Source organism: Choloepus didactylus, chromosome 11 (genome assembly GCF_015220235.1).
Source record: "Choloepus didactylus isolate mChoDid1 chromosome 11, mChoDid1.pri, whole genome shotgun sequence".
NCBI lineage: Eukaryota > Metazoa > Chordata > Mammalia > Pilosa > Megalonychidae > Choloepus > Choloepus didactylus.
This window is the reverse complement of record NC_051317.1, coordinates 62499374-63076089: the sequence shown is the minus strand read 5'-3', so window position 1 is coordinate 63076089 and position 576716 is coordinate 62499374. Positions and strand designations below refer to the sequence as shown.

At 38.4% G+C, this 576716-nt stretch overlaps 4 protein-coding genes across 21 annotated transcripts; 2 read left to right on the top strand and 2 right to left on the bottom strand.

The window, feature by feature from the left end:
• The first annotated feature begins 68244 nt into the window (after positions 1–68244).
• On the top strand, positions 68245–99090 carry LOC119506436 (UDP-glucuronosyltransferase 3A2-like). Of its 3 annotated transcripts, XM_037799482.1 has the most exons (9): positions 68412–68437; positions 70788–70889; positions 77306–77404; positions 81751–81891; positions 82685–82799; positions 84948–85479; positions 86677–86908; positions 88380–88599; positions 97887–99090. In XM_037799482.1, the coding sequence occupies exons 4-9, from the start codon at positions 81801–81803 to the stop codon at positions 98161–98163; spliced, it is 1467 nt and encodes a 488-aa protein (XP_037655410.1). In that variant the 5' UTR covers positions 68412–68437; positions 70788–70889; positions 77306–77404; positions 81751–81800; the 3' UTR covers positions 98164–99090. The 3 variants fall into 3 exon arrangements, with proteins under 3 accessions (XP_037655409.1, XP_037655410.1, XP_037655411.1); XM_037799483.1 differs by lacking the exon at positions 81751–81891 and having other exon boundaries at positions 97887–99089; XM_037799481.1 differs by lacking the exons at positions 77306–77404; positions 81751–81891 and having other exon boundaries at positions 68245–68437.
• A 9613-nt stretch (positions 99091–108703) lies between these two features.
• CAPSL (calcyphosine like) lies at positions 108704–142749 on the top strand. Of its 5 annotated transcripts, none has more exons than XM_037799451.1 (6): positions 108705–108861; positions 123569–123705; positions 128564–128741; positions 129029–129238; positions 135234–135337; positions 142172–142749. In XM_037799451.1, the coding sequence occupies exons 2-5, from the start codon at positions 123569–123571 to the stop codon at positions 135333–135335; spliced, it is 627 nt and encodes a 208-aa protein (XP_037655379.1). In that variant the 5' UTR covers positions 108705–108861; the 3' UTR covers positions 135336–135337; positions 142172–142749. The 5 variants fall into 5 exon arrangements, with proteins under 5 accessions (XP_037655381.1, XP_037655379.1, XP_037655382.1 ...); XM_037799454.1 differs by lacking the exon at positions 142172–142749 and adding an exon at positions 132726–132781 and having other exon boundaries at positions 135234–135859; XM_037799453.1 differs by lacking the exon at positions 135234–135337 and having other exon boundaries at positions 108704–108861.
• A 9781-nt stretch (positions 142750–152530) lies between these two features.
• IL7R (interleukin 7 receptor) lies at positions 152531–190913 on the bottom strand. 3 transcript variants are annotated; one of them, XM_037798997.1, is made up of 8 exons: positions 190756–190913; positions 187903–188041; positions 165827–165984; positions 162084–162247; positions 159835–160003; positions 158402–158495; positions 157372–157447; positions 152531–156982 (listed from the first exon to the last, which is right to left on the bottom strand). In XM_037798997.1, the coding sequence occupies exons 1-8, from the start codon at positions 190865–190867 to the stop codon at positions 156488–156490; spliced, it is 1407 nt and encodes a 468-aa protein (XP_037654925.1). In that variant the 5' UTR covers positions 190868–190913; the 3' UTR covers positions 152531–156487. The 3 variants fall into 3 exon arrangements, with proteins under 3 accessions (XP_037654925.1, XP_037654926.1, XP_037654927.1); XM_037798998.1 differs by having other exon boundaries at positions 159835–159964; XM_037798999.1 differs by having other exon boundaries at positions 187903–188057; positions 190756–190903.
• Positions 190914–224265: 33352 nt separating this feature from the next.
• SPEF2 (sperm flagellar 2) lies at positions 224266–471129 on the bottom strand. 10 transcript variants are annotated; one of them, XM_037799097.1, is made up of 37 exons: positions 470994–471129; positions 459761–459863; positions 440682–440934; positions 435211–435351; positions 433881–433945; positions 429193–429379; positions 423411–423599; positions 416728–416915; positions 410304–410472; positions 377985–378204; positions 376335–376492; positions 374171–374231; positions 372771–372832; positions 370796–370899; positions 367834–368090; positions 364676–364784; positions 363479–363636; positions 360486–360635; positions 357066–357140; positions 332285–332433; positions 321715–321842; positions 321496–321634; positions 308382–308519; positions 302828–302979; positions 299684–299864; positions 287791–287929; positions 285928–286056; positions 283444–283582; positions 280528–280757; positions 268745–268851; positions 267348–267530; positions 261756–261848; positions 239620–239799; positions 233269–233505; positions 232937–233059; positions 226492–226593; positions 224266–224440 (listed from the first exon to the last, which is right to left on the bottom strand). In XM_037799097.1, exons 1-36 carry the CDS (start codon positions 471049–471051, stop codon positions 226504–226506), a joined length of 5244 nt encoding a protein of 1747 aa, XP_037655025.1. In that variant the 5' UTR covers positions 471052–471129; the 3' UTR covers positions 224266–224440; positions 226492–226503. The 10 variants fall into 10 exon arrangements, 9 of the variants coding, with proteins under 9 accessions (XP_037655025.1, XP_037655032.1, XP_037655024.1 ...); XM_037799104.1 differs by lacking the exon at positions 224266–224440 and adding an exon at positions 437653–437823 and having other exon boundaries at positions 224573–226593; XM_037799096.1 differs by lacking the exon at positions 224266–224440 and having other exon boundaries at positions 224573–226593.
• Positions 471130–576716: the final 105587 nt, after the last annotated feature.

The window sequence follows — 576716 nt, the reverse complement described above, 5'->3', positions numbered from 1 at the left end:
AATCCTGGAAATAGATCCACTTTCAGATACACACAATTAAATAGCTGCAGATATTAGGTGGCCTCAATGATAAACCAACTGTGTGTGTGATTCTAAGAAATTTGAAAAACTTATGTTCTCTACTCACCCTGAGGTTATCTCGACAGGTAAAAAGAAATTTTGGATCTCTGTTTGTCACATTACCTCCAGCTAAATGAAAAACAACTCTTTGGTTATGTTTAGTGGTAGCCCCAGCCAATGCTCAATAAATTTTAGATCCAATAAATAATAAGTAATTGAGTACAATGAATTCTAAGGACTGTGGAGACAATAAATGAGAACAGGCTAGGTCCTTCTAGAGCAAGGACATGTCTGATTCATCTGTATACCCCTAGAGACAAACTATGCCTAGCCTGAAGTATTTCCTGAATTAAAGGAGGATTAAAATGGAACACAGAAACTATAATAGTGGAATAGTATGGAAAAAGTCATATGTAATTAGTCATATTCATATCTTAACTCCTCCTTCTATAAAAACCATAAACCAGAGAGTTCGTATCCTCTAAGGACATAATGCTTTACCCTGTGTATCTCTGTGATGGGTTTACAGGGTAACTTGATCTTTTAAGTTAATTTTGATCAAGTTGTTTACTGAAACATTTAATTTTTTTAAAATAAATGTTAGAGGCTGCAGATAAATGTTCCAAGTATTTGTTGATATGGGTCACAGATATGATTTTAACCTGTTTGGAACGGTTCATAATTCATTATAATGGTGGTTAGCTCAATTTGGTTTTTTATTCTGGGTCAGAGTTTTTATAATAACTGCACAAATAAAAACTTTTCTTACAAATATAATAGGTTCTTTCAGTAAAGCATGAAATCTATCAAAACATGGATCTTCAGAGGTCTTAAATCTGGGCAATTTCACTCCTATGCCCCTTTTTGGATGCTTCAATAAGAATAACAGTAAACTAAAAGTGTAGGTCTGTTTTAAAGTTCCTCTGGTCTTCTTGACCTCAACTGAGACAGGGAGGAAACTGGTTTAGGCCTGGTCTCGGACTTTAATAGGGCCTTTCCCAAACCACATCTGAACATTCACTCAACTTTGCAGAATACAAAGCTGCAAAGAAGCATGGATACTGCCTGGGTTTCTGACTCTGTATATGTATGAGTGTGTATATATAAGGTCATTTACATGCAGGCTAATTAACATTCAGATAGAAATGTACCTTTGCATCTTCCAGCCGGCTGGTCTACTGACCCAATCCAGAGATGGTTTTTCTTTCCTCTGAGAAACCAAGCAAAAGTTGTCTCTAATGGTGGAACTGGACAAAATTTTCCTTCTTCCTAAGCCCTGTTATTTTGAGGATATTTTCTTACCTATCTTAGGAGTTGGAACTCAAGTGATCCCACCTTGCTCACTGAAAGCAGGAAGGAAAAGGGATTAATGGTCTAACAATCAGCCTAATTAGAGAATTATCTCCTAACCATTGCTGACATGTTCTGCAGGCAACAGACTGTGCGTCTGACCAGCCTGTCTCATTCTTAGAGTGTGAGGACTTGTGAGCACCCAATTCTGAAGAGCTTCTCTCAAAGTCTTCCCTTGAATGGCTGGTTACACCCTGATTGTGCCCTTCAAGTGATACATAGGCTTTCCCTTGACGGCTTAGCTGGTTTCCTTTTCTTTCCCTGGTGTATTCAGACACACCTGGAACACTCCTTTGGCTTTTTCTGTTTTTGCCCTCTACCCAAGCATCTTTCCATCCTTGAGAAAGGGAAATACACATATTACAGTTATTTATGTATTTTGAACTTCAAAAATGGTTCTCAGCCACCAAAGATTAGAAACATGATCTGTGTTAAACCTCTGTGGTTTCTGGAGAAAGGAGACTCTACTGTTTACTCACTTGGATGCTCAGTTCCCATACTATACACAAAACACTAGAATATCAGAAATATTTCAGTCAACTTTCTGCTTATATGTTGAGGATTTCTTGCCACCCATACCTAAAACTTATAGTTCCTCAAGGTTAGTATATTTGGGTCTGGTGAAGAATACAACTACACTTGGGTATTTCACCAGAGGAGATTTAATAGAGGGGACTGGTTACAGGTGGGTTAGTGCTGAAAGAGCAACAGTGGAACTTGAGGCCACCCAGAGAGAAAGTCTGCAGAAAGCAGCACCCCCAGGCCTGGGGAAAGAAAAATCAAGACATTACAGTTATCTGACTGTAGAGTTTGAAGGAGGGGCATCATGGAGTTGGTGCTCGGATCCCTGGGGAGAGGTCACTGACTGGCGGTTGCTGCTACTTCTGAGTGAAGGCAGTGAGGCTGGTTCTGGGAACCCAAAAGGAGCTGGAGACTGAAATAAACCTCCACTGCTGGAGCAATGATGAAGGAGTTGCAAGAAACAAGAAGGTACTTCCTTCTGCCCTGCTCTTCCTTTCCAGTCTCCCTCTGGGGCCTCCTATTGACAGAAATTACCAAGAAACCAGAGGCAAAGGAGCCTGAGAAATATAGTTTGCAAAGTCCTGGCCTTAGCACCACGTGGGAGAATACAGAAAGTATATTTGTAGCTGAGAATTAACAGGTAAGTAACCAGCACATGTAGTTATTATTTTGGCTCACTTTTTGCAAGAGTTGTAATTCACCAAGGATCTGTATCTAAATGTTTGAAAGGATTAATTGTGATGTAAACTTTGAGGCTGAACACTTCTTCAATGTCTTTCCAACTCGTCCTATTGATCTGGTTGAAACTCTGCAGTAGGCTTTTCCTGTGAAAATAAGAAACATGTTTTCCAGGCCAAGGGTATCCAGAGAAACCTGAGATCTGTTTTCAATTACAGCTGGAACCCAAACAATATAAGAATTTTGTTGGCCTTGCTGTCCGTATTTGCCAAGGAAACTTGGTTCTTCACAACTTTGCATATATGAAATCATGATTGTTGAGGGCATCAACCATTTCCTAAGCCCAAAGTCAAAAGTACTGGAAGAATTCCCAAATAAGACATATCCTTAAAATATTCACCTGCTAAATGGAATTACATATTTAAAAATCAAATATTAAATTAGACTATTTTGTTTAATGCTATGAAAACTAGTAAATCAAACTGTTCTACAAAAAATAGAATTATTCTGTCTCGTATTAGTATTTAAATTTTTTAGCCCAAAAACAAGGACTTCAAGGTATTTGGCCAAAGAATAAATGAAGGGAAGGATGTCATTTTGAAAGTATTCCAACTAATCAATGAAAAAGAAATGATAGATTGAGAATGTCACCATTTTGCAACACCAATGAACTAAAAGATCTAAGCATTAAGCATCAATAGCTACTCAAATCATGAAAAGAAGAAACCAGATATTATGTGCCTTTCCTAATGAAAGAATGTACCATGCTCAAGTGGCTGGACCTGAATCTCATCAAGCCTCCAAATCCAGCTGCTAGTTTCCAGGAAATAAGGAGGAAAGAACATGCTGAACTTCACCATGAGATGAGCATGTGCTCAACAAAATCCAGACAATGAGAAATTCTACAGGTCATATATCATTATTATTTGACAGATAAACTATTGGGTAAACAAAAGGATAGGGGTTAAACCTGAAAATGAAAAGAGATTAAGCGACACATCATTTTTTATAAATGGACAATACTAACCTGCAGTTGTGTAAGGTTGCACTCTTGGGTAATAAACACAAGAAAGTACTTGGTTATTATAGTTGATAATTATAAAATTATAAAAAACCAAGATAGTATTTACTTATGTGTTGGATTGTGGAGGTATGATGATTTGGCCTAATTTTCACCTCAGTGATGGCTCCAAGACCAGTCACACTAAAAACTCTTTAAATTATGTATTGGTTTTGCATGATTTTTTACTACCTTTTTTTTTTTTTTTACAACAAAAAGGAGGTTTTTGCCTTTGTTGTTTTTTCAAAGATTCAGAGTAAGAAGAAAAAATAGGAGATATAGAAGAAGGAGCCAGTGAAATAAAAGAAGTGAATGAGTGATGTCTTAGAAGCTAAGTGAAGAAAGTCTTTAGGTTAAATGCTGCATGACAGATTGATTATAAAAAGGACTGAGAATTGACCATTGGGTTTGACAATACAAAATTCATTAACATTGGTGGAATAATTAGTTCAAAATCCTCAGGTAAGTGGCCTGGCCTGGGCCTTGAGGGATTGAGAATGCCTTCTTGACCAAAAGGGGGGAAAGAATCATAACAAAATAAGGTTTCAGTGGCTAAGAGACTTCAAATAAGGTCAGGAGTCTCTCTGGACCTTACTCTTATGCAAGCTTCAGCTAGATATTACAAATAGCCACAATATGCCAAGCCCAAATCAACAGTAGTCCAGAAAATCCTAAAGAATACCCAGGTCCTTATCTGAGATTCACTCACTAAGTTTGTTTTTCAGAAACTTAAATTATCCAGTGTTTCCATGTGAGATAAGTCCCCAAACCCAGAGGCAACAGCCTCATCAAGAACATCAACCAGATGCATCCCCCTTCTGCATAATGCAACACCCCTTTTCATTATGAACAAGTTAGGGTGGTCACTGCCTAGATATTCCTGAAGATTGAGACAGTGATCAAATGAGAGGTAGGAGTAGCAGCAGACAGGAAAAGATTTGACAAAGGATTACTGGATCTTTATATAAATATTTTTTTCAGTCTTCAGGGTATTAGAACAGCTAGAAGGAAATAACTGAAATGGTGGAACTCTAACCCATGTCATTCTTTGAAATATGCTCTATAACTATTTGTTAAATCATACTTTGAAAGTTATCACTTTTCTGTATATATGTTATGTTTCACAATAAAAAATGTTAAAAAAAATCCTCAGGGGAGTGAAGGAGTATCAAAATGGAAGACAGAGAAAATAGATGCTGATAGGTTGATAACATGATCAAGTCCTGGTTGCTTTTTATTTTCTCAGTAAATAAGAAATTGAAGGAGGAGGAGAAAGTGTTGGAGGTTTCAGGACGAAAGCATGAAGCAGTTGTCCAAAGAAGTGAGCAGTAATGTTGCCCAGAGAGATGTAGTTGGACTTCCAAAAGTGCTGAGGGTAAGGACTGCGGTCATGAATTTAAAGTGTGACCAGTCAGTATGGTGGTGAGCTTCTGCCACATAGTGGGACTGCCTTGTGATGGTGAAAAGGACCACAAGACAAGTGACAACAAAGGAGTCCCAGATCCTTCTATGGCAGAATTGGGAAAGTTAGTTTCTTGGGATCTCCTATATATTTGTTCAGATCAGGTACCCTTGACACATAAAACATCTGTCCCCAGTTGCTTTATGAAGTCCTCTGTCATGAGGACAAAGGTGCTTTACATTCACTTATTCTCTTATTCACAAACATGAATTGAATGCCTACTAGGTGCTAGGCACTGGACTGGGTAACAAATGCAAATGTCTGGGCCATGGTATAAGAGGAAGTGGTCCACACTGGATACTCAGATGAAGGCAGCAAGAAGGTGCGTTGCATTTGAAAAATTAAAAATTAATAAAACTGATTAAGAGTTGATCTGTTTTTTTTTTTTATTATCACCATGCACTTGTAATTTTAAACAATGTCAGTGATAAAATACTCCACCTTGCAGAGAAGGACTCCATCCACCATCCCACCCTAGGAATGCCACTATTGTACTGTAGGGTATTCCATTGTATGGATAAACAACAATTTAAATATAAACAATTTAGAGATAAACAACAATTTATCTCTTCTGTGGATGAATCTTTGGATTGTTTCCGGATTGGGGCTTCTACAAATGATGCTGTGATGATTCTCGATCATGTTTTTGGTCCAATTTGCACACCCTCTAGCAGTTCCTCCATATTTTTGTCAATACTTAAATGGTCAGTCTTTTAAATTTTAGCCATTCTGGTAAATGTGGCCAGTATCTAATTGTGGTTTTCGTTTATCTTTTCCTGATAACTAAAGAAGTTGAAAAACATTATACAAATGTTTTATATAAATGCCTCTTAGGTGTCCTTTGTTCATATTTCTTGCACACTTTTCTATTTGGGTTTTCTGTTGATTTCTGTTGATTTGTAGGAGTTCTTCCTGTATTCTGGATACAAGCTCTTTATTGGTTTTATATATTGTAAATATGTTTTCCCAGTTGGCTGCTTGTGTTTTCACCCTCTGAAAATTATGTAAAGATGGAAGTTCTTAATTTTTACCCAATTTATCTATCTTTTCCTTTATGGTTAGAAGTTTTTGAGTGCTGTTCAATAAATTTTTCCCTATTCTAAATATAGAACCTATGTTATCTTCCCAGTAAAGACTTCTTTTATAGACTTCTAGACTTCCAGATAAAGTCCCTATGTTATCTTCTAGATAAAGAGTTCTATTATAATCTCCTAGATTTCTGGATAAAGTCCCTATGTTATCTTTTACAAGATTTATTTTTTTACTTTTTATATTTCAATCCAATCTATGTGGAATTGATTGTTTTATTAGAGAAGTTGTGGATTTACAGAAAAATCATGCATCAAATACAGAGTTCCCATATACCACACTATTATTAACACATTGTTAATAATTTGTTAACAATTTGTTAAAATTGTTGAAAGCACGTTTTTATAATTGTGCTATTAACTATGGTTTAACTTAGGGTGTATAATTCTTTGAATGTACTGTTGGATTCAATTTGCTAGTATTTGGTTGAGGATTTTTGCATCTACATTCATAAGATAATGATAGATAATTTTCTTTTCTTGTGGTATCTTTATCTGGCTTTGATTTAGAGAGTGATGTTGACCTTGTAGAATGAATTAGGGAGTTTCCCCTCCTCTTCAATTTTTTGGAAGAGTTTGATCAGGGCTGGAGTTAAGTCTTCTTGCAATGTTTGGTAAAATTCCCCTGTGAAGCCATCTGGTCCTGGGATTTTCATTGTTGAGAGGTTTTTGTTTTGCTTTGTTTTGTTTTTTCTTTATTAGAGAAGTTGTGGATTTACAGAAAAATCATGCATAAAACATAGGATTCCCATATATCACCCCATCACCAACTTCCTTCATTGGTGTGGAACATTTATTCCAATTGATGGTAGCACATTTTTATAATTGTACTATAAATTGAAGTCCATGTTTAACTTAGGGTTGACTGTTTGTGTAGCATAGTTACATGGATATTAAAATTTTTAAAATTCTGTTTCCATATATATAATTAATATTTCTCCCTTTAATCATATTCAGATATATTTTTCAGTGTTGTTAATTGAGTTCACAATGCTGTGGTTCCATCACCACCATCCATTTCTAAAACATTTCCATCATTCCGAATAGGAATCCTGTACATTTTAAGCCTTAACTTCCCATTCCCTAGCCCCACCCTGTCCCCTGCTAATCTATATTCTAGATTCTGACTCTGAATCTAATTCTAATTGTTTCAGATCAGTGAGTTCATACAATATTTCTCCTTTTGAGTCTGCCTTATTTCACTCAACGTGATGTCTTAAAGGTGCAACATGTTGTCACATGTATCAGGATTTCATTCCTTTTTACGGCTGAATGATATTTCATTGTATGTGTATACCACATTTTATTTATCCATGGATCTGCTGAAGGGTGCTTGGGTTGCTTCTATCTTTTGACAATTGTGAATAATGCTGCTATGAACAGAGGTGTGAAACTATCTGATCGAGTCCCTGCTTTCAATTCTTTGGAGTATATAGTTAGTAGTGGGATTCCCGGGACATGTGGTGGTTCCATACTTAACTTTTTGAGGAACCACCAAACTGTCTTCCACAGTGGCTGCACATTATATTGCCACCAGCAATGAATGGGTGTTCCTTTTTCTCTGCATCCTCTCCAATACTTGTTATTTTCCATTTTTTTTTTTTTTTAATAGCAGCCATTCTAATGGGAGTGAAATGACATCTCATTGTGGTTTTGATTTACACTTCCCTGATGGCTAATGATGTTGAGCATCTTTTCATGTGCTTTCTGGCCATTTGTATATCTTCTTTAGAGAGATTGCCCATTTTTTAACTGGGTTGTTTATCTTTTTGTAAAGTCGAAGGCTTTCTTTATAAATTCTGGGTATTAATCCTATATAGGATATGTGGTTTCCAAATATTTCTCTCAATATGAAGGTTGTCTTTTTTTTATTATTAAATTCAGTTTTATTGAAATACATTCACACACCATACAATCATCCATGGTATACAATCAACTGTCCACAGTATGATAACATAGTTATGCATTCATCACCACAATCTATCTCTGAACATTTTCCTTACATCAGAAGGAACCAGAACAAGAATAAAAAATAAAAATGAAAAAAGAACACCCAAATCATCCCCCCCATCCCACCCCATTTGTCCTTTAGTTTTTATCCCCATTTTTCTACTTATCCATACACTAGATAAAGGGGGTGTGATCCACAAGGTCTTCACAATCACCCTGTCACCCTTGTAATCTACATTATTATATAATTGTCTTCAGGAGTCCAGACTGTTGGGTTGGAGTTTGATAGTTTCAGGTATTTACTTCTAGCTATTTCAATATATTAAAACCTAAGAGGTGTTATCTATATAGTACATAAGAATGTCCACCAGAGTGACCTCTCGACTCCATTTGGAATCTCTCAGCCACTGAAACTATTTCATCTCATTTTGCATCCCCCTTTTGGTCAAGAAGATACTCTCAATCCCACGATGTGGGGTCCAGATTCATCCCCGGGAGTCATATTCTGCATTGCCAGGAAGATTTACAACCCTGGGAGTCAGGTCCCACGTAGGGGGGAGGGCAGTGAGTTCACCTGTCGAGGTGTCTCAGAGAGAGAGAGGGCCACATCTGAGCAACAAAGAGGTACTCAGGGGGAGACTCTTAGGCACAATTATATGCAAGTTTAGCCTCTCCTTTGCAGTAATGAGCTTCATAAGGGCAAATCGCATGATCGAGGGCTCAGCACATCAAACCGCCAGTCCCAATGTTTGTGACAACATCAACACCAGTCCAGGTGAGGATGTCCAACACTTCCACATCTTCCCCCAGATCCTCGGGGCTGGGGAGGGGGAGGCTGTAAATATATTTTTTATTATCTGCCCAAATTACTCTGGGATGTGTCACTATTTCACTCCAGCCTATACTAACCTACCATATCTCACTTCCTATTCAAAGTTCCATGCAATTGTGGTGTTTGAACAAACCGACTGTAGAGTTATACCATTTAGAAAATTTAGATACTGTACCAAATAGATATCTATTCCCTTGGTCTCATATGGAAGTTGAAGTTTTAAAACACAGTCAGTTTCGACCTTTACCCTTTGGTCTGGCTTGCCCTGGTCTTAACCAGACCTGCTTCATTCATATCACTAATTGAGGTCTGGGATCTTTTTCAGCTTTTTTTTTTTTTTTTTTAACAGTGGCTGTATGCACTAATGCTGACATTCATATCTGCTGAGCTCTAGCTCTGAGTTTCAGGTGTCTCAGAGATATGCATTGTTCCAGAGACCAATCAAGTTATACACAAAGTTCAGAGATAGGCATTACAATTCAGGGATAGAGTTAACTGCTGTAAGAGCTTACAATCTAGGGACTATTACAATAATTATGTCCACTTTAGGCTATGTTCTAAGATTCAATTCTGAGTTTACACATTATAGTTAGTCCATATTGGTGAGACATTAAAGTGTTTGCCTTATTTCTGGTGTACTTCACTCAAATACTGTGTACAGGATCCATTCACCTCGTTGCGTGTCTCACAGCTTCACTCCTTCTTGTAGTTGCTCAATGTTCCACTGTATGCGTACACTACAGTACACCATTCCATCCTTCAGTCAATGTACCCTTAGGTCATCTCCACCCTTTGCAAATCATGATTACTGCCGCCATGAACACCAGTTTGCAAATGTCCATTCATGTCTCTGCTCTCAGATCTTCAAATGACATACCCCATAATGAGGTTGCAGGACCTTTTGGTCCCCACATACTTAACTTTTTGTGGAACAACCACACTGAACTTCAGAAAGGCTACACCATTCTACCTGCTTATCAACAGTAGATAGGTACATCCCTCTCACCATATTTTCTCCAGCACTTTTACTCCTATATATATATTTTCCTACAATTTTATAGAGTTATATTCACATACATACATTTATCCAGTGTAAAATCAGTTGTTCATGGTATCATCATAAAGTTGTACATTTATCACCACAATCAGCACTTGAACATATTGATTACTACAAGAAAAAAAAAACATTTTTTTATCAATAAGAAAAAAACGATAAAAAGAAAAATAACATGCCATACAATACAATATAATAGTAAGGACAGCAATTAGCACCATACCAAGAATCCCATATTGCTCCCCTATATCCCCCTCTCATATACATTTAGCTTTGGCATATTGCCTTTGTTACATTTAATGGAGGTATATTACAATGTTACTGTTGACCATAGACTCCAGTTTGCTTTGATTATGTTTTTTCCTGAATACCATCCCTTTTTCAACTCTCTACATGGTTGACATTCATTTGCTATCCCACATGCAAAAATTTTTATGTTTGTATATTTAGTAACAGTCATGGGCCACTCCAGTTTTTGCCAAGTTATACAGTCCCAGTCTTTATCATCTATCTTTATGTAGGTTGTCTTTTTACTTTCATAATAAATTCCTTTGAGAATCAAAAGCTTTTTAAGTGTGATGAGGTACCATCTATTTATCTATTTTTTCTTTTGTTGCTTGTGTTTTGGGTATAATGTCTAAGAAACCGTTGCCTAGCACAAGATCCTGAAGATGCTTCCATATGTTTTCTTCTAGGAGTTTGATAGTTCTAGCTCTTATATTTAGGTCTTTGATCCATTTTGAGTTGATTTTTTTATATTGGGTCCTTAATCTTTTTTGTATAATTGGAGATCCAGTTTCCTAGCACCATTTGCTGGAGAGACTATTATTTCCTATTTGAGTGGTCTTTGCCACATTGTCAAAAATCAGTTGGTCATAAATGTGAGGATTGAGTTCTGAATGCTCATTTCTATTCGAGTGGTCTAGATGGCTGTCCTTGTGTCAGTACCATGCTGTTTTGATTACTGCAGCTTTTAATAAGTTTGAAGATCAGGAAATGTGAGTCCTCCAATTTCATTCTTATTTTTCAAGATGGCTTTATCTATCTGGGGCCCCTTACCCTTTCATATAAATTTGATGATTAGATTTTCCATTTCTGGAAAGAAGGTTGTTGGGATTTTTGTTGGGATAGCATTGAATCTGTAAACTGTTTTGGGTGGTATTGGCATCTTAACTGTATTTAGTCTTCCAATCCATGAACATGGAAAATCCTTCCATTTCTTTAAGTCTTCTTCAATTTCTTTTAGAAATGTTTTGTAGGTTTTATATACAAGTCCTTTGCATCCTTGGTTAAATATGTCCCTAGATATTTGATTCTTTTAGTTGCTATTATGCATGGAAGTTTTTATTGATTTCTTCCAATTGTTCATTGATTGTCTATAGAAATGCTACAGAGTTTTGGGTTTTGATTTTTGTACCCTGCCACTTTGCTGAATTCATTTATTAGCACTAAGGGCTTTGTTGTGGATGTTTTTCAGAATTTTCTGTATATAGGATCATATAATCTGCAAAAAGGGAAAGTTTTACTTCTTCCTTTCCAATTTGGATGGGTTTTTTTCTTTTTCTGGCCTAATTGCTTTAGCAAGAACTACCAGAACAATGTTGAATAACAATGATCACAATGGGCATCCTTGTCTTGTTCCTGATTTTAAGGGAAAGCTTTCAATCCTTCACCACTGAGTATGACATTAGCTGTGTTGGTCATATATGCCCTTTATCATATTGAGGAAGTTTCCTTCTATTCCTAGTGTTCTAAGTATTTTTATAAAGAAAAGGCACTGTGTTTTGTCAAATGCCTTTTTGCCATCAGTTGAAATGATCATGTGGTTTTTTCCTTCATTCACTACACTAATTGATTTTCTTATGTTGACCCAACCTTGCATACCAGGGATAAATTGCACTTGATCATGGTGTATAATTCTTTTAATAAATTGTGGGATTTGGCTTGCTAGTATTTTGTTGAAGATTTTTGAATCTATGTTCATAAGAGATATTGGTCTGTAGTTTTCTTTTCTTGGCATATCACAGCCTTGATATGAGGGTGAAGTTGACCTCATAAAATGAGGCCATTCTCTTCAATTTTTTGGAAGTGTTTAAGCAGAATTAGAGTTAATTCTTCTTGGAATGTATGGTAGCATTCTCCTGTGAAGCTATCTGTTCATGGACTTTTCTTTGTTGTGAGGTTTTGGATTACTAGTTCAATCTCTTTACTAGTCATTTGTTTGTTGAGATATATTTCTTTTTGAGTCAATGTAGATAGTCTGTGTATTTCTAAGAATTTGTCCATTTTATATAGGTTATCTAATTTATTGGCATACAGTTGTTCATAGTTTCCCCTTACAGCCCTTTTTATTTCAGCAGAGTCAGCAGTAATGTCCCCCTTTTCTTATTTTTGTTATTTGTATCCTCCTTCTCTCTCTCCCTCTCTCTTTTTCTCTCTCCCACCTCCTTCCTTCCATCTCTCTCTCTCTATGATCTAGCTACAGGTTTGTTGATTTTATTGATTTTTTCAAAGAACCAGCTTTTAGTTTTGTTGATTCTATTGTTTTTTATTTTGTTTATCTCCACTCTGATCTTTGTTATTTCCTTTCTTCTGCTCACTTTGGGTTTAGTTTGCTCTTCTTTTTTGAGTTCTTCCAGTTTTGAGGTTAAGTCTCTGATTTGAAGTCTTTCTTCTTTTTCAATGTAAGCATTTAGAGCTATAAATTTCCCTCTCAGCACTGCCTTTGATACATCCTGTAAGTTTTGGTATATTGTAGTTTCCTTTTCATTTGCCCCAAGATATTTCCTAATTTTGCTTCTGATTTCCTCTTTAACCCAATAGTTGTTTAAGAGTGTTCTGGTTTGCTAATGCTGCCTGTTATGCAAAATACCAGAAATGCACTGGCTTTTATAAAGGGGGCTTATTTTGTTACAAAGTTACAGTTTTAAGGCCATAAAAATATCCAAGCTATGGCATCAACAGGTATACCTTCATCATACCAATGGCATCTGGAAAACCTCTGTTAGCTGGGAAGGCACATGGCTAGCGAGTGCTGATCCAAGGTTGTGTTCTCAGCTCCTGTGCATTCTTCAAAATGTCCCTGTTGGCTGCAGCTCCTCCAAAATGTCACTCTCAGCTGCTTGGGGGCAAACTCTGGGCTAGTACCTCCAAAGCATCAGCAAAACTCTGCTTTCAACAGTCATATTCCAAATGCCTCTATAAGTTGCAGCTCTGAGGTCCTTGTTTGTGAGTTTTATAGGGCTCCAGCAATTAAATCAAGACCCACCCGGAATGAGTGGGGCCACAATTCCATGGAAACATTCAATCAAGAGGTCACACCCTAATCAAAGGTGTCACTCACAGTTGGGTGAGTCATATCTCCACGGAAACACTCAATCAGAAGGGTCCAACCTAATCAACACTAATACATCTAGCCCCACAAGATTGCATCAAGAAACATTGAGTTTTGGACATCCAAACCAGCACAAAGAGTATGTTGTTTAATTTCAAAATATTTGTGAATTTTCCACTTCTTCCTCTATAATTGATTTTTAGCTTCATTCCATTGTTGCTGGAGAACATACACTGTATGATTTCAACATTTTTTAATTTATTGAAACTTGTTTTGTGAAATAACTTATCATCTACCATGCAGAATGATCCATGTGCACTCAAGAAGAATGTGTATTTTGTTTTCATTGGGTGCAGTGTTCTATATATGTTTGTTTGGTCTAGTTGGTTTAGTGTATTATTCAGGCCCTGTACTTCCTTATTGATCTTCTGACTAGATGTTCTATTCATTATTGAAAGTGGTGTGCTAAAGTCTCCTACTATTAATGTAGAACTGTCACTTTCTCCCTTCAAACCTGTCATTATATGCTTCACATATTTTGAGGGGTCTGCTGTTAGGTGCATATATATTTATAATTGTTACATCTTCCTGTTGAATTGTCCCCTTTATCAGTATAAATTGACCATCTTTGTCCTTTGTAACTGTTTTTGAATTAAATTCTATTTTATCCAATATTAGTATAGCCACCCCAGCTCTTTTGGTTACTACTTGTATGTTATATTTTTTCCCACCCTTTCTCCCTCAACCTATTTGTGTATCTTTGACTTTAAGGTAAGTCTCTTGCAAACAGCATACAGTAGGCTCATGTTTTTGTTTTTGTTTCTTTATCCATTCTGCGAATTTCTGCCTTTTGACTGGAGAGCTTAATCCATTTACATTTAAAGTCATTACTGATAATATAAGACTTTCCTTTGTCATTTTGCTATTTAGCATTTGTAAGTCTTACACCTTTTTTGTCTCTCACTTCTGTTAAAGCCTACTTTTATACTTATTTGCTTTTTTGTGTTGTACCATATTGAAATATTTCTCACTTCTATCTGGATATATTTTTAATCTGCATTCTTTATGGTTGCTCTGATTTACAATTTAACATCCTAAGTTTATCATGATCTTATCTGGTTTGATAACAACTGAACATCAATAGCATGCAGATATACTTTTCATATAACTTTCTGTCCCCCTACCATTTTTTTGTACTTGTTCCCACTTATGTATTTGTAAATTGCAAGTCCAAAAACCTAAATTTATCATTATTTTTCATGCATTTGCATTTTAGCACCTGTAGAATGTAAGAAGTGGTGTTACATACCAAAGGAAACAATACAATAATTCTAGCCTTTATGATTAAACAAATGGTTACCTTTACCATAGATCTTTATTTCTTTATGCTGCTTTGAACTACTGTCTAGTGTCCTTTCCTTTCAGTCTGAAGAACTCCCTTTAGCTTTACTTATAGGACTCAGCTATTGTTTATCTGGGAATATCTTGATCTCTCTCTCATTTTTTAATGCAATTTTATTGATATATATTCACACACCATATGACTCATCTGAAGTATACAGTCACTGGCTCACACTTACGTTTTCTTTTCTTTTATAATTTAGCATTGGAAGTCACCCTCCATCATTTTTGTAATTGAGATTGTTCACATGTCATACAATTTCCAAAGATCCAAGGTATACAATAACTTGCCGCAGTACCATCATACAGTTGTGCATCTATCACCACAATTAAATTTTTTTTCAATTTTTAGAACATTTTCATTACTCCAGAAAAGAAATAAAAACAAAAAAAGGAAAATCAAATCCTCCCATACCCCTAACCACCCCCCTCCATTATTGACTCATAATATTTGTATAGTACATTTGTTACTGTTGATGAAAGAATGTTAAAATAGTACTAACTGTAGTACATAGTTTGCAAAGGTATGTTTTTCTCTATATGCCCCTCTATTATTAACTTCTAGTTATAGTGTCATACATTTGCTCTAGTTCATGAAAGAGATTTCTAATATTGGTACAGTTAATCACAGACCTTGCCCACAACAAGATTCACTGTTTTATACATTCTCATCTTTTAACCTCCAACTTTCCTTCTGGTGACTTTTGTGACTCTGAGCTTCCCCTTTCCACCACATTCACACACCATTCAGCACAGTTAGTTATTCTCACAATGTGCTACCATCACCTCTGTCCATTTCCAAACATTTAAGTTCAACCTAGTTGAACATTCTGCCCATAATAAGCAACCACTCCCCATTCTTTAGCCTCATTCTATATCCTGGTAACTTATATATCATGCCTATGAGTTTCCATATTATAATTAGTTCATATCAGTTAGATCCTGCAATATTTGTCCTTACATGTCTGACTTATTTCACTCAAAATAGTGCCCTCAAGGTTTCTCCATCAACCCATTTTTTAAAGATGGTTTTATTCACACACCATACATTCCATCCTAAGTAAACAATTGATGGTTCCCTAAATAGCCACAGATTTATGTATTCACCACCATCACCACTATCTATATAAGGTCATCTCCATTACTTCCACAAAGAAGGAGGAAGAGTCAAAGAAGGTAGAGAGACAAAAGAAAAAGAAAAAAGAAAGAGAAAAAAAACATGACAGCTAGGAAGCAACAGAAGGAAAGATAGAATTAAACTAAAGTAGAATAAGGAGTCAGACAGCATCACCAATGCCAAAAGTCCCATACCCCTCCCTTATGTCCCCCTCTTATATGCATTTAGCTTTGGTATATTGCCTTGTTACATTAAAAGAAGCATAATACAATGTTTCTGTTAACTATAGTCTCTAGTTTGCATTGATTGTATTTTCCCCCAATGCCATCCTACTTTTAACACCTTGAAAGGTTGAAATTCATTTGTTCTCCCTCATGTAAAAACTTATTTGTACATTTTATCACAATTGCTTAGCACTCTAGGATTCACTGAGTCATACAGTCCCAGTATTTATCTTTCCTCTTTCCTTCTGGTGTCCCACATGCTCCTAACCTTCCTCTTTCAACCATACTCACAGTCATTTTGTTCAGTGTACTTACATTGCTGTGCTAGCATCACCCAAAATTGTGTTCCAAACCTCTCACTCCTGTCTTTTCCTATCTGTCTGTAGTGCTCCCTTTAATAGTTCCTGTAGAGTAGGTATCTTATTCACAAACTCTGTCATTGTCTGTTTGTCAGAGAATATTTTAAACTCTCCCTTGTATTTGAAGGACAGTTTTGCCAGATAGAGGATTCTTGGATGGCAGTTTTTCTCTTTCAATATCTTAAATATATCACCACATGTTCTAGTTTGCTAATGCTGCTAGAATACAAAACACCAGAGTTGGATTGGCTTTTATAAAAGGGGGTTTATTTGGTTACACAGTTACAGTCTTAAGGCCATAAAGTGTCCAAGGTAACACATCAGCAATCAGGTACCTTCACCAATGGTGTCCAGAAAACCTCTGTTAGCTGGGAAGGCATGTGGCTGGCATCTGCTCCAAAGTTCTAGTTTCAAAATGGCTTCCTCCCAGGACGTTCCTCTCTAGGCTGCAGTTCCTCAAAAATGTCACTCCTAGTGGCTCTTGGGATATCTGTCCTCTCTTAGCTTCTCCAGAGCAAGAGACTGCTTTCAACGGCTGTCTTCAAACTGTCTCTCATCTGCAGCTCCTATGCTTTCTTCAAAGTGTTCCTCTTGGCTGTAGCTCCTCTTCAAAACATCACTCACAGCTGCACTGAGTTCCTTCTGCTTATGTCAGCTTATTTATATGGCTCCACTGATCAACTTAGACCCATCCCAAATGGGTGGAGCAACCTCTCCATGGAAATTATCCAATCAGAGTCATTGCCCACAGCTGGGTCGGGTGCATTCCAAAGAAACACTCAAAGAAATCTAATCAAAACTGATAACGTCTGCCCACACAAGATTACATCAAAGATAATGGCATTTGGGGGACACAATATATATTCAAACTGGCACACCACACTTCCCTCTTGCCTCCTTGGTTTTACTGAGAAATCTGCACACAGTCTAATCAAGCTTCCTTTGTATGTGATGGATCGCTTTTCTCTTGCTGCTTTCAGGAGTCTCTCTTTATCTTTGATGTTTGATAATCTGTTTATTAAGTGTCTTGGCGTAGGCTTATTCAAATCTATTATGTTTGGGGTATGCTGCACTTCCTGGATCTGTAATTTTATGTCTTTCATAAGAGATGGGAAATTTTCAGTGATTATCTCCTCTATTATTTCTTCTGCCCCTTCTCCCTTCTCTTCTCCTTCTGGGACACCCATGACATGTATATTCATGCATTTCATTTTGTCCATAAGTACCCAGAGACATTGCTTATATTTTTCCATTCTTTTCTCTATCTGTTGTGTGTAGGATTTCAGGTGCCTTGTTCTCCAGTTCCTGAGTGTTTTCTTCTGTCTCTTGAGATCTGCTATTGTATGTCTCCATTGTGTCTTTCATCTCTTGTGTTGTGCCTTTCATTTCCATAGATTCTGCTAGTTGTTTTTTCAAAGTTTTGATTTCTACCTCGTGTTTACCCAGTATTTTCATTATGCCCTTCATCTTTTTTGCCATATCTTCCCTAAACTTTTTGAATTGATTTAGCATTAGCTGTCTAAATTCCTATATCTCAGTTGAAGTGTAAGTTTGTTCCTTTTACTAGGCTGTATCTCTGTTTTTCTTAGTGTAGGTTGTAGTTTTCTGTTGTCTAGGTGTCTGGTTTCCTTGGTTACCCCAATCTGGTTTTCCCAGACTAGAGCAGGCTCAGGTCTCAGAAGGGGCAATATTCAGTATCAGGTTTCCCTGAAGATGTGTCTTAGAAGATTGACACATCCTGTGAGGCCTCAAGTCACTGTGCTTTTCCTAACCTGCCTAGCAGCTTGCACCTGTCAGCCTGTTACTCCTGACTGGTGTAAAGAGGTGTGGCCCCCTTAGTTTCTGTTTTGGCTGCTTTTCCCTAGGCTCTGCAGTCTGGCTCTGAGTGGAAGGTGGATAGTAGAGCTGGGACCCACCTCCTTCCTCTTAGATTAGATACACCCCCTAGGGAATTACCGTCTGCATTTAAATGGGTTCTTTGTCTCTCTGACTCTGCTATCTCCACCCTTGTCTGGGTCAGAGCACTGCAAACTGAAAATGGCTGTGGCTGTCTCCTCTGAGCCCCTCAGGTTGAGAGAGAGAGAAAGGGAGAGAAAACCCCCTTTCAGAGCCAGTACATGACCCCCCAGTTTCACTTGTTGGCCAGAGATATCACCTGGTCTTCTGGGCTCCCCCTCTCAGGACGGAGAAGTCTTCTAGCTCCTTAAGGTCAGTTGTCACTAAAAGCCTCTGTCTGCTTGTTGGGAATTTGTAGCTTGTATTGAGCAGTCCACGTTTGTTAATTCAAACCCCAATTGGAGCCAGACTGAGGTATATTTGCTTGCTCAGAGAGTGCTGCTTTCTACCACAGCGAGGTTTTGCAATTCAGGCTGCCATGGGGGGAAGGGGCTCCCAGCTCATGTCTGCAGCTTCTACTTACAGATTTTATGCTGTGGTCTCGGGCATTCCTCCCAATGCATTTGGTTTATGATGTGTGGACAATCACAGTCATCCCACAGCAGTTATTCCAGATTATTTACTAGTTGTTCCTGGTTGTTTATTAGTTGTTCCAAGGAGACTAGCTAGCTTCCATGCCTCTCTATGCTGCCATCTTCTTGGTCTCTCCCTGCAATTCTGGCACACTTCCAAAATATGCCCAACAATCCAGTTTTACTTCTGTCCAGGAGGCTGAGTGCCAAGGATCAGATATTAGCACAGGTACATATAAGCAGCAAGATTACAGTCAACAAACTCTGAAAATTGAAAATGGCAGACATAGTGAGGCCAGTGAAGCCCCAGCCACATCACCCTTCCGGGCCAGGGTGGAAGAGGCGTGCTCACTCCTCCTGCCCTTCTTGAGCTCTCCCCTCTCTCATTTGTGAAAGAGAGTCTCACCAGATATAACATTCTTTATTAGCAGTTGTTTTCCTTCAAAACTTTGAGTATGTCAACTCTCTGCCTTCTTGTCTCCATGATCTCCGAGGAGCAATTGGAACTTAACCTAATTGGGACTCCCTTGTACATACACATCGTTTTTCTCTCACAGCTTTCAGAGCTCTCTCCTTGTCCTTTGCATTTGACACATTAACCAATATGTGACAGGGCATATTTTTCTTCAATACCTGTTTGGTATTATTCACATCTTTTGCTAAGTTTGGGAAGTTCTACATCATTATTTCTTTTATTACTCCTTCAAGCCCTTTCTCTCTTGCTTCTCCTTCTGGTACTCCCATAATGTATATATTGGTACACATTATGGTGTTCCAGTGGGCTCTTAGTCTATTTCACTTTGTATAATTAATATGTCCCTTTATGCATATGGGGATCACTAAACTACAAAACATGTTCATTTTAAGTTTTTATACATCTATGTGTCATAGAATCAAAGAATAAGCTGCATTAGTTCCTCAGTTCTCTGTGTGAATGATTATTAAACAACCCATAGACATTGCACATAATTGCATTAAATAGGCAGATCTAGATTTGTCACAATAATTAAGATGTCTAATGGTACCTGCCATATGGGACTGGGTAGAGAAGCACCAAGCTAGCAGGGGCTGCTCTCAGTTCTTCTCCCATGACAGCCCTCCTACAACCAGCTCATGACGTCAGGCAGTGCAGTGGAGCACAGGGCCATACCCCCACCCCCACCCCATATGGCCTCTCTGCTCAGCCACGTCCTCTGCCTACCCCCAGACAAAGCTGTGTGGATCCTGATAACTTGCATTTTCAACCACACCCAAACTGCTTTTATGCATAACAAATATTTGAGAGCCACTACGAGATTAACTGTAAAGCATCCTTTATTTAAAAATAAACTCTTCTCTCCAAAGTCTATGCTGTGCCCCTAAGGAAAAAACATACAAAAAATATTTTCACTATGAATTCAGTCTATGAATTTTCTAAGAGAAATATATGAGAATCATCATTCTCCCCACATATTAGTCCACTTCAGTGTTGTATAGTAGAAAGAATTTGGATTTCCAAGTCAGGCACAATTCGAATTGGTCTTGGTTCTGCCATTTATTCAATATGCTACTTTGAACAGGTGAGTTGCCTTCCTTGAGTCTCCATTTCTATATCTGAAAAGGTGAGATAATAGCACTCAGGGCTATTGAGAGGATTAGCTGAGATGTTTGTAGAACGCCATTATAGTGCCTGACACATGTTGGGCATATAGAAACTGGTCTAGTTATTACTGTTACTATTGTTACATCTTGCTCCTGTTCAGTTAATGGGAAAAGCAAAACCAGACAAATACTTCTTGGCAAGTGTGACTAGGAGGCAAAGATCCAGTTCTTCTGCATCTTTGATGTTCAGCTTTCCAGGCTGGCGTCTAGCTATACACTGGACGGGTTTACGATTATCATTTTCTTAGGTCCTTCCTTGTCCTGTAGCAACCAACACTCAATTAAACCATGGGGGAAGGAGCTGCCTCAACCCCATGAGGAGTGGTTGGGAGTGGGAGCACAAAAAAGTAGAGGACAGCAATGAAAGGTCCTATCAAAAGCATGACATTATGACATTATTTTGTAGAGAGGAGCTTGGGAAGGGCACAGATGCCCTCTACCTTCACAGCTTGCCTTGTGGCAAATCCCACACAGGTCACTGGAACCTGTTAGATATTTGAGAATAATTGGAAATTTTATATGTAAATTGTGACATAGCTGTCATGTCTCTCCCTAATCATTTGCCAGCACTATGCATTTCTGCTTCCTTCCTAGGAGGGGTAGATGTACTCATTTATAGGCCATTTGAGGCTCTTGCTTATCTCTTCAGATCCTCTGGAAAAAGCCCATAGGGCTGGGAGAGGGAAGGGTCAAGAAAGTTCTCTGGGGGATAGTATGGCTTTTGGGGAAAATGGGTCAGCTGGTAACGTATTGGTCCTGGGAGTTTTCACTTATGTTGGAAAAAAACCTACAGCAGTTCCATAAGTGCTACCCTGAACTGCATATCTCTTATCTTCCTTGACATGTTTCACCATAAGAGATACCTTGTTTTTCTCTATAGGGATGGAAACACCCAGACTTTCATCTTCTGCTTGGAGTAGGTTTCCAGGCTGGTCTTTGATGGGGTCTTTGCTCTTTGCTGTTCCTGAACACTGTTTCCTTTCAGCTTCAATGTCACCTCCTCAGAGAGACCTTCTCTGATCAAGTTGACTTACTCTAAATAATTTTCTTCATAACATTTTTTATGTCTTCCCTCCTTATCCACAAGAATAGAGAATTTGAACTTCAACTCACCAAATTATGAAAGGATAGCCATTCCTGTGATCCTGGAGAAGACAGACAAACCAGAACTCAGAAAAATCTCTTTCAGGTCACCTAGCTGTGGTAGATGTGAACTTGTGGGAAGGGTGATCTGTGATTTATCCTGAACAGGAAGGACACACAGAACTCACATGAAGGGTGTACCCCATAAACAGTGTGACTAGTAATTGGTGGTCACTTAGCAACTCTATTCTCTTTGCTTTCTCTAGGAATTTGAGAACTTCATTGCCCAGTTTGGAGATGTGGGTTTGTTCTTGTGGCTATGGGCTCCATGGTGCACACACAAAAGTTGAGGAAGTCCTAAGGGAGATGAATGCTGCCTTTTTCCACCTCTCCCAAGGGGTGATACACAAGGATAAGTGTTCTCTTTGGCCAAAACGTATCAAATCGGTGGTAAATGTGAAAATCCTAGACTGGCTTTCTCAGAACGACCTCCTTGGTAAGGGTCTCTTTCCTTTGCAGACAGCAGCCATATCTGCCTTTCTCTTCCCAGTTCCTGTTTCTTTAGGGTTTGTTGCAGCAGTCACCCCTACCTGGGCACTCCACTATCATGTAAAAGATGAACATCTGCTAGCTAAAGACAAGGCACCAGAAAGCTGGCACTTTGGGGTCACTTCATTCATTTATAACTCAGGCCAGTTATCTACAGCCACTAGTGATATTTGAGGGGAGTTACCGCGGCCTCTTACAATGGGCGGATGATCGGGATAAGACAAACATCTTCCCAGAAATGCTGGAAAACACTCTGGGATACATCTGTGCATACCAGGAGAAGGGGAGTTGCTGCTCCACAATGTCCTGGAGTTTTCCTGCTCATTATACCCAGGCCTGCATGCAGGCACCAATCCAATCCCTTCTCTATGTGAGTAAACATTGTTTGATCTTGTGCCTGTGTGAGTTTTGTTGGTGACCATGACACCTGTATTGGAGTGGGCTGACATCTCTTTGGCATCTCTGTTGACTCACATTTTGGTGCAGCAAGCTGGATGCCCACATTTTGGCATAGCAAGCGTTCTGCTGACAGTTCGGTGCAGCGAGCAAGGCGCTGACTGTAATCACTTTTGAACATTTCTAAACAGGTTAAAAATAATAGCTGTTCACAGACTTTAGGGCCATTCAGAGCTTTTGTTCCATTATAAATAGATTTCTTTTTTTTTTCCAGCATCCGTAGACAACTCTGTTCCTTTACTTTCTTGCCTAACCTGGGCCTGGTTTTCCTAAAAGGTCAGTGTTGTCTGGGTCCCATGTTCTCTTCGCTTCCTGTAGAGATGCATGCTCAGTCCTGTATGCAGATGTGCCCCACTGTGAGATGTGCCCTGTGAAAGAACCTGCCCTTCTACTGCTGTCCTTGTTTTCAGAGTAACTATGAGAAATGTCTTGCATGGGAAAATAAGCATGGTGGACTCAGGCACCCGATAATCTGGTGTTAGGTGCCATTTGTTACAGAATAGTGGGCAATGTCAAGTGTCAGCACTTGGGAGACCTCAATTCCATGGGAAGGTGAATTCAGACACATTCCCTCCAGCTGGCACAGAGAAAACCCCTCAGTCCCAGATCCCCAAATCATTTATCAGCGAAGGCTTCTTGTCATCCACACTGTTTTCCTGCACAGACTTCACTTCTCATGTAATCTTCTCACACAGAGGCTGCTTCTTGCCCCACGTCTCAGAGTTTAAGGGACATGGCCTCTCCAGGCTTCCTGGTGAAATCTCCACAACATGATCCTTTCCTTCTACCTCTGTGAAGCATATTTGGTATATACATCTTTAGATCTCCTGGACAATGTAATTCAGGACCTTGGCTTCAGACCCATAGATTTCCTCTCCCACTGCCCCGCAACAACCCTGCCCCCCACCACACACACCCCCAACCAGCTGGGCATGCCCAGTGTTCAAGCAGATCTCTCAGCCAATGTACTAGTCATAAATTTCTTAAATCCCCAATTCCTATGAATTCATCTGCTTCTCACTTCAGTTTCCTGATCCCAAGGCCATATTCTGCATTTTGTCATTATCCAGAACTGCTCTCTTTGGAAAGTTCAAACTTAAGCATTCACTTCTAGAGATAGAGCTTGGATAGAGGTGAGCTAACCTGCAAGTTGGATGGCTTTGGCATCCTGATTTTCCATTTCTAAAGATGAATTTCACAAAGGGTGGAGATTAGAACTGGAAAAGACCCACTGACTGATCATCTTATATTCCAACCTGCCAAAAGAGAAAGAATGCTGAGGTCTGGAGAAATGTGCCTCTGTATAAATTCAGGTTATCCGTCCCTTCCCCTGGGAGGTGAGAAGAGGGAGAGGGTGACAAGTCCACAAGAGGAGTCAGTAGACGAGGGGAATATTCCACTTCCTCATTGTCTGAAAACATTTCCCCTGGTATTCTCTTTCTAACACATTGTCATGAATACTGTTCAAATCCTGTTCATCTTTGTTTTGTATGTGTGACACTTGCACAGTCCTCAAAAAATGAATTCACTGTTTACACTTGTTTTTGACCTGTCCCATGTATCATCCCTGTGCTCATGACCACAGCTGCCCTTCACCATGCCTGTCTCAGCTCCATTTCCTTCCCTATTCATTCCAGATCTTTGGTACATCATTTCAACCACTCCCTTACCAGCCCCTATACTCCTTTACTTCTTTCTTGCTCCATCCCTCCCCTTCTTGGGAACCCTAAACCTTGGGTTAATTCCCACCACCCCCCTCCATCGTCTTCCCTTTTCCTTACAATGGATTGTGATGATTGGATAAACTACACAATATTAGTGGACCAGTGCCACACAGATTTAGTGTCTCCAACCAGTGATACACTGGAGCTGGCTTGGATGAGCTCACAACCATCCATTGTTAAATTTTCAGGAACTTTGTTAGTCAGTTGTTGAACACAGTCATTAAAAATTAAATATATAAAATTACACTTAAGCAAATTATGTTTAAAATAAAGGCAATACTCAAATCTCATCACTTTCTAATTATTTTACTGCAGTTTACTGTCATTTGTGCTCTTGTGGTTATTTATTTCTATTATATCAGTATAGTGGAAAGACTATATAATGGTGTGCATCTCTTCTCAAGTACTTGTACAGTGTCCTTATATTGGTATATTGGTAGCCTGAAATTGACCACGGTGGGAATATTTAAAACCATGGAAATCTGAAACACCAAATTAGGGCTTCACTTCTTTTCTTTTCTATGGTTTACTTTCCTATGTTTTTTCTTTTCTCTCTCTCTCTCTCTCTCTCCCTCTGGGAGCCAGTTGTTAAAACATTTTTCAGCACTCCCTTGTCTCCAAACCAATCTGGGCCTTTGGCTTTATGGATACATGCCTGGTTGGATTATTTTTCTAGTCCTCACTGTGGCTTGTCCAAACCTTTGCCACTCTCCTCAAGTCATTGTTTGCTAAGTCAAAGAAAATACTGAGGTTATTATATGTGAATTCCATCAACTACCTTCATCTGAATCTAAAATATATATAACCTTGTGTGCATTCACCCCAACATAAATCCCTCTTATCTGTAGAAACACTTTTTATCCAAATAAGAAAAATCCATCCATCTGTGCCTGGGATTCTTAGCTCTCAGTTATCACCTTTCCTGTTTCTCTTTGGGGTGTGAACACTGTCAAGCCTCTCCCATCTTGAAAATACTCCCTCAATCATACATTCCTCTTTATCACTCTACAAATCCAAGCCACTTAAAAAAGTCTTTCATTTTTTCTGTTTCTTAAGCCCTATTCACTCTCGGTTTATGCATCAATTAATGAACCTTCTCTAGTGTGTTAGGTTGAATTATGCACCCCAGAAAAAGAAATGGCTTTAATATTAATCCATTCCTGTGCTATGAGCCCATTGTAAATAGGACCTTTTGAAGTTGTTATTTTTAGTTAAGCTGTGGCCAACTGAGTCAGAATGAGCCTTAATCCTATTACTGAAGGCATTATAGGGAAGGCCATAGGGAAAATGCCACAGGGAAACAACTGGAGGTTAAAGGAACCCAGAAAAGAAAGGAGAAGGCATTGCCAGGTGACAGAAAATCCCAGGAACCCCAAGGATTGCCAGCCAGACAAAAGATACTGACCTGAAAGGAAACAAGCCTTTTAGCCTCTGAAACTCGGAGCCAATAAATTCCTGTTGTTTAAGTCAACTCATTTTGTGGAATTTGTGATTGCAGCCAGGAAACTAAACATCTAGCTTAGTTCTAATGACCATATTGCCAAATCCAAAGACAGTTTCTCAATTCCAATATCAATTAACTGATCTGCAACATTTGCCAACCATTTCATCCTTTTTGAAAATTTTTCCTCCCTAAATTTTTGTTAATCCGATTATTCCTGTGTTTTTTTTTTTTATCTCTTTGCTGTCTTAGTGACTCTTTCTCTTCTTCCAGTTACCTGTTAAATATTGATTTCCCCAAGATTTAGTTACTGATTACTCCCCTCAACACCATAGATACTTTATAAATTACCATTTGGAAAGCTTAATAATATCCACCAATAATCTGATAACGCCCAAATATTTATTCCAACCCAGGCCTGTCTTCTGAGTCTCAGAGGCAAATTCCTGTTGTTTACCTCACTTCTACCTAGATATTTCATTGACATCTTAAACAGTACCTGTCCAAAAATAATCTCAAATTACGTTTAATTTAGGTTCCCTAGAAGACAGAGCTTGGGACAAGGGTTAGGTGCTGTTCCTTTCCTTCTAGGTACAATCCTTTGTCAATGAAATTAAGGGAAAAGAGAAGTGAAGTGGGCAAGGATGGAGAGCTATGCAAGGTGATATGTTACTACACTGGTCAATGCCTGACAAACAATTGCAAGACAGTCACAACCAATCACTCATCAAGCATGCCCACTGAGGCATGTAGGGTATCTGCAGACAAACTGTTTGGTGAAGCCATGCCTCAGAACAGTCTGTGGGAGGAGTAATAAGACAGATTTTTATCTTCCCTCTATCTCCTGTTACCCACTGGTCAAAGCTCACCCTAAGAAGAGCTCTCTGGTGTAGAGTCTAACTGATTCATTTGGAAACCACCCATGAGGCCAATTCCTATGCCCATTGTGGTTTCTCATCCAAGCCTAGAAGTGTTGGGAGAAACCAAAATTTCAGAGTACAGGGATCTACTGTTTGTGCAAAGACTGCCAAAGGACAGGGCTTGTCCTTCCAGGGCAATTGGTCCCAGATCAGGGAGCTGTGCGACCCTAAGCAGTAATTTAGCAGAGCGAGTGGCTGAAGGTGCTGGTGATGATGGCACCTAGAGACATGAGAGGGCACCTAAAATGTGTCAACACATCATCCTTCCATCAGGACCTACTTCATTCCCTACCTCAATGAATGTAGTAATACCATCCACACATGTGAAAAACTTGGCATCATTCTCGACTTCTCTCTCATCCACTACAATTAATCACTAACAAATTTCCTGTGGATCTTTACCCCCTAAACATCTCTTGCATCCATTTCCTCTCTTAGTTTGGGTGCTGGACACAATGCACTTCCACTCTTGCCATTGTGTCCCACTGGATTCCTTGCCTCTAGTCTTACCCCCTCCAATCCATCATTCTCATTGCTACTGGCTGAAATTTCTAAAATGGAAATCTGGGATCTCCACTCCCCCTGAACATAATTTCATTGTTTAGATGACATTGAAAATGTGCAGATAAAGGAAGTTCAAAAGGAAGACATGAAGAAAAAGATATGTCATGCAGATACTAACAATAGCAACAAACTTGATAGTTATATTACTTTCAGACAAAAGAAGGCATTAATAGAGACAAAGAGGGTTACTTCATACTAATAATAGGTTCAATTTACCTGAAGGATATAACATTATTATATATGTGTGTGTGTGTGTATTATTAGTAACATGGTCTTGGGGTATGTAGAGCAAAAACTGAGAAAACTATGGGAAAAATATAAAGAAATCAAGAATGAAAATGGAAAATTAAAAAAAAAAAATCAAGAAATTTGAAAAGCCAGAGAAATAAATAAATTCATTGAGAAACACTGCTAACCAAAACTGACATGAGAAGAAATAGAAAATCTGAATAGTCCTATATCAATTGAAGAAATTAAAGCTGTAATTAAAAATGTTCCCACAAAGAAAACTTCAGCCTCAGATGGCTACACCGTGAATTCTCCCAAATCTTGAATCTATAATATACCCCACAAAAAGTCATGTTCTTTTAATCCAATCTTGTGGGGGCAGACCTATTGTTGGGTGGGACTGTTTGATTAGGTTGTTTCTGTGGAGATGTGACCACACCCATTCAGGGCAGGTCTTTATCAGTCTACTAGAATCCTTAAGAGAGCTAAGGGCTGACACAGACCCAGATGCTTGAAGATACAGACAGAAAGATGTTTGGAGATAATGGGCTAAGAATTGAAGCCCAGAGGTTGCTCCGGAGAAGCTAAGTGAGAACCCACAGACACTTCAGGAGAAAGCCACTGGAATCAGAAGCTGAAAGGAAAGGACCAGCAGACACCAGCCACTTGCCTTCCCAGCTGACAGAGGTGTGTCAGATGCCACTGGCCTTTTTTTCATTGAAGGTATCTTCTTGTTGATGCCTGAGTTTGGACACTTCTATGGTCTTAGACCTGTAAATTTGTGAATGAATAAACCCCCATTGTAAAACCCAATCCATTTCTGGCATTTTGCATTCCAGCAGCCTTAGAAAACCAGAAAAACCAGTGTTATAAAAAATTTCCCAGTGAATAGAGAGGAGGAAATATTGTTCACTCATTTTATGATACGAACATAATATTGATATCATTTTAATACCTCTTTTCTCCTACCTATAATATCTTCTTCCATATCTATTTTATTTTTTCTCAACATTTATTGAGATCTAACATTTCTTATATTTCACTTATTTCCCTTTTTTATTGTTTGTCACTCCCAGTAGAACATAAGTGTGTGCTCTCTCTCCCTCTCTTCCTCCTGCTTCCATCTTTCTTTCACTGTTGTAATACCCAGTAACCAAATACTAACTGCCACATGGTTGGTGCTCAATAGATAATTTTTGAATGAATGAATTGGGAGTTACTGTCCTTCCTTTATCTAATGCACTGTGGAAAATAGTGGTATGAGTTCACTAGAATCTAGTAGGTGTGGAACTTTGTAATATCTGTTAAACCTCTCTTTCTGATCACAAAATGAAACACTATGAGGGTTGTAGGAAGTATAAGCTCATTAAATTCAAATGAGGAAATAAGACCTCTAGATAGAAGATTGCTAACCATGGGAGGCAGAATATAAGTGCCCCCCTCCCCACTGTCTGGGAATAAATATGCCGGTAACAAGCACACTGAGGGACAACCACGCACCAAGCCTAGGAGCTTCTTGAAGGTGTACGCAGAGCCAAGACAGAGCAGGAAGAAAATAAGAAATAAGAAAATAAGAAGTTAAACAGAAACACTGCCTTGTCCCTTGAGGTGCTGAATCAGCTCTCTTGCCACAAACTAAAGACCAGTAGCAAGATGGTATGATTTGGGCAGGTCTGAAAACCCTAGAATGTGCTCTAGCTGGTAAAGACTCACCCTGAATGGCTATCTCTGGACACACCTTCTTCCTGGAAGTCTGTTACTAGTTGGATTGAAACAAACCACATGAGCAAGTCTGCTGAAGTGTGAGGGAGAGCGGGGCAGAATAACCTTGGGGGTGAGTTTTCTATAACTCTTGTCTATCTCAGACCAAATCAGACCAAAGGTTAAAATCTGAGTCATTTTAGCAGTTCCAATTGCTTTCTCTGGCTTGACTTCCACCCACAATTCAGCCCTCAAAACAATTCCCTTCCTGCACTTAGCTCTGGAGCCCTGTGTTGCTGAGGCAGTGCTGAAAATGGCTTTTAGTGAAATAGCCTGTCTTTCCCTTGAAATTTGGAAAATATCTCCTGGCATAATCTGTGAAGTGACCTGTGAAATAGGCACTAATGTGAGAGATTTTGCATCTTCACAAACTCTTAGTCCTTGGAGGAGGCTCTTTTGTTTGGATATCTGTGCTTTATTCCCAGAGGGATGTGTTAGGGTTAGGGTTAGGGTTAGAATTAGAGTTAGGATTAGGGTTGCACCCTAGGGATGCAAATATGTTCTGGTAGCCTCCCTGTATGCTGGAGATGTCTGAATTTTAAATTGAGCAAAGCTCATGCCCAATCTGAGAACTTTCACTGCAAATATATTTGTGCCTCAAGAATTTTTTGCACTAAGTAGAAACTCCAACCTTCTCTTCCGAAGTCTATGTCCTGGAGGTACCTTCTATTCCCCATGTGTCTAGTTCCTACAGAGGCATACACTTCCAAAGAGCAGTAATCAAGTTAATAGATGTGTTTTGCTACCTATTAGGAGCCTTCTGCACTCACATGCATACTACCATGCCACGATTTCCAACATTGCAGTTATTTCTTTAGGACAAAGTGTTTCTTTCCACAAGCACACTATTAAAATGCAGCTTCTTCCCTAGGATGAAGTTCACAATTTTATAATTGTACTATTAATTGTCCATCATTTACAATAGGGGTCATTGTTGGTGTTGCATAGTCCTATATTGTGTTTTAAAAAATTTTATTCTAATAATATATATACAACCTAAAATTTCCACTTTTAACCACATTCAAATATACAATTAATTGATGTTTACTACAGTTACAATGTTGTGCTACCATCACCACCATCAATTACCAGAACTTTTCCATTATCTCATATAGAAACTCCCTACCTAAGCATTAACTCCCCATTCGCTACTCTCGTATTGGCCTGTCATAACTTGCAGTCTAGATACAGGCTACAGATTTGGCTATTCTAATTATTTCATATGAGTGAGATAATGCAATAGGTGTCCTTTTGTGTCTGGCTTATTTCACTCAGCATGGTGTCTTCATGGTTCATTTATGTTGATGCACGTATCAGAAATTCATTCCTTTTTATGACTGAATAATATACCTTTGTATGTATATACGATATTTTGTTTATCCATTCATCTGTCGATGCAATCTTGAGTGGATTCCATCTTTTGGCAATTATGAATAATGACACTATGAATATTGGTGTGCAAATATCTGTTCAAGTCCATACTTTCATTTCTTTGGGGTACATACTTGGAAGTGGGACGGCCAGGTCATATAGTAATTCTATATTCAACTTTTAGAGGAACCACAAAACCATCTTCTGCAGTGGCTGTACCATTTTACATTTTCACCAACAATGAATGAGTGTTCCTATTTTTTCATATCCTCTCCAACACTTATTTCCCATGTTTATAATAATAGCAATCTAGTAGGAATGAAATGATATCTCATTATAGTTTTGATTTGCATTCCCCTAATGGTTAATAATGTTTCATGTGCTTTTTGGCCATTTGTATACATTTTTTGGAGAAATGTCTATTCAACTCTTTTGCCCATTTTGATTGGGTTGTTTGTCTTTTTGTTGTTGAGTTGTGGAATTTCTTAATATATTCTGGATATTAAATCCTAATCCAATATGGGTTTTCCAAATATTTTCTTCCATTCTGTAGGTTGTCTTTTTACTTTCATGATAAAGTCCTTTTATGCACAAAAGTCTTTAATTTTGATGAAGTCCCTTTGTCTGTTTTTTCTTTCATTCTTTGTGCTTTGGGTGTCAAGTCTAAGAAACCGTTGCCTAACACAGATCCTGAGGATGTTTTCTTCCAGGAGTTTTATGGTTTTGTTTCTTCTATTTAGGGTATTGATCCACTTTGAGTTGATTTTTGTATATGTTATAAAGTAGGGTGTTCTGGTTTGCCAGAGTTGCCATTATGCAAAATTCCAGAAATGGATTGACTTTTATAAAGGAAGTTTATTTGGTTACAAATTTACAGTCCTAAGGCCATGAAAGTGTCCAAACTAAGACATCAGCAAGAGGATATCATACCACTGCTTTCTCACCTCCATGGTCTCTACTGAGAAATCTGTACATAGTTCTATCCAGCTGCCTTTTTATGTAATGGATAGCTTTTCTCTTGCTACTTTCAGAATTCTCACTTTGTCTTTGGTATTTGATAATCTGGTGAGTAAGTGTCTTGGAGTAGATCTATTTGGATCTCTCTTCTTTGGGGTATGCTGCACTTCTTGGATCTGTAATTTTATGGCTTTCGTAAGAGATGGGAAACTTTCAGTGATTATTTCCTTTATTATTTTTTCTGCCCCCTTTTCCCTTCTCTTCTCCTTCTGGGACATCCATGACATGTATATTCATGTGATTCATGTCATTCAATTTCCTGAGCCCCTGCTCATATTTTTACATTCTTTTCCCTGTGGAAAAGAACATTCTTTTGTGTGTAGGATTTCAGATGTCCTGTGTTCTAGTTCATGAATCCTTTCTTCTGCCTCTTCAAATCTGCTGTTGCATGTCTCCGTTGTGTTTTTCATCTCTTCTGTTGTGCCTTTCATTCCTATTAGTTCTGCCTTGTGTTTTTTTAGGCCTATGAATTCTTCTTTATTGTCACCAGTGTCTTCTTTATATTCTTCATCTCTTTTGCCACATTTTCCTTCAGCTCATTGATTTGATTTAGAAGATTTGTTTGAACATCTTTAATTAGTTGTTTCAATTACTGTATCTCATTTGCAGTGTAAGTTTTTCCTTTGATGGACCCAATCTTCATTTTACCTACTGTGACTTATAATTTTTTGTGGTCTAGGCATCTGGTTTCTTTAATAATCCCAATCATAATTTCCCAGACCAGATGGGCCCAGGTCTCAGAGGGAGATGGTAAAGAATATCAGCTTTCCCTGAGGGTGAGATCCAGCAGATTGTCAGACATTCCCGCGAGGCCTGTAGTTGCTGTGCTTTTCCTATCCTGCTCAGCAGTTGGTGTTTGTCAGTCTGTAGCTCCCCACTGGCATAAAGAGGTGCAGTGCCTTTAATTCTCAGCAGACCTTTGTCCTTGCCAGGAACCAAGGGTGAGTCAGAAGCCAAGCTTAAGCTGTTCCTGTTTTTTACCCCCAGGACCTGGGGTCTGAATCCTCTAAGGGAGGGCAACCCCTTAAGCTTGGCCCCACCCCCCTTTTCTTAGGGAAGATATGCCCTTTAGGGAATTATCTCCTCCACTTGACTTCCTCCTTTGACTCTCTGACTATCTTAACTCCACCCTTGCCTGGGTCAGTGCTGACAATTGAAAATGTCTGAGGCTTTCTCTAATGAGCTACTTAGAATGAGAGAAAACAAAAAGAAAAAATAAATAAATCCTCTTTTCAGAGCCAGTCCCCAGCCCTCCAGTTTCACCAGTCAAGAGCTGGGGTTCGTACACAGTTTTATTTGCTCTTTTCTTGGACACATCCCTTTTTCAGCATTCTGAGCTTAGCCAATTCTCAAAACCTCTGTTTATATTTATTTATTGTTATTATTTTTTTCCATCAGCACAGCCTCCTCTTTGCTGAGAGAGACCCCAGGGTTACTTTCCTGCTTGCTTCAGGTTTGTCTGTGCTTGTAGCTTATATTCAGTAGTCAAAATTTGTTAATTAAAACAGCAGTTGAAGCTTAGTTGAGCTACCTTCCCTTGCGAATAGTAGAGACTGCTTCTTTCTCCCCCAGAGAAGTGTTCCAACTCAGCCCGCCATGCCAGTGCAGTTTAGGGGCTTTCCTTACAGATCTATGCTGCAGTCCTGGCCCTTCCACCCATTCCATACTGGTGTATGATGTATGTCCGGTGACAAATGTCCTGCAAGCAGTGGTTCCAGAGTATTTACTAGTGGTTCTGGCTATTTCCTCTTTTCTCTAAAGGACTAACTAAATTCTACACCTTCCTGTGTCACCGTCTTGCCCACCTTCTCTCACTGAGGTTTTGATTTGCATTTCCCTAATAGCTAATGATGTTGAGCATCTTTTCATGTGCTTTTTAGCCATTTGTATATCCTCTTTGGGTTGTTTGTCTTTTTATTGTTGAGTTGTAGTATTTCTTTATATGTTCTGGATATTGAAACCTAATTAGATATGTGGTTTCCAAATATTTTCTTCCATTGAGTAGACTGTCTTTTCACTTACATGTTAGAGTCCTTTGATGCTCAGAAGTTTCCAATTTTAAAGAAATCCAATTTACTTTTTCTTTTATTGCTTGTACTTTGGATGTAAAATATAAGAAACCATTGCCTAACACAAGATGTTGAAGATGCTTCCCTACATTTTATTCTAGGAATTTTATAGTCCTAGTCTTTACATTGAAGTCTTTTTATTCTTTTCATATGGCTATCCAGTTCTCACAACACCATTTATTGAAGAGAATATTCGTTGCCAATTGAATGGACTTGGCAGCCTTGTCAAAAATCAATTGGTAATAGATGTGAGGGGTCTGTTTCTGCACTCTCAATTCAATTCTTTTGGTCTATAAATCTATCCTTGTTCCAGAATCATGCTGTTGTGACCATTGTAGCTTTGCAATAAATTTTAAAGCCAGGATTTGTGATCCTCCAACTACTTTCTTTGTTTTTCAAGATGGCTTTGGCTATTTTGGGTCCATTACTCTTCCAAATAAATTTGATGATTCCCATTTCCATTTCTGCAAATTAGGCTGTTGGAATTTTGATTGGGATGTGTTGAATCTGTGAATCACTTTGACTGGAATTGCCATTTTACTATTTAGTCTTCCAACCCATGAGCATGGACTGTCCTTCCATTTATTTAGGTCTTCTTTGATTTCTTTTAGCAAAGTTTTGCAGTTTTCTGTGTACAAGTCTTTTACATCCTTGGTTAATTTATTCCTAGATATTTGATTCTTTTAGTTGCTATCATAATGCAATTTTTTTCTTGATTTCCTATTCAAATTGCTCATTACTAGTGCATAGGAATGCTACTGATATTTGCGTGTAATCTTGTACCCTGCCATTTTTGTGAATTCCTTTTTTAGCTCTAGTAACTTTGTTATAGAGTTTTTGGACTTTCTATATATAGGATCATGTTATCTGCCAATATGGAAAGTTTCACTTCCTCCTTTCCAATTTGGACACATGTTATTTCTTTTTCTGGCCTAATTGCCCTGGTAAGAACTTCCAGTACAATGTTGAATAACAATGGTGGCAGTGGGCATCCTTGTCTTATTCCTGATCTTAGAGGGAAAGCATTCAGTCTTTCTCACCATCGAGTATGATGTTAGCAGTGGGTTTTTCATCTATGCCCTTTATCATATTGAGGAAGTTTCCTTCTATTCTGAATATTCTAAGTGTTATTTAATCAAGAAATGATGCTGGATTTTGTTAAATGCCTATTCTGTATCAACTGAGATGATCATGTGTTTTTTTTCCCCTTTATTTGGTTAATGTGGTATATTATCTTAATTGATTTTCTTATGTTTAACCACCCTTGCAGACCTGGTATAAATCCCACTTGATCATGGTGCATAATTCTTTAATTTGCTGTTGGATTTGATTTACAAGCATTTGTTGAGGATTTTTACATCTATGATAATAAGAGAAATTGGTTTGTAATTTTATTTCCTTATAGTATGTTTACCTGGTTTTGGTATTAGGGTGATATTGCCCTTATGGAATAAATTAGGCAGTGTTCCCTCCTTATTCTGGTTTGCTAATGCTGCTGGAAAGCAAAAACACCAGAAATGGATTGGCTTTTATAAAAGGAGGTTTATTTGGTTACACAGTTATGGTCTTAAGGCCATAAAGTATCCAAGGCAATGCATCAAAACTTGGGTACCTTCACTGGAGGATGGCCAATGGTGTCCAGAAAACATCTGTAAGCTGGGAAGGCATGTGGCTGGCATCTGTTCTTGAGTTCTGGCTTCAAAATGTTGCTCGTGGGGCATTTGTCCTCTCTTAGCTTCTCTGGAGCAAAAGTCTGCTTTCAAAGGCCATCTTCAAAATGTTTCTGTAAGTTGCAGCACTGAGTTCCTTTGTTTGTGCTCTTATATAGGGCTCTAGTAAACTAATCAAGGCCCATGCTGAATGGGTGGGGCCACACCTATGGAAATTATCTAATCAGAGTTATCACCTACACTTGGGTGCATCACATCTCCATGGAAACAACTAATCCAAAGGTTCCAACCTAATCAACACTAATATGTCTGCTTCCACAAGACTGTATCAAAGATAATGGCATTTTGGGGGCCATAATACTTCCAAACCAGCACACTCCTCTTCAATTTTTTGGAAAAGTTTGAGCAGGATTGGTATTAATTCTTCTTGGAATGTATGGTAGAATCTACCTGTTAAGTCATCTGTCCTGATTTTTTTTGTTGGGAGGTTTAAATGAATGATTCACTCATTATTTTTGTATATTGTCTGTTGAGATTTCTATTTCTTCTAGCGTCAATGTGGGTTGTTTGTGTGCTTTGCAGAATTTGTCCATTTCTTCTAGGTTGTCTAATTTGTTGACATACACTTGTTTGTAGTATCCTCTTATGATCCTTTTTATTTGTGTGGGTTCTGTAGTTATGTTCCACCTTTCATTTCTAATATTATTTATTTGAATCTTCTTTCTTGATTTCTTTGTCAGTCTAGTTAATGGTTTGTCAATTTTTTTTATCTTCTCAAAAACAACTTTGGGTTTTGTTAATGCTCTCTATTCTTTTTATAATTCTCTATTTCTTTTATTTCTTCTCTAACCTTTGTTATTTCTTTCCTTCTGCTTGCTTTGTGTTTAGTTTGCTGTTCTTTTCCTAGTTTCTCCATGTATGAAATTAGTTCTTTGATTTTATCTCTTACTTCTTTTTTAATGTAAGCATTTGGGGCTATAAATTTCCCTCTCAGCCCTGCCTTCTGTGTAACCCATAAATTCTATTCTCATTTTTCATTTGTCTCAAGATATTTACTGATATCCTTTGTAATTTCATCTCTGACTCACTGATTGTTTAAGAATATGATATTTAACTTCTATATATTTGTGGGTTTTCCAATTCTGTGCCTGTTATAGATTTCTAGCTTAATTCCTTTGTAATCAGAAAAGATGCTTTGTATAATTGCAGTCTTTTAAAATTTATTGAGACTTGTTTTGTGACCCAACATGTGGTCTATCCTGGAGAACAGCCCATGTACGCTTCAGAAGAATGTATATCCTGCTGTTTTGGGATGCAGTGTTCTGTATATGCCTGTTAGATCTAGCACATTTATCACATTTTTCATGTTCTCTGTTTCCTTATTGATCTTCTGTGCAGATGTACTTTCTATTGATGACAGTGGTGTATTGAAGTCTCCAACTATTATTGTATGGGTTTCTATTTCTCTTTTCATATTTGCCAGTGTTTGCCTCATGTATTTTGAGACATTGTGGTTAGGTGCATAAATATTTATGATTGCTATTTCTTCATGGTGGATTGACCACTTATATTCCAGTTTGCTAATGCTGCTGTTTTTCAAAACACCAGAAATGGATTGGCTTTTATAAAAGGGGTTTATTTGGTTACACAGTTACAGTCTTAAGGCCATAAATTGTACAAGGTAGGCATCAACAGCAGATACCTTCACTGAAGAAAGGCCCTTGGTGTCCAGAAAACCTCTGTTAGCTGGGAAGGCATGTGGCTGGCATCCGCTTGCTCCCAGGTTGCATTTCAAAATGGCATCCTCCAAATGTTGCTCTTGGGTTGTTCTGCTCTCTCTTAGCTGCACCTCTTCCAAAATGTCACTTTCAGTTGCTCTCTGTCTGGGCCTGTGTGACTCTTTTTATAGTACTCCAGTGATCCAATAAAGACCCACCCTGAATGTGTGGGGCAGCACCTCCATGGAAGTAGTCCAAGGACAGTTCTCACCTGCAGTTGATTGAGTCACATCTCCACAGAAACACTGAACCAATAGGTTTCAACCTAATCAACACTAATAAGCCTGCCTCCACAAGATTTCATCAAACATCATGGCCTTTTGGGGGACATAGTGCATCCAAACTGGCACAACTTATTAATATACAGCCTCCTTCTTTTCTCTTATAACAGCTTATGACTTGAAGGCTATTTTATCTGATATTAGATACCACAGCTCTTTTTTGGTTATTATTTGCATGGATTATATTTTTCTATTGTTAAACATTCAATCTATTTGTGCTTTGTGTTCTTTTGGGTCTCTTGTATATAGCATACAGTTGGATCATAATTTTTATCTATTCTGACAATCTGCATCTTTAGACTGGGGAATAAAATTCATTAACATTCAGTATTGTTACTGTAAAGGAATTACTTACTTCAGCCATTTTGCCCTTTGGTTTTTACATGTCATATCTTTTTAGTCTTTCATTTATTGCAGCCTCCTTTTCTGTACAGTTGATCTTTTGTGATGTATCTAACTGACCACTTTCCCATCTTTCTTTCTGTATGTTTTTAAAATACTTTCTGGAGGATCCAAGATGGCAGATTAGGAGAGACAGAGCAAAATTCTTCCCCATGAAAAACTTTGGAAAAAGGACAGAAAGTACTGCAGAGCAGCAGTTTCAGGGTTCCACTGGGACTTTTACACCCATAGTAAGTGTGCACTTGGAGAAACTGAGAGGATGTGTTTAGAGACAGGTGAGTGTTCAGCCTGGAATGTGGCTGGGGAACAGGTGGCTGGAGTCTGCTGATGGTGGGAGGGGAGTTACCTTCCATGCCCTGGGCACACTCCCTAGTACATGGCATGGATGATAACCCTTCACAGACTTATGGCTGGTAGCCCCTGAGCCTGAGACTGGCCACTGGAAAGCAGGGGTAGCAGTACTAATTTCAGATAAAATAGATTTTAAATACAAGAATGTCATAAGAATAAAAGGGACAATTCACCAAGAATAAATAAAAATAGATATTTATGTACACAATCAAGGTGCTCCAAAATACATGAGACAAATGTTGGCAAAACTGAAAGAAGCAATAGATGTCTCCACAATAACTGTGGGAGACTTCAATACATCACTCTCTCCTATAGATAGATCAACCAGACAGAAAACCAATAAGGAAACTGAGAACCTAAACAATATGATAAATGAATTAGACTTAACAGACATATATAGAGCATTATATCCCAAATTACCAGGATATACATTCTTCTCTAGTGCTCATGGAACTTTCTCCAGGATAGATTATATGCTGGGGCATAAAACAAGTCTCAACCAATTTAAAAATATTGAAATAATTTGAAACAGATTCTCTGTCCACAATGGAATGCAGCTATAAGTTAATAGCAATCAAACATATAGAGCATTCACAAATATCTGGAGGTTAACAACACACTCCTCAACAATTAGTGGGTCAAAGAAGAAATAGCAAGGGAAATTGCTAAGTATCTAGAGAAAAATGAAAATGAGAACACCACATATGAAAACTTATGGGATGCAGGGACAAGATGGCGGAGTGGTGAGGTGTGGGTTTTATTTACTCCTCCAGGGCAATTGGTAGAAAATCAGGAACTGCATGGACCAGACACCACAGCAATTTGACTTTGGACATAATTCATACAATACTCGTGAATGCATGGAACAGCTGAGATCAGCAAAACCTGTAAGTTCTCATGGCCAGGGGGCCTGCACCCCTCCCTGCCAGGCACAGTCCCATGGGAGGAGGGGCCATCAGTGCTGGGAACCAGGAGGGAGAACTACAGTTGCAGCTCTAATTGAAAACTCAGATTGCTGATCAAAAACTCCAACCATAGATAGACTGAGAACAGACACAAGAGAATCTGGGAGCAGTCAACCTGGGGGAGAGGAGATAGGGCTAGCAAAAACAGTAAAAACAAGAAAAACAAACCCCAAAAATAAAAACAGAGACCTTTTGGAGTTTGGGTGAACATAATAAGGAGAACGGCATGGCTCAAAGAGAATCAGGCACATATGCAAATGCAGGGGGCGTGAACCATTGCCTGAAAAGCTGGTTTCTCCGGTTTCTTGATTGTTCCTTAATTGCCCTCAACTCCTTGTCTTTTAGCATTTCAATAGCCCATTAGATATGCAAAGACTGTAAGTAGTCCATACTTGGCCCTTTTTTTTCTTTTCCTGAGAGACAAAGCAATAAGTCTAGTGGTGGAGAAAACTCATTAAACACCATAACTTCCCAAGAAAAGGGGAGCATGGCCCAACTCCAGTGGTAGCTCTCCTTTTGGGAACTCAGATCCCAGGGGTTGGAATACAGAAACCAGCTTCAGTCAGCCATGCCCCTGCCAGGGTCAGGGTCATCTGGAGAACTAAAGGCTCCCTGCCTCCTTACACTGGTGGGGTAACTGCAGGCTGGCAAGCACCACCTGCTAGACAGCATAGGAGAAGCATAGACTCTAAAGGCCTCACAGGAGGGTCTCATTCTCAAGGAAACTCCATACTGTCCTCCTGAGACCTAGGCCTCTCTGGGCTGGGAAAACCTGACTGGGGTTGACCATATCTGAGGAGACCATCATACAAGAAGGCTACACAGAGGCAGGGCAAGAAACAGAAAAACACAAGGTGAAAAACTCTGATCAACTAAACAGAATCTAAGTTAAAGGTCTACAATAAGCTGAACTGAACACCAAGGGTTAGAGAACAAAGCCAAGCAACAAGAGAACCCTAGGTAAAAGATGAAAACAAGCTCCAGAATAAACTAATCAAGAAAGTCAGATGCCTAGACAGCTTAAGATAATGAGCCATACTAGGAAACACAAAAATATGGACCAGTCAAAGGAACAAACTGATAGTTCAACTGAGATACAGGAGTTGAAACAATTATTGCTAAATCAGTTCAATGAACTGAAGGAAGAACTAATTGGAGATGGTCACATATAGCTAAATCAATTCAAAAATCAGATCAATGAACTGAAGGAAGACATAGCAAAAGAGATAAAGGATATAAGGAGGACACTGGATGACCATAAGGAAGAATTCATAAACTTGAAAAAGCAAATGGCAGAACTTATGAGAATGAAGGGCATAATGGAGGAGATGAAAAAGACAATGGAGGGATACAGCAGTAGATTTGAACAGGCAGAAGAAAGGATCAGTGAATTGGAAGACCAGACATCTGAATTAACACACATGAAAGAACAGATGGTGGAAAGGATGGAAAAATATGAGCAGAGTCTTAGGGAGCTGAGTGACAATGCACAAATATACATGTTATGGTTGTCCCAGAGGGAGAAGAGAGGGGAAAAGGGGCAGAAAGAATAATAGAAGAAATAATCACTGAAAATTTCCCAACTCTTATGAAAGACAGAAAATTAGAAATTCAAGAAGTACAGTGCACCCCAAAGAGAATAGACCCCAATAGACATACTCCAAGACACTGATCAGACTGTCCAATGTCAAAGACAAAGAGAGTTCTGAAAGCAGCAAGAGAAAAGCAATCCATCACATACAAGGGAAGCTTGATAAGACTATATACAGATTTCTTTGCAGAAACCACGGAGGCAAGAAGACAGTGGTATCATATATTTAAGATATTGAAAGAGAAGAACTGCCAACCAAAAAAACATATCCAGTGAAACTCCTTCAAAAATGAGAGTGAGATTAAAATATTTCCAAACAAACAGACACTGAGAGAGTTTGTGAATAAGAGACTGGTGCTACAAGAAATACTAAAGGGAGTGCTACAGGCTGATAGGAAAAGACAGGAGAAAGACGTTTGGAGAAGAGTGTAGAACTGAAGACTTTCATGAAGGGTAATGTATTAGTTAGGGTTCTCTAGAGAAACAGAATCAATGAGAGAGATCTATGAATATAAGATTTATAAAAGTGTCTCATGTAACTGTGGGTATGCATGAGTCCAAATTCCATAGGGCAGGCAGCAAACTAGCAACTCCAATGAAGATGTTTGATGAATTCCTCAGGAAATGAACTGGCAACTTCAATGAATGTGTTCAATGAACTCCTCAGGAAATGAACTGGCAACTTCAATGAAATCTCCAGGAAATGCTTCACTGGGCAGCCAAAAAAGAAGTGAAGGTCTTCTACCTGTCTCATTTAAAAGTCTTTAACTGATTGATTGGATTAAATCAAGCCAACTGCATTCTCTCATTGTGGAAGATGCACCCTTCATTGACGTCATCAGTCACAGCTGCAGCCAATTGACTGATGATTTAATAAGCCAGCCTGTTGGTTTATTAACAAGCCACAAATGTCCTCACAGCAATGGTTAGGCCAGTGCTTGCTTGAGCAGACAGCTTGGTACCATTACCTGGCCAAGGTGCACATGCACCTAACCATCACAGTCCACCCCTTGTCAACTTGGCAGTTATACACATCACCTAAAACCATACTTTATCTCTAAGTAGAGAACAACAATAGACATAGATTTCACCTAACAATACTCCACTGTACAGCATAAACTGGAAATGCACTAAATCTCTCCAGAATAGGGTGCAAGTTCTTGGGTGACATTAACTCTTAAAATTGATTTCCTTTAACTTCAATACAGCAAAATGAACAATACAGCTTATGCCATATGATAAGGGGATAAGACAGAGAAGAAAGCAAAGATATTTGCTTTACAGACAAGTACAAACATAATCATAACAAAACAAGGAGGAAATGTTCATGCCATCATAGTCCTCGTTTCTGTAACTGGTCACGTAGCTGTAGTTCGTATTTATCACTACCTTCTTCCACTACCCATTCCATATTCCCTTTACCCTCAGCAAGCCCTTCAGCTTGTCATGTTTCTTTGCCTTGTGGGGTGACCCAAACCTTCATTCCTGAAGTTTCTTGGCCATTGGTAGTCCTGCCTGGATTTGTTTGTTGCAGTTTTCCATTGACTTTAATCACAGGGCATGGTAGTACTAAAAGATGCCCTAGGGGATCTCCTGTATTCCAGGAAAAATGTTCTTTACTTCCATTGTGTAGTTGCAGTCCTATTTCTCCTTGATAGTTAGGATCAATCACCCCAGCCAGTACAGTAATCCCCTTCCTTGCCTGTTGATTCAGAGGCATAAGAAGTCCAAAGTGTCCAGATCATAGTCTTAACTTCCAGTTCAATGGGATTATTGTTGTGTTTCCTGGTGGAAGCATTCCTCCTTTTGTACCTAAGACTTGTAGACCAGCAGAGCTTAAGGTTGCAGGGACAGGAAGGAAAAAATTTACCTAGTGGATCACTAAGAGTGACAGTGAATGGTGCCACTCCTGTTTCCACCCCTTGATTCCTGGACCCATGAAACTTGTCTATGGGAGAAACAGCACCAGGGAGTGGAAGCTGATTCAGAGCATACACAGCCTCCTGGAGAACACTGCCCCAACCCTGCAAGGTATTGCCACCTAGTTGGTGCTGTAATTGAGTCCTCAACAGGCCATTCCACCCTTCTATCAACCCAGCTGCCTCTGGATGATGGGGAACATGGTAAGACCAGAGAATTGCATGAACACGTGCCCATTCCCTCACTTCATTTGCTGTGAAGTGGGTTCCTTGGTCAGAAGCAATGCTGTGTGGAACACCATGATAGTGGATAAGGCATTCTGTAAGTCCATGGATGGTAATTTTAGCAGAAGCATTGAGTGCAGGGAAGGCAAACTCATATCCAGAGTATGTGTCTATTCCAGTGAGACCAAATTGCTGTCCCTTCCATGATGGAAGTGGTCCAATATAATCAACCTGCCACCAGATAGCAGGCTGATCACCTCAGGGAATGGTGCCATATTGGGACTGAGTGTGGGTCTCTGCTGCTGGCAGATTGGGCACTCAGCAGTGGCTGTGGCCAGGTCAGCCTTGGTGAGTGGAAGTCCATGTTGCTGAGTCCATGCATAACCTCCATCCCTACTACCATGACCAGTTTGTTCATGAGCCCATTGGGCAAGACAGGAGTTGCTGGGGAAAGAGGCTGATTGGTATCCACCAAATGGGTCATTTTATCCACTTGGTTATTAAAATCTTCTTTTGCTGAAGTCACCCTCTGGTGAGCATTCACATGGGACACAAATATCTTCATATCCTTTGCCCACTCAGAATGGTCTATGCACATACCCCTTCTGCAGACTTCCATGTCACCAATTTTCCATTTTCCTTCCAAGCCCCTGACCATGCAGCCAAACCATTAACAACAGCCCATGAATCAGTATACAAATGCACCTCTGGCCAGTTCTTCCAAGCAAAGTGAACAACCAGGTGCACTGCTCGAAGTTCTGCCTACTGGGAGGATTTTGTCTCACCACTGGTCCTTCAGGGACATCTCAGAAAGGGGATGCAGTGTTGTAGCTGTCCACTTTTGGGTGGTGCCTGCATATCACACAGAACCATCTGTAAACCAGGCCCAAGTTGTCTCTTCCTTGGTCAACTGTAAGGAACTCCCCAAGAGGCCATAGTGTGGGCTGGGAAAGAGATAGTAAGATGGCAGCAGTGGGGGACATGGGCATTTGGGCCACTTCTTCATATAACTTACTTATGCCTTCAGGACATGCTCAAGCTCTATCTCATATATACTATTAACATTTTATGATGGAGTGCTGCTGTGCAGGCCGAAATTTGTGGCTTGGTGGGTCGGACAACACCCAGCTCATGATAGGTAACTCAGGTCTCATGGTAACTTTGTGGCCCATGCTTAAGTTTTCTGTCTCTACTAAGGCCCAGTAGCAGGCCAACAGCTGTTTCTCAAACAGGGAGTAGTTATCTGCAGAAGACAGTAAAGCTTTACTCCAAAATCCTAGGGACCTGCATTGTAACTCTTCTATAGAAGCCTGCCAAAGACTCTGGATAGCATCTCTATTTGCCACTGACACTTCCATCACCACTGGATCAACTGGATCGTATGGTCCAAGAGGCAGAGCAACTTGCACAGCAGCCAGGACCTGTCACACAGTCTCATCATGTTCTGGTCCCCACTCCAAATTAGAAGCTTTTCTGGTCACTTGGTAAATGGGCCAGAGTAGCACACCCAAATGAGGAATATGTTGTCTCCAAAATCCAAAGAGGCCAACTAAGCATTGTGCATCTTTTTTGGTCATAGGAGGGGCCAGATGCAGCAGCTTATCCTTCACCTTAGAAGGAATATCTTGACAGGCCTCACACCACTGGACACCTAGAAATTTTACTGAGGTGGAAGTGTCCTGTATTTTTGTTGGATTTATCTCCCATCCTATGCCGCACAAATACCTTACCAACAAATCTAGAGTCGTTGCTACTGCTTGCTCACTAGGTCCAATCAACATGATATCATCAATATAATGGACCAGTGTGATATCTTGTGGGAGGGAGAAATGATCAAGATCCCTGTGGACAATATTATGACCTAGGGCTGGAGAGTTGATATAACTCTGAGGTAGCACAGTGAATGTAAACTGCTGGCCTTGCCAGCTGAATGCAGACTGTTTCTGGTGGCCCTTACAGCAATTGAGATAAAAGGATTTGCCAGATCAATAGCTGCCTACCAGGTATGGGGGAATGCATTGATTTGCTCAAGCAATGATACCACATCTGGAACAGCAGCTGCAATTGGAGTCACCACCTGGTTTAGCTTACTATAATCCACTGTCATCCTCCAAGACCCATCTGTTTTATGCACAGGCCAAATAGGAGAGTTCAATGGGGATATGGTAGGAATCACCCCCCCCCCCCCACATCCTTCAAGTCCTTGAGTGGCATTAATCTCTCCACTCAAGGAGAGATTAATTCCCTCCAGGAATCTGTTATTGCTTCCGGTTTGCTATTTTGCTAGGCAGGGGCAGTTCTACTGGCTTCCACTTGGCCTTTCCCACTATAGTAACCCTCACTCCATGAGTCAGGGAACCAATGTGAGGATTCTGCCAGTTGCTGAGTATGTCTATTCCAATTATGCATTCTGGCACTGGGGAAATACCACAGAATGCGTCCAGAGACCCACTGGACCCAATGTGAGATGGACCTGAACTAAAACTCCATTGATCACTTGACCTCCATTAGCCCCAACTTTGACTGGTGGACCAGAGTGACATTTTGGGTCTCCTGGGTTAATGTCAATTTTGAACCAGTGTCTAATAATCCATGAAATATCTGATCATTTCCTTTTCCCCAATGCACAGTTACCCCAGTAAAAGGGCATAGGTCCCCCTGGGGAAGGCTGGGAGGAAGATTAACAGTATAAATTTTTGGCAGTATAACAGGGTCCTTCCCCAAGGGTACCTGGCCTTCCCTTCATTCAAGGGGCTCTGGATGTATAAACTGTCTCAAGTCTGGGAACTGATTAAGGGGTCATGACACTCTGTTTTTGCAAATCAAGGGAGACTTTTGTTCACTTGACCTGGAGTTCTTCTGCTTATATAGTTCAAACAAGAATTTAGTTGATTGTCCATCTGTGTTACTACTTCATACTCCGTGATCTACTAGCCAATGCCATAAGTCTCTGAGAGTCAGATTATTTTGACTGCTGCTTTGAGCCTCTTTTCCATTATGTGATCCATGCCCACCACATCTGTGGTGATTAACTGCAGTCACTTAGCTACTGCCCACTTGGGATCTGATCATCTCCATTGTGTTTAAGAATTCCAGCTCAGTTCCCACAGTAATATCTGACCTACAGAGAAGTGTGACTACAGAGCTCTTCAGGAATGATGGAGCTAGTCTCACAAATTTATTCCTCACAGTCCTGGGAAAAGGTGTGTCCTCTGGATATTCCAGGGGTGTGTGAGCAGGTCTTCCATGAGAAATCCATGCTAATGTTCCAATCTCTCTAAGCCTTTGAATCCCCTCCTCTATGTTATACCAGGGAAGTTCTGGCATTTCAACCTCCTATAGTGCTGGCCATCTTTTGATCCACGTTTCAGCCAACCACCCAAACAGTTAACACCCTTTCTAACCCCTTGAGCTACAACATTGAATAAACAATCTCTGCTTAGTGGGCCCATATCAGTAAATTCAGCCTGATCCAACCTTATATTCCTTCCACCATTATCCCACACCCTTAATATCCATTTCCACACGTATTCCCCTGGTTTCTGTCTGTATACATTGGAAAACTCATACAGTCCTTTTGGACTATAGTGTGCTTCCTCATGGGTCATACTTTGTACCTCACCCTTTGGGGCCTGTTGGGACTTTAGTTATAGGTCTTGAAGCAAAGACTGGTGGTGGGGGTGGGTCATGAAAAGAAGTAGAAGTATCCCTCAAGCCATTTACCTCAGGACATTCTGTTGCATTTTTATCTCATAAAACAGAATTAATCTCTCCAGAGGTGTGAGGGCTGCTTCCTCAGGGGAGGTGATTACAGTATTAGCAGGCACTGAAGGGTTAGTCTCTTTAGGTGGAGGTTGGATGGCAGGCTCCTTAGGGCAGACTGGAGGTGGGGAAGCTGTTTCCTCAGGACAGCCCACTACAGGTAAATCTAATGACGTAGCAGAATCCAGGGTTTCAGTGTCCTCACAGCCATTATTATTAACCCACATGTCCCCATCATAAGTTTCAGGATCCCATTCTTTTCCAATCAAGCCTTTACTTTAACAGCAGACACCCTGAGAGGTTGAGATTTTAGTTTATGTTGTAAATCTACTACTTGCACAATGAGAGTCTGCATCTGGCTTTCAGAAAACTCAAGTCTGCAGCCACAGGAAATAAGATTTTTTTAGGGCACACATAGAACCTTTATATCTGTCATACAGAGTTTAAGTTTTAAATTTGAAGTCTTTAGTTCATCCCTTTCTCTTATAATTTTATCCAATGTATCTAAGAGCAATCAGCCAACATCATTATACCTCTTAATTCTGCAAAACTCTGTGAAGGTGTCAAAAATACTGTTACCCAGAACCTTGCTTCCTACAAGAGTATGATAGGAGAATCAAATGGTGCTATTTTGCATATCCCCTTTGCCAACTCATGCCATGGACTGTCAGTGCTGTCTTGATTATTGGAAATGGATTCATTAGTGCCTTTGAATCTAATCAGAGTAGAAAACAAATTGTAAAAGCCCATTTTAAAATTCTGTTTGTCAAGAACCACCCCTGGTACCAAGTTATATTAGTTAGGGTTCTTTAGAGAAACAGAATCAATGAGAGATATCTATGAATACAAGATTTGTAAAAGTGTCTTATGCAACTGTGTGTATGCACAAATCCAAATTCCATAGGGCAGGCAGCAAACTAGCAACTCCAATGAAGATGTTTGATGAACGCCTCAGGAAATGAACTAGCAACTTCACTGAATGTATTTAATGAATTCCTCAGGAAATAAACTGGCAACTTTGATGGACTCCTCAGGACATGCTTCACTGGGCAGCCGAAGAAGAACTGACAGTCCTCTGTCTTGGTTAAAAGTCTTCAACTGACTGATTGGATTAAATCAAGCCAACTGCATTCTTTCATTGTGGAAGATGCACCCTTCATTGACATCATCAGTCACAGCTGCAGCCAATTGACTGATGATTTAATAAACCAGCCTGTTGGTTTATTAACCAGCCACAAATGTCCTCACAGCAATGGTTAGGCCAGTGCTTGCTTGAGCAGGCAGCTTGGTGCCATCACCTGGCCAAGTTGACACATGAACCTGACCATCACAGGTAAAAAGACAGAGAGGAAAAATAAGACATGGCATATAAAATCCAAAAGACAAAATGATAGAAGAAATTACTGTCTTTACAGTAATAACACTAAATATTAATGAATTAAACTCCCCAATAAAAAGATGCAGACTGGCAGAATGGATTAAAAAAATAGGACCCATCTATATGCTTTCTACAAGAAACTCACCTTAGGCACAAGGACAAAAATAGGCTGAAAGTGAAAGGTTGGAAAAAGATACTTCATGCAAACAGCAACCAGAAAAAAGTGAGAGTAGCTAAATTAATATCAAACAAAGTAGACTTCAAAAGTAAAACAATTAAAATTGAAAGAAGGACACTATATATTAATAAAAGGGTCAATTCATCAAGAAAACATAACAATCATAAATGTTTATGCACCAAGCCAGAGTGCCCAAAAATTCATGAGACAAACACTGAGAACACTGAAAGGAGTAGATAACTTCACAATAATAGTAGGAGACTTCAATACATTGCTATCATCAATGGATAGAACATCTAGACAGAGGATCTGCAAGGAAATGGAGATGTTGAATTGTATGATAAATGAAGTAGACTTGATAGACATTTATAGAACACTACACCACACAACAGCAGGATAAACATTTTTCTCAAGTGCTCATGGACCATTCTGTAGGATAGATCACATGCTGGGTCACAAAGCAAGTCTCAACAAAATTTAAAATATTGATATCACAAAAAACACTATCTCAGATCATAATGGAATGAAGTTGGAAATAAATAACAGGCAGAAGATTGTAAAATTCACAAATATATGGAGACTAATCAACACACTCATAGAAAACCAGTGGGTAAAGGAAAAAATTACAAGAGAAATTAGTAAATACCTTGAGGCAAATGACAATGAAAACACAGCATATCAAAACTTATGGGATACAGCCAAGAGGGGGATTTATTTCCCTAAATGCCTATATTAAAAGAGAAGAGAGAGCAAAAGTTGAGGAATTAACTGTCCACCTGGAGGAACTAGAGAAAGAACAGCAAATAAGCCCCAAAGCAAACAGAAGGAAAGAAATAACAAAGATCAAAGCAGCAATAAATGAAACTGAAAACAGGAAAACAATGAGAGAATCAACAAAACCAGAAGCTGGTTCTTTGAGAAAATCAACAAAATTGATGGACCCCTAGCAAGGCTAACAAAAAGGGGGGGGGGGGGAGATGAGATAGAGATAGAGACAGAGACAGAGATAGAGATAGAGATAGAGAGAATGCAAATAAATGCAATCAGAAACTGGAAACGAAACATAACTACTGACCTTGCAGAAATAAAGGAGTTAGTGAGAAGATACTATGAAGAACTATATACTTACAAACTGGAAAACTTACATGAAATGGACAACTTCCTAGAAAAGCATAAACAACCAACACTGACCTGAGAAGAAATAGACAACCTCAACAAACCAATCACAAGTAAGGAGATTGAGTCGGTCATCCAAAAGCTCCCAAAGAAGAAAAGCCCAGGACCAGATGGCTTCACATGTGAATTCTACCAAGCATTCAATAAAGAATTAATACCAATCCTGCTCAAACTCTTCAAAAAAATTGAAGAGGGAAAGCTACCCAACTCATTCTATGAAGCCAACATCACCCTAATACCAAAATCAGACAAAGATACTACAAAGATACTACAAAGAAAATTATAGACCAATCTCTTTAATGAATATAGATGCAAAAATCCTCTACAAAATACTTGCAAATCAAATCCAGCAGCACATTAAAAGAATTATACACCATGACCAAGTGTGGTTTATTCCAGGTATACAAGGCTGGTTCAAAACAAGAAAATCAATTAACGTAATACACCACAACAATAAATCAAAGCAAAAGAACAACATGATCATCCCAATCGATGCAGAAAAGGCATTTGACAGAATCCAATATCCTTTTTTGATGAAAATTCTTCACAGGATAGGGATAGAGGTGAATTTTCTCAATATGATAAAGGCAATACATTGAAAAACCCACAGTTAACATCACACTCAATGGGGAGAGACTGAAAGCTTTCCCTGTAAGATCAGGAAACAAGACAGGGATGCCCACTGTCACCACTGTTATTCAACATTGTGTTGGAAGTTCTAGCTAGAGCAATGAGGCAGGAAAAAAAGAAATAAAAGGCATCCAAATTGGAGAGGAAGAAGTAAACTTTCACAGTTTGCAGATGACATGATTCTATAGGTAGAAAATCCAGAAAAATCTGCAGCAAAGCTATTAGAGCTAATCAGTGAATACAGAAAAGTGGCAGGCTACAAGATCAACACACAAAAATCTGTAGTGTTATTATACACAACTAATGTGCAACAGGAGGAAGAAATTTAAAAAATTCCACTTACAATAGCAACCAAAAGAATCAAGTATTTAGGAATAAACTTAATGAAGGCCACAAAAGACCTATACAAAGAAAACTAAAAGAAACTGCTAAAAGAAATTGAACAAGACCTAAAAAAATGGAAGAACATACCATGTTCATGGATTGGAAGACTAAATATAATTAAGACGTCAATTCTACCTAAACTGATTTATAGATTCAATGCAATACCAATTAAAATCCCAACAACTCACTTTGCTGAAATAGAAAAAGCAATAATCAAATTTATTTGGAAGGGCAAGGCGCCCTGAATAGTCAAAAATATATTGAGAAAGAGGAATGAAGTGGGAGGCCTCACGATACCTGACTTTGAAGCATATTACAAAGCTACAGTTCTCAAAACAGCATGTTAGTGGCTTAAGGACAGAGATACCAACCAATGGAATAAAATTGAGTGTTCAGAAATAGACTTGCTCATCTAAAGACAATTGATCTTTGATAAGGCAGTCAAGCCAAAGCAACTGGGACAGAGTAGCCTCTTCAATAAGTGGTGTTTGGAGAACTGGATATCCATTTACAAAAGAATGAAAGAGGACTCCACCTCACACCTTATACAAAAATTAACTCCAAGTGTATCAAAGACCTAAACATAAGTGTTAAGACCATAAAACTCTTAGAAGAAAATGTAGGGCAATATTTTAAAGGTCTTGTGATAGGAGGTGGTTTCCTAGACCTTACACCCAAAGCACAATCAACCAAAGAATAAATAAACAAATGGGATCTCCTCAAAATCAAACACTTTTGTACATCAAAGGGCTTTGTTAGAAAAGTAAAAATGCAGCCTACATAATGGGAGACAATATTTGAAAACCACATATCAGATAAGAGTTTAATATCCCAAATATAGAAAGCGATCCTACAACTCAACAACGGAAATATAAACAGCCCAATTAAAAAAATAGGCCAAAGACATGGACAGACACTTTTCTGAAGAGGAAACAAAAATGGCTCAAAAACATAAGAAAAAATGCTTAACTACACTGGCTATTAGGGAAATACAAATCAAAACCACCATGGGATATCATCTCACACCTACCAGAATGACCATTATCCAAAAAACAGAAGATTACAAGTGCTGGACAAGATGTGGAGAAAGAGGTGCACTTATTCATTGCTGTTGGGAATGTAGAATGGTGCAACCAGTCTGGAAGACAGTGTGGATTTTCCTTAGGAACCTAAGGATAGATCTGCCATATGATTCAGCTATTCCATTGCTAGGTATATACTCAAAGGAACTGAAAGCTAAGACATAGATGGACGTTTGTAAACCGATGTTAATTGCAACATTATTCATGATTGCCAAGAGATGGAAGCAGCCCAGATGTCCATCATTGTACGAGTGGCAATGGATGAGTGGAAAAACAAACAGTGGGATATACAAGTGATGGAATATTATGCAGCTGTAAGAAAGAACAAAGACATGGAACATATAATAATGTGGATGAACCTTGAGGACATTATGTTGAGTGAAGGTAGCTGAAACAAAAGGACAAATACTGTATGGTCTCACTAATATGAACTAACATTAGTTAGCAAACTTTGAGAGCTAAAAGCTGATAACAAAGCCTACCAGGGGATAGAAAGAGGGTAGAGATCAGGCATTTGATGCTGAAGGTCTACAGAATGTCTAGCAGGATTGATTGTATAGATCCAGAAATAGCATAATACTGTGTGATGGTAGCACAACATTGTATGTACTCTGAACAAAAATGTCTGTGAGTAAAGCTGAAAGAGGTGGGATAGGGGAATGTATGACACCAGAGGTAAAGATAGATGATGAAGACTGGGATTGTATAACTTGGCAAAACTGGAGTGGCTAATGACTGTTACTTAATATACAAATATAAAAATGTTCTCACATGTGGGAGAAAAAATGAATGTCAACCATGCATAGTGTTGAACAAGGGATGGTATTTGGGAAAAAAACATAATGAAAACAAATATGGAGTCTATGGTTAACAGCAGCATTGTAATATGCTTCCATTAAATGTAACAAAGGCAATACATCAAAGTTAAATTTGTATGAGAGGGGAATATAAGGGAGGGATATGGGATTCTTGGTAGTGGTGCTGTTTTCTTTCCTTTATTGTACTGTATGACAATCTATTTCTCTTTTTATTACCTTTATTATTATTCACCAAAAAAAAAAAAAACCACACTTTTTCATAGTAATCAATATGTTCAAGTGCTGACTGTGGTGATAAATGTACAACTATATGATGATAACAGGAACAACTGATTGTACACTGTGTATAATTATGTTTTGTGAATATATCTCTCTAAAATTGTAGGGGAAAACTATAAATAGGGTTAAAAATGCTGGAGAAAACATGGAGAGAGAGATGTACCTATTTACTGTTGATGAGGAGGCAGAATGGTGTAGCCTTTCTGGAGGTCACTGTGGTGGTTCACCAAGAAGCTAAGTATGTGGGGGCCATAGGTCCTGCAACCTCAATTTGGAGTATGTACTTGGAAGATCTGAGAGCAGAGACATGAATGGGCATTTGCACATTGGTATTTATGGAGGCAGTATTCATGATTTGCAGTGGGTGGGGGTGGCCTAAGGGTACACTGACTGAGGAACAGAATGGTGAACTGTGGTGTATGCATACAATGGAATATTGGGCAATTATGAGGAGTGAAATTGTGAGACATGCAAGGAGGTGAATGGATTCTGTAGACACATTTTGAGTGAACTATGCCAGAAACAAAGGCAAGCACTATAATGCCTCACCGATATAGACTAACTACAATGTGTAAATTCAGAATTGAATCTTAGAGCACAGCCTAACAGGGAAATGATTAGTGTAATGGCTCCTACATTGTAAGCTCTTATAGCAGTCAAAACTATTCCTGAATTGTAATGGCTATCTCCAAACTCTGAGATGTTGATCCCTTGGTGTATAACCTGATTGATCTCTGGAATATTGGGTATCTGTGTGACACCTAAATCTCAGAGCTAGAACTCGGCAGATATGAATGTCAGTATTAATGCATACAGAAACTGTTAAAAAAAAAAAGCTGAAAAAGAACCCAGACTTCAATTAGAGATATGAATGAAGCACATCTGGTTAAGACTAGGGCAAACTGGGCCAAAGGGTAAAGGTTGAAACTGACTATGTGTTAAAACTTCAACTTCCATGTGAGACCAAGGGAAGAAATGTTTATTTAGTGTAGGATATATATTTTCTAAACAACATAACTTCTATACTCAGTTTGTTCAAACACCACAGTTACATGGAACTTTGAATAGGAAGTGAGATATGGTAGGTCTGTATAGGTTAGAGTGAAATAGCAACATATCCTACAGTAACATGGGCAGAGAATAAAAATATATATTCAGGGCCTCCCTGAGGAACTGGGGTAGGATGTGGAGGTGTTGGACTTCCTCACCTGGATTGGTACTGATGTTCTCACAAAGGTTGGGGACTGAGAGCTTGACATGCTGAGCCCTCTGACTTGGGGCTTGCCCCTATGAAGCTTGTTACTTCAAAGGAGAGGCTAAACGTGCTTATAATTGTACCTAAGAGTCTCCCCCTGAGTGTCTCTGTTGCTCAGATGTGGCCCTCTCTCTCTAACTAAGCTACCTTGACAGGTTATCTCACTGCTCTCCCCCCTACATGGGACCTGACTCCCAGGGGTGTAAATCTCCCCGGCAACACAGGATATGACTCCCAGGGATGAATCTAGACGTGGTATTGTGTGATTGAGAACATCTTCTTGGCCAAAATAGGGGTGTGAAATGAAATAAAATAAAGCTTCAGTGGCTGAGAGATTTCAAATGGAGTCAAGAGGTCACTCTTGTGGACATTCTTACACACCATATAAATAACACTTTTTAGGTCTTAATGCATTGGAATAGCTAGAAGTAAATATCTGAAACTACCAGACTCCAGCCCAGTAGCCTTGGCTCTTGAAGATGACTGTATAACAATGTAGATGACAAGGGGTGACAGTGTGATTGTGAAAACCTTGTGGATCACACTCCCTTCATCCACTGTATGGATGAATGAGTAGAAAAATGGGAACAAAAACTAAATGAAAAATAGGGTGGGATGGGGGGGATGATTTGGGTATTCTTTTTTATTTTTATTTTTTATTCTTATTCTGATTCTTTCTGGTGTAGGAAAATGTTCAAAAATAGATTGAAGTGATAAATGCACAAGTATATGATGGTACTGTGAACAGTTGATTGTACACCATGGATGGTTGTAATGTATGTGAATATATCTCAGTAAAACTGAATTAAAAAAATAGATTGTGGTGATGAATGCACTACTGTATGATGGTACTGTGAACAGTTGATTGTACACCATGGATGATTGTATGGTATGTGACTATATCTCAATAAAACTGAATTAAAGTCAAAAACTTATGGGATGGAGAGAAGGCAGTATTGATGGGGAAATTTATAGCTCTAAAAGCATACATTAAAAAGGAAGAAAGAGTTAAAATCAAAGAACTAATGGAACAACTGAAGAAGCTATAAAATGATCAGCAAACTATTCCTAAAGCAAGTAGGAGAAAAGAAATCACAAGGATTAAAGTGGAAATAAATGATATGGAGAACAACATCAACAGCAACAAAACCGAGAGAAAAAGTAAAACCAAAAGTTGGTTCTTTGAGAAGACCAGTAAGATTGACAAACCCTTAGCTAGACGGACTAATTAAAAAAGAAAGACCCTCCCCCCAAAAAAAAGAAATGAGAGGGGGCATTACTGCAGATCCTGAAGAAATTTTAAAAAATCATAAGAGTATTCTATGAGCAACTGTATGCCAGCAAACTAGATGCTTTAGAGGAAATATACTTTCCTGGAAACACAAGAACAACCTAGACTGACCAGAGAAGAAATAGGAGACCTCAACAAGCCAATCACAAAGAGATCGAATCATTCATCAAAAAGTTTCCTACAAATATAAGCCCAGGGCCAGATGGCTTCACAGAGGAATTGTACCAAACTTTTCCAAAAGAACTAACACTAATCCTACTTAAAGTCTTTCAAAAAATTGAAGAAAATGGGACATTACCTAACTCATCTTATGAAGTCAATATCACTCTAATACAAAAACCAGATAAAGATGCTACAAGGAAGGAAAACTACAGACCAATCTCCCTAATGAATACACATGCAAAAATTCTCAACAAAATACTTGCAAAATGAATCCAAAGGCGTATTAAAAAAATCATACAACATGACCAAATGGAGTTCATTCCAGGCATGCAAGGGTGGTTCAACATAAGAAAATCAATCAATGTAATACAACACATTAACAAATCAAAAGGGAAAAAACAAATGATCTTCTCAATAGATGCTGAAAAAGCATTTGACAAAACTCAGCATCATCCTTTTTTTTGATAAAAACACTTCAAAAGGTAGGAATTGAAGGAAACTTCCTCAATATGATAGAGGGCATATATGAAGAACCCACAGCCAGCAGAGTATTCAATGGTGAGAGACTGAAAGCCTTCCCTTTAAGATCAGGAATGAGACAAGGATGTCCACAGTCACCACTATTATCAACATTGTGCTAGAAGTTCTAGCCAGAGCAATCCAGCAAGACAAAGAAATAAAAGGCACCCAAACTGGAAAGGAAGAAATAGAAGTCATTATTTGCAGATGATATCTTATATTTGGAAAACCCTGAGAAATCGACAACATAGCTTCTTGAGCTAATAAACAAATTTTGCATAGTGGCAGATACAAGATTAATGCACATATGTGAGTAATGTTCCTATACACTAGAAATGCCCTAACTGAAGAGACACTCAAGAAAAAGATTCCATTCTCAATAGCAACTAAAAAAATCACATACCTAGGAATAAACTTAACCAAGGATGTAAAAGACCCCTATACAGAAAATTACATAACTTTACTAAAAGAAATAGAAGTGGATGTAAAGAGATGGGAAGATTTTCTGTGTTCATGGATAGGAAGGCTAAATACTGTTAAGAAGTCAATTCTACCCAAAATGATCTACAGATTCAATGCAATTGCAATCAAAATTCCAGCAACCTACTTTGCGGACATGGAAAAGCTAGTTATTAATTTTATTTGGAAGGGAAAGATGCCTTGAATTGCTAAAAACATTAAAAAAAGAAAAATGAAGTGGGAGGACTTACACTTCCTGACTTTGAAGCTTAAAATAAAGGCACAGTAGTCAAAAGAACATGGTATTGGTGTAAAGATAGACATAATGATCAATGGTATTGAATTGAGAATTCAGAAATATACACCCAGATCTATGGTCGAATGATTTTTGATAAGGCCCCCAAATCCACTGAACTGAGACAGAACATTCTCTTCAACAAATGGGGCTTTGAAAACTGGATATCCATATCAAAAAGAATGAAAGAGGACCCCTATCTCACATGCTACACAATAATTAACTCAAAGTGTCTCAATATAAGAGACAGTACCATCAAACTGCTAGAAGATTATGTAGGGAAACAGCTTCAAGAACTAGAATTAAGAGGTCACTTCTTAGGGCTTACACCTCAAAGCACAAGCAATGAAAGAAAAAAAAATAGATAAATGGGAATTCCTCAAAATTAAAAGCTTCTGTGCCTCAAAGGAATTTGTCAAAAAGGTATAGAGGCAGTCAACTCAATGGGAGAAAATGTTTGGAAACCATATATCTGATAAGGGACTGATTATCTTACATATATAAAGAGATCCTACAATTCAACAATAATTGTATAAACCACCAAATTGTAAAATGGGCAAAAGATATGAAAAGACATTTTTCTGAAGTGGAAACACAAATGGCTAAAAAAATGCATGAAAAAATGTTCATCTTCACTAGGTATTAGGGAAATGCAAATCAAGACTACAATGAGATATCATCTCATCCCAATAAGAATGGCTGCCATTAAACAAACAGGAAACTACAAATGCTGGAGAGGATGTGGAGAAATTGGAACTCTTATTCACTGCTAATTGGACTGTATAGTGGTACAGTCTCTCTGGAAATCAGTTTGGCAGTTCCTCAGAAAGCTAGATATTCAGTTACCCTGTGATCCAGCAATTTCACTTCTTGGTCTATACCCAGATATCTGAAAGCCATGGTATGAATAGATATTTGCACAGCAGTGTTCAAAGTGGCATTGTTCAGAATTGCCAAGAGATGGAAACAATCCAAATGTCCTTCAACAGATGAGTGGATAAACAAAATGGGGTATGAACACAATGGAATTCTACACAGCAGTAAGAAGGAATGAATTCCTGCAAATATGACAACATAGGTGAACCTTGAAGACATAATGCTGAGTGAAATAAGCCAGACACAAAAGGAGAGATATTGTTTGTTACCACTAATGTGAACTCTGAGAAAAATGTAAAATAAGTGTCTTATAATGTAGGTTATAGGGGACCTAGAGATAGTCAGAAGCTAGCAAAAGGGCAATGACAATCTAATATGTACTGGTATGATAATGCTAGTGAACTTAATGGTATGGGAATGGTTAGGTGTGATTATGGTTTGTTAATGGGTTTTTAAGTATCAGGGATGCATTGAAAGTGAACATGTTCGTAAAGGGTTGTTTAAAGGCATGTAACCCACAGAGTAGCACCACAAACCCAAATAAGTGCTAGCATGATACACTTACAAGGCATGATACTGATGAAGAGGGATAACAACAGAGTGGCATGGAAAAACTACCCATTATGTATTAATGACTATATTTAATAGGAATATCTTACCAAGTCTACACTAATACTGATACCTGATAAGAGCTCTGGGATGCATTACATTATGATAATTTTTTAAAATCGGGAGTGATGATGATTCCACAACTAAGTGAAGATAATTAAAGAAACTGACCATTTATCTTGAGATAGAATATATATTAAGTAAAGTTAGGAACCCACTATACTAATAAATAAATTAGTATAATAAATCAAGACCTCAATTTGAGGCTTGCTCTTGTGAAATTTATGGTTGTAAATAGGAGCTGAGCCCTCCTATAATTATGCCTAAGAGGCACCTCCAGGAAACCTCTTTTGTTACTCAGATGTGGCTTTTCTCTCTCTAAGCTCTACTTGGCAGATAAATTCATTAACCTCCCTACCTGCCACTCCCCAATGAGGGACGTGACTCCCAGGGGAATGAATCTCCCTGGTGACCTTGGACATGATTCCCAAGAATGAGCCTAGCTCTAGTAGCAAGAGATTGAAAATGCCTACTTGGCCAAAAGGGGGAAAAATAAAGGTAACAAGCTGAGGTCACGGTGGCTGAGAGTTCTCAAATAGAGTGGAGTCTATCCTGGAGGTTTCTCTTATGCAAGCTCCAGCTAGACATTGCAAATGGCCACAGTATGCCATGCTCTTACCAAAATTAGTCCCCAAATACCTAGGTCCCTACCTGAGATTCCATAAAAGAAGCACTGAGTTTTATCTTTCAGCAACTTAAATCCACCAATGTTCCTATACCAGACAAGTCCTAAAACCCAGAGGCAACAGCCTCTTTAAGATCAACTATCAGATACAGCCCCTTCACCATACTGTTGACACCCCCTTTCAATATGAACAAGTTAGAGTTCTCACTGCCTAGACATACCAGAAGATGGAGAAAGAGACTAAGTGAGAGGGAGTGGTAGCAACAAACAAGATAGGATTTAACAAAGGTCTATGAATGCTAAAACTTTATATATATATACACACACACACACACATATATATGCATATACTCACACACACACGTATATATATATATATATATATATATATATATATATATATATATATATATATATATATATATATGTATGCTGGGGTGTTGGAATTGCTGGAAGGAGGTAAATGACATGGTGGAATGGTAGCCTATAGCATCCCTTGGGATTTGCTCTATAGCCGCTCATTGAATTATGCCTCAAAGGTCTTCATCTTTCTGTATATACCTTGTATTGCATAATAAGGAAAAACTGAAACTGTGAAACTGTAACCCATAACATTTTTTGAAATTACCTATATGACTGCTTGTTGAGCTGTACATCAAGAGATGGCACCTTTCTGTATGTACGTTATATTTTACAATATTGAAAATGGCTGAAGTTGTGGAACTGTGATCCATGGTATTCTTTGAAATTTGCTAACTATTTGTGAAATCGAACTTTGAAAGATATCATTGTTATGTGTATATGTTAATGTTCACAATAAGAAAAAATAAAATAAATTACTTTCTTTATGGTTACCCTGGTGTTTGTATTACACAACCTATGTTTGAAACCTACTGATCTGAAAAGATTCCAGCTAGCTCCGATAGAATACACATTAACTCCTCCCATATACCTGTTTTCCCTCTTTATATTGTTTTGTCTCACATTACCTCTTTATATTTGCATGTTCATCATCAGGAAATATAACTTTTTCCTGTTCTATTGTGTCCTGTCTCTTATAAGAATTAAAGACTAAAGTTATACATTGATGATACAGTACTTTTGAGTTTTGCATTTACTTTTTTAGTTACCTACTGAAGATCTTCACTACTTCACACTACCCCAAGCCACTCTTCCCTTTTGTTTTCTTTTAACCTGAAGAATTCCCTTTAGTAATTCTCATAAGCAGGTCTTTTGTTGACAAACTCTCTCAGTTGCTGTTTTTTTCTGTGAGTATTTTAAACTCTACCTCTTTTTTAAAATTCAGTTTTATTTAGATTATTCACATACCATACAATCATCCAAAGTATGCAATCAATTGTTCATGGTACCATTATATAGTTGTGCATTCATCACCAATATTAATTTTTTTCAATTTTAGAATATTTTCATTAATCCAGAAAAGAAATAAAAATAAAAAAGAAAATTCAAATCCTCCCATACCCCTAACATCTCACTCCATTATTGACTCATAGAATTGGTATAGAATGTTTGTTAATGCTGATGAAAAAATATTAAAATATTACTTACTGTAGCACATAGTTTGCAATAGGTACATTTTTTCCCTACATACCCCTCTATTATTAAATTCTAGTTATAATGTCATACATTTGTTATAGTTCATGAAAGAAATTTCTAATATTTGTACAGTTAATCATGGACATTGTCCACCACAAGATTCAATATGTTATATTCCCATGTTTTAACCTCCAGCTTTCCTTCTGGTGACATACGTGACCCTAAACTTCCCCTTTCCACCACATTCACACACCATTCAGCACTGTTAATTATTCTCACAATAATGTGCTACTGTCACCTCTGTCCATTTCCAAATGCTTAAGTTCAACCTAGTTAAACATTCTGTTCATAATAAGCAACTGCCCCCCATTCTATAGCCTCATTCTGTATGCTGATTATGTATTTTTCATGTCTATGAGTTTACATATTACAATTAGTTCATATCAGTGAGATCATACAATATTTATCCTTTTGTGTCTGACTTATTTCACTCAATATAATGTCCTCAAGGTTCATCCATCAACCTTTTTTTTAAAAGATGCTTTAAAAAAAAACTTCTGTCCTAAGTAAACAATCGATGGTTCCCTGTATAATAATGTAGTTATGCGTTCACCATCACTACCACTATCTATATAAGGACATTTCCATTTCTTCCACAAAGACATATGAAGAATAAAAAAAGATAGAGAGGCAAAAGAAAAAGAAAAAAGAAAAAAATGACAGCTACAAAGCAACAAAAGAAAAGATAAAATTAAAGTACAATGAAAAAGTCAGACAACATCACCAATGCTAAGAATCCCATACCCCTCCCTTATATCCCCCTCTTACAGGCATTTAGCTTTGGTATGTTGCCTTTGTTACATTAAAGGAAGCATAATAAAATGTTTCTGTTAACTATAGACTGTAGTTTGCATTGATTGTATTTTTTAACACCTTGCAAGGTTGACATTTATTTGTTCTCCCTCATGTAAAAACATATTTGTACATTTTATCACAATAATTGACCGCTTTAGGTTTCACTAAGTTATACAGTCCTAGTCTTTATCTTCCCTCTTTCCTTCTGGTGTCCCACATGCCCCTAACCTTCCTCTTTCAACCATACTAACAATCATCTTTATTCAGTGTGCTTACATTATTGTGCTACCATCACCCAAAATTGTGCTCCAATGTTCTCACTCCTGTCTTTTCCTGTCTGTAGTGCTCCCTTTAATATTTCCTGTAGAGCACGTATCTTGTTCACAAACTCCCTCATTGTCTGTTTGTCAGAGAATGTTTTAAACTCTCCCTTATATTTGAAGGACAGTTTTGCTGGATATAGGATTCTTGGTTGGTGGCTTTTCTCTTTCAGTATCTTAAAAATATCATGCCTTTGCCTTCTTGCTTCCATGGTTTCTACTGAGAAATCTGCACATAGTCTTATCAAACTTCCCTTGTATGTTATGGATCGCTTTTCTCTTGCTGCGTTCAGGATTCTCTCTTTGTCTTTGATGTTTGATAATTTGCTTATTAAGTGTCTTGGCATAGGCCTGTTCAGATCTATTCTGTTTGAGGTATGCCACACTTCCTGGATCTGTAATTTTGTCTTTCATAAGAGATGGGAAATTGTCAGTGATTATTTCCTCTGTTACTGTTTCTGCCCCTCTTTCCTTCTCCTTCTGGGACACCCATGACAGACACATTTATGAGCTTCTTATTGTCATTCAATTCCTTGAGACATTGCTCATATTTTTCCATTCTTTTCACTACTTGTTCAGGTGTAGGATTTCAGATGTCTTGTTTTCCAGTTTCTGAATGTTTTCTTCTGCCTCTTGAAATCTGCTGTTGTATGTCTCCATTGTGTTTTTCACATCTTGTGTTGTGCCTTTCATTTCCCTAGGTTCTGCCAGTTGTCTTTTTTCAAACTTTTGAGTTCTTCCTTATCTTTGCCCAGTGTTTTCTTTATATCCTTCATCTCTTTTGCCATATCTTCCCTCAACTCATTGAATTGATTTAGCATATTTATTTGAAGATCTTTAATTAGTTTTTTCAATTCCTGTATCTCAGTTGAAGTGTAAGTTTATTCCTTTGACTGAGCCATATTTTTGTTTTTCCTAGTGTGATTTGCAGTTTTCTGTTTTCAAGGCATCTGGTGTCCTTGATTACCCCAATCAGATTTTCCCAGACCAGAATGGGCTCAGGTCTCAGAAGGGGGCTATTTTCAGTATCAGACTTCCCTGAGGGTGTGTCTTAGAAGATTGACAGACTTTCCTGTGAAGTGTCTTAGCTCTGTACTTTTCCTAACCTGCCCAGCAGGTGGTGCCTGTCAGCCTGTTGCTTCCCACTGGTGTAAAGAGATGTGGTCCCTTTAATTCTCAGCTTAAGTTGTTTCTGGTTTGATTGTTTTCCTCCAGGCCCTGGGGTCTGAGTTCTGAAGAGAAGGCAGGCACTTGAGCTGGGACCCACCTCCCTCCTCCTTGGAAAGATACACTTGAATTACTCCTTTGTTTCTCTGACTATGTTATCTCCACCCCTTCCTAGGTTAGAGTGCTGAGAACTGAAAATGCCTGAGGTTTTCTCCCCTGAGCCATTCAGATTGAGAGAGAAAAAAAGGGGAAGAAACCCCCTTTTCAGAGCCAGTCCCCAGCCCCCAGTTTCATCTGTTGGCCAGGGATAGTACCTGGTCTTCTATGCTCCTTTTCTTGGGACACAGGCATTTTCCAGTATTCTAAACTCAGCCATCTCTAAAAGCCTCTCTATTTTTTTTTTCCATCAGCCCGACCTCCTCTCCACTGGGAGCCACCTCAGGTTTCTTTGCTGCTTGTTAGGGGTTTGTCTGTGTTTGTAGCTTGTATTCAGCAGCCCGCATTTGTTAATTAAAACCCCAGTTGGAGCTAGGTTGAGCTATATTCACTTGCTCCTGGCAGGGACTGCTGCTTCCTCCCACAGTGAGGTTTTGCAGCACAGCCTGCCATCGGGAGAGGGTGCTCCTGGCATGGTTCTGCAGTTTTTACTTACAGCTTTTATGCTGTGATCTCAGCCATTCCACCCATTTCAGGCTGGTATATGATGTGTGGGCAGTCACAGTTGTACCCCAGCAGTTGCTCCAGACTATTTGCTACTTGTTCATGGCCATTTACTAGTTGTTCTAGAAGACTAAATAAATTCCACACCTCTCTTTGCCATCATCTTGCCCCACCTCTCTCTCTCTTTTTTGAAGGACAGTTTTGCCAGATAAATAATTTTTGGCTGGCAGTTTTTCTCTTTCTGCACCTTGGTCTTTGTAAGTCTTATATCTTTTGTCCCTCAATTTTTCCATTCATGCCTACTTTCACATTGATTTTTTGCATTGTGCCATTTTGAGTTGCTTCTTATTTCCTTTTGCATATATATTTCTCATATATTTTCTTTAAAATAACCATGGGCTTAAGTGTAACATCCTAAATCTACAGCACTCTGTTTGATTTGATACCAAACTTAAATTTTATACACATACACACTGTTCCTATAACCCTTGCCCCCCACCTTTTGATTGTACTTTTAACAATTTATATGTTTATAAATTGTATTTCCAAAACCATAGATTTTTCATTGCTTTTTTGCATTTGTGCTTTAGAACTTGTAAGAGGGAATAAGTGGTGTCATATACCAAAAAAATACAGTAAATAGTGCTGGCATTTGTAATTACCTGTATGGTTACCTTTACTGGAGGTTTTTTTTTTTTCTCTATGCAGCTTTGAGTCACAATCTAGTTTCCTTTCCTTTCAGTCTGAAAAATTCTTTTTTGTATTGCTTGTAGGGAACATCCAGTTGTGAGAAACTTTTTCAGCTTTTGTTTATCTGGGAATGTCTTAAGCTCTCCCTTAGTTTTGTAAGACAGTTCACAGTGCATATAAAATCCATGGTTGGCAATTGTTTTCTTTGAGCACTTCAAATACTTTCCCACTGCCTTCTTGCTTCGTTGGTTCCTAATGATAACTTAGAACTTAATCTTACCTGTACTCCCTTGTACATAACATGTTCCTTTTGTCCTGCGGCTTTCAGAACTCTCTTGTCAGTGACATTCAACATTTTGACTACTGTGTGTCTGGGCATGATTCTCTTTGAATTTATCCTGCTTGGGATTTGTTGAGATTCTTGAATGTGCATATTCATATCTTTCATTAAATGTGGGATATTTTCTGCCATTATTTCTTTGAATATTTTTTTTCTTCCTTTTTTTCTCTTTTTCTTCTGGGGCTCCATTTAAGTGTATATTGGTTTGCTTGATGTTGTCCCATAGGTCTCTTAGACTCTTCACTTCTAAAAATTCTTATTTCTTTCTGCTGCACAGCCTAAATCAATTCAATTGTTTTGTCCTCAAGCTCATGAATTCTTTCTGCCAGCTGCAATTTGCTGTTTAAACCTCCTAGGGAATTTTTCATTTCAGTTGTTGTGGTTCCTGTTTATAGCTTCTATCTCCTTACTAAGATTCTCATATTGTTCATTTATTGTTTTCTTGATGTGCTTTAGTTCTTTCTCTGTGTTTTTCTTTACCTTAGTAATCATATTTAAGACCACTTTTAAAAAATGTCTTGTCTGGATATGCAAAATCTGACCTTTTTCTTTTATGGTTTCTGGATTTTTATTCTGTTCCTTTGGATAGGCCATGCTTCTTACCTTTGTTGTTTTCTTGTCATTTTTTTGTCTTGTATTCTTTTGTTGAAAACTGTACATTTTAATATTTTGATGTGTTAATTCTGGGGTTTAGTCCCCATGCTGTCTGTCCCTTAAGTTTATTCTGATAGTGTTAGTACAGAGATTTCCACAGATGACACTTTTTACTGTCTCTGCAAATTGTCTTTGTGTTGGCTTTGCTCTCCTTCAGTGTTTAACCCTCCTGTCAAAAAGATCAGCCTAGGTGAAAGTGCCAACTCCCCTCTGTCTTTTCTGAGCCTATGTCTTGTCGTGGGCTTATATTCATGGCCTTAGGAATTCCCTTTATACAGGAATCTGAATGTCCCTTGTACTCCCTATGAATAGACTCCTTCCCCCACCTTCCTGGTGCTCTATTGTATGTCTTAAAGCCAGTAATCATTTGTCCTTTGCATATTTGAGTTAATTGTTTCTTAAACTGCTTTAGCTGTCTGCAAGCTGCTTCTACCTGCAGGGCAAGTTCTGGGAGGGCAATTCTGAGATGTGTCCTTGTTCAGTCTTCTAGGCTGCCACTGGATAGTCTGTATCAAGAAACATACACCCCAATATGCACAAGGGGGTTACATTTTTCCCTATGGAACAGGGCCAGGACCCAGAATAGGAGCACAGCCTGGCTCCATGCCATGCCTGGGAGGGAATGGGGGAGGCCAGCAAGGGCACCATGAGCTTCTTCTATTGGTTTAAATTGTGTTTTCTTGATTCAGCACTAACCTATTTACTGCAACCATTTAACTATTTTCTGGAGTTTTGAGGAAGATTGCTCTGCAAGTTTTTGCTAGTTGTTCAAAGATTCTGTGCAAGGGTGGAATTGTGAAGCATTTTACCCCACCATCTTGGTCAAATGGAAGTCTTTATTCCCATGAATTTATCTTTTGACCAATATTCCCACCTCCAGTTATTCATCCTAAGCCTACATCTCCAACAATATGAAAATGCATCATCTTCTTCAACAGTGCTGTATGTCATAATGCTGACTTTCAGAGCTGCAGAACTCTAACTCTGAGTCTTAGGTGTCACACAGGTACTCATAGATCCAAGGAACTACCAAATTATACACAAAGAGCACAGCATCTCAGAATTCAGAAATAACACTTAAAACTCAGGAATAAACGTGACTGCTGTATGAGCTTACAATCAGGCCCTAATTATCTTGTAAGCAGTTTCTAAATGAGACCATGCAATATTTGTCCTTTTGTTTCTGGCTTATTTTGCTCAACAGATGTCCTCAAGTTTCATTCACTTTGTTGCATTCAGCATTATTTTTAACAAATTGCAAAATTTGAAACAAATCAAATGTCCATAGATTGGAGTTTAGCTGGGAAAAATATGGTATAGTCACAAAATGGAATTCCATGCAGCTTTTGTACATGTAAGGACATTGTCAAGAAAATGAAAAGACAACCCAGATACTGGGAGAAAACAGATACAAATCACATATTGTATAAGGGCTTTATATGTAGAATGTATAAAGAACTTTTACAATGCAAAAATGAAAAGACAAACAACCCACTTTAAAAATGGGTGAAGAACTCGAATGGATCAAAGACCTATACAAATAGCCAACAAGCATATGAAAAGATGATCAACATCATTAGACATTAGGAAAATGCAAATCTTTACATAGAGCAAAATTGGAGAGAACTACGAGAAAAAAGACAGCCTTACTGGGAGAGTTTTAAAAGCTTTTCAATGAAAACTTTCAAACATTTACCAAAGTAGAATTTCCCTGTGGCCATTATTCAGCTTTGGTGATTACTAATTCCTAGGTAATCCTCTTTCCTTTACACTCTGAGCACTTTAAACTTCTTGTCCACTGACCCTCTTCCAAATAATTTTAAGCAAAGCCCAGGCATCCTAACACTTCATCTGTGAATGTTTCAGAATGCATCTCTAAGAGGCAAGGGATCCCTTTACACATAAACACAATAACATTACTACACTTCATCAAATCAAAAGTATCTTCTTAGTATTGTCAAGCATTGTGTGCTCATCTCTCTGGTACTTATATAATTTTTTAAGAGTTTATTTGAATCCAGTATCTAATGTTTTAACACTCCTGATACCTGGCATATCTCCTTTTTGCTTTGTTTTTCTTTGTAGCATTTGCCACTAGCATACTATGTATTTTGTTTGTTATCATGTTTAGCATCTATCTTCCTGGTAGAACAGTGCCTGGTATATAATTAGCTATGAATATAATCTTGAATAAATGAATACATTTGGAGTTAGTTAACAAATCACTTATCTTTGCTAATGAATTATGAAAGGTAATAGAATAATAGATGGACCAGAGCCTTGTAATGACCGTTATAGGTTTCCCTTTTCTCTCTCTTTCTCAACAAATGGACATGGTATGTGAAGGATGAACAACTGTATCAGAATCAAATGCTTTATATTCGGATAAAAAAAGAGACCTCTAGACAGAAGACATGGAATAGTACAAAGCAGAATACAAAAGCCTACTTCCATCTAGTCAGAGGGAATCCCTGAAGCACTTTCTCTGCCCTCTCCTAAAGCCAGCCCTGCTTTGAGGATAGAGGATGCAAATGACTTCTGGGGATTGCTTGCCCTCCCCTCCTCAGGGCTGGCCTTACAAGGTTATGATTGTGGAGGCTATGGAAGGATCCCAATTCTATTTTCAGATGTTCATGCAGGAGGGTTTTCTCAGCTTTAAAGTTTCAGTCCTCCAGATAAAGACCTGGACTTTCAGAGGCGCTTAACTCTTTAAGAACCCTAGCACCTTTGCATGGGTATGTTATGGTCTAAATAGGCTGTCAGAGAAATAATCCAAGACTGACAGCTCGTTTTCCCTTGGGGATTGGTTTCTGGGGAGATGTTGAGCTTTGGACACTACCTAGAGAGTTTTAAGTAGTTACCTAGGGAAACTGGGAATAGGGACAACAATATGAGGTTATCAGAGACAGTTCGAAGGAGGTGGTGTACCATAAGTTTGGGAGGGAGTCTATAAAGGGAGCTGGGTCCTCGTCACTTGGAGGTGGAGCTGTCATCGACGCGATTTCTTTAAGGGGCGATGATTCCAAGGACAGAGCCGGGTCCAGCTCGCCCACCCCTCCTTTCCTTTCCCGTGGTGTGGGAGAGTGGGGACAGAACAGCCAATGGAGCACGAACTGCGGCAGGAGTGGTGGATTATTTCTAGGGAATGGACAGAAAAAGACAGGCGTGACCCAGCCTTTAACTCCTTCCAAAGTTCACACTGCACTGCGCTCAGTGCCACAAAAGGGCGCACCGGGTCATTTTGCTCAGCCCAAGGCGCGCACCCCAGGACTCAGCTCCGCTGCTTCTATAGTGGTGAACATGGCTGGGCAGCCTGTGCTTCTCCTCTGCTTCCTTTTGCCTGGGATGCTGCTTTCAGAGGGCGCCAAAATTCTAACTGTCACCTTGGTGGGTGAGTATTGGCGGGGGAGTAAGTCAGGCGCGTCCGGGCACCGCGCCTGCGCAGCAAACAGCGCTCAGGGGAGCGCCGTTCCAGGTTGTTTTCCCGGCTGGTTGCGGCGGCTGGAGGGGGTGTGAGAGAGGAGGAGGGCGGGCTGTGGGCGGAGAGGGGCCTCCTTCCGCAGGATTGGAGAAGATAGTTCTGGAGGAAACGTTAGTATACTTCCTTCTCTCTCCTTGCCCAGGACGCGCTCTGAGCTAGGCTCAGAAGTTTGAGATCCGGCCCAGTGCGTGAGGCACTGGCAGGATGGTCTGGCGCTCACTTCTTGGGAGTGCAAAGTACTTGCCGGTAGATACCTTGTCGAGCCTCCTCAGGCTATTTGCGTCTGCGGGAGGTGCTCCTGGGGCCGCACCACAATTTTCTGAGCCTGCATCCAGAACAAAGAAATACTGCGGGGACAATATTTCATGACAGGAATGGGAGGAACTTCGAGAACTGATCACGAAGACGGAGAATATCCCAGAAATAATCAGATCTTTCTAAGTCCCTCTTCTGTTCATTAGTTTTCCTGGAAGTGTGGCTGTTATTCTGTGTCAGCTCATCAAAGGATGGAGCTTCCAAGACCCCTATTCACCCATTTTAAGAGGAGAGTGGTCTCCTTGAGGTCACTTATTTATTTATTTATTTATTTATTTATTTATTTATAGTGCGAGTCCATTGAGGTCACTTTTACATTCTGAGGATCTGGGTATCCTAGAGCTGGTAGGACACAGTGAATAGCTCTGATTTACCTGCCCCTTCAGTTTTCCTGAGAGGGAATGAGAAGGAAACTGAAGGCCAGGGAAGTGAAGTGTCTTTTGCAAGTTCACTTCTGACAGTAAGAGCACACCCAAGGGTTTACTCCTGCTTTGTTACCTCAAAACTATCCTCTCCAAATCTTCCACTTTCACACCCTTTACAGTTGGGATTTTTTTTTTTTTTTAATCACTGTTTTAAAAACTTTTTATCTCCATTTGAAACTTGTTTGTTTTTTTTTCCCACTGATGCTGAAAAAATGAAAAAGAAACTTTCCCCTCTCCTCTGACAGTAACTAACATTTTAACACTCCTGTTACCTGACCCTTAATATCTACAACATATAAAGAATTTCCCTGCCTCAGACTATAAGAGAGGGATGGTGACATTTGTAAAGTTCTGAAAGCCCTGCTTTTGCCCAGAATGCATGATTGCTCTCTAAAGCCCCCAAGGATGGTACATCTCTGGGCAACCTTTCCCCAGTACCCTTTCTTACATGGGTTAAATGTGAGCAAGAGCAGGCTGTCTGAGGAGTACGGGGACTTGGATTTTGCATATTCTTTGCTATCAAACACAACACATTCTGGATGTAAAAAACCTGAGTCACTCCAACAGCTACACTCTAGTTCTCTAGCATTATCCCTTCTCCCTCCACCAATTCATTGTGGGACCTTCAGCTCCCCAACACCCCTACCCCCCAATTCTTGGCATTTGCCATTTCTGTCTGTCCTCATCTGGCTTTCTCTGCTTCTGAGACCCTTAGATTCCAGCAAAAGGCCCCATGCTGGAGTGGGGCCTAAGAAAAGACACTAGTGTGATGGAACATGTATCTCCCATCTTTCTTCTCTTTCCTTAGGATCTTGGGATGCTCAAGGATAAGTGATCTCTCAGTCTGTCATGCAAATAGGATCCAACAGTTTCAACACATGAGCCTCATAGTTTTTCTGGGATGTCTTAATTCTAAGATGAGCAAGATTCAGGCCCAAATTGAGAAACTTCCTGCTAAATACTTATGAGCATCAAAGAGTTTCTATTTATGGTTTCTTCACATCCTTTTCAAACTCCAATGACTGTGTCTCAGACTCAATTTTTAGCTCCTAGGTTTTTGGATCATAGAGTGGCATCAATTTCGAAAGAGAAGGATCCCAGAAATAGGTCTGACTGATTGTCCATTAGGAACTCACAGGCACACCACCTTGCCAAATTTCCACCAGGGCAGTTATTTCTTTAGGACCCAATGTCTCCACAAGCCTCTGTTAAACTGCAGCACGCTCCCGAGCTTGGGGAATCCTTCACTTCCAAGCACAGAGAGGCTGATTGTCCTCTCATGGAGACCATGGATCATAAGAGGGATCCTTGATGGAGGATTCCTACAGGTGAAGGGAGTGGGCAGTCAGACTCTGGGTGCTGGGCATGGGGTTACCCAAGAGAGGTGGAAGGACTGAGGGAGCTGCCCTCATCTGCTCACCTTCCACTGTTTCCCCACCTTCCCTCTCCTGGATTTCCTCCTCATCCACTTCAGACACTATTCCTGCCTTTACAAAACTGAAGTTGTGCATTGTTCCTAGGTGGAAGCCACTATCTACTGATGGACCGGGTATCTCAGATTCTTCAAGATCATGGTCATGATGTGACCTTACTCCATGTGGGAGGACTTTCTTTGTATTCAGGTATTTTTCTTACTAATTCTTGGAGTCTTCTTTCCCCTGGCAATGGACAACACTTTTTGTGCAGAGGGCTTAGCAAAGATCCGTATTGAATCTAATTTGATTGAAAGAATGAAAAAGGTGTGTGCGTGTGCATGTGTGTGTGTCTATTTGTGTAAAGTGCTGGAAAACTTATTAGGTTCTGTTGGCCTGGCCTCCATACTTCATACCTCCTTATTTTACCCCCTTACCTGGATATCAACTCCACCCTAGCACAGCACACCACAATGTAATTACAAATCATTTTGATAAACACTGCTTTATTATGTGGCTTAAGAAAGTATTGAACAGAAGTCTTCAGCCATATTTAAGAGTTCTAATATGTAAGGATAGGTTTTCTTCTGATCTCAGGGATTATTTGCCCCTTCTATTATAAGATGTGTAATGTAAAGATACTTTCCCAGGGAACCCTTTTTCATACATCTAAAGTCATGATTTGTCATTTAGATGAGCTCACATTCTAGAAAAATCAGTGGCTGCCCAAGCATTCATGCTTAATGATGTCAGAAGTTCTTCACTGAGTCTTTTAATCCAAAGAAATTTAGCTAAAATGAATCTCATATATCGTGTCAACTATTCTTTGTTGACTGGCAAGGAAACATAGGCCCTGAGAAAAATAATTTGTTCAGACACATCCTGGAGGGGTATTATTCACCCTGAAGTGGTGAAGTGGGACTTTAACCTCTTGTCAGTCTGAAAGTATTGCTGAGACTTTGTTTAAAAAAGTTCTAAAATTAACCATGTTTATGGAAAAACTCTGAGCAATTATTAAACTCTAAAATTGAACTTCGAGCTTTGTTCTTGTTCAGACTGCTTTAAAACACTTTTAATCAACTTCTAGAGTTGATTCTGTATTCTTCACTGAACATGATTTAGTCATATCCCTTTGCATCTGCTTTGACCACAAACCTGATTTCATAGCCGTAGATACTAAGTTTTAATTTAAAAATATTACTGTTTAAATGTTAAATGTTTTAAATGCTTAAAAATTAAAAAATTTAAATGTCAGTTTAATTAAAATTTAAATTAAAATAATTAAATTTGGTAGCTCCTGTGACCTTTGAGAAACTGCTGAAAGTTCTAGGCATTCTACCTCTTTAATGAACATACACATGCCAAAATCTGAAAACAGTTTCAAGGATCCATGAATCCCTTTAGTTTATCTTGGGTCCCAGGTTTCATAATCCATAGTTTCTCTCAATATTCCCATATCATTGGTTAGTCTGAGGCTTTTCTCCCCTTCTGCATTAGAGCTTGATTAGAGTTCTCTAAGTAAAGAAAGCTCATGACTGTGTTATTATTGCTGGCCTGATGCCCAACTCAGTGTATTGAAACATTTGAACCCTTAATTAATTACTTGTTTAGATAACATCCCATCATGTTTAATTATTTACAACTTTAATGAATAAGTGACGTCAGAGGCACTGAGGAGGGAATGTTTCTAATGCTCTTAGGTACCACTGCTGCAATGCGTATCTGGACTCACACCCTACAAGAGGACTTAATAGATTAAAGTCCTGACTCCTCTCCTTTCCCTGCAACAGGCTCTTGTACCCTCTGTCTGCCAGGTGGATGTTCCCCCAAGTGACAGGTCTTTGTCCTTGGGGGACTGTCCTAGTTACATCATTGATCTTCAGAGTCTGCCTCTAAATTCTTCTCCACCCCAAACAATCCCACCCTTTCTAGCAGAGAGCCAGTTCTGACTTCTTGGGTGAGAAGGTAAGAGCAGACCAGCAGCTCATGCGAGGAAGCCCCTAACCTGGCACCCAGGCTTCTGATTGGGCGCCCTGGGCTTCTCCTTTCTCTATCAAGGGGTTGCTCACTGGAGCCTGGGACTGTGATATGTATGGTGTCATGTCTGCGGCCATCAAGGTGAGGCAAATTTCTTATAGTCAGGGTTTAGGGAGCGTGATAAAGTGCAACCACTTGTCCTCTGATTTTCAGAACCTACTTAGGGATCATCACAGGCTTTAGACCCATGAGGATTAAAATGTCACCTTTTTCTACTGTACAAGCTGATTGTTGAACTTATCTTTAGATCTGTGAAAATGTCAGGAGTTGAGCCAAAGAGGAATAGGGGCTTAGAGAGAGGCACAAAGGGTTTGTGGAGATGGTTCCTGTTGGTCACTGCTTGACCTCAAGTAGTTATCATGCATGTATGGGCTGAAGCCTAGAATCCCAGTGTTTTTGCTCTGTGTACCTCTCTCTACTCTGCTAATCTGCCCTTTGAATTCTGGCTGCTTTGCCTTCCCAGAGTCTTCACTCTGTCTCCTCAGCTCAGTGAAGCAGCCAGGCTTGACTTAGGTACCCCTCCATGAGCTGCACCTGGAAATTTTCTGCAGCTACAATCACTATCCTGCCCATCCTAGTGTCCAATGTGCAAAAACCCTTTCTTTCAGATATTTTGTCTGTTCACTGTAGTTGTGCAAAGTAGGAAGATAAATCTGGTCCCTGTTGTTTCCTCATGGCCACAGATCAAACTTCCTTAACTTTATTTTTTCAAACAGCTCCACTGGGGTGTAATTGGCATATAATAAACTGTACGTATTTAAAATACATAGTTTTAAAGATGTTTACATAGGAATAGGGTGAAACCATTGCCAAAATCAATAGTGAATATATCCATTGTCTCTAGAAATTTTCTCATGCCATTTTGCAATCCTATCCTCCTCCGCACCTGGCCCCTGGCTCCCATGGCTAGGCAATTATTAATATGTCCATATATATTAGTTTGCATTTTCTATAGTTTATATAACTGGGATCATATATTATGTGCTTTTATTTTGGCTTCTTTTACTCAGTATAATTATTTTGTGATTCATTTATGTTATGTGTATTAATAGTTCATTTTGTTTATTGCTGAATTGTATTCTATTGTGTGATGTTCCTAATGTGATTATTCAGTTTCCTCTTGGTGTGCATTTTGGTTGTTTACAGTTTTTGGCTATGACAAGCAAGCTGCTATGAACCTTTTTGTACAAGTCTTTGTATGCACATGTGCGTTCTTTCCTCGTGGGTCTATAGCTAAGGGTGCCATCGCTGAAGCAGATGATAAACATATGTTTAATTCTTCAGAAAATGCCAACCTGGTTTCCAAAGTAGTTATACCATTTTACATTCTCACCAGAAGGAAGCAGGAGGAGTGAGACTTAAAATCTGTCAGCAGTGAAACATATAAAAAATGAAGTCAGACTATATTATAATTTCCCCCTGTTATTTTACTGATGATGTGATTATGCCATGTTTCATTTAACTGAATTTAAAGTTTCTTAAATAAGCCATTCTGTCACTTTATAAGGCTGTAGACTGAGGCCTTTAATGGAGGTGAAAGTTCTGTTGAGAATCTTGTTTTAAAGCCCACCATTGTGCATTTTAAAGAGTGAAATGGGTGTCTTGGACACTATTTGTAATGTTTGACTTTCTGAAGGGGTAGGACATGGTGAGGCCATCTGTTGTGTGACAGTTATGTGTAGAGACATGGGTGACATATATTTGTCTTTTGAGTATCTGTGAGGCACAAGATTACCAGAGATCTTTTAGCCCACAGGTGAAAACTTGTTAAGAAATTGTTTTTGCTGTCATTTGCTGGGAAGATAGCCAGACCATGGGCAGTGACTCAAGAGTCTGTTAAAATGTGCATTTGGGCCAGTGTTTGGCCAGGACATCAGTGCCTAGGTAACTGTCTGAGGTTCTGCCAATTTTTCTGATCTTGGGTCTCATCCTTTATCAGGGTCATTATGGTTAAGGTATATAAAGAAGCAGCTCTCTAGTGTACTCCATCATGTGTGATGGTGGTGATGTATCTGTAAAGTGCACAAACTTGAGTTGTTCCTGGGGGCTCCAATGGCCAATGAATCTGGGAGAAGGGTGATGTCCTTTTGTGCCATTTCATTTGGCAAGAGATTGAAGACTGTGGATATGCCAAATGGACCTTGTCTTGCGTTTTCCTGAAGATATTTTTATTTTAGCAAGGAGGTTTCTGTGACTGAGCCTGCAGGATGCTGCCTTCATGACCCAGGGTATAATGGGTAGTTAGGTGCAAGCAATCCTGAGAGAGCCTCTCCCTCCAGAAAGGCCCAGTATGAGGCCAGCAAGTTTTGCTCTGACTTTGTTAAGTGTGGAGTGTAGGAGGGCAGTTTTTTGCCCCAGAAGTTCATGGCCATTTTATATCCATTTTTGTGGTCAGTTTTATGTGTCAACTTGGCCAGCCTATGGCCCCAATTATTCAGTCAAGCACTATTATAGATGTTGTTGTGAAGGTATTTTGCAGATGTGATTAAAGTCCATAATACTTCAGTTGAAAGGCCGTAGGAGCACAGCTGCAGCTTCCCTGAAGATGAGAAAATTACCCCTGTGGAGGGCAGCCTTAGCTCACACCTGGGCATTCCAGGCTACCCTTCCTGATGGCCTGCCCTGTGAATTTTAGACTTGCCTTGCTGGCTCCACTCATGTAACCAAGTCCTTGGGATGTATCTCTTAATATCTGTGTCCTATGTGTTCTGTTTTACTGGTTGAACCCTAACTGATACAACATTTGTTGTTTGGAATTGGGTGCTGCTGTAACAAATTCCTCAAAATATTGAAGGGGCTTTGGAATTGGTTAATGGGTAGAGCCTGGAAGAATTTTGAACAATGTGAGAGAAAATCCTGGATGGCATTGAACAGACTGTTAGTAGAAACATGAATCTTAAGAAATCTGCTAGTGAGAACTCAGATGGAAGTGAGGAGCATGGTGGAGAAATGCTATATTGTCTTAGAGAATATAGAAACCATCATAAATAGAGTTTTGGGAGAAACACGGATGTTAATACCTCTGGTTAAGGCTGAGAAGGAAATTAGAAATATGTTATTGGAAACTGGCAGAAAGGGAATCTTTGTTTTCAGTGGCAGAAAGATGAACTGAACTGAGTCCTATGGTTATGCAGGAAGCAGAACTTGTAAATGATGAACTTGGATATGTGGCTGAGTCGGTTTCCAAGGAAAATGTGGCCTTATTTTTCCTTGATGGTTATGATAAAATATAAGAGATAAGCAATAAATTCAGGGAAGAACTATGAAACAGTTGGAATGAGGACTTAATGATTTGGGAAATTGTCAGCCTATACAGAAGACAAAATTTGCTAAAATTAGAGGAATCACTCTTAGGAAATCATGCATTGGAAAGAAAGACAAGGATGTGGCTGGACAACCTTTTGCTATTGCCTCTGAAGGATCAAAAGGTCAGGGTATTCAGTCACACAGAGGGCTGTTCAAAGAGATTAGGTGTGTGCTTTATGGATCCCTTCAGTCATCTCAACAGAAGACAGAAATAGAGATTGGAGTATCTAGGAAGGATCTGTGGAGCAGCTTCTTGTATAATAGAGTGAATTCCCATTAATATACATGACAAACTCACCAGGTGCTTGAGAATTTTATATCATTGGAAACACTGCCAGGTTGGGCTGAAAGGGATAGAGAAAAGATGAAATAAAAGAAGGCTCTCAGACTCTCAAAACTCTAAAGGCAGGAAACAGGATGATACAATTACTCAGCTGCAAACCCATGCTGTACTTTATGAAGAATGAAGGATAACTCTAAGGTTGGAGCTTAAAGCTTAGGGGGCTGAGCTCCAAACCACAGAGGGTGATTCCTGGCTTTGAAACCTAACATTGTCTTCCAGGTTGGATTTCAGAATTCTTTGGGTCTGGTGACTCCTTTGTCCCTTCCATTTTCTCCTTTTTTGAACAGTAATGTCTATAACTATTATCGTATGCGTGTTCCACTGTTGTGTTCTGGGAGCAGATACATTTTTTTCTGGTTTCACAGGTCCACAGATAGAGATAAATTTTGCTACCAGGTAGATCATACCCAGAGTCTCATCCACACTTGATTTAGAATCTTTGGATGATGAGATTTGAGACTTTTGAGCTGATGAAATTTAGAGATTTTTTGACTTGTGAGTTGATGTTATAATGAGTTGAGACTTCAAGTGATGACAGGATGGGGTGAATGCATTTTGCATTTGGGGTGGATGTGAAAGTTTGGGGGCCAGAGGGCAGATTGTGGTAGGCAGATAATGTTCCTTCAAAGAGATCCATGGAACTTGTATACACGGGTTTCCATACATCTTGCAATGAAATTTCATGTGTCAACTTGGCTAGGTTATGGTGTGCAGTCATTTGCTCAAATAACCTCTGGCTTAAATGTTACTTGAGGGTATTTTGTAGATGGATTTTCATCTGCAGTCAGTTGATTGCATCTGTGGCTGATTGCTTCTACAATCACAAATGATATTACCCTCAGCGATGAGGGAAATCTCATCATCCAATCGGTTAGAGTTCTTAAGAGCCAAAACTGAGGAGCACAGAAGCCAGAACAAAGAATTTCTGTTTCTACTTCAGCTAGTCAACTTCTGTTGGGGAATTCAGCATCACCTTCATCGGACTTTCCAACTTGTGGCCTGCTCTATGGAATTCAGACTTGCCAATCCCCATGATCATGTAAGCTAATTTCTGTAATATATTTCTTAATATGTACGTAGATATTATATACATATTTACATTTGATAGATAGATATTGTGATGGTTTGAAGCTGTATGTACCCAGAAAAGATCATGTTCAGAAAAGATCAGTTAATCCATTCCTGTGGGTATAGACCTAGTACAGCCATGACCTTTTGATTCGATTATTTCAGTTGAGGAGTGCCCAGGGTAGGTCTTAATCCTCTTACTAGAGTCATTTATAAGAGGATAAAAGAGAGCAGACACAGAAAAAACCCACAAAAACTAAGAGAGACAGAAGCTAAAAGAAACATGCAGAAGCTCAGAGAGGAAACCACTGAAGCCAGAAGCGGGAAGCAAAACCCCGGAGAGAAGGGAGAGATCAGCAGACATCACCATGTGCCTTACCATGTGACAGAGGAGCTGAGGATCGCTTGCAGACAGTCTTCAGAGAGAAGGTGTCATCCTGTTGATGACTTAATTTGGACATTTTCATGGCCTTAGAACTGTAAAATTGTAAAATAATAAACCCCCTTTGTTAAAAGCCCATCCATTTCTAGTTTACTGTATTTTGTCAACTTTAGCAAACTAAAGCAGACAGATAGATAGATCCTGTTGGTTCTTTCTCTTTGGAGAACCCTAACTAATACAGCAGAGGAGACTTGCAGATGTGATTAAGGAAAGGATCTTGAGATGGGGAACTCATCTTGGATTATCACAGTGGGCCCAATATCATCACAAGGGTCTTTATAAGGGATAGGAGGTTGGAGAGTGAGAAAAGATGTGCAAAGGAAGTAGAAGTCAGAGTGATATGATTATCGGCTGGAAGAGGTTCATGAACCATGGAATGCAGAGAGCCTTCCAAAGTAGGAAGTAGCAAGAAAATACATTCCTCTCTCTAGAGCCTGAGGAAGGAATTCTGAGGCTCATTATTACCTCCAGAATAGTAGGATAATATGTTTGTGTCCTGTGTAGTAATTTGTTATAGCAGCAACAATATTACAGTAGCAAGTAATACAGCCGTCATGGTTGGTCAAGAGAATTCCAGGAGGCGTGCGACAATGTTGCTAAATCCCAGATAGTGAAGTAATCCCTGGGGTGTGCTAATGAGAGTGCTTGTTGTATTGCAATCTGGACAGATTTTAGAGCCTATTATTATAAGGGACCCATTCAAAGTGGGCTGATTTTCAAGTAACGGCATAAATGGACTTAAGTAAAATATGTAAATGAAGACTGTGTTGTTTCCAGAGCCCTCAAAGGCCTAAAAGATGTTGGATGTGTTTTAATGTTGTGGGTGTTGAGAAGATCAGTAATTGTTTCTTAACAGTGTCATTGAGAGAGACCCTCAACTGACCAAATAATTCCCTGCCATTCAGCTGAGGCACTGGGCCTTGTACACTGTATGGGGCCATGGCCCACCCCTTTTCCTTAGTTCCTTGGTGAATGTTGCTTGGCTTGAATGATTGTTTTATGTGGATCTCTTTGGAGGAGGATGTTCAAGGTCATGTCACGTCTGAGCTCCTGGAAATAGAGGCGGTTAAGAGCTTGCCTGCAGGGATTGTTTGCAATGCCTATGTTCCAATTTGCTAAGCTGCCAGAATGCAAAATACCAGAAATGGATTGACTTTTACAATGGGAGTTTATTAGGTCACAAATTTATAGTTCTAAGACCATAAAAATGTCCCAATTAAGGCATCAATGGGATGATACCTTCTCTAAAGAAAGGCTGATGGCATCTGGGGTCCCTCTGTCACATGGGAAGGCACATGGCTGGCTCTGCTGATCTTTCTCTCCCAGGGTTAGCTTCTGGTTTCCATTGCTTTCTCCAAAATGTCTCTGGGCTTCAGTCTTAGTTCTCTCTCAGCTCCTGTGTGCCCTTGCTTGTTTCTCCCAGGGCACTTCTCTCTAAGCATCTGGGGGTCCTCTCTTAGCTTCTCCAGGGCAAACTCTGGGCTTCATCTCTTAGCTTCTCTCCTGGTTATGATTTCAAAGCTGTCTCCAAAATGTTTTCTCTCTGAGCCTCTCTGAGCTCTGTTCAAAATGTCTCTGCCTTTGATACTCTCGTAGGGGACCCTAGTAAACTAAGACCACCTTGAATCAGTAGGGTCACATCTCCATGGAACTAATCTCTCAAAAAAATCCCATCCATAATTGGGTGAGTCACATCTCCATGGAAACAACCTCATCAAAAGATCTCACCCACAATAAGTCTGCACCCACAAAATTGAATTAAAAGAACATAGTCCTTTATGGGGTCATAACAGATTTAAATCAGCACAGACTGGGCTTCATACATAGCCCATCAGTAGCCAATAAAAGGTGCACTGTCACCTTTCAAAGGTGAAGGCGAACTGTGGCTGGGACACTGTTGAACTAGGCTCTGAACAGAAGTGTTCCCCGATGAATACTTGGAGGCAGTCAGTAATTTCAATAAGATTGGGTATAGGGCTTAGTGGATGGGACCATGCCATTAGGGTCACAGGGATTCTCTGGGAGGCACGATTCATTCTTTCTAGGTTTAAGAAGAGGCCAAATTGGGCTGTTAAATGGAGAAACGGTGGGGATAATCGCACCTTCTCTAAATAGGCCTTGTATAATGGGTTTTAAATACTGAAGGACCTGTTTTAATTTATTCTGGGCTGGTATAACAATTTTAATAGGTTGGGGCAGATCCTCAGGGTCCTGTTTTATTAAGCTTCTCATAAGTACCAAAGACATAATTTTATTTTAATTTATTATTTGTTAAGTCATGGTTTCCATGTTGACTATGGAATATTTTGCAACAATGGTCACTATGAACACGGAAAATTTAGTCCCACTGGTTTATGTGAAGTATACCCATTTGCCCTCTATTTTATATTTGGTAGATCACTAAGGGTATAGGGGGTATTACATCAGTTTGCTAAAGCTGCTAGAATGCAATATACCAGAAATGGATTGGCTTTTACAATGGGGATTTATCAACTTACAAATGTACAGTTTTAAGGCCATGAAAATGTCCAAATTAAGGCTTCAATAGGATGATAGCTTCTCTGAAAAAAGGCTGCTGGCCTCTTGGACATCTCTGTCACATGGGAAGGTACATGGCTGGTGCCTGCTGGTCCTTCTCTCCCAGGTTTCATTACTTTCAGCTTCTACCTTCAATGGCTTCCTCTCAGCTCCTCTGGAGGCTTTTTCTCTGTAAGCACTCTCTCATTTTCTTCTGGTGTGCCCTTTATCCTCTCATAAAGGGCTCCAGTAAAAGAATTAAGATCTGCCTTGAATGGGCTGGGTCACATCTGAATTGAAATAATCTAACAAAAAGGTCCCACCTACAACAGGTTTACAGTCATGGATTAAAAGTTCATGGCCTTTTCAGGTGTATATAAAAGCTCCAAATCAACGCAGGTAGGATCTCCAGGTTTAACTGTAACATGAGCCCCAGTAGTGGTTAAGGTCATGGAAGTTTGACAATTGGTGCATCTCAGCAGATGTTAAAGCTAATTTATAACCTGCAATATAGAGACATAAAAGCCAATTGGTACCTTTTATTTTCCTGTTATATAATTTTGTCAAGTACATTTTGGATTTCCAATTGCAGACCTCTGTTTTGTTTCCTGTTTCTCCTCCTTTTTTGTCCCTATCTTTCTCTCACTCTGTTTTTTCCTTTTGGTGGCTCCTGGATGTACTTCATTGGGGGGTGGGTGCTCGTATATATAAGTTTCTCCCTAGAGAGAGTCCCAAATCAGTACTGTCAGATATAGTGGCCTCCCCTATTGCAATTGTTGAGGGGCCTCAGGGGTGCCTTGGGTATTTTTCCCTATTACTATATGAATTGAAGTCTCTTAGTTGCAGAGGTATAGGCAGCAGCAGCCACAAAGGCTTTTCATAGGGTCCTCGTGCGCCATCTGCCGTTGGCAGTGAGGAACTCAGCACACCGCATGGTAACCGCTGTCCCTGTATGTTACACCCGGAGCGCTCTGTAGAATGGGGTCGAATCTGTTGAGACTAACAACCAGTGGTCGCAGGGAAAGGACACAGATTATGCTGGAATTGAGATATATGAGTCACTCTGAGACATACAGATTGGCCTGGGCAAGACGCAGGACCCAAGACCACTTTAAGGAGAGCCCATACTTCTGTCCCTAAATGCCAATTATTGAATCTTCTGACCTTACATTTAGGTTAAATGTGCATCAGAGGCTCAGTAGGACTTAGTAAATGCAGCACAAAGCTGCACAGTTCAAAGTGCCATGCCCAGCCAGCAGAGCCAGGTAGCTGGCCAAAGCGACAGAAAGAAGTCTTTGGTGGCAGTCTTTCCTACACATCCTCTTGCACGTATCACTTTTCATGTGTTTGCCTTGCAGGGGGTGGAATTTCCAACCACCCGTAATTTGGTTCACACGGTGTGAGACTGATGACAGCACACATACATCAAGCGGGTATAAAAAAGTTTAGTAGTCACACAACGAGGTCTTTTTTGGAGAGCAGGGCAGGCTTCCGAGCAGGTATGAAAATGGCTTGAGAGAGCAGGTAGAAAGGGACGACTTCCTTGAGTTTTTATTGCCGTTGCAGGTTGGGATGGGGTGAGGGTTCCTGCACTTGGGTCTGGACTTGCATAGCTTGAAATTCTCACAGATGCCCACGGAGGGAGCTCCTGGGCATTCTTACCAGTTTACCCAGATGGGTCCCTGAGGAAGAAGGGGGAGGTGGCGCTTCAGAGATGTTAACAAGCATAAAACATGGAGTCAGACTCTATTACACATAAGTGGTGAGAGAGCGGCCAAGCCGATATGACTGGGATGCTGTTTTTAATTTACCTTTTCTTACTTTTTGACTGAATTAAGCTATTTGCATGTATCACTTTAAAAAATGAAAACCAAGTTTTCTAAAACAGAAAGAGCATGGGATCTGGATTCAAACAGACCTGTACTTAAATACAAGCTCTACCACTCACTGTGTGTGTAACCTTAATAAATGATCTTAAACTCAATCAGCTTTTGTTTTATCGACTGTAATCCAGGACAAATAGCTCTTTCCTTAAAGGAAAGTTTTAAATGGAAGCTTCTACAACATTGATTAGAATAAGAGTGCCTGAATCTTTACAAGGTCTGAATAAATGTTATCTGATTGTATTATTGAATGAATGAGAAAGCAAACAAAAAAAATCTCCCCTCAAATATTCAAAAAACATTCAGATAAATAGAAAATTGAAATAAGCATACTTCTGTGTCATTATGGTAATGTTAATCCAGTTTATGTGACATATTTGACTTATTTCCCCCATTGATGTTTTCTTAGACTTTAAAGCGGAGGAAAAATCATACCAAATGATCACTTGGCATCCACCTGAAGATTATAAAAAAGAATTTACGAAGTGTTTTAATTTTTTTATGGAAGAAGCTTTGCATAGCAGGTAATTTCATTTTATTCTTTGATCCAAAGAGTCACTGTTTTAATGATACAAGTGAATGAAAGGATGCATGGATGCTTGTAGGGAAAGTAAGAGAAAGGGTTGGTTAGATGGATGAAATGATGAATGGATGAATGAATGGACAGATGGGTGAGTGGATGAATGTATGGATAGGTGGACGAATGGATGAATGGATGAATGAATGGACAGATGAATGAGTGGACGGATAAATGGAGGCATAGAGGGATAGATGATGGGTGGATTATTGGGATGAAGGAGCAGACAGGTTTCGTATGCCCAATTATCTGGTCCAGTGGCTGGAGGTTCTTCAGTATCTGGGTATTGTCCTTCTTCACTATAAGCATGATGGAATTTCTATAAAATTAGGCCTTCATTGAAACACTCCACCTACAACCTTTGTCTGTAATTTCCCCAGCACAGAAGTCCATTTAGACACTTCAAATTCTTGTTGTTGGTAGGGAAATGAGAGCCACCATTTCTCACTAATTTTTTCTCTGCTCTTTCCACATAGATCCATTCATGGGGGAAACTGTTATGAATATTGATTTTGCAGATGTTGAACCTCTGACTCCTTAAAGTTCTTTTCAAAAAGCAATTAACCCGGTACACAGTGAGATATGAGGCTGACTCCTTTTGCTTTCTCCTGCAATGCAAAGGAACAAGTAACAATTCCATTTTAGAAATAAGAGAAAAGATAAAAATCCATGCTTTTTTTTTTTTGCTAATTATAGTGCCCTAATCCCCTGCCTCTTTGCTAGAAAATTCTCCTCATTTTTCAAGGTCTTACTTAACTGCAACATTTTCCATAAAGCCTTTTCCCTTCACCCAAGCTGGGAAGACCACATTCCTTCCTCTATAAAACTGATCTAACCCATTCATTTCACATTTAGTCTATGTCATCTTGTGTTGTTAGTTATGTTTTAAAGGACATCCCCTGTCTCTTCTCCTCTTATCTGCTATTCAAAAGAACAGGAGCCGATAAGAGTATCTTCGTGAAATTTTTTCCCATTTATTAGCTTAACTTTAAACATTATCAATGAACTATTTTGAAGGAATTTGTTCAGTATTACTGAAATAACTGAAAAGATTTGGCAATCTTCTCTTTGTTATGTGAGATCTATAAAAATACAAAGCAGAGCACAATTTCAGCCAGTTACCCCCATTCTGGGACTTGAAGTTGATCCTAAAGACCAGGCAGAGAGAGATCTGCATGTCATTAATGAGGTCTCAGCCATGGGCCTTCTCGAACTGGGACTCCTTGGTGCAGTGGCATACGGGTTACAGGTGTCCTGGGTATGAGTACTGGTTCTTACAGTCCACCTGGTAGTGAAGGGCCCTAATTAGCCTCTGGCCAGGGCACCCTCATCTAATAACCTATTACACTGTACGAACAGGGTCATTTTCTATGCAGGCAAAGATGGGAAAGCACTGTAAGTAGAATGGTCCCTGGAATAGTGCCATAGACAAGAGTCTGAATGAAGGGATCAGTAAAGCTTTCACCTTATCCCCTCTGATTACCCATGTCTACATTGTTAACAGTGTGCTTTGAAACCAGCTCCTTCTTTAAATTGCTTAGGCCCTGGCATAAGAAGGTAGAATTCTCATTTTTAGCTGAGGTTTTAAGTTTTAATAGAATCATCAAAGAGTCCACTGGGTGAGGCGATCAGTCAAATGCAGAATCCATAGTGATAAAAAACCCTGTATCTTCAAAATTCATGTGACTCTGTCATCAAGTTACTTACACTGTTTGGCTGGAGAAACAAAGCAGCCGCTCCTACCACATCAGCAGGTTAAATGGAGCTTCAGAGAATTTGTCAAGTAGAGAGAGATCTTTGAGGTCTGCTAGAGCCAGAGGCAGCTCCTAGAGCTGAAGGTCCTTATGGCTTTGAAGGATTGTGTGGGATTTGGATTGGGGGAGGAAAAGGGTGGGGAGGAAGCCAGAACATTCCAGAGAGCTGAACCACCTGGACTTCAGTGACCAGAGCAGAGGGCATTTGTGGGACATCACCAAACCAGGTAGGCTGCTGCCAGACGTTCTCACTTCTCTTTACTTTGGGTACCAAGATTCTTTTATGTATTATGAAATTAATGCCTTCCATGAATATTTCTCTTTTATTCTCTTTCTTACAGAGTAACATTTGAAGACTTTTTATATTTTATGGCACAACTGGGGACTCAGTGCAATCTTTTTCTAAGGAGGAAGGATATCATAGATTCTCTGAAGAGTGAGAACTTTGACCTGGTGATAGTTGAAACTTTTGACTACTGTCCTTTACTGGTTGCTGAGAAGCTTGGGAAACCATTTGTGTCCATCTTTCCCACCACGTTTGGTGCAGTGGACTTTGGGCTACCTCAACCCATCTCTTATGTTCCAGTCTTTCGTTCTGTACTAACTGACCACATGGACTTTTGGGGCCGAGTGAAGAATTTTCTGATGTTCTTTGATTTTTCCATGAAGCAAAGGCAAATCCAGGCTCAGTATGATGATGCCATCAGGGAGCACTTCCCAGAAGGCTCTAGGCCAGTGTTGTCTCATCTTCTACTGAAAGTAGAGCTGTGGTTTGTTAACTCTGACTTTGCTCTTGAATTTGCTCGGCCCCTGCTTCCCAACACTGTTTATATTGGAGGCTTAACGGCCAAAGCTACTAAACCAGTACCGCAAGTAAGTAAAGCCTTAGCACTCAGTTGGATTTCATGTGGAGGCCCTCAGGGCAGAGACAGTGGCTACCACCTGCCAGTGGGATCCTGGGCCTGACATAGGGTGAGGCAGAAGAGGCATCAGAACACCTGTTTAAGGAGTCACTCCTACCATGTCAGCAGGTTAAGTGGAGCATCACAGAATTTGTCAAGTAGAGAGAGATCTTTGAGGTTTGCTAGAGCCAGAGGCAGGTCCTACAGATGAAGGCCCTTATTACTTTGAAGGATTTGGTAGGTTTTGGTTTAGGGGAGGAAAAACTTGGGGGTCAAGCAAGTACAGAGAGTGCCCTTATATAACCCTAGGGTTGGGAATCAAATGACAATGGTCCTTAAGAATTGCCTGGGAATGTTAGCATGATCATACTCAGGTCTGGGGTTGGGCCTGGGCATTGCCATTTTTTAAATGCTTCCCAGGTTGTTGTAATGTGTAGTCATTGTTGTGAACCACTAATAGAGCAAGAAGGATACAGATCAGTGACTGAGAATATCATGGACTACTGGAGCTAAGTGGCACAATGGGTGTGTGGGGAAAACAGTCTTACCTCATTCTTCCTCTGCTTCTTCTTGTGTCAGAGGTCTCCTCCCACCTTCTTCACCTCAGCCTCCAGAAGGTCCACCACCCACTCTGGGCCTCTGACCTTCCAACTTCCAACTCCTGGTAATTACCACCCTCTTGTCTGGCCTTGGAAATCTCCCAGATTGCCATGTCTCCTGTACCTTGAGTGGGTAGAGGGTAGATGGGAAGGAAGGTATTCCCAGTGTCCCAACTGCCCTCTCCCAAAACATCAATATGCCTGAGAGTTTGGGATCCAGAACTGTTAGTGCTGCGTTGTGCCATCAGCACCTCAGGTGGAATGTGAGCTTGTTTGGTGGCTGGTAAAACCCTCTCCACCCCTATTCCTGATTAAATAATATTATTTATATGGGAAAATGTGCACTGAGGTCTCAGAAAATTCACTTCTTGACCGTCTGGATGTAATGGACATGAACATGATGCAGGGACACTGAACTATACCAGGGGTGAAGAACACAGTTTCAGAGGGTGAGGAGAAGTCACTGAGGGGAGACTGTGTTTAGTAAGTGGCCTAACATTCAGTAGGTGGCCATCTTGGCTTTCACGAGAAACTCCATTGACTTCCTTCCTTTTGTCGCTTTGGTCCAGGACTTTGAGAACTTCATTGCCAAGTTTGGAGACTCTGGTTTTGTGCTTGTGGCCCTGGGCTCCTCGTCGAACAGTTATCAGACCCAGGAGGTCATCAAGGAGATGAATGGTGCCTTTGCTCAGCTCCCTCAAGGGGTGATATGGAAGTGTAAGCGTTCTAATTGGCCGAAAGATGTGAAATTGGCAGCAAATGTGAAAATCGAGGACTGGTTTCCTCAGAGTGACCTCCTGGGTAAGAGCTTCCAGGTTGCTTCTCTCTTTTCATTTCCATGTCTTTAGCATTCTCAGGGATCTGACCTCTAGTTGGGTAATCCTACCAGCACAGGAAGGAAGCAGCTGATAGCTAGAGGCAAGTCTCCTGAGGGCAGGAAAGGAGCAGCTGGCTGGAGGTTTGGGGAATCAGGTTTTGTCTCCAATGAGACCACAAGCCCAAATAGCCTTTCTATCCTGGAACTCCTGTTTGCATCCAGAAGTCATATGCATCATCATGTGACCTTGACCCCACTCCATTTGGCACTTAACGAAGTTGTTGAAGCACAATCCAAGACAATCTGTGAACCCAGAAAACACATAACAGGAGGCAAGTGCCAATGTTTCTGTAGCTTCCTGAGCACAAGTTCAGCCACAGGTCCTTACAGACCCCCTCCACCATACACATGCATATATACACATCCTCCTCATCTACTAAGGTTTGAATAACTCATACTTCCACAAATGTCTGTAGGATGTGCCAAAATATCTGAAAGTCAAGCTCAGAAACCACACAGCTGTCTATTGGGTTTATAGAATTTTCTGGTATCAGAATGCCTCACCCAAGGGCATTCCTAAGTGCCCAGTGCTGACTCTTGGAGACCGCTTACGGCCACAGCAACTACCTTCATCAGAGGCTCATAACCAAGATCATGGCACAGAATGACCTGAGTTATTTAAGTAACATATTCCTAATCCAGTCTCTGCAAATGTGCTTTACAAGGTCTGGGGTGGACCCATGATTCCCATTGTCAGAGTTCAGAAGACTCTGATGCACATCCTGGTTGACCGATGCAGGTCAAGATGAAATCTTCATTATCAACAATCATTTCATTTTGCTGTAAATAAGGGTGGGATGGAAAGGCAAGAACTAGAAATACTGAGTTTTGGGTTTCAGTTCCTGCTGTCAAGGGGCTTCTTATAGAATTGTGGAGACAACACACACAGACTTTTAAAGATGACAGTACAGGGTGAGTTTTCTGAGTGCCACAAGAGTTGTGATGTCAATGAATGTGTTAGGAATTCAAAGGAGATGGAAATTAGTGGGCAGTGAAGAGAGACAGAGACAGTGAGACACACAGAGAGAGCACAGGGGTGAGAGAGAAGCAAAGAGAGAGACAGGGAGGAGAGAGATGGCTGGATGTCTGGATGGGTGTATGGATGGGTCAATGGGTGGAATTACATGCCTTGCTTCACCTTCTTCTCTGCAGCTTTCCCTGAGCTCTTGGTCTTAGCTATGTTCTGGCTGAGCAGGGAGTCTCTATGCAGAGACAAGCCTTGGAATCCTGTATCTTGGAACATGCACCCTTGATGTATCCCAAGCAAAGTCATTATTTCCCTTGGCTCCAATATAGCTTGAGACCCCTGGGTGTTTTCTTTGGTTTTTGTTCCTCTATCTAGTGTCATGAAACCTTTCATCCTGAAATGTTCTGCTTTCTTCTTTTTTGCAACAGCTCACCCCAGCATCCGTCTTTTTGTCACCCATGGTGGACAGAATAGCATATTGGAGGCCATCCAACATGGCGTGCCCATGGTGGGGATTCCCTTCTTTGGAGACCAGGCTGAAAACATGCTACGAGTAGAAGCCAAAAACTTTGGCATCTCTATCCAGTTAAAGCAGCTCAAGGCAGAGACTTTGGCTCTCAAGATGAAACAAGTCATAGAAGACAAGAGGTATGCAGCTCTCTGGGCATGTGGTCACTTAGGCTGAAAGAAGGATTTCTTAGAATACCAAGGGCACTGATGGGCTCTCCCTCGTAATCCGGGAAGTGGAATAATAAGATGCGTATGACGCTAACACCTGACCTGTTTCTTCTGAGAACAGGACCAGATCAATTTAGGTTAGATGCTGAGAATAATGACCTATCTTAAGGGGTATGAGTGTCCAAACTATTGACACAGGCCTTTTTGAGAGGTCTTGCATTTTTGGGGTCCTTGTAGAAGAATTCTAACGGAGGCAGCAAGTTACCTTTTAGATCCCCAAATACAGAAGCTACTCCTCAATGCTGGGCCTTTGCCCTTGTTCTCCCTTGGAACATTCCTTCCCTTCTTTTTCCATGAGTGGCTCTTAGATGACATTCAGGTCTCATCTCCAATGTCACCTGCTCAGAGAGGCCTCTCTGACCATCCTAAAGAGTTTTCTCTCCTGTCTACACCAATTATAAAAGAATATTTCCTTCTTAATACTTATCAGGCTCTGTAATTGCCTCATATATTTATGTTTTTGTTTATTGACATTAAGATTAAGCTCCATGAGGACAGCACCGAATCTTGTTTTCCACTGTGTTCCCAGTGCCAGCACAGGGCTACCTCCTAGTGAGTGGTTGAGGAATTCCTCTTAAGTGAGTCAATAAAAGGAGCCAGGTGATCTCAAGGTAACTGTTCATCCCGCACAACGATTTTAATCTGAAGAGAAAAAAATATTTTTTTTCTGTCTTATAACTACAAATAACTTATTAGTGTTGGAAAGGCACAAAACGTGAATCAGACCTCAATGCTTAACATGTTATAGGAAACACAGCAAAACGTTTTTTGCTGGATGACTGAAAAACAACCACACAGCAGGGGTTTCTTAGCCTGAGAATCATGGTCAAACTTCAGGGGTCTGTTAACCCTGGAAATTTTGTATATGTTTGCTAAGTTATATATTGGCATTGTTTGTTTTCTGAAAAATGGGGTGGTAGCTTTCATAGGATCCTCAAATTGTCTGAGATCCTAGGATGCCAAGAACTGCTGCCTCCCTGAAGGAGTTATTCTGGTCTGGGTCTACCAGACATTTACCAGCTCCAGGGCTGGCTACATAATATGAGGATCCTGATGCAAAATAATGTTAACACCCATTGTTCAAAGGTTATTAAGAATTTCAGGATGGCTACAGCAGAGAATTAGGCCAAGCAATTGGTCCTTCTATGCAGTGGTCCTTGTGCAGGTCTCAGCTCGTGAGGCTGGCTGTGGTCAGCAGTTAGAAGCTTTGGTGGTGCAGGGAGTGCAGGCCTCTTCCTGAGAGCCTGGGAGTCCCCAGGGTCACTTTTGTCTCTTCCCAGTGCCTGGCACAAAGAAGGTGTACAATATATAAATAATATGAGAAGTGCATTGTATATGTTTTTCTAGGTGTATCATAAGCCTCCTTGGCTTAGTCATTTGTTTATAGTTTACCAGTTTTAGCATTGAGTATGGATCTTTGAATGTAAGTATCTGTGATAGTTAAGCTCACCTGTCAACTTGGCCTGTGATTGTGTCCAGTTGTCTGGTCAAGCAAGCACTGGCCTAACTGTTACTGCAAGGACATTTGTGGCTGGTTTATTAAATCATCAGTCAATTGGCTGAAGCTGTGACTGATTACATCAACGAAGGGTGTGTCTTCCGCAATGAGAGAATTCAATCAGCTGGATTTAATCCTGTCAGTTGAAAACTTTTAAGGGAGAAAGAGAGAGAAACTTTACTGCTCTTTTGGCTAGCCAGTGTCTCCTGAGGAGTTCATCAAACCCCTTCACTGGAGTTGCCAGTTTGCTGCCTGCTGTACGGAATTTGAACTCATGCATTCCCACAATTGTGGGAGACAATTTTAAAAAACCTTGTATTTACAGATATCTCTTGTTGGTTCTGTTTCCCTAGAGAACCCTAACTGATACAACTTGGTACCGGGAGTGCTTCTTGAGAAATAGAATCTTAAAATGGGCATTTACAGTTGGCTTTCTACTTTGGTTAAATTCAAAGGCCCTAATAATCAAGATGACACTGACAACCCATGGTGTGAGTTGGTAACGGAGATACGCAAAACATCACCATTTGGTTCTCCTAATCATACTCTTGTATGAAGCAAGGCTCTGGGTGACAGTGATTTTGACATCTTAACAGAATTTTATGGAGTTAAGAGGTATAATCATGGCTGGTTGCTCTTAGATATGCTGGATAAAGTTATAAGAGAAAGGGATGAGCTAAAGGCTTTATATTTTAAACTTAAGCACCATGTGACAGATGGAAAGGTTTCTAAGCATGCCCTGAAAGAAAATATTATTTCCTGTGGCCACAGACTTGAGATGTCTGAAAACCAGACCCAGAGTCTCATTGTACGAGTAGCAGACTTACAACATAAACTAAAATCTCAACCTCACGGGGTGTCTGCTGTTAAAGTAAAGGCATTGATTGGAAAAGAATGGGATCCTGAAACTTGGGATGGGGACATATGGATTGATAATGGCAGTGAGGACATTGGAACCCAAGATTCTGCTGAGTCTTTGCTAGACGTATCTGTAATGGTCTGCCCTGAGAAACAGCCCCCACATCTCCAGTCTTCCCTGAGGAGCCTGCCATCCAACCTCCACCTAAAGAGTTTAACACTTTAGTGCCTGCTAAACCTATAATCACCTCCCCAGGGGAAACAGCCTTCACTCCTCTGTCTGGAGAGATTAATCCTGTTTCACAAGATGAAACTGCAATGGAATGTCCTGAGATAAATGGCTTGAGGGATACTTCTAATTCTTTTCACAACCCACCCCCACCACCAGTCTTTGCTTCAAGACCTATAACCAGACTAAAGTCCCAACAGGCCCTGAAGGGTGAGGTACAAAGTGTGACCCATGAGGAAGTACGCTATACTCCAAAAGAACTGTATGAGTTTTCCAATTTATATAGACAGAAATCAGGGGAATATGTGTGGGAATGGATATTAACGGTGAGGGATAATGGTGGAAGGAATATAAAATTGAATCAGGCTGAATTTTTTGATATGGGCCCACTAAGCAGAGATTCTGCATTCAGTGTTCTGGCTTGGGGGCTTAGGAAGGGCATTAACAGTTTGGGTGCTTGGTTGAAACATGGATCAAATGGTGGCTGACATTACCTGAAGTTGAAATGCCAGAACTGCCTTGGTATAATGCAGAGGAGGGGATTCAAAGGCTAAGAGAGATTGGAACGTTAGAGTGAATTTATCACAGAAGACCTGCTCACACATTCCTGGAATGTCCAGAGGATATACCTTTTTACCAGGACTATGAGGAATAAATTTGTGAGACTAGTTCCATCATTCCTGAAGAGCTCTGTAGTCACCCTTCTCTGTAGGTCAGATATTACTGTAAGAACTGTCATCACTGAGTTGGAATCCTGTTCTAGTTTGCTAATGCTGCGGAATGCAAAACACCAGAGACATATTGGCTTTTATAAAAAGGAGGTTTATTTGGCTACACAGTTACAGTCTTAAGGCCATAAAGTGTCCAAGGTAACACATCAGTAATCAGGTACTGTGCCGGTTTGAATGTATTATGTCCCCCAGAAAAAGCCATATTCTTTGGTGCAATCTTGTGGGGCAGACAGAATAGTGGGGATTAAGTTGGAATGTTCGGATTAGGTTGTTTGCATGGAGATGTGCCCCACCCAGTTGTGGGAGGTGACTCTGGTGGGATACTCCCATGGAGGTGTGGCCCCACCCATTCGGGGTGGGCCTTGATCAGTGGAGCCATATTAATGAGCTGGCTCAAGGAGAGGAAACGGAGTGCAGCTGTGAGTGATGTTTTGAAGAAGAGCAAGCTTGCTAGAGAGGAATGTCCTGGGAGAAAGCCATTTTGAAACCAGAACTTTGGAGCAGATGCCAGCCACATGCCTTCCCAGCTAACAGAGGTTTCCCGGACGCCATTGGCCATCCTCCAGTGAAGGTACCTGATTACTGATGTGTTCCCTTGGACACTTTATGGCCTTAAGACTGTAACTGTGTAGCAAAATAAACCCCCGTTTTATAAAAGCCTATCCATCTCTGGTGTTTTGCATTCCGCAGCATTAGCAAACTAGAACAGGTACCTTCACTGCTCCAAAGGTCTGGTTTCAAAATGGCTTTCTTCCAGGACGTTCTGGCAAGCTTGCTCCTCTTCAGAACGTCACTCACAGCTGCACTAAGTTCCTTCTCTTTGAGTCAGCTCATTTACATGGCTCCACTGATCAAGGCCCACCCTCAATGGGTGGGGCCATGCCTCCATGGGAACATCTGATCAGAGTCATCACCCACAGCTGGGTGGGGCACATTCCAAGCAAATCTAATCAGCACCAAAATGTCTGCCCCACAAGACTACATCAAAGATAATGGCATTTGGGGGACACAGTACATTCAAACCGGCACAAATCCTTAAACACAATGGGGATAATTGGATCCCGAGTGGGCAGAAGCCATGTGGCAGCAGTGACTCGCCAAAGAAAAGGTGGATGTGGCTACCATAATGGAAAACAGGCTCAAAGCAGCAGTCAAAATAATCTGACTCTCAGAGACTTATTGTGTTGACTGGTAGATCATGGAGCACCTAGAAGTAATGGGCAGTCTTCTAAATTCTTGTTTGAGCTAAATAAGCAGAAGAATTCTAGGTCAAGTGAACAAAAGTCTCCCTTGAATTACAAAAACAGAGTCCTGACCCCTTAATCAATTCCCAGACTTGAGACAGTTTACAGACCCAGAGCCCCTTGTAAGAAGGGAAGGCCGGGTACCCTTGGGGAAGGACCCTGTTACACTGCCAAAAATTTATACTGTTAATCTTCCTCCCATCCTTCCCCAGGAGGACCTATGGCCTTTTACCAGGGTAACTGTGCCTTGGGGAAAAGGAAATGATCAGATATTTGGGGGATTATTAGACACTGATTCAGAAGTGACATTAATTCCAGGAGACCCAAATGTCACTCTGGTCTACCAGTCAGTGTTGGGGGCTTATAGAGGTCAGGTGATCAATGGGGTTTTTGCTCAGGTTCATCTCACATTGGGTCCAGTGGATCCCCAGACCCATTCTGTAGTCATTTCCCCAGCTCTGGAATGCGTAATTGGAATAGACATACTCAGCAACTGGCAGAATCCTCACATTGGTTCCCTAACTTGTGTAGTGAAGGCTATTATGGTAGGAAAGGCCAAGTGGAAGTCACTAGAACTGCCCCTGCCTAGCAAAATAACAAACCAGAATGAATACCAGATTCCTGGAGGGATTGCAGAGGTTAATGCCACTCTTAAGGACTTGAAGGATGTGGGGGGGGGGGGATGATATCCCACCACATCCCCATTCAACTCTCCTCTTCAGCCTATGCAGAAAACAGATGGGTCTTGGAGGATAACAGTGGTTTATTATAAGCTTAACCAGGTGGTGACTCCAATTGCAGCTGCTGTTCCAGATGTGGTATCATTGCTTGAGCAAATCAGCACATCCCCTGGTACCTGGTATGCAGCTATTGAGCTGGCAAATGCTTTTTTCTCAATAGCTGTTAGTAAGGACCATCAGAAACAGTTGCCATTCAGCTGGCAAGGCCACCTACTTTCATTGTGCTACCTCAGGGGTATATCAATTCTTCAGGCTATGTCATAATATTTTCCACAGGGATCTTGATCATTTCTCCCTCCCACAAGACATCACACTGGTCCATTATATTGATGATATCATGTTGATTGGACCTAGTGAGCAAGAAGTAGCAATTACTTTAGATTTGCTTGTAAGGTATTTGTGTGACAGAAAATGGGAGATAAATCCAACAAAAATACAGGGGCCTTCCACCTCAGTAAAATTTCTAGGTGTCCAGTGGTGTGGGGCATGTCTAGATATCCCTTCTAAGGTGAAGGATAAGCTGTTGCATCTGGCCTCTCCTATGACCAAAAAAGAAGCACAATGGTTAGTTGGCCTCTTTGGATTTTGGAGACAACATATTCCTCATTTGGGTGTGCTACTCTGGCACATTTACCTAGTCTCCAGAAAAGCTTCTAGTTTTGAGTGGGGACCAGAACAAGATGAGGCTCTGTGACCGTTCCAGGCTGTTGTGCAAGCTGCTCTGCCATTTGGACCATATGATCCAGCTGATCCATGGTGATGGAAGTGTCAGTGGCAAATAGAGATGCTGTTTGAGGACTTTGGCAGGCTTCCATAGGAGAATCACAACACAGGCCCTTAGGATTTTGAAGTAAAGCCTTACCATCCTCTGCAGATAACTACTCTCCATTTGTGAAACAGCTTTTGGCCTGGTATTAGGCCTTAGTAGAGACAGAATGCTTAATCATGGGCTACCAAGTTACCATGAGACCTGAGTTACTTATCATGAGTTAGGTGTTGTCTGGCTCACCAAGCCATAAAGTTGTGCATGCACAGCAGCACTCCATCATAAAATGGAAATGGTATACACGGGATAGAGCTTGAGTGGGTCCTGAAGGCAAAAGTAAGTTATATGAGGAAGTGGCCCAAATGTCCATGGCCCACACTCTTTCCACCTTTTTTCTTTCCCAGCCCACAGCTATGGCCTATTGGGAAGTTCCTTATAGTCAGTTGATTGAAGAAGAGAAAACTCAGGCCTAGTTTACAGATGGTTCTGTATGATATGCAGGCACCACCAGCAAGTGGACAGCTACAGTACTGTGGCCCCTTTCTGGCATGTCTCTGAAGGACAGTGGTGAGAGGAATCCTCCCAGTGGGCAGAACTTCAAGCAGTGCACCTGGTTGTTCATTTTGCTTGGAAGGAGAACTGGCCAGAGGTGCATTTGTATACTGATTTATGGGCTGTTGTTAATGGTTTGGCTGGATGGTCAGGGACTTGGAAGGAAAATGATTAAAAAATTGGTGACATGGAAGTCTGAGGAAGAGGTATGTGGATAAACCTTTCTGAGTGGGCAAAGGACATGAAGGTATTTGTGTCCCATGTGAATGCTCACCAGAAGGTGATTTCAGCAGAGGAAGATTTTTTCTTTTAATAATCAAGTGGATAAGATGACCCATTCAGTGGATTCCAGTCAGCCTCTTTCTCCAGCTGCTCCTGTCATTGCCCAGTGGACAAAGTGGTCATGGTGGTAGGGATGGCGGTTGTGCATGGACTCAGCAACATGGACTTCCACTCACCAAAGCTGATTTGGCCACAGCACTGCTGAGTGCCCAATCTGCCAGCAGCAGAGACCCACACTCAGTCCCTGATATGGCACCATTCCCAAGGTGATCAGCTGCTACCTTGTGGCAGGTTGATTACATTGGACCACTTCCATCATGAAAGGGGCAGCAATTTGTTCCCACTGGAATAGACACACACTCTGGATATGGGTTTGCCTTCCCTACACTCAATGCTTCTGCCAAAACTACCATCCATGGACTTACGGAATATCTTATCCACTATTATGGTATTCCACATAGCATTGCTTCTGACCAAGGAACCCACTTCACAGCGAATGAAGTGTGGGAATGGGCACATGCTCCTGGAATTCTCTGGTCTTACCATGTTCCCCATCATCCAGAGGCAGCTGGGTTTGTAGAATGCTGGAATGGCCTGTTGAAGACTCAATTATGGTGCCAACTAGGTGGCAGTACCTTGCAGGGCTGAGGCAGTGTTCTCCAGGAGGCTGTGTATGCTCTGAATCAGCATCCACTCTATGGTGCTATTTCTTCCATAGCCAGGATTCATGGGTCCAGGAATCAAGGTGGAAACAGGAGTGGCATCACTCACTTTCACTCCTAGTGATCCACTAGGAAAATTTTTGCTTCCTGTCCCTACAACCTTAAGTTCTGCTGGTCTGCAAGTCTTAGTTCCAAAAGGAGGAGTGCTTCCACCAAGGAGACACAACAATAATTCCATTGAATTGGAAGTTAAGACTGCCACCTGTCCACTTTGGGCTTCTCATGTCTCTGAATCAACAGACAAGGAAGGGGATTACTATATTGGCTGGGGTGATTGATCCTGACTATCAAGGGGAGATAGCAGTGCAACTATACAATGGAGGTAAAGAATAGATTCCCTGGAATGCAGAAGATCCCCTAGGGCTTCTCTTAGTACTACCATGCCCTGTGATTAAATTCAGTGGAAAACTGCAACAACCCAATCCAGCAGGACTACCAATAGCCAAGAAACTTCAAGAATGAAGGTTGGGTCACCCCACCAGGCAAAGAACCGTGGCCAGCTGAAGTGCTTGATGAGGGTAAAGGGAACATGGAATGGATAGTGAAAGAAGATTGTGATAAATATGAACTACGACCACATGACCAGTTATAGAAACGAGGACTATGATGGCGTGAGTATTTCCTCCTTGTTTTGAGTATGTTTGCATTTGTCCATAAAGCAAATATCTTTGTTTTCTTCTCTAGCTTATCCCCTTATTGTATGATATAAGCTGTATTGTTCATGTTGCAGTATTTAAGTTAAAGGAAATCAAGTTTAAGAGTCAATGTCACCCAAGGACTTTCACCTATTTTGGAAAGATTCAGTGTGTTTCCGGTTGCACACAGGACAGCTGAGTATTGTTAGGCCAAATGTATGTCTGTATTGTGTTCTACTTAGAGATAAAGTATTGTTTAAGGTGATGTGTGTAACTGCCAAGTTGACAAGGGGTGGACTGTGATGGTTAGGTTCATGTGTCAACTTGGCCAGGTGATGGTGCCCACGTGTCTCATCAAGCAAGAACTGGCCTAACCATTACTGCAAGGACATTTGTGGCTGGTTAATAAACCAGAAAGCTGGTTTATTAAATCATCAGTCAGTTGGCTGCAGCTGTGACTGATTACATCCATGAAGGGTGTGTCTTCCACAATGAGAGAATTCAATCAGGTGGATTTAATCCAGTCAGTTCAAGACTTTTAGGGAGAAAAAGAGAGGGCCTTTGCTTCTTCTTAGGCTAGCCAGCAAAGCATTTCCTGAGGAGTTCATTGAACACCTTCATTGGAGTTGCCAGCTTGCTGCCTGCCCTAAGGAATTTGGACTTGTGCATCCTGCCCTACGAAATTTGGATCATGCATCACCACAGTTGTGTGAGACACTTTCATAAAACTTATATTTACAGATATCTCTTGTTGGTTCTGTTTCCCTAGAGAACCCTAACTAAAACAGTATCTTAATTGAACTTTCAAGGGACCCAGTTAGAGGGTGGCAAGGCCAGGCTGGTCACTTTTCCTTGAAAATCAGTTTTTTTCTGAGCTCACCCACTCTAAGTCTTCTGAGTCCATTTCAGTAATGTCCCCACCCTTCTTCTTCATCAACAGGTTCAAATCTGCAGCCGTGGCTGCCAGCATCATCAGGAGCTCCCACCCACTGACCCCCTCCCAGCGGCTGGTGGGCTGGATCAACCACATCCTCCAGACAGGGGATGGGGCGCACCTCAAGCCTTATGCCTTCCAGCAGCCATGGCATGAGCAGTACTTGCTTGACGTCTTGTCATTCCTGCTGGCAGTCACTCTGGGTTCCTTGTGGCTTTGTGGAAAGCTGCTGGGCATGGTGGCCAGGTGGCTGTGTGGGGCCAGGAAACTGAAGCAGACGTGATGTGGATGCATCTGAGGGCTGGATGTGTTGGGCAGTTTCCCCCCACCACAGGCCACTCCTGGCTTCCTCCCCATCATCTCCACTTGCTGGTTTTCCTGAAAATTGTTCTTTACTCTTTTCTGCCTCTGTTCAGAAATCTTTATGCTGCCCTCTCCCCTTCTTGATTTCCCCGTGTGGGAATTGGGCCACCTCTACTCACATATAAAGCCTTCACCAGCCAGCACTAGCTTCCTCCTCTCTCCTGTTTCCTAGGCTCAGGTCTCTGACAATCTCATCCTCTCTGTGCGGGTGACTTCTCAGTCTCTTTCCCCCATTTTTCCTTCTATCACTTTTAATAAATATATACTATATTAGGCAAATTCTCCATTTTTGTTGAACCAGTTGCCTTTGATTGTAAGTTCTTCTCAAAGCTCAGGAAGCCTGTTCTCCCAGGTGCATTTGGGGGAGAGACAGCCCTTTCCAGGACTGCACATTTGATCCCTCCCTGAGTCCCCTCCTGCAGGGAACACCTTCTTGGCTGGCCAGGCCTGGAGCCTGCAGGTTGGTCAATGGCTGATGCTGCTTTTGCTTCCCACTCTTCACGTTCCCTTCTAAAGATTCCCACTTTTATAAATGGAGTAATGAGAACATCAGATGGATAACTGGGAACCTAAAAGTAAGGTTTTTGGGGCCTCAGGTATCAGTGGTCATGGAAGTTTCTAAGACTTTCTTGATTTAGGAGAAATTCCATCTCCCCTACTCCACCTGCCAAAGAGTATCCTTACATATCCCTATATTTGGTAAATCTTTAGGAGTTTGCATTCAGCCACCAGTATCAGAAACCCAAAATAGTGTGACTAAAACACTTCAGGTTTTTTTAATCATATTTTTTTAAGTTGTAGAATATAACATATATACATAGATGTGATAACTTTCCAAGTGCAATTTAACAAGTAGAGAGCAAATTTCAAAGAATATTATGGGTTACACTTCCACAGTTTCATTTATTTCCTTATTGTGAAATATAACATATATACAAAAAAATAATATCTTTCAAAGTATGATTTAGCAAGTAGTTGCATAGGAAATTTCCAAAGTTGTTATGAGTTACAGTACCATAGTTTCGGTTTTTTCCTTATTGTGAAATGTAACATATATTCAGCAAGGTGATAGCTTTCAAATTGTAATTTGATGAGTAACTATAGAACAAATTTCAAAGGATGCTATGGGTTAAATTTCACTTCTTTCCATCTAGCTATTCTAATACCCTAGGAACTAAGAAAAAGAAAAGTATATAGAAATTCAGTATTCATAATCATTTGTTAAATTCCATCTTGTCTATTGCTACCCCTTCCTCTAGTTTAATCACTTTCCCAGTCTTCAGGGATGTCTAAGCAGTGACCACTCTAATATGTTCATGTTGAAAAGGGGTGTCAATTTTATGAGAAAAGGGAACACATCTGGTTGATGTTCTTGAAGAGGCTATTGCCTCTGTGATTTGGGACTTAGCTGGCATAGGATTTCACAAAAGGAGAGATATTGTATTTTACCACTTCTGTGAACTCTCTGAACAATGTAAAATCAATGTCTTATAATGCAGAATATTGCAGACCTAGTGACAGACAGAAACTAGTGAGGGGGTGTGCTGGTTTGGATGTATTATGTCTCCCAAAATGCCACGTTCTTTGATGCAGTTTTGTGGAGGCAGACATATTAATACTGATTAGGTTGTGCGGGACACTGTTATCGAGTTCCGACTTGGCGGGCCTGGGCCAGGGGAACTGATCAGCCCCTAGGAAAGGTAGTGGGGCACTGGTGGTAGCGCCCTCCACGGCCCCCCGGGCCTGAGAAAGTGGAGCCGAATGCAGGCCCCATTTCCTCACCCCAAAGTACAACCGTTGGGGAGGGCTTGCCGGAGAAAACCCCCCCGCCCCGTGCCTTACCTGCACCCTCCACCCTCTTCGTTACCGGAGCAACTCCCGCCCCTTTTCAATCAACCTCCGTGCCCTCTCAGAACCAATCCAAGCCTTTAACCCTTACAGCTACCCCGCCCTCTATACTGCCCGATATAAGCTTGTACTCTCCCCTAATAAACTCTCTTGGCTTCCTCACCCTCAAAGAAACCTGTCCCGCCTGTTTCCTCTCGCCGCCCTCCACACCTTGCACGCCTCCGCCGGGGACCGGGCCCAGTCCCCCGCCTCGCCCTCGCCTCCGGGAAAGAGCCCCTGCCGCCGGTACCCTCCGAGCAATGCCGAGAGCCGAGGGTTCAGCAACCGGCCGCCCCCCCCCCCCCAGACGAATCAACTGCGACCGCAAGGTTGGAATCCTTTGTTTGAGCGTTTCCATGGAGATGTGATTCCATCAACTGTGGGTGAGACCTTTGATTGGATAATTTCCATGGAGGTGTTACCCCACCCATTCAGAGTGGATCTTAATTGGATCACTGAGGTCCTATAAAAGTGTTCACAGACAGAAGGAGGTACTGCAGCCAAGAGGGAGACTTTGAAGAATGCACAGGAGCTGAGAGTGGGGCTGGAACACAACCTGGGATCAGCAGACACCATCCACGTATGATGGCAAATAAAGGCATCAACACAAGTGTACCTTAAGTGAAGGAAGGCCAAAGGCATCCAGAAAACCTATAATTAATAGGAATACTGTACTAGTACTACACAAATACTAGGGACAAATGATGAAGAGCTGACAAGAGCTATGATTGTTGCCTTTCTTTTCCCCCTTTTGGTCAAGTATATCATGCAAGCACCTAGTATGCAATAGGTATATTTTTCCCATATACCCTTCTGTTTTCAACTCTCTGTATTAGTGTCATACCTTAGAAGTATATCTGTATTTGTGGTTCTGATCTGTGGGATATATGCCTTTAAACAACCCCTTTCAATCCTACTCTCCTTCAATACAGCTCTGATACTTATAATCCCATCACCCTCCCCCTGACATGGGACAGGATCCCCCAGATGATTGGGTCTTCCTGGCAACCTGGGACACATATTCCAAGAATGAGCCTGACCCTGGCATAGAGGGGTTGAGAATGCCTTTTTGACCAAAAGGGGGAAAAGAAAGGCAACAAAATAAGGTTTCAGTGGCTAAGAGAATTCAAATAGAGTCAAGCGGCTGCCCTGGAGGTTACTCCCATGTCAGCTTCACCTAGATATGTCAGATGACCACAATATGGTAAGCCCAAGTCAACAGTAGTCCCCCAAACCTTGAATAGTACCTGGATCCCTATTTGAGACTCTATAAAAGTTTCACCCCGGATTTTGTTTTGATTGTTTGTTTTTTGTTTTTCTTTTTCATGTGGAAAAATCTGGAGACTGGCCCTCTGGGGCTGATTTGCTGGCTCCATCATGTCATCAAAATCCCATATTCTTTCTATCTTTTTCATTACTATGTAGCAATAATTTGTTAATGTATCTTTGTTATATAGAGATAACAAGTCCTAAAGGGCAGGTGAGGCTTGATTTAACTTCTTATTACAGCACTTGGCATAGTGCTTTGAACAAGGAAGGGGTTTCATAGATGTTAATACAGTGTGTAAATAAATATAAAAATATTCTAAAATGTAAGTCATTATATTCAAAATTCAAAATAACAAGTGAATCAATACTCTATAATTTTAAGATTGTTGGGGACAAAAAGTCTTTGGAGGCAGACACTACTTCTATCCATTTAATACAGTGTGTTTCTTGCCCTAATTGAGAGGAAGGTGTTATGGACAATTTCATGTGTCATCTTGGCTAGGTTATGGGGTCCAGTTGTTTGGGCAGACAAGCACGGGCCTTGTTGTTACTGTAAACGTATTTAGCAGATGGATTCCTTATCTATAGTTGGTCGATTACATCTATGGCTAGTTGCATCTATCGTCAGCAAAGGAGATGGCCCTCAGCAGTGAGGGGAATCTCCTCATGCAGTCAGTTAGAGGTCTTAAAGCAGAACTGAGGATCTCAGCTGTCAGAAAGAATTTCTGCCTCTTCAGGCATTTGGCATTTCTGAGGGATTATAACTTCACCTTTATCAGAGTTTCCAGCTTGCAACTGCCCTACAGAGTTTGGATGTGCCAGATTTCAGAATCATCTTTCCTGAAGTTTCCAGTTTGTGGCCTGCCCTTCAGAATTCAGTTTTGCCAGTCCCCTCAGTTGTTTGAACCGATTCATATGATAAATCTACTCTCAGGAGAACCATAACAGGTGGGTTGGATACTGAGTCTTCACGGTCCCTCCAATTTGATGATTATTTGATATATCAAGATAAAATGTCAGTGCAATTTCTTCAACAAGTGTCATGATTCAGATTCAAGGGCATTAGTTCTGGTGTCAAGGTGTAGAAGAAAGGCCACAACTGTGATTGCCAAACAGATCAAGGTTTTAATCTTGCTGTGTCATCTTGGACAGAATGCTTAACCTCTCTGAGGCTCAGTTACATCATTTGTTGGATGGGGGATATGATATCTAAGGCACAGGTTGATGGTGGGAATTAAACTACATACTTCTCATCAAAGTATCCAAGATAGTAGATCCTCAGGATATTTTTATTTTCTTCCCCTTCACTACATGAAATTTAGTTTTCATCATTTACTATTGAAATACAAAATGAAACAAACAACCAAACAAACAAAAACCTTGGAACATTAAAATCATAGATATCTTTGTAGAGGCTGCCAAATCTTGTGCCGTACCATGCTATTTCTCTCAGTGTCTGATATCCAAGTGATGGTTGAAACCCAAGAACATTCACCAAGTTCGAGATTTTCTTTTAGAAGGTATTAGTAACATCTTCTGTCCTTTACTGCTAATAAGTAAAAAATCACTTGATCAAATCACATAAGTTAAAATATTGATATATCTAAATGATAGCTCATAAAACCCCAAATACACTTCTAAAAAATCCTTCAATAAAAGAAGAAATCTCAAAGGAAATTAGAAAATATTTTGACTTTTAAACTGAATGATAATGGAAATAAAACATATCTAAAATTTTGGGATGCAGCTAAAGCAGTGTTTAGAATGAAATTTATAGCTTTAATTTTTATATTAGAAAAATAAGGTGTAAAAATCAATGATCTCAGTTTCCATCTTAAGGAGGTAGATGAAAATGAGCAAATTAAATCCAAAGTAATTAGAAAGAAATAAATAATAAATTTAAGAGTCCAAACCAACAAAATACAGTACAGAAAGACAAAGAGAAAAATGAATAAAACCTAAAGTTGTTTCTTTGAAAAGTACAATAAAATTTGTAAAATTCTAATTGAACCAGGGTTTATGATCAAGAAAAAATACAAACCATCAATATCTGGAACAAAAGAAGGTTTATCACTACAGAGTCTACAGGCACTAAAATGACAATAAGAGGAATTTTTGAGCAACTTTCTATCAATAAAGTTGACAACATAGTTAAAACAAACAAATCCTTTGAAAGTTAAAATTACTCAAATCATCATAACATGAAACAGATGATCTGCATAGCTATTTATCTGTTAAAGACATTGAATTTATCAAAAACCTCCTGACAAATAAAACTCTAGGCACAGATGGTTTCATAGGTTAGTTCTATCAAAACTCAAGAAGTAACAACCGTCTTACACAAACTCTTTTGAAAAACAGAGGAAACATTTCCTAACTCACTTCATGAAGTCAGCATAACACTAATATCAAAATTGGGTAAAAATCTTTACATACAAATAAAACTACACATTGGTTTCCTTCAAGAATATAGATGCAAAAAATCCTTAACAAAATATTAGTAATTCAAATCCAAAACTGTATAAAAAATATAACCAGAAAGCAAGGTGGATTTAACATTTAAAATATCAATCAGTGTAATTCATCATATTAATAGAATAAAGAAAGAAATCATGTTTATTTCAATACATGTAGAAAAGTCATTTGACAAGATTCCATGCTCACTCATGATAAAAACTACCAACAAACTTGGTATTGAGAGAAGTCTGCATTTAGTATCAAAACTAATAGTGAAATAATGAGGGCTTTCCCCATAAAATTGGGAACAAGATAAGAATACACATTGTACTGGAAGTCCTAGTAGGTGCAATAAGGAAAAATAAGAAAGGCATAAAGATTGCAAAGGAAAAAGTCAAACTGACTCCTGTTATAGTTGAATGATCATTTAGAAACAAAATCCTACATCATCTACAAAACAACTACTAGAAATAGTAAGTTAATTTAACAAGGTTGCAGGATTCAAGGCTAATATAAAAAGATTGATTGCAATTTTATAAACTAGAAGCCATTAAAAAATTTAAAAAAAAATAAAATGCTTAAAATATTTTACACAAGATGTACAAGATTCCTCCACTGAAAACTCTAGAATGTGGTAAAAGAAAGTGAAGAAAACCTAAATAAATGGGAGCTATGTCATGTTCAAAGACAGAGATGCTCAATATTGTTAAGGTGTCACCTCTCCCCAAATTGATCTATATCTCTAATGCAATCCCAATTTTAAAAGTCCAGAAATTTTAATAGAAATTGATAAGCTGATTCCAAAATTTATATGGAGATTCAAATGACCTAGAATAACTACAGAAATTTTTAAAAACAACAAAGTTGGAGGTTTTATACTACATAATTTAAAAATTTACTCTACAGTTACAGTAGTCTAGATATTGTGGTATTTGGTGAAGAATAGCAATATATAGATTAAAATAACAGAATTGAGAATTCTGAAATAGACCCACACATTCAACTGATTTTTGACAAAGGTACCAAAGCAATTCAATGGGAAAGGGAAAGTCTTTTTGGCAAATTTTGCCGAAACAACTGTATATCTGAATAGAAAAAAATGGACATTAGCATTTACTTCACACTATACACAAAATTTAATTCAAAGTGTATCATAGACTTAGAGTAAAAGCTGAGACTATAAAAGTTCTAAACAAACATCATACCATAGGAGAAAACCTTGGCAACCTTGAGGTTGCAAAGACATTTGATGAAAGAAATACATTTTTCTTTTAAGTTTTGTCAAAACATTTTGAGAAAAGAAAAACAGTTGATAAATTAGATTTTATCAAAATTTAAGACTTTCACTCTTCCAAAGACCCCAGTAAGAAAACAAAAGGACATTCCACAAATTGGGAGAAAATATCTGTATCATATATCTTAGAAAAAAGAAATGGTATCCAGAATAATAACTTATAATTTAATAATATGAAGAAAAATAACCCAATAATTTGCCAATATAAAATGGGCCAGAAGGTTTCAATAGACAGTTCACAAAAAAAGTTACACAAATGGCCAATAAGCACATGAAAAGATAGTCAACAACAGTAGCCGCCAGAGAAATGCAAAATAAAACCACAATTAGTTACTATAATGCACCTATTAACATGGCTAACATGAAAAAGATAGACTATCCCAATAGTGGGAAAGGATAAAAGCTCTTGGAACATATGCATTCCACTGCTGATGGGAATGGGAAATAGTGCATTCACTTTGGAAAATGGCCTGCAGTTTCTTAGCGTTAAGTATGTACACTTACCATAGTATCTGGCCATCCCACCTCTAGATATTATCCAAGTGAAATGAAAATATATTCACAGCAGCTTCATTTGTATTAGCACCAGACAGGGAAACAAAAAGAAAAATAAATGCCCAGCTACAGGTGAATGAATAAACAAGTCATAGAGCATCCGTAAAATGGACTACCGTTCAACAATAAAAAGGAGCAAACTATTGACACCCACAACAAAATAGATGAATCTCAAAATTATCATGCTGAGTAAAAGAAGCCAGACGCAAAAGAGTAAATTCTGGATGATTCTGTTGATATAAAATTGGAGAAAATGAAAACTGATCTACAGAGATAAAAGCAGATCAGTGGTTGCAGGGTGCCGCGGGCCGAGGGAGGGTGGTTTGCAGATGGCGGTAATGGAAATCTCCACACGTCTATCAAAACTCATGAACTGTATACTTTAAATGGATGCAGTTTATTGTATGCTAATTATCCCTTAATAAAATTGATTAAAAAGTCTATGTATGAGATGTGTTCTTAAGTGCCTTTCTATTTGGGTGCCTGAAAATTTAATATTTATGAGTTAGTATGGTATTTGAATATGATTAAAAATGTGAATACATTTTAATAATTTCCAAAATAGTAGAGCTTGTACAGTTTTGAAGATGGAGGAGCTATATGTGTATACATGAAGTAGAACCATTTCCTAGGGAATCAGGGCTAATAAAAAACAGATTAGGGTTAGGGATCAAGTTCTCTTACTTAGACCTAATTCCAGTTTATTTTGTGAGTGGGACTTGGGGTGTTTACCTAACTCTGACATGCAATTTCACATTAGCTGAAAAATTATAAGCACAGGCAAAATATTTAATTTGTGGATCTTTAATTGGCATGAAGCGCAATGTACACTAAGGACTTACATATATAATACATATGTTTGAAGGCACATTTTAAGATTCTAAAATGAAGTTCACTATTTATGTTTCCATTCATTATGTAGTTATTCTTCTGCTCATCTGTTTCTGCATTATAACCAGCCACAATTTATGTACTTAAATGCTCTGCCAATGGGATTTTCCCCATCTAAATCTGTCGTTTCACCTGTCATGTCATAATTTGAGGGTTATTGAGAAATGGTTAAAGTATTTATTTAAATGTCAACCAATTATCCATGAGAAAGGAGGTAAAAGGAATATGTGTGGTTGTCCTAGTTTGTTAATGCTGCGGAATGCAAAACACCAGAGATGGATTGGGTTTTATAAAAAGGGGGTTTATTTGGCTATACAGTTACAGTCTTAAGGCCATAAAGTATCCAAAGTAACACATCAGTAATCGGGTACCTTCACTGGAGGATGGCCAATGGCGTCCAGAAAACCTCTCTTAGCTGGGAAGGCATGTGGCTGGCATCTGTTCCAAAGTTCTGGTTTCAAAATGGCTTTCTCCCAGGATATTCCTCTCTAGCAAGCTTGCTCTTCTTCAAAACGTCTCTCACAGCTGCACTCTGTTCAGTCTCTTTGAGTCAGCATGTTTTATATGGCTCCACTGATCAAGGCCCACCCTGAATGGGTGGGGTCACACCTCCATAGGAGTATCCCACCAAAGTCACCACCCACAGCTGGGTGGGGCACATTCCAAGCAAATCTAACCAGCACCAAAACGTCTGTCCCACAAGACCACAAAGATAATGGCATTTGGGGGACACAATACATTCAAACTGGCACAGTGGTCTTATACAAACTTCCACTTAGTATGAGGAAATTGTGTTTCCTGAAAACACAAATTTCATATTTTAAATGTCCTTAATCGGAATGCACTTGACCCAGTTCAACAATCAACTAACATTGATTGATTCCACATCTGTACAAGGCAGATTTATATGCGGCTGGTGGTGCATCTTGTGTAGGTAGTTGCTCCTCAATAGTTAATTGGTTTAGGTTAGCAATTTCACTGAATAAGGGAGCAACAACTTAAAACCACTGGGTCAGCTGTAGCAAAGAGGGATGTTTTAGATGCAACGGTTCATGGTGCATGGAAAAGACACTCGGAGTTATCCTGGGGAGGAGATTGGCACTTTCTTATTGCTTGGTAGGTGTCATGCACCATAGGCAGAGGCATCCTGCAAAGGTTATCCAATGCCAGGAAAGAGCCAAGGAGATATTTTGACCACATGGTTTCTTTATACTTCTCAAATCACGCCCAGTAGGAAATCTCCTTAAACAAATCCAGTCTTCAGTAAGATCTACAAAGAATATCCCCCCAATTAATCTTCACAGCAAGTCTATGAATTTGACAAGGCAGATACAATGCCCATTTTAGAGACCTTAGAGAGTGATTACCCCTCTTGCCTAAGAATATCACCTATAATGTAAGATGCAGAACAGAAATGGGAACCCAGTCCTTCAAGGCCCAAGTCTGGGGTTCTTGGGACCACTCCATGGCAGAAGGGAGTGAAATGGTGGGATTGTCAGGGCGGGGTGGTTGTCATAGGTACAGCATGAAAGTGGGCGTGAATTTGGTATTTCCCTCTAAACAGGACCATTAGATGGTTTCTTATCTGGCAAACTTATTGCCAAGGAACGGGTGTAAAAGAGCCAAAAAGAAGGCAAGTGAAAAAAAAGAAGAAAAAAGAAAAGAAGAGAAGAAACCAAGGAGGTGAACAGTGGGAAATGGCATCCTATCAGTGTGTGGATGTAGAGGAGGGAGGACTTTATATCACCTGTAATTACACCTGCCTGCTCAAGTGTGTTGTCGTTTTAAATCTCACTGGGTAATAAGACACCCTTCCAGAAAGCCACCTGGAGACAACAGAAGGGCAGGAAGGGGCTGTTGAAAGAAGTAAGATAGTTTGATGACTATCAGCTTATAAAACACCCGAGGCAAGTTTTAATACTCTTTTAGAAACCAAGAAGTTGCCAGCAAAACTTCCTGCTGATTTCGCTCCCTGAGTATGCCACTTGGGCTTACACAAGTCACCAGGATAGCCTAGGCAACCAGAGTGTAAACTTGAGAAAAGGCAGGGTCAGAATCGGGAGTGACAGTGAGATGAGCCAATCAGGCTGTGAATCTGCAGCAATGCTCCCAAGCCATCCAATTGGCGCTAAGAAAGTGACTTGAAGAAAGGTAAGAGGGAGGAGGCAAGAGGGGACGACGGCGATGGACCAGTTTTTCCGGATGAGGAGAGAGCGTCCATAGTTTGAGTTTGAAGCAATTGCTGGCGACAGGTTAGCACTTAAGGTAAATCGATGCTTTATCTATTGTCACATTTTGCTTTGAATTAGCTATAAAAAGAAAGCAGGAGAGTTTTGCTCTAAAAAAGAAAACCTGAAAGTTGATGAGAGTTCGTGGATTGGGAGAGACATCATCAGGCTGTCAGTGTAGGGAGGAAATAGCTTGGTTATGAGAGAAGCTTCTGTAATCTTTGCAAAGAGATGCTCGGTTAAAAACGGAAAAAAATAAATTTCGTTCATTAAGGGGGAAATAACAGCACTGAGCAGTCACTGTGTACTGGGTCTTAGAATGTGAAGTGTTTGGGTGAACTATCTGGTGAAGTAGATATCATTTGTATGACTATTGACAAAACCAAGCTTTAGAGAGGTTAAATAGCTCCAAGTCATATAGCAATTAAGAGACTGAGCTGCAATTCAGATCTTGGCTTGTCTAATATTCAAAGCTCATGTTATTTCTGCCATACCCTGCTGAACTGACCACTTGGAATCAGAATCAAATCTGAATCAGAATTCTTATGAAAATACAACTGACACAGCTTGCTAAAAATTGTATTAGAGAGTTGATTTGCTTAATCATGGAGATGGGAAGGACTTTAATAAATGGCAACACCATTTACCCAGCAGTCCACCCCCTTGCCTTTAGCTTGGGCAGAGTTAAACCACGCTAAGTGAAGGAAATTCTTTCCTTTCCTATTTTTGGAGGTCTTATTTTTTCCCTCAAAATTGTACAACTGTAGAAATATCTTTATTTTGTTTTTGTGAATTTTAAATATTGTGATTTAATTTGTGGGCATTCATTTTTATTTATGTTTATATTCTACTAGGAATTATGAAGTCCTAACTTGGCAGTAAGCATCATGCTACGTGCTACTGATTAGGAGACACAAAGGGTATAGCCCTTGCTGTTAAGGACCTTATTATCTAGTAGGAGAGGCAGTTCTGAAAACAGAGAGTATGTACATCATAGTGTAATATGGATGCTATTTGGGCCACATTTTATGTGAGAATTCACCACTATGAATAGACAAGGATGAGCAGGATCTGTCCAGGCCAATGAGGGAGGGAGGTTGTTCCTGAAAGCAGTGGCTACATGTGCAAAGGCACAGAGGTATGGGCCACCGTGATGTGCTTGGGGGAACCACAAGTGGGTATAGGTGCTGAAAAGATTTTGAAGGGGTCAGGGAGTTACTAGAGGCAAAGCTGGAGAGGCAGGACTAAAGCATGCATCCAATGCTAAGGAGTTTAGACCATACCAGTCTGCAATGGGGAGCCACCAAAGGGTTATAAGTTAGAGTGTAAAGTTCAGATTTGCATATTACAAAGACGTTTCTGACAGATCTGAAGGATGGATTGGAGGGGGCATGGCTGGAGGCAGGGAACCCGATAGGAGACAATTGCAATAGTAGAAATGAGCGATGACCGGGTCCTGAACTAAGGCAGTAGCAATGGTGATGGAGACCAGGAAATAGGGATGCAGAAAGTGTCAAGGTGGTGGCTGCTGATTGGAGGAGGGGGTGGACTGTGTTGTTTAGTGAATGACCTGGTAAAAGGTGTTGCCATTTCCTGGGACAAGGAATAGAGAGAAAAGATAATGAGTTTTGTTCTGTAATGTTAGGCTTTAAGTGCCTCTTGGTCATCCATGTGCAAATGTTTTGTGGGGAATTAGAAATCTGGCTCTGGAGCTCAGTAGAGTGCATGGGTGGGAATAAAGTTTTGGGAGTCATCAGTGTGTCCATGGATATGTCTGAGTTGCTATGGGATGGTGAGAGAGGGAGAAGAGGATAAATAATTGAAGCCTGGCAAATGTAGCATCTAAGAAGCAGGCAGAAGACAAGGAGGGGACAAAATAGGAAAGTCTTGAGAGGAAGAAGGAGAAACAGAGGAAGTGAAATTCATAGACATGAAGAGAGAAAAGAGCTTCAAGAAGGAAGAATGTTCAACTGTTGGGAGAAGTGAAATAGAGACTAAGAATGACTGTTGAACTTGACAATGAGTTTAGCAATGACTTATCAAGGGTATGTTCATTGGAGTGAAAGGGTGGAGGCCAGAATGCCATGGACTGAAGAATGAATGGGGCATGAGGAAGTAGAGAAACTGGGGACTCTTTCCGGCAGCTTGGCTCCGAAGAGTGATAGAGGGAGTCCAGGACCAGAGTATACTCATGAACTAAAGGGAAGGAGCTGGTGGAGAGGAGAGAAAGGACATAACTTGTGGCTAAGGGTCCAAAAACAGCTGGGATCTATGTCTCAGGTGAGGAGGTTATCCTTAGATGGGAGGAAGCTCAACTCTCTCTGGGGAAAGAGGGGGTGAAGTGGAGATGATCTCAGAGATAAATTTTTGTAGATTTAGAGGAGCACTTTGGGAAGGTGGGAGGGAGTTCCTACCTGGTGTTACTTTTGTTCTGTGACTTAAAAGACAAGTCACAGAACAAGCCCCTCAGAAGACTAGAAGAATCTGACCAAGATAATTTGAAAGTGTAGTTGACTGTTTCTGAAGGCCCTACTGTGGCTAATGAATAAAGGTTCAGTGGCACCACTTTAGTGTGTGGGTTTGTTCAGTGGCACTTTACAGCCTGCCTTTAAAGAGGGGGATCAGGAAAGAATTGAGCCAAGTTAGGCACTTATAAGTGAGAGGAGAGAAGATTGAAAAGCAAGAACAGTGAATGAAGGCACTGGCAGGGAGTGGTCAGAGTGAGGTACCAAGTGTCTAGAATGGAGAAGGAAGGAAATGGATGCAGAAGGGAGAGTGGCATAGGTAATGGCTGTGCTGACAATGTAGGGGCAAGGCACAAGAGATGTTATAAGGTCAAAAGCACCCACAATTGGAATAATGGAACTGAATGGCATAGAGAAAGTGGATGTTGAAGTGTGAACTTGGAAGGAAACCAACCTTGGTCATGAGGACAAAATCTGAGACATGGTCTTGGGAGGGGAAACAGAAAGGGCAAGCAGATGAAGTTAATAGAAATCAAAGAGTTCCAGGAACTTCATGGCTTCACATTGGATGTATTATCTGGGATGAGCTCTGAGGTTGCCCAGATTGATAAGGACACTTGGGATGGAGAGGAAGTCTCTGAGTCAGGAGCCAGAATCTCAGTGATTAAAACAATCAGCACCAAAGAGAGACTCTGGAGGTATGTCCAGATGGGCTGTGCTTCAAAGGAGATGTGAGAGAGACATGCTGTGGAGGTGGCAGGGTAAGTCTTACAGACTGTGGAGTTCCTTAGAAGCAGGCTTCAGCTTTGAAGATATTGAGAATTCGAGCTCCTTATATAGAATCAGGTAGCAAGTAGGATAAAGACATCATACCCACCAGCATCTTGGCAGGAAATAGATGGCACATGATTCAAAAGCAGTACAAGAGAGTTTAATGAGAGGACTATTTACAAATGGTGTGGACAGGGCTGAGGGATAGATACAAGGGATGATGAAATACCCCAGGGCTGTCGCAGGGAGGAAGGGGAATTACCCTTAAGCCTGAAGGGCAAGAGCGGGGAGCAGTTACCAGATCTCAGAACGAGTGTAGCTGTAGGAAGTGGCAGATAGGAAGCCAGACAGATAAGCTCCAGCCTCTTTCTCCTCCTGTCGGCTGATCCCCTGGTGGTGTTTCCCACTGCCTGACTCCAACTGGAAAACGGGGGATTCTGGTTAAGGCAGTTTACAGAGGGCAACTTCCTGTTGCCCAGAGGAGGGTGGAGATTAGATGTGGGCACTGGCTAGGAAAACAGAATATGCAGCTCAGCAGTGGGGAGAGTCAGTGGTTTGAAGAGGCCGAGGATTAGATTTGTAGTGGAATAAGGAAATTTAAGTGTTGCGTCCTGCTGAACCAGAAAGAAGAAATAGAGGGGGACCCAGCTGGGACTGCCCCAAACCACCCTACTATGGGGCCTATTGAGATTCTGAAGAAAGAGGCACTGAACGCCAGGGTGATCAGCCTTTAAGCATTTATTAGGGGAGCTTACTTCCAGGGAGCTACAGCTACCCCAGGACAGCAAGACGGCGGGAAGTTCACTGGAGTATGTCTGCTCCCGTGGCAACCCCCCTTTAGATATATAGGGCAAGGGGCTGGGAGGTGGGGGGAGAGGTGGCTGAAAGCCAGAGGCTTGTGTGTAAGTTTTGGGAAAACATCTGGGAATGTGCTCTTTTCTCAAAACCAGATGTGCCCAAGGAGACAGCCTTCAAGGTTAGGGCAGCTGAAGCCCTGCTGGCTTCCAGGAAGCCACGGGAGGGGTGGGTGCTGGGGAGGGCGGGCAGAAGGGCAGGCAGAGGCAAGGTCAGGCCTCAGCCGGGTAAGAGATGCTGTCAGCATCACACACTAGGAAAACCAGAGAGGTTCTCTGCAGGGAAGGTGCTCTTAGTCTCAAGAGGGCCGAGCCCCTTTGTGCTGCTGCTGCTGCTGGTGGTGGTAGAGGTGTTGTTTGGGTGCTTGGGAGCCAGGGGGGTGGGGGATGTTTAGTCAGTGGAATAACTTTTTTGGTTTCAACCCCTTCAAGTCTCTGAAAATCCCTGAATTTATTTATGAACAAGGATTTACACTATTGAAAAAAACTTAGTGGGGGGGATTTTGTAACATAATTTGTAAAATTTTGTTCTTTGTTCTGATCTCAGACAGCTTTTTATAAAGAAAAATAACAAGGCTCGTAAGAGCAGTTTTCTATTTTCCAGAAACGACTTGGCATCTGGGAGAAGATAATGTCACAAGAGGATTGTAGAATTATAGAAAGGGCCACGTGCTGCCTTTTTTTGGTCCCCTTAGTCCCCATGAAAATTTCAGTCTCTCACATCTCTGGTCATGATTCTATTGCCATCAGTATCTTGTTTCTCTCTTCCTCCAGTCTGGGAAAGTTGTTTTTTTTTTTTTAATTTTTTAAAAAATTTTTCTCATAACATGAAGCCAAATAAAATAAAAATTTTCACAATATTGTAAAAGAAAATGTCCTTACTGAGAGAGCAGGCTAGTCCTTGTCTGAGAGGTGGGTGAAAAGTGTTCTTACTTTCTTTGAGCTCAGTTTTGTGTATTTACTTCTGCTGCTGCCCGCTGACCTCAACAGAAGGAGATAGGTGAAAATCTCCAGGAATGACAATTTAAGTTGTTTTTTCATAGTGTGCTTTGGACTCAAGATTGTTAATAAGCTTGTGCTACTTTTTATATATGCATGCTCAGCAGTGACTACATGGATTCCCCGTTTGAACAATGTATATTTCTGAAATGTGGGCAATTTACAAGAGACCTGTAGTGACAGGGGCTCAGACTCTTGGTGCTGCTACAAATGTAAGAATGGGGACAACCCCTAAATCTTTCTGTACCTCAGCTTCCTTACTTTATAAAATGGGAATGTCCATGTTCTCTCTAATGTATATTAAAGCACTTTGTAACCTGTAAGAAGTTCAAGCATTATCATCAAAACTCTATACCAGACACATTTTCTGTTCTAAACAAACTGGATAACTTGTAAAAGCCAGGCCACCACCCCTTTAGCAGAGAGCCAGATGTGGAGTAAGCACTCAGTAAATTTCTGCTTTTGTTTTTGCTGTTGTTTACTTTTTGTATGGTCCCAGAGATAGGCAAACTTTTTCCAGAGAGGGCCAGAGAGTATTTATTTTAGGCTTCACGAGAAAAATAGTCATTGTCACGACTATTCAATTTTGCTGTTGCAGCAAAAAGCAGCCATAGACAAGATGTAAAAAATGTGTGTGGCTGTTTTCCAATAAAACTTTATTTATAAAACCAAACGGAGGGAAATTTAGGCCCCTAGGCTGTGGTTGATGACCCCCAGTCTAGTTCATATTGGGTTACGTTTGCCTAAATTGAGGGCATCCATCATAACTGCCCATGGAAAGGTGAACCTTATTTGCTTTGGGAGGTTAAAGGTTGAGAAGAGAAACATCACAATATATGTGCTAACTTCTGCTCCCAGGGTTTGCCTTAGTCTCCTGTATTAGGGGTGAGCTGGTTGCTCTGTATGTCTAGAAAAGCCTCAGACCCTGGAAGTTGTTGTGGAATAAGCTGATCCGGAAGTGCTCACACCCTTACTTTCTGGTATGGCTCTCTTGACTCCGCTAACTGCAGCAGAAATTGTGGGTTGCCTACTCAACAACTAGTCTCCTTTATAAGTGGAAGGGGGCTGGCAAAGTTCCCAACCTAAAAGTAGTTTTTCCAACCTCTTTTGTAGGAGTAGCCAATGAGATGTAAGTGGAAAGAGTTGGATGGAGTCTTCTGGGAATCATTTGAGAGGGTGCTGACAGCTGGGAATGCATCCTTATTTTCCTTGCCCCTTTTTCCTATCTGCTGCCTGGAGTGTGGATGTAATGGCTGGAGCTGCTGTGGTTATTTTGTAACTTGAGTTAACTTTGAGAGTAAAACCTAGGGTAGAGAGATAGTGGGACCTTGCTGTTCACCTGAAGACTCACCTGCAGGCTTGATTTAATGAGAGGAAAGCAAAGCTCTTTTATTTCCAGAGAAAATGGCTGATTTCTGTTATCAGTAGCCTAACCTATTTACACTCTGTTATGAGTAGCTGTATACAATTCATAACTGACATGCCAACCTGCATGAATGTTGGCCCCATGGCAATGAATTTCTACCCACTAACACCTCTTGGTTTTCTGGAAGTTTCAGTTAAGAGCACTTAGGATGTCAAGAATTGGCTGAATTTCTAAGTGTTTATAAAATAAACATCAAATTGACAAATGACTCCAAAAGAATCATTCTAAGTAACTATAAAGTGGTTATTAAGTAAGTGATTTTGGTGACTAATGGCTGCAGAAGGGCAGGCTGTAGTCAGAAGCTGTGATTTTAAGGGATACCTGTGATCTAAAAGGAAAAAGAGGTATATTGCAATGATATGAAATCATCTGTTTGAAGACAAGGCTTAATGGCACTGAGAAATGAATATTTGGAAGTTATGTGGTTGGTTCTAAGAGTATAGTCATTCAAACCAGGGAGTTTGGAACAAAAGTTTTATTTTATTTTTGTCTCATGTGTGTGCGTGTGTGTTCTGTACATAAATCCAGCCAACTCTTTGCTTACATTCGTGTAGGTTGACATCTTCTTACTCTGTTTCTTTAAGATCTTTCATCCTGGCAGGCTAACCTGACTCGGAATAGATTGCAAGTAATTTCCTGGTAAAAGCCCCAGAGACTCAAAGCAGAGCAGAGAACAGGATGGGTATGCAGACAGCAAGGATAGTGCTATTAAGACAGCACGTGTCTCCTGAGATTCCCAGAGGATGCTCATGATGACAAGGACCCTGTGTGCCTGTAAACCCTGGGGCCTTTATGCCTTATTAAACTTGGACTTGCAGCACATTGTGTTAGTTACACAGATCCTTGAGTATCATGCTAAGCAGTTTTCTTCACTCTCTTTCATAGCCAAACATGCTTGAGAGACTGCTAAGTACTGATAAAATTCTACTGAAAGAAGAGCTTATAATAGAGTCAGTTTTTCTTCCCAGTTCTCAGTTGGAGCTGAGTCAACTGAATTGCTAGTTATTTTACCCAGGTAATGGTCAAGATTTAGGGTCAACCCCAACACAGCAGGAATAAGCATTTTTCAGTTGTCTCATTTAGGAATACCCTTAGCTACAAGCAACAGACAACCTGGTCAATAATGGCTTAAACAAATAGGGGCTTATGTGTCTCATAAACCTAAGTGTGGAGTTGAGCATTGGCTCAGCAGCTCAATGATATCAGGGCTCTAAGTTGGTATCTCTATGATTCTCTTGGCCCTTCCCTCATGATTGCACATTAGCTGCCACAGCTCTGGACATCACATCCTTGGTCAAGGCAGGAGGAAGGTGAAAGAGATGGGAGAGCTCTCCCAGAAGCTCTCAGCAGAACTTCTGGTTCAGCCACCCAGTTGAAAGGGGAGGGCAGCAAGGAAAGGGAGATTGGAATGACCTTTGCATCAGCCAGTTGGCAGTATCTGAAAAATCAGCTGTAATTCAAACTACCTCAGAGATGTAAGCTCCTTGGGGATAGGGACCTTTATTGCTGTTGTGTGGCACATAATAGGCCCTCAGTAAACATATGTTGAAGGTAGGGCCATGACTAGGGAGAGGCAAAGTAGGCACCTAGGGCATAGTATTTAAGGAGGCACTCACTCTCAGGGTTGGGTAAATGCAGGGTTGACATTTGCATGATCCTGAGAGTGAGTGCCTCCTTAAACCTTGTGCCCCAGGCCTCTACCCTGCTTGCCTTAGTCACTGCCCTGGTTGAACAACTAAATTGATAGTATCAGGAAGATTTATGGAGCAAGCACTTTAAACAGTAATATTTGTGAAACATTATTTTAAAATTGGGCCATTAGGCCAATTCACACCCCAAAGATCAGTATAAAGTAAAAAAAGCTGATTTAGCATTTAGATGGGCTCTAGGAAAACCTGACCATTGATAGTAACTGAAACATTAATTATAAGCTTTTTGAGAAAATGCCTTTCAGTGCAGAGAAAATTGGGTAAAGTGCCAGCCTTCAACAACATCATCCATCTTATTTCCACAGTACGCTTGTGTCATCTGAGTGTAGATTAAATACCGTTATACTTTTAGTGGTGCATGGAAGTTGGCAATCCAAACAAAAAGCCAGATATTTCTATATATTCATACCCTGCATAAATAATTAAAAATAATCTGTGGAAAAATAGTAAATGTTACTGGAAGATAATCAGCACATAAACTTTGTATTTAGGTTTAAAAAAAAACAGCAAAAAAACAAAAAACACCTCAAACAAAATAACAACAAAGAACTTCTGTAGCAGCAGAAAGAGAATAAGTGAGACTGTGAATCTCAACCAGGCGTTTCCTCCGAGCCTTAAAGTTTTGAAAACGTGAGCTGGACCCTGAGGTGGGAGGGTGGGGTCATGTTTGGTGACCAGCGGGCAGCCTGGCTTTGCCCTGCACTGCTGACCCCAGTCCTGCTCTGTGGTGAAGTCCTATCAGCACTCCAAGGCAGTCTCTTCCTTGAAGTGTTTTCTTTCCTTCATCTTATCTCATGGACAGTCACTGAATTCCCAAAGCACTGTGTCAGCACCTGAGCATAGCTGTTGAGGACGCTGATTTCCTCAGACAGAACTGGGTTGGATCCCTGGCTCTGCCATTTTCCAGTGGTGCTTTCTCAGGCATATGACCCAGTTCTCTGGGTCTCTGTTAGTTTTCTGTCATAGGGCAGTAATATCCAGTAGGACCCACCCCATGAGATGCTGTTCTAATGTGGGTAAAGCATTAGGCTTGGCCCCTAGAGTAGTTACAGTTATTATTATGACCACTTCTCTCTATGGCTTTATCTTAGCCTACATCTTGTCATAGCGTTTCCTATAACCTTCCCCCAGAAGGTCTTATTCCTCTTACTAGAGGATGACTTTGTATTTCTTTTAACTCAGATTCTCAGTCTTAGGTGTGCATTAAAACCATCCAAAAATGTTGGAAAGCAGATCCCCACTACCCACACCTGGAGATTCCTATTTACTGTGTTTGATGTGGGGTGTGGGAATCTTCATTTCTCAACAGCATTCCTGATGGTACCAGTTCTTCTCCAGAGCAGAGTTTCTCAACCTCGGTACTATTGACAATTGGATAGGATAATTTTTTCTAGTAGGGGACTGTCTTGTAGGATTTTTAGTAGCATCCCTTGCCTCTACTCACTAAATTGGCCAGACGCACACTTCGCTCCCACTTGTGATAACCCAAAATGTCTCCAGATATTGTCAAATGTCCCATTGGGGGCTGAAATCATCCCTGATGGGAATTACTGCTTTCTAGCATCACCTAAAGACTTAGCACAGTGCCTTGCTCAGCCAGAGGTGCTAAGGGTCTGTTTATTTGAATGAGTTCTGATGGGCTAGATGAAGTAATGTCAGCATCACTGACACACACCTTTCTTTATGCCTTTTCTGGGGTCTCCCAGGACTCTACTGCAGAAACTAAGTCTGCCTAATTCTCTTGTCAAACCTTTTGAGTCTTTACTGTTATTCTTGGAGGATGGGGTGAGCACTGTTATTTAGTTCCTTCCTAGCCCCCTCCTAGGCTACCACCAGCACCTGGAATCTAATATTTATTACTAAGGGGAAACTTCTTGAGGAAGCACAGGTTTTTGCCATCTACTGTGTGCTAGGAACAAGTTTATTGAATGGACTGGAGTCATTGGGGATACAAAGAGGAAATGGTTAAATTTTTTTCCCAATCATTGCTTTCAAACATTTTCTGCCTCCACCTTTGAATGACATTTCAAATGTTAAAAAGTGGATTGAGTCAAAATCAAAATTTCAGTCTTACATCCAGTTCCCAAGTGGAGAGACAGAGTGGATAATCACATCACATCCCCTATTCCCACTGCAGAGCTGATGCTCATGGTCAGTCCTGAGCTGGCAGGGATGGGAAAAGCTTTAACTTGGATGTGAACTTGAGAAGGCAAGTATGTTTCCACCTCATTGGAATTAGCTTAAAACCCTACAGTTTAATCAATAGCTTCCTGTTCTCTACGTTGCCTTCCTCCTTTCTCCACTCTACACGGCAGGGTGCTTTAAAATTGCGTGGAACTATTATTGCAATGTCAGGTCTTTTGCTATTGAAGATAGCTAATGTAATACCAGAGGGATTTAACAATCACAGAAATGTCTTAAAATGTTCTTAAGGTAATGCTCTGGCTGTGGGAAAAATGGGTTTGACAGGATAGAGAGGCAGGAGAGGGATTTGGAAAAATTGGATGGCTCTGCAGGTAGTCGCTATTCTCACAGGGTTAGGTTTACATGACTTCCTCAATGGGACAATTTCCAGTCATAGTGCATGCTGTTCCCGTGTCTCAGCACCCTAAATGAGGGTGGGGTGCAAAGAAGGAGTCTCCAGGCAAAACCAGGTCTGTCCATCGTGCAGCATGCCCTTGCCAGCCAGGCAGCCTGCTCCCCCCACCTCGGTGCACTGCCACTTGTCCCATCTCACCTCTCCCCTCCTGCCTGACATTTGCAGTGCTTTCCCTACTCCCATTTACCTAATTCTGTCTTTTCCTCATTAGCTTTCCTCTCGTCTAAAGGGCATCTCAGCTGACTATCACATCAGCTCCCTTGGCTCCTTCAAGCACTCATCCTTTTTCTGCAGGATGAAAACCAGGATTGTAATGTCATAGAAACCAAGGGAGGAGGGTTGAGAAATTTCCTCAGGATTTTGCAACAAAAAGAATATGGAATACCTTGGTGCTTTCTCTGTATGGGGAAATCTCAGCTCTGAATGCCACTTTTGTGTTTGAAGGTTGTTGAAAACAAATGGTATGCATGTAGTTCATTTTACTGCCACAAGGGGGAACCAAAGACAACCCAATAAAATGCAGGTTGGCGCTTGAGAGTCTCTTAACCTTTTAAGGTTAGCTTAAGTCTGTCCCTGAACTCAGGAGGGAATTCTCACCCACCCTACTGAGAACAATGACGAGGGAGACCTCCATGCATCATCAGCTTTCCATATACTGTCCCACAACTATTCTTGAAGCGCAGGCCGACAGAGGGCTTTGGCCGTGGCAGGCCGCCTTACTTCAGGAGGACAGTGGGCAGAGGGAGCCTTAACTGGGCCTGCAGGAGAAGACCTGGTGAGCACTGCCACAAGGTATCCTCTGGCCTTGTTGCTGGCAGCTCCACTCAGCCTGTGCCCCACAGCTCTAGTCCTCTACAGTTTGTTGCTCCATGAATGTCCCTTCCCACAAACCCCTGCGGTGGAGGTGCGGGGCAGGTGGTAAGCAGAGAGCGCTGGACATCATACATGAGTCCTCCCTGTCCCTCATACAGCACATTTAGTTATTCACCGTTTCTGTTTGCTAAAGCTTCCGGAATGCAATATACCAGAAATGGGTTGGCATTCCCCTCCACTAGGCTGCAAGTGCCGTGTTGTTTCTTCACTCTTTCTCTCCGCACCTAGCACGGTAAGCCCGGAATAGGCTAGACGTGCTGAATGAATGGACGGAATGAGCGCCTGACCCCGCGGGCTGCGCAGGCGCTTTGCCAACACACGGTGGCGCTGCAGCCACGTGCATCAGGAGGGGTTGCTCCTTGCCCTTGCGCAGGGGTGCAGCCCCGCTGGCCAGCCTGTCTGCATGGGCTCTGTTTTCACCACGCAGGCTCCCTGATGGTAAGAGAGGGTCTGCTGGAGTCAGGAACACTTTATGCAGTGCTGTGATGTCGGTGACATAAGTTCGAGGCACAAACCGTTGTACCGGTGCTGGGTGCCTTCATACAAACTTCAGAAGCCAGTAGTTGTGGGACAGTATATGGAAAGCTGATGATGCATGGAGGTCTCCCTCGTCATTGTTCTCAGTAGGGTGGGTGAGAATTCCCTCCTGAGTTCAGGGACAGACTTAAGCTAACCTTAAAAGGTTAAGAGACTCTCCTTCACCACGATCCTACTCAGTCTTGTCTTCAAAATCCCCCCAGTTCGTAGCAAACTTTATCAGTTCTTTTTTTGTCCTGCTTAAATATGGAATATCAGTACTCAAATTTATTAAGATTTTAAGCTAATCATGGTCTGGCTTCTCTAAGTACACTCTACCCCTTGAAATAGTACACAGTAATTATTGGTTATTTGTTGATGAACTGGGTGACTAAATGATTAAAAAGAATGGTTAATATGGACATTTCAAGTACCATGATGGGTTAGCAGGAGAGAATGTAATTTTTTTTTTCCCTAAAAATATCCAACTAGGCTCCAGAGGTAACTGCCTGTGTCATAACTGGGTAGAGTTAGCCTTAGGAGGGAGAGCAAGTTGGATGCCTGCCCCATCAAACTGTGCTTTGAAGTTCTTTTATGTTATTCCATGAAGATGGTGGAGTAGAGAGAGCCCTGCTTGGGAGCCAGAGGCCCCATATTCTGATGTTGGACAGGACTTTTGGGCAAGTCACTTCACCAAGCCAAGCCTCAGTTTCCATGTCTGCAAAATGGACGATTGCAGTCGATGATACTGAAGGGTCCTCGCAGTCCTGCAATTGTGTGAACTGGGCAAGTTCCCTGATTTCTCTGTGCCCCAATTTCTCTGTGAAATACACGCACTAGCAGTAACTAGCTTATGGGGTTTCAATGAGGACTGGGTAAAAATAGATGTTTTAAATATTATTCTGAAAGTGTGCAAAGAGGGCCCCACTAGGGCTCTATGTTTTGCTGTCCATCTGTCTCAGATCTGGGGACCAGACCTGCCCTTGCCTGGCTCATGTTTCAAATTTCACCTTCTCCCCTTATCTGGGTTTTGTTCTATGCCTCCCTTCACTCCCCACCTGCTGCCACAGATGGTCCGAGAAAATAAAGCTGGGCAAATAAGAGCAAATTAAGAGCTAATAAAGTAGGGTGGAAAAAGCAAGGCAAGAAGAAGTAGGAAATGAGGTCTGGGAGATGGGTGCTCGGGGACAAGGTGGAAGGGAGAGAAGGAAAACAGGGATGCCAGGAAGGAGGAAGGCCCTGAAGTAGTTCAGAGAATGGAGAAGGCAGTTCTGCTTGGTTCCTGCTCCCACAGTGGAGCAGAGGGGAGCAGAGGAAGCCTTAGGCAGAGCAATTTCTTCCTAAAGTAGATTAAAGGACCTATGCTGAGCAAAGGCCACCTTCTTGGCTCAGGGTTCGAGATAATGGGAAGAACCGCTCCCATCTTCATCCATGTGGCCAGAATCAGGATGAAGAGCAAGAAGGAGGGTGTTTAGTCAAGGGCAAACCTGCCACTTTTTTCAGCACTACAACCCCTGTTTGCTCCATTGACTCACAACATAGCTCACATAGAACAGTCTTTTAGGATACCCCATTTACTGTGTCATCAGTGGTTTCATATGAGGACTAGAGATTTTTAAAGAGCTGGGATGGAATTTAAAGATCCCAATTATCCAACCCCAAGCCCCCACTTCACAGAGACTGGGGTGGGGGAGTTGGTGGTGGATGGGATGAGACCCTGAGAATCACAGACAGTATCATCAGAAACAGTTTGAGGAACCAGGACTTGAACCCAGGTCTCCAAGCTCCCGGTCCAGGGCTCCTCCCTCCCCACCATGGCATCCCTCAGCATTTCAAGTTCCGGTGGCAGAAACCTGTCCTTCCACAGGTGCAGCTCAGGAGGCGGTGCTTCAGTTACCTCCATCCCTCTCGCCTATTTCTGAATATTTAAAACCCCAAAGCCAAACTGTAAAAAAAGGTATCTGTCAGGTGAGAGATAGTGTTTGTTTACCATTTTTCTGTCCTGGAAACCTGGTAAGGTGTTAATGGACACTACCAAAGGAAACAATAGTTACTCGTGGGAATCTCAGTCAAGACAGAAACAACCAAACCAAACAAAAACATCAACAACAAATAACAATGTTTAGACCAAAAAGGAGAATATTAAATGTATGGTCAAAGGAAATATGGAGAATTCTTAATGAAAGAATAAAGCACACAAGGTTGGGTCAAAAAGGAGAATACAGGGAAGTGGGACTTCTTTTTTTATGGAGGGACTTTTGTATTTACAAGGAAATGGCTGTATATTTAAAATATTGTCCAGATTTAAGAAACCAGATGTCCTCAGGGCTACATTGGTAGGTAATCGATATGCCAGACACGCAGTTGGTGTGGTTAAAAATGAGAAATTCCTGGAGGTTGGGGCCTGTTCCCAGGAAGTGGATGGGGAGCCTGCTGTAAATTTCCCTCTCAGCGAGGCGGCTGTTGGCCCTGCCAGGCAGAGTCGGGTGGCGAGGCCTGAGCTCTGCTAACATGGCTGTGGATTTTCCTTAGATGGCGGGGACAGCCCGGCATGACCGAGAAATGGCAATCCAGGCCAAGAAAAAACTCGCCACGGTCACCGACCCCATTGAAAGGCTGCGTCTGCAGTGCCTGGCCAGGGGCTCCGCTGGCATCAAAGGACTGGGCAGGTACGACGGGGCCTGGGGAATGACGGCCGGGGCGGGGAACGGAGTGGACAGGCACGCCTATTGCTAGCCCCGTGACCTTGAGCAAGTCACTCCCCCTGAGACTTTCAGGTTCTCTTTTGCAAAATGCAGTTTGGAGCAGTTGATCTCTGAGGTCCCCTTGTGACTTTTGGGTCCTTGGTCACAGATCCAGCAAGACCCATGTTTGCTACAGTCAATGCCAGAGAAGCATGCCCAGCAGACACCTAGCAGGACAGCATGGGGGACTCTCCCTGAAGCTGGACTAGTAGAGCCCGTGAGGAAGGAACAGCGATTTAGACATGGTTGCAGAACTGGAAGTTTTGCCGTCAGGTGGTCAGGTCTCCCTCACCTCCGGGGGCACTGGAATTATAGAATAATTTAACAACCCACAGCCAGTGGGTCTCTCCCAGCTAGGAGGGTCCTGGTGTCTGGCCTCTGATAGAGAGCATGCCAAGGGCGAAGGAGGTGGTAAGCCTCTCGCGGGCAGGTCTTTTGCAGTATAGCTCTTTTCAACACACTGCACCCAGTGTCCACCATGTGCCAGGCATGGTGCACGTCTTGGGAGATTCAGTGCTGAAGAAGACTTCTCCAGGCCCCCTGGAGTACTCAAACTGAGGAGAGGAAGAGTTATGCAAGGGGCCACCTGAGCGGCGTGAGAAGTTGCACTACAGGAGACATCCAGGGTGCAAATGGGAGGGGGTGCATTCTCACATCCAGAGGCCAGGGGAAGCGACGATTGCTTTGAGGTGCTGACTGCTTGGGCTGTTACTTCCAAGGCTCAGGCTAAGCTGGCTCGGTCAGAAGTCCGGAAGACTGCTGTCCCCCGTGCAAACTCCTCAGGACCACTGCCATCTCTTCTACTCCCTCGCCCATTCCGTGAACCGCTCCTGCTGCCCATGCTGTCTCTGCACCCCCCCACCCCCCACCAGCCCTTCCACTGTGAACAGTATACTGTGATCAGACACCTTGTGTCCCAGGCCTTTGTGTGTGTGAACAAGCCCCTGCCCACCACCCCCCACCTTGCCTGGGCTCCATTGTCCCTGCAAACCTCCAGGACATCCAATGTTCTATTACATGTTGGCTTCTGACATCATCTTTTCCACTCTATTTTGTAGCTGTCCTCCTGGTTAAGATGGGATGACTCTATGGACACCCCACCCTCTTCATTTTTTGACACCAAAATCAGCTGATTTCTCAACACTGCATTTTTCTCTTTTCTATATGCTCTTCCTCAGTCATTTCCAACTGCCTCTTAAATTTAAATGTTTCTTGAGATTCTGTGGTCAGTATCTTTTTACTTCCCTCTACATCTTGCCTATTTCTGAGTTAGCCCTTCATTACTCTGGTGGCTTGATGATACATTATTTATTTCAAGTTTATGGGGATACTCATCAGTTCACTGCTTGTAGCATTGCTGTTTGTTCATTCATTTATTCATTAATTCATCCAGTCAATCCAGTGACTATTGATAGAGGACCACTATGTAGTAAGTAAATAGTAAACAAAAGCCGGGGGCGCAGCCTTCATGGAGCCTATGTGATACCTGTTTTCCTAGCATTCTTTTTTGTTTTTAAAATGAAATGCAAAACACAAAGAAGTAAGAATCTATCATTTTTACATAGAACTAACCTAAAGACAATGCCAAGTTGTGACTTGAAAACTATAGTTTATTTGAGCACTAACAGGGAACTTAAGATCAACTGGTCTAGTTTATTTATTTGTTTATTTTTATTTAGAAAACACAGACCCAGAGAGGTTGAAGGACTTGTCCAAATCACTCAGCTAAGTTGTAATGGTAGGACTGGAACACAAACTCAGGTTTTCTGAATCCCAAGTCAGAGCTCCATCTTCAATGCTAGGCTACCAGCAAAATAGGCAGTGCTGAAGGAAGGGGTGGGTGGAGGAGGATGCAAAATGAGGGGGGCCACAGTGGGGTGGGATGAGATCTATGGAAGGACCTTAGGAGGTACAATCAAACAAAATTAAAAGATGTATGATTTCTTCCATAGAAAAGGATATGGTGCCACATGTTTGGAGATGGTCAGACACCGCTGGAGATAATGGGGCATGTTTCCAAATGGAGTCTTCTTGTACCTAGCAACACGTCTGCACCTCTTGGGCAGTCAGTAGATATACATTGAAAAGATAAACCATGCTTACTTTCTAGACTTGGTTCTGCCAATCTTATCAAGAAAATCAAGACACTGTTTGATTTTTAGGGACCTATACTTTCCTTTATTTGGGAGATGGGAGCTTGAACACTGTTATGTGTGTGTGTGTGTGTGTGTGTGTGTGTGTGCTTAAGACTTTATTTTTTTAGTACCAGTTTTAGCTTTACAGAAACATTGAGAAGATAGTACAGAGATTCTTATATACCCTCTCACCCAGTTTCCCCAATTATTTATATCTTACATTAGTATGGTACATTTGTTTCCATTAATGAACCAATACTGATACATTGTTATCGAGTAAGGTTTATTCAGATTCCTTAGTTTTTACCTAATGTCTTTTCTATTCCAGGACCCCATCCAGAATACCACATCACACTGACTTGTCATGTTTCCTTAGTGAGTCTTAATCTCCTCTTGATTGTGACAGTTTCTCACCTTTTCCTTGCTTTTGATGACCTTGATGATTTCAGGAGGACTGGTCAAGTATTTTGTAGGGTGCCTTTCTGTTGGAATTTTTCTGATGTGTTTCTCATGATTAGACCAGGGTTATTGGTTTTTGGGAGGAAGAGCATAGAGAGAAGTGCCATTTTCATCACATCCTATCAAGGAAACATTCTTACAATATGATTTTCGATGTTGATGTTGACCACAATCACCTGGGTGAGGTAGTGCTTCTCAGGCTTCTCCACTGTGAAGTTACTCTTTCTCCTCTTTCCATAGTTTGTTCTCTGGAAGGGAGCCCACACTTAAGGAGTGGGGAGCATGTTCTCCCTCCTTGAGGGTGGAGTGTCTCTGTAAGTCATATGGAATTCTTCTGCATGGGGTGTCTCTTCTCCCTTATTTGTTTACTGAACCATTTATTTACACCAATATGGACTCATGCATATTTATTTTATTCTTTGGGTTATAAAATACTTTATTTCATTGATCAAATGTTCTGACATTGGCACTGTTGGCTGCTGTGTCCCTTTGGCAATAGGTTTTTTTTTTTTTTTTTTTTTTTTTTAGTTTTTGAACACTTCCTTACTTGTTGTCACTACAAGATGCTCCAGGATCATCTTGTATATTTCCTTCCCCAGTCCTAGAATTGGCCATTTTTCCAAGAAGTCCTGGTTCCTTTTATTGGGGAAATCATATGAGAAACTAAGATCTGGGTGCTAAATATTTAGGTCATTGCTACTGGAATGCTGTTTCTTCTAGGAACTCAGCTTATAGAGCAAGGAAATATATGTGTATAGATGTATCTATAAATATTTCTATATGTAACCATCTGTGTCTATGTTAAGCTAAACATGAGTCATGCTGAATGTCTCCAACTCTAATCCAAGACTTCATGGATCATTCTAGCCTCTCCCCCACCTGGTTATCTGTAAGTTCCCACTCCATTCGTGAGAAACCTGACACCCACCTTCCTCCAGCCATTTACTTAATTGTTCAATTGCAGTATATATATATGTAGCAGTATCAGAAATCTTAACATGTATCCCAGTGGGAAACAACTTTATCAACTAGAGTACAGTTTTATGTGTAGTTCCTTTTGCCTTTAGTCTTACAGACTCCATTAGTAGCCAAAATTACTTATGTCAGCACCTTTCTCCCAACTTGCTTCATTAAGGTCATTTCTTATACTTGTAATACAATTAGATTTTCTTGTCACATTCTGCATTGCATCCTCAATATTATTGAGATATATTCACATTCCATACAATCATCCAAAGTGTACAATCAGTTGTTCACAGTACCATCATATAGTTGGGCATTCATCACCCCAATCTATTTTTTGAACATTTTCCTTGTACCAGAAAAAGTGAAAATAAGAATAAAAAATAAAAGTAAAAAAGAACACTCAAACCATCCCCCCCACCCTATTTTTCATTTAGTTTTTGTCCCCATTTTTCTATTAATCCATCCATACACTGGATAAAGGGAGTGTGATCCACAAGGTTTTCACAATCACACTGTCACCCCTTGCAAGCTACATTGTTATACAATTGTCTGCAAGAGTCAAGGCTACTGGGTTGCAGTTTGATAGTTTCAGGTATTTACTTCTAGCTATTCCAATGCATTAAAACCTAAAAAGGGTTATCTATATAGTGCATAAGAATGCCCACCAGAGTGACCTCTTGACTCCATTTGGAATCTCTCAGCCACCGAAACTTGATTTCATTTCATTTTGCTTCCCCCTTTTGGTTGAGATGTTCTCAATCCCACAATGTCAGGTCCAGATTCATCCCCAGGAGTCATATCCCGCTCAATGGTTTTTACAACAAATTTGTAGTGTCTGTGGTGTAAAGTTCTATGGGTTTTGACAAATTCATACTGTCATGTAACCACATTATAACATCGTACAGAGTAGTTGAAACATCCTAAAAACCCCCTGTACTTCACTTATTCAGCTCCCCTCCCCCTGCCCCTGGAAACCATTGAAATTTTTACTGTGTTTATAATTTTGCCTTTTTCAGAATGTCATATTATTGGAATCATACTGTGCGTGTGTATTTTTTAAGGGTTGTTTCCCTTTTGAGAGGCCAGGAAGAGGCCCTCATGTTGCAACAAGGGTATGGAACAGAATCTAAGACTTCTGTAATTTACTTTGAAAAACCTTGAGAGTGGTTTTCTTTTTAAATCTTTAGACATAACACCTTCTTCTTTGTGTGTCTTTTCCTCAGAGTGTTTCGAATCATGGATGATAATAACAACCGAACCCTTGATTTCAAAGAATTTTTGAAAGGGTTAAATGATTATGCTGTGGTCATGGAAAAGGAGGAGGCAGAAGAGCTTTTCAGGAGATTTGATAAAGATGGAAATGGAACAATAGACTTCAATGAATTTCTACTCACGTTAAGAGTAAGTGGCTGTGTGAATCAGCACATTTGCTGAGTGTGGCTTTCATGTGGTTTGGTTTGGCTATTTTGAGGCTTTGTCTTCAGCAGTTGTTAGTAGGCTCTGGAAGGGGATGGACGGGAGACCCGAGGTCTGGTTTCAGGACTTTATGGAGTGACCCTAAGGCATATCCTTTAACGACACACAACCAGTGTCACAGCGCTGAGGGGAGTAAGGTCATTCACACGGGATACAAAAAAAGAGGCTACATTGTTGGTGTGTTTGCGTATCTGTTTTTTTCTCTTTTTTAGCCTCCAATGTCCAGAGCCCGAAAAGAGGTAATTATGCAAGCTTTTAGAAAGCTAGACAAGACCGGAGATGGTGTTATCACGATTGAAGACCTTCGCGAGGTGTACAATGCAAAGCACCATCCAAAGTACCAAAACGGAGAATGGTCAGAGGAACAGGTCTTCAGGAAGTTTCTGGATAACTTTGATTCACCCTATGACAAAGATGGATTGGTAAGTAAAAGAGCTTAATCTATGTGGAATTTCTTCTATATAAGTTGGAATTGTAAAAGGGAAATAGGCCCAGTACCTTAAAAACCTTAACATGCTTTTGTCATATTTGTTGTAAATATAAGAGAAGTAAAATATTTTCTTAAGGACCATCAAGGGGGTTGAGAACTAAAGTAATAAAATATGTGTGTATGTGCACCCGCACGCCACAGAGACACATATATTGGTAGGAGATCTGCAAACAGCTAACCACTGCTCATCTGGAGAATGTGGTATTTTGGTTAAACACTCCAGTTCATGGTTACCATATTTACTGTTCACAGGCACATTCCAATGAATTAGACTATAATAAAACATAATTTAACTTCAATATGAGACTGTAATTCAATTTTTTAAAAAACACAATTCACAAGGCATTTCAGGATGTTGTAGTATATTTACACTCATTATTACAAACATCATTTATCATCTTGCTTTCCTGTGTAGAAATAGCATTTAAGTGAGGCTTTCAGTAAAGGGGAGGCTAAATAACAGAATTTACTCTGATTTATTTTTCAGTAAGCTTTGAGATTAAATTGCATTTCTAAGCTACAGTGAACTTGAAAGCAAAAGCAACCATCCTATCTCCATTAACTGGTGACTTCAAGTTACATATGAATGGCTAGGTAGGGTAAGGAAATATATCCTCACAACTGTGTGTAAGATGAGATGAAAATGTCATCTGTCTTTTATCGACAGTCGTAAGTGGACTTTGTTTTTAAATGCAGAGCTGGTTTAGCTCTCTCATGTCCTGAAGAGATAGGGATGGGAGCTGAGGAATTCTCTCTGTCAAAATCAGCAATAGCAGAACCCTGAGATGGGCTACTGCGTAACCCCTTTGCCACACAGGATGGAACAATGAGCAGGAAGAGAGGAGATGATGGGGGGAGAAATTTAGACTGCTCCTTCTGAAAGGAATTCCCCCCAACTTTTTCCATGGAACTTTATGGTGAGTCCCATTAGCAAGGGGTGAGGGGATAGAAAGGACTTTCAAGCCAAATACCTTTCTTTTCTTCCTGCCAACATGTCTTCAGCCCAAGACAGAGAAACACCCTTCAATTTAGACTGTGGGGATCATAGAGGCAGATAAACGGGGGCCTAGATTTTGTAGGGCAGCTAAATGCTTAGGGACAGAGCAGATGGAGATGTACATTTCCCTGCAATGCTTCTGGCTTTTGATCTCCGAGATGTCAGTGGAAAATAATCAACTGCCATTTCCCCAAATTAGCCCGACCCTACGTGGGATCTCAGATGGCATGTGCCTTCTTTTCTGCAGGTGGTTCCTCCTCATCACCAGGGGAAACCTCAGCTGCCCTTTTCTCTAACCCCAGTTAGAGTAGCCAGTCATTGTGTTGGCAGCTGATGTAAAATCTCTAACCCCACACCTTTTGACATTTATCTTAATAAGCTGCATTAAGCTCTCAGGTATTCACAAAGGTTATTGGGATTTTTAGTGGCTACAGCATTTGATGTCACCTGAATATCATAGACCCTGTATTAATACCAACTCTGGCTGTGAGTTATTAATATCCAACAGCCGGGGGTATACTTTAACAATGCAGATGGCTCGGCTGCATTGCAGAACTACAGAAGCAGATGTTTTTTTTTTTTGGGTGGAGCCCAAGAATCTGCACTTTTAATATGTGCCCCAGATGACTTTATGCACATTTGGATTTAAGCTCTCAAATGCTCATAAAGATTATGGAGGTTTGCATCTATAGAAAAGATTCAGAAATACCTGTTTTTAATAGCTAAAAGTAATATGCATATGAACCTCATTTAGCATGATAGTGGATCTGGGTAACATTTATTGAGCACGTATTTACTGGGCTTTGTGCTAAGGGCTTTACTAGGGTTATCATGTTTAATAGATGTAATGAAAACATTCCTGAAAAATGGTATACAAAACTTTGTACATTGAATCATATTTTAAATGCACAAGGAATTTTGATGTAAGGGAACTCTATGGTAAATTCATTGACAAAACAAATCATTAGCCCCTAATTTACCTTTTGCAAATTGAGTTGTTTTATACGTGCAAATCCACAACTTCTCTGACAAAAACAACCCCCCCAAACAAAAAACAACAAAAAATTCAAAAGCAAGCAAAAAAAATTGCTTATGGTGAAGCACAGCTACACTTGAAGCCAGTAAGCTCATTTATGATTAAAAAATATAGTTGCTATTCAGATAAGACAGAACTTAGAATAATGTAAGAAAGTTAGTATGGTCCCTCGCCGAGGATGATATTTAAATTTGCGAAATTTTAATAACTGAGCTAAGCCTCTCAAATGCTCATAAAGATTATGGCGGTTTGTGGCAATCATAGAATTTGGTGTCACATATCCTGGGCTGAGGCCTCCACTCTGGTCTCGGCATCCTGAGCCTCCGAAGCCGTTTTGATGTAAAACAGTCAAATAATGCATGAAACAGGCTCCGCCCCCTCTATTCTGTCCCTAAATGCTAATTGGGTGAGGCTTTCGCTTCTTATCTTTTACCATCTCTGTTTTGAATTTTTCAGGAGTATATACTACTTTATAATCACAGATATTTTAAAAAAGACTTTTAGAACTGAATTAACCTTTGAGGGACTTTGAGTCTTGTCCCTTTATCCATCTCACAGAGAAATTTTAAAATAATTAAGTTTATTTCTTATATATTACTGACCGCATTTAGATAACTTAAACTTATATTAGAATTTTCTGATCAGTCTGGAGTGAGGCAAAAGAGCCTGTATTTTTTTCATGACTCATATTTCCACTGCCCCATCCGGGAACTCCCCCTGTGTATACTGTACACTCTGTCAAATAAGAGGAACAGTCATGAGGCCTACCAAAAGCAGAGGTGTTCATTGTCCTGATTTTCCTAATGGCAAAGAACACAACTAAGTAATAATAATACAGGCACCTAGCTAAGAATAATTGATGGTCTTTTCTGCAATGATCAAATATGTTAGCTCTGACTTCTGGTTTCACGTGTTGTGACTTCCAGATGGAGCTTAAATCTGACCTTATCCCTTGTTCCATCTCTGCTTCCTTCTCCAGTCTCCATTCAGAGATGACTCATCTCTGGGTCACTCTGCCCACGGGGGAACCTGGGGATTGAGGGATTGGAGTATGATGTTCTCAAACATGCTTTGATGTATCAGGATTTGCTTTCAATTGCAAATACTGTCATAGAAAATTTTATTAAACGTCAGTATAGCAAAATTTTTTTTTTTCCATTATATAAATTGTCCTAAATTGAGTGGTTCAAAGATAGCAGGGCTGAGCCTGTGATTCTCCTGGTCTTCTCCTCACGATCTCAAGATGTCATTCGATTTTAGCCAGCATGTCTGAGTTCTGGGCAGCAAGAGGAAGGAAGAAAGGAGGGGGTGCTGAGGCAGAGCCTGTAGCAGGAAAGCAAAAGCTTCCTTAGAAATCCATATCAGATTTCCATTTGTATCTTATGGGTGAGAATTCTGTTACTGGATTATTCCAAGCTGCAGCTGCAAGGGAGTCTGGGAAAGTGAGTTTTTGGTTTTTCAATTTTTTTGTAACAGAGAAAAGCCAGAGAAAGGGGGTATTAGAATGGGTGTGGAGCGAGTCACATTCAATATCTGCCACCCTGGCGAGACAAACAGTTGGACAGAGGAATATCAGTAACTACAACAGCAAAACTAAAAAAGTTAAGAGTTTAATAGTTTCTTTCCTTTAAGCTGTGAAAAATGTTCCTCAGTCAAACCGCCAAGTTAAAATGCACAGTCGAAACGACCCACAGTCCTGTGCATTTTCTTTCTTACTTCTTGGTTTTGAAATTATCTGTTTACTTATCTGATCCCACCACCAGCCTGTGAGCTCTTCTTTGAGGGCTGAGACTTTATCGTCTTTAACAGTCTCGAATTTTGGTGAGCCCAATAATTAACTGGAATGCTTGGTTGAAAAAAGCAGATTCCACAACCACTTCTTGAGAGATTCTGACTCGGTAGGTCTGGGATAGGGCCTGGGGATCTGCATATATGACAAATGTCCCAGGTGAGTCTGCTCTGAGTTGTCTTGGACCACAGAACAGTGCCCAGCAGTTTAGAAGCAGCGCAACCATCGTATGTGGGACTTAACCGAGAGAATTTGAAAAGAGAGGTTGGGGAACTTAAAGAATGGCAGAAATAAAGAAATTTCAGAAAGGAAGATATTAATAAGGGCTATGCACATCTATGATTTATTTGTACTTAGAAATCACTGATAACCACAGTTCAACATTACTTCAGTCCAACACCTTTCTTTCTACTGATCGTCACTGTTTATTTTCAGGGCAGGGGGAAGGGCAAGGAAGAGAACTGTGGATGCCTTCACAATATTTTTCTGTTCATTTATAATTTCAGCAAAAATGGCCAGCAGGCCAGTCAGCTGATATGAATCTTAGAAAAGGCAAATATGTTCACAAAGACTTGGTGAGAGAGGAGTTGATGTTATGGACTAGAAAAGGATCTTGAGTTATTTGTGGATTTCACTTTCCGTGATGTTTTTAATCCTTCATGAGCACTGAAAATTGAGAGCTAAGTAGAGAACAATGAATTTCCAAGGCAACTATTATTACTGCATCTGTGTCCTCCCATATAAATAGGTCTGCAATGGAGTGGACTAAATGGTGGTTCCCCACATGACCCATCCTGGTCCTAATCCTCAGAATCTGTGAATATTGCCTTAATGCCCAACGAGTGAATATTACCTTATATGGTGGACGATGTGGTTAAGTTAAGGGTCTTGAGAGGAGGAGCTTATCCTGGTTTATCCAGAGGGGCCCTAAATGCAATCACATGGAGCTTTATAAGAGAGAGGAGGTAGGAATTTGGAGATGGGCTCACAAAGAGGAGAAGGGGGTACAAAGACAAAGGCAGAGAGTGGAGTGATGTGACCTTTAGCCGAGGAATGCTGGCAGCCCCCAGAACCTGGAAGGGGCAAGGCAGGATTCTCCCCTGGAGCCCCAGAGGACGTGTGGCCCTGTCTACACCTTGGTCTTGGACTCTGCTCTCCAGAACTGCAAGAAGATAAATTTCTGTTTTTTTAAGCCACCAAGATAGTGGTAATTTGGTATGGCAGCCACAGGACACTACTACACATACTATTGGCTAAATCGACTGGCAAAGTCAGTTGTAGAGATCGGTCAAACCATAGGGTTCACCAGCTCCTCTGGGCAATTGTTTCCCCGAATCAAATAATCACAGCAGCCAGCATAGCTGAACTGGAGTAGACATATGAACTCAACTGTTAAGAAATAAGATTGATAAATAATGTTATTTTTCTTCTTTCAAAAAGCAAAGTGATATATAATATCCAAACCTTTGCAAATGCATTAGTTGATATTGCAGAGAGGTAGTCATGGGTGTAGGATGGTGAGAGAACTGAGGTGGGGTGTGGAGTTGCGGTGCAGCCTTTATTTACTCTGTGCCTTGAATGAGTAATTCGAATCTCGGAAATGGCTGCAACAGAGGAGCATTTAACTAGAAATCTGGTTCTTTACCCTCAGGACAGAACACCATTATTTCAAAGGTAAAACATCACTTATCCGGATACAAGGGCACGAAATGTAGTTTCTGACATGTCACTGAAAGACGGCTAATTACAGTTAACTCTGTTTTCTTGTTCTCAGTTTCATTCTCACTTATCTGAACAGATGAACTCCTGCTCTTCAAGAAAGATAAGAACCTGTGTCATCTTCAGGCTGGTTTGGAAATTTTCAAGACTTTCTTCCTTTTTCCCCCCTACATCTTCCTACTCACCACTCTCACTGCCATCCTTGACGTCACATTTTCTCTTGTTTTAGATCTATTCCTTGGCTGTAATCACCACACACACACATGTGCACACACATGCACACACACACAGGTTCTTTAAGTTTCTCTTCCATTTGCAGGTACTGGGCCTCCATTGAAACAGTGAGAAGCGAAGTTTCCTTTTTTGTTTCTAACTTTTCGCTGCAGGTGACTCCTGAGGAGTTTCTGAACTACTATGCAGGAGTGAGCGCGTCCATTGACACTGATGTGTACTTCATCGTCATGATGAGAACCGCCTGGAAGCTCTAAATGTATGACCTGGGGGACCAGGGCCTCGGGTGCAGCCACGTGGCTCCAACCAATTGAACGTCATCTCACAAACAGGATCATATTTGATATCACGTTCAACCCAGTATTCCTTCCATGTCAAAACACCCTTTATTTTCTTGGGCTAAAGAAAAGGGTAGAAATAAAGAGACTAAGTAGTTACCTGTGACCCTATCTTCTCTGAGGCTGTTTCCTTAGCTCTAAAACAGAAATTTAGTAAAATTATTTTTGTAAAACTCTTAACATCATGGCTAATGCATATAGGTGGCTAATAAACATGAGGTTTCTTCCTTGACAATTCACAAATTTTGAATATGTTTACTTTAACCTCCCTACTTCCCCTTCCTACACGATCCATTTCTAAATGGGAGACTCTGTCTATTTTTATGAGTGACTGTACATCTTTAAGTGTTCTAGTTTGGGGACCAGAAGGAGACCAGGCATTGGCCTCAATTTGGGTGAGGCTTGGTTTGGCAAATAGATTTAAAATAAAATTCTCTTTTTGACAGCTGCCTCCTTCATCAACAAGATTGGTGTGAGTGTGGAGACCGTTTCCCTGAGTGGTAGAGCCAGGACTGTTCAAAGTGTTCTGTGGTTGAAGTTTGAGGCTGGCATGTTATACGGGCCATCTTGCCCTGTAAGCAGGCAGACCACATCAGCAAGCAGCTCCACCTAGGAGAATGTTTTCCTCTCCCCTTGCTTCTGTCAGTCAACCATGTTCAAGTTCCCACCAGCGCCAGGAGATTGGATGGGATATAGACTAAGATCACGGGCACCCTCCAATGCAGATTTTCCATCTTGACACATTTTAGCTCAAAGCTGCCTCTTCCCAGAACTGATCATTGGCTGAAAGGCTGACTACAAAAGCAAAGGCAGCTCCAGATACTGGAAAATAGGTGCTGAAACCACAGCTCTCCCTGTGTGTGTTCTGTGTCTGGGACCAAAGATAAAAACACAGCGACAGCCCACTGGTTGCTGGGCTGGATGCAGCAGATGGAGGAGCTGTGGGAAGAGGAGAGCAGGGTGAACACCCTACCCCGCTACTTGAGGATGGGCCCTCTTCTTGCCATCCCCTGCCCCCCATCCCTGGTTGCACTCACCCCTGCTCTAGGGACATGGAATGAGCAATAGTTTCTTTTAAGATCCTGTGTATTTAAGTGACTCTGGGTTCAGGATTTGAACACACTTGCAAGTTTTGTACCGATTCACTTGTTTACTTTTTGTTTCATAGACTTGGAAGTTGAGATGAGAATATACATTGGTTTAAAAATTTTGAAATCAAGTGTTGCCAGATAAGAATGATAGCAGTCATTAAAGAGGGCTCCTTGGTTTTTTCCTCTTTAAAAAACAAAACTCTCATCTACCCTGTTAACAGGCTGGAAAGGGATTTTTGCCATTGAGGATGGACGCATCCCTCACTGTGGAAAGCTAGCTTTAAAAAAATAATAATTTCAGAAGTCTGGTTTTCCATTGGATTTATTATCTAGGCTTATATAGAAGTTGACAGACCAAAAGATGCCAAATGTTTTGAAGAAATATGTAAAAATTATGTAGAAAACTCAAAGAAACTGTGAAGAAATATATAGAAAAAGTATCCATGTCTTCTGCAGCCTATGCTTTATAGATAGCAACTAAGAAGAGGTCCTTGGTTTCCTGGGCATGTTAAGCCTCAGGCCTACCACCCTAGATAGATTCGTGCCTTTGATTCTGGGTGACTCATGCCCTTCTTGAACTGGGGCCATAGCATTAGCACGTGATTCTGAGCACGGACTGGGTTACAGATATCAGCTTCACCTTCCCCACTTGTGCCTTTTCCTGTGTAATGGGGGCACAGGGCACTGCTATCAGATTTCAGATAACCTGTGCCTCACAGCATATCCGGTCAGATTCAGTTACCTTCCCTCTAGCAGTCTGGGTCCTGGGCCCCAAACCAACGTTCCTCTAAGGCCCTCTAACCCTCTATAAACAAGATCTCCTAATGACCTAATGGTCAGGGACCACTCCACTCTGACTTTTATCTATGATTTCTGGCATAGTCAGGAATGGCTCATTATTTAATTGTACTTCTCCTTGTACCAGTAGGAGGAACAGAGAGGGATTGGTTTTCTGTTTTGGTGGTGGTGGTGTTTTTTAAATCATCTGCCAACATTTCCCTGGGTATATTTTCTGTTTAGTTAATGTACACTTTTTAAACATCATCCCATTTGCAATTTTAAAAAGTAAGTATTTGGGTCCGAAGATCAACACAATAAAACTATCCAAATGATCCCTGGGAACATCTTGCCTGCTGGTCTTGGACCGCAGATAGGAAATTTAACAAACAAATAAGCCAATGAGAAAAGGATGAACTTAGCAGTTTTCAATGAGAAAAGAATGAATTCATTTGGTTGCGGAAATTCTCAGCATCATGATTTGTGAGAACGAGCCACCAATAACATTACTGAATCTCAGTTTCTAAGTTCCCCAAAGACAAACCTATACAAGAACAGCAGGAGATCCTGACACACTGTCAAGAGTTAGTACACTTGTACCCAAATTCCGTTCAGATAAACCCAAGATGCTTGAGCTGAATTGTGCCTAAGGCAGGATTCGCCCAGCCAGTCGGTAGGGCTGGTTTTCACAGCCGTTTCACCTTGAGAGGATTTCTCCTTAGGCCCAGGAGACCATGTACCTGTTCTTTGGGGTTGGGTGGCAGGCATGGAGTCATGTTTCACACCCTCGTAGCTGCTTTTGAGATGGAGCTGAGTGCCCTGCCTGTAGGCTGGAAGTTGATTTTGCACTCATTATTTAGGGCAAAACTTCATTCCATCAACAAGTTTTTATTGAGCCACTGCTATGTGCCATGCAGTGTTCTAAGTAATCATGGTCAAGCCATGAACTAGAGTAAATGCAAACCAAGCCACTGACCAATTGGGGTTTCAAACCAAACTAAGAGCACACAGTTGCTAAGAGTTCAGAGAGGGCAGAGAGAAGTCAGGGAAGTGTGAATACATGAAATTCTCCTCTCTGAGTCTCTGAAGGCAGGGCAGTTGGGACCCCTCATCTGGCAGCATGTCGAGGAGTTCCATATTCAAATTGACGATACAATCAAGACAATACAAGGAAAAAAAAACTTTATTCTTCAGGGCAATAATTGTCTTGGCCCTTCACTTCTCTTGGCTCCAGTAGCTTGTCTCACTGAGCCATGAGAATTAAAGTAGGTAAGGAGTCCACCCTTTCCAAGCTTCCTGAAGATGTGATCTGTTATGCTGATGTTTAATCAAGTGGAGATTACAAAATTAACCACATTTATTTTTGGATGGTATGTGTGTTCCCTTCCACTCCTCCTTCATGAAATTCTACTAACACCTTCTGAGTAGTATACCTTTTTGGATTTATGCAAATCTATTTTGGGCATAAAGTGAAAAACCTCACAACTTCCAATTTTCTAGATTGGTTGACCAACTTGCTTTCTTGGAAATTATAGACAGTTCTCTTTAAATTAAGAGCTTGGTGAATGAAGCAGCAAAGTATTAAATTTTAGAGGAGTTTATGACTCAGAGGAAAAACAAAGTGTCAGGGATCTGATAGATTGTCAAATAATGTTAGTGATTTTCCAGTAATTGATCCTTTTGAAAGCCAGTGTTCTTAAGTATGGTTTTACTCCTCCAAGTTGCTGCTAGTTCTTTTATTGTAATAATAATAATAATAATTAATAATAAGTCACTAATCTCTTAAAATTATTTATTCTACAACAGAGGATAGGTGAAATCTGTTGAAACAAACAAATGATTGATGGGGTTCTGCGCACACTGCTTGTGTGAGAAGAATTCTTTTCTGCTGTCTCAGTTGGTGTGGTGAGAGGTTGTGGTGAAACAGCTCTTTCTCTCTGAGAATAGCATGATTATCTTGCTTGATTCTCACACCTGCTTTGCCAAAGCCAGTTTTTTCCTTCAGCAAAATATAGTGGAAGGAACTCCACTGAAAATATAGGCAATCAGCTAGAAGCTGAGGTTTTGATACAGACCTTGCCAACTAACTCCCAGAAAGGTATATTGCCTGAGGGGAAAAAGAATTGCAAAATGTGGTGGTCTTTTTTCTTTTATTCTAGATTCTTCTCCCTGTTCTATTCATTTATTACTTCCCTGGAGTCTTGTAAAAATGCTGGCAGCCACTGAACACTGCTGATAAAATTCTATTTCACCAGTGTCCTTGTGATCACTGTGGGCCTCGAGCTCCCAGTCTTGCTTCCAAATAAGCAGCTCAAACGTGCAAAAGGTCTGACCCAGCGGTACATCATGCTGCCCATATATAACTATCTCTAATCTCCAATTCTGCTCTATACCCACTAACAAATTTACCAGGTACCCTGTGACTCAGAGCTCAAGCACCTGAAATTTGAAGCAAGATAAGAGTATGTCATTTGTAATCCTGTCTCAAAGACTTGAGGAACTTTTTCTTTACTGACCTTAACACTAGGCATTCAGAGACTGGTATTGATTCTGGGAACATCTTGAGCTTAAGCTTGAAAGGTTTGAGCTGCTGGTCTCCTAGAAACGCTCAGGCCACACACGGAACTGATGACAATCAGAGTTCCAAGAGAGATTTACAATGGAATGGGGACCTGAAATTGAGAGAAAATGATAGCTGGCACAGTTTCTTGCCACTTCCAGGATAATAGAAAGTCTCAGAGTGCTTCTACATTGATAGAATAAAGTGCTACACAAAAGCAGGACATTATCAAATGTCAGGCATTACCTTAGGAAACCCAGATCATTCCTTTAGTTTCCAAGGGCACTGGGAAATAAAGTACCACTCCACAAATTTCATACTTAATCATGCCTAAAATCTCATTTAGCACTATCATTATCTTTGAAGGCTGCAAAATGTGTATAGTAAATCACCAGTAATTTAGGCTTCACTAAGTGAGCTAACTGAAGTAGGGTTTGAAATAAAATTTACTTTTGTTTCTTCTATACTAAAAAAATGGGAAGGGCCTGGTTAAGCAAGTCAGTTGTGTGAAGAAGATTAGAAAGGCTGTCTCTTTTACTAATGGAATATATGCTTTACAGGTACTTAGAGATATCTATTTGCATATAAATGTGATTAGTATGTTAGTCGTAAAAAGTTCCCACATGTCCTCTAAAAAGCTCTTAGGCCAAATACTTTATTTGCACTACTAACTCATGCTACTTATTTGACAGTGAAGTGTTCCTATATGTCAATCCTATCTTGATAGTATTTTAAATAGAACTTGAAGCTCAAAAACATTATTTTGTACAGCAAAATTTTCATGATATTTATGATGTAAATTTAAAAATCTTTTTGTTTAGAAAGCTGTATGTGCTTCCAATGGTAAGCTATTTGTGCATTGAAAGTAACAATTTGTCTTAATAGCTTATCTGGGATATCATTTCTCATAACCAGAAATTCAGAAGTTTTTAGAGTACAAAGTTAGCTATGGTTTCATTTACTACACCAACCTTGCCATTTTGTCACATTTTCAGATTTCACCTTGTCATTAACATGATTCTGATTTAATAGAATTTCTTCAATTTAAAGTTTGAGCCATTAGCAAACATTGCAATAAAAGGATTCAACCAGTTTTGGCAATTTCAGTTTCAAAGTGTTTCTGAAATGTATTTCTTCTTCTTATCTAACATGTTACAAGTTATGGTTCTTTGAAAGTTTTCTTCTCAGATAGTGCTTTGGGGTCATTTAAAAATGCTATTTGTGTTATGTTTGAGTTACAGATGATGAGAGTTTTGTTTGCAAATGACAAGGACCTGCTCATATTGTACTCTCCCATGTTTTCAAAAGAACAAAACTCCATTACCCATAAAACCATTATTTTGACAGCCAAGAACAAGAATTTGAAAATTTGATGCTAATATTCCTTTCCCTGCAGGTTGGACTCTCCTGTCTAGAAAGCAGAGCAAGTTCCCAGAATGGCCGGGCCTCTGAGTGGTGTTTCTAGGACTATGGGGAAATAACAATACTTTGTGTGCTGGTATTAGAAATGGGAGAAATTAAGAGGGAGGGGAGAGAGATGCAACGTAGGGGCTGCTTCTTGCCCTATGTATCTTTGCTCTTGCTTCATTGAATGGTATAGGAAGCACAAGTCCAACCAGGACACACTAACACATTCCTGACCAAATTGAGAAGTCAAAACAGTTTGCCTTCCAGCACCTCCCACATGGCTAGTTGCCCTGCACCCCACCATTGAACGCCAGGCATCATATACTCCTGGATCCCTGAGGATCCTGGGCAGTGCCCCATTCATTCTCTAATTCTTTCCCTACCCATCACCCTTCAAAATGTGTTTGGTCTAGTTTCCCTTTCCCTAAAGAGCTTTTTTTCTGTTGGTTTATGCTATAACTTTCTCTATCCTAAAGCATCAGTAATAGCCACAAGGACTATTACACACAGGTCACTTTAGAAAAGCACTGTCCCATAGAACTTTCTGAGGTGATGGAGATGTTATATATCTGCACTGTCTAATATGGGAGCCATTCGCTGCATGTGGCTTTTGAGCATCTGAAATGTGACTAGTGTGATACAGGAACTGATTTTTAAATTATATTTAATTTTAATTAATTTAAGTTAAAAAATTCACATATAGCTAAGTGGCTACGATATTGGTTGGTGCAGTTCTAGAGACTTAATCTTAATTCGGAGAAATCATGGCCTGTGGCTCTCTCTGACCAACCTGACTCCGTTGGATCCCCAGTGGCAAATCAAACTCGAGAGATGATAATTCAGGAAGAATTTAAAATGCTTTGATATGACTCACGTATTTGATACCTTTCCTTCTTTCTTCCCTTGTCTTCCCCCCCCAGGTTTCCAAAGAAGAGTTCTTGAACTATTATGCTGGTGTTAGTGCTTCTATTGACACCGACGCCTATTTCATTTTAATGATGACAAAATCCTGGAGATTATGACTTTGGTCTATTAATTCTTTTGGGAATCAGGAGTGAGTTTGAAAGAAGTTTAATGCTGTTGGTTATTACAAGGTATAAATGAGTTTCTGGAAGATGTGGATTTTTAAAAGCTATAGGGCTTCAGTCTTCCTACTTAATTACCTGGAATATGTTCATTTCTGCCAGTAGCTTAGAATATATTTTGAAATCAGAAGGAAAGATAAAAAGAAGGAAAGAAAGAAAGGAAGAAGAAAGAAAAGGAGAACGAGGGAAAGAAAACTATGAGTGAAATTGGGAAGTTGTTCCTAGATGAAATAATATACTCCTTGTTATGTACGTTCCCCTCGTAGATGTAAATGTGGGTGCTTCTCCACACCTTCATTTTATTTACTGTCTTGGAAAGCCTCACTTGGGACTTGATAATAAACGGATTGGAGGTGTGAAATTTTCTGAGCTTGTTTATTTTAATATTTCCCTTGACTAACATTCTGCAAATAAAAGGAAACTATTTCATTCTGAAATTTAATTTTTTTTTCATTATTGCTTTGTTTAGATTTTAATACAGGGGATTAAACTCAGCAAATTCGCACATTTGCATGAACAGGGCATGTAAATGCCCCTTTGAGAAAAGAAAGGTGAACACAGCCTTAGCCTTCCATCTCCAGCTGACGGGCTTTCATGGATGGGTCCCGCACTCTGTCAGTGTGTTGGGATCAAAGAGAGTGCACAGGCAAAAGGCAGTGCCTTTGTGAAGCCTCAGAGGCTTTCTGGATCTTCAGGGTAAACTGGAGCAGAAGACTTGAACCTGCTCCTGGGAATTCATTTTAGTGGTCATTTCTAGACTCATCCACAAGACAGGTTGATGTCAGATTTTCTGACTGATTTCTTTTCCTCTATGAATGGCCACCAGGTAACAAAACTGGCTGTAAGTTGATTGCACACCCCCCCCCCCCACAGGTCCTCTGCCTTGCAAAAGGGTAAACACGAAAGTGGGAGAGGAAATGGAAGGCTAAGACTGTAATTCTCAAATTTTAATGAGTAGAGGTCATTAAACATTTAACTGGGGGGCTTTGTAAAATGCTGGTTTTGATTCAGTAGGTCTAGAATGGGGACTGAGATTCCACATTTCTAACAAGCTCATAGTGAAGTTCATTCTACGGGGCTTCAGATCACACTTTGGGTAGCAAGGTATAAATCCACATCGGCTTGTGTATTCCCACTGAATTTCTTTTATTATTTGCCCACCTGTGGCTGACCATTAGCAAGTTCGTGGTTTTTGACTACTGGGCCATCCTGTACTTATCCATGAAGCCATGAAAATATGAAGGAAAGAAGGAGGTACCAAATAAAGTGTGTGCCTCCCAGACATGCTTAATGGAGAAATGATTTTTCCAAGAGGACTCCTGGGGTGGCATTTCACTTGGAGATTTGATCATGGTGCAGAATTGACCCCTGCAAACCCAGAGATCTGCCACTCCACTGGAAGTAGGCTCATCCATCATGGGAGATTCATATTGAACAGGCTCATAGCAGCAGATGCTAAAATTAGAATGCTAAAATTAGAATACGGAGAACACCATTCTCATGTTTCTTGAGGCCAGACCAAAGACCCTAGCCAGGTTGGAGGATGGGAGAGAATGACAACGTCGCTTTCAGTCCAGGGTTGCTTTTCCTGGTTTACTCTCAGATACCACTAAACAGTGCAGAGAATGTACACATGGTGCGGAGGGTAAAGCTAGCAGCTATAACAGATAAACACTCAAATTTATAAATGCTCAAACACCATGCATGTTTATTTTTCACCCATGAAACAGTATCATGTATTAGATGTTCCCAGTCCATGAACATTTTGCCTCTGTGTAGTGATTCAGGACCTCAGGCTTCTTCCATTTTGTGGTTCTTCTGTTCTCTAAGGTTTCATAGTCAATGTCATCCACATGACCGAGGGGGAAAAGGGTGCAGAAGAGGTACACTGGCTTCTGAAAAGCTTTGGCCTGGCATTGACATATATTACTTCTACCCCATTTCCACTTGATGGTAACAAGTCACATGGTTACATTTAAATGCAAGAGGGCCTGGGAAATGGAGACCCTGGCAGAAATCTTTTTTTGAGAGAAAATCTATGTGATGGGCGGAGAGTAGACATTAGCTGTCTCTGTCTCTTGAAAAGTAGTGGGTGAAATAGATCCTCCCTGAGTTTCATTTTCTTATGGAGGCATGCTTGGTGACCTGGGTATCCCATGTGTAGTGAGATATTTGCGGGTTGGAGGAGTGTGGAGCTGAGGTCTATTGTTGGCCATACTGGCATCCAGGAACAACGTATATAACAATATAAGGCAATAATTCTCCAATCAGCAAGCCTGCCACCTGTGAAGTGATGGTCCTATTCTTGGCCTTGAAATTCGTGCTGACACAACAACTCATCCTTTAACTGCCACTAAGCAGCAGGGCCTAGGAATTTACCATCTATATCCACTTAGGGACTTTCTGTGGGAGTCATGGCTGTGGCCTATTAAATGTACTGAATTACAAAAGGGTAAAAGTGAAAAAGTGGGAGGGGAGATGGAAGGCTAAGGCTGTGCTTCTCAAAGTTATTCATGTTAGTATATGAGTAAATTTTTGTCCTATAAGCAGATCTCTTTGTTGGAAGCCTAATTATAATTATGAGGTTATTCAATTATTGAAACCAGTAGTCCCTCCAGAGGGGGACTAAAAGAGATGGTCTCTCTGAACTTTTGCTTTTCCAGTGCTGCTTTGCTGGCTAACCTTGGGAGGGACACACTCTTCATTTCATATATATTAATTAGACTCTTTAATGCAATCATTCAAGATTTGGAATATCTTGCCTGCCTGGGGGTGATTTTTGTCTCTCTCCTTTTTTTAACATATAGGCTTTTACATACCTCTGCTCTAATTTTTAGTGTATAATTTTCATAGTAATTTTAATGTTGCTCCTAGGGCATCTTATTTCCATGTTATTTGGTGTGTACCTCACCATGAACTGGCCACAAAAATCAGATGCTTTCTCATTGTCATATTAGAGGAACAAATCAAATCAGAAGAGAATGATTTTACTTCATCAGGGTAACTAATCCTTATGATTTAATTAAAAATCCCTCCTTGAGAAGGAGACTTAAGAGCATTCAAATGTAGTAAACTAATAATTAAAGTCGAGTTTGATTACAGACAGAAAGGAACTTGTGGAGAAAAATATAGAATCAGGTAGAATTAAAAAATAGGTTGTTAGTAAGATATTAGATCTGATGTACAATGTTAGCTACCAAAAATAATAATAATAATAACAATAATTAGAGAGAGGATCTTGCCTTCTTTGGTTTTGAGAACCTAGATGGTAGACATTTGCACATGTTGCTCACTTTCATGTCAAAATCAGCACATCCAAAATAAAATTTATCATTTCTTTTTTGCCCTTCACTAAACTCATTCCATCTTTCAAGCATGCCTCTAGGCTTTAGCACCTCAGCACTATCCTTCAAACTATCTGGGCTAAAGCTCAGGGACCTTTGTTACCTCTCTTGCAAAGAGGCAGAATAGCAGTGATTAAGGGCACAGACTCTGGAGCCCATCTGCCTGGATTAAAATCCGGCTCCATGTGGCTGATTAGTGGTGTAAACTTGGGCAAGTTACTTCACTTCTCAAACCTCATCTGTTAAGTGGGATGATTATAGTGATCACATCATAGGGTGAGGATTAAATGAGTTAATCTATGGAAGGCACTTACAGCTACACCTGGCACAAAGTAAGCTATGTCAAGTGTTTACTGTTATTTAATTTACCTCTTTTTTGAATCCCTTTTTAGAGTCTGCTGATTGGATTTCCGTGTGTCCCTTCCTTGCCCTTCCCACTGTACATGTTTAGTTCCTCAGCATCCCTTACTCCAAATATAGAAATAGTCCCCAGATGGCTTCCCTGCCTATAGTTGCATACCTTTCAATCCCTCACACTAATATGGGAACAATTATTCCTGAGCCCCAGTTTGGTTCACATCACTTCATTTCTTCAGGAGATTCAATGATTCCCAAACCCCAACTTAAAAGCCCATATATGTGAGCATGGCATTGAAGGGCCCCACAATTTACCTTGGCCTTTATCTCCAAACACATCTACCACCACATCCTTCCCTTTTCCTCGTGCTTTAATTATATGCCATACTCACTTTTCACTAAACTGCCTCAATATCTCAAGGCCAGATTCAAAATTTATAGCCTTTACAAAGCTTTCCTCAATCTTACAGTGAGACTGACTTGCTCTCTCTCTCATCTCTCATGCTCTTTTGTTCAGTGTATATCTGTCTTCATATCACAGTCCACTAACCAGACATCTAAGAAACATTACTTTATTTTCTCTAACAGATGTTCTGACTTGGAACCCTCCCCCCATTCAACTGATTAGCAGAAATGTAGTTTTAAGTCTTCCTTGGCACATTCCACTAGGGCTGTTCTCTGGCTCTTGGATCTGAGGCAGTGCCAAGGTATGCAGGTTCCCCTGGGACATCTGCTGTCCCTCTTTTCAGGTCCCTCACTCAAGTCCCATGGCTCTTGGCATCTTCTCTACCAACTTAGGAAATGGAAACTTTGAAATGCCTCCGATGGGGTAGATGAAGAGCTCAGTTTTGAGAAATGTGTGGGATATCCAAGTGAAAAATCCAGCAAGCAGTTGGATATTCATTCACTCAACTAACAAATATTTATAGAGCAAATATTAGGTGCTACTAGCGAGAACTTCCCTGGGTGCTGGGGATCTGGCCTTGAACAAGAGAAGCATGGTATCTGCCTTCCAGGAAGATCAGTTTTACAGAGGTGACTCTGAAGCTTAAGTATAGTTCTGGCTGGATCAGTATACCCTGAAGTAAGGTGTCAGTCAATGGAATGGGAAATGGAAAGATCCAAGAGATATCAGATGACTGACAGAGCAAGGTCCTGGAGTAGGAAGGATGGGTGGAGTAAAGGGAACTCATGGTTGGGTTGGCCTTCTACAGATGGAGGGACACATCCTTTGACTAGGGAAGAAGTTCAGGATTTATGGGGATTTGGGGATTTGTAGATGGGGAGATAGGAAATAAAGGAGGAACATGAGCTGTGACCCTAATTTTCTCAAAATACAAGTAAAATCATCTGATAGGGATGAAAAGGGCCGAGAATCAATGATCAAGTGAGAGGTGGAGGTTTCACAGTTGTCACTGAGGGGACTGGGAGAGTGTACTGCCAAGCACAAATGAAGGAAAGCCTGAATTCATATAGACACAGTTCAGCAGCATTATGTGATTTTCACCAGGGCTGCTCAGCAGATGTGGTGTAGAAGCAGAGATGCAAATTGTAGTGACACGTCATATCATATCTTTGTCCCCATAAGATTCATCATAGCAATTTACATTAAGAGGTGATCAATAAACCATGATAGAACATAAGAATTATTTAAAAGATGGGAGGATAGGGAATCCTGAAGAATCCTGTGGTACCATCCATATATCAAGCAAGGGCTCAGATTATGATTCTAGAACAGTGAAGTCTCACTTTTTAATAGGATAAGTCAGTATCAAGGTTACTCTATAGAAATAGACTTTACTGAAGAAAATGGAACTGTGAATTCAAAGTAAGAAGTATGTTGAGAAATATTTTATTCTTTTAAACAACTGAGCTTTTAATTACAACTATAAAGCACACACATCTTCCCCAGAGGGAGAGAACAAGAGAAATAAGCAGAAGTCTCCTCCTTTCATATAATCACTTCCCATTCCATTCTTCTCCCCATCATTCACTGAAATATTTTGGAGCATTGCCTTACAGACAGCTTTTCTGAGTGTATTTTCATTCTAATAGTCTGTGTTTCAAATATTGTATGACACACCGAAATAAAAAAATTAGAATAAGCAAACTCATAGAGTCAGAATCAAGAATATAGGTTACCAGGGGCCAGGGTGGGGGTAGGGTATGAGGAGTTAATGCTTAAATTGTAGTTTCTATTTGGGTTGGTCATAAAGTTTTGGTAATGAATGGTGGTGATGGTAGCACAACATTGTGAACATAATAGCACTGAATTATAAATATGAATGTGGTTAAAGGGGAAATTTTAGGTTATATATAAGTTATTAGAATAAAAAACTTAGGACTGTACAACACAGTGGACTCTATTGTGTATGATGGAATATAGTTAATAGTACAATTATAAAAATGTTCTTTCATAAATTGTGACAAATGTACTACACTATTGCAAGGTATAATTTAGGGTGGTATATGAGAACTCTGTATTTTATGCATGATTTTTCTGTAAACCTACAACTTCTCTAATAAAAATAATTCTATGTCTTGCACTCTCTATAATTATAAAAATTCTACTTGCAATGGAAACTTTTGTTGCTTCTTTAACATTATTTATTTCCTTCCTCCTTTGTCATCTCTAGTTTGGTCTGTAACTACTTTTAGAGACAGTGAACCATTTCCTAGCCAATCAGGCATGGTGTTCTCCTATTAACAGTTAGTCCCAAGGATGTGAACAAGACTAAAATTGGCGCAGACCAAAGGGAAAAAATTAATTTCATGCTTAGGAGAGAAATGTGATCCCTGCCCTCCCATCCCCATTTAACAATTTCCGTAAGAAATGGTTATGGGTTCTCCATTCTGTTCCATTGGTTGGTCTGCCAATTCCTTCTGAATCAAACTTTTAAAATCTCTTGTAGAAAAGATAAATGACAACAAAAAACAAAACAAAACAAAACAAAAATAAAATCTCTTGTAGAGTTAGTCTTTTCTCAATCCTTTTCTTCTCCTGAATTGCACAAGCTATTATTGAATACTTATTTCTCTTTAAGAACAACAATCAGATGCAACCCCCTTCCCCATGTTGTCAACACCCCTTTTCAATATGAACACGTTAGGGTGCTCACTGCCTAGAGACCCCTGAGGATGGAGACAGAGATTGAGAGGAATGCGTAGCAACAAACAAGGTAAGATTTAACAAAGGTCTATGAATACTGAAACTTTGCATAAATATATATACATTTTTAGATGCTGGGGTGTTAGAATAGCTGCAAGGAGGTGAATGACATGGTGGAACTGTAACCTATAACATCCTTTGGAATTTGCTCTATACCTATTAATTGAATTGTGCTTTGAAAGTTCACTTTTCTGTCTACACCCTGTGTTTCCTAATAAGGAAAGAACTGCGGCTGTGGAGCTGTTTAAAGCCATAACTGTTTTTGAAATCACCCATATAACTGCTTGTTGATCTGTACATCAAAAGTTAACACCTTTCTGTATGTGTGTTATCTTTTATAATAATGGAAATAGCTGAAGTTGTAGAACTGTGACCCATGACATTCTTTGAAATTTGCCCTCTGACTACTTGTTAAATTGTACTTTGAAAGTTGTTATGTATGTATGTATGTATGCTAAAGTTCACAATAAAAATGCACTAAGAAATTGACATGTGGCCTTCCAGATAGTTTTAAAACATGTATCATGAGGAGAAAGAAATGTTCAAGAGTAGCTTGTGCAATTCAGTCTTTTGCTATAGTCTTTACTGAACCTATACCTAATTAAACAAACTATCTTTTAGGCTATAAAAGTAATAGTGTAGACTATCACTGGGTGGCAGTGTCTTTAGTGTAATATTAGCATGTTTTCTGATTATTCTGCATTTTTGACCAATGCAGTTAACACTACACAGCAACTAATTTGCTATAAAAATACAGCAAAGTTCCTGGCAATTTCTCCTCTTCTTGATGAGAAGTCTTGATAGAGCAGAGGGGAACTGGCCCTCCTAATTTACAGTTGAGGGGTCTTCCAGATTATTTCAGGTGTTTCTGCAGAATCGAGCATTTAAACTTTAATTTTCAAGCCGTAGGGGATTTGCATGTTGTTTGTTTCACGTTTGGTTTTTACCAGTGTCTGAAGGAATGTTAATGTATTCCTTGGAACCCACCAGTTTTTATGCATTGCATTTTCTTTGTCTGAACAGCTGCATTATTGTAAGTGATGCACAAATGTCCACATAAATGCCACAAGCAATTAAAATTCAGAAGTTGGGTCAGACTTCAATGTAGATCTCAATAAATGAATAAGTATGATTATATACAGATATTCATCAGAGAAATGAAGTTTTGGAAAATTTCTCTCCTACCCTGCCCCACTCTATTGTTTCCCCACTTCTGTGGTTACAGCGGTTGAGAGTGCAGCTGGGGAGGTAACTGTGGACGGAGAAGGCAACCGACTCATTACATGTGGCCACCCAGATGTGACAGTCTCACGGGGATGTGGTGCTGGCCTCTGGGTACACAGCCTAGCTCAGCAATGTTCTATGCTGAATGATGATGAGAAAGCAGGTGGACTCTAACAACACCACTCACTAATATGTTTGTTTGTTCATTCATTCATCTATTCATTCCATGTTTACTATTGTCTACTTTGTTTAGCACAAGAGACATAAACCCCAGTGCATCATAGTTCCCTACCTAGAGTCCTTGAAGACTCACAGGACATTCAGACAAATCAGGTTATTACATTTCAGTGTAGTGGAGGAAGGGAGGAGGAAGGAGGAGAGGGAGGAGAAGGGCAGGAGTGGGGAGTGAAGGAACGGAAGCCATCATCTTCCTTTCCCTCTTAGTCCCTTTTGCCCCTTGTGATGGGATGTATGTGTCTTTGATTTGAATGTTAGACTTCATTTTAAACAGGATTGAATTAAGTTTTGGTTGCTGAAGATGATGAAGAGTTTTGAAATCTGCCTCAGATGTTGTTAAGGAAAGGAGGATTCAACAGAGCACCATGGAGAAGAGTTATTGGAGAGAAGTCCCAACTGTTTCATGTTTATCTCCCACTGAATCAAGATTCCTCAGTGAGCCCTGCTACACACCATCATTTATGATGCCACACCCCAGATTAAGATCCTGTGGAGTGGGTGTAAATCTCCCTGGCAACTCAGGATATGACTCCCGGGGATGAATCTGGACCCAACATCGTGGGATTGAGAATATCTTCTGGACCAAAAGGGGGATGCAAAATGAAATGAAATTAAGTTTCAGTGGCTGAGAGATTTCAAATGGAGTTGAGAGGTCACTCTGGTGGACATTCTTATGCACTATATAGATAACACTTTTTAGGTTTTAATGTACTGGAATAGCTAGAAATAAACACCTGAAATGATCAAACTCCAACCCAGTAGTCTGGACTCCTGAAGACGATTGTATAACAGTATAGATTACAAGGGGTGACGGTGTGTTTGTGAAAATCTTGTGGATCATACTCCCTTTATCTAGTGTATGGATGGATGAGTAGAAGAATGGGGACAAAAACTAAATGAAAAATAGGGTGGGTTGGGGGGATGATTTGGGTGATGTTTTTTACTTTGATTTTTTATTCTTATTCTGATTCTTTCTGATGTAAGGAAAATGTTCAAAAATAGATTGGGGGATGAATGTGTAACTATATGATGGTACTGTGAACAGTTGATTGTACACCATGGATAATTGTATGATATGTGAATATACCTCAATAAAACTGAATTTGATTAAAAAAATAAAGATCCTATGGAGTACTCCCATCACCTTCAGATTAAATCAGAACTTTGACTGGCACATCACACACTTAACCATTGGGCCCCACCAATACTGCCAAGTCTCATCTCCCACCATGTATTCTGCACATTCTGTGAATGAGCCCTGCTAAGTGAAGTAGATGCTCCTGTAGCAGCCTCTACTGCAGCACCTGCTCAAGGACCCAGCACTCCCCATCCCCTCTGTAAAATACACGGACAATGCATTGAAATTTGGCAGTTAGTGGACTGTTCTCTAATACATCCTTGTACTGCTGCTCCCACCAAATGGGAGTAAACTCGCCCCGAGTCAGTGGTGTGTGTTCCGAAACTTGTTCCGAAACTTGGTCAGGCTAGTAGTACTTGTCATTGTAATTATTTTGCAAGCTGATGAAACTTGAGTACATGGAGAAAGAGTGCTATTTATCTATGCAAACTGCCTTGAATGGTTTGAAAACACTTGATACAGGCATGTTGATGAAGAATATTGTTGTCCAATTGGGGTGCAAAAGTGACTGTAAAATATTGGGGGGACTTTTTAAAAAGCTAGATGTCTGCACTTAGATTTTTTGGCAAGTGTTTTAAAGCCTTTTTCCATTTTAAGAAAGCAAAACTGGAAAGATGCATAATGGCATCTAAGAAAGACGATGTGGAACTATAATCTGTAACCCCATAACCAAAGAAAAAGTCAGGCCTTGTAGCAAAAGAATGGTGAATGAAAATACAGACACATTTTAAATTAAAACAAAATGTTTAATGCTTTTATTGAAGTGCCCTTAACTGACTTTATGGAATAACCACAAACCAACTGCTATTCCCAAATGAGACAGACAAGAAGGCACCGCCTATTTTGTATTTGCTAGTTCTCAAATGTTCCGTATTCTCTCATTCCCCTATGACTTCGAATGTGCTCTTTCTTCTGTCAGGAAATATCCACCCTGTGCTCCAGGCTTCTTTGTCCAGCACACTCTTACTTATCCTGCAAAACCTTATCAAGGGTGACCTCCTTCCTTTTATCTATTTTTGGTGCTGTCTTTTTTTTGTATCCTTTACCTTTTTCAGTCATTCTTTTGTTCCCACCAGCAGCTGAACCTCCTTACTATATTTGGGGAGCCCCTACTACAGAGGATGAAAACACCAGCTATTGCCTTCCTGGCTACCTGTTGCTAGGGTCCACGCATGCTCTCATTGTAGGCACCATCCATCCCAGATGCCAGCCCTGACTGAACCAGGAGTCAGTGATGTGAAGAAGCTGGTCACTGCTGGGGCTACTTTCTGTGGACTGGTGGCTGCCCTGAAAGCTGCTGTTTCCAGTTTCTGGAGCGACTGGTTCTTTGACTCTCCCTGGTATTCTGTGAATCCTCTAATAATAGCCTTTATAGGTTCATTTTCTGCTCACATTAGCCAAAATGGGTTTCTAATTGCTAAAGCTAAGGATCCTGCTGATACTCTGCCCTAAAGCAGTGGTATCACATTGTAACTGTTCCTACTTGTCTTTGTCCCCATGTGATTGGGAGCTGGGAGCAGGCTGCTTCATCTCTAAGGTCCCAGTGCCCAGCTCCTTACAGAGCAGCACATAGTTGGTCCCCAATATAAAAGCTCCTCTGAAAACCCAAACCCATAAAAAGACAGCAAGGGATGCCAGTGGCTGAGAAAAATGTGACCCCTTTGTAGTTGTCATAGAGGACCAGCACAGTCACAGAGTTCTATATTATTAATTAAATACAAAATGGTCACACTTTGGATACTTATATACTTAGCAGCTCTGCAAAATGTTTGTAATACATGTAGAAAGTACACAGTCACATCAGAGACCTTCACTGTAGTGAATGATGGATAATTTTAGGAATAATCCCAAAGAAAAACTGAGCTGGCAGAAATGCCATTTAATATGTATCATTTCTAGTTGCCCTGTCACATATTCTCACCATCTTCCAGGCCAGTCCAGGAGAGCTAAGAAAACATGAGTATGCACATCTAAAAGGACCCCATATGTGGCTTTTTAGATGCAGGTTCCCAGGGAAACCAGAATGAAGAGGGAGGCAAAGGCTGGTAGAAAACCAGTCAGAATATGTCAAGGTCCCTGAGAACCAGGCATGGTTGTCTGACCAAATTAGTTATTCATTTCTCAGTTTTCTTTTCATTTCATGCTATCTAGACCTTACATTTTACATCTCTGATTTATACATAGTCTCTGACCAGCAGACATTAGACATAATCTTACATTATACATTGTCCCTGGGCAGATAATCAAGCATTAGCAGCAGTTATGATTATAAGGGTATGATACATGGATTTTAAATGCTTTCAATAACAGACAGACACATACATGTTAAATTTACCTAATAGCCTATGCTTTGAAACACTAAACAGGATTTTAGGGTCATAGTAATCTTTATGTCGCCCTAGACCTATCTCCTAAATTTTGAGAGACTGTCTATTTATATCAGGGATACAGACTTAAAGCTTCCAGTCCCGATTTCTCATATGATATTTAGGAATTTACCTGTGTTTGCTGTGTTCCAATTTTCCTGTCAGTCAAAGATGATCATAACAAATACCTCATAGGACCTCTATAAAGTTCAAGTAAAGTAAAAGAGATGCAGGTTGAGTATGAGTTTTTGTGTGACCTCCTCTTTGGACATGGATCCTATTTCTGCAAAATGTAAAGAAAACACCCAACTGATCGGAAATTTCTTCTGCTACTTACACTCCAGGCAGATTCAACTTTCCTTCCATGTACAAGTATATCACTTTTGTGACACTTTTCCTGACTGTCCTCCAACAGGGCACTTTGAACATGTCTCCAACATAGCATTCTGTGTTTTTAGAATCATTTGTTCACGTTCGTCCCTTTGATTAGATTTTGCATTTCATGGGAGAAGTGTCCCAAACTTATTTGTCTTTAGATTCCCTGTGCCTTGGTTGCCACAGAGCAGGCTTTCCATAAATGCTTGTCAAGTAAATGAAGGAGATCACACTTGTGAAAGTACTTTGAAAATCTAAAGTATTATGCAAATCTAAACTATTATGGTACTGTATTAATTAGCACTAATGTAGAGGGAAGTACTTTGGGAAGTACGATACCCGACCAAAGAATAAGATTGTCTAATTATTATCAAGCATCAAAGCCAAAGCAAAAGGTCCATCAGTCTATGATTTAAAATCCTCATCATGGAAACAACAAACTAAAATGAAATTCAATAAAACTCGTATGCCCCCTCAAAATAACTAAAAACAGAACAAAGGAAACAATTCAAAACTTAAAGAACAATAAGAAATGCCAACAAAATCTCAAACTCATAGCTTTCCTTGCTTCCTTCTGCCACCTCTGTCCTGGGTGGTTCTGTGTAAATGAGGTCTGAAGTCCTCAGAGGAAAGCTGTGCTTTCCTGATCTGAAATTGCTTCTCACCTTGATTTGGTTTGAGATGGTCATTACAAATTCATCCAAAGAAAGGCAAGTGGACAAATGTCAATTGTTAGTAATATGTCTCTTCTCTGTATCTTCCAAAACAAGGCCACTGTCCATTCACTAACTGCATGTGTATAAGTCCTTTTTCCCCTTGAAATCTGCAGCAACATCGAAGGCTAATGAACTTGGGATAATGCGTGGATGAATCTGGGTGGGGGCCATCCATCAGCACATGGCAGGGGTTATTCCCTGGCTCATTGCCCAAAGGTACCAGTGTCCAGGGTCAGCAACAGCTGTTTCTGAGACCATCAATGGATGCAGATGTGGGTGGTGACAGCAAGAGGCATATATTCTTGATAACTGACAATAGAAATTCTGGACTTCTCATTTATTCTCCCTTAAGCACTGTTTCAGAAAAACCAAATGAAGTGGATTTTGTGACTTTTCCTTGGCTTCCCTCTGCCTGTAGACATGGCTGGCCATGTCACATCACACCCTCCAAGAACACTTCTCCCCACTTTCTTCCTCACAATTGGGTTAGTTTGGGTACCCATATGTCCTCACATGTCTGGGACAGTCCTGGTTTATGCTTGTTGTCCTGGAATGATCATTTATAGCCTCCCCTTTCATTTTCAAAACTTTGGACAATATAGCCACCTAGTTACAAACAAGGCACATGGCTTGGGAGAGACTGCAGTCAGACTCCTAGGCATCCAATCTTGGCTCCACCTCTCACTGAATGGGCAAGTTGAACAAGCTATTCAACCCCACAGAGCCTCAGTTTCATCATCATTGAAAAGGGAATATTAATAATATTTGCCCCCATCTCCTAGGATTGCTGTGAGAATGGAGCGAGACAAGATGTGGGGAGCCCTTACTCACATCATGTACTTTGTAAACCCCAATACTGGTAACAGTCATTCTTATTCTCCCTTCCTCCTTTTGTTCCTATCTCCCTTCCTGCTTTCCTTACTCTGCCATCATTTTCTCCACCTTTTCTTTCATTCTTTCCTGTTTTTGTTTCTCTCTTAAATAATTGAATCGTTTGGTTTGCCTGAAACATTGTGACCAAATCAACACCCTAGAGGCAGGATGCTCCTGCCCCATGTGGGGTGCTGCTGAGCCAGGGAGTGGTCAGGGCCAAGTCTCAGAATCCTTTGGACTATGGATGTATAGGTGCTGGGTTAATTTTGTCATCTTTGGGTTGTGGGGAGTATAGGAGCTCTGGGCTCATCTTTGTCGGTCATGATGGTCCCGGTCCTGGGATTCTCACAATTCACTGGTTTTGGTAGAATCTGGACATGGTGACGTACGCTTCTTCTTGACTCGATCCCAGGGATGTCAGGATGGGCTGTCCCTGGGCTGCAGGGTTCAATGTCAGCATTCCCGATTGGAGAGGAAATAGAGGGGCCAGGGTGCTGTTTGTAGATCCGGGGCTAAGCTGCAGGCCCTGGTACCTGTTCTTACCACTCGCCCTGCAGTCTGGGGACCTGGAGCAGGGGAGTACAGGGAGGTCACACACACTGACATTCCCAGTCAGGCATCTGAGGGGTGAATCTCCTGTGACTATTTCTGGGGCAGTGACTGCAAGCTGGGAGGGCCAGTTGGAGACCTGCATGCCCCCTACAAGCCTCTGCTTCTCCGACTCCTCTGGTTGTGCAAGAAAAGCATCCTGCAGAAAGTCCTCTGCTTCCTCTCTAGCTTGAATGTCATCCACTTTATGAATCTGGCAGTCCAGGAAACTTTCAGGATTGAAACTCACATTCAAATTCTGCACCAAAAAAGAGACAAAGCATTAAGACTGTCCCAGGGAGGCATGCTGCCAAAGGAAGAGGCATAAAGAAATTTAACGGGGAGTATCAGAGAATAACCCACGTGTTCCAAGTTGACTGTTCGCTTCTAGAGGTGCTTAACACTTCAGGATCTGAAGTGACCACTGGCCGTGCCTCCTAGCTCTGGGAAGCCTGGGAAGTTCTAAGACTTGCATCTCATTTTAGTTTCCTACCTTTAGGGAGCTGTGCTTAGGATCTTACAAGGGACCCCAGTTAGGGGATCCACAGAGGACCAAAACTTGAGGTTCAATTCTTTCTTATCTTGGAATACCATTTTGGACTTCAGGGATGTCTCCAGCACAGTAACAGAAGCATCAGAAGCACTCACCTTTTTTGGTGTCTTACACAGTTGTTCCAGAGTCTTCTTATGATCAGGGAGACTGGGCCACACAAGAGGCTTAATTCTGAAATAAGAGGACACTTTTTTTAGATGAATGGTGGGCAGAGGGAGCAGCCATAATAGGTCTTCCCACTGATTCTGGGCCAGGAATCAGAAGATCAGATTTTTAGTATTGGCTCTGCCACAACCAGATGGATGACCTTCAACAAGTGATTTGCTTTCTCTGGGCCTCAGTGACCTATCAATCCAAAGAGGAGTTGGACCAGAGATCATTGTCATTGATCTACTCTGTGAACAAGACATAACAGTGATATACCTCCGAGAGAGAAGCAACTATGCTTGGCAAAGAGGTAGCTTTGGTGTAGCTATGGAACTAAAATTTGACCTGGTCGTCTACTCCCAATGCAGATGTCATCATCTTATTCCTTCTACTTACTGGAAGCAACTCTGCTCTGATTTGGCTGGAGGCAATATTTATCAAGTTACCCAAGAAAATTGCTTTGACGTGGTGCTTTTGAAATTGGGGTCTTTGAGATCCTGGTGTTACATGGCCCTAAGCTGAGAATATCTTCCTACCTCTGCAAAAATTAAGTAACTTAACTGGTATGTGTTTAAAATATCATTTTTATGATGAAACAAACATGTTTCTTTTATGGGGTAGAAGGCAAAAGGCCCAAGAATTTGTGTGCTAAAAGTTAAGACTTCAAATGCATTTTATGTTTCCCATGAGTGCCTCCATTTCCTCTTTTACAAGAATTTAGAGGACACATTTGAGAAAATGACTTAAGGACTTCTATTTTGGGGAAGGAGAGGTTTTGCCCTATGTCCAGCTTATATAAGTTTTACTCATATGAAAGTGATTGTGCAATTCACTGGTGCCTTGGGATAGGGGAAGGTTTGGGCACTGAGATTCCTGAAATGCATTATTCCCCTTTGCAATTTTCTTATCAATAAATGGGATTCAACTTATGACTGGGATTCCACACCATCACCCTCTTGATTAATTGAGAAAACTCACCTTTTTTCCCACAACACACAGGCCAAGATAACCAACAGAGCCACAGAGAAGAAACTTAGAATGATGATAATTAGTAAAATAGGATCCATCTCTCCTGGAATGCAAGGATAGATCTTGGTTAGCATTCACTAAGCGTGTAACAAGGTAGACTTTAAGGAAGCATAGGCTTTATTTAGTGACTTGGCACTTGTGATGGTTAGGTTCACATGTCAACTTGGCCACGTAATGGTGCCCAGTTGTCTGGACAAGCAAGCACTGGCCTGTTACTGCAAGTACATTTTGTGGACTTAAATCATCAGGAAGTTGATTACATTTATGGCTGATTACATCTACAATGAACTAAGGAGAGTGACTTCAGCAATAGAGATGTTTCATCCAATCAGCTGAAGGCTTTAAAAGGAGAAGTGATGAGTGCAGCAGTCAAAAGAGAGAATTTCCATCTCTACTTCAGACAGCCAGCTTCTCCAGGGGAATTCATGGAAAACTTTCATTGGTATTCCCAGCTTGCAGCCTGCCCTATGAAATTTGGACACGTGCATCTCTACAGTTGCATGAGACAATTTCATAAAATCTCATAATATTTACAGATATCTCCTGTAGGTTCTGTTTTCCTAGAGAACCCTGACTAATACAGCCCTGTTTATTACTTCTTGAAAGTTGCTCCCAGTAAACTATCATTTGCTAGCTTTATGGGGAATTTTGGCTTTAGTAAGGGGCACTGACCTGGGTGGCCATGTTCAGAATATCTGCCACTTGAAATGTAAAAGTGATCTACCATCAAAAGTATCACCATTCCTCCCCCACTCCCACCCCGCTGTGTCTACACTAAGGGAGAAAAGTCAGAGCAGGGGGTGATGAGATAAATGTTTTACCCTGCAGTTTCAGCAATGCTAGGGTGAGAATGGGAAGTTGGTATTGTAGAACAGTCCCACCCCCACCCCCAGTCCCTCCAAGAGAAGGTATATGGGTCCCCAGGGTCTGGCCTGAGCCATGTTCTCAGGCTCTTCTGGTCATTCACATTTCCTAGGTCCCAAAGCCACATTCATCATTCTGGAAAAGAAGGCACAGAACAGCCACATCAGGCTGCCCATCCACCACTGCAACAAAGGTGAGCCCTCGAGGAGCCTTAGAGAAACCAGCCATTAGGATCCCAGACTAAATTTGTGGACTGGAGGTAGTGGTGGGAATTTTGTCCAGAATTATTAGAAGCTCTCAGAAACACCCAGGGCACCAGTGTAAAGATAGCCTCCTTCCACGGCTTCCTTGTTCTTCACAAAAGGGGCACAGGTGGCACATCATTCTCCAAAGAAAGTATAAGAATGCCCTCTGGGAGAGTCTTAACTTGCAGGCTGGTTTAATCTCTCTTATTCTCACTCTTGCTCACAACTTTCACACGCAAAGCAATATGCGGAGACCCTACAGCCACTCCTTACCTGTGCCACTGGTCTCTGGAGTTCTGAAGTGGTAACTTGGGCTCCATCCACTCCAGGAGCCTTCAAAATAGTCTCCATTAGGGATGGATCGGACTTTAACCTCATACATTGCATCAGGTTGTAGCTTTCTCTGCGGGAGTGTCAGCGTTGTAGCTGTTAAATTCACATGCTAAAGAGTAAAAAGTGCCATTTCATATTTAGGATGGAAAAAGAGAGATTGATCAGATCTCCCAAATCATTTCAGGTTGAGCTCCTTTAGTCATATGGGCATTCTCTTGAGGTTCTCTTGCATTTGTTACAACATGGATCTCTGACATGCGGCGGGGTCGGCAGCAGAATTAGGGGCAGGGTCTATTATCACATAGATGATGCTACAAGTGACCAAGGAGGACAGTGCTGTAATGGGTCTTTAGTCAGGTGTATTAGACTCCCCCACATTTGGAAGGAGGTAAATCACTCCCAGACTCCTATTTCCCTTTCTAAACTTCACTCTCTTCTTTTCCTTTCTTTCCTCTTTGAAGCCCCAGGGGGAGATATAAGAAAATGGTAAGGGTTTTTAAACAAGAGTCATTTCCTTCCAGAAAGATACCATTTCACATAGCAAATGGCAATGCGGGGAAAGTCAGTTTCACAACAGAATCTCCAACACTGGGGCAAAAGCTCTATCAATTTGTTGGGTAAAAAATAATATTCCATTGTTATTATATTTGTATTAATTTGATTATCAGTAGTTTTCACATATTTATTGAATTTTTATATTTCTTCTTTCATGAAAGGCTTTTTCCAAGTTCTTTGCTCATTTTTCTACTGCGATACTTACCTTTTTCTTAAAGATGTATTTGAGTTTTTACATAGTAAGGCTTAACCATCTGTCAGTTGTATATATGGCAATTTAAAATTAATTTTTAATTTACTTTACAATTTCGATTATTGTGTGTGCTGAAATACATAAGCCTCTGCTTTCTACTTAATCACATGTATCAATCTTTTCCTTTCTTCTACTCTTTGCTTACGACATTCTTCAAGATTATATAATCATGTGCCTATAATTTTTCAAGCTCATTTAGTGTTTCATTTTTCCATAATTTTCTTAAATCATCTTCTATTATTTTTTTTTTATATTGGGGGGATAGAAAGTTATTAATTTTTTTTTCCAAATAGCTAACTGATTGTCCTAGAACCATTTATTCAAAATGTTTCTTTTCTTTACTATGGTGGCTTTTCAAAGGTGAAATTCTCAAATGCACAGTGAAAGTGAGCAGGATGCCAACAGGTGGAGTGGGTGAGTAAGAAGAGGGAGCAGGTGGTTTGGGGTAGGCCTTACCTTCACGTAGGTAGCTAACCATCCTGCAAACTAACAAGGCTGTTCCTGGCCCAAAGAAGGATGGGAACATGGATAAGCCAACGAAAGATAAAATCACATGTTTCTGTCCATGTGGTGAAAGAAGTTAGGCCAGCAGTTTAGGAGAAACTTGAAAACCTGGAACACTCTACTTTTCTCCCACCTCCCCCCAAAACAGATTGCAAGGACAGCCAGATCATTCCAATCTCAGCAAATCATGAAGAGAGAGTCTAAATAACCCTCCAGATTATGAAGGGGAAAATCAAATTGTTAATTCAGGGATTAAGAACTCAGGCTTTAAAACAAAATAAAAAGGAAGAAAAATAATTTGCTTCCTCTCCTCTTTACCTCTTGCCATAAACACCCATAAACTCCCATAAACCAAACTGTGGCTATGACATAATGATGCTACCTGGAGATGTACTTTGGTTCAACAAGCCTATGAAGGTTTCATGCTAAACATGACACTTTTTTCTTTATTTATTAATTTTTATTTACAAATGCCCTATACCCACCAACTAAACCAAACCAAACCAAACCAAACAAAAAAACAATACTCTATATCTCCCAAACTTTTTGATGCCACCAAATAAAGAGGGTCGATTTCATCTCAGTCTATTTTGTTAACCTGATTACCTAATTTTGAAATGTTATAAAAACAAACAAACAAAAAATAGGGCAAGAAAAATAAATCAGAGCTAGCACAGAAATGGGCCAGGGAAGATCTAGGTTTTTTGGGGTCTGAAGTTTAGAGTTTTTGAAACAGTTTTGGGAACTTTTTTCAGTAAAAGGCACATTTTGAACACAAAATTGCTAGAGGCCCTCCCAGGGAAAAATTTACCTTTGGTGCAATGGACTAAATAATATTTAGAAGTTTTTATTTTATAAATGTGGTTGCTCTTCATACCTTCCAGTCATTTTCATGTTTTTCCTGGCGATAGGCTACATCATGCACTAAATGTTTTTGTCTTACATACTTCTTTTGAAAGTGTGATGTATTAAATGTCAATAAAAAGTCATTTGCTCCCTCTCGATAGATGACTCTTACATCAAAAGGATCCTCAGGCTTCACTGGAAAGGAAAAAAGAAATGAGGTCAGTCTACAGAGCAGTCAAGGAAGTAATAATAATTTTTAAAATCCACCTACTCTGAAAATCATTTTCTTTTTCTGTTGCAGAAACTGTCAAGCTGTTCAGAAAACCATTTCTTCTTCCTACTGGGTTCAAAGCCAAACTGCATTTCCCAGCCCTTTTTGCAGGTGGATGTGGTTTCTGAGCAAAGTCAGGGGAAGCCAGGTATAGCACTCCAGCCATGGGCAGAAACCCTTCCACATGTGACTCTATGCTCATTCCCCTTCCACAACTTGGAGTCATACGTTGAAGACAGTGGAGCCACGGGATGGACGGAGCCCTAAATGTGACTTGGAGGAGCACCACCTAAAGGTTAGGACCACCCATTTTGGCTCTTATGTGAGCAAGAAACAAACTTATGGTATTTGAGAGCTCATTCGTTTGGGGGCTTGTCACAGCAGCTAGCATTACTTATACATTCTCTTTGCCTTTTGAATGCTACAGAACTTGTTACTAACTAACCCCAAGGTGGAGGCTTTGAGTCTTAACTATTCCAATAAACTTAGAATGAAGTTGTTTCAGGATATTTGTTTTTCCCATTGTTTGCTTTAATTTGTTGGAAAATTTTTTTTTTTGTTTGATAAATAAAGTAATTTTCAAATTAAAAAATAATTAGGATATATGTTGGGGGCACCTCATCTCTGCAACACAGAAGCTGAGAGCCTGCCTCCTGGCCTTAGCCCATAACTTTCAGAGCCACCTCAGGCTGCCCCCTCTCTCTGTCTTGTCTGCATTCACTCATTAACTCCTCCTCTAGTGCCTTCCTTCTTCTAGACTAATTCACAGAGTTAGAATGTGCCATGTAAATGCTATTGGAAGGAGATAGGCATTGTTTCAAGCAGAACAAATCCTGAGAAAGCTGTTGAGCTCCTAGAAGAGCATCTGAGTTCAGATGGCCTGCCCTCCATTGACCCAAGGCTTCCTGTCTGGGCCTCTCAGTTGCTCTTTCACCATCACATGGAAACGTGCTGTCTTGGGATGGGGTGGCTATTTTTTTTTGCATAAGTGATTTCAGGCCAAGATGGAGGAACACACGGGTTAAAATCTAATCTAACTCTATTGTTAATGAGAGAGTATGCGTTCACCTAAGTTTTACTCAAAAGATGGAGCTGGATTCTAGGCTGAGCTGGGCTCAGGTGGACTCGCAGGCTCAGTCAAATGAAACCGTGGTGGAGTTTCATCCATCATGGTAGTTACTTGCTCACAGTGGCGACAGTCTAAATTTCTCCTTTTTGGGCCTAGAGTACTAAAAAAGGAGAAGTGATTCCTTCTTTGCCCTTGGATGTCTTGTCAAAGGGGAAGTTTATCCCTTTTTACCTTTAGATACACTAGAAAAAGGGAAGATGCCTCGGAGGGAAGCGGGAAAAAGTGGGTGGGGATAGAAAAAACAGATCAACAGAGAGAACCTTTTACAATTGTCAAGCCAGCTCTTACCCTTCATTCAGAGATACTCAAGATTCACATTCTCAACAAAACCTTCTCAGACTAAATCCCTGGCTTCCTCCTCATTCCCCAAGAACTCTCAAGAATGGGGAAATCAAGGGAAGAACAGAGCTAGTACTGATTAAACATTCACTAAGTGCCAAATGCTTTATTTATACCATCTTCAAACAGCAGCAACTTATCTCCACTATATTGATGGAGAAATGAAATCTCAAAAAGGTTAATTAACTGAAGCTCAGGTGTCTATAAAAAGGTTTATTTAGCAGGATTTAAATCCAATTCTGTCTGTTCCTGAATCTTTTTTTCCTTCATTTGGCTTTTGTTTCTATACTTCATTAGCTCACTGGCTTATCCAGGCACCCCCAAAGCATGTCTGCTTCTAGCCCAAATGGAGTGTTTGAGCAAATTAGAAAAAGTGCCCATTCCTCAAGCAACATTTTAAAAAGTTGATACATTGTTGCAAAACGTGAAACACTGTAGGAATTGCCATGCTAGAAAAAGTGGGAAGGCAGGAAGCTACCCTCTCCAGTCTTGCTAGGGGGCCACACCTAAAGAAAGGGAGGTCGGCGGGAGGGGGGATGATTGCCTGGGAGTTCTGGCTCTGGGGTTCAATCAGGAACATCCAGTTTAAAGCTAATGAAATGGCAGTTCCATTAATTGTCACATTAGAGTTCAGGAGACGATGCTGCTGTGAAATAGGCCTCCATCAGTCCTCATCGTGCTTGCCCAGGGGAGATTTCCAGAGCCCTGCGGGACTCACATCACCCCTTTCCCAGTGTCCTGTGCTAACGGCAGGCAGCATGCTTACTCACTGTCCCTAAATGTCAGTGACTCACCGTGGTGGTGGTTGCTGCTGCTGGGTGTCAGCCCGACCTTTAGCTGCCAAGGTCTTTGCCCACCACCTCTGCTTTCCTATAAGGTAATTGTTCATGGAACTTCTGCTTTTACTCCCTGTTTTTCCATCTCACTGAAATGGAACTGAGACTAGACTCCAGGTTTCTCACTTCTTTTCTCTCTCTAATGAACATGGCTCTCTTACTTTTGATTTTTCTTTTTTGGGAGATGAAGGGAGGTAGGAGAGAAGAGAGAGAGGGGACCATAATATTTAAAACCAGTGAAAGAATGCGTCCCTTCAATCACTGTGCATGGTTTTTCCGCTTATATATATCGTTTCACTTATAAAACTCCATAGGTAGCATAAACATTATAGTTTGTATTTCATTACACTGATATGTCCTAATTGACTTAGACATTCCTCTATAACAACTTTCAGGCTTTGAAAAATAACTTTCCTCACTTCAGGGTCACAAATCTGTGAGCAATGGGAAAAAGCTTGAGGCCTATATTCTCAATTTTTTTTTGATTGTTTTGATTTACTTGCCTGTCAACCAAATGGTTAATTGGTTATTAATATTGATTAATAACTACATAATTGACTGGATCTACTGATTTATCTCATTTTGAATATGGCTATTATTTATAGCCAAAGGAAACATGCAGTTGGAATTTAGCATTTAAAACTACAATTTTATGTGAAATGTCATTGCTATCATTTTTGGGGGCAAAGTTTAACATGTGTATTTTAGGTCAAATCAGATTTACTCCATATATCACTCCCCAGTAATAAGTCTCTTAGGAAAGCATATTTATTTTTAAAAATAACTTGATAATTTAGCTAAACACACTCAGAATATAGTGAGGATTTGGGGAGAAGACTGCAAGGAATTTGGGAGAAGACAAAGTCAGGAAGAAAAGGACATATGTGGGTGGTTCGCAGGAGGCCACCCTAGCTAGACCCTTCATGTAGATTATCTCTTGCTCTAACTTGTAGGTGTCAGTCTACCCTCTTCCATAGCTGAGACTTAAGACCCTCAGAATGCTCTCACGGTAGGAATTAGTAGCATACATTTCAAAAAGTTCAATTCTTTAAAAAAAGTATCTGCATTAAATAATTTGCAATTATCTATTGCAATTTGTCTCTATCATTTGTCTACTTTTAACATACAGAAAATCCAGACACAATCAGTGTCTTCAGAAACCCCAAAAAAGGCAACCATAGCCATATACAACTTCTTACCTATCCTGACTATGCTCATTTTCTTGCATGTTTTGTTCTTTCCTCCAAGTTTCACACATATTTTGCTATATCCAATCAGCAGGAATTTATTTGTCTTGATGAAATACTTCTCTTGAAATTTATTCAAATCCAGGCATTTTTGCTCTATAAGGGCCTCACTGTAGGAAAAAAAAGTGAATATACTTTAATTCAGGCAAGAATTTCTGCATAACAAGAAACAGCATCATAGGTTCATTTCAGTTGTGTGAATTCAATTCTGTCCACAGCTGTGGGTGAGTGCATGTGCATGCAAGAGAGAAAGAAATGAAATACATGGCCTCCTGCTGCCATTAACTCAGTGATGGTTTACTCAGGCATTAGGTGTAATCAAATCTGAAGTAGCCAAAGAGCGTTCACGAAAATTATGGAAATATATGTGAATAATTTTAAGGGTTTATTGATCATTTAAAAGCAAGTAAATATCTGGATTAGGGGGAAGGTAATTGTTTGATTTGATGTCTTGCAGCAATAAGTTAAAGAAATAGGGACTGTAAAGAAACATTGACCAATAAAAATTTAAAGAAAATGATAAAATAGTCTAAAGGGTTATAGACATAAAACCACATATACTAGAGGATAACTTAAGGGATTTTCATAGGTAATTTTGACTGTGCTCAATTTTTGCCTTGCCAATAGACCTTAAAATCAATCCTTCTCCTCATGCTCTCTGACTTAATAAGCAATAGTGTATGGGTTTGTATATATTATGTCCCTCAGAAAAAGCCATGTTCTTTGATGCAATCTTGTGGGGGCAGACATATTAGTGGGGATTAAGTTGGAACATTTGAATTAGGTTGTTTCCATGGAGATGCACCCTACTCAACTGTGGGTGATAACTTTTGATTGGATAACTTCCATGGAGGTGTGGCCCTGCCCATTCAGTGTGGGCCTTAATTAGTTTACTAGAACATTATATAAGCTCAGACAGAAGGAGCGAGCTTGCTACAGCTAAGAGGGACACTTTGAAGAAAGCACAGGAGCTGAGAGAGGAGCTGCAGATGTGAGACAGTTTGAAGATGGTTGTTGAAAGCAGACTCTTGCTCCAGAGAAGCTAAGAGAGGACAAACACCCCAAGAGCAGCTGAGAGTGACATTTTGAAGAGGTGCTATGGCCTAGAGAGGAATGTCCTGGGAGAAAGCCATTTTGAAACCAGAACTTGGAGCAGGTGCCAACCACATGCATTCCCAGCTAACAGAGGTTTTCCAGATGTCATTGGCCATCCTCCAGTGAAGGTATCCGACTGTTGATGCATTACGTTGGACACTTTATGGCCTTAAGACTAACTGTGTAACCAAATAAACCCCTTTATAAAAGCCAATCCATTTTTGGTGTTTTGCATCCTGGCAGCATTAGCAAACTGGAACAGATTTTGGTACCGCGAGTGGGGTGCTGGTGCTACTGAGTTTGCAAATACCAAACATGTTGGAATGGCTTTTTAAATGGATAAGGGGAAGGATATGGAAGAATTGTGAGGAGCGTGATAGCAAAGGCCTAAATTGCTTTGAAGAGACTGTTTGTGGAAATATGGACTCTAAAGATACTTCTGTTGAGGTCTTGAACATAAATGATGAATGTGTTGTTACCAACTGGAAGAAAGGTGATTCTTGTTTTCAAGTGGCAGAGAATTTGGCAAAATTGTGTCCTGGTGTCAGATGGAAGGCAGAATTTGAAAGTGACAACCTGAAATATTTAGCTGAGGAGATCTCCAGACCATGTGTGGAGAATGTAGCCTGGCTTCTCCTTGCAGCTTATAGTAAAATGTGAGTGGAGAGAGATAAACTTACAACTGAATTCTTGGGTTCAAAGAAACAAGAAACTGATGGTTTGAAAAATTCTGTGCTTCCAAGGGGTGCAACCCCAAAAGCTATAGCCCTACATGAGGATCTAACCAAACATGGAACCTAGCTGCCATTTCAGTACAAGCCAAGATTGGAGGAGGAATTATCCAGAAAGAATTTGTGGAAAGTCCTATTGTCTGATGGCTTTGACCCTGTGTGTTTCATGCCAAGCCAACAGAATTTTTGCAAGATCTTTATTGATGGAGCTCCTGCTGTTCTGGACTGGAGGACACAGACAAGGAACAAATTGAAGGAAAAATTTCTTCAAAGACAGAGCCATGGAGGTTGAGGTCTGGAGTCAAGAGGTCTCTGGCTGTGAGAGTGGAGTGGCCCATATGCTTGGAAAGGGTGAGTTTGCCCCAGAGGTCGAAGGTGGGCCTTCTGCCCCAATGCTCAGGAAGAGTTTTGCCACCCCAGGCCCCAAAGAGGGTAGAGCACATTCCCAGGGAATTTGGAAGAGCCTGGCCACCACCCCACTATTCAGAGAGGGTAGAGCCTTTGCCCCAGAAAGGCAGAGTCCAGGTGGCACCCTGATGTTTGAGAAGGGTGATCTCCCCAACATGTGGACATGTTAAAGCACTCACCCTAGCATTTGTAGGGAAAAGGGCTTCCACGAAGGCTCTTGGAAAGGGTTGGACTCCTGCTCTCTCAAGCCCCAAGGATGCAATGTAGTTCTGTAAATGACTCTCAGACTTTGAAATCTAATGGAGTTTGCCCTGTGGATTTTAGGAATTACTTTGGTCCCTTAAACCTGTTTTCCTTTCAGTTTCTCCTTATAGCAATGGGAATGTTTATCCTATGAATGTCCCTCCTTTGTATATTGGTAGCAGATAACTTGTTCTAAGTTTCACAGGTACAGAGTTAGATGGGAATTTTGCTTTTGGACACACCATGCTTGTAACAGATTTTGACGGGATCTCATACTTACCTGTTGTTACTGAAATGATTTAAGTTTTTATGATATTGTGATGGGATGAATGTATTTTTTATTTAGAAAGAATATGTTTTCCTGGTGTCCAGGGGGTGGAATGTGCTGGTTTGTATAGTTATGTCCCCCAGAAAAAGCCATATTCTTTAAAGCATTCTTGTGGGGGCAGACATATTAGTGTGGACTGAGTTGGAACCTATTGGTTCAGTGTCCATGGAGATGTGACCCACCCAACTGTAGGTGATAACTCTGACTGGATAACGTCCATGGAGGTGTGGCCCCGCCTATTCAGTGTGAGCCTTGTTTAGTTTACTGGATCACTATATAAGCTCAGACAGAAGGTGCTCATAGATATCTGGAGCTGAGACAGACATTTTGAAGATGGCCATTGGAAGCTGATGAAGGCATTTTGGAGAACACCATTTTGAAATGCAACCTGGAAGCAAGCAGATGCCAGATACGTGCCTTCCCAGCTAACAGAGGTTTTCCGGATGCCATTGGCCATCCTCCAGTGAAGGTACCCTTTGTTGATGGACACTTTATGGCCTTAATACTGTAACTGTGTAACAAATAAACCCCCTTTATAAAAGCCAATCCATTTCTGGTGTTTTGCATTCCGGCAGCATTAGCAAACTGGAAAAAATAGCAATGCCCCAGAATTGGGTTCTGTCACTTCCCAAGTCTCCTCTTCCCAATTAAAACCAGACTTCCAGAAAAATGATGAAGAGAGAATATTGCCTCTATGCAGCTAATATCAAAAGCTATAGATTTTACTTTTTTAAAAATTCTGGTATTGAAAAAATTACAATTCCTAGTTCCAGTAATGGTGGAATAGTTTATATCAGACTAACCCTCCCACAGATAACTATTATGAAATCTGGACAAGATATTTTTAAATATCCTGTTTAAAGGTTAAGACAAAAGCAGACAGAAACTAGAGGGAATTTCACCCTTAAGAAAGGGTGAATAAAGTTCTTGTTTCTATTTTTTTGTTTGTTTGTTTGAGGGCACTCCTCAGCTCACTGGTGATAGGCATCTAGAACTTAAGCAGAAAACCACAGTAATAATAGTTCAAGAGTTTAGAGGACAAAGTTTGGACTGCCTGAATGCCTGGATACTAAGAGGGAAAAGCCGAGGTGGAGAAGGAAGACACCAAATATGCATATAACTCCACTGAAATCCATATATGTCTCCATAATAGTGCAGTTGTGTGTGTGCGTGTGTGGGGGGACTTCAAGAAGCTCATGTGGTAGCAATGGATAGAAGGATGAAAGAATTAAACAAAGATTTTAGGTGTGGCCATTAAAAAAAGAGAATTTGGAGAATAAGTCAGCCAAGTTAACTGCATAGTAGAAGAAGTTGACAGACTCCAGCATTTCAAAAAACCTGTCATAAACAACATCCTTCCTACAATCACAAAGTACTAGAAATGACAAGAAAGATGAAAATGTGACCCATAGTCAAGACAAAAAGCAGTCAGTGGAAATTGACCCTAAGATGACCCAGATGTTGGAATTAGCAGAAAAAGATTAAAGGAACTTTTGTAAATATGTTCAAAGGCTTAAAGGAGAATATGGTCATAGTTACTGTGCCAGTTTGAATGTGTTATGTCCCCCAAACACCATTATCTTTGATGTAATCTGTGGGCAGACCTATCAGTGTTAATTAGATTGTAATTCTTTGAGTGTTTCCATGGAATGTGCCCCACCCAACTGTGGGTGATAACTCTGATGAGATAATTTCCATGGAGGTGTGGCCCCACCCATTCAGGGTAGGCCTTGATCACTGGAGCCATATAAATGGGCTGACAAACAGAAGGAACTCAGTGCAGCTGAGAGTGAACATTTGAAGAGGAGCTACAGCCAAGAGGGACACTTCGAAGAAAGCACAGGAGCTGCAGATGAGACACAGTTTGAAGACGGCCGTTGAAAGCAGACTCTTGCTCCGGAGAAGCTAAGAGAGGACAAATACCCCAAATGCAACTAACAGTGACAGTTTTGAGGAACTGCAGCCTAGAGAGGAATGTCCTGGGAGAAAGCCATTTTGAAACTAGAACTTTGGAGCAAACGCCACCACATGCCTTCCCAGATAACAGAGGTTTTCCAGACACCATTGGCCATCCTCCAGTGAAGTACCCAGTTGAAGGTACCTTGGACACTTTATGGCCTTAAGACTGCAACTCTGTAACCAAATAAACCCCCTTTTATAAAAGCCAATCCATTTCTGGTGTTTTGCATTCTGGCAGCATTAGCAAACTAGAACAGTTACTGTACAGATGTGCAATCTTGGCAGAGAAATGAAAACTATGAAACAGCACAGAAAGAAAATACTATAACTGACATCTCTATGCTGTGTTCAAGAGATGTACTTTAAATATAAAGATACAGATGGGATGCAAATGAAAAGATGGACAAAAATATATCAGGAAATCAATAGCATAGTGTAGTAGGTTGATTAATGACCTCCCCAAAAGATGTGTCCAAGTCCTAACTCATAAAACTTGTGAAGGCAAGCTTATTTGGAATAAAGTTCTTTGCAGATGTAATTCAGATAAGGATTTCCAGGTGAGATAATCTTGAATTATTATGGACCCTAAATCCAATGATGGGTGTCCTTATAAAAAACAGAAAATGAGAAAACATAGACAGAGGAGAAACATAGGAAAGAAAGCCACATGGAGATGGAGGCAGAAATTGGAGTTATGTAATTACAAGCCAAAGAACTCCAAGGATTGCTGCCAGACACCAGAAGCTAGGAGAGAGAAATCAGAAGGTAGGAATAGAATCTCAGATCCTCCTGAAGGAACTAATCCTGACAACACCTTGATTTCAAACTTCTGACCTCTGAAACTGTGGGAGAATTAATTTCCATTGTCTTAAGCCACCAAACTTGTGATAATTTATAAGGGAGTCCTAGGAAACAAATACACACAGAAAGCTTCAACAGCTATAATAATATAAACAATTTGGTTTTAATGACAAGAAATATTACTAGAGATAAAGACCAACATTAAGGGTGGGGCAAGATGGTGGAGTGGTGAGGTGCAGAATTTCGTCTCTCCCCTGGAGCAGCTGTTAATTACCCAAGAACTATATGAAACAGTGTTTTCAAGGTCTCCAGTAACCAGTCACACATCACATCATTGGATTTATGGTCCATAATAATTCAAGCTTAGACTGCAGTGAACATTAAAGCCCAGGTTGAGGGACTAGGCTGGGCTTGGGGGGAGACAGAGAACCCACAGTATCTTTGAGTTCCAGATTCATTTCTGAAGAAGGTCTGCTCCCCTGTCTTTAATTAGCAACTCAGGCTGACCGAGAAATCTAGCTGGAGATGCCCCAAAGAGGAGAGGGGAGAAAGGAATAGTGCCCTTGAGAGGCAACTGGAGTTCCTAGGATTGGGAGAGTGGAGGGAGGTCCAGCTCAACTGGCAGTCCTCCTTCTGAGAACTCGGACCCCAGGGGCTGGAATTCAGATTCTGGCTTCAGTCAGCCATGCCCCCACCAAGATCAGAGTCATCAGGAGAACTAGTCTCCATACCTCCTTAAACTGTGGGGGGAGGAGGGGGCTGTCAGCTGGCAAGCATGACCTGCTGGACAGGAGAGGAAAAGCACTGATTCTAAAAGCCTCATAGGAGGGTCTCATTCTCAGGAAAACTCCATATCCTCCCAATGAGACCTGGGCCTCTCTAGACTGGGAAAATCTGACTGGGGTCAACCATATCTGAGGAGACCCTCTCATAAAAAGGCTACATAGAGGTAGGGCAAGAAACAGAAAAAACAAGAGGTGAAAAATTCTGATCAACTAAAAAGAACCTAAGTTAGAGGTCTAGAATAAGTTGAACTGAATAACAGAGGCCAGAGAGCAAAGCCAACCAATAAGAAAACCCCTATGTAAAAGATAGAAAACAAGTTCCAGAATAAACCAATCAAGAAAATCAGATGCCTAGACAACTTAAGATAACAAGCCATAGCAGGAAACATGAAAATATGGACGAGTCAAAGGAACAAACTAATAGTTCAACCAAGATACAGGAGTTGAGGCAACTAATGCTAAATAAATTTAATGAACTGAAGGAAGATATAGTGAAAGAGATGAAGGACATAAAGAAGACACTGGATGATCATAAAAATTAATTTGTAAACTGAGAAAACAAATGGCAGAACTCATAGGAATGAAGGCCACAATGAAGGAGATGAAAACCACAATGGAGAGACACAACAGTAGATGTGAACAGGCAGAAGAAAGGATCAGTGAACTGGAAGACAAGATATTTGAATTCACACATACACAAGAACAGATGTTGAAAAAAATGGAAAAATATGAGCAGGGTCTTAGGGAGCTGAGTGACAACATGAAACACACAAGTATATGTGTTATGGGTATCCCAGAAGGAGAAGAGAGGGGGAAAGGGGCATAAAGAGTAATAGAAGAAATATTCACTGAAAATTTCACAACTCTTATAAAAGAAAGAAAATTAGAGATTCAAGAAGTGCAATGTACCCCAAATATAATAGATCCCAAAAGAACTACTCCAAGACACTTGCTGATCAGATTGTCCAATGTCAAAGACAAAGAGAGGATTCTGAAAGCAGTGAAAGGAAAGCAATCCATCACATACAAGGGAAGGTCGATAAGACTATGTATAGATTTCTCCACAGAAACCATGGAGGCAAGAAGACAGTGGCATGATATATTTAAGATACTGAAAAAGAAAAACTGCCAACCAAGAATTCTATATTTGGCAAAACTTTCCTTCAAAAATGAGGGACAGATTAAAACATTTTCAGACAAACAGACACTGAGAGAGTTTGTGAATAAGAGACCAGCACTACAAGAAATACTAAAGGGAGTGCTACAGGCTCATAGGAAAAGACAGGAGAGAGAGAGTTGGAGAAGAGTGCAGAAATGAAGATTATCAGGAAAGGTAAAAGGAGAGAGAGGAAAAAATAAGATATGGCATATAAATTCAAAAAGACAAAATGGTAGTAGAAACTGCTGCCCTTACAGTAATAACACTAAATGTAAATGGATTAAACTTATCAATAAAAAGACACAGACTGGCAGAATGGATTAAAAAACAGGACTGAATCTATATGCTGTCTACAAGAAATTCACTTTAGACACAAGGACAAAAATAGACTGAAAGTGAAAGGTTGGAAAAAGATATTTCACACAAACAACAACCAGAAAAAAGTGGGAGTAGCTATACTAATATCAGACAAATTAGACTTCAAAAGTAGAACAATTAAAAGAGACAAAGAAGGACACTATATAGTAATAAAAGGGTCAATTCATCAAGAAAACATAACAATCATAAATATTTATGCACCAAGTCAGAATGCCCCAAAATTCATGAGGCAAACACTGAGATCACTGAAAGGAGAAGTAGACACCTCTACAATAATAGTTGGAGACTTCAATACACCACTCTCATCAATGGATAGAACATCTAGACAGAGGATCACTAAAGAAACAGAGATGTTGAATTATATGATAAATGGAGTAGATTTGACAGATAGTTATAGAACACTACATCCAACAGCAGGATACACTTTTTTTCTCAAGTGCTCATGGAACATTCTCTAGGATAGACCACATGTTGGGTCACAAAGCAAGTCTCAACAAATTTAAAAATATTGATATTATAAAAAACACTTCCTCAGACCATAATGGAATGAAGTTGGAAATAAATAAAAGGAAGAAGGTCATAAAATTCACAAACATATGGAGGCTAAACAACACCTTCTTAGAAAACCAGTGTGTAAAGGAAGAAATTACAAGAGAAATTAGTAAATACCTCAAAGCAAATGACAATGAAAACACTACTTATCAAAACTTAGGGGATGCAGCAAAGGTGGTGCTGAGAGGGAAATTTATTGCCCTAAATGCCTATATTAAAAGAGAAGAGAGAGCAAAAATTAAGGAGTTAATTGTTCACCTGGAGGAATTAGAGATAGAACAGCAAACTAACCCCAAAGCAAACAGAAGGAAGAAATAACAAAGATTAGAGGAGAAATAAAAGCAATTGAGAACAGGAAAACAATAAAGAGGATCAACAAAACCAGAAGTTGGTTCTTTGAGAAAATCAATAAAATTGATGGACCATTGGCTAGGCTAACAAAAGAGAGAGAGAGAGAGACAGAGAGAGAGAGAGAGAGAGAGAGAGAGAGAGAGAGAGAGAGAGAGGATGCAAATAAATGCAATCAGAAACGGGAAAGGAAGTATAACTACTGACCCTGAAGAAATTAAGGAGATGATGAGAAGCTACTATGAGCAACTATATGCTAAGAAACTAGACAACTTAGATGAAATGGACAACTTCCTAAAAAAGCATAAATAACTAACATTGACTCAAGAAGAAATAGATGATCTCAACAAATGAAGCACAAGTAAAGAGATTGAGTCAGTCATCAAAAAGCTGCCAAAAACGAAAAGCCCAGGACCAGATGGGTTCACATGTGAATTCATACAAGCATTCTAGAAAGAATTAGTACCTATCCTGCTCAAACTCTTCAAAAAAATTGAAGAGGAGGGAAACCTACCCAACTCATTCTCTGAAGCCAACATCACCCTAATACCAAAATCAGACAAAGATACTACAAAAAAAGAAAATTATAGAACAATTTCTTTAATGAATATAGATGCAAAAATCCTCAACAAAATATTCACAAATCAAATCCAGCAACACATTAAAAAAATTATACAGCATGACCAGGTGGGATTTACTCCAGGTATGCAAGGCTAGTTCAACACAAGAAAATCAATTAATGTAATACGACACATCAATAAATCAAAGCAGAAGAACCACATGATCATCTTGATCGATGCAGAAAAGGCATTTGACAAAATTCAATATCCTTTCCTGATGAAAACACTTCAAAGGATAGGAATAGAAGGGAACTTTTTCAATATGATAAAGGTGATATATGAAAAACCCACAGCTAACATCATACTCAATGGGGAGAGACAAGACAGAGATGCCCACTATCACCATTGTTATTCAACATTGTGCTGGAAGTTCTAGCTAGAGCAATTAGGCAAGAAAAAGAAATAAAAGGCATCCAAATTGGAGAGGAAGAAGTAAAACTTTCACTATTTGCAGATGACATGATTCTATATGTAGGAAGTCCAGAAAAATCTACAGCAAAGCTACTAGAACTAGAACAAAGTGGCAGGCTACAAGATCAACATGCAAAAATCTGTAGTGTTCCTATACACGAGTAATGTGCAACAAGAGGAGGAAATCAAGAAAAAATCCCATTTACAATAGCAACCAAAAGAATCAAGTATTTAGGAATAAACTTAACCAAGGAAACAAAAGACCTTTACACAGAAAACTATAAGAAACTGCTAAAAGAAATTGAACAAGACCTAAAAAAATGGAAGAACATACCATGTTCATGGATTGGAAGACTAAATATAGTTAAGATGGCAATTTTACCTAAACTGATTTACAGATTCAATGCAATACCAATTGAAATCCCAACAACTTACTTTACAGAAATAGAAAAACCAATAACCAAATTTATTTGGAAGGGCAAGGTGCGCTGAATAGCCAAAAATATCTTGAGAAAGAGGAACGAAGCAGGAGGTCTCACACTACCCGACTTTGAAGCATATTATAAAGCTACAGTGCTCAAAACAGCATGGTACTGGCATAAGGACAGATATACTGGCCAATGGAATCGAATTGAGTGTTCAGAAGTAGACTCTTGCATGTACGGCCAACTGATCTTTGATAAGGCAGTGAAGCCGAAGCAACTGGGAAAGAGCAGCCTCTACAATAAATGGTGTTTGGAGAACTGGATATCCATTTCTAAAACAATGAAACAGGATGCCTATCTTACACCTTATACAAAAATTAACTCAAAATGGATCAAAGACCTAAACATTAGCACCAAGACCACAAAATTCTTAGAAGAAAATGTAGGGCAATATCTTAAAGAGCTTGTGATAGGAGGTGGTTTCTTAGACCTCACACACAAGGCACAAGCAATCAAAGAACAAATAGACAAATTGGATCTCCTCAAAATTAAACACTTTTGTACATCAAAGGACTTTGTCAGAAAAGTAAAAAGGCAACCTACACAATGGGAGATGACATTTGGAAACCACGTATCAGATAAGGGTTTAATATCCTGAATATATAAAGAAATCCTACAACTCAATAACAGAAAGACAAACAATCCAATTAAAAAATGGGCAAAAGACATGAACAGACATTTTTCTGAAGAGGAAATACAAATGGCTCAAAAGCATATGAAAAAATGCTCAACTTCACTGGCTATTAAGGAAATGCAAATCAAAACCACAATGAGATATCATCTCACACCTACCAGAATGGCCATTGTTGGTGGGAATGTAGAATGGTGCAACCACTCTGGAAGACAGTGTGGAGATTCCTCAGGAAGCTAAATATAGATTTGCAGTATGACCCAGCTATTCCATTGCTAGGTATATATTGAGAGGAACAGAAACTTAAGACACAAACAGACATTTGTAAACCAATGTTTATTGCAGTATTATTCATGATTGCCAAGAGATGGAAATAGTCCAAATGTCCATCAATGGACAAGTGGATAAACAAACTGTGGTAATATACACATGATGGAATATTATGCAGCTGTAAGACAGAACAAAGACATGGATCATATGATAACATGGATGAACCTTGAGGACATTATGTTGAGTGAAGTTAGCCAGAAACAAAAGGACAGATACTGTAGGGTCTCACTAATACGAACAGACATTAATGAACAAACTTTTTGAGTTAAAAGCTGACAACACAGGTGACCAGGAGAAAGAAAGAGGGTAGAGGTCAGGCATTTGATGCTGAAGGACTACAGAATGTTTAGCAGGATTGATTGTATATATCCAGAAATAGATAGCATAAAACTGTGTGATGGTAGCACAGTATTGTAAGTACACCGAACAAAGATGTCTGTGAGTAAAGCTGAAAGAGGTGGGATAGGAGAATGTATGACACCAGAGGTAAAGACAGATGATAAAGACTGGGACTGTATAACTTGGAGTGGCCAATGACTGTTACTAAATATACAAATATAAAAATGTTTTTGCATGTGGGAGAGCAAATGAATGTCATCCATGTAGAGTGTTGAAAAAGGGATGGTGGAGTCTATGGTCAACAGTAACATTGTAATATACCTCCATTAATGTAACAAAGGCAATACGCCAATGCTAAATGTATATGAAAGGGGGATATAGGGGAGGAATATGGGATTCTTGGCAATGGTGTTATTTTCTGTCCTTACTATTATATTGTATTATATGACACATTACTTTTTTTTTTATCATCTTTTTTATTATTCCAGAAAAAAAGAAAAACAATTTTTCTTGCAGTAATCAATATGTTCAAGTGCTGATTGTGGTGATAAATGTACAACTTTATGATGATACCATGAACAACTGATTGTACACTGTGGATAAATGTATGGTATGTGAATATAACTCTATAAAATTGTAGGAAAAACATATATAGGAGTAAAAGTGTTGGAGAAAACATTGTGAGAAGGATGTACCTATCTACAGTTGATAAGCAGGTAGAATGGTGTGGCCTTTCTGAAGGTCAGTGTGGTGGTGCCACAAAAAGTTTATTATGTGGGGACCATAAGATCCTGCAACCTCATTAAGGGGTATGTCATTTGAAGATCTGAGAGCAGAGACATGAACGGACATTTGCAAACTGGTGTTCATGGAGGCAGCAATCATGATTTGCAATGGGTTAGGTGACCTAAGGGTACAGAGACTGACGAACAGAATGGTGAACTGTGGCATATGGATACAATAGAATATTGAGCAACAATGAGAAGGAGTGAATCTGTGAGACACATGAGGTGAATGGATCCTGTACACAGTATTTGAGTGACGTATGCCAGAAATAAAGGCGAACACTATAATGCCTCACCAGTATGGACTAACTACAATGTGTAAACTCAGAATTGAATCATAGAACATAGCCTAACATGGACATGATTATTGTAATGGTCCCTAGATTGTAAGCTCTTACAGCAGTCAACTCTATTCCTGAACTGTAATGCCTATCTCTAACCTCTGAGATGCTGATCCCTTAGTGTATAACCTGATTGGTCTCTGGAACAATGCGTATCTCTGAGACACCTGAAACTCAGAGCTAGAGCTCAGCAGGTATGAATGTCAGTATTAGTACATACAGCAACTGTTAAAAAAAAGCTGAAAAAGAGCCCAGACTTCAATTAGTGATATGAATGAAGCAGATCTGGTTAAGACTAGGGCAAACCGGGCCAAAGGGTAAAGGTCAAAACTGACTGTGTTTTAAAACTTCAACTTCCATGTGAGACCAAGGAAAGACATGTTTATTTGGTGCAGGATCTATATTTTCTAAACAGTATAACTCTATAGTCATTCAAAAACCACAATTACATGGAACTTTGAATAGGAAGTGAGATATGGTAAGTTAGTATAGGTTAGAGTGAAATAGTGACACATCGCAAAGTAATTTGGGCAGAGAATAAAAAATATATTTACAGCCTCCCCCCCACCCCCCGCCTCGAGTTGCGGGGAGACGGTGCACAAGTGTTGGACTTCCTCCCCTGGACTGGTGTTGATGTTGTTACAAACATTGGGACTGGCGGTTTGAATGTGCTGAGCCCTCTATCGTGGGACTTGCCCTTATGAAGCTCATTACTGCAAAGGAGAGGCTAAACTTGCATATAATTGTGCCTAAGAGTCTCACCCTGAGTACCTCTTTGTTGCTCAAATGTGGCCCTCTCTCTCTCTCTAACTGAGCCACCTTGACAGGTGAACTCACTGCCATCTCCCCTAAGTGGGACCCAACTCCCAGGGGTGTAAATCTCCCTGGAAACACAGGATATGACTCCCAGGGATGAATCTGGACCCGGCATTGTGGAATTGAGAATATCTTCTTGACCAAATGGGGGATGCAAAATGAGACAAAATACTTTCAGTAGCTGAGAGATTTCAAATGGAGTCAAGAGGTCACTCTGGTAGACATTCTTATGCACTGTATAGATAACACCTCTTAGGTTTTAATGTATTGGAATAGCTAGAAGTAAATATCTAAAACTACCAAACTCCAACCATAGTCTGAACTCCTGAAGATGATTGTATAATAATGTAGATTACAAGGGATGACAGTGTGATTGTGAACACTTTGTGGATCACACTCCCTTTATCCAGTGTATGGATGGATCAGTAGAAAAATGGGGATAAAAACTAAATGACAAATAGGGTGGGATGGGGAGGATGGTTTGGGTGTTCTTTTTCTACTTTTATTTTTTTACTCTTATTCTGATTCTTTCTGATGTAAGGAAAATGTTCAGAAATAGATTGTGGTGATGAATGCATAACTATATGATGGTACTGTGAACAGTTGATTGTATACCATGGATGATTGTATGGTATGTGAACATATTTCAATAAAACTGAACTAAAAAAAAAAAAGGTGACCAGAGGAAAATAAAGACTTTATGTATGTGGAAATGGGAAAAAAAAAAAAAAAAAAAAAAAAGAAGACCAACATTGCATGATGATATAAGTTTCAATTCATCAGGAAGGAATGTCAATCATAAACCTATGTGTACCTAATAACAAAGCTTCAAAATACATGAAACAACTGATAGAAATAGAAAACCCATAAGCATTGATGGAGAGTCATCATTTCAATCTCATTTCAATAACATTTCAATAACAGATATAATGAATAGACAAATGAGAATGCTTCCAAGAAGGCAGATTAGGAGAGACAGAACAGGATTCTCCTTCATGAGAAACACTAAATAAAGGACAGAACATGTTCCAGAACAGCAGTTCTAGAGATATAATGAATGATATAATGAATATTCAGATATAACAAATAAACAAATTATCAATAAAGTTTCAGAATTCTGAACAACACTATAAACCACCTTGAAATTAACTGAAAATTATGAAATACTACATTCAATAACTACAGAGTATACACTCTTATCAAATAAATGCACATGCAGCATTCGCCAAAGTATAGCATGTTCTAGACCATAGGTTCAAAATTTCAAAATTCTGATAACTCACTACTAACACAACAGAATTAAACTAGAAATAAGTGACAATAACATATAGAGAAAACCCCAAATATTTCTAAATTAAACATATGCTATAAACAGACTGTTGAAAAAAGACAAGGAAATCAAAAGATATTTTAACCAAATGATTATGAAAATACAGCACATCAAAATGTGTGGACTACAGTTAAGGCAGTGTATTAATTGCTTTAACTAAAAAAGAAGAAAGGTTTAAAATAAATGATCAAGTTTCTATCTTACAAGCTCAGAAAAAGATGAACAAATTGATCCCAATGTAAGTTGTGGTAAGGAAATAACAAGGAAAAGATCAGAGAACAATTAAATAGAAATAGACAAATAGAAAAAATTAACAAAGCTAAAAAGTCGTTCTTTGCAAAGAGTAATAAAACTGCAAAACTTTAACAATACCGGTCAAATAAAGCAAAGATATAAATTACCAGTATCAGAAATATAAGATGGGCTGTCACTTATATACAGATCATGCAGAGATTAAAAGTATAATAAGGAAATATTTCAAAAATCTTATTCTTATAAATTTAACAACTGAAATGTAATGGAAAAATTTCTTGTAATTAAAAGTTAGTAAAACTGATCCAGAAAAAAACTGAACACCTGAATATTTCTATGTCTTCCAAAGAAATTAAATTTACTGTCAAAAAGCTACTCCGCAAAGAAAACTCTATGCTCAGATGGTTATATATTGGTAAATTCTATCACAAATTATAAAGGCTCTCCATTGCAACTATAGGAACTACTAAAGTGAATTCATCAAGATTAATATACCAAAATCAACTGTGTGACTATGGGCCAGCAACAATTGGAAAATGAAATTTTATTATTTTATTATAGTGATAGAAACATAAAATGCTTAGAAGTAAAATTAATGAAAGACAATTCAAGGCCTCTGTACTGAAAATTATAAAACATTGCTGAGTGAGATTAAAGAAGACCAAAATAAATGGAGAGCTATATTCATGGATTTTCAAATTCAAAAGTGATGTTGGCAATTCCCCAAAATTAGTCGACAGATTCAACACAACATTAATCAAAATTCAGCAAGTTTTTCAAAGATTGTGAAGCTGATTCTAAAATTTACATGGGAAATCAAAGAACCCAGAATAGCCAAGACAATACTGAAAAATTGGAACAAATAGTAGGATTCAGAGCACTTGATTTCAGACTTACTGTAAAGCTATGGTAATCAGGACAATTTAGTGCTGGCATAAGGATAGACAAATTGATCAATAGAAGGAACAGTGAATTCAAAAATAGACCCACACATATAAGGTTCGTGGACTTTAAAACCAAGCATTCAATCAATTCAATGAGCAATGGAAACTTTTTGCAACAAATTTTCCTGAAACAATTGAGTAAATGTATAGACAAAATGAACCTCGATCCCACACAAAAATTATTTAGAGGTGGATTATATACCTACATACGAAGGCTAAAGCTATAAAACATTAGGAGAAAACATAGGAAATACATTCCTGACTTTGTGTGTAGGTAAAGATATCTTAACAAGGACACAAAAAGCACTAGCCAGGAAAAATGATACATTGGATTTCATCAAAATTAAAAATTTCTGCTGATTAAAAGACACCATTTAGAAAATGAAATGGTGAGCTACAGATTGGCAAAAAAAGTTTCAGTACATATATATGACAGAGAAATTGTATCCAGAATATATAAAGAGCCCATATCCATCAATAATAAAGGGACAAACAACTCAATGAAAAATAGGAGGAAATGCTGGAACAGATACTTGACAAAAGATATACAAATACCAATAAGCACATGAAAAGGTGTTCAACATTATTTGTTATTTGAGAAGTACAAATTAAAATCCCAAAGAGATGTTTTTTCAAACCCACTAGAATGTCTAAAATTAAAAAGACTAATGGCGCCAAATGTGGACAATGATTTGGCACTCATACACTTCTGGTTGGAGAGCAGATGGTACAACCACTTTGGAAAATTGTTTGACAGTTTCTCATAAAGTCAAATATTCATGTATCCTATAATACAGAAATTCCACTCTGAGGTTTTTACCCCAGAGAAATGAAAATGGAGGTCCACAAAGGAGTTGCATAAGAATGTTAACAGCAACTTTGAAAAATAATAGCTCCAAACTTGAAAAACCCAAATGAACATCAAGAGGAGAAAGGATGATAGCTTTCATGTGGTGAAATTACTGCTCAGTAACAGACAAGGTGCACTGTGAGACATGCATCAACATGGATAAATCTCACAAATGTTATTTTGAGTGAAAGAAGGCAGATAGAAAGAGAAAACACCATATTATCCATTTGTAAGAACTATGAGGAACCAGCAAAACTAATCTTTGGTGACAGAATGCAGAACTTTGATTTCTCATGGATGACAAGGACTAGCTGGATGGGGACACGAGGTCCCTATGAGGAGAAAGAAATGTTTCATATCTTGATTGAGGTGATAGCTACATGTTGTATACATTTCTCAACACTCATTAAGATCTGTATATTTCACCATTTGTAAATTTTACCCCTGAATGATCTGTTATCAAAAAAGAAAGTAAAATAAAATGAATAAACCATATAAAATTATGGAAGCCATGCCCAGAGATTTAGATAAACCCTGTGGACTAGAACCAGCTGCCTTGTTTTGTGCCACTAGTCCTGGCTTCTGGTAGTTGGACAAAACTTAGTGTTCCTCCATGAATAGTCCAACTCAATTCAATCCGAACTAACTTAAGTCACTTAATTTCATTAAAACCATGTAGGTGCTTCTTAACTATAGTATTGCTAGGGTGAGGAACATTCTCGGGCTGTTCTGACCAGTACAATCGCTGCTACCCCACACGCAGCTACTGAGCACTTTGAATGGGGATAGTCTGAATTGAGATGTGCTCCAAGTGTAAAATTCACGCTGGATTTTGAAAATTTAGTATGAAAAAAAGAATGTAAAATATACATTAAAACTTTCTGTTTATATTGATTACACATCGAAATAATATTTTAGATATATTGGGTTAAATAAAAGATATTAAAATTAATTTTCCCTGTTTCTTTTTCCTTCTTTTTAATGTGGCTACCAGAAAATTTAAAATGACATTTGTGGCTCACACATTTGTGGTTTGCTTTGTATTTCGATTGGATGGAGTTCTTCTAGTGTATTTGGGGTGAACACTGCTGCCTCCAAGTAGCACTACAGGCTAATGGCTCTGTAGGACCTTCCTAGGGGACACCAACCCTAAGCCACTCACACAAATCCCCTTGATCTGAAAATAAGGACAGACTGCTGGGGACAAGATAACCTGCTTCTTAAAACCTCTCCACTGCAACCCTCCCCCCAACACCTCCTCCAATCTTGCCTAGTTTAGTCTGACAAATACATTTCTCTCATTGGTGTAAACAAATATTTTATGTGGAAATATTGGAAAACAGCTTTTACTTCTCGATTGGACTTGAAAGAAAGCATTGAGCTCAAAAATGTTGAAAAATATGGAGTTAGGATGGTTTACTGCAGAAAGGGCCAAATGAACACTTGGTAGATATTGCTAGGAGAGCCTAGAATTTCAGGGAGATTTGGCAGGGTACAGCCTGTGACTTGGTGGTAATTGATGAAAACAAACAAAATTACATATTTGAAGTGGTATCTGTAGGTGGTACAGGGGAGTGAGTGGGCTGCCTCCAAGAATGCGGAAATCAGATTACCTTCCAAGAGCTGCCTAAGAATACTACGCAAATACCTAACAAATACCTAACAAATGCCTGTGGGGTCTAAAGAGGTAAGGAGAGAAGTGGGCCTGGCTTTTTTTTTTTTTCTGTTTGGGCCCAGTGCTATCAGATCTGATTTTTAAAGAGATATCTAGATTTTTAAATGCTGGCAACCAATTAGAAAAAAAAAAAATTAACCACTTTGAGTTTTGAACCCAATATCTCTTGGTCTTAAAATCAACAAATTTCCTTTGTATTGCCTTTATATTTACTGAACAGCCTTTTGATTATATTTTTAATGAAGATCTCAGTTAGTCCACAGTGAGGGAATTACCTACCTTTTACAGGCCACCTTATACCAGACACTAGTCCCTTCTATCTCAAGGCAAGGCAGTTGTTAGGATCAGATGGTTTAACTCCCTAGGCCACAAAGCCACAGAGCTAGTTAAGTTTTGTTATTGGGATTTTAACCCAAGTGTCTCCAGCACCTCTGCTTTTTCTATATTACTGCACAGTGCTAGTCAGGCCACACAACGTGGATGAGAGCTAGTTAGAGTCCTGGTGAATGAAAAGTCCCACCGTCTACCCCTGAGGGTGGATTTATATTGATAAGCAACCTATTGTCCCTCCCTGAAACTTATCCCGAACACCAACTCAGTAGCTCCTGAGCTAAGTATGAATATTTGGATCTCTATGATAATTGTATCTGTTAACATAAAGTAGTTAATTGGTGTGGTAGACTAAATCCCGTACCCCACAAAGACCTCTGTGTGTGGACTCATTTGTAAACAGGATCTTCAAGGATCCTGTTTAGGTGGGGCCAAATTGAATCCGGGTGGGTCTTAATCCAGTATGGCTGGAGTCCTTGTAAACAAGGAAATTTGGACATTGAATCAGAAGCTACAGGAGACATAAAGAGACAGATCACCATGTGATGGAGGCAGAGATTGATAGCCAGCAAACCGCCACTAGAATGCTACAGACTTCAGAGAAGGCAGGGCCTGCCAATACATTGATTTTGCACTTCTAGCCTCCAAAATTGTAAGGCAATTAATTTCTGTTATTTAATCCAACTAGTCTATGGTATTTGTCATAGCAGTCCTGGCAAACTAAGACAACTGGCATGCTGGTAATCCAACACTGAGTTTGGCTAATCCAACCCCATATCTGAGAGACAGATCTGGACAGATCTTACTCATTGCATACTAATGAAATCAGTTTCCAAGTCTAGGAGCAGTCGGGAGGCAGATTCCAGGCAGGTAGTAAATTCATCTAGGAAAACGCCTTTTGGGAGACAGCCACGATGTGTGGCTGCATGTATAGGAGTTCAGCAGGTGGCAAAATTTTCAATGACTTCCAATTTCTTCTTTCTATACTTACTTTAACAGAGAAATAAGCCGAATAAAGCTAGTTTCATCGTGGAAAAGAAATCCAACCAAACTATCAAATATGGCGCTTTGCTGAACGGAGCTTTCCTGGTGTATTTGGGGTGAACACTGCTGCCTCCAAGTAGCACTATAGGCTAATGGCCCTGTAGGACCTTCCTAGGGGACACCAACCCTAGGCCACTCACACAAATCCCCTCAATCTGAAAATAAGGAGAGACTGCTGGGGACAAGATAATTTGCTTCTTAAAACCTCTCCACTGCAAACCTCCCCACCCCTGCCCCTGCCCCGCCACCTTCTCCAGTCTTGGTGGTAATTGATTTAAACAAACAAAATTACATATTTGAAGTGGTATCTGTAATTTAATTTAATTTGAGACAGGATGCCCTCTCTGAAGCTTCCTCTCAAGGTTTAGGCACCCTTTCTGAAAACAGCTGCTCTGCAGAAGCACCCTAATCTACTAAGGATGTCATAGTACTATTTCCCACTGAAAACGTGTCTTAAAATAATTCCTTTTTAATATCTGAATCCAATTGAGAAACCCAAACAGAGACTATGGACAGATTAAAAATGTGACAGGAAAAATTAAAAGACTTGTTAAAGGAAGTGGGCAAGTTTGTTCAAGTGTGGTCAAATGCTGTGTGAGTGAAAGTGGACCAAAAGGTCAGCCTCGGCCTTGCTGAGAGAAACTGTGGAGAATCTTGTGGTCCACCAACCAGCTGTTTGAGAACCCAAAGTCAAACCTCTTGATTGTAGGGTGTTTTGCCCCATAAGAATGAACACGTTGTTTGAATGAGTTGTTTGGCTATTTTAACACAGTCTATTTGCAGCCAAGACCCTGGGCATTGTAGGCTCTTTCTCTCTCAACACATTTTATTTCTGGATGCTGTTAGAGAAAATGAACAGACTGAGGCAGACTGAGAACATTCAAGTTCAAAACCATATGTATCCAGTGACAGCAGCAGGAAGCCCTGCATAACAGATGGCAGCTGCTGCTGGAAATCAGCGTAAGGGCTTGGCTGGTCATATATTGTGGAGGGATCTGCCAAGTGTCTGTGGAACTTAAGAAGCCCTTTTTCACTACTGGTAGATCTTGACTCACTTTCCTCACTAGGAAACTAAAATTTAGGTCATCTCATATGAATTGGAGATAGCCGTGAGTCAGAATTTCATGTGAGAGAATATTTTCAAGTCACCAGAGATAGTAACTCAGCAACGAGATGATTTGTGGATGAAGGAGAAGATGAAGCTCCCTGTATTCTTTACTAAACTTTCAAACTTTCTCTCTCTCTCTCTCTTTTTTTTTTTTCCTTTTATGTGAGGCCTCTTGAAACCAAGAGCCAATTTATTCCTGTGAATTTTTGGAACATTTACATTGAGGGGATAATCTAAAATCAAATGTGTCAAGAAGGTACCTAGAGAACTGATGTTATATTAAAATTAAAAAATCTTTTCACTGCCTTTTGTTGGGTTTGGAAGTTTGGGCTACATATATAGAATTCTGATTTAATGCCTCTTTCCTGTTACTGACCACACATTGGATATTTCTTCTGAGTGCTTCACATACGTTAACTTATTTAATCATCACAAATCCTCCATATAAGGTAGGTATAATCTCATTTAATTGGGAGGAAACTGAAGCACAGCCAAGTTATGTAACTTGCCTTGGGTCAAAAATCTGGCAAGGGCAGATTGGGATTAGAAACCAGGCTATTTTAACATAGTCTAATTGCAGTCTAGTCCTGTGCTCCAGAGTGCAATTTAAGATACTAGATAGTCTCATGTTAGGCAAATAGATTTTTATGTAAGGGGTGTTCTAGGAGAACCAGGACTTAAATCCTGCTGAAAAGTCAGGAGACATGGAATTTCCAAGATCCAAACTGTCAATGGCTGTAGCAGCAGGACCTGACAGACAGACTATGAGCATTTCTCTTTTTTAGTTTTTTGGTGAAGGACAAGGAATTTCAGGAGACTTTTGCGAAGCTGTTAGATTTTAACATTTGGTGATTATGCCCCCCACTCCTTGTGCTGTGGCTATTGCTGTGCAGCACATGAAAGGAAAGAATGAGGACTCCTAAGCGCTCACTGAAACCACCATTCCTCACCAAATTTCAAATTCCAGGTTGGTGCTGTTGACATCTGGGTCATCAAAAGCACAGGTCAGCGAGTGCTTGGATCCATCCACCTCCAATTGACTATAACACGAGAACGCGTAGTCATCTAGCTCTGCATCTTCATCATCTCCTGGGGAGGAACAAACCTGCAGCTATTAATGAAGCAAATAAGTGCATCCTTTTGAAATCTGGAGCGACATTAAGAAAATGGCAGACTTTTGTGGCAGATGTGAAAGGGCGATTATATTTTATCTGAAGAAGGAAAGCCAAAGGCAAGGAGAAGGATGAGGTTTCAAAAAAATCAATGAGCACGGAGTTTGCTAATAGAAAAAGAACTTCATCCAATTAATAAATAACATCCAGATAGTATTTCTAAGTTTTCTGCCATTGGACTAGTGCATTAGAGATCTAGATTGAGAAACTGAGCATGCTGTTTTCTTTCTTTAAACTGGACTATCTTTTATTAGTCTGTGAATTTCAAATCAGAGATACCTTATCTCCATCATTCATAGACCACCTAATCTAACCTTTGACATTATTAATATTATTCATTTGTTCCCTCCCCAATATTTTTCTCTTCAGATAAAAGAAGATGATAGCTATCTCACAGTCAGAAGTTCACTTTTTTAAAGGGGTAGCTTTCCTTTCATTTAGGCATCCTGATGAAAAGTAGCATTGATTATCTCCACTGTATGCATATTTGTTTAAGGCAACTTCCCTTAAGCTAGTCAGATCTGGTGGAATTTCCTGTGAATCTTATCAATATTACTTCTGTTTGGCGAGGCTGGAAAAATCCCTCAGCAAATATACGCCAACTAGTATCTGTGAAAATCCAGAGAAACTGCAGTCATTCTCAGAGTGGCTGAGTGTGAGCCTCTGTCTGTTTCCAAGAATTTTTGCCCATCAATACTGGGAATTAGAGGCTCCTAGGGCTTTGAATTGCTTTCAGAATGTACTAAAATCAAACCCTGAAGGCAACAGCCTTTACTTAAATCACTCAGATCTGTGGGAAAGTTAGTAAAGGGGGTTGTGAGGGAACCAGCCAACTGAAACACAGGTCCACTCAATCCTAGAACAAATCTCAATCAGTCCCAGCTAGATAAAAGCCGTGGGCGCTCCTCACTGCCTCCAGCATTTATCTTTCTGACCATTCCCAGTATCCACCCAACTCACAATTCTGCTGCAGCAAAGGCCCCTTATGGCATATTGGCAGGGCAGGGCTTTCCTCCTGATGACAGAGATAAGAGTTCTAGGTCAATTGAAAGTGTTAATACCATGGTTTTGAAATTACATAGAACTTCTGAATGAGTTATTCTACTCTTCTTTAAATATTCAGTATCTAAGCATATTTATCCAAAAATTGTTTTGGAATATGTATTATAGGCTAGACACTGTACTAAGTGTCGTATAGGAGTCTTTTCCCTCCTCAGTGGAATTAGTTGATTAAAATGTTTACATGGTTTTGTATTTTTTAAAAAAGTATCCCTTTTGTCTCTTGACCATCATTCTTGTAGTTATCAGAAAACTAGTTTATATTTCAACAAATAGCAGCTGATTAGTTTGTGAATTCCTTACATCCCAAACTAGGAGGTATTTTGATATGACCAAGTGGATGAGTGGTTACCCATAAAATATCTTTCAGATCTTTCAGAAAAAATCAGGAATTTAAAAAATTGTAGCAAAAACTGAACTTTCAATTAGAATTCCCCTTTCTTTTAAAAAAGATATAACCACCAGGGAGAAACTGAGTATATTATACCAAAAAAGAGTAAGATTTATATGAATTTGCCTTTTTATGGGCCAAATTTATCTCAAACCTGTCATGCATCTGTCTTTATGCAAACATTTACCATGACACAAAGTGATTCATATCTAGTCACAGTGAAAAATGTCAACCCTCTGACATTTCCTTAAATGAGAAAATTCTAGGGATTTCCATCCTTAATAATTATGTGACTTACAGTATCTAAGCTGAGTCATTAGGCTGATGTGCTTGATATCATCTATAGGCATGTAATTTTAACTCTTAAAGTGAAAGCACTTAATTTGCAGGAACAAACTGGTGGTCCAAATTGCCAAGTGATCCCTGCTGCTGAATTACTACGTATTTACCACGCAGGCAGGATCTGCTGCTAGGTGCTACGTAATTTAAGGATCCCCAAAAAGAATTACTATGGAATGGTAAATTTGTTGATACGGAGACAAACATGTTTCAATGAGATAACTCATTTGGATCTTTCTTTATTCAGTTACTTCCTAAGGATCCTATATGAATCTATCAAACTAAAGGATTTTGAAGGAATTTTCAAATATTTATTGAATGCCTACTATGTTTTAGACACTCTTTTAGGTGCTGGGATATAGCACTGATCAAAGCACCCAAAGTTGTTGTTTCTGGACTTTATTTTATTATGAAAGTTATGCTTTTGGAACCTCCCCAAAAGCTCAATGAAACAAATCTAGCTTGATTTTTGTACAAGGTAAAATAGCCTTGGAGATTTTCCAACAAGCACAGTCATCAGTCATAGCAATCATAGCATCATATATAGGTGCTCTTTTTCTAAGAACAGAGACATCAATCAACATTTAAGATCCACATGCTGAGAGCCATTCAAATGTGTTCCTTCTTGGCAATTCTACCCTCATTTATAAACCACCCATGGCATTTTTTACAGTTCCTCCTGCCCTGGTGGTTAGAGCCTACAAAATGACTGAATATCTGGTAAGTTCTCAAATTCTTTTCCAACCTGGTGGCCCAGCTCAGTTTGGCTAGGTATCTCAGTAACCTGAAGCACATGCCAGAGATAATCCAAAATCCTAAAAAATAAGTTAGAAATGACTCACCATTCTGCGCATAGCCACTTTCTCCAGAAACGGCATGAAGTAAATAGAAAAGCATACCAAAAGCTGTACACAGAATTGTCATTCTGAGAGGAAGAGGGGAGAGAGCAGGCATGTGAGCCTATGTGTACGAATGAATGGGAGAGGCAGAGAAAAACTCAGAGCTACAGCTTTATACTTATTTAACCACAGACAGGGGGAAGTATAAACACAGCAAAAAAAGGAGGCAAGTGCCAGAAACAGGAAGTCTGGGTAAAAGTACTGCTGCTGTAAGCAGAGGTAGGGGAAGTCAAAGGATAGAGCATTTTAAATTGTTGTACCTCTCGGGTATTTCTGCAGCCCCTAAATTTAAGGAGCTCATTTCAGAGTAAGTTACTGTATTCAAAAATAAGCTTATGCTATTTGTGAATTGAGCCCACTTGAAAAGAATCATAAGGTAAAAATCTAAACTTGAAAAGCTAATCAATTGTTTGTTTGGAGGTGAGTTTTGCTTTAAAGAAAGATTCTGGGCTTTATGAAGTAATTTATTACAGGTTTATTTTAAATAGCTCCCCTTTGACCTCTGAACATTTACACTAGGGAGTTTTGCAAGAACAGTGATTTTTGCTGTTTTGCTCTCTGTTTATCCTTAGTACTTATCCCTTGGTCATTATTGTAAACCTTCAAGAATTATTTGTTTAATGCAGGTTCTACAAATTACAGCTCAGGGGCTAATTTTGGTGCACTGACTGTTTTTATAAATAAAGTTTTATTGGCATGCAGCCTTGTCCATTTGTTTTTCTGTTATCTACAGCTGTTCATGTGCTCCGATGGCAGAGTTGAGTATCTGAGGCCTGCAAAGTCTAAAAATCTTTACTATCTAGCCTTAGAAAAAGTTGGCTGACTCCTGGTTTATAATATATATAAATATATTATTGTTTATAATATATATTAAGTATGTATTAATTATATTATCCAGTGTATGGTTAAATGAGTATTAAAATAAAGACATGCATGGAAAAAAATAGTGGACCAATCCAAGTTTTAGGTGGAAAGTAAAAACAGTGATTCCTCTTACAAATTAATCATATTTATTTTTATATTTATATTTTATATGTTTATAATAAAAGTTAAAGAAAGGATAAGGGGGGTGTTTTATGGCCCAATAGGGTTCTATTTGGAAAATCTGATTGCCACACCACTTATCAGGAACACGTATTGTCTTGGAAGACTGAGAAAATAACACAGCTAATTCAGACTCTGTCTAAACTTGTCTGCTGACTCACATCGTTCCCAGTGTGGCCTCATGGTCAAAGCAGAGGTGTTTGTTAAGCCTGGCTGCCTTCTTGGGCTAACTGTTGGGTTTTTTCTTATAAACTGTTATCAGTGTTTAGAGGCACAGGTTGAAAGCAGTCCTGTCATCAAGAGACATAAAAGCCTTCTGCAGGACGTATCTCTGCTCAGGTCTGCAAATGAATAAATCAACCTGGTTTTGGGCCATAAAACACCCCCCTTATCTTCTTTTTAGCTTTTATTATAAACATACAAAATATAAACATATAATTAATTTGTAAGGGGAATCACTGTTTTTACTTTTCACCTAAAACTTGGATTGGGCCACTATTTTTTTCCATGCATGTCTTTATTTTAATACTCATTTAACCGTACACTGGATAAAGGGGGTGTTAGTCACAAGGTTTTTACAATCACAGTCGTAAGACAAAAGCTACATAGTTACACAATCATTATCAAAGATCAAAGCTACTGGGTTACAGTTCAATAATTTTAGGTATTTCCTTCTGGCCATTGTAATATACTAGAAGATAAAAAGAAATATCTATATTTCTTTTTAGCTTCAGTAGTCATAATCGTTTGTTAAATCCCAACTTCTCAATTATAACTTCTCCTTCTCATTTGATCATTCTCTCAATCTTCAGGGATACCTGGGCAATGACCATTCTAACTTCTTTGTGCTGAAAAAGAGTGTTGACATTATGGGGTAGAGGAATGAAACTGGTTGATGTTCTTGGAGAGACTGGTACCTCTGGGTTTCAGGGCTTCTCTGGTATAGGAACAATCTGGAAGCTTTAAGTTTCTGAACAAATCAACTTAATAAATAAAACTTTGATAGGGTCTTAGATAGAGCCCAGCGTATTCTTTAGGGTTTTCAGGAATACTGTTGGTTGGGGCTTGGCATACTGTGGCAATTTTTTAATATCTGGCTGAAGTTTGCATGAGAGTAACCTCCAGAATGACCTCTCAATTCTATCTGAAATCTCTTAGCCACTGAAACCAAACACCCCCTTCTTGATTCACAGTGCTTCCCTTCTGGAAAGAAAGCACTAGTCTATGATTACAAAATGGTGAATTCAGAGAGGTTGAATGTAAAGAAAGTTATGGTCTTCTACTTGATTCACTGTCATAGGGTAGAACCGGTTGTTTGGACCTGTGGAAAGTTCTAAGTTAAAGGTAAACAATATCCCCGAGTGTGCAAAAACAAGCCAGAGAGTCTTTGAAAGCTGCAAGTGTAAGGTTATCTCACTATTATGGTTACTGTGACAATCTAATAAAATGAGAAAAAGAGGAGGTAGGGCACTTGTACCAGTCTCTGGAAGTTTCTCTTTAGTTTTGAGGTCATTTCAGTGAGAATAATGCCAAGCTCTGGATTACAAGTCCGGATAATATTTTAGGAGAAGAAGCCAATTGAGGAAGACATAGTCTATCTCCTCCATCTCTTAGACATTTAAAAACATCTTCCAAACCAAATACAGAGTGACAATTTTGTGTCAGATAATAATTTGTGCTCTCTTTTCTAATCTTGTTTTGAAAGGTTGGTTAGAAAATCATAAGCCTGATTCACAAAGTCACTGTTTTGTGCATTGAGTTGAATATCCTTTCAAGAAAGATACAATTAAATTTCCACAAACTAAGGAAGTGTTCAAGGAGAAGTTACAAATTAAACCTGTGCACAAACCCAGATCTCATAAATTGCTTATAAATTATCACTTAGTGGGTGTGTAATTGGGTCATGTCTCTTTAAATTCTCTTGTTTATCATTTAAGTGGACTATCATTTTGATTGTATCTCTTTCCTTTAGTTGTAAAGATGTAAAAGAACAAAGCAAAGGCACAATATTTTGGTACAGCATGTGCTAGTTTGTTCAGGGGATTTCCACTGGTGTATTTACTCTTTTTGGGTGGGGGCAGGAGATACACCGAAGGACCTCGGAGAGAAACCTAAATAAAGCATGGGGAGCTCAAAAGAAACGAGATCTCACTAGTCTTTCTAAAGATTATGGGGGAACCATGGAACCATCTCTATTTTCTTCACCCAGGTTTTAGTAGTCCTTTGGAAACCTAGAAAAGCTGAGGAAGAATCTTCTTGCTCCACCTTTGTCCCAAATAAGAAACATTTACTATGTTGCTTTGTCACTATTGTCTGTGAGAGAGGCTGAGAGAGAAGAAAAGAGGATTGGGAAGGCTTCTCAAGGGGAGCGGAGCCTCCAGCTGTGAAACCCAGATCAAGCAAGTCCATGCGGCAGATGCTCAATGGGGCCATATGTGTTTTCCTTTTCTTTTCTCTCTTCTCATCACTTCCTTTTATCGCTCTTTCCCCTTCCTTCTTTTCTACTTTGTACTCTTTTAGTTTCATAAGTTCCTGTGATGTGGTAAATCATATAAAAGGAAAGACATTTTATTGCTTCTCATATTCAAGCAGATCATAGTGCCCTTGTAAGACTCCCAGTACCAGTTGATCATGTCTTCTTCCTTTTTTTTCCAAAAATAATCTTTCAAGCCGGTTGTTGAACAAACAAAGCTTATAAAAAGGATTTTTTAATTCCCATACTACAATAAGTTATATGTCATTTATATATAACTGCCCAAGTCCTAAAGAGGTCCGACAGCTGACCTTTTAGCTAGATTTTGAGATCCTGGAATGTTGGAGTTGGAGGAATGTTCGCACTTTTTATTTGATTGTTGTTTCTTTGCTTGATACTAAGTCCTGCATTTTCCGTCTTTTCTCAATCAGTATGATATGTTTCTTAGGAAAAGAAATTTTCATTTCCATTCTTGACAGAAATTATACATGGAGCAGATACCAGTGCAATATGTCTTCCAGCACCCTTGAGAAGCAAACTATTTCAGGAGCAAACATATTTTTCAGTTTTTACAGTTTTTAAAATACCCCTTAAGCATCTGGTAACTCGTCCTAAATGAAAAAGATTTAAAAGTCATTCACCTTGAGATTGAAGACTGAAGCAATAGTAGTAGTAAAAATAGTAAAGGCTGTGTATGTTACTATAGGAATATCCTTGGCAAAATCTGATATTTGCAAAACACTTGAAAAGCCCTAAACCACATTCTCTGAAATCTGTATTAACTTCCCCCACCTCCCTCTACTATCACTTAATTTCCTGAAGGTGGGAAACAATCTTGGGCACCTGCTTTTCTCTGAAATAAAAATCCAGGGCTGCTCAGTGGGGTGACTGGGGACCCCAAGAGCTACATAAGAAGAGAAATGAAAACACTCAAGGGTGAAAAATAGGCAAGAATTGCTGCAGGGAAACCCAACCTTGCTCTTCTAAATGAATTGGCTTTTTTTAATCAGTATGTGCTGAGTCAGTCCCTAGGGTTCTAAGGGGGAGTCCCAATATCGTGAAGTTTCATTTCCAGGAGTACATTTTCCTTTTTGTGGCTCTTTTCTCATTTCCCTTTCCTCCTTACCCCACATCTTCAGCCCCATGTCTTGCTGTCATTCGTGTTCTTTCTGGGCAGTGTTTGAAATGTCAAGTCTGTTTTGCCTTCACTAGATTTTAGTCACTGACTTCGAATGCAACAAAAACAGAATCTTTGAGTGCTTTTTTTTTTTTTTTTAACTCTTTGCTGAAGACATTTCGGCCAGGAGGTGAGCATTTGAGCATTTTGTTTTCAGGACAAGCCTGCGTTTTGATAAAATCATGAACCTAGGTATTGATGCCTAGGAAAATGGTATCGCAATACTTCCATGGCAGGTGGAGCAGGGTATTGGCATCTCTGTAGCTCTCAGTTTCCCTCTCAGGCCTCTCCTGGGGACAGTCCACAGTGGGCTCCCTGACCGCCCTCATGTCAGGCACCTGGTCCCATTGTCCTTTTGAGGTAAGTCTGAATTTAGGAACACCATCCTGGGCCCTGGCCTATGCCCCTCCACAGAGTCCCTTGCCTAAATATGAGCTCCTGTCCTCCCACAGAACTCTTTCTGAAGGACTGCAGTGCTGTCACACCCTACCAGCCATATACAAGCTCCAATAACTGGGAGACTTGGCAGGAGCCTTCAATTCTACTTCCTATACTCCCCTTACCTTTGCAGAACCTAGAACTTCCGGGCAAATTGAGTCCCACGAATAGCTCTTGTATCCCACACTCTCCCAAGCTAAATATGCAAAGTTGATGTTCAAAAGTGATCCTGAGTGATACAGTTCATGGAATTGCCACAGAGAATCAGCAGGAGTTCCTCAAAAAGAAGGAGCCAGGGGTTGTCTGTTGAGATACAATCCAGAAACTTTCCAAGGAAAGGGTAAAGTACTATCTACTTCTGTTTCTCCATGTGTAAATGTTTTTGCTTTCACTTTATCATCAGTCTCAGGAGTCTCTGCAATTTAATATAGGGAGTTTTTGATGTATGTATTAGTTGAGCTCTGCTGCCGAAACAAGGGGACCCAGAAATAGAATGGCTCCAACAAATACACAAATTTATTGTGTCCTCACAAGGCAGGTAGGAAGCTCCATAAGTTTGTTCAGCTAGGGACTCAGTCCTCTTTTTTATTTCCTTGGCTGTTTCTCTTGTCTGCATGTTTGAGCTTAGCTTACCAGCACCATGATCCTGTTCTAGCCCTTGGAAAGTAGATAAAAGGAGAAAGTGGAGAGAAACCAGCCTCCTTTTTTAAGGCTATGACCTGGAAGTTACACCTATCACTTCTGCTCATATCCTATTACTCAGAAAGTAGTCACGATGGCCAGGTTAGCTGCAGGGGATGAAGGAAATGCAGTCTGTGGAGGGGTAGAGCATGCCCAGCTAAAACTGAAAGTTCTATTACTAAAAGGAAGAGTGGGAGCGTGGATGTTGGGGAGAATGGGCAGCCTCTTGAAGTGTTGTTACTCAGAAGTCATGCAATGGTAAGTATCCTCAAGAAAACAGGCAGCAGTGTGGGAAGAGAGAGTAGGCATTTGACTTAGAAATTCAAGGGTGGAAAATGAACTAGCAGATGAGTGGACCCAATTCGGGACAGGGTGGAGCCTGCACTTGGACAATGGGGGAGTGAGGCTTTTAATATTTACACCAGGGCCATTTTCTCTGATCTCAAATCTCTGATTTCAGGAGGCTTTTAAATATAATCAAGTCTCTAAAATCAGGATTCCAAATCTGGGTACCCCAAGAACTTTCTGAAATTCCAAACAGAAGATGAGGGCCAAAGGTCCGTTTCTTATGCCAGACTCACGAAAGGGTCCATGATCCCCAAGTCAAAATTTGCATACATTACTCCCGGAGGTGAATCTGTACCCAGCATCGCGGGATTGAGAACATCTTCTTGACCAAAAGGGGGATGAAAAATGAAATGAAATAAAGCTTCAGTGGCTGAGAGATTTCAGACGGAGTCAAGAGGTCACTCTGGTGGACATTCTTATGCACTATATAGATAACACTTTTTAGGTTTTAATATATTGGGATAGCTAGAAGTAAATACCTGAAACTACCAAACTCCAACCCAGTAGTACCCTTGACTCTTGAAGACGATTGTAAAACAATGTACCTTCCAAGGGGTGACAGTACAATCGTGAAAACCTTGTGGATCGCACTCCCTTTATCCAGTGTATGAATGGATGAGTAGAAAAATGGGGACAAAATCTAAATGAAAAATAAGATGGGATGGGGGGATGATTTGGGTGTGCTTTTTTATTTTTATTTTTTATTCTTATTCTGATTCTTTCTGGTGTAAGAAAAATGTTCAAAAATAGATTGGGGTGATGAATGCACAGCTATATGATGGTACTATGAACAGTTGATTGTACACCATGGATGATTTTATGGTATGTGAATATATCTCAATAAAACTTCATTGAAAACAAATTCCCATGCATTGACCCTGGGGTGGCACCATGCTGAAGTAGTTGAATTGTTATCATGGGAATCACTGATTATAAAGGACTAGTTATCTGTGTCTGAGCTCTTGATTGGAGTTTCTCTTTTTCGGGATACTGCAGGATCCTATCCGGTTCTTTTCTCAGTCTCGGCAGGTGAGGGGAGGAATGTTGAATAACAAAACTCAAGTGTTGTGTATTTGTGCTGTTCTCTGCCTTCCTGACCCAGGAGCCGATGAGGAAAGGCTGTCCTTTCTTGTTCCATTTCTAGTGACTGGGAGGAGGTTGACCCTGCTCCTGAGGAGACTCTCCCACCATTTTCTTCTTTCCAAGCACTGTCTTTCCCTTTTCCAGAGCAACTCTCCTCACCTTTGCAACGAGCATAGTCTGTTCCCTACCCCCACCAAATTGTCTTCCACTGTTGGAAGCAGAAAGGAGAGGCTTTGTTTTTATTGAGTGCAGAGTAATAAAAGTGGTAGGGAATGGGCAGTGGACCTCGGACTTTGTTCCAGTGTTCATCTTTACTTTTTTTTTTTACTACAAAAACTCTTAGTTTTCCCAATTCTTATGGAAAACTGAATTTTGTTTACATTATTCATTTTACAGTTTCCCCCACAAAGGCAAACTCTTATTTTATTTTGAATGTTGGGCAGTGTGTTTTTGGAAATGTTCATGGTAGTCAGTGTTTCTTGCCCAAGTTTTCAGATGATCCTCTCTAAAGGCATCAGGAACCAGCATATAAAGCAAGAGGGAAGAGGAAGGGGCTGAGCTGGGAGGGCTGTGGGCCTAGTGCCATCATGATGATATTTTGGAAATATTAATCACTGCCTTCTCCTCAATCCCACCCATGGGTCTTACTTCCCCCTTTTCTCTTTTCATTTCCTACTCCTCATGTAAGAACCAGGCATTCTGAACACATGACTCAGGGAAAAAAGGTGTCAGTTGAAAGCACTGAAGCAAAGAACCTCCTCCTGACATTTCAGGATCCTGTGGTAACTCTAACATTTTCAGGAATTGCCAACTTATTTCCATAGTAGCCATACCATTTCACTTTCCCATCAGAATATGTGAGAATTTCAATTTTCCCACATCCTTTCCAACACTTGTTATTGTCTGGCTTTTTGATTATAGCCATCTTAGTGGGTATAAGCAATATCTCATTGGGTTTTGATTTGCATTTTCCTAATGATGAAAGAGGTTGAGCATATTTTCATGTACTTATTGTCCATTTGTGTATCTTTTTTGGATAAATGTCTATTCAAATTTTTTATCTATTTTAAGAAAACGGATTATTTGTATTGAGTTGTAAGTGTTCCTTGTATATTCTACATACAACTTCCTTATTAGATATGTGATTTGCAAAAAATTTCTCCCATTCTGTGGAAGAAAGTATTCTTTCACTTTCTTCATAGTGTCCTTTGAAACGCAAAGGATTTTACTTTTGATGGAGTCCAATTTATGTTTTTTCCTTTTGTTTTTTGTACTTTTGGCATGTATCTAGGAAATCATTGTCTAATTCATAGTTATGAAATTTACTAGTATGTTGTCCTCTAAGAATTTAATAGTTTTAGCTCTTACATCTAGGTCTATGAATGATTTTGAATTATTTTTGGTACATGGTGTGAAGTAGAGGTCCAACTTCATTCTTTCGCATTTGGATGTGCATATCCAGTTGTTGAAAAGTCTGATTGTTGGAAAGATGTTCTTTCTCCTTTTAATTGTCTTATTCCTTTGACTAAAGTCAATTAACCAAATGTGTTTTGGACTCTCAATTCTATTCCATTGATTTATATGTCTGTTCTTAGGCCATGAATATAGTGTCTTGATGGGTTTTCAATAAGTTTTGAAATCAGGAAATGTGAATCCTCCAGTTTGTTCTTTTTTTATGGTTGTTTTGGCCATCTTGGGCCCCTTGCATTTGTGTATGAATTTTAGGATCAGCTTGTCAGTTTCTGCCAAAATGCCAGCTGGAATTTTGATAGGGATTACACTGAATTTGTGGGTCAATTTAGGGAGTATTGCTATCTTAAAAATATTCTTCCAATCCACATATATAGGATGTTTTTCCATTTGTTTAGATCTTAAATTTCTTTCAATAATGTTTTGTAGTTTTCAGTGTACAAGTCTTGCATTTCTTTTGTTAAATTTATCTCAGAGTACTTTATTCTTTTTATAAAAGGAATTATTTCCTTAAATTCATTTTCATATTAATTGATTATGTATAAACTACAACTGATTTTTCTATATTGATCTTATATTCTGAAACCCTTCTGTTTCAATTTGCTACAGCTCTTGGAATGTAATATACCAGAAAATGGATTGGCTTTTACAATGGGGGTTTATTAGTTCACAAATTTACAGTTCTAAGGCCACAGAGGTTTTCCAATTAAGGCATTAAGAGGATGATACCTTCTCTGAAAAAAGGCTGATGACATCTGGGGTTCCTCTATCACATGGGAAGGCACATGGCTGGCTCTGCTGATTCTTCTCTCCTGGGTTTAGCTTCTGGTTTCATTGGCTTTCTCCAAAATGTCTCTACCTTTTATCCTCTCATAGATGCTCCAGCAAGGGGATTAAGACCCATCTTAAATGGGTGGGGTCACATCTCCATGGAAACAACATAATCAAAAGGTCCCACTCACGATAGGCCTGCCCCTACAAGACTGAATTTTTCTGGGGTACGTAACAGATCCAAATCAGCACAATTTCTGAACATATTTATCAGTTCTAGTAGTTTTTTTCATGTATCCTTAGAATCTTCTATATACAAGATCATGTCATCTGTGAATATTTCTTTTCTTACAATCTTGATCCCTTTATTTCTTTTACTTGCCAAATTACCCTGGTTAGAATATGCAGTACAATGGTGTATAGATGTTACAAGAGTGGACATCTTTGTCTTTTTCTTGACCTTAAGGGGACAACATTCAGTTATTCACCATATCAGGTTTATCAGGAATTTCCTTTTTTATCTTAGTTTGCTGAGTGTTTTAATCATGAAACGACATTGGAGTTTGTCAAATGTTTTTTCTGCTTTTATTGAGATGATTATGTGATTTTTCTCCTTTACTATATTTATATAGTGTATTACATTGATAGATTTTTGGATTTTAACCAATCTTGCATTCCTAGGATACATCCCTTATAAACCTTACTTTATTATATTACTGAATTCAAATTTGCTAATATTTTTCTCTTTTTTTTCTTTATTAGAGAAGTTGTGGGTTTACAGAACAATATTACATAAAATAGAGGATTCCCATACACCACCCCTTGTTTGTTAGTATGTTTTTTAGGACTTTTGCATCTATATTCATAAGAGATATTGATTTGTAGTTTTCTTTACTTGTGATGTTATTGTCTGGTTTTGCTATCATGGTATTATTTGGTGTCATACAGTAAGTGGGCAAGTGTACCCTCATCTATTTTTTGCAAGAAATTGTGAAAGATTGCTCTTAATTCTTCTTCAAATGTTTGGCAAAATTTACCAGCAAAATCATCTGGCTGTGGGCTTTACTTTGTGGGGAGTTTTAAAATTACTATTTGACTCTCTTTACTTATTATAGGGTTAATTGGATTTTCTATTCCTTCCTGTCAATTTTTGCAGTTGTGCTGGTTTGGAACTTTTATGTACCCCCGAAAACATCATGCTCTTTTAATTCATCCTTGTAGGTGCAGACCTATTGTGGGTGGGACCTTTTGGTTAGGCTATTTCAATGGGGAAGTGACCCAGCTCATTCAAGGTGGATCTTAATCCTTCTTTGTGAAGAGGATAAAAGACAGTAAAAGCCTAGAGAGAGAGAGAGAAAGAAACACCCCAGGAGAAGCAAGCAAGGACCCACAGGAGCAGAGACAGAAACCCCAGAGACATTTGGAGACAGCCATTGAAACCAGAACCTGGAGAGAAGGACCAGCAGACATTGCCATGTGCCCTCCTTCGCATCTGACAGAGGAACCCCAGTTATCAGCAGCCTTTCCTCAGAGAAGGTATCTTCCTCCTGATGCCTTAATTTGGATGTTTTCATGGCCTTAGAACTGTAAATTTGTAACCTAATAAAATCCCATTGAAAAAGCCGTCTCATTTCTGGTATATTGCATTTTGGCAGCTTTAGCAAACTGAAACAGTAGTTAATGTCTTTCTAGGAATTTGTTCATTTATCTAAGGCAAATTAATTTGTTGGTATGCCGTTATTCATAGTATTCTCTTATAATCCTTTTTATTCCTGTTAAGTCGGTAGTGATGTACCTTCTTTCATTCCTGATTTTAGTAAGTTGAGTTTTCACTTTTTTTTTCTTGGTAGCCCAGCTAAAGGCTTGCATCAATTTTGTTGATCTTTTCAATGGCATCTATATCTAATTTACTCATGATATATATTTTTAAGAAAATCATAGAGAGGAGAGAAGAGGGGAGGGCAATACCTTGATAAGAATATCCCTTAAAATCCCATTCTGATATCTGATTAAGGAAAGCGTTACTAACCAAGGTGTCATAATTTAGTGTTTTAGTATGAATAGCTAGAATCATGGCACAAATGCAGGAAAGGATGAATCACAGTTCAGATGATGTGATTTGAGGAATTACATGTTTTTCATGGGGCTTCAGTGAGATTGATAGGAATTTCTTATTTCTCATTAAATGATAAGCTCATAGGTGTATCAAAGTGATATAGATCACTATTCTTTGAAACTGCTCTTATTTCATGGTAGCTACAAGCATGGTGGAAAGCATCTTTGATTAATAGGACACCGAGGTGCTCTTTTTGGGTCTGAGGGGCTGGACAAATTTTGTATGATTGAATGAACAGTCACTCTTTAAGGACATGGTTAGAGAAAAAGGGTGGTCACATGAGACTAAAAACCAGATTTTGGTGTGGTAGATTGTTGGCTTGCTTTGCTTTACATAAAAAAAGGAAGGGCTGATGCATGTGTGCGTATGTGTAGGGGGAGATATGGACATGGATGTGGAGTGCTTGAGTGGCCAGAGAAAAGAAGGGGTGTGATTCTGAGGAGTAGAGAGATAAAACAGACATGGCAGCTGCTATATGGCACAGAATTTGCAATAAATCAAGATTTTAAGAGAGAAGGGAGTGATTGACTATGTTCCTGTGTATTGTATGATATATGGCTCTACTCCGAATTCCCAAGGAACCTTCAGTAAAATATACACAGTATTAGTTATTAGTTCCAAAAGAGAGTGTGTGCATGTGTATGTGTATGTGTGTGTAAGTGACTAGTTCTATACTAGCTGTACAGCATGAAGACTATGAAAGTTATTTGCTGATTTTTGTAGTTCTAGGCCTCTGCAGAAATCAGCAGGGGAAACCGGCAGGGGTGGAAGGGCAAAAGGTCTTGCTTTCTCTGCAGTTAGTACCAGTCTTATTTTAGTTTTTTAATCTATTGCAATTCCTTTTAAAATTTCTCTTTGAAAAGAAAAATTCACTCTTAAGAGCTTTTGTCTGAAAAGCAGGGAACTAGATGATTTCTAAGGTCATTCCTGTGGAGTTATGGAGTAAATGCAAATAGACGAAATAAACTGGTCAAAGATATATGCCTTTTTGAATATTCTCGAGTGTTTTGTTATTAGCAATAGGTAGGGAAGAAACAGATGGGGGCAGTGCAAACTCAAGAAGTGACAATGCAGAGTGTTAAAGAGGCAAAGTTTACTTCTGAAATGTATTAACCCTATCCCTCAATTCCCTGGACTTCCTTTTTTATTGTCCAACAGAAGTTTGACATTCCCTTTCTATTCTTGCTTGCCTTACTTTGAATTTTCTCTTGCTTTTCCAAGTGAAACTCAAGAATAACAGGAGTCTCTGCAATGCATTAAGTTGATCCAGGGGGATAAAGCTCGGCTGTCCTACCTTCTTTTGGGTGGGGTGTTTAATATAGTCTGTCCTAGGCTGTGTGCACAGTGAGAAAACGAACAATAACAACAATCATGCATAGTCGAAGCTTTCTTATCTGATCTTCACATAACTGACTCTTTAGATTCACCCAGGGTCTCTTTGTTTTCTCCTTAAGCACACTGATACTCAAGGAGGGCTGACCACTCAAGGCATACTTCTGCTCCGACCAGAGGAGTTATTTATTTACCAGAGATAAATTGTGGTTCGTTGTAAATTATTTTTATGCTGGATGTACTGGTTATTTTAGTTAAATAAGTTAGTTGAATATTAGATGAACTGATGAGATATCTATATAAAATAAAAAATGTCATTTCTATTGAAAGATAAAGTTGATTTATTCATTGCACTGAAATGTTGCAGTCAAATAACTTGTGAGACAATTGTTAAAGATTGTTAAAAAAAAGCATAAAACTTCTTTACTCAATTTCATGAGTATCAATGATTTATTACTCCACTTAAAAGAAACAGAAACAGGAAATTGTTGGAAGAAATCTTGCAAGTATACACAGAAAACAACATCAAACTCCAATAAGAGGACATATGTTCAAAAGAAAAGTCCTTAGTCTTATATCAAAATATGGGTGAATGAATGGAAATTAATAGGGTTAATGTTAAAATTTTTAGGCTGTGATTTTTAAATATTCTACTCCTTATTCTATTATTTTCAGTTAATTGATTAACACCCTTGATCAGATAGGAGACCTTCTGCAGTAACAGTTTTGATGCTTAGTTTGTACAGGCATTTATTGTTTATTTATGCCTCACCACAACCCATTAAAATGGTGGCATTATCTCCACTTTACAGTTGAAGTATCTAAGGTTTTGAAGGATTAAATGACCTACTCAAAACCACACAGCTATAATATCCATGGCAAGAAATAAAACAAATGAAGAAATTGAAGGTAAAAAACAACTCTCTTCTAGATAAAATTTCACATTCACTAATTTAAAAAATCAAGTGAGCAACATTTAGGGACTAGATCTCAAGGATATGCAAAGAATTTAAAATTATACCTGCTTTCAACATGGGAGGAAAAGGCAATTAAACAGATAACCAAAATGCAACATGGGAAAAGCTAAGTGCCATTAGATAGTCACAGACCACATCAGAGAGAGGGTATAGGGTTGTCGAGAGAAACTTGCTGTGCAAATCACTCCTCTGAGTCTCAGTTTTCTAATTTTTAAAATGCATGTAATAACGTCTTTTGCAAAGGGCAATTATAGACCTTAAAGCACTTAGCAGGAGCCTGGTATATAATAGCTACAGCCGTTGTTGCTGGACCTGTTTTCTTTGTTGCGCTCTGCATCAAAGGGTAGTTCTGCTACTTGTCTGCCTTTGTTTGAGTCCTTGCAGACTTGGGCTCTTTTTGTTCAATTCTCAAAGTCAGTCACGTCAGTGGAAAAATAAAAGCAGTCAAATTAATCATTGGAGGTCATGTGGTCATCCACTGAAACTTTCCTGTTTTAGTGCTTGTTCTGATACTACATAGATTCAGCCCTTGAACAGTCTCCAAAGTTACCTGGCCCTAGGAGGTTGGAGGAGATGGGCAGCCAGGGACAAAGGAGCAAAGCTGCCCACTTGCAACTCCTCTTATTGACGGAAGGAGTGTATGAGACAAAGTCTTCACTGGGGTTTGCATTTATTTCAATGCTCCAATAAGAGGACATATGTTCAAAGAAAAGTCTTTAGTCTTATATCAAAATATGTTCCCTCTGCTTATCTGTCCATTTTACTTTAAATGAGTTTTTATTTACCTCTCACTTGGCAAAGAATAGATGTTTTTCACTGCCAAATTTCCCGTACACAGATGTGATTTTCCCCTATGTTCCCATCAATTTGTGTTCACTGTTGCTCAGAACTTTTTTCTCTTTTTTGATCATCAGGTTGATAATTCATCGCTGTGTTTCGCATGCACAAATGAATTGAGATACGGGATTCAAAAGCATATTTCAGTAAGTTTAAAGTCACAGTTGTTTGGAAATTTAAAATTTCCGTGCTTGGGAAATTAAATTAAGAAAATTTAGTTGTTATAATAAAAAAGAATGCTGGAAGTGTGTACCTACTGCTAACCAGTGGCTCCAGACAAAGACTTCATCAACTTGAATAGTCTCATTTCTTCAAAAGTTTAGTCATAAAGCATCACTTTCAGTCTTTCTTTGATTAACACTGAGAACAGAAACCATTGCCACTAACCTTTTTCCTCAACTTTCTAGGTAGATTTTTTGCAATTACAAGAAATGTTTGTTTATGAAGCAATTGAAGGAATGATTATGATGCAAACTTAAGAAATGATTATGAGTGCCAGCAGACAATTAGGACTTGCTTTGAACAGAATTGAGGGCCAGTCATGAAAAGGAATATCAAGAGAAAAATCTGCAAGGGCTGAATGGAGAATGGAAAGAACCACAGGCAAGAGAGAGAAATGCAGCTCATGGTAGGAAAGCTACCAGTGAAAAAGCAATCTCTGGAAGGACTGCGACTCTTAACAGGCTTGAAATTGACACCAGCTCCTAGGAGAGCCAAGTGAGTAAATGTATATTCCTGGGGCTCACTATCCTTCATCACTGTTGTTTGTCTTGTCTTTATTACCACTACCACCATCGTCAATACATGCTGAGCACTTTCTGCATCCATCATATTATATTATTTAATCATTACAGCCACCCTATTTCACAGGAAAGGAAACTGCTACTTTGAGAGGTTAAAAAACCTCCCCAGGACCACACTGCTATTTTAACCAGGTCTTGATGATTCCAACCCCATGCTCTTAACTGCCATACTAATATGCTTCAAAGAACACAGTTTAGAACACAAAGAAAGTACATATACCTTGAAAGGAGCCAAACTCTAAAAGTTAGCTTGGGCCTAGAAAAGCCTCTCCCAGAGCCATCTCAGTAAGAGAACACTCTCCAGTTCCTTCTCAGAGAAAGAGGCTCCATAAGGAACTTGACAATCTACTCCAATTTTGAACAGTCCTTGTCAGTACGCACTTTAGTTGTCCCTGTGCTGTGTTCTCATGCCTCCCGGGCACTCATGGTAATGCGTTGTCATTACCTGTTTATTAGTCTGCATCCTTCACTAGGTGGGGATTTCCTGAAGGGAGGCATGACGTCTTGTCCATTTCTGAATTGCTGTTATAGCACCTGGTACACAGCTGATTTTTAAAAAGCATTGAGGAAATCAATGCTTGGGGGAATATTTGCAGTACTGATGGTGAAGTGGGAGCCACAGAACCAGAAATATCTGGAGATTCTTTAGAAGTCTTCTTGTTCAATCTCCCATAAAAGCTCACTGAATGAAGGAAAGCTTGAAATTTAAGCTAACTCCTTCATGTGATAGTTCAAGCTCATGTTCTTTTGTTGAGATCAGCAGATGTCAAGACATGCTACTCCCTGCTTTAGCCTTCACATACATGAAGAATGTTAATAAATTATATGTCAATCTTCTTTCTGCCAGGTAGAAAAATCTCAAATCCTCCATGCTTTATTACTGCACCATCCTAGCCACTTAGCTATCTGAGTGGTTGTCTTCTGACATCCCTCCAAATTCTTCTGCTTCCACCTCATTTTAGGCCACAGAATGGGATTTGAGTTGCTAGCAAATGTCTGTCAGCTCTGATTCTCCTGAGAGCCTACTATGTTTGCCGGAAACTGAAAAATGCTCCTGCACCTTCCTTGAAGGCAAATGCATGTTTTAATGTTATTTCAGTGAAACAAACAAGAAAAGAGTAATCCTTCAGGTTTTTCTAGGACAAAGTAGGTTCCTATTTAAAGTTTTCAAATCTGAAAATGGATTGACTTCAAGTTTAAAAAGAAGATTGGGTCAGTTAATCAACCTGACTCAATTTACTTTCACGTTCTTATTTAAATTCCCAATAAAAGCAGATCATAGTCTTAAACAGGTTTTTGTCCATCTTTCTTTCCCCCCTCACATGGTCTCTTCCCCCTTTTAGGTGCAGTTGACACACAGTTGGCTCAGTTATGGTTGGTTACAACTATTCCCATCTTTGTTTTCTTGCAGCAGGTTACTATGCCAAGGAAGCAGTATTTTAACATTGCAGGCAGCATCTTGATGTTTCTTGATGATTTATCAATATGAAGTTGCTGAACAACAATATAAAAAGGTGTTCAGGTAGGAAACTTTGGAGAGAACAGGTTTTCCTGGTTACATGGTCTAGATAAGAGCTCTAGCTCGGCGTACCAACTTTTATTTTTGTGATACACCAGAAGTTGATTTTGTTCTTAGCCTCTCTGAAGTAGTGGTGCACTATGAGATTGAGTTTTCAAATGCCTAGGACTCAGTCTTGTTTTCTAGGCAATAAAAACACAATAAAATCTTGAGCCGATTGTGAATTGAAATGAAAGGGATCCCCTTCTCCCCCACTTCTGCTTTGTTTCTGAAGTCCAGTTCAACCTAAGCCTTTTCTTTCTATACACTTGGTACCTTTGAACTATTAGCCAACATAAGGTCTAAGTCAGCACTTTGGCCTAGAACAGTGTTTGATATAAATTTCTGCTTACAGATACAAATTGTTCTTGAACAAATTGCAGGAGCCAAGAGTTTTGTTTAATATGACACTCTCTTCTTGTGGTTTATAGGTGTTAAAAACATTTTCCTCAATAAGGGAACACCCAAAAACACATGTAATTAGCACTTTGGCAATTATGTAATAAGAACAAATGGATTGGTAGTTTATTTCTGTGATTTTAAAACTTGGAACATTAAGACTCTCTAAAAGCTTAAGCTAATGCCATTTTGTGTCTTATTTCCATTGTAACCTAGAGGATATTTTATTTGTTGCCATGTTCAATGCCAAAAACATGATACCAAGACAGTGTCTTATATGATACTCCAAAAAAAAAAAAAAAAAACAGACAGATGATTTGATCAAGTCATGTAAACAGCTTTTTAATTCAGAGATTAAAAAAAAATCATTTTGATATGAATCATCATCCCAGTAAGAAGAATTAAACTGGTCACTTAAGAGTTGACCAAAGAAGCAGTTTTGTTCTTAAGGTTGGTAATGAATCATTAAGGACACTGGATACCTTAAGGATTAAAAAAGAGAAACAAGGAAAAAGATGTTGCTGTGTGAATGGCTGAATAGAATAGGATATGGTGGTAGCATTTTCTGTCATTTTGCTCCTATCTGGTTGAAGAGACAATTCTATCATAATTTCAATTCATGTTCCCTCTTGACACAGGTTTCAAAGAAGACTTACATCATTGGAAATAGGTTGGCTGGTGTTGGAAAGTGACTTGCAATTTGTGAACCACGTTTCCATCAAAGTAGGTCAGGTCAGTGTCCTGCTCAGCTCAGTTCTACTTATTTAAGAAGGAGTTCAGCTCTCACAACAAAAAATCTGTGTAACATTTGTAAACAAGGAGGAAAAAATAGAATTACACAATCCTACCTCGAAAGTAATGAAATATGAATTGCAATCCATTCAAATTTGAATCCATTCAAATGGAATTGGGCAAAAATGACAAGAACAGCCTGTAAGACTTTAAGCCAGGATAGAAGCAGACAGACAACAGAAACAGTAAAAGCTGTCTTTACAGCAAATTATCTTAACTGTTAGCATTAATAATTCAGAAATTCTGTTAAATTGGGTAATCTGGAGGGAGGTTTAATTAGGTGCTATTAATAAAGAAAATACTTTCTAGGCCAAGGCATATTTAAAAAACAAAATAAAACAAAACCAAGTCATGATAAGAAAGCAACTTATTTTGCAAGCATTTCCAATAACTTTAGAATCACCAACATAGATACGTGAATTTGAGATTGTTCTTGTTTCCTGCAATTTGCCACATCTGAGATAACTTTAATTGTAAGGCTCATTCCAATTTTGGAAATGTTAACTTGTGAAAAAACTTTCATTTAATGAATGATGTCCTTTTCATGAAGCACATTTGTCACCCTAGTTCTTGTAAATATATGTGACTACTGTCTGAAAATAACAGAAGTGTACTCCTTGAAGAATTTTGCATTGCTGACTCTTGTCCTTAATTTGGAAAAGCTTCTCTATTAAATCATACAAATTAGTATGTAAGGGCTACAGTGTGCTGGATAGACCATGCTATGAGGTTATGAGAGTAGGGACACGCAAGTTGCAAAGCAGATGACTTTTGTGTGCCAAGTCTTATGTCTTATCCTGAGACATCCCTCCCTATCCATGGATCACCTTGCTATCTCCAATCCCTGCAGTACTGTTTGGTTGCATTTCTAGGAACCAGCAATAGATCTAGAATTCTGAGTTTCCAATTGATCTTAATATTTGTGAAGTGCTGGGAAGAAGGCAGAGTGGGACCTGATCTCCCTATTGTCTTCTTAACTCATAGAAGTTAATGCCTTGGATGATGGGCTTGGACACCTACTGCCCAGTCCCAGGTCAACATTTAGCTGGGAGGTGATGTTACAATGTGTCAGGGGCTATGGTCTTCCCAATTGTTTTTTGTGATGTCCCTCACCAGCTGATCTGTACAGGCTCGAAGACCCCCCATCTCCTTGATGGATAACCTTTAGTTCCCACAAGGTGAAGCTGAAAGGGACACCAAGTTATTTGTCAGGGAAGACAAATGTTTACACCTGCTTGGCACAAGAAACCCTTAGAACACCAGCTTATGCAGAGCCTCCTTATCAAGACATAGGCATCCAGTATAGTACCCATCAATACTACTATAAATGCAGGTGACAAGACAAATGAGAAAAAGAAGACTGTCTTTGCCCCAATTCATGGCTAGAACCTTTCTTTGGGAAGGAACCTTCTCAGATGTTTTGAATGTCTGGATATCTATCTCAGTAACTTTCAATTTCCCATAAAACTTAAAATTATGGGTGACAGTTTCTGAGCGTTTTAGAATATATGTATTTACTTAGGTCTAATAGCTTTGCTATTGAAGTCAAACAGATCTGTTCTGGATGTTACAAGAAGAATGAGCTAGAAACCTATACTCATCCATTTCTGAAATGGTTAAAGCCTTGCCCTGGACTGTAAAACCAGGACTGTGGCTTTGAAACAATCTTTGCTACCATCTGAACATCTTCAAAACAAAATGCAAGTGTGGCCTTATTTTTTTCTAACTGATCTACCCTATGTGTATTTTAGGTGTCTGTCTGATTGTGCTTAGATGTGGGTAAGTGGTGGGGAGGAAAAAATAATGTTTCTTAGCTCTGCGGATAAAAAGACTTCAAATTATGTGCATCTCACATACTTTGGTAGTCTGCCCCATGTTCTGCACCATGATGTGAAATAGATACTGACAATTTGATGTTCATTCCTTTGGGGAAAACAAGCACTGACAACAAAGGCATTATATACATAGATGGCAATTTTTGAGCAGTAGAAAGAGGTATAGCTAGTATCTCTCAACCACGACCTCAAGGGGATTTACTTAAGTTGTGGTGGCTACTCTTAAAAGTAACTGATTTTGGGGGATCCCAAATCATATCCTCCCTGATTTTATTGAGTCATCAAGCTTCACTGTCATTTTTTTTTTCCTGCCCAAAGCCACCAAACCAATAGGTACCACACAGGCAATAACGGGCTAAGTGAGGATTCTCAAAGACTCAGAATGAAGACCTTTTAAGGAAGTTGAGAGGAAGACCATGTTCTAAGACCATTGCAAATCTCATGTTTTATCATAAAATGTATAAATATTTTATTCTTGATGCCATACATAGTTGTTTGTTTAACATAAAATAAGTTTTTCTGATTTATTTAATTAATTTAATTAATTGTATATAAGTTATATATAATTTTACATGAATGAGAATATCATACTTGTTATTTTAATGTGATTTTTCTTTTCTCTTTTTGTTTATCCTTTTCACCCACAATCACTTCCTACACCCTAAATCCAGACTAGCAACCCAGTGATCTACAGCGTCTATTCTCATATTTTTCTTCATGCTTATAGAACCATATCCAAAACACATACAAGTGCATATATGTAAATATATTCTATATGCCTAAATAAATATACATACTACATACACATTTAGTTTTTTGTCTTTTATTTTGCAAAAATAGGATCATGTAATACATACTTCCTTGAATCTTGCTTTACTTATCTTGTGGAAAACTATCTAGATCAACTAGTCAACTCTAAAGTGTTTTTTTTTGTTTTTTTGTTTTTTTGGTCTCGATCTAACACAATCATTCCCGATAAATGGGCATTTTTCCTAATTACTTCCACTTCAATAAACACGCAAATATACTTATACCAATAGTTTCCTCTGGGTTAGATTCTCAAGAATGAGATTTTCAAGTTGAAGATATCAAATATTTTAAGTTTTTTAATGTTATGATATTGCTTTCAAAAAAGCCTCTATTAATTCACGTTTCTACCAGCCATGTATTAGAGTAGATATAAAGTACTTGTTCCTAAAAGTGTGGTCCGTGGAGATGCAGACTCTCAACCCTACTTCAGACCTACTGCATTCTGAACCAAAGACTGCATTCTAACAAGATTCTTGGGTGATTCATATGTACTTTACAGTTTGAAAATCACTGTTTTAAATCACTTGCAATAGTTGTTAAGTTGGGGGGGAGGTGTATTTTTGAAATATCTTCTCTGGAAAGATAATTTGAAGTTAGTAACAATGGCTAATTCTTGGGTAAGATACCTTGGGACTGCTGGACAGGGATGGGTTGGAAATTAGTCTTCTAATTTTTCCATGGCAAATGGATTATCTACTTAATGTTTTTTAAAGTAACTCCTTGCAAATATAATGATTACTTTCTACCTTCAAATCTTCAGGAGAATGGTAATCCTGTAACCCCATGCCTACCTCTCCAATACTACTGCTGACCTTTTGTCGAGACACTTCGTGGTAAAGGAAAACTCTCCCAGCCACTCAGCTTGTTGTTTGAGGATGTGAAAATGTGATGATGTGAGTGGGGGTTTATGTGACCGGGAACCTTTGACGAGGGAGTCAATGTCATGGGAAATCTTTGGATTTTCCTCTGCAACAGACCTACAGTGTGAACTGTGTTCACCACCCCAGTGTCACACAGGAAAAATAAAATTTGCAGTATATAAGATTACCCAACACCAGAAACTGCATTAAAAAAATTACAACTGGTCCAACTTCTTGAAATACGAAGTTTCTTGGGTTCCCTGTGAATCAACACGTTATGGACGCCTCTGGTTGCAGAGTATTCAACTAGCTTTGCTGGCTCCAAGATGGGGTGAGTCTTTGAGGAGTGGGGTAGCAGCCATGCCTCTCAAGATCAGAAATGGAGCATTGTCACCACACTTTTGGCTCTTGGAAATCTTCCTAGGACAAGCTTCCACCTTTGATCTCAATAGTCTATTATATATACAACTTATCCTTATGAAGCATTTCATGCAGGTTAAATTGAAAATATGTGGGAGTTCAAAATAGGCTCTGAAGGTTAAATAAGTGAATCTTTAAAATCTTGTTTCTCTAGGTGTCCCCATCTTACGGGTCTAACAGTTATGGTCCATTCATTAAGAGCAACAACTCAAACGTCTCTGGCCGTAGAACCCACCTATGTTCTTGGGACCATTAGCCTCCTGAAGAATGTTGCCCAAGTCTTTTTGGAAATCTCATATGTGCTCACAAACAAATCTGGCTGGGCTGACCACTCAGGAATCTGCCATTTCCTACTTTTCATCAACTTTGCCCACTTCCTCTAGCCACTGCCATGCCTGCCAGATTTTTTTTTCCCTTGAAGAGCACCTGTTTTTCTCCTAGTAGGTGTCTGTCTCCAGCTTCAGCTGGGACGCTGGAGTCTTACTGTGCTGGGAAGGGGATGGGAGGGCTGCAAAGCTGCTTAGATAGAGGGGAAGGTCTTTGTATCTCCTCTTTTGGTGTCATTCCTTTTTACAGGCACTGTGTCCCAGGGTTTTAGAGAAATGGCCCTTTCAGCATCTACTTACAGTCCCCTCTCTCCTGAGGCTATGGGTGTGAGGGAGCTTTGCTAGAAGACAAATCCAGGTACAGAAAACATGCTGTGGCCACGACATTATTACTGAATCTAGCTGCTCATCTCGAGTTCCTTCTACACTCAAAGTAAGTTTTGTATCAGGATTTAACTTCCTGCAAGTGAGTCCCAGCTTGAGATTTTACTGGGATTCCTACTACATCCCCAGCAGAAACTCGAGGATCATGAGAAATAATGGTTTATTCCCTGGACATCACTGAGCCCTGGTACATAAGTAAGAGGATTCTCTAGTGAAGCAGGCGCCATCTGCAAAACCACTGTGGAGCTTCCAGGAGCCGGTGGCTCGCCAGTCATTCTGTAATTGGCTCTGTGGCAAGGTCGGTCCCCCCCAGGCTTCAGCCACTTCCTCTTGCTCTGTCTAGAGTAGAAGTGGAGATCAGTTCTATCCTGTGTGGGAAGGAGCAGCATGCACTGACTCACAGGAAGGTTGAGGGTGGAGGAGATTGTTCTCCATTCTCAGGCCCTGGGAAGGCTCAGAGGAGCTGCCCATGTGCGGCTCAGCTGTGAGGATGTTTCATGTTGGTGGCTGAGTGTTGGCACAGAGCTGGGGACCGGAGGGTGGGAAGAGAGCAAAGGAGGGCCTCCCCTCAGTGCACTCTTAAAATCAGTCACGGCATTTACAGGAGACACATTTTGTTTTCACAAAGGGGATGGGATGGTGGCAGTGAAAGAGGACATGATGATGGGGTGGGCATGGGGAATACATCTCCGAACCATGCTCTCTGGTCCCTGAGAATTCTTGTGAGAGGAAGGGAGTGCGTTATGAAGCCAGTCTGCTGCTGGCTTGGAAAGATATCCCCCAGCTGTGGTTTCCAGATCAGCGCCTGATCGCAACTGACGCATTGGTAGTTAGTAAACATCATCTAGTAGTTAGTAACCACCATCTCAGTGGCCTTGCTCAGTCATAGGAAGAGAAGTGGCTACGGGAAACTCTGCTGGCTTTTCCATTTCAATTCAGACTTCAGTGCTGAGCTCCTAGTGCAAAGGATCATGTGGGCAAATGCACTGAAAGATTGCGCAATGTGTCTGCGTGCTTACTCTCAGGGCCTGTCCTTGTTTACCACTTCCAGGTTTCTTCAAGGTTCAGCAATGTCACACGCACATGTGCAATGTCTCCCTTCTGCAGTTTATGAGAAAATAGGCTGTGGAGAGGATTCAAGCTCTGACCTTGATCCACCGGCCCCGCCTTTCAGGGGTCAGATGTCTGGCAGGTTGTGTTTTAGGGAGCAGCAGCTGGGAAACCCTGGCCACTGACTGCCTTCCTTCCTCAGATAATTTTATTTGTTCTCCCACCACATGGCTTGAGTGTCCAGGTATGTTGGGTGGGGCAACATCAAGAATGCTGTGCATGGTTGGGCAGTTTGTGCACTGCACAAATGCAGCAAGCAAGCTGAGAGGAGGATGGGGACTGAAATGTGTTAGCCAATTCATTTTGCCTTGCCTCGGTGCTGTATCAGTCCAAAGGAAGGGGAGTGTTATATAAATCATCTACCCACAAGGTGCCTTGTGAAGATACACACAAAGGCATCGTATGAACTAGTGGTGGCTCTGGGCACATGGTTTCAAACTGTGAGGCCTTGGGTATGGGAGCCTCTACTCTCACTACCAAGAGCAGCCCTTCTACTGACTTGCTTGAAGTGGCACCTTTTGGGAAACCTGACAGTTGAAAACAAATAGGGAGCCACACAAGGCCCACAGATGGATTTGTTTGGCTTACATAGAGTTGGCCCAGACAGTGTTTTACAATATTTAAATTAGTTGCCAATATTTAAAACTTAAGAGAATTCACATAATAATCTGAATTTCTTGCTTCTCACGATATTGCCAAGTAACATTTGAGAGCAGCCAATTAGTGAGTGACACAGTCTTCACCATGCCCTGTTGCCTCTCTGGCACTGAGGAGGAAGGTGAATTGAACAGCTGTTTATCATAGTGCTTGTGCTGTTATCTCCTAATAGAATTAAGAGAAAAGTGAAAACTTTTTTTGTGCTCTCTTTCAAAAGTAGGAAAATTAAAGATAGACTGAGAAATACTCTTTAAAAAAAAAAAATGGCCTGCTACATATTTTTAAGTTATCTGCCAAGTCCCTCTAGCATTTGTGTTTATAGCTTTGTCAAATAGTTACATAATCAAGTTGAGGAAGCCTAAGAAATTCATTTATAGCACATTTTCCTTCAGGTAGTTTCTAGATTGCATTAAATTAAGCTACCCACACTTACAGAAAAACCTTAATTTATTATGATTTCTCTGTGTTAGAGGACCTAGTTTAAGAAGTGTATCATGGGGGTTTGACCCACTGGCCTAAGTGTTTCTGCCAGGGCAAAGGGCTCAGAGCCTTTCTGTGAGCTGGGGGCTGGACAACGCATGGACCACCTGGGGTAAGGTCAGGGGCTCAAACAGAAGGGTATTGAGATCAGATATACAAAGATCAGAATCTGAGCTGGGGTAGAGAAATGGAGGTTACAATCAAGTGACAGAGAAAATAGGAACAAAGGTGAGGCAAACCAGGGAGCCACAAAAAGATCAGGTATTTATGCCAATGGAGCGTGATTTCATAAGTCCAGGCCCAGGCAGCGAAGTTCTGGGTCAGTAGGGAGTGAGATGTTCAAAGGGCAGAGTGTTGAAGAGACCAATCCTTAGCAGACAGAGGAGCACTGGGGACTTTATATACTTGGTTCTACCTGACCTGTAGGTGATAGAGAAGCAGGCTAGTCTAATGGTTAAGGGCAAAGACTCTGGAGACAGATTCCTTTCTGGGTTCAAATCCTAGCTTCTGACTAGGTATGTGAGCTAATGTGAGCTCCTTAACCCCTTCATGCCTTAGCTCACTTTGCTATATAAAATGAGGACAGTAATATACTACCATACAGAGTTACCTATAAATTAGGATTAAATGGATTAATTCTTATAAAGTGCTTAGAATAGTGGCTGGCACATGTCAAGTACCCAATATATATCTATTATTACCTGCTTCTACTTCTCCTGCCACCCTTAGGAAAATGCAATAGACAGAAACATGATCAGCAGCTAGGCACTCGGGAAGAAATAATAGCATATTTGTACAAGTGGCACCTTGGCGTTTTTAAGAAACTTTCCAAACAATGCCCCTGGCACAGTGGGTAAGCCTAATGAAGTGTAGTGAAATTTAGGAAGAAACCATGGCATCAGAAAGCTAGGGGACATTTTCTACTAGAGGGCTCTGTTCCTTTAGACCCTTTTGGAATGAGCATGGTGCAAGAAGCTCGCCTTGTTTTACAGGGACTTTACAATGAAACGGGCTCAAGCAGTGAACTGGTGGGAGAAGAGTGAGCTCTCATCCTTCAGAGTGCATGAAATCTGCCATAATGCGAGAAGGATGTTGTGGTTTCAGCCTGGTTTGTGGGGGCACAGCAAGGTGAAGCTGTTTCAGAGATAGTACTCAGTGTCGCTGTCTCCCTGTGGTTAGTGCGAAGTGAGCAAAGACACAACAGCATTTGTTTGGAGCTCAAGTGCTCAAGGCACTGCTTTGAGCCCGAAGCGGCCCTTTGGGGGCTTTGAACTGCAGCCACAAGACTCCGGTAGCATCTCTTCCAGATTTGTTTTGAAACAAGCTTGAAAACAAAATTTCACTCTGTCCTATGCTAAGAATCTGAAAGTGAAGAGAGTGAATGTGTTTGTAGATTTGTGTGTCGCTGGCTCAGTAGGCTCTTTGGTGTTGCCTCTGATAACAGAGGATGCCCTGCTAAGTCCCGGAGAACATGGCAGAAAAGCTATTGGAAACAGAAAGAGTTACTCCAATGGGAATATGAGTTTGTCAAGTCAAATGTGCCAGCAAAATAGGAGAGGATTGATTGGGAATTAATTGTAAAGGATGTTGGAAGCAGAGTTGGGGTGCTTTTTGTTTAGGTAAGAAATTGGTAGAAAGTGTTGGAAGGGTCTAGAGTCTATAGAGAGTCCAGATGCTGGGGCTGCTGTATTGATTTGTGCAAGGTAAGAGCAGCCTCCAGGTCCTAAAAGGAGATGATTGTAATAGACTTCTTGGTTCTCATTATCTTCCATGAATCAATCTGCTTCTAGAAGATGCATCCTAATCTTTCCCAGCCCCTCCAGAGCTGCAGGGAGCAATCTGGGGAGGAGGAAAGTGACTCTTTCTCCACCTACACACACACTCATCATCATCATCATCATCATCATCATCATCATCATCATCACCATAATCATCACCAGTCTGAAAGGGACGTATCAGATTATAGGAACAACACTGCTCTAAAAAGTTGCTGTCCACATCCTAAAATTTCTGTTAATAGGAGAAATCTTTAATTGTTCAGTAATTTATTCCCTATTTATTGAGTATCTAATCAATGTCAGAAGCTGTATTGGGCAAAGTTGTTTGGGTGTTGTATGTACAAAAATTATGAGTAGACACAGAAAAATAGAGTGAGATTCTCAATAATATGCTAAGGAATCCGGAATTTATCATGTAGGTGAGGGGCCAGAGGGGAGGTTTTTAAGCAAAAGTGTGTTATGTTTAAAGCAGAGTGTCAGGAAGATTATTTTGGGAGTAGTGTACAGGCTGAGTTGGAATAGAAAAATGTAGGATTGGTAGAAGATATAAAAAGTAAGGGAGTCTGTTGAGGGCTATTGCAAAAGTCTAGAAGACAGGTTTGAGAGCTTTTGAAATAGGGTGCTGACTATGGGAGCTAAAAGGAAAGGACAAATATCAGAGACATTCACTGGGAGTAATCAATAGGACTTGGATGAAGAGAGAGAGAAAACAGGAGGTAGGGATGACTCTGAAGTTTGAGAGTGGGAGATGAGGAGATCCATGGAGGTTGCCATTAAAACAGAGAGGGAAATTAGGAGGAGATATTACCAGAGAATATCAGTGATGGCAGAGGTCATAAAGCCATGCAGCCAAATGCCCCATTCAATGTCTGTATCCCATCTGCTCTCACTGTAATCCTTTCTTAGAAAACCACAGGCTAGCCTGGACAGGGAAAACACTCAGTGACTGGAGTACTGGGCTTCTTGAGTAGGGATTCCAATGCAAGGAAATATGGGGTGCAAGGAAATACGTGGGGCAAACCCAGTAAGTGTTCTAGAGAAAGGTGAGATCAAAGATGAAGACCAAGCTGAAATGGCCCATTGTGGAGATGAAAGCTGTGGTGGCAGAGCTGAGGGACTGATTCAATAGAGATGGAATTACAGCTAGAGACAGACAAAGGGGTAAAGCACTAGGCTCCTGTCATGGCCACCAACTTCTCCGTCATGTAGTACCCTGTCTGAGTCTGAATACTCTGGCAACAAGGAGTTCGTAGCTTCTAAGAGTCAGCTGATATCTATCATGCTGCGGCATTCACCAATAGTGTTGAGTCATCCCTGAGGACCATAGAAAAACCCCTTCATCTGGACAGCCTTTCAAATGGTTGATGTTGGCTCCCTTGTCCCTAAGTTGGAAGCTCTTTAAATATTCATTTGATGGTCTTCACCCCTGAATATATATTAGTTCCTCAGCATATATACAAAGTGCATATATTAAAGTGTGTGGTAATGAACTGCACATAACTTTGCAGTTGAGGTTTGACCACCACAGATCAGAGGAAAATCAGCATTTCCCTTATCTGAGCTATTGTACTACCCCTAATGCATCTGAGGACATTGACTTCTTTAGGGACCACATCATACAGCTCATTAGATTCAGTTTATTTTGCATGAAACCTTTTGTTTTTATTTTTAAACACCGCTAAGCTATACTTCCTCCATCATACGCTTGTGTGATTGTTTATTTGTACCCAAGTTTAGCAAACGGGGTAAGAGGATGGCTTTTGGGGTTAGAATTGGGTTCATAGTCTCCGTCTATTACTTACCAGTTGTGTGACTTTGGGCAAGTTATATAATCTCTCTAAACCTCATTTTTATCATATGTAAAACAACAATCTTAATAGTATTTACTTCACAGAGTTGTGAGAACTAAATGAAGTAATGCATATAAAGCTCTTAGCATACTATCTGACTCTTAGTAAGTCCTTAATAAATATTAGCTACTATTATCCATTGTTACCTATTATTAATCTCTAAACCTTATTAGGTGGAACTTATTCTTCCAGGCATTATCAGATCCTTTTCTCATATTAAACATAATTTAATTAAAATCTCTCCCAATATTGTGTTGCCCATAACTACAATTAGTATGGATTCTATACCTTCTTTTGGCTTTCTTTGTTGATATGCTGTTTCACTGTGGAAAATAAGACTGGTCAGTACATCCTGTAGCTAGCAGTGTATTGAGGAAGAAAGATAATGAATAACTCACGTGATGAGTCCTTTATGTTTGTTAAAATCTCTCCACCAAGAAAATTCACTTGTCTTTTCATCCAGCCCATATTGTTTATCTTGTTTCCAAGGATATCATGAGGATACCATGATTAACCCTGTGAAATGTCTCATAGATGCCCAAATGCATTGTATCTGGCAAGGGATGGGGGTGACAGAGATCCAGGTTTGGAGATACATAGGTGAGGAGCCGGGTAGGACTTTCAAGTCAGCAGGCAAATATGTATAAACTTTGGAGGTCACAGAAGTCTGAGATGAAGAAAAACATTTAAGAGTCATTTGCATGCAGATGAAAGTAGAGGCTAAGTAGGTAGATGGAATAACCAAGAAAGAGTAGGCTGAGACATAAGAAGAGGAAAAGAAAACTAAATAAAAATGTTAGAGGAGGAGTAATCAGTGAGATATGAGGAAAGTTAGTAGAGTTCATTGTCAAAGAAGCCAAGGGAGGAGAGAATTTCAACAATCAGGAAATGATTAAAAGTATAGAATTATGGAGAGAAACCACTGCTCCATTTAATTATTGAGAGGTTAACTGGGACCTTTGAGAGGTCAGTTTCAGTGGAGTAACAAGTAGAAAGCCAGGCATTTTAAGGGGTTATAAAAATGATCGGATTAAAATGAGAAAAACAATAGAGAAAAAAAATCAATGAAACAAAAACTGGGTCTTTGAAAAGGTAAATAAAATTGATGAATCTCTGGCCAGACTAGCCAAGGGAAAAGAGAGAAGACATAAAATACCAGGAGTGAATAAGGGGTCATCACTACACACCCTACAAATATTAAAAGAATAATAAAGGAATGTCATAAATGCCTTTTTTGCCAAAAAACTTAAGAACTTAGATGAAAAAAGGACAAATTCCTTGAAAAGCACCAAAGTTCACACAAGAAGAAAGAGATAATCTGGATAATCCTGTACCTATTTAAGAAATTGAATTCATAATTAAAAATCTTCCCACAAAGAAAACTCCAGGCCCAGATGGCTTCATTGGAAATGCTACTAAATATTTAAGGAAGAAATAATACCATTTCTACACAAACTCTTTCATGAAACAAAAGAGAAAAAAGTTGGAAGCTTACTAATTTGCTTATGAGGCTAGAATTAACCTGTTACAAAAGCCAGGTTTATTACAAGAAAATAAAACTACTGACAAGTATCTCTCCTGAACATAGATACTCAACTAACTAACTAACTAAATAAATAAATATAAAATATATATTATGTCAAATATTAGGAACTGAATCCAGTGGTATACAAAGAAGTAGAATACATAATACAAGGCTGGTTCATTACTTGAAAATCAACTAATATAATTCCCCATAACAGTACACTAAATAAGAAAATAATATGATCATGTTTTAGATGCAGAAAAAGTATCTGACAAAATTGAATATCCATTTATGATAAAGATGATAAAGGGGAAGTTGAGTGGTGAGTGAGGATAGACCATTCTTTTAAGAAGTCTGGCAGCAAAAGGAAGTGGAGGGAGAGATACAGAAAGAAGATAACTCCAGGGTTAAGTAGGTAGGGTCAAGTGAAGGCTTTTTCCTCTTACATCTGAGTCTTGAACATATTTGTAGGCTCAAGAGAAGTGGTTGGAGGAGAGAGATGGAAAGATCACAAAAAATAATGATGGGCTACACTACTGTTGTTGGAGAAGGACTGGACCCATAGTACAGTAGAATTATATGGTTAGATTTCAAAAGGTACACTACTTCTTGGATTTAAGGGAAGGAGGAGAGAATAATTGTGAGTGCAGAGGTTACATAAGACAGTGAAGAGGGTACACCGTGGGAGAAAGGGGGAGGATGAAAAGGCTCATATTGAACAGAGTTCTCAGAGATCCTCTCTCAAAGCGAGGCAATGTGTCATGAAGGAAAGAGCCTGGGCTTTGGCATCAGTCATTAACTGGGTTTGAATGAGATGGCACTGCCACTGTAGAGCTGAGCAATCCGGGGAAAGTCACTTTAACTTCCATGATACTCAGTGTCCTGATCTATAAATTAATACCAATCCCAGAGCATTTTTACAAGGATGAAATGAAAAATTTTGCATAAATTCCATCATGGTTCATGGCACATACAAGAGCTCAGTATGTGCTATTCTCCTTCTTTGTGTTGTTTCCTGATTATAAAGAAGAGAGAGGCAGTGCTACAGTGTTGGGGAGTGAAAAAGAGATTTAAATCAGAGCTTAAGGGAAATGCAATGAGAAGTTGATCAAAGATGCGTAAAAATAATTTAGAGTAGTAGCAAGGTTAGATAAGATTGAGGTTATGTGTTAAATGGGTCATGCTATAATAACCAAATATTTTGGCAGGAGACAGACATGTAAAGAGTGGAAGATGCTGAAGAAGGTAACAGTTTGGTGGGTGAGTTTGATAAGGATGGAGAGAAGTTAGACATAGGGAGATGGCATAGACTTCCAATGAGGCCAATATTAGATTGGTAGGAAATGATCTGAACATAGTGAATTCAAGCAGATGGCATTGTCAACTCCTTGACCTTTGTTTTAGGAGAAACAGTGACCTCTCTTGCAAAGATTTCCATGGAATTGATCCAAAATATGTCTTTATTAGAAAGGAAGAAATGGCTCTTAGAAACAAATGGACATTGGGAGTTATGAAGGAGGAAAAGACATGTTCAGGGAAGAAAGGGAAAGAAAGAGAAACCTATGTGTAAAAAAGTGATCTCCATCAGTTTCACACCTCTGTTACTCATCTTTCAAGGGCAAAAGAATCAAAGGAAGTGGTGGAGGGGGCATTTTTGCACATACCACACATTTATGGATATTTGGTTTGCCTTCGTCATCTTTTCCCCAGGTAATCCCTTTATTGAGGCATCGTTAGTTCTATATTTAATAGAAAATAGCATTACCTTCCCTTTGTTTTCATAGAAAACAGTTTAATGCTACTTGCTGACAGTTCACAAATGAATCCTTGGTGATCTCAGAATTTCAGTATCTAATGTAAACTAAAAATACAATAATGCTCACCAGAACCACTGCCTGATTGATTGGTTGGCCCAGTTGTTTATGACCTTGTGACATGATGACCTCAACAGGACTGGCTTTTCAAAATTGGCATTTGGGCTGAGTGCACAGTCCTGAAATGTACAGCCCTATGGGATACTTAAAATCTGTTTACATCTTTAGTTTTAAATTAGGAAACTCCCCAAATTTCCCAAACTGATTTGGCTGAATATAAACTGAATGTTATTACACAAATACCACATAGGCCAGGAAACATGTCTTCACCTACTGACATGCTCTAAGCTATAAACTGAGAATAGGTGGCCCCTTGGAAGAGATGATGACCCTCAACATCCCTCTGTCATGACAGTGATATTTAGCAGGGGCTGTAAGGAGAGGCAGGAGGTTGAAACAGAATCAAACATCTGCTCTGGCCTTTGGATGAGAAGTCAAGAAGCAACTAGAATTTGGTGAAGATGGTGCCCCTTGTTTCTACAACCCATGTGGAGTGCAGCTAATGCCTGAGATCTGCATGTGAAGAAGTCCAGCTTCCCTCATGGTAAGGGGAATAGATAGAGATAAAGAGTTGAAGCCAGACCAGGGCTTGGAGAGGAACAAAGTGCTGTCACAGGAACGTGCAAGACAGCCCAAACCCTGTGGTGGGAGGGTTGGCTTTCCACTTCTGGGTGGTGCCCATTCACCAGATCTGCTTAATTATGATGATGGTTAAGAGACTGTGACATAGCAAACACCCTCCAGCATGTCTCCTTGCATGGTTGCTTTCCAAATCTTAAAAGAATTAATGGGCCTCGGGAGGGAGACTCTGAAATTTTCCTATTTAACAACTTTGTGCAAGAAAATTATTACAGCAAGGAATGTTGTTTGCTCTGCTTTTAGTTTTTCCTGTTTTAATGTAGCATTGCCTTGATGTGCTCAGTCCTCAATAAAATGGATATTAGCTTACTGCCTGTGTCATTATCATGATGCTTTATTTATTTGAACTCTATTTTAGGATATTCCTGTGCTCTCTTTTCTAGAATAAGTAAAATTACCCCGTTTGTCCACATGTGAATCAGTAAGATGAATTCTGAATTCTCTGCAGGGTTTCTTCCATCTTCCAAGCAAGCTTCTAGACCACCATTCCCTGTTATCTTAGAGACACGGGCTCTGGGAAAGAAGCCTCAGGCAAACCTTAGCCCAAAAGAAGCAAAGTTAGGAATCTGTCATTGTCTAGAAATAGAATATAATTTCTACTAACAATAGAAATTGTCTTTGGTTGTTGCAGTGATCAAGCTAAATGTGATATGTCCATGTCTTTTGCTCAAAGCTTCACACAGCTGAGGGCAGGCTGTGATTTTAATTTTTTCTCATAGGTCCCTGTTTGCTGTAGGTCCTGACTGCATGTAGTTATTTCAATTCAGGGCGCTCTGAAGATCTGGGTGCCAGAGAAAAAGCAGTGCTATAGTAAGAACAAATTATTTTTAGGAATTTAACTATTGAATGCAGTAATGAAAATAAGTAAGTGTTTTCTATATATCTCTTTGAGAGGTCAGTGAAAATTGTCACCAAGGAGAATGCTGCCATCTGAATTCAAAGTTGACACATCCAGAAGAGGGGATGAACAAGGCTGCTAAAGCATTATCAAATAAGAGTTAGTCATGGTGAGTTATACTGATAAAGGGGTTTTTCCTCTGTAAAGATCATTCACTCATTCAACAAATATTTATTGACTAACTAACATATGCCAGTTATTGTCTTAGGTTCTGGAGCATGACAATAAACAAAATACACTGAATCGGTGGAACTTATACTCTAGTGGAATGACAGGCAATAAGCAAATAAAAGAGTAAATATGCAATTTGTCAGATGTTGATAATGTGCCATGGAGAGAAATGAGAGTTTGGAGGTTGCTGTATTTTGTTGTAGGTGGTGAGGGAAGGCCTTATTGGCACAGTGACATTTGAACAGAGACATGAAGGAAGTCAGGGGACAAGGTATCCAGATATGGGGAACAAAAAACATTCCAGGCAAAAGGCACAGCAACTGCAAAATCCCTGAGACCAAATTGTGCCTGGTGTGTTTGAGAATCAGCAAGTTGCATTTGTGGCTTATGCAGAGTGGGCCGGCAGGGAGAAGAGCTGGAGGTGAGAGAGAGGTGGCAAGGGGCTAGATTGAGATGAAGACTTGTGCTGGACTCTGCGTGAGACAGGGTACCAAGAAAGGGTTGGAGCAGATGGGTGGGATGACCTGCATTATAAAAGCCTCCCTCTGGCTGCTGTGGCAGGGCGAGCCTTAGGGGAAGCAAGATCAGAATCAGGAAGACAGACTTGGGTCTACCGCAATAATCCCGGCAAGAGATGGAGGTGGCTTGGACCAGACTTCCTGTGGCTGAGGCATGAGGAATATTGTATTCTGCACATCTTTTGAAGGTACAACCTACCTGATGGGCTAGGGGTAGGGCATGAGAGAAGGAGGGAAGTCAAAGATGAGTCTACCATATTTGGCCTGAACAATAGGAAGGATGGAGTTGGCTGAAATGGGGAAGGCTAAGGGAGGAGCAGACTTGAGGAAGAGGAAATCAGGAATTCAGCCTTGGACATGTTGAGTTTTAGAAGACTGTTTAGCAGTCCACATGGAAATGCAAGTGGGTAGTAAGAGAGACAAGTTTGGAGTTTGGGGGAGGTGGGAAATGGAAATGTCAGTGTTGTTGGCATCTGTAAAACCTATAAAGCCATGGAAGTGGATGAGATCATCCAAAGATCGACTGTGGAAAGGCAAGAACTGAGTCCTGGGCCCTCCAATATTTAGAGGCCGAGTAGAAGGGGAAGACCCAGCAAGAGTTTCAGAAGGAGCAGCCAGTGAAGAGACCCAGAGAGGGTGTCACAGAAGCCAAGCCACTGAGAACACGTTATTGCTCACAATTTTTTTAAAACTTTCCTGAGATAAGTATTTGAGTCACTACTTTGTATAAGTAAACAGACACAATTATAGAAGTACACCTTTCTCTAAAGGAAACATTATATTCTATTAAGAAAGAAATATGAATAGATGATAGGAGCATTTCAATAATTCAGTCTTCTCTCTGCTACTGGGATGAAACTTGGAATTTTGCCACATGTGGAACTATGAAATGTATACAACAGTACTGCCCTGATGTGGAGTTCTGGGGAAATTTTCACCCATATCTATCTAATGTGGATACTGCTCATAAGGAATATTCATAATTTATCTCTATGTTTATTTTTTACATATATTGTTCTGGTGCCTTCTATTTTCAGAGGCACATCAAAATCCATTCCTTCTTACTTTGAATGTTTGCTTTCTTCTTTTAAGGTTATAGAATATTCTCCGAGTTATGGAGGGCCTCCTTTTCAGCACCCCTCATAACCTGGTAGGGGTGATTTCTACATTTATAGTAATAATATACATGACAAGCACCATGCTCACATTTGATATCTGAAAGATTCATTTCTAACATAAAATTACACATTTTTAGCTTCATTTCTTTTCCTCTGTAAGTCTTGAAGGTGATCTCTCGCCGTCACTTCCTTGTACATGTTCATTCCTTTGGAGAATTATTTTAATATCCTAAGAGAAAAGATTCAAAGAGAAATTACAAACATTAATATATGATTTAGGATTAATTATCACCTAATATATGGCAGTGACTAAACAGTAAATAGTGTGGGGTTTTTTTTTTCCTTTGAAAGAAACTGTTTTCCACTTAGTTTGTATCCTGCCTTGCAGCTTGCTAGTTGCATCCTTAGAGCCTCAGTTTCCTCAACTAATTATGGAGTTATTCTCACATTAGATGAAATAAAATTTATAAAGGCAACCACACAGAGTCTGGCACATAAGGCAAGCTAAAGATTAGTTATTGTCTTACTGACGATTAAAAAACAGCATTCACCTTCTATTAAAGGAAAATTCTAACACTAAATTAATCATGTCCATAGATTTCTTTTAAAAAAAATATCAGGAATACTATTGTCTGCTTTTCATCTGCTTAATATACCCAGCTGTCTCACATTTTATATCACAGATACATTTTGAAATAAATTTTTAAAATGATCACAATGTAGAAGGGGTACAAACACGTGCAAAATGTCAAATTACATGTATATGGTTTTTAGATTTTTTATTTTACAAATTTAGGGGAGTACTTTAAGAATATGGTTTTCCCCCTCTCCTCAGAGCTGATTTCCAAAGGTTTTAATTTGATTGCAGTCATTTTATTCATGAAGACACAAGTTAGTTCCTTCTCTGAGCTGACCCCTACCAAGTGGCATGCACATTTCTTATATCAGTCACTGTCAGCGATTACAGTAAATCATGTTTCCAGGAGGACATTGTTCTTTGAAAACACAGATCTCTGACAGCCAAAAATCAGGCTTGAGTGAACCAAGCAGAAAAGAACAACTAGTCACCGCTGACCTTTGGTCCCACCCGTTACAATTCTTAACAGCACATCTTCTTGGAATACTTTATTTATACTAACTAGAGCTGACTGTAGAAAGTTAACTTGGGGCTATGGGGTGAGCTGACTTGTGATTAGTTAACATTCCATAGCATAGAAAAATTATAAGCTCCAGATATATCTAAACTAGCCTTGCCTAAGTCTATAGCTGAAATCAGGGCCAAAATTTTCAGTAACAGTTAATGAAGAAAAGCATGAGAGAGTGAGAAGATGTTTGACAAGCTGCTTTGATTTCAAAGTACTGAAGCAGTAATCATATTTTATTATAAAGATAAAGGAGAATGTTGGAGTGTATTTATCAGTCAGATGCCTTGAAGACAAAGTGAGCGGAGTCCCCTCAAAGTGGGCTGAGTCCCTTCAAGTCACCCTTAATATTGTATTTTATCCTCATATAACTGGGTTCTGACTGATTTGTCTGTAAGAAATTCTCCTGTGACATTCTGATTTTAAGGCTAAAAGATTTATTGCTACCTCTGAATGAATGTAAACCTTAATCCTAAGAATATGCTTGGTTTATAGGTTTGCTGAAAGAAATTTACATTTACTCAGCACATTTAGCTTAAGAAACTACATCTGTTAAATTGTTATAGCAAATTGTTTGATCTCTTAAATTTGTAAATACATTTTTCTAGGAAATTGACTTTGCTCACCAACAACCTACTTACAGTGCCTCACTGATATTGTTCCATTTAACCAAAGGATTTTCTTAATAATTTAGGAACATTACTTGAAAAGAACCTTCTTCTATGAGGTCTATGGAAGTAAAAGTTAAATAAGTGACTTTAACTGAGTAACTATCAAATCCAACATAAAATCTGGCTCTTCTGTGTGGGTTCTGGCCACATGAGCACAATTTGGATCCTGACCATAGTAGCAGGTTGGAGCTTTGTCGTCATGGCATACACCAGTGAAAGCCTCTTTTCCTTCCCAGGAGAATACATTCAGAAGATGAAATGTGAGCACAGTGATCCATCCAGACAGAACTTCACACAGCTCAGAAATATTTTTTGCACACTGAAAATACCTACAGATCAGTAATAACAATGACAATGTCTCACACGTATCGAGTGCTTTTTACTTGCCTGACACTGGGCTAAGCTCTTCATATGTATTAACCCCTGTAATCTGCCCATGAACCCTATGAGGTAGGTATAATCATTAACCCTATTTTACAGATGAGGAAACTGAGGCACAATGAGTTCACACAGTGAGGTCGCACAGTTTGTACGCATGAGTCCAGTAAGTGTGACTCCAGAGCCCACTCCAGAGCAAGACAGGCTGCCTTGCTGTAGGACAAAGCATATCATAACATTATGCATATTCATAATGATATTCGCTTTCTTAAATATGTATTTTTAAAGGTTGCCACTTCTAAACACGAATCTTGTAAACACAGAGCTGTTAGGCAACAACCTTCACTTCTCACTGTTTATAATAGCAAACAACATTTTAACCTGAAAAACCACACTCTAGCTTTTGCTCTACTTATCTTGAAAGATCTTCAAATAACATCACTGTGGTTAAAGTTCATTTTGAAATGTAGATATATTTACTTGTACATGGATATCTGGAGAAAAAACTGATGACAGGACGAGTGTGATATTTCCTGAGTCTTCAGGGATTTTTTTTCTCTCTCTTTTTTTTTGGTTAACAAAAATGAGAACATGAGAATAGAGCACCTTACTGGAAAGGGAACTGCTTTTTCTCTAGAATACCAGAATACCAGAATTTAGGCTTTTCAGGTCATAGGCACAACTCTCCTTGTTTCACAATCACATGAATAAGGCACAATTGTGGTAGTCCACTGTCCTCTCACAGATTCCTCAGTGAAGAGAGAGGAGTTATGGTCGAGGAAAGCAAGAGTTGAAGCAGCTGACTCAGGTGTATTTCAAAAAAGCATTGTGGCAAATTAACTCACTCACCCACCCACTCATTCACTCTTCCTACTAGAAGGGTGTCAAATGATACTAGTGTTGTGGTGAATGTTTCATTGGAAGCCAGACAACCCTCCAGCTTGGTGGCTCTCAGCCATCAGGGAAGATTTGGGAAATATGCAGAGATATTTTTTGGTGGTCAAAATGTCAAGATGCTCCTGGAATGTAGTGGGTAAGGGGGTCTGGAATGTCAGACCTCCTTTAGGAGGAAACTTGCTATCCAAAATGCCAGTTGTACCTCGGCTGAAATACACTGCAGGTTGATGAAATTCAATATGCTTTTCTTTGGCAAAGAGCTTCACAGTATTTTCTCTGCAAATTAATCATATTTAGTTACTCTGGCCAGAGTGAGGGTATTGCCAGGTCATCAGAACATTGCAGGGATTTTCCCTCCCATTATGTACTATAATTGTGGCATCATTTTAAGTTCCTACTTGTTGCTAATACAAGATAAATCCTATTATATATAATTAATTCCAAGGCATTCTGCAAAGTATTTTACTGGTTCAAATTGAGAGAGCTGTTCTCTGGAATGTGGAACAGAGTGTGCAGAATGAAATGTAGTGAATAAGATCAGCCTGTGGAATCCACCTTGTACAAACGACATTTGCTGAAAGGAAAGCAAAAGAGGAGCAGATCCATGCACCTGGTGGTGCTCCCCCATTCCTTACTGTACTCTGACTCACCATGCCTCCCTCCAGCCCCTTGTCTAGTTCTGATGAGCTCTGTCCCTACTAATTCTAGGGTCCCATTGACTTATGCCTTCTTCATCCTAAGTGGTGAAGAAAGCTGGTCTTTATTATTGAAAGTATGAAATATAGAAGACTGAGAAAGGACATGCAATGTATTAATTTTTATGCAAACAGTAAATGTTTGTTGAATGTATGAATAAAATAACTTGGAATAACTGCCAATAGTATTTCCAAATATTTGTGCCTATTTAAACAGAGACACAAATGATTTCATTTTTTAAAGTACCCTGTTAAATGGTAGAGGCATAATGACATGGTATGGTTATGTCCCCCAGAACAAGCCATACAAAGAAACAGGGATGAAGAACTCTCGTATCTCATTTCCTGCTCAGAAGCCTATCAGTTCTCCATTGCTTTTCAGATCAAGTCCACAATTCCCCATGTGACATCTGGGTTCTCTGTCATCTGGGCTGATCTTCCTAACTGAATGGGGTTGCTCTGCAAAGACCTGCTGGTCAGCCAGGTCCAGCTCATGCTCCTCCCACACAGTCCTGCCTCCAGGCCTCTGCCATGCCTCTTCTGGGATCCTACTCCCACCAAACCCCAGTGTCAGAATGGGTGTAGATTTCCTTCCCTTTTTCTCCTCTTTCTAAAATCCTGGTCATCTTTCAAGACCCAGTTTATTCCTTTTTGGGCAGATTCCCTCCACACTTTAAGCCCCAAATCATTGTATATTTTAAATTCCTATAAGCAGTTATAATTTTGCACTTGTTTGGTTTCTCTTATATCATTCTCTCATAATTCCTGCATGTAAAAATTGTCTTGCAAACGGGAGTGGAGTTTGCTTGAGAACAGTAACTGAGTTTCCTCCCATAAAACCTTATATTACTGGTCTTAGTATATGTATTTGCTGGTTTGAATGTATTATGTCCCCCAGAACAAGCCATACTCTTTGATGCAATCTTGTGGGGCAGACATATTAGTGGGGAATAAGTTGAACATTTGGATTAGGTTGTTTGCATGGAAATGTGCCTCTCCCAACTGCAGGTGATAACTTTGATGAGATACTTCCATGGAGGCATGGCCCCACCCATTCAGGGTGGGCCTTGATCAGTGGAGCCATATAAATGAGCTGATGGGCAGAGGGAACTCAGTGCAGCTGTGAGTGACATTTTGAAGAGGAGCTACAGCCAAGAGGGACACTTTGAAGAAAGCACAGGAGCTGCAGATGAGAGACAGTTTGAAGACGGCCATTGAAAGGAGACTCTTGCTCCAGAGAAGCTGAGAGAGGACAAATATCCCAAGTGCAACTAAGAGTGACATTTTTGAGGAACTGCAGCTTAGAGAGGAATGTCCTGGTAGAAAGCCATTTTGAAACCAGAACTTTGGAGCAGACACCAGCCACGTGCCTTCCCAGCTGACAGAGGTTTTCCGGACACAATTGGCCATCCTCCAGTGAAGGTACTCAATTGCTGATGTGTTACCTTGGACACTTTATGGCCTTAAGACTTCAACTGTGTAACCAAATAAATCCCCTTTTATAAAAGCCAATCCATCTCTGGTGTTTTGCATTCTGGTAGCATTAGCAAACTAGAACTATATATATATATTATATATATATATGTTATATATATATGTCATATATATAATACCAGGTACACAGAATTGATTAGCAGGCCTAAGAGCCACCACTGCTTAACTGCTTCCCAAGGGCCAGGTAACATGCCAAGTGCTTACCATGCACGATCTCGTTTAACCCTTACCACAACCCTTTGTATAGGAATGACTGTTATTCCCATTTCACAGATGAGGAAATCAGGATGAAGCCAAAGTTAGGGACAGGTCAGTAGTGAGTGGTAGACTTGAGATTCAGTCTAGGCCTGTCTGATTCCAGAGCCTGTTTCTTAAATGCTATTGTTGTATTTGACTACTGGAAGTACCTAGAAAACTGACAGCTCTAGCTTGTTAGAATCAATTTCCATTATTATTAACACAAGCAATGAAATTTATATAAAAGTAGATCAGTTATTTAGAAAAGTAGATTTTAGGCACATAGATACATAAGTCTGGATAGTCTCATTACTGGGCATAGGAAGAAACCTGCAAAAGGTAATTGGTAACCACTAGGAAGTCATGAGTAAATGCATCTTCCATCACTTGCATTTTATCAAAGTGAAAGTGCTTTTATCATAAACTCAGAAATCTTTTTTAGTCCAATAAACAACTTGCAGGAGTCAATTAGGGAGACATCATACTGTTAAATGGGTACCTGAGAGCATAGCAGCAATTTACCACACTCTGAAAGGAGGTTTGGGTCAGGTTCTGCCTTCCTTGGTCCTTCCTGTTGAAGACCTGGGACTTGTCACTGTGATGGGCATCAAGCCTGTGCAGATGAGGCTTGCTGGGTTCCTTGGTGATCTCTGAATTGTAGTTCTTTCTTTCTTCTGCTGGGTTGGTCCAGCCTCTATGGATTTCATCTTCAGCTTCCTCAACTTGCACATTGTTTCCCTGATGGAACTGGCACCTAATGTTTTGTGTGCATTGTTACTTCCACTGCATAGCCAATATGTACCATAATTAGAGTACACTGACTATGTCAGCACTTCGCTAAGGATTATTGACTGGCCTAGTTCTCTTTGGCCTGACTGTGCCTAAGCTTGCTGCCTTTTAGGTATTATGGGCTGGCCTTTCCTGCCTGATACTATGAACAGCTTAGCCTCCCCAGACCCTGTTCTGGCCAAGTTCAGCTTCTTCCTCCTCCCTGCTAGCCCATGTTAGAAATGTCCCAGGATGTCCTGAACCTGAGCCCGACTTTGGGTAATACTTACAGGAATTTTATAGTCTGGATAATTTGAAATCAGGTCTTGAATAAAAGGATGCTTCAAGAGAATAGCAACTTCAATTGGCTCCAGATTCTTGGCACCTAGGTCTTGAAATATTTTTATGAAGTTCTGTAAAGAAGAAAAACATGTAGTTAATTAACTTCATAAATCCTGCAGATGTTAAAAAAAGGTTTTACTTATGCTTCTTATTAAAGGAACTTGCCATAATTTCTACACAAAGATACATTTGAGAGCGGTTCCATGAAAATATGCTCAAGATTGATGGCCATGTTTTCTTATGTACAGGTTGCCCCTTTTACAAAAATAATCTAACCAACCTCTGAATAAATGTTCTCTATCTTGAAGTAGCTGGCAAATCTGTTCAAGTCCTGTGCTTCGTTTCCTCCTCGGAACACTCTGAGAAGCGTTTCCATGGAAATCTTTTCAGTGTTTACATATTCAGGGATTTCTTCTTCCTTTTCTTCCCTTTCCTCTTTTATTTCCCTGTCTTCTCTTACATTTTCTTCAAGTTCAGGAGATTCCTCAATTGGACACATATTAGTAGAGGAAGAGGTCTGTGAAATCAAATGATGAAGTCAAGCTTGAGGTCTTTCCAGCATAAGAGAGTTGGAAAACACCAGTTTTGTTACACACTTTCCATGCAATGGAATGATGGCACCTACCACAAAGTAGCTAAATGAAGTTTAGAAGAGAATATGCTAGCTGCACTGGAAACTATAATGTCAAATCATAGACCAATTCTGCTTGGGTCTACAAGAGGCCTCAGTCTTGGTAGTGTCCTGTCTCCTTGGGTTTACTATGCTGCCAGGCACATCATACTCCTCAGTAAATGGACACTGTAGTGAATTAGTGCAACTGTGGGCAGACTTCTCAGCAGGAATGCAGATTTTAATAGGATTTGCTTTTGAAAATTGATTGCAGTTTAGAGGTTATAGTGAGTTAATTTTTCAAACTTGATTAATTGTAAGAACTTCAGGAACAATTATTTGGCTACTGGCAGTTAACCCAACAAAAAAATTCAGAAGGCAAAATAGAAAGCAAATTGAATACAGATAATTCGACTGGGATTCTCATTGCTGCTCTTTGAAAACCTGGCCACAGAGCCATGAATTCAAGGCATTCACATTTTGAGTGTGGTAAAGAGTAAATTCCTTCAAAAGCAATTTCCTACGTGTTGAAAGCCTGAAAAAATAGGAATAATTTTGGATGTTTGTTCAGTGCTATTTACGGCAAAATGGAAGACCTATATTTCTAAACTGGGGAAACGGTGACATAAACTATAGTACATTTCTGTGATGGAATAGTATGCAGCCATGAAAATTATTATTTAGAAAAATATTTATTGACATGAGAAAACTGTCACCCTATATGAATTTCAGAAAGAAAAGAAAACAGAACACCAAATAATAAATATAGTAGGATCCTCATTTTCTTTATATATGTAAAATTATTAATGAAAACAAAAGAAACATATTAAAGAGTTAACAGTGGACACTTCTGGAAGTGGTACAAATAATTTCTTTTTTTTCCTTTGTTTTGTATTTTCAATTTCTCTACAGCAAATTTGTATGTATGTGTGTGCATGTGTGTGTGCATGCACATTGTTTCTGATGATGAGGTAATCAATATTTGATAATCTGCCCAAGGAAAATAAGCATTTTAGAATGTTGGTTAGCCAGGTGACAGGGAACACTTGAATGCTAATTGTCCTTTATCCCAAGGGAGGAAATACAGTTTTGCTTATGCTAATTAGGCTTAAAACAAGGGAAGGGTCCCAAAGTCTGTAAATATTCAACTAAGTAGAAACATTAAGTAAATAGGTTGTGTAAATTCTTCCCAAACAGCCATGTAAGTCCCCTAAAAAGATTATGGCCCAATACAAAATTAAGCCTGTGGTAGTTGAATGTTCTGATTAGGGATTCTGGAGGGGTCAAGGGCAGTGGAAGAAAGACAGGTTGCACTTGCTCTAGCTCTGTGTGGTCACCTTGCTTTACTTGGGTTTCTATATCTTATGCTAAATTGAGAATTTAATCTAATCTGAGAGAGAGAGAGAGAGAGAGAGAGAGAGAGAGAGAGAGAGAGAGAGAGAGAGTGAGCACCTCACCATTTGAAAATTTCTGAATTCGGTATAGATATGTGTGCCTATACTGGTATGTACGTATGTGTGTGTATGTGTGTGTATATATATTTACACATTTATTTGTTTAGCCTCATCTCAATTCTAGAAAATGTGGAAATGCTAAATGGAATCCTTTGCATCTTCTCCTAGGATGCTTGGGGATCACTGCCATGCACCAGTAATTTCCAGAGCAAAAGAACATTTAGTATAGTGAAATGAACATAATCAGGATGTAAAGCTTCTTGTTGAATGAACAGAGAATGAATTAATTTCTATTCAGAATGCAAAATAGGTGCTGTGTGGACAAGATAAAGACAGAACCTGCGCTAGTTGAGTTAGATTGAGCAGGTGATGCCAAAATTAAACAAAGAAGGAACCTGATCTCTGCACTATTTTCATAATTGGGATGGGCTAATTTTCAAAGGTCTGATATAATCATTGTGGAATAATGAAATTTTAAAGCCAAAAGGTAACAAATTAAAACATTTGAAAATTTTGATCAAATAATTCTGAAATTATTAATTTCACAGAACGCTTTTAAAATCCCTCCTATTTTTTGCATCTGCAGCTGTCCAGGGGTTTTGGAAAAAGTAGACTTAGTGGCTCAGCAGGGAGAGGAGAGTAGCTGAGATGATCACCAAAGGAGCCTGGCTCAGGGTTCTGGGCAGACTGCAGAGTGTGCCAGAGATAGAGACTCTTTCTGCCAGAGATCCCTGAAAGATGGCGATTTTGAATGGGGGTGTACAAACAAAATCAGCAAGGCCAGTTTGGAGTAAAGCCAATTTTTCTGAATGAACAATTATTAGTGGCATCAAGACTGTGTGAGTCACATTATCATCTAAGCAGTAGAATAGACTGTGGTCAACATAGTCAAACACTGTGTCATGCTCAGTAACTCACAGAGGCAGCTTCCAACAATGTCAAATGAATGATTTCTGCTTGTCTTCCTGACCATGCATTTCTATTATTCAATCGGCTCAGTCCTACATCTCAGAAGGAAGAACGGAAGTTCAGTCTTTGGGACTAACATAGGCAAAGCTATTAATGAGCAGAATGTAATGGAAATGTATGTGTTTTGAACACTAGTGCCCCAAAACCTCCTTCCAAGATGCTTTTTGAAGACATAAAAGGTGAGAGATTCAAGCTTGCATTTTATGAATTCCAACATCACAACCCTACCCTACACAGATTGCAGAGTGAACCATTTTCCCAAATGTCACTCATGCAAAGATGCACCAGGACCAACGCATTACCGATGAATGCCTTGCTATTGTTCTTCTCTTAAATCACCCAAGAAGCCATGTATTTAAACAGAAGGTCTGCACCACATTGAATGAAACTGGCACAAGTGACAGCAAAAGAGTAGAGAAGAGTGACATTTTGGGGAGAGTTCCAGTCGATGCGGAAAACAAAAGCAGAGATGGGACTGAATATTGTGGAAGTGAAAATAGATCTGTTGGAGGTGTTATTTCTGAAGTGTTACATCTGCAGGCTCATGAGGTTATCCAGGAAACTAGAACACAGTTGGAAAGGGCACAGAAATGGAGTGATGTAATTGGCAGCTGGATTGTGTGTCTGTGTGTGTGTGGGGGGGGTGGGGGTGGGTGGTCGTGGTGAGTGAGAATGTGGGAGGTGGGTGGAGCCTGTGTTTCAAAAACTACTGAGTTCAACTCCAAATTAGACACTGGCCTGTGCGTGTGGGACAGACACAAGGCTCCATCCCCTGCTCCCTGTTGAATCTCTGAGTGCAATGGGCTTGGTTCAGATCCTGTACAATGTGATTGGATTATGAAGGGGCTCTTGAGAGGGGCACTCCAGGGGAGCTGCTTCCTAGATGGGAGGACACTAGCAGACAGTGAATGAGTGGTTCAGGGATGGAAAGGATGCAGAGTCTTTCTGTGCTACTCCCCAGGCTGCTACCCACCCAGGCAGCTGTCTGTTGCTGTGGCAACGGCTCTAAGAAATGTTACCTTTTCTTGGTCTTTCCAGCTCACTGCAGCCACCTGTATCCTGCTATTGCTTCTGCCTTGGAGACTGGAATCCCTCCTTCCCTTCCTTCCTCTCTCCCTTCCCTCTTGGCTATATTCACAAACATCAGTGGAGCACTTGATATGTGGCAGCTATGTTTGGGGGCATAAAGATAGTTAATACGTTGTTCCAAGACTCAAGCTATGAACAACTTAGCAGTAGGATTCAATAGAGAAACAAATGTCCTGCCTCAATTACCATGTGTCTCCTTACTTTCCTCCCTTGATCCCCTACAGTCTGTTCTTAACATAGCAGTCAGGGAGAGCTGATGACCTCACTCCTCCAATGACTTCTCATCTCATGCAGAGTTAAAGCCAAGGTCCCTGCAGTGGTCCTTGGAGCTCTCTCTCCTTCAATCCCTTTCCTTCCCACTCTTACCAGCTGAGTCCCTGTCAGGCTACATTTGCCTACTTGCTGTTCCTGGAAGCACTGGAGGCTGGCCCCATGCCAGGGCGCGTACACTCACTGCTGCCCTCCCTTTACGAGCTCTTCCCCCAGGCATCTGTAGTCTATATGGCTCCCTCATCACCTTCTCCAGGCCTCTGCTTATGTGCCTCTTCACAGAGAGATCTTCTCTGACCACCCTGTTAAATATCACAGCCCTTCTACCCCCACTCCTGTATTTTTCCCTGCATGTGATGTAGAGTGTATTTTACTTGTTTGTTTATTGCTTGTCACCCCCAACTTTGACACAATGGCAGGGATTTTTATCTACTTGTTCACTGCTATATCCGCCGGTCAAGAGTGGTTCTTAGCACCTGCAGGTGGTCAATAAATGCTTGTTGAATAAGTGACTGTGTGAGTGATGGTGCTCAGCTCCAGCAGGGAGGTTCTGAGTGTGGAAAGAGGTACAGTTGATGGAGTGCTTGGGGCTGGTCTTGGATGTCAGGGAAAGCGTCAGGAATCACTGGCAGCTGAAGTAGGGCCTGCATCACAGGCCTTGGGCCTGTGGAGATGAGCTGAAGGGTGTTCCAGGTGGAGGGAACAGCAGGAGCAAAGGCAGGGTGTGTGGGGGCAGGGGGAGAAGGAGGCATGGACACCTCTTTTGATTGGCAAGGTCCCAAGTTAATCTGTCCTTTATTTCATGTTTCTTCCATGTTTGGTATATCATTCTCTCATTGTTCTCTGCAAAGATGGGGTCAAATAGACACAGTCCCTTCAGGAGAGCTAATTTCATTTCTTCTGTATCCCTCACAGGTTGCAGGGCTATGCACAGGGACTGATTTACAAAGTTAATTAATTAATCAATTGATTCACTCCACAAAATATTTGCTGAGTTCTGTGCCAGGCCCTGTGGTAAGTTCTGGGATACAGAACAAATCAGATGCCCCCTGCCACATAGTGCTTAGACTCCAGAGATGAAGCTGGCCCTGAAGAAGTAATTACAAGTATGAGGAGTATTCAGAAGGGGGAAACAGAAGGTGCTATGGGAACATATAACAGGGGTGCCTGGCATCACTCAGGGGCAGGAAGGCCTCCCTGAGGACAGGTGTTCAATTGAAACCTCATGGCAGGTTACAATCCAGGCCAAAGAAGGGCCAATCTATAGGGAAATGCAGAAACATCCCTGGGAAAGCCACACATGTAGTCCAGTGAGGTTCCTGGACTCCTTACTTAAGGGACAATAAACTGGCTTTCCACCTTCTAAGAAGACAGTATTCTCGAGTGGAAATAAACTCTCCTTGATATACTTGCCACTACTGTGTAAGTACTGTGTAAATACTGTTTCAACAGTATTTACAGCATATCGGTTTGAAGAATCCCATGTTGTTTAGTTTACTAGGGACTCTGGCCTCATTCTGGCCCTGCTGGAAGGGGAAGGAGATCCTCCTGCCCATCTGCTCAGGGTCAAACTTCAGGACTATGGTCCAAGAGAGCCCATCTCCTCCTGGATGTGATAGCCATCACAGGAAGCACTCTCTCTCTCTCTTTCTCTCTCTCTCTCTCTCTCTCTCTCTCTCTCTCTCTCTCTCTCTCTCTCTCTCTCTATCGCTTTCTCTTTTTTCCCCTTACCCAAGACTACCCAGCATTCTCTTATTTTGACAGACATGTCTGAAGAGGAAAGAATTATGGTTAGAACATGGAAAATGACTGGACCTTGGCCTGAAACACCATCATGTTTCTTGTTCGTGGGAGGGATCTGAGACCTGAACTTGCTTTGTGTAGAAATTCCACACCATAAGACAAATATATTGGGTTGATACCCAGTTCTTTTTCATTTACCAGGGTTAGCACTTCATGCAAAATAAAGGCTGTCCACTACAGAGCCAACTTGATTCTGCTAAGAAACTTGGAGCAAATTGCGAATTTACTACAAAAGCATTTGCTAGGCAGTGGATCATTAGTTCTTAACCCAATTCAGTAAGTCTTTGTTGAAGGCCTACCATGAGCAAGGTATTGTGTTAGGCACCTAGAGAAATACAGAGATGAAAAAACCAGAGAGTACTGTTGCTAGAATTTAGGATCTTCTGGCATTGGCCTTTCAGACCCCAATGCTAGTCCATTCCTAGAAGGCAATTACCTTTTCCACAATTAGACTAGGAGTTTCAGCTTGTTGGAAGACATGAGTCCCAGTGGCCACACTGAGGGCCCTGTACACTCCTTCCACAGAGTCTGGGTGGCAAGCAAAATAAAGCAGCATCTGTAGGTAGTCAAGCTGGGGTGGATCCTTCCCATAGTCAGCAAAGAGCCTGAAGAAAAACTGGCAAACAAAAAGAATTTCAACCAAAGGTAAAATTCATGCACTCTGTGATCAACAGGTGGATATAGAAATGAAGAACTGCTTCAAGAGTTTTGGAATATGGATTTCCTTTTGAGAATTAAATTTGAAAAACTAACATAACATGGATGTTATTAACTGAAGTTTGCCAAGTTAAAACACACAAACATACACAAGTAGGCCTTGAAATTCTAATGTAGCAGATTGTGTATTAATCAATGGTATGAAAATCTTTGAGGAAGGAAGGTGATAATGAAAGGTAGGGGGAACTACACCTTAAGTACAAAATGAGAGCCACAATAGCAGGGACCTGTTTGCCTATCTTCAGTGCTGACTTGGTAAAACTGGGCCCTGACCCTCAAATATGAGATTCTGGTATAACCCTCCCTGCAGGAAAGTGGGGAGAGGAAGCAAATGAAAACTGAAGCCATTGGGACTCTAGCCAATTTAATTTCTTTAAACTGGCACCTCTTGCCCTTAAGTTCACACTTAACCTACTGACAGTATTGTGACTTTTTCCAAAGTGAATTCACAGCCAGGAAGAGAATGTGCTAACCACAGAGTATGAGTTTCTTTGGCAATTTTATCTCTCATTCTGAATGAGTTAACTGACATTCAGCTTTATACAATGTCTTGTGCATTTGGCCAGCATGAGGAGTTAGTGCTTGGGAACCTGATAATCTCTGGGGCCCTGCAAAGCTGGTACCCAAAGTCTGGGAGACAGAGGTCACTCCTAGGGTATAAGGGCCCATGGCCTTCTTTCGGGAGCCAAATAGTGTCATTGACCAGCTCTTCTCAATATGCACACTCAATCACCAGGGGAATCTTTTGAAAATGTAGATGTGGAGTCTGATGCAGTAGATGGTTCTGGTAGTATCTGAGGTTCTGCATATCTAACAAGTTCCCAAGGGATTTCAATGCTGCTGGTCCTGGACGACATTTTAAATAGCATGTTTGTAGATAGTTCCAGAGGATATTTCCACCTAGTTAATCTCTATTACCAAAACCCTTACACCTATGAGCACTGTTCTAGTTTGCTAATGCTGCCGGAATGCAAAACACCAGAAACGGATTGGCTTTTGTAAAAAGGGATTTATTTGTTTACACAGTTAAAGTCTTAAGGCCGTAAAGTGTCCAAGGTAATGAATCAACAATCAGATACCTTCACTGGAGAATGCCCAATGGCGTCTGGAAAACTTCTGTTAACTGGGAAGGCCCGTGGCTGGCATCTGCTCCAAGTTCTGGTTTCAAAATGGCTTTCTCCCAGGGCTTTCCTCTCTAGGCTGCAGCTCCTCTTCAATATGTCACCCTCAGTTGCTCTTGGGGCATTTGTCCTCTCTTACCTTCTCTGGAGCAAGAGTCTTCTTTCACCAGTTGTCTTCAAACTGTCTCATCTGTAGCTCCTGTGCTTTCTTCAAAGTGTTCCTCTTGGCTGTAGCTCCTCTTCAAAATGTCACTCACAGCTGCACTGAGTTCCTTCTGTTTGTCAGCTCATTTATATGGCTCCACTGATCAAGGCCCACCTTGAATGGGTGGGGCCACGCCTCCATGGAAATATCTCATCAGAGTTATCACCTACAGTTGGGTGGGGCACATTTCCATGCAAACAACCTAATTGAAATGTTCCAACTTAATCCCCACTAATATGTCTGCCCCACGAGATTGCATCAAAGAATATGGCTTTTTCTTGGGGACATAATACATTCAAATCAGCACAAGCACATTTAATTGGACCCCATAAAGTTGGAAAAATAATTTCTTAAATTTGACAAATTCAATACATATTTAAATATAAATAACTTCATAGGAGAAGGCATAAAATCTGTTATGCTACAAAGCAGATAAGGATCTTAGAGATCACTGGGATCTGCAAATGCATTCATTCAGCCACCCTTTTATTAAAGGTTTCCTGAGTGCTGTGAGCCAGGCTGAGATGCTTAAAAACACTCTCTGGTAGCAGGATATCCCTTTATTTTTCAGCACTCATAATCCAGAGGGTGGAACCTTGTTTTGTCTTCACCTTCCTATTTGTCCTTGAGTTATTCTGTGGATCACCAACAGGACTAGGGGTAGAAGGGAGACTGACACTAATGGATGTTTTCCATGGGTGCTTGTCTTTCATTTCTTTCACATGAAGAGTTGCCCCTCAGTATCATTTCCATTGAACAAATTGCTCTTATAAATGTTATGCAGGTGTAATTAATCCTTATTTCCATTAACAAAGGAACTGAATATTACATAATGAAGGAAGTTGTGCAAAAATAATTTCAAATATAGACTGTTTCTATAATTAAACCGGTTGATTTCAAATCAATGGATTGGACATTCCAAACAGGTAAGACTTTTCATTGCTGTATTTTAAAGATCATTTTAAAAACTGTGGTAAGCAGAATTCTAAGATGGCCTCCAAGATACCCACACCATGATATACAAACCCTGTATAATCCCATCCCCTTGAGTGTGGGCAGGACTTGTGAATATGACAGGAAAGTCATTCTCAGGGCTAGGTTCTGTTATATGACAAAGTAAAGGGATTTTGCAGATGGGATTAAGGTCCTTAATCAGTTGGTTTTGTGTTAATCAAAAGGGAGCCTCATCTTGGGCTTGACCTAATTAGCGGAACCCTTAAAAGAGGGTCCAAGCCTTATAGAAGAGAATTGAAGCCAGAGAGATGTTTTCCTGCTGGCTGTGAAGAAACAAACTGCCATGCTGTGGAGAGGGCCATGTGATGGGAAACATGGGTAGCTTCAAGGAATTGAAGGCCTCAGTCCTACAACTGTGAGGATCTGAATTCTGCTAACAAGTGATCTTGGAAGAAAAGCCTGAGTCTCAGATGAGATTATAGCCCCGCCAACACCTTAATTTCAATCTAGTGAGACTATGAGCAGACGATATAGCTAAGCCATGGCATGCTTGGATTTCTGACTTACAGAAACTGTGAGATAATAAGTGGGCATTGTTTTAAGCCACTAAATTTGTATTTATTTGTTACATAGCATCAAAAACTAATACCGACTTCTGGGGAAGATGGCAGAATAAGGAGCTTCAGGACTCACTGCTTCCACCCAAACAGCAACTAAACAGGCAGGAACTGCTTGAGACAACAGTTCTGGGGCTCCAGAAGCCAGAAGAACACTGTACAGCATCCAGAGAGGCGTGGGAGGAAGAGGCTGATAAACTGCATTAAAGAACTGTGAGTGGCTATCTCCATACAGCGGCTGCCAATGCCTATCCCACTCTCCCAAGGGACACCTCAGGATCCAGTTCCTGGCTAGCTGCTGCTGTCAGAAAGAGACATAAAAATCCTCTTCCCCAAGAACAAGGTGGGGCATGGCAAGCACTGATCATGACTTTTGATTAGTGAATATGGATTGCTGGGTTCTGGCTCTGAGCTATGCTTCATCTTGCCCAGACAAAAGCAGTGACAGTCATTATTTCAACCCCACCCCTGACAGGCACAGAGGTGGTGGAGATTCAAAGATGCAGGGCCTCCATAGGGCTGCAGGGAACAGTTTTCTGAAGGGTACTATCTGCTGGACAGGCCAGGAAAGTGCAGCTTTGGGGAGCCATCAAAAAGGCTGTGACATCTTTCCTGACCTTCTCATTAGGGCACTTTGGAGCTAGTCTCAACCACTTCATGAGTCTCTGGCCCAGTTCTGGCTGGGAAATACTGATTCAGGAAAGTCCTCTCTGGGGTGACCCTCCTTCCAGAATTTGTCTGCCAAGCAAAAGCAGCTAGGGACAACAAAAGGAGTGGGGAAAAAAACTATAGAGGCAAAACAAAACAAACAAAACAAATAAAGATTCTGGAGAAGGAATAGAGGAAAGGAAGCTTTCTCCTAGGAGTAGGAGAAATAGTGCAATCTTAAAAATTGTATAGCATATCCAGGACAAGAATCACATGAAGAAGTGCTAAAAAAATCTGATCAGTTAAACATGGACTATTCTAAATGTCCAGAATAAGTTGAACCAAATGCAGAGAAGAGACTTAACACAAAGCCAATCAACAATAAAATCCTAGGCAAAAAAGAGAAAATGACCTTCAGAGTAAACTCATCAAGATAATCAGATGCATAAACATCATCTGATGTTTATTACAAGCCATCCTAAGAAACAAGAAGATATGGCCCAGTCAAAAGAACAAATTAAAACTTTGGAGGAGACACACAATTTGGAACAACTAATCAAAGATGTTCAGACAAATATTCTAGGTCAATTAAAGGAGATGAAGGAAAATACATAGCTAAAGATATAAAGAAGAATTTGAAAGTATGAAAAGAAACATAACAGAAATTATGGGAAGGCACAATAGAAGAGATTAAAAATATATGAGAGGCATACAACAGTAGACTTGAACAGGCAGAATAAAGAATCAGCAAAGTAGAACACAGGTCAATCAAAATCTTATGGACAGAAGAACAGAGAGAAAAGAATGGAAAAAATTTAGCAGGGTCTCAGGGATTTGAATGACAACATAAAACACAAAAACATACGTGTCATGGGTGTCCAAGAAGAACAGATGGAAAATGGGGCAGAAAGAATATTTGAGGAAATAATAGCTGAAAATTTCCCAACTCTTATTAAAGACATAAGCATACATGTCCAAGAAGTGCAATGAACTCCAAGTAGAATAAATCCTAAGTGACCTACTCTGAGACACATACTAATCAGAATGTCAAATGCCAAAGATAAAGAGAGAATTCTGAAAGCAGCAAGAGAAAAGTGATTCATCCCATACAAGAGAACCACCATAAGATGATCAGTTTCTCATCTGAAAACATGGAGGCAAGAAGGCAGTGGTATGATATATTTAAGGTATTGAAAGAGAAAAACTTCCAGCCAAGAATTCTTTATCCAGAAAAGCTGTCCTTTAAAAGTAAGGGGGAGTTTAAAATATTCACAAATAAACATAAACCAAGAGTTTATCAACAAGACACCTGCCCTACAAGAAATACTAAAAGGAGTTCTTCAGGCTAAAAGGAAAAGACAGGAGAGAGGAGATTGGAGTAGAGTGTAGAAATGAAGATTATCAGTAAGGGTAACTAAAAGGGTAAAAAGAGAGACAAAAGAAGATATGACATATAAAAACCAAGGATAAAATGGTTGAAATAAGTACTGCCTTTACAATAATAACACTGAATGTTAATGGATTAAACTCCCAATCAAAAGATGCAGACTGGCAGAAAGGATAAAAAAGTATGATCCAACTATATGCTACCTACAAGAGACTCACCTTAGACCCAAGAACACAAATAGGTTGAAAATGGAAGGTTGGAAAAAGATATTCCATGCCCACAATAACCAAAAAAAGAGCTGGGGTAGCTATTCTAATAGAAGACAAAATAGATCTTAGATGCAAAATTGTTGTAAGATCCAAAGAAGATACTATATTTTAAAAGGGAGCAATCCACCAAGAAGAAATATAATCATAAATATTTATGCACCTAACCACTGTGCCCCAAAAAGCATGAGGCAAACACTGGCAAAACTGAAGGGAGTAATAGTTGGAGTAATAATAGATGGAGACTTCAATACACCATTCCCACCAATCAATAGAACGTCTAGATAGAGGATCAATAAGAAAGCAGAGAATTTGAATGATATGATAAATTAACCAGACCTAACAGGCATATACAGAGCACTGCACCCCCAAACAGCAGGATATACATTGTTCTCAAGTGCTCATGGATCATTCTCCAAGATGGACCACATGTTGATCCCAAAACAATTTAAATTTAAAGTTTGAAATTATACAGAACACTTTTTCTGACCATAACAGAATGAAGCTGGAAATCAGTAATAGGCAGAGAACTGGAAAATTCACAAATACATGGAAGTTATACAACACACTCTTAAACAATCTGGGTCAAGGAAGAAATTGCAAGTGATCAGTAAATATCTCAAGACAAATGAAAATGAAAAGACACCAAAACTTTTGGGATGTAGTGAGGGCAGTGCTGAGAGGGAAATTCATAGTGCTAAATGCCTACACTAAAAAAGAAGAGAGCTAAACTCAAAGACCTAATTGCACAGCTGGAGGAAATAGAAAAGCAAGCAGAAGGAAAGAAATAACTAAGATTAATGCAGCAGAAGGAAATAAATAACTAAGATTAAAGCAGAAATAAATGAATTTTAGAATAAAAGCAATAGAGAAAATTAAGAAAACCAAAAGTTAGTTCTTTGAGAAGATCAACAAAATTGACAAACCATTAGCTAGTCTGACAGAGAAAAAAAGAGAAAAGTTGCAAATAAATAAAATCAGAAATGAGAGGGGGGACACTTCTGATCCCACAGAAATAAAAAGGAGCATAAGAGGATACTATGAGCAACTTTTTGCCAACAAATAAGACAACTTAGATGAAATGGACAAATTCCTAGAAACACATGAACCACCCACACTGAATCCAGAAGAAATACAAGATCTTAGCAAACCACTTACAAGTGAAGAGATTGACTCAGTCATCAAAAACCTCCTGTGTTGGTTTGTATATATTATGTCCCCCAGAAAAAGCCATATTCTTTGATGCAATCTTGTGGGGGCAGATGTATTAGTGTTGATTAGATCGAAATTCTTTGAGTGTTTCCATGGAGATATAAATCAACTGTGAGTAAAATGTTTGATTGGAAAATTTCCATGAAGCTGTTGCCCCATTCATTCAGGGGGGGGGGTCTTAATTGGATCACTGAAGTACTTTAAAACAAGGCACACAAGTCCAGATGCTTGCTGCAGCTGAGAGACACATTTTGAAGATGACCATTGGAAGCTGACACTGACATTTTGGAGAATGCCATTTTGAAACTCAGCCTGGGAGCAAGACTTCCCAGCTAACGGAGGTTTTCCAGATGCCAATGGCTTTTGTCCAGTGAAGGCACCCTTTGTTGATGCCTTACCTTGGATGTTTTATGGCCTTAAGACTGTAACTTCATAACTAAATAAACCCCCTTCATAAAAACCAATCCATTTCTGGTGTTATGTATTCTGGCAGCAATAGCAAACCAGAACACCTCCCAATAATCATTTCACACCTATGAAAATGGCCACTCTTAAACAGGAAACTACAAGTGTTGGAGAGAATGTGGAGAAATAGGAACACTTATTCACTGCTGTTGGGAATGAAAAATGGTACAGCTGCTGTAGAAGATAGTTGGTGGTTCCTCAGATAGCTAAGTATAGAGTTGCCCTATGATCCAGTAATCCTGCTACTCAATAAACATGGAGAAGAACTGAAAGCAGGGTCATGAACAGACATTTGCACATCGATGTTCATAGTGGCATTGCTCACAATTGCCAAAACATGGAAACAATCCACATGCCCATTAATAAAGGACTGCATAAAGAAAATGTGGTACATAATACAATGGAATATTATTCAGCTGTAAAAAATGAATGAAGTCCTGAAGCACATGATAATAACATGGATGAACCCTGAGGACATTATGCTGAGTGAAATAAGTTAGACATAAAAGGACAGATATTGTATGATTTCACTGCTTTGTAACTAATTATAATAAGCAAGTTCATAGAGTTAGAATGTAGAATATAGGTTACCAGGCTATATATTGGCATCAGAGAATGGGGAGTTGATACTCAACTTGTACAGAATTTCTATTTAGGCTGATGGTTAAGGTTTGGAAATTGATGGTGTTGATGGTAGCATATCACTGTAAGTACAACCAACAGCACTGAACTATACAGGTGAATGTGATTAAGAGAGGAATCTTTAGAATGTATATATTACTAGAAAAAAAATTAAAAGATAAAACACAGCACAGTGAACCCTATTACAGACAATCGACTATAGATGATAGAACAAGTATAAGAATGTGCTTTCATGGGTTATAACAAATGTATGACAAGGTAGTAAAAATAGAGTAGTATATGGATAAAAAGACCTAATGTAAATAAGGAACAATAGATAAAACTATTTAATCTTTCATCAATTGTAACAAAGGTAACTGCTGTTAAAAAAATCCAATTATAAAAAAAGTGCTATCATGAGTAGGAACAAATGTTGCACACCAATACAAGGTATTGGTGCTGGGGTGGTATATGGGGATCCTGTATTTTATGCATGATTATTTTGTAAACTTACAACTTTGCTAATAAAAAAACTCAGAACTGGAAAAAAAAAAACTAATACAAATATTTTTTCAAAAAATTCAAAGTACTTATTGAGCACCTACTTGGTGCTAGGCATGAAGTATTTTAGGTACTTAAAATAAAATAACATATAGGCAGGCAAGATGGCAGAGTGGTGAGGTGTGGGATTTAGTTACTCCTCTGGAGCAGCTGGTAGATAGCCAGGAACTGCGTGGACCAGACACCGCAGAGGAATTTGAGTTTGGACACAAGTCATACAACAGTCATGAGTGTGTGGAGCAGCTGAGATTAGTGAAATCTGTAAGTTCTCATGGCCAGGGGTCCCACATCCCTCCCTGTCAGGCACAATCCCAAGGGAGGAGGGCCGTCATTGCTGGGAACCAGGAGGGAGAACTGCAGTTACGGAACTGATTAACAAACTCAGACTGCTGAGCAAAAACTCCAACCATAGATAAACTGAGACTAGTCACTGGAGAATCTGGGAACAGTCACTTGGTGGAGAGGAGATAAGGCTAGCAAAAACAGCAAATAAAAGAAAAAACAAAACAAAACAAAAAACAAAAGGAGTTTGGGGTGAACATAATACGGAGAAGGGCTGGGACCAAACAGAATCAGGCACTTTGTAAACGCAGGGGACCAGGGCCCCTCTCTGAAAAGCTGGTTTTTCTGGTTTCTTGATTGTTCCTCAATCACCTCCAACTCCTTGTCTTCTTGCATTTCAATAGCCCATCAGAACTGCAAGGACAGAATTAAAGGGCTTTTCTTGAAATAGTCTATACTAGGCCCTTCTTTTTATTTTTACTTTTTTTTTAAATCTTTTTTTCTGTTTTTAAAAATAACTATACTAAGTAGCCCATTACAGAAAGCCTCAAAGACTTGCAATTTGGGCCTAGGCAAGAGCAGAGCTAAGATAGCTCTGAGAGACAAAGCAATGTCTTGTGGCAGAGAAAATTTGCTAAAGACCATAATTTCCCCAAGAAAAGAGGGGCGTGGCCCAGCTCCAGTGGCAGCCCTCCTTTGGGGAACTCAGACCCCAGGGGCTGGAATTCAGAAATCAGCTTCAGTCAGCCACACCCCTGTTGGGGTCACTGGGAGAACTAAAGGCTCCCACCTCCTCACACTGGTGAGGGAACTGCGGGTTGGCAAGTGTCACATGCTGGACAGCATAGGAAAGCACAGAGTCTAAAGGCCTCACAGGAGGGTCTCATTCTCAAGGAAAATCCATGCCCTCCTCCTGACACCTGGGCCTCTCTGGACTGGGAAAACCTGACTGGGGTTGACCATATCTGAGGATACCCTCACACAAAAAGGCTACATAGAGGCAGGGCAAGAAACAGAAAAACAAGAAGTTAACTACATAGAACCTAAGTTTGAGGCCTAGAATAAGCTGAACTAAACACCAAAGTTTAGAGAACAAAGCCAACCAACAAGAAAACTCTAGGTAAAAGAGTGAAAACGAGCTCCAAAATAAACTAATCAAGAAAGTCAGATGCCTAGACGGCTCAAGATAACAAGCCATACTAGGAAACATGAAAATAAGGACAAGCCAAAGGAACAAACTAATAGTTCAACCAACATACAGGAATTGAGGCAACTAATGCTAAATCAATTCAATGAACTGAAGGAAGAACTAATTAAAGATGTTCAAACAAATCTCCTAAATCAATTCAAAATTAAGTCGATGAACTGAAGGAAGACATACCAAAAGAGATGAAGGATATAAGGAAGACACCGGATGACCATAAAGAAGAATTCATAAACTTGAAAAAACAAATGGCAGAACTTATGGGAATGAAGGGCATAATGGAGAAGATGAAAAAGACAATGGAGGGATACAACAGATTTGAACAGACAGAAGAAAGGATCAGTGAATTGGAAGACCGGACATTTGAATTCATACACACAAAAGAACAGATGGTGAAGAAGATGGAAAAATATGAGCAGGGTCTTAGGGAGCTAAGTGACAACATGAAACGCACAAATATACGTGTTACGGGTACCGCAGAAGGAGAAGAGAAGGGAAAAGGGGCAGAAAGAGTAATAGAAGACATATTCACTGAAAATTTCCCAACTCTTATAAAAGACAGAAAATTAGAGATTCAAGAAGTACAACGTACCCCAAATAGAACAGATCCCAATAGACCTACTCCAAGACACTTACTGGTCAGATTGTCCAATGTCAAAGACAAAGAGAGGATTCTGAAAGCAGCAAGAGAAAAGCAATCCATCACATACAAGGGAAGGTCAATAAGACTATGTACAGATTTCTCTGCAGAAACCATGGAGGCAAGAAGACAGTGGCATGATATATTTAAGATACTGAAAGAGAAAAACTGCCAACCAAGAATTCTATATCCAGCAAAACTTTCCTTCAAAAATGAGGGAGAGATTAAAATATTTTCAGATGAACAGACACTAAGAGAGTTTGTGTAAGAGACTGGCACTACAAGAAATACTAAAGGGAGTGCTACAGGCTGACAGGAAAAGACAGGAGAGAGAGGTTTGGAGAAGAGTGTAGAAATGAAGATAATTAGGAAGGGTAAAAGGAGAGAGAGGGGAAAAATAAGACATGACATATAAAATCCAAAAGACAAAATGGTAGAAGAAAGTACTGCCCTTACAGTAATAATACTAAATGTTAATGGATTAAAGTCTCCATTATAAAGGCACAGACTGGCAGAATGGATTAAAAAACAGGACCCATCTATATGCCATCTACAAGAAACTCACCTTAGACACAAGGACAAAAATAGGCTGAAAGTGGAAGGCTGGAAAAAGATATTTCATGCAAACAGCAACCAGAAAAAAGCTGGAGTAGTTATATTAATATCAGACAAATTAGACTTCAAAAGTAAAACAATAAAGAGACAATGAAAGACACTATATATTAATAAAAGGGCCAATTCATCAAGAAAACATAATAATCATAAATATTTATGTACCAAGCCAGAGTGCCTCAAAATTCATGAGGCAAACACTGAGAATACTGAAAGAAGTAGATACCTCTACAACAATAGCTGGAGACTTCAATAAGCCACTCTCATCAATGGATAGAACATCTAGACAGAGCATCAGTAAGGAAATGGAGATGTTGAATTGTACAATAAATGAACTAAACTTCACAGACATTTATAGAACACTACACCCCACAACAGCAGGATACACATTTTTCTCAAGTGCTCATGGAACATTCTCTAGGCTAGGCCACATGTTGGGTCACAAAGCAAGTCTCAACAGATTAAAAAATATTGATAGTATAGAATAATGAGTGAAGAGATAAAAAACAAACAAACCTTGTCTTGAGGAAATATTTTTCTAGAAGAGGAAGACAGTCAGTAAAAAATGAATAACTAGATTGAACAAGACCTGAAAAAATGGAAGAACGTACCATGTTCATGGACTGGAAGACTAAACATAGTTAAGATGGCAATTTTACCTAAACTGATTTACAGATTCAATGCAATACCAATTCAAATCCCAACAACTTACTTTACAGAAATAGAAAAACCAATAACTAAATTTATCTGGAAGAGTAAGATGCCCCGAATAGCCAAAAATGTCTTGAGAAAGAGGAGTGAAGTGGGAGGTCTCACACTACCTGACTTTGAAGCATATTACAAAGCTACAGTGCTCAAAACAGCATGGTACTGGCATAAGGACAGATATACTGATCAATGGAATCAAATTGAGTGTTCAGAAGTAGACCCTCACATCTATGGACAACTGATCTTTGATAAGGCAGTGAAGCCGAAGCAACTGGGAAAGAGCAGACTGTTCAATAAATGGTGTTTGGAGAACTGGATATCCATTTCCAAAAGAATGAAAGAGGATGTCCATCTCACACCTTATACCAAAATTAACTCAAAGTGGATCAAAGACCTAAACATTAGCACCAAGACCATAAAACTCTTAGAAGAAAATGTAGGGCAATATCTTAAAGATCTTGTGAAAGGAGGTGGTTTCTTAGACCTCACACCCAAGGCACGAGCAACCAAAGAACAAATAGACAAATGGGATCTCCTCAAAATTAAACACTTTTGTACATCAAAGGACTTTGTCAGAAAAGTCAAAAGGCAACCTACACAATGGGAGATGATATTTGGAAACCACATATCAGATGAGGGTTTAATATCCCGAATATATAAAGGAATCCTGCATCTCAATAACAGAAAGACAAACAATCCAATTAAAAAATGGGCAAAAGACATGAACAGACATTTTTCTGAAGAGGAAATACAAATGGCTCAAAAGCATATGAAAAAATGCTCAACTTCACTGGCTATTAAGGAAATGCAAATCAAAACCACAATGAGATATCATCTCACACCTACCAGAATGGCCATTATCCAAAAAACAGAAAATGACAAGTGCTGGAGAGGATGTGGAGAAAGAGGCACACTTATTCATTGTTGGTGGGAATGTAGAATGGTGCAACTACTCTGGAAGACAGTATGGAGGTTCCTCAGGAAGCTAAATATAGATTTGCCATATGACCCAGCTATTCCATTGCTGGGTATATACTCAGCGGAACTGAAACTTAAGACACAAACAGACATTTGTAAACCAATGTTTATTGCAGCATTATTCACAATTGCCAAGAGATGGAAACAGCCCAAATGCCCATCAAAGGATAAACAAACTGTGGTATATACACATGATGGAATATTATGCAGCTGTAAGGCAGAACAAAGACATGGATCATGTAATAATGTGGATGAACCCTGAGGACATTATGTTGAGTGAAGTTAGCCAGAAACAAAAGGACAGATTCTGTATGGTCTCACTAATATGAACAGACATTAATGAACAAACTTTGGGAATTAAAAGCTGACAACACAGGCGACCAGGAGATAGAAAGAGGGCAGAGATCAGCCATTTGATGCTGAAGGACTACAGAATGTTTAGGATTGATTGCATAGATCCAGAAATAGATAGCATAATACTGTGTGATGGTAGCACAGTATTGTAAGTACACTGAACAAAGATGTCTGCGAGTAAAGCTGAAAGAGGTGGGATAGGAGAATGTATGACACCAGAGGTAAAGATAGATGATAAAGACTGGGACTGTATAACGTGGCAAAAACTGGAGTGGCCAATGACTGTTACTAAATATACAAATATAAAAATGTTTTTGCATGTGGGAAAGCAAATGAATGTCAACCATGTAGAAATTTGAAAAAGGGATGGTATTCTGGAAAAAACATAATCAAAGCAAACTGGAGTCTATGGTCAACAGTAACATTGTAATATACCTCCATTGAATGTAACAAAGGCAATACGCCAATGCTAAATGTATATGAGAAGGGGATATAGGGGAGTAATATGGGATTCTTGGTAGTGGTGTTATTTGCTGTCCTTAGTAGTATACTGTATTGTATGACATGTTATTTTTCTTTCTATCATTTTTTCTTATTGCTAAAAAAAAACAAAACAATTTTTCTTGTAGTAATCAGTATGTTCAAATGCTGATTGTGGTGATAAATGTACAACTTTATGATGATACCATGAACAACTGATTGTACACTGTGGATAAATGTATGGTATGTGAATATAACTCTATAAAATTGTAGGAAAATATATATATAGGAGTAAAAGTGTTGGAGAAAACATGGTGAGAAGGATGACGCCTCACTAATATGGACTAACTACAATGTGTAAACTCAGAATTGAATCTTAGAACATAGCCTAACGTGGACACAATAATTGTAATAGTCCCTAGATTGTAAGCTCTTACAGCAGTTAACTCTATCTCTGAATTGTAAGGCCTATCTCTAAACTTTAAGATGCTGATCCCCTAGCGTATGTTGTCACAAACATTGGGACTGGCGGTTTGATGTGCTGAGCCCTCAAGCATGGGACTTGCCCTTATGAAGCTCATTACCACAAAGGAAAGTCTAAAGTTGTATGTAATGGTGCCTAAGTCTCCCCCTGAGTACCTCTTTGTTGCTCAGATGTGGCCCTCTCTCTCTCTAACTGAGCCATCTCGACAGGTGAACTCGCTGCCCTCCCCCCTACGTGGGACCCAACTCCCAGGGTTGTAAATCTCCCTGGCAACGCAGAGAATGACTCCCGGGGATGAATGTGGACCCGGCATCGTGGGACTGAGAGTATCTTCTTGACCAAAAGGGGGATGCAAAATGAGACAAAATAGTTTCAGTGTCTGAGAGATTTCAAATGGAGTCGAGAGGTCACTCTGGTGGACATTCTTATGCACTATATAGATAACACCTCTTAGGCTTTAATGTATTGGAATAGCTAGAAGTAAATACCTGAAACTACCAAACTCCTACCCAGCAGTCTGGACTCCTGAAGACAATTATATAATAATGTAGATTACAAGGGGCGACAGTGTGATTGTGAAGACCTTGTGGATCACACCCCCTTTATCTAGTGTATGGATGAGTGGAGGAATGGGGATAAAAACTAAAGGACAAATGGGGTGGGATGGGGGGATGATTTGGGTGTTCTTTTTTCACTTTTATTTTTTATTCTTGTTCTGGTTCTTTCTGATGTAAGGGAAATGTTCAGAAATAGACTGTGGTGATGAACGCATAACTATGCTATCATACTGTGGACAGTGGATTGTATATCATGGATGATTGTATGGTGTGTGAATGTATTTCAATAAAACTGAATTTAATAAAAAAAAAAAAAAAATGAATGACTCGACTCCCAGTTGACTAAGATGGCAATGCCAGATGCTCCAGGTTGCTGTTCCTCCACAGAACAACTAGCAAAAGATGGCAAGGTTATTTCCCTCAAAACTCCAGAAAACAGCTAAAGGGTGCAGTAATTGGGTGAGTGCTGAATCAAGAAAACACAGCTTTAAAAATGGAAGGAGAAGCTGTGGCACCCTTGCTGGCCCCTCCCATGTGCCCGCCTGGCAGCGAGTGGAGCCAGCCTGCGCTGCCATCATGGATCCCTCACTCTGTTCAGGAAAGACAGACCTGCCCCTTAGCACATACTGCAGTGCCAAAAAGTTGGTAAAGTTGGTGCCAATCTATCCGGTAGCAGCTGGAGAGACCACACCAGGAAACTCCTCTCTGGATTGCCCTCCCAGAATCTGCCCTGCAGGCAGAAGCAGCTTGCAGACAGCTAAAGCAGTGTAAGAAACAATTGACTCAAATCGGCCTCAGGCAAAAGATTACAGGCTTTAAGGCACAGAATAGAGCTCTTGGGAGGGGTTTCTATTGTACACCAACAAATCAGAAAATCTAGGTGAAGTAGAAAAATTCCTAAAAACATACAAACTACTTACATTGAATCAAGAAGAAATGTAAGCTCTCAACATACCAATAACAAGTAAAGTGATTGAATACAATATCAAAAACCTCCCCCAAAGTAAAAGCCCAGAACCAGGTGGCTTCACTGGTGAATTTAATAAAACATTCCAAGAATTCCAATCTTGTTCAAACTCCTCCAGCAAACTGAAGAGGAGGGAACCCTCGATAACTCATTCTGAGGCCAAAAACATCACCCTAATGTCAAAGTCAGGTATACCACAAGAAAAGAAAATTACAGACCAATATCCATTATGAATACAGATGCAAAGATCCTTAACAAAATACTAGCAAACGGAATCCAACAGCATATTTAAAGAATTACACAGCATGATCAAGTGGGGTTTTTCTTATGTGGTTCAATGTAGTATGCCACATTAATAGAATGAAGGAAAAAACACACGACCATCTCAAACAATGCAGAAAGGGCATTTGACAGTATTAAGTTTTTTGAACAGGAAGAAAAGAGACGAAAACTTGATTAAAGGAGCTTTATTTTCCGGCCGTGCGCAGGCGGGCTGAAGCCTGAGATGGCGACAGCCCCGAGCAAAGGGAACAGTAAGATTTATATGGGATAGTTGGCAGGAAGTTCACTGTCCAGGGATGGGGGTGCTGGCTGGTCTAGGTTGGCAGTTTCTCAGTGGCTACTTTGGGGAATGGGGATAGCTGGTAAGTTTCCACTGGCTGGTTTGAGAGTAGGAGCTTGATGAGAGGAGACTGGAAAGTGGGAGAATTTAAATTTTTAGATGTTATCACAAACTTGCAGAATTCCTGAGGGTGAGGGGTGGTGGCTCATTGCTGATGTGCAGAGTTCCTAGGGCAGGGAGTGGTGGCTCATATCAGATGTGCTGAATTTCTAAGGGCGGGGGTGGGGTATTGCCTAACAGAATACAGTACCACTTCTTTATAAAAATTCTTAGAAAACTAGGAATAGAAGGAAACTTCCTCAAAATGATAAAAGGTATATATGAAAACCCACAGCTAACATCATACTCCTTGGTGAAACATTGAAAGCTTTCCCTCTAAGACCAGGAACAAGACAAAGATGCCCACTATCACTACTGTTATTCAACATTGTGCTGGAAGTTCTATCTAGAGCAATTGTGCAGAAAAAAGGAATAAGGGGCATCCACATTGGAAAGGAAGAAGTAAAAATTTCACTATTTGCAGATGACATGACCCTACATATAGAAACTCCTGAAAAATTCACAACAAAGCTACTAAAGCTAATAAATGAATTCAGCAAAGGGCAGAATAAAAGATCAACACACAAAAATCACTGCTTTTTCTAAACTCTAATACTAAACAATCTGAAAAGGAAATCAAGTAAAAAAAATTCCATTTACAAGAGCAATAAAAAGAATCAAATATCTAGGAATCAATTTAATGAAGTATGTAGAGGACTTGTACACAGAAAACTATAAAATAATGCTAAAAGAAATCAAAGAAGACTTAAATAAACAGAAGGTCATTCTGGGTTCATGGATTAAAGACCAAATATTGCTAAGATGTCATTTCTAACCAAAGCAATCTACAAATTCAATGCAATCCCAATCAAAATTCCAAAAGCTTTCTTTGCAGAAATGAAAAAGCCAATCATCAAATTTATATGGGTGGGTAAGGGGCCCTGAATAGCCAAAACCATCTTGAAATGGAAGAAGACATTTGGAGACTTCCCAATTTAAAAACTTGTTAGAAAGCTACTGCATTCTAAACAGCATGGTACTGGCACAAGGACAGACATATAAACCAATGGCGTTCAACTGAGCATTCAGAAGTAAACCATCATATCTGTGGCTAATTGCTCATTCACAGGTAAGTCAAGTCCAGTCAATGGGAAAAGAACAGTCCCTTCAACAAATGGTGCTAGGATAAATGAATATCCTTATGCAAAAAAAAAAAAAAAAAGTTGAGTCCTACTGCACACCATATACAAAAAATAACTTAAAATGGATCAAAGACCTACATACAAGAACCAGAAGTACAAAACTCATAGAAGAAAACATTGGGAGGCATCTTTAGGACCTTGTGTTAAGCAACGATTTCTTACACTTTATACCAAAAGCATGAACAGCAAAAGGAAAAAATAAATGGGGTTTCATCAAATTAAAAGCTGTGCATCAAAGTAAAAAGTCATGAAAGTATTAAAAAAGAAAAAAGAACAAACAAACTAAAAATCATCCCTACAGAACGGGAGAATGTATTTTGAAACCACATATCTGATAAGGTGGTTTCATATCCAGAATATATAAAGAAATTCTACAACTCAACAGCAAAAAAGGCATACAACCCAGTTAAAAAGTGGGTAAAAGACTTAAATAGATATTTCTTCGAAGAAGATATACAAATGGACAATAAGCATATTAAAAGATGCTCAAAATCATTAGTCATTAGAGAAATCAAATCAACACCACAAGATACTATTTCACACCCATTAGAATGGTTTCTATTTAAAAAAGAGAAAATAATTATTGAAGAGGATATGGAGAAACAGAAACACTCATTTATCATTGGTGGGAATGTAAAATGGTGCAGCTGCTGTGGAAAAAGTTTAGTGGTTCCTCAAAAAATTAAGCACAGTATAGAATTACCATATGATCTATCCATTCCATTTCTAGTTCTATACCAAAAAGAATTGAAAGCAGGAACTGAGACATTTGCACACTGATGTTCATAGCTGCATTAATCATAATTGCCAAAGATGGAAGCAACCCAAGCGTCCTTCCAACAAAAGAATGGATGAACAAAATGTGGTATATACATACAATGGGATATTATTCAGCTATAAAAAGGATGAAGTTCTGATACAGGTGACACCATGGATGAACCTTGAAGATCCGCTGAGTGAAATAATCCAGACAAAAGAGACAAATATTGTATGATCTCACTGATATGAAATATTAGAATAAGCAAATTTATAGAATCAGGAATTAGAATATGGGTTACCAGGGGCTGTGATGGTGGTAGTGTATGGGGAATTAATGCTTAATTGATAAACAGTTTCTGTTTGGGATGATGGAAAAGTTTTGGTAATGGATAGAGGTGATAGTAGCACAAAATTGTGAATATAATTGACACTGCTGAATTACATATTTGAATGTAGTTAAAAGGGGAAATTTTAGGTTTATATATATGTTACTAGAATAAAAATTTTAGGTTTGTATATATGTTACTAGAATAAAAAGTTTGTATATAGGACCTTACAACACAGATTGAACTCAAAACTATGGACTATAGCTGATAGTATAATTATAATATTATTTCATCAAATGTAACAAAGATACTACACTAATGGAAAGTTTTAGTAACAGGGAAAACTCTGTGTATGTGTGTGTGCATATATGGATACTCTATTTTTTGTGTGATTTTTCTGTAAAATCACAATTAATCTAATAAAAAATTACTTCAAGAACGAATGCAGTAAGTAGGTGAACTATATAGTGATTATGGAAACAAACAAAAAAAATAGGTCAAGGACAGGGCATTGGGAATAAAGGGAAGGGGGTCAGATTTCAGTATTGAGAATGTGAAATCTGAACAAAGACTTGATGGAGACCAGGGAGTTAGCCATGTAGGATATCTGGGGTAAGAGCATCATAGGGAAAGGGAGCTGCGGACACAAAACTCCGATGGTGAGTGCTTGCCTTCCATGTTCCACCAACAATGAAGAGGCCAGTGTGGCTGAAGCAGAATCAGCAAGGGGGAAAATGACAGGAGATGAGGTGAGAGAGGTAACAGTCAGGAACAGCAAGGCTGGCCTGACCACTTCGGGTCGTTGGCTTTTCCTCTGAGTAAAATGCAGAGTCATGGGAGGGCTTTAGCAGAGGCCAACATGATCTGACTTGTGGTTTGAGCAAGACAAGCAGTAATCCAGGTGAAGCTGATTGTGGCTTGTTCAATGTGATAGCAACTGGGCTGGTGAGTAGCAGCTTGATCCTGGACATATTTTGAAGTTAGGACTAACAGGATTTCCTGGATGTGGGATTTGGAAAAAAAGAGAAGAATTGGAAATGACTCCCAGGGTTTTGGCCTGAGCAACTAGAGAGAATGGAGTTGCTACTGACCGAGATGGAGAGGGCTTTAGGTAAAGAGAGGTGAAGTGGGCAGAAGGGGAGATCAGTGCCCAGTTTTGGACATGGGCAGTTTCAGATGTCTACTAGATAATTCAAGTGGAGAAGTCAAATAGGCAATTGCATTTAGGAACTTAGAATGTGGAAGAGAAGTCCAGGGTGGAAATAGATATTTGTGATTCAATAGCAAATAGATAGATAGTATTTAAACAAACACAAAGCAGCCTGAGGGAATGGAAGAATCTCCTTGCTTTCACCTGGACAAAAACTGTGGAGAAGAGATGAAGACAACATCTATGAATACGATATAGTTAAAGTAAAACCATCTTTTGTTCAGGGAAAAAACCTCTTAGGCTTTTTACACACTGGGAAAGTTGCTCTTGGTGCTGAATGAGTAGAAAACTGGGAAGCCAGGACACAGCCTGCTGATCTTCATCAGTCAAAAGGAAGTGCATCGTCACTGTCAGGGGACAATGATGTGATTGCAACACAGAGATTTCCCAGGGTTCCTTTTTTGGGTGCAGCTGAACTTTTCATCTAATGCCTGGAACCCTGAAGTCATTTAAGTTCAAGGGCAGCAGTCTTGGCCTGCCTTCAAGGGCCCATGAAAGGCATGGCTCAGAGGCAGGATCTGGATCACAGAGAACACAGGTGACAAAGCAGGGAAGTTGGTGGTGGTAGGGGACCCTACACTGTAGCCCAGCCCCCACTTCAGGAGCAGATGGAGGCTCTGGGAGACGAAGGACCTTTCCCAGGTGGGGCAGAACTGGTTGCAGAGCTCTCTTTTCACAGGTATTGTGTTTTCCTGATTTGGTCTTTCTCATCCCAATAATGGCAAAAAAAATTTGTTTTATATTTTCTCTCTGCACACCTTTTTTTAGCATGTTAATCATTAATCATTGTTTAATCAAGTTTTGCTAATGTGGTTAGCATCTGTTAACACTTACATAGGGCTTACCATGTGTCAATCGCTGTTCTAAAAGTGCTAACATGAACTCCTTGTCACAACAACCCCACCAGGTGACTGTCAAGATCTCACAGCTTGTAAGCTGTGGAACCAGGAGGCAAAGGCTGTGCTTTTAATCCCAGTTTAAGAGTATTGAAATTTATGTACTGCTGAGCAGCCAGCCCCTGAGGCAATGAGGGGATGGAGAACACCACTTCTTTTCTGTCCTTTGGGGATCACACACGCGCACATGCACACACACCTGTTAGCCAATCTTTGCCTCCTAAGCACACTTCTTTCTCAGGCTCCACAGTCCTGCCTCTGCTTTTAGCTTTGTTCCTTTCCTTCCACCTCATTTCCCAGCAGCTCCGGAAACAGCAGGTGGGAGCCACCCCTTACTCCTGTAACAAAAGGCCCTTTTTTAATCCTGGTCTTCAGGGTTTACCAGCACAGTCTGTCTTCTGGTTTTAGCGGTCAGGTGAGCAGCTAAAAGGCCTTGCCTTTGATGGACATTTCTGAAAACTTTTGGCTGCTAAGGAAGGTGCTTTTCACTCGGCATCATACGATGCCAAGTTTCTTCCAAGTAATGAAGAACTGTTTATGTTGTTGGAAGATTTGTTCACAAGATCATACAGAGACGGTCTTCCAAAAGCTTTACTTGAGAATTTATTTCAGTTTTCCAGTTTCACTTAAACAAAAAAAAAGCCACCACCACTGCCAACCTCAACTTTTCTTGATAACTCCCTGCTTCCTTTCTCCTACCCTTCTCACCTGCTAGCATTGAGCTCAAAAAATATATGCCCAGTTGCAGGGAGTTGCTCTCTTTAAGGTTACAACTGGAGCCATGTTCAATTTCATACCACAATTTTGAACTAATGGCTGGCTGGAAAATGAACAATTGATACATTATTATACATCTTTGGTTATGATGTCTAAATCTACCATTCAATTTTTCTCATGTCTTACTGAATTTGGCTGTGCTAGATACATTTTTATGTTTTAAATATTCACATTGAACTCACAGTTGTTTTCAGATTTTAAGGTCATGCTGTTCATTTAGGCCTCAGGGATAGAGGCTATGATAATATCATTATTGATAATAATAATATTGAGCAGCAAGTGCTGATGGGCCATGGGCAATAAGTTTGTCAAAGGTTAGTCAAAATCAAAGAGAAACAGACAAAAATATACATTGGTAGAATGGCAAATCTTATCCTAATATTTTAGAATTATAAAGACCTTAGAGAAAATGTGTTGAGTCACAAACAAGCTTCTTTGAAAGATGGGAAAAGTGGAACCCAGAGAGGTTGTGGAAATTGTCCAAGTTCACATGGACAGCCAACAGTGGCACTCTAAGATTTTAGCCTCTGCCTCCTCACCCAAAGCTTCTCTATGCTGCCTCCTTAGTATTAAGTCTTCACTTTGGGGATTCAGCAAAAGAATTCGGGGATTCCAAAACAAATTACGTAAGTAGAAGAAATGACACAGAAAATGATCAGGAATGTTATAATACTAAATTTTTTAAAGGTCTCAGAAATTACCTCTAGAAGATGCTCCTGCCTATTAAATGGCAGGGGTTCAAGAGGATTTTCTGGAATTTTTATATCTTCATCTCCTGTAAACCACAGACCAGCCTACACAAAAAATAAAAATGAAAATAGTTAAAATATTGAGCTGAAATGTAGATTCCTCAAAAAGCTGCTGAAGTTGAACCAACCTTGTTCAGTTATCTGGAGCAGTGGTCCCCAAAGAAGGGCAAATAAACCATGAGGGTGCAGAAGATAATATTAGAACTTCCATTTACATTTATTTTTATCCCATTTTTAACATATTTTAAAATTTTCATATATTGTACATTGTATATAAGGTATTAATGCAGAAGAATACATACATAATTTATAAAAGAAAATCTACATATTGGGGGTGTTAGCTATGTTTTAACTGTTGGAGCATACGATGTAACTTGGAGATCACTGCCTTGGATTATGACTACATACCAGTATTTTGGAGGGGTCTGTGCTTCCATAACAATAGTCAACATTCCCCATGCCCTCTTATTGCTATCTCAGAGCCTAGCATAGTAAGGTGCATGTTGCTGGTATTAGAAAATCTTTGTTGAATGACTGACTGTCTGACCCAAGATTGCAGTGGCCTCTTTTTCATGACATCCTTATCTCTAAGCCCATATTTACACCAGTTACCAAATCCCTTAGATTCTGATTTGGCAATGTTTCTCTCATCTCTCCCTGCCTTCCACTCCCACTGCTACCCACCTAGCACAGAGCTTTATTACCTCCATCCTGGGCTATTCCAGTAACCACAGAGCTGTTTTGTTTCCTTCTTATTTGTTTCGGCTTGAACCATGCAACCGTTTCAATCTTCTCAAAACTTTTAACGTTGCCATATCATTCCCTGCCCAGAACCATTTCCTACTCTCCCTTATTTGCTCATACTATCCGTCCAATTTGAGATGCCCTCCATCCTCCTTTCCACCTAGGGTAAGCCTACACATTCTTCCAGATATGGCTCAGTTCACTCCTTCTCAGTGAGGCCCTCCCTGATCTCTCTGCTGAATGCCAGTTTTACCTCTTGTTTGTACCACACATTTGGCATTTAGTTCACTCTTTTGGGTGTTGTCATTATCTCTGCTGTTGAACACATAATGTTGGAGTTAAAAGATGTTTGTGCATAAGGAACATGTCTTGCCAAGCTTATTTTTTATTCATGGCAAGCACTTTATATACATAAGCATTTTCCCCTATACCTTGCTCCCCTTACTGCCCTCCAGAGTGAGAACCTCCCCTCAGCCCTGCCTACTGCCAAGAGCCATTGGCTTGCCTATGCTCTGTGCCTTCCTTCCATTCTAGCCAAGGATTGCGTGTGCTGTGGAAGAAGACTGGAAAGGAGTTGGGTAGCTGGTATGAGAATGCAGCCCCAAGAGGTGAGGACTGGGTTTTCTTTCATTTGGAACAAAGGAGTTTTGGAGTGGGAAATGCTGCCTATGTGGGAACCTGTGAGGGAAAAGAGCCAGAAGGAACTAACAGGCTCCAGTGTGGGCTCCAGTCATAAGGGCAAGTGACTTTGGCATTGACTGGGAGGAAGTCATTGTCCAGTGGCTAATCTGTGGAGGGTAACATCCTGGTAACACAATGGATGGGAGAAGAGGGACATGAGGAACAGAGAGAATTCTGTTGCTGGCCATGATGGAGTAACAAGGTTCAGATTTACCTTCCCTTCTTCAACTAGAAAAATGGAAAAAAATATGGAATGATTTTTCAGCCATTAGACAACACAGTGCAGGACAGTGAGTTTCTCAGAGAGTTTTCCTGGAGACAGTTTCCAGGCTGCAGTGCTAGGAGGGTAATCTAGATAGGGCCTGGCAGTCATGCTGAATCAGGGAGACAGATTTGGAGGAAGAGAGGCCAAGGTGGCTAGACTGTGAGGGGGAAGACTACCAGACAGGAGGGAGCTTCATAGGGAGGGCTCAGAGATCTGCAGAGAGCTCCCCTTGAACCTTGACTGAGAGCCAATCTGTGGATGTGTGGTTGGAAAATACCAGAAGCTGGAGAAAGAACCAGTGGAAAGTAGGAGGCCAAAAGGTTCCTGGGACTCATGAAGGGCTGGGAAAGTTTCCGTAACCACCAGCCAGAGTGGAACGACCTCCTAAAACACAGGGCATTGTGTAGAGTTCCTAGATGGATATTGTCTTAATGGTGGGCCAAATGAACCCTACACAAAATGTTGGCATGGACCCGCCCCTCCAAAGCTTAAGGTAACCCTTGAAAGGACCAAACTGATTCCAGGTAATGTCAAAGTAATGCTTACCAGTCTTTAAAGGTATAAAACAAAAGCCGGCACCCAACAATAAAAAGTTCACAATGTCTGGCATCCAATACAAAATTACCAGAAGTGCAAAAAAGCCAGTAAAATGACTTGCAAGCAGGAGAAAAATCAAACAATAGAAACAAACACAGAAATGACACAGATGATAGAATTAGCATTCAAAAGGCAGTAAAATAGCTATTCTAAATATATTGTATTTATTCCAGGATGTAGAGAAAAACATGAACATATGAGGAGAGAAATGGAAGATATAAAAAAGGCCTAAATTGAACTTTTAGAAATGAAAAATGGGATATCTGAAATAAAAATATACTGCATGATATTAATAGCAATTAGACTCTGCAGAGGAAAAGAGAGTGAACTTCAAGACATAGTAATGAAAGCATCCAAAATGAAGCCAAGAGAGAAAAGACTGAAAAAAATGAACTGAGCATTGGTGACTTGGAGACAATATAAAGCATTCTAATATAAATGTAATTGGCTTCCCAGAAGGGGAGGTATAGGAAAATAATTAAAAAACTCATCCTGAAAATCTTCCAAACTACAAACTCACAGATCCAAGAAACTCAATGAACCCTAATCAGAAGAAACATGAAGAAAATCACACCAAGGGACACAATAATCAAATTGTTGAAAACCAGTGATAAAGAAGAAACATTAAAAGAATCAAGAGAAAAAAAGGAAACAGGTAAGAACCCTGCTCTTCTCCCCATTTCTCAACTATCAATTCTATTTCTAATTGCCTCAATGCACAGGAATTTTCCCTGCTTCTTAAAACTAAGGATTCATGTGTATTAGTTTTCTAAAATACATGATATTTCACAAATTAGAACACTGTTTCCAAGTGTTTCACACATAAGAGGGCTATATTAGAAAGAAAAAAAAAAACAACCTATAGGGAAACAGCTTATGTATTTTTGAGAATCGTCCATGAAAATGTTAGTGTGAACTGTTGAATGTAAAGCTGCAGAGGAGAAGTTTAAATTGATACGTGAGGTTCAACCACATCCTGCTTCACAGGATTATTAGGTGATTTCTCTTTAAAATAAGGAAATGCCTTTTGTACTCTCTTGCAAAAACATGGCCAAAGAATTTTAGGGTTTTTAACTTTTCTGTAGAGAATAAGTGTTGTGCCATTTGGTTCCTATAACACATGATCCATTAAGTCTAAAAGAAAATGCATTGTCATGGACAAAGACAAGTCAATAGTTCAACAACAAAGAATTTGACACTAGTGTGACTAAACATCCACAAACACACGACAGAGGGAAGCATGTGACAGCTGCAGCAAGGATGGAACCAAGGGTAAACAGGCTTTTATTGCCTCTCATGGACTTATTTCACAAACCCAATACCTTAATCTGTTTTAGAAGTTGGGAAAATCAACCTTAAATGGTTGCTGTGGTGAATCTGCAATTAGTGAAAAAAAAAAGAGATAAAAAATAAAAAACACATAGTAGAGAGCCCTTTTGTCACAGAGAAATGTCACTTCAGCAATAGTTATACTATTTTACTATTCTAACGCAGCATTTTCAACGAATCTTATAAACGTTTCCCCCTAGTTTCTTTTCCGACTTTTCTGATTAAATAACTTTTTTGTGTGTGTGAATGAGTTGGCAAGCATTGGAAATCTGTAAAAAAGGTATGTGGGATGGTCAAGTGGGTAGCTTCAAATGCCTCTTTGGCCTGGGGCTACTGAAGAGGGGGGACTGGGTGGGTAAAGGGAGAGAGCAGAGCCCAGAAATCAACTGTTCCCCAAAACATAGTACCTTAGTGTTTCTGTTTCTATTAAAGGCAGCATCCAACTTTCTCTAAGAAATTCATATCTTTGGTAAAGAAACTTTCTTGTTTTGACTCAGCACTTTGATAAAAATTGCCAACACCATTTGGTCTTCTCCTGTTTGTGTAAAAGTATGTTCAAATTGATATCCTGTGCCACATACTGTAAATAGTGAACACTGATAATTTCACAAGTGCCAAATTTTTAAAACCTTAAGCCATCTACAGAAATGGATTAAGTTTCACTTTTGGTGTTTTTAAACAAAATCACCTGAACAAATTCTAAGTCTATGTCATGATAGCATTCATAAATTGGGTCTACATGGGAAATAAATATATCAGCGCCCCATGAGCCAAGAACCTGTCTTGATCAGACCTACAAGAACCTCCTCAGTTTAAGTGACATTTCCTCTGGCTCAAACATATTAGCATGGAAACCTCAAGGCTGTTTAAAAGCACTTCACTGATTAACTGTGGAAGAAAAGAGAAACAGGAAGTGCTTAGTATCCCTAAATGTGAAATACATGTGGGATATAGGTACCTATAGAGTATCATCCTGTTTTAAAAATAGCACCTTGTCAAAGTTTCCATCTTTTGTGTCTACACACCAACACGAATGGTGAGCAATATAATCAATTCAATTAGTAAAGGCAAAATAATTAATTCAGGCCCCTCTTGGTTATGGGATTTCATCCTCAATCTTTTCTTACTCAAACTTCTAAAAAATGTGTTGACATTTCTTGTGTTCGGTTCTTAATGATCTATTAATTTTCTTAACCCTCCGCAGTCTGGCTTCTGTACCCATTATTCCACCAAAATTGCTCTGGTAAAGGAGCCTGCCAGATCCATTGACTAGTTCTTATGTTAGTGGATTACCCACCACTTTATACACTTTCCTGGGTGATCTCTTCCATTCATAAATTCAACTACCCCCTACAAGACAGTGACTTAATATCCCTTCTGCAGCTGCCACATCAAATTGGTCGTTTCTGTCTGCACCTGCATTTCCCATAGGCATTTCAAACTCAACTTGTCAGGAATGGTCTCATTATTTACCACCCCTCATCCAAAGAAAGAACCTGCTCATTTCCCTGCATTCTTTATCATTGTTTTGCTACTCCCAGAGATTCTGATTAAATTTATCTGTGTTGAGGCCTGGATACTGGTATTTTTAAAAGCTCTCCAGGTAATTCTAATTCCAATGCACAACCATGTTAAGGAATCACTGGCTAGGAGTTTAGAAGAAGGACCATACAGTTAATATGGCTTCTTCAGAATGCTTAGTTCTCCCAGAACCCAGAGAGGAGCAGTTCTGACATTTTCAGATCCTGTTCCTGGGTGCAGAAGTCAGACTTCTGCCTAGGGCTGTGCCACTGCCTGGGCTGCCTCTGGGTGCCAAGACATGAGCAGTTGGGTGGCAGAACACTGGCTGGTGATGGCACATCAGTAAGTACACTTCTTAGGTCAAAAGTACTCTGCTGTTATTTGTGCCACCACATACTCATATCAACCTGCATATACTGCTCAAGAGTGACTGTGCCCAGTTGCTCTTCGTCCACATCCTTGAACCTCTGCAGGGTCTCTAGGAGCTCCTCTTCCAGGGGCATGGGCCAAGGCCCTGAGGTTACTAACAGGAATTTCCGCCAGTCCACGAATTCTGAATTTATTATTAATAAAGATGTCAACTCCTGTAACTAGAAGAAAACAGGAAATGTCATTAGAATATGACTCTCTTGAAGCTGTCTTTGCTCAGATTTTCATAATAAGAGTTTCATATGAAGGAAAAATAATTTTATATTGGTGAACGGAGCCAGTTCAGACTTCTGTGATCATAGGTTCTGCCAACCAATCCACACGGATCGTAGAAAGTGTTTTTTTGTTTCCTTGAAATTTGTGGTTTTTGCTTACTATGACACAACCGATTTACACAGGTGACTCCATTCTTTGTATCTTTTTAACCGAAGAGGGACAAAGATAATAGGTGTTAGCAGTGCAAGAGCTCTACAGCACATAGGGGAAATAATTTTTCACCACTGGGTTTTCTGATATGTTCTCAAGTCACACATCATGATGAAAAGAAAGAACAATCAGAATTAACTCTTATTACTAATTAGGATCATTCCATCTGGTAGTAGTAGAAACAAACTCACTGACTGAGCCTCCTGGTTTCGATAATGTTTCATTGGCTGTCAGTGGCATCATTCTTCAAAGAATGCGCATGTACGTACTGTGTAACTTCATTTGCAGTTCAATCAATTCAATCATTCACTCAAGTTTTGTGGATTGCCTACTATACTGGGTTGAATAGTGTACCCCCCAAATTCATGCCCACCTGGAACCTTAGAATGTGACCTTATTTGGAAATAGGGTCTTTGCAGAGGTAATTAGTTAATTTAAGATGAGGTGATAATGGATTAGGGTGGGTCCTAAATCCAACGTCTGGTGTCTTTATAAGAAGGAAAAAAAAAACAGACACAGATGCACAGACACACAGACACATACACACACACAAACCCACAGAGAGAACACCATGTGATGACAGAGGCAGAGAGTGGAGTGAGGCATCTACAAGCCAAGGAATGCCAAGGATTGTTGGCAACCAACAAAAGCTGAAAGAGGCAAGGAAGGATTCTTTTCTAGACCCTTCAGCGGGAGCGTGACCCTGCTAACACCTTGTTTTCAGGCTTCCAGCCTCCAGATCTGTGAGAGAATAAATTTCTGCTGTTAAGCCACCTAATTTGTGGTAATTTGTTATGGCAGCCCCAGGAAACTAATATGCTCACTAAAGGTCAGATTTTGTGCAATTACTGGTTATTTTAGAACAATTTATTCATTGATCAAATAAGAAGAATGCTCAAAGCTTTGAAACCCAAATAATGACAGGGCTTAAAACAAAATGGAAGCTTACGTCAGGTAGGGTGAGGTGCATCCAGTTACTAGGCAAGATGTTTGTTCCAAGGTTCAGGGTCACCAAGTCAAGCAGAATGTCAGTAAATGCTTTATTTCCTATTAAGCCTAGTAACACGATGAAAGATATTTTGTTATTTATTTTACGTGACAGGGTTTTTTTTTTTTTTAATTTGCTAAAGTAGAAGAAATGAGCATTTGTTCATATAATTTAAAAATGTAACCTTTAGACAAAGGGAAGACATTTTGAAAACCCCCAAATAATAATTTCCTGATAGTCCCCCACTATCGTTTCTCAGTTAAGTGAAAGTGTCTTTTTGGCCTAGTAATAATTCACTCCAGATTAGGAAAAATACTGAGACCTTATATTTTAGTTTGGAGTCTCCTTTGATCTTTTGTTCAAAATAAATTTCATGTATGCTGTAAGATGCAAGAGTAAAAAATTTGGGGAAATATAAGATACAGGAATTTCAAATGAATGCAAATCACCACTGATCAAGGTAACACACATTTATCCTTATCTTGCCCTTTAGATCAGAATATATTTGCTTTGTAAACATAGGGATATTTGAATTGTTAAATTACTGGATTGAATGCTAAATTAATCATTCAACCAGTTCAAAATAATCCCAAGTATACTGTAAAAGATCACTAACCTTTTAAATACTTGCTCTTGTCCACTACCTTACTTTACCCTACCCAAAAGACAGGTCTATTGTTGTCTATTTCTCATGTCAAATTGCATGCACATGCATTACAAAAGGAAAAGGAAAACAAAATAAATCAATCTGCTAAAAAAAAAAAAAAAAAAACAATGTCTGGCTAATTCCAAGTAACAGAGATACCTGCTGGGGCCAGGAGGGGGTCCTATATGTATTCAGGTATCTTTCAGGTCCAAAGTACACAGCTGCTCGTCTTTGTTTAGGAATAAGAAGAGCGAAAAATAGATGCAGAATCTCATTTTTTTTTCCTTTTTTTACATCTAAGTTTTTAGCATTTAAAAGATTTCGCATGAACTTTATCATTTCCTCTAACTTTTAGGAAAGTCCAATAATCCTGTTACCATTTCAGTGGTTCATATCACATCTATAATTTTGAGATTTGGAAGGTGAACAGCACCTTTCTTTCTTTGATATGATTGGTCATCCAACAGGTTGTTCAGAAACAAATTCTCTATCCTTTTTGATCTTAGGATCCAGACTTACAGAGATGAGAACATTTTCCCATGTAGTATAATTTTCAACACATTTTATATGATACCGTATTGGTTTCCAGATAAATTAGAAATAAATCATTCATGTTTCTGAAGCTAAAACCACAAATAAAATCTTTTGGAACCATGAAGATGCTCAAAGTATTTAAAAATTCTGATGAGTGGGCAACATGTTTCCACTGTCTCTGTGGCTATGGTAGAAGACAAAGTACTGTAAAATAAACTTCCAGTTTACAGGGGTATTGTTAGTCTGAGGATCCTTGTGTAAAATTTGAAGACAATTTTAATATTCGTGACCATATTACTTAAACGGCCAACACATGCAGTGACATGATTTCCATATATAATGAAGCAATACAAACAGACGTGCTTATAAATTTTGTCATGGATACACAAGAAGCTCTTTTTCAGTTGGACCCTAAATTAGCTGTGTAATGTAACTGTCATTTAGAATTAACCAGGAAAAACAGGCTATTGCATGCCAGGCCCAAGTAAACCCAGATTCGCAGTCTGGTCATCCTTAGCAATAACTCTCAAAGATGACATGAAAATAACACCTCGAATAGGAGCCCACATCTCCACCCAAAGAATGAGAAAGAATGTGTGGATACAGAAGTAGAGTTAGAAAGTTACAGAAAAACCAATCTCTGGATTTTTATTTTCCTTTGTATGTTTGGAAGATGCCAAGTGTCTTTTCTGTTTGTCGAAGGCTGGTTACTATTTTACTTTCATATTTCAAGTTTTTTAAAAATATTTTCAGTGAAAGAGTCAGGATTTTTCACATTGCTAATCACTTTCATAATAGCCTTCTGAGTCGGGTGAGCAATCTGAATTGGATCTTGTATCGCCAGTGGAAGATGGTGTTCTTGTATTCCATAAATGGATAGCTTTCCTGGGGCCAAAGCTATTAATATCTGGAGAATTCAACTGAATTATCAGGAGATCTGTCATACTTTCAGCCTTGATTTTAACACACATGTGTGACTTGCTGCGGTTCATCTGACTAAAGCCACGTTCTGCTTCAGCTGAACTTGCAGGGAGGGTCAGCACAAGGTCTACTAGTGTCAGGATATTTGGATACTTGTGTAAGTAAACAGAATTCACAAAATCCCAAGTCAATTTGCGAATGTTCTGAAATCTAGAAGGGAGAATGAAAAATGCAAAATATTAGGAGACTCCCAAGTTATACCCAGATATTTACATATATCAACTAGTATACTCAGCTTGCTGTCTTTCTAACCTGGCATAAATCTCCAATTTCAACATGCTCCATTCAGTATCCACTTGATCGATTTTCACATTGGCAGCTTCCAGTATGGATTCATAATGTGCAATCAGGATGGATACCTCCTTTTCTCCAAATTCTAAAATCAAGATGTAAAAGAAAAAACAATCACATGTATCAAAGAAACTCACACAAAAAAATCAAAGAACAACAGGTTCAGGGTCAGCACATATAGGTTACCTTGATTTATCTTTCCAGGCCACAATTTAAAGCTTCCAATCATGGTTGCCCTCACCACATCTTGGCTGGCATCTCTGAAACAGCCTTGCAGTTTCTTGATAAGATGTGTTAATACTGTGTTTCTCGTGACAGAAATGTTTCCGTTTCCACTGAGGCAGTTACCATGAAAGTGAGTGACTGTATTCACCGTGCGTTCTTGTGGCCCCGGTCTGGGGAAAAAAATACCCCCCCACAAAAAAAAAAATTACATGAAAAAGCACCTGGAGAATAATTTCTTAAGTCAAACTGATTTGACAAACCCTCAGATCATTCCCAGCCCCTCACCTTGTTTGGTATATTCTGAGCATTTCCAACGTTGACTCTAAGGTGGCAAATATGTCAGCAATTGAGGAATTTCTGTTCTGATTGACACGGGATAGAATGCTAAGGACATTAATGACATCCACCAAGAAATGGGAAAATTTAACAATGTCGGCTTGGAGAAGGAACTCCAGAAGTCTTTTGGCTTTCTGTTGACTGGTGTCACTTCTGCCTTCACCTGCCTGTAACACAGTTTGGGGATAAAATAAGGTTTGCCTTTCTCCAAGTTATTTCAAAGAGCTTAAGAAAAGTATTTGTTATTTTGAAAAAAAGTAAAATAATATAGAATTTTAAAATTACTTACCAAGTGCAGTTGCTGGACAATGGCGGGATATCCCTTAAGAAAGTTCTGGAGAGCTGCCTGTAATCCATGAAGCCACCTCCTCCCATTAACTTGAGAAGGCATCACAGGTCGAAGGTGAAGGTCTTTGAAAGCTGCTATCAGGGAACTCTTATGAAGAGGAAACTTGTGGTAGAAGTGATAAATGTCGTGAAGAAGGTCTTTGACAGCATTGTACAGGGGACTGCTCTGGAACACTGCCTTATAAGATAGTTCGAGGCGATGTGCAAAGCAATGTACAGTCTGCAGACAAGGCTGGATTTCTCTTAAAAGCAGGGCCACCCCATTGTTCTCACCCTCCATGGCAGGGGCACCATCACTCCCAAAACCCACCAGTTTCTTGGCCCAGTCATGGCTCGACAGGCTAAGTTGAAGATTTATCTCTAGAGTTCTCTCAATGGCATTTTTAATTGCCAGAGGATCCTTCTTTTCTACTGTCTGTACCCCAACAATTTGACAGTGCACTTTTCCTGCATGTGCAAACTGCACATAGACAAGCTCGGCTTCCTTGATTGAGTTGTCTGTGACTCCATCACTTACGACAGAGAAAAATTTACATTTCTCTAGTTTCTCCCTTAGATTTCTCTGTTCCACTTCAGTGATAAAATATGCAAATGTCCTAGCTGATTTGTTAGATCTGAATACTGGGCCAATGTCAATGCCCTTCATATCATCCAACTTGCACATCCAAATAAAATCTCTGAGGGGACGTCCTGTCTTGGCAATAGCGTGACATGATCTGAATAAGTTCTCCACCCTGCCAAGAGTTACTTTGCTCATGGTCCTCACCATCAGCTCGGTGGTGGCTCTGTTCACCACAGAACCACTTGTTGCTTCCATTAAGGAAGCCTTGGCATGAGCCTCACTGAGATGATGTGCATTGAGAAATTCAGTCCTAAAGTTGTCAGTGCCACTTACAAAACTCACCTGACTTCCCCTTGACTTCACTCCATGCTTACGACACAGGCCACAGAACATAAGATTTAATATCTCATCATACACGAGCCAAGGGTATTTTTTTAGCCAAATTCTCAAAAATTGATTGTTCCTCTTTGGAAGGTAACAGTCAAGTTTCCGTGAACTTGTCTGCTCCTTGGTGACTCAACTCGCATCATCTGGAGGATCTCTGCCTTTAAAATAACTCCACGTTGTTATTTTAATCAGTCATCAATGTCAACCCCTGGTGTTGCTTATTTCCTGACCCCTAAGTGTGCTCATTATTTCTGGAAAAATTATTTGAGCCCTTACTACATAGCAAGCATTCTAGTAAGTTTTATCCCCATTTTATAGTTAAGAAAATGAACCAACTACTATTATCACTATTTTAGGGATAAGAAACTAGGGTCCAGAGAGGTTAATTTGTCCAGTGTCACAGAGCTCCCAGGTTGGAGTTGGGATTCATTCACATGCAGTCTTACTCCACAGCCCCCATGCTCACACACTTCTCTATTAAGGGTTCCCTTTTATGGGGAAAGAGTGCTGTGGTCTTCTAAACGCTAGAATCTGGGCATAAGAGGGACACTGCTTTCTGCTGCTACTTTCCTGCCTTGATAAGAAAACATAACAATAAGGACCAGCAGTGCATCTTTGCCTTGGATCGGGCATTCCTTCTCTCCTGCCCCAGTCCCTCCTTCTCTGGCAATGGTAAAGACAATTTTATTTACACGAAGAACGTCAGACTTCAAGACCCTTCCCAGTTGGTTTGTAAAGCAGCTGTGCCTCACCTCATCTTGTTATTTAACCCAAAGATTTAACTTTTGACAAACATTTGACCATTTTCCAGGGAGGGGAAAATACATTTATCTGGACAGTAGGACACAAATATCAAAATGAAACAAAACCTTAAATACCAGTTTCTCCTTTAAGGTTCCCTCACTGCCCCAGCCCACGTATATATCTCCTGTCTGTAAATTGCATCACCACTGGTCATTAGATAGCTTTGCCCTATTTTATAATATAATTATAAAATGGAAGAGGTGTATGTGTGTGTGTGTGTGTGTAATATTATTTTCAAACATCTCATGCTGACATATTCAAAATTTTTGCGGCTGTTGCTTTCTGATCATGGGTGTTGATTCTTTGACCAAATTTTAAGCTGCTTCTGACCAGACTCGTTCTTACTTCTTTTGTACTCTATAATGTCTAGCTGATTGCTAAGCACATGATAAATGTTGGAAGAAAGAAATCTCCCTTAACTGATTTTCATGATGTCACATCTCTTAACCCTTTCAACTGAAAACCATTCGCATTAGTTTATCTATCCTTTTTTCCTTATTTTATCTAAATCCTATTTTCCTTTAATCAGTCTTTTTGCAGTTGTTGCTGTTAAAGCAGATCCCTGACTTTTTTTCCACTCCTAAATATTGCTGCATTTCATTTAAAATTAGTCTCCTTATGTAGCTGTTAAAAAAAAATCTATACCTACTGCCTTCATTTCCTCATCTAAGCATTGGAGTACCTGTCAGCCTCCCACACAAAGCCCTCAGCACCAGATCAAGTGCCTGCTCAACAAACATATTATTGATTAAATGAATGGATGGATGGAAAAAAAAAAGTCTAAAGTAAAAGGCCTTAGCTTCCACTACTAATTTAGCTAGCTTTTATGTTTTTTAGTTGTATGAACAGATTTTCTGGAAGATGTTATCTTTATTTCTGAGCATATACTTTCATTTGCCTAATTATTTTCTTACATAAGTTCTTGAGCTTCAAGAGAATATGTTTCATCCTGAAGAAACACATGAAACTCTGACTGCAGATGGTTTTAATAGGGTTGAAGACTTCTAGATGCCCTAGTGCATTTCTGGGACCAGAATTTGATCTAGTAGAAGGAGTTCATCCACTGGAAGAACTGTAGGGCATATGGAGCCACACCCTTCTTTGCTGGAATCCCTACATTTTGTCACCTGGATAGATATTCCTGTTAATAACATTGATCTGTCCATATCATTCCTTTTTTAGGAAAACTTTCTATATTTCTTGATTTGTGTAAATGTTTGATTAATTTAATTAAAGCAATTCCAGATCAAAATATGGGGCTTACTTACCTGTGAGTATCTATTTATTTATATTTTTATAATTTTCTCTGAGACACCGAGTCTAGAAAAATTCACAGAACTTTCCAGTTTCCCCTTTCAGAAAACAACCCAGTGCCCTTTCTCCTGTCTCCTGGTTACTTGAGGCTGTGCAGAGAGACTGGGCAGTGTCTGCTGGTCTGTATGACATAGTCTCCCCCCCTGCAACCCATTCTCCACATCTCTTGGCACTGAACGCCTTTGATAATCCTTCCCTGCATGCCCTTTGCCTGCCACTTGCAACTTCACAACTTGACCACAAGCTATCGTTGTCATCCCACCTCCTGCCACTTACCCCAGCTTGTCTGTTAGCTGTTCCCTATACATGTCATGCAACGTCACAAATCTCTACATCTGTTCCATCTTCCCTTTTGCCTGAAAAGTCCTTTCTCTTCCTGGAAGATACATTTCAGAGTTTCCTCTGGATTAACCCCTATGCTGACCCACATAGACAGTAGTAACTACTTTCTCCTCTGAACTCCTGCAAAAATTGTGTGGCTGAATGACTAGTTCAGCGGCTACAACCTAGAGTTCTTGGCCTCTAAGACCGGTCACTAAATATCAGGGTCTTCAAGAAGGGGGCTCAAAGGAGGACTCCTTGTCACTTTATTAGAACAATGTTCCAGTCCTTGACAACTAAACACTGCCTCTCTTGAAGAAGGAGCAAGGATATAGAGTATGCTGGTCTGTGTTCTCCCTAGATAACCTCTTGGCAGAGGCCAAAATAGCTATGAACCAAATGTTTATGGGCATTATATGGAGGGCTGATGGGCCTACAAGGAAATGGAGTTCTTATGGTTTAAGTGGGGACAGAGGAACAGAGCTAAAGTGTTCTTCTAGTTTCAACAGAGTCCTAATTGCTTCCGTTGGAGAAAGGCCATCTTCCTGAAGTATTTGGCACCTGATGTTTGGAGACAAGATGTACCTGTTCCCGAGCTGTTGGTGGTATACAAAATATCTGTTTTTGTTGAGGATGCTTACAGTCCCTGGGGAGCCACATAGCCCATGCTTAATTCTACCAGGTGGTGTAATTTTTTCTGGAAGCATTCTGGGGGTAATTCTGCATGTGCCTATTAGGGTATGTGCACCTCCAGGGCACTGAAGACAATAATAATAGTTTCTAACAATATTATATAATGCTATGTGTTATCTAATACTATGATATTACTGTAATTATATAATAATAGCTTATATTAAACTTAAATTGCACATTCTACATGCTAGGTACTTTTCATATATTCACTACTATAATCCTTCTAATAGGTCCATGAATTAAGAATAGTTATTATGTGAAGCACAGAGAGGTGAAATAACCTTGTCCAAGATCGTACAAAGACCTTGCCAAGATCTGCAAGGCAGTGGCAGAGGTGGATTTGAAAAGAGCTGTCTGATTCCAGTCATTCCAGCACAGAGTTGGGTGGGTATGAAAGGAATTAACATGTAAAATGCTAGCACAGGGCCTGACACATAGTAAACACCAGGCCAATATTGGTTATTGTTATAATTCAGAAAACATTTATTAAATCTCACTCTTTTCTGGGAGTATGCTCATGGGAACGATTTCTAGGAAAGTCAGTGAAAAATATCTCAGTAATTCATTGGCTGTCTCTTACTTAACCTGCTCCAAAGGTTCCAAATTTTGGCTTTTTCTAAGTGGCAAGAAAAATGCAAGCATGACCAAATTGTGCCATTGCAGTTTGCTTGATTTTGTATGATTATCATTCATGAGGTCATTTTTCCTTTTGGCATATTTGTGGCAATCATATCAACACTTGGTATTTTATGCCTAATTACCATCTTTACCAAAGGAGGTTTAGAATCATCATAAGTGGCAGACTTTGACTGGAAAAGGAGAGTTGAATATAAGCATTACAGTATATGATGCATTTTCAATTTTATTTTAGCTTTATTAAGGGCCATTTTAATGACTACTTTTCATTTTCAAGTGAGTTAACCAATACTCAGCAGAAAACTCCTTAAGCTTTAGTTATTTCTATTTATATCCTGATGCTGGCTACTCACAAGTATTTAAAGTATTTAGTCATTTGGTTTAATCAAAGTTTACCCACTTCCCTCAATAATTTTATTTATGTAGCATAATTAAAAGCTGAAAAATGTATTTTAAAGATATCAACACTCCTGTAAATTTACTTAAAATTCTTATTGTGACTCCAATAACCTAACAACTGTTATGTGCACAATTGTATGCGTTTCTTAGAAAAATCTATTTGTTAACATATTTTAGTGAGCTTGGAAGTTGCTTCTTAGTTATCATGGATTGCATGGGAATATATGAAATAGCATAGGAAATGTCCATATTTCTGACTTAGAAATAATAGCAACTTTCAAGTTCAAGTAGGAAGTTCTGCCGGACCACACATTCAGAAAAGTACCACTTTCAGCCAATTGCAATATACTTTCAAAACACATGTCACTCAAACTAAGATGGTCTTTTGGAATTGTAGAGTTCCAGGGTAAATAAAATGGAAGATAACACAAAAAGGAATATGACTAAAGACTTCGTTGTAAAAGATGGATGGGTGTGAATCATTTAAGATAGTGAACAATAATTTCAGAACTGAGGAAGACAGACTAAATCCAGAGGATGCTTTGTGGGGCCAGGTGAGAGGGATGAGGGTACCAGTGGTAATTATTGGACTCCCTCAGGGCAGGGCAATGTCAGCCTCAGAAGCCTGACTTTGAGGGCTCATCAGAGAGTCTCCAATTCTGTGACTCTGGGCTGGAGAAAATGGAATGATGCTAACTTGTTCCTTCCCTTTATTACTAATAATGAAAGCAGTGCCATAATAGCAAAAATAATAACAATGAATACTACTTCTACTGATAGAGTGCCAGGCACTATGCTAAGTATTTTACCTATAACTTAAAAGCAACATATGCACTATATATTTTTCAAATGGTGTAACTGAGCTAATAAAGCAAAGAGTTTAAACTGCTTGTTCATAGACGATTACAGACTTTGAACCATCACAATCCCCTAATCCCATGTGTTATACAACGTTTTACATTCTGCTGTGATTACAACTGTCACTCTTAATTCTGGATTAATTCTCCAGCTTGGGTAAATGGAGTTGGTTCTCCAGACAGAGAAGGAGAGAAGGCTGCCCCTTCCATTTGCTGCAGTTCATGCTACTGGAGAAGGAAAAGCAGAACAGTTTCCTTACTATTCCCTAAACAGCCATACCATTGCCTCATATCTTCATGTTGGCTAGTGGTGGTTCCCTTAAGTTTAAATATCTCTATATCTTTGTCATCAAATCACTCTTTACTTCCTTCAATTCCACCCTCCAAGGTATTCCTTCAAAAGTGTGTCCCGAAGAACCTCACTGGACACTGATTCTTTGCATTCTTGAGCACTTTTATAAAGTTTACACTCTATTCCAGGGAGAATTTAGATATCGTCTATGTTTTCTTCATCTTTGTTTGCCTTTTGAAATTACACTATAAGTTCCCTAGGACAAGTGGTTTGCCTTTTATTTCAACATTTTTCTTTGTTATAACTATTCATCTTCCTCCTTCTCTCTTTCCCTCTCTCTCTCCCTCCCTTTCTTATTTTCCTACTCTCCCCGACTGCCATACTCTGAAATCAGTTGTACTGAGAGATAAATCTATCTGTTGACATCTTTTAGACCAAAGAATTTCTAAATGTAGTCTTCTAGGACATACACATTTCAAGTTATAGCTGCTTCGTTATTTATTTTTAAATTTTAATTGAAATGCAAGTTCTGGTTCTGAGGTTGGATTCAACAAGTATCATCGTGAATACTAGGGTGTCCTCTGAAAGGAATTATCAGTGGCTGATAATTTTCAAAATCCACTTCTTGTTCCGCTGCCCCCCAAAGATTTTAGTTTTGACTTACTAACTGGTTGATTTACTTCCAGTCACATTAGTGTAGGATTAAAGCAAATCATATTTCATGCATAAAATCTTTTATGCCTAACTTTTTATTTTATATGTAAAAATAGCATGAATAAAATGAATAAAAGCAACTTTGAAAGGGGAAATACATAATAAAAGGGCATTCTGATGCCCACACAATGGGGAAGAGGAAAGAATCTGCTTGACTGGAGGATTTCAGGGATTTCATGGGTTGGCTTTACAGTTGCATTACTTTTTTTTTCACCTGTTGATGGCCACATTTCCTTCTTGTCCCAATGCTGCCAACCCGAGTCAGTGCCCATCCACAGCTGCAGTGATTTTATACTTGGAGGGTGTAAAACCTGCTCAAGCTGATCAGATGAACTGACACATGCCAGGGTAGGGATCCACCCAGGGTCACAGGTATACATTTTTTTCACCTGTTGGGCTTTGTAAGGACATCTTCAGACTTAGAGCAAGGTAGTGCTCTTTTTACTAATGAGATATGATGTGAGTTTCAGGTAATCCTGGACTTTTTAAAGAAAAATGAAATACACTCATTGTGAAAATAGAATTGTGTTCACAGTAGACAAAAATCAGTTGACTATTTTCGAGGAAAAAGTAATGATTTTCCAATAAGTAGGCTGTGTTAGACTATAAAATAAACCTATTTATGAGAAGCAAGTTGGTTTGATGAGAAGGGGCCGGGACTTTGAATTCCCGGGGTCCTGACTAATATGTAACCATTGGCAATTTCCTCAACTGCTCTGTGGCTCTGTCTAAACTATACAAAGGAGATGATAATCCTATGCAATCTTTCTGAATTAATTGTGCTATCAGTTGATGGAATGTATTGGAGAATATCTGGATGTAGAAGAGCCTGAGTAAACAAAGCCTGTGCAGATTTTATAGTACTATGATGATAAAATGTGAAGGAAATAAAGAATGTGTGCAGAAAATAACAAGCCCACACATATGAACACTTAATATTTGTTAATAGCTTAGTTCATTCTCATCTTTGTCTGCTAAGCATTGAATGAGAAGGCACATATAAAAGGGAAATTCTCTACTCTCTGGTCTTATTCACAGACTAGTGGGGAAGGCAGAAACACAAATGCAGAATCCCAATATAAAACCTAAACTAGAAGTATGCACAAAGGCTGTCTCTCAATTGCCATTTGGAGTAATACTCAATTTTACTAACTTGCCCTGCAGGGGCAAGGGAAGACAGGAGCGAATTACCAGGAGTGGGGATCACAACACTGTTAGATTTAGTTACTGTGGTCCTTCTATTTTTGTAAGTTCAGATCTATGTTGTATGAAGCAAATATGTGATAACTAGAAGACAGTAAGGACTCCCTTTAGCACCACACTGATTTCACTTGTGGACAACTGATTATCATCCCATTATTCTTAACCTTTTTGTGTTCCTTTCATGATAATTATTTTTCCTACCTTTAGGTGCCATATCTAAGAATTGATTTCGAAGATTGTCAAGCTGTTCGATGGTCAGGGTGCCATTTTCTTCCTTTTCGACAGGTGGAGGACGTGTTGGTGGGGGAGGATCTGGATAGACTTTTATGTTGCCATTAATAAAGAAGTCTTCTTGGCTTAAATAAAGTTCATTCTGAATTTTTGTAGAGGTTTCAATGTGATAGCGAGCTACCTCAGTTAATTTTTCAACACTGAAAGTGGAAAAATGAATAGGTATACACATTAAAGATACTTATTAGATTAATATTATTTGCTTATAAGACATGCACAAAAGTGAACTCATTAAGTTATTTCAATCTGTGTGTTCAGTCTGCTCAAGTCCATTTTAGAAAAAAGCAGCATATAAATAAATTGGTGTAGATTAATAACAAAAAAATAGTTATTACAAAGCTAAGTCACAAATTTTACATAAAGCTTAACAAAAAGAGAAGACATCAAATACAGTTTTATTATTAGAACATATTTAACTACATTTGCAAGATTATGTCAAGGGATATATGTCATCCTAAGTATGAACCAGAATAAGGTTAAATGGCAGAATAAGTCATAACATATGACTTTTAGAATAGACATTTATTTAGAATCAATATAAATTATAGAGTGTATCAAACGTGATAATGTATTTCTAACTACATCAAGGAGGTTGATGGTATCTAAGACACAGTTGTCAGAATGGACTGTTGTATACAAACCATTGAAATAGCTTTGCTATCTTTACAAACAATAACAAATTCTAGCTAGACCGCGTGTTTCTACGCAGTGATGGTTAGGAATAGTTAGGAACTACTATGGTGTGGTGGAAAGAGAACTGGCAGCAGAGTTCTCATACTAGGATACTGTCTGGCCAAGTCCTTGGCTAAGTCAGCTTAAGCTGTCTGCATTTCCTCATTTTACAATGGAGCCAATAACACATCATCCACCTACCTTAGGGTTGTTAATGTGAAATCTCATAGGGCAAGGATTTAAATTATCTCATACAGTTATGACACTTTAAAGGTCAGAGAATTTTTGTACATAAATAAGTACAATTATCACCATGTTGATGAAAGGTTATTTTTTAAATGAAATATCTCCAAATTACAGGAAAACACATATTTAATTTGCTTTTATATAATTCAGGAACACTATAGTATTCATATGCTGAAAATAGGAAACAGTATTAGTTGCTTTCTTTAAAAAGCCACTCCTGAATTAAACTCCAGCATGTTGTCTTTCTGAGTGTCCATATAGCATGCATTATCTAATTTGTTTATTCTTTTGGGAATTGTGTGCTTTCGGGGGTGGGGGTAGGATGGGAGTTGGGGGTGGTAAGGAGTGGGCAGAAGAGACGGGCCTTGGATAGCTACTGAGTTTAGAATGTGAGGGAGGAGGGACTCCAAGAGTGGTCTGAGACCCAACCATAGCCAGGACTTCAAAACATGTGTGCGCCACCTAGTGCCTAAAGAAAGAGAGGGAAAAAATGCCAGGAAAATAAAAACAGGATTTGAAGTTCAAAGACATCCGACAGCTCTTTTTTTTTTTTTTTTTCTTGTATCACTGAAGAGTCTGTGTGATAATCAAAACAGAAAGAACAGCTGAACATTCCCAGGTTTTAACTTCTGTGGCCACGATACAGCACTGTAGATTCAGAGGCAGAGATATATACAGTATAGATAAATCAGACAAGTATGTCTGAGAAAACGTAGAGGCATTTTCATTTGATAGTCACATGGATGTTAGCCATCAATACTAAGAATCAAGAAGATATGTTCTCATTTGTAAGTGGCGGGTGGAGAACAGAGTAGAACTTACTGTTCTCTGTTATGAGTAACAGATTTAATGAAATTCTTTTAAGCATTACTGTGATATAGTCACCAGACTGATACAAATGTATAAGTATGACATATACAGCTATTGATATAGCTATATACTGACATATATATGATACAATATACTGACATATTTATATCTATTTTTTTTAATAGATTCAATAGTTATAAACAATTAGCTTGAAGATTTTCAGCAGAACCTTTGTTATGAGGCAAGGACTGGAGGAAACAAACCATAACAACTGATTTTTAGACACCAATTGTCGCTTCTGTGAATACTTGCTATGTGAATCCTATGTACATAGCAACTTATAAATTTTCACTAAACGTTCACTGCAGACTGTAGTGTGTCATAGAATCTAGGTCTAGTAGAAAACTGAGACAGCCTGGTTACAGGGTTTCCTTTTATAGATGAAGCTGATGAGGCCCAAAGCAATTAGGCAAGCTTCTAATTTGTAGACTCTGTGGGACTAGAAATTAGGTCCCTGGCCTCTCAGATGACAGCTATCTCCACTATGTTGAGCTGCTTCCTTTTACCTTTTAGGGGAGATCTAAGAGAATGAAACTCATTGCACCTCACTAGCAATGAGATTCTGGAAAGCCTTTGAAGAGGTGGGTACTACCCTTTCAAAGGGTTCAGCAGAACCGGTGAATCTTTCAGTGAATGGTTTAATCTCCCTTTAACTGGTCTCAACTTATAATAAACCTGGTATTAGAAAAGCATGAAATACTATCTTATATCTGAAAATATTTTAAAATTGCCCTATATAATCTTACCTTGTAAACCAAAGTTCTCATTGGGCACTGTGAAAACCAAACTCATCAATAACATATAAAACTGGATAATGCAATAAAACCTGTTGATACATTATTTACTGTTTGACAAGAGTCAACACAGATGTGATAGTAAATGCTCACTGCAAGTGTTTATGTATGTCATTTCCTAAAAGGTCAAAATTTATATTTGTAAATATAATTTACATTTGTAAATACCTTAAATTTTTTTGTGTCAGTTTTGGCATTCAGGAATTAATAAAGTGAATTTTTAAAAAGCCATGCAGTACTGTACCTGGCCATTTCATTCAAGTATCTTTCACCAAGCCACTTTTCCATGAGTTTATACACATCTACTACCTTTGTTACTCTATCTTCAAGGAAAGTCAATGCTTTTGTCTTTATCAGTTCAAGCCGAAACTGCGTGGCTATCTCTATTTAAAAAGAGAAATAAGGGTTTTTAAGATGTATTATAGGTACATGCATTTTCTGATGAACTGAATTCAATTTTAAATCAATCATGTTTCAATTTGTGAAGCTTTAGATGCATATTTCATATGCCAATATAGATAAGGTAGAACCTTATCCTTATCATTCAGAAACAAAATGTAATGTATGGTAGAGTCATTTAAGGGATAATCTAATAAGATAATCTAATAAGATAATCATTTAATGATAATCTAATAAGAACAGACAAGATATTGAGGTTGATCTTAATGATATGGGAATGCTCAGGTGTTACTATGGTTCGTTAATTTTCTTTTGGTATGGTAGGAGTATATTGGAAGGAATGAAATTATTTCAGGATATTTGTTTTTCCCATTGCTTTCCTTTATTTTGTTTGGAAATGTTTTTTTTATTTGATAAATAAAGTAATTTTAAAATAAAAAGAGATTTTTTAAACCAAAACTATAATTGGGCAGTGTAATGTGTTGCAATTACAGCAACATACTCTTGAAAAACTTGGAATGGGAAAACAAAACAAAACAAAACAAAACTCCTTGATGGTTTTTGCATTTCAAAAAGGTGGAGGGGGGAACAAAGTCTCTATTTTAACACCTTGGGACAGAAAGGCTATTGTATTTGCAGCCCTGGTAGAACTGTGTAAAACCTGTATGTTCCAGGACTGAATGCTGTTTCTGGCACATAGGGAGGACCATGGATTTTACCTCCGAAATATCTTTCCAATCTCTCTTCACTTTTTCCATTGCCACTGGCCCAGATTGGGCACCAATTCTCTCTTAAAATACTGCAACAGCGCCTTTTTTAAACTTTCTATCCTTACCTCAAATCCAATCTCCACATTCTAGAGTAATCTGTCTTATCTGCAGATGTGATCATAATTGCTCTTCTGCTCTAAATTCTTCCCTAATTTCCAGTTGCCACAAGACAAACTAAATTGTTTGGCAGGGCCCACATGACCCTCCATGACCTGGCCCCTATCTCCTCAGACTCCTTTGCCCAGCAGATGCCTCACGTCCCTGAGCTTCTTGCAGGTCACCGAATATGCTCCTTTTGCCTCTCTCTGCCTTGGTACATGCTTCCCCTCTGCCATCCCCACTCCAATTTGTCCCCTGGGCCAACTTCTCCATGTTCTTCCAGATCACCTCATGCATAAGATCCTCTGGGAAGTCTTTCTTGACTACCCCGACATTCCCTTTGTCTCACATTGCCTGTCTCCAATCCTGCAAGAGATTATAAGTGATTGTTTGCATTTCTCTTCCTCTAGATTGGGTTTTGTTTGTTTATTTGTTCTATGTTCTGGTGTATATGTTTGTGTCTCCAGCAATTACCACAGGGCCTGGCACACAGTGGAAACTCAATAAATACTTATTGTACGAAGGAATGAATTTGGTCACACTAAGGCTCATGTGACGGATGAATTGAAACATGAAATCAGATGTGAAGACAGGCAATAGGGGAAAAGCCTGTGTCCCTGATTTTCCTAAATCCAAGTTCTCCCTGTATTCTACTGATTTCAGATTTTACCCTTGACACCATGGAAACAGGCTGTGGTAGGTTGGGGAGAGGAGATGGAGAGAAGCAAGTGATGGGAAGTATCCATAATAGTTAACAGTCATTGAGTAGCTATGCTGCATTCCTATGGTTTTATCCTCTAGTCTACTGACCATGGTTTCTTTCCAATGAGAATATTTTCATTCGGTTTCCTGATCTTTTCAAATCCCATTCTCAATTGCATTATAATACAATTGGAGGAGCCATAAGCAGAATAAGTCTTACAGAGTCATTGCTATCCACAGAAGAGGCACTTGAACACTGTAGATCCACCACTGTCTCTCCTATGGTCTCTGCTCCCAAGAACCCATTTCAGAGCCTTTTACCTTTTAGTCTGGATTTACTTTCTTAATGGGAGGCCTAAATTATTCTTAGGGTGCTATAAAACCAAGCCTCCTTTCAACTTGTAAAATAACACCAATTCTCTAACATTTTCTTTTTGTTTATATTCTTTGAGATTTTAATTACCGGTGTTTGCTTTCTTAAACCTTACTGGAATTCTCTTGGTTGCTTTTTGGGATCCTGGCAGACAATTAAGACTGTGATAGGGGATGCCAACACATCAGGCTCATGTCAGTCAAGTCTGTGACTGGTACTTATATTGTCAGAAATAAACAACCAACTGAACATTCTAAGTTTCCCTCAGTTTACTTTGTGGTCTCATAGACATGGTCTGAGGCAATTGATGAGCCAGTCATGGGCTGTTTGCTGACTTGTCTATTTTTCCCAGCAAAACATTAACTTAATTCTGTCCAATTGCTACCTTCAAATTGCAGGGCAGCAAGATGTTCTTCCTTTATTTTGAGCCCCAATTCTTTTTTCTTTTCCATTTCAGCCATTTCCTCTGCTGTTACCATTACAGGAGAGAGTTCTGCTAAAGGTGGTGATTTACCTGAAAGGGCAATGAAAATGCAGAGTGAACTGCCAACATACAAGTACATGCATGGTACTTGCACAAAATGAGAACAAAGCCAAGTTTATGGAGCTATAAACCTCCAGTGATTTGGAAACTATAAGCACTGGTCCTCAGAGTGTGAACTGGTCCTTCTCTGAGAACTTTCCATGTGTTATCTGGGCTGGGCGCAGATAAAAATATCCCATTTGGGTAGCATCATTGGAAAATGAGGTGTGCAGCAAGGGCAGAGAGGGTTACAGACTCCAAAGAGGGTCCCCTTTAGAGTTTGGGACTGAAGTTAGCAAAATCCAACAAAATTTGTGTACCATTATCCCGCTGCAGAAGTACCACTCCATAAGGAATGGCTTGTAATTGCAAAGTGTTTCCCACATCTTCATCAAGAAAAGACCAGAGAATAGCCTCAGCAAAGCATGGCCTAAATGCAACTGATGTTCAAGAGTCTGTAATTTACCTAATTATCTTTTAACTGATATTTAACTATAAGTAATTTAATGGTGACATAAGAGAATTAGAAAATAAGAATTTGTCAATATTTGTCTGAGGATTTACCCATGTGGTTTGGCAGTGTAATTCTAGTTATTTTCCTTGAGGGTCTGGAACACAAGGGGTTCCTAATTTGTGAAGAAGATGTAAATATAAACAAAGAAATTGTAATAAAATGTTTTAATTACAATAATAGGCATATGTACAAGTTACAGATGAAAGAGAGATCATTTTCTCTGGATTTCTTTTTCAGAATCTGTAAAATTAAGGAATTGGACTTGATCACTTATTTCATTAAAGTAAACAGAAGTATTACTCTCAAAAACTGTTTATTTTACCTTTAGCATCGCAGATGGGTTCTTCATTGCTGTTCTACTTAACTCCTACTCACCTCTGTCTAAATGACTTCTATGACCCTATCCCCACAGACAGAATGAGGTGACCTTGCTCTTGAGATACTTGTACCTACCCTATCTAAGGACAGTGATTGGTCAAATGTTTATCTATGCAGCTGCTAAACTACAGTTCTATAAGGGCAAGGACCATATCGTTTTCTTCTTAAATCACTACTGTGTCCTCAGCACCCATCGTAGTGTGTTTCACATAGCAGGGGCCTCAGAAACATCATGTGAGCAATCAATTAATGGAGTAACTTTTCCTCTGTTCCTCTCTTGCCTCCAGTTACTTCAAAAAATGTAAAGGTGGAAAAAAATGTAGAGGTGGAAAAAATCTGTTTGTTCCAGATCTGTCCCTAAGATTAATTGGGTGTCTTGCCCAACCTGAGATTTCTTTCCTCTTTATTTTCCATCTTGCCTCTGAGGCAGAGATATAGGCAGGAGAGGAGAGTGAGCTGGAATTAAAAAGTGCCCCTGAAATCTTCATGCATATAATTCACTTTTTAACTTCTCTTGGGTACTGTAGCAAGTGTGAACACCTTCAGACACTCTCTGCAGATGACACAGTGTCATCCTGGAGTCCCTTTAACATGTTCAAAACTATCTTTGAGGTTTGCTTTACACAGGATACATGCAGATATTTGGATAAACAAGTTGGGGGGACTGGCATGCAATATGATTTGCCAAATAACACCACAGCTCACAGAAACCTGGGTCCCTAATTTAAATGTAATGAACAGTATTCTGGTGGCTTTGTGGCTGGTTAAGTGCTTGTTTTTCACCAAGGAGAGGTTTATGTGTTCAGGGTTCAGTAGACTGAAACCATGAATACCTTTTGTATTTTTGTCTGTCATTTTTTTCTTGGGTTCCTTTTTGACTTTTTTATTTACACCTGTCTGAGGAGATTTTTCTTTTGGATCTGCTGGTTGGTTTTCTTCTTCCATGAGCCTCTGATGAATTTCAGCAGCCACCTGGTTGTATAACAGCAGTATTTCAGTTAATGCAATACCCAGAAAACAGGATAGCCATTTAGATTTAGTCATCACCAGATTCCATTGAAACCTCATCCCACTGTAAACAACCATGTCTTATGTACTCAATCTTTAACAGAGTCTACACTCTGATTTTTCCTTCAGTGGAAAGCTGGCTCTGTCTCAAGAAGCAGCTTCTCTGAGGCTTTCTGCTCACTTTTTCAAGCATTCCCTGCAATACATTCTTGTATTTTCTCATTGTCACCTCCAGACCATCACTGTTCCATGTTTATGCAAACAGTATTCTCTTCTTAAATCTCAGACTCTATGAACTTAATACCCTCTGTTCTTCCAAGTTCTTGTTATCTGTTGACCTTCAAGACTGGGCATTCCTCTATATCAGTTTTTCTCCACCTTTTTTTATTATTGACCCCCTACGGAGATTTTTAAACTTTTTTTTTTCCTAATTGTTCCTCCCACAATGACATTTTAAAACCATAGATACCCTGTATAAACTGTTTATGCTATACACACACACACACACACACACACACACACACACAAACACACACACACACCTGATACATAAAAAGAGTGAGATCCACTCCCAACCCCGCACTGGGGATTGAATATTTCCCCCACAAAAGGCATGTTCAGGGCTTAATCCCTGGTCCTGAGGGTGTGAACCCATTGTAAATAAGATGTCTTCAAGATGCTTATTTCAGTTAAGGTGTGGTCCAACTGAATCAGGTTTGGTTTTAATCCAGATTACTGGAGTCCTATAGAAGCAGAGTGAAAGTCAGAGGGAGAGAAAAGGCATGGGAACAGCCAGAAGTTGAAAGTCAACAGAATCCAGAAAAGATTCATATGATAGAAAAGCCAGGAACCAAGGATCACTGTCAGCCAACCCTGGAAGGCCACACTCTTTTGGGAGAAAGCATTGCCTTGCCGATGACTTTATTTTGGACTTCTCTTAGCCTCAAATCTGTGAGCCAGAAATTCCCATTGTTTAAGTCAACCAATTACATGGTATTTGTTTTAACAACTGGGAAACTAAAACACCCCCAAACCAATTTTTGAGCGCATGCAGCACATTCATTGGGACTTTGAATCCTTGACTCCTGGGCTTCCTTTCTACCCTAACACTTGATATGATTCTAGGAAGAGAAAGTGCACATGAAGATGACCTAGACCCACAGGGTAACTGCATGGTGTTGTTTTCTCTACTCTAGTGACTTCTGCCTTCTCTCTGTTTCAGCAAATCCCTCCTTTCACTCTCCTGAGTGTCCCTGAGATTAGTCATATGGTCCCTCATAATGGCTGAGAAATGGGGACGCTCCACCCAGGCCCACAGGGGCAGGGAGGGACAAGCCCTGCGGGGATGCTTGCCCCATCTCCTCTGAGGCTGGCTCTGCCTTTGAATCTGTAGCAAACCTTGTCTTGAGGTGTATGCAGCTGAGGTTCTGCCTGCAGTAGAGAGGGTAGAGCTTATACAATAAGTCCAACTGTCATGGAAAAGTGATGGGTGTTTATCAGTGTAGCCCTAAAAGCTGAGAGCTGAGAAAAGAAGCCCAAAAGGAAGAAATAAAACCTATGCACATACTGGGGAGACAGCAGCAACATATGGCTGAAAACTTTAAAATCTCTGTAAAGCAGCTGATGAAGACAGAGGGGTCCATGGGGACTTAGTTATTAATACACTTACTGTATCCTAGCCTGATGTTATTTTAGAGGAGAATGGGGTAAGGGGATGGGAAGAGAAAGAAGATGATTGATGGAATGAATAGAAAGGTGAATAAGATACCATCTCTATCTCGAAGAAATTTACAGCCTTGAGGGTGAGAAAGACCAGTCAGTTTCTGCTGTCTCCACGTTCCTGCCACACTTCATATCACATGGCTCAAGAACTGTCCCCAGCCATTCTAGGAGTACTAATTAAGTCACACTCTATTCTCCAAATGGGAAGGCTCTCCAGAGTTGAATCAGTCGTACTTTGAGTTCTCCATAACTGTGAGCACCTGTGGCTGCACTTGTAGGGGATGCCCAGGAAATGCTTATTAATTGATGGAATTTCTTTTAAAATAATCATATACCACAGAAGGCACCCATAGCTGTTTCAATCTCAGCAGAACCCTGGAGGGACATAGAAAGGTTACAGAGATTGAGCCAGTTTCTTTTCTTTTTTAGTTTGTCAGTCAGATGCCCCTTTGATAAAAATGGATTTCATGCTATATGCTGTCCTTTCAATTTCTTGGTATTGCTGAAAGCAGACTTTTTAACAATCCCCCCTCAATTACAAGCAATTCACTTTTGAATCTGTTCTTGCAAAGCACGACAGGTTAGCAATTTCCTCTAAAATTGGATTTTCTACTTTGTAAACAACCTTGTGATGATGATGATGATGATAATTATCATCATCTTTACTTTTCTGGGTCAATTCCCTCAAAGACCTCTTGGTCTTTTTCAAAAATTAACATAATTCACAAAACATACAGTAATCTAGCTTGTAAGGCTAGGGAAAGGCTTTGAAATAGTGCCTTGACACTGTGGGTGTTAAATATGACTTGTTTCTTTGAAATCACTCTATACCTGCTATTTAGAAGAAAGTTTTGCTAAAAATTAAAACAGAGTACTAAGTAAATAGCTCCTGGTAAAACTGCTGTGAGAAAAAACGCTCTCATTTGTATTGTGCCGATATCAGGTGGCACTGTTCTCCTGCAACAATTTATTCTCATTTGAAATTCCAAGGTCCCTTAAGGTCATGTGACATTATAGTCTTTAATATCTATTAGAAACTCATAAAATCAAGATGCAATACAATTATTAGCAATATTAAATAATTATTGAAAAATCTCCCTCCTCTCCTGTGATATTTTTTAAATCCATAAGAAAAATGGTTTAATCTGAAATAATTTTCTTAACATAATGATCTGTAATATTTACAGCTTTTGAAGCCCTTTCATGTACATTGTTTCTTTGGATCATTTCAACCAAACAAGAAAGGAAAGACAAGGTAGAATGTGCCCCATGTTACATATAAGGAAATGAAAACTCAGAGAAGTTAAGTAGTTTGTTTCAAATCATATAGCAACATGTAGCATACATGTTTCCATATATGTTTGCATAATGTAGGATTCTTTGTTTCTAATAATATAGTTTTTAAAAATGTCATTTTCCCCAGCTAATTCTAATGAGATTCATAAAGTTTGTAGATTATGTCTTCGTGGCTCAATTAAAATTGAGAATAAGAATATAACTCACATTTTTCTCATTGCTCCTATACTATTAAGACCTCAAAGACGACTGATAACAGAAAGATCAGGTTTCCCACTCTCTGGCACTTGGTAGTTGTGGTCTTTGTGAGGATTATCAGCATCAGCATCAGCAGCATCAGCAGCAGTAGCAGTAGCAGCAGCAGTGATATCTCAAGACTGTACTGAGGGCTTTGGATTATTATGTTAGATGTGGGTGTTATCCTAGGTGCAAGGTATATTTTAAAAGCTATTAAATAAGAGTCCTGCCCTTAGGGGTTGAGAATCTAGTTGGGGATTATAGTGAGTTGAATGGTGCTCACCCCCCACCCCCGCCTCCAGTTGATATATCCATGTTCAAATTCCTGGAAGTTGTAAGTGTGACTTATTTGGGCAAAAAGTCTTTGCAGATTTAATTATGTTAAGGATCTTGATATGAGATCATCCTGGATTATCTGTGTGGGCAATAAATCCAGTACCCAGTGTCCTTATAAGAGAAAGGCAGAGGGAGACTTGAATAGACAGAAAGAGAAGACACAGACACAGAAGAGGACAAGGCCATGTAAAGACAGAAGCAGAGACTGGAGTTGGGCAGCCAGAAGCTCAAGAATGCCTAGAGCCATCAGAAACAGGAAGAGGCCCAGAAGAATTCTTCCCTAGGGACTTTGGAGGGTGATGATCTGCAGACTCCTTGATTTTGGACTTCTGGCCTCAGAATTGTGGGAGAATAAATTTCTGTTGTTTTAAGCCACCAAGTTTCTGGTAGTTTGTTACAGCAGCCTTAGGAAACTATTACTGGAATCTTGCTGAAAACATCTAACAAGATAAACATTAAAAATAATTTCCTAAATACTAAGAGCCAAATGAGTGCGACAGAAAATAACTGCTATAAGAACTGAAGGAGCATATTTTAGGCAAATAGAAGGGAGGTAGGCTTATTTTAGGAGGGAAAATAGCACTAGCCATTGCCTTAAAATTGATATTGCCCATGAAATACATAATAAACAATATGTGGTCTGTTTACAAGAGGGCTAAGCAAGGTGATACTGGGCAGGACATGGAGCGCTGAGCCTCTAGGTCAAGGGTTTGGGACTTTATTGTGGCTACTGGAGGACACTTTCTTCACTGGTCAATGAGGGAAAATCACTTCTGCATCCTTGTAAGCATCATATACTGCTTCTCTGGTTGCTGTTGTTTTTAATAATCTAACAATCTCTTTTAATTGAATCATTTTGCTCATTTTCATTCAACATGATTGCTGACATATTTGGGGTATAAGGCTACCATTTTACTATGTGCTTTCTATTTTTCCTGCTTAGTTTCTATTTCTGTCTTTTCTTCTTTTCTTTTGGATTGAATATTTCAAAATTACTCCATTTTCTCCCCTCTGTTAGTTTGGAAATAATACATTTATTACTATCCACATAGTATTTACCCTATGAATTACATAAAGAATTATTGACTAAATATCAATTAGACTTTGATGAGGCAACATTCATAGTGCAGTTCCTAGGTAGCCATTAAGAGAATAGAATTGAGAATGCATTACATCCACAGTAATGGAAGGGGAGGAAAGAAGAAAAGATACAGAAAGGATGAACATAAATGAATGAAAAATGATATGCCATGTAAGCAATATCTGAAAATGTAATTTAAGAAAAAAATTTAGATAAAGACCACCTTATAATAAGCAAAGTTTCAATTCATCAGAAAGATTTAACATTTTAAAATCTTAATGCACGTAAAATTTTATGGTCTCAAATATGTATGAGGCAGAAATGGACAAAACTATAAAGAGAAGTAAACAAAATACACAATCATACTGGTTGATTTTTTTCACTTCTCTTGATTATTCAAAGAACAAAATAAAAAATATATATAAACACATATATATGCATACGTTTTTTAAAGGACATACAAAATATTTCTAAAATTGACCATAAAGCAAATTTCAAAAAAAGTCAATGGATTTAAATCAGAGAGTACTTTCTCTGATTAAAACGTAATTAAGCTGGACATCAATAACAAAAAGAAAATTCACAATATTTTCAAAATTAAAAACACACATTCAGGACAGAAGAAGGTGGTATTGAGAGGCACGGAAGCTAGTTTGTTCCCCTGGAACAACTAATAAACAACTAGGAACAATGGGTAAATAAGCTGGAATAACTGCAGGGGACAAATGTGACTGTCCACTCATCATACACCAACCTGAACTAGGAGAAATGCCTGAGATCGCAGCATAAAATCTATAAGTAAAAACTGCAGATCCAAGCCGGGAGCCCCCTCCCCCCATGGCCTGAACTGCAAAGCCTCCTGGTGCTAGAGAGCAGCACTCTCCCAGCAAATGAATATAGCTCAGCTGAGCTCCAACTGGGGTTTTAATTAACATGCGTGGGCTGCTCAATACAAGCTACTAATTCCTAACAAGCAGACAGAGGCTTTTGGTGATGACTGACCTTAGAGAGCTGGAGGGTGGCCACAGACTGGCCCTGAAGGGGGCTTTTTGTCCCTTTTCTGGCTCAGTGGAGAAAGCCTTGGCCATTTTCAGTTCCCAGCACTCTGACCCAGACAAAGGTGGAGACACCACAGGCAGAGAGTCTATTCAAATGCTAATGACCTCTCCCTAGGGGGGCTATCTTCCCTAAGAGGAAAGAGGTGGGGCCCAGCTCTACTACCTGCCTTCCATTCAGAACTGGACCCCAGAACTTGGGGAAAAACAGCCACAGGCCACACCTCCTTATACCAGCCTGGAGCTACAGGCTGACAGGCTCCATCTGCTGGGTGGAAAAGCACAGTGTCTTGAGGCCTCACAGCATGTACCAATCTTCTAAGACACCCTCAGGGAAACAGGATACCATTCCCTCCTTCCAAGATCTGAGCCTTTTCTGGTCTGGGAAAACCTGATTGGGGTAACCAAGGAAACCAGATGCCTAGACAACAGAAAACTACAACCTACGCTAAGAAAAACGAAATTATGGCCCAGTCAAAGGTACAAACTTACACAACTGAGATACAGGAATTAAAACAACTAATACTAAATCAATTCAAAAAGTTTAGGGAAGATATGGCAAAAGAGATGAAGTATATAATGAAAACACTGGGGGTACATAGGTAGAAGTCGAAAGTTCGAAAAAACAACTGGCAGAATCTATGGAAATGAAAGGCACAACACAAGAGATGAAAGACACAATGGAAACATACAACAGTAGAGTCTCAAGAGGCAGAAGAAAACACTCAGGAACTGGAGAATAAGGCACCTGAAAGCCTATACACAAAAGAACAGATAGAGAAAAGAATGGAAAAATATGAGCAATGTCTCTGGGAACTTAAGAATAAAATGAAATGCAGGAAAGTACATGTCATTGGTATCCTAGAAGGAGAAGAGGAAGGAAAAGGGGCAGAAGCAAGAATAGAGGAAGTAATCAATGAAAATTTCCCATCTCTTATGAAAGACATAAGATTACAGATTCAAGAAGTGCAGCATACCCCAAACAGAATAGATCTGAATAGGCCTACGCCAAGGCACTTAATATTCAGATTATCAAAAGTCAAAGATAAAGAGAGAATCCTGAAAGCAGCAAGAGAAAAGCGATCCATCACATACAAAGGAAGCTTGATAAGACTATGTGTGGATTTCTTAATTGAAACCATGGAGGCAAGAAGGAAATGGGGTGATATATTTAAGATACTGAAAGAGAAAAACCACCAACCAAGAATCCTATATCTGGCAAAACTGTCCTTCAAATATGAGGGTTAGGGCTTAAAATATTCTCTGACAAACAGACAATGAGAGAGTTTGTGAACAAGATACCTGCTCTACAGGAAACACTAAAGGAACCACTGCAGACAGAAAGGAAAAGACAGGAGTGAGAGGTTTGGAAAACAAATTTGGGAGATAGTAGCACAACAGTGTAAGTACAGTGAACAAAGAGGACTGTGAGCATGGTTGAAAGAGGAAAGTTAGGACCATGTGGGACACCAGAATGAAAGAGGAAAGATAAAGACTGGGATTGTATAACTCAGTGAAACCTAGAGTGCACAACGATTGTAATAAAAAGGTACAAATATGTTTTTACATAAGATAGAACAAATGAATGTCAACATTGCAAGGTGTTAAAAATAGGGTGGGATTGGGGGGAAAATACCATCAATGTAAACTAGAGACTGTAATTAACAGAAACATTGTATTATGCTTCCTTTAATATAACACAGGCAATATACCAAAGCTAAATGCATATGGGAGGGGGAGGGCAGGACATGGGGGAAGGGTATGGGACTCCTGGCATTGTTGATGTTGTCTGACTCTTTCTTCTACTTTAGTTTAATGCTATATTTCCTTTTGTTGCTTTCTAGCTGGCAGGTATTTTTTTTTTCTCTCTTTTTTCTTTTTCTTTTGTCCTTTTACCTTCTTTGACTCTTCCTCCTCCTTTGTGGAAGAAACGGAGATGTCCTTATATAGATAGTGGTGATGGTGCTGAATACATAAACACATGACTATACAGGGAACCAACGATTGTTTACTTAGGATGGAATGTATGGTGTGTGAACAAAATCATCTTAAAAATAATGGGCTGATGAAGAAAACTTGAGGACACTATGCTGAGTGAAACAAGACAGACACATAAGGACAAATATTGCAGGGTCTCACTGATACGAACTAATTATAATATGTAAACTCATAGACATGAAATATAAGTTACCAGGATATAGAATGGGGCTAAAAACTGTGGAGCGGTTGCTTATTATGAGCAGAATGTTCAACTAGGGTGAACTTAAATGCTTGGAAGTGGACAGAGGTGATGGTAGGACACTGTGAGAATGACTAACAGTGCTGAATAATCTGTGAATGTGGTGGAAATGGTAAGCTCAAAGTCACATATGTCACCAGAAGGAAAGTTGGAGGTTAAAAGATGGGAATGTATAAAACAGTGAATCTTGTGGTGGACAATATCCGTGATTAACTGTACAAATATTAGAAATCTCTCTCATGAACTAGAACAAATGTATGACACTATAACTAGAAGTTAATAATAGAGGGGCATATAGGAAAAAAAATATACCTATTGCAAACTATATACTACAGTTAGTAGTATTTTAATATTCTTTCATCAACAGTAACAAATGTACTATACCAAAACTATGAATCAATAATGGAGGGGGGATGGTTAGGGGTATGGGAGGATTTGAGTTTCCTGTCTTTGTCTTTATTTTTTTCTGGAGTAATGAAAATGTTCTAAAAATTGAAAAAAAATTAATTGTGGTTATGGATGCACAGCTGTATGATGGTACCATCGGCAACTGATTGTACACTTTGGATCTTTGGATAGTTGTATGGTATGTGAACAATCTCAATTAAAAAAACACACACACACATTCAAAATGCTTTGAACTGGATGATGAAAATAACATTGTTTCAAAACATCTGAAATATAGTTAAGTAGGTCACAGGGGGAAGTTTATAATTGAAAATGCACATATTAGAAAAGAATAAATACTGAAAATTAATAAACTATCATCCATATCAAAGCTCTAGAGAAAGAAGGATGAAGTAAACCCAAGAAAAATGGAAGGGTGGAAAAAAAGATAAAATTAAAAAAAACAAAAACACACAGTAAAGTGAATCAATAAACTTAAAAGTTAGTTCTTTCAAAATATTAATAAAATTCATGAGCTTTTGTCTAATCTGATTAAGGAAGCAGAAAAACACAAATAATCAACATCAGGATTGATAAAGGGACATGGAATAGATATTATAGATATGAATACAAACATAAGAGGATATTATAAACAACTTCATACCAATAAATTTGAAAAATGTGAAATGGAAAAATTCCTAGCAAAATTCAATTTAACAAAAGTAACTCAAGTTTCTTTTAAGAAGAAACACAAAACACAAAACACAAAGCAACTTGTAGCTATTAAAGCAAATGAATCTTTAGAAAAGCTAAAAAAAGAAAAGAAAAAAAAAACACACAGAGAAAACCCAGACACTTCCTACAAAACTCCAGGCCTAGATGGCTTCCAGTGAATGCTATCAAACATTTCAAGAAGAAATAATCTCAACTTCCATAGAATCTTTCAAGTAAAGAAAGGGAGGAAACACATCCCACTTTGATTTATGAGGTTAGTATTACCATGGTACTAAAAGATGACAAAGATTCAAAAATCCTAAACAAATTATTAGCAAAACAAATCCAGCAACATATAGGAAGGATAATGTTTCATTACAATGTTGAGTTTACTCCAGGAATGCAAGTATAAATTTAACATTAGAACATCAATCAGTATAATTTTTCACATTATCAGAAACTGAGAAATAATCATAAACTCATCTTAATAGGTGCAGAAGAAAACATTTGATACTTCCACTCATGGAGGAAAAAACTCATAGCAAGCTAGAAATGGAAGGGAACTTCCAAAATCTGATAAATCATATCTGAAAAAAATTAAACAGCCAACATTCGTGACTCTTTACAAGTTGATTATAAAATCTATGTGGAAAGGCAAGAAGCAAGAATAACTACTACACTCTCAATGGATGGCAAAGTTGGAAGATTTGCTCTAACAGTCATCTAGGTAACAAATAAATTGCATAGTACTGATGTGCTATTGGTACAAGGAGAAACAAATAGAGCAACGTAGCAGAACCACATATGTGGTCCCTGATTTATGAGAACGATGATACTGCAGTGAAATGGGGAAGTGGTTTAGTATGAACTATGAATGCTGAAGTATTAGACACAATTTTATCTACTAAAGTTGAAGATATCTCATATTCCTGAATCTATACCCAACAAGTATGTGTACACTTGTGTAATGTGGATGTGTACAAGAAAGTTCATAGCAGCAGTATCCATAATGGCCCCAAACTGTATACTCAAATGTGTATTGATAGCAGATTGGTTAAATATTGTGATTAATTCACATAATGAAAACTATACAGCAATGAAAACGAACAAATTGCAGCTACACTCAACAGTATGGCATGAATCTCACACATAATGTTGAGTAAAAGAAGACACAAGAGAGACAAAAGGTAGGGGTCCATTTATTTAAAGTTCAAAATCAGGCAAAGCTAAACTATACTACTTAGGGATACAAACTTGGGCAATAAAACTCTTAAGAAAATCAAGGAAATGCTTACTAAAAAGGCATGTTGCTGCCCTTTAATGGGGATGAGGGGATTATGATTGGGAAGGGGCACAAGAAGGACCCGGCAGGTGCTGACTTTGTTCCATTATCCCCCCCATGATGGCTGTATGCGTGTTTATGTGGGGTCATTAAACTATGCAATTATGGTTCATGCATTTTCCTTATGTGTATCAAAATCCACAATAAAAGTTTAGAAAAACAGTAAGACAGAGGAGTTTGCAATTGCTTCTGAGAGGGAGGAAAGAGTGAGAAGAAAGTAAAGAAGGGAGGCGGGAGAGAAGGGGGACACTGAGGCTGCTGTGTGAGAAGGCCAATGAAAAGAACTCTGGAGGCAAGTGACACTGATGGGATTTTGAAAATTCCCAATTGGGTATTTTAATTGTTGATTTTGTGATGTAAGCTCCCCTACCACCTCTTCCGTGAGATCTTTTGGCAAGTTGATGCTGCTTTCTGTTTGAATGGGATATTTTGGGGAAACTCGAAGAAGGCTCGGCTCAGAACAAAAATAGAAAGCATGTGGACCTGGAGGATGAGGGAACTGCGGTCATCTGAGTCAAACTCTGAATGTGCCTTCTGAGTGGTGTGAATTCCTCTGCTTGATTCTGATTTTATGTGTATGCCCTTCTTTTCCTTTTTCATTTGGAATAAGCAACTTGCAAGCAGGGATTATTTCTTTCACCTCCCAGGTGTGTGTAGTGTGTGGAAAGACATGAACTTTGAAGTCATCTAGATCTGGGTTCGAATCCCATTTCTGACACTTACCTGCTGGATAAACCTTTGGCAAGTATTCTAATGTTTCTGAACCTAAGTTTTTCCACCGTAAAGAGGGTTGTAGTACTTAAACGGCATATGTAAAATGACCAGCAGAGAAGCAGAGTATTTTTAAAAGGTTATTTCATTTTTAACATTTTAACATCAGTAGATTTCACATAAAAATCTGAATTTCTGGCTTTTCTTGGAAAAATTGAAAGACCTGGCCGCACTGGGCCTCATTCTTACATGACAAAGTTGGCCAGAATGGAGTACTTGCCCTACAAACAGGGGTGTGCTCTCCATTTGGCCTTATACTTGGCATGCCTCTTTCATGTACTCAAACTGGCCCTTCAGGCCTCTGCACTGGAAACCCTGGTCCAGCACAGAAAATAACATTAAGTGTTGGCTCACTCCTCTCTTAAATTCAAATCACGTTACTTCCTATTTCTTTCAGAAATCAAATTTCTTCACAGTATACATTTATATAATGCTTGAAGGCACTGTGTAAATTTTCTCTTTATAGAATATCAACAAAACCTTTGTACCTACTGAGTGGGTATTACCAAAAGGAAATATAAGAACAAGCTCTGCTTACCATGTGAGATATTGCTAAAGAAGCCTGCTGCCAGGTGTCCACTACCAATTTCTCATCAGCCTCAAAGTTTAATTCTATGTTTTCTAGTGAGTAATCAATCTTGCCCTTCAGTATTGCTTTTGTTTTTGGTTTGGACATAACTGTATCCAGAGAAATGGATATTCGAGAAACTAGAGGAATTCTGTGGGAAACAAACAAACAGAAATACAGCAATTTTATTCAACAGAATTCTATTTTTGTGACCAGGTTACTTTGTGAATTTTATCTTCTTGCTTCGATTTCCATTTCCAAAGTTTTCCTAGAATTCTTTAAATGGAGACAAGATTATAAAAGACAATAGTCACATTTTTTTTGTAGTTTAGAAACTCTTATTAAGATAACAGCAACGATGACAAAATGTAATTTCCAGATTTAATTCTCAGAAATTATATGGGAGGAAGACTAAGCAATGGTATTTATGAAGGAATGCGATTTTTAAATTTATCCAGGGAATAAACTTCTAACCAGGGTGTAAACTTCCAGTCACGAAAAACAACACTTGGTTTGATGTCACTTTTTAAAGATAATGACTATCATTATCTTTAAAATAATGATAGCTAAAGTGGATAGCTAAAAAGTAGGATATGACAGATGTGAGGTCTGAAAGAGGGTATCCCATAGGGACAACAAAGCTTTGGGTGCTGGGGGGTGGGTGGGGAGTTCTCCAGCAGCCCTCCCCATTATTGAACATAGATGATGGAGTCTTTCTCTTTGTTTTGTAAAGTGCTATGTGAACAGAAAGTTAAGCCCTCACTTCCCCTTCTCTCAACCACATTGTTGTCCCCAAGTAGACATTTTGGAGCTGCTCCTTGGAACATTCTATCCCTGAAGGATCCCAGGATTGAAAAGGTGAACAGAAGCAGGCAGAGAGCCACGAGGTAGAATGCATATTGTGAGTGGGGTCCACATTTGGTGACAGAATATGCAAAGGGCTCTCAGCTTAGGGTGGGTGTGGGGAGACAGGATCCCCACGGACACCTTTGTTGAAAATTGAGGAGAGTCAGGAGTAATAATAGGCACCAGACTTTGGTCTGCAGACGCAAGTTGGGATAAGGGATAACATAAACGTGATGATTCCGATCATGATCATAATAGCTTTTGGGGAAGAGTAAAGTAGATAAGACACATGAAAATGCATAGCATAGGGCTTGTTTCCTTTACATGTTAATGAGACTGTGGTTAATTGGTTAGTTGATTGATACATTGATTGACTGATCCTTCCAGTAGATATGCACAGCAGTGATTTGAGGTTGAGATTGGTGCAGAGTTGTTTTTGCAGAAAATAAGAACTAAGCTATTAATAGCTTTCCAACTATATGCCTGATTTGCTATTTTATGCAAAGAACAGAATATGCTGCTACTCTAGATATTTCACCTTGGCCTCTTTTGATGAATCTGATAGTTCACACTGCATTTGATTTTTTTTTTCAATTTCAAAGTTCTCTTTGAAGAGAAGCTTGCTGGGTTAAACATTTCTCTTTTGTTCTATCAAGAAGAGGGTACACACTTTCCTTGTGTGTTTTTGCATGCACATGGGCCTGATAGGGATATGATAGACCATATGGAAGAAGCCTACAGAGAAAAGAAATGGACCTTCGACCACATGCATAACCCTATCACGTTCAGGCCATCTCAAATCCTTTTTGGAATAAGGGAGGGTAAAATAAACAAACCAAGAACATGCAATAATCACAATCAGAATACTGTATGAAACTAAGAATAATTTATCCCCATACTTTGCTATTATAACTATTAGTCACCATTTATTGAGAGCTAGGACTAGATCACAAGTGTTGTGATTCTAAGATATGGTGGATTTTATTTTCTGTAATCTTCACAACAACCCTACTTTACAGATAAGGAAACCAAGGCTTAAAGAGTTTGAGTGACTTGCCCAAATAAGCAAATTGGCTGAATTTACTCATACATAGCCAGTCAGTGACAGAAACAGGATTCAAATCAAGTCTGTCTGATTCCAAAACAGTCACTATCCCACAGTTTGTGCAACCACTTGTAAAAGGAGTGCACTACTTCCAATATGAAATATATGGATCATCTCATTGGAGATTTAAACATTTAGTGCTTGTATGTTATTTTTTAAATCTAACTTCTTGCTTTCTCCCTCTTCATATCTACAGTTTCCTGTTTTCTCATGGCCTGTCAATGACAAAATATTACTTTAATTTTTAATTATATTAATTAATTAAATTACTCAATTTGTGTTGTTTTGGTTTATTTAATTTTTAATTATTTTGGATTTTATTTTTTATTGTTTTAATTTATTTTGACTCTGAGTTTTAGCTGTCTTTTAGTGCTTTATAGTTGAAATCACATCACAGGAATTACTGTTACCACCATTCCACAACCTCCATCCCTCACCCAATTTTTGAAGACATTTTTCCATCTGTTTGTAGCTTCCCAGGGTTTGGAAACTTGCTCTTCCCCCAGTCTCACCCATTGTGTCTATACAAGCAATTATTTACAAACTTTTATATTACACAGAACTATCTGGCTGAAAATATGCTTTTCTTCCACCCTTACCACCAATTTCATTTTCTTGCTGGCAGGAATCTGAAACTGGTTAGATTATTAACTCAGTCTTTACTGTTTCTCAACTTTCTTATCTGTAAAAGAAGACTCATAACTCCTTCCATTTTCATTTACATAACATTACACAGACACCTTCCACCCCCCACCCCACACACACATACACACAAAGAGCTGCTTGGGACTGTTCTTAAAAGTGGTAGTGGTTCACAATCTCTTACTGGAAATTCTTGGGAACAAAACTATTTCAGAATTCAGAATTTATATATATATATCATATATTACCTAATACCCTCAGCAATGTCTGTGGAAGCACCCCATAATAAAACACATTGTATCTCTGCAACAAAATAAGGAGATATTCTAAGTGTACACAATAAAACATATCAATAGTCTCAAGTCAATTCATGCAAACCAAATTTAGAAAAAAATTTCAACTTTAAGAGCTTTTTTGAATTTTTGATTTGAAGGCAAAATATTATGAATTTTACTAGTGACATATAATTTAAAATTGTAAAGCTTTATGTTCAAAACAATCACAGTACAAAAGTGCCTCACCTAAGTTGGTTCTCTGAAATGTCTTTACTATCCAGCTGGACCAACGGAACACGAGTAAATCCCTTATTGTTGTCTGTTGGGATTTTGCATTCCATTCCCCTGTAATAATCTTGAAGGAGTTGCTTTGTATCTTGGAAACGGTTCAGTTCTGCCTGTAAGAGCAAATGTGAAACATAATACGCAAAAGAAAACAATTTAATGTATATTTATTTCCCATATAGGACACTGTAAGCACTCTTCTAAAAGTGTTTAAGTTGAAATTAATGTTCTGGAAATTAAAAAAAAGAATCAGCCACTAGTGTTACTCTAATATTCCATAATTAGTGCACCCCCTGACTTGCTACACATGCTCCCACTTTTCAGATGTCATTTCTACTGCTGTTGATATCACAAAGTCCAATGTAGTACATTTTATTCATTATTTTTGACAATTTTTCCTATGTCCTCATTCCAGTTTGCTAATGCTGTTGTTATGCAAAATACCAGAAATGGATAGGCTTTTATAAAGGGGGTTTATTTGGCTACAAATTTACAGTTCTAAAATCATAAAAGTGTCCAAACTAAGGCATCAATAAGATGATACCTTCACTGAAGAATGGCCAATGGCGTCAGGAAAACCTGTTAGCTGGGAAAGCACATGGCTGGTGTCTGCTCCAGGGTTCTGGTTTCAAAATGGCTTTCTCCAACTTGTCACTGTGCTTGTGTCTCTTAGCTTCTCTGGAGCAAACTCTGGGCTAGCATCTCCAAAGCATCAGCAAGCGTCTAACGTGTGTATCCTCGCTTAGCATATCCTGGGGCATTTTCCTCTCTCTGTTCTCTGTGTGAGCTCCCTTAAAGGACTCCAGTAAACTAATCAAGATCTACCCTGAATGCATGGGGTCAAATCTCCATGGAAACATTCAATCAAGAGGTCAAAAAGATTAATAACTCTGCCCCCACAAGATTGCATTAAAGAATATGGCTTTTTCTGGGGGACATAATATATCCAAACTGGCACAGTCCTATATACAACAATCAGCACATTAACAAACATTTGAGTGGCATCTATGTCATAGGATACATGTGATTGATCTGGGAGATACCAAAAATACTGGGTCTAGGTCTGGTCCTCTAGGATTTTTTAGCCTAGTTGTAGAGAAATGACCAACTGTGACATAAAGTGATAACCCACAGTTCTTTTCCCACAGTTTTCATTTTGCTCGATATGTATGTTGGGAGATCATTCCTCTAGTGCTTGTGGCTAAACCCTTCAGCTGGCATTGCCAGTAGGTTCCTGGAGGGAAATGGAGCAGCACAGAGGATCTGGGGACAAGGGGAGCATTCTCATTAGCAGATAGCTACTCCCCTGTCAGCGCAGATCATTTTCCTCTGTGGTCATGCTGAAATGCATGCATACTGAGGCTCTGCTCGGGGCTCAGTACCACAAATGAAGACCCGGAGTCTTCCAACCCTTTCTCTCATTAGGTGCCAGATCATTTGGCATATCTGTGTTTCTCTTTGGTAGTGTAAACATGACATCCAGACTTTGCTTTAGTTTATGGGGTCACTTTAACTTGTACCTGAAGTTCTAAAGATATAGTCCATCATATCTAAGTTATTACAGAAAACATATTTTCTAAAGAACAAAAAGAACAAAACTGACCCAGTATTCAAACTAACCAGTGATATTTATGAAGGGTTCTCCATGTTTATCAAGCAGTTAATGTTACCACATATTTCATAAAACATGAAGAAATAGTGTCATACTGCCATACTCACAGTTTAGAACAAATAAAAGTCTGTTTTTACACTGTAGTCTATAAAAAAAGACAAGGGCAGTATCAATAAATTTGTTTTATATATAGGAAAGAATAAGCCAAATCACTCTTGAACCGTTTTCTGCATTATTAAACTTTTCTAGCTAAATGACTGAAACCGGAAGAAATGCATTTGGTTAATTTGAATCCACATTACCAAATAAAATTACCATTCATGTGCTGTTTTAAATTATAGGATATGGTTTATAAAGTCTATTTGCATTTTAAATCATAAGTATATAGTTATGTAACTTTACAAACTAGTATTTCAAGATGACTAGGAAAATTAAACATTTTCCTCTTTTCTTGCAGATAAACAAAATTGAGTTTTAAAATATTCATATGTTGACTAATTTCACAATTTGACAATAAACATTTGCAGCTGCCATGCTGTTTGGTAAAACAGTAGAGATAAAATGACTTTTCTAAATTATATTCATTAGAACATGCACGATGCACATTTACAATGAGCAGGATGCAAACAGAAACCCAATTAGCAAAGATTGGATATTGACAATTAACTTTTGGTAATTGAATAAAAGTGTTGAGAGGTTATAAAAATTATTAGTCATTAAACCATAATATTATACTATTTGGTAAATTTAGAAATTGGGAAATTCTTTTCCCTCTTAACTGAGATAACTCTTTAATAAGGATTAGCTATAGTGGAGTCACAATACTATTGGTACTATGGGACAGCATAGTAACTGTGCCTTAATATAGTGATTATTTTATATAAAAGATTAATTTATTTTAAGGAGCCTAATTTGATTCATAATATAGCTGTCTTAATAGGATGCTATACCATATCCAGGATTTCCACATAAGAATTAACCAAGATTCTTCCCACATTATGATAACTAGTAAATAATGCATTCTTATTATTTTTTCTTAGCTGTTACAGAATCCCAGACTTGAAAGGAACCTCAAAATCCATCTAGCATAGCATATTCTAAAATTTATTGTGTAGAAAACTTGTCCTATGTGCTATTATAATGAACATCTAACTGGGGATAATATAAACAAACAAAAACTTCCCAAAGCTAACTAATTTTGGAAATGACAGGTTAACATACCAAAAGGTTTTTTTTTTTTTTTTTTATTACAGGATAAATATCTTTCACTTCTCCAGGGAGAGAGAAGGGTAGAATACGTAGCACTTACCAAAGTCATTGGATCACAGAGCCCTTGGTTTGTGCCGGTTTGAATGTATTATGTCCCTCAAAATGCCATTGTCTTTGATGTGGCCTTGTGTGGGCAGACTTATCAGTGTTGATTAGATTGTAATTCTTTGAGTGTTTCCATGGAGATGCACCCCACCCACCTGTGGGTGATGACTCTGATTGGATAATTTCCATGGAGGTGTTACCCCACCCATTCAGGGTGGGTCTAAATTAAATCACTGGAGCCATATAAATGAGCTGACAAACAGAAGGAACTCGGTGCAGCTGAGAGTGACATTTTGAAGAGGAGCTACAGCCAAGAGGGACACTTTGAAGAACGTCCAGGAGCTGCGAGAGGAGCTGCAGATAGAGACAGTTTGAAGACAGTTGTTGAAAGCAGACTTTTGCTCTAGAGAAGCTAAGACAGGAAAAACGCCCCAAGAGCAACTAAGAGTGACATTTTTGTAGAACTGCAGCCTAGAGAGGAATGTCCTGAGAGAAAGCCATTTGAACCCAGAACTTTGGAGCAGAGGCCAGCCACATGCCTTCCCAGCTAACAGAGGTTTTCTGGACACCATTGGCCATCCTCCAGTGAAGGTACCAGATTGTTGATGCATTACCTTGGACACTCTATGGCCTTAATACTGTAACTGTGTAACCAAATAAATCCCTTTTATAAAAGCTGATCCATTTCTGGTGTTTCGCATTCCGGCAGCATTAGCAAACTAGAACAGCTAGTGTTCTATGAAACCCACTTTGGGAAACACTTGTCTAGCTGTCTCTCACCCAATACCACAGATCTTTGAAGAATTTATGTGGCTTCTTTACACTAGCCCTCCACAAACATGCTGAGAAGCCTCTACTTATGAGCTTCCAGGACAGGAAAGCTCATTGCCTGAAAAGCCTGTTATTTGAAGGACAGTTATAATCATTAGGAGTTTTATTCATTTATTCAACTGAAACCTACCCTCATGTAATTTCCAACACTGGTTCTTTTGGGAGACTATTGATCAGTGTAGGATAAGGCTCTTTTCTGTTCTATGTGGTAAGCCTTCAACTAGTTGAACAACATTGATGATAAAGCAGTGATTTAGAGTACCAGCTGGGACTGGACTTGCTCAGCCCAAACCCCAGTTTTGCTTCTTACTAGTTGTGTGACATTGAACAAATTATTTCTCCCATACTTGCCTTAGTTTCCTTTTCTATAAAATGAGTATAGTATAGGATAACTTGTGGCATGGCATGGTGCTGAAGGTTCAATGTGCTCATACCTGCAAAGTCCCTAGATCAATATGTGCCGTGTACATAGTAAGAACTTAATAAATGTTAGTGTTTATTCTCTGCCATTCCATTTATCTTCTCTTCCCCTAATTGGTGTTAAGTCCCAGTGCAGTTTCTTAGATCAGAACCAAAATCTACGTATTGCTAAGACGTAAGAATCATATTTCCAAAAGAGGCATATATTTCCCGGACTCTTAAGAACGATTCACCAAAATTCTCTATCACCTGTGCCTTCACTATTGGATTTCAGCTATTTTTGCATAAGCTTTTGACACACCTATTCCCAATGTTCCATCTCTGATTTTCAACAGGTATCCCAGGAATGCTCCCAAGACTGGCTTAGGGCCTCTCTCTATAATCCTTTGCACAATTCATGCCTCGTGGATTTGGCTGTTCTCCTGGTTACGGCCCAGTTCTGTCCTCTGGTTTAGGTGAATTATTTCTAATTCCATTTTCTCTTCCCAATGCAGACTCCTCTAACATTCCTGAATAGGTATTCCTTGTCCTCATAACCTGACTTCCTTAAACCTCCCAGTTGGAACCCAGAGCTAGTAATCAGTGGAGCTGATCCTGTCACCCAGGTTTGTTGACTTTCCAGGTCTCCTGTGGTCCAATCTGCCCCTGCCCAATGGGCTTGCCCCTTTGTATGCTGGAAACACTAGCATTCATTGGTCGCTTGTTGAACAAGCATTTATTAAACATCTATGTGCTAGCTCTTAGGATTGTTAGCAAAATATTCTCATTTCCTGCAGTTTCTCCTCATGTAAGTTAGTCAACTGAAGACTAGAATTATACCCTTTTCCATTCGCCATCACTGCTGTTTGCTTAGGAAAAAGTACCCATGCAGACATGGCTGCAAATGTTAGTCAATCAGGTTGTTCTGACGAATAGTCTGTTTTTCCAATCCAGGAGGAAACTTTTTATTTCCAGGAATTAAATGCCTTCTGGGTTTGATCTATCCCATGCTTCTGTGGAAGGGCTGCTTTCCTGGGCTTTGACTGGCCACTTTTGGGTGTCTGCTTTGAGAGGCTGACGAGGTAAACAACCTAGTTGGAGGCACCATCTCTGCTGTCCCTTTCCATATCTACGGGACATCTGGAAACAAAGTAGGTGAGCAGTTGCTTGGGATGCTCCCAGTTCTGGTGCTTGTTTGGCAAAAATTATTTCATCTAACTTCCTTGGTAAATTGGAGCTTATGTCAGACAGAATGAGCAAAATGAGCCCTGAAGATACCAACATCCCAAAAGAGTTGTTAACACGAAGAACATGGCTGTGGAAGAAAAAGTCTGTGTCATCATGACCAGCTGTTCTTACCTGCATCAGTGAAAAGAAATGGTTCATTGTGATTCCAAGGGAGTCCTGTAACCAGTTCTCATTAATGATATCAACACGCTCCTGCTCCGCCTCTTCCTTCCGGGCATCACAAATGTCCCACAGGCGATCTCGTAAATCCTGAACAGAAAAGAAATGTTGCTGTTACTCTTTAGAACTACAGCTCAAATTACCTTTGTGGAATAAAACTAAAATATTTTGCCAGTCTTCAAAAAGTCCTTAAAGAAAATTTAGAACTAATGCACTCATGTATTTTTTTTATCTGTTCATATTTATCGTGCTTCTACTCTATGTCAGGTTCTCATTTTCTCAGACTACCTCTCAAATCATATATCCATGCATACTGCAAACCCACTAGAGTTCCCTTTATTTATGGATTGGTGTCTTTGTTTTATATGTTTTAATCCTTTGTCAAAAAATGTGGTTGAAAAAGTCATTTCAGTGAGTTATGGAGGAAATGGTGTATTGGTAGAAGAGGTGGGTAGCTCTATTTAAGCCAGGAGCATGGGCTTGTTAATTGATATCACATGTGGCAGGGTGTGTCACATGACATTCACCAAGGAAAGTTGACTGAGAGGGATTATCTCCAAATAAGCTTCATTTTACAAAGCTAGCAATAAAAATGTCTTTTCTAGATTTCAACTCTGCCACTCACAGAACTTAAGCAATGATGATGATGAAGTCAACAACAATAATAACTACTGGGTCCTTTCTAAGTGTCAGTGCTCTAAGCAGTGTACTTATATAGACTCATTCAATGCCTCACAACAGCCTTATGAGTTATGTACTATTATTGCCTTCATTTTGCAGATAAGGAAATGGAGTCACAGAAAGGATATTTTCCCAAGGTCACAGAACCAGCAGGTCGTGGAGTCAGGATACAAGCCAGAGCCAGTGGTCTTGAGTAATATGTGCCACTACATCAGGTCTCAGCTACTATAAAATGGTGATAATAGTATTTTCTCCTTTGATTTGTTATTGAGATTAAATTCACTAATGTATGCAAAGCACTTAGTACAGAATTTGGCACACAAGTCCCCAATTAATGCAAACTATTATTATAATTGCATTGATAACAAGAAAATAATTGCTATTTAATAAGATTTCATGAATGAAATATTCACAGTCCAAGATTTGACAGCTTTCACAATAATAATAATTTATTGAACACTTCCTATGTGTTGGGCATTGTGTTAAGTGCTTTACCTCACTAATCCTTACATCAATAACCAAGAAGTGGGTTTCTGATAAAAACAAAACAAAACAAAACAAAACAAAAAAAACCCTGAGGCACAGAGAGTTAAGGCACTTGCCTATTGTTTCAGTGCGGTAGAACCAGGAGTCTGAAACCAAGCAGTTTGATTCCAGTGCCTACTGTGAATTTTATTTCTCAGATGCTGTTTATGGAACACTTTGTATTTGAATTATTACCTTAGCAATTTGGTTTGTTACCTTGTAGAGGCTGCACATAAAATAAAAATATCACAAGTCATTTTTATAGCAATATAATAAGTATCAGAATGATACATCATCATTTTAGTGCTGATCTTGATAGCTCCATAGCCCTTCCACAAATGCTCTGCCAGACATTCAATAAGTACTGGCTTGTGCTTATTGAATATTTACACATTTTTAAAAAATGGGAGAGGATGTAGTAGGAGGAAAAGTACAAAAGTAGGAGTCTGGAAACCTTGCTTCTGATTTGTCTTCTGCTCCTCAGTGCAAAACTTTCACAAGTAACAGGATCTTTGTGGCTTAGTTTTCTAGTGGGCAAAATGAGGATAATGCAATAGAAGAAACTCTATTAAATTCATAAGATTGGAATGAAATAATTCAAAAATGAGGATGTTACCAGGGATAAAGTAGGATTAAACTATAATGTTCATTATGGGCTTACCCAGAGGCAGTGATGGTTTCTAGCCAGTATGGCTTTTATGGTCATACTAGTTGTTCACAGTTGGTGTGCTTTCTGATTGGTCCATGCTAGACTGTTTGGTGCCCATCTGTGATACTTGCTAAATGTTTTAAATGTCATTGATGCACAGAGGGATGTATACATTGCTTTTGACTTCAAAGACATCCGTAACATATACTGTGTTTGGTGGGGCCGGAGGCAAGGGGATTGTGCTGGTTTGAATGTATTATGTCCCCCAGAAAAAGCCATGTTCTTTGATGCAATCTTGTGGGGCAGACATATTAGTGGGGATTAAGTTGGAATGTTTATATTAGGCTGTTTGCATGGAAATGTGCCCCATCCAACTGTAGGTGATAACTCTGATGAGATATTTCCATGGAGGTGTGGCCCCACCCATTCAGGGTGGGCCTTGATCAGTGGAGCCACATAAATGAGCTGATAAACAGAAGGAACTCAGTGCAGCTGAGAGTGACATTTTGAAGAGGAGCTACAGCCAAGAGAGACACTTTGAAGAAAGTACAGGAGCTGCAGATGAGAAACATTTTGAAGACAGCCATTAAAAGCAGACTCTTGCTCCAGAGAAGCTAAGAGAAGACAAATACCCCAAGTGCAACTAAGAGTGACATTTTTGAAGAACTGCAGCCTAGAGAGGAATGTTCTGGGAGAAACCCATTTTGAAACCAGAACTTGGAGCAGACACCAGCCACGTGCCTTCTGAGCTAACAGAGTTTTTCCATACATCATTGGCCATCCTCCAGTGAAGGTACCCGATTGCTGATGTGTTACCTTGGACACTTTATGGCCTTAAGTCTGTAACTGTGTAACCAAATAAACCCCCTTTTATAAAAGCCAATCCATCTCTGGTGTTTTGCATTTTGGCAGCATTAGCAAACTAGAACAGGGATGAACTCTAGGTAATTGTGGAGGAGGCAGTGTAGAGGAAGAATGGCAGAATGTTGTATACACAGACAACTAAAGAACAAGGAAGAGTATGCTAGGTACCATAAAATGGTAGAAGACAGTTTCCTCAGAATCAAGAGGAAGGAAAGATCTCTTGGCTTTGGGATGGGATTTGGAGAAGTTAGTGTTAAGGAGAAGGTATCTGAATCAGGCCTTGGAGGATGGCTGAGCACCATTGATGTAGCTTTCTAGGGGAAGGGAAGGATATGAGCACAAGCGCAGGGGCAGTAAAAGAGCAAGATCCTAACAGAAAAATGGATGGGCATCAAAACAGTCTTCAGGGGGAAGGAAAAATAAATGACCAAAAAACTTATGGGAAAATGCTCAACTTCACTGATAAAAACAGAAATTTAAATTAATGAAGAAAACCAATCCCCCCACCATCAAACTGGCATTTTTAAAAGAGAGAACTCAAAGGCAGTAAATCATAGGGCGTGACCTGAGAACAGGGAGTGTTTCAGTGGGTTGGAGTATAATGACCATAGGGGCTGCTGGGATTTTGAGCCACATTTTGGAAACCAGGATAGAGGATTTAGACTTCATTTGGTAAGAACTAGGAAATTACTAAATATTCATGAATAATTAGGTTGGGGTATATTTAAGAAAGACTCATAACTATTGATTGAATAGTTGTTCAGACAAAATCAGTTAAAAAATACTCTTTTGCAAAAGTTGTAAAGATTTCTATTGAGTCCAAAAACCCACATTCAACTTATATGGTGCTTACTAGAGACTCACATAAAGCAAATGACACTAAAAATCAAATGTAAGAGCATGTAAAATTTATATGAGGAAATATAGAAAAAATAAAGCAGTGTTTATGGTATTGATATAAGATAGAGTAGCAATCAAGACAAAAAGTACTTTGGGGGCAAAGATGGTTATTTTATATTATAAGAGGGAATAAGACTCCATACATTTACGGCCAAGTGATTTTCAACAAGGGCAACAAGTCCACTCAACAGGGAAAGAATAGCCTCTTCAACAAATGCTGCTGGGAAAACTTTTTATCCAAAAGCAACAGAATGAATTGGCCCTACCTCGCCATATATAGAAATTAATTCAAAAAGGAACAATGACATAAATTTAAGATTTAAAACCATAAAACCCTTACAAGAAAACACTGGAGAAAATCCTCATGTCCTTGTGTTCTAGTTTGCTAATGCTGCTGGAATGCAAAACACCAGAGATGGATTGGCTTTTATAAAAGGGGTTTTATTTGGTTACACAGTTACAGTCTTAAGGCCATAAAGTGTCCAAGGTAACACATCAGCAATTGGGTACCATCACTGGAGGATGGCCAATGGTGTCCAGAAAACCTCTGTTAGCTGGGAAGGCACGTGGCTGGTGTCTGCTCCAAGTTCTGGGTTCAAAACGACTTTCTCCCAAGACGTTCCTCTCTAGGCTGCAGTTCCTCAAAAATGTCACTCTCAGTTGCTCTTGGGGCATTTGTCCACTCTTAGTTTCTCTGGAGCAAGAGTCTGCTTTCAACAGTCATCTTCAAACTGTCTCTCATCCACAGTTACTCTCTCACCTTCTGTGCATTCTTCAAAGTGTCCCTCTTGGCTGTAGCTCCTCTTCAAAATGTCACTCTCAGCTGCACTGAGTTCCTTCTGTTTGTCAGCTCATTTATACAGCCCCAGTGATTTAATTTAGAGCCACCCTGAATGGGTGGGGTAATACCTCCATGGAAATTATCCAAGTAGAGTCATCACCCACAGTTGGGTGGGGCGCATTTCCATGCAAACAACCTAATCCAAACGTTCCAACTTAATCCCCACTAACATGTCTGCCCCACAAGATTGCATCCAAGAATATGGCTTTTTCTGGGGGACATAACACATTTAAACTAGCACACCTTGTATTTAGATACATATCTTATTAATGACACCCAAAGCACAAGCAACAAAGGAAACAAATAGATAAAATTTACTTCATCAAAATTAAAAACTTTTGTGCATCAAAGGACATTATCTAGAAAGTGAAAAGACACCCTAAAGAAAGGAAGAAAACAGTTGCATGTTATATGTCTGATAAGGGTTTAATATCCAGACTATATATAAAGAACTCCTACAACTCAACAGCAAAAAGACAACCCAATTAAAAATGGGCAAAAGACTTAAATATTTCTCCAAAGAAGATACCAATATGGCCAGTAAGCATGTGAAAAGATGCTTAGCATCATTAGCCATTAGGAAAATGCAAATCAAAACCACAATGAGATACCACTTTATATCTACTGGAAATCTATTATTAAGGAAATGGAAAATAACAAGTGTTGGTGAGGATGTGGAGAAATTGGAACCCTCATGTTCTGCTGGTGGAAATGTGAAATGGAGCAGCTACTGTGGAAAAGTTTGGTGATTCCTCAAAAAGTTAAACAGAGAATTACCATAATACCATATGATCTGGCAGTTTCACCTCTAGGTATATACTCCTCAAAATTGAAAGCAGGACTCAAACAGATACTTGTACACTAGTGTTCACAGCAGCATTATTCACGAGAGCCCAAGGGGGAAACAACCCAAGTGTTCAAACACTGATGAATGGAGATGAATGTGGTATATTCATACACTGGAACATTATTCAGCCATATAAAGGAATGAAGTTTTTATACATATGGATGAACACTGAAAACTTTATGCTAAGTGAAATAAGTCAGAAACAAAAGAACAAGTATTATATGATTCCACTTTTATGAAATTTCTAGTGTAAACACATTCATAGAGGCAGAAAATAGATTAGAGGCTATCGGGGTTGGGAGAAGGAGGTATGGGGATGTATTGCTCAGTGAGTACAGAGTTTCTGTTTTGGGTGATGAAACAGTTTTAGTAATGGATGGTGGTGATGGTAGCACATTTTAAGTGTAACTAATAACACCTAATTTACCCTTAAAAAACAAACTGGGTGAGTGAGGTAGAGTGGGCTCCTCCTCTGTGAAAGAAACTAGAAAGGGGCCAGAGGATGCCTGAGACTGCAGTTTTCGGGTGTAACCAGCAATATAGAGAACGCTACAGTACGATGCTGGGGACATGGACAAAAATGCAGAGAGGTAGTGCCTCAAGAGATGGGGTGAGCTTGTTTGGGCTGTGACCGTCTCCCTGGACCAGCAGCAGCGAGATGGCCACTGGGCAAGGAAGCGAGTAGTGACTCTCCACTCTGGTGCACCCACCTTGGCAGTTAGCTGGGGAGGTGATCCTCCACAGCCATACTGCTGGGAGCTCCCATGAGAAAACCCAGGAGGCAGCATTTACTCTCCTTCCATGGAAGTCTGGGGTGGGGTGTACTGGCAAGAAGCAGGGATAGGAGAGGGTGCCATCCAGAAGCATCATGACCCCTGATTGTTTCCCCACCTGGTTTGAACTCCACCTACCACATAGGAGAAGGTCAGGGAAGAGCAGCTTGAGAATAAAAGGTGGCTCGAGAATGTCACCTGTTGGTAGAACAGGGATACTGCACTCAAGAAAGCTGTAGCTCTGCCAAATCACATAAAAATTCTCAAATAATCCTGCATTTACCCAAATAACCTTATCAAGACAGGAAAATGCCCCAAAGTCAAGAGAAAATCATAAAGCACTTGAAGAATCTAGAAGACATGGACAAGTCGAATGAACAAATTAAAAAGCTTGAAGAGTCACAAAATTTGGGGCAATTAATTAAAGAAGTATAAAGAAATCTCCAAAACAACTTCAACAAGATGGCTAAAGACTTAAAGTGCATCAAGAAGACTCCAGAGGAGCATAAAGAAGAATTTGAAACAGTAAATAAAAAAGTAGCAGATCTTACGGAAATAAAAGATATTGCTGATTGAATTAAAAATATACTAGAAACACACAATAGCAGATTTGAAGAGGCAGAAGAAAGAATAGTGAACTTGAGGATAAACAATTGAATGTGAGCACACAAAAGAACAAATGGTGGAAAAAAATTAAAAAATTGACATGGATCTCAGGGAAATGATGGACAACATGAAGTGAACAAATGTAAGAATTTTTGGTGTCCCAGAAGGAGAAGAGAAAAGGGCTAGGAAGAGTGTTTAAGATATCATTGGGGAGAACTTCCCAACTCTTCTAAATGACATAAATATGCAAATCAAAGATGCCCAATGAACTCCTTATAGAATCAATCCAAATAAATCCACTCTGTGACATACACTGATCAGATTGTCAAATGCTGAAGAGAAAGAGAAAGTTCTGAAAGCAGCAAGAGATAAATGATTCACCACATGCAAAGGAAACCACATAAGATTAAGTACTGACTACTCAGCAGGCACCATGGAAGCAAGAAGGCAGTTGTATGACATATTTCATATTCTGATGGAGAAAAATTGCCAGCCAAGAATTCTTTATCCAGCAAAGCTCTCCTTCAAGATTGAGGGAGAGTTCAAAATTTTCATAGACAAACAAATGCTGAAAGAATTTGTTAACTAGAGATCTGCCCTGAAAGAAATACTAAAGGGAGCTCTACCAGCTGAGAAAAAAAGAAAGGAGAGAGAGGTCTTGAGAAGGGCAAAGAACTGAAGTGTATTAGTAAGCATAACTTAAAGGAAAAAAAGAGAGAGGAAAAAAACAGATCTGACAACTAAAAACCAAAGGATAAGATGGCTGGCTCAAGAACTTCCTTCACAGTAATAATTTTGAATGTGAATGGTTAAACTCTGCAAATAAAAGATACAGACTGGTAGAATGTATTAAGTATGACCCACTGATGGTCTGTTTACAACAGACTCATCTTAGACTGCAACACAAAGACACTGAAAGTGAAAGGATGGAAAAAATATTCTATACAAGCTGCAACCAAAAGAAAGCAGGGGTAGCAAAAGAAAGACAAAATAGACTTTAAATACAAAGATGTCATAAGAGACAAAGGACTCTATATATTAATAAAAGGGACAATTCAGCAAGAAGACATAATAAACATAAATGCTTATTCACCCAATGAAGGAGCTCCAAAGTGCAGTCGTATTTGACTCGTCTGGGGGGGGTGGCGGCCGGTTGCTAAATCCTAGGCTCTCGGGATTGCTCGGAGGGTACCGGCGGCGGGGGCTCTTTCCCGGAGGCGAAGGCGAGGCGGGGGACTGGGCCCGGTCCCCGGCGGAGGCGTGCAAGGTGTGGAGGGCGGCGAGAAGGAACAGGCGGGACACGTTTCTTTTAGGGTGAAGAAGCCAAGAGAGTTTATTAGGGGAGAGTACAAGCTTATATCGGGCGGTATAGAGGGCGGGGTAGCTGTAGAGGTTAAAGGCTTGGATTGGTTCTGGGCGCGGAGGTTGTTTGAAAAGTGGCAGGAGCTGCTCCGGTAACGAAGAGGGTGGAGGGTGCGGGTAAGGCATGGGGGGGGTGGGTTTCTCCGGCAAGCCCTCCCCAACGGTTGTACTTTGGGGTGAGGAAATGGGGCCTGCATTCGGCTCCACTTTCTCAGGCCCGGGGGGCCGTGGAGGGCGCTACCACCCGTGCCCCACTACCTTTCCTAGGGGCTGATCAGTTCCCCTGGCCCAGGCCCGCCAAGTCAGAACTCGATAACAGTGTCCCGCACAAAGTACATGAGACAAACATTGGCTAAACTGCAGGAAGCAATAGACACATGTACAATGATAATGGGAGACTTCAGTACATCACTCTCTTCTATATATAGAACAACTAGGCAGAGGACCAATAAGGAAATTGAAAACCTGAACAATATGTTAAATGAATTAGACTTAACAGGCATATATAGATCATTACATCCCAAAGTACCAGGATATACATTTTTCTCTAGCACCCAAGGAACATTCTCCAGGATGGATCACATGCTGAGACACAAAACAAGTCTTAGTAAATTTAAAAAGATTGAAATTATTCATAGCATGTTCACTGACCATAATGGAATGCAACTAGAAATCAATAACCACCAAAGAACCAGATCTTTCAAAAATATTTGAAGGTTAAACAACACACTCCTGAACAACCCAGTGAGTCAAAGAAGAAATTGTAAGAGAAATAGGTAAATATCTAGAGATGAATGAAAACAAGAACACAACATATTAAAACTTATGGGATGCAGCGAAGGTGGTGCTGAGAGAGAAATTTATAGCTCTAAATGCACATATCTAAAAGCATTAAAGAGCTAAAACCAAAGACCTAACTGAAAAAATAAACTGAAAAATTTTAAATGCCATTTTAAATGGTTAGAATGGCAAACACACACACATACACACACATATATATACATACAAACACACACATATTCTTACCATAATAAAAAATAAATTACAAAAATGGGTGTAAGAAACCATGAAAAAATACCTTTCCACGTCCCTCTACTTGGCTGATAATGCTGCATTAGAGAAGCAGCTTAAAGTAGTGGTTAAAGGCATGAGCTCAAGAGCCAGGTAGCTGGGGCTCAGATTCCAGCACTGCCAGTTACTATGTTGATCTCTTTACTGTATTTCTTCGTCTATAAAATTAGAATATTAATGGTTCCTACCTCAGAGGGTTTTTGTGGGGATAAAACAAGATAGTGTCAGTACATTGTACATACTCAGTGTTTAGCTATTACTGCTGTTGCATTAAAACCTATAAAATCAAAAACTGTCAAGGAAAATGGATGGAAAAATGATAGTTATAGGTGTTTTTCATACACTTTCCTCAGTTTTTGAAAGATCATGTAAGTAAAAAATGTAAGAAAGAATAGAGCAGTTGCTTCCATCAGAATTACTTATGATACTAAAAAGAAAGCATGTATTATATGGGCCTTATCCTATGCCTAATGAGTTCAGTTATACAGCATGGAGCAAGGGAGATATATATATATATATATATATATATGTTAACCTTCACAAGTTTCTCTGCTGTTTACTCCTGCTGAAGATCCACTGATAAAGCGAGTTATAAAATCATCAGTGACGTTGTTTTGGCCACAATTTCTTGAACTTTCCAAATAGAAAGTATATATTTTATTTTCTAATATCCATAGAATGTTCCTAAAGCTTTTCATATTGAAGGTAACAGAAAAACTAAAATAAATTAAAAATGAGAAAATTGAAAGGCCTAATGCTTTGACCACAATGTAACAATTAGAAGCAAGGAACAAAATGTTAAAGATATAACAAATTTGCTACTGGGAAATGAAGCAAATCGTTCTTTTAAATAATTGTGTGGTCAAAAAGGATATCAAAATTGCAATTATACATTGTTGGTAATTAATTATAATGAAAGCACTACAATACAAAACTATGGGATATATCCAAATCTCTATTCAGAGGAAAGTTTTATTTTTTTCTTGACTATTCCTGCCAGAGGTTTCTCGGCTTTTTTACTGGGATAGATAATTTAAATTTAATGTTTTAAAATTATCAACTTGTCGATTTCTGCTTTTATCCTTTATTAATTCCTTTCTCCCTTTCTTAAGTTTATTTGCTAGTTTCTTTTTGAAGCTTTATTTATCTTTATCCTTCCATACTTATAATAAGTCAAGAATAAGAAGATAAAAAAGAGTACGTATGTGTATCTCCACAAATAAATATCATAAATCTAAATATATCAGGTGCTACTCTACACTGATATGTGTGAGTCTTATCACACCATATGATTAACCTTTTTGTAAAAGGATAATGAGAGTCTATTAAATTAAAGTAACAAAAGGACAAACGTTTAAAAATAAAATACAAAACTGTGAGCATATTAAAAGTAGCGGTATATTTTTATATAATTTTGGGGTAGAGAATCATTTTAAAAGTACTGACCACAAAGATACAAAGTATAAGAAATGTTTATATTTATCTAATTAAATGTTAAAAGCTCTCTGCACATTAAAACTCACCTAAATAATATAAGGCAAACATCAAATTGAGAATACACTTATAACATATGACCAATAGTTGATTCATATCCTTGATATATAGTGAGGTCTTGGAAAGTCACAAGAAAAAGACCACACCCCAAAAGAAAAATGGGTATAAATCATAAACAGACTTCAAGAGAATGAATACATGACCATTAAACTTAGGAAAAAACGGTCAACTTCACTTATAAAAACAGAAATGCAAATTACAAGAAGACATTCATTTTTTGCCCATTAAATTGGCAAAGATGAACAAACATGATAGGATTCAATATTTGATGCACTTTCATAATCTGCTGCTTGCAGTGAAAATCTGCAAGTTTTAATGTGTTTCAAAAACTTAAAAACATAAGCATAACCTTAGTCTCAGTAATTGCCACTTTTTTAGAAGTGCCTAAGGAAATAATTAAGGATGTGGTGAATATTTAGCTGCCTGACATTTCACTGTACATATTAAAAAGTTGTATATATAGTAAAAGTTGGCATTCAACAAATGTCAGTCAATGAAATAACTATCAGAGAAACTGTCACATAAATTATAGTACAGTCATCATAAAAATGATATTGTAGATGAATTCTTATTGAAAAGGGAAATGTGCCTTATTGTTGAAAAAAGTCTGCTACAAAACAGTATGTATATTGCAGTCACATTTTTATAAAAAGAATCTGGAAAAATATGCAGCTATGTACAAAGGTAGTAGCTGATCATTACTTCCTGATAGTGGGATTATGGGTTTTTCATTTTAAATTTTGCTTCTCTTTGTTATCTAATTTATCTTTCAATCTTATTTATCTATTATGTCAATCAACATGTTACATTTGAAATTAGAAAAATATTCCAAATAACAATATTTTAAATTTGAAAACCTTCCCATTCGCTACCAATAATTAACTGAACAGAATGGGGGAGGAAGTACACAGGAAACTGGCTGGGGACTGCCTTTCAGGTCATGAATAGGAAAGAGGTAGGAGAGGCAGCTATATTTTAGGATTGACATAGCTATTAACTATTGTTTAAGGAACTTTGAAAACAGGTAAAATACTTCAGGTTTACCAAAACACTGGTCAATTCAATACCTTTGAGATAAACCATCCAGCACTCTCCTTCTGTGATCCAAACCACCATTCAAAAGTGCCAATAACTTCCTAACTTTCCCTGATGCTTTACTCTACTACAGACCCTTTAAGCCAGAAGCCAAGGTTTCCCTTTTCAGCCCCAGCAAAACCCATATTCCAATAATGACCTGCAAGGCCTTACATGTTCTGGTTGCCTGTGATCACACCGACCTCATTTCCTATCACTCTTTCCCACACTCACTGCTCCAGCAGCACTGGCCTCCTTGTTCTTCAAACACCCCAAGAATCCCCCCACTTCAGTGCCTTTGCCTCTGTTTCTCCCTATGGCTGATACATTTTTTGCCCAGGCATCACGTGGCTCTCTCAATCATCTCCTTCCTGAAATGCTCAAAGGCCACCTTCTCAGCATACGTTTTCCCAACCACTGTATACAAATGTTCCTTTTCCTCTTGCCCTGCTTTGTTGTTCTCCACATCGCTCTTGTTACCAATGACGTACTTACCACATATTTACTTGTTTGTTGCTTATTATCTGTCTCCTGGCCACCAGAACATAAATGTCATGGGGTCATAGAAATTTTGTTCACTGCTGAATCCTCAGTTCCTTAAACAATGCTAGGTCCATGGTAGATGCTCAACAATATTTACTGAGCAAATGAATGGGTCACAGGGTAGAGTTTGGCAATATTTTTGTTGCACAAATAAATACTGAGATCATAATCATATCTGACTGTTAGTAGGTATACTTAAGGCAATGGCAAGGGAAAGAATTTCTCTGATGTATGTGGGGCTCTGTAAATTTACACAGAAAAGACACAGGGTAATAGATTCAAATCAGGCTTCTTGTGCATCAGATGTACCCTAAAGGATTAGGGCAATATACTTCATTCATGAATTTATGAAGATCTGAGTGTCTACCAAGTGTCAGGTACTGTGTATGCTGGAGACACAAAGATGTATGAAATTTGGCACTTGTCCTCAAGGGGTCTATTTAATAGAGGCTACCCTTTAGGTTTTTCTATGTATTTCCCTCATTCCTCTTCTTCCTTTCATCAACTATCCATGTAAATGCATCTGAGACAGGCAAGTGTTCAATTCCAGCCATGAACAGGATTGCATGGCCCAAGAAAGGGGTTAGCAATTCTCAAAATAGATGTCAAGAATGCTCTGTGCACTGCCAACCTTGGCTCATTCTGAACTCAAACTGCAAAAGAGCCACTGCTCTTAAACGTTGGCAGGTAAGAGTTCAAACCACACTTCATGCAAGTAAGAGGGAAATGAATTAGGGTATTGCTGTGCAAGATCTGAAAGGGCAAAGACCTCTTACATTCACTCTTTGGTGTAGCTCAGCCTTTGTTTCTTCATCATCCCACAGGTCTTCAGGAAGAGAGTTGAAATCAGCTTGCCATTGAGCTACAAAATCTTGCTTGTGATCTGGACGCCTTAGAAACTGCTGGAAACTTGTCCTGTAAGGCATTAAGAGAAGATGGATATTACACATCATACTTGAGAAATGTAAAATTCTAACTTCAGTAACTTTACTTACCTAACCTCATACAAGTAAGAAAGCACAAAATGTTGGTCTTCTCTCAGATGCCTGAGTACTCTTTTGATGGTGTTTATATAGGAACTTTCTATTAGCTTCCAGTAAGGTATTAAAAATGAAGGTATTTCCTGTTAAATGGTAAAACACAAAATCATTATTTTAAACTGAAAATTCTTCTACTAATTGAGTCACAAGAACAATACTAAGTAAGAAGATCAAAATGCAACTGCTTTAAGTTAAAGCATTCCCTGTGGAACCTCTTGCCCCTCCCAGCTAATTCCTTTTCCAATAGTTCTTTATGCCTCACCTGAGACACCATTTCTTCCAGAAATCCTTTCCTGATCCTAGAAGTCTACAGGGTCACACTCTAATATTTTGATGTTTTCTCTTAGCATCTTGTACTTCTCCTATTAAAACAGTAATCATATTCTTTGTAACTGCTTATTTGTTTATGTTTGATCCAGAGTATCATTCCCATAAAACCAGGAACTATGTTACCTTATTCACCACCATCCAGTTTCTACTGCAATTAACACAGTATCTGACATTGTAGATGCTCAAAAAATATTTATTGAATGAATGAATTTAAGCATCACAGAAGTCACAATTTTCCTAACTGCCTAATATGGAGAAAACCTACTGTTCATGTCAGGGTAATTATGAGTTATTTCTCTGATTTTACCTAGGAGTTTATATTCTGGCTGTGTGTATCATGAATATTAGAAAGTTGCTTTTTGTTATCTTTAATAATGCAAATAAACAATAATCCAAATGAAATAAAATTGAAGATATATATTATATTCAATCTCAGCTTTGCTGTACTAGTTATTCCCTTATTGGTTGTGCATTATTTTTTACTCAGGGAATCATACATAAGGATTTTAGAAGTCATCTAGGCTAATTTCCTCTCCAATTATGAAATGCCAGTCTCTCCATGGACTTCACTAGTGTATTAAACTTTATATTACAAGGCAGACCCCTCCAGTGTTGGACAACTCATATTACTAGAAAATTCTTCCTCATATTGAGTAGACATTTTCCTTCCTATAGCTTCTACTAATCAGTCACAGCTATGCCCTTTGGAGAAGTACAGTTTATGTAATGCAGTTTCCCTTATGAAAGCCTTTCAAATAGGTATCATTAGTAAGTAGGGAATTAGACTGAGAATCAGGATGCACGAGTTCAGGTCCAAGCCATTTGATCATTAACTAAGTATGTGAAAAGCTAATGAGTAAACCAGCTAAGAATTATTTACTGATTGTTTGCAATATGCAGGCACTGTTCTAAGGACTAGGACTTTTGTGGTGAATTGAGGCAGAGTCCCTGACTTCAGAAGCTTATATTCTGGTGGGAGAAGGGAAACAGTGAACAAGTGATAAGTAATTAAGCAAATCAGTAAGCAGATAAGTTAAGACCTAAGTAAATTAAAAGATAATGAATAAAAAAGTAATACAGCTGCTAAATGCTGTATTACTAAAGTGGCAAGGGTGTTGCTTTGTTTTGGTTGGTCAGGGAATACCTTTTTGTTTAGGTGGCACTGGGCCATCAATGAGAAGAAGGAATATTTGGGGGAAGAGCATTCTAACCAGAAGGAACAGCAGGTCCTGTGATGGGAATGTTCTTGGAATATTTGAGGGACAGAAAGCAGGCCAGTACAGGTAGATCTTGGTGAAACAGAGGTGAGTTGGAGGAGGATGATGTCCAAAAGGTGAGAAAGAGCCAGTTCCCAACATGTTTTCAGATTCTGTCTCTTCCCTTCCCCCTTTACCAGTGCCAATGCCCTCATTCAGGCCTCTGTCAGCTCTTGTCTAGAAGAGTAAAAAGGCCTCCTAACAGGACTCTGTGATTTTGCTCAATATTTGTCAGTAACTCTCTATAACAATAACAACAGCTTCCTGTTACTTTGTACCAGATACTGCTCATGGCTTTATGTGTAATACCTCATTAAGTTCTTACAGTGACCAATAGGATTGGTTCTATTATCAGTCTCATTTAAAGATGAGGAAATTGAGACACACAGAGGTGAAATAGCTTGCACAAGTCACAACTAGCAAGTGATGTAAATGTGATTTGAACACAGGCAGACTAGATCATAGCCCATGTTTTTAAACAATTCAGTTTTACTATTGCTGAATTATTATTTTTTTTAATAGAAAAGTTGTAGGTTTACAGAAAAATCCTGCAGAAAGTACCGAGTTCCCATATACTCCTCCCCTCCCCTCCCATGCAGTTTTCCTTATTATTAATACTTTGCATTAGTGTGGTAACTTTGTTACAACTGATGAAACAATATTATTATAATTATACAATTAACTATAGTCCATAGTTTACACAGGGCTCAATGTTTGTTATATAGTCCCATGTTTTTAATAAATTTTATTCTAATAATACATATACAACCTAAAATTTCCCTTTTTTAACCATATTCAAATTTATATATAATTCCGTGTTATTCAATTACATTCACAATATTGTGCTACCATCACCTAATTATTCCATCATCCCAAACAGAAATTCTGCACCAATTAAACATTAACTCTCCATTGCCTACTCCCACCCTGGCCTCTGGTAAACTGTAGTCTAGTTTCTACCTTTATTAATTTTCTTATTCTAATTATTTCATATCACTGAGTACAATATTTGTCCTTTTGTGTCTGGCTTAATTCATTCAATATGATGTCTTCAAGGTTCATCATGTTGTTGCATATATCAGAACTTCATTCCTTTTTATAGCTGAATAATACTCCATTTTATGTATGTGTTATATATTATTTATCCATTCATCTGTTGATGGACACTTGGGTTGCTCCCATCTTTTGGCATTTGTGAATAACGGCACTATGAACATTGGTGTGTAAATGTATGTTTGAGTACCTGCTTTAATTCTTCTGGGTATATATCTAGAAGTGGGATTACCAGGTCATATGGTAATTCTATGCTTAACTTTCTGAGGAAACACCAAAATGTTTTCCACAAAAACTGTCCTATTTTACATTCCCATCAACAATAAATGAGTGTTTATATTTCTCCACATTCTCTCCAGCACTTGATATTTCCCGTCTTTGTCAACAGTAGCTATTCTAGTAGGTGGGAAATGGTATCCCATTGTGGTTTTGATTTGCATTTCCTTAATGGCTAATGATGTTGAGCATCTTTTCATGTGCTTATGGGCCATCTGTATTATCTTCTTTGGAGAAATGTCTATTCAAGTCTTTTGACCACTTTCTAATTGGGTTGTTTGTTTTTTTTGTTGTTGAGTTGTAGGATTTCTTTATATATTCTGGATATTAAACCATTATCACCTATGTGGTTTACTAATATTGCCTCCCATTTTTACTTTCATAATGAAGTCTTTGAAACAAAGAAGTTTTTAATTTTGAAGTCCCATTTACCTATTGTTTTTTTTTCTGTTGCTCATGCTTTTGGTGTAAAGTCTAAGAAACTATTATGTAACACAACATCCTGAAGATGTTTCCCTGTGTTTTCTGCTAGGAATTTTACAGTTTTGTTTCTTATATTTAGGTCTTTTATCTACTTTGAGTTAATTTTTGTATATGGTATGTGGTAGGGGTCTACCTTCACCCTTTTATATGTAGATATCCAATTTTCCCAACATCATTTGTTGAAGAGACTATTCTACCCCAAAGAGTGGACTTGGCAACCTTTTTAAAAATCAATTGGCCATAGATTGTCCTTGTGCCAGTACCATGCTGTTTTGATTGCTGTGCGAGTCCCTCCAACTTTGTTCTTTTTCAAGATGGTTTTGGCTCTTTAGGGCCCCTTATCCTGGCACATAAAATTGATGGTAGTCTTTTCCATTTCTACAAAGAAAGCTGCTGGAATTTTGTTTGGGCTTACTTTGAATCTGTAAATCATTTTGGGTAGAATTGACATCTTAACAATATTTAGCCTTCTAATCCATGAATATGGAATGTCCGTCCATTTACTTAGTTTTTACAAATTTCTTTTAGCAATGTTTCATAGATTTCTGTGTACAGCCTGTTTACATTTTGGTTTAATTTATTCCTAGATATTTGGTTCTTTTAGTTGCTATTGTAAATGCAATTTTTTCTTGATTTCCTCTTCATAGTGTTCATTTCTAGTATACTGATACACTACTGATTTTTGCAGTTGATCTTGTACCCTGGCACTTTGCTGAATTCATTTATTTGCTAGATTAGCTTTGTTGTGGATTTTGCAGAATTATATATATATATATATATATATATATATATACAGGATCATATCATCTTCGAAGTTTTAATTTATCCTTTCCAATATGGATCACTTTTATTTCTATTTCTTGCCTAATTGCTCTGGCTAGAACTTCCAGGATATCGTTGAATAGCAGTGGTGACAGTGGGCATCCTTGTCTTATTCCTGATCTTAGAGGGAAAGCTTTCTGTCTTTTGGCATTGAATATGAACTTAAGTGTGGGCTTTCATATATGCCTCTTATTATGTTGAGGAAGTTTCCTTTTATTTCTTGTGTTCTAAGTGTTTTATCAAGAAGGGGTGCTGGATTTTGTTAAATGCCTTTCTGTATTGAGACAATCGTGTTTTTTTCCTTCATTATAATATTGCGGTGTGTTACATTAATTGATTTTCTTATATTGAACTATGCTTGCGTACCTCAGGTAAATCCAAATTAATCATGGTACATAATTCTTTTAATTTGCTGTTGGATTTCATTTGCTGGTATTTTGTTGAGGAACTTTGCATCTATATTCATAAGGGATATTGATTTGTAATTTTCTTTTCTTATGGTATCTTTATCTGCCTTTGTATTAGGGTGATATGGGATTCATAGGGTGAATTAGGAAGTGTTTCCTTCTCTTAATTTTTATTTGGAAGAGTTTGAGCAGGACTGGTGTTAGTTCTTCTTAGAATGTTTGGTAAAATTCACCAATGAATCCATCTGGTCCTGGGCTTTTATTTATCAGGAGGGTTTTGATTACTGATTTAATCTCTTTGCTTGTTAATTGGTCTGTTGATGTCTTCTATTTCTTCTACAGTTAGTATAGATGGTTTGCATGTTTCTAGGAATTTGTCCATTTCATCTAGGTTATCTAATTTGTTGGCATACAGTAGTTCATAGTATCCTTTTTTAATCCTTTTTATTTCTGTAGGATCAGTAGTAACGTCTTTCCATTCATTTCTGATTTTGCTTACTTGCATCCTCTCTCTTTCTTACTATGTCAGTCTGGCTAAAAATTGATCTTTTCAAAGAACCAATTCTTTTTTCATTGATTCTGTCATTTTCTGTGCTCTATTTCATCTATCTCTACATTAATCTTTGTTATTTCTTTCCTTCTGCTTGCCTTGGGTTTAATTTGCTCTTCTTTTCCTAGATCCTCCAGTTGTGAGGTTAGGTCTCTGATTTGATATCCTTTTTAAGTGAAAAATTTGCAGCTATAAAGTTTCCTCTAAGCACTCTCTTTGCTGCAACCCAGAAGTTTTGGTATATTCTGTTTTCATTATCATTCACCTCAGAAAATTTCCTAATTTCTCTTTTGATTTCTTATTTGACCCATTGCTGTTTAAGAGTGTGTTATTTAATTTACACATATTTATGAATTTTCCAGTTCTCCATGTTCTATTGATTTCTAGCTTCATTCCATTTTGGTTGAAGATACACATTTTATAATTTCAATATTTTTAAAATATATCAAGACTTTTTTATGACCTAACCTATCGTATATCCTGGAAAATGACCAATGTACACTAGAGAAGAATGTGTGTTCTGCTGCTGTTGGTGAAGTATTCTACATATGTCTATTAGGTCTAATTGATTTATAGTATCATTCAAATCTTCTATTTCCTTACTGATCTTCTGTCTAGATGTTCTATCCATTATTGAAAATGGTGTCTTGAATTCTCCAACTATTAATGTAGAACCTTCTTTTTCTCCCTTCAAATTTTTCAATATTTGATGCATATATTTTGGGCTGTGCCATTAGGTACATATATATTCATAGATTTAGTTCTTTCAATTCTCCTTTGATGTTATTTTAACATCCTTTCCTAACCTAGATCCCCCCTCTGGTTTCTTGTTATATCTCTCTTGAAATGTGTGGTATTCAAAATCATAACACCATTTTAAATATGCCAACTACTAAAGCTCCTTCTTGGTTGACTTCAATCCATTAACAAACCCTCTGTACACAGATAGTGATAACTTCCTAATTGGACTACCCTAATTGGACCTAATTGTACTAAGATCTTGTTCATATCTCTCAATTATCTACAAGGCCTTCACAAGAACATTGGTAAATACTATTTTGAACTTGAGAGATACAATTTCTGTGGTGCTTCCATGATCCACCTGTCCAAACCTGTGATGAAGAATGGGTCAGTTCAGCAAGACTTATTCTTAGTGAAACTGCACAGACTCTGAGTGATCATTATTATAGTTTGTAAGTGCTCCAAAGTCAGGTGATTAATAATTTGCTCTAAAATTTTGCTCAGATATTAATGTACAGATTATTGCTCTGTATTCTACCAAATCCCACCAGCCTTTTCTTAAATATTGAGGCATTTGCCAGCATCTGGTCTTCCAAAATCTCCTGTATCCTCTGTGAATTCTATGAGTCATGGATAATGTAATTTTTTTAGGTCTGGGAATTTGAACTCATGTGATGCTACTATGTGCTCTGATCCATCCTTTCCAATTAACAGTCTTTTCCTTGATGGAGAAAACTGAAGCATGATAGGAATTTGGTAGCCAAGGCAGATCTTCTCCAAAAGTTCAGTGTCTCTCACTTTACGCAGGTTAGGCATCTTCCAAGATCCTGAGAGGGACTTACCACTTTTTTCACATGGCTGTATGTTTCATAAAATTTTTAAAAGTAAGATTCATTTTTTAAGTGCAACTGATTAAGTCTGCTGTCTTCTTCAGATTTGACCACCTTTCATTATGACTTGAAATGAGTTGTGAAGCTACAAGAAAATGTTCTCAATTATCAATAATACTAAAGAAAACAAATCTTGAGCAACCATGCTAAAGGGAATTTTGGATTATCTTCCTGTTATCTGCACAAAAAAATGTCATTCCAAAGTCAAAGAATATACACCCAAAGATATAGGAAAAATAAAATAATAGAGGTGTGTCAGGCAGCTAAAAACTAAAAAGTTTAAGGTCTTTTGCCTGTCTCTTGTGTTTGTGGCACTTGTCTGTTTTTTTTAATTTATAAAAAAATTTCTTAAGTAAATATTCATTCTAAATAAATGTTATTTTAGCCTAAATAAGCATTCACTTTCATATCTATTTTTTCTATCTATAATTCTGTGTTCTTTTTCTTAAGAAGTCCTGCCGAATCTTCAGGCCTCAAAAAATTGGGTCCTAACCTTCATTAATTTAATTTCACTTTATTTCTCTTCTCATTTAAGACAACTTCAGGCTACCAAAGCTTGGTTCCTATTTTTATTCTTATATTATCTTCCTAGACAATTTTGCTGAAAATTCTTTACCACTACCATTTGGCAGTTTGGGAAGGACTTTTGTAAATGTCCTTATTATATTCTTTCAACATTAGTGTATTCAGGAGGGCCAAGATATCTTGGCACATCCTTCCATTATTTTCCCTAATTCTTTTGAGACCTTATCTCCCCCACCCCCACCCTAATCTCACTGGGGCCACTTTAATTTCTTTGGGATTATTAGGTTAGACATTTTTTCTGATCCCATTCATTCCTCCTAGAGTCATTTTACTCTTTATAGAGTCCAGATTATAATCTGATTATGCCTTTGAAATCTGCTTTCCTGATAACTAGGGAATATATATGCTTATGTTCTGCATATTCTCCCTTTTTATCAGAGGAATTGATAAATCCTCTGTTTTTACTCTGTTATTACTTTCTCTTAAATTATTGGTTACTTCCATTCACCCAGTTGTTCGTATTTTGTTGGTCAGTGGTAAATCTAAAGTAAATGTTCCCCAAAATTCCTCTGTATTCTGAGTGCTGAAACTGTCAGCAAACCAGTTGAGAATTTATCAGAAACTGTGATTTAAACCAAGCTATATACTTCTGTTTATACTTTTGGCAGCAGACTTTCATCTCTGTCAGCCTCCTGAGGAAGGAAGTGGAAGGTTTCTAAAGCAGCTCATGTGGCCCCATGGCCCCTGGTCCAGCGTCAGCCCCTAAAAAGAGTGCTACTATGGGATGGTCAAGTGTGAGGTCACTGACTGGGTCTTTGGACCCAAGGCATGGCTACCCCTTTCCTAGAATCCTGTCTCTTGGGAGTCTGTTCTCTTCTTGCTTCCACAGGCTGGAAAGCAAAGACTTCTCAACCTGACTGCCTCCCTGGTTCTCCTGTCCCTTCTCTTTGTGACTGGCAAAGGGAGAAGGACCCAGGCTCCCCTCACACTTGGCTGCTGCCTACTCCTGTCAGACCTAGATATGGACACATATGCTTTCTCTTTTTTTCTTTCTCTCATTCTTTTCCCCTTTATGTGTCTGTTGAGGTAACTTATGTCTGGGCTCCTCGAAAGGCCTGGAACTTGTGTTACCAGATAAAACACAGGATACCCAGTAAAATTAGTTGTTTATCTGAAATTCAAATGTGACTGGGCATCCTGTATTTTTATTTGCTAAATCTGGCAACCCTATTGGAACCCACAGTTATTGAGACAGTTTCTCCTTTAGCCTATTCTCTCTGCCTATGTGCCAGGGTTTTCTGGATCAGTCTTCCCTCTTCCTAGGTGGGCAATCTCTGCAACTCAAGGGTGGGGAGTTTAGAGTTGGAAAGGACTAGAGTGGATCGCAAGGCATGCTTTGTTTCTAGGCTTGAGGCCAATTCAAGCTGTAGTGAGAGGAGTTCTCCACATGTTCTTGCTTTGGTAACTAGACCAATTTTTTATCCTCCACTCTGTTCAGTGCCCTAGGAGGCTGACATACATGAACTACTTCAGGGAATTCCCTTGCCCTCCATCTTCCTGGCAGGTGATGTGAGGGCAGGAAGAAGATGAGGTTGGGTTACATACTCCTCTGGTCCTCTCCACTGGGACACTGTGGCTGGCTGCCTCCCTCTGCTCAAGGCCACAGCTCCCTTTAGATGGTCCTTTAACTGAAGAAGCCCCTCCTAGATCCCAGGGGTTGCCCTCTCCTCGCTTGCACAGGCCAAGAAGGCATAAAGTCTCCCTGTTGACCCTAGCCCTGGGATAGTAATCTACTCCTTGTGGTCTCCTTAACTATTGCCTATACATTTGTAAATAGTCCTTTATTCCACTCTCCTCTCCTCAAATTACCATCAGTTTCCTACCAGGATCCTGATGGCTAGACCTACCTGGTGCCAGATCTCAGTGATAATGTTTTTTCCCTCATTTCCCTCTTTTCCTCTATAAACTTATTTCCCTCAAGGACCTCAAGGGGTGGAGTTGTGGATTGCATTTTGGTATCTTTTGCCCCTCACCCACACCCCCTGCCAAAGAATGTCATTTTAATTTCATCTCATTCCAAACAACCACTCCTGCTTCTGTGATAATTTTTTAATATATCTCCTTGCAAAAGTAGCCTCTGTTTGGCTAAATGATGTCAATTATACATGTCTGTCATTACATCTTCTAAATTCTTCAAATAGTTTCTGTTTTAATTCTGCAAGGATACTGAAATTAAATCCATTAGAAACCTCCCTCAAGAATCTGTTACATGCTCTGCACTATTTGTTTCTGTGTTGAATAAACTTAATTATTCTATATGAGTCCTACCATGGCTGAAGAGTTTATAATGTAGTTGGGGAGATAAGACATATGCTCTGGGAAAGTTCAAGAATAACAGCCACTCCACAATGGCTACAATTCATGATCAAGTCTCAAATGCCTGACCCAGATGGTCAGTACTAAGAATATTCATAAGAGAAACCATTTGGAACTGGAATGAAGAAGATTGACGTCTGGCTTTTTAAAAAGCTCTTTGTCTTTTAAAAAGGTTTGAAGGAAGGAACTTTCTGTGTGATTTTCCCATGATCTACTATCTGTTAAAGCAACTACACCTGCCGACATGGAGACTGGGCTTCGCACAAAGAACTGGATGGAACCTCAACCTGGGGCGGCTTCTTGCCTTACACTAGGGTTACAGTTAAAGTTCTCAGGCCTGACAATTGTCTATTCTTTTACGGGCTTAGCTTTTTTAAAAAAAGCCTCCTATTTCTAAAAAGTCAGAGGTTACACTTCATTTAAAAGCATTATGATGTGGGCATGAGAACATGGATGGAGGGCTATAATTCGCTGGATATGAGCTCCGGGGAAGTCATTCTTCCAGGAAACTGCGTTTCTGCTTGTCCTTGGGGAGAAAATTGGTCCTCACAGAACCCATTTGCTCCCCCAGTTTTAGCACTCAGCAGCAGTTTGAAATATGACTCAGGAACTCAAGTGAGTGGGAGAAAGGATGAGATGTGGTTCAACTACTAATCTCTAAAAATATTTCAGCTAAAAATATTTCAGCTATAATGATGCATTTATAAATTACCAGCTATGAAGCGCCTTCTGGCTGCTGCAAGTAATACCGTGAATCTTATTAGGAACAGAAGAAAAGAGTGGATTCTACAAGTACTTGTTTCTAAACTGCCATACCTCAGGAATTGGTTCATTCACATAGACCCGTTCTTCTGATCCTGGCCTAGGTGCCGGTGGTAATATTGGAGCAGGTGAGGTATCTGCAGAGCCAGCAGGAGATTTCTTTGCTGCTACTTTCCCTCCTTGAGATTTTCCTTTAGGAGAACCTTAAACATGCATATTAAATCATTCCACTATGAGTAGAAATACACGACCAGATTCTCATGGGTAAATAAATCTATGATTGCCATGAACTTCAGGCAATAGATTAATTATGGTTCATGTTCTTTGGGCAGTCTAACCAAATCAAAAATCGCATCCTCCACATTAACCAGTTATAGGTTGTTTTTTTCCTATGAGCAATTCAACTTCTTTTGCCCAATTGGCTTTGAAAACCAACTTCCATTTTCATCTCTGTCCTTGCTTCCACAATGAACTTGTGGCTTATAAAGTTTAACCTCTAGAGAAAAAAATATTTCATTTACTATTGCAAAAACTGGCAAATTAAACTCTCAACACTATGGGAAAAAGAGGATATCTGTAACATGAACGGTGTTCTTGGCATTCCTTGGAGCCCAGGGGAGGAGGTAGAGAGAAAGCAGGTTATATTAAGAGTTGGCCAGAGTAGGTGAGGGATGTGGGGAAGGAGAAGAATTGGACATTGTAGCTCCAGAACGTTCCCACATGCCCTGCATGAGACACAGGGTTTCTGAGTGGGAAACAACCTTGCTACAGTCAGGGAATAGGGATGAAGGTAGTTGTGTCATAAGCCTGGGCTGCCTTAAGGCAAAAGAGAGGAGGGAGGGGGATGGAGGAGGGTTAAGAAGGAGAGAGGGAAATGGAGAGAAGGATAGAGGAAGAAGGAGAGGAAGAGAGAGAAAAAGAAAGGTAGAGGGAGAGAGAGGCTTAAGTTTCAATTCAGAATTGAGACGGTACATAAACTTGAGTTTCCCTGATAACTTCAAGAAGGCAATCTAGACCGCACTTATTGAAGAAGTGGCACCCTTACTATGGTCTGAAAGACCTTGTGCACTGACCAAAGTACCTTACTCAGAGAGCATTAATATTTCTTGAAAGATCAAGGTTATTATAATTTAGAAATCCATTCAGTGTAAATTCCACTTACCTTCAGATTAATTATTTAGATTTTAGAAGCAGTTTACAGATACCTGCAAAACTCAGAGCGCTTTCTTTCCCCCAAAATATATTTCTTTAATGAGCATTATTTAATGATAACGCTGTTTAGGAAAATAAATACATCTTCCACTTTTTATGCTAGTTAAAAATACATAATTTGTAAGTAGAAGAGAAATAGTCTATTGTGTCTCATGGGTTACTCTTAAACCTTTAAAAACAGTATCCATTATCCATACATCTTAGCTTGTATCTAAATTTTTAGAAATTTAAAAAACTTCAAGAATATCTTTGTTTATGTAGAAACCAAAAATGCTCATAATATGATGTGTTTTTCTGCATGATAATTTTCATCCTTTGACCTGAATCTCTGGGGAAGTAAGAGTGATGATGCTATAGCCATTTTAAACTGATTTTTTTCTAGAAGAATTCCTAAGAACTTCCTAATTATAAACACGAGACTGGAATGAGTTTTTCTTCTTGTCTTAAATATCATGAACATTCATGAAAAGTAAGAGAGCTGGAGAATCATTCTTGGACCATTATGCTTTAATTCCATGTAACTTTCATATATATATATATATATATATTTTGCATTGAAAATCCTGAGAGGCAAGAGATTTTAATGAATAAAATGTTATCTATATTATAGTGGGTGAAAAATTAGATATCATTTTTGAATGAAACATATCATCATCTAAATGTTGCAAGGGAGCATTCGTTTATAAGTATCATCTATCTGAGTATAAGAAGGCATCAGTTTCTAAGATATTCAATTTCTCTTTTAAAGTTGGACTCTAAGTCCTTGATGTAGGAATCTTCATGGATGAAAAGGTGGAGACTAATCTATGTTTAAGACAAAGTAAAGGTAGATTTTAGCAATTTTTTTCAGTTATAAGAACCTGATGGTATCACACAAAAGCCTATGGAGTTAAAATAAAATTAATATAAGGAAATAAGAAAAATCAAGTTAAGAATGCAAGATTAATTTAATCAATGTTATCAATAAAGAAATGGTCAATCAAAGATGAAAAGATAGAGCAATAAATTTGAGCAAAGAAAAGATAAATAATATATTAGGAGCTCTATAAAGGTCTAAGTAAATAAAAGTCAAGCACTGTAACCAAAATTTAAAAGTAAGAAATTAAATAGGTAATTCTAAGATAAGTGTAAGCTATATCAATTGATGAGGGGACATTAAGAAAACCAGAACACTACTAGGTCTATACTCCAAAGAATTTAAAGCAGAGACTCAAATAGGTACTTACACACCAGCTAAGAGGGAGAACAACCCAAGTGTCAATTGACAGAAGAGTGGATAAACAAAATGTGATGTATCCATAAAATGGAATGTTATTCAGCCATAAAAGGAAGGGAGTTCTTGACACATGTTACAATATGGATGAACACTGAAAGTAGTATTATTCTAAGTGAATAAGCCAAACAAGAAAGGACAAATAATGTATGATTCCACTTATATGAAATATCTAGAATAAGCAAATTCACAGAGACAGAAAGTAGTTCATGGTTATCGGGGGTAGGGAGGAGAGTGGAATGGGAGTTATTACCTAATATGTATTGAGTTTGTGTTTTGGGTGATAAAGTTTTGGTAGCAGATGGTGCTAATGGTAGCACAACATTGTGGATGTAATTAATGCCATTGAACTGCACACTTAAAATGATTAAATGGCAAATGTTATGTTTCTATATGTCAGCACAATAAAATATCTTTAAAAAATATTTATTCCTATCTCATGACCGACAGCCATTAAAAGTGAGCTGGGAAAGTCACGGTCTCCTCATTCAAAAAGGGTTAAAAAGTAAAGCTAAGGTATTCAAAGAGCTAAAAGGTGTTAAAATAAAAATGTGTTTGGGGAAGAAGCTTGAGCACCCCCAGTGAAGCACAGCAGGAAGCATGTTCCACTGATTTGTGCTCTGCTGAGTTATCAAAACCATCCTTAGCAGACATGTGAGAGGCACAACCCAAACCATCAGGCCTTATCCCCCAGGACAGTTGCTTTCAACACAAGGTTTTATAATTCAAAAAAGAGAAGAAAAGAAAAGAAAACCACAACACTTTCAAGTTAAATTGGCACTACTCAGGAAGGTGGGGGATTGTAGGCAGGAAGAAAAGTTAAGCCTGAAGAAGTGGAAAGTCTGATTTATTGCTGTTTCTTTTTTTTAAAGAAAGGCATGATTACTACTTTGCAGTCCCAAATTATTTCCTAGTAGCGATTTTAACAGCTTCATTATTGAGTAGCAAGAACATCAATTAACAGTGGTCATTTTCTTACAGCCTAGGGGCCAGCCATGTTCAGCAAAAGTCAACTTTTTTGTGAACAGGTGCCAACGGCTGCCTGGGCTGAACAGTAGCAAGCAAAGTTGAAACTCAGGATGTTAAGGATAAGATGAAAATTTTAGCTCAGAAATGGAACAGACTGAAACCAAATGCCCAGGAAGAGAAGGGGGTCAATGTCAACTAGGAGCCTGAGGAGGAACCTGAGTCAGGTTATTCTCTATCCCACTATTGAGAAGCTATTTTGGTAAAGCTCAGGGAAGAAGTTTTCTCTCCTCTGTGTCCCAGAATTCACATTGTTACTCTGTGTGGACCTGGGAATATGGACTCTGGACCACCATAAGGTAATGAGACTGGTTATCTAGGATCATTCACAGTATCTAATTTTAGATACTGTCATAAGCTAAGTATGCTTATATATATATATAAGCATACTTATTATCTATAAGTGAGGGAAACTCCCTAGCACAACTTTGCAAAGGATTCCTCTTTTAGCCCATTTGTTTTTAGTAACATCTGAAGGACTACTTGGTTCTGGAGTCAATAATAATAGTCCATCTTTATTGAGTATTTACTTTCAGCCTGACCCTATTCTGCTTACTTTTTGTATATTTATTTATTCCTTACAATTGCCATATGAATAGGTGCTCTTATTAACTGTCTGGTTTGAATCTTTTATATACCCCAGAAAAAGTCACGTTTTTTAAATCCAATCTTGTGGGGGCAGACCTATTGTGGGTAGGACCTTTAAATTAGATTGTTTCCTTGGAGATATGACCCACCCAATTGTGGGTAGGACCTTTTGATTAGATTATTTCCATGGTAGGTCTTAATTAGTTTACTGGTGTCCTCTGTGAGAGGATAAAAGGCAGAGACATTTTGAAGAGAGCAGAGAGAAAATGCTCAGAGCCGTCACATACCCAGATGCTTGCAGATATGGAAAGAAAGATGTTTGGAGATGCTAAGCTAAGAGATGAAGATCAGAGTTTGCCCCAGAGAAGCTAAGTGAGAACGCACACAGACATTTAAAGAGAAAACCACTGGAATCAGAAGCTGAAAGGAATGCAACCAAGGAGCAAAGGACAAGCAGATGCCAGCCACATGCCTTCCCAGATGACAGAGGTATTCTGGATGCCATCGGCCTTTCTTTAGTGAAGGTATTCTCTTGCTGATGCTTTAGTTCTGGACACTTTTATGGCCTTAGAACTGTAAATTTCTCACCTAATAAAACCCCTTAATAAAAGCCAATCCATTTCTGGTATATTGCATTCTGGCAACTTTAGTAAACCAGAACATTACCCTATGTTACAGAAGAGCAAACTGAGGCAAACTAAGGTAAAGTAACCAGCCCAAGGTCACCCATATGGCAAATGGCAGAGTTAGAATTTCAACTTAGGTAGGCCCATGCTTTTGAATGCCATACTTCACTGTCTTTCAGCATCTTTTGATGCATTTTATATTCATAAGTGTTCATTAGATTGATATTTAGAATTTTGCAAACTTTATTGCAGTTTTTAAGTATGATTTTCTGGTTCATAGATTGATTTTAAGATTGCTTTCAATTTACCTTGAATGACAATTTTCTTTTTCTACTTCTAGTGAAAAAAATTTTTTAAAAGGCTAAGAAATAGATTTATTAAAACTCTTATTTGAGGTGGGGCAAGATGGCAGACTGGTGAGCTGTATGTTTTAGTTACTCCTCCAGGAAAGGAGGTAGAAAGCCAGGAACTGCGTGGACTGGACACCACAAAGCAATCTGACTTTGGGCATACTTCATACAACACTCATGAAAACGTGGAACTGCTGAGATCAGCAAAATCTGTAAGTTTTTGCGGCCAGGGGACCCGCGCCCCTCCCTGCCAGGCTCAGTCCCGGGGGAGGAGGGGCTGTCAGCTCCGGGAAGGAGAAGGGAGAACTGCAGTGGCAGCCCTTATCGGAAACTCATTCTGCTGATCCAAACGCCAACCATAGATAGATGGAGACCAGACACCAGAGAATCTGAGAGCAGCCAGCCCAGCAGAGAGGAGACAGGCATAGAAAAAAAACAACACGAAAAACACCAAAATAAAAGCGGAGGATTTTTGGAGTTCTGGTGAGCGTGGAAGGGGGAAGGGCAGAGCTCAGGCCCGAGCTTGGGCCCTGAGGCGCATATGCAAATCCCGAAGAAAAGCTGATCTCTCTGCCCTGTGGACCTTTCCTTAATGGCCCTGGTTGCTTTGTCTCTTAGCATTTCAATAACCCATTAGATCTCTGAGGAGGGCCTTTTCTTTTTTTTTTTTTTTTTAATCCTTTTTTCTTTTTCTAAAACAATTACTCTAAGAAGCCCAATACAGAAAGCTTCAAAGACTTGCAATTTGGGCAGGTCAAGTCAAGAGCAGAACTAAGAGAGCTCTGAGACAAAACGCAATAATCCAGTGGCTGAGAAAATTCACTAAACACCACAACTTCCCAAGAAAAGGGGGGTGTCTGCTCACAGCCATCATCCTGGTGGACAGGAAACACTCCTGCCCATCGCCAGCCCCATAGCCCAGAACTGCCCCAGACAACCCAGTGTGACGGAAGTGCTTCAGATAACAGGCACACACCACAAAACTGGGCGTGGACATTAGCCTTCCCTGCAACCTCAGCTGATTGTCCCAGAGTTGGGAAGGTAGAGCAGTGTGAATTAACAAAGCCCCATTCAGCCATCATTTCAGCAGACTGGGAGCCTCCCTACACAGCCCAGCAGCCCAGAACTGCCCTGGGGGGACGGCACTCACCTGTGACATAGCACAGTCATCCCTCAACAGAGGACCAGGGGGTGCACGGCCTGGAAGAGGGGCCCACTTGCAAGTCTCAGGAGCCATACGCCAATACCAAGGACTTGGGGGTCAGTGGCAGAGACAAACTGTGGCAGGACTGAACTGAAGGATTAGACTATTGCAGCAGCCTTAAAACTCTAGGATCACCAGGGAGATTTGTTTGTTAGAGCCACCCCCCCCTCCCTGACTGCCCAGAAACACGCCCCATATACAGGGCAGGCAACACCAACTACACACGCAAGCTTGGTACACCAATTGGACCCCACAAGACTCACTCCCCCACTCACCAAAAAGGCTAAGCAGCGGAGAACTGGCTTGTGGAGAACAGGTGGCTCGTGGACGCCACCTGCTGGTTAGTTAGAGAAAGTGTACTCCACGAAGATGTAGATCTGATAAATTAGAGATAAGGACTTCAATTGGTCTACAAATCCTAAAAGAACCTATCAAGTTCAGCAAATGCCACGAGGCCAAAAACAACAGAAAATTATAAAGCATATGAAAAAACCAGACGATATGGATAACCCAAGCCCAAGCACCCAAATCAAAAGGTCAGAAGAGACACAGCACCTAGAGCAGCTACTCAAAGAACTAAAGATGAACAAGAGACCATAGTACGGGAGACAAAGGAAATCAAGAAGACCCTAGAAGAGCATAAAGAAGACACTGCAAGACTAAATAAAAAAATGGATGATCTTATGGAAATTAAAGAAACTGTTGACCAAATTAAAAAGATTCTGGACACTCATAGTACAAGACTAGAGGAAGTTGAACAACGAATCAGTGACCTGGAAGATGACAGAATGGAAAATGAAAGCATAAAAGAAAGAATGGGGAAAAAAATTGAAAAAATAGAAATGGACCTCAGGGATATGATAGATAATATGAAACGTCCAAATATAAGACTCATTGGTGTCCCAGAAGGGAAAGAAAAGGGTAAAGGTCTAGGAAGAGTATTCAAAGAAATTCTTGGGGAAAACTTCCCAAATCTTCTAAACAACATAAATACACAAATCATAAATGCTCAGCGAACCCCAAATAGAATAAATCCAAATAAACCCACTCCGAGACATATACTGATCACACTGTCAAACACAGAAGAGAAGGAGCAAGTTCTGAAAGCAGCAAGAGAAAAGCAATTTACCACATACAAAGGAAACAGCATAAGACTAAGTAGTGACTACTCAGCAGCCACCATGGAGGCCAGAAGGCAGTGGCACGATATATTTAAAATTCTGAGTGAGAAAAATTTCCAGCCAAGAATACTTTATCCAGGAAAGCTCTCCTTCAAATTTGAGGGAGAGCTTAAATTTTTCACAGACAAACAAATGCTGAGAGAATATGCTAACAAGAGACCTGCCCTACTGGAGATACTAAAGAGAGCCCTACAGACAGAGAAACAAAGAAAGGACAGAGAGACTTGGAGAAAGGTTCAATACTAAAGAGATTTGGTATGGGTACAATAAAGGATATTAATAGACAGAGGGGAAAAATATGACAAACATAAACCAAAGGATAAGATGGCTGATTCAAGAAATGCCTCCACGGTTATAACGTTGAATGTAAATGGATTAAACTCCCCAAGTAAAAGATATAGATTCGCAGAATGGATCAAAAAAAATGAACCATCAATATGTTGCATACAAGGGACTCATCTTAGACACAGGGACACAAAGAAACTCAAAGTGAAAGGATGGAAAAAAATATTTCATGCAAGCTACAGTCAAAAGAAAGCAGGTGTAGCAATATTAATCTCAGATAAAATAGACTTCAAATGCAGGGATGTTTTGAGAGACAAAGAAGGCCACTACATACTAATAAAAGGGGCAATTCAGCAAGAAGAAATAACAATTGTAAATGTCTATGCACCCAATCAAGGTGCCACAAAATACATGAGAGAAACACTGGCAAAACTAAAGGAAGCAATTGATGTTTCCACAATAATTGTGGGAGACTTCAACACATCACTCTCTCCTATAGATAGATCAACCAGACAGAAGACCAATAAGGAAATTGAAAACCTAAACAATCTGATAAATGAATTAGATTTAACAGACATATACAGGACATTACATCCCAAATCACCAGGATACATGTACTTTTCTAGTGCTCATGGAACTTTCTCCAGAATAGATCATATGCTGAGACATAAAACAAGCCTCAATAAATTTAAAAAGATTGAAATGATTCAAAGCACATTCTCTGACCACAATGGAATACAATTAGAAGTCAATAACCATCAGAGACTTAGAAAATTCACAAATACCTGGAGGTTAAACAACACACTCCTAAACAATCAGTGGGTTAAAGAAGAAATAGCAAGAGAAATTGCTAAATATATAGAGACGAATGAAAATGAGAACACAACATACCAAAACCTATGGGATGCAGCAAAAGCAGTGCTAAGGGGGAAATTTATAGCACTAAACGCATATATTAAAAGGAAGAAAGAGCCAAAATCAAAGAACTAATGGATCAACTGAAGAAGCTAGAAAATGAACAGCAAACCAATCCTAAACCAAGTACAAGAAAAGAAATAACAAGGATTAAAGCAGAAATAAATGACATAGAGAACAAAAAAACAATAGAGAGGATAAATATCACCAAAAGTTGGTTCTTTGAGAAGATCAACAAGATTGACAAGCCCCTAGCTAGACTGACAAAATCAAAAAGAGAGAAGACCCATATAAACAAAATAATGAATGAAAAAGGTGACATAACTGCAGATCCTGAAGAAATTAAAAAAATTATAAGAGGATATTATGAACAACTGTATGGCAACAAACTGGATAATGTAGAGGAAATGGACAATTTCCTGGAAACATATGAACAACCTAGACTGACCGGAGAAGAAATAGAAGACCTCAACCAACCCATCACAAGCAAAGAGATCCAATCAGTCATCAAAAATCTTCCCACAAATAAATGCCCAGGGCCAGATGGCTTCACAGGGGAATTTTACCAAACTTTCCAGAAAGAACTGACACCAATCTTACTCAAACTCTTTCAAAACATTGAAGAAAATGGAACATTACCTAACTCATTTTATGAAGCTAACATCAATCTAATACCAAAACCAGGCAAAGATGCTACAAAAAAGGAAAACTACTGGCCAATCTCCCTAATGAATATAGATGCAAAAATCCTCAACAAAATACTTGCAAATCGAATCCAAAGACACATTAAAAAAATCATACACCATGACCAAGTGGGGTTTATTCCAGGCATGCAAGGATGGTTCAACATAAGAAAATCAATCAATGTATTACAACACATTAACAAGTCAAAAGGGAAAAATCAATTGATCATCTCAATAGATGCTGAAAAAGCATTTGACAAAATCCAACATCCCTTTTTGATAAAAACACTTCAAAAGGTAGGAATTGAAGGAAACTTCCTCAACATGATAAAGAGCATATATGAAAAACCCACAGCCAGCATAGTACTCAATGGTGAGAGACTGAAAGCCTTCCCTCTAAGATCAGGAACAAGACAAGGATGCCCGCTGTCACCACTGTTATTCAACATTGTGCTGGAAGTGCTAGCCAGGGCAATCCGGCAAGACAAAGAAATAAAAGGCATCCAAATTGGAAAGGAAGAAGTAAAACTGTCATTGTTTGCAGATGATATGATCCTATATCTAGAAAACCCTGAGAAATCGACGATACAGCTACTAGAGCTAATAAACAAATTTAGCAAAGTAGCGGGATACAAGGTTAATGCACATAAGTCAGTAACATTTCTATATGCTAGAAATGAACAAACTGAAGAGACACTCAAGAAAAAGATACCATTTTCAATAGCAACTAAAAAAATCAAGTACCTAGGAATAAACTTAACCAAAGATGTAAAAGACCTATACAAAGAAAACTACATAACTCTACTAAAAGAAATAGAAGGGGACCTTAAAAGATGGAAAAATATTCCATGTTCATGGATAGGAAGACTAAATGTCATTAAGATGTCAATTCTACCCAAACTCATCTACAGATTCAATGCAATCCCAATCAAAATTCCAACAACCTACTTTGCAGATTTGGAAAAGCTAGTTATCAAATTTATTTGGAAAGGGAAGATGCCTCAAATTGCTAAAGACACTCTAAAAAAGAAAAACGAAGTGGGAGGACTTACACTCCCTGACTTTGAAGCTTATTATAAAGCCACAGTTGCCAAAACAGCATGGTACTGGCACAAAGATAGACATATAGATCAATGGAATCGAATTGAGAATTCGGAGATAGACCCTCAGATCTATGGCCAACTGATCTTTGATAAGGCCCCCAAAGTCACTGAACTGAGTCATAATGGTCTTTTCAACAAATGGGGCTGGGAGAGTTGGATATCCATATCCAAAAGAATGAAAGAGGACCCCTACCTCACCCCCTACACAAAAATTAACTCAAAATGGACCAAAGATCTCAATATAAAAGAAAGTACCATAAAACTCCTAGAAGATAATGTAGGAAAACATCTTCAAGACCTTGTATTAGGAGGCCACTTCCTAGACTTTACAACCAAAGCACAAGCAACAAAAGAGAAAATAGATAAATGGGAACTCCTCAAGCTTAGAAGTTTCTGCACCTCAAAGGAATTTCTCAAAAAGGTAAAGAGGCAGCCAACTCAATGGGAAAAAATTTTTGGAAACCATGTATCTGACAAAAGACTGATATCTTGCATATATAAAGAAATCCTACAACTCAGTGTCAATAGTACAGTCGGCCCAATTATAAAATGGGCAAAAGATATGAAAAGACAGTTCTCTGAAGAGGAAATACAAATGGCCAAGAAACACATGAAAAAATGTTCAGCTTCACTAGCTATTAGAGAGATGCAAATTAAGACCACAATGAGATACCATCTAACACTGGTTAGAATGGCTGCCATTAAACAAACAGGAAACTACAAATGCTGGAGGGGATGTGGAGAAATTGGAACTCTTATTCATTGTTGGTGGGACTGTATAATGGTTCAGCCACTCTGGAAGTCAGTCTGGCAGTTCCTTAGAAAACTAGATATAGAGTTACCATTCGATCCAGCGATTGCACTTCTCGGTATATACCCGGAAGATCGGAAAGCAGTGACATGAACAGATATCTGCACGCCAATGTTCATAGCAGCATTATTCACAATTGCCAAGAGATGGAAACAACCCAAATGTCCTTCAACAGATGAGTGGATAAATAAAATGTGGTATATACACACGATGGAATACTACGCGGCAGTAAGAAGGAACGATCTCGTGAAACATATGACAACATGGATGAACCTTGAAGACATAATGCTGAGCGAAATAAGCCAGGCACAAAAAGAGAAATATTATATGCTACCACTAATGTGAACTTTGAAAAATGTAAAACAAATGGTTTATAATGTAGAATGTAGGGGAACTAGCAATAGAGAGCAATTAAGGAAGGGGGAACAATAATCGAAGAAGAACAGATAACAGATAAGCTATTTAACGTTCTGGGGATGCCCAGGAATGACTATGGTCTGTTAATTTCTGATGGATATAGTAGGAGCAAGTTCACAGAAATGTTGGTATATTAGGTAACTTTCTTGGGGTAAAGTAGGAACATGTTGGAAGTTAAGCAGTTATCTTAGGTTAGTTGTCTTTTTCTTACTCCCTTGTTATGGTCTCTTTGAAATGTTCTTTTATTGTATGTTTGTTTTCTTTTTAACTTTTTTTTTCATACAGTTGATTTAAAAAAGAAGGGAAAGTTAAAAAAAAAAAATAAAGAAAAACAAGGAAAAAAAAAAATGTAGTGCCCCCTTGAGGAGCCTGTGGAGAATGCAGGGGTATTCGCCTACCCCACCTCCATGGTGGCTAACATGACCACAGACATAGGGGACTGGTGGTTTGATGGGTTGAGCCCTCTACCACAGGTTTTACCCTTGGGAAGACGGTTGCTGCAAAGAGAGGCTAGGCCTCCCTATGGTTGTGCCTAAGAGCCTCCTCCCGAATGCCTCTTTGTTGCTCAGATGTGGCCCTGTCTCTCTAGCTAAGCCAACTTGAAAGGTGAAATCACTGCCCTCCCCCCTACGTGGGATCAGACACCCAGGGGAGTGAATCTCCCTGGCAACGTGGAATAAGACTCCCGGGGAGGAATGTAGACCTGGCATCGTGGGACGGAGAACATCTTCTTGACCAAAAGGGGGATGTGAAAGGAAATGAAATAAGCTTCAGTGGCTGAGAGATTCCAAAAGGAGCCGAGAGGTCACTCTGGTGGGCACTCTTATGCACACTTTAGACAACCCTTTTTAGGTTCTAAAGAATTGGGGTAGCTGGTGGTGGATACCTGAAACTATCAAACTACAACCCAGAACCCATGAATCTCGAAGACAGTTGTATAAAAATGTAGCTTATGAGGGGTGACAAGGGGATTGGGAAAGCCATAAGGACCACACTCCACTTTGTCTAGTTTAGGGATGGATGAGTAGAAAAATAGGAGAAGGAAACAAACAGACAAAGGTACCCAGTGTTCTTTTTTACTTCAATTGCTCTTTTTCACTAATTATTATTCTTGTTATTTTTGTGTGTGTGCTAATGAAGGTGTCAGGGATTGATTTGGGTGATGAATGTACCACTATGTAATGGTACTGTAAACAATCGAAAGTACGATTTGTTTTGTATGACTGCGTGGTATGTGAATATATCTCAATAAAATGAAGATTAAAAAAAAAAACAAATAAAAAAAACTCTTATTTAAGAACATAACGGGGGGCAATATGGCAGCATAGGGAGGTGTGGAATTTAGTTAGTCCCCTAGAGCAACTAGAGCATAGGCAGGAACAACTAGAAAATAGTCTAGAACAACTAGGAAATAGTCTGGAACAACTGATGGAGGGGACATCCATGACCGGACAACATGGCATAACAGTCAGGAGTGGATGGAATGGCTCAGATCACAGCATAGAACTGTAAGTAAAGCTCCCCAAAACTGCTGGTGTCCCTCCCCCACCAGCATGGCAGACTGAGTTGCAAACCTTTGCTGTGGGAAAAGAAGCAGTCCCTTCTGTGAGCAAGGAAATGTAGCTTAACCAAGATCTAACTGCAGTTTTGGACTACTGAATACATGCTAGGAGCACAGATAAACCTGGAGCAAGCAGGAAATGAACTCAGAGGTTTATCTTGGCAGAGAGGAGGCAGCACTGATGGAAAAAAAAGTACATAAATAAATAGTAACAGAGGCTTTTAGAGTCCCCTGAGCACAGAACTGGATACCAACTCCGGCGGACTGGTGAAACTGGTGGGTTGGGGACTGGCTCTGAAAAAGGAACTTCTTGCTTTTTTCCTTTTTTTTTTCTCTCTCATTTTAAGTAACTCATTAGAGAAAGCCTCAGGCAGTTTCAATTGTCAGCACTGACCCAAGCAATGGTGGAGTTAAGATAGTCTGAGAATCGAAGGAAAAACTCAAGTGTAGGAGACAATTCCTTAAAGAGCTTATCTTCCCTAAGAAAAGAAGGGAGAAGGGCCCAATTCAAGAACTCAGATGCCAGGGCCTGGGGAAAAAAATAAACAAAACAGAAAAATCCTAAGCTTGGTTTCTGACACTCTCAGTCCCTGGGGGACAGGGACCACTGAGAATTAAATACAATGAACTTTTTTACTCCAGTGGGGAGCTGCATGCTGAGAAGTGCCACCTGCCCAAGCACAGAGTCTAGAGGCCTAACAGGGAAATTTGACAATCTGCTGAGTTTTACCCCGAGGGAAACCTGCCACTGAATACAGCCTCCTCCTGAGACCTGAACCTGCTGGTCTGGGAAAATCTGATTGGGGTAATCAAGGAAACCAGATGCCTAGACAACAAAAAATTACAAATCACACTAGGAAAAACAAACATATGGACTAGTCTATGGAACAAACTTACACTTCAAATGAATACAGGGATTAAAACAACTAATTATTAATCAAACAAATCTAGATCAATTCAAAAATCAAATCAATGAGCTGAGGGAAGATATGGCAAAAGAGATGAAGGATATAAAGAAGACATTGGGCAAACATAAGGAAGAACCAAAAAGTTTGAAAAAACAAATGGCAGAGCTTATGAGATTGAAAAGCACAACAGAAGAAAAGAAAAATGCAATGGAGACACACAACAGCAGATTTGAAGAGGCAGAAGAAAGGATTCATGAACTAGAGGACAGGACAGCTGAAATCTTACACACAAAAGAACAGATAGGGAAAAGAATGGACAAATATGAGCTAGCATCTCAGAGAAGTGAATGACAAGATGAAGTGCATGAATATACAAGTCATGAGGTGTACCAGAAAAAGAGAAAGGAAAAGGGGCAGAAAGAATAATGGAGGAAATAATCACTGAAAATTTCCCATCTGTTATGAAAGACACAAAATTAGAGATCCAAGAAGTACAGTGTATCCCAAACAGAATAGATCTGAGCAGACTGAATCCAAGACACTTAATAATCAGATTATCAAATGTCAAAGACAAAGAGAGAATTCTGAAAGCAGCAAAAGAAAAGCAATCCACCACATATAAAGGAAGCTTGATACAACTATTAAGGATTTCTCAGTAGAAACCATGGAGGCAAGAGGCAATGGTACGATATATTTATGATACTGAAGGAGAAAAACTGTCAACCAAGAATTCTATATCTGGCAAAACTGTCCTTCAAAAATGAGGAAGAGGGATCTAAGATGGTGGGATAGAGAGGAGTGGAAGCTAAGTAGTCCCCCTGGAACAACTGAAAAAAAAATACAGAAACAGCTAGTAAATAATCTGAATAACTGTGGGGGGACAAATGTGACTGTCTACTCATCATACACCAACCTGAATTGGGAGGAATGCCCGAGATCACAGCATAAAATCTGTAAGTAAAAACTGCAGATCCAAGTCAGGAGACCCCTACCCCACAGCCCAAGCTGCAAAGCCTCGTGGGGCCAGAGAGAAGCTCTCTCCCAGCAAGTGAATATAGCTCAGCTGAGCTCCAACTGGGGTTTTAATTAGCAAGTGTGAACTGCTCACTATGAGGTAAGAATCCCCGACAAGCAGACAGAGGCTTTGGGTGATGACTGACCTTGGAGAGCTGGAGGGTCACCTCGCCTAGGTCTGAAAGGGACTTTCTGTTCTTTTTTGGCTCAGTGGAAAAAGCCTCAGTCATTTTCAGTTCCCAGTGCTGTGACTGGGTGGAGGAGATAGCACAGGCAGAGAGAGACCATTGAAATGCTAATGACCTCCTCCTAGGGGTCTATCTTCTCTAAGAGGAAAGGGGGTGGGGCAGCTCTACTACCTGCCTTACATTCAGAATCAGACCCCAGAGCCTGGGGGAAAACAGCCACCCCTCCCTTCACCAGTCAAGAATAACAGGCTAACAGGTGCCACCTGCTGGGCAGAAAAGCACGGTGACCTGAGGCATCACAGGGTGTACCAATTTTCTAAGACACATCCTCAGGAAACCAGCTACTGAATATTTCTTCATTCTGGGACGTGACCCCATTCTGGTCTGGGAAAACCTGATTGGCGTAACCAAGGAAACCATGCCTAGACAACAGAAAACTACAACCTACACTAAGAAAAATGAAGTTATGGTCCAGTCAAAGAAACAAACTTACACTTCAACTGTGATACAGGAATTGAAACAACTAATAATAAGTCAATTAAAAAAGTTTAGGGAAGATATTGTGAACGAGCTGAACCATTTAATGAAAACACAGGAGATACATAAGGTAGAAATTGAAAGTTCGAAAAACCAACTGGCAGAATCTATGGAAATGAAAGGCACAACACGAGATGAAAGACACACTGGAAACATATAATAGCAGTTCTCAAGAGGCAGAAGAAAATATGCAAGAACTGGAGAACAAGGCACCTGAAAGCCTATACACAAAAGAACAGATAAAGAATGGAAAAATACAAGCAACGTCTCCGGGAACTTAAAGACAAAATGAAAAGCAAGAATTTATGTGTCATTGCTGTCCCAGAAGGAGAAGAGAAGGGAAAAGGGCAGAAGCAATAACAGAGGAAACAATCAATAAAAATTTCCCATCTCTTATGAAAGACATAAAATTACGGATCCAAGAAGTGCAGCATACCCCAAACAGAATAGATCTGAATAGCCCTATGCCAAGGCACTTAATATTCAGATTATCAAATATCAAAGATAAAGAGTAAATCCTGAAAGCAGCAAGAGAAAAGCGATCTATCACATACATACAAAGGAAGCTTGATAAGACTATGTGTGGATTTCTCAATAGAAACCATGGAGGCAAGAAGGAAGTGGGGTTATATATTTAAGATACTGAAAGAGAAAAACCACCAACCAAGAATCTTATATCTGGCAAAACTATCCTTCAGATATGAGGGAGAGCTTAAAATATTCTCTGACAAACAGACAATGACAAAGTTTGTGAACAAGATACCTGCTCTACAGGAAATACTAAAGGAAGCAATGCAGACAGAAAGGAAAAGACAGGAGTGAGAGGTCTGGAAAACAATTTTGGGAGATAGTAGCACAGCAATGTATGTGCACTGAACAAAGATGACTGTGAATATGGTTGAAAGAGGAAGGCTGGGACCATGTGGGACACCAGAACAAAAGAAGAACGATAAAGACTGGGACTGTGAAACTCAGGGAAACCGAGGGTGCTCATCGATTGTAATAAAAGGTACAAATATGTTTTGACATGAGGTAGAACAAATGTCTACATTGCAAGTAGTTAAAGATAGGGTGGGATTGAGGGGAAAATACAATAAACGCAAACTAGAGGCTAGAATTAACAGAAACATTGTATTATGCTTCCTTTAATGTAACAAAGGCAACATACCAAAGCTAAATGCTTATGGGGAGATGGGGAAGTGGGGAAGGGTATGGAACTCCTGGCATTGGTGATGTTGTCTGACTCTTTATTCTACTTTAGGTTAATGTTGTCTTTCCTTGTGTTGCTTTCCAGCTATCAAGTTTTTTTTTTTTTTATTTGTTTGTCTGTTTTTCTCTCTTTCTCTTTTCTTTTTCTTTTGCCTCTCTGTCTTCTTTGACTCTTCCTTCATCTTTGTGGAAGAAATGGAGATGTCCTTATATAGACTGTGGTGATGGTGCTGAACACATAAATACGTGACTATACAGGGAACCATCGATTGTTTACTTAGGATGGAATGTATGGTGTGTGAACAAAACCTTCTTAAAAAAATGGGTTGATGAAAACTTGAGGGCACTATATTGAGTGAAATAAGTCAGACACATAAGGACAAATATTGCAGGGTCTCACTGATATGAACTAATTATAATATGTAAACTCATAGACATATAAGTTACCAAGATATAGAATGAGGCTAAAGAATGGGAAGCGGTTGCTTATTATGAGCAGAATGTTCAACTAGGGTGAACTTAGATGTTTGGAAATGGACAGGGGTGATGGTAGCATGTTATGAGAATAACTAACAGTGCTGAAAGGTGTGTGAAGGTGGTGGAAAGGGGAAGCTCAGAGTCATACACATCACCAGAAGGAAAGCTGGAGGTTAAAAAATGGGAATGTATAAAACAGTGAATCTAGTGGTGGACAATGTCCGTGATTAACTATACAAATATTAGAAATCTCTCTTACGAACTAGAACAAATGTATGTCACTATCACTAGAAGTTAATAATGGGGAGGCATATAGGGAAAAAATATATACCTATTGCAAGCTATATACTATAGTTAGTAGTATTTTAACATTCTTCCATCAACAGTAACAAATGTACTACACCAATAATGGAGGGGGGTGTGGTTAGGGGTATGGGAGGATCTGAGTTTCCTTTTTTTTTTGTCTTTCTTTTCTGGAATAGTGAAAATGTGCTAAAAATTGAAAAAAAAATTGTGTTGATGGATGCACAGCTGTATAGAGGTGTCATGGCAACTGATTGTACACTTTGGATCTTTGGATAGTTGTATGGTATCTGAACAATCTCAATTAAAAAAAAAATAAAAAGCAAACAAACAAAAAATACTATTTACTTTCATTTAAAAGTGAAGTATATGCCAAACTTCATTCCTGTCTAGTTTCAAAAAGATGGAATAAAAAGACTTTTATATTTAAAAAATAAATGAGAGTTTAAAATACTTTCAGACAAACAGACACTGAGAGAGTCTGCAAACAAGATACCTGCTCTACAAGAAATACTAAAGGGAGCAATACAGGCAGTAGGAAAAGACAGGAGAAAGAGGTTTGGAGAAGAGCATAGAAATGAAGACTATCAGAAGGGGTAAAAAGACAGAGAGGGAAAAATTAAAAATAAAGTAAGATATGACATATAAAATCCAAAAGACAAAATGGAAGACAGTAGACATTACATTGAGTGAAATTAGCCAGAAACAAAAGGACAGATACTGTATGGTCTCACTAATATGGACTAACATTGATGAATTAAATCTGAGAATTGAGAACACAGGTTATCAGAAGATAGAAAGAGGTTGGAGATTGGGCATTTGATGCTGAAGGAATACAGAAGGTTCAAAAGGATTGATTGTATAGATACAGATATGGAATGGACAGCATAATAGTGTGTGATGGTAACATAATATTGTAAGTATTCTGAAAAAAGTTGAGTGTGAGTATGGTTGAAAGAGGAAGGTTAAGGGCAGGTATGACACCAGAAGGAAAGACAGAAGATAAAGACTGGGTTGTACAACTTAGCAAAACCTAAAGTGGTCAATGATGCAGATTAAATGTACAAATATAAGAATGGTTTTAAATGAGGGAGAACAAACAAATATCAACAATGCAAGGTGTTGAGAATTGGATGTTATAGGGGAAAAATACAATCAATGCAAACTAGAGTCTGTAGTTAATGGTGACATTGTAAGATGCTCCCATTAATTGTAACAAAGGCAATATATCAAAGCTAAATGTCTGTAAGAGGGGGATATAAGGGCGTGATATGGGATTCTTGGTGGTGGTGATGTTGTCTGACCTATTCATTGTATTTTATTTTTATTTTTCTTCTATCTTTCATATTTTCATTCTTGATTTTTTTCTCCTTTTCCTCTTTCTTTGGAGAAGAGATGGAAATGTCCTCATATAGATTGTGGTAGTGAATGCATAATTCTGTGATTATAGTGGGAATCACTGATTGTTTACTTAGGGTGGATTGTATGGTGTGTTAATAAAACTATTATAAAAATAAACAGAGGGATACAAGTGCGGAGAAAATGTGGAGAGAGGGATGTACCTATTCCCTGTTGGCAGGGAAGTAGAATGGCACAGCCAGCTGGAGGGCAGTGTGGTGGTTCCATAGGAAGCAAACTATATGGTTGCCATATGGTCTTGCAACTCTGTTATTGGGTATATACTTGGAAGAACTGAGATCAGTACATGAGTGGACATTGCACACTGGTGTTTACAGCAGCCATATTCACAATTCGCAGTGGATGGAGGTAGCCTAAGGGTACGTCAACTGATAAAACAAATAGTGAACTGTGGTGTATACAAATCATGGAATATCAAGTGGCGGCAAGAAGAAATGAAGTTGTGAGGTATGCACCTACGTGAATGGACCTTGAGGACAGTATGTTGTGTGAAATAAGCCAGAATCGAAAAGATAAACATTATTACACCTCACTAACATGGACTAACTATGATGTGCAAACTCTGAGAACTGAATCCGAGAGCATAGGTTATCAGGGGAAGGCTTATGGTAAGAGTTGCTAGACTGTAAGCTCTTACAGCAGTCATACCTATTCATGAGTGGTAATGGTTATCTCTAAATTCTGAGATGCTGAGCTGGTCAGTCCCCATAATTTTGGCTATCAGTGTGACACCTGAGACTCAGAGCCAGAGTTCAGCAGCTATGAATGTCAGTATTACCCCATAGAGCAAATGTTAAAAATGCTGAAAAAGAGCTCAGACTTCAATTAGAGATATGAACGAAATGGACTTGATTAGATCTAAGGTAAGCCAGACTAAAGGGCAAAGGATGATTTTAACTGTTTTAAATCCTCAACTTCTGTGTGAGATCAAAAAAAAAGATGTTTATTTGATACAAAATCTATACTTTCTGTAGCATGCTATATAATTTAACTTGTATGGTCAATTTATTCAAACACCATAATTATATGGAAACTTGAGTATGGGGTGAGAGCTGGTTGGTTTGTACAGGTTAGCATGAAACTCTGATACATCTCAGAGTAATTTGGGCAGAGAATAAAAAGTATTTGCAAAGCCCCCTTGAGAGCCTGTGGGAAAATGTGGAAACTTTAAACTTCCTCACCTGGGGAATTCTTGATAATCTTCCAATCATTGGAGACTATCATTGTACTAGGCCAAGTCCTTGATCTTGGGCTTGCCCTTATGAAGCTTGTTACTGCAAAGGAGAGGCTAAACCTACTTAGAATGGTGTCTAAGAGTCACCCCCAGAGAACCTCTTTTGTTGCTCAGATGTGGCCTCTCTCTAAGCCCACTCAGCTGGTAAACTCACTGCCCTACCCACTACATGGGACATGACTCCCAGGGGTGTAAATTTCTCTGGCAATGTAGGACATGACTCTCAGGGATGAGCCAGGATCTGGCATCATGGGATTGAGAAAGCCTTCCTGACCAAAAGGGGGAAAAAATTAAACAAAAATAAATTTTCAGTGGCTGAGAGATGGAGTCAGGAGGTCATCCTGGAGGTTATTCTTATGCATTATATAGATATCCCTTTTTAGTTTTTAGTGTACTAGAATAGCTTATATGGTGTGACTGTGTGATTGTGAAAACCTTGTGGCTCACACTCCCTTTATCTCATATATGGACAAATGAGTAGAAAAAATGGGGACAAAAAGTAAATGAATTATAAGGAGAAAAGTAGTAGGAGATGTTTTGGGTGTTCTTTTTTATTTTCATTTTTATTCTTATTCTTATTTTTTGCATTAATGAAATTGTTCAAAAAATTGATTGTGGTGATGAATGCACAACTATGTGATGATACTATGAAAAACTGATTTAATACTTTGGGTGACTGTATGGTATGTGAATATATCTCAATAAAATTGCATAAAAAAGAACATAATAGTATTATTCAATTCATTTAACCTATGGTGACAGTATTGAGGCAAACTCCAGAGAAGCTATGAGCAATTTAATGTTGCAAAGTAATACAGGAGTGTAATTACATTAACCACAGAGTTAAGAGGCTCTAACTCTCCTTTCTAATAGGTTAACAGTTCCTAACAAAACATCCCCTTATTTATTTTGACTCTCAATTTCCTCATTCTTGAAGTGAAAAAATGGTAATTTCTACTTTCATAGGTGGTTATGAGGATTTAAAGAGATTATATATGTAAATTATCTTGTATGGTGTCTGGCACTACTAATAGTAGTTTAGTATTATGATCATGAACTGTATTATAAAAGATTTTTGTGGAATTTTGCTACCTGGACCATGATCATAAAATAATCATCAAATTTTGGATGTTTGGCCTCACCCCTCAGATGAAACTGAGTATGTTTTGCATTTGCTATAAAACCTGTTAAGACTTTGTATATTATACCACAAAATGTCCTCTATTTAAGATGCTAAGTGATAAAAATGTATTTTAGAAATTAATCCAAGGAAAGCTTGTTATTTTTTCTAGTATAATTGGTATATCTCCTGTCTGGGAATGTGAATGAAGTAACTCATCCTATTTCCTTCTTGGCCTGAGTTTATTTAATAAGCCATTATAATAAGTAGGGTGTCCATGAGCTAGGCATACAAACTCCCTCATTTCAGGGCTTTGGATTTTTATTTCTATTTCGACAGCATTACTATATACATCTTTTTGTTGTAATTCAAATAAAATATTTTGGGGAAGGGGGTGTATTATAAATAATACATTAGAAATCACTGAATGTTCCTGATACTCTAATGGCTACATGAAAAGCCTTGCTCTAGTATAGTCCTCCTCAAACTTTAGTGTGCATCAGTATCACCTGGAGAGCTAGATAAGACAGATTTCTGGGTGCCTTTCCCAGGATTTCAGATACAGTAGATCTGGGGTGGGGACTGAGTATCAGCATCTCTAAGTTTCCAGGCGATGCCATTGCAGTTGGGCTGGGGAACACATTTTAAGAATTTCTACTTTAGTAGCTGCATCTGGTTATTTCAACCTCATTTTAATTTTATCTTCTTGCTCTGTTTTCTCATGCCTTTCCAATTAAATTGACTGTTAAATGGCCTGGTAGCAACTACAATAATTTAACCTATAAATCAAGTCAGAAGTACTGAAGCAGTGTTAACACTGACACATGGGACATGGGGTAGGCCAGCAGAACTAAGGATATTATTTTCAAGTGTTTGTTCCACAGAACTCTAGTGCCAACAGATACTCCTCAAAAAGAGACTTCTGTAGCCAAAATGTTTTGGAATATTACAGATTGTCTCTCCTATTCCCTTGGAGATACATGTTGACACATAAAAATCCTGTAATTAAAAGTTTTAACTTGATGAAACTAGGCATTTTCTGAACTGAGTTGATTATGTAAAACTTTCTTCATTTAGTCCATAATTAACATCTCTTAGGCTGTAGGGTAGAAAAGGCATTGTTTTATGAAGGAATACAATGGGACAGTGGCACATAGGTTGAAAAGAATAAGAAATGCTTTAACAACACCATAAGTACATTCACAAATGGCATCACAGAGTCAAGGTTTTGGTGGGACGTGGAGGGCAGGGTTTGATCTAACATGCAGAGAGGAAGATGAATGAGTTAAAGATGTCAGCAGCAGGAAATACTGAGATCTTAAGAAAGGAGAAAGGAGAAGTTCCTCAAACCATAAGAGATGCTTGAAATATAATTACTATTAAATTGCCTGTGAGATAAACATTTATGTTTTCGGATGTATCCACAGATCACCACTTAATGATATTTATCCCCAATAGTTATTTTCAAATATTAAGAACTAAAATCATGTAACTTCCTCATAATGAAGAAAATCTTGTTATGAATGCCAAAGCAACAGCATTTCTTTGTAAAAGACTTCTAAAACTTGATTGAGTTTGCCTGTTTCAAATAGTATTTTACACAACAATATTTCATTAAAATAATAGAAAAAAAAACTTTTGAAAGTTCTTGGAGTTGAACTGAGCTAACTGTATGGCTCTAGTATATAAAATATATACATACATACATATACATATATATATATTACTTATTTAACTTGTGTGTTTACTGGTGATTTTTCTGGAGACTGTTTTTAACTAAGGAAGTTCTTAGAGTGTACATTAATATGCCTAATGATGATTTGGCACATAAAATACATGTGTATTTAATGTCTATTTTTGATGAGTCTATGATGATCCTCCATTTGCTTTGTTGATCAAAGTAAGAAAGCAAGAGATGAATAATGTAAATCACAAACATTAATCTCATATTAGTAAACAGGTAGAGCTCAGCATTGGTTGTAGTCCTTAAATTTTTACCTAAATTTTCCTTATCTCAGTGTTAACTCACCAAATGGCTCTGGTTCTGTAGGCTCATGTCATATATTTGGAGGGGAAGGATAGGGTGAAAGTCCCTTTGAGAATCATGATTTATATCTTTAAATGCCAAAATAAAGAGATCTTTCTGCACATAATTTTGTGAACATTGCACACTCTTGTGCTGCAAGTGCGTTGGTAATTTGGGATGAAAAGTTAAACAGGAACACCCTTCATGGAAAGCATGATTTAAATGCACTCTGGAAGAAGTCAGCTGTATGTATCCATAATTGTATGTCAATTTTTAATTAATTAGTTGCTATAGCAGTTTCAACATAAACATAACAATTAATAAAATGAGAATGATATAGCCTTGGATTTTCTTCTACCACCTATCAATTATTTTAAAAATATATCTTTCTCATTTCAAAGAAATAGTTAAAATATAAATATGTTATATATATATATATTTCATATATTTATATATCACAAACTAAACCAGGGTCAGGAAAAATATACATTTAACTAGACAGTCAAAACCAGAAAAGGAGTTAGAAGGCAGATATTGAGGTCATAGGTCCTTGCACAGACACTCTGAGCCACAGATTTGGTTCTAAATTTTCAAGCAAAACAGAAAGGGAAATATGATCATTTAGAGATGCTCATGCTCTAATCCCTCAGAGAAAGAAAGATTTTCTGTCCCTTGATTCTAAATGAAATTTCTCATCTGCGATTACATGTAACCATCATTGTATGATGTGGTGGGCATATTACTTTCATTATACTGATAATAACTTGGTGTTGTTTCACTTCCACTGCTATGTTAAATTGTGGAGGAATTTGAGAACCTTATACCAAAATGCTTATCAGTGTAAGAAATTCCATGGGGGCCCAAGAAAAATACACTCCAGTATGCAGCTGTCTGATGGTACAGCTTAGCCCAAGGATAAGACCTATAATATCTAAAGTGAATGGTCGTTCTGCAGATACTCTAAATTATTTCCCATAAACACCACTTTTCTCATTAGGGCTTTTGTGAGGAGCCAAGCAATCAAAAGTTTGAGTTTATATCCTTTGACAAGGGGTTATGATTTACAAACGCTTGAGAGAAGTATTCATTGAATACTGCAATAAAAATCTGTTTTCACTGAGATAAAATGCAGAATTATATTTAATCGCATCTTTATCTGCTGTACCTTTTCTTTTGAGTGAAGTTTCACTTTTCTTCCCTTTTCCTTCGTGGAGAGATTCTTGCTTACCGTGTGAGGACTCTAAACAAAATTCAACATGCAAATATCATTTATGATTTTCTTCAGTACCCTAGGCTATATGATTTGTAAGCAATATAATATTACTTCTCACAAATAGTTACATTTGTGTATAACATGATATGGTTCAGGACTTTACTGCAAGTTAAAATTAATCTGAAGACACAGGATGAATTGAAACTTCTTGAGTGGGAGCTCTGATTGTACTGTACTGTTTAGTCACACTAAGAAGTTTAGTTCTACGTTTAATGTTAACATTTGGTAGTGGATTTGCTCATAAAGTTTAATGGAGCATAGCTGTGGAGTTTTTCATATTTAGTCACAAGTCCATTTTGAAGCATATGGCTCTATTTGGGATCTATTTCAACTGAATAGTCCTTATGTTGTAGGACAATTGGATGTGCAATGGGAATGGTGTCACAATACTTTGAAGAAGGCTTAACCACATTTGTTTTGATACGGTGGCTCTTTTAACTTCTCTTGACCACACTTGGAAGCCTTGTGACTTATCTATTTTAATTTGCACTGATTGTAACTTGTAATGCAAAGGATGGTTTGAGTATATTCATCTTGGATTCCCTGGAATCTAGTTCAAAACTATATTGAAAGAGAAAAAATGGGAAATGGATTATCTGGAGGTCAAAAAAATGTTCCAAATAACAAATTGGTTCCTTGACAAAAATTTGCTATATCCCTCATTATTCATCAAACAAGTTCAATCATTTTCCACCCTATGTCCTGGGCTAGTTTTTTCCTTCATTGGGAGGACAGACAAGTACGGCAATTTAAATGCCTTTGATGGAGCAATCCCATCTGACCTATTCTTTGTATTAAGAAGCGATAGGAGTATGTGTAAATACTTGGCACCTATCACTTACATTTAAGCATCTGTCTCAACTAGCAAGAATCCATAGAAATAATGCAATTAACCTCTATAAAGGGACTTTTAAACTATCCACATGGTTGAACAGCAAACTCAAAAAATAAATACGAGCCAAATGTTTGAATTAGTTGTTTTTGTAGATATAAATTCAATCATCAAAAAGTGTAGATAACCTCCTAGTTCCATTAATAAAAAATATTCTGAACAACCAAATATTTAAACAGTTCTTAAATTCTAGCTCAAGGTGACACAGAAAAGAAAGCAAGAAGAGAGATACCTAAGACACAACCTGTACAGTATTGTGGGCAAGTCTACCCCACCCTCCATTTCAGCTGGGTGAAGCAAGCACTCTGCACATGCAAAAAATATTCTTAAATCGCAGCACAGATAGTATTATTTTATTTTGTCACACTGAGAACTTTCTTCCTAAATTCAGTATTGACATTTGCTAGTGGATTTGATAATAAACCCTTTAATGGAACATAAATGTGGAATTTTTCAAATTTAATCCCACGTGCATTTGAAGCAGATAGTTATAAAATGCTGAACTATATTTGGACGAAATGACTGTTAGGGTTTGGTATACTAGGCCTCTTTACCCCATTTTAACTCTGATTTTTTTTTTTTTTTTTTTAGTAAATAATTCCTCTTTTCTTTTCATCTCAACTTCCGAAGAAGATTGAAATTGGGTGTTTGAGTTGGACATGTTCAGAATGAAGCCATAGGCTTTAAGTGCTGACAAGTTTTTCTTTTGAAAAAATTAAAAAACAATTATATAAAAATAAACAGACCTGCTGCAAACTTCTTTCCCTGGAATCACTTAATGATGCTCCCCTGAGCTGCAGGATCAAGGCTGTTGACTCTACTGCCCACTGACGCCCATCATACTGAGCTTTTCCTCCCAACAACACAATGTTGCTGGAAGGCAGTAATGGGGCCTCTGGGGATTACCTCTTCTATACATTTTCAAAGAGCAGGCACTAGTCCTGCCCTTGGTGGAAAAAAGAGACAGGGACAACCACTCTTTGAAGCAATTATAGATTTATTATTCCTCCAATGCACAGTATTCAAGAATACAATTTTAAAATGGCAAACAAACTTCAGAAGCTTGAAGACTGGAAGTATGTCATAAACAGCAACAACTAGAAATTGGTTTCAGGGAATGGTTACAATAAATAGATACTCCTTTTTGTGAGCAAGTCTAGGAGGTGTGGGGTAGAGCCACGGCCATAAGTTAAAGGCCTGTATTGGACAATACAGCCTCCGTGAAAACTCTGTGTCCCAGTACTAAGTGGCATTTTACAGATTCCCATCTTTCTTCAAGACCTCTAAAATTGTTTTTAATTTCCAATGAGGTAGTGGAAAAAGGGTATGTATTTAATTCACGGCTTTTTGTTTTATTGTTCATATGATGAAAACATTTTTTGGGGTTTGTGTATTTTGCCCTTGCTAAGCCCCATTTTACTCAAGCAATATACATCACTAAATACATCAAATTTATTTGTTTAATATAAATAAATGTAATGTTTTGAAAAATTGAGACCCGGCTCAGATTCTGATGGGGCAAAAAAATCATGGAATTTAAAAATTGAGACTTATCTTAAATCTCCATGAAGCAGAAAGATTATGGAGTTTAGAAATTCAGCCATGACACAATATCAAGAATATCTAGATAGACTGGTGTAACTGCACAGCCAGCCACTTATAAAGTGAAAACCAGAAACAAGAGACACGTTTGTTTCATATATACAGTGTCAAACTGATACTGATATTCTATCAAAATCATTTATTACAACAATTGAGCACTTTACCTTTGTCAAGCAAATCTATTCATTTTCTACCACTTAATGTTAGGCTCATGGTTCTTAGTGGTTAAGGATCTAGAAAGAACCTAAGCTAAAAAATATTCTCAATATAGTCAGTCTCTTTATCTATAAATCCATAAATATCTTACTGAGATGTCAGGTGCTCATTTCTTTCCTTTTATAATCATGTAGCACTGAAAATTTGTTTACATATAAATTCTAGCTTCTAGGCAATGCTGTGGATTTATTCCCTTATTCATATGGACTACCAGCTATACTAATTCTCATTTTATTAAGATGTTCTCAAACATAACTCTACAGTTCAACAAACAGACATCCATCCCCTCAATCTGCTCTAGGTTACATAATCCTCTGTTCCTTTCCACTTTCCATCTGTGGTCTTATTCTAATCAGTACATGTGGACATGGAAATTCCATGTTCCATCCTGTATAGTCAAGTACCTGGATTATGTGACAACCACTTTCTTTGCTACCAAGAGGCCTTTCCCACTTCCTTCTGAGTGTATAGCTTTGTTTCCTGTGACTGAAGTTGTTCAAAGTCTTACTCTGGGTAAATGGATGGGTGCTATAATTTATAACTGCTCTCTAAGTGAAAATAAGAAATGGGCAAACAGAATTATAAATCATTCTGTCAATCACCTGATTGTGGTTTTCCTTTTGCAGGCTCTCTATGAGCAGGAATTTCCTTCTCTTTTTCTGGCTCAGGAGGAGGAGGAGGTGGAGGAGGTGGAGGCTCAGTCAGGGAAGCTTCTTTTTTCTCAGCCTCCTTTTCTTCTAATTTCTCTTTAACTTCAAAAGGATGATAAGAATGGATCTTTATTAGGGATTTTAGACCCCTACTATTTCATTTGAACTAAGAAAAACTGAAATTGCTCTTGCTGATTCAAGGCAAATTCACATTTTAGGGCTCTTCTGGAAATCATCCAGTCCTTAAAGCTGTGATTTTAAGGTTTCTCAGCCTAGTCAGACAATAGTGTCCCTTGCCTTGTGTTGCTGGTGGTGGTGTGTGTGAGTGTGTACATGTGTGTTTAGGGAGCAGGTACAAAAGGCTGGGGAGGAGGCACCAAACATAAAAGTTAATAATCTTGAAATAGCTCATAAAGAGAACTAGGAAAATAAAGGATCATTTCAAAATTTCCAGTGAAAAAATAAGATGAAAAAAAGCCTAAAGAGAAAGTGAAGAGCAATGTGAGAGAAGAGCTGTGGATGGGGAGGAAATGGAAAGGGAAAGAAACATACAGTAGTAAGTTAAAAGAGTGAGTATATATAAAGCCTTTATCACAGTACATAGCACATAAGTTCTCAATAACTGTTAGCAATTCATTCATTCATACAAGTATCTATTGAACTGGAACTGTGCTTTGAAGGCAAGGGGGGGGGGCCATAATAGTAAGGTAAAAGTACTACAACTGCTGCTGCTGCCGTTACCACTACCAATAGCGCTAGGCACAGTTATGGGTGCTGGGGATACAACAGAAAACCCAGAGACCTCATTGACCTGATGAAGCATGCATTCCAGTGGTGGGAGACAAACGATAAAGATGGTGGTGAAGTGAATTTATAAAAGATATAGGAAGGTGGCATGATAAGTGCGATGGAGTAAAGAAATAGAACAGAGTAAGGAGGGATCAGGAGTGCTGTGGGGGCAGCTTTTTAAGTTTCAAACAGAATGCTCAGCAGGGTAGGACTGCTGAAGCGACATGTGAACAAAGACATGAAGAAGGTGAGGGAGTGAGTCCTATAGATATCCCAAGGAAGAGTGTTCCAGGCAGAGGAATCAACCAGTACAAGTGTCTTGAGGAGCAGGGCATGGCTGGTTGGCTTGTATTTTTATTTAATTTTTTTTTAATCTCTTATTGTTATGGCCCTTTGCCTTCCTTCAAGGCATAATTCAGGTTCCAGTTCATCTTCTTGACCACCTCAGGCCTTTCCAATTCTCCACACTGCAAATGCCCACAGCTATACTGACTACCATGGGCACTGAACACTTGTTCTCTTGTATGTCTACTCCTTTTTGTGTATGCTCCCTTTGCCCTTAGATTATTATTTTTAATTTGGCAACCAGTAAGGCTTCATTATATTTGATATTTATTCAAAGTGAAAATTAGTTTTTTTCTGATTATAAAAATAAATCACAATTATTGTAAAAAGTTCAAGAATTTAGACAAATAAATAGAAATATTGCCTATTAAGTCAAGTATTATCTATACTGTCAGATTCTTTTCTGTGCATATATATTTAATACACAGTCATACTTTTTAAAATAAAAATGAGATTATTTTATATATACTATTATTTAACCTGTTTCCCTTACTCAATAGTATATTATGGGCAATTTTTCATGTCAGAATATATACAGAAGTACCTCATCCTTTTATTTATTTTTTAGTTTCAACTAGATGTTTAGTACAGAGCACTGGGCTAGGTAAATGTTTATTGTTTTAATGATAAAATATTTGTTAAATAAATTAAATGATTGGAATATAAATCTTAAATAAGTGACAGTTGTCTGTTGATGTAATTTGTGATTAGAATGTAAAATCTTTTAAGAAAATGTCAAGTTTGATAGCTAGAAAAACCAAACTGATTCTAACCTGTAGCTTCAAGCATTTTTCAGAATTTCTTTAGAAATAAAAAGTAGAACATAACCAACTGAGCTTCCCAACCAACACTCTTTGGTAAGATTGCTGTGGGAGGTTTCCTCGCTCCTCTCTGCCTAGTTTCTGACTGTCAATTAATATGTTAAGCCTTTTAAAATAATGTGTGAATTGGTTTTTGTTTTGTCTGAAAGTTTCTCATGGGTGGTTTGGAGAGCAGACCTGCAGATGTAGGAGCTTGTCTGAGATTCTGGATGCCCTGGTGATTGTGGCTTTTACCTATGGGCTGTTTGGGTGTCAGTTAACTGATATGTATGGTAGTTGGGACATAAATCTAGTGAGGGGACAAGGTGAGCATGCCACCAAGGCAATGTTAGAATCCTTGTGCTATTGTTAACTTTGACCCTTTTCCTTATACCAAGAAACTGCAGTTGTCAGTATAATTAGGGGTGACAGATAAACAAAAGGAAAATATTTCTTTCCTAAATCATTTCTCAAAGGCAAAATTCCAATGGAAGTCTGACATGTGCAGTTTATGAACTTGAGTTCCCTTTCAATTATAAGTTCCAAAATTACTCTGGAAAGTTAATGGGTAATTATAATTGGTTGAATGAAGGAGGAAGAAGGTTGGGATGGTTTAACGTGAATGCCCAAACCAGGTTAATAAATAAGTAATTAATAATTAATAAGTTAATATCAACGCAGGTAGATTTGGGGAAAATACATTGCCTAGAATTCTATCCCTAAAAGAGAATTCAGTAATGCTAAAGTTAATGCATTGAAATCTTTACCCTTCTCTATAACATCCTGCATATTAAATCTGATTTTTCTTGTTTTTTTATTGAGTTAAAAGGAAGAGAGGAAAATTTTTTTATTCAGAAAGATATGCATCAGAAAGTAAAGATCAAAGGTAGAACATACTTGTAGATAGTATAATCTGAGTAAAAGAGAGTTTTGTGATCACATTATCATTTCCTCCTGACCTCATTAAAATCAAACATTTTAGTTACATAAATTATAAAGAAACGTAATTACCTTTATTCTTCTTTTTCATTATTTCAGCCATAAAAATTTCCTTTATTTTTTGGCTTAAAGACTCTTTATCTACTTCAGCATTGACTTTTATCAAAACATTTTCTGACTCTGAAAGCCATTGCTCCAGTAAAGGCCAGTTGTCCAAGAAGCCTATAATTCTGAAAAATAAAAACATTATTTTTATATGTGAATATTACTTATTGATTGAAATATTGAAGTGATATTAAAAATAGTTTATCTGAAAAACTAGGTTGCCAAAATAACTAAATCTGAAAAAGCAGTGGTAGAAAATCTACAGACAATGGAATGTTGTACACTTTATACTAAAGAAATTATTTAAGGTCATTAAGACATGATTTGGGGGAAATATGAAAGAGCAGGAGAAGATTTGGAAATGTCACCATTTCAGGCAACTTTTAGTGGAAGTTCAGTTTCTCTAAGTGAAAATGTAAGCAGATGTCAAAGACTGATGCTACCCATGCTTGTAGCAGAGTAACCAAGCATCCTTCTGACAATCATTGTAGTCACTTTTCTCTTACAGATAGAAATTGAAGAGATAGTTGCAAAAGCATAGATGGTTCACACTCAGTACCATGACTCAAAAGTATTCTTGAGACCTTTTTCTTACTTCTGGGGTAGGCAGCCTTAATGTAGCTCAAATTACTCTTCCCTTACTCACTTCGTATTTTTAGATTTCTCAGGGTTTCATGAAATTGTCTAATTTTGTCTAAATTTTATTTTCCAATGGGCAAGCTGCACATGACCAAGAAGATGTTGCACAACTTTATTACAACAAAGCAGAAGTGGTTTCAGAACTAAACCCTGTAGTCTGATGCCTAGCTCTATGAAATTCCGCGATCTTCACTGGTATTTTCCGAATGAAGGCTGAATTAGGGGCCTGCACAATGGACCTAAAGTTCATGTTATCATAAAGCGAAGTGTTGCCTGATACAATTTTTTAACAAATTAAAGTGTTGCCTGATTTAATTTTTTTTTGAGTAGCATGGCTTGTGTTTTGAATATGAAAGTTAGCACATAAACATTTCAGTCAACATCAAACCTACTAAGTTTTGCTTTACCTGTAAAAGACTGAATGATAGGAACTATATCTTTTTTCTAGTTCTGATGATTCCAAAGTGGCTGTCATTCTGTTTAAAGGGTAGAAACAAGAAGTTAGAACATTTAGTTTTAACTAACCTGTGTTGTATCTGGTCTCGTAAAGTCTGGTTCTCATCCATATTTTGGTTTTCAGCAGCTACACGTTGACTGATAGCTTCATGAGGAATTTCCTGTGAAATTGCTTCAGCTAAGGTACGAAAATTCGTTAGTCAGATAATTTGTTAAAGCAGTAAAGGTTGCTACTAACTGCTAAAATGTACTGATGCAAGAATGCCAAATAGTTATTGTCCTGTCCTTGATCTAATCTTATTTAAAAATGGTTAAACAGATGGTGAAAGGTCATTGTTTTGGGATTGGAATTCAAGATTTCCTTGAAAATTGTGAAAAATGGGAAAAAATATAACCTTAAAAAGGAGCTTTAGTTTCAATGTAGAGGATCTTAAATTCGACTACAAGCAGATGAGAATGAAAAATGACAGGTCATCATGAATAATGAGCTTGGAAAAAAATAGCAAAATCAACATGTGGTGTAAAACTAAAGAATGATATGATGTTGTGGCCACAGAGTCCGCAAATACACACACACACACACACACACACACGCACACACACACGTAATAATTATTTGCTGATATTACTTTACAATAAAATAAAATAATTTATCTTTGCTTCCTGAATTTATGATCTCCTTGTAGAAGAGACATAAAGGAGAATGCAAAAGAACAAACAAAAATGAAACCCATCTCAACAGCTCTGATTGAGTCCTATTCTAGGTACAAAGTCCAGAATACTCATGAACTTAGAATAAATGGAAAATAATAAAGAGGAAAGAAAGCCTTGAATAGATTAAAAGGAGTTAGAATTACTCAGTGAATGTAAGAGAACACTGAAGAGTGAATTAATAGTGTTCAAGAAAATGAAGGACTCTCACAGGATAAAGCAATCAGTTGCTCTCCATCCACAGTCATTATAGAACAAAAGGAAATGGATTTAGAATACAGACTAATGTTTTTAGGTTATTTATAAAACCCAAAGAATACTGACCTCAGAATGGGTTACTGAAGAAGACTGTGGGAACCCTTCTCAGAGATGCTATCATGTACCATCTCATGGTCACATTTGTCATGACTTCAGCATATGAATAAGCATTCCTCTCTCCCTCAAACCTACCCATGCATTGGCCCCTTTCCCTTCTCTCCACTTCCAACACCTGTTCCCATGGCCACATCCTGGATTGTGTGATCACTCTGAATGGTTCTATATCTGAAACCCTAATTACTTATATTCCTGCCACAAACACTTGTTCTTCTAGAACTGCCTTATAGGCAGAAGAATCTCCTCATTGCCAACCAGTCCCTAAATTCCTACCTTTTTTTTCCAAATTTACCAATATTACCCTGACTTTATATTCTAGCAAACCCAAATTGCAGAGATTAAAGCTTGAACTTCCCTCTCCCGACCCAACAATTTCAATTTGTCCTCTTGCCCTTCTACTACACAAACCTGGAAAACCTTCATCTTAGATGAACTTATTCATCTCAATTCTCACAGACTACACTTTTATTGGTAGACATCTTTTGAAGAAATACACACAATTTTGTGATTTATAACTTGACTAATTCCCTGGATTAAACATCAGCTGAGCTCTTAACTCCATGTATTTCCCTTTCCTAAAGAAAAGAAAGAAAAGAAAGAAAGACATAATAAAGGAAGGAAGGAAGACTTGATGGACAGCATCCAATTTAAATAACCTTCTCAACAGCTGAAGTGATACCTAATGGTTTTGTCATTTCATTTAAGTAAACAATGAAAGGAAGATGTCAAATTCCAAATAAGGATAAGTGTGACAAAATCAAGTACTCATCCTCTAAATTCCCATCTATAAAAGTGGGAATTAGGTCCCTTCTAGCTCTGAGTGCTACTGTATTATATTAGTAGTAACAGGATGATGAAATGTTGCCATTTGTTCAAGGATGTTTGTTTTAAAGGTGAAGTAATGACTCTCATACAAATATTAAATGAATGCATGTCAAAGACATCATTCAACTTTTCAATAAACGAGAAGGGAACCAGTAAGACGTTACAACCAGACTTTGAATTATAGACATTTTGACAGACAAACAACAATGATGAAATGAAATGAAAAACTGGTTAGTATCTATAGAGCATATAATAATTGGGATCAGTTTTTCTACAGGGTGGAAATAAATTGAATCTTAACTAAAACAAGATTCATTTGCATTTCTATGGACAAGAATCATTTGCGTTACCATCAGTTTCCTGCAACTTACTGAGTTGTGGAAGAGCTAAGTCAAAGCCAATGAAGGGCACAGACCCTTAAAGGATCAATAACCCCAAAGGGTCCAAAAGACAATACCCAGCCCTCTATTAAAAGATATCCAGTAACCTTCTCATTTCAAAATCTTTCACAATTTTTCCTGATGTATTTCCTGCATGCTTATTATCATGTACCAGGCTCTATCCTAAATGCTTAGCAATTATTTAATCCTCATAATAATATAAGGAGGCATCCTATTACACAGATTGTGAAACTGAAGCTTTGAATAATGAGGTAATTTTCTCAAAGTCAAATACCTCCAAAGTTAAGTGGCAAAGCCAGAATTTAAGAATATGTGCTTTTACCCATATGTATTTAATATGTAGAATAAAGTATTACTTTCATTTCAAAGATGAAAAATAGTTAAATAGATCATGTATTTATGAGTTTAGCCAAGAACATTCAGCCCCACCATATGAACAGCCAACTTACACCTGCCACCTGCTCCTCAGTGTTAATTCACAATGTAGTATAACCAAGGGAAGAGTGTTACCAGATCCTTGCTTGCAACACAGATGTTTCTTATGTCCTTTACTAGGGCAATCCATCAAGGTGAGCTAGACAGCTACAAAGAGCTCCACCTTGCATGCAGATTTCAAAAAGGGCACCTCTATGCCAGTGGAGATGCCAAGTTGATGAAAGGGTTCAGAGAAATGTTTATAGTTAGCATGGAATTCTCTGTTAGTTTCAGGCTTGGCCTGCAGTACTGAACATTGACAGTGAATGCAGGATAGAAGTGTGCTCAGCTAGATAGTTATCTGAAAGACTGAAATGAATTTTTCCTACTTACAATCGTAAATGAGAATATTCACTGATTCAGTCAAAGAAAAATAAAACAAGGAGCTCTGAATTGCATATAACAGAGTGTAAGAAAAAAAAAAAAAGGTGTCCAGCTCACCCATGATGTCATTTATGCGATTCAGTGCTGAAGCATCTGAAATATCTAATAGCATGACAAAATCAAATGCAGAAGGCGGGGTGGGTATTTCTTTGGAAGTTGTAGGATCAACAGCCAACGTGGATATTTGTGTTCTCTTTGCCTCCAATTCTACTTGATCTTTGTTGTACCCTGTGAGAGCTTCCTCAAGAAGTTTTGCTTGGTTTAATGTCATTGGAAAACCATCAAGGATCCAGCCTTGATCAACAGGTACCTGACTAAATTGAGAAAGAACAAATCATTACTTTGATAGGCACAATCACTTTGCAAACAATAATAAAAATAAATTTTGTTTTTTCTTTTAATTCCATAAAACTTCCCAGTTCATGAATATTATTAATTTATAGCTAAAAGATTAGGTTTACTAATTCAATGTAATCACTCTTCTGCTTAAAATCCTTTGGTGCGTTTTCTGCCCGCCAACTCTATTCCAGAGTGTTAACATGTCATTTAAACTAACTGGCCACAACTTCTTCACAATTTCTTATCTCTCACAATTTTGAACCATTTGCTTCAAACCAACTGATCTACTTCACTGTTAACATGAAAATGCATTGCATTTTACTGCTTTTGTTCTTAGGTTTTTCAGTTTTCTCACTGACACAACAGGAAAAAAAAAGGGAAGTTGTGAGAATGAACTGAGATGATGCATTTAAAAAAGCAGCACTGTCCATAACACATAGTGGATACATATTGTGGAAGTTGAGAGTTCTTACTGCCCTACCTCCATCCAGCCTGGGGTCATACCAGACTAATCTGAATTCCTCTGACTCCCTTTCTCTCTACCATACAATTGATGATTATTATATTTCTGGACTTTCAAGAATTCAAGTGAGTCTTCTTTATCTCAATTAGGTTATAAGTTGCTAAATGGGTAAGGACCACTTCCTGGGCTTTTGCACTCAGCACAGTGTCCTTTACAGAGAACGGGTGCTCCAAGAATTATTATTTACCTCTTAAAATTTTAAAACATGAAAATGTCATAAACTCACTTTGATCATCTAAATCCTTAAAATATGCAAACTTGAGATTTTTGTCATTTAAGAGTTATGATTTCATTTCTTTCTCTGTTAGAAGTCATATTAAACAATGGGATCCCTCTGCAAAAGGTTTAAACATTTGCTTTGGTGCTGCATGAGGTTCTTCTGAAGTGTGGTAAGGAAGGCAGGGGTAGGTTATTTCTCTCATTTTAGAAGAACTTGAAGTTCAGAGATGTTATGTTACTTGTTCAAAGTCACAACACTGGCAAATGACTCCAAATCCAGTGATCTTTCCATTGCATCAAGTTGCCTTCAGTCCACTGCCTATATTTTCCTTATTCGCTTATAAAGAACAAAAAGATCATATTTTCCTTTTTATAACTTGTCCAGAACTTGGTAAAGTATTCTGTATAAAATGGATTAGTTGACTCCCTAGCCTAAGACGGAGTACACATTTCTGGAGTACTTGGTCAGGTCTGGCTGACCTCTTCCCCACCTACAGTCTCGGGGGGAAGCTGAGCTTTACAGTGAGCACACCAGACTGGGAGTCAGAGACCTGGGCTTTGGCTTCGGTTGTGCCACTAAGCAGGTATGTAAGTTGGAGCATTCACTGAGCTGCCACGTAACTTTATTTTCTCACTGAAAAATGATGGAGTTGGGCTAGATAAAACAAAGGACTTATTTCAAACTGATGACAGTCCCCTGGAAATGCTCAGGGGCAATGTGAATGGTGTGTGTGTGGGGTGGGGCTTAAAACAGAGTTTTGAGGATGGGACTCTGGACACACCACTTTTCCTGAAATCAAAACTAAGATCTGTTATATATATATTATATATATACATATAAGATCTGTTATATATATATTATATATATATATATATAATATACATATAAAATGCTTTTCATATACAATTCTTTTGAGGAGAAATTCTATGGCTAAAACAGTGCTTTAAGCCACTTCTGAGAAATCTTAGGTTACAAGAATAAAGTCCAAGAATAAAGTCCTAGAATAAAGTTACTAGAATAAGGTCCCTTCCAGCTCTAAGGGAAGCAGCTCTGTGGCCTGATTTCAGAAGATTGCATTCAATGAGCAACCGGTCTAAGATACATCATAAATGAGAAGCAATTTAAATCTTTATTGTGGTCTTTTAAGAAAATGCCAAAGGGGGAGTCCATTCCAGACACAGGTTAAACTTCTTTAAAACCCTTCTTCCTCACCTCTCTGACTCTTACTGTTACCCATACACCACAGCTACCTGGATACTGTTTCCTCACCCACTGAGATCTCCCAAACTCTTTTACAGTAGCCTTTTTAATTCTTTTTTCCATGCCTCTTGGCTTCATCTCTTTATTATACAGATCAACTGAGTCTCTATGGTTTCTTTTAATTTCTTCACTCATTCACTACCTGAGTTCAGTATTTTAATGGAGAGCTGAGGAGGACCCTTTTTCCTCAGAAAGGAGGAAGGGAAAGATTACAAAATCATAGCATTAATTTCTTTTTCTTTATCCGCTATCACATATCATCTATGCGCTATGTAGATAAGATTCCTTGCTGATGCAGCCTCTACTTTCTCATTGTCTTCCTGCCCCAGTGATGTCCAGCTTTCGGATTCCTGGGTTCAGCCCCTGATCCCCACTTGCTGAAGCCGAAAACATAATCTGTCCCTTGGCCCTTCCAAGTACCTGATTTCTCCTTGAGTTCCCTATGGCCTGACCCACATTCACATCTGGGTGAATGCAGTCAAGTCTGGTAAAGGAGGGAAGTGAAATACAGGTGTATCACAAAAGATTTCATTACATTGCTGTATATTTTCTTATACAGATGAGTAGTATTCAGTAGATATTAAAAATAAAAAATATTTCTGTGTTATACTTTACATACCACTGTGAGATAAAGAATGTATTAAATAGATTCCAAAAGGGAAAAATACAATACATACTGAATTGCATTTACCATGATGCTAACCAGCAACATGTCAGGAATGCTCTTTCCTTTCTTCAGCAACTTTTCTGATTTTGCACCAAGCTGAGCACGCACAGTGAGCTATGAAAAAAAACAATTAATGGGATAATATAGCTAATTTAGAAGTCAGATTCCAAATGTTTGGAGGAAAAATTTGAAATGATCATGCTCTATAATGAAGATACTGATTGTTCAGTGCAGCGCTGGAGCCAGCCACACATTTAAGGAAAACCTGTTTGTAGATTTGAGGCTTCCCTCTTTGGCCCCCTCCTTTTCAAGATCTTCCTCCTTAATTTTCAGCTGTGTATCTGAAATTTACCCTCTGATATCACAATGAAAATGACTGAGGCTTTCTGCTTGGGTTCCAGCTACCACCTCGCTGACTGAGGAATGAGATCTGGGGAAAACCTGTATAAACATGGATCTGACCTAGGGAACTTCTCTTCTTTCAAGGGTCAAATTCCATACATTTTCACCTGCTTCTGGCCCTTAAATGATTAGCTTTCACATTTTATCCAGTATTTATAATCATTATTTGTAGGAGAGTTAATTAGTCCAATACAAGCTACTCCATATCACTAGAACAGGAACTTCCCTAGAGTCTATTTATAATTTGGCTACCAGAGTGAGCATTTTATACATTCCATGATTTATCTCTACCCCAAACCCTGCAAAGCCTTCCCAGTTAAATAAAAGTCAGCATACTAATCACTGTCTATAAGGCCCAGCTGACCTGAGCAGCCTTCCCCCTTCCCCCTCATCTCTCAAACTCGTGTCTTGCCACCCTCCCACCTGCTGGTTGGTGGCTGTCCTTCAGCTAGTTTCGCTGCCTGAAATGCCTGGCCCAGATCCAGTTGGCTGAATCTCTCACCTCTTGCAATCTGATTAAATCTCACTTTCCACCCCATTTAAGACAGTCACTTTCTCTCTGCTCCCTGCTCCCACGGACTGCACTCCCGATCATCCTTCCTCTTTTTCTTTTCTCATGGCACTTTTTACCTTCTAGCATACTATATAATTCATTTATTTATGTGTATATGGTTTATTAGCTGTCTCCCTCTATTACAATGTAAACTCCATAAAGGCAGGGAACCCTGTCTTTTTTTGATCACTGATATACCCTACATATTTAAAACAGTGCACAGAACAGAAATGAATTGAATTGAAATGAAATAATTGAATTGAACTGAATTGAATATGGGATTTGGGGAAGAGGTCATAAATAAATTGATGTAAATATAAAATTATACTTAGCCTTTCTGCTCATTTAAACTTCAAATACATGGAGAAAAAAGTACAAGCTCTGCTTTACAGCTTTCCCTAAACCCATTTCCCTTTCTCTCAGTCATTATGTTTACAGTTTGGTATATATCCTTCCCCAGTTTTTCCTTCTTTAAGCATTACAAAATTGTTTTCTACGATGAAATGAATAACAAAAATAATCAAATGTAATAAAATTAAAGTAAATGAAATCCCACTTGATTAATCTGATCATTCTATCTGATGACTCAAGAAATGTTTCCATACATAACAAAGCAATAGCAAGGGAAACGTAAATATTTTTTAGAGATGAATAAGAAATGCTCTACAGTCAGTCATAAGGTTAAGGATAAATTCTGGAAAAATTCTTTAAACGTAAAGAGGATGTGGAAGGAAATACACATCATAAATTAAGTGGTAAAGAAAAGCACACAAAAATAAATTTGGCACGTTCTCACCTTGCAAAACTGGATAGCAATTTCTACTGTCTTTTAGACAATGAATATTTAGTAAACTCAGTTTACAAACTTTATACACCAGAAAGAGGAAGATTTGGCTAATAATTTACCATCATATTTACTTTAAAACCCAAGAGAAATAACACTATTTCATTCCATTGAAGATATACCAAAAGGATATGAATCATAACATACTTCAATATATTGGCTATCAAAATTGATTTTAGTACTTACATTGGAGAAACCTTCATTTGATTCGACTTCTTCTATTTTTGGTGTTTTATTAGTATCAGTACCTAGCAAGAGGAAAAGTGGTTAAGAACAAAGTTCCAGTATTGATGACCATCAAAAACATTGATATTTGACCCTCTGTGATTTCTGATAGACGGCTTATTGGATATAGCTATGCCTGAGATACTCAGAAGAACAAAATAATGGAACCTTCACAAATGACTTTTATCTTCATTCCACACTGCTAAGATCTTGGCTTGGTGTTTTCAACTTCCTTCCTTCTGGTATGGCCTGAGCTCATAATATTATCATTAGGAATATGTTAACACAGTTTGGGTTCTCTTTTTGGAAAAAATCTAAATTTCCCAGGAAAGTTGCTAAAATGTTAATTTGGTACTGTTTTATTTTCCTGGATTATCAAGTAATAGATAATAAACATGTGTAAAAGATAACTTTGGAGGTCAGAGAGGTTTTTAGCTAAATTCTATGGAAAAAATATGTTTTCAGAGTCCATGTATATGTATAATTGGACTTAGATAATAAATACTATGAATACTTATAATAGTTTAAGAAACCAATTAAAATGATCTCCTAAGGAACAAATAACTGGAAGAAGGGACAGATGATGTCCCTTTAAAAGTTGGAAAACCCCCTCTGGGAGAGTTGCAAACTCATCCCAAACCTATCCACTGTTCCATGGTGGTAGGAACACTGATGATGACACAGGAGGATCTGAGTTCATGCTAGACTGTGAGGAAAGTAATATGGTAAAACCTTCACTGCCACAAACAGAGAAGACATTCAAGACTGAAAATTGTTTTCTTTCTATGGTTCTACAAAAGATTTGAAGGACTAGAGCCCAGATCCCAAGGGAGATAACTTGATTGTATTTGCCTTGCCCAAGGTTGGGAGTAAACTTAGCTTTAGCTAAGAAACCCTGTTCAGGTGGGCTGAAGAGACCACACCCTGCAGCTTCCCTCAATACAGTGAGCAAAACAACAGCACACAGAGACCCCCAATTGTACTCCTGATGACTGGACTCAAAAGGTGAGAAGAAACCATAAAATACTATCTCTCTGTGAAGCCAAGAAGAGTGAGAGTGATTCTTCCTCACTGTCTGCATACCAACAACAAAAAGGGGCAACTGCTTAAAGGAGGGTGAAAAATTTCCTTGTAATTTTCTTCTCTTACTCCCCAGCAGGAGACAAGGGTTGAGTACCTCTATGTTCCTCTTGTTTCTCTGCTAAAGGACCGTGTGGACAACTATGCAACAGTCCCCCTGTACCCTCTTTCTTTTCCTGAAAACATATTTGTGCTCATGTGCATATGCTTTGTCTGACATCTCTCTAATGGAAATGGTGGGTGATTTATTTTGATATCTTTCTTACTAAATATAGTTTTACCTTCTGTTTCTGGTAATGCTTCAGCTGAAACTTGACCAGCTGGCAATACATTTTTCAGAACCTTTGGGGAGAAAACAAACAGGGAGAGATTTTAACATTGTAATATTTTGTAGCATTTCTAATTCTATTTCTAGAAGTAAGGGTTTGAGAATAAATACCCCATTACATCTATAAGATTGGTGATATTAAAGGGGACTGAAGTTTATGACCTAAGTGATGATTCTGGGGGAGAGTCAATATTTGATGATAATTGCAATTATAGAAATACATAGTGACCCGTGCTGCAATCTGTCTTTCAAATGGCCTTCAATTTCTATGTGCAAAACAGCAACTGCCATTTTGAAAATGCAGTGGATCCTGAGAAAGAGGTAGAACAGAAAGAACAACGCCAGAAACAACATGTAGAGGCATCAGTCATAGCCATAGGGAAATAAATAAAAAGCCTGTGCATCATCTATTACCCTACTGATTAGAATTGAAAGTCATAGCCATAGGGAAATAAAGAAAAAGCCTGTACATTCATCTGTTACCCTACTGATTAGAATTTAAAGAGTACCACAACAGGGAAGAAGCGATACCTCATGATGAACAAAACTTCTCCCAGTTATGTTCAGAATTCATGGTTAAGTGGTATTTGTCTTATAGCCCAAACACATGTTCTGTATTAGATTCTCTGCTAATTTTTTTTTATAGCACAAGGGGTAAGAGTAGTAGATTCTACAAAAGTCAGAATACCTACATTATAGCTGGAATAAACTTTAAATGACTGCTCCTTTTCTGATTTTCTTATCTGGCTGCTCCCCTATAAGACCTCATCTTTTTAATTTTATTTTTTGTTTATCTCCCTCCATTCCTTCACATGGTCATCAGAGAAGATTTAAGTTCTCCCAACTTTGGATAATAACTGCTTTTAAAAACTGTAAAGTAGTTACAAGAGAGCAGTTACCCAAGATTCAGAATTTTTTTAAGAAAACAGAACATGTGTATTATGTGGCCAATGTCTTCACTCTAACTTGGTTGTCAGACTAAAACCATTTCTCACTGCTCTGACATGCTGAAGAAGTCACCTGACGGGAAGGGAGACGGATGTTCAGTCACATCAAAGGAAGCAGCATTACTCTATAGCAGCATCCATTCTTGCTGAAGCCTTACACTGTTAGAGATTTGAGGTTACATGATATACACTATGCTCATAACTGATGTGGCTAGAGAATTGGTACTGAATTTACGGCATCAGCAGAACAGAAAATGTGATGTATTTTATGCACATCAAGAAAGGAATGACCTGTTCTTGTTCTACAGAGAATGGAAACTGGAAGTCAAATACCCTTTATATTCTAAAATAGGTTTCAAATATTTTGTAGTTGTCATTTAAATTGTTAGGAAGCTTGGAGCTATTGGTTAATCTATCTTCCAATACACTGTTTAATATAGCATTGAATAAATGATGCAGGTTGTTAATGGATGATTAAACAACTAATAGCTCTGCTAGTAATTTATTTAATTTTGTTTAATAAAGTGCACAAACCAATGAGTTAACTGCCTGGATTAATCAGTATGGGAAACAATCTTTTATAAATGCAAAGCTGTTTTTTTTTTGTTGTTGTTTTTTTTTTATATTGTTGGGATTTGCTTCATTGTTTGACAACAAATCATGATGTAAAGTTCAAAAGGGTGAATATTTTTCCATGTTCAGTTACAGTGCACAGTCTGTTATAGGTCTACACATGGACCCCTTTTATACAGACTAATAAGCTAATCAGATAGTAGCTTTAGTATCCTGCAAATGATACTGACAGCTCTAGAATTCAAAGCTGGACTTGAGACCCAGCAGTTCCGAAACATGTATATAGAGTTTAAGAAATTTATTTTCCGGGTGCAACTCTCATTTAATTAAAATTTTTCTTTACCTTGTACACTTGACAGATGACATAACCATAACATAGAAGTAATAATAGGTCTAAACTTACAAAATAAAGTACTGTTTTGGTGTGGGAGTTGTCATGAGGCTGTGTTTTAGTGACTTAACTATGTTGAAATGGATTTGTTCAGCCATTTACATTTAAATGAGCATTTAAATGCACTAGGTTATCATTTCAGATGACAACATGAATGTATGAAAGTCAAAGCTATTGGAAAAAAAGAAAAATAAAATCATACTTGCCTGGTTTTCTTCCTTTTTATTGTCTTGCAGAACTGGTAGAGCACTTTCTTCAGCCTCTTGGTGAATTGGCAGGTCCTCACTAACTTTTTCATCATCGTGAAATGCTCGGATAGCTTCTTGGACAAGAGTGTCAATAGAAAGTATCTGAATAGACAAGTCTAGATTATAAAAGACAATTTTATTAATAGCTTTTCATTGTTTTTATGTGCTGGGCTCATCCTAGAACACTGTCTTTTAGCCCCACGGAGCTGTCTTTTGAATCAAGCTGTTTTTTTATTATTGTGGCAAAATTCACTTAACACAAGATTCACCATTATAACCATTTTAAAGTGTACAATTCAGTAGCATTTAGTACATTTATGATGTTGTGTCACCATCATCACCATCTATTTCCAGAACATTTTTATCATCTCAAAAGGAAATGCCATGTCCATTAGGTAGTCCCTTCTCATCCCCACTCCCCACAATCCCTCGCAATCACTAATCTGCTTTCTGGGTCTATAGATTTGCCTATTCTGGAAATTTCATATAAATTGAATCACACATGTGTGACCTTTTGTGTCTGACTTTTTTCACTTAGCATAATATTTTCAAGGGTCACCCACATTGTAGCATGTATCAGTAGTTCATTCCTTTTAATGGCTGCTTTACATTACATTGTATGGATATACAACATTTGTTTACCCATGTTGATGACCATTTAGTTTATTCCATTTTTTGGCTATTATGAATATTGCTGCTATGAACACTCATACGTAAGTTTTTGTTTAATTCTCTGTTTTCAATGTTGGGGGATATATATGTAGAAGTAGAATTGCTGGGTCATACAGAAATTCTGTGTTTAATTTTTTGAGGAATCATCAAACTCTTTTCTGCAGTAACTGCATCACTTTACATTCCCACCAGCAATACACAAGGGTTCCAATCTCTTCACATTCTTGCCAAGACTTTTTTTTTTTCTTTTTTTCTTTTTATTATAGCCATCCTAAGGGTATGAAGTGGTATCTGATGCTGTTTCATCAAGCTGCTGTTTAAGGAAGTCCATTCAGCATCTCAGTAATGACTTACACTTCCCTGCCTTGTAATTGGTTCTAGATGATCTGGCCTCAGTGCAAATTCTGAGTGTTCCAATGAAAACACTGATAGGTAAGTACTATTGAATAAAAACTGACAAGACAGATGGAAACCCATGATTTTGCTTCTAACTGAAAGAGTTTCCATGAAAAAAAGCCAAATGTCATTAAAGAAGGAGCCAGAAATCAATGAATGTGAGGAATTGAAACATTTACAATTTTAAGTGGATTTCTTTTGTACTTGTGACAAACTATTAATATCCTACTATATTCATTGGTAAAGTAAATAAAATCTGGAGAAAAAGTTGGAGATTTCTTATATCTCTTTACACTGTGTATCATTATGTAGAGTGATCATAAATATCCAGGTCTGCCCAAGACAGTCCCAGTTTATGACTAAACTCCCCAAAGTATTCTGGTTTGAACAATAAATTACATGATCTCCTTATTATAACATATTTGATTACAGAAATTTTTTAATATATCAGCAAATCCTCATTTGTGTTTTCTACAGACATAGCCAGCTACATTCAATATAAATAGAATCCAATAAATGAAAAAAAGAAAGAAATTCTACCTTTTTGTAGAGACTTTAGAATGGTAGTTTTCCCACTAAATGTTTTCCCCAATAAGCAACCTTTAATAGCAAATGGAGGTAATTCAGAGACTGGTGGTTCAATTGGAGGAGGAAGAGATTTTTCAAGTAGTCTGTGAAGCACATGGCCCAATATGCTATTGTTGGAGGGTGGTAAATTATCAACCATTTCTTCTGGTAAGGCCCACTCTCCAACCACGTTCTGCAAACAAACAAACAAACAAACAAACAAAATAGAAACATTCTTAAAAGTAAGATTTTGGCCTAAAAGAAATTTGGATGTTGAAAGTAAATCCAAATTATAGCAAATAAAAGCTAATCAATACTTTAAATAATTAAGTATTTCTTATAAATAAGTAATGGTATGAATAATATACTTTCATATTAGAGAGCAGAAAATGAGCTTCCTACATAAAAGTAAACAAAAAGAAACAAATATTAATAACAGTGTATAGGAGTAGACATATTGATTTATTTTGAGACAAATCAAATTGGGGATAAATTTAATTAGCGATAAACTGATTTATTTGAGATACACCACAATTTAGGTTGAACATTAAGGCACTTAAATTGATGTTATCAGTAAGGATAAAAGAAAGTATTAGTTCACCTGCTATCTTATGCAAGTACTAAGCTAAATTTAAAATATTTTAAATTAACAAAGATAAAAGAGAACTTTCATGCCCAAGATGGTATCCTAAGTCCACCATGTTTGACTTCCACTTTCTCCAAGTTTCGTGCTGAAATGACCAAACAATTAGAAGCCAAGAAAAAATAAAAACTGTAAATACCACATTATCTCAGGGTAATAAAACTAGAAATAAATTTTAGAAAGATAATAAAAAATTTAAGTACTTAAGAATTAAAAGAAATCTGTTTGAATTAAGAAGAAATTTAAAATATACATTTAAATAACATTAAAAATATATGTATTTAAAATGTGGGATGGGATCAAACTGTATCAGAGGAAAATTCATAGCCCTTAGACTAGAATGCCTTCATTTAAAACTAAAAGTAACAAAACTAAAAGAACTAGGTATTAAAATATAATTTAAAAATAATCAAAAGTAATTAGTAGCAAGAAACTAACAAGATAAAAGTTGAAATTAATAAATTAGAAAGCAAAACTATTAAGAAGCTTTTTATTGATAATTTTCTAGAACTTATTCCTAATAATCATGATAAAGAAATTACCACTATGTCTGCACAAAGTGAAGAACAGCAAGCATCAATTTTGTAATATAATAGGAAAGAGGTATCAACAGATTTTAAGGAGATGTAAAAATCTTTATGTGAATACTATTTATAACTCTATTATAATAAATTTGAAACTGTGGATGGTAATAAATGATTTTCTAATAAAATGAAAATGATTAAAAATAAAAATGGAAAATTTGGAAAAATTCATGACCTTGAAAGAAATGGGAAAGATGTTAAAGAAACATCCATAGGAAACTTCAAGACATTGATGGTTAAATAGTTGAATTTTCATTCCTTCATTAAACAGAAATTTAAATGATATGGGAATGTTCATGAATGACTATGGTTTATTAATTTTTTTGTGGTATGGTAGGAGCATATTGGAAGCAATGAAATTTTATCAGGATATTTGTTTTTCCTGTTCCTTTGTTTTATTTTATCTGAAAATGTTTTTTTTTTTTATTTTTTTGATAAATAAAGTTAATAAAAAATTTAAATGTTGGTTAAAGTCTTCCAGAATATGGAATAAGTTAGAAAGCTTTCCAGTTCACTTGACAAAAACTAACTTAACCCTAATACTAAAAAGATATTAAAAATAATTGACAAAGACAACATCTGAATGGAATACTACAGGCCAATTTACCAGGAAATATATTTTAAGAATTATGCTTACAGTATTAAGAAAATCAGCATTATATTAAGAGACAATAAAGACACTAATTGACATTTACTACACACTCCCTATATACCACATCCTGTTGTTCTCATGAGTTATCTCAAATGATTCTTACACAATTCTGACACAGGCATTATTATTATCTTCCCAATTACATAGAAGAAAACCAGAGAATTCCAGTGGTGAGGTTACTTGTGCATGGTCACAATAAGTAGTAAGACAGAGCTAAGGTTGAAACTGAAGCAGTCAGATTCTAGAACATGTATTCATAATCCATGTACTGTATTGTCTTACCATGACTGAATAAAAGCTATTTCATGAATACAGAATGGTATAATATTAGACAATCTATTACCCAGGCTTCCGGGGAAGATGGCAGATGAGGGAGCCACAGGACTCAGTCCTTCAACTCAAACAAGTACTAAACAGGCAGGAACTGTCTGAAACAACTATTTTTATTTTTATTTTTTTTATTTTTTTTTTTTTTTCTGGAGGAGAAAAGAATTTATTTATGATCTTGCAAGACAGGGCACACAACCAGAAATGGCACATGGGAAAAAGAACTTGGTGATCTTTTAATCTCCTATTCCTAATGTGTGGGTCCCTCCCCTGTTTCCCCATTGGCTGGTACTACAGAGGTTGCAGCCTATCTGAGGGAGCTAACTAGCCCATCTTTGAGATTTTGAATTGTACAGCCTATCCAAGGGAGTTCATTCAGTTTAAATTTCCTGCTGGAAGTTCCTGCCTCTGATTATACCCCCTGTCCCTTTACATTCCAGTAACCCTGGTTATTTTTCCATATAAGGAGCTGGTGCAGATTCTAGGCTTACATCATGGCTCTCTCTCTTCCCTTTACCACAAAGCCTGTTTAAGCTGGTTCTGCCACCATTTCCCCTATTCCATGCTGCCTTTATGTGAAAAACTAAACTTAACCCTTTCTTACAGATTTCCTCCTCTTTCTTTTTTTTTAAACCTTTTAAGTTTTTACATTTCAGTTTCTCAAATTTGCTAAGAGATTTTTCACATTCCTCATCATAGGACTCTTTCTTCTTAAGGGAGGTACAGATTGTTCTGCTGATATTCTTGATTAGAGTGTTTTTTTTTTTGTTTTTTTTTTTTTTTTAATCATCATTTTATTGAGATATATTGACATACCACGCAGTCATACAAAACAAATTGTACTTTCGATTGTTTACAGTACCATTACATAGTTGTACATTCATCACCTAAATCAATCCCTGACACCTTCATTAGCACACACACAAAAATAACAAGAATAATAATTAGAGTGAAAAAGAGCAATTGAAGTAAAAAAGAACACTAGGTACCTTTGTCTGTTTGTTTGCTTCCCCTACTTTTCTACACATCCATCCATAAACTAGACAAAGTGGAGTTTGGTCCTTATGGCATTCCCAATCCCACTGTCACCCCTCATAAGCTACATTTTTATACAACTGTCTTCGAGATTCATGGGTTCTGGGTTGTAGTTTAATAGTTTCAGGTATCCACCACCAGCTACCCCAATTCTTTAGAACCTAAAAAAGGTTGTCTAAAGTGTGCGTAAGAGTGCCCACCAGAGTGATCTCTCGGCTCGTTTTGGAATCTCTCTGCCACTGAAGCTTATTTCATTTCCTTTCACATCCCCCTTTTGGTCAAGAAGATGTTCTCCATCCCACGATGCCGGGTCTACATTCCTCCCCGGGAGTCATATTCCACGTTGCCAGGGAGATTCACTTCCCTGGGTGTCTGATCCCACGTAGGGGGGAGGGCAGTGATTTCACCTTTCAAGTTGGCTTAGCCAGAGAGAGAGGGCCACATCTGAACAACAAAGAGGCATTCAGGAGGAGACTCTTAGGCACAAATACAGGGAGGCCTAGCCTCTCCTTTGCAGCAGCCGTCTTCCCAAGGGTAAAACTTATGGTAGAGGGCTCAACCCATCAAACCACCAGTCCCCTATGTCTGTGGTCATGTTAGCAACCATGGAGGTGGGGTAGGCGAATACCCCTGCATTCTCCACAGGCTCCTCAAGGGGGCACTACATCTTTTTTTTTTTTTTTTCCTTGTTTGTCTTTTTCCTTTTTTTTTTTTTTTTTTAACTTTCCCTTCTTTTTTCAAATCAACTGTATGAAAAAAAAGTTAAAAAGAAAACAAACATACAATAAAAAAACATTTCAAAGAGACCATAGCAAGGGAGTAAGAAAAAGACAACTAACCTAAGATAACTGCTTAACTTCCAACATGTTCCTACTTTACCCCAAGAAAGTTACATAATATAGCAACATTTCAGTGAACTTGTTCCTACTACATCCATCAGAAATTAACAGACCATAGTCATTTCTGGGCATCCCCAGAACGTTAAATAGCTTATCTGTTCTTCTTGGATTATTGTTCCCCCTTCCTTAATTGCTCTCTACTGCTAGTTCCCCTACATTCTACATTATAAACCATTTGTTTTACATTTTTCAAAGTTCACATTAGTGGTAGCATATAATATTTCTCTTTTTGTGCCTGGCTTATTTCGCTCAGCATTATGTCTTCAAGGTTCATCCATGTTGTCATATGTTTCACGAGATCGTTCCTTCTTACTGCCGCGTAGTATTCCATCGTGTGTATATACCACATTTTATTTATCCACTCATCTGTTGAAGGACATTTGGGTTGTTTCCATCTCTTGGCAATTGTGAATAATGCTGCTATGAACATTGGCGTGCAGATATCTGTTCGTGTCACTGCTTTCCGATCTTCCGGGTATATACCGAGAAGTGCAATCGCTGGATCGAATGGTAGCTCTATATCTAGTTTTCTAAGGAACTGCCAGACTGACTTCCAGAGTGGCTGAACCATTATACAGTCCCACCAACAATGAATAAGAGTTCCAATTTCTCCACATCCCCTCCAGCATTTGTAGTTTCCTGTTTGTTTAATGGCAGCCATTCTAACCGGTGTTAGATGGTATCTCATTGTGGTCTTAATTTGCATCTCTCTAATAGCTAGTGAAGCTGAACATTTTTTCATGTGTTTCTTGGCCATTTGTATTTCCTCTTCAGAGAACTGTCTTTTCATATCTTTTGCCCATTTTATAATTGGGCTGTCTGTACTATTGTCATTGAGTTGTAGGATTTCTTTGTATATGCAAGATATCAGTCTTTTGTCAGATACATGGTTTCCAAAAATTTTTTCCCATTGAGTTGGCTGCCTCTTTACCTTTTTGAGAAATTCCTTTGAGGTGCAGAAACTTCTAAGCTTGAGGAGTTCCCATTTATCTATTTTCTCTTTTGTTGCTTGTGCTTTGGGTGTAAAGTCTAGGAAGTGGCCTCCTAATACAAGGTCTTGAAGATGTTTTCCTACATTATCTTCTAGGAGTTTTATGGTACTTTCTTTTATATTGAGATCTTTGGTCCATTTTGAGTTAATTTTTGTGTAGGGGGTGAGGTAGGGGTCCTCTTTCATTCTTTTGGATATGGATATCCAACTCTCCCAGCCCCATTTGTTGAAAAGACCATTATGGCTCAGTTCGGTGACTTTAGGGGCCTTATCAAAGATCAGTCGGCCATAGATCTGAGGGTCTATCTCTGAATTCTCAATTCGATTCCATTGATCTATATGTCTATCTTTGTGCCAGTACCATGCTGTTTTGGCAACTGTGGCTTTATAATAAGCTTCAAAGTCAGGGAGTGTAAGTCCTCCCACTTCGTTTTTCTTTTTTAGAGTGTCTTTAGCAATTCGAGGCATCTTCCCTTTCCAAATAAATTTGATAACTAGCTTTTCCAAGTCTGCAAAGTAGGTTGTTGGAATTTTGATTGGGATTGCATTGAATCTGTAGATGAGTTTGGGTAGAATTGACATCTTAATGACATTTAGCCTTCCTATCCATGAACATGGAATATTTTTCCATCTTTTAAGGTCCCCTTCTATTTCTTTTAGTAGAGTTATGTAGTTTTCTTTGTATAGGTCTTTTACATCTTTGGTTAAGTTGATTCCTAGGTACTTGATTTTTTTAGTTGCTATTGAAAATGGTATCTTTTTCTTGAGTGTCTCTTCAGTTTGTTCATTTCTAGCATATAGAAACATTACTGACTTATGTGCATTAATCTTGTATCCCGCTACTTTGCTAAATTTGTTTATTAGCTCTAGTAGGTGTATCGTTGATTTCTCAGGGTTTTCTAGATATAAGATCATATCATCTGCAAACAATGACAGTTTTACTTCTTCTTTTCCAATTTGGATGCCTTTTATTTCTTTGTCTTGCCGGATTGCCCTGGCTAGCACTTCCAGCACAATGTTGAATAACAGTGGTGACAGCGGGCATCCTTGTCTTGTTCCTGATCTTAGAGGGAAGGCTTTCAGTCTCTCACCATTGAGTACTATGCTGGCTGTGGGTTTTTCATATATGCTCTTTATCATGTTGAGGAAGTTTCCTTCAATTCCTACCTTTTGAAGTGTTTTTATCAAAAAGGGATGTTGGATTTTGTCAAATGCTTTTTCAGCATCTATTGAGATGATCAATTGATTTTTCCCTTTCGAGTTTTTAATGTGTTGTAATACATTGATTGTTTTTCTGATGTTGAACCATCCTTGCATGCCTGGAATGAACCCCACTTGGTCATGGTGTATGATTTTTTTAATGTGTCTTTGGATTCGATTTGCAAGTATTTTGTTGAGGATTTTTGCATCTATATTCATTAGGGAGATTGGCCGGTAGTTTTCCTTTTTTGTAGCATCTTCTCCTGGTTTTGGTATTAGATTGATGTTAGCTTCATAAAATGAGTTAGGTAGTGTTCCATTTTTTTCAATGTTTTGAAAGAGTTTGAGTAAGATTGGTGTCAGTTCTTTCTGGAAAGTTTGGTAGAATTCCCCTGTGAAGCCATCTGGCCCTGGGCATTTATTTGTGGGAAGATTTTTGATGACTGATTGGATCTCTTTGCTTGTGATGGGTTGGTTGAGGTCTTCTATTTCTTCTCTGGTCAGTCTAGGTTGTTCATATGTTTCCAGGAAATTGTCCATTTCTTCTACATTATCCAGTTTGTTGCCATACAGTTGTTCATAATATCCTCTTATAATTTTTTTAATTTCTTCAGGATCTGCAGTTATGTCACCTTTTTCATTCATTATTTTGTTTATATGGGTCTTCTCTCTTTTTGATTTTGTCAGTCTAGCTAGGGGCTTGTCAATCTTGTTGATCTTCTCAAAGAACCAACTTTTGGTGATATTTATCCTCTCTATTGTTTTTTTGTTCTCTATGTCATTTATTTCTGCTTTAATCCTTGTTATTTCTTTTCTTGTACTTGGTTTAGGATTGGTTTGCTGTTCATTTTCTAGCTTCTTCAGTTGATCCATTAGTTCTTTGATTTTGGCTCTTTCTTCCTTTTTAATATATGCGTTTAGTGCTATAAATTTCCCCCTTAGCACTGCTTTTGCTGCATCCCATAGGTTTTGGTATGTTGTGTTCTCATTTTCATTCGTCTCTATATATTTAGCAATTTCTCTTGCTATTTCTTCTTTAACCCACTGATTGTTTAGGAGTGTGTTGTTTAACCTCCAGGTATTTGTGAATTTTCTAAGTCTCTGATGGTTATTGACTTCTAATTGTATTCCATTGTGGTCAGAGAATGTGCTTTGAATAATTTCAATCTTTTTAAATTTATTGAGGCTTGTTTTATGTCCCAGCATATGATCTATTCTGGAGAAAGTTCCGTGAGCACTAGAAAAGTATGTGTATCCTGGTGATTTGGGATGTAATGTCCTGTAGATGTCTGTTAAATCTAATTCATTTATCAGATTGTTTAGGTTTTCAATTTCCTTATTGGTCTTCTGTCTGGTTGATCTATCTATAGGAGAGAGTGATGTGTTGAAGTCTCCCACAATTATTGTGGAAACATCAATTGCTTCCTTTAGTTTTGCCAATGTTTCTCTCATGTATTTTGTGGCACCTTGATTGGGTGCATAGACATTTACGATTGTTATTTCTTCTTGCTGAATTGCCCCTTTTATTAGTATGTAGTGGCCTTCTTTGTCTCTCAAAACATCCCTGCATTTGAAGTCTATTTTATCTGAGATTAATATTGCTACACCTGCTTTCTTTTGGCTGTAGCTTGCATGAAATATTTTTTTCCATCCTTTCACTTTCAGTTTCTTTGTGTCCCTGTGTCTAAGATGAGTCTCTTGTATGCAACATATTGATGGTTCATTTTTTTTGATCCATTCTGCGAATCTATATCTTTTAATTGGGGAGTTTAATCCATTTACATTCAACGTTAAAACCGTGAAGGCATTTCTTGAATCGGCCATCTTATCCTTTGGATTATGTTTGCCATATTTTTCCCTCTCTCTATTAATATCCTTTATTGTACCCATACCGAATCTCTTTAGTACTGAACCTTTCTCCAAGTCTCTCTGTCCTGTCTTTGTTTCTCTGTCTGTAGGGCTCCCTTTAGTATCTCCAGTAGGGCAGGTCTCTTGTTAGCAAATTCTCTCAGCATTTCTTTGTCTGTGAAAAATTTAAGCTCTCCCTCAAATTTGAAGGAGAGCTTTGCTGGATAAAGTATTCTTGGCTGGAAATTCCTCTCACTCAGAATTTTAAATATATCGTGCCACTGCCTTCTCGCCTCCATGGTGGCTGCTGAGTAGTCACTACTTAGTCTTATGCTGTTTCCTTTGTATGTGGTGAATTGCTTTTCTCTTGCTGCTTTCAGAACTTGCTCCTTCTCTTCTATGTTTGACAGTGTGATCAGTATATGTCTCGGAGTGGGTTTATTTGGATTTATTCTATTTGGAGTTCGCTGAGCATTTATGATTTGTGTATTTATGTTGTTTAGAAGATTTGGGAAGTTTTCCCCAACAATTTCTTTGAATACTCTTCCTAGACCTTTACCCTTTTCTTCCCCTTCTGGGACACCAATGAGTCTTATATTCGGACGTTTCATATTATCTATCATATCCCTGAGGTCCATTTCGATTTTTTCAATTTTTTTCCCCATTCTTTCTTTTATGCTTTCATTTTCCATTCTATCATCTTCCAGGTCACTGATTCGTTGTTCAACTTCCTCTAGTCTTGTAGTATGAGTGTCCAGAATCTTTTTAATTTGGTCAACAGTTTCTTTAATTTCCATAAGATCATCCATTTTTTTATTTAGTCTTGCAATGTCTTCTTTATGCTCTTCTAGGGTCTTCTTGATTTCCTTCATATCCCGTACTATGGTCTCATTGTTCATCTTTAGTTCTTTGAGTAGCTGCTCTAGGTGTGTCTCTTCTGGTCTTTTGATTTGGGTGCTTGGGCTTGGGTTATCCATATCGTCTGGTTTTTTCATATGCTTTATAATTTTCTGTTGTTTTTGGCCTCGTGGCATTTGCTGAACTTGATAGGGTTCTTTTAGGGTTTGTAGACCAGTTGGAGTCCTTATCTCTAATTTATCAGATCTACAGCTTCGTGGAGTACACTTTCTCTAACTAACCAGCAGGTGGCGTCCACGAGCCACCTGTTCTCCACAAGCCAGATCTCCCCTGCTTAGCCTTTTTGGTGAGTGGGGGAGTGAGTCTTGTGGGGCCCAATTGGTGTCCCAAGCTTGCGTGTGTAGTTGGTGTTGCCTGCCCTGTATGTGGGGCGTGTTTCTGGGCAGTCGGGGAGGGGGGGTGGCCCTAACAGTCAAATCTCCCTGATGATCCTAGAGTTTTAAAGCTACTGCAATAGTCTAATCCTTCAGTTCAGTCCTGCCACAGTTTGTCTCTGCCACTGACCCACAAGTCTTTGGTATTGGCGTATGGCTCCTGAGACTTGCAAGTGGGCCCCTCTTCCAGGCTGTGCACCCCGGGTCCTCTGTTGAGGGATGACTGTGCTATGTCACAGGTGAGTGCCGTCCCCCCAGGGCAGTTCTGGGCTGCTGGGCTGTGTTGGGAGGCTCCCAGTCTGCTCAAATGATGGCTGAATGGGGCTCTGTTAATTCACACTGCTCCCCCTTCCCAGCTCTGGGACATTCAGCTGAGGTTGCAGGGAAGGCTAATGTCCACGCCCCGTTTTGTGGTGTGTGCTTGTCATTTGAAGCATTTCTGTCACACTGGGTTGTCTGGGGCAGCTCTGGGCTATGGGGCTGGCGATGGGCAGGAGTGTTTCCTGTCCACCAGGATGGTGGCTGTGAGTGGACACCCCCCTTTTCTTGGGAAGTTGTGTTGTTTAGTGAATTTTCTCAGCCGCTGGATTATTGCCTTTTGTCTCAGAGCTCTCTTAGTTCTGCTCTTGATTTGACGTGCCCAAATTTCAATTCTTTGAAGCTTTCTGTATTGAGCTTCTTAGAGTAATTGTTTTAGAAAAAGCAAAAAGGATTTAAAAAAAAAAAAAAAAAAAAAAAACGGCCCTCCTCAGAGATCTAATGGGTTATTGAAATGCTAATAGACAAAGCAACCAGGGCCATTAAGGAAAGGTGCACAGGGCAGAGAGATCAGCCTTGCTTCGGGATTTGCATATGCGCCTCAAGGCCTGATCTCCGCCCTTCCCCTTTCTGTGTTCACCAGAACTCCAAAAATCCTCTGCTTTTATTTTGGAGTTTTTCGTGTTGTTCGTTTTCTATGCCTGTCTCCTCTCTGCTGGGCTGGCTGCTCTCAGAGTCTCTGGTGTCTGGTCTCAGTCTATCTATGGTTGGAGTTTGAATCAGTAGAATGAGTTTCCCATAAGAGCAGCCACTGCAATTCTCCCTTCTCCTTCCTGGAGCTGACAGCCCCTCCTCCCCCGGGACTGAGCCTGGCAGGGAGGGGCGCGGGTCCCCTGGCCACAAAAACTTACAGATTTCGCTGATCTCAGCAGTTCCACGTTTTCATGAGTGTTGTATGAAGTATGCCCAAAGACAGATTGCTCTGTGGTGTCCAGTCCACGCAGTTCCTGGCTTTTTACCTACTTTCCTGGAGGAGTAACTAAAACATACAGCTCACCAGTCTGCCATCTTGCCCCGCCTCCTAGAGTGTTTTTGATGGGACTCTGAACTAGCCTCTGGGCACACAGGACTATGTAGCACCCTGGTGCTGCAAATATTCCAGCATCTGGTTCAGGCACTGGTCCCTTTACCCGTGTGTATTGAGTCCAGCCTCTTTCTGCTGTTCAGACTGCCATCTCAGTCATCAGCAAGACTTGACAGGGTCCCTCCCAGATTCTGAAACAACTATTTTTAAACCCCAGAGGCCAGAAGAACACTGTATGGCATCCAGGGAAGAGCAAGAGGAAGAGACTGATAAATTATGGTAAAGAACTGTAAATTGCTTTCTCTGTACAGTGGTTACTGGCACCCATCCCTCACCCTCACAGTAGGCCACCCTGGAGTCCAGTCCCTGGCTAGCTGCTGATGACAGATAAGGGACATTACAAACAAATTTCCCCAAGGACAGGGGTGAGCATGGCTGATCACTAATTGTGGCTTTAGATTAGTGGGTTGAAATACTTAAAGTGCTGGAGGAAAACAACTCTTAGCCAAGAATTTTATATCCAGTGAGACTCTCTTTCAAAAATGAGGGATAGATTAAGACATTCTCACATAAACAAAACCTGAAGGAGTTTATCACCATTAGACCTGCCCCAGAAATAATGCTAAAGGCAGTTCTTCAGACTGAAAGGAAAAGACATTAGACAGTGTTTCAAAGCAACATAAAGAAATAAAGACCTGCAGTAAAGGTAACCATTTGCATAATTAAAAATGCCAATATTATTGTATTGTATTGTTTGGTATGTAACTCCACTTCTTACTTCCTACAGGTGCTAAAATGCAAATGCCTAAAAAGTATGATAAATTTAGGTTTTTGGACATACAGTGCACAAAAATATAAGCAGTAACAAGTACAAAAAATGGTGGGGGGACAGAGGGGTATAGGAAAAGTATATATGCATGGTATTGAAGTTAACTTGGTTATCAAACTATATATGATTGCTATATATTTAAGCTGTTAAATTTTAACTCCATGGTAACCACAAGGAAAACAGATGAAAAATATATCCAGATAGAAATGAGAAGACACTCATAGCACAACATAAAAAAACAAATGAATATAAAATTAGTCTTTAATGGAAGTGATGGACCAAAAAAAAAAAAAAAAAGTACAAGAATTACAAAGCCTAAACAGAAAAATAGCAGAAGAAACTCCTGTATTGTCAGTAGTGACTTTAAACATAAATGGATTAATGTCTTCAGTCAAAAGGCAGAGATCGGCAGAATGGATAAAAAAGCATGACCCAACTATTATGCTGTCTATAAGCGATTCACCTTAAAGTCAAAGATACAAGTAGGTTGAGGGTGAAAGGATGGGAAAACATATAATATCCAAGTAGTAACCAAAAGAAAGCTGGGGTGGTTATAATAATATCAGATTAAATAGACTTTAAGTCACAAACAGCTACAAGGAACAAAGATGGTCATTATATACAGATCAAGGGGACATTTCAACAGGAAGATGTAAAAATTATAAATATGTGTGTGTGTGTGTGTGTGTGTGTGTGTGTGTGTGTATACACATACATATACCAATCAGCACAGCCCCAAAATATACAAAGCAAATACTGACAGATTTGAAGGGAGAAAGCAATGGTTCTACATTAATAGTAGGAGACTTTAATACACCACTCAATAATGGATAGAAAGAACATCTAGTCAGATTAATAAGGACGTATAGGACTTGAATGATACACTAAATCAACTAGACCTAACAGACATATATAGCACATGCACCCAATGAAAACAGAATACACATTCTCCTAGAGTACTTACAGATAATTCTGCAGGACAGACCAAATGTTGGGTCACAAAACAAGTCTCAATTAATTAAAAAATATTGAAATCATACAATATATATTCTCTCGTCACAACGGAATGAAGTGAGAAATCAGTAAGAGAGGTATAAAGGGAAATTTTACAAATATGTGGAATTAAACAACATACTCTTAAACAAATAATGGGTTAAAAAGGAGATCAGAAGCAAAATTAGGAAATATCTTGAGGCAAATTAATATGAAAATACAACATACCAAAACGTATGGATGCAGTGAAGGCAGTGCTGAGAGGGAAATTTATAGCTCTAAATGCTTATATTAAAAAAGAAGAAAGACTTCAAATCAGAGACCTAACCTTAAAACTGGAAGAACTAGAAAAAGAAGAGCAAACTAAACCCAAAGTGAGCAGAAAAAAGGATATAACAAAGATTGGAGTGCAGATGAATGAAACAGAAAACAAACAAAAAACAACGGAGAGAATGAGCAAAGCCAAAAATTGGTTCTTTGAAAAAGATTAATAAAATCAACAAAACTTTAGCTAGACTGACAAAGAAAAAAATGAGAGGATACAAATAATGAAAATCAGAAATGGAAAGGACATCACTATTGAGCCCACTGAAACAAAAGGACTATAAGAGGATACTATCAACGACTGTGTGATGGTTTGGATCTGTTAGGGACCTTATAAAAAGACTAAGTTATTTTAATTCACTCTTGTGGGAGCAGACCTATTGTGGGTGAGACCTTTTGATTACATTATTCCCATGGAGACATGATCCTGCCCATTCAAGGTGGATCTTAATTAGTTTACTGGAGTCTTTAACAGAGCTCAGGAAGAAAGAGAGAGCTCAGAATTGACACAGACCAGTTAAAGAGAAAATGACCAGAAACAAAGACAGCCATTGAAACCAGAACCAGGAGAGAAGCTAAGAGATGAGATCCAGAGTTTGCCCCAGAGAAGCTAAGAGAGGACCCCCAGACACTTACACAAAAATGACATGGGAGAAACAAGCAAGCACGCACAGCACCCGAGGAGCTAAGACAAGCCCAGAGTCATTTTGGAGAAAGCAATGAAAACCAAAAACTAACCCCTGGAGAGGCCAGCAGACTCCAGCCATGTGCTGTCTCTGACTGAGGAGCCCCAGATGCCACTGGCCTTTGTTAAGAGAAGGTATCATCCTACTGATGCCTTAATTGGGACATTTTCATGGACTTAGAACTGTAAATTTGTAAACTAATAAACCCCCATTGTAAAAGCAATCCATTTCTAGTATTTTGCATTCTGGCAGCTTTAGCAAACTGGAACAAACTGTATGTCAACAAATTAGAAAACCTAAATGAAATGGACAAATTCTTAGAAACATACGAACTATCTACATTGACTCAAAAAGAAAAAAGATCTCAACAAACCAATTACTAGTAAATAGATTGAATCAGTAATCAAAAACCTTCCAAAACATAAAATCCGAGGTCCAGATGGCTTCACAGAGGAATTCAACCAAACATTCCAAGAAGACTTAACTGCAATTCTGCTCAAACTGTTCCAAACAGTTGAAGAGCAGGGAGCACCCCCTAACTCACTCTAAGAGGCCAACATCATTCTTGTACCAAAACTGGATAAACAGACCACAAGAAAAAAGCTACAGCCCAATATCTCTCAGGAATATAGATGCAAAAATCCTCAGCAAAATATTAGAAAACCAAATCTAAAAGCATATTAAAAGAATTATACAACATGATCAAGTGGGATTTATCCCTGGTATGTAAGGTTGGTTCAACATAAGAAAACCAAATAATGTAATACACCACAGTAACAGAATGAAGGGGGGAAAAAAAACAAAAAACACATGATCATCTCAATTAATACAGAATATGCATTTGACAAAATTCAACACCTTTTCTTGATAAGAACATTTAGAATACTAGGAATAGAAGGAAATTTTCTCAACATGATAAAGGGCATTTATGAAAAGCCCACAGCTAACATCCTCCTTAATGGTGAGAGACTGAGAGCTTTCCCTCTAAGATCAGGAACAAAACAAGGATGTCCACTGTCACCACTCTTATTCAAAATTGTACTAGAAGATCTTGCCAGAGCAATTAGGCCAGAAAAAGAAATAAAAGTCATCTGGATTGGAAAGGAAGAAGTAAAATTTTCCCTATTTATAGATGATATGGATCCTATATGCAGAAAATCCTGAAAAATCCATAGCAAAGCTCCTAGAGCTAATAAATGAATTCACCAAAGTGGTAGCGTACAAGATCAACACCCAGAAAATCCATAGTGTTTCTAAATACAAGAATGAACAATCAGAAGAAGAAATCAAGAGAAAAATTCCATTCACAATAGACACCAAAAGAATTAAATATCTAGGAATAAATCTTACAAATGATTTAAAGGACTTGTACACAGAAAACTACAAAATATTGTTGAAAGAAATCAAAGACCTAAATAAATGGAAGGACATTCCATGTTCATGGATTGCAAGACCAAATATGATTAAGATGTCAATAGCACTCAAAGCAATTTACAGATTCAATGCAATCCCAATCAAAATTCCAAGAATGTTCTTTGCAGAAATGGAAAAGCCAATCATCAAATATATATGAAAGGGCAAGGGGCCCCAAATAGCTAAAGCTACCTTGAAAAAGAAGAATGAATTTTGAGGACTAACACTTCTGATCATAAAACTCATTATAAAGTCACAGTGATCAAAACAGCATGGTACTGGCACAAGGACAAACATATAGACCAGTGGAATAGAATTAAGAGCTCAGAAATCAACCTTCACATTTATGGCCAACTTATTTTTCACAAGGTGGCAAAGACCACTCAGTTGGGAAAGAATAGCCTCTTCAATGAAAAAAACTTTTGTTCCTCAAAGGAATTTATTATGAAAGGAAAACAAAACCACACATCCAGTAAAGGATTAATATCCAGAGTACATAAAGAAATCCTTCAACTTAATAACAAAGAGATAAAACAGGATTAATATCCAGAATACATAAAGAAATCCTTCAACTTAATAACAAAGAGATAAAACAACACATTAAAAAAAATGGCAAAATACTTGAACAGGCATCTCTCCAAAGAAGACGTACAAATGGTCAGAAAATTACATGAAAAAATGCTTAATATCATTAGCCATCAGGGAAATACAAATCAAAACTACAATGAGATAATATTTCATACCCATTAGAATGGTTGATATTAAAAAAAAAGAAAAGAAAAAGGAAAATAAGTATTGGAGAGGATGTGGAGAAGCATGGACACTCATTCACTGCTGGTGGCAATATAAAATGGTGCGCCACTCTGCAAGACATTCTGGTGGTTCCTCAGAAAGCTTGTATAGAATTATGACCCCTTAATCCCACTACTAGGTATACACCCCAAAAAATTGAAAGCAGGGACTCGAACAGATATTTGCATACCAATATTCGTAACAGTGTTATTCACAATCACCAAAATGTGGAAGCAATCCAAGTGTCCAGAACTGATGAGTAGATAAAGAAAATGTGGTATATACATAAAATGGAATATCATTCAGCCATAAAAAGGAATGAAGTACTGATACATGCAACAATGTGGATGAACCGTCAACATATCATGTTGAGTTAAATAAGCCAGACACAAAAGGACAAATTTTGTATGATCTCACTGATTTGAAATAATTGGAATAAGCAAACTCATAGAGTAAGAATCTAGAATACAGTTTACCAGGGGATGGGGTGGGGATAAGGAATGAGAAGTTAAGATTTAAAATGTACAGGGTTCCTATTTGGAATGATGGAGATGTTTTGGTAATGGATGGTATGATGGTAGCACAACATTGTGAATGCAGTTAACAGCACTGAAATATATATCTGCATATGATTTATAACGGAAGTGTTAGATTGTATATATAGTAACAGAATAAAAATTTTAAAAAATCCATGGAACTACATTACACAGTGAGCCCTATGTTAAACCATGGACTTTAATTAACAGTACAGTTGTAAAAACGTGCTATCATCAATTGTAACAAATGATCCATACCAATGCAGTTGTTGTTCGTGGTGTGTTTTGTGGGAATCCTGTATTTTATGCATGATTGTTCTGTAAACCCACAACTTCTTTAATCGAAAAAAAGGAAAATCTATTACTATATCATATTCACAGGTTAAAATAAAAAAGCACAGGGTCATCTTGACCAAATTTTTAAAGGTAAAATTTAAAATTCATATCCAATTAAAATACATATGAAAAAAATTAAAACAAAATAAAGGAAAAGACAATAAAACAAAAATTCCTAAAAAACTATGAATTGAAGATGACTTCTTTAATACCTTCTGGATCAATACATAATTGTGAACACCTACACATTTTTCCATTGAAGTAATGAACAAGAGACAAGATGACCACCATTAATACCATTTCACATTTTTCTGGAATTTGTAGCCAATGTAACAAGATAAGAACAAGAAAGAGGTGGCAATGGCCCTGGAAGTAGTGGTAGTTAAATTGAGTTCCTGGTGCAGAGGTACAGCTGCAACCTGAACTGCCAGTGCTCTGTGGTGGTGGTGCTGTGATAGTTTTCTCAGTGAATTTTGCTTTTATGGTTCAGGTCATTTTCCTTGGAAGTTTAATCTTGAGCCTGGTTCTTGAGCCCACCTACAGATTCTTTGAACTATCCAACATATTTTGAATACATTTTTTCCTGCTTTATCAGAAAGAATCAAGTTTTGTTGCTTGTGATTAAAAACTATGACAAAATAATTTGGAATTAACTTAATGAGAATTAACTTAATGAGTCCCTATATAAAGAGAGACTATATATAGAAAACATCAAAACTCTATTGAAGAATATAAGAAAAATTATTTCAATGATGGGCAAGATAAGAAGCTTCACAATTATAAACCATTTAATTTCCCCCAAATTTATCTAAAGATTTAATGTAATGACAACAAAAGTCCTAGTGTCATTTTTATGGGGAGGGAGGACATATGAGAAATGATTCTAAAGTTAAAGTGGTAAAAGAAACATAATAGATAAAAATATCCATTGGAAAAACTTAGAAATGAAAGTAATGAGTAAGTGTTGCCTTACTAGTTATTAAGACATAAAAAAACGAAAATAATAAGGTGAAGCAACAGAATGTTTAGTGACAAAACATAAATTCTAGAGATAGATCTAAATATATATAAGAATTTAATACATGACAAAGGTGACATTCCACATTAGCAGAGAAATAGATTATTTTAAAACTGGTATTAGAATAATTGGCAGCATACTTGGAACAGAATAAAGTTAGATTTATTTGGACTTGCCACTGAAAATAGATTCCAAAAGATTAACAGATGTAAGCAAGAAATCATTAAGGTACCAAAATCTGAGTGAACCATAAATGTATATGCTGAAGAATGGGCTAAGCATGGCACCAAAACTGAAACCACAAAGGAAAAGGCTGATAAATTTGATTACATAAAAATTAAACCCTCTGTACAGTCCCAAACACATATACACACAAAAAAACAATACAAAAATAAAGAAAAAAGGGAAGGCATTGCGAAATATATGCTTGATAAAGAGTTAAGCTTCTAGTATACAAAAAGCTGCTAATAACACTATTAAAAAGACAAATACTCCAACAGGAAAAAAGGCACAAACAATATAAACAGGCAATTCACAAAAGAGAATAAAATGGCCAAAAATGTTTAAATTCATAGTAATCAAGGATAACCAAATAAAACATTATATTTTGCCTAACACAAAGATTAAGAGGCATGCTTCTCATTTACTACTGATGCTTTATCATATTTCCAAAAGTGTCCAAAGTTGCCGTATTAATATTGTTATAATAAAAAATTGACCAACATTTACATTACAATTTGGATTTTTTTAAATTTATATGCAAACAGCAGACTGAAAACATTAGGTAAGATATTTTTCTAAAGTTACTTGAAGATCTTCAAAAATTCCCTTCAGTTCATTTAAAATAAATTTAGCAACTATGATTAGGTGACAATTTCATTATATAGATTTATATCCTTCCACAAAAGTATCTGAAACAAAGAATTGCAATGCATGCCATTTATGATATATTTTAAGATTATTTGTAATTTGTGAATATAACATATTAATCAAACTATTTAAATTTTAAAGAAAACCCAAAACATTGTATTGTTTCAGTGGGGCAAAGTTGTCAAAGCATGCACAGTACTGGAATATTGAAATTTATGAATCCCAAGAAATATTAGTTTTTTTAATCATTTAAGTCTCCCCTACATCTCATCAAAGATTATCAGTTCTATTAGCACTTCCTCTATTATATCACTTGCCCCCCATTTATCTTAACTTAGTTTTCTTAGTCCAAATCATTGCGAAAAGAAAACATGAGCAATGTCCATTGGGAGGAAACAAATGAGTTCCCTCATCAACATATGTTCTTATGAAAATTGCACAAAAACTAAAGGCAAAATACATTACCTTTAAGAAACACTGCCTAACTTCCTCTGGTCTGAATTGCCTGTATTGTCTTAATTTAGTATTGCTTTTTTTTTTTTTCTTTTTTTTTAGGAGGAAGTATGTATCTCTGTCTTGACTATGTGTGCATGATTTAGCTCAAGTTTCCTAACCGTTTTCTGGGGGTACTTCTTTTGAAAAGATCCATTTAAAAAAAAATGATAGGCCAAATTGTATATTAACCAAATAGAAGATACATGGCTTATAAATACTACTACTCTATCATTAAGTAATGAACAAATCACATTTTTGGATTATAAATGAATCTTCACATTATAGTTTTAATCCTTGCTTGTTGACCAGTATTGCAAAGTAGCACATATTAACAGCTTCAGTCTGTATATTGAGCTATTTTTCTAAATACCTTATATTAATCATTAACTAACTTATATTAATCATTGATTACTTTATCTTATTTATGCCATTTTTGACAATATTTTTATAATATGTTTTATGTCATGCATAAATGAATACTGGCCTGTGTCCTTGCCTTTCCTTTTATTAGTATTCTTTTCATCTCCAATATCTGAGAGAAATGTTTTGTTCAGAAAATAAGACTGTCAAATTTGCTAAGTACTAAGGATGGCTCGTCTGGTATTGTGCCAGAATTTCTGATATGACAAGACTGGCGATAAGGAAACAATTTTTGGAACAAAAAGATAAGCAAAGTATTCATAAAAAGTTGTTCTTCAAATTGGTGGAATTTATTAGAATATAAATATAATTTTACTTGACTGTCACTTCTGTACAAACTACTGTTTATTTTAAAATTTGATGTTTTAGTTTAATGCCCCTGATTTTTTAACAGTTCTGTGTATAATAAGTACCTGCAATGTTCAAAATTAGCTAAATATTAAATGAATCTGCATTATATTATGATTACTTGCTTCTGCTTTCATTCTTTGGAATTTCTTATATTTCTAATTAAAAAGAGTGACACTCATGTCATATAACCAATGGGAAGCTAACCAAATAAGAAAACAGAAACCAGTAAAAATTATGTTTCTTTACGATAAAGATTGCTATAAAGCCAAGGCCAAGTTGAAGCGGAAAGTTGCCAATGTTCTAATGATTTATGCTGTGCAGCAAGTCATTTAACCCATTCTAAAGAAAGCAATTTTGGACTTAAATCAGATAATCTGGGTTCCTGTAATGGTTCTGCTACTTGCTTGCTTTGTACTCTTGTCAGTTTCTTCATCTTTGAAGCAGGGATAATGATAACTAGCTCACTGGGTTGTTGTAAAGGTAAAATAAAATAATGCTTGTGAGGGAATGTATGTGACCCCTAGCTTTAAATTCTTAGCTAAGTTCTCAGGCTGCTGCTGGAAGAAACATGTAAGGGTGCCAAGTAGGAGGGGTGACAGCATTCCTATATCTGCCCAATGGGAGAAACCAGTCAGCTTGTACCCCAATCAGAAAGGTATGCTTTCTGACAAACGGATCACAATAAAGCCCTCTTCCATCATAGAATTAGCTGAAGAATGTTGCCAAACACAATGGGATAGAATGTTGATTGCGAAGAGAAGAGAATACTTAGGTTACAAGAAGAACTAAAGTCTGACCTGTGGAGATCAAGGACTTGTGGAACACATATTTTGCAGAATCTCTTTAGAAACAGATTCAGTCAAGTTCTTAAGCAAAGACCAAGGAAAAAGGCTTAGTCAAGGTAAAAATCTCCAAACAGGATGGGACAAGAACAAGATGAGTAAAAAAGGAAATCAGAACTTCAAAGAGGAGGGAAATTCAGACCAGAATGAAGACTACTATTTTAGCTATATCGTGTTTAAAAGATTTTACCAGTTAACGAGTGAAGAGGTGGTGGAAATTTTAAAATAGATACACATTTTGCATGGTTTGTTATACATGAAGATACGATTAAATTAATTGTACAATAAAACATTTAATTTTTTACTTCTTCAGTATTGTCATACCTATTAGTTTCAAGACTCTGCTGCCCAGAGTGGGTAATACCAGGTATCATCTGATACGGCTTGTGTTAACAAGACACTTCTTTTGTGTAAATGTGCTCCCTGTTACAAAAGCACTTGATTAATATAAACTTCCATGCACATATAAGGAATAATTATTAATATGTCTTTATTTTAATACTGATATTTTTATTGTGCCTGCATAAGTATTACTGGTATACATTTTTGAGAAGGTGTTAGTGCAAGCCTCAAGATGCACCTACACCTCTGATGCTGATCTGCCAACACTTCTTGACTAGACTCTCCCTGTGAATACTTGTCTACCTACAGAGATCATAAAATTAAAACAGAAAGTACACAGCCTCTGCCCTAGGTCAAGAGTCGCCAACTGTTTACTAGTACCGTTCTTATTAATTGACCTACATTGACCTTTCCAGAAACTGGATTCTGAATACCCAGACCCCTGGTATCCACTTATTCTTCCCAACTTCACAGATTACATGGACCTAACACCCTGTTTTTTGGCCTGGAGCAATGTGAATGCTCTCTGTATCCTGCTGTAGGCACCTACTGGCTACCTAGACATTTGATTCTGGCTGCTTTCAGTTTGTCACAGCTTTATTTCCTATGGACTGATGAATCAGTACCCTTGGTGCATTTGCTATGAACCATGGCTAGAAGCACCATGGACATTTCTAGACAGCATCCTCTTGGGAGCAAACGTGCCTCAGTGTGGGCTGAAGTGCAAGTCTATGATCTTCCACCTGTTCATTAGATTCCCTCACTATAACATTGTCAAAGTGGCTGGATGATGATATTCGTGGGGCTGCATGGTATTCTCAACCAATTCTGTTTACTTCTCTGCACATATTTACTTTTGGAATAAAGTCATAGGTACTTTATTCTCATTTTGTGCCATTCTAAAAAATCCAAATTGGGAATGGAGCTTCCTCATCCTCTCTTAAAGAGGGGAGAGTCATGGTTCACTTAAACTGGGATTAAAAAAAAAAATCTGGGTCTTGGCAGATACTCATCAGTCAATAAAATCTCAGAGTGCCACAAGCAAAACCATCAAAAAATAACCATCTTATTATGTTATGCCAATGATATTTAATTGTGACATTCAAATATGGCTCTTGTAGAGTGGTGATACTAGCTTAAAGGTACATACAGTCCAATACTTTTCCTCAGAAATCCCCAGAACTTATCTACGTTTGCATGAACCGAAGTGTTCTAGATATTCCCAGTCTGGTAGGCTGCTGGAAGTGTCCTGCAATCCAGTCACCCACAAATTCAGAGGATCAAAGGAAATGCCTTTTCCTATAAGAGAGTTACAGCGTCTCCTTCCTTCCTCCCTCCTCCCTCCCTCCCTCCCTCCCTTCTTTCCTTCCTTCCTTTTTTAGAGCCATAGTTTCATTTATTATGCAGGGGAGGGGCCAGACTGGACACTTTCCCATTATTGCTATAGGTTCCAGTTTTCTTCCCCAACCTGGAGGGCCCAGAGGTGCTTAGCCCAGGGAGAAGGTGGACCCAGCCAGTATCTCCTTTTTTACACTATTTTTGACACTTGCTGCTTTCCTGGGGTCTTCCTGAAACACAATCTTTTTACCTATAATTGATAAAACCCACCATCAGATAGATTAGCTCAATAAAGTGGGCAAAGAATTTAGGGCATGCCCCTTTTAGAGTTCATTCAATGCACCACAACTCCACCATATCAAGACATTCAAGCTGCCTTTGCTTCTACTATGGCTGGCTTTCTCTTGATGCAACACCCTGCTGAAAGTGAGGAAAAGATGACAGTACATGACATATTAAATCCACCAAAGATTTATGGTAGCAGCTTCAGTGCTTGTTGCAGCCATTGCCAATCCTCCAATTCCAGGGCACGTTATAATTACGCTTGCCATGATGGACCTTCCTCTAGCTATTCAAGGCTTCAGGAACAACCTTTTCATCAAACATATACATTTCTGGGGGCTTGAACGCTGCTCCCTGACCTGCCCAGCTTCTTCACTGGATCCTCTAGGACATTAGCTTTCAAACATTTTTGACCAGGATGCTCCCTAAGAGATACATTTTTCATTGTGATCTAGTATTTTTTTTTTTTTTGTGTATATATATATATATATATATATATATATATATATATATATACACACACACACACACACAGAAGAAAATTATAAAATACTAATCCTTACTATTTATGATGTGCTCTATTTTCTACTGTATTACATTGCATTGTATTATATTGTATTTATCTTATTTAGTTGTGATTCCATTTTTAAAAAAATAAATACTGGTTGCGACTCACAAATGGATTTCATAATACAACTCATTCTTTGAAAAACAAATAATAAAGGATGTTTTATTGGACAAAACACCAGGACCCTCAGTTCTGCTTTCATTTCTATGATTGCTATGATGGATTTACCTCTTAGATATCTGAAAGAGTAAATCCTTAACACTATACTAGAAGTGACACAATACAGAGAGTTACAGAGCTGGTATTTATATATCAAAATATTTTTTTTATAAAACACAGTTTTTTCTGCAATTTCTGATAACTGATTACAATTATCTTAAATATCCAGCACACATATTTTTTGATCTACTTGTGTGATTATTTTGGATTTTAGTTATAGGTTGCTTATTTTATAGAATCTGGGAAAAGAGAATTTTGTCATGGTTTTCAAATTTTTTTCATAATGTAAATCCCTAAAACCTCTTATTAAATAATATCAATTATGGTTATTCTAAGCAAAAAAAAAAAAAAAACAGGCCTTTTGAAAAATACATCAATTAATAATTAAACTGTATACAAAGGAAAAAGGTTAATTTGATGTCTTCAGCAGTTCAGATTCTAAACCAGTTGACATCTTTTCATATTTCACAATTCAGCTCAAGTTCATTACTTCCTATGCACCTCCATAGCGTTCTGTGCTTACCCATACTTAACATCATGCCCTGGAATGTTTTTTTCTCTCATCCCCATTAAATTGTGAGCTCCAGGAGGGAAGAATCTCCATTTTAATTAACCTTACATCCCAGCACCTAGAACAGTGCTGGCACAGAGTAGGCTCTCAATAAATATTTATTTATTTTGAATGAGTGGATAATAGTATGAGGGAGTCCATGTGTAAGAAGAGAAGACCCTGTCACACTTGAGCATGGGTAGTAATGGAAGAGGGCTGGTCAGGAATTCAAATAAGTAATCTGGAAGATACCAGAAAACTAGGCAAGAAGGAAGTAAAGTCTAAAAGGTCAGGAGCTGGCAGGTCCTGAAAGTCCAGGCATGTGTTGGGTCTAGCAGCATGTGTGAACAGGTAGGTAAAGTTGTGCTCTAAGGCAGAACCTTTATGTGACCTGGTTAACTTTGTCTTCCTAACTGGGTATTTTTCTTGGGTCTCCTAAACTACATTGACCTAATTATGTACCACAAGACGGGCAGAGAATAGAAATAAGCTGCAGCTTACTTCCAGCTCTGTTTGAGGCAATTGCCTAGGGCCTCCTCACTTTTCATCCAAGCCTTTAATTTGTGTTCTGTTCTGTTTTACTTCTACCTAGCTTCTAACCAGTTGGCTTCATTTTCATTTTCTAGTCTGGTTCTCATCCAATCTCAGCTTTGATCACTGGCATGCTCAAAGGACTTGGCTTGGACCCACCTCTGCCTCTTCCTGTTTCTGGACACTTTTATTTATTGACCATCTTGGTTCCAGCTCTGAGACTTGAACTCCTGGCACCAGATCACTTAGTTGACTTCTGGCTGGGCCTCTCTTCTCCCACCAGCAGAGAGCTGATATTAGAGAAGCATACCTATTGCTATGGCAACATGGAAACTCTAGTTGGCCATGTTCTAGTTACCCTGCTTGGGGAATTTGGTACTCAGAAAAAAAACAAACTCCATGGGGACATAATAAGGCAAGACTTTGCAGCTTTTCAGAGTCTATGTTCTTTGCCTTCCCTTCCTGGGCTTTCTTTCCTCCAATCACCCCAAGCTCCTGAGGGAATCTGGAGGAACTGTTTGAATTCATAGGGTATATTTAAAAATTCATGACAACTATCCAGGATTCTCAGATGAGGAAAGGGTGCTTTTATAGCTTGCCTGATGAACAGTTCTGTTCATGCATGCTTGCAGCCCCACAGGGGCAAACAAATGATTCTAGACCACTCTATTGAACCCATTTGATAGCTATGATCTAATGAAAGGATTGCTACTTCCATGTACTTACTGCCTTTGACAAAGAGGCAGGGAGGAGGGACAATTAGCCAATGTGCAGCTGAATTCTGACTTCTCATCCAAGAGCTTTCATGGTTTGGGCTCTGTGTTGGGACCCAGTTTCAAGAAGGTCTCAGAACAACATCAAAAGATGAACCAGCCCTGTTGAGTGTACCTGGCAGCCTTGCTAAATTAACTGACCTCCAGTCAGGTCACACCTTCCTGCCAGTCTGGCTTTCAGATTCCAGAGGTAGCAGGGGTGGGAGGGGGTTTTAAGGGGTGGGAGGCTGGGGGTTGGAGAGGTGTCCACTAGTCATTGACACTGGCAGGGTGGGTACGCCTCTGCAGAGAAGGTATGCTTCCATTGTGGTTGCTCCAACCCTTCCCTATCAGAATGCTCAGCCTAGGCCATACCAGATCTTACCAGGAAATGCAAACACAGTTAATGGTAATAAGGGGAAGGTAGGTTACCTCTATTTCATTTGCCATCTGGAGCCCCAAGCTGAGCTGAGAAGTGTGCTGGCTGGGAGCAGAATTGTGGGTAGTGAATGCCTGTCTATTGATTCACCCCATGGTAAATTCTGACTCATCAGGAAATCTGAAGAACTAGTCCTGGCACAATAATGGCTTTCACTTGAAGATTTGATCACTGTGTCCCAACAGTAGCCTTCCCCAATCTGCATTGATCTTATATTGTGGAACGTGTTCCGTTCTACCTTGTCACAAAAGAAGACCCAGAGCAACAGAATCCATCTATCTTGTGCTAATTTTTTGAGAGAAATTCAAATTGGCTATGGTCAATTACACAGAATGCGATGAAGATCATTGTCAATGCCTACAGGCCCACACTTGAGGGAGCCGGACCTCACTATGCAGGCCAATCTCTCTACCCTGTAACAAGCGCAGAAGTTCAGAATTTCAGGACTTGCAAGCTGTAGCAGGACTTCTTCTTCCAAATTACTTATATATCAGGCAGCTAGAATCACTGGGCTGATATCTTTGCCTTAGCAGTCTGATTACCATAGGTTACTTGAAACTATGCCATCCTGAGAGATCCTCTGTCCTGAAAACATCAACTGCTGCTGACATCCAGCAACAAATTAGATACAAACAATGGTCAGAGGCTTTTGTTAGCACTTTGATTCTAGACATGCCCAAAATAACTAGCTTAGGAGCTCAGTGGAGGAGTCACACAGCCCAAGAAGACTGAATCCTACTCTCAGCTCCATTCTCTGCCCTGGCAAGCCACTGTGACCCTTCCAAGGCATTGAGTGTGGCACACTGGAAATTATAGCAACTGTGAGGCTAGCCCAATACTTTTCAGAACAGAATTGCTGGGGTAAAAAACAAATTAAGACTCAAAGGCTGTTTCATTTCTCTTGATCTCCAAGTGCCCTTGAGAGAGCATCACAATAGACTTTTTATCAGATCTTTCCCTGCACCAGGAACAACAAATAATTCTGATGGTGGTGGCTGCCCTTACAAAAACAGTAAACTTCACTCCTTAGCTACTCAAACCATGCTCTGTTCATCACCGAGGCAGTGGTCTCCCTCAAGTTCATTTGCATATGAATTTCTATGGTCTTTCTGCCAGAAGGAACTTTTTCAGAAGCCTCGACATCTGAATTCACCTGTCTGTTGCCATTGCCCAAATAGAGCCAGTCAGACAGACAGCATTAACCAGACTTGCATGGAATTTCTCTCACATCACAAAATATGTAGACACTATAACTTGGTCTACCTATATTGTCACTGTTCAATTCATACATCCACTCCAATAATAATGACTACTGCCATCCTCTCTGCTTTCTTTGTTTCACTGCCTCAAAGAGCTATAGACTACACACAAAAAATGCTTAGAGACAGCATTAGAGGTGGCACTGACCAAGGTATGAAAGACTACAATAGGTCCAGTGTATCAAAGAATATGCCTGACAAGCACTAGGCAGTGAACAGGAGCTGGGGAGAGGACCTCTTTCAGGTAGAAGAGTCTTCCTGACTCTCAGCCTAACACATCTGTGCTACATCAAAATTCCAAAACTTTCTTGGATCTTGGACTTTCAAGTTCCTTGAGATTATCAACCACATTTGTTCTTGCTGTATTTATCGATCAAGATAGATCTGTAAAATTCAGACTTTCATAGCTTTTCTACAAAGTACTAAGTGGGACGTCTGAACAAGAGATTGAATATAAATTGGACTTGATGCACAGAAGCTAGATTCTGTACTTGGCTAAGTAAGTAGAAGATGGGCCAAAAAGCCCAGTGGAGCCTTGACCATTCTCTTTCTTGCCTGGTCCTGGATGAGAGAAAGCTTGGAAGAGGGTTGGCTTATCCCAAATCTAAGTAATCAAGAGAAAACAAAATTAGTGGTCTTATTCATGCCAGTCTCTTATCTTTGGCTGTACCCTTCTCATCCCTCATTCCATTCCACTTCCATCTGGTGCCTATGCTTTGGATTTACAAACCATTTCTCAATTCTGGTCTAATGCCTTGGACCTTATACCTCAATTCAACAATTCCTACCATGGTTCTCTAATGGACTCAGCTTTTCTTCAACTGTAATTGAAGCCACATACGCTTCCCATAACCTAAGCTCTGCTTCCACACTCTGTACTCCACAGACTAAGAAGCCCAAGACCTCTGCCAAACCCACTCCAGTGCTCTGAAATCCTTGCCCTGTAACAGTTAAAAGATAGTTTTGTTTCTTGGCAGTCAGAGTCCTAGGGCCACTATAACTCTCTTTGAAAACTAATACATTGCTATTCTATTCTATAAGTTTTATTAAGATCAATTACCATGAATGAGTATTCTAGGGTATATTGGTGACCCCACCAAGACACAGCCATACAATGAGGCCTAGCCTGAAAAGGACAGTCAGTCAGCCTTCCTTGCACTAAAGGAATTTTGGGAAATGGAAACAAAACTCTAAGGAAATGGCAAGTTGGAACTGAAGTATGAAATGCACAACCTAGAAACTAAACTGGAATGATAGTGGGAATGTTCTTTTAAGTAACATACTTCTTTCTTAGCTCCCTTCTATTTTGGGTGGCCATTATGAGTTTTGTTACCTAACTTGGGAAATGTTTGTATTTTAGCAGATGACTCTGAAGACTTATGCCAAAGGGTGATAATGTGGGCCATCAGGTACAACGACAGGTAGAATTTTTATCCACAGAATAGCTCAGCTCCCATCACATAAGCAGTTGTTTACTCTGTAAACTTAAAAGTCAGTTATGGTACTGCAGATCTCAAAAATAAATGATATAAACTTTATATCTTTAAGGACCCTCCAGAGCTTCATAGTGGAATTTTCTATGTTTATAATTAAAATTGTTAATTAAAATAGAACCCATGCTCATCAACAGGATCATTGTCATAGTCAAATGTTAGTGATTAAGTTAAGCCCTCCTTCTCATCAGGAGACAAAAGAGGCCTGGGCCATGAAACAGGCAATTTATCTTGAAATTAATGGTTCCTACACTCAATTAGTAAGTTTGCACATTAGAGGCATAGGTTTCCTCAATAAACAAATATATAAATAATAAACTTTTCTTAAGTGAAGAAAAAAAAAGGATCTCCCCACATGCCCTTAAAACTCATCTACTAAAATCTATCATTGTACTTGGATCAGTTAGCTAGCGATGCCATTTGAGTGATAAAGGCCTCAAGTTGGTATTCTGCTTGTAGGAAAATTGATAAAATAATAAATCATGAAGTTTGGGACAGTCACTATGAGTTAAGCTGAAGAGTGCACTGTCAGAAGTCATATCTAAAAAGTCACTGGATCAATACCAAAGACTAGATTTGGAGATTGAGGGTGGTGTCTGGAGCCTTTGGGTCAAACCAGTCAGAGTAGATTTATCTGGGAGGAGTAAACAAGCCTGGGTCCACTTATTCCCACATTCCTATCCTTCAAAGGAAAATGACCTGGTGATAATAAATGTCACTGTACAAATTTGCAGATAGGTCTGTATATATCTGCTATTAAGTGAAAGGATACAAAGATTGGACCATAACACATACAAATACATCTTAAAGTCTAACTAGTTAGTGGAAAATCATATTCCAAAAATGCTGTAGAAACAAATACGTATTACAACATATACTGTAGGGTTAACCCAACAACTGCAGCAAACTCAACTGATCATGATGAATTCAAACAAAAAGCAAATTTTCATTAAAATCAAGAATAACAGCAATTAAAAACCACTTAAGGCAACATAGATAATGTGCTAGAAACAAAACATCTTCCCCCAAATTGTAGGAATTCCAACTACAATTTGGTTGTGAGCATACACAGTAGAGTGTTGCAAATTTCCAAGCACTTTGTGTGGCAGAGTCTTCTTAGAAAAATCTGTGTCTTCAGGAAACCATGGTCATGAGCTAATTTTAGTTTATGAATACCAAATTTTAAGTAACTGTTCAAGTCATCTGGTAGGTTACTGCTAGTAAGCAGCTAATATAAAAATGAAATGCTGCAGAATTGTGAGACATTTGCCAATGAGAACCACAGAACATATTTGGGGGTCTTTGGGATTCAGCAGAAGAGTCCAATGCATGATTGAGAACCACTGGCTGCTGTTTGGGGGCTGTAACTGCCAACTGAGCCAGAATAGCTGGGCTTCCTGGCTTAGCCCAGCTGCCTATGGTCCATGGATTTTTAAGGGCCCCTCTTTACTCTTCTATCAAAAATAATTCATTGTTGCTATCCTATGGCAGGTGTCTCAAAAGCCAAGTGGGATTTGGCTACCCTATGATGCCTCCTTTTGAGGAGTGATAAATTTATTTCTGGCCACAACACACCTGGACTAGAACTCTCTCACATGTAGCCATCCTATCAATGAAGTGTGATGATTTAAGAAATAATGTTAAGAAATAAGAGTCAAATTTCAGAATCTATGTACAACATACACAAGAAGAAAAATATGTTTTTATGCCAGTTTCTAGGTATAATATTTAAAATTATCATGAAACCTACTTGTTAGATCCTTAAAAGTTTGGGCTCAAAACTGGGAGCTGTTAGGTCTTTATGGTGGTAGGCATGGACATCAATAAAGTATGTTAAGAACGTAACCTTTTTGAATATTCATTTATAAATTTTGCCTTTACTTGAAGCATTAAAAACTCTGATCAAGTTTCTCAATAACAAATGTAGGCAACTCTTTTTTTTTTTTTTAGCTAAGCCAGGATGCTTTGTCCCTCTGCTTGCTGTGAAAGAAGAAGACAGATAACATACTTTACAATTTAACTTTTACTTGAATGCAGGAATATTTAAAACAAGTTCCCTTAGAGATTAAAGTTCCAAAAATACGGAACGATAATAAAAAAGTTTATTCGTGATATATCCTAACATCTATAGGTAGTCAAAAGGAACAGAGCACGTAAACACATATCTGAAATCCTAAGACAATTTTCATTTCTAGAAAAAACAGCAATGGCCACAAGCAAAATAAACTTTGTTGCCAGACGTTCACAAACTCCTAACAAAAGTTTACAATTTCCTGCAAAGAAAATGTACCAGATGCTTCAGGATGTGGGTGAGACAACCATGTTCCTGTGGTAACCATTTCCCAAACAACAAAAAAGTTACAAAGACAAACCTTTGCTAAGCTGCAGTCTACCAAGTCTCTTGATTTATGAGGGCAATGAGAATATAGTACATCAAGCTTTTAAAGAAGTAACTTAGAAATAAACATTTCATGAACCAGCAAATCTTACAAATTAAAAAACAAATAATTTACAACGGAAAGAAATCCCTTCACATAGTTTAATATTGTCAAAGCATCTTCCTATGAAGCATTCTTTATACTTTAGGCTGATTAACTATGTCTCATATTCTACAGCTATACAAAATAGATGTGCAATATCGATATCTTAAGGTCTAGTCAATCCTTACTAAATAATTCCTTTAGTGATATAAATTCAGATTCATTCAACTAAAATATGGTATATATTTAATTTCTCGTATTTTTCCTTATCTTTTTTACTACCAACTAAACTTCTTTTAATATTTACATATTAGTGCAATTTTGCACTTTGCCCTGTTCATTGTCATTCATTTTGCTCATCCATCCTTTCAACAAACTTTTACTGAGTATTTACAAAATATCAGGAAATGATTGAGTCAAATTATTTTTCTTTCTCCTTTTTTCATGACCCTTTTGGAACTCATTCGATAACTATTTCTAGTAATACAAAGCCTCATTTTTTCATTCCATTGCTGTTGACGTACCCAGAACTTCTATCTAATAGTTATTATTTTTACATCTTTTCTCCTAAAGGTGAGTGAAGTCGGGGGTGGGGGGTGATGTGGAAAAAATTAATACGTATAACTCGCAACATCTAATGCACTTGGCTAAGTGTTTAATACATATTATCTTAACTTTCACAACAACAAAATGAGATAGACATACTATCCCCATTTCATAAACAACTGATAAAATTATTCTAGCACTTGGCCACCTGAGGTCACACAGTTTGTTGGTGACAATGCCAGTATCAGAATCCTGGTCAGTGTAACCCCAAATGCCCAGGCTCTTCAGCAGCTCTTCTAAGACATGCAATTGGCACCTAATTTTTTTGTATCTTTGAACAAAATAGTGTTTGAATCTATGCATACATAAAATCTGGACACCCTCTTTTTCCATCTGTCTGCAAAAATTATATATTGCTTAAATTATTTACTAAAGAAACATCAAGTTTTCAAAGTAAAGGTAGCTAATACAAAGAAAAATGAAAATAAAGAACTTAAAACATTTTTTTAAATTCTGCAATATATCTGCCCAGACAATGTATTATGCTTGATTTTTTTAGGCCACTCTTCTAATATTACTGGAATAACAGATAATAATATACAATAGATTATAAATAATTTAGGCATTTAAAAATTAGTACTGCTGATAAAATAAACCAAGGGAAAAGAGAAACAAAATATCTATTTGTATTAATAGGAAGTAACACAAAATTAATGTTAAAGGAAAATCATTTATTATGTTGCATTCTCTCTAATTATTTGCTCTTAGTTTTTACCTTATATTCTTCATAATCATTGTTATCTAACAAGTCCCTTTTCTCCAGTTCAATAAGCTGTTCTGCAGAGGGCTTAGCTGATAGATGTTTAATAGAGGCTTGTTCATATATGGGTTTTCCATGAAAAAAAAGTTCCTTCCAATCATGCATCATCTTATATGGAATAAGACTATAGAAAGAAAAAACAAAAAAGCCAGAAATGAATCAATGGTTAGTGAAATGTATACCTTAAACATTCATTTTATTATCATAGTTATGTAATTCTCTCATTTTTATCAGATAAATAGAAATACTGAGAAATAATTTAAAGTTTATCAAATGTGCAATGCCAGTAAGACCATCATACATTAAATTTCTCTGTGTTACATATTATTAACACACATATAAACCAAATTTTCATTTGAAAGGGGCCTTGGAAAGCATTCATTCTCTTCATTTTGCATAGGAGTATATTGAGACCTAGACCATTTAAATGATTTCCTAAGGTTGCACAGTCATTCGATATCAGAGTTGGAAATTACAAACCTACATTTTCTGATGGTGCTCACTACTTTTAGATTTAATAGTATATTGCTCTGTTAGTACTATGGGAATAAACAAGTTTGAAGAATTAGTGGCTTTAAGTAACACTCACTTATTCAAACCTACTGAGTTCCAGGCATTTTATTAGGCATTAGGCATGTAATAGCAAATAGGATCTCTGACCTCAAATAGCAGACACTGGGAAGACTAGGAAAAAGGTAATTACACAAATACATGAGTTTTGAATAGGAATTATAGGATACAATGAGAAGTAAAACAGTATAATCCAATTTAAATTAGTGGGACATGGAAAAGCTCTGAGGAAGTGATTGCTCAGCTGAGGCCTGAAGAAAGAAAAGGGCATAATTAGTACAGAGTGACAGAAAATTTGCTTCCAAGAGAGGAAAAATGTGCAAAGGAAGAGTGTAGAATGATTCAGATGTATTTCTCTAAAAATAGTTGAACTTGAGTGTTTTACAACTTAAAAGCAGTATTTCAATTAAATGCATAATTTGAAATGTAACCATATTATATTTTCTATTAATGAAGTATTAATAGTTGCTAAGGGTTACTTTACAGAGATGTGCTGACCTAGAAATGAATGAACTTGGTCATGTAAATATAACATATCAGAATTATTAAAATGGCATTGGCTTCTATGATGAAGACCTATATAACTTGCATAGGTCAAAAACATCACTTAATGCTTATAGTTACTGAATTAATTCCCTATTAATTGAGATTTAAGAATGTTGTTAAGAAGCAAAGGCTAACAAAAATCAATTCATACAAGTCATTTGATACCAAAAATATCCCTCTGCTTTAGAAAAAATATAGTGATCACAGTGTGTTCAGTGAAGTACATAGGGAGACCAACGTGTTTATTTTGACTTCAATATTATAGTTAATACAATTTTAACATATATGTTCAGCTGTTTCATTCAGTTACACTTAAAAAGTCACTTAAAATTTTAATATAAAAGTCCCTTAAAAGCTGCATGATGATAATATCTCTGTAGCTTTAAATTTGTATATATTTTTTCATTACATGAAAATGATTTCATACAGCCAATATATTCTCTATGTTAATTTTATAAAACAGGGTTTATTAAGTAATAAAAGGCAGACTAGTGTACGACTATGTGAAATAATGCAACAAACTAAACACATATAGGAAGGCCTCAGCTTAATAAGATTTGCTCTGGAAGTTGATTTTTCAGTTAGCTACTTGACACAGAAATAATACGTGGGCTGAAAAGAAGAACCTAAGTACCCCCAGGACAGTTGGCTACCATCCCATATCCATCATGCTGGTCCCCAGCCATGCTAGGGAGACTATTTCCACAACCTTTCCCGACAGAGGCATTTATAAAGCTGAGATTTGAGAAATCTATTCCTCAAAGTCTTCTTTCCAGCATGTTCCAAGCAGATGTCATGGGGAGAAGAGAATTCAGTAACTCGTTTTCTTTGTCTTTGATATCTGAGCCTGGAAAACTGGAAACTGGTATCTTGTTCAAACCCTTTGGATATTTCCTCATCAGCAAAGAATTTCCATATATTACAGCCTTCAACCAAATTTTTCACAGTGTCATTCCTAATTCTTGCAAGTTCATCTTCTACAAGGAGTTTTACAGTGGGAGATTTTGAAAAGAGCAAGTTTCATGTTTGTAAAATTCAAATCCATTTTCCTTGCGATCCAAAACCTAACAATCTTTCCTGTGTAAATGGCTGTTAGTAATGGGGTCCTGAAGAACTCCTGAACATCCTCATATTCAGGTACTTCTTCCCCCTTCTTTCTGTCACAGGGCTTCGAAACACGCAAATTACCTATGTTCCCCCTTTATAATATTTTTATATTCTTTTTCAATGATATTTCTACTATGACAATTGTAGAGGTTCTATGGCTTCCTGACTGCAATCTTTTTCATATTTAAAGATGTGAGGACAGGAACAAACAAGATAGCAGAAGTCAGAATACTTTTTAAACAGCTCCGCTAGTTTTAAAGAATATTAGCCTCCTTGTTCTTTGTCCAAGCTTCTCCTTTCCCTCAAGATTCTGACCTCACTGCTCCCCATCTGATACACTGAAGCTCCTGGTTAATACAAATATATCTCACATGTGATGGCTTCTGGACACCCCCCCCCCCCCCGAATGCTTCTTTTCTTGCTAACTGAAGTTCCTAATATTCTATTTTTCCATTTAAGCTATTCCATTTTCTCTAATGATCCAAATTCCACCAGCTCACTCTCAAGATCAGTCTGGTCTGATGAAGCAATTATTAATTTAAAATAAAACCAGTAAGGAAGAAACACTATTGTTTCAAGGGGGTGCTCTTGAACTAGTACTGCTTTTTTCCATTTTAGAATGAGCCTTCTCTGACTTTAAATAATGTGGCCTGAAAATGGAAGCTATGTAGTCTGCTTTAACCCAATAGTCTCTATTGTATGCTACTTGTATGTTATTCTATTGTTGCTTAACGTTACCTAGGACTTTTTAAAATTAAGCTTTTTATTTTGAGAGAACTGCAGATTCACATGCAGTTGTAAGAAATAATGCAGACAGATCCAAAAGATATGCCCTTTACTGAGTTTCCCCCAATGGTGGCACCTTGCAAAACTAAAGTGCAATATCACAACCAGGATATCAACATCAATGCAGTGATGATGCAGAGCATTTCATCACACAGAATGCCTCATGTTGCCCTTTTATAGTCACACCCACTTCCCTTTCACATCTTCCGCCTCCCTAACCCAGCAACCACAATCTGTTCTCTATTTCTATAATTTTGTCATTTAAAGAAAGTTTTAGAAATGGAATCATTTAATAAGTAACCTCTAGGGATTGGCTTTTTTCTCTCTGCACAATTCTCTGGGGATGCATCCAAGTTGGTCTGTGTATCAACAGTTTGTTGCTTTTTATTGTTAAGCAGGATTCCATAGTATGGATGTACCACAGTCTGTTTCACCCATTGAAAGACTTCCGGTTTGTTTCCAGTTTTGACCGCTATGAATAAAGTTGCTAAAAACATTCGTGTACAGGTTTCTGTGTGACCATAAGTGTTAATTTATCTGGGATAAATGCCCAGGAGTTTCCACTACTATTTCATTCAGTCATATGGGAGTTTCATTTTTAGTTTTTAAAGAAATTGTCAAACTGTTTTCCAGAGGGGCTATACCACTTCATCTTCTTACTAGCAATGTATAAGTGGTTTTCTCCATATCCTTACCAGCATTTGTTAACATTATTATATTTTTTTATTTTAGCTATTCTGGCAGTAGTGATATCTCATTGTAGCTTTAATCTGATTTCCCTAATGGCTAATGATGGTGAACATCTTTTCATGTGCTTACTTGACATCTGTATATCCTCTTCAGTGAAAAGTCTCTTTCATTTCCTTTGTCCAGTTTCTAATTGGACTGTTTGCTTTTTTACTATTGCATTTTGAGAGTTCTTTATACATTCTGGACATCAGTCCTTTGCTGGATATATGGTTTACAAATATTTTCTCTCAATTGGTATGTCTCTTCATCTTTTACAGAGCAAAAGTTTTTAATTTTGATGGAGTCCAATTTACCAATTTTTCCTTTTATGGATTATGCTTTTTATGACAAGTCTAAGAACTCTTTGTCTAATCATAGATCTCACATATTTTCTCCCATTTTTTTCCTAAAAGTTTTACAGTTATTCATTTTACATTTAATTGCATGATTCATTTTGAGTTAGTTTCTGTATAAGGTATAAGAATTAGATCAAGGTTCTTTTCCTCCCATATAGATGTCCAATTGCACTGGCACCATTAGTTGAAAAGGCTATCTTTCCTCCATTAAATTGCTTTTGTACCTTTGTCAAAAATCAGTTGGGCATATATTGTGTGGTCTGTTTCTGAGTTCTCTATTGTGTTCCACTGACACATATGTTTATTTCTTGGCCAATACCACACAGCACTGATTATTATAGCTGTATAATTCATAAGTCTTCCAATCAGGTAGACTGATTACTACTATATATTCTTATTCAAAGTTGTTTTTAGCTCTTTTAGTTTCTTTGCCTTTTCATGTAAACTTTGGAATAATCTTATCTATATCTACAAAAAGTCTCGGGCTTTTGAAAGGAATTGCATTACACCTGTATATCAATTTGGGGAGAACTGACATCTTTACTATGTTGAGTCTACTAATCCGTTAACAGAGATTGTCTGCTTTTATTTAGGACTTCTTAGATTTCTTTTATCAGTGTTGTGCACATTTCAGCATATGAGCCCTGTGCATGTTTTGTTTAATTTACACTTACATCATTTGTTTTTGAGCAATAGTAAGTGGTATTGTATTTTAATATCAGTGTCCACATCTTCTTTGCTAGTATATATAAATATAATTGATTTTTTTATGTTATCTAGTGTCCTGCCACCTGGCTGAACTCACTTTATTAGCCTCAGGAATTTTATGTGGATTCTTTGGTATTTTTATGTAGATGATCATTCTATCTGCAAATAAGGAGAGTTTTATTTCTTACTTTCCTATCTGCCTGCCTTTTTTTTCCTTTTCTTGCTTTACTGCACTAACTAGAACTTCCAGCATTATGTTAAATAAGAGTGGTAAGAATGGAGACCCTTTTCTTGTTCCCAGTCTTAGCAAGACAGCATTCAATCTGTCAGAATCAAGTATAATGTTAGTTGTGGGATTTTTCTGTAGATGTTCTTTATCAAGTTGAGGAAGTTCCCCTCTATTCCTATTTTTCTGAGAGATTTTTTTCTTCATGAATGAGTGTTGAATTTTGTCAAATGCTTTATCTGCTTTCATTGATATGATGAAATGATTTTTCTTCTATAGTCTATTAATATGGTAGACTTCACTGATTTTCAAGTTGAACCAGCCATGTGTTCTTGGAATATACCCCACTTGTTCATGGTATATAATTCTTGTCATATATTGCTTAATTCTATTTGCTGGTATTTTGTTAAGGATTTCACATCTAAATTCATAAGGAGTACTGGTCTGTAATTTTCTCTTTTTTGTACTGTTTTTTTGCCTGGTTTGGGCATCAGGGTACCACCAACTTTATAAAATTAATTAGGAAGTGTTTCAATCTTCTGTTTTCTGGAACACAGTGCAGAGAATTGGTGTTAATATTTCTTTAAACCTTGATTCTCCAGGGAAAATACCTGGATCTAGAGATTTCCTGTTGGAGAGTTTTTAAATTACAAGTTCAATTTCCTTAATAATTATCGGCCTATCCCAACTATCTATTTCATACAGATTAGTTGGGGTGCGTTGTGTTTGACAAAGGATTGGCCCATATCTTCTAAGTTGTCAAATTTATGTGTATTGTTAGTAGTATTCTGTATTATCCTTTGGATGTCTGCATAGTCTGTAGTGATATCCCGTTTCATTTTTGACATCAGTAGTTTGTGTCATCTCTATTTTTTTTTGTCAGTCCTTCTGGAGGTTTGTCAATTTTATTGATTATTTCAATGAACCAGCTATTTGTTTCATTGATTTTTCTCTATTGTGTTTATTTTTCTGTTTTCAATGTCATTCATTTGTGTTCTTATCTTTATTTCCTTCCTTCTGCTTGCTCTGTTGTTTTATCTTCTTCTTGTCCTAGGTGGGAGCTTAGATAATAGATTTGAAACTTTTCCTCTTTCTAATGCATGCATTTAGTGTTCTAAATTTCCTTCTCAGCAGTTTTAGCTGTGTCCCACACATTTTAATATGTTATATTTTCATTTTCATTCAGTTAAATGTATTTTTTATTTCCCTTGAGACTTTCTCTTTGATCCATAGACTATTTTATATGCAACATATTTGCCTCTCTTCACTTATTAACCTACTGCCTACTTTAGAATTTATTCTTTCTCATTATCTTCTGTGTCTCTACAGCAATTATAAAAATGATACTTACTTATTTGTCAACATTCGATAGTCTGCCACTTTAGTGGACAAATCAAGTATGTGATCCAGAATTTCTGCACATATTGAATAATGCTTTTTGTAACGAGCTTGAGCTCTTTCCACAGCAATCTTTTCATGAACTTCCTTCTCTCTAAAGGCTTGTTCTTCAAAATCAATCTTGGCTTGTTTTGCCAAAGCCTAAGAAAGCAAAGAGACATTTTTAAGTCACTATAATTGTATAATGATTCAAATGAAAGTAATGTCATAATTTTCATAGCTTAATAAACCAAACTTTTAGAATGAAACATCCCTTTACACCAAAAGAATTTAATCATGAATGAACACTCTCTTCTTCATATATTAAGTACTAAGTATGATGGCAAAGACAATATTGAAAATAGTCCCCCCTTAACTTATTTTATCCACAGAACACAGTATGGTGAAAAGCGGTCTAACTGGTGAAAGCTCAGTGTGGATTAAAGATTCACTGAGTTTACAGGTTGTAAATGGTCAGAGTCAGGGAATCACAGAAGCAGGCAAGTCTGTGCTAGACCCCAACTATAGCTGGCTCCTCACACCCATCTTGGGAGCCTCAATTTTAACACATATGCCATGGGCAATCTCTTTGTCTTTTTGTGGGGGACTTCTAGGATACCAATTTTTACTTAGCAAATATTTTGGAAATTCCTTGACTATATTGGTTTTAGAATATCACACAATTGCCAAAAAATATTTACCAAGTAAGACAACCACATAAAAACAAATCTACTGTTACAGTTTTAACAAATTGATAAAATTCATTTGTAGAAACACCTATTTCTGCAGAAAGTAATGAAATACTTAAACCATCTGTCACCACCCCCTACTTGGTTTGCACTGTTATTTTGTTTAGGAAACCCTTTCTTCACACAAAGTGCAAAGCTCAAACTCAGTCCAAGTAATCTGAGAATAACACAATACTCAGTGAGGTTCAAATGACCAAAATTTTCCTTTTCAAGCAGCTATGCCAGCTCCTTGAGAAATTTCATCATATGCTAACATGCTCCAGAAACAAGACTTGCCTCCTGTAAAGTAACCTAATGAGCGTGAAATGGGAATAAATTTGGTCTTCGGAGGAGCTGGGATTGATTTCAAGCTTCAGCTTGCATGTAGAATTCAAAAGCTAACTGTAAGAATCTGGGCAAATCATTTAGCTTCTTGATGCCTTTGTTTCCTCAACGTAAAGTGGGGCTATTAATAATACTGGCATACCATAAGTTGGCATCAATTAACCAACCTATCTTGTCACAGCAAATATTTATCTATCATGATGCTATTCATAAGTGACTGGATGCATGACAATGGACTACTATGAAAGGTTCATTTTGTTTTGCTTTTGTTGCTTTACGGTGTTTGTTTTATTTTTGTTGGGAAAGGGAATGGGCTAGGTGACCTCTTAAGGTCAATTCTGCATGTTCTGTACCTTCAGAATTCACATCAGAATTTGTTATTGTTGTATTGTTTTATAAGCCCTTTTCCCTCCCTCCCTCCTTCCCTCCTCTCTCCCTCTTCGTTCCCTTCTTCCTTCCTTCCCTCCTTCCTTCCTTTTTCCCTCCCTTACTCCCTCCCCAGCTATCTAATATTCTTTCTTTCTTTTCTACCTCTACCCCTCTCCCTTCCTACTAAGCCCACTACAATGTCCTATCCCATTACAGCAAACTGGGTTGCAGTCCTAAAAGAGAAAGAAGAAAAAGGAAAATGGATGCGAGAGGTAGTAAATATCAGGGGTTATGAGCAAAGACCCTGGAGTCTGAAGGAGCTGGTTTTGCTCCATGCTATGCTGCTGCTGGCAAGCTCTGTGACCTCCAGCCCTCTAAATTTCATCTTCTTTATGTGTAAAATGTTGTTGAGGATAGCATCCACCTCAACTGGCTGTTGTGAGATTTACAAGACATATGTAAACAATGCATTTAGCCCAGTGCCTGACTCATAGTAAACGCTCAAAAATGTTAACTATTACTGTAGTTCATTAAAAGTAACAACGTAGGGGTAGAAATTTGAAACCAGGGACTGTCTTGTTAAATATAGAACAGATGTGCAATCATCTTAAAGGAAGTGATGAGCAGATTTAACCTTAAAAAAACAACAACAACAAAAAAAAACAACAACAAAACTCCTGGTCATGAAAAACACAAAGTTCAAAGACAATCTGACTGGGAGAAAATATCTTGATGATATACAACAAACAAAGATTTCACTAACAACAAACAAAGGTTAAACTCTTTTATAAAGCCCAAACTTTAAAATATACTAGTACAATTTTAAATTATACTAATTTTAAAAAGATAACTAAATAGAAAAAATGTAATGAATGCTATTAATCAGCAAGACACAGAAAACAATGAGGACCATATAAAAACATAGAAAGCTGCAAATAAAATGAAAATTAAACAAAAGAAAGACACATCATATCCCTGAGATCAGCACAAATTTGTGTTTGCTGAGCAAGCTGCAGCAAGAGTAGAGGCTGATTTAATTACCAGTGGTGTGACCTTGCACTGGCTACTTAAACTTACTCTCAGTCTTTTGAAGAGGCAAAATGTACCTAATAAAGCTTCATGGATTTGTCGTGAGAGTCAAGTGAAAGGATGCATATAGAGTCCTTAGTACAGGGTCTGTTGTACTTAACTGAGCCAAGAGAAGACTTACTATGTGTTTTATAGAATTAGGAGATAGCTATTATTGTACTCCATTATATAGATGAGAAAAGTGAAGCCCAGAGAAGTTAAATAACTTGCATGAGTTCATACAGCAAGTAAGTGAGGAAGTTAGGATTCACACCTGGGTAATCTGGCTGCAGAGTCTGCATTCTTAACCATTAGCAAAACTGCCCCTGATGTATCTTCACACATTCATTCAGCAAGTGAATGCCTTTGCTTATTTTTTTTTTTTTTCAAATGTGCCAGACACTGGGCTCAGCTCTGGGGAAACAGGAATCAGCAAAAGCAGACATGGTCCATGCCCACAGGGGGCTTACATGCCAGTGGGAGAGGCAAACAGTCAAATAGCCACACAAATAAATCTGTAATTACAAACTATGACAAGTGTCTCTATGGAAAAACTATGTGGTGAGGGGGTACATATCAGGGGCCTAACCTAGAATTGCTATGTGCATGGAGTGTGGAAAGAGGAATATTAACTGGGTGATGGCACATGGGAAGAGGGTGAAAGGTAAAAATAACTCGTTCAAGGATCTGAGAGCAGGCTAGTGTGGACAGAACCCAGGGAATGAAGGGGACCAGGTCAAGAGCAGGGATGGGGTCAATGGAAGTAAGGGATGAATTTTCGAGTCTGAGGGCAACGGGGTAAAATCCAAGAGTCAGAAAGATCCCTCTGGCTGCAGTGTAGAGAATGGACTGGAGAAAATGAGAGTGTGGGGCAGGCAATTTATGTTCTTAGTTTTCCCCTTTGCTCTCTCTAAGTTTTCCCCTTTCTTCATTTCAAGCAAGTAGATGGATGCCTTTTTAATTCTGGGTTTAGGGAATTTCTACAGGACAAAAAGCAGAAACCATGGGAGGCTCCTCCTGAATTCAGTAAAAGACCAAACTCAAAGGCAAACTCATTTAGGTTTCTTAAAGGGAGGGAAGAGAGGGAAGGGCTTGGAGGACAAAGGGAAAGAGTAAGAGAGAAATGCCCCACTCCCTACCAGTCCCAGGGGAGCAATGAAGTCTCAGCAGGGTATTGGCAAAGGCTAGAACAGCCTCACTGAAGATTCAAGTGGGCTGGGATAGCTGGGGTCTCTACAGCAGCAGACAGGACTTGTGCCTGATGACTCAGGAGCTCCCCAATGACTTGGCCCTTGCAACCTGGTACCTTATGCATCCCTGTGCACAGGGGTAGGATGTGGGAGTCCAATTTAGGGTGCTTAAAGAACATTAAGAATGTTTTGTTCTTCCACTTCCCAAATTTGTGGTTGTCAATTCATATCTACTAAAAGTGGATGAAGGAAACCATTGCAGTTGTGGCAGCAGGGACTAGGGGTGGAGGTGTTAACATGGAGGAAAATGGACAAATTGAAGGGATATTGAATACATGAAATTGATAGGACTTAGTGATGTATTGAATATGAAGTAGAGGAGTGAGGGTGGAGCAAGTTTCAAGTGGGCCCTGAGGTTTTGGACTTGCACAACTGGATAATGGTGATATCATTTGTTGAGATATGGAACACCTGCAAAAAAAAACCAGTTTGTGGGAAGGGTCCTAAATTTGGCTTTGAATATGTTGAATTTGAGGTGTCATGGCAATATATTGGTAGGGATATCAAGCAAGCAGTTGAACATATGGATCTAGACCTCATAGGGCAAAGATATAAATGTCTGAGTTATCTATTACAGCAATCATATCTCCATAGCTGTGGATGAGATTGCCTGAGGAAATAACAGAGGAGAAAACAAGGAGGTTGAGGCTGAGCTTAGAAGAACCCTGACATTTAATACATTGGGATCACAGAAGCACAATCCTTCAACGAAGGCTGAGAAGGAGCAGGCAAAGAGGTAGGAGGAGAAGCAGGAGAGTGTTTTCCACAGCAGTGTTCAACAGAAAGTGATCATGGAATAGCAAATAAATACCATTAATATTAAAAATACCAAATATTATTAACAGTCTGTGAGCATTAACAAACTGTTAAAATCTTGATAAAATCAAAAGTACTCCTAGAATTCTCCTCCTCCTCCCACTTCATAAAAAAGTAGTAGGAATGATAATTCTGTGGGGGAATAAACAGTATTTTGTTAATTTAGCAAAATATATTGGAAAGAAAAGATAGTGTTCATTTGACAAATTCATTTTGGTATTTATTTATTTGGCTCCCACATACACAGCAGCCATTGCTGATAGAGTAGCTAAGTCAGTTTGTGAATACAAACTGTCAAATCAAGTTACCTCAAAGGGAGGGGTGCAGATACCTTAGCTTCAAGAAAAAGCAATCATGGGAAAGGAAGGGATTTAATTTTTTAGAGATGCTTCAGAATTGCATAATTCTGGTCTCGGGCTCCAGGAGGCCTAAGTGTCCCAACCCTTTGAAGTCAGTTCAAGTCCAGTTAAAGAAAGAACAGGTAATGTTTTTCATCATGGTGAGACTAGAATGCTTTGTTCTTCTACACTTAAACTAACTGAGCTTTTAAAGCAAACATTTCTCAAATAGGCACTTGAAAAGCTAAACAGTTAATTTCTCACATAAGCAAATGTCACTACAATCCACTGAAGTCTACTCTCATCAATGAAGATTTATGAAACAATTTTCCAGATAATTCAGCTCTTGAGGCCAAAGAAGACACTTGACCTCAGTGTTCCTGCAACTTAAATCGGGATATGGCTTTCCCTCCCCCACCCCCACCATTTAGGCTACTTCTGTTCTAAAAGGCAAAGGGCATTGTTTTCCTAATTCTGGAGAGTGTGGTACTTTCCAAATGATACTTCTATCATTGGCAAATGCCGTGTTATATTTTTATGAAACATCACGGTGACAGCCATGAAGGTGATGAATAAAGCACTGCCTTCATATTTTCCATAAGGGTTTCTCTTCTATCAAGCCTGGTTTTATGAATATTTTATGACAGTAAAGACAAGCTTTCTAAAGTGCCACTCATATGTTTTCTATCTCTTCAATCAAATCTGGACTAACAGATTAAATAAATCTGAAACATCCCAATAAGAAATAGAGAATAAGTGACCCATATAATCCATTAAAAATAAATATATTTGGGTTAAGGAAAACCAGCACTGTATTAAATAGCTAAACTACTGGATATTTTTATTTTCAGAACTATAGAAGGGTTTAGACTCTATGCAAATTGCTATCAAAGAGCACACACCTAGTGCTCAGGTCTTGGTTTCCAACTACAATGAACTGATGTCTCCTAGATTAATCCAGTTCTGAGGAAGGAATAATACAACATGGGCAGTATAATAGAACAAAAGTAAAATAGTACAAAATCTTGTTTATCAGATAGAGAGGAATTATTTATTAAAGACCAATGGAGTCTTGTTGAAAGGAAGTAGCTTAAAAGTGCTCTTATTGTTTGAGAATATTCACCTAGAATGATCAACACCAAGACTTATTCTAGTAAACTTAGTGGACCTTAAAGAAAAAGAAATCCCTTAGGGTTCTAGACAAAAAGATAATGACTCAAGAAAATGGCAGTTAGATTATCATCAGGATTTTCACTGTAACATTTTATATCTGAAAAAAAAATGCAGTAAAATATTTAAGATACTTAAGGAAAGGAAATGTGAACTAAGGATTTTATATCCAGCAAAACTAACAAATCAAGACTAAAAGGCACACACAGTTTTTATCAATATATAAGAACTCAGGAAATGATGTCCCCATGAGCCCTTCCTGAGGAATCTACTGGAGAACGAGCTTCAGACAACCAAATGACTAGAGAGACATTGATATAAGGACTAGTGGTGAGCATTACATATTTAGTTACTTATAGAACCAAGGCTAAAGGGAGAAGCTACAGTATGTAGTGGCTATATCCTCTGTCAATGTAGTTGCACAACAATAAAAATGAGAAGCGATTAGGGATATCACATGTTAAAAATTAACTTATTAAGTGATAGGTGACAAAATACGGCTTTGTTTACTATGACTTGGTAGAAAGTATCAAAGGTAACCTTAGAAAGAGTTTTAAGGGAGATATTATTTACCGCTTCTCGATCAAGAGCATCCTGGAAGTCTTTAAGTCTTCTTTCCTCATATTGCTTTTCTCTGAAAATTCTGTTTTGCCATAAAACTTCCTTTTCATGCCGAACATGCATGAGCTGCACAGCGATCCTGCGCTCCTGCTGGGACTGCCTCATCAGCCGGTTAATCAGCTGCTCCTCTCGGTAAGCCTCCTGAAAACACAATTGAAACAGTCAATCATTTGTCAAGGAGACATTTCAATTCCTCACAGAGCTAAGAAGCCTATACATAAACAGTACATAAAAGGCATAATAATCATCTGAGTCAGTTTCTGCCATTTGATTTAAAGTCAAACACAGCAAAAATCAAATTATAAAATTGTTAATTTCCAACATTAATTGGAATAATTGTATAATTTGTGTATCTAGAAATAATACGGTTTTGCCATAAATAATTGTTTTAAATGAATTACTACCTTCTTTAAAATCTGATCAGAAAACAAATTAGCTGATTGTTTTCAGAGTTTTATAAACAAGGGAAATAATTCTCAATTTACATGCAAATTTTAAGATATTTAGAATTGTGTTAAGTGTACTCTAATATAACTACTAGCTGTAAAACACATGCAGACATTGTCTAGCTGGAGACAACAGATCTAATTAGTTCCCAGTGGGGATATCGCAGTACCTGTGTGAGGAAAAGCTAAAAAGTGATAGAATGTTAAGACTGAGAAAGAGGCTAAGAGGAAATGACCTACTGTTTATCTTAGAAAGTCGGAGTGGTCATAATCTGGAGGAGAAACTAGATGGATTCTTAACTATTTTACAGTACTCTAGAGTATAGTTGGGAGATCAGTAAATGAACAGTGGAAAAAGCACCAATCTGGGAGTCAGAGCAACTGGCCACTGCAGTTCTACCACTAATTACCTTGTGTAAGCAATTCAGTTATTTAAGACCTAAAGACCTATGTCAGGGAAGGTAAAATGAAGGTTTTAGATGGAAGATGATCTCCATGGTCCCTTCAAGCTCTCTCACTTTGAATAAACAGAGACATCATGTGGAAGGAGGAAGTAATTATAGTGTTCAGTGAGGAAGACTTAGAAGAATACCTACATATGCTGGAGTTTTCTATTTAATACTCAACAATCCAATATTTAAGACTAAAATCTGGCATCATCAGTGGCACTGTTTCAAGTGATCTCATCCACTATGGGATTAGGGGAAAAGTACTTTTATTTGACAAAACCAAGACACAAATATTCTGCGATAACTGCCAAAACTAAACTGGGGAATAATTTAAAAATGTAGATTAGATCAAATTTCAGCTGAAAAAAAATATGAAATTGTTTCTGTTAATAAGATGTATTAGATAAAAATGAAATCATGTAAACCTTACAAACATATGTCTCTTCTAGTTATAAAAGTCTAAAACATATGTCTCTTCTAGTTATAAAAGTCTAAAGGTTTTAATGTTAATCATTTGTTTCTTTTTGAGATCCAATAGTGGAGGTAAGGCCAAATATAAAAATGGCCACAAGTTCTTCCCCTCTCTGTATCCATAGTCTGGTAAAGTTATCCCACAGAATATTCCCATCATTAATTAGGTGGAATCCATTTCTCCATCCCTTAAATATGAATTGGCCATATGACTTGAAAAAAAAATACACTTGGGCTCTGGATTTTTTATTGCTCTTGGGATCTCTGCCACTGTCACCACAAACATAAGTCCAACCTGGTCCGCTGGAAAACGAGAGACCACATAGAGAGCCCCAGTTTCCTCAGCCAGCCCTGACAAGGCCATCATAAACCAGCCAGTTCTAGCCAACCCATAAGCTGATCAAGGATATATGAGTGAGTCCAGCTGAGAACAGAGACCAGCCCAAACTGCCAAACATGTTTTGGACTGGTTTGTAGATAGCAAAAGAAAAGTGAAAAAGTTGCAGTCACAACCCTATTTTAAAAAATTTAACTTTGCTTTATTATTCCAAGTGAATGCTAGAAGATTTGGCTGTGTTTATATGGCAAAGCAATTTAGTTGTCAAGATGAGATCTGGTTATTTCGATTCTTATAAAAAACAAACTAGATTGATTAGGTATGTTTTGATTATTGCCTAGATGACAATGCATTATGATTTAAAAGGGGGGTGGTGAAAATTAACTATGGAATAACCAAATCAGTGCTATGTATATGAAACTTCAGTACAAAGAATGGGCATGTTGTTAGGACATGCACCCAATTGTTGAGTAAGAAAAAGATTTTTTTCTCGTTCCACTGTGTAAGTATTCCACATTTTAGAAATAGATTGTTTCCCAAAATCTCTTTGAAATATGGTTTTCTCATGTAAACAAAGGTAAAAGTTGTGGTTAGGTGCTCAGGGCAGCCTACAGACATCTGTTTAACCCAGAACAAAGTTGTAAGATTATATATCAGCAATGAATAAAATGGAAATAATATAGAAGTCACATTTCTCTTTTAATTATATTTAACTGTATTTGTGGAGGATTTAGATAGACATAGAGTCTTCCATATGATTGCCATGTCCTTGTCTCCCCCATGAGTTGGAGCTGGGAGCTTACTCTGGGCCATAACCATTGCTTTATTCTCCAAGATGCAAGCACAGCTCTCGCTAAGAGATGGGGCACTATAGGAAAGACCTGTCAGCTAAGTATTTAAGCATCTTTTAGTTTAAGAAGAGAGGGGAGGGGCTGGTGTTCAAATGTCAGGTCCAAGGAAGTAACAGAGGAGGTTCTGGGAAAATAGTTAGTTGGACTTAGGTGAACCCCAAGAGTTATCCAAAATGCTAGCCAAGTGGCCATAGAATGAGTTAGGAGCCAAATGAAATTCCCAGCTTATTTATCTGCACTTAAATGACTATGATGTACTTCAAATTCAGCAAGTCCCAAATTGAACACAGTAACTTCCCAGCAGCCCTGGTTCTCTCCCACCATTTCCCCATCTCAGCTGATGATCCTATAATCCTATGATGCTGTGGCCTAATGCATTAGGGCCATCCTAAGTTCCTCCTTTTCTAACACTTCTGATGCCCCATTCTTTAAAAAGTATTCTGTTTGACCTCCTATACACATTTTTAAATCATCCCTCTACTCTACTCTGTATCTACAGATACCACCCCTACCTTGGCCAACATCAGTTCCTCTCTACCATGCCTTTCCCCCAACCCTACTCCCAAGACTCATCCTCCAAAAGATCAAAGTGATCTTTCTAAACTCAAATCTCATACACTCATTATCTTTTAATTTTTAATTTTTAAAATGAATCACTAGGTGAGATACCAACTTGAGCAGAGGTCTCTGGCTCTCTTCATAATCCCAATTAAAATAAGAATATATAAAATCCAGGGGAAAAAGCAAGAACTTTGGGAGCTAGGGAAGAAATTTTGAGGCTTGTCTGACAGATGCTGTACAAAAGGAAGGAAAGGGTCAAGGGCTGACATCAGATCCACCTTCTTAAAAAGCAGAGGAAACCTTAGCACAGACAAATGCCATTTTCTTTTTGGAGGAGAAGGATGGATAGGAAAACAGGTTATGTTACACAGTGGCACTGTGCAGAGTTGCAGAGTGAACAGTGGCACTTCTGCACAGGGAGCCTGGGAACACTACACAAAATGAAAAGGAGGGGATAGGAGTGCAAGAGCCTCGCAGCAAGCCCTAGGCCTGGTTCCAGGAATAAAAGATTCCCCAAACACAGAGAAAAAATAGCACAGAGATAGAATTTGCTTGAAGGAAATATCCAGAGCCCTGACTCCCTTCCATATCCCTTAAGTTTCTGGATCTCTGAATTGGTAAACAGATGTCCTGTTAGAGTCTGCTTGAAAAATCAGTACTAAAAGCATCCAGGAGGAAACTGGGGAAAGTCATAGAGAATTCATTCACCCCACTTTCCAGTTAAATACCAGGCCCAGATTGTAAGCTGAAAACAAGAATAAGAAAAAACCTTGCAGCCAGCACACAAGCTTTTAGTAACACAAATGGAAGTGTCTTCAAGATTCCACTGCTAGTTAGTGAAACTTGCAATGGGTAGTTATTCTAAAACCTACTTTTAAATTATATAGTTTTCATAATTTACAGTTTTTCTAATTAAAAAATAGACTATCAAGCTAATTGAGTAAAAAGATGTGAATCTGAAATAAGAAATAATCTTCCAGTACAAAGAGATGTACAGATTCATTCTTTGAATTTTTAACCAAAAGTGGAATCCATGGATAAATAGTTTCATTCCTTCATACTTAAACAAAATCTACAATTTTTCTTTAGTTAACAGAACCACTGAACAGATCAGATATGGTTAGGTGAATAAAACCATCTTCAAACAGTCCTTCATATTTAGATGTGCAAATCTGTCCTATTAACTTAACATTCACTACTTAAATCATGATCCTCACTTTCCTCTCCTGTTCTTAGCATCTTCATTTTCTCAGCGAATGGTATTGCCATCTACCCAATCTAGAAATCTGGCCTTTCACCCAACTCTTCTAATGAATCATTAAGTCTTGCTGATTTTACTTCAAATACAGAGCTTGAAGCCATTTCTCTCCATCCCCATTGTAAAGACCCTAAGTTTAAACTGGATTCATCCGTCACCTGGATTACAGCAACAGCTAAAATGTGTTTTGCCCTCCTGTAATCTATTCTCCAAACTAGACAGACTGATCCTTCTAAAGGCAAATCTGACCTTGTCACTCTTGTTCCCTTTCGCACTCCATTTCCCTCTACATAGCTTATAAGGCTCATTATGATTTGGCTGCTGGTGACCTTGCAAGCCTTACCAACTTGCCCCTGTCAGATGACATGGCTTTTAGTTTACTGAAGGCACTGAGCCTTTCCATATGATATTCTCTCCTCTGGAAACACACTTCACCTTCCAGCATTTCTGCCTCACTGTATACTGTCCCCCACCCTCACCCCCCCATAATGCCTCACAACCACTGTGCCTTCCATTAGCTAACTCCTGACCCTTCATCGTCCTTGGGTCTGTATTATCCTCCAGAAGCTTTCCCTGCACCAAGCCAGGGCAGCAGGTGAGAGCGGTAGTATACCCACCTGTGGGTCATCCTCCACCTCCTCTATAACACTTTCACACTCTAGTGTAATTGCTTGTTTACAGATCTTGCTCTAGACAGCAAGCTCTGTGAGAACAGGCTCCATGTCTTTCTTATTCATTGTTGTATCAATGAGTCTAGCACTAGCATTGAGAGCACAGAAGAGGCTCAGTAACTTTTTTTTTGTTCAATGGCAAGGATGACCAGTAATTTTCAAATTGTAGCCACATCAGAATCACCTAGAGAACTTGTTAACACAAGTCACTGGTCCCCAAACCAAGAGTTTCTGACTCAATAGTTTTGGGTTGGAGTCCAATAATTTGCATTTCCAACAAGTTTCCAGGAGATGCTGGTCCACTGACCATACTTTGAGAACCAATGGAGTAGATTAATAAACAAAGTGAAAGTACAAACAACTTTTCCATGCTGGTTTCATAAAAACTTCTCTTTACCTCTAAAAGTAATAATAGATACATACAGTTGAAACAGATTTTAGATTTTTTAGTAAATATTATAAATATACATTTATATTTTCTGAGTACATTTTCTGTTAAAATGTGAGGATGTGCAGTTAACATTTGATTCAGAGTGGCAGACAGATGAATATTAAAAATTTGAATCTGTGTGTATATCTATATATATACATACACATTCAATATATACATGTGTGTGCACGTGTGTGTATAAAAAAACTAAATTTTGTAAAATTCCCCATACTATTATTTAATCAACATAAATACCTTACCTCTTGTGCTTCGTGGGCTATTAATTGGTCCATTAACAATCTCCGCCGTCTTTTCTCCCTTTGCTCTCGTGCAAAAGCATCTTCTTCTAGGCGCTTCTGAATTTTTTTAATGTAGTCATCATCTGAGTAAGTGTTCAACAAGTCGGTAGTTGTCTGGCCTGCTGTATCTAAAGAAGTCTTGGATACACTAAGAACAATAGTTTTATTTTAGATTTCAAAAAATAATGTGATAACATACCACTACTTGTGATTATGAAGGAATATGTAAGGAGAAGTTATCTGACAATTCATTAAAACAAACATTAAAGCAAATAGTAGAAAACACTTTCTAATAAATAATAGAAAAATATCTTAATAGATTTCATTTTCTTCACCCCATTTCTGGGTTCTCATCTCCTGAAGTCCTTAGCATAACCTTCTTTCCAGGCCTAATTCCTTCTTGTTCTTTTACTTCTCATTATCTTTACCCAGAGATTCTTTCCTTTGAACCCATCTTTTCCCTGCCCTTCCCTATCATTTCTCTCCCTTTGCTTCTTGTTGGCTTTGGGCCTCTTGCCTCCCCTGTTTTTGAGTCAACAGTAGGCAGACCCACTGATAACCTAAATGCCAGGGAAGGCACACCTCAACAAAACTAGGCCAGGTATACTAACGCCAAGATGCCAGAGAGTACTTCTATGGATGGTCCCATCCACTACCATTCTCTTCTCACCATGAAAATACAAGTTACTCTATGAGCTCCCATGTGAAATTGTGATCACTTAGAGCAATGCCCCAGCTTTTATTGGAAGCACAGCAGTACTGAAAGTTGACCCTTGATCATCATTTCACCACTTGCAACCATACATCTGATCTGGCCTCTTAACAAAGTCCTGGAGACCCAAGTGAGAAGACCTACCTCAGGGCTCTTGCCCTATCACATGTCCCCAAACCTAAAGAACCAGGAGGAGCCTACTAATCTTACCACCAAAAAACAAACACACTCAAGTTAGTGAGGCAGAGGGGCTTCACACAGAATTTATAGATCGGTTAGAAATGTATCATTAAAAGTAAAAGATACATTTTCATGTGCATAAGGATCACATACTCATCAATTCTTATCTGCACAGTCATTTAAAAAGTAAACAATACAAAAGTGCAATAGTACAAGAAAAACCAGAAAGTTACCAAATTTACTCGCCAAGAAATAATGGATTTTTAATATTAGGCATAATTTGTTGTTTTTAATGTTATGAATAATTAATGTATTTGGTTTAGAATATAACATACTTTAATTCAAAAAATAAGGATGCATTATTAAGATGTGGAGGGACTAGATAGTCATTAGTTCTTACATACTGAGATGCACTCTTGGAAAAGCATAGTTAACTTGTGTTTAATAAAGTAGTTGCATATTTATAGTAGAAATCATGTTGTACAATAGTTCATGATTTGTAAGATGGCTGCTCCTAGCTCAATTCTAAACTCCTAAGAGAAGTTTCCTATTTTATTCTTCACTATATCTGTGCCTAGCAGGTTGACATGTAGTTGATGCTTGATAAATTTATAATAATATGCTAACAATCACTATACAAGTGTAATATTATAAGAAATACTACATACTAAAGTTCTGATAACTTTATCTGCAGGGTCTTAACCTTCTGTTGCACTTTGTCACTGAGAACAGTTGAGCACAAATTGGGTAACTACCTAACCCTCAGTAAGGGCAAAGACAGAGTCAACCCTGTTCATTTATTAAGATCATTTATCAAAACTCTTAGTATATTTTAAATATACTGTTCAAAATATTTTACCCTGGATTGAGCATGGGTTAATACTTCTCTCAACACTGTAATTATGCTGCCAATAATATATTTAACACACTGTTTCTCCTTTATTTATCAAATCCATCCATCCATCCAACTGATGTCTTTTTCAAATAAAGGTTGAAGGGGACCACATCACAGTTATTGGAAGAAATATTCATTTTACTAAATGTTTCTTTTTGAGGGCAATGTTTATGTTTTCTTTATATCAATTTGCTTGTCAGGTCTCCATAGAATTTAATAAGTATATATGGAATGAATATATATGGAATGAATGAATATATGAATAATTAATAATAGGAACCTTGACCAAATTTGTAAAAAAAAAGCAGTTGCTAGGAGGAGCCTGAATACAAATGTCAAATTACTACAGACAACAACACCAACTAAAGAAACAAACAGATTACTGTTTATACTGTTGTGTTTTTGTTTGTTTAAAAAATAAAGGAACCGAGAATTCTTGCACATTTGGAAAAAAGTAGCTGGAGAGCACTTGTACTGCTAGCATAGATGCATCATTTCATTTTTCCACAAAAAGGAAAAGATGGGCTTTGAGGTGAAATTTCTGAGGAATTGTTTTGGGAGCAGGCTGTGAAAGAGGTAGCTGCAGAGACTGCTCCTTAGCTTCAAATTGTAAGAAGATTTAAATGTGCTTTTTGGCATCAAGTTAGTGTGAAGTTTCTGAACTAGCCCACAGGATGTCTGATTCTAAACCAAGAGTTCAGAATGAATTAAAACGCAGTTATTGATAAAGGAGTTTAAGAGGGGCCGTATTATATCATAGTCTTGTTTTAACAGTTTTCTCTAGACCAATACTTCATGACCTTTTGCATTTTAGGGCTGTTACAGAAAACAACATTTGTACAGCACACTGGAAGGGATTTAGAGTCTCAGATGAGTGTTTACAGCCATAGGTAACCAGCCCAGAAACTCTGGCTGCCCCAGGCCCTATTCTGCTGTTCTGAGAAGTAAGGGGATCAATATCTCATGACCTGTCAATAGGAAATGTCTGGAAGAAACTAAGTAGAGGCTTTATGGGAGGATGCTGTGGTAGACACCACTATTTCCCTTGCTTCTTCCTCAAATCAGCATCTCAAATTTTATTTAGGAAAGCAATACACCCAGCTAGAGACTATAATTCCCAGCTTTCCATGCTGCTAGATAAGGCCATGTGACTGAATTCTGGCCAATAAGACGCAAGCAGAAACACTGTCCAGAAACTTCTGGAAAGTTATTAAATGGGGCTGGTTCAGATGGTAGATGTACACCTTTTGTCTGTACAGCAAACATCTTGCTCATGAATATAACCTTGAGAATGAAAACCATACAAAAGAATGGTGGAACAAAAAGAAAGAAGGATCCTTAGTCCTTGATGCAAACTTTGCAGGTGCAACACAAGCCCTGGGTTGCTTACCTTCAAATTTCTATTACATGTGAGAGAAGTGAACTTCCAACTAATTGAGTCCACTGTTGTTTTAGGGTTTCTAAAACTAACTGATAGAAAGACATAGGATCAAGTTGGGTGGGCAAAGACAAAAGGAAGCAGGGTGGGGAGGATTGTAATGAATGTTTGCAGTGGCATTGTACACGGATTATCTTTAAAACATTTAATAACTGACATGGCAAAGATCTGAATGGATGCGGCATCCATGCCAGTGCAGGACTTGGAGAACCGCTGCCGTGCTTGGTGTTAACTCTTTGATTGCTAAACTTTATGGAAATGGAGGGGGTCCCAGGAAAGGGGCCGTGAAGCTGCAGAGATTACTATTCACCAACAAGAGCCAAATTATTTCAACTTTTTATTTTTTTAAGTGGTCGTTCTGGTGCACACCATTTGTGTTTCACCCCAGAGCATGTGATTGGTGGGGTGAGTGAAAGAGTTGAAAAAAATCTAGTAGTTTCATGGTGAAGGTCAGGGTGGGTTTGGTAGTTTGAGTGGTAGCTGCCTGGGTGACTGGGCTAGGATTAGGTTGTTTTTAGGGAGCAGGGGCAATGTTGATAAATGGGAATGAAGATTAGAACAAAGAATCAGGAGTTTCTGCATAGCGTAAGAGGAAAAGTAATGTATGCCTTCTCCTTTTTGTCCTTCCACACCTGACTACTTCAATATTTCTTCTTTTCTGGCTTTTCCTTATTCTTCCTCATTTGACTCAATTACAGGTATTCAAATTGAACTGCAGTATATGGTTTGTTAGTCTGTTTTCCTTTTTTAATGGAGATTTCTTTCAAATTCCATAAGATCTAAATGAGTACATTTTGGATAGCTTCCATTAAAAAATGCAGAAATATACAATTTCTCTTTGCATATGTAATCCCTCAATGATTATTTTCTGTAAATCATTGGCCTCCAAAAGGAAAAAAGGAGGGGGTGCCTTTATCTTTAGGCAAAGGAAGTCCATTCACCGGGAACTTTTTGCAATGAACTGACTGAAAAATTGCCTGGGTGACATTCAGTCAATAAACTCATGCAACTACTCTCTATTGCTGGTCCCTCTGCTTAATGCCAAGGATAAAATCATAAGAGAGACCAAACTAGAGTCTAACAAAGGCTTTACTATGACAAATTTAAACTAGTAGCAACTTGAAAGAGTTTTAGTGAATATTTTTAAAATGTGTGTGAACTTAGAAGAATAAGCATAGCACAGAAAAATTAACTTCACATCTCATAATAGCCACTTCTGCTCTGAACTTTTAAAAACAGTTGTTAATGAATGATTAATCTGAATTTTACCTCATTTAACTTCACTCATATACCCCCTTAATGAAGATTCTCCAAAGTGAAAAGATCCTTGGAATAGCTTTTCCAAATACATTATATCTGAATTTCAAAAGTTATGTGTAGAACAGAATGCAGTTTTGTGATTATTAAAATAGCTCATAACCCACCTTTCTTTTGCCTGGAGATCCTTTTTAATTAATGCTTCAAACTTCTTAATCTCATTGGCCACATCCTTTAAAGAAAATTCATTATCAGTTCTCTGCCTCTAAAACGCTTTGAAAATCTTCAAAATTCATTCATTTATAAGGTGGCATGCATTACCAATTCAAGCTAATTAAGAGGCAAAATATGAAAAGTCTGTAATCTAGAATATTTTTAAAATTCTAATTTACTTTGAGAATAGGCTAAACAAATCTTAAAAAATGTGACAATTGTCTAACCTGAATCATTTAGTTCAGGATTCTAGCTCCAACAGTGCAGCAAAGGGCATTTAATGAGGATGGAGAATATCAGGAGGCAGGACATACAGTTTTAACCATAATTCTTTTAAACTAGAATAAGCATTCTCTGTATATAAATGAATAATTCTTAAGCAATTTTTGTCCTAGGTATTTTAATTCTCAAGCAATTGCTGTCTTAGGTATTTTAAACATTCATTGTGTTTAATTCTTTATACTATTATTTTGGTTTTTGCACATTAACTTTAGTCCTACCTCTGTTTACTGCAAACCCTTGAATCAACCTAGGGAAATACAACCATTAATTATTTTACTGAAATGAGATCAGAAAGAAGCCTCTGTGGGTGGTATTTTTTTAGAACCCAGATACAGGACATTTGGTTAATATTTAAAAAGCAAAGAAATGTGAATTAACATAAAATGCAGTGGATTTAGGAATCAGAGAGACCTATCATCATTCTCTGCTTCTTAAGAACTGTGAACTTAGGTAAAGCATGTCATCTTTCTAAGTCTCAATTTTCGTATCTATAAAATGGGGAAAATAATACCCTACTTAGAGAGGTATTTAAGGATCAAAGATAATGTGAAGTGCCCAACACAGAGCCTGGCATGTAGTAAATATTTAATAAACGATAGCTATTTCTCTGTTTATTATGGCAGTAACATACCACTGCCATTATATATATGTATATGTGTGTATATATATATATATATATAAGCAATGGTACATATATGGTATGTGTACCATGACTGCCCCCTGCTGTACCTATGGCTGTTATCACCCATTGACATCAGCACCCATTCCAGTCTAGTTTGATAGTGGCTTCAGAATCCTTCTCAACACAGGAGTTCAGACAGGCACTGCCATTTAATAGGATTGCCATCCCTGACCTAAAGCTTTGTTTCTGAACAAATACCAGCATGAAATGGAGTGGTATGCATACAGCAAAGGAGCTTTGAATGAGACGAGCTTTGAATGAGAGGAGAAATTAATTTCTTTAAGATAAACAAATCACATTATTATAGAATTAACACTTACCTCTGCCTCTTTTTTCTTTTTCATCATTTTTTGGGCCTCAAGTGCTTTCAAAGTACGATTTGATGCAGGTTTAGGAATCTGGATGATAGCTGCTTGGATTTTGGCCATTATTTCATTTTGTCTTCTTCTGCCCAAGCGTTGCTGCATATCCCATATATATTAGTTTAGTTATTTGGTATATCAGTGTAATACGCAATGCTATTCCCTCACAGATACATAGAGAAGCAATTTATCCACTGCAAATTTCAGAACCCAGCAATTAACCAACGGAGTAGGTGTAATGTTATGAAACAGGTATCAATATGATTTGTTATGAAAACTAAGATGGTAAAACACAATTTTGGAATCCTAAAATTATGCCTATCAAATTTGGGGATTTTCTTTCTGAGTGACAATACTAAATGGATAATAAGGGTGCCCCAAATAATAGGAGGGTATAATTGTTTCTCAGCCCCAGGCTCATGACATGCCAATTATGGGAAGTCTGAAGATAATCAGTCCAGCATATGGTCTCTAGGAGGGCTCCTGGGGAACCCAAAAGAAATGAAAAGCTTCTCAAAACCCAATTATACTTGAACCTGAGTTCAAGGATTACCTAAAACATTGAATTAACACTAAATTATGTGATATCATTATTGGCTCATCTCTCCTGTATGTAGGCAGTTAACTATTTTAAGAAGAATATAAGCAGTAAGACCCAACTGAAAGAAAAGAAGCTGAAAATCAGGTAAAATATTTAAAAATAAACTATTTAAAAAGTAACATGTGAAACTAATAATGATTTTACAGCTAACTCATTGAACTAGAACTAACAACATCATTAATTTCTATGTTCAAATGTGAACTTCAATTTACCATTAAAAAGGCAGCAATTGTAAATAATTTTCAAATGTGAAACTATGTAAAATTATTTTTGACATGTTCATAAATGCATGGTTTGATTTTCTATTACTTCTTCATTTTATTTTCCAAAATGTGAATTTTTGTTAGTTACAGTATGTTCATCACGTTTCTCTAGAAAACCAGAAAGACATAGGCACTGCCTTTTGCCCTATTTGCTTCCAATGATCATTTCTAACATAATTTATTTCGAAAGTTTTAATGGTGTTATATTTCTTGTTTTCCAACTTTCTTTGGAGACTTTCTGCATTAAATTTGGCATTTCAAGTTGGACAGGCTGGTTCTATACAAATTAGAGCACCAGCATTTGGACTCAACTTAAATTACTTTACAAGAGCTTTGTTTTCTTACCATGCAATGCCAGGGGAAGCCCAATCTTTTCTCTACTCTCTGGCAAAAACTGAATCATAGGATCTTCCAGAGTTTGTTTCTTATTTTTCCTTCCCTCCTCTACAGGAATGCGTATATCTTTCCTCCTTCATCCAGTAAAGCTCTTATATAGATGACTACATTCAGGATATATTAATTACTTAGCACTCTAAATATATGAATTTTTAAAGTGATTGATAGTTCAATGAGAAGAACTACAGTTCTTTTGCTTATAATTTACCATTCCAAATACTTAGTCAACTGAAATTCTCTTAAAAATCTTTAATGATTCCAAACACCTTTCTCCTTTCATGGCCTTAAAGGCACAGGAGATCACTAAAGATTTTTGAAGAAATATAAAATGTGGCAAGGAATTGGTCACAGTAAGGAGCAAGGGACAGAAAGAAGTTAAGTTCAAGGTGGCTGGAAAAGAAGCAACTAGTGAAGGGGGAATGATAGTCTAATAAGAACAGATAAGATATTGAAGTAAACTTAATGTCATGGGAATGCTCAGGAATGACTGTTTCGTTAATTTTCTGGGGGTATGGTAGGAGAATACTGGAAGCAATGTAGTTATTTTAGGATATTTGTTTTTCTTATTCCTTTGTTTTATTTTGTTTGAAATGGTTTTTTAAAATAATTTTTTAATAAATAAAGTTTTGAAAATTCAAAAAAATTTTTTAAATAAAAAAAAATGAAAAAAGCAAGCAGAGACTCACCCTACATTGCCAGGAAGAGAAAAATGGGGCAGGTTAGAAAAACCAAGGACATGCAGAAGAGAAAAAGTAGAGGAGAAAATGTCCACTCTGTTTCCCTTAAGGGGACAGATGGTCATAAGCCTTTTCTGGGGTAGTTAGTGGTCTCCTCTCTGTCACCAAATTAGCATCTGAAGCAGAATTTCTATCAGTGAAAAGGGATCAAGTTGTCCTGTTACTCTAGAGAATGGTAGTTCTAGTTCTTAGCCACAGTAGAGGTCATAGTCAGCAAGAAAGGGGATCTAGAGAAGGGTTTCGGAAGGGAAGGGGGCAGTGAGCAGGGGCAGGGCACGAGTTATTTATCAGGAAAACTTAACTTAGGTGTTACTTTAATACTTATGCAATGTGTACTATAGGCATAAATTGCAAACAGTATACTATGTACTAAGGAACTTCTAGAAAAATTGTTCTATAAAACCTTTTCGATATTAAAACATCTCTGTTCTTCTTTGAGTTTTTGAAATCTTTCAAGTTTCTCAAAATTCACACAGACAAGTCCTTCTTCAATGTGTTTATATTTTTCTTGAAACCTGTGTGTTACCCGCATCAGATTGAAATCAGTTTGACGTGGTATCAGGTTTTTAAGTCTCTAAATGAAGAAAGCAGTTTAAAAGATTCTGGTATCAGAGAATATACTGTTATTATAAGTACACACAAATTTTGTCTTCAAAGTAAAATTTCTATTAATTATCATTATCTATGGCAAAATAAATCTTTAATCGCTGTAAGGACAACAAAAACATTATTTGAATTCCTGCTCACAAAATAGCCTCACATATTCTTTTTGTTGTTAAATCTTTTGACCTGAGTTTAATTTTCAGTGGATACTATTTGTATCCTTGGCAATATATTTTCAATTTTCACAAAAGTAGTTTTAACACAAAGATAATGTAAGAAGCCAAATTCTTCCTATTACTTAAGCCACTCCTTTATAGAAAAGAAAGAAACATGAAAACTTTTGGGTCACTGTAAATGAGGGTGCCACAGGACAAGAAAAGGAACTCTCGATGATTATAAAGATTATAAAATGAGATTATAGAGCAATGTGGCTAATGTATTTAACTAAAACTTTCATATCCAAAAATAATCACTTTAGAAAGCTAAAGACTTAACCACACACACACAAAATGTACCATTGCACAAATCATTTTTGGCCCTTCTCTTTTAAAACTACCTCAATAAATACTAGCACTTACTCAAAAGAATATGTGGAAACCTTTGAGTTCTTCTCACTCTTAAAAAGGGCCTTGTCTCCATCTTCACAGAGGCAATGTGGATAGAAACCCCCTTTAATTCCTACCTCTTAACTTCTACACATGTCTATACCTTCAACTCAATTCTTATTGGTTTTCTCCCAATTCAGCGAATACCTACTGGATATCACACAGCCTAATGGTGGATATCACATAACCACTTGGGTGGCTTCTAGAATCAGACAGTCTAGGTTTGAATTCCAGCTCTGCCATCTTTCTACCAGCTGCACAAACTTGGTCAAGACACAACCCCTCTGTGTCTAAGTTCCATCATCTGTAAAACTGGAAAAATAAAAGTACCTATATCCTAGGGCTGTTATGAAAATTGAGGTAATATACATAAAGCACCAGGGACAGGCCTTGGCACATCACTAAGCACTTTAAATTAATTTTAGCCATTATTAATACTATTAATACTACTATGTAATAGACACCCACATTTCCCCTATCTGGTACCAAAGAAAGAGGCATTTCTATTTGTTTCCTAAGATAACCCTGCATCCAACTGAACCAATAATTGCATCTTCCACTTTTTTTCCCCAGAGGACCTCCTTGTACTCATTCCTCACACCAGTCTTTTCCATCTCTTCTGCCACTGCTGCTTTTTCTCAATTGGCAAGTTATCCCAATCTGCATGCCCATAAAACAAACAAAACCACACTCTTTTCCTTGAGCTTCTGTCCCTCCAGCTACTCTTTTATTTTCTCTTCTCCTTTACTTCAATATTGCTTAAAAGCATAATGTATGCTTCCCTCTTTCTTATGTCCAATTCACTCCTCAACTCACAGCAATGTGGCATTTACCACATTTTTTACTCTCCCAAAACGTTTTCATAAACTCTAACAGGACTGGGCTTTTCCTATGTTGTTCACTGTGCAGTGTCTGACATAAAGTGGGGACTCAATAAATATTTAATATTTGTTTAAGGAATCAAAGATTGAATCTGAAAGATCACCCCTGATCAATATTAAGCCCAACAGCCTCTTTTCAGTCCTCATCTACATTCTTCTTACAGGGTTTTTCACTGCTGACTGCTTTATAGTTTACAAAGCATTTTCTTTTATATATAAGAAATATACCAAAAAGCCCAATGCTGAAGCAAGAAGAAATAATTACCTATTATGTCATTATAGCTTCATAGATTAAATTTTTAAAAAAATAATTATATTCATTTCTTTTTAGTGCTTTGCATCAGTGCAGCACTCAGCATTAACATAGAGGCCTGGAAAAGTTAATGCACTTCACTTACCATAAAGAAATAGCATAGGAACTGGAGAGAATTTTTAACTAAAAAGTTGTACCAATTAATCAAAACACATTTAATAGTATTTTCAATGTTTAAAGCATAGAACTAGACATATTCCTTGAGTGTGAAGTACTAAAAATCTTGTGAGGCCAAATGACAAATAAATAATGAGCTGTTAACCAATAATATCAGCAGCAAGGAGTTAACGCCCAGCGAGTGAGAATTACCTGTGCCCTAAGAGTACAAACGGAGGAATCCATGTGTACTGGGAAGGCTGCACAGGAGTAGATGGAGAAGAAAAGTTTGGGGAGAGATTGGAAGGGTAGGTTTTGGTGGGAGGGATGGAAGAGCAGGTTTATACAAATATATTCAAGGACAGGCTGCCAATCAACATTGAAGAAAGAAAGACATTGAGTTGAGAACTATGAAGAAAAACAGATAGAAGGATGAGTTGGGACCATTAGCAAAGGACCTGAATGCCAGACTAGATTACAGACAGTTTGGTAAAATAGAAAATTTCTGAGTAGATGGAGAAACCTAAATGAAAGTGGAATTTAGGGAAGATTAATCCAGCAGTGCATTAACTTCAAGCAGAAAGCTGAAGATCAGGAGTCGTATCAGTGAGTTGCTGCATAGTTCATGAGGTAGTCTGAGCAGACGCAATAGGAGTAGAAATGGAAAGAGAGGAGCAAACATAGAAAACAGGGAATTCTGAAGAAACAAAGTTTGATAAGCCACTAGCAATGGTGATAAGATGGAGGGAGACATCAAAAAGGGATAAATTAAATTCAAAATATTAGCATAAAATAAAACCCAAGTATGGAAAATAACATATGTAAATGATATAAAAACCAAATGAAGCCTCTTTCAGAATATACGCAATGTCACTGTCATTTCTCTTTCCCGAGTTTTACATTGTGACATACTTATGTTTCTTTATGTACTTACATCTCGAAAAGCCTCACTTTTCATATTTTGAAGTTTTACATTTGTCAGGGGTTGTATGGCTTGCATTTCCACTTCAGTTAGGCCACTTTTCTTCTTTTTCTGAAGAGCAATGTACAATTGATACAAAAGTTTTGTTGCTGCCCCTGGCTTTTCTGTTATGATGCTCTGGGCCACATTCTGATCAAACTGCACACCCAGAAGGTGCAGTGTTGGCTCCAAGCGAGAAAAATTATTAAGCTTGGCACTTGAAATCCTAGTGTTAAAAATATTTTACATAATTAGACACAGGCATTGAATTAAAAACCAACAAATAACGAATATCAGAGGTATTATCATGATCCAATATAATGAATTGTCCCATTTCTTTTAAATATATTATTACTTCCTAAAACCATTCAATAAGATAAATACATTAGGATTTTTCATTGTCTGTTTCTGCCTGAACTCCATGCATTTATTTATCTTGAATGGGTAAACCAAAATTTGTTGATCTTATATATTTTTCTGCTCTGAATTGTAGAATTTCTATAGAAAGTCAACACAAAAAGAGATAACTAAATATATTCTTCTAAAGGGAAAAAGCTTAACTACAGTTTTGAAAAAAAAATTTACTCACAAAGCATAACTGCATTTAAATATATATTTCCTTAAATGATAAAATTATCAGAATCTAAATATGGTCCTTAATATTTCATTGACAACTCTAACAATGATCCTCTCAGGCACAGTCTGAAATATTTAATTAAGTAATGTTAACTATGCAATCAAATTAATTATATAATCTTCACTGTACAGTGCACATAATCATCTCAAAAACCAAAAAAAACTTTCTAATTAGAAGTGTTATTTATTTTTGAATGACATATTATCAAATAGGCTCCAATTTTAGAAGAACTTCATTAAAACATTAATTTATTATTTTACTCTTTCAGTTAAGAAACATTTATTAATTACCCAATATGTACCAAGGATTTGTCAAAGTGTCAGAGTTACAAAGATGAACAAGACACAGTCCCTGTTCTTGAGTGGAAAAAATTAATGAGTAAACAAGTAATAATAAATTGAGGTAAATTCTGCAATAGTTGTCCCAAATGATCTTAAGCTTGATAATGAGTCTTATGAATGTAATGATGGATAGAAGGCAAACATACTGGATGTATTTTCAATTTTGCAATTCTCTGATCAAATGGGATACAAATATCAATTCTTTGTCATGGGACACTGGACTATTTTCTCCTTATTTTAATTTCCTATATTCAGTGACATTCTTTAATGGAAACAATATACTGTATATACTTGAATATGAATCAAGTTCCACACCTCCCTCCACCAAAAGTGATACCACAGAACAGAGGGAGTTGCCAGATATTTGAGTCTTTATTGACTCTCTAAGATTATAGGATACTCACTCAATAACTTAATTTTTTACTGTAAAATTATTTGGGAAACATACAATGATTTTCAATGGACTCAAAGTTTCAGAAGCTTATAGATATCACTTAACAGAACAGATAAACAGAAGAAGTTTAACAAAAGTTTTAAAAGAAAGTTTTGTTTGTTTGCTTTTTATTATTGAATTGTGGGAGTTCCTTATATATTTTAGACACAAAGCCTCTGTAATAAATATATTTTTTCAAATATTTTCTACTAGCCTGTGGCTGTTATTTTCATATTATTAATGTCTTCTGATGAGCTGAATTTTTTTAAATTTCTATGTCTAATTAATTTTTTTCTTTTATGGCTATTATTTTCTATGATTTACCTTTTACATTTAGATCTATGACTCATCTAAAATTAATTTTAGTGTACGGTAATGAGGTGCAAGTCAAGGTTCATTTTTTTTCTTTATGGATATCCAGGTAACCCAGCATCATTTGTTGAAGACTTTTCTCTTCCCATTGAAATGCTTTGGTACCTATGGTGGTTTAAAGCTGTTGTGTACCCCAGAAAAGGCCATGTTCTTTTAACCCATTCCTGTGGGTGCAGATCTATCACAGGTGGGACCTTCTGATTAGGTTATTTCAACTGAGGAGTTGCCCCAAGGTGGGTCTCAATCCTTTTACTGGAGTCCTTTAAAAGAGATGAAATTAAGAGAACCTCACAGAAATAGACACAGAAGCTGAGGAAGGGAGCCACAGATGGAGAAGCCAGGAGTTGAAAGCAACAAAACCGAAACCGTCGAGAGAAAGACCAGCAGATGTCACCATGTGCCTTGCCATGTGACAGAGGAGCCCAGATGCTGGCAGCCTGTCTTCAGAGTCCAGGTGTTATCCTGTTGATGCCTGAGCTGGACATTTTCTCGGCCTAAGAACTGTAAATTGTAAGTTAATAAATCCCCATTGTAAAAGCCAACCCATTTGGCAAACCCAAACAGTACCTTAGTTAAAAAATCAATTGCTGTATAAGTGTGGGTCTATTTCTGTACTCCACTGACCTATTTGTCTTATCTTTACACCAATAATAAACAGTTTTGATTACTATGGCTTTATAGTAAGGCATAAAGCCAGGTAGTGTGAGTCATCTTTGTTCTTTACCAAGATTATTTTGGGTGTTCTAGGCCCTGTCCATTTCCATATAAATTTTAGAATTAGTTTGTCAATTTCTACAATTAAAAAAAACACGCTGGATTGTGACAGTTTTGAATTGATAGATTTATCTGGAGAGATTTGACTTTCAAATATTGAATATCACAATCGAACATTGAGTATTTCTTCATTGATTTGTCTTCTTTAATTTCTCTAAGCAATGTTCTGTAGTTTTCAGTGTAAGGGTGTTGTTAAATTTATTCTTGAGTATTTAATATTTTAATGTCATTGTAAATGAAAAAATTTTAACTGCTTTTTTCCAACTGTTTCATGCTGGTATAAAGAAATACAATTGATTCTCATATGTTGATCTTATATTCTGAAACCTTAGTAATCTCACTCATTAGTTCATGTAGTTTTTAAAAAATGAATCATTTAGATTTTCCCCATAAACAATCATGTTCTCTGTGAACAGAAGCAGTTATATGTCTTTCTTTCTGATTTGTATGCCTTTTATCTATTTTTGTTACTTTACTGCACTGGCTAGGATCTCTAGTACAATGCTGAATAAAGTGGGAAAGTGGACATGTTTCCCTTGTAACTTATCTTTCAGGGAAAACATTCAGTCTTTCACCATTGAGTATGATTTTTGCTATAGGTTTTTCTCATATGCTCTTTATCAGATTAAATAAATTTCCTTCCGTCCCTAATATGTTGAAAGATATCATAAATGGTTCTGAATTATATCTATTGTTGTTGTACAATTATTGAGATGACTAATTTTTCTACTTTATTCTGTTAAAATCATGAATTACTGATTGATTTGGAAATGTTAATTTGGACCATGATTTTCTAAAATAAGATCCACTTGGTCATGATGTGTTATCCTGTTTATATATTGCTGGGTATTAATTTTTTATTATTTTGTTAATATTTTTGTGGCAATGTTTACAAGGGATATTGGTTTATAGTATCCTTTTCTTGTAACGTCTTTATTAGGTTTTGGTGTCAGGGTCATTATAGCTTCACAAAATCAAATGGATTTGTCCCTTCTTCCTCTATTTTCTGAAAGAGTTTGCTTAAAATTTATATAATTGCTTCCTAATGTTTCACTGAGTTCAAAAAAGTGAAACAATTTTGATCTGAAATTTTCTTTGTGGGAATGTTTTTGATAATAAATTTGGTTTCTCTGATAGATATATATAACATAAATAAAACTACAACAATAATAGTAATAACTTCTTGTAATGTCTTTATCAGTTTTTATTTGGGTTAGTCTATCTCATAAAAACCAGTTGGGAAATGTTCCCACTTGCTCTATAGTTAGAAAGAGTCTGTGAAGATTTGTAAGACTTCATTTAAGGAAGACTTCTTCCTTAAATGTTTGATAGAATGCACCAAGACGAAAATATTTGTGACTGGAGTTTTTCTTTGTGGGACAGTTTTTAATAAGTTCAATTTTTAAATAGACAGAGTTATTCACATTTTCTATTTCATCTTATGTCAGTTTTGATGAGTTGTGTTTTTCAAGAAATTTGTCCATTTCATTTAAGTTATCCAATTATTAGCATAAAGTTTTTCATAGTATCCCCTTATTATCCTTTTATATCCTTTTAATATCTGTGGGCTTTCTAGTGACATTTTCTCTTTAATTCCTTATATCAGTAACTTTATTTTCTTTTTTTGAACAATCTAGCTAGAGATTTATCAATTTTATTAACCTTTTCAAAGAACCAACTACTGGCTAAATTAATTATATCTATAGTTTGTTTACTTTTTTCCCATTTAATTCATTTCTTTCTTTTATTTATGCTCTTCCTTCTATTTAATTTGCTCATTGACTTCTTTTTTTTAAAAGCTTTATTGTAGTAACATATATACAACCTAACATTTCCCTTTAACCACATTCACGTATATACTTCAGTAGTGTTCATTACAATCACAATGTTGTGCTATTGTCATTATTATCCATTACCCAAACTTTCCCATCACCCCAAACAGAAATCTTGTACCAATTAAGCATTAACTCCCCAATTCCTACTCCCACCCCAGCCCCTGGTAACCTGTATTCTAGTTTCTGACTCTATGAATTTGCTTATTCTAATTATTTCATACCAATGAGCTTATACAATATTTGTCCTTTTGTGTCTGGCTTATTTCACTCAACATGATGTCTTCAAAATTCAGCCATGTTCATACATCCATCCATGTATGTATCAGGACTTCATTCCTTTTTATGGATGAATAATATTCCATTGTATATATGCACCACATTTTATTTATCCATTCATCTGTTGATGGACACTTGGGTTGCTTCCATCTTTTGGCAAGTGTGAATAATGCTGCTATGAACACCAATGTGCAGACATCTGTTTGAGTACCTGCTTTCAATTCTTTTGGATATAAATCTAGAAATGCAATTGCCAGGCCATATGGTAATTCTATACTTAGTTTTCTGAGGAAACACAAACCGTTTTCCACAGTGGCTGCATCATTTTACTTTCCCACCAACAGTGAATGAGGGTTCCTGTTTCTCCACACCCTCTCCAACACTTACTTCCATTTTTTTTGAGTAGTGGTCATTCTAGTGGGTATAAAGTGGTGACTCACTGTGCTTTTGACTTTTCATTTCCTTAATGGCGAATGATGTTGACCACCTTTTCGTGTGCTTTTTGGCCATTTGTATATGTTCTTGGAGAAATGTCTATTCAAGTCTTTTGCCCATTTTTAAATTGGGTTGTCTTTTTGTTGTTGAGTTGTGTGATTTCTTTATATATTCTGGATATTAAAACCTTATTGGATATGTGGTTTCCAAATATTGTCACTCATTCTGTAAGTGTCTTTTTACCTTCATAATGAAATCCTACGATGCAAAAAAGTTTTTAGTTTTTTTAGATCCCATTTATCTATTTTTTTCTTTTGTTGCTTGTGCTTTAGGCATAAATCTAAGAAACAGTTTCTAACATAAGGTCCTGAAGATACTTTCCTACGTTTTCTTCTAGGAGTTTTATAGTGTTGGTCCTTACATTTAGGTCTTTGATCCATTTCGAGTTAATTTTTGTATATGGTATGAGGTACCGGCCCACCTTCATTCTTTTGCATACAGATATCTAGTTTTCAGACACAAGATTTTAACAAGCCCCTTTCAGGGCACTCTAATGATGTTCACTGCAGTTTGTTACAGCTTGCCCAGAAGCAGCAATGCCTAGTGGTTAACTAGGAACCAGCTGTGTAGCCTTGAGCTACTGACACACAGCAAGCCCCCTTTGGCCCTGTCTCCTCAGCTGTAAAATGGGAGCAGGACTCGAGGAACTCTTTACTCTGGTTTGGTCTCATTCTCACAGGCCTCTGCTAACTTGGGTAGAGACAGGCTCCCAGTCTGAGCTCCACTCTTACCCTGGAACCCCAATAAGAGAGGGGTAAAAAAAGGTCCCTGGCCAAAAGTAAGTGTGGTTCCGTGTTTCTGCGTGGGGTGGGAAGCTTCATCCATGCATCTCCTCAATCCTTGATTTCAGATTTGGACACTGCAGCTTTGGGCTTGATGGAGACCAGAAAACAGATCTACCTGTTGTGTTTCCTGTACTTAGTAAGCTTGCCTTTCTGTTCTGAAACGGGTCTGACGCCAGTTACCAACGCCTGCCTGGCCGAGCTCACTGGAAACCCCGAATCGCCATGGCTGGCGCGGGGATCGTTTCTGCCCACTCCCGTCTCCCTGTTCCGTTGGTTCCGGAGCCCTGCTCAGTGACCTCTAACTTCTTAGGATGTAAATTAGATAACTGATCGTAAGCTTTCTTCCTTTCTACTATAGCACTTAACACCATAAATTTTCCTTTAAGTACGTTTCAGTGGTATTCCACAAATTTTTATATCTTAAATTTTCATTATCACCTAGTTTCAATATTTTCTAATGTCCCTTTTCATTTGTTCTTTGACTCGTAGTTTATATTGAAGAATATTATTTAATTCCAAGTATTTGGGACTTTCTTGACATCTTATTGTTAGTGATCTCTAATTTAAAATCATTGTGCTCAGAGAATATGTCCTAAATGTTTTTAAATTTGAGACTTGTTTTATGGTCCAGCATATAATCATCTATCTTGGTGAAAGTTCCATATATAGTTAAAAAATAAGTACTTTTTTTTTTTAACTATTTCACATATATTCCTATGAGTTTCACCTTTAGTCATATTTAAAAAAAAACAGTTTTTAATCTTCTCTTCATTGGTAACTATAAAGGTTCACCTTATATTTTAATATTTATGGTAGTTGAAGCAGGAGTATTTTGTGTAGCCCTGGTCAATATGTTCTAATGTTCATTTGGATAAATAAATGTGAGACTAAGAAAATCTAAAAACGATTATCAAAATAGATCAATTAAGGAATAGAATAGGGGATCCAGAAATAAATCTAGTATAATGACATTCTTCTCTGATACTTGGGCATTCAAATCAGAGTCAGAAGGTGCCTTACGGGTTATCTAAGGAAATCTGTGCCTCACACAAGAATCTCTTCCTCAGCCTTCCTGACACTGTCATAATGTAGAAAAAAGTTTGCCACTAACTACATGAACTGCAAAGGATAGGAGCTTTATGTACCTCTGACCCTTCTAGTAATTTAATACAATTTATTAAAATATCTTACATATATGTATCTTGTATGCAGAAGCAGCAAATAAAATATTTATATAAACACCCACACAAATCAATATACATTGTACAATATACAACATAGTCCAATGTATCTTTATCTTCTGCAATAATGAAGGTGTCACTTTGACCTTTAACATCCTTCCTGTTTCAAAGTTATCCTAATTAAGATACCTTTGCCCAGACTTGTGGGCATCTTACCTTGCAATGGGCATTAGCATTACACAGGGCCTTTCTCCCCAGCATTTTTCCAGTTTGTTTTACAGTCAATCACAGACCACACTGAAAATACTGGCATGATGATCCCTTGCAAATAAATCATAGTTTCTTGACAAGGACTCTCAAGAGGATAGGGATTTGTGGTATGTCAACTTCTACTAATCCGATATGCTAAGAATATGTATGTATCAGCTCCACTAGTTTCAACCAATCTCTGAAGCACAACAGAACCAGGAAGGCACAATTAGAGCAGCTCTTTAAAAGCTACAAGTAATAATAGCACCAAGCCAAAGTCTAAGTTTCACACAGGACTTCTGGAATCTATCCTGCTGCTCTCCTGTCATACAGTCTTTCAATTTAGGCAGAGAGAAGTAAATAGAAAGTACCAATTGATCTTTAACTACTAGTTATCTTGTGCTAGTGCGTAATTTAAGAAAATCGCTAAAGTTAATATAATTTATATTTTATGCCGAAAGTTATGCTGATATTGACTAATTCTATATCTAAGGCTAAAATAATAGCACATTATCACAGCATCATTCCACTCATCTAGGTTTTTTTTTTTTTTATTTGAAGTTGGTTTGTGCAAAATGCTAATGAGGTTGGAGCTAGGAAATGTCTAGGTAGGGACATTAGCACAAGGTCTAGGGCCACACCCTGCTCTCCTAACATGGACAGGCTGAGGGTGTTGCTGGCTCTGGGTGGCAGATATTGCACTGACTACTGTGTGACCATGAGTGTCTCCAAAGTGCCCAGGTGGCTGAAACAAATGGAGTAGCAGTGGCTGTAGTGCTGCCCTCTCTTTTCATCTAGAGTGGCTCTGCCTATCATTCTGTTTTTATTTTAATTGGAGCTCTTATTTTGAAGAAAATGCTCTGTTGCTATGAAACTCTTTGAAATGACTTAGGACAGAGTCAATACCACTGAAGAAAAAGTGTTCTTCCCTTTTTAGACTGTCTATACACTGTGCCTCATATACTATTTCCCAAGAGATTGCATTCAAGCAGTAGTTCTTTTTTTATTATTATAGCATTATAGATACCTTTGAAAATATTAAGTACAAATCAACAGTTTTACCAAATGCATTAAACTATTTCACAGTGTTTCTGAATTTCCTAAAATCTTACCTAAAAGAGTTCCTGATCTTCAAGTTAAAAACCCAAGCTCTAAAAGGAGTTGTGACCACAGAAATGTAGGAGTTATTCTGAAATGTGAATGAGGGGCCACTATCACGAGAGAGCCAATGTCAACAAAAATACTGACACCATACCCTGACTTTCTTTCCAGCCATGTGGTGTAATTTAACGTCCTATTTTCTGTTTACTACTGCTCTTTTAACAAAAATAGTACATCAAACTATATCAAAAACAAACTTTGAATAACATATTTTAAATAAATAGAACAAAAACTCAGCAAAGAATTTTTTTTTAGGTTTCTTTCCTGTCCAGTTTTACAATTCATTCCCCCATAAATGACCTTACAGTTTGAGGTAACAAACATTGACCTAAAATGACCAGGGCAGAACAGACCATGATTTGAAGATTATGATTGTGAAAGAGTACAGTCAGATCAATGGATCAATGGTATGCTTACATTCCTTGGATAGGCACTTACACCCCCTTTTGATCTTCCAAACAAAGTTGTCCTTTCATACCTTCACCATCCTAGAGATCTGTGTATTTTCCTCCCCAACACATATTTGGAAAATAAAGACTGAGAGCCCTTCCCACAGCTTTGGCCTGGGAGACATGCTTAGGGTCCAGAAGTTAGGCACATAATTCAAGAGGGGGAATCCAAAATCAAATACTACTCATACCCAATTTGGCGAAGCTTAGCCCTGCACCCAAGAAAAGGGGAGAAAACTTCCCCTCCTCTCACTTGTACCACATGGCCCTCAGAATACAGTGAAAATCTATCTACTAGACTTTTAAATGTATTTTGTAGGTTGACAAAAAACCTAGGTACTACTACTTCTCTCTGAAAGTTATATATATATATTCCCAATTCCCAACCAATCAGAATTTTGTGAAGATAATTGGTGTGCAAATTAGTGGAAGCCTATCCTCATTATAGCATATGCTAAACCAACTTGATAATCAACAGTTGTTTTTAAACAAGGAGGAGCCTCTGGGATATCTTGACTCTGGAGACAGTGCATATGATGTAAATGATGGCCTCTGAGGGAATGAATGTATTCTGGGAAAAGTCTTCTCACTCTCTACCTGCAGCCCTTATTTGCAAGGGATTACATTTCTACTCTCCTGCTTGCCACCTGGTGAGGGAATACATCTTCCTGCATGGTAGGTTGATGTTGCCTTCCCAGGGATATCCATGCTTGTTTTATTTGTTTTGTTTTGTTTTAAAGTATTCTGCTCATTTTTTTTTCACCCTTTGGGAAGGATTAAAGATACTCTAAAACAGATAATTCTTTCATAGTTACATGAGGTCTTCTTAGAATTATGTCTTTCCAAAGCAAATAACTTGAGGTTATTAGCAACAGATATTTAGTTTACAGTCTACATGTTAGACTAAAGAAACTAAAAATATTAGACAAGATCCCCAAATCACGATCCCTGATTTTGAAGATTATGATTGTGAAAGAGTATAGCCAGACCAATGGCATGCATACATTCCTAAAAAGAGACTTTGACAAAAGAGGATAATTTTCCCACTATTTGACCTGTCTGGTAGCTCCTTAGAAAAGCCTTATTTGTGGGGCTTTCAATAACTTAACCTGGCCCACTGGGCCCCTGCTAACTGAGAAAAGCTCTATTTCCAAGAGATTCATCAGAATCACTGGAAATTATTTAACATTGAACCTGAATGAAGAATACCAATTGGAGCAAACAAAAGCCTGGCCAAAAACTTAAAGGAAATCTTAAGAATGAGATGTCCATAGAGGGTGTGCCAGTTTGTATGTATTGTGTCCCCCAGAAAAAGCCATGTCCTTTGGTGTAGTCGTGTAGGGGCAGACATGTTAGTGTCAAGTTGGAACCTTTGGATTAGGTTGTGTCCATGGAGATGTGATGCACCCACCTGTGGGTGATAACTCTGATTGGATAATTTCCATGCAGGCGTGGCCCCACCCATTCAGCATGGGCCTTGATTGGTTCACTGGAGCTCTATAAAAGCTCAGACAGAAGGAGCTCACAGCTAGCTGTAGGTGAAACAGACATTTTGAAGATACCTGTTGGAAGCTGATGCAGACATTTTGGAGAACACCATTTTGAAACGCCACCCAGGAGCAAGCAGAAGCCAGCCACGTGCTATCCCAGCTAACAGATGTTTTCCAGATGCCACTGGCCATCCTCCAGTGAAGGTACCCAATTGTTGATGCATTACCTTGGACGCTTTATGGGCTTAAGATTGTAACTGCATAACCAAATAAACCCCCTTTTATAAAAGCCAATCCATTTCTGGTGTTTTGCATTCTGGCAACATTAGCAAACCAGAACAGGGGCTGTGGTGGTTTGGAGCTATGTACCCCAGAAAAACATGTTCTTTAACTTAATCCATTCCCTGAGTGTGAATCCATTGTAAGTAGGAACTTTTGATGAGGTTACTTCAGTTAAGGTGTCTTAATCCTATTACTAGAGTCCTTTATAAGCAGAATGAGATTCAGACACAGAGAGAAAGCCATGGGAAGCAAGAAACTGAGGGTCAACAGAATCCAGAAAAGAAGGGAAAGGCCAGGAGAGGCTACCATGTGCGTTGCCATGTGACTGAGGAGCCCAGGACCAAGAATCACCTGCAGACAGCCTCAGAATGCCCATATCAATCTTCAGGAAGAAAACATAGCATTGATTTGGACTTTTTCCTAACCGCAAAAGAACGAGCTAATAAATTCCCATTGCTTAAGCTACCCTATTGCATGGTATTTGCTTGAACAGGGGATCTGAAAAGCTTTGACATTTTCCTGGGGATCTAAAAGGTCACACATATGTGCAGGAATATGCATATGTGCAAGGGTGTGCATGTGATCAGGGAATACATGAAGAAGGCTATAATCTCTCACCCTTGGCTGACTTGGGGGCTCTGGGTAAGCAGGAGTTGAAGACCAAGGCAGAGCTGAAGACCAAAGCAGAGTCAGAACATCAAAGGTGTGTCTTAACACACACACAGAGCCCCACAGCAAAGGAAGACGTATTTGCTCAAGGCATTTAAGAAAATCTCAGTCCAATAATTAACCACTAAGTTAACCAAGCAGAGGCTTCAGTGGCCATCCACGGCAAATAATACAGACTATGAAGATTTATTCCAGGAAAGTCCCTAAATAAACAAAACAGCAGCAGCAGAAACAATAACATGCATGATGAGCAAAAACCTTGAGGAGGGGAGAACCTGATTTCTAGAGTTGCCTCATTCTATTATTTAAAATGTCCAGTGTTGAACAAACAGTTTACAAGACAATGAAACAGGAAAGTATGCCCTATATGTAGGAAAAAAACAGTTAATAAAAATTTTCCCCGAGGAAGCCCATATGTTTGACTTGCTAGTCAATGACCTTAAATCAGCAATTATAAACATGTTTGAAGAACTAACGTAAACCATGCCTAAAGAATTTAAATAGGAGAACAATGTCTCAATAAAAGGAGAATATCAATAAAGATATTCAATAAGGATATTATATAAATGATTTTAAAAAGAACCAAATAAAAATGCTGGAGTTGAAAGCAGAATAACTGAAATGAAAATTTCACTGTACAATTCAACAGCGTATTTGAATTGACAGAAAAAAGAATCAGTAAATTTCAAGAAAGGTCAACTGAAATTATCCAGTCTGAGGGACAAAAAGAAAGAAAGAATGAAGAAAAATGAACAGAGCCCTCTCCAAAACACATAACTCTAGTCTAATCATGAAAAAATCATTGGGTAAATCCCAATTTAGGGACAATCTACAAAATACCTGACCAGTAATCCTCAAAATTATCAAAGTCATAAAAAACTTAAGGAGAAACAACTACAAAATGTAATATCATATCCTGGATGGACTCCTGGAGCAGGAAAAAGAATTTAGGTAAAAACTAAGGAACTCTGAAGATATTATGGACTTTAGTTAATAATATATCAATATTAGTTCATTAATTGAAACAAATGTACTATATTAATGCAAGATGTTAATAACAGGAGAAACTAGGTATGGAGTACACTGGAACACTATGTACCATCTGCACAATTTTTCTGTAATCTAAAACTTTTCCATAATATAAAGTTTATTTTCAAAAATTAATAGAGTCTCAGAGAAGAGTGGACCACAATAAAGCATACCAACATATGCATAATGTGAGTCTGAGAAAATGAAGGGCAATAAAAATGGGAAGAAAGGATATTTGAAGAAATAATGGCTGAAAACTTGCCAAATTCTATTTTAAAAATTAATCTATACGTCCAAGATGCTCAATGAACTCCAAGTAGGATGAAGTCAAAGAGAGCCACGCTTAGAAACTGTCAAAAGTCAAAGACAAGGGAGGGTCTTGAAAGCAACAAGAGAAAAATAAATTATCCTATATAAGGAATTTTGGATAAGAACAGTATACATTTTTTAATTAAAATTTTTCTTATATAACCCCTGTGCTGGGTTGAATCTATTATGTCTCCCACAAAAGCCATGTTCTTTTTAATTCAATCTTGTGGGTGCAGACTTATTATAGGTGGGATCTTTTGATTAGGATGTTTCCATGAAGATGGGACCCACCAACCATGTTTGATTAGATTATTTCCATGGAGGTGTGACACCACCCATTCAGGGTGGATCTTGATTAGTTTATTGGAATCCTTAAGAGAACTGAGCTGAAAAGACCCATATGCTTGGAGATTGTGCCAATTTGGATGTATTATGTCCCCCAAAATGACACGTTCTTTAATGCAATCTTGTGGAGGCAGACCTATTAGTGTTGATTAGGTTAGAACCTTTTGATTGTTTTCATGGAGATGTGACTATTAACACCTTTGATTAGGGTGTGACCTGTTGATGGGATTGTTTCCATGGAGGTGTTGACCCACCCATCAGCTTGGGTCTTGATTTAATTACTGGAGCCCCATAAAAGCCCAGAAACAGAAGGACTTCAGAGAAGCTGCAGCTGAGACAGACATTTTGAAGAGCGCCTTTGAAAGCTGATGCTGACATTTTGGAGAACGCCATTTTGAAACACAACCTGGGAGCAAGCAGATGCCAGCCACATGCCTTCCCAGCTAACAGAGGTTTTCCAGATGCCAATGGCCTTTCTCTACTGAAGGTACCCTATTGTTGATGCCTTACCTTGGATACTTAATGGCCTTAAGACTGTAACTTTGTAACCAAATAAATCCCCTTTATAAAAGCCAATCCATTTCTGGTGTTTTGCAAAATGGCAGCATTAGCAAACCAGAAGAGAGATGCAGACAGAAAGACATTTGGAGATGCTAAGTTAAGATATGTAATTCAGAGTTTGCCCCAGAGAAGCTAAGAGAGAACCCCCAGACACTTAGAGAGAAATGCCCTGGGAGAACAAGCAAGAATGCAAAGCATCTGAGAAAGAGAAGCTAAGAGAGACAGAAGCCCAGAGACATTTTGGAGAAAGCCATTTTAAAATCAGAACATAGGAGCAAAGGATCAGCAGACGCATCCACATGCCTTCCCCGCTAACAGGTGTTCTGGATGCCATTGGCCTTTCTTCAGTATCCTCTTGTTGATACTTTAGTTTGGACACTTTTATGGGCTCAGAACTTAGAAATTTGTAACCTAATAAATACCCTTTATAAAAGCCAATCCGTTTCTGGTATTTTGTATAACGGCAGTTTTAGCAAACCGGAACAACCCTCTTCCCCTGAAAACAGCTTCTCCTATTATTAACAACTTGTAATAGGGTGGTATATTTGTTATAATTAATGCATCACTATTGATACATTATTCTTATTAACTATAGTCCATGGTTTACATTAAGGCTCACTCTTTGCTATGGGTTTTTATAAATGCATAATGTCACTATTGAATATTATAGTATCATACAGAATAGTTTTACTACCATAAAATTCCCAAGCTTCACCTACTTGTCCCTCCCAATCCCACAAACCCCTGTCAACCACTTATCATTTTATTGTCTCTAAAGTTTTGCCTTTCCATGTCATAGAGTTGGAACCATACAGTATGTAGTCTTTTCAGATGGCTTCTTTCACTTATCAATATGCATTAAAATTGCTTCCAATTCTGTAAAAAAGGACATCTGGAGTTTTGGCAGATCTTGCATATGTATATATGTATGTTTATGCTAATCCAAACATTCCTTTTCTCCTCCAGTGATGTGATCAAGTTGTGAATCATCCCTTTGACAGTTAGGTATTAAGTGTGAATTTACTTGCTTTTGTAGTTTATTACCCTTTAATCATTTTCCTCTTTGAAGATTTAGACTTACAAAATAAGGCACTACTTAGTCACTCCCAGGGCTGGAGATAGGCCTGGTCTCTACCTTCAACCACTTTTCTTCAGTTCAAAGGAAATCTGACAAAGACCAGACTCAGGACTTGTCCAAATTTAGAGATGATGAAGAAAATAAGTCCCAATCTTACTGGAAGAAAATATTCTATATCCTTCCCCTTGACTTATCCCAGGAATCAAGGAAGAGTTTCTCCCTTTACATGAACACATTACCCATTTAATTTGGGTTAGGTTTATAATTAGCAAAAACAATAAAAAGGAATTTGTTTAGTCCTTTAAAAGGTTGGCAAATTTCTTTTTAAAATATATATAAGCAGTCTCCAGACTGTTCTCATCTTAAGTACAATGCTTGTGATGTAAGACACAAGAAAATGAAACTGATAAGAAATTAAAGTAGTATTCTCATTGCCTAAGTTTCTCAATGGATTGAGAAAGCAACCTAAAAAGAAAACTTGGAAAAACTTACATTCAAAAAATACATTTTCATGTTTAATAAAATTATTTATAGGAGAGTTTATTATTGAAAAATTTAAAAGTATATATGTAAAAAAAAAGGGACATCACTACTGACAGGAAAAAAGAAATTAAAAGGACTATATTGTTAACAACTATATGCTAACAAGTTAGATAATTTATTTGAAATGGACAAATTCCTAGAGAAACACAAACTACCAAGACTCCAGAAGAAACAGAAAATCTGAAAGCAAAATTTAAAAAAACAACAAGCCTATAACAGATTGAATTAGTAATGAAAAAGACAAACAAAGAACTTCCCACAGAGAAAAGCCCAAGCCCGAAGAAAATTCATCTGGCTTCACTGGTAAATTCTACCAAACATTTAAAAAATTAATACCAATCATTTACAAATGCTTCCAAAAAAATAGAAGAGGAGGGAACCTCCCAACTCAGTCTATATTATCCTTATAACATCACCATACAAAGATATCACAAGAAAAGTAAGACCAATATCTCTTATGAATATTGTTGAGAAATCATCAACAAAATACAAGAAAATCAAATTGAGTAACATATAAAAGAATTATAAACGATGACCAAGTGTGTGATTTATCCCAGGAATGCAGGGCTGATTTAGCACCCAAAAAAGTAAACAGTGTCACACACAATATTAATATAGAACAAAGAGAAAAAACCACTCCCAATAAACTCAGAAAAGTCATTTAACAACATCCAACATTCATTCACAATAAAAACACTCAATAAACTGGGAACAGAAGGAAAATTCTGCAACTTGATAAAGGGCTTCTAGAAAAACCATGAGCTAGCATTATACTTAATAGTTTCCTTTAAAATAAGGAAAAAGACAAGGATATTTTCTTTTGCCACTTCTATTCAACATTATCCTGGAAGTTACAGCCTGGAAATTAGGTAAGAACATGAAATTAAATTCATTTAAATAGAAAAGGAAGAAGTGAAACTATCTCCATTTGCAGATAACATGATCTTGTATACAGAAAATTCTAAGTAATCCACACACCAAAAGGCTATAAAAACTAATAAACAAGTTCAGCAAAATTGCAGGACAAAATTAATACACAAAAATTAGTTTTATTTTTATATATTAGAAGTGAATAATCTGAAAATGAAAGTAAGGAATTCCATTTACAATAGCATGAAGAATAAACTACTGAGGAATCAATTTAACAAAAGAAGTTATAACACTTGTACAATAATTACTGCAAAACATTGCTAAAATAATTAAAGAAGATCTCAACCAATTTTAAGATATTTCATGTTCATGGCTTAGAAGACTTATTATTGTTAAAATCGTAATACTCCCCAAACTCATCTACAGATTCAACATAATCCCTACCAAAATTATAGCTGTGCTTTTTGCAGAAATTGGCAAGTTGATCCTAAAATTCCCATGGCAATGCAAAGGACCCAGAATAGTTCAGTTTGCCAGCGAGGACATAACAAAGTACCACAGACTAAGTTGCTTAAAACAAGAAGAATTTATTTATTGTCTCACAATTCTTTAGCCTATAAGTCTGAAATCCATTGGTGTCAGCAAGGCCATGCTTCTGCTGAAGTCTGTAGGGTTCTGGTGGTGGCTTGTAGGCAATCCATGACATAACTCAATCTCTCCCTCTATCACATGGCTTTTGTCTTTCTCTGTCTTTGCTCTCTCTGTGTCCAAATTTCCTCTCCTTATAACAACATGAGTTATACTGGATTTGGACACACCCTAATCCAGTTTGGCCTCATCTTAACTAATAACATCTTCAAGATCCCATTTAGAAATAAGTTCATATTAACAGGACCTGGTTAATATTAATGTCAAAACTTCAGACTTGAACATATCTTGTTTGGGATACAGTTCAATCCATCACAATTTATGTGCCAAAAAAAGATATAATATACAGCTGGCCAATCAGCACATGAAGAGATGCTTAACATCCTGCAAATCAAAACCACAATGAGATATCACTTCACACCTACTATGATGGCCATAATAAAAAAGAAACAAAGAACAAATTTCAGTTACGATGTAGAAAAACTGGAACCCTCATACATTGCTATAGGGAACATAAATTGGTACAGCCATTTTGGAAAACAGTTTGGCACATGAAAATGTTAAACACAGAGCTTAAACGACCCAACAATTTCACTCCTAAGTGAATACCCAAGAAAAGTGAAAGCACGTGTCTATGCAAAAACTTGAATATAAATGCTTACAGCAGCATTAGTCATAACAGCCAAAAAGTGGAGTCAACTCAAATGACCGTCAATGAATGAATGGATAAAAAATGAGGTTGTTCTAGTTTGCTAACGCTGCCGGAATGCAAAACACCAGAGATGGATTGGCTTTTATAAAAGGGGATTTATTTGGTTACACAGTTACAGTCTTAAGGCCATAAAGTGTCCAAGGTAACACATCAGCAATCGGGTAACCTTCACTGGAGAATGGCCAATGATATCCAGAAAACCTGTTAGCTGCGAAGGCATGTGGCTGGCATCTGCTCCAAAGTTCTGGTTTCAAAATGGCTTTCTCCCAGGACATTCCTCTCTAGGCTGAAGTTCCTCCAAAATGTCACTCTTAGTTGCTCTTGGGGTGTTTTTCCTCTCTTGGCTTCTCTGGAGCAAAAATCTGCTTTCAACAGCCATCTTCAAACTCTCTCTCTCATCTGCAGCTCCTGTGCATTCTTTAAAGTGTCCCTCTTGGCTGTAGCACCTCTTCAAAATGTCACTCTCAGATGCACTGAGTTCCTTCTGTCTGTCAGCTCATTTATATGGCTCCAGTGATTTAATTTAGACCCACCCTAAATGGGTGGGGTAACATCTCCATGGAAATTATCCAATCAGAGTCATCACCCACAGTTGGGAGGGGCACATCTCCATGGAAACACTCAAAGGATTCCAATCTAATCAGCACTAAAATGTCTGCCCCACAAGATTTCATCAAAGAATATGGCTTTTTCTGGGGGACATAATACATTCAAACTAGCACAGAGATATATTCTTATAATTGAATATTATTTGGCTGAAAAGAAATGGAGCACTAATACATGCTAGAACATAGATGAACCTTGAAAACATAAGAATCCAGTCACAAAAAAGCACATATTGTACAATTCCATTTTAATAGAAAAGACAAAATCCATAGAGACAAAAAAATAAATTAGTGGTTTTCAAAGGGGGTGGAGAGGGGAGGGGAAATGGGGAGTAACTGCTAATGGATATAAGGTTTCTTCTTTGGGGTGATGAAATGTTTTAGAACTAGATGTGGTGATAGCTGCACAGCACTATGAACATACTAAAAACCACTAAATTGTACACTTCAAATGGTGAATCTTATGATATGTGAATTACATCAGTTAAGCTGCTTTATAAAACATTATTTTGTAAATTACTAGTTAAATTTTAACTTTATATATTTAAACAGCAAAGAAAAATACTAACTGGCCACCCAGGACACTATATGCTATTTCACTTCTTAAAAGAAGGAAGAATCAATTAATGAAAGAGGAAGTAATCAGGCCTGTGGTTGTGAGAATATAGAAGACATTAAAATGGATTGGACCTGGAGACGAGATTTTGTTTCTACCAAATAGCCTTCTCTCCCTTGTACTCCTGAGAAAACAGAGCAGTATATTCTAGGAGGCAAGAATTTCCATAGCTTGGTTTGTTTGGCTTGTTTAGGTTTTGGAAGGAATTTTATGATTGATGATTCTTTAAAGTGAATTTTGGATATTAATACCTTCCAAATGCCAAAGAAATTGACCTTTTATAAAAGTAAGGAATAATCTCACTAACCTGCTTTCTGAAAACTGTGAAAAATCATCCTGAAGTTCAAACTTGTGCAAAACTTCTCCAATTAGATAGCCACTGCAAAATGTCTTAGCAAATGTCTTGGGACCTGAATTTTAAACATTAAGATAAAAAGTGAATATAATATTACACAGAGTTAATATAGTCTATTAGGTACCTACATAATCAAACCTCTAAAATTTAACTTGAACTCTAACTGCCATGAAAATATTCAAGAAATAACTTATCTTTTGGTAACTAAAAGGAAAATACTGAAGTTAAACAGCAGATATCTTATAAAGACCCCGAGTAAATGTAAATCAATACTTGGTAATGTACAAAATTATGAAAGAAAAGAAGGACAACCTCTGATCAAACTGAACAAAAAAACAACTAAAACAACTTTAGATCTAAAAACAAACTTTCAAGATATTTTACAAAATTACTCTGTAATTGCTTAGTCAGTCACACAACCTATAGGTAGCATATTCTGCCTAAAAGAGATGCAACCAAGCTTTTTATACCTTAAGTTCTTAATTTTACCTTTCTACAGTGGAAATTTTACTAAAATCATTTGCAACTTGTTAAATAAAGACTACTGAACATAATCGAATTTCCCCTTGTGACTGTGGTCCAGTTATCCCATGCATGGTGGAAATTGGCCAGAGAAAATGGCACAGACTTGGGAACCAGAAACATCTGGGTTGGAATCTTGGCTCTGTCCCTTACTAGCTGTGAGCTCTGGGGCAAGCTACTTCACCTTAAGTTTCAGTTTCCTCATTTCTAGAACATAGATAATAATATCTATCTTGGAGATCTTTCAAAGATTAGTTGTAATATATGAAAACTGCTTGGTACCATGCGTTCTACATAGAAAGCACATAAAGGTAGGAATAGAAAACTTTTTTTTAAAGTGTTAAATAAAATTTACTTTTATAAAAAAAGTCCTTAATTTGGGGTCGGTTATGTTTTTCTTATGTGATGAAGGATATAGAATTATATGATATTCAAGAACAATATAATTATAATGTTACACAAAATAAATTATATAATCATACACCAAAGCCATCATCTGTCAAATGATATCAAAATCCTTCAGAAATCTTGGGCATGTTTCTACCAGAGTCCCTTAAGCAACAGCAGTCAAAACACTATATATCATTGCAGTATCACAAACACAACTGCATCAGATTTTCCTGTTTTCTCTATTTGACTAATAATAACACGGCTAATTGCGTAGGAAGAAATAAAATTTTTTCATGATTTATTATGTGGTGGCAGGGGGTGAGGTGGGTTGCTATGGAGACCACTGCACAGTGGGCTCACTCAGATGATCATACGTTATCGTAGGAGTGAGACTCTTTTTTCATATTTGATACCAGTCTACAATTTTGTCCAAGGCCTTCCTAATATTTCCTCTCAAACTATTTTACATTCTGAACAATACCTCAATTCTTAGGTTGAATCAATCCAATAATACAGGTAGTTAAAAGATGTCAACTGTTCCCACTGACCCTACTTACTCACAGTGAGCTCTCGAACTGTCTAGCTTTAGAATATATTGACTATGGATATGTGATCTTATATTAACAATACAAAAAATAAAGGGTAGGAGGCTTTCAGGGGAAAAAATACTTTTGTCCATGGGTCTCACACTAACAACAAGTGAAGAAGTGAACATTTGAAAGCTGTGCAAAAATATAAGTTTCCAATCACCTAAACTTTTATTACAGTGTTCAGGTATAGTTTGTGTGCACTTATCCTTGAAATCTAGAGTCTAGCACCCATTTGTGTAGATTTTTGCAAGCTTTTTATTTTTCAGGCAGACCACTTTTATCATTATTATAAAACTATTCGGGACAGAATGATCTCACTCAAAAAACGTGACCCGCTATTTCAGAGTTGATGATTTGATGATTTTTTTATCAGTTATATCTATCTTTCCAAAGCTATGTCTTAATTTGAAACTCTAATCCTACTCTTCTGAAAATACTTAAAGAACAAGTATTAATTACCTCCCAGAGCTTCCATGAAGAAAATATGAAATTCATAGTACACGCCAGCTCTGTAAATCTGCTAGCTGAATTCTGTTGTACTGTTTGAGTATACCTTACAACACAAGTTAAGCTTCCCCTTCACTGCAAAGTCAGTGTGCTGTCCTGACTTCAACATTGCACCACCTGAATATCATAATGCCTTGTGACACTACTAAAGCAAGGAGAATTTGGCTTGATCTTTACTTAGCATGTGTCTCTGGAATCAAAGTAGCAGTCTTTGAAGCAACAAATCAAAATTGTCGCTTCCTCCTCCACAGTGCAGAGGTGGGGCCATCTCCTCTGTCACTACTGCTTTCTCCTTCCCTTGGCAGACCTGCCACCATCTCCTCTGTCACTACTGCTTTCTCCTTCCCTGGCAGACCTGCCACTGCTCACCACCACTGCTGCTCCCTGGTCTCGGCTACCACCACTGCCATAACTGTGCCACCTGGCTGCTCTGGCTGTGCCTTCCACCCCTACTGCCTGTTGCTTCTTTTGTGTTTTTCCATTCTCTCTTCCCGAGCTCATCCCTACTCTCTCAGCTTTCTGAGGATCCACTTGACACAGCTATTGTCAGCCTATGGATGTCTTTCTTTCTGGGCACAGGTCACCAGGCTTTTGGTTCAGGCTTTGGCTTACTGCTTTCTGTTCAGAAACTGTTGCTATGTCACCCTTGGGTATTCTCATTCCCTTCCTTTCTATCTCCGGATTTTGCACTGCACCTGGGTTTTTCATATGTTGACTGAATGTTAGAAATCTAGCCCAAGAATAACTGGGGAACAACTATATCCTATTCCTTCACCCCAGTGTAGCAGACAAACTGTAGCAAACTGTTGACTACAAAATGAAGGTCACTAGAAAAAAAAAATCATAATCCATTTCCTTTAAAATGACAATTTTAATAATGCAATTCTGATACGGATGAAGTAGAGGCATTTACGGATATAAACGTCAAAGAAGGTCAGTAAACACTTATGAGTTTCATTGTCAGAGTAGTTTAAACAAATAAGCAAACACAAAAGCATCTGTCTGCAGCTTTTTATGCATAAAACACTTCAAAGTTACGGTATGCTACATCAGCAAAAAAGAGAACAATGAGTGAAGAACTATAGCAAATGACAAAGGCAGAAAAGGAGAAACATGGGAAACAAAAAAAACAAAAAGAAGAATACAAGCAAGAAATTAGAAAAGAGAAAAAAGATTAAAGTTAATAAACTAGGAATATATAGAGAAAAACGTATAAAATGAAAACGTTAAGTAGACAGAGAGGAAGAGAGAGAGAAAGGGAAAGAGATGGAAGGCAGGGGAAGAGAAACAGTAAGGAAAAAAGTAAGGAAACTACTAAATGTTGCTGAATACCATGACTAATTTCACGACTGCCACTTATAAGTTAATTTGCACCAACAACTGGAATTTCCTACACGAAGAAGAGGCGAGTTGACTCAAGGACAAGGAACAGTGAATGAATTTGAGAAATTAATGAGTCTTGGGAGCCTAGCATCATCTTCATTCTGAGCCCTGGGATTGAGGTTGTCCAGCAACAACTTAACTCTGCCTTTTCAAACCACATTTCTGGTCCCCACTGCTAAATTTTTCTTTTGCCAAAATCTTTGATGTGGGCCTTCCTGAAAGGTCTTTATTAGGCTGGGTGAATGAAATGACCCAAGGTGCTTCTCTATCAAAACAGCCTTGAGAAAGCACATAAAAGGAGAAAAGCCCTCAACTTCCCAAAAAGGTTAAGAGGAGAGCACAAGCTCTGGAGAAAGATTCTCTGGATTTGATTCTTTGTTCATTTATAAGCTGCTGGACCTTGGGCAATTTTATAGCCTTAGTTTCTCCTCTGTAAAAGAGGGAGCATGATGAGTTCTACCTCTTAAGAGTTGCTTTGAGAATTAAATGAAATTGTATGTAAAGTGCTTAGCATAATGCTTGCGATTTAGCAAGTGCTCTGCTACAATTTTTACTGTTATTATTACTGCCTCCTAATTTAAGACAGTAGATTGTATTAAGTGCACAATTCATAAGCTCAATAATAGATCCTCAATGACTAACGTGTGAACATCCTTGTTTAAAAGGTAGTTATTTGACATGATCCTTAAATTCAGGTGTAGGCTCACAATTGGGGTCAGATAGGTTAGCACCCCCACCAGTCTGGGGAAGCATTTTGTAATCAAACACAGTTATATTTCTACAACAAAACATTTAAACATTCACATTGAATAGGATAAATAAAGAATAAACATATCCTCACAGAAGTTCTGTTCAGTGGTTGCTGCCAAATGAATGAAAGACAAACTTCTGGTTTGGATTTTGGAATTGCAGACAAAGTATGGTAGAATAATATCACTCTCTGATCCAGTAGCCTTTGCTCCTCCTTTACTAGAGGAGCAGAGACCTAGCCTGCATTATCAACCACATTTAAAAACTCAAGCAAATTGACTTCCATTTTACAGAGCGAAAAGTAGCCACTGACAGCTGGGAACTGGCCTGACACCAGCAAGCCTCAGTGTTGCTAGGAGCTGACCTGGCACCTCACATCCAGGCCTTGGCATTCTCTGGTAGAAGTTAAATAATTCCATGGGTCAAAAACAACAACAATAGCAACAAAAACCACTCTGTAATTATGACAAACTCAGACAAAAACAAGAATATTGTCTAAACCACAATAATGACCAAGCATCCTCATATCCTGGCTAATGTGAGTGTCTGCAGCTTTTTTAACAATCACGACTTCGCCTCACTTCTCCCCACCTTCTAGATAAGATTTAAGGTACCTAACCACAGAATTGCCCATGTTTCTTGACAGGATTCAGTTCAGAGCAAAGCCCCACTTCCTTGAACATTTCCCCCAATCACCTAATAAGCCCCAAAGCAAAGTCCTTTCTAACACCCTCTTACAGAGACACCTCACAGTTCCCTATGGTATGTATTCTCCCTCAGTGCAAGAAATCAATAAAACCAACTTTGTTCAACTACAGGTGGTGACCATCCCTATGGTCTTTGGCTTGAGGACATTGATAATTTCTTTCCCTCAAGTATAAGAATAGGGTGATCAATCTTGACAATTTTCTCCTTTGATGGTTTTATCATAGTTCTTTAAAATATTTATTATATAAAACTAAAGCTCAGTTGCTATATTATTTCTTTTCTAAATGGTTAAATGACGATATTTAAATGACTCTGTTCTTGGAACTTCAGAACTGAAAATTTTGACCTGGACTTACACAACAGCCTTCTGCTATTAGGTTTGCTGTCTCAATTTCTAGTCATCAAAAGCCAAGTTTTAATCAAGAACAATTCTGTTGTGTTACATCAGAAGGAATATATTTTCTAATGATTCTGAAGGAAGAAGTCCAAGAAAATGTATGGTTTAATGACACCCAGTTAAAAGAGCAAGGATCTAGAAGTCTGGAGACCCAGAATCTACTCCTGATTTGTTTCTACCCGGCTGTATAACACTGAGCAGACATTTAAACATGTCTGCTTTAATTTTCTCATCTGCCAAAACAGAAGTTTACTGATGTCTAGGGTTCTCTTTCAGATATAAAGTTATATGATTCTATGAGACTGTAAGGCCATGGGGCAGTAAAAAGTCACCAAAATACATTATAAAATATTGTATATAAATAAATATGCAAAAGGATATTTGATAGTCTAGTCTTTTCTTAAAATACCATTTGATATTTTGGAAAAGGCTTGAACACAACACCTAATCATAAGATTCAATGAAAAGGACAAGATTAACCACCTATCCCCTCAGGAAAAATAAAACACAATTATCTACTTAAAATTTTTTAATATCACCTAAACTATAATCTTGGATGTAGTAATTAACCTTATTCAGAATAGAGATACATTGTAGTGTTATAAGTATTCAAAAATATTGCAATTTCAGAAGTTTTTGGTAGCAGAAATAATGCTAGAAAATATCTTTGATCAGTGTGGCTTCTCCAAGCACTGTCCAAGGGGTAACAGGACTCTGATTCTAATAATCTACTACCACTTTCTAGACAAAATATCTCTGGAGACGAAAAGTAAAACACGTGAAAAATTAGCTCTACTTTAGGATTCTTTTGCTAATTCCTAATCTCTGATTGTCTATGGGCCTCAGGTTGTCCACAGTCTGATCTATAAATCTGGTTCTCTTCTCAATGTAACAGCCCACCAAGATGGTGGATCATGTCAATTCACTGTTTAGGTTATTCTGCTATCCTTCTCCCAGCGATAAATTGGTACTCTGGCTTATTAAAATCTGAACAATGTAATTTCAGATAGTGTGAAACAATACCTAAGAACTTGCTTAAAGAAATGAAGGAAAGCTGAAACCACAAAGCTGAGAATCAAAGTACCCAGAGTGACCTTCTCAAAATAAACAAATCCATAAGGCTCAGGCCTAAAACAATACTTTAGTCTACTTTTGCCTCACTTATATACTCCCATGGAAGAAACAATTATTTATTAAGTTCCTACTATGTGATAAGCACTATATCATAAACTAGTCTAAAGTGAGAGACAGAAAAAAGGTGATACAGTATTTATTGAGCAATTAGTAGATGCTAGGCACTGGGGGAGATGTTTTCCATTGCAATCTCATTTGATAACCTCCTTTACATATAGTAATTATTATTCTAACTTTGCAGGGTATTAAATTGGGACCTAGAGATTATTACTTCTACTTTGCATACTACAAACTTCAGACTTAGAGATACTTAACTTTCCCAAATCCAGCTTTCTTTGTATTGTACCTTTATGAGAGATGATAAAATCTAATACCTTGGAAACAACTAAAATATGCATAATAACATAATAAAGTATTTACAATTGTCACTATAGCCACACTCCAACTCCAAAAGAATATGAATTGTCCCCTACATCCATCTTTACAAAGGATCTGACCTTTAGAGAATTATGGAATTTGAAGATGTCTACTCATTTATGGAGAATGTACCATTTTGAAAGTCTGATGCTAGTTTCCTCTTACAATGAATATATAAGAGTTTTGGGAAACAGAAAATTCTTACTTTTGAAAATAACTGAGTTCTTAAAGGATTTTAGACCAAATTGTTTAGTGATATTATATGGCTTTTTTTTTTGGTCTCTCTTTTATTAGAGAAGTTGTACATTAACAGAAAGATCATACAGAAAATAGGGTTCCCATATACATTGTTTATTTTTCATTACTAAAATTAATTGCTTGAATTCCAGACATAATTTTATGTTGAGCAATTTTTGTATTCCAAAACTTTTCATTTACACATATATTTATGCACTATTTTCCAGAATAAATGATCTATCTTAATGTAACTCACTAAGGAGCCTTAGCTTTGGGGACATAGATTTGAGACTCCCTAGGCTGAGACTAATTAAGTCTCTGGTGACACCCAAGAAACACCCCTGCTACCTCATTAAGTGGAGGAAGACTATTCTCAGTTGATCATTGGAATTTATTCTCTCCTTCCAGATATCAGGAGTAGCCTAGGCAATACAAAGTTCCATATGCTCTATACAAATTGGCTTCTACCTTTCAGAATAGTTTAGAAATCATTTGGCTTTGGCTGCCTCTTCAGCTAGGGAACCACAGTTCAGCCTCATCAAGGCAGTATATGCACTAACTTTGCCATCTTGCCCTGTTTTCTTTGTCTCAATAAGTACCCTACGGACTGAAACCCTTCTTAACAAACACTAATAATAACCTGTCTTAACAAACACTAATAATTCTTCTTTTGGCATTTACAGAAGGCCCTGTGCTAGGTTTTCCCTTTACACAGGTTTTCTTATTTAATCCTAAAAACAACCCTACAAGGCACTGTTTCAGCTGAAACAAGGCACTGTTCCTTTTTTGGTTATCTAGGAATTAGGTTATGCCCAGAGAAGTTACAACATGCCTATCTAGAAGAAATCTCCATACTTCTTGTGACTTCAACTTAAACAAAAATCTTTATAAAAGGAGAACAAATGGATATTTTCGGGAGACTTTTGTTTGTTTGTTTGTTTTTAAATAGACTCCCTGAATGTAAACCCTAATATACAGTACGGTGCCTAACAGCACAAGTCAGAGATCTTGGTTCAAATCCTAGCTCTACCAGCTAATGGCTGTGTGCCCCTGAACCAATTACCAACTTCTCTCAGCCTTGTTTCCTCTTCTGGACAACTGGAACAGTGCCTTGTAGGGTTGTTTTTAGGATTAAATAAGAAAACCTATGTAAAGGGAAAACCTAGCACAGGGCCTTCTGTAAGTGCAAAAGTGCTCAATAAATGATGACTTTTATTATTATTATTCTTTCCTACGTATAAGCTTCATTTGAGAAAACAACTCAACACAAGCTGCCACAATACTTTAAGATGCTTAATTCATTTAAATTAAAGTGTAGAACCTCTCTTTCGCCATTTTTTTCATGTAGAATTTGACCTCCTCTCTTGATTTTTTTAAACTACTTATAATGCTATATTGAATTTTCCTTTCAAACTACAAAACCAGTACAAGCAAGGAGCCAAATAACACAGATGTATAAAGAAAAACCAGCAATCTCCATCTTCCCCAGGGCAACCAAAGTCAACAGACTGTTTTATATCCTTCCACACTTTTCTCCAGGTTCACACAGACCACAATATTCACATACATGTATTTCTCAACAGCCCTGTGTATATCTTTCCACAGCTTGCTCTATGCTCATATAAACAAACGAATAAGTTTATGTGTGTATGTGTGAGTATGTTTTCCCTCATTGATACAAAATGGAATAATATAAGTCTACAACTTTTGTTACTTACTTGACAAAAATAAATAAATTTCCCTTTAGGTCAAAAGATATAGCAGCTAACACATGCTTTCTAAAACCTACTTCACAATCCATGGTATTACACCATCATTTATTCAAGCATTTCACTATTGAAGGATATTCTGAACATTTCCAATTTTTGTTTTTGCTACTGTAATCCATGTGGCAATAAACATCCCTGTCTGAATATCCTTACCTATTTGAGCCTTTATTTTGTATGATAGATTCTGAAAAGTGAGATATAGCATATACTATGTACTTTTCTAAGTGCTTTCCATTTATTATGTCATTTAATCTTGACACAACCCTATGCAGTGGTATTAGTACCACTATTTTAAGAATGACAAAATTGTGCTAAACAGCTTGCCAAAGGTCAAGTTATCGACTTAGTATTGATGGGCAAGAGATTTGAGTGTTTAAATAACTTGCCCAAAGTCACCAGCTAGTGAGTGGCAGGTAGAAATTTGAAACCAGGCTGTCTGGTCTCCAAGTCCATGCCTTTAACATAGCCCTTACCCAGATATTGACAAATTACTCCCCTCAGCAGTCATAGCCATTAATAGTCCTTTCATGATGGTTTCTATAAACCATGGATGACTTAAGTTGTGTACACAGAAGGCCTTATCTAATAATGGGAATCAATAGCAGGCGGTATGCTTCCTCAGGAGCACAGATGGCAATCTTGTTTGTTTCCAAACAAGCAAGTATTTGGAAGCATATTCCCTATAGTCTGAAAAGCCTTTTACAATATGGAGTTTGGTTACTTTGGGAACTGTCTCCTTCAACCCCTCTTGGCAGTTGGGATCAAGAAATGAATGCATATTGCTAGTCAGTGGGATGCAGAATTCTGCATTAGGACAGGTGGTCTCTGCTAACCTCTTCCAGATTTACACTTCAGGAAGCAGAGGCCAATGCCAGGAATTTTCCATTCATGGTTTATGGTGTTAAAATTCTTATTTAAAAAGTTTCCAACCTTTTGATCTTCCCAGAATGAAGTAATTCCTTCCCCACTTTCAAGACCAAAATTCACAAAACAGATTAAAAGTTAATGGTATATTATATTGTTTTCATGTTCCTTATTAATTTTATAGTATTTTCCCAAAAGCATTTTAATTTGCAATAGAGCCCTGGGGACTTGAGCAAAAGGTGTGTGGTTTTTACTAATATATAAATCAAATTAACTGAGCAATCTGGAACTGCTTTTCCTTTGGAGGATAAAAACTACGGGCATGATATTGCATTTTGGCTTCCATGGTGAGAAAGGAGTGAGAAAAGCAAAGTGCTAAATATTGTCCTGAGGCCAGCATCATATTTTAGGAGATACTGGGATACAATGGGATGATCATAGAACACTAGGAAAGAATTCATTGCAGCTAACATCATGTGTATAGTTGATGTTTGGGAAAAGAAAGTCCTGGGTTTGTGCTTCAAGAAATGCAACTCAAGGTGCAGAAGGTTAATCCTCCCCCTGAAATAAACATTTTGTCATTGCAGAAACGTTACTGATCTTGTGACTTCTTTGGAATAATCTAAGGTTGAACTGGCACCATTGCCCCACCCCCTATAGCAAATCAGCATTAAGCAAGTGTGCTTCTTGGGAAACCAACTGAAATAATTTGTGCTGAAAAATCCTTGCCATAAGCAAAACCCATACCAGTTGTAAAATGAACTCCTACTGAAGAAACAAGGGAGAAAGGTCATGGTGTAATGTAGTACTGTGCTGCAATCACTTGGCTGTCACAGAAGCTGGCAGCATGTAAAACGGCCTCTGTGACTTTGAACTTTAGAAACTCTGGGTGGCAACTTTTTTTCGTTCCATAGTTAGGATGGAATCAGGTTGGTGAATAAGGAAGGGCATTTTTGGGCAAGAGTGAATTGTGGCCAGAAATAGATAAATTTTGTAAATTTTGATTTTAAAATATCTAAAATTTGTAAATGTCAGCATATACTGAATTAATTCATTTCATACATTTCTTCCTCCCTAGGGAGTTGGGTTGGCAAATATGATTAGATAGAAGTTATCATAACTTGCCTAGGGGCACACATCTAGTAGAGTGGCATCTTGTACAAGAACCCTGACTTTAAGGCTCCATATTTCATTGGCTTGTCAGCACACCAAACTTTTGATGATGCAAAGGATGGAATGTCAGGGCCAGATTAAAATGTCCAGCAAACTTCTCTCTTCCTAGGAGCAAGGAAGCTCTTCCTAAATCCGCTTATTGCTCTGAACCACACAGGAGGTCAGAAACCCTGCGGGGTTGGCCAACTGTGATAATGGGAAGCCTGTGGTGGCTGGGATGAGCTCTGGGGCGACCGCGGAACACCTGCGCAGCTCACACCTTCCCAGCCATCTTTCATGATGGCGCTCGGGGTTTGGTGCCCCACCCTCCCACCGCCCGCTAGCCCCCGGCCGTGGTCACTCACTCACGGTCCGGGACAGCTTCACCTCCTGGTTGAGCCACTGGCACAGGATCTCCGACATAGCTCCTCCCGCACCTTGGATCGCGAGCGGGTTCTAAGAAAGCAGCTGGAACCCAACCCTTTGGCCTGCGTCCCCTCGTTGCCAAGGGCAACCCGTTGCTAAGGAAGCGTATCCTGCCCCGAGCAAGGCTCGAAGAAGAGGGGACACCGGAGTTCAGCCAGGAAAGAGAGAAAATCGTGGTCTGCCCCCTGGTGGCCAGTAAGACCCACATGTGTGCAAGCGCAGGGTCCCTGAAGGGCCGGCGGGAAAGCGGCGGCTTAAAAGAGGGAGACCTGGGTAGAGTGGGGAAGGAGGGGACAGGGAGGGGAAGAAAGCAGGGAAAACTATGCATAGAGCAAGGGGTTCTGGAGAAGAGTAGCAAGAAAAAGAAGGGGAAGGTTTTGGGTTTTTGTGTTTTTTTGTGTGTTTTTTTTTTTTTTTTTTTAAAGAAACCTGTATTAAAGTCCTTGTCATTAATTTACAAATCACCCATTTTAAGTACTGTATTGTATGGGCTAGACTGACCAGGACAGAATGTGTCTTATTCATCTTTTTGTTCTATTCCCAGACCTGGTATAGGACCTGACACGCAGCAGACATTCTATAATTTGTCGTTACTGCTGTTGGCAGAACTAACACTTAGGATACTAATTAATATCCCTACGTTGTGTAAAAGGTGAATATTTAATGAATCTCTTAAAACTGTTCAGTTCTGGCTGGTTTTCTCACATGTTATTTTTTTAAATTGTGTTACTAAAAGTTTAGATGGAATAATTACAAAATAAACACATTCTATTGTGAAAAACAAATCGGAGTTGAGTGTGCACACCACCGCATTTTATTTGGGACACCAAAGTTTTGCTGCAGCAAAGGATGTCAAAACAGAAGTAGCTTTGGTGTGCTAGAGATGGTAACAGATTTTTTTTTTTTTTTTTTTTTTTGACACAGAAAGGAAATTAGCCTGACTCCTACTGATTGGACCAGGGTTTATCCATCTTATAAGAGTCAGGGTTAGGGCAGGTGGGCTTTATTTTGTATCGGTCAAAGATAATGAACTATGGTCTTGATAGGCTGTCTGGATCAACTGCCTTGGTGAGGATCACAAGTTTCAATAGATAAAGAGGAAACTTAAGACAGCATGGTTATTTTTTGTTTCTTTGTTTTGCTCTCAAGGGTCCCCAGGGCTTTCTCTATACAGTTTTATCACTATTTTTACCTTATAGGTATAATGTATGTGCCATTATATTCCCCCAAAAAAGTGTTGGGTGCACCCAATTATCATTCTTTTAAAACTGTGGGAACAATAATAATAACAAAACTCCAGAGCAAACATCCCCTGAGATTGATTTGAAATTGATCTATGTATCAGATTGAATAAATATTTAGTGCTATTCACTGTTGGCTTCACTTAACTCCTAAACATCCCATCACTTGAGTTTTATAAGTACCTGTAGTGACTACACAATTTCATTTTGATCCTTTTATCCTGTTTTAAATATGTTCTTACAGTAAACCCCAAATTATTTCTCAAGATGGCAATCTGTCTTTCTGTATCTGTTTCACAGAACAAACTAACCGATTAGTAGCAATATCTCAGGAAGGGGGATGTCAGAGAAGGATATGATCCCATTAAGAGCTATTATTTTAACGTCTTGTGCAAAACGCATTATTTTCTTTAAGATGGGAATGCCTGAGGCTGCCAACACCATAGGAATGGCTGCAACTGGAATTCTGAGGGAGCTTTATACCAACAGAATTGAGACCTGATACATCAAGATGGCTCACCTTCAAGTTATACAAATTAGGATGATTAGAAGGTTCAAAAAAGTCTCGATAGCTGAGGAATGCGTTTCATAAAGCTACGGCTATCGCAATTAACCTCTCAAAATGCTTCTAAGGGGTGCATATGTGCCTAGAAATGGCCTCTGAAGCACTCTTCCTTGTTGTCATCTTGGCACTAAATGTAGTGCTACGCTTAGTAAGAAGTTTTGAGCTTTAATTTCAGTCAGTAGAACCATGGGGACTGAAATCAGATTGTTGAGAAAATTGCTTTTCAGGAAGGGCATAGCACTGGAAGAAAGTGTCTATGTTCACAAACCACCTGTATATATGGGCTGTTTCAGTTTTACCCCACATCAAAGTGAAAAAACTTTGTTTCAAAGGGTTATTTTTAGTGTTTATCTTTGGAACCCAGTTCATAGTCTGCCTATGTGGTATTTTGGAAAAGTTTTCATATAGGATTGAGATAGATGATGATACAGACACTTAAAAAAAAAATAAAAGGCTCAGTCCATTTCTCAAAAAAAAACATGATTTTTTTTTCAGTTTGATGCCATATAAAAACATGTTTTTCAATTGTTGGGAGTGCCTGATCCCGCACTAAACAGAAAAATGAAGTCTCTTGGTGAGAAGGTGAGTTTTATTGTGAGTGTACACAAAAAGAACTGGAGGAAATCTTTCCAAGACCATTTTGAAGTGAGAAAGGGACTCAAATTTTTACAGCTGTAGGAGACAAAGAAAGGGCAAGGGACGAGAAACAAACAGAAAATAATTAAAGAAAAACTGAGTAATGGCCAGACGATTCATTAAAATTGAGTAATGGTCACCTACTTCATTCTTGTTTAGTCAGCATGTCCTGTTAACCTATGGGTCAAGTGTCCTTTTTTTCCCCAGCTCTGGTGATCTATCAGCTGTATCCTCAAGCACAGTATGGGTTTTGACATTGGTATAAAGCTCTTCCATGCAGAGACCCACTCCTCCTCTCTTTGCTGACCATCTACACATCTCAGACCTTTGTCCTTCAAGGAAGGAAGGTGCTGATTTACTGGTCCATATGGTGTTTCTGGCAGCACTCCATCCTGCTGTAGGATGTTATCTCATTCCTGAAAGTAAAGCTGAGAAGGTCTGTTAATGTAACTAGGAGCAGAGAGTAAACTTTTGAGATTAAGTCAACAGCAAGCTATTCCAGCAAGGGCTTTAGACTTGAGAAGAATTGAAGCTGCTTGAGTGAAGAGATTGTAATAAACATTTTCTAACTACCAAAGAATATTAAGAATTTCCAGCTAAAGGATTATATTGAGCATCTTTCCAATTATTCAGCTATCAAGTTCCCAAAGTACCCAACGTGAAAATGATTTGACATTAAAAGTGTTGAACATTACTAAAATGCATGCATTTTACTATGTGTTTTCTCTTAAAATTATTAACATAGTTATTATCCAAGTTTAAGATGAAATCTGTTCCCTTCCCATTGAAACCCCAACTGTGGCTGAGGTTTCCAGCATAGCTTCTGTTGGCTGTTGGCATCTTGTATTAATACATTAATGTATGACTTGGTTTTCCCCACGTGGAATCAGTTGGAAGAGGAGATGATTAAAGAAAGGGACAGTTTCCCATCTCTTTCTGGCTCCTACATCCAATTGTAACAACCACAGCAATTACCAACTAAATGAAATGTTTTCTTTTTAAAGTATATTGTCATTTTGAATTATAAATCTGTAAATAATCAAGAATGGACTATAAAGAGTTATTTTGAGCCCACAAGATGGTTTAAAAAGTCATACTCTGTACTAAAATGCAATCCATTAAAAGAACATCTTATTCTTATGCAGATTAATTGTAACATTTTTCAAAATTGGAATTTCTTACTCTCAACAAAGCCCAATCTTTGGAACCAAACTCATCTGGGGCTGGAGGAGTGCTTTTGATCTGGCCATCTGTTTGACACTGGAAAAATTATAACTCCTCTGAGCCTCAGTTTCCCTATCTGTAGAATAAGGACATCAATATTTGTTTCAGACAATTGTGAGGATTAAATGGGCAAATGCATATAATAATGCCTGGCCCATAGTAGACACTAAACAAATATTTCTTTCCTTTTCTTCTAATTCATATATCCACAAGAGCTATAAAAATTTGGGCATTACATTATTGGTTGGCATAATTTTGAGTAGCTTAGATTTGCTTGTAGTAGTATAAAAGTTTTTGAGGCAATTATTTCTTATAGCTGCATTGATATATTTATGACAAATTCAATATCTATATACATGCATACATATATAGACAGAGTTTTTAAAAATCTTACTTGGTCCTCCATGTATCTTGCAGGCATCTCTTCATATACATTTCCCCTCTCATCACCTGAGAACATTCTCCCATTGCTTCTCCTCACCATGTTTTGCAATGACCTTGCTTACTTCATATCAATTGATTCAACAAATGTTTACCCTAATGCCCACCAAGCTCATTTTCTCTGTCTCTTCCCTTCTAGTCCATCCTGTGCATTCCATTGGGTTCACATTCCTAAAGCCCTGCTCTTTCATTGACTGCAGTAGAGTAGTGTTTTATGAACCCCGGGACTTGACATCTTAACAGAATGTGAAATTCATTTAAGGGGTCATGACCAGAGTTCTTTATAAATGAGAGAGAATGTCGGGGATTAACTGTACAAATATTAGAAATCTGTCTCATAAACAAGAACAAATGTATGATACTGTAACTAGAAGTTAATAATAGAGGGGTACATAGAAAAAAATATATCTATTGCAAACTATATACTACAGTTAGTAGTATTTTAACATTCTTTCATCAACAGTAACAAATGTACTATACCAAAACTATGAATCAATAATGGAGGGGGGTGGTTAGGGGTATGGGAAGATTTGAATAAAATGGAATAGAATATATCTGAGTGCATTGTATTAGTAAGGGTAAATGGATTTTTAAAAATGTTTTTAGTTACATGTGTATTTGCATGAATGTGATTACATGTGAATACATGTGTGACTGTATATATATGTGTACCTTTTATATGTATATATATGTATTATTACGTGTGTGTCTGTGTGTACGTATATATATGTGTGTGTGTGTGTGTGTGTATTATGTATATAATTTAAAAAGTATTTCTTACTGTGGGTCATGGTCAATAAAATTTGAAAGTCACTGCCGTTGTCCTGGATGATAAAGATCCCACTGAAGATTCCTTATGATCTAGCCTCAATCCAACCTTAACTGTAAGCCACACATTCCCTTTGCACATCCTGCTCATAGTTCTTTACCAAGTTCCAACTTTCTCACCTCTAGACTTGTCTTCCATCCTCTCTCTGCAGAAAAAGAAAAAGGCAACTTCTGTGTCAGCTAATCCTGCCTGCCCTTCAGAGTCCAGCTGATCAGCCACCATTTTCACAAAGCCTCCTCTTACTCTCTCCATCCTCCCAATCTCATCTGCCTTCTGAAAGCCCAACATATTTTCTCTTTTAACTCTCATTCCAGCCGCCTAACTCTTAGCAACCGCCCATATCTCGGCCAACAACTCAGTTTGCGATCTTCATATCCTCTATCTCAACACTTTGTCTGATGAGAACTCATTTAGGACCTCAGGAGAGAAGATAACTTCAGTTCTTGTTATTTAAGACCAACTGATAATACTGTGAAAGTGTAATTCTATTTCAAACTTCTTGAACTCTTCTAGACATATATTGGGTTATGTTGGGTGCCTTATTTTACAGGTCCACATGATCTGTCTTCTGTCTTTATTACTTCTTTCATAGATAATATTTGAATTCCCAATCTATGAAAGCAGTCAAATTTGAAAGAAAATTAAGTAAGAGAAAGTACTGTATGAGAAAGCTTAAGTAACATGTTCTGTTACTGAGATGGACAAGCCAAAGTTCATTTATCAAAATACTTGCTCTAGTTAAGTCTAAAACATATTATATATATTTTTTCCCACACTGAAGTTTTCTGAGTCGCCACACCACACTTTAGTATCTGTTAAATTTAGAGTCTAAAATTCATGTCTTACTTTTATCTTCCCCAGCAAAATATGAGACCTTACCAGGAAGCCCTCTGAATTTTGCTGACTGTAATCAAATTATTCTTATAGCAACACTGAACATCTGCAGATAGAGCTCACAGCCTTATCTCTCTGACAGATTATGTTACACATCCAACTGAAACCGTGTGTGTGTCATGTGTTGCAGCTAACTCCCTTATAGGAGACTTGGGGTTTCAGTAAATTAAGTAATCTCTGAAAATCATTATCTACTACATTTCTACTCTTGATGGGCTCTTTCTTTCCTTCTGTAAGAGTATATGATACTGTATCCTTGATGGCCTGAAATTTCTCCCCCAATCACAATCTGTGTTTATATAGAGCCCTTTGGTCATCTTTGGTTATCTGTTATATTTTTACAATTTACCCACTCCGCTATTGAGATATACTTAAATGTGTCCTATAATAGACATGTTAAGTTAGTAGAATTATTATACTTTCAATGGTCCTTAGGTAGACAACAATCCAACCTGAATTTATGAATATTTCTGGAAGACTAATCTTCCTTCATCATGCTATTTTCCCATGCTAGAAAATTGCAGTGGTTCCTGATTCCTTATTAACATTATTTGCAGACTTTCCAAACACTCAATAATCTTGTTCCATTCTTAGTGACTCTCTGGTTCTCACCACATTCCATCATGAATAATAATACAACATGCTATTTCCTGATTCCATTCTTTATGACCAGTTGCCTCAAAGTCTACCTTTTAATTCAAATCTTAATTCAAGTAATTAATCTTCCTTGCTAGTCCTTACTGTTTTCCCTCCCTTCTCAACTCCACAGGGTTAAGAAGTGCTGCAGAATCTGGATGATCTGAGTACAAGGATGGTTTTCATTCTCACATACCCAGAACCTAAAACAACAATGACTATCAAAAGGTTACTCAGTAAATGCTATGACATGAATCAATGACTACCAAGAGGACTTTTTAACATGCACTATTCATTTTATCACTTATGTATTATGTTACATCATCTATTGCTCTTTTTGCATAGGCTGGGTCCTTTTCCTCCGTACTTTTGAAATGATGGTCACAAAGGAGCGTTTGAACATGAGAACTGCTTCCCATGTTTCAGTTCTGGTTATGGCCATGATGGAAGGAGGAGTATCACATTTCCCTCTCACTGTAAACAACTATGAAACTGGAAAAATATGTAAAGGAAATTTTCAGGCCATGGACAGATGGTGAAGGGCTGTGATCCTTGAGAGAAGTAAAACAAATGAAGTTAGCTCCACATACACCTCAGTTTTCTTCCTGAGAGAACTTTCCTAAATGTGGCTTAAGAAAATGGACACCAAATATCTTTAAAGTATGGAAGAAAAAATTCAATCTAGAATTCCATATCCAGAAAAAATAACCCCTCAACAATAAAGGCAAAATAAAGGCATTAACAAAATCTGAGGAAATTTGACACCAGCAGATTTGCACTACAAGTATGTTAGTAAATTCTTCAGGCTGAACAAAAACACCAGATGGAAACTCAGATCTATGCAATCTAAGGAAGAACACTGGAAAGAGGAAATTTATGAATGAATATGAAAGATATTTTTCTTGTCTCCCATGTTTTGTAAAGGCATCTGACTAAAACATATCTTTCATATTAGTTCAAAGTGTGTTGGTGTTTATAACTGTATTAGTGTTCTCCAGGGAAACAGAATCAACAAGAGATACCTATAAATATAAGATTTTATAAACGTGTCTCACACAACTGTGTGTATGCATGAGTCCAAATTCTAGGCGGCAAACTGGCAATTCCAATGAAGGTATTCGATGATCTTTTCAGACAGCAAACTGGCAACTCCAATGAAGGTGTTCAATGAACTCCTCAGGCAGTGAACTTGCAACTCTGATGGTGTTCGATGAACTCCTCAGGAAATGTTTCCCTGGCTAGCCAAAGAAGAATTGAAGGTCTTCTCTCTTTCTTCCTTAAAAGTCTTATCTGATTGGATTAAATCAAGCTGATTGAATTCTCTCATTGCAGAAGACACACCCTTCCTTGATGTAATCAGTCACAGCCGCAGTCAATTAACTGATGATTTAATAAACCAGCCTTCTGGTTTATTAACCAGCCACAAGTGTCCTTGCAGTAATGGTTAGGACAGAGCTTGCTTTACCAGACACCTGGACACCATTCCTTGGCCAAGTTGATGCATAAACCTAACTATCATATCCACCCCTTGTCAGCTTGGCAGTTATACACATCACCTTAAACCATACTTTAAGTAGAGCACAATAACAGACATATAGTTATCTAACAACACTCAGCTGTCCTTATACAGAAGGAAATACACTAAATCCCTTCAAAATAGGGTGGAGACACCCTGGGGGATCTCCTGTATTCCAGGAAAACTCTTCTTTACCTACATTGTGTAGTTGCAGTGCTATTTCCCTTGATAGTCAGGATCAATCACCCCAGCCAGTACAGTAATCCCTGTCCTTGCCTGTTGATTTAGAGGCATAAGAAGCCCAAAGTGGCCAGGTGGCAGTCTTAACTTAGATTTCAATGGAATTATTGTTGTGTTTCCTGGTGGAAACACTCCCCCTTTTGGAACTAAGACATGTAAACCAGCAGAGCTTAAGCTTGCAGGAACAGGAAGCAAAAATTTACCTAGTGGATCACTAGGAGTATAGTGAGTGGTGCCACTCCTCTTTCCACCCCTTGATTTCTGGATCCATGAATCCTGGCTATGGAAGAAACAGCCCCATAGAATGGATGCTGATTCAGAGCATGCACAGCCCCCTGGAGAACACTGTCCCAGCCCTGAAAGGTATTGCCACCCAGTTGGTGCCGTAATTGAGTCTTCAACAGGCCATTCCATCATTCTATCAACCCAGCTGCCTCTGGATGATGGGTAACATGGTAAGACCAGAGAATTCCATGAGCATGTGCCCATTCCCTCACTTCATTTGCTGTGAAATGGGTTCTTTGGTCAGAAGCAATGCTGTGTGGAATACTGTGATGGTGGATAAGGCATTCTGTAAGTCCATGGATGGTAGTTTTGTCAGAAGTTTTGCATGCAGGGAAGGCAAACCTTTATCTGGAGTATGTGTCTATTCCAGCAAGAACAAATCACTGCCCCTTCCATGATGGAAGTGGTCCAATGTAATCAACATGCCACCAGGTAGCAGGCTGATCACCTCGGGGAATGGTGCCATATTGGGGACTGAGTGTGGATCTCTACTGCTGGCAGATTGGGCACTCAGCAGTGGCTGTGGCCATGTCAGCCTTGTTGAGTGAAAGTCCATGTTGCTGAGCCCATGCATAACCTCCATCCCTCCCACCATGACCACTTGATTAATGAGCCCATTGAGCAATGACTGGAGAGGCTGGGGTAAGAGGCTGATTGGAATCCACCAAATGGGTTATCTTATCCACTTGATTATTAAAATCTTCTGCTGAAGTCATGCTCTGGTAAGCATTCACATAGTACACAAATATCTTCATGGTTTTTGCCCTCTCAGAAAGTTCTATCCTCATACCTCTTCCAAGAATTCTTTGTCACCAATTTTCCAACCATGTTCCTTCCAAGTCCTTGACCATCCAGCCAAACTATTAGCAACAGACCATGAATCAGTATACAAATGCACCTCTGGCCAGTTCTCCTTCCAAGCAAAATGAACAACCAGGTGCACTGCTCAAAATTCTGCCCACTGGGAGGATTTCCCCTCACCACTGTCCTTCAAGGACATGCCATAAAGGGGCTGCAGTGCTGCAGCTGTCCACTTTCAGGTGGTGCCTGTATATCATGCAGAACCATCTGTAAACCAGGCCTGAGTTTTCTCTTCCTCAGTCAACTGATTGTAAGGAACTCCCCATGACACCATAGCTGTGGGCTGGGAAAGAGAAGGTAAGATGGCAGGAGTGGGGGCCATGGGCATTTGGACTACTTCCTCATGTAACTTACTTGTGCCTTCAGGACCTGCTTGAGCTTTATCTCATATGTACCATTTCCATTTTATGACTGAGTGCTGCTGTGCATGCCCAACTTTGTGACTTGGTGAGTCAGACAACACCCAGCTCATGACAGGTAACTTGAGTCTCATGGTAACTTGGTGGCCCATGGTTAAGTATTCTGTCTCTACTAAGGCCTAATAGCAGTCCAAAACCCGTTTCTCAAATGGAGAGTAGTTATCTGCAGAGGATGGTAAGGTTTTCCGAAATCCTAAGGGCCTGCGTTGTGATTCTACTGTAGGAGCCTGCCAAAGGCTCCAAACAGCATTTCTATTTGCCACTGACACTTTAAGCACTATTGGATCAGCTGGATCATATGGTTCAAGTTGCACAGCAGGGTGCACAACAGCCTCGACCTGTTTCAGGCCTCATCTTGTTCCAGTCCCCACTCAAAACTGGAAGCTTTTCTAGTCACTTGGTAAATGGGCTAGATTAGCACACCCAAATGAAGAATATGTGATCCCCAAAATCCAAGGAGGCCAACTAAGTGTTGTGCCTCTTTTTTGATCATAGGAGGGGCCAGATGCAACAGTTTATCCTTCACCTTAGAAAGGATATCTCAACATGCCTCGTACCACTGGACACCTAGAAACTTTACTGAGGTGGAAGGCTCCTATATTTTTGTTGGATTTATCTCCCATCCTCTGCCATGCAAATACCTTACCAACAAATCTAGAATAGTTGCTACTTCTTGCTCACTAGGTTCAATCAACGTGATATCATCAATATAATGGACCAGTGTGATGTCTTGTGGAAGGGAGAAATAATCAAGATCCCTGCAGACAATATTATGACATAGGGCTGGAGACTTGATATACCCCTGAGGTAGCACAGTGAATGTATACTGCTGGCCTTGCCAGGTGAATGCAAACTGTTTCTGGTGGTCCCTACTAACAGCTATTGAGAATAAAGCATTTGCCAGATCAATAGCTGCATACCATGTACCAAGGGATGTGTTGATTTGCTCAAGCAATGATACCACATCTGGAACAGCAGCTGCAATTGAAATCACCACCTGGTTAAGCTTATAATAATCCACTGCCATCCTCCAAGACCCATCTCTTCTGCACAGGCTGAAAAGGAAAGTTGAATGGGGATGTAGTGGGAATCACCACCCCTGCATTCTTCAAGTCCTTAAGAGAGGACTTAATCTCTGCAAACCCTCCAGGAATCTGGTATTGCTTCTGGTTTACTATATTGCTTGGCAGGGGCAGTTCTAGTGGCTTTCACTTGGCCTTTCCTACCATAATAACTCTCACTCTATGAGTCAGGGAACAAATGTGAGGATTCTGCCAATTGCTGAGTATGTCTATTCTGATTATGCATTCCAGAACTGGGGAAATAACCACAGAATGGGTCCAGGGACCCACTGGACCCACTGTGAGCAGGACCTGAGCTAAAACTCCATCAATCACCTGACCTCCATAAGCCCCAACTCTGACTGGTGGACCAGAGTGGCATTTTGGATATCCCAGAATTAATGTCACTTCTGAACCAGTGTGTAATAATCCCCCAAATATCTGATCATTTCTCTTCCATTTCCCCAATGCACAGTCACCCTGGTAAAAGGCCATAGGTCCTCCTGGGGAAGGCTGTAAGGAAGATTACCAGTATAAATTTTTGGCAATGTAACAGGGTCCTTCCCCAAGGGTACCCGGCCTTCCCCCCATTCAAGAGGCTCTGGATCTGTAAACTATCTCAAGTCTGGGAATTGATTAAGGGGCTGTGACTTTCTGTGTTTGTAATGCAGGGTAGACTTTTGTTCACTTGACCTAGAATTATTCTGCTTATATAGCTCAAATAAGAATTGAGTAGACTGCCCATCAATTTTACTGCTAGGTACTACATGATCTGCTAGCCAACATTATCAGTCTCTGTGAGTCAGATTATTTTGACTGCTGCCTTGAGCATGTTTTCCATTATGGTAGCCACACCCACCTTGTCTTTCATGGTTAACTGCTGCCAGGTGGCTTCTGCTGACTTGGGATCCAATTATCCCCATTGTGTTTAAGGATTCCAGCTCAGTGACAGCAGTTCCCACAGTAATATTTGACCTGCAGAGGAGGGCAACTATGAGCTCTTTAGGGATGATGGAGCTAGTCTCACAAATTTATTCCTTATAGTCTTGGTAAAAGGTGTGTCCTCTGGACATTCCAGGGATGTGAGAACAGGTCTTCCATGATAAATCCACTCAAACATTTCAGTCTCTCTAAGCCTTTGAATCCCCTCCTCTACATTATATCAGGGCAGTTCTGGCATTTCAGCCTCAGGTAATGTCAGCCACCTTTTGATCCATGTTTCAGCCAGCCACCCAAACTAACACCCTTTCTAACCCCTCAAGCTACAATATTGAATGCAGAATCTCTGCGTAGTGGGCCCACATCAGTAAATGTAGCCTGACCCAACTTTACATTCCTTCCACCATTATCCCACACCCTTAATATCTATTCCCACAGTTATTCCTCTGATTTCTGTCTGTATAAATTGGAAAACTCATACAGTTCTTTTGGAGTATAGCGTACTTCCTCATGGGTCACACTTTGTACTCCACCCTTTGGGGCCTGTTAGTACTTTAGTCTAGTTAAAGGTCTTGAGGCAAAGACTGGTGGTGGGGATGGGTCATGAAAAGAATTAGAAGTATTCATCAAGCCATTTACCTCAGGACATTCTGTTGCAGTTTCATCTGATGAAACATTGTTAATCTCTCCAGATAGAGGAGTGAGGGCTGCTTCCTCAGAGAAGGTGATTACAGGTTTAGCAGGCACTGAAAGGTTAATCTCTTTAGGTGGAGTTTGGATGGTAGGCTCCTCAGGGCAGACTGGAGGTTGTGAAGGTGTCTCCTCAAAGCAGACTGGAGGTTGGGAAACTGTTTCCTCAGGACAGACCATTGCAGGTATATCTAACAAAGGTTCAGTAGAATCCAGAGTTCCAATGTCCTCACTGCCATTATTATCAATCCATATGTCCCCATCCCAAGTTTCAGGATCCATTCTTTTCCGATCAATGCCTTTACTTTAACAACAGACACCCTGTGGGGTTGAGATTTTAGTTTACATAGTGAATCTGCTACTCACACAATGAGATTCTGGGTCTGGTTTTCAGAAATCTCAATTCCTCAGCCACAGGAAAAAAAGATTTTCTTTCAGGGCACATATAGAAACCTTTACATCTGTCATATGGTGCTTAAGTTTTAAATTTGTTGCCTTTACCTCATCCCTTTCTCTTATAACTTTATCCAGCATATCTAAGAGCAACTAGCCAACATAATTTTACCTCTTAATTCTGCAAAACTCTGTTAAGGTGTCAAAAACACTGTCACCCAGAGCCCTGCTTCATACAAGAGTATGATTAGGAGAATCAAATAGAGAAATTTTCCTTATCTCCACTACCAACTCACGCCATGGACTGTCAGTGCTGTCTTGATTATTGAATGGAGTCATTAGTGCCTTTGAATCTAATCAGAGTAGAAAACCAATTGCAAAAACCCATTTTAAGATTCTGTTTCTCAAGAACCACTCCTGGTACCAAATTGCATTAGTTAGGGTTCTCTAGCAAAACAGAATCAACAAGAGATATCTATAAATATAAGATTTTATAAGTGTCTCATGCAACCGTGGGTATGCAAGTGTCCAAATTCCATAGGGCAGGCAGCAAACCGGCAACTCCAATGATGATATTCATTGAACTCCTCAGGCAGTGAACTGGCAACTTCAATGAATGTGTTTGATGAATTCCTTAGAAAATAAACCGGCAACTTTGATGAACTCTGTAGGAAACATTTCACTGGTTAGCTGAGGAAGAAGTGGAGGTCCTCTGTCTAGCTTAAAATTCTTCAACTGATTGGATTAAATCCAGCTCATCGAATTCTCTCATCACCTGGCCAAGTTGACACATGAACTTAATCGTCACAATAACATATGTAGAAATAAAATACATGCTCACTATATCACATGGACAGGAGGAGAACAAGTGGGAATATACTGTGGCATTCCTACAATATATTTAATATGGCAATATAATATTAATTCAAGGTAAATATTAGTAAGTTCAGATTACATATTTAATTCCTAAGGCAACCACTTAAATATTAAAACATTTATATGGCTAAAAAGCTGATAGGAGAAATTATAGAAAACAGAAAAAAAATCCAATTATGTAAACAAAATTCAGGGAAGGAGGAGGGGAAAACAAGGAAAAATTGGACAATTATAAAACAAGTATTTGATAGAATAAAACTCACCCACAACATTAATTCCACTAAATGGAAGTTAATGAAGCACTCCAACTAAAATGTATTAATCACTAAATTTTATTTAAAAAAAAAGCAAGATCCACAGGTTACTGATGCTCTATGTTGTTTATAAGAGATGCACTTATATATGAAGACACAAATAACTTAAAAGTGAAATTATGGAAACATTCAATCAAATGAAAGCTGTAGTAGTAACATTTATTTCTAATGAGGTAGACTTCAATACAGGAATATTATTTCACAGCAAAATATTCAATGACAAAATTTCTTGAAAGTTACAAACTGCCAAAGCTCATTCCAGAAGAAATAGATAACGGAGTCCCTTCTCATATTATTTTCTAGCCTTCCATATTCTTCTAAAGATTTCTGATTCCACTATGTCTTTCTTGAATTAAGATGATCAGGCATGTGACACAGTATTATGGGCAGATTCACCAGGAAGATCCTCAGTATCTGCTAGCCATCTTAGTTCCTTTCAGAAAAAGACATATATATTAAAGCACAACTTGAATGTTTATTGTTTGATTGATGTCTTGATAGATAAATCCATCTGGCAGTGATTATATATTTCTTAAGAAGTTTAATTTTTCCTAGAGAATGCTTTCCTCTACACTTAAAATTATTCTTAATTATATACCACAAAAATTTTAAAGCAAATCCTTTCATTGTTATCTTATCCTGGAATGTTCAGTAGTTGAAACAATAAAAGGAACTGTGGCAGCTGTTCATCAAACTCCAAATTTGTAAGCAGTACATAGATTATAACTGAGCTAGAAAATTATGAACTGTTAATATATAATGGCAATTAGCATAAATTTCTACCTAAACATTCTTTAATTTTTATTTAAAAATCTCTTCATTTTTTTTCCTAGCAAAAATTCCTTTAATTTGTTTCCTGTTTATCTTTATTTGAACCTTCTCCTTAGTGTATCAGGACTATATAACAAAGGTTTTTCAATCACACTTCACAGATAATGAGTAGACTTTTCTGGATTTGTCTTTAGATGGTGAATGACTTTAGATAGGAAATAAAGAAAGAATTAAACAACAATGAGAAAATCCTATTTTAATAATGCATATTTTTAGGCAAGAGGGTAAATACGTGTTGTGTTTTTTTGGCTTAAGTCTTTCAAAATTGACAGATAACTTCTTGCAATTTACAAGAAATAAATGGACTTTGATTACACAGCAAAATATAGATACTGCTTACTTCCCTAATTAAGAAAATTTTGTTAAGCCCTTAACATATATAAGTTGCTGTGCTAGGCAGCATATAAGAAACAAAAAAAGATAAGATATTTCTAAAGGTTTTGTGTCCAGTTGAAGAGATGAGACACAAGCACATTAGAAATTTAATAATGAAGGAAACAGATATTCCTAAGATATCCTAAGGCAATATATTGTAAGTTGCCTAATAAGGTGTACAGGCAATAAATATTAGGGATAGTGTTCACTACAGGCCTCTAATGACCAAGGAAGATGAAAAAAGCTTTTTTTTAATTACACTTTTTTTAATTAAGACCATACAATCATCAGAAATATACAATCAATTGATCACATTAGCATCATATGGTTGTTCATTGAGCACCCCAATCTATTTTTTTAACATTTTCCATGTACCAATAAAAGTGATAAAAAGAATAAAAAAAATAGTGAAAAGAGAACACCGAAATCTTCCCCCCCCACCGTATTTTTTCTTTCATTTTTTGCCCCATTTTTCTACTCATCCATCCATACACTGGATAAAAGGAGTGCAATCCACAAGGTTTTCAAAATCATTGTCACACCTTGTAAAGTACATTGTTGAACAGTCATCTTCAAGAATCAAGGCCACTGGGTTGGGGTTTGATAGTTTCAGGTACTTCTAGCTGTTCCAATACATTAAAACCTAAAAAGTGTTATCTATATAATGTGTAAGAATGTCCACCAGAGTGACCTCTCAACTCCATTTGAAATCTCTCAGCCACTGAAGCTTTATTTCCTTTCGTTTCGCCTCCCCCTTTTGGTCAAGAAGATGTTCTCAATCCTATGATTCATCCCCGGGAATCATATCCTGCATTGCCAGGGAGATTTACACCTCTGAGAGTCAGGTCCCATGTAGGGGGGGAAGGCAGTGAGATCACCTGCTGGGGTGGCTTAGTTCAAGAGAGAGGGCCACATCTGAGCCACAAAGAGGTATTCAGGGGGAGACTCTTAGGCACAATTATAAGCAGGCCTAGCTTCTCCTCTGCAGTAACAGGCTTCTTTTTTTTTTTAATTTAATAAATTTTATTTTGAAATAAATTCAATCTTACAGGAACAGTTGCAAAAACAGTACAAACCCCATACATAGAACTCCATCATACCCTGACCCTCCCTCCCCCGATACCCCGATCCACCACCTTTAACATCCTGTCACACCACCGTTTCTTTCTTTCCCTTCCTGTCTCCCTCCTTCCCTATCTATCATCCATCACCTATTGCTTTGTCCTGTGAACATATGAGAGCAAGCTGTACATATCTTTGAACAAACAATATAATTCACATATACCTTTCCCATGGACAAGAACATTCTTTTATGCAATCTCATTAAGCGCAGCTAAGAAGTTCAAGAAATTCAACGTTGATATAAAACTTACATTCTATATTTCCTTTTTTTTTTTCCTTGTGTCCCATCTGTGTCCCTTTGAGCCTCCTCTCCTCCATCCTCAGATCCCATCTGGGTTCATCCTTGGCATTTAATTGTCATCTATTTAGTCTGTCTGTTTTTTTTTTCAATTGTGGAAACATATATAGCCTAAATCTTTCCATTCCACCCCCTCCCTAGCATTCCGTTAGTGGGATTAATCACATTTAGAATGTTGTAATGCTATCACCTTCCTACCATCCATTCTAGAAGTTTCCCTTCACCCCAAACAGAAACCCTACTCTCATTTCTTAACTCCCCATTGCCTCTCTTCCTCCACTTCTCGGAACCCCTACTCTACTTTTCATCTCTATGGTCATATTCTCTGATACTTTCTTTGTGTTTACTGTGGGGCTTAAATTTAACATCTTAGATCTGTAACAATCTTGTTTTTCTTTAATACCACTTTAACTTCGATATGACACATAAACTATGTTCCTATACTTCATCATTCCCCCACCTTTATGTAGTTCTTGTCAAAAATTACATATTTTACATTGAGTCCAAAACCACTGATTTATCATTACAGTTTATGTTTTAGATCCCGTAGGAAGTAAATAGTGGAGTTATAAGTCAAAAATACAGTAGTATTGGTATTTATATTTACCATGTGATCTTTACTGGAAATTTTTATTTCTTCATGCAGTTTCAGTCTATTGTTTAGTGTCCCTTCCTTTCAGCCTGCTCAACTCCCTTTGGCATTTCTTATAGGACTGATTACTGGTGATGAAGTCCTTCAGCTTTTGGTTATCTGGGAATGTTTTCATCTCCCCCTCATTTTTATCCTCCAGGTATTTGTGAATTCTCCAAGTCTCTGATGGTTATTGACTTCTATTTGTATTCCATTGTGGTCCCAGAGAATGTGCTTTGAACAAATTCTTTTTTTTTTTTTTTAATTGAGGCTTGTTTTTATGTCCCTGCATATGGTCCATTGTGGAGAAAGATCCGTGATTCCGTGATCACTAGAGAAGAAATGTGTGTCCTGGTGACCTGGGGTGTAATATTCTATATATGTCTGTTAAAATTCTCTCCATCTCTCTCTCCTTTCTTTGTTTCTCTGTCAGTAGGGCTCCCTTTATTATCTGAAGTAGGGCAGGTCTTTTATTAGCAAAATCTCTCAGCACTTGTTTGTCTGTGAAAAATTTAAGCTCTCCCTCAAATTTGAAGGAGAGTTTTGCTGGATAAAGTATTCTTGGTTGGAAATTTTTCTCTCTCAGAATTTCAAATATGTCATGCCACTGCCTTCTCACCTCCATGGTGGCCACCAAGTAGTCACTACTTAGTCTTATGTTGTTTCCTTTGTATGTGGTGAATTGCTTTTCTCTTCCTGCTTTCAGAACTTGCTCCTTCTCTTCCGTATTTGACAGTCTGATCAGAATATGTCTTGGAGTGGGTTTATTTGGATTTATTCTATTTGGAGTTCACTGGGCATTTACGCTTTGTGTATTTATATTGTGTGGAAGGTTTGGGAAGTTTACCCCAACAATTTCTTTGAATACTCTTTCTAGACCTTTACCCTTCTCTTCCTCTTCTGGGACACCAATGAGTCTTAAATTTGGGCATTTTATTGTATCTATCATATCCCTGAGAACCATATTTGATTTCTTTTATTTTTTTCCCCATTCTTTCTTTTGTTCTTTCATTTTCTGTTCTGTGGTCCTCAAGGAGGCTGAGTTGTTGTTCAACTTCTTCTAATCTTGTATTATGAGTATTCAGGGTCTTTTTAATTTGGCCTACAGTTTCTTTAATTTCCATAAGATCTTCTATCTTTTTATTTACTCTTGCAATATCTTCTTTATGCTCTTCTAGGGTCTTCTTTATGTCTTTTATATCCTGTGCCGTGCTCTTCTTCATGTCCTTTATAACCTATGCCATGCTCTCATTTTCTGTCTGTAGCTCTTTGATTAATTGCACCAAGTACTGTGTGTCTTCTGTTCTTTTGATTTGGGTGTTTGGGTTTGGGTTCTCCATATCATCTGGTTTTATCATATGCTTTAAGATTTTCTGTTGTTTTTGGCCTCTTGGCATTTGCTTTACTTGATCTTTAATTTGTCAGAATTGCAACTTGGTGGCGTACACTTTAACTAACCAGCAGATTGTGTCCGTGAGTCACCTATTCCCTTCAAGTCAGTTCTCCCCAACTTTGTCTTTGTGGTGTGTGGGGATCTGATTCTTGTGGGGTCCAGTTGGTGCACTTAATTTGGGTGTGTTTTTGGTGCTGTCCGCCCTGAATGAGGGGTGTGTGTCTGAGCGGCTAGGGAGGAAGGGCAGCCTTAATAATCAAACCAACCAGGTGTTCCCAGAGATTTAAGACTGTTCTCTGCCACTAATCCAAAAGTCCTTGGTATTGGCGTAGGTTCCCTGGGATTTCCGAGTGGTTCCCTCTTCCCTGCTGTGCTCTTCCAGGACCTCTGCTGAGGGAGGGAGGGCCATGCCACGTCACAAGTGCGCACCAGCCTCCAGGGAAGCCCTGGGATGCCAGGCTGTACAGGGGCATTCCCAGCCTGCTTCAAAGATGGTTGAATGGGACGTGCTAACTTCCCTCTTTCCGCACAGCTCTGCCCTCCCAGCTCTGGGGCAATCAGCCATGAATGTATTAAAGGCCACTGTCCACGGTGGATATTGTGGCATGTGTGCAGTGCTTCAGGAAAGAGTCCCTGTCACACTGGGTTTCTTGGTGCTGCTCTGTGGTGTGGGTTCAGCCCCGGGCAGGAGATCCCCCCCAGCAGGGGAAATGGCTGCAAGTCTTGCATTTTTTTCTCCTTTTGGCTCTCCTTTGCTCCCCTGGGCCTGAGACAATCAGCAGTGGATGTGGGAAGGGGTATCCTCCATGCCAGACACTGAGGCGTTAGCCCAGCCCACTCCTGTCATATTGGCAGCTGCTCCGGGCTCTTTTTTTAAAAAAACTAGTCCATCTCCAAATGCAACCCACTGTTTCCCCACACTGCAGCATGGCCGAGGGACTTTCAGCCTACTCACTCACTCATTTCAGAATGCAGACTCCTGGTTTCACCAAATGCACAGTCCCTGTAGATTTAGCAGAAATTGTCTGGCTGGTGCTACTCTGGAAGTGGTGTTCTGGGTCACTTTCTGGTTTTTATCTAGTATTTTTCATGAAGGTGTTTTTTTGCCCTGTCTCACCTAGCCGCCGTCTTAAGTTCTCCTCTGTAACAGGCTTCTTAAAGGCAAGTCTAGTGACAGAGTTTTTGGTGTATCAACCTGCTAGTCCTCAATGTTTGTGAGAACATCAGCAACCATCCAGGTGAGGAAGCCCAACATCTCTGCATTTTCCCCCAGCTCCTCACGGGGGCTCTGCATATTTTTTTCATTGTTTCTTTTTTTAAATTATCTTTGTCAGAAAATTAAAGAAACAGACAGCAAAAAACCATTTCAAACAAATCCAAAACAAAGGAATTAGAAAAAACAAATATCCTAGAATTACAAAGCCAAAACAAAGGAATAAGAAAAAACAAATATCCTAGAATAACAAATATCCTAGAATTACTTCCAACATGTTCCTATTCTACCCCAAGAAAATATACAGTCTATAACCCAGGAAAGGAATAAGAAAAACAGATAACCATTTCTGTGAACTTGTTTCTACCATACCCACCAGAAATTAACAAACCATAGTCATCCTGAGTGTTTGCATAATGTTAAATTTACCCACAATAACTTATCTGTTCTTATTAGATTATCATTCCCCCTTCACTAATTGCTATCTATCACTAGGTCCCCTACATTCTACATTATAAACCATTTATTTTACATTTTTTCAGTGTTCCCATTAGTGGTAAAATGTAGTATTTCTCTTTTCGTGCCTGGCTTATTTTGCTCAGCATGATGTCTTCAAGGTTCATCCATGTTGTCATATGTTTCACGACATCATTCCTTCTTACAGCCGTGTAGTATTCCATCATGTGAATATATCACATTTTATTTATCCACTCATCTGTTAAATGACATTTGAGGTGTTTCCATCTCTTGGCAATTGTGAATATTGCTGCTATGAACATTGGTGTGCAGATGTCTGTTCTTGTCACTGCTTTCAGATCTTCTGGGTATATACCAAGAAGTGTGATTGCTGGATCGAAGGGTAACTCTATATCTAGTTTTCTAAGGAAACACCAGACTGTCTTCCAGAGTGGTTGTACCATTATACAGTTCTACCAACAATGAATAAGAGTTCCAGTTTCTCCACATCCTCTCCAGCATTTGTAGTTTCCTGTTTGTTTAATGGCAGCCATTCTAATTGGTATGAGATGGTATCTCATTGTGGTCTTAATTTACATCTCCCTAATGGCTAGTGAAGCTGAAAATGTTTTTCATTTGCTTTCTGGCCACTTGTATTTCCTCTTCAGAGAAATTTTCTTTCATATCTTTTGCCCATTTTATAATTGGGCTGTCTGTACTATTGTCTGTGAATTGTAGGATTTCTTTATATATGCAAGATATCAGTCTTTTGTCAGATACATGGTTTCGAAAAATTTTTTCCCATTGAGTTGGCTGTCTCTTCACCTTTTTGATGAATTCCTTTGAGGTACAGAAGCTTTTAAGTTTGAGGAGTTCCCATTTATCTATTTTTTCTTTTGTTGCATGTGCTTTGGGTGTAAGGTCTAGGAAGTGACCTCCTAATACAAGGTCCTGAAGATGTTTCCCTACATTATCTTCTAGGAGTTTTTATGGTACTGTCTCTTATGTTGACATCTTAATCCATTTTGAGTTAATTTTTGTGTAGGGTGTGAGGTAGGGAACCTCTTTCATTCTTTTGGATATGGATATCCAGCTCTCCAATCACCACTTGTTGAAAAGACTGTTATGTCCCAGTTCAGTGGTTTGGGGACCTTATTAAAGATCAGTCAACTGTAGATCTGGGGGTTTACCTCCAAATTCTCAATTCAATTCCATTGATCAATATGTCTATCTTTGTGCCAGTACCAGTCTGTTTTGATTACTGTGACTTTACAATAAGCTTCAAAGTCAAGGAGTTTAAGTCCTCCCATTTTGCTTTTCTTTTTTAGAATGGTTTTAGCAATTTGAGGCATCTTCCCCTTCTAGATAAATTTGATAACTGGCTTTTCCAAGTCTGTGAAGTAGGTTGTTGGAATTTTGATTAGGATTGCATTGAATCTGTAGATGAGTTTGTGTAGAATTGACATCTTAATGGCATTTAGACTTCCTATTTGTGAACATGGATCTTTCCATCTTTTTAAGTCCCTTCTATTTCTTTTAGTAGAGATATGTAGTTTTCTTTGTATCAGTCTTTTACATCTTTGGTTAAGTTTATTCCTATGTACCTGATTTTTTTAGTTGCTATTGACAATGGTATCTTTTTCTTGAATGTCTCTTCAGTTTGTTGATTTCTAGTTATAGGAACATTACTGACTTATGTGCATTAATCTTGTATCACACTACTTTGCTAAATTTATTAGCTCTAGTAGCTGTGTCATCGATTTCTCAGGGTTTTCTAGATATAAGATCATATCATCTGCAAATAATGACAGTTTTACTTCTTTCTTTCCAGTTTGGATGCCTTTTATTTCTTTATCTTGCCAGATTGCCCTGGCTAGCACTTCCAGCACAATGTTGAATAACACTGGTGATAGCAGGCATCCTTGTCTCATTCCTGATCTTAGAGGGAAGGCTTTCAGTCTGTCACCATTGAGTACTGTGCTGGCTGTGGGTTTTTCATATATGCTCTTTATCATATTGAGGAAGTTTCCAATTCCTACCTTTTGAAGTGTTTTTATCAAAAAAGGATGTTGGATTTTGTTGAATGGTTTTTCAGCATCTATTGAGATTATCATTTGATTTTTCTCTTTTGATGTGTTAATGCATTGTAATACATCGATTGATTTTCTTATGTTGAACCATCCTTGCATGCCTGGAATGAATCCCACTTGGTCATGGTGTATGATTTTTTTAATGTGTCTTTGGATTCAATTTGCAAGTATTTTTTTGAGAATTTTTGCATCTATATTCATTAGGGAAATTGGCCTAGTAGCTTTCCTTTCTTGTAGCATCTTTACCTGGTTTTGGTATTAGAGTGATGTTAGCTTCATAAAATGTGTTAGGTAGTGTTCCATTTTCCTCAATGTTTTGAAAGAATTTAAGTAAGATAGGTATCAGTTCTTTTTAGAAAGTTTTGTAGAATTCCTCTATGAAGCCATCTGGCCCTGGGCGTTTATTTGTGGGAAGCTTTTTGATGACTGATTGGATTTCTTTGCTTGTGATTGATTGGTTGGTTGAGGCCTTCTATTTCTTCTCTGGTCAGTCTGGGTCATTCATGTGTTTCCAGGAAATTGTCTATTTCCTCTACATTATCCAGTTTGTTGGCATACAGTTGTTCATTGTATCCTGTTATAGTTTTTTTAATTTCTTTAGGATCCACAGTAATGTCACATCTCTCATTCATTATTTTGTTTATTTGGGTCTTCTCTCTTTTTGATTTTGTCAGTCTACCTAGGGGCTTATCAGTCTTGTTGATCTTCTTGAAGAAATGATTTTTGGTTTTATTTATTCTCTCTATTGTTTTTTTATGTTCTGTGTCATTTATTTCTGCTCTATACTTGTTATTTCTTTTCTTCTACTTGGTTTAAGATTAGTTTGCTGTTCATTTTCCAGCTTCTTCAGTTCCTCCATTAGTTCTTTGATTTTAGCTCTCTCTTTCTTTTTAATGTAGGCATTTAGAGCTATAATTTTTCCCCTCAGTACTGTTTTTGCTGCATCCCATAGATTTGATATGTTGTGCTCTCATTTTCATTTGTCTCTATATATTTAGCAATTTCTCTTGTTATTTATTCTTTAACCCAGTGATTGTTTAGGAATGTGTTGTTTAATCTCTAGGTATTTTTTAATTTTCTAAGTCTCTGATGGTTATTGACTTCTAATTTTATTCCGTTGTGATCAGAGAATGTGCTTTGAATAATTTCAATTTTTTTTTTAATTTGTTGAGGCTTGTTTTATGGTCCGGCATATAATCTATTCCAGAGAAAGTTCTGTGAGCACTAGAGAAGAATGTATATTCTGGTGATTTGGGATATAATATTCTATGTATGTCTGGTAATTCAAATTCATTTATCAGATTGTTTAGGTTTGCAATTTCCTTATTGATCTTCTGTCTGGTTGATCTATCTATAGGACAGAGTGAAGTATTGAAGTCTCCCACAATTATTGTGGAAACATCTATTGCTTCCTTTAGTTTTGCAATGTTTTTCTCATGTCTTTTGGGCCACCTTGATTGGGTTCATAAACATTTATGATTGTTATTTCTTCTTGTTGAATTGTCCCTTTTGATGGTATTTAGTGCCCTTCTTTGTCTCTGATAACCTCCTTGCATTTCATGTCTATTTTATCTGAGATTAATATTGCTACTCCTGCTTTCTTTTGGCTGTAGCTTGCATGAAATATTTTTTCCATTCTTTCACTTTCAATTTCTTGTGTCCCTGTGCCTAAGATGAGTCTCCTGTATGCAACATACTGATGGTTTATATTTTTTTATCCATTCTGCCAATCTATGTCTTTTAATTGGGGAGTTTAATCCATTTACATTCAATGTTATTACTGTGAAGGCATTTCTTGAATCAGTCATCCTATCCTTTGGCTTATGTTTGTCAGATATATCCCCTCCCCCCTTTTAATGTCCTTTAATGTACCCATACTGAATTTTTTAATTCTGAACCTTTCTCCATACCTCTCTCCTTTCTTTGTTTTTCTGTCAGTAGGGCTCCTTTTAGTACCTCGAGTAGGTCAGGTCTCTTGTGAGCAAATTCTCTCACCATTTGTTTGTCTGTGAAAAATCTAAGCTTTCCCTCAAATTTGAAGAAGAGCTTTGCTGGATAAATAATTCTTGGTTGACAATTTTTCTCTATCAGAATTTTAAATATGCCATGCCACTGCCTTATTGCCTCCATGGTGGCTGCTGAGTAGTCACTACTTAGTCTTACACTGTGGTGAATTGCTTCTCTCTTGCTGCTTTCAGAACTTGCTCCTTCTCTTCAGTATTTGACAATCTGATCAGAATATGTCTCAGAGTGAGTTTATTTGGATTTATTCTATTTGGAGTTCGTTGGGCATCTATGATTTGTATATTTATGTTGTTTAGAAGGGCTGGGAAGTTTTCCCCTATAATTTGTTTGAATACTCTTCCTAGACCTTTTCCCTTCTCTTCTCCTTCTGAACACCAGTGATTCTTATATTTGTCCATTTTACATTGTCCACCATATCCCTGAGATAAATTTTGAATTTTTTTATTTTTTCCCCATTCTTTCTTTCGTTCTTTCACTCTTCATTCTGTTCTTTTCGAGCTCACTGATTCACTGTTCAGCTTCCTCCAATCTAGTACTGTGAGTATCCAGGATCTTTTTAATTTTATCAGCAATTTCTTTTATTTCCATAAGATCATCTTTTTTTTTCATTTACTCTTGCAAATTCTTCTTTATGCTCTTCTAGGTTCTTCTTCATGTCCTTACTTCCTGTGCCATAATCTGGTTGTTTTTCTTTAGTTCTTTGATTAATTTCTTCAAGTACTGTGTCTCCTCTGATCTTTTGACTTGAGTGCTTGGGTTTGGGTTATCCATATCTTCTGGTTTCTTCATATGCTTTAAAATTTTCTGTTGTTTTTGGCCTCTTGGCATTTTCTTATCTTGTTAAGGTTCTTTTAGGATATGTAGGCTTCTTTGAACAACTGTCTCTAATTTTTCAGATCTACAGCTTGGTGGAGTACACTTTCTCTGACTAACCAGCAGGTGGCATTTGCCAACCACCTATTCCCCTCAAGCCAGTTCTCCCCAACTTTGTCTTTTTGGTGGGTGGAGGTCTATATCTTGTGGGAGTCCAACTGGTGCACCAAATTTCCATGTGTGGTTGGTGCTGCTCACCCTGAATGTGGGGGGTATGTTTGAGCAGTTATGAAGGCAGGGTAGCTTTAATAATCAAATCTCCCAGGTGTTCCTGGAGACTTATAGCTGTTGCAGAAGTCCAAACTTTCAGTTCAGTCTCCCCACAGTCTGTCTCTGCCATGGACCCACAAGTCTCTGGTATGGGTGCATGGTCCCTGGGACTTCCTTGTGGTCCTGCCTCCAAGGGCCTCCATGTGGACTTGGTGAGTACAATCGCAAGGAAAGCACTGGGCCACTGAGTCCCTCAGGGGTGTTCCCAGCCTGCTGAACAGAGGGTTGTGTGGTGCGTGGTTATTTTCCTTTTATGTGGACCTCTGCCTTCCTAGCTCTGGGACAATTAACTGTGGGTGTGCAAAAGGCTATCATCCATGCCAGCTACTGAAGCATATGCACGTTTTGCAGGAAGGACTTCCCCCTGCGTTGGGTTGTGTGGCTCTCTGCCGGCTCCACAGCTTCTTTTGGGTTTTTAAACTAATTCCTCCCCACATGCCAACCCCCAGTTTCTCCAAACTGTTGCATGACTGCCAGTTCCCCAGCAGGCTCACTCACTCATTTCAGAATGCAGACTCTCGGTTTCACCAATTGCACAGTCTCTGTGGATTTAGCAGACCTTGACCAGCCAGTGCCTCACTGGAACTATTATTCTGGAGCATTTTCTGTCTTTTATCTAGTGTTTTTCATGGAGACATTTTTTTTTTTTTTTGCCCTGTCTCTCCTAATCTGCCATCTTCCACAAGCTGGGTTTTAATATTTGGGTAGTATTTGGAAATCTGGGAGAGATAATGTCTTTATGTAGAAGGTGTATCATGGAACAGGGGTGGTTAGCCTGACATTCTCTATTTAACAGTCTGGGAAGAATTTTTGCTAACTACAACATGTATGGGGCTGGAGAGAGAAACAATGATTTATGTGTACTTAAATATCAGCAATTGCTTAGTAGGATTAAAAGACCAATGCTACATATCACTCCACATAGATACCCATATATCAAAGTGGCAACCCTCAAACCTCAGAAGCCACTCCCTACTTTAAAGAACCTTACTTGCCCCTAGCAATACTAATCCTAATTCCATAGCTAAGAGATAATACTGCACATTCCTGGTTGTGAAATCTAAAATAGAGAAGACACAAATGGACTCCGATGAGTTATGTTTCTGTAAAACAAAAATGTATTTCTAAATACTATTCAAGCATACTTCTTTTTTATAGGTAGTGACATCAGGAGAGGATCTTTATACAGGCAGTAGAACTGTATTCAATGAATGCTCTGTGCCAGAATTGGAGAGGAAATGTGGACTTCCAAATATTATTTATTACAAGACCTTGAAGAAATTTATAGAAAATGCCTGCCTTCTGTCCACAGAAAAATAAAGTAAGTCGTCTATGAAACAAAAGATGACAGAAGAAATTAAGCATGATTTATTGATACGTGGCTTGGAATGTAAAAAAAGCTGGATAACAAAAATGGAGAAAATATAAGAAACAGTAAAATTAAAATATGCAAGGGTGGAGGTAAGAAACAGAATTTATAGTGCAGAAAAACGGATCAATATGTAGCATCCATAAACTGACAAACTCTCAAAGAAGGCAGAGTTTTGAAAATTGCAAGGTGATAGATTTTATTATTGTACAGCAAATATTTACTACTTTCCTCCCCCATCTGTAGAGAGAGTACACTTCCACAGCTATTGATTTGGAGCTTGGCCATGTGAGTTGTTTAGGCTGATGGGATGTCAACATACATGCTATAAAGCAAAGGCTTGATATGTCACTGTGAGGTGAGGCTTGGGCTCTTAGGCTTTTGCCATTGCCATGAGAATCTTCCCTGGCTATCATGTTGGTACAAAGAAGATGAAAGACATGTGGCGTAGACCTGTACCCAATTTGAGGTTATATCAGCTGACCCCCAAGTCGCTGAGTTTTGGAGTCATTCATTATGCAGCATTATTGTGGCAAATAGCTGTCTAATGCAGGCCAAGAGAAATATTATGAACTGGAAGTGATATAGGAGATAAAGAAAGGAATCTTACCAACAATAAACAAGCAATCTTGAATAAGGAGCCAGAGATAACAATTTAATAGAAAAATAATCAAAGGCAAAAGAGGGAAAGCCTATCTGGGTTATAAACAATGTTTGATTATGCAGATGGAAAGTATCCATTATATTTTAAGCAAATTTAATGAAAGAAAGTTTTGAAAGTCAAGCTAAAGAAAAAAAATCCAACTGCCCACTCAAAAATAAATCATCAGGCTAGCCTCAAACATGTCAACACTAATAAATGCCTGAACATTGTGTAATGATGCTTATAGAGCTCTGAGGGGGAAAGATATTTCTAACTCAAGGATTTTATTGACATTCAGGATATTTTTCATGTTAGAGGCTACAGAACAGAAATGAATTTCATTCCTAATGCTAGGACACAGAAAATATACTCTCTACATAGTCTTAAATTCACAAGGAGACTTACTCCAGCAAACATTCTTCAACACATATAATTAAGAAAAAAAGAATAATAAGTACATGTAGTAGTTTGAAGGTGTATGTACTCCAGAAAAACATGTTCTTAAATCAAGTCCATTCCTGTGGATGTGAACCCATTGTAAGTAGGACTTTTTGATAAGGTTTCTTCAGTTAAGGTGTGCATGGCCCAGTCCAATCTGGATGGGTCTTAATCCTACTACTGAGTCCTTTTTGATTGGAATTAATTCAGATTTGAGAGAGAGAAAACCATGGGAAGCAAAAAGCTGAAAGAGGCCCAGAAGAGAAAGAAAAGACCAGGAGACACTGCCATGTGCCTGGCCATGTGACAGAAACCAAGGATCACTGGCAGTCAGCCCCAGAACACCACAGTCTTCAGGGAGAAAGCATTGCCTTGATGATGTCTTGATTTGGACATTTTCCCAGCCTCAAAACCATGAACAAATAAATCCCCATTGTTTAAGCCAAAAATTTCATGGTATTTGTTTGGGCAGCTTAGGAAACTAAAACATTACATTACTATAAGATGGTTCCATGAATATAAATCTTGGATACATTTATATATACATGAAAACTATATGCATAAAATATATCCGTGTATAGACCTAAAATTTATTTGTGTATCGATCTATATAGACCTACGTGTGAATATACATCCATACAAATGCACGAGTGCCATCTACATCAATGTGCTGACATAGGGGATTATTTCAGGGGGGGAAGTGGTCGTAGTAGAGATGGTGATGATGAGTTGAGTCCATATTTTACTTTATATGCTTTCCCTCTTCTTTCACATTTTTACAGGGATAATGTATTCAAATGTTTCCTGTGCACTTCTGAAAAACTTTTTTTAAGCTTATACCATCCTACTGAAAGATGGATTTATATTAAGAAGTTAACTATGGAAAGAAGACATATGTCTAAATATTTTATTAAATACTGACACAAAATTGAATGTACAAATCCATGTCAAAACTGGCAAGAGTTAAAATACTAATAACAATGTTTGGTTTTTTACGATTTCATGTTAAATTAACAACAATGGAAAATGGTGGATGGAAAGGAAGGAATACCAGTAGAAACATGCTAAATTCACTATCATACGTGAGAAATCTATCAGTTGGAAATTACTTGTAGCAATTAATAAGAGAATAATGAAAAAAAAATAATGGCTTAAACAAAGAACAAAGTTTTATTTCTCTTTTATAACAAGAAGTCCAAATGTGCTCATCAGTCCAGAGCAGGCACAGCTATTCAAAGCTTTTACAGCTCAAATTTCTTCTTCTCTTTGGGTTCAGCAATCCTCAGCAGGTGATTGCCTCTTCATTGTCCCAAGGCACACATACCAGGTGGGAGGGAGGAGGAAGGAGGAAGGCAAAGATCTAAGGTCAAAAAGCATAGATCAGATGAGTCAATCATATTTATATTTGGATAGTTTAGTTTATTAGCAATAGGAAGTGTTGTTACCAACTTGTATCTGTTTGTATCTTCTTCTTCATTATGGCATTGATACAAAAATAGAAAATCAATTAAATAGATTATAGAGCAACAGCTCAAATTTTCTGCAAATGAGAATTTAATACAAGGAATTATAAAGGCTAATAAATGTGAGAAAAGGTGTTATCTTTACTAATAGGTAAAGAAATATAAATTAAACATATAGCATTTTTATCCAATGAAATAGAAAACATTTAAACAATTAGGTAATCTGGCACATAACTGAGAGTACTATAAATTGTTATAACCTATCTGGAAAACAATTTGACTGGCAGTATGTACTAACTGTCTTGAAAATGTTAAACATTTTTACTCAATGATTTAACTTCTGGGGAACTGTCCTATGGAAATCATTAGCGATCAGGTGAAATATTTATGTTGAAAGATTTGCAAGAGTGTAATTTATACTGTCAATAATAAACAACCAGGTTTAAATTTCCAACATTAGGTGAATAATTAAGTAAACACATTTTTTCGTAAACACACATAGACACATAGCCCATGTATATATGAATGATGAAATATTATGCAATTCAAATTATACTTAAAAATGTTCTTAATAAAATGGTAAATGAAAGATATAAAAGTGGAATTAACTCAACTATATTAAAAATGCATATATGCAAAGAATAAAGGGAATAAGTCCCAAATTAGCAATAATTACCTTCATGTGATGAGATTAAAAACTATGATTTTTATTTTAGTCTGTATATTTTTAATTTTTCACAATTTTACTTTTATAATTGGCCAAAAACTAATTAAGAAATATATTTTTAAAGGGAAGAAAAATTTATTTACATACACAAATATACATATAGAAAATTACCACTCACATACACACCAAAAGAAAAAAAATCACAATAATTTCCTATTCCCCAAATTTCTGTTTCTTCTTCAACCTCGCCTGTCCCTGCTGCCCAGTTAGAGTAGTGGGCTCTTCACCCGCCCTGCCCCAAGTATTCATTTCTGCCCCTGCCTTTGGAACATCAATGGCTTCCCCACCTGACACTTCCTCCTGAGCATCATTCAGAGTTGACATTAGATACCGCCCTCCTCCCAAGGGTGTACCTGATTACTCTGGTCCACCCTAACATTTCACTCATTGAAATGTCTATAACAATGTGGACACAGTTTAGCAAGCACTTAGTTCCATACTACCATACACTGTTTTCTAAACTTTTCAGGTATCTGAGTCGTGTCCCCTTAGGAAAATCAAAACTCTCTCAAACTAGGAGAGGTCTTATCATTTCTTCTTTTGTAGCCTTCACAGATCCTATCAGAGTGCAGATCATGAAAATTCAGAGAATGGTTGAGGTCAGCTCTAGAAGCTTTAGGATCATTGGCTCACCTCCTCCCCACATATTGCCCAAAAAGGATGCAGCCATTGAAGGTTGATTGTTCAACTACACAGTAGTACAACTAGAGCTAGAGAAGGTATGGAAGGTTAGGTTGCCTCTTTCATTGACTTTCCCTTGTACGTGATGGATTGCTTTTCTCTTGCTGCTTTCAGAATCCTCTCTTTGTCTTTGACATTGGACAATCTGACCAGTAAGCATCTTGGAGTAGGTCTATTGGGATCTATTCTATTTGGGGTACGTTGTACTTCTTGAATCTCTAATTTTCTGTCTTTTATAAGAGTTGGGAAATTTTCAGTGAATATGTCTTCTATTACTCTTTCTGCCCCTTTTCCCCTCTCTTCTCCTTCTGGGATACCCATAACACATATATTTGTGCGTTTCATGTTGTCACTCAGCTCCCTAAGACCCTGCTCATATTTTTCCATTTTTTTCACCATCTGTTCTTTTGTGTGTATGAATTCGAATGACCTGTCTTCCAGTTCACTGATCCTTTCTTCTGCCTGTTCAAATCTACTGTTGTATCCCTCCATTGCGTTTTTCATCTCCTCCATTGTGGCCTTCATTCCCATGAGTTCTGCCATTTGTTTTTTTAAGTTTATGAATTCTTCTTTATGGTCAGCCAGTGTCTTCTTTATATCCTTCAGCTCTTTTGCTATATCTTCCTTCATTTCATCAAATTTATTTAGCATTAGTTGCCTCCATTCCTGTGTCTCGGCTGAGCTATTAGTTTGTTCCTTTGGGTGGTCCATGTTTTCGTGTTTCCTGGTATGGCTTGTTATCTTAAGTTGTCTAGGCATCTGATTCTCTTGATTAGTTTATTTTGGAGCTTGTTTTCTGTCTTTTACTTAGTGGTTTTCTTGTTGGTTGGCTTTGGTTTCTCGCCTCTGTTATTCAGTTCAACTTATTCTAGACCTCTAACTTAGGTTCTATTTAGTTGATCGGAATTTTTCTCCTCTTGTTTTTTCTGTTTCTTGCTCTGCCTGTATGTAACCTTTTTGTGAGTGGGTCTCCTCAGATATGGTCGACCCTAGTCAGATTTTCTCAGTCTAGTGAGGCCCAGGTCTCATTGGGAGGGTATGGAGTTTTCCTGAGAATGAGACCATCCTATGAGGCCTTTAGAATTGGTGCTTTTCCACTCCTGTCCAGAAGGTGGCGCTGGCCAGCCCGCAGCTCCCCCACCAGTGTAAGGAGGTATGGAGCCTTTAGTTCTCCTGGTGACTCTGATCCTGTCAGGGGTGTGGCTGACTGAAACTGGAATCTGAATTCCAGCCCCTGGGATCTGAATTCCCAGAAAGAGAACTGCCAGTTGAGCTGGGCCTCCCTCCCCTCTCCCAATCCTCAGAATTCCAGTTGTCTCTCAGGGGCATTATTCCCTTCTCCTCTCTCCTCTTTGGGGCCTCTCCAGGTAGATTCCTTGGTCAGCCTGAGTTGCCAATTAAAGATGGGGGTGGAGGCCTTCAGTAGTGAATACAGAATTCAAAGACACTGTGGGTACTCTGTCTCTCCCCAAGCCCAGCCTAGTCCCTCAACCTGGGCTTTCCGATAGAAAATAACCACATATATTACTTTTAGATTAAAAAAAAAAAAAAAAAAAGAAAGTAGAAAAGAAATCAAGAAAAAGAAAAACGGAAAAAAAAAGAGTCTCTTTTAAACATTTTTCCCCAGCCTGGAAGTTTTGTCAGTGTCAGAATAGAGCATTTAAAGATATGCTTTGGGCTATTGTCTGATAATTACTCTCCAACAGCTTCAGTCCCACCCCTGCCGGGGGCTATTGAAATGCAAAAAGATAAGAGATCAGCAAGAAGCCAGAAGGGACAAAATGTAAGGGAAAAAAAAAAAATGGCTTTTTTGGAGTCTGGGAATGGGTGCCCGCTTTTACGTGCCCCCACTTCTTGGAGCCCAGCCCTTCTTTAGCACCCCAGCTCCCAAAGTTAGTTAATTAATTTGTTAATTAATTCTGCAGTTGAGGCTGGTTTGAGCCTCCCTTGTTGCCCTCAGCAGATTGCTGTTTTTTGTTTTTTTTTCCCCCCCTTTCAGGGAGCCGGCAGCAAGACAGTCTGTGAGGTCTGAGTGGGGAGGGGCGCCAGACCCCTGGTCCGGGGAACTTATAATGTTCACTGCGATCTCAGCTTTTCCTCCAATTCCAAACTTGTGTCCAATATGTGACTGGTTACTGGAGACCCCGAAAACACTGTTTCATATAGTTCTTGGGTAATTGCCAGCTGCTCTAGGGCAGAGACGAAATTCTGCTCCTCACCACTCCGCCATCTTGCCCCGCCTCAGGTTGCCTCTTTCATGACCTCAAAAATCATATGGAGAAAGTTACTTTTTATCTTTGTCCTCTTGTGAGTTTGCATTGTAATCATTCAAGGCTTTCTTCTAAAAGGGAATGTGCAGGAGGAAAAATCTGATTAATTGGGGGTCTTAGTTACGTCCTGTTTAAGTCAAATATACTTACAATAAAGGAATGACTAAATGAAGAAACTGATTTTATATACATGTTTGAAAGAGTTCTCCTCAATTATGCAATCCATAGCTGTATTTATTTGTTATTGTGCATGTTTTCCAAAGTGCATGTTCCTATTTGTCATTTATAGTGACATTTTGAATTGCTACTCCTGCATTGTTTTAAGGTCTCCTCTCCTTAACACAAAGCTAGATGTTCATTTCTAAGGTTAACATAATGACTAGAGAGTTGCAGGGTATTTTGTTGTATTGGAGGTTTTGACAGAAATGGAATGGCTGTTTTGATGGATTAGGTTCTATTAAGTTGTTATTGATTTGTAGAACTTCATCTCTGCACATTTTTTTAGTTTTTATTGGTGTCTTTCCAAATATATTACCAAAAATTAAACATTTTGCAATAGTTTTACTATTTAGATAACTAAATAGAAGTATATTGAATTATGTAGTAGGAAAATCCACAATACTAATTTTATAGCGAATATGGAATTAGAGGTGAAGAAATCTGATAGGTTGGCAGCATTTCAGAAATGAAATAAGATATAACTATCCTACAGTTTCTTTCTTAGTTTTTGCTTGTTTGATTTTGCATAGGAGTGTCTTCTCTGAATTTCCAGAAAAATGACATAAAACTAAATTTTTATGGAATGGTTTACAAAACCAGAATGAGAATTCAGTGAGAATGAAGGGAGCGTGTGTTCCACCCTGGGCAGCAATTCCCATACTCTTGAATTTTACCAGCTGGTAACATTCCCCAGGTAACTTTGAAAACCAATGTAAGATTGCCAACTTCCTTCCTTCCTTCCTTCGTGTTTTTCAAGTAACAACATAAAAACAAATATATTTTCTATGGCCACCTTTTCACAGAAGAAAGAACATTTTATGCCAAAAGAAGTAGGAAGGTCAAAATTTGAGAACAAAGCATGACAGTGAACTGAAGGCTTTATGAAAAGTCCACTGTATTTCAACACAACCTTTGAATGTCTGTAGATTGGAACCATCATTGTCAAACTCTGCCCTAGAACCTATTACCTGGGCAGCACAACTTGGATATAGATCCTCAGTCTCCCAGGTGTTACAACCCTTCCACCTTGGAACATTGGAGGGCTGGAGGTGTGTGTGTGTGTGTGTGTGTGTGTGTACACGTATTGGGAGCAAAGCATCTATGGATGTTTTTATTCTGCCTAAGTCAATTTCTTTTACAGGTTATCATCTATCTTTCCATACCATCTTAAAGAATAAATGTAGAGTTAGGAAGCAAGCACTTAATTCCATACTATCAAACTATTTTCTAAACTTTTCAGGTATCTGACTCTTGTCCCCTCAGGAAAATTGAAACTATCTCAAACAAGGAGAATTCTTATCATTACGTCTTTTGTCACCATCACAGAGTTAGGTGCAGGAGGAAATATTTTTAAGGCCTCCATGGAGATTACAATCTTTAATAGAATATGAAAGTCTTCTTATATAAAATCTGTAGAATCCACACTCAAAACTGCATCAGGGAATTCCACAGTCTAGGAAAGTATTGCCATTAATAAGTCAAAATGGCAGGAAGAAAGTTTGCCTTCAGGTTATGTGCAGCCTGGGAGACGGATGAATTCTTGAGCCAACCTGGATGCTTAAATCATGCTATTTTTAATTGTATCAGGAAGTCAAATCCAAAAGAAGGCCTGTATTTCCTTCTGGCTACTAGCAATTTCCATACCATATACTTAAGTGTCTTATCTGAAGTAAGTGGTTAAATTGTCAAATCCTCTAAAAGTCGAGAAAATTGGATCAAGGTCTATGAGAAAGAAAGCCAAACACTTACATGAAGCATGATTTTAACTTTGGTAGCATTTCTTTCTTACCTTGTCATCATCTATGCTGCTTCACCAACGTTAATGACAGGTTTTTAAAAGTTTTTCTTATTATTAACCACCCAGATGTGAGAAAGGCAACCAGTGATGAAGTTATAAAGAAAACACATCTATATTTGTTAAGAAATTGGATTTTTATGCCTTATTAGTTTTTAGAAAGAGGAACTGAATGTTCAAATAATATTCATTTGATATATCTACCAAATGGTTCTTTTTTTATATCAAATTCCAGCTAGGCTCACCAACTAATCCCTGCTAAAGATCTTTAGGGAATCTCAAAAGACGAGGAAGGATTTTAATGGCTACAAGTAAATTAATGATTGTAATATATTTTAAAATTGTTACAAGGTAATGACCGATAATTATATTAAGTTCTATTACTTTGAAATTGCCTTCATTTCATCAATCAAGTTTCAATATTTAGTCTGACAAAAGGATTATGAGAACAAGTCTATTGGATATGAATATACAGAATTTGTCAAATGAATAAAAGAAATATTCTGTATCAGGATGACAAAACCAAAGGAAGGCTTATATTTTCCTCTAGCCACTAGTAATTTCCACATCATATTCTTCAATGCATATTATATATATATTAACATATATACATTATATATTATATATAGACAACACTATTAAAAATGGAAGAGAGGAAATTACTATGCCTCTGTGTAGTACATGTTAAAAATGCATGAATATTTAGAAGGATGGTTCCTTATAGACAGAGTAGGTCACCATTACTTAAGAAGCCTCTTAAAACATAAACTTCAAAGCCTATCATTTCACTCAAAAACCTGCCTTCCTTTGGGTCTTTAAAGCTTTTGGAATTCAAAGAGCCCTCAAAAAACTTGAAGACCATATGAGACTTAAGGGATCACATCTTGTATTTTTCCACTTATACTATAGTTATCTGTTAACTTCTGAAGAGAGATCACCAGGAATGGGACACAGCAACTGGTAGCTAGAGCTGAAAAGAGAGAATGGGATAGCTATGCAGGAAGTGGAAGTGGGCTGATAAGGAAAGATTGAAGAGCACCAACAAACTTATTACTTCCAAAATTTGCCTAATGTTAAGTCTGACCTGTGGGATGAACAAACTATGGGGGTAAAAGTAGTATGTAAGGGACAAAATCAAAGATGTTCTGAATAAAATATACTATTAGGACTCCCAGAATTGATATTTGTCATGAATTGGCATGAAGTGACTCCATGGGTGTGGGCTGGGGATGGAGCCAGAAGTTTCTGACAGAAATGGCCAGAAAATATCAGTGAGGAGTGATATACTATGCATCTTTCTCCACTATAGCCACAAATACAAGAGTGAAAGATGTGGCAAAAGAGGTAAAAGTCAAAAACCAAGTGGAAAAAAGCTATAGTTTTTTTTTGTTTTGTTTTGTTTTTTTTTAATTCGCCAAATCACAATGTGATGTTGACTTGGTGTCTTTGTTAGATGCCACATTCACATTTTGAAATGGCTAATGAGAAAAAAGTCAAAGAGAAAATTTGACATGGCTTTTTTTCTTTGGGTAAAATCAGCAGTCATGTAGTCACCATCAAAAACAATTTTTAATCAATAGAAAATGCCATATGACTTGATTTCCATTTTGTAATACTAATTCTTATAACTCTACTGTTTCTTAGTGAATGCATTACCTCCTCGGCTCCCTCTTCCAAGCTCCCCAGTATAAATCCATTGGCAGTTTGTCACCAGGGATGGCTGACTTGGTTTTGTTTATGTAGTTTGACCATCTTTGGTCTTCTGAGCCTCCAAAGAAGGAGAAGGAGGGGGAGGGGGAGGGGAATAGAGAAGAAGAAGGAGAGGAGGAGGTGGACGAGTCAGAGAAGGAGGAAAGAGAGAGAGAAAGAGAAAAGCAAGAAGTCAGAAAATCTCTATGATCCAAATCAGCTGGACTATTTGATCTTGAAGCTGAGCGTCAGAGTTAACATGCTGCCTTGGATTGACCTAGATGGAGGATATTTCATAAAGGAAGCCACTTTGCTAATACTTACAGAGGAAGAGTAAAGAAAACTGATGGATTTTTTCTATTTGGATTATGCACATAAAATACAGTTATTATAGAAAAGGCATTTCTATAAAATACTCCAGGGTATACCTTTTGTTAATTTAACTATGATTTAATACTTTCATGGACATTGTACTATATATTTTGCTGTAATTAATTTGGAATTTAGGAGAACACTAAAAAACGTATTTTGATTTGCTACCTGATTCATTAAAAATGTTAAGGAACTCTGAAAAGATTTGCTTTTAATGTTTGTAATATGTACAACTTGATTTTGGTTAGCAATTTATTTGCTAAGATGAAACTGCAGATGTAACAAAATTAATAGAAAAGTATACCAGAATTTCTTGCTTTGCTATTAAAAAGCTATAAAGTGGGGACAAAAATTAAATAAATAGTGGGGAGGAATGGGGGGATGGGATGTGTTGGCTGTTTTTTTTTGCTTTAATTTTTATTCTTATTTTTATGTATTTTTTTGAGTAATGAAAATGTTCAAAAATTGATTGTGGTGATGAATGCACAACTATATGATGGTTTTGTGAACAATTGTACACTTTGGATGATTGTATGGTATGTGAATATATCTCAATAAAATTGAATTTTAAAAAGCTATAAGAAATTCTTATTGTGCAAACTAAAAAGACTTAAATCTGAGTTGTAAATAGGGAAAAACTGTTGGTGCCAGAAGATGAATGAGTTAAAGATAATATCTCCTATAAATATAAATGTTCCAGCATATTTCTGTAGTAATATACTACCTGAGAAGAATTAGAATTTTATTAGAATAGTTATCCTGAGACAGATTTAGATAATTGCATTTCCCTCTGCAGCAAATATTTTCTTTAAAATAAAATACCAGTGATTAGGGAGATATTTTGAGAATTTAAATCAGTAATATTGGAGTTGATGTTAAGTTCATATTGAGGACTCTCTATCAAATGCCTAAAGAAGAAATGAATTATCTCATGTAGAGAACAAGAAAAGTTGGCCCTTACTTCATTATTTCAAAAACTGTGATTCAATGTGAATGTTAAATGCCTACATTCATGGCTAAGGTGGTAAAGAGTGTACAGAAGATAGGAGAGCTATAGAAAAATAGAAAAAGGAAACTGCTTATGAGTTCAAGGGGAATTGGAGAGCAGGAACTGATCCAGATAGCTTGGAGGGTTTGCCACAGTCTGGACTGAGAGCTGAGGCATTTGAAAACTAGGTGAACACAGACTTTCTAGGAAGTCAGATTCCAAAGAGAAACAGGTTAAATGTGAACATGCAGACGGTTGGATCAATGAATACAGAAAAGTCAAAGAATTCAGTGACTTCATAAAAATGTACATGGTATGCAAGCCAGGAGTTTATGTTTGTCTACCTGGATATTGTCCCTAATAACCTTACCATCCTTACTGTAGCTCACCTCACCTCTCTGGACCTCAGCTCCCTCATCTGCATGTTGAATGAGTTGGATTGGATCACTTCTAAGCTCTTTTCAATTCTATCCCTTTATGAGTTTGTCAGATTTTACAGAATTCAAATCACCCTTGAGGATGCTTTGGTCTCATTAGGATTTGTTATGAGGAAGGTATTGGAGGTAAGCATAGAGTTTGTAGTCATAAAAACAGTAACAACAAAAATGCCCCAGGATCTCAAGAAGGGGCAGAAACGATGGAAAATGTAGTACCTCCTCAATTAGCATGGATAAGGAAGCTCAGGAAGACAAGGTCATGCTTGATAATATAAAAATAAGAAAGTAGTTGAGAATGTGTGTTCCAGAAACTCATACAGACTTGAGAGCTTTTAAAAGAGTAACCCAAGACTCCAACATGATCCTTATGATTCTTTGTTGCTGAACGTTGCATCCAACCAAGTTAAACGAAATGTTTTTTTAATTCAATTTATTGAGATATATTCACATACTATACAATCATCGAAAGTGTACAATCAGTTGTTCACATTACCATCATATAGTTGTTCATTCATCACTCCCATCTATTTTTGAACATTTTTCTTGTACCAGAAAAAGTGAAAATAAGAATAAAAAAAAAAGAGTAAAAAAAGAACACTCAAATCATCCCCCTCCCGTCCTATTTTTCATTTAGTTTTTGTCCCCGTTTTTCTACTTATCCATTCATACACTGGATAAAGGGAAGTATGATCCACAAGGTTTTCACAATCACACTGTCTCCCCTTGTAAGCTACATTGTCTTCAGGAGTCAAGGCTACTGGGTTGCAGTTTGATAGTTTCAGGTATTTACTTCTAGCTATTCCAATACATTAAAACTTAAAAAGGGTTATCTACACAGTGCATAAGAATGCCCACCAGTGTGACCTCTCATCTCCGTTTAGAATCTCTCAGCCATTGAAACTTTATTTCATTTCATTTCACCTCCCCCTTTTGGTCAAGATGTTCTCAATCCCATGATGTTGGGTCCAGATTCATCCCTGGGAGTCATATCCTGCTTTGCCAGGGGGATTTACTCCCCTGGGTGTCAGATCTCACACAGGGGAGAGGGCAGTGATTTCACTTGCAAAGTTGGCTTAACTAGAGGGAGAGGGCCACATCTGAGCAACAAAGAGGTATTCAGGGGGAGACTCTTAGGCACAATTATAAGCAGGCCTAGTCTCTCCTTTGCAGTAACAAGCTAAATGAAATGTTTTTAACTAAAGTCATTAGGGAATCTCTTTAAATTGATTTGAAACACTCTTTGTTTTGAAATACCTAATCAAGTGATCCAGGATTACCTAATTCTTAGAACTTTCAAAAGAGAAAAAGTGTAAGATGTAGTGAACTTTATATGGTAGAATTGTGTTTCCTAAAGCAAGGTGCATGCATCCTATTTAATACACAAGCCAATGCATGAAGGTATTTCCATTTACATCTTTGTTTCTAGTGCTTTAAGTTTTCTTTATTTGGGGAGTATTTTCAGATACCCATTTTGTTTATTTAGTATATATAAACGGACTCAAAAAACATTAAGCATCTATTCTATGCTAGGAATTTTTAGATTCCAGGGATACAATGTTGGGAAAACACTAACATATTCTCTTAACTGTAAGAGCATTGGCTTGTTAATAGATGAGAAGCAGTTCCCTTTATGGAATTATGGTGGGCAATAGGAATTAATGGTGTTTAATATTTGCCGTAGCTTTAGGTGCTAGAGGCTTCACTTTCTTCTGATATCTTTGTTTTTGTTTCCTCCTTAAATCAAGTCTTTCCACTGTAATCCATCACTTGTAATCCATCAGCAGGAGCCCTATTGATGTGGTAGTATAGTGTGTGGAGAGAGATTACATTTGTTTTCTAGTGGACCTGTTTTCTTGGGCTAGGACCTTCACAAATCTTTCTTAGCATTCCTATTCTTCCCATCAGAGAGACAGAAAGGCTGGAGAAGGCTAGAGTTGGGGAATAATGCATTCCTTAAATAAAGACAATAAATTCCTTAAATAAAGACAATAAATTTCTATTGTTTAAGTCAACCCATTGTGTGGTATATGCATAGCAACTCAGCAAACCAAGGGATGGGACAAACTGCTACCCCACCCCAACCCAAATCCAGAAGGACAGGAGAATACAGAGAACATAGCCATGATCAGGTTACCTACAGCAGAAGTCATAAACTGGTAGTAAAACTTAAATGATAACTCCCTTTCCCTATGCAATTCTTTTCTTGATTCTCATTATGAAGGTACATAATGAGAACCTGATTGTGCTCCCCCAACTCAGGACTGCAGCTCCCAGGAGTTTTGCACTCTCACACTAATACAAACTCAATCTCCAACAATTCATTAGAGTTACTGTTCTGCTTTGCTAATTCTGCCATTTTGCAAAACACCAGAAATGGATTGGCTTTTATACAGGGGATTTATTTGATTACACAGTTACAGTCTTAAGGCCATAAAGGGTCCAAGGTAAGGCATCAACAATAGGTTACCTTCACTGGAGAAAGGCCATTGGCATCTGGAAAATCTCTGTTAGCTGGGAAGGCACATGGCTGGTGTCTGTTTGCTCCCAGGTTGCATTGCAAAATGACATTCTCCAAAATACCAGCTTTCAACAGTCATCTTCAAATGTCTCTCAGCTGCAGCTCTCTCCAAAATGTCATTCAGTTTCTCTTAGCTGCTCTAAGCTCCTTCTGTCTGTGAACTGTTTTTATAGTACTCCAGTGATTTAATAAAGACCCACCCTGAATGCATGGGGTAACACCTCCAAGGAAATTATCTAATCAAAGGTCTCACCCAGTTGATTGAGTCACATCTCCATGGAAACACTCAATCAAAGGATTCCAACCTCATCAAAACTACTGTGTCTGCCCCCCACAAAACTGTATCAAAGAATATGGCTTTTTCTGGGGGACATAATATATACAAACTGGCACAGTTACCATGAGCAAAGGGATACCTTCACTGAAGAAAGGCCAATGGTGTCCAGAACACCTCTGTCAGCTGGGAAGGCACTTGGCTGGTGTCTGTTGTTCCTTTGCTCCCAGGCTGCATTTCAAAATGGCTTTCTCCAAAATGTCTCTGGGCTTGTCTCTCTTAGCTTCTCCAGAGCATACTCAGGGCTAGCCTCTCTTAGCTAAGCATCTCCAAACATACTTCTGTCTGCATCTCCATGCATCTCTAAATGTCAGCAAGCCTCTGGGCTTGTATAGGCTCTTTTTAAAGGACTCCAGAAAAGTAACCAAGATCCATCCTGAATCGGTGGGGCTACACCTCCATGGCAATAATCTAATCAAAAGTATCACCTACCGTTGGGTGAGTCACACCTCCATGGAAGCAACCTAATCCAATATCCCACAAGATTGAATTACCAATCTTGGCTTTGGGGAGGTGGCGCATAATGCATCAAAACCAGCACAGAAGGTGAGGAAGAAAAGGGGACCAGAAGATTTGCTGGCTGGGAAAGGTCTAATTAGTGACTTGGCAATGCAGTGATAAGAAGAGAAGCCATAGTATAAGACTGATGAGTAAATGAAAGGTGAAGAAATTAATGTTTCAAATATGGACTCTTCTTTAGAGAAATGTTGCCAGCTAGGAAGAGTCAGAGATGGCAAAAGCTAGAGAGAATGAGTGTCAAAGGTGTATTTTTAAAGGACAGGAGAGTATTAAGTATATTCATAGGCTAAGGGGGAAAAAACAGTAGCGAGGGTGAGATTGAAGATAAATGAGATAGGCACCACAACAGATGAGAGGCCTTACAAACCAGTCTCAACTCTTCAGCAGAATTATTCAGGTTACTATGGCCAGAAAACATCTTGAGAAATGAGTAGTGAAAGTTTTTAAAATAGTTCAAGCAATGAGGTACCAGATTGCAGTCCAGAGCTGCCAAAGAATGCCATAAGGCTGCATGACAGAGTGGAAAGGTTGTGGGTTTTGAAACCAAACAGCTGTGAGTCAGAATTTGGCTCTGACTCATTTTGACTATGTAAACTTGAGTAGTTACTAATCACTCTGATGTTCAGTTTCTGCATTTGTAAAATAGATGTAATAATACCTACCCTGTATTAGTATATAATTAAAAATTAATCCTCAGGCTAGCTTAAGAATCCAGAACATAAAAACTCACAATTGCTTTTCTTTTATTACCCTGTTACATTTTTGACTATGCAAACTTGAGTAGTTACTGATCACTCTGATGTTCAGTTTCTGCATTTGTAAAATAGATGTAATAATACCTACCCTATATTAGTGTATAATTAAAAATTAATCCTCAGGCTAGCTTAAGAATCCAGAACATAAAAACTCACAATTGCTTTTCTTTTATTACCCTGTTACATTATAAAATTGTGTAAGAAAAAAAAATGGTAAGTTTTTTAGTATGAGTGTTCCTAAATGAGCCATCTGAACAAGAACATTTTAGAAGGTAAAAATGTACAAATTCCTCTATTCTCTTAAGTAGGAATGCTTTTCTCTTGTGTGGGTAAGGTTTCTTTATAGGATACAACCAAGTTAGAAATGTCTACCTAGTTTCTGAAACTTTGGAAAGGAAAATATAAAGCTGGATCTGAGTGCCCTGAAACTTACTTAGTTCTGAATGGAATCTACATGTGATTCTAACATCTTCAGGTGATGCTGTCTCAAGCAGCTGCCACCTTTAAATAACTATCTGGATTACTGGAGAAAAATCAGCAGTGTTTTACCCTTACAGTGGCCAAAAGACTGCTGGAATTTGTGAATGTGTTTTATATGATTAGGAAAGTGTTCAGCCTTCAGAGTTAGCAAGGTTCAACTTGATGCTTTAGATTTTTGCTCATAAATATATGTTTGAGGTTTCTAAGTTCTTTACTTTCTGCTTACAAGTTTAAAAGAATTAAGATAAACAATTTGGGGATTTGATAAAAAAGATCCATCCCAGGGAAGCAGAGGGAGTAGCTATTATAGGGCACCTGAGAGAAGTAGAGTATTATAATAGTTTGTTTAATTTACCTTTATATTTGTTATTTGTCTAGTTCCTTTTCTCAGTACCATCTCTCTCTTACTCCATAAATGCCTCAAGATCACTTATTCATATCTAAGTATTTGGGTTTTATTCTTTTTTTTTTTTCATTTTAATTTTGGGGGTGGGAAATCAGATGAGATTTATGTTCCAAAATAAAAATGCTAAGTAATGTTAGTGACATTTGCCAAGAAGAACAAACAGAAAAGCAAACAAACATAAATCTTAATGTGAAGGGACTTTTGTTGTCTTTTCCTGGAAGGAAAGCAGAAACATGTCTCGCAGCAACTTGAATAAAGGACATCGAGTTGTGATGGATGATACCTTCGACAGCTTCCTGCCTCTCCTGACTACCTTGAAACTAATCAGGAAGCTTTAGGACTGCAGAAAAAAAACAACCAAAACTATAGGGGAAAAAATGGGAGGAAAGACCATTTTGGACCTTAACTATTCTACATATGAAACTCACTCCCAGCCTCTGTTTCACCTCTCCCCATTATCCTGGCTCTTAAGCTACCCAGGAGCCTAAGAGGCTCCAACTAGTTCCCATCTCCCTCCCCTCTGTCCCAGACCTTATAGACTCCAGGGCTGTCGAATTACCATGAAAGAAAACATTTCCAACCAAAGAGACCTAATCACAACCTCAGTAAATTCCTCATCCTTCTCTGTGGAATCAAACCCACCTAAGGATCCTGTGGGCAACTTGAGAACATAAATCAAACCCCCATCATCTTCTGGTGCTTTTTCACTAACCCACTCTATGCCCTTTAAAAGCCCTTGACTTCCACGGAGTTGAGTTCTCCTCTCTCTCCCCTGCTAGACCAGCCCCTGAATTAAGTTATCCTTGCCTGTTTCACATTGTCCAGTGCACTTTTTTCTTTGGCATCTTTATAAGGTACTTGTAATCATTATCTTAAAATATAGTATTTGTTTAATGATCTACATTTGTTTAATGTCTTAAAGGATGTGGGTTTGTTTCTTTGGTGCTGATGTTCTATGTGTATACATAGCATCTGTGTATATAGTTTACTATTTGAAGCATGTTGTCCGGTCACCCAGTCCTGGATGGATGAGTACACAGACTGCAGGTTCAGAGCAGACATTCTGGAGCCAGGCTGCCTGGGTTTGATTCCCAGTTATGCAAGTTACTTAATTTCCTCATGTGTAAAATGGGGTTGATACCAGTGGCAGCTATTCTATGGAGTTGCTATAAAGAGAAAATGATTTAATATTTGTAAAGTGCTTAGCACAGTGCCTAGCTCATAGTATGTGCCATATAAGTATTTTGCCAATAAATAAGTAAAACCAGATATGTACAGGTCAGATGCAAAAAAAAAAAAAAAAAAAAAAAAAAGGAAGGAAGAAAGAAAGAAAAAAATTGAAGCCAAGAGACCCCGACTGTAAAGTAAGCTCAATATTGGGAACAGAACAGAGTGAGTACTAAGTAGAAAAACAGAAAAATTCAGACCATGATTAGAATGAGTCCATAGACAAATGTCAAACCACATCGTCAAGGCCTAGCTAGATGATGAAACCTTAGGACAAAGAGGGATATGGGGTTGTTTCAAATAAACTCTGATGAGAAATGTTTCACAGAGACAAAGCTTCTTTGGAAGGGCTGAATGTGGCTTTGCCTCTGCAAGCGGACTTCCACAGGTTTAGAGACCAGAATCCAGCAGCTGCCCCTCTAGCTATCTAAAGATTAACACCACCTCTGGAGGGCACTAGGTTCAAGGTGCACAAATCACGCATAACCATTTTGTATTCCTAGATCATTTCGAAATGCTGTCCCAATGCACTTTCAAAATGTATTTGAGACACTTTGAATTAGAAAAGGGATTAGGAATTCAAAAAAATGCATAGCACATTTTTTTCCTAGGGGAAATTTAATTAATATTTGTATAAAAGCACTTTATTTACTCTGACATCTATATTAATGTGTTCTAGTCTCATTAAATAAAGCAAAATGCTTTCACAGGCACCCCACTAAGAACTTTATAATAAAGTCTTAATTAAAGGTACTAACACTCTTCACTTAATAATCTTGTTGAAAATAGGGACTTGCTATCACCTAGTAAATTTTTATGATTGTATAATATTTTTTTAAAGCACTAAGACTTTTAACCATTGCATGTTCAGAAGTAAATAATGCATTTAATATTTTAAAGTCATATGCAATTTAATTTCCTTTAATTAAATGTATCCAAATAGCTAAACTTCAAGTTTGCAATGGAAATCCCTTTGTTTCTATGAAGATTTCAGATAGTTGATGTAGGAGGAATGATTTCCTAAATGCAAAATGTCCTTTTGTCTCTTCCATCCAAACATCATATACCTAATCATCATCTTAAATCTTATATAACTCCAGAATTGCAGGATTAAACTTTTGGAGACAGGTTAACTTCACATGGGAATCCAATAAATGTACAGATAGTGACTATAATGACTGCTCTTCTTTTAGAAGAAAAATAGAAGAGAACAGCCTTTTAAAACTTCCAAGCAAATTCCTTCCTTCTTAGTAGTACCCTCTCCTGCTAAGTACTGGGGAATGGCTTTTCTTTCTTTTTTTTTTTTCTGGTCCTCTTTAAGAACAATGGAGAAAAGGGGAAAAGTTAAATAGACATATTTGCTTTTGTTGAGAGGTTAGCTTGAATAGCTCTTCTTTTAATGTGGCATCTTCCTTGCGAACTTGTGAAGTTTTTCATATATATAAATTTTTAGGCAGCCTCTAACCTGAAACATAAGACATATAGGGACTATAAAGTCTAGAGTCCCTTGATTCTTTTAAAAGAAAATTTTCATAGAGAGCTTGATAATGAACACATAAAACCTGAGGAGAAAGTTAAAGCTTTTATTTTTTTTAAATAGGCTTTGAAAAAGGAGATTTTGAATGAGAATCAGTCCATTTCTGCCACCAATGGGCAAAAATTATCACAGAAGTGAGCAGCCAGTCACAGCTCAGTCAGTACTGAACATGGACTATGCGTATAAATCACTTAGCACACATAGTGAGCCCTCGGTGGTAATTATAACAATTGGTTATTATTTCAGAGGTGAAATCTGAGACAGTAACTGAACTTCTTCCCCTCTCCTTCCTTCTTTCCCTGGTTGCATTTCACCTTCCTTCTCCTTCCCTGTGGGGGTGTTCATTTATTTAACATGTATTTATTGGTGCCAATTATATGGCAAGCACTGTTTTAGGCACTGGCTAACAATGCTGAACTTTACCTGGGCGCTGTTGTTCTGGAAATCAGTGAGGGCCAAGAAATCTTCCCCATCCTTTTGTGTTCCTAGCTTACTGCAAAGCATCACCCTTCCCCATATGACTTAGATTAAAGACTCTGAAGATCCCTTTGTGTACCCATTTCTTTTTACGAGGGTCAGACATATACCCTTATAAAAAGAAATAAAGCAAAATAGAGTTACTATGGTTAAGAGATTTAAAATGGAGTCTGGAAGTCATTCTGGAGGTTACGCTTACAAAAATTTCAGCCAGATATCACAAACCACCAAAGTATGCAAAACCTCAAGCAAAAGTTTCCTCAAAACACTAAGGACACCTAGGCACCAGAAACAAACCACAAGGTCAATTATTCAGTTAACTATCTAACCCGAAGGACATTTGGAGCACCCCAAATATCCACCAACCACAAATGTCTCATATAATCTTTTTTTCTTTAAAAAGCCTTGCCTGGAAGTGCCAAGATGGGACACAGTTTGAGTTGCTACCTGAATCTATGCTCCCTGAATTACAATTCTAAGACCCCAAATAAACACCTTTGTTACCTTGCAGCTTAGTTTGTTATTTCTCTATTGACTTTACATGGTGTCAGAAATGGGATTTGAAGTAATCACCACCTGATTTGGGGGTTGCCATTGGATTTGAGCAACTGAACCAGCAAGAACCCCTTGATGTCTGTCATCTCTGGATGGCCCCAGGTTCTTGTAGGTGAGTCCTCTCAGTTCTGAACCTCCCTCTTTTTGGTTGAGATTCTGGCCTTTCTTTGGGGGGCTTCTGGGCATTTGAACTTTGGTCCTTTTGGTTTGGGCTGGTGGCAGCAGCACTTTTGGGTATTTGAATCTTTGTTCTGGTTTGGGCTGGTGGCAGCAATTCTTTTGTGTTTGCTCTTTTTGGTATACAAGGAAAATTTCCTTGTCTGGTGAGTAGTCAAATGGGACTTTAGAAATTTCCTCTTTGGTGTTGAGCTCTTTTCCACATAGTTATGCCTCCCTAACAATCAATTTAACCTATATTCTGACTGTGAACAATCAAATAATCATTTTGGTGGGCAAAGGATGGGCACTTAAACACTACTAGAGTTTCTACCACCTTTTGAAGAGAAATCTTGGCTACCAAAGACCAAGACTCTCATGAAAGGGTAAGATGGTCACAGATAGGCTAGACTGACACAAGGTTTCCTGCCACTCTCAAGACAATTTTCATGCAACTAGAAACACCTGGATGCACATCGGACATCCAGAGCACAGGCTATCTGCCAGATAATGCAAGTATCCCTTGAAAGGCACACTGTAAAACATCATACTTGCCTCAAACCCAGATGACTCCCCTCAGGTTTAGGATTTAGGATTGCTCACAATCAGAACTAACTAAAAGAATGTGTTCCAACCCATTTAAGATCCCTAATGGTGTACTGCCATCTAGCATACCAGCTGGCTTCTTGTAAAAAAATCATGATTGGTCCTGCCTCACGTAAAATCTTATCCTGCTGGACCTGGCACATTAGAGAGAATCTTGAATTTTAATGACCACAATGGGGACCTTTTGATATGCCTAAATTGGTATATTTGCACACTCAGCTAGAAAATAGAGGCTCTAAAATAAGCAACCCAAATGGGATACTTCTTTTAATTGTTTCTTGGAAGCTTCTAAATGTATAGCTAATTCTAAAATTGCCTTTCTTCAAGAAACAAATACTAAATTTACAAAGACTTATCTAAGCACATTATCAAGCTTGTAAAATTATCCAGAACTCCTGAATCTGACTGTTCTAACCCTCCTTTAAACCCTTCCTGTCCTCTTCTGTCCTAGTTTAGCAGAACTTCTATGGTGATAAGATTTTCCAAATCCTACATAAGACCCAGAAAGTTTTGCAAAGGAATTCAATCCTATTCGGATTTATGAGCCTGGATACTCAGACTTTTACCAATTAATTCATATGACTGCTGGTGAAGGTCATGCCAACATCTGGATAGACAAAGCTAATTGGAAAGATCCCCTAAATGACTTTTCAAAATGAAGAGCTTCTGACAAACCGAAGCATTTGATCTAGCTTAAATAAGGTGATACCTGAGGTTTTTCACCAAATTACTGATTGGAGAAAAATCCAACAATGTACCCAGAAACCCAATGAATCCATATATGACTATTATAATAGGCTTGAAAAAACCTTTAAATAATTCTCAGGTCTTAACTATATTAACTGTGAATCCCCTGCCCTATTTAATTCCACTTTGGTTAATGGTCTTTCAAAAGAACCAAATGCTATTCTCAAATGTAAGAAACTAATATGGGCCACAATAGACCCTCATGATTTAGTAAAGCTTACTGTGAGGACCCAGGGCCCAGGGCCCCACCCCCTCAGCTGCACACAGCTGCCTCTGTGACCAGGAAAGACGTAAAAAGTCAACAGGCCCCTCTCCCCCTATCAGTGGGGAAAGCATTAAAACTTCCCTCTCCCAACCACTATTAGTAACCAAATCTTACGAGACCTTGTTGTAACCAAGTCTCGTGAGATCCTGTTGTATCCAGATCTCACAAGAAACTCCTTTGTTGCAAACCTTTATAAGCACCCCCCTTGGCACTTCCCTGTCTCTCTGTGCCGAATGCTGAATTTACTTTCCCGACCAGCCACCATTAGAAGAATTGTCTCTTGTTTCGTAAGTCCCTAATTAAATTCATGGGTAACTTTGTGCCAGGTGTGTTCTTCCATCTTAGGCCTAATCTGGGTTGGGACATTTACAGATCAATTAGATCACACCTTTAAAAAGGTTTGGAGGGTGGGGAGAAATCCTCCCAAGCAAAGACAGGACAAATGCATTTGGTATACATCATGAGTTTCCAATTGCAGCAGCTAAATAAGCCCCCAGTGAACCCATTTTGGAACCAGGGTTGGGGGCACCAATACTTAAAATCACTGTAAACAATCTGGACACTGGAAAAGAGACTGACTCCCAGAAAACAAAAATAGCGGTCACAACCTGGATATTCTTTTCCCTTCAAGAAAGCAAACTGCCTTTCAGTGCAACCTTTAGGGCTGTTCCAGGGATGTGGCAGAGGTTTTTCCAATTGTCCACATCACATCTTTAGGCTATTTGGAAACGAGGGTATAAATAGATACCGGGGCCAACTTCTCTGTCTTAAATCCCACTGCCCTCATTAACCCTCCTCCCTGGAGTACAGAAACAATTCAAATGGTGGGAGTCTCCAACAAATCCATGACCATCTTTAAATCCCTCCCAATTCCCTTCCAGTTAGACCTTTACAAGGTGCTCATCAATTTTTGTTAGTGCCGTCTGTCTCAATTAACCTTCTAGAAAGAGATTTCCTTGGGTTATTCTAAGCACACATATCTTTCTCCCCAAAGGGGGAAATTAATTTGGAACTTTTAGAACCAGATCCAGCAGACCAGGATAAAGAATTAATTCCCACATACATCACTGTCCTTTCAGTCAAAGAAATAAAATTTAAACACCACCCTTTTAGTTACTATTCCAGCCCATTTATGACCTGTTCCAGTTTGCTAATGCTGCCCTTTTGCAAAATACCAGAAATGGATTGGCTTTTATAAAGGGCGTTTATTTGGTTACCAAGTTACAGTCTTAAGGCCATGAAGTGTCCAAGGCAAGGCGTCAACAAAGTGTACCTTCACTAGAGAAAGGCCATTGGCATCTGGAAAACCTCTGTTAGCTGGGAAGGCATGTGGCTGGTGTCTACTTGCTCCCAGGTTGCATTTCAAAATGGTGTTCTCCAAAGTGTTGCTCTTGGGGTGTTTTGTCCTCTCTTAGCTGCAGCTGCTCTTCAAAATGTCGTTCTCAGTTGCTCTCAGCTCCTCTAGGCCTGTGTGGCTCTTTTTAAAGTACTCCAGTGATCCAGTTAACACTCACGCTGAATGGGCAGGGCCACACCTCCATGGAAATTATCCAATCAGAGTTATCACGTATAGTTGGGTGGGTCACATCTCCATGAAAACAACCTAATCCAATATTCCAACCTAATCAACACTAATACATCTGCCCCTACAAGATTGCATTGAAGATCATGGAGTTTTGGGGGACATAATACATCAAACCAACACATGACCCATACTGCTTACTGATACGGGCTGCATTATTTCTCCCACACCTATCCCTGCCGCCAGGGCCTCCTCCCAGACCTTGACTAAATCCAAAGCATTCTAACTTTTCCTCTTCCCAAGACCAAATGTCAATTAAGAGGATTTTTAGGCTTTGCAGGGTATTGTAGAAACTGGATTCCTAATTTTTCTTTGATGGCTCAATTCTTATATGTCTTGCTCAAAGCTAACAAATTGAGCCCCTTATTTGGGATGAAACTAGTCAAAATTCCTTCAATGAAATAAAGCATAGTTTGCCAGCACTTCAGCTCTGGGATACCCTCGTTACAAAATACCCTTTTTTCCCCTTGTCCACAAACTAGAAGGGAGTGCCTTAGGGTTCCTTACACAAAAGCATAGAGACCAACACGGACCTCTAGGGTATTGTTAATACCCAGGACCTGGGGCCCTGCCCCTCCTCCATTATAAAATACATGCAGCTGCCTACATGACCAGGCAACAGGCCCTTCCCCCCACCAGGGCCTAAAGCATTAATACTTTCCCCCCAATCACTGCTAATAACTAAATCTAGTTGGATACTCCATTGTCACAAACCTTTATAAGTCCCCTCCACCTTGGCACTCCTTTTTCACTCTTTGCACAGAATGGTGGAATGCTGAGTGCACTTTCCCGACCTGCTGCTATCAGGAAAAATCATCTCCAGCTTTGTTAGTCCCTAATTAAACTCACAGGTAACTCCATGCCAGACATGTTCTTTGGTCTTGGGGCTAATCTGGGTTGGAACAGATATTGAAGTCAGCAATTGGATATCAAAGTCTAGGTCCCCCCTGGCACACACCCCCCGCCACTTGCATGATGCTCTTTGCTTTGATGGCAAAACCTTTAGAATCAATTGAAGACATGAATTATGGGATCTGCCTTAAATATTTATGTCCCTCATTCTGTTGAAGCCCTTTCTACTAACAGATTAACTTCTTATGACATTTTCTTACCCCGCCCCCACCAATGTTGCTTTTGTTCATTATTACAACCTTAATTTGCTACTTTACTTCCTACAATTTCTGATGAAACTGCTCTAACTGGACACTTTAACTGACCAATTGTTAAACACTCTAATAAATTCACAAGAAGCCCTAATTGATAATGCAGATGTTATCTGGTATACAGATGTTTCCTACCTTAAAGATAACGTAGGAATCTATCCTTTTAGGTATGTCAATACCACTAACCATGAAATAGTAGAAGCAAGTTCCTTATCTTATGCAAGGTCAGCCCAGTAGGCTGAATTTTTGTTCTCATGAGAACCTGTATACTTACGGAAGAAAAAGTAGCAAATGTATGCATTGATAGTTGGTATGCCTTTGGTGTTGTTCATGATGTGGGGATGTTATAGAAACACAGAGTTTTTTTTTTTAACCTCTAGTGGTTGGGGGAAGCTCTTATGTTATGGAATTGCTAGATGCTATACTGTTACCATGGACTTTGGCTACTATTAAAATTCCTGGTCATTCAAATATGAGGAAATCACTGGCAATGACATAGAAGACACAGCTGCAAAAGGTGCAGTGATAAATTCTAATCCTATTCCTGTTTCAGTGATGACTTTTGAACAAAACTCTTTTGGGAAAATGAAAACGCTATTCCTTGAGGTTCGACAAAATACTTATCCTCCGGAGATTAAAAAAAAAATGGAAAAATGCTGGCTGCTTTTACAAGCCTGCAATTAAATAATGATTTGGCCCTAACTGTAAACTAGGCCTCCTCCATAATCGCTTCCAGGAAACAGCTTTGAAAATTATTCATAATATGTCTCACTGGAATACTGGCAAAATGCTAAGCTGAGGAAAGCAACGTTTCTGGAAACTACCCCCTAAAATAGCTATGGAAATATCACAATTGTTTAATTTGTCCCAAGGACCATCCAGAAAAACCTTTCCATAGGTCTCAAGGATGTTTTCCCTTACCCACTGGACCTTTTGAAATTTGGCAATTAGACTCTATTCAATTGCTCCCAACCCAAGGCTGTAAACATGTTTAAATAATGATTCATATGTACTCCCATTTGGCTAAAGCCTTTCCCTGTAGACAAGCTACTGTTACCACTGTTGCAAAGATATTATTAGAAAAAATACCTTTCCAAATTGGGGAATTCCCTTAGAACTTCACAGTGACTGAGGAACCCACTTTACAGGACAAATTATGAAAATATGCAAAATATGGCCTATTTTGCAACATTTTCATTGTGCCTACTATCACTCCTAATCCTCAAGCTTAATAGAAAAAACAAATGGTATAATTAAACTCAATTAAAGCTGTACCTATAGGCTTATCAAACCTAAGATATATTCCTTTTGGAAAACATGTTACTCCCGTTTGAAATTCTAACAGGAAGACCTATCAGAATAACCTCTGAACTATATGAGGCCTGCCTCATAAAAGGACACATGCTAACCTATTGTCAGGAACTAATCAAAACCTTTAAAAAGTGAAACTTTGGTAGAACAATTCTTTTATAGCATGCTCCCAGGAAATGAAGATATTCACAACTGCAGTCTTCAGCCTGGCAACTTCGTATATTGTAAAAGACATCTCCGTAAAATGTACTCCAACCTCACTGGAAAGGACTGTATCAAGTACTTTTAACTTTTAACTAACCCATGTGCAGCTAAATTAGAAGGTATATTTCATATTTAAAGAAACCTCCCAGCCGTGCCTGGAAATCCATTCCTAATGGGGACTTTCAGCTCAGAATTACCAAGGACCAGAGGTAGATGGCATCTGATATAGATGGTTAAACCAAGAATCACGACCAGACCTGATTTTCATCAGATTGAAATTAACTCAATGACACCTGCTGTAATCTTCATTATTATCCTATTGGTGCTCTCATTTTTATTCCTTCCACACCCCTTCTTCTGTACCCCAGTCCATCTCTGTCCCTCCTGTAATGAATCCTAGCCCTTTCAAACTCATCACTGTCATCCTTGACCTCTCTTTCTGATCCCTTGCCATGCACCATCCTTTATTCCTAGCCATACAAAGAGCTGATATAGGCAGTCTATCAAATTTCTGGATTTGCCCTAATTTAGATTATATAGTAGGGCCACAATTCTTGGCTGCACCCATAGGCATTCAAACCTGGATAAAGATTGTAGACATCAAAGAGAAAATTCAAATATTACATGAACTAGGGAATCCTGGAGCTTGAGATTTATTTAGTTGGCTAAATCTTGGATCATGGGAGATTGGATTTGTAGCATGTTTCAAACCTTGCTAATCCTTTTCCTTATCATAGTCTCCATAATGTCTCTTATTTCTTGTTTCATCTCCAGAACAATAACTGCAACTGCCTCCCAAGTCATGCTAATGCACCAAGCCCTTAATCGTGATGCTTGCACTTAGGAAACTTATTTCTGTGATGACAACACTACGTTCAATTATAATTCATGTCTATGAGTTGCCTCTTGACAACCTCCTTATTGCTCAAATGCAGCCCCTCTCTAAGCCACACTCTGCAAATAAACTCACTACCTTCCCACTATATGGGACATGACTCCCAGAGATGACACCCCTGGCACCAAGGGATTAATACCAAATGTGGATCAGCAATGCTCTTGGAGAAAGATCTTCAGCAAAGGGGGAAATGTAAAAAGAAATAAAGCAAAATAGAGTTACTATGGCTAAGAGATTTAAAATGGAGTCTGGGGCTTATTCTGGAGGTTACTCTTATGCAAATCTCAGCCAGATATCACAAATGACCAAAGTATTCAAAGCCTCAAGCAGCAAGGTTTCTCAAAACCCTAAGGATATCTGAACACCAGAAATAAACCACAAGGTAAAGAACTCAGTGAACTATCTAATCTGAAAGACTTTTGAAGCACCCCAAATACCCATCAACCACAAACACCTTATGTAATCTTTTTCATTAAAAACTCTTGCCTGGAAGTGCCAAGATGGGACTCACAGTTTGGGTTACTACCTGAATCTGTGCTCTCTGAATTGTAATTCCAAGACCCCAAATAAATGCCTTTGTTGCCTTGCATTTAGTTTGTTATTGTTTGTGCTGACACCCTCTACTCTGTACATTCCCAGTGAGACCTAAGGAATCAAGTTCATGTTTTCAGGCACAGGCATTTTCAAAGCCTTGCCTTTTGATTCGCAAGGGTCTGACACATATAACTTGGTCATAAATGAGATTGGAAAGACAACAGATGAGGTAACAGATGACCTTGCCACCCCAGACTAGCTTTGAGAAAAATGAGGAAGGAATAAGGGAGCACAAACTGTAGAATCCCTTTATTCTACCCTCTTTCTCTTGCCTGGAGCTAAGTCCCTGTGTCTGAGTTGAGTAGATGATGAAACTTTGGGGTCAGAGGATACTTGTACTTCACTTCCTTTGCAAACCTCAGAAAGTTTTCAAGCTTCTCAGAGTAGCCTCCTTCTGCTTCTCCCTGTTACTTTCACCCAAGCATGCTGAGGCAGTTAAAGAGGAGAAAGGATAGCATAATAGGTTCAGGCAGAGAGGGCCGAGGCTTTCTCCACCGTATCCCCATTCCAACATGCACAATCCAGAAAAATACAGAAGAATAAGTAAAAGTTCCGTCCAGCCCCTGTGAGTTGGGAGGAAGTAGATGAGAATGGCCCAGCCCTGGAGTGGCCTCACAGTCCAATTGAGGAGGATGCAGATCTTCACAAGACCAAGGCCTGGAGAGCAGAGGGGGTAGAAATGTTCCCTCATACGCAGTGAGTCTCAGTGGAGAAAGCCAGCAGGGGCAGGTACCAATGACCATGGACTAGAAACCTCTCTCCCAGTGATGGCAGGACAATGCATGTGCTAGAACGTGGGTGTTCCCCAGGAACAAGAAAAGAAAAGGATTGAAGCAAGCCTTAATTCAACTGAGTTGCATCCAGAAACAACTGAACTAACCCTGAATTGATCCACTTTCAGGTGAAATGTGGTTTTAAATAGAGTTTGAGGGTTCACCTCCTATGTGGTCTGAAATGTCAACTCATTACATTATTTTAGAATATTAATTATCTTTATTATTATTAATAAGTAGTGAAGCCATGCCACAGTGTATCTCATTCTCTATATTTTGTTTCACTGTATCTGGAGGAACACATTCGGGTCCTGATGCTCAAATATCCCCTTGGGTTTAGGTCATTCAGTAAACATAACATACCCTTGTTTGGTTGTTGTTCTTACCTTCTTTATGAAACTTCCTTTTTTTTATTAAATTCAGTTTTATTGAAATACATTCACACACCATACAATCGTCCATGGTATACAATCCACTGTTCACAGTATGATAGCATAGTTATGCATTCATCACCACAATCTATCTCTGAACATTTTCCTTACATCAGAAAGAACCAGAACAAGAATAAAAAATAAAAGTGAAAAAAGAACACCCAAATCATCCCCCCATCCCACCCCATTTGTCCTTTAGTTTTTATCCCCATTTTTCTACTCATCCATACACTAGATAAAGGGGGTGTGATCCACAAGGTCTTCACAATCACACTGTCACCCCTTGTAATCTACATTATTATATAACTGTCTTCAGGAGTCCAGACTGCTGGGTTGGAGTTTGGTAGTTTCAGGTATTTACTTCTAGCTATTCCAATGCATTAAAACCTAAGAGGTGTTATCTATATAGTGCATAAGAATGTCCATCAGAGTGACCTCTCGACTCCATTTGAAATCTCTCAGCCACTGAAACTATTTCATCTCATTTTGCATCCCCCTTTTGGTCAAGAAGATACTCTCAGTCCCACTTTGGATTGTTATTCCTAGAAATGGGTCAGAGGGTATGGACTTTATCCAGGCTCTTATTATTCAACTAAAAATCGTTTTCCAGGAATATTGTCCCAATTTCCAATTTACCCTCTCATTAACTATGAATGAGAGTAGACTTTTCACTGTAACTTTGCCATCATTGAGAATTCTCATTTATAAAATAGCAAATGGGCAGAGATTAAGATGGTAGTTGAGTTAATGGAAGTAAAATTTTGTACATTTTGGGAAGACAATTTGTTACTGTCTTTCTAATATGACAATAGAAATTACATTAATTCCCACAAGATTATTAAAAACACATACACCATTTTAACTAGCAATTTTAATTATAAAGATATTTCCTAATTAAAAAAGGAGAGCATATACAAAAATGAGCATTTAAGAATGTTTATTACAGTTTTGAAAAATATTGAACGGTAGTGAAAGACAGAAGCAACTTAAATAGCCGACAGTAGAAATTGTATAAATTATAGAACACCTGTGTAATAGAGTGCTATAAATCAAATCAATAAAGCATTTCAAAATTTTTATTTTTATGAAAAAAATCTATATATTAACAAAAAATGAAGTATGAGAGGAAATATGCCAAAATGTTAACAGTGGTTTTTTCATGTTAGATTATAGTGTTTCTGTTTTTCTCATATTGCTTTATTTCATAGTTTTCCATAATAAACTTGAGCTAATACATTGTCAAGTTAAACAACTCTAAGAAAATGGTTTTATTTATGTATCATTTGCTTTTATGTAGTTTGCCCAAATTTCCTTTACTTATTTCTGTATTGTTTTGGTTTCATTCTCAGAATAACCTACTTCAATTTCAGCTGTTCACCTACATGAATAAAACTTTTAAGAAAATTTAAGGTCACTTAACATGTTACATGTCTCTGTTCAGCCACATCCTTCACGACCCTGAATGGTATTTTGCAGTTTTCTTCACATTAGTCTTTAATATTTATTGTTATTGTTGGTTGCTGCCACTGTGAATGGCATCTTTTCCATTATCCTTCCCTACCTATTTTTTGCGCTATTACTCATATTATCATATTCCAATTAGTTCTTTTTGCTTTTCAATGAATTGTTTTGGATTTTCTAGGCATATGATTGTATCACCTAGAAGACAGTTTTGTTTCCTTTCAACATTTAAACTGATTTTGTTTTCTTGTGTGACGCACTGACTGGGACAACCCCCTTTTGTGGATCTAGACAGTGTTGCTGCAGTGGACAGTGGACAAAGTAGTACTTGTGTGGTACCTGGAGGCAGCATATGAGATCTCATCAAATTTGCCAAAAATTGCCAGACTATAAATCAGAAATCTCAAAAGTATAGTTTCATATACTTACTATACATATTTTAAAGGAAAGACTGGTAACAAAATTCTTATGTCTGTGTCTAGAAAACTATAATCATTGCTTAGAAACTTGGAAAATTTTATTATAATTAATATCAGCATTTTAAATAATTTTTTTGATATAAATGAAAGCTATTTATTGTAATCAGATTTTTTATATAGTCAGGGAAATGGATTTCCTACCTCATCTACATTAATGTGTTGTATTTTTACTCATGTATATGCAGCTATGAACTAATGCAATGCTTTATAGGTCTCATAATTTGTTTCATTCACATTCACTGTAAAATAGAGCCTGACAGTTTTTCCATATTTGAGTATTTCCATATATTTTACCATCAATAAAATTAATGGGTTTAGAGATGAAAAAATTTGAGAAGAGTTTTAAATGCATTAAAATGAATTACTCTTGGAAGTCCATCTAAACAAATAGAAGACAACTCTGCCAGTTCTCTTTCCTGATGTCTCCCTATCCTCCCAGTCAAACCCAATTATGTCTAAGTTAAGGTACCCTTTTGCTATTCAAAGTGTGATCTGTTAACCAGTCTCATCGACTTTTCCTGGGAGCTTGTTGAAAATGCAAAATCTGAAGCCCCATCTAAGATCTAATGAATTAGAATCTACCATGTAGAAAATCTCTAGGTGCTTTGTATGCACATTAAAGTTTGAGAAGCACTTGGCCAAGAGTGATGAGAATGAGAATTTTCTTCTACTTTTTAATTGTTTTTGAACACTATATAAACCCATCCTTAAGGGTACAAAACTATTGTAATACCTTTCTGCCCAACTCAAATTGATTTTATTTTTGACTGACTGTAGGGAAATGATGCTGTATGATTTCAAACCATACAAACCAAGATAAAGTTGAAGCTTTCCTGGAAAATTCAAAGGTGGAAAAAAATCACACACAGACAATTGCCTAAGTTATACTTGTCAAAGCTACATATATTGTTCAAGGAATAAGATTCTTTCTTTTTATCCATCAGAACATGAAGAAAAACATGGACTCCTTGACATAAGCAATTCACTGCCTCATAGTTTATGATTACATTTTCTGCTATCAGAACTTTTTTTCAATGAAGGTGGGTTCTTCCAAAATCACACTTTTGAAAAAATGAATATTTGAACTAAAATAATTCAGAAAAAGAAAATGACACTTTTTAACCATTTACAATAAGCACTTCTGGTACAAAATCATCCTAGTTTAAAAAAAGAGATGGACAGTTTTCTCCTGGAAATTGATGCTAATAAAAACATCTCTTCAATCCTTACAAAAATTCCACTGTGTGTACACATGTAAACAGAGTAACAGGAAGAAAAGGCATTATCTTTTCTTATGAGCCCAGTGCAAGCCAGTAAGCACTCTACTCATTTAACCCATGAGGAGTAGGTAATCAAAAGTCTCTAAAATAAAATCTTCCACTGATACTCTTTTCTGAGATGAATTCTTGTGGCATTCTGAGAAGCTGGATTTTAGGCAGCTATTCAACCACTTTTGGGTGTATTATAATGGCCACACATTCTTTGCCATTCCTCCTTTCGAGAGGTTGGCTTAATGCCCCTCCCTTTGCAGCTGAATTGGTCTTGTAACCAGCAGATTACAGGGGAAGGGACACTGTATGACTCCCAGGGCTAGGTCAGAAGAAACCATGCAGCTCCAGGCATGCATCTTAGAACTGGTGCTGTGCGAATGCTTCTTACTGGGACATCCCTCTTACAACTGGAAACACATGCTATGAGAAGCCCAGGCCATATGGAAAGGCCATGTGCAATTGTCCTGGTTGACAACCTCAGCTGAACTCCCTGTGAGGAGCCATTTCAGAAGAACGTCCAGTACAGTCAAGTTTTCAGATGATGGCAGCTCCAGCCAACATCAGAATGCAATGGAAGGAGAGATCACAAATGAGAATCCCCAGCTGAGCTCTTTGCAAATTCCTGACCACAAAATTATAGACAGAATAAAATGATTATTTTAAGCTAAGTTTTGAGGTACTTTGTTTTGTAGCAAAAGATAATGAACACCAATCAATGCCCAAGATCCCTATATGTAAAGACCATGTTTTCCTTTCCTTCATTCTATGTTTCCCTAAGCATTGCATATTTGTTCAGCACTAATACTAATCATGGCTTTGTCTGGTCATAAATAACTTGATGTTCTCAGGTTGTTAAGATGCTATCTGCCTAATTTCATTTTGTTTTTCAAAGCCTAATAAACCCAGTTAAGTTCAGAGACAGCAAAAATAAATTTAAAGAACATTGTTGCTGATGGTAGGATTGGATTTGTAGAAGGAAGTCAAAGTTGTGGATACCTAAACCCATGAAAAGGTGAGGTATAAGCTGGTTAAGAAGAGGACTGTGACAGTGTGAAGCTATTATGGACCCCAGAAGAGCCATGATCTTTTAATTCAATCTCGTGGGGTGGGACCTTTTGATTGAATATTTCAATGGAGACGTGACTCTGCCCAGGCATGGTGGGTCTTAATTAAATCACTGGAGTCCTTTAAGAGAGCTCACAGAGAAGGAGCTCAGAGAAGCTGAGAGAGACATTTTAGAGAGAAGCTAAGGTATGTAATCGAGAGTTTGCCCTGGGAGAAGCTAAGAGCCAACACAGATCCAGACACTTGAAGATCTGGACAGAAAGACACTTGGAGAGGCTAAGAGATGAAGCCTGGAGTTTGCCCCAGAGAAGCTAAGAGAGGACCCCCAGACCCTTAGAGAAAAACACCCTGGAAGAACAGGATGCACAGGATACACTGGAGCTGAGAGAGAAAAGCTAAAAATGACAGAAGCCCAGAGACATTTTGGAGAAAGCCATTTTGAAACCAGAACCCAGGAGCAAAGGGTCAGCAGATGCCAGTCACATGCCTTCCCAGCTGACAGAGGTGTTCCAAACACCATCAGCCTTTCCTCAATGAAGGTATCTTGTTAATGCCTTAGTTTGGGCACATTTATGGCCTAAGAACTGACTAAATTTGTGTCCTAATAAATCCCCGTTATAAAAGCCAATCCATTTCTGGTATTTTGCATAGTGGCAGCTCTAGCAAACCGAAACAAGTACTGTCTAAAACAAAAGCAGAAACTGATGAATGGGAAAGTAAAAACATTGTTTGCTGCTTTTGCAGGCTTTTTAAAATGTGTCATTGTCCCACAACCTGGCCCAGAGCAAAAATGTTTTCCCAAGACTTTGAACAAAATTTCATTCTTATGAAAATAGGCCAAATATTTTCAGCTACTAAATTGTGCTGATATCCAATGGATGGATAAAGGAATTTCTAATTTGAAATTTTTTTTAAGTGGTAGATGACTTTCAGACTACAGAAAGGAGTTCTTTCTTTAAATTATAACTAAATGAAATGTTACAAGTAATGACCTAAAATCTTTCCTGTCATTTTTAGCCATAGCCCATATCTATCCTTCTTGTCCCTGGAACCTGACTTTGTCTACCTCACTATCTGTTATATTGATTATACTAGAGAACTAGAGGCTTAAAGTCTAAAAGCGTCTTTTCTTTTGGTCCTCACCTAGGCTATATTTTGGCATATTCAAATAGGGAATAGGAATCTTAGATGTTGGGGATGGATATGTGCTATTTTTAGAGCTAAGGATGAGGGGATTTCAGTGTTATGATGTTATGATGCCATTATAGCCAGGAGATCAAGAAATGCCTGGTTTCTAGTGTGGTTCCATAGCCTCTTCTGTCTATGAGGGCCTGTGGGATTTACACACTCAAGGAACAATCACAAATGAGAGAAATCAAATCATCACTTTGCTCTTAGCTGGACTAATGCCTAATACCCTAATATAAGAATCCTCCATAAATTTGGAATATATAACTTGGGCATAAGGTCCAAGCAGAACTCTTTTTTACCCCATGTCCCTGTCTTAGTTTGCCAAGTCTGCTATAACAAAGTACAACAAACTAGTTGGCTCAAATAACAGAAATTTATTGTCTCACAGTTTTGGAAGCTAGAAATCCAAAATCAGTTTCAGCAGGATCACATTTTCCTCTGAAGACTGTAACATTCTGGTGGTGGCTTGCTGGCAATCCATAACTCATTTATTATCTGCCTCCCTTACATGGCCTTCTCTCTCCCTGTCTGTCTTCTCCTTCTGTATCCAAATTTCCTCTGCTTATAAGTACTTCGGTCATATTGGATTAAGACCCACCCTGATTCGGTTTGGCCTCATCTTAACTAAAACATCTTCAAAGAGACTATTTACAGATGAGTTCACATCCACAGGACCTGGAACTGAATATGTCTTTAGGGCGGGGTGGGGGGGCATGATTCAATCCATAATGGTCCCTAAGTCTGTTGCGAATCCTAAAGTAATGTAAGCTCTCTAGTGCTCAAGTGATGTTTAAAAAGAGGAAAGAGGAATAATGGCAACTTGGTTCCTAGGTCAACTTACTCATCCTTCAGAATATAACCAAGAAAGTAAAAAAGGCCATAGTTGGGGGAATTGGGGAGGGGGAGAGCATGTGGATGAAAGAAAGATACAGGTTCATACCAACTTACACATTTAAGCACATGGAAACTAGAAGTCAAAGTACATAACCCATCACCATGTATGCTTCACTCCCAGTGACCAGGTTAACAGGTAAAAGGGGCTGAATTGTATAAGCAACTCTGGTCCATTATCAATTCCACCACTCTACAGGGTAGCAGCAGAGTAGCAAGAAGAAAATGGGGGAAGAGAAACTTGCCCAACTTTATTTATGTTAGGACAGATTTTCCTTCCCCTAAACCTGGGAATCAAGAACCAGTACTTTGATCCTCCTCCTCGTCTGCTAAATGAAGCTAATATCTCCATAGCATACTTGTGAAATTAGTTTCTTTGGAGAGTCAACGTCTGGGATGACTTAAACTCCAGAGATAGTTTCTTTGATTAACATGTTGATCCAATGATAAAATCAAATCATGCTTTGAAGGAAAGAAAGTTTTTAAAAATACATATTTAAGGAAATGAACAATTTTATCATTGGTGAATAATTACACTGATCCATGCGGACTTTAGAAGACTGGTGCTCCTGAAGGGATATGATGTTCTCTTGCCCCACGATCTGCCTGGGCTTTCACTTGTCTCTCAACACTTCTTAATTTACAATGAAGAATTACTTGGTGTTCATTTTTTTTCACTTTTATCATTGCATTCCTTTTTCCTTGATTAACTTTCATACAAGCATATAAGATCGCAATAGCATTAGGGACAAGAAGGTTTAGTCCCTTGTAACTTTGACTGATGCTTTTGATTCATTGCAAAATTCTTTTCCCTTTTGCTTTACTATTATAAAACATAGGGCAAGCCTCATGACCATTTCCTGCCTGTCTCTCTTATCATAAAAATGAGGAGTCAAAAGTTGATTATTCCAAAATATTTAAGATGTCATTCCAGTTTGCTAATGCGCCATATGCAAAATACGAGAAATCGATTGGCTTTTATAAAGGGGGTATATTCAGTTACAAATTTAAAGCCCTGTGGCCATAAAAGTGTCCAAATTAAAGAATAAACAAGATGATACTTTCACTGAAGAACAGCTGATGGCATCTGAAACGCTATGTCAGCTGGGAAGGCACACGACTGGCATTTGCTGGTCCTTTGCTCCTGGTTGTGTTTCAAAATGGCTTTCTCCAAAATGTCTCTGGGCATCTTTCTTTCTTTCTTTTTTTTTTTTTTCTGGCTGCCGGTATTTATTTTGAAAAGGTTCTGGGGTGCTATTCTCGAGAAACACTTTTCAGAATGGTGCCCTAGCTCATTTTCTCTTCAATATGGCACAAACTCCTTACAACATACCTTCTTTTTTTTTTAATTTATTTTATTGAGTTATAGCCACATACCATGCAGTCATACAAAACAAAGCATACATTCAGTTGTTCACAGTACCATTACATAATTGTACATTCATCACCACAATCAGTCCCTGACACCTTCGTTATCACACACACAAAAATAACAAGAATAAAAATTAAAGTGAAAAAGAGCAACCAAAGTGAAAAAAAAAAACACCGGGTGCCTTTGTTTGTTTGTTTGTTTTCCTTCCCCCATTTTTCTATGCATCCATCCATGAACTAGACAAAGGGGAGTGTGGTCCATATGGCTTTCCCAAACACATTGTCACCCCTCATAAGCTGCATTTTTATACAATCGTCTGCAAGATTCACGGGTTCTGGGTTGTAGTTTGATAGTTTCAGGTATTTACTGCTAGCTATTCCAATTCACTAGAACCTAAAAAGGATTGTCTATATTGTGCATAAGAGTGCCCACCAGAGCCAGAGTGACCTTTCGGCTCCTTTTGGAATCTCTCTGCCACTGAAGCTTATTTCATTTCCTTTCACATCCCCCTTTTGGTCAAGAAGATGTTCTCCATCCCACAATGCTGGGTCTACATTCCTCCCCAGGAGTCATATTCCACGTTGCCAGGGAGATTCACTCCCCTGGGTGTCTGATCCCACGTAGGGGGGAGGGCAGTGATTTCACCTTTCAAGTTGGCTTAGCCAGAGAGAGAGGGCCACATCTGAGCAACAAAGAGGCATTCAGGAGGAGGCTCTTAGGCACAATTATAGGGAGGCCTAGCCTCTCCTTTGCAGCAACAAAGGAGTCATCCCAAGGGCAAGTCCCGTGGTAGAGGGCTCAACCCGTCAAACCACCAGTCCCCTATGTCTGTGAACACATCAGCAACCATCGAGGTGGGGAAGCTCTGGGCATCTTTCTTAGCTTCTTTAGCTCCTGTGCATCTAAGCATTGGGGTCCTCTCAGCTTCTCCGGAACAAACTCTGAGTTAGCATCTCCAAACATCTCCAAGCATCTCCAAGTGTCAGCAACAGTGTCAGCTCTTAGCTTCTCTCCAGAATGTCCCTCTCAGCTGCTCTGAGCTCTTTTATAGTACTCCAGTGATTAAATCAAGACCCACTTTGAATGTGCGGGACCCATATCTCCATGGAAATAATTTAATCAAATGTTTCACTCACAGTTGACTGAATCATGTCTCCAAGGAAACACTCAATCAAAAGATTCCAATGTAATCAACACTAATATGTTTGCCCCCAAAAGATTGCATTAAAGAATATGGCTTTTAGTAGGGGACATAATATATCCAAACTGGTACAGATGTGTTGTGATATTTTAAGTCAACCTTCTGATCCATGTCCAGTGTCAGAGTGATAGCAAGATAAGTAGAAAAAATACTCAATATAATTCTTTGGCAAGAAAATGCATAGTACAGTCTTCTGTAGCCAAAAACAAACAAACAAACAAACAAACAGAGAAACATTTATTAAGATCACTTCACTCAATCAGCATTGAGTTACTCTAGGCATAAAAAGCCTTTGTTAAAATAACTTGCTGTTGCTCTAATCTCAACAACACAAAAACTTTCTCTCTGTTCCCAGGAACTTTCCCAGCATTGCCTGCAGGAGAATGCAAGGGATATCACCACATGGTATGATAGCCAGTATCTTCTTGAAAAACAAGCCTGATTGAGAGGAGGACTTCAAGATAACAGGAGATGTGAACGAACAGCTTTCTCTCTTCTATTTTTTTCCCTTTTGCTTTCTTCTGTATTCTAGCCATTCCTTTGTATGTTTGGGGTTATAAAAGCTCAAACAATTCTTCTCACTCTGAACTGGTCTTGGAAAGTCTTTTTTTCATTGAAGTTGATGCATCTTCAATAAACTCACCTTCTCACTAAAGCAAGGAGACTTGTTTCTCTGTTTGATGTGGGATCAGGTGGGCCTGACTATTTAGGACCATGTTTTCAGACGGTAACAAGAGTACTAAAAAGATGGCCAATTTGTCTTTTATTTTTCTATTTTATTCCTTCATAATGGGCTGGTTTGAATTTTATTGTAGTGATTTATATACAACTTGACATGTCCCACTTTATCCCCTTTCAAATGTACAATTCAGTGGTATTAATTATATTCAAAATATTGTGCTCCATCACCAACATCCATTACCCCACTTTTCTGATCACCTATTAAGATAAATTTGTCTCCGATTCTGTGTTGTTAGCAAAGATCTGCGGACAGTACTATGCTTCTCTTAGAATTCCACTCAGGGAAATACAATGGAATACAGAATTTTTTCCTTGTTATATACTTTAATATAAGTCTGCTAATGGTAAAGAAGCTATATTTATGTACTTATATTTGGTAAAAGCTATATGCATTTTATTTTATTTACCCACTTACTCATTTCTACATTGGCTTATTTATTTATCCTTTCTACATCTGAAAAGAATTTAAAGTTGTTTAAAATATGGATAAGCATACAATAGGATAGTTTTAAAAAACCCAGAAAGATAGAGCAGAACTCAAACAGGTATAAGGGAAATCAGGTTTGGTTAAAGGTTAAAGAAAACACATGGACACTGGATGAAACTACATTATTGTTAGATGGAATCAACAGACCTTGATTCAAACATGTACAACAGTGGATTACCTTGCTATTTCATTTCCCTGAGAAAATGGAAGCAATCAGAAGAGGACTTCCATGTCCTCCCACACCTTTCTTTGTCTTTGTACCTGGGCTCTCTGCTTTCCTTCTTATTACAATGGACGATGAGTCCTCACTCTCGTTCTAGGACAATCACTCCACTTGTGCACTGGATTCTGTCTCTTTTCATCTATTGAAGGAATTTGTTCCTGCAATTATCATCCCTCTCCTGCATCTTCAATTATTGTTCCTCACTACTGGATCATTCCTATTATACATAAATATGCTGTAATAGCTCACATTTAAAAAGAAATTGTCTTGACCCCACAATCCCCTTCATTCCACCACCATATTGCTTTGCTTCCTGTTATAGCAAAAGTTAGTAAGATTGTTGTCTAGAATCTCTGCCCCAGAGTTGTCTGCCCCAGTTCAGATCCAGTTGAGAGAAAAATAGAGGAGGTAGAGAAATTGAAATTACTAACAAAAAGAATATGGAAGAACATAGCTTAGGTCTTTTAGCCAATAGATAGGCTAATATTTCTCCATGTAATTAAACATTCTGACATGCCCAGTCACTGGGACAACTGGACAGATAAAGGCCTCCCCTTCAGGTATAGGCCCCATTTACCCCAAAAGAGCAGGGCAGAATGAATGTGCTCTGCAGATGGTCAGATCCAGAGAGAGGGAGAAATGGACTGAGCTTCACCGTTTCAGCTATCTTAAAGTTTAGCATTGGATCAGTCCTTTCCCGTTTCCTAGGGAGGAGTTAAGAGACAGAGAGTCATCAGGAATGTTATTCTAGAGGAGGTTCTGCCATGTGGAGACATGAAGGAAGAGGAAGAAGGCACCTCTTCAAACTACTCACTGCTCCTACTTCCTCCAATCTCTTTCTCTCTCTCCCTCTCTCCCTCTCTCTCTCTCTCTCTCTCTCTCTCTCTCTCTGTCTCTCTCTTTCTCTTTCTCTCTCTTTAATTGTGAACTTTAACATATATACTCTCCAGTCTCTCTTGAATCCAACCCATTCAGGCTTCCACCCTGCCTGTCCACTGATACTCCTCTGATCAAGGTCACCCGTGAACATCAGATTGCCAAATGCAGGGGCCAGTAGAACTCTGCGCCAACATGGGACTGCTGCAGTCAAATGATAGGGGGGTGCAATGTTTAAGCATAAGGAGGACCTAACACAATCTCAACCCTGTTCCCCTAAGTTCCAGTGGGGTGTGGAATGGATCCAGAAAATCTCTTCCTTGGAATCCTTTGGGGTAGAGAAGAGGAGGTAAGAGAGGATGTGGAAAGTAACTTCAAAATGAAGAGTAAACATGCCTACAGAGGGTTGAAGTGGTGCAAGGGAAGGGAACCCCATATTAAGGCTGGGAAGTGGGTAGTCCAAGGCTGTCCCAACTGATGGATACAGCCAAATCTCTGAGGTTCAGGGAGAGGTAAGGAGAGAGTTCAGTTTGCAGGTCAGAAGCATCACACATTCTTGTCTGCTTGGGGAGAACAGATCATGAACCAAAGACACTCAAGCAACATCTCTAGCAAGGACAGAGGCCAGTGCCTAAAGATAGCAGTGAAATTAAATCTGTGGAGCAGACAGAAGGATATGAGAGTATCCCTATACCCAGACACCATTTTAGGAAAATGGCTACTTCTTGAGATAGGCAAAAATAGCCTTGATATGGAGTTTAAGTGGAATGCACTAAATATTTACCTGAAAAAGATGGCTTCAAACTATTAAAGACTGAGTTACCACAAATTTTCATATTAAAGTTTATTTGACCATCAGTGAATAATATATGCTCAAGAGCAAGTCAGCTCATTTATGTGAAATAAAGTTATTTTCTGTACATTTTGAGCTCTCTGCAATTGCATATACCTCCTAAGTGGAAGGTGAACTGAAATTATGCTCCTGTATGTGAAGTTTTGTTTCAGAAAATAATATCACCATTCACTAATCACACTGCTTTATTTATATACCCAACATTGACAGTTGAGATGTTGCAGCATCTGAAGCATAAAGTTCAATTAGTGATGAAAAGCCCACAAAATAGAACTTTTAGCAGAAAATGACTTTCCACATGAAATTGAATGTCTTTGTTTCTTAGGGCTGCTGTAACAAAGTACCAAACAAACTGAGTGGCTTAAAATAACAAACATTTATTTTCTGACAGTTCTGGAGGCTAGAAGTCCAAAATGAAGGTCTCAGCAGGGTCATGCTTCAATCGAAGCCAGTGGGGAAGACTCTGCCCCAGGCCTCTTCTCACTTCTGGTGGTTGCCGGTGATGTTGGCATCCCCTCACTTGTGGCAGCATAGTCCCATCTCTGCATCCCATAACGTGGCCATCTCCTCCCTCTGTTTCTGTGTCCACATTTCCTCTCCTTGTAGGACACCAGTCATATTGGCTTCAGGCCCACACTAATCCAGTTTGGCCTAATTTTAGCTAATAACATCTTCAAAGATTCTATTTCCAAATAGCATCACCTTCCCAAGTCCGGGTGCTAGGACCTGAACATATCTTTTTTGGGGACACAAGTCAATCCACGACAGTGCATTTGAGTTATATTAAAAAATAATTTTACTTCTGAAATTACTCCATAAGTAACACTTTTAGCCTCATTGTATCAACTCTTTATTTAAGAATCTGTCAAAGAACCATGGGAATTTTGATGTGTCCTAATTATGATTAAGAAGATCTGACATCTCCTATTAAGGACCAAAAAAAAAGGGAGGGGGGTAATACAACTGTTCTAGTTTGCTAATGCTGCCAGAATGCAAAACACCAGAGATGGATTGGCTTTTATAAAAGGGGGTTTATTTGGTTACACAGTTACAGTCTTAAGGCCATAAAGTGTCCAAGGTAACACATCAACAATTGGGTACTTTAACTGGAAGATGGCCAGTGGTGTCCAGAAAACCTCTGTTAGCTGGGAAGGCACGTGGCTGGCATCTGCTCCAAAGATCTGGTTTCAAAATAGCTTCCTCCCAGGACATTCCTCTCTAGGCTGCAGTTCCTCCAAAATGTCACTTGTAGTTGCTCTTGGGGTGTTTGTCCTCTCTTAGCTTCTCTGGAGCAAAAGTCTGCTTTCAATGGTCATCTTCAAACTGTCTGTCATCTGCAGCTGCTCTCTCAGCTCCAGTGCATTCTTCAAAGTGTCTCTCTTGGCTGTAGCAAGCTCTGAGCTCCTTATGTCTGAGCTTATATATTGCTCCAGTAAACTAATCAAGGCCCATGCGGAATGGGCAGGGCCACAACTCCATGGAAATTATCCAACCAGAGTCATCACCCACAGTTGAGTGGGTCGCATCTCCATGGAAACACTCAAAGAATTACAATCTAATCAACACAAGATTACATCAAAGATAATGGTGCTTTTGGGGACAGTAACATAATTCGTAATTACCATAAAATTGCTGCACTTTTGAATAAATGAGAAGAATTGACTCAGTTAAGACACCATTTTCATATCAGTAAATCAGAGCTAGGATTGCAAAGGACAGGTGGCAAGTATATTCAAAACGTAAAAAATGTGAAAAAAAACTAAAAAAACAAAAAGCTTTTCATCTATAATTACCTTAGGTTCAGATACTAACTCACTTATTTTTTTTTTCTTGGATAATAACTTTTTATGTTTTCCTGAAAGCATTTATTGTTGCCAAAGTCCATGCAGTTTTTGTCCCTTGAAGGTGAATTGTTTTATCTTCTTGGATTAACTAATCAATTCAATAAATATTTATTGTGCTGATTCCATGTAGAAGACACAGATCTTTCTACGCTTTAGATATAGCAGTGAAGCAAATCACAAGGAGTGACAGTCTATTGGGGGAAGGGGAGAAGACAATATCCCAATAAAAATAATATAAATGCTATGAAGAAAAATAAAGCAAGGCAAGGGAGATAGAGAGGGAAGTGGGGCTGCTTCTTATTGTAGATAGGGTAGTCAGGGGAGGCCTCTCTTTTTAATTTTATTTTATTATATTTTATTCATTTGATTTATTGCATTGTATTGAATTGTATTGTACTTTTTATCTCAGAAGTTGTGGGTTTACAGAACGACCATGTGTAAAATACAGGACCCCCATACATCCCCCTAGTATTAACACCTTGCATTAGTGTGGTAAATTTGTTACAATTGATATAAACACATTTTTGTAATTGTATTACTAACTGTAGCCTACGGTTTAACTTAGGGTTCACTGTTTGTGCAGTGCAGCTTCATGGAATTTTTTAAAATTTATTCTATTACCGTATGTACTCCCTAACATTTCCCTGAATGAGGGAAATGTTTTGGTAATGGATGGTGGGGATAGTAGCACAATATTATCTACATAATTATCAGCACTAAGACATATGTCTGAATGTGGTCAAAAGGGGATATGTTAGGTACTAACTCACTTATTTTTAAATATGACCACCAATAAAAACAAAAATGAAAAGAAATGCAAGAAGTAATATAATAGAAAGGTAAACCAATCAATTATCCAAATCTGTTTTGATTACATGATATTTGTAAGACAAATAATAATCTTTAAAGATTGTATTTTTTTGTTGTTGTATGTGTATTTCCAACATGAATTTCTTCCACATTTGATTAAGTAGTTGTTCTAGTTTGCTAATGCTGCCAGAATGCAAAACACCTGAAACGGATTGGCTTTTATAAAAGCGGGTTGATTTGGTTACAGAGTTACAGTCTTAAGGCCATAGTCCAAGGGTAACACATCAACAATCGGGTACCTTCACTGGAGGTTGGCCAATGGTGTCTGGAAAACCTCTGTTAGCTGGGAAGGCACATGGCTGGCATCTGCTCCAAAGTTCTGGTTTCAAAATGGCTTTCTCCCAGGATGTTCCTCTCTAGGCTTCAGCTCCTCAAAAATGTCACTCTTAGTTGCTCTTGGGGCATTTGTCCTCTCTTAGCTTCTCCAGAGCAAAGTCTGCTTTCAAAGGCCATCTCCAAAATGTCTCTGTAAGCTGAAGGTCCTCTCTCAGTTCCAGTGCATTCTTCAAAGTGTCCCTCTTGGCTGTAGTTTTTCTTCAAAATGTCACTCTCAGCTGCACTGAGTTCCTTCTGTTTGTCAGCTCATTTATATGGCTCCAGCGATTTAATTTAGACCCACGCTGCATGTGTGGGGTAACACCTCCATGGAAATTATCCAACCAGAGTCATCACCCACAGTTGGGTGGGGTGCATCTCCACAGAAACACTCAAAGAATTACAATCTAATCAACACTGATATGTCTGCCCACACAAGATTACATCAAATAAAATGGCATTTGGGGGGACATAATACATTCAAACCAGCACAGTAGTGGTGTCATGTTACATGCTACAAGCGGGCAGCGTAGTTTATCAATTACACGCCACAAAATCAAAAGAATAATGAATTTTATTTCACTTTCAGGGAAGTAAATACATTTGCCACTTCTATTACTCACAGACTCGCTTCTGCTTATGAGCTTAAATTGTCCATTTGCTCTTGTCAATTTTTCTAGCTCTTTCCTTATGAACATTTTTTGTATGTGTGCTTTTGTTTTTCAGTGCTTGTTCATTAAACCTCTCCATTGTCCAATAACTTCTATGACCTGATCTTCCCTTTGGTTGTTCAAAGAATGAGTATCTTTACTTAAAACAGAAAAGGATTTGTCTTCAATAGTTGCATCTTTCTCATTTGTTGACCTGGCCACTCTCTTGCTAGTAGCTCATGAAGTGGCATCTTGATTGACAGAATGTGTGCTGTGAGGGGTCATCTGAACATGTCTCCTGGCCTCCCATCATAAGATAGAAGTGATGCCCAGGATTGAAGTTTTCTGTACAAGCAACCACAAAAAGACTGAGAGAAAGGGAAATATGTTCAATAATGTTGCCTGTTCCTTCCAGTGCAAAGTTGGTGATTGGGGTGGTGGAAGAAGGCCAAGAGTCTAAGAAGATGGCACCTCTTTAATTCGGTTCACCTGGATTTCTGGCTTGTGGGGCTACCCAAAGTGGTACCTTGAAAATCATTTAAATTTTTTGTGTGATTTCTTGTTTGGGAACAAGATACAATAGAAACCGGGGAAGATATCAGAAAAGAAGGCAATATGTATAAACATTCTGCCTGGTGCTTGCCATATGCACATTCTCAATAAAAGGCACTATTCTTATAAGCAACATCGTTACCATTATTATTATCTACTAACTTTCAAAGTAAGAAGATTCAATGAGGGAGATTAAGTGGCTTGCCCAAGGTCAGATAGTGAACCAGTAGTAAAGCTGAGATCAGAACTTGAACTCATAATTCCCACCAAACAATATGATTTTACCTCATTGTGAGGCCTCACAGGTTAAAACTGTACTTCTATTAGGCTACCATCACTTTTATGGGACCTAAATTTTATGCAAAGTTTCTTTTCCATCTAATTTTAAGTGCTGTGTATTGTATATCCTGGTAGATTTTCTTTCTTTTTAGTATTTGTGTTAGCCTTTGAATGAAGCTTTGTGTGTTTGCATGATCAAACCCTGTAATCTGATGAAGTTCCATGTATTTAATAGTTAAGAGATACAAAGATAATCTTGAGAGAGATTTATATTTTTAATAAAATAAATCTTGGAATGGAAAAAACATGAAAGAAAAAAAATAATGGAACACCAGATAGCACTTTGATTTAATTGCTCCTTCCTTGTAAGAAATTTGTTTTACTTTTCATCTTCCTATTTTCTCCTGAGTGAACAGCAAGACAGAACAAAAAACTCCATTTTAAGAGCTGGAAAATTGAAAACAAAAAGGAGTAAATATATTTTGTTTTGTTTTTTTTTTTCATGTAATAATTCTAAGTATTCTTGGCTATCAACCCACTTCTTTATTTCACTTTGTTGTGTTTTCTTACAATGAGAGGAAAGCAAGAAAGTATGGAGCTATATCCCAAGAATAGAGCTTGGACTATGGGGAGGGCTAAAGTCAAAGAACATCAGGGAAGAAGTTACTTCATGTGTCACCCCATTTGCTTGAATTTCCTAACTTTTCCACAAACTGAAGCAGCAGATACTTATTATTTTCCCTGGTGATGTCAGAGATGTCCGGAAAATTTATTTCATGTGAGTTTTTTGTTCATAATAGATCGAACCACTTTGATTTTTATGTTTTGTCTTGACCTTCTGGTTAAAGGACAAAACTGGTTGTTAACTCTCACAGCATTTTCTAGCAGATTTATGTTCGGCAAAGAAATGTGACTTTCTTTGTCAACTTTAACTATGTGTCACTGTGCAATGGAAATCATGAAATGTTGTATTATTCTTTTGTAAAGCCATCTCTCAAACAAGTAATGTTCTTCCATTAAGTTTTAAAAGTTACTTCAGAAACTTAGGACATTGTAATTGCCTGAGAAATAGAATAGACTGGCCAGAAAGTATTGTTTCTCTAAGATTTTCAAGAGCCTACTCAGTTAAATAACTTAATGTGTCCTAATCACAGTTCCCTGTACTTTCAGATTTAGGATGGTGGAACCATCATAGAAATTGACTTACCTGTGCCTCATGCCAAGTAAATCGTGAGAAGAAAATTCTCCTATAAAGCAGATCACAGCTATTAATACTGCTATGGTTTTAGTGATTGATCCCTCAAATCCACTCTACACCAGATGCATAATCTAATGTAGTAATGGCAATGTTACATCCCTTACCAGTGACTGGTATAGGCTTGGCTATGTGATGCAATTCTGGCAAATAAGGAAGGAGGGGAAGCCTGATGGGTGTGGTGGAGTGGGGATTTGGCAATGAATGAGAAAAACAGATGTTAGTTTAGGCTGCGTGACCTAAAGAATGTGTAATACCTGAGATGTGTGTTATTGGGAAAGTTATTTACTGAGGGTGTGTTTTCTGTAGAAGGGATGTGAAGGAAGCAGAACTGCGTATGGAAAGAAAGCCAGACAAGAAGGTGACCTCAGTTGGAGAGTGGCTTCAGCCTAGTTTGCCAGGAAACTCAAGGGCACACATTTTACCATGGAACCGGCCCACCTTGAGGCAAGGGGCTGACCTTTTGTATCACCATTTCAGTCAGTCATTAGGTATTGGCTGTCATACCCCTCCCTTCCCCTACTCTGGGATAGAGAGGCATTACCTCCCAGGCAAGGTGGCTCCTACTCGGCTCTCATAGCAGCTTGGGAAAAAGTGCCCCAGCCCAGTGAAGGGGATCTAGCAGATCACAAATATCATCCATTACTGATATTGTGTCTAAATCTATGGTGAATATTTAACTATTAGTCTGAGAATGATTCCCACATGTAGAAAAAGGCAGATCATATTAATCACACTCAACATATTCTAGACATCTTGTTATAAGAGATAAATTACAGAAGCCATCTTGAGTCAAGTTTTCTGTTCTTGTCAACAAATATTCTAGTTGACATAATAGTCATAAAGAGGTGATATTTTGTATATTGCTTTTGAAATACATGCACTTGGAAATAAAATATTCAACAAGCATAGAGAGGTTATAAAATCAAAATACATATCCTTGTCCCCCCATATCTATCTCCTCAGGTCATCTGATTATTTTAATTCTTCTTATGGTTTCCTCCATAGACTAAGTGATATGCTTACATTTCTATTTCATTATCAACTATACATAGTATCTATTGACATCTTGCTCTGAAACATGAACAGACCTTGTTTAAGCCCATCACCCCAGATCATACTAGGGTGTGGGCTCCCAAACCTAGCTTTTCATACCGGTGGGCAAGAGAAAAGGAAAGAAATAGGAATAACCAAAAACAAAACAGTTACAAAGCAAGAATTTGCCATGGAAATGCCAGGCTTTATTTCATTTCTTTCATTACCTTGAGCACTTTCTTTTGTGTCTACATTGTCCAATATATGTCTTTTGATTTTGCGTACTCATATCAATATTTATGTACTCAAAATACATAGTTTAAGTTTAACGTGGCAAGTGTAAATACAGTGGAATACACACTCTGCTCAAGGATGAGTGGACAAAGCCCCTGTAGAAGTCTTCTGCAAAGAATGAGTAGTAGAAGAAAGGCATGCCAGGCAGAGAGAAGAGAATAAACAAATAAACGGGGGGTAGGGTGGGGATGGGGAAAAAGTGTCGTTTTTTGGAAGATTCCAGTAGTTTGGCTTACTGAAGCATAAAGCACAGGCCACCTAGTAAAGGCGGATAAGCTTGGAGAGGTAGGTAGGGGCCAGGTAATGGGAGACTTTGCCTAACCAAACAGGTTGGGCTTTATCCTATAGTTGATGGGAAACTATTAAAGCCTTCACACAGGTCAGATAAACCTTTTAAAGTGTTTTCTGTTGCAGATAGGAGAATGGATTTAAAAGGAAGTGACCAGACTCAGGCAGACCAGTTAGTTATAAGATATGTGATTGTCCATGATTGAAGTGATGAGGGACTGAACTAGGCTATGGTAAGAGGAGTACAGATGCAGAGAGAGATTGAGGGATACTTAGGAAGTGAAATCAGCAAAACTTGGAAACTGATTAAAATTGAGGTAAGTGAGAAAGAAGAAACAAGTAACATCCTAAGGTTTCTAGCTTGGTAATTGTTATGTCCTCTGATGAGACAATGGCCAATAAGAGATGGAGGAGACAAGCAGAGCTGATGAGTTCAGTTTGGGACATCCTGAATTTATGGCATCTTTGGGTCATTTAAGAGGAGATGAGTAAGAAAACAAAGACAAAAAATAAATAAATAAATAGGTGGGGATAAGGGGTATAGGATGTTTTGGGTGTTTATTTTTAATTTTTATTTTTATTCATATATTTTTTTTGGAGTAGTGAAAATTTTCAAAGATTGTAATGAATGCACATGTGATGATAATGTGAACCATTGATTTCACACTTTGGATGATTGTCTGGTATGTGAAGATACCTCAATAAAATTGCATTCAAAAAAAGAAGAGATGGCTAGCAAACATTTAGCAATAAAGGTCTGAAGATTTCTGGGGAAAAGCTTGGGCTGAAAATGCCCATGTGGTTGCCATCAGCATCTTGTAGGTGGCAGGCAAAATCACAGGACTTACCCAGAAGGGGTTTGGTGACTCTGGTATACAGAATAAGGACCCCTTCCCAAGACATCAGTGTCCTAATTCTCAGAACCTGTGAATATGTCATCTTGCATGGCAAAAGGAACTTTGCAGATGTGATTGAGTTAAGGATTTGGAGCTGGGGTGATTATCCTGGATTATCCAAGTGAGCCCTATGTAATCAAAAGGGTCAGAGTCAGGGAAGAGATATAACCATGGAAACAGAGGTCAGAGAGTGAGAGATTGGATGATGTCGTGCTGCTGGCTTTGAAGATGAAGGACGGGAGCACAAGTCAAGAAATGCAGGCAGCTACTAGGAGCTGAAAAAAGCAAAGAAACAGATTCTCACCCCAGAACATCCAAAAGGAGTCAGCCCTGCTGACATCTTGACTTCAGCTCAATAAGAATGATTTTGGGCTTCTGACCATCAGAACTATAAAGTAATAAATTTGTGCATCTTATGCCATTAAATTTATGGTCATTTGTTACAGCAGCAGTAGAAAACTAATACAGTGGCCTTCTTTGAATCATTAGACCTCTCCAAACTCTAGTTCATTCAGTCCTTTAAAAAATAAGTATTGATTATCTCCTACATACCAATATGTAGCCCTTCGAAACACAGTCTAGTGGAAGGGAAAGAACCCAAACCAAATCATTGTAAGTATAATCTGAAAGGGGCTGAACAAATAGAGGTTTGTACAGATAACTATGGGGTCATAAAATGTGAGGGAATCAATTCTCCCAAGGATAACAGATAGGGAAAGTTTCACTAAGGTGGTGAAGTTTAGCTGAGTCCTAAGGAATACCTGTAAAAATTGCTACAGGGGCTCTGAGATTCCTCAAAAAGGCAAAACCCCAAGATCAGTAAACTTGTTAAATGGAGTAATTGCAAGACATTTTGGGAAATAGCCATTCTGGGTTGTATTTCCCCAAAGAGTAATTATTCTTTCTGAACTTCTCTTATTAGCATGACTCATTCTTCTCCCCACCAGATGATCCCTTGGGATGGTGATATTTGATACAGCCTATCATTTTTAATAACTCAATTGGTATAATTCTGTCTTTAGTTGGTTTTTTTAATTAATGACCTTAGTTTATTTAGACTTATGAATGGAATAGAAAGAGCTGGAATATTAAGAAGCTACTTTGTCTTTTCCTAGGCAGAGGAGAAAACATGGGGTAGAGATTTGGCAATAAATAGAATAAGGGTAAGAAAAAGAAGACAAAAGACAGAAAAAATATAAAAAAATATACAAGTGGTGATAAAATAACTGTTTTTAAACCAATATTAATTTTCTATTTAAATATTTTAAAAATATTTCCCAAGTTCTTTTAGAAAACAGTTTGTGATGTAAGCTGTGATTTTTATAAATACAAGTGATTTCACAAGGCAATCTGAATCTGACTAAAAGAAAGAACTAATGGATGCAGAATTGTTTTCACAGAGGGAAGCAAAAAAGTTAAGTATGAGACTGGGAGATTAGGCTAGGAAAAAAGGAGTCATGGAATCAGTAACATGAAGATATTCTGTTCTCTCTATTCTCCTAGACTCTTCCAAATGGAAAGGGAACAAGTGATCCAGAAGTCAGAAGAGCAGGAAGCTAAAACTTTGGGGGAATTTATTTTTTTGGCAGGAAGCTATAGAAAAGACTGTCATTACGACACCTTGTAGTAGATTGCCCGTTGACACAGCTGTGATAAGTACCAAGAGGGCTGTCAAGCTGGGATGTACCCCAAGATCTAGACCAGCCCGAAGCATCAAGGCATAGCCAAGAAAGGAGCGTCAACTCTAAGAACATGCAATAGGACAAGTGACAGGCATATTCTGAGCAAGTGTACATTAGACTGAGGTTAAAACAAGATAAAAGCATGCTAAAAATGAATGAGAAAGACACCTAATTTTTAGTTTCCTTTTTCTAATTTGCTGTCTAGAGCCATGCATTTTCACTATTCAATGCTTATTCCTTAATTTTAAAATTGAGTAAATGGAAATATGGAAACACAGAATCAACTTGAAAAATTATCAAAACTATATAAAAGGTGAGGTCATCACCAGGGCACCTTCCTCCTTCCATTGATGGTAGACTCTAATATCAGTGAAGTAATACCTGGTTTCTTGAACACAGTATTTGTTTCCTGTGGTTGCTGATATTCCTTTGCTTATGGCCACATCTCCAGTCTCTGGCTCTGTCTTCAAACCCCTTCCTCCTCTGTCTGTGTCTAATCTCTCTCTGCCTCTGTTTTATAAGGATATGTATGATTACATTTGGGGCCTATCCAGGTAATCCATCTTAATCTCTTCATCTCAAAATTCTCAATTTAACCACATCTATAAAGACCCCTTTCCCAAATAAGGTAACATTTATAGGTTCCATGGATTAAGACCTGTTATCTTTGGGGTATATTATTCAGCCTACTACAAATACTGAACTTGCAAATCTAAGAATACGATGTGATGACAGTAAACATGCAAGACAGTATTAAGTAGTGTTTAATAAGGTCAGCTCTAGAGTTATCTAGATTTGGGGTTAAGCCCCTACTCTGCATCTCATCAGCTATGTGACTTTGAGCAGGTGATTTAATATTTCTGTACCTCATTACCTGTAAACTGGAGCCAATACTATCACCTCCATAAAAGGCTCATGAGGAGGAAAAACTGAGATAATGTACTTTAAACACTTAGCATGTTATGGGCACATAGTAGGTCTTCAATATTACCTATTGGTCAAATTTGTAAGCATAGCAGTATTTGGTAGTGGTGGGAGGACAGTACTCTACAAAATTTCCAACATTATCTTCAGTTATTCTCTTTTACATTTAAAAATACTCTGTCTTGAATTAATGAAAAAAGGTAGAGAGCAGCTGAGTACTTCTACTCTAAAGAAAAGATATCAAAGTGACCTTTATAAAACAGTGGAATCAATGCACCAGGGGCAAGAGATGCCATGGGTTGGAATCCTGAATATGAACAAATGGGGACTTCAGACTAAATCATTTCCCTCATGACAACACAAATACAGAATCCATTTCCAAGAACGAGCACACAAGCAAATAGCAGTAATGCTTTCAAACTGGGAGACACTAATTGCTTAAAGGATGACTAAAGGAGAAGCCATAATTTTAGATTAAAATAGACTATAAATGGATATGATTGCTAGCCTAAGCAGCCATTTTTACTGTTCGCAGTCTTTAAGTTAAAAAAAAAAAAGATAAATACTTCTATAGAAGTGAGGCCTGTATAATTTGGTCACTTCAAGGCAGCAATTTGTAAAGCCACTCAGCTAGGGGAATGTTCTCATCAGCAGGCAGACGTCTGTGACATGTTCATTCTGGTGAAAATGGTTTTCTGCCCATTCTTTCAGTTTTAATTTAGAGTTGAAGAAAATTATGAGAGAAAGACATCTGGGATCCAAATCTTTTTCATATCAACTGTAAATTTGATTTTGGAGAGGAGCAGGTAGTCAATCTTAGGGTAAGAATTCTCCAGGGCTGCAAAATAGATGCTCAGAATGACTGCATCAGCTGAATATCACTCCTCATCAATGTTATATACAAAATGATTGTGTTCAAAATGAAGTCCAGTTTTCCCCCATGAAATTATGTGTGAATAGTCATGTTTTATTGGAGAACAGGGTCAGTATGTGAAGTTTTATTCCTCCCTTGCTGTTACAGTCAGGAGTACTTCAGCAATCCTGTTCTCTTTCCAATTTTATCAAATTCTTTGTTATTTCTAGCCTGCCACAATCACTTCTCTGAGATCAAATTCTAATGAGATTCTTCTTATTGCTTCTCTATAAGTGAGTTGCTGAAAAGCCTCCTGTGATAAACACAAACACACCTTTCGGTTATGGTCAATGTTATTATTCATTCTAAGAGGGAAAGAGAGACTGTGAAAAAATACTGTACTAACTTCCCATGCTGGAAAGTCTGATTCAGTAGTTTGGTGCAGGGCTTAGGAATCCGGATTTCTTAAAATCTCCCTAGTGGCTTCATTTCTATGATGTTTTCTGGTAGTTTAAGTAAACGAATGCACAGGTTAGTATAGAACCCTCTCTCTAGAAGAGTCCCCCCTTGTTAATCTTCAAGGAACACTATAATTTTGCCCCTTGTAACTCCTAGCACACATGGTGTGTGTGTCTGTGTGTGGGTCTGTTTGCATACAAATGTATTTTACAGTGCTTGCAATAATGCCTATTAACTTCCAAACACTTGGAGAAATCTTGATTTAGATTATTAGTGAAAATAAGAAAGCAAAGAGTAAGTCCCCTAACAGCTTATGAACTTTCAAATTAATTGATAATTGATTATAATTCAAATAACAAAGATAAGTAACATAATAAAACTAATAGTGATTAGTTTGTCTAGAATGTCATAACTTATAATTTTCTGACTCTTTTTCATTTCCCCCTAATTAGTGGCATTTTATGAATTCCATGTATCTTTGAAGCACCTTTAAATCATTTTTTGGAGCAGAGTTGCTCTAATAACAATCACGATAGTGACAGTAATAATACTAGCAGCAGCTGATTCATTTGACATCTGTTAAGTTCCAGACACTTTGGTAAGCACTTCAGATATAATTTATCTAAAATCATAACTGCCTTATCAGAGGGATATTAGTACATTTCCCACTTTACGGATCAAAGGTGCAAAAAAGTTAAGTAGCAAAGACCTTAAGTCACACAATTGAAAAGTGGTTGCACTGGAATAATCCCAAAAAATCTGGTTCTAAAGCTTAACGTCTCTAGTAAACAAATAAAAGTATTAATATTTAGAGAAGTGACATTTTGGAGCCCACATTTATTTGGAACATTCCAACGTTTTACCACAGGACCTTGAGACATTATCTATTGTTTAATTATTTAGACTGTGTCTATTTCCCAAAAGAATTTGAGTTTGCTTATGGGAACAGACGCATATATGCTAGAGACAAACAATGTAAGAACTGAAAACTTTAACAACAGAAGAGAGTATGAGTAGTCCCACCAGAAGACTTGGCTGAAATGTAGCAACTGCAACTCAAAACAATCTTGACAACTGGAGGCACAAAGAGAACAGCATGAGTTTGGAAATTTAACATATTTTTTTCTTTATAGTGAGAAAAGTTCTTGAAATACTAATCTTGGAGAGCTTTTTCTTTTTTCCTTTCCTTGCAAATTTTTTTCTTGCCAATCTGAGGCACCCCTTGACCCGAAGGAGAACAAGGGTTGTAGCAGAAATGTAAAAAGAAAGCCAAAATTATTTTCAGTAATCATTTTAATTCCCACATGAGGCTCCTGGAAATCAAAAAACTGCAGGAGACTTTTTGCCATGAAAAAGATTAGAATGAGAAGAGCATTGCACCCCATCTCTGGGAGACTTGATGGGGTCCTTGGTTGGGCATGTGTATCAAGACCTTGCCGGAGGTCAGGAGTCAAAGGGAGAAGAGTCTGCCCTGAGGGAGCCCAGGGGAAGCTGAGTAACTTCCCTCCTCTCTTGTGCAAAGGTGTTATGTTCAATTTCCTCAAAACTCTTTGGGTAAAAAGAGTTGGGTGATCTCAAGACCATTAACTTAATCACGTCTGCAAAGATGCTTTTGCAATGTAAGGTTTGCATTCACAGGTCTAGGGGCTAGGTTACGGACATCTTTGGGAATCCATTATTCTACCTGCCCTACTTTGCTAGGCAAAATGATTCATGGTATATTGTATGCCCTTTTTCGATCTCAATGCTGGTATACCTGTGTTATTTATTTATTGCTGTGTAACAAATTACCCCAAATTTTGGCTGCTGTAAACAACAAACATCTATCATCTCATACTTTCTTTGGGTCAGAAATCTAGGTATAGGTTCATAGGATGCTTGTGGCCCAGGGCCTTTCATGAAATTGAAGCTAAGCTGTCCACCAGGTCTGTAGTCTCATTTGAAGGCTCAAGTGGAGTTGGGATTCACTTCCAAGCTCACTTACATGAATGTCGTCAGGCCTCCCTCCCTCCCCTCATGGACCTCTACACAGGGCTGCCTCACAATATGGTAGCTGGGTGCTCCCAGGTAAGCAATCCAAGAGAGAGTGAGAGAGCATGCCCCAAATGGAAGCCATATCCTTTTTATCATCTTATCTTAAAAGTGAAGTGACATCACATCACTTTGACATATTCTATCATTAGAAGCAAGTTGATAAGTCCAATCCTAACTAAAATGGAGTGGATAATGCAAGGGCATGAATATCAGGAGACTGAGATCATTGGGGTCCTTCTCAAAGGCTACCCTAAGACAGCACCCTAATATATTAAACTGCATGGATTCCCAATGTCAAATATTAGCCAAATCTCTCTTTATTTTGATATTTCCTAATTTCAAGTAGTTAATAGTAATTTCAAGGACATTTTAACATATTTTAAAGATTCTGTGAGGTTGTTTAACTCATTTGTGAAAAATGGTAAAAAATGTAATCATTTAGAGATTTTTGAGCAGTTTTATTTGTGTTTTTTTTTTAAATTTGACAGTAAAGTCTGGAGATGAAAAATACTAGAATTAAAATTATCCCAAATTAAAAAAACTCCAGTGGATATGTCCAGATAAGACAGAAATTAAAGTCAAATTGGGGGAAAAGGGATCTCTCAATTCTTAAACAACTACCCAAAAATCCTATGTTAAAAAAGACTCCCATTTTCATCTTAAATTTGAATGAATAACTTGATTATTTTAAATAATTTATGGCATACAATGCACATTTATCCTATCCATAGTAGATTGAGTTATGTACCCCAGAAAATCCATTTCCATGGATGTGAGCCCATTGTGAATAGGACCTTTTGAAGATGCTATTTTTAATTAAGGTGTGGCCAACTGAATCAGGATGGACCTTAAGCCTATTAGTAAAGGCCTTATAGAGAAGACCATAGAGAGAAAGCCACTAGGAAGGAATAGAGGCTAGAAGTCAATGAAATCCAGAAGAGAAAGGAGAGGACATCACCATGTGCATTGCCATGTGACAGAAAAGCTGAGGACTCAAGGATTGCCAGCAGCCAGGCCCAGAACACCACAGTCTTTGGGAAGCAAGCTCAGCCTTGCTTATGCCTTGATTTTGGACTTCTCCTAGGCTCAAAACTATGAGCCAATAGATGCCTATTGTTTGAGCCAATCTGTTGTATGGTATTTGTTTTAGCAACTGGGAAAAGAAGACACCATCTCATTATTTGTTTCTCCTTTTCTAGAATAATTCAATGCAACATAGGAATAAATTTTTATCATTATAGTATAGTAACAATCTAAATTTCAACACACAGTCTTTCCAATGGTTTAATGAAAATTCTCAACAGAAGAATTTCTGTGCCCATCCACAAAGAAAATCCGTCACCAACAATTAATGCTATTTATTAAATTGTGGTTCCACCATGTTTGTTCTTCATCTTAGACAATTCTTTTTATATCATATAGAATCCTTATATTTAAGGTCAGCACATTACATCTATTTACACATCATTTGTTTTCATTATTAAGGCAATAACAAAAAATGACAATGGGAAAGAAACAAGTTTTGAGAGTTTGAAGATAGAACTCATGAAATGACAAACATAAAAACCCAGCTGAAGTCAAGGGGTGAATAAGAAAGGTGGGAGAAGTTAAATGAAATAGAAGACACAGCATAGTAATTATAATCATTTTTAAATCTAAATGTAAGATGAATTTCATGCCAGAGAAGTTGTTTAGAGGTATGGGGAGAGTAATGATGTGTTTTACATTTAAGGAAAAGTCTACTTTTAAATGGAGGCATTTAAAATTGTTAAGAGAGAAGATGCATATGAAAAAAGATTTTGCATCTATACATGTGTTTAAGAACTTTCACCGGGTTATTTGGTTGCTGTTGGTTTTTTTCTATCTCTTATTTGAAAACACCCTTGGATCCTTCAGGCCATACTTAAATACCTCCAGGCAGAAGGTATTAACAAACTGATGAGAAAGTGCCTCTGTAATAAAGCCATTTCTTCTATACAGTCCAACATTTTACCTGGTAACCTCAACCTATAAGTTCTAGTTGCCCTATTGGGTCCTAAATATACAAACATAGTGAAAGGACTCTTACAACCTAAGTTGGGTTAGGTTTTCTCCTTTTGACCAATTGCTGTAGATATGGATGAGAACACACTATATTAAAATGGAGGTTGTCAACCATGTGAATGAATTCAGGAAGGGAAAATGGAAAGGGAATGATTTCTAAAACCAGAGATCACAGAACCCATACAAAAACAAAATTTCCACTATAGTATAATATCTCTTAAATTATCTGAAGATAACTATCAGATCTCCCATGATTCTTCCTGTTTTCAGTTTTTATACTATAAGATTTTTTTAAACCTCTTCACATGAACCTCTTCTTTTTTTTAACCTTTTCAAAATTTGTGAATATTCATTTACAATATAATGAATTACTAGTATAATGAATAATTATAGAACAAACACTTAACCACTACCCAGGAAAGAAGCAGAATATTGCCTACTCTCTGAAAGCCACCCATACATCCTTTCACCTCCTCTGTCCCTAGGGAAAACCACTATCCCAACTTTTAAGACAATTATCCCTTTGTCTTTTTTTAAAATTTGTTCACCGAACTATATATCCCTAAGTATTTTAATTTGGTTTTGCATGTTTTCTGAGCTTTGTATAATGAATGCTTATTGTGTGTGTGTGTGTGTGTGTGTGTGTGTGTGTGTGTGTATCCATGTCTTGATTTATTCTTTTGCTCAATACAGTATTCACAAAATTCATAATATTGTTTGTAGTTATATTTGCTTGCTTTTATTGTATTCTATTGAATGAACATAGGTACCTTTAAAAAATCCATTCTACTATTGAAGGACATTTGGAAAGTTTCCAATTGGGTTATTATGCACAAGGCTGCTATGAACTTTCCGGAAAATGTATGTCCAGGTATATACCTAGGGGTAGAAATGCTGCATCATAGTTTTCTAAAGTGATTGTACCAGATTACACCCCCAACCCCTGGCAGTGTAGGAGAGTTCCTCTTGCTCCAGATACTCAACTACAAGTGACTTAGTATGGTCACATTTTCAACCTCCTTTTTGGGGTTACATTTCTCTCAATGCATTTGACAAGTGTTACTATTTTAAATTGAGGCCTTCAGGATGAGACCCAGTACTACAGATGTTGTCTAACTAGGGCACTTTGAACTTACTTGTTGTAAATAGTATATTCCTATGATTAACCTAATCATATCAATTTTGGATTAATCTAAAATCCTGAAGTCTGCTGTTGAAACCTATACTTTATACTTATTCTTTTTCATCTTATAAAATGTGACCTACGATACTAGTTATTAAGATTGAGATAATTGTTCCATCATCAAAAATATTGGCTGTCTTTAGCTTCAATCCAGCTTTCATTCATTAATCTGTCTTAATGCAAGTCACTGAAATGCTGAGAAAAACAGGATCTAGAACAGATTCCTGGAAAAGGTACTAGAATATTTTCTTCAGGTTAACTCCTATCCATTACTCAGCATTCTTATGATTTATCGTATCAATCAGTAACAAATGCATTATTTTTATTATCCAGGAATTTTCACTTTATGCTTGTAACTCATTAACTGTTGGCTCCTGTTTTCATTGTTCTTGTTTGAACATAGATGTCAAAAAGTAGTTATTTGTGTGTAAACTTTTCCTCCAGGCCTCAGATAATTTAGACCTTTGATTATCCTGATCTTGTTCTGTGGTATTGTAGTACCCCTGATACTCACTTTCGGTAATACGTCCTTATTTCTATTTGGTATACAAGTTCTTTCAAATTCTAGTTCATCTGAGGAGGCCTATGTATCAGCATGTTTATTTAAAAAAAAATATATATATATATATATACCCACCCTCCATTTTCTCACTTAAAATAATTAAATCATAATTAAATTTTCAAGAACTTCCCACCTCTCTGAAATTGTCTTTCTGTGGTCCCATAGATTCATGTCTTTAAGTCATACCTACTTTACCCTGCTTTTTAGAAGCCTATCTGTTGAAAATCTAGGACATGCCTTTTATACACTATGATGAACTTTAAAATGAATGTTTTCTCCCAGACCTCTACATTTCTTCTTCATTGACATATTCCATGTTGGCAGGACTGGTTTAATAGTCTTGAAATCTGTAAAGTCACACATCATCCCTTGCTTAGAAAGGTCCACACTTTTTTTTTTATAATGTTCTGTTGTTGTTGTCTTAAAATTCTTTATAAGTTTTGAACAAAGGATCCACATTTTCATTTTGCATTGGGCTCTGGAAATTATGTAGCTGGTCCTACTATTTGTCTTTGTACAAAATAAGAAATCACCTATCTTCTGTCTCTGTTTCCTAGGAGACTCTGTTTCCTGATTGACTACAAGGTGTTAGTACCATTTTCAGAATTTTTTTAACCAAACAGTACTTCCAGAGATGTTGTCTCTGATTAACAACTTATTCCCATAACCATAACTCAGAGTTTCATCAAGGTTCATCTCCAAAATATTTCCTTTAAAAAATTTAAAATTTCTTCCATTTTAAAAGTAAGATGTTTATTTAAAAAAATTGGAAAATACAAAAGACATTTTTGCAATCCATAAATAGATTTAATATTTTATTATATTTTCTGAAGGTCAAGTTTTTATCATAATTATGATTCTACATTTTCCTCCAAATTAAGTACATTAATATTTAAAATGGTATTTTATTATACATGTAAATACACTTACACAAAATTGAAAAATATCTAATTCAGTAAAGCATGAAGATATTTTAAAAAATTGAGGAAAATTCCCAATAATCTTCCACTCAGAAAAAGCAATTCTGATTATTTTGAAAGTTTTTCCTACAGTCATTTTATCTCTGCAAATTTTTAAGTAGATGAAATTATGCTACATAACTGATTTTAAAGCAAATGAATATTCACTAATAATAAATGGAAAAGAATATGAAAGGGGCTCAGTAATGGATTATACTCCACCACAGATATCTTACCCTCTAATATCCAGTTTCATAATTGCCACCTCTGTCCTCTTCACTTTCTCACCTCCTTACTCTCAACTCACCTTTTCGACCACATTGTACATTGTGTTTTCGAGTTCATAATCCCTCTGTCCTCTAAAATCCTCCTGAATTCCCTTTTGTCCCTATGTATCCTTGACTCCATGGTCCATTGCTTTAGCCATTCTTTTTTAAAAGTTCTGTTAACTACTCTGCTGTCCTGTTCTTTTGCCTCACCCACCCTACAATTCACAGCAACAGATCAACCTGGTTATATGGACCTTTTCTACACAGGCAGTCACTACTGTGTTTCAGTTTCATGATCCACAATCAGATGGCTCTCGTTCACTAAGCAAACTTTCATGTGTCTCTACCTGGCTCTCTCTCCCGTTACCCACAGGCTCTTTCAAATCTTTATTACTTACCACAAGGCTTCTTAGCCACCATTTCTCCTGTAATTTTACCAGATGGTTTGCTTCTTACTTTGTAGAAACTACAAATTTAACTGCACTGTTGTCCATCCTGCTTCCTTCCCATTTCAGTAAAAAATGTGGCCCTCTTCCCTCCCAAGATTAATTTTTCCAGTGGTGCTCAAGATCTCCTCTTTACTCTCCAGAGATGGATTTATGGGAATATCACCACTGGACTGGGCCTGCCCCTCATCAGGTATGCTTATGGTTGGTTCCAACTGTTGTTCTATTTTGCTTATCTATCCTTACAAATCTTTTTAGGACAACCTAAGAAAACTACAGAGAAGTCTCAGTTTCAAATATTGTGACAAAAATGTTAAAGTAAATGTAAACAAAGATATTTTGGCTCTGAACTAAAAGAAGAGGTCACAACTAAGTGGGATTAAGTTTAAATTTCAATAATAAAAAGCAATAATAATAAAATTAACAGTAATAATAATATATAATATGTATACAGCTCCTTAGCTCCTTAACTCCCTCTATGTTCCAGGCACTGAAACATTTCAGGGTGGATAAATAATAGAAAATGTTAGGTTAATGACTACAATAATAAACCAAGGAGAAAAAAGTATGGTCATCTCAATAGATGCCAAGGAAAAGGACATTTAGCAGATTTCTGATTAAACAGAAACACTGTAAAATAAGTGATAGTGGATATAACCTAACAATGTAAATACACACGCACACACACACACACACAACCCAACATCAAGCTTAATGGAAAAATTCTAGAAATTTATCAATTAATAGTAGGAGTAGGACTAGAATATCCTCCTACCAGTATTGTTTAAACCAGTGGTTTTCAAACATTCACTTGGCAATGTGTGGTGATATTTTTGGTTGTCACAAATGGAAGGGGCTGTTCAGGATAGTGCTCCCCCACCCCCAGTCAAGACTATCCAACCCAAACTGTCAATATTGCTGAAATTAGAAAACCTTGGTTTAATATTATTCTGGAAGTACAATCCAATATAACTAGAAAGGGGGAAGAAAGGAGACAACTGTTATTTGCAGTTGATATGATTGTTCTCTAGTAAACCCAAGGTAATTATGTAAAACATTATTAATTGTTTAGAATGTGTAGTAAAATTGAAATTTCTGTTGAAAATAGCCAAAAAATAATGTGTTTTACAATCTGTGATATTTTAACATTGCCATTAACTGCAACCCAATGTGTACAAATAATGAGAAAATGTAAGCATTGATTTTGTTTCAAAGCTTATTACTTGTTGCAATCACTTCAATTTTAATCAAGTCTTTTTTTTTTTGTCAACAAACATGGTTTGGAATCTAATTTTGTGTGGGAGTATGATCTGATGATGCAGCTGCAATGACATAAAACATTCTGGGGTGTTAGCCAGATTGAGTTTGTGTCAGCATATAAATCAATATACTACTTCCTTCATGGAGAAAGTCTTGCTATAAAAACTGTTAGCTAGTTTAAACAGCATGCTTAAAAATTGTGAATTACATAAAAGCTAATGCATTGTCTTTGAGATTATACTCGATATTCTATTTATTAAGGAAGCTGATCCTAAAACACTGTCATTGCAAGCACAAAGGTTAGCGAGGGGAAAAGTCCTATTTAGTTTTTTTGCAATATAAGAAGCCAGTTTGGTCATTTTAAAGATGCAAAATTTACAGGTAGACCTTTTTTGAAATATCTTGTTACTTTTAATAATTTTAATACTTCCATGCAAGAAAATTGTTCAACATATTAAATGGCAGACAAGATAAAAGGACAAAAATGAAAGCTTGAAAGAAAAGAATTTCTAAAGAATGTAGTGACATGTTCCATAATTTAACAAAAATTAACAATGAAGTAGGTAATGGTCTGAATATCGCACATTTGCAAAACGTTGTCACTGACAATCTTCCAAATTTGATGTTTTGAATTTTATTTTTTTCTGAAAGAATCCATCCTAGGAAATTCATTAAAGTTTGCACCTATTTCTTTCATTAAAAGATATTATAAATTCATACCCGTAAAGGATAAGTTGTTGGAACTAAGTACTGATGAAAAATTGGAGATGTATTTTGAAGATGTAGATTCATTTGCTTCTTTTATAAATTAAAATTGAGAACTTGGTGAAATTGCTTTAATATCTCATTTCCATTATCATTAATGTACTTCTGAGAGATGAGTTTTTCTATGAGTAAAATAGTATGCTTTGTCCCCCATGAGTAACATTATTGTCAATCCAACCCAGAGAAGATAATAAACAAAAAGCAAGTCATTGGTCATATTAAAAACTAAATATCTATATATGAAGTGTCCATTCAAAGCATGTGTATAGGTGATTAATATGGGAAATAAACTGTGAAGATCTTGTTTCTTCTTTTTTTTCTTAATGATCTAAACAGACCAAAAAAAAAAAAAAAAAGGAATAAATTAAGAAAGTCATTAAAGAGCTTCTCCTTCAAAATGTGCCAAACCCAGGTGAAATCACTGCCCTCCCCTCTATGTGGGATCTGACATCCAGGGGAGTAAATCTCCCTGACAACGTGGAATGTGACTGCCAGGGAGGAATCTAGACCTGGCATCATGGGATGGAGAACATCTTCTTGATCAAAAGAGAGATGTGAAAGGAAATGAAATAAGTTTCAATGACTGAAAGATTCCAAAAGGAGCCGAGAGGTCACTCTGGTGGGCACTCTTACACAATATAGATAACTCTTTTTAGGTTTTAATGAATTGGAATAGCTAACAGTAAATACCTGAAACTATCAAACTACAACCCAGAATCCTTGAATTCTGAAGACAGTTGTAGCTAATGAGGAGTGACAATGTGATTGGGAAAGCCATGTGGAGCACACTCTCCTTTGTCCAGTGTATGGAGGGATGAGTAGAAAAATGGGGGCAAAAAACAAAAACAAAACCAAAACAAAACAAAACAAAAAACTAAAGGAAGAATGGGGAGGGGAAAAATTTGGGTGTTCTGTTTTTACTCTTTTTTTTTTAATTCTTGCTTTCACTTTTTCTGATACAAGGAAAATGTTAAAAAAAATAGATCGGCGTGATGAAGAACAACTATATGATGGTAATGTGATCAATGGATATTATACTTTGGATGATTGTATGGTATGTGAATAAATCTTAATTTAAAAAAATTTTTTTAAATTTTGCCAAACCCAAATTATTTCGGAAATAAGTTCTTTTAAACTCTTAAAAGACAGATAACTTGTGAAATATGCAAATAGTTCCAGAGCATAGATAAGGGGATCATTCCCATTCTTCTTATGAGATTATAATAACCCTGCAATGAAAACCTACAGCACAACACAGAAAATTATATTCAAATAGCTTATACAAAAAATATCTCACATAACATGGATTATAGGCATATATTAAAGCAACTCCAGAACCCAAGGATAATTCAGAAATAAGAAAACTATTAATATAACTAATATTACTACTGTACCATAAAAATAAGCCAAAGGAGAAAAAATATACAAGCATTATAGTTGATACCCAGAAGGCATTTGACAATATTGAATGCTCATGATTGCTCTTTAAAAATTAGTAAAATAAGAATAAATGGATACTTTTTTGCATGCACAAATATTCACAGCGGCTTTATTTATAATAGCAAAAATTCAAAACAACCCAAATGTCCATTGACAGCTGAATGAAGGATTAAAAAACTTTGTGATGTACCCAACAATGAAAAGGAACAAACCACTGATGCATGCAACAACATGGATTGATCTCAAAATATTTATGCTTAGTAAAAAAAGTCAGAACGCTTCCTCCCATACTGTATGATTCCATTTATATACAATTCTAGAAAATGTATGTTGAGATAAAGCAAATTAATGATTTTCTGGTGAATTGTGAGGAGCGGGATGAGATAAAACTGGGAGAAGAGGTTCTAAAGGGGCATGAGATATCTTTTGGGTGTGTTGGATGTATATATTATCTTGATTGTGGTGATAGTTTCATAGGTATATTCATATGCCAAGGCATATCAAATTGTACACTTTAAATACATGCAGTTTATTGCATGTCAATCATACCTCAATAAAACTGCTAAGAACAAAATGTTCCACATAGAAATCCATTCCTCTTGATTCTATACACCTCTGTCCACAATGTAGAAGGGTAAGCGCTACCTCAATGGCAACAAAAACTAGAGAGCAACGGAGGCCATGTCCACCTCAGTCACCAGGAAAGCTGGCTGGGTCAGAGAAGTCCCATCCCTGGGCTACAGCCTCTCTCTTCTCTCAGTCATGGGATTCCTGCCTGTCCAGTGATGTCCATAAAATCAACAACCTCGGGAGGAATCCAGAAACCTTTAGATTATTTGCTCTGATGGTAACCTTGGCCAGATAGAGAGGTCTGCAGGTTCTGAGAATTTTTGAACATTCATCCATCCAGCCACGATGGCCTGGAAATTTGTGGGTGGATGCCCCATTAAAATGGACACAGCCCCTCCCATTTGCCAGTTTTCCCCACTCCATTATCTCAGTATCTCTGTACCCACTGTTTCTGTACCAACAATGATTCCCACCTTGCCCTGCAGGTCTTACAGTCAATTACACTTCCCTACTGCATTCTGGTTGTCAGTAGACTGGCTCCCGTGTATATCCAAGAGTCTGCTATCCCTCAGCAGTGCTGAGGAATGTGGGACATTCCCAGGGAACAAGGGGCTCAACTTGTGCTGCTCTCAGAAATAATGGAGATTGTCACACCAACTCTCACCTTCTCAGGAGGAACTCTGGGCTCCTCACACCAAGGCCAGAGGATTAGGCACAGAAACGTCTTCAATCTTTCCTAGCAGATCTTGGGTAAAATGCAAATTAAGCCAAACTAAAAACTGTTCTTTGCCATCCTACTGTCCCCTCTGAGATACATAAAGTTGGGGGATCCCACCGGAGATGTTCCCGCCTTTCATGCTGCCAGACCCAATCTTTTTCTCAATCCACTCCACCCAGTGGACAGAACCCCCAGGAGTGAAGGCTTATGTAAAAGGCCATTATCACTGCACAAACCAGAGTAGTATGAGGCAGGCAGTTCCAAGGTTGGTGACATGGAGGCAGGACAAATCACAGCTATCACATATCCCATTGACATTGTCCATGAAGAAGGGAAACTTTCTACGGAAACCCCCAGCAGAACCAAGTTCAGATCCTTTCTGAACTTTCCTGGCCAGAGCCAGGATGTGTCCACTCAGAAACAGGTCATGAGGAAGGAAATAAAGACACTACCCTCACCCCACAATGGGCTTAGAACACTCATGACTCCCTTCAGGGATTCAGAGAGAGAGCAGAGAGGTCTGGCTTTCTCAAGCATATCGGGATGACTGACATACACCGTGGTACCCTAACAGCTGGTAGCAATGAGATGGCTTCCACCATAGGCACTGACAATGATGATTCTGTCAAGAGCCCTGGGCAGTTTGTAAAGTGCAATTCACCTCATGAAACCTTCCCATGTATGTGATACTCATTGGGAATATCCTCAGTGTGGGTGTCTGTGTGTACAAGGTTTGCCTGCTGACTGATGGCTCCCTCACAAGGGGCACTAACAAGAGTTTTTATCTACTATCAGTTCTATTATGTTGAATGAGGAGATAACACATTGTATTAACTCATAAGGCCTTTCTCTAGTATGACCTTTCTGGTGCTAAACAAGTTTAAGAGACGCAGCTAAAGCATCACAAAAAATTGTTGCATTCATTAGGCCTTTCTCCAGTGTGAACTTTCATGTGCCAAAGGAGATGGAAGTTTCTGCTGCAGGCTTTTCCACATTCACTGCATTCAGAAGGCCTTGTTCCTGTGTGACCTTTCTTGCGTTGTGCAAGATGTGGAAAGATGTATGCTTTCCACATTCACTGCACACATAAGGTCTTGATCCAGTGTGAGCTCTCTGTGTAGAATGAGGCTGGAATTGTAGCTAAAGCATTTCCCACATTTGCTGCACTCATAAGGCTTTGCTCCAGTGTGAATTCTCTGGTGCACAATAAGGATGGAGCTATGGCTAAAAAATTCCGCACGTTCAGCACATTCATAAGACTTTTCTCCAATGTGTATTTTCTGGTGCTGAACAAGTGTGTCTTCATGGCTGAAGGCCTTTTCACATTTGCTGCACATATAAGACCTTGCTCCTGTGTGGATTCTCTGATGTTTAATGAGGCTGGAGTTATGGCTAAAGAATTTCCCATATTCAATGCATTCATAAGGCCTGTCTCCAGTATGAAATATCTGATGCTGAACAAGTGTGCCTTTGCAGCTAAAGGCTTTCCCACATTTGCCCCTATGGCCATGGATACTTTTTAATAACCAAATATTAACAGGGAAGTCAGATATGCACATACACACACACATATCTCAGGTCAAAAGCCAGCATTATGCTGAATGCTGAAATTCTATAACCATTATCATCAAATCCAGGGAGAAATGAAGACTTTTCATCACTACTATTGTTTCAGCTTGCCCCAGAAGTCTTTGTTGGAGTGATTTGATTCTCATATAGATGCTGGTGTGGTAAGCTGTATAATGGTCCATGCTCTAATCTCTAGAGTCCATGTTATATTACATGGCAAAAGGGACTCTGAAGATCTAATAAAGGATATAGACCTTAAATAGGGAGAGTACCCTGGATTATCCAAGTGGACCCAATCTAATCATATGATCACTTAACAGCCTAGAACTTTCTCTGGCTGGAAGCAGAAGAGTGATTTATCAAATGGGTAATTCAGAGAGAGTCCAAGCATGAGAAAGATTTCATGTAGTACCGCTAACTCTGGGATGTAGGGATCTGTTGGGGATTGAATCATGTCCTCCAGAAAGACATGTTCAGGCTTAATCCACCATCCTGTGGTTGTGAACCCTTTTGTAAATAGGATCTTTGAAGATATTACCATTAATTAAGGTGTGGACTCATTTGGGATCTTCAAAGATCCTATTTCAATGAGGCCAAGGTAAATCAGGCTGGCTCTTAATTCATATGACTGAAGTCCTTACAAGGAGGGGATGTCTAGACAGAACCACAGATAACTGAGCAGGAGAAGAAGCCATATGATGGAGGCAGGGATGCAAGCCAAGGGACAGCAAGGATTGCAGCACGTCGGCACCAGAACACGACAGACTCCAGGAGAAAGCGTGGCCTGTCAAATCTTTGATTTTGGAATTCAAGCCTCTGAAAGTATAAGGCAATAATTCATTGTTTAAGCTGACTCATTGTTTGGTTTTTGTCATAGCAACCCTGGTAAACTAAGACAGGACCTAAAGACAGGACCTAAAGACAGGAACTAAAGAGGCCTCTATAAACTAAGGGCAACCTCTAGATGACATCCAGTGATGGAACAGGGGCCTACAACTGCAAAACACTGGATCCTGCCAACAACCTGAATGAGAGAGGAAGTGGATTCTTCCTAGAGCCTCCCCATAAGAGCCCAGCTGGCCAACACCTCCATTTCATCTTTGTAAAACTCCTAGAAGAGAAACTAACCCAGACAAGTCAATCCAGACTTTTAACCTACAGAACTGTGACATAATATGTCTGTATTGGTTTAAGCCTCTAAGCCTATGATAATTTGTTATGGCAATGATTTAAAACTAACATAGCTCATCAGAGTTATCAGCTGATAACTTGACCCTTGAAGAGTGAGATATCTGTTTTATTTGTTTATTTGCATTTAACTAATAGTATTTTTTTTTTTGAAATTTAGAAATTTTACATTTTTATGTAATCAAATTTATCCATTTTCCTTTTATGGCTTCTGGCTTTTATGTCTTGCTTAGAAAGGTTTCAAATGTCTCTACTCACCATCACTGCCTCCTTTACTCTCTCTAGCTATAATTTTTGGATTCAGGATGCTAAACGAGCATCTTTCACTTCCCAACCTTGCTTTACTTTCCAAAGTTCTCTTCTATTAACTTTTTCTTTCTTGTTTACCAGAGTTTCCCTGAACACAAAGAACAGCCCTGGATACATGGTATACAGAAAATAAATTTGTGTTGACTAAATGCAGTTAGTTTTAAGAGATGTTATATCTAATTGCCCTGTCTCAATTTCTGTTTATTTCTTTGTGGGTTGTTGCTTTCCCTTGCTGATCATGGCAGGCAAAAAGAAGGAAAATGCCATGGTACATATTTTCACAGAAACCTGTGATTACTATTTTAATAGAATGCTAAAATTAACCCACAGATTGTACAGCTCAGCCACTCATGTACTGTGTAATTTGAGGCTGATTAATACAGAAAGGCTCTTTTGGACACTCCAACCTTGTTCAAGGTATTACCTGATATGTTTCTTCACTTCTCCTCACCTTTGCCTAGGCTTTCAGAGTTCCACTCCACTTTTGTGCTGTTTTTGTTTTGTTTTATAATTAACTCTCAGTTGTGGTTCTATTGACTCCATTTCATGCAGATATGTAGGTATTATCTTCTTTCTTACCTCAAGACCCTAGACAGTGTATTGGAGACAGGTTGCATGAGCTCCTACAGGCTGATTGTCTGTATCTTTTCCCAACTCTGTGTTTAGTAACGTCAAGTTGGTCACTTGAAATCAGTCATGGTAGGAGTATTTACACCATAGAAATTGGCAGAAACTACAAATAAGTCTCTTTTTTTCCCATCGAGAGCTGGCTTTAGGACTGAAATTGCCACATTAGTTAGTCTCACCCATGTCCTGGTCAGTCAGGCCTGCCCCAATCTGCTGTCCCTGTCATTAAACAATATTTACAAATATGATTCATGGGATGATTTGCAAGGCCCCTGGATGGCCTCCTCTATCTGGGGATCATGGCAATCCTATGTTTAAAAAATTATTAATTAGCAATGTTTTCTGGTAAAATAAAGGTTGAAAAAAAGTTGGAATTCGTCTGAGCCTAAAATTTCATAGGAGATAGATCATTTTACTAAGCTAAATGTCTATTCATAAGGGAATCATAAATAACTTATGGTAAATCCATACTAAGGAATACTGTAGAATTGTATAGCAAATATGTATGTTCTTGATGCAAAAAATATTAAGTGGAAAAGTATGTGGCAGAAAAATAAGCATCTTATGATAACATTTATGTCCAAAAACTACATGAATGAGAGGGTTTCTGAGGTGTCAATAATGTTTCTATTTCTTTATTTCAGGTTTTATTGGTGTGTTCACTTTGTTAGAATTCACTGAATTGTAAAATTATGATAAGTGAACTTTTGTTTATGAATGTTATATTTGATTAAAAGTTCACTTTAAAAACATTTAAAGATATGCATATAGATATGTGTGCATATAATTTCTAAGAAAAATTCTAGAAATATATATAATTATTAACGATGGTTTCCTTTGGTAAAGAATGTAGTATTTGCAGAATTGTGTAGGGTTTATTTAATCTTTCACCTTATTCATTTTTGTATTGTGTGAATATTTTAAAATGAACATATATTGTAGGGACACAAAAAGTCCCCCAAAGAATTATTAAAAATGAGCAACACATTCATTCACTTTACCTTTAAAATTTACTTTTATCTTTGCACATTTGACTGTTGTGTTCTATTTGAGTTCCAGATGGAGGAAGGGCTGCAGACTTACCCATGTTTTGCAAATACATTAAAAAATGTGACTCACCTGAAATGCAAACTCTAGGTGACAGCTTCCTTCAAAGAATCTCATTTGCCTTTGAAAACAAAGTAATTTTCCTGAGTGTATACAAATTCCATTTTGTGAATTTTTGTTGAGAGATGAACCAATAACTGATCAGGACACTACAAGCCAATGACTTGGCCCTTACTCTTCTGAAGGTGCAATCAGATGAATATTTCAGTTTTAAAACAGTCTTGAAAGTTAGCATAAGAAAATATTTGAGAACTAGAGACATAAGAGAACTTAAGTAATATGTCCAAGTCTGTTGTTGATGAAGCATTCTATGGGGCTCTCTTTGTTTCTAGGGCTGCCATAACAGAATACCACAAATTAGGTGGCTCCAGTTCTGGAGCTGGAAGTTAAATCAAGGTGTGGGCAGGATCATGCTCCCTCTGAAACCTGTAGGGGAGATTCCTTCCTTGCATCTTCCCAGCTTCTGAAGTGCTGCAGGGCTTCCATCTCTGCCTCTGTTGTCACATGGCTTTCTCCGCTGCGTCCCTCTGTGTCTCTTTTCCCCTTCATTGGCACCAAACGTACTGGATTAAGGGTCCACCCTACTCCAGTATGACCCCATTTTATTATAACTAACTTCATCTGTAATGACCCCATTTCCAAATAAGGACATATTCTGAGATAACGGGGATTGGGACTTCAACATATCTTTTTTTTTTTTGGAGGGGGGGCTACAATGCAACCCATAAGAGGGAACAAGACAGAGTTCTTCATAGACCAAATTATACCCACTTCCTGAATCTCCCAACCTATGTTTCCTCCACCTGGGAATAGGCTTTTAAAGATCATCTGAACCAGAGATGCTGGATATATGGCTCTGCAAGTGTGTACTAAGGCCAAGGAGTGAGGGGCTGAAACCCATTTTGCTCCCAGCCACCAGCTGAGTGCTGCATGGACTCCCTCTCCCCATGGGGGACACCATTTTATAATTCCCACAAAGCCACTGTACAGGCTAGTGGTGCCCTGGGATACCCACCAGAATGAAAGTAATTTGAGGGCATTACTTATTATAATGCTGAATTAGGCTCATCCATAATTCTGACACTTTCAGAGTTTTTCTAAGACTTCTGGTTACTTAGCTCAGCATATAAAGAAAGCGTGGAAATATCTGGAAACATTCTTAGGTACTTCAGCATTGTTAATGTTTAAAGATTTTCCCATGGTTGCCATTTTAAATCTTTGATATGTGAACTTGCAAAGACATTTAGCATATATTATACATTTTTCCCCTTAAAGTAAATCAATAATGAATGCATTTTTATTAGACCATACAGCACTGGGCTAAGAGTGTGAAATTTGCATTTTTATTCTGTCTGCCAGCTGTAACTTGCAGCTCAGGGGGAATATTTGCCACCAAATCCTGAACAATACACTCTTAAGTTCTGGCTGTTCGGAACCTCTTGTCAGCTAACCTCTTTGGTTAAATCCTAATTTGTGAAGAGGATAGCCCAGAATTTTTATCCACTCCAAACTTTGGGTAAACTCTGAGGCTTATGCTTGTGATTCAAGGATGCAAGGAGAAGCAGAGAAGCCCTATGCGGTTCTCTTTAGCAGCAGCAGATGAAACCAGAGCTATCAAAAATTTGAGGGTAGGCTATTGCCCATTGAACTCTCCAGTCTCTCAAGAGCTTTGAGAGAAGATAAGGTGCAGCCAAAGCATACCTCCCTCCTGAAAGAAAGATGCAAAACTCTGGTGCTACCTTCACATTGAGGATACAGACTATGTTTTCCCAGGCATACAGGTGGGCTGGATCAAGAAAAACAAGAGCTCTACTGTGTCTCAGTCCTTCTATCATCCTCCTTCTGGATGAAGGGCTTTGGGTATCTCACAATTCTCATCTCCCTACTTATCATATGTGGCTTCAGGAAAACTCCTCTAGATAACGGTCATGAACCAGTAAATTTGTGCACCGCTCAGAAGTCATGGGCTCCCGCTTTCCCTCTGCCCTGGCCCTACTGTTGCATTTATGCCTGGGTCACCCCCGGCTCTTCCGTCTTGGGCATTGGTGGGAGCCTCAGGAAGATGACCAATGGCCCAGTGTGCCGGGGGCAGGGGGTGAAGTAGGGGGGTGGATATTCATGATGCCTTGACCATAGCTGCTCCCGCCTCTACCCACACCCTCCTGCTGACATAAACCCAACCACTGGGCCAGGTCTCTCCAGGTCTCCAGGTTACTTTTTTCCTTGCCTACCACCATTCTACCTCAGGCAGGCTTTCTTTTGCTTTCTTCTCACCTAGTTACAGAAAATCCCTTCCAGTTCTTTAAACCCCCCAGGATCAGTCTTCAGTCCATCCTACCACTCCTGAAAATTGTTTCTGGTTCATGTCAATCATTTCCCCTCAAGTTTAATCAGAAGATTTCCCTGAGGTTTTGTGCAATTCTTTAAAGCCTTCTCTGGCTTGTCTGAAGCCCCAGACTTGAGAGTTTTAATGTGATAATTTAATAGTCAAGAATACTAGTATTTCAATAAAATTTGACAAAAATATACATTATAAATATACAAATACAATTCTCATGGACACTTTTTTCTTATATATATATATATATATATATATATATATATATATATATATATATATATATTTTTTTTTTTTTAAGTGGCAGCATCCTGTAAAGCTAAGCCCTGTAGTAATAAAAATCTGGGTTTGAAACCCTGCTCTTCCCATCACTCCCGCTGCTCAATCAGAAGGTCCACTTCATTGGTCTTGGAGCTTGTTTTGTTATATGACCTAACTTGGAGATTTGCTTTGAGGACTAAATGGAATAGCTTGAATAAACTACTTGGCACACTAGGTGTTTAATAAATGTTAGTTCCCCTAAACACCTCCTTAGTACACTACATAGATAATGAATGGTTATGCATATTTCTGGGTACTAGTTTTTTGTCTTTTGATCTCCTCATCAATCTTTGACTTTGCCATTTTCCTTTATCAGTAAATTGATTCACCCAAAGTTTGACTTCAAGCACTATTAAAGTTCATTGGAATCTGTTGTTTTCTCCTCTTTCCCTGATCTAAATTTATTAACTATATCTAGACATCTGTCTACCCCATCTCTTAATGCTACTTGCTCTCCAATCATCAATGAGTTTCAGAGACTGTTCTTTCTTAACAAAAAAAGTAGAGTACTTAGGAAAAAGTTTTTTGTTTATTTTTTATTTTTTATTTTTCTCTCAAAGTCAGTAATGGAAGTAATATGGTGAAAAGGTAAAATATGTGAATTAAGTATGTTTAGGTTTGCTAAAACTGCCAGAATACAACAGGCCAGAAATGGGTTGGCCTTTTCAATGGGAATTTATTAGTTTACAAATTTACAGTCCTAAGACCATGAAAATGTTCAAATTAAGGCATCAAGATGAAGATGTCTTCTGTGAGGAAAGGCTGCTGGCATCTGGGGTTCCTCTGTCACATGGGAAAGCACATGGTGATGTCTGCTGGTCCTTCTCTCCCGGGCCCTGGTTTCAAAATGGCTCTCTCAGTCTCTGTGGGTCCTTCTTCCTTCTCCCAGGGTGTTTTCTTTCTCTTTTAGTTTCTCTGGGGCAAACTCTGGTTTTCATCTCTTAGCTTCTCTGAGCTCTCTGAGTTTCATCTTTCTTTTACCCTCTCATAAAGGACTGCAGCAAGGGGATTAAGACTCACATCTTAAGCTGGGTCACATCTCAATTCAAACAGCCTAACCAAAAGGTCCAACCCACAACAGGTCTGCCCCACAAGAATAGAATTAAAGAATATAGTATTTTCTGGGATATAGAACAGATTCAAACCAGCACAAAGTATGATACTCATTTTCATCAAATAAGTAAATTTGGAAAGTAATTGCAATTAAAATACAGTGTAAGCAAAGTGAAAACTTGCATTCTTATTTTGTTAGTTATGTTGACTTTAGATTTTCATTCCTGATCAGTTCTGTAGTTCAAAGCTGATGAGAAGAGTAAAACAGAAAACCAGGATAGCCTACACTGAGATCTGTAGTAAGTGCACGAGTATTTAAATAAACCCAAATAATATTGCGGAGTGAGTTGCTATGCATCAGGGGCATACAGGTTCAGGGCACAACAAAAACTTTCAGAAAATGTTCTCTTTATTACTTGCACAGAATAAAGAGTCCAGAAAGGGCAAATAATCTCCTTGTCACTTACATAGCACAAAGAGACCAAAAGAGCAGGGCCAAAAGATGGCTGTTTTGCATGCCCCACTTGGCAATGGAGAAGAGAGACCAGTCTATACTGAGAATGGTTTTATCCACCACAAGGGGAGGGGGCTCTGCCACTGAGAATTCCTGTTCTGATGAACATATGGGGCTGCTTGTTCCCAGCTTTGGGGTTTATGGTCTTGCAGGGCCTTTTCATTTGACTTAAAATCTCCCCCAGGCTGTGAAATGGCTCATAATAGAAAAGGAGGTAGGGATATTGGAAGGCCAGAGGATGGCCTGATAGTGTGTGTTCATATGACTTGCCCAGAGAAGGAGGTGGTGGTAGTGAGGTCTGGACGATGGCTGCTTAATAAGCGTCTGTGATCTTCCTAACAATTATTACCTTGTCAAAAAATACATATTTTAAAGTGAGTGGATATAGTCACAGGTTTTGATTTTGATTTTTTTTCATTCTGTCTTCTCTTTACAATGGCATCCAAATTTACTGTCTAAATTCATTTCTCCACATTCAAAACTTCACTATTTCCTTTTTCTTTTGCTGGCTGTTTCATTGTAAGTCTAAGATCTTGCAATTTTCATTCCATCTATTAGGACAGCAATTCTATTAGAAAGAAACTTTCTGAAAAATAAATGAATGAGAAGCGAATTGGCACAGGTAGTTTTCAAGAGTGTACAGATCACCTGGCTTATTCAGATGTGCTCCTGATGGGGTTGAAGAGTGAGGCTAGTGGATGTGAAAGGATTCTATACTGAAGGCTTAATTGCCAGGTGCTCTATCTGAAAATAGTCTGCCCTGAAGGCTTCAGCTGTCTCCTTTACTTTCCTGGGCTGAATGACTTCCATGCCCCTCTACACACACCACTGAATCTAGGACCTGGACAGGAGTCAGTCAGTGGCGGCCTCACTCTAGTTCAAACAGGACTCCTCTAGTTCAGGGCCTGGTTTATAGCTGCTGCTCAGTGCAAGCATGTGGAATGAATGAACAAATGAATGAAGGAATGAATGAATTTTAAGTAACTTTATGAATTTGGGAGTAGCAGAGAGCCAATATCCTAATCACATTAATTAAAGGAGTCGGGCTTCCTACTCTCTAGCATTTAGATTCTCTAATCTTTGATAACATTTATGAATTGTTCTCAGCCCCACGGAGAATATTTATGGAGTTTGTGGGGTCTCTGGTTCACAAAGCTTTGTCAATAGTGGTGGATCCAGGTTTTGGTGGCCTGAAATTTATGTAATTTTGGGGGCCCGCTCTGAGAATAAGAATGCTCAAATGCAAATACAAAATTAGGCATATAATGGCATTGTTTGTGTGTGTATCTCTGTGTGTGTGGTTTTATTTTATTTTAACAATTGAAGTTTAGATATTTTACTTTTGCAAATGTTACAAAATGTGAAAAAAATACATGAGCATGCAAACACATTGCTGTAAATGATGCTGACTGCTCATAGCTGCTCCCTTCTTGTTTGGTGCCTGGGCTGGGATGCATTAAAGGTGGGGCTCAGCTGAGACTGTTGACTGGAGATCCTACATATAAACAGCCTCTTCTGTGTCTTAAGCATCTGTATAGCCTGGTGTTCTCAGGGTAGTCTGACTTCTTACGGGTAGCCCAGGGCACTAAGAATGAGCAGCTTCTTGAACAAGGCAGAAGCTGTGTGGCCTTTTATGACCCAGCCTCAGAAGTCTTGTCAAAACACACAGTGCCCACCCAGATTCAAGGGGAGGAAACATAGACCCCACCTCTCAATGGGGCTTCAAAGATTTAGTGGCCAGGTGTTCAGACCACCACAGGGGACCAATTAAGAAAGAATCCTCTTAAGGGGGTTGCAGATTGCAGAAAGGCTTTTTTTTACTATCGGCTTATGACCTGGTCTGAATCTTGATTATGTAGCTCCTTGAAAATCTCAGTTATCTGTGAAATAATCTCTAGCTACTGACTCTACTCACCAAAATGCCGAAGTCATTGCATGGTCATGGAATTGCATTTGGAAATACAATAAATGTAAAGTCACTAAAAGGTCTGACTCAGCAGCCCTTGGACAAAGGTCAAGTCCATTTTCCTACAAGCCATGTTGAAAGCTTTAATTACTGATGCTGAAGGGCTCCACTCTTACTAACAGTAATATTAGTCCATTAACCAATTCCTGTAACATAGATATTTGCCTCCATAGAGAAGCAAAGAGAGTCCCTGCATTCAAATGCCCAGCTCTTTTGTCCTTTGGTAGATGATTCTTTGGAGTATGGGGATGAGGAAGTCAGGGGAGGGGTGTTACACAAAGCCAGTTTATGATTCTTGCTCCGTTAAGAGTTTTAAAGATATAAATTCCTTGTAAAGTAGGTGTGCAGGCAGCCATATGCCAAAGCATTATTCAGTGTAAATACTTTAAATATGTAACTGTTTTTGTCCATGGTATGAATCTAATTTTGCTTACTTTTACTTGTGGAGAGGCAATTGTCCCATAGGTGGTTACTAACTGGTCTTTCTATTTTCCCCCACTTACATGCAATGCTACCTTTGTAAGTTCCCATATATGCATGGACCAGTTTCAGGAAAATCAATTTGTCTATTCCTAGAATAGTATTACACTGATCTCTAGTAGAGTATTTCTCCTGTTTGTTATTCTTCATAATTTCTTAAATCTTAGAATAAAGATTTGTATGAATTTTAAATCATTAGGTAAATTCCCTCCAACAAAATTGCCTTGAAATTTTAATTGAAATTGTGTTGAGTTAATTGATTACTTTTGAGAGAATTGTTATCTTCATTATATTGAGTGTCCCTATACTGTCTGTCCATTTATTCAGATCTTTTTTATCTTTGCTCTTTAAAAGCTGTTTGTAAATTTCTCCATAGAGGTTTTGCAAATTTTTGTTCAATTTATTACTGGTTAATGCATAATTCTTATTACTGCTGCAAATGGTATCATCGTTTTTCTATTACAGATATTAAGTGGCTTTTACCAATGTATAGGGATGCTATTGATTTTTTAGCTGACCTTGAATCAAACAACCACAATTTCACCCAGGTTTTATAACCCTGTTTTGGTATCTCATCATTTTTGTTAATTCAAATTCAAATTAAAAAAAAAAAAAAAATTAGAGCTTTTGTATGTTGGTATCTCATCATTTCTAATACTCCGGGGTTCTCAATACCTGGAAGTGGCTTAGGCCTCCCTGACCTCTAAGAGGCCGCAGATAAGGCTCTCATGTGATAAAGTGCTGCAGCAAGTCGGTAGTAAAGAAAGTAGAAAAGGAATGAGCACCAAAAGTCCCTGTTAACGTATTGGCTTTCCCATCTCTTTGGGATCCTTTTATGGCAGAATTCTCAAACTTCAGCATGGTTTAGAGTCACTGTGGTGATTCTGACTCAGTAGGTCTTGAAATCTGCATTTTTCAAGTGCAGTTGACCTTGGGATACACTTTAAGAGACAGTGACAATGTCATATGCTGGTCATGGCGGTTAGAAGAAGTGACTGATGGCATCCAGGCCATGACTTCCATTGAAGAATCATTTCCTGAGTATGCTATTCCATGTATCTTTGCCATGGATTAGGAAAAATTGCTTTTTAAGATTAAAAATATTCCCCATTCCTCAGAAAGTAAAGTAAGAAATACCATATGACCCAGCAATCCCACTTCAAGGCATTCAGCCAAAAGAATTGAAAGCAGGGACTGGAACAGATATTTGCACACTGATGTTCATAGAAGCATTATTCACAATTTCCAGAAGATGGAAGCAACCCAACTGTCTGTCCATCAACCAATGAATGGATGAACAAAATGTGGTATATACTACAGTGGAATTTTATTCAGCCATAGAAAGGAATTAAGTTCTGATACACATAGCAA

Excerpts from the sequence above, each read along its gene's own strand:
- SPEF2 (XM_037799104.1), bottom strand. The coding sequence starts at position 471,051 with ATGTCGGAGATCCTGTGCCAGTGGCTCAACCAGGAGGTGAAGCTGTCC. Across the intron at positions 360,636-363,478 it reads AATGAAAAAGAAGAATAAAG|TTAAAGAGAAATTAGAAGAA; the intron begins GTAATTACGTTT and ends ATCCTTTTGAAG. Across the intron at positions 302,980-308,381 it reads ATTTCTTTTCACTGATGCAG|GCAGAACTGAACCGTTTCCA; the intron begins GTAAGAACAGCT and ends TTGCTCTTACAG.
- LOC119506436 (XM_037799481.1), top strand. The coding sequence starts at position 68,347 with ATGGCTGGGCAGCCTGTGCTTCTCCTCTGCTTCCTTTTGCCTGGGATG. Across the intron at positions 85,480-86,676 it reads CTACTAAACCAGTACCGCAA|GACTTTGAGAACTTCATTGC; the intron begins GTAAGTAAAGCC and ends GCTTTGGTCCAG. Across the intron at positions 88,600-97,886 it reads CAAGTCATAGAAGACAAGAG|GTTCAAATCTGCAGCCGTGG; the intron begins GTATGCAGCTCT and ends CTTCATCAACAG.
- IL7R (XM_037798997.1), bottom strand. The coding sequence starts at position 190,867 with ATGCCTGCTCTCTCCCCTCTTCCTCTCAGAATGACAATTCTGTGTACA. Across the intron at positions 162,248-165,826 it reads AATGAGCATAGTCAGGATAG|TGAAGCCTGAGGATCCTTTT; the intron begins GTAAGAAGTTGT and ends TTTCCTTTCCAG. Across the intron at positions 158,496-159,834 it reads TCCAGAGACCAGTGGCACAG|GAGAGATGGATCCTATTTTA; the intron begins GTAAGGAGTGGC and ends CTTGCATTCCAG.
- CAPSL (XM_037799453.1), top strand. The coding sequence starts at position 123,569 with ATGGCGGGGACAGCCCGGCATGACCGAGAAATGGCAATCCAGGCCAAG. Across the intron at positions 128,742-129,028 it reads AATTTCTACTCACGTTAAGA|CCTCCAATGTCCAGAGCCCG; the intron begins GTAAGTGGCTGT and ends TCTCTTTTTTAG. Across the intron at positions 129,239-142,171 it reads CCTATGACAAAGATGGATTG|GTTTCCAAAGAAGAGTTCTT; the intron begins GTAAGTAAAAGA and ends TTCCCCCCCCAG.